The 408,869-nt window shown below is 55.7% G+C and overlaps 121 protein-coding genes across 121 annotated transcripts; 62 read left to right on the plus strand and 59 right to left on the minus strand.

Annotated features, from left to right (window-relative positions):
* Window positions 1–1,271: 1,271 nt before the first annotated feature.
* Window positions 1,272–2,159, minus strand: E0L32_005583 (uncharacterized protein; the record flags this gene model as incomplete). The annotated part of the gene is made up of 3 exons (XM_031140120.1): window positions 1,272–1,544; window positions 1,606–1,740; window positions 1,902–2,159. The coding sequence occupies 3 exons, from the start codon at window positions 2,157–2,159 to the stop codon at window positions 1,272–1,274; spliced, it is 666 nt and encodes a 221-aa protein (XP_030995594.1).
* A 5,655-nt stretch (window positions 2,160–7,814) lies between these two features.
* On the plus strand, window positions 7,815–8,648 carry E0L32_005584 (uncharacterized protein; the record flags this gene model as incomplete). The annotated part of the gene is made up of 3 exons (XM_031140121.1): window positions 7,815–7,983; window positions 8,052–8,284; window positions 8,373–8,648. 3 exons carry the CDS (start codon window positions 7,815–7,817, stop codon window positions 8,646–8,648), a joined length of 678 nt encoding a protein of 225 aa, XP_030995595.1.
* A 516-nt stretch (window positions 8,649–9,164) lies between these two features.
* On the minus strand, window positions 9,165–10,940 carry E0L32_005585 (uncharacterized protein; the record flags this gene model as incomplete). The annotated part of the gene is made up of 2 exons (XM_031140122.1): window positions 9,165–10,835; window positions 10,899–10,940. 2 exons carry the CDS (start codon window positions 10,938–10,940, stop codon window positions 9,165–9,167), a joined length of 1,713 nt encoding a protein of 570 aa, XP_030995596.1.
* A 1,104-nt stretch (window positions 10,941–12,044) lies between these two features.
* Window positions 12,045–12,797, plus strand: E0L32_005586 (uncharacterized protein; the record flags this gene model as incomplete). Its single annotated transcript, XM_031140123.1, has 2 exons — window positions 12,045–12,580; window positions 12,647–12,797. 2 exons carry the CDS (start codon window positions 12,045–12,047, stop codon window positions 12,795–12,797), a joined length of 687 nt encoding a protein of 228 aa, XP_030995597.1.
* A 242-nt stretch (window positions 12,798–13,039) lies between these two features.
* E0L32_005587 (uncharacterized protein) lies at window positions 13,040–15,013 on the minus strand (the record flags this gene model as incomplete). The annotated part of the gene is made up of 2 exons (XM_031140126.1): window positions 13,040–13,675; window positions 13,757–15,013. The coding sequence occupies 2 exons, from the start codon at window positions 15,011–15,013 to the stop codon at window positions 13,040–13,042; spliced, it is 1,893 nt and encodes a 630-aa protein (XP_030995598.1).
* A 3,419-nt stretch (window positions 15,014–18,432) lies between these two features.
* Window positions 18,433–23,134, plus strand: E0L32_005588 (uncharacterized protein; the record flags this gene model as incomplete). Its single annotated transcript, XM_031140127.1, has 3 exons — window positions 18,433–18,888; window positions 18,960–22,153; window positions 22,219–23,134. The coding sequence occupies 3 exons, from the start codon at window positions 18,433–18,435 to the stop codon at window positions 23,132–23,134; spliced, it is 4,566 nt and encodes a 1,521-aa protein (XP_030995599.1).
* A 1,274-nt stretch (window positions 23,135–24,408) lies between these two features.
* Window positions 24,409–26,366, plus strand: E0L32_005589 (uncharacterized protein; the record flags this gene model as incomplete). The annotated part of the gene is made up of 3 exons (XM_031140128.1): window positions 24,409–24,470; window positions 24,537–24,705; window positions 24,780–26,366. The coding sequence occupies 3 exons, from the start codon at window positions 24,409–24,411 to the stop codon at window positions 26,364–26,366; spliced, it is 1,818 nt and encodes a 605-aa protein (XP_030995600.1).
* A 153-nt stretch (window positions 26,367–26,519) lies between these two features.
* On the minus strand, window positions 26,520–27,017 carry E0L32_005590 (uncharacterized protein; the record flags this gene model as incomplete). The annotated part of the gene is made up of 1 exon (XM_031140129.1): window positions 26,520–27,017. The coding sequence occupies one exon, from the start codon at window positions 27,015–27,017 to the stop codon at window positions 26,520–26,522; it is 498 nt and encodes a 165-aa protein (XP_030995601.1).
* A 663-nt stretch (window positions 27,018–27,680) lies between these two features.
* E0L32_005591 (uncharacterized protein) lies at window positions 27,681–29,831 on the plus strand (the record flags this gene model as incomplete). Its single annotated transcript, XM_031140130.1, has 5 exons — window positions 27,681–27,909; window positions 28,567–28,977; window positions 29,045–29,405; window positions 29,462–29,719; window positions 29,783–29,831. The coding sequence occupies 5 exons, from the start codon at window positions 27,681–27,683 to the stop codon at window positions 29,829–29,831; spliced, it is 1,308 nt and encodes a 435-aa protein (XP_030995602.1).
* Window positions 29,832–37,126: 7,295 nt separating this feature from the next.
* Window positions 37,127–39,261, plus strand: E0L32_005592 (uncharacterized protein; the record flags this gene model as incomplete). Its single annotated transcript, XM_031140131.1, has 2 exons — window positions 37,127–37,505; window positions 37,568–39,261. 2 exons carry the CDS (start codon window positions 37,127–37,129, stop codon window positions 39,259–39,261), a joined length of 2,073 nt encoding a protein of 690 aa, XP_030995603.1.
* A 2,585-nt stretch (window positions 39,262–41,846) lies between these two features.
* Window positions 41,847–43,368, minus strand: E0L32_005593 (uncharacterized protein; the record flags this gene model as incomplete). Its single annotated transcript, XM_031140132.1, has 3 exons — window positions 41,847–42,431; window positions 42,490–42,906; window positions 42,970–43,368. 3 exons carry the CDS (start codon window positions 43,366–43,368, stop codon window positions 41,847–41,849), a joined length of 1,401 nt encoding a protein of 466 aa, XP_030995604.1.
* A 1,915-nt stretch (window positions 43,369–45,283) lies between these two features.
* E0L32_005594 (uncharacterized protein) lies at window positions 45,284–47,139 on the plus strand (the record flags this gene model as incomplete). The annotated part of the gene is made up of 3 exons (XM_031140133.1): window positions 45,284–45,898; window positions 45,974–46,602; window positions 46,689–47,139. 3 exons carry the CDS (start codon window positions 45,284–45,286, stop codon window positions 47,137–47,139), a joined length of 1,695 nt encoding a protein of 564 aa, XP_030995605.1.
* Window positions 47,140–47,836: 697 nt separating this feature from the next.
* On the minus strand, window positions 47,837–49,113 carry E0L32_005595 (uncharacterized protein; the record flags this gene model as incomplete). Its single annotated transcript, XM_031140134.1, has 3 exons — window positions 47,837–48,079; window positions 48,147–48,678; window positions 48,749–49,113. 3 exons carry the CDS (start codon window positions 49,111–49,113, stop codon window positions 47,837–47,839), a joined length of 1,140 nt encoding a protein of 379 aa, XP_030995606.1.
* A 1,499-nt stretch (window positions 49,114–50,612) lies between these two features.
* E0L32_005596 (uncharacterized protein) lies at window positions 50,613–50,951 on the plus strand (the record flags this gene model as incomplete). Its single annotated transcript, XM_031140135.1, has 2 exons — window positions 50,613–50,759; window positions 50,865–50,951. 2 exons carry the CDS (start codon window positions 50,613–50,615, stop codon window positions 50,949–50,951), a joined length of 234 nt encoding a protein of 77 aa, XP_030995607.1.
* A 347-nt stretch (window positions 50,952–51,298) lies between these two features.
* On the minus strand, window positions 51,299–54,118 carry E0L32_005597 (uncharacterized protein; the record flags this gene model as incomplete). The annotated part of the gene is made up of 1 exon (XM_031140137.1): window positions 51,299–54,118. The coding sequence occupies one exon, from the start codon at window positions 54,116–54,118 to the stop codon at window positions 51,299–51,301; it is 2,820 nt and encodes a 939-aa protein (XP_030995608.1).
* Window positions 54,119–54,754: 636 nt separating this feature from the next.
* On the plus strand, window positions 54,755–55,034 carry E0L32_005598 (uncharacterized protein; the record flags this gene model as incomplete). Its single annotated transcript, XM_031140138.1, has 2 exons — window positions 54,755–54,793; window positions 54,864–55,034. 2 exons carry the CDS (start codon window positions 54,755–54,757, stop codon window positions 55,032–55,034), a joined length of 210 nt encoding a protein of 69 aa, XP_030995609.1.
* Window positions 55,035–56,181: 1,147 nt separating this feature from the next.
* Window positions 56,182–58,281, plus strand: E0L32_005599 (uncharacterized protein; the record flags this gene model as incomplete). Its single annotated transcript, XM_031140139.1, has 3 exons — window positions 56,182–56,391; window positions 56,454–58,149; window positions 58,253–58,281. The coding sequence occupies 3 exons, from the start codon at window positions 56,182–56,184 to the stop codon at window positions 58,279–58,281; spliced, it is 1,935 nt and encodes a 644-aa protein (XP_030995610.1).
* Window positions 58,282–59,145: 864 nt separating this feature from the next.
* On the minus strand, window positions 59,146–59,898 carry E0L32_005600 (uncharacterized protein; the record flags this gene model as incomplete). Its single annotated transcript, XM_031140140.1, has 3 exons — window positions 59,146–59,516; window positions 59,695–59,773; window positions 59,878–59,898. The coding sequence occupies 3 exons, from the start codon at window positions 59,896–59,898 to the stop codon at window positions 59,146–59,148; spliced, it is 471 nt and encodes a 156-aa protein (XP_030995611.1).
* Window positions 59,899–61,003: 1,105 nt separating this feature from the next.
* On the plus strand, window positions 61,004–62,561 carry E0L32_005601 (uncharacterized protein; the record flags this gene model as incomplete). The annotated part of the gene is made up of 3 exons (XM_031140141.1): window positions 61,004–61,205; window positions 61,282–62,305; window positions 62,372–62,561. 3 exons carry the CDS (start codon window positions 61,004–61,006, stop codon window positions 62,559–62,561), a joined length of 1,416 nt encoding a protein of 471 aa, XP_030995612.1.
* A 588-nt stretch (window positions 62,562–63,149) lies between these two features.
* E0L32_005602 (uncharacterized protein) lies at window positions 63,150–65,861 on the plus strand (the record flags this gene model as incomplete). The annotated part of the gene is made up of 3 exons (XM_031140142.1): window positions 63,150–63,856; window positions 64,491–64,632; window positions 64,743–65,861. 3 exons carry the CDS (start codon window positions 63,150–63,152, stop codon window positions 65,859–65,861), a joined length of 1,968 nt encoding a protein of 655 aa, XP_030995613.1.
* Window positions 65,862–66,904: 1,043 nt separating this feature from the next.
* Window positions 66,905–67,783, plus strand: E0L32_005603 (uncharacterized protein; the record flags this gene model as incomplete). Its single annotated transcript, XM_031140143.1, has 1 exon — window positions 66,905–67,783. The coding sequence occupies one exon, from the start codon at window positions 66,905–66,907 to the stop codon at window positions 67,781–67,783; it is 879 nt and encodes a 292-aa protein (XP_030995614.1).
* A 193-nt stretch (window positions 67,784–67,976) lies between these two features.
* On the minus strand, window positions 67,977–70,080 carry E0L32_005604 (uncharacterized protein; the record flags this gene model as incomplete). The annotated part of the gene is made up of 2 exons (XM_031140144.1): window positions 67,977–69,735; window positions 69,788–70,080. 2 exons carry the CDS (start codon window positions 70,078–70,080, stop codon window positions 67,977–67,979), a joined length of 2,052 nt encoding a protein of 683 aa, XP_030995615.1.
* A 1,497-nt stretch (window positions 70,081–71,577) lies between these two features.
* E0L32_005605 (uncharacterized protein) lies at window positions 71,578–74,063 on the plus strand (the record flags this gene model as incomplete). The annotated part of the gene is made up of 3 exons (XM_031140145.1): window positions 71,578–72,291; window positions 72,363–72,830; window positions 72,888–74,063. The coding sequence occupies 3 exons, from the start codon at window positions 71,578–71,580 to the stop codon at window positions 74,061–74,063; spliced, it is 2,358 nt and encodes a 785-aa protein (XP_030995616.1).
* A 1,564-nt stretch (window positions 74,064–75,627) lies between these two features.
* Window positions 75,628–77,205, plus strand: E0L32_005606 (uncharacterized protein; the record flags this gene model as incomplete). Its single annotated transcript, XM_031140146.1, has 3 exons — window positions 75,628–75,759; window positions 75,823–76,228; window positions 76,304–77,205. The coding sequence occupies 3 exons, from the start codon at window positions 75,628–75,630 to the stop codon at window positions 77,203–77,205; spliced, it is 1,440 nt and encodes a 479-aa protein (XP_030995617.1).
* A 304-nt stretch (window positions 77,206–77,509) lies between these two features.
* Window positions 77,510–77,858, minus strand: E0L32_005607 (uncharacterized protein; the record flags this gene model as incomplete). The annotated part of the gene is made up of 2 exons (XM_031140148.1): window positions 77,510–77,708; window positions 77,776–77,858. 2 exons carry the CDS (start codon window positions 77,856–77,858, stop codon window positions 77,510–77,512), a joined length of 282 nt encoding a protein of 93 aa, XP_030995618.1.
* Window positions 77,859–81,636: 3,778 nt separating this feature from the next.
* Window positions 81,637–83,528, plus strand: E0L32_005608 (uncharacterized protein; the record flags this gene model as incomplete). The annotated part of the gene is made up of 3 exons (XM_031140149.1): window positions 81,637–82,318; window positions 82,377–83,239; window positions 83,325–83,528. 3 exons carry the CDS (start codon window positions 81,637–81,639, stop codon window positions 83,526–83,528), a joined length of 1,749 nt encoding a protein of 582 aa, XP_030995619.1.
* Window positions 83,529–84,480: 952 nt separating this feature from the next.
* Window positions 84,481–86,027, minus strand: E0L32_005609 (uncharacterized protein; the record flags this gene model as incomplete). The annotated part of the gene is made up of 6 exons (XM_031140150.1): window positions 84,481–85,077; window positions 85,131–85,220; window positions 85,281–85,356; window positions 85,437–85,535; window positions 85,652–85,793; window positions 86,012–86,027. 6 exons carry the CDS (start codon window positions 86,025–86,027, stop codon window positions 84,481–84,483), a joined length of 1,020 nt encoding a protein of 339 aa, XP_030995620.1.
* Window positions 86,028–86,545: 518 nt separating this feature from the next.
* Window positions 86,546–94,084, minus strand: E0L32_005610 (uncharacterized protein; the record flags this gene model as incomplete). The annotated part of the gene is made up of 5 exons (XM_031140151.1): window positions 86,546–92,378; window positions 92,429–92,712; window positions 92,776–92,879; window positions 92,937–93,416; window positions 93,469–94,084. 5 exons carry the CDS (start codon window positions 94,082–94,084, stop codon window positions 86,546–86,548), a joined length of 7,317 nt encoding a protein of 2,438 aa, XP_030995621.1.
* Window positions 94,085–94,513: 429 nt separating this feature from the next.
* On the plus strand, window positions 94,514–94,924 carry E0L32_005611 (uncharacterized protein; the record flags this gene model as incomplete). Its single annotated transcript, XM_031140152.1, has 2 exons — window positions 94,514–94,780; window positions 94,844–94,924. 2 exons carry the CDS (start codon window positions 94,514–94,516, stop codon window positions 94,922–94,924), a joined length of 348 nt encoding a protein of 115 aa, XP_030995622.1.
* Window positions 94,925–95,839: 915 nt separating this feature from the next.
* Window positions 95,840–96,478, minus strand: E0L32_005612 (uncharacterized protein; the record flags this gene model as incomplete). The annotated part of the gene is made up of 1 exon (XM_031140153.1): window positions 95,840–96,478. One exon carries the CDS (start codon window positions 96,476–96,478, stop codon window positions 95,840–95,842), a length of 639 nt encoding a protein of 212 aa, XP_030995623.1.
* Window positions 96,479–99,100: 2,622 nt separating this feature from the next.
* E0L32_005613 (uncharacterized protein) lies at window positions 99,101–99,781 on the plus strand (the record flags this gene model as incomplete). Its single annotated transcript, XM_031140154.1, has 1 exon — window positions 99,101–99,781. The coding sequence occupies one exon, from the start codon at window positions 99,101–99,103 to the stop codon at window positions 99,779–99,781; it is 681 nt and encodes a 226-aa protein (XP_030995624.1).
* Window positions 99,782–101,591: 1,810 nt separating this feature from the next.
* On the minus strand, window positions 101,592–105,588 carry E0L32_005614 (uncharacterized protein; the record flags this gene model as incomplete). The annotated part of the gene is made up of 2 exons (XM_031140155.1): window positions 101,592–105,169; window positions 105,246–105,588. The coding sequence occupies 2 exons, from the start codon at window positions 105,586–105,588 to the stop codon at window positions 101,592–101,594; spliced, it is 3,921 nt and encodes a 1,306-aa protein (XP_030995625.1).
* A 1,038-nt stretch (window positions 105,589–106,626) lies between these two features.
* E0L32_005615 (uncharacterized protein) lies at window positions 106,627–108,998 on the minus strand (the record flags this gene model as incomplete). The annotated part of the gene is made up of 2 exons (XM_031140156.1): window positions 106,627–107,099; window positions 107,156–108,998. 2 exons carry the CDS (start codon window positions 108,996–108,998, stop codon window positions 106,627–106,629), a joined length of 2,316 nt encoding a protein of 771 aa, XP_030995626.1.
* A 3,095-nt stretch (window positions 108,999–112,093) lies between these two features.
* E0L32_005616 (uncharacterized protein) lies at window positions 112,094–114,708 on the plus strand (the record flags this gene model as incomplete). Its single annotated transcript, XM_031140157.1, has 4 exons — window positions 112,094–112,354; window positions 112,426–112,719; window positions 112,779–114,355; window positions 114,435–114,708. 4 exons carry the CDS (start codon window positions 112,094–112,096, stop codon window positions 114,706–114,708), a joined length of 2,406 nt encoding a protein of 801 aa, XP_030995627.1.
* Window positions 114,709–115,658: 950 nt separating this feature from the next.
* On the minus strand, window positions 115,659–117,793 carry E0L32_005617 (uncharacterized protein; the record flags this gene model as incomplete). Its single annotated transcript, XM_031140159.1, has 4 exons — window positions 115,659–115,904; window positions 115,975–116,501; window positions 116,560–117,505; window positions 117,560–117,793. The coding sequence occupies 4 exons, from the start codon at window positions 117,791–117,793 to the stop codon at window positions 115,659–115,661; spliced, it is 1,953 nt and encodes a 650-aa protein (XP_030995628.1).
* A 721-nt stretch (window positions 117,794–118,514) lies between these two features.
* E0L32_005618 (uncharacterized protein) lies at window positions 118,515–121,120 on the plus strand (the record flags this gene model as incomplete). The annotated part of the gene is made up of 4 exons (XM_031140160.1): window positions 118,515–118,799; window positions 118,861–119,388; window positions 120,474–120,553; window positions 120,616–121,120. 4 exons carry the CDS (start codon window positions 118,515–118,517, stop codon window positions 121,118–121,120), a joined length of 1,398 nt encoding a protein of 465 aa, XP_030995629.1.
* A 3,243-nt stretch (window positions 121,121–124,363) lies between these two features.
* Window positions 124,364–128,503, plus strand: E0L32_005619 (uncharacterized protein; the record flags this gene model as incomplete). The annotated part of the gene is made up of 1 exon (XM_031140161.1): window positions 124,364–128,503. One exon carries the CDS (start codon window positions 124,364–124,366, stop codon window positions 128,501–128,503), a length of 4,140 nt encoding a protein of 1,379 aa, XP_030995630.1.
* A 699-nt stretch (window positions 128,504–129,202) lies between these two features.
* On the minus strand, window positions 129,203–129,907 carry E0L32_005620 (uncharacterized protein; the record flags this gene model as incomplete). Its single annotated transcript, XM_031140162.1, has 1 exon — window positions 129,203–129,907. One exon carries the CDS (start codon window positions 129,905–129,907, stop codon window positions 129,203–129,205), a length of 705 nt encoding a protein of 234 aa, XP_030995631.1.
* A 1,687-nt stretch (window positions 129,908–131,594) lies between these two features.
* E0L32_005621 (uncharacterized protein) lies at window positions 131,595–132,868 on the plus strand (the record flags this gene model as incomplete). The annotated part of the gene is made up of 5 exons (XM_031140163.1): window positions 131,595–131,727; window positions 131,775–131,888; window positions 131,946–132,006; window positions 132,088–132,666; window positions 132,736–132,868. The coding sequence occupies 5 exons, from the start codon at window positions 131,595–131,597 to the stop codon at window positions 132,866–132,868; spliced, it is 1,020 nt and encodes a 339-aa protein (XP_030995632.1).
* Window positions 132,869–133,285: 417 nt separating this feature from the next.
* E0L32_005622 (uncharacterized protein) lies at window positions 133,286–135,377 on the minus strand (the record flags this gene model as incomplete). The annotated part of the gene is made up of 5 exons (XM_031140164.1): window positions 133,286–134,504; window positions 134,572–134,778; window positions 134,836–134,959; window positions 135,019–135,152; window positions 135,223–135,377. 5 exons carry the CDS (start codon window positions 135,375–135,377, stop codon window positions 133,286–133,288), a joined length of 1,839 nt encoding a protein of 612 aa, XP_030995633.1.
* A 4,027-nt stretch (window positions 135,378–139,404) lies between these two features.
* E0L32_005623 (uncharacterized protein) lies at window positions 139,405–147,082 on the plus strand (the record flags this gene model as incomplete). Its single annotated transcript, XM_031140165.1, has 9 exons — window positions 139,405–139,596; window positions 139,767–139,854; window positions 139,906–139,971; window positions 140,029–140,231; window positions 140,287–140,527; window positions 140,580–140,929; window positions 140,997–141,086; window positions 141,155–142,581; window positions 142,705–147,082. 9 exons carry the CDS (start codon window positions 139,405–139,407, stop codon window positions 147,080–147,082), a joined length of 7,035 nt encoding a protein of 2,344 aa, XP_030995634.1.
* A 3,573-nt stretch (window positions 147,083–150,655) lies between these two features.
* Window positions 150,656–151,798, plus strand: E0L32_005624 (uncharacterized protein; the record flags this gene model as incomplete). Its single annotated transcript, XM_031140166.1, has 1 exon — window positions 150,656–151,798. The coding sequence occupies one exon, from the start codon at window positions 150,656–150,658 to the stop codon at window positions 151,796–151,798; it is 1,143 nt and encodes a 380-aa protein (XP_030995635.1).
* A 219-nt stretch (window positions 151,799–152,017) lies between these two features.
* On the minus strand, window positions 152,018–152,822 carry E0L32_005625 (uncharacterized protein; the record flags this gene model as incomplete). The annotated part of the gene is made up of 4 exons (XM_031140167.1): window positions 152,018–152,047; window positions 152,109–152,195; window positions 152,270–152,665; window positions 152,814–152,822. The coding sequence occupies 4 exons, from the start codon at window positions 152,820–152,822 to the stop codon at window positions 152,018–152,020; spliced, it is 522 nt and encodes a 173-aa protein (XP_030995636.1).
* Window positions 152,823–153,442: 620 nt separating this feature from the next.
* Window positions 153,443–154,308, minus strand: E0L32_005626 (uncharacterized protein; the record flags this gene model as incomplete). Its single annotated transcript, XM_031140168.1, has 3 exons — window positions 153,443–153,746; window positions 153,816–153,874; window positions 154,069–154,308. The coding sequence occupies 3 exons, from the start codon at window positions 154,306–154,308 to the stop codon at window positions 153,443–153,445; spliced, it is 603 nt and encodes a 200-aa protein (XP_030995637.1).
* A 789-nt stretch (window positions 154,309–155,097) lies between these two features.
* On the minus strand, window positions 155,098–155,616 carry E0L32_005627 (uncharacterized protein; the record flags this gene model as incomplete). The annotated part of the gene is made up of 2 exons (XM_031140170.1): window positions 155,098–155,412; window positions 155,488–155,616. 2 exons carry the CDS (start codon window positions 155,614–155,616, stop codon window positions 155,098–155,100), a joined length of 444 nt encoding a protein of 147 aa, XP_030995638.1.
* Window positions 155,617–156,312: 696 nt separating this feature from the next.
* On the minus strand, window positions 156,313–159,149 carry E0L32_005628 (uncharacterized protein; the record flags this gene model as incomplete). Its single annotated transcript, XM_031140171.1, has 5 exons — window positions 156,313–158,079; window positions 158,179–158,384; window positions 158,439–158,526; window positions 158,611–158,971; window positions 159,025–159,149. The coding sequence occupies 5 exons, from the start codon at window positions 159,147–159,149 to the stop codon at window positions 156,313–156,315; spliced, it is 2,547 nt and encodes an 848-aa protein (XP_030995639.1).
* Window positions 159,150–159,598: 449 nt separating this feature from the next.
* Window positions 159,599–160,183, plus strand: E0L32_005629 (uncharacterized protein; the record flags this gene model as incomplete). The annotated part of the gene is made up of 2 exons (XM_031140172.1): window positions 159,599–159,728; window positions 159,798–160,183. The coding sequence occupies 2 exons, from the start codon at window positions 159,599–159,601 to the stop codon at window positions 160,181–160,183; spliced, it is 516 nt and encodes a 171-aa protein (XP_030995640.1).
* Window positions 160,184–160,682: 499 nt separating this feature from the next.
* E0L32_005630 (uncharacterized protein) lies at window positions 160,683–162,202 on the plus strand (the record flags this gene model as incomplete). Its single annotated transcript, XM_031140173.1, has 3 exons — window positions 160,683–160,912; window positions 160,996–161,734; window positions 161,825–162,202. 3 exons carry the CDS (start codon window positions 160,683–160,685, stop codon window positions 162,200–162,202), a joined length of 1,347 nt encoding a protein of 448 aa, XP_030995641.1.
* A 1,372-nt stretch (window positions 162,203–163,574) lies between these two features.
* Window positions 163,575–166,052, plus strand: E0L32_005631 (uncharacterized protein; the record flags this gene model as incomplete). Its single annotated transcript, XM_031140174.1, has 4 exons — window positions 163,575–163,768; window positions 163,852–164,324; window positions 164,378–164,557; window positions 164,620–166,052. 4 exons carry the CDS (start codon window positions 163,575–163,577, stop codon window positions 166,050–166,052), a joined length of 2,280 nt encoding a protein of 759 aa, XP_030995642.1.
* A 1,012-nt stretch (window positions 166,053–167,064) lies between these two features.
* On the plus strand, window positions 167,065–168,195 carry E0L32_005632 (uncharacterized protein; the record flags this gene model as incomplete). Its single annotated transcript, XM_031140175.1, has 1 exon — window positions 167,065–168,195. One exon carries the CDS (start codon window positions 167,065–167,067, stop codon window positions 168,193–168,195), a length of 1,131 nt encoding a protein of 376 aa, XP_030995643.1.
* Window positions 168,196–168,843: 648 nt separating this feature from the next.
* Window positions 168,844–170,480, minus strand: E0L32_005633 (uncharacterized protein; the record flags this gene model as incomplete). The annotated part of the gene is made up of 2 exons (XM_031140176.1): window positions 168,844–170,063; window positions 170,171–170,480. The coding sequence occupies 2 exons, from the start codon at window positions 170,478–170,480 to the stop codon at window positions 168,844–168,846; spliced, it is 1,530 nt and encodes a 509-aa protein (XP_030995644.1).
* A 4,381-nt stretch (window positions 170,481–174,861) lies between these two features.
* On the minus strand, window positions 174,862–175,809 carry E0L32_005634 (uncharacterized protein; the record flags this gene model as incomplete). The annotated part of the gene is made up of 1 exon (XM_031140177.1): window positions 174,862–175,809. One exon carries the CDS (start codon window positions 175,807–175,809, stop codon window positions 174,862–174,864), a length of 948 nt encoding a protein of 315 aa, XP_030995645.1.
* A 622-nt stretch (window positions 175,810–176,431) lies between these two features.
* Window positions 176,432–178,482, minus strand: E0L32_005635 (uncharacterized protein; the record flags this gene model as incomplete). Its single annotated transcript, XM_031140178.1, has 3 exons — window positions 176,432–178,062; window positions 178,122–178,170; window positions 178,261–178,482. The coding sequence occupies 3 exons, from the start codon at window positions 178,480–178,482 to the stop codon at window positions 176,432–176,434; spliced, it is 1,902 nt and encodes a 633-aa protein (XP_030995646.1).
* Window positions 178,483–179,148: 666 nt separating this feature from the next.
* E0L32_005636 (uncharacterized protein) lies at window positions 179,149–181,533 on the plus strand (the record flags this gene model as incomplete). The annotated part of the gene is made up of 3 exons (XM_031140179.1): window positions 179,149–179,188; window positions 179,238–179,720; window positions 179,792–181,533. 3 exons carry the CDS (start codon window positions 179,149–179,151, stop codon window positions 181,531–181,533), a joined length of 2,265 nt encoding a protein of 754 aa, XP_030995647.1.
* A 12,931-nt stretch (window positions 181,534–194,464) lies between these two features.
* E0L32_005637 (uncharacterized protein) lies at window positions 194,465–195,454 on the plus strand (the record flags this gene model as incomplete). Its single annotated transcript, XM_031140181.1, has 2 exons — window positions 194,465–194,681; window positions 194,736–195,454. 2 exons carry the CDS (start codon window positions 194,465–194,467, stop codon window positions 195,452–195,454), a joined length of 936 nt encoding a protein of 311 aa, XP_030995648.1.
* A 5,901-nt stretch (window positions 195,455–201,355) lies between these two features.
* E0L32_005638 (uncharacterized protein) lies at window positions 201,356–203,027 on the minus strand (the record flags this gene model as incomplete). The annotated part of the gene is made up of 5 exons (XM_031140182.1): window positions 201,356–201,401; window positions 201,474–201,802; window positions 201,884–202,062; window positions 202,155–202,705; window positions 202,762–203,027. 5 exons carry the CDS (start codon window positions 203,025–203,027, stop codon window positions 201,356–201,358), a joined length of 1,371 nt encoding a protein of 456 aa, XP_030995649.1.
* Window positions 203,028–205,935: 2,908 nt separating this feature from the next.
* E0L32_005639 (uncharacterized protein) lies at window positions 205,936–206,523 on the plus strand (the record flags this gene model as incomplete). The annotated part of the gene is made up of 1 exon (XM_031140183.1): window positions 205,936–206,523. One exon carries the CDS (start codon window positions 205,936–205,938, stop codon window positions 206,521–206,523), a length of 588 nt encoding a protein of 195 aa, XP_030995650.1.
* A 1,119-nt stretch (window positions 206,524–207,642) lies between these two features.
* On the minus strand, window positions 207,643–209,293 carry E0L32_005640 (uncharacterized protein; the record flags this gene model as incomplete). The annotated part of the gene is made up of 2 exons (XM_031140184.1): window positions 207,643–208,331; window positions 208,435–209,293. 2 exons carry the CDS (start codon window positions 209,291–209,293, stop codon window positions 207,643–207,645), a joined length of 1,548 nt encoding a protein of 515 aa, XP_030995651.1.
* Window positions 209,294–210,192: 899 nt separating this feature from the next.
* Window positions 210,193–211,292, plus strand: E0L32_005641 (uncharacterized protein; the record flags this gene model as incomplete). Its single annotated transcript, XM_031140185.1, has 3 exons — window positions 210,193–210,432; window positions 210,518–210,727; window positions 210,861–211,292. 3 exons carry the CDS (start codon window positions 210,193–210,195, stop codon window positions 211,290–211,292), a joined length of 882 nt encoding a protein of 293 aa, XP_030995652.1.
* Window positions 211,293–211,740: 448 nt separating this feature from the next.
* Window positions 211,741–214,664, minus strand: E0L32_005642 (uncharacterized protein; the record flags this gene model as incomplete). The annotated part of the gene is made up of 3 exons (XM_031140186.1): window positions 211,741–212,667; window positions 212,736–214,198; window positions 214,568–214,664. The coding sequence occupies 3 exons, from the start codon at window positions 214,662–214,664 to the stop codon at window positions 211,741–211,743; spliced, it is 2,487 nt and encodes an 828-aa protein (XP_030995653.1).
* Window positions 214,665–216,336: 1,672 nt separating this feature from the next.
* Window positions 216,337–218,473, minus strand: E0L32_005643 (uncharacterized protein; the record flags this gene model as incomplete). The annotated part of the gene is made up of 3 exons (XM_031140187.1): window positions 216,337–216,972; window positions 217,063–218,079; window positions 218,171–218,473. The coding sequence occupies 3 exons, from the start codon at window positions 218,471–218,473 to the stop codon at window positions 216,337–216,339; spliced, it is 1,956 nt and encodes a 651-aa protein (XP_030995654.1).
* Window positions 218,474–218,844: 371 nt separating this feature from the next.
* On the minus strand, window positions 218,845–220,263 carry E0L32_005644 (uncharacterized protein; the record flags this gene model as incomplete). Its single annotated transcript, XM_031140188.1, has 1 exon — window positions 218,845–220,263. The coding sequence occupies one exon, from the start codon at window positions 220,261–220,263 to the stop codon at window positions 218,845–218,847; it is 1,419 nt and encodes a 472-aa protein (XP_030995655.1).
* A 1,392-nt stretch (window positions 220,264–221,655) lies between these two features.
* On the minus strand, window positions 221,656–224,047 carry E0L32_005645 (uncharacterized protein; the record flags this gene model as incomplete). The annotated part of the gene is made up of 4 exons (XM_031140189.1): window positions 221,656–221,876; window positions 221,957–223,671; window positions 223,913–223,972; window positions 224,022–224,047. 4 exons carry the CDS (start codon window positions 224,045–224,047, stop codon window positions 221,656–221,658), a joined length of 2,022 nt encoding a protein of 673 aa, XP_030995656.1.
* A 4,582-nt stretch (window positions 224,048–228,629) lies between these two features.
* On the minus strand, window positions 228,630–231,502 carry E0L32_005646 (uncharacterized protein; the record flags this gene model as incomplete). The annotated part of the gene is made up of 6 exons (XM_031140190.1): window positions 228,630–228,840; window positions 228,917–229,522; window positions 229,607–229,711; window positions 229,779–230,855; window positions 230,920–231,160; window positions 231,250–231,502. The coding sequence occupies 6 exons, from the start codon at window positions 231,500–231,502 to the stop codon at window positions 228,630–228,632; spliced, it is 2,493 nt and encodes an 830-aa protein (XP_030995657.1).
* Window positions 231,503–236,464: 4,962 nt separating this feature from the next.
* Window positions 236,465–237,780, plus strand: E0L32_005647 (uncharacterized protein; the record flags this gene model as incomplete). The annotated part of the gene is made up of 4 exons (XM_031140192.1): window positions 236,465–236,749; window positions 236,836–237,067; window positions 237,138–237,290; window positions 237,377–237,780. 4 exons carry the CDS (start codon window positions 236,465–236,467, stop codon window positions 237,778–237,780), a joined length of 1,074 nt encoding a protein of 357 aa, XP_030995658.1.
* A 502-nt stretch (window positions 237,781–238,282) lies between these two features.
* Window positions 238,283–239,461, minus strand: E0L32_005648 (uncharacterized protein; the record flags this gene model as incomplete). Its single annotated transcript, XM_031140193.1, has 7 exons — window positions 238,283–238,482; window positions 238,532–238,789; window positions 238,852–238,880; window positions 238,949–238,971; window positions 239,031–239,083; window positions 239,335–239,366; window positions 239,436–239,461. 7 exons carry the CDS (start codon window positions 239,459–239,461, stop codon window positions 238,283–238,285), a joined length of 621 nt encoding a protein of 206 aa, XP_030995659.1.
* A 3,181-nt stretch (window positions 239,462–242,642) lies between these two features.
* Window positions 242,643–243,848, minus strand: E0L32_005649 (uncharacterized protein; the record flags this gene model as incomplete). Its single annotated transcript, XM_031140194.1, has 6 exons — window positions 242,643–242,871; window positions 242,945–242,993; window positions 243,060–243,111; window positions 243,379–243,495; window positions 243,545–243,665; window positions 243,727–243,848. The coding sequence occupies 6 exons, from the start codon at window positions 243,846–243,848 to the stop codon at window positions 242,643–242,645; spliced, it is 690 nt and encodes a 229-aa protein (XP_030995660.1).
* A 1,358-nt stretch (window positions 243,849–245,206) lies between these two features.
* E0L32_005650 (uncharacterized protein) lies at window positions 245,207–246,232 on the plus strand (the record flags this gene model as incomplete). The annotated part of the gene is made up of 5 exons (XM_031140195.1): window positions 245,207–245,453; window positions 245,521–245,698; window positions 245,768–245,813; window positions 245,888–245,993; window positions 246,051–246,232. The coding sequence occupies 5 exons, from the start codon at window positions 245,207–245,209 to the stop codon at window positions 246,230–246,232; spliced, it is 759 nt and encodes a 252-aa protein (XP_030995661.1).
* Window positions 246,233–246,716: 484 nt separating this feature from the next.
* On the plus strand, window positions 246,717–249,926 carry E0L32_005651 (uncharacterized protein; the record flags this gene model as incomplete). Its single annotated transcript, XM_031140196.1, has 3 exons — window positions 246,717–246,795; window positions 246,849–246,937; window positions 246,990–249,926. The coding sequence occupies 3 exons, from the start codon at window positions 246,717–246,719 to the stop codon at window positions 249,924–249,926; spliced, it is 3,105 nt and encodes a 1,034-aa protein (XP_030995662.1).
* Window positions 249,927–250,455: 529 nt separating this feature from the next.
* Window positions 250,456–251,627, plus strand: E0L32_005652 (uncharacterized protein; the record flags this gene model as incomplete). Its single annotated transcript, XM_031140197.1, has 2 exons — window positions 250,456–251,279; window positions 251,399–251,627. 2 exons carry the CDS (start codon window positions 250,456–250,458, stop codon window positions 251,625–251,627), a joined length of 1,053 nt encoding a protein of 350 aa, XP_030995663.1.
* Window positions 251,628–252,321: 694 nt separating this feature from the next.
* E0L32_005653 (uncharacterized protein) lies at window positions 252,322–253,302 on the minus strand (the record flags this gene model as incomplete). The annotated part of the gene is made up of 6 exons (XM_031140198.1): window positions 252,322–252,385; window positions 252,452–252,684; window positions 252,752–252,932; window positions 253,013–253,071; window positions 253,155–253,187; window positions 253,273–253,302. The coding sequence occupies 6 exons, from the start codon at window positions 253,300–253,302 to the stop codon at window positions 252,322–252,324; spliced, it is 600 nt and encodes a 199-aa protein (XP_030995664.1).
* A 2,866-nt stretch (window positions 253,303–256,168) lies between these two features.
* E0L32_005654 (uncharacterized protein) lies at window positions 256,169–257,836 on the plus strand (the record flags this gene model as incomplete). The annotated part of the gene is made up of 3 exons (XM_031140199.1): window positions 256,169–256,965; window positions 257,035–257,595; window positions 257,686–257,836. 3 exons carry the CDS (start codon window positions 256,169–256,171, stop codon window positions 257,834–257,836), a joined length of 1,509 nt encoding a protein of 502 aa, XP_030995665.1.
* Window positions 257,837–257,892: 56 nt separating this feature from the next.
* Window positions 257,893–259,045, minus strand: E0L32_005655 (uncharacterized protein; the record flags this gene model as incomplete). The annotated part of the gene is made up of 3 exons (XM_031140200.1): window positions 257,893–257,992; window positions 258,061–258,166; window positions 258,244–259,045. The coding sequence occupies 3 exons, from the start codon at window positions 259,043–259,045 to the stop codon at window positions 257,893–257,895; spliced, it is 1,008 nt and encodes a 335-aa protein (XP_030995666.1).
* A 483-nt stretch (window positions 259,046–259,528) lies between these two features.
* On the plus strand, window positions 259,529–262,995 carry E0L32_005656 (uncharacterized protein; the record flags this gene model as incomplete). The annotated part of the gene is made up of 5 exons (XM_031140201.1): window positions 259,529–260,468; window positions 261,464–261,516; window positions 261,575–261,693; window positions 261,746–262,886; window positions 262,951–262,995. 5 exons carry the CDS (start codon window positions 259,529–259,531, stop codon window positions 262,993–262,995), a joined length of 2,298 nt encoding a protein of 765 aa, XP_030995667.1.
* A 253-nt stretch (window positions 262,996–263,248) lies between these two features.
* E0L32_005657 (uncharacterized protein) lies at window positions 263,249–263,921 on the minus strand (the record flags this gene model as incomplete). Its single annotated transcript, XM_031140203.1, has 3 exons — window positions 263,249–263,281; window positions 263,390–263,621; window positions 263,707–263,921. 3 exons carry the CDS (start codon window positions 263,919–263,921, stop codon window positions 263,249–263,251), a joined length of 480 nt encoding a protein of 159 aa, XP_030995668.1.
* Window positions 263,922–264,862: 941 nt separating this feature from the next.
* On the minus strand, window positions 264,863–265,502 carry E0L32_005658 (uncharacterized protein; the record flags this gene model as incomplete). Its single annotated transcript, XM_031140204.1, has 3 exons — window positions 264,863–265,042; window positions 265,097–265,263; window positions 265,322–265,502. 3 exons carry the CDS (start codon window positions 265,500–265,502, stop codon window positions 264,863–264,865), a joined length of 528 nt encoding a protein of 175 aa, XP_030995669.1.
* Window positions 265,503–265,778: 276 nt separating this feature from the next.
* Window positions 265,779–267,756, plus strand: E0L32_005659 (uncharacterized protein; the record flags this gene model as incomplete). The annotated part of the gene is made up of 2 exons (XM_031140205.1): window positions 265,779–266,008; window positions 266,250–267,756. The coding sequence occupies 2 exons, from the start codon at window positions 265,779–265,781 to the stop codon at window positions 267,754–267,756; spliced, it is 1,737 nt and encodes a 578-aa protein (XP_030995670.1).
* A 345-nt stretch (window positions 267,757–268,101) lies between these two features.
* On the plus strand, window positions 268,102–268,754 carry E0L32_005660 (uncharacterized protein; the record flags this gene model as incomplete). Its single annotated transcript, XM_031140206.1, has 3 exons — window positions 268,102–268,125; window positions 268,185–268,291; window positions 268,466–268,754. 3 exons carry the CDS (start codon window positions 268,102–268,104, stop codon window positions 268,752–268,754), a joined length of 420 nt encoding a protein of 139 aa, XP_030995671.1.
* A 368-nt stretch (window positions 268,755–269,122) lies between these two features.
* Window positions 269,123–272,205, minus strand: E0L32_005661 (uncharacterized protein; the record flags this gene model as incomplete). Its single annotated transcript, XM_031140207.1, has 4 exons — window positions 269,123–269,813; window positions 270,875–270,998; window positions 271,071–271,693; window positions 271,754–272,205. 4 exons carry the CDS (start codon window positions 272,203–272,205, stop codon window positions 269,123–269,125), a joined length of 1,890 nt encoding a protein of 629 aa, XP_030995672.1.
* Window positions 272,206–273,713: 1,508 nt separating this feature from the next.
* Window positions 273,714–275,901, minus strand: E0L32_005662 (uncharacterized protein; the record flags this gene model as incomplete). The annotated part of the gene is made up of 4 exons (XM_031140208.1): window positions 273,714–273,913; window positions 273,995–275,458; window positions 275,515–275,625; window positions 275,697–275,901. 4 exons carry the CDS (start codon window positions 275,899–275,901, stop codon window positions 273,714–273,716), a joined length of 1,980 nt encoding a protein of 659 aa, XP_030995673.1.
* A 933-nt stretch (window positions 275,902–276,834) lies between these two features.
* Window positions 276,835–277,167, plus strand: E0L32_005663 (uncharacterized protein; the record flags this gene model as incomplete). Its single annotated transcript, XM_031140209.1, has 1 exon — window positions 276,835–277,167. One exon carries the CDS (start codon window positions 276,835–276,837, stop codon window positions 277,165–277,167), a length of 333 nt encoding a protein of 110 aa, XP_030995674.1.
* A 1,121-nt stretch (window positions 277,168–278,288) lies between these two features.
* E0L32_005664 (uncharacterized protein) lies at window positions 278,289–281,046 on the minus strand (the record flags this gene model as incomplete). The annotated part of the gene is made up of 2 exons (XM_031140210.1): window positions 278,289–280,538; window positions 280,957–281,046. 2 exons carry the CDS (start codon window positions 281,044–281,046, stop codon window positions 278,289–278,291), a joined length of 2,340 nt encoding a protein of 779 aa, XP_030995675.1.
* Window positions 281,047–283,152: 2,106 nt separating this feature from the next.
* Window positions 283,153–284,793, plus strand: E0L32_005665 (uncharacterized protein; the record flags this gene model as incomplete). Its single annotated transcript, XM_031140211.1, has 1 exon — window positions 283,153–284,793. One exon carries the CDS (start codon window positions 283,153–283,155, stop codon window positions 284,791–284,793), a length of 1,641 nt encoding a protein of 546 aa, XP_030995676.1.
* Window positions 284,794–285,445: 652 nt separating this feature from the next.
* On the plus strand, window positions 285,446–286,496 carry E0L32_005666 (uncharacterized protein; the record flags this gene model as incomplete). Its single annotated transcript, XM_031140212.1, has 3 exons — window positions 285,446–285,459; window positions 285,592–286,014; window positions 286,145–286,496. 3 exons carry the CDS (start codon window positions 285,446–285,448, stop codon window positions 286,494–286,496), a joined length of 789 nt encoding a protein of 262 aa, XP_030995677.1.
* Window positions 286,497–289,733: 3,237 nt separating this feature from the next.
* On the plus strand, window positions 289,734–291,767 carry E0L32_005667 (uncharacterized protein; the record flags this gene model as incomplete). Its single annotated transcript, XM_031140214.1, has 5 exons — window positions 289,734–290,030; window positions 290,162–290,780; window positions 290,858–291,256; window positions 291,366–291,670; window positions 291,726–291,767. The coding sequence occupies 5 exons, from the start codon at window positions 289,734–289,736 to the stop codon at window positions 291,765–291,767; spliced, it is 1,662 nt and encodes a 553-aa protein (XP_030995678.1).
* A 940-nt stretch (window positions 291,768–292,707) lies between these two features.
* E0L32_005668 (uncharacterized protein) lies at window positions 292,708–297,164 on the plus strand (the record flags this gene model as incomplete). Its single annotated transcript, XM_031140215.1, has 2 exons — window positions 292,708–295,753; window positions 295,813–297,164. The coding sequence occupies 2 exons, from the start codon at window positions 292,708–292,710 to the stop codon at window positions 297,162–297,164; spliced, it is 4,398 nt and encodes a 1,465-aa protein (XP_030995679.1).
* A 21-nt stretch (window positions 297,165–297,185) lies between these two features.
* On the minus strand, window positions 297,186–298,323 carry E0L32_005669 (uncharacterized protein; the record flags this gene model as incomplete). The annotated part of the gene is made up of 3 exons (XM_031140216.1): window positions 297,186–297,386; window positions 297,576–297,784; window positions 297,852–298,323. The coding sequence occupies 3 exons, from the start codon at window positions 298,321–298,323 to the stop codon at window positions 297,186–297,188; spliced, it is 882 nt and encodes a 293-aa protein (XP_030995680.1).
* A 590-nt stretch (window positions 298,324–298,913) lies between these two features.
* On the plus strand, window positions 298,914–299,747 carry E0L32_005670 (uncharacterized protein; the record flags this gene model as incomplete). Its single annotated transcript, XM_031140217.1, has 1 exon — window positions 298,914–299,747. One exon carries the CDS (start codon window positions 298,914–298,916, stop codon window positions 299,745–299,747), a length of 834 nt encoding a protein of 277 aa, XP_030995681.1.
* Window positions 299,748–300,218: 471 nt separating this feature from the next.
* On the minus strand, window positions 300,219–304,485 carry E0L32_005671 (uncharacterized protein; the record flags this gene model as incomplete). Its single annotated transcript, XM_031140218.1, has 5 exons — window positions 300,219–301,439; window positions 301,531–301,896; window positions 303,004–303,746; window positions 303,809–304,226; window positions 304,291–304,485. The coding sequence occupies 5 exons, from the start codon at window positions 304,483–304,485 to the stop codon at window positions 300,219–300,221; spliced, it is 2,943 nt and encodes a 980-aa protein (XP_030995682.1).
* Window positions 304,486–309,681: 5,196 nt separating this feature from the next.
* E0L32_005672 (uncharacterized protein) lies at window positions 309,682–310,365 on the minus strand (the record flags this gene model as incomplete). Its single annotated transcript, XM_031140219.1, has 1 exon — window positions 309,682–310,365. The coding sequence occupies one exon, from the start codon at window positions 310,363–310,365 to the stop codon at window positions 309,682–309,684; it is 684 nt and encodes a 227-aa protein (XP_030995683.1).
* Window positions 310,366–311,349: 984 nt separating this feature from the next.
* E0L32_005673 (uncharacterized protein) lies at window positions 311,350–311,810 on the minus strand (the record flags this gene model as incomplete). The annotated part of the gene is made up of 2 exons (XM_031140220.1): window positions 311,350–311,739; window positions 311,790–311,810. The coding sequence occupies 2 exons, from the start codon at window positions 311,808–311,810 to the stop codon at window positions 311,350–311,352; spliced, it is 411 nt and encodes a 136-aa protein (XP_030995684.1).
* A 5,848-nt stretch (window positions 311,811–317,658) lies between these two features.
* E0L32_005674 (uncharacterized protein) lies at window positions 317,659–319,117 on the minus strand (the record flags this gene model as incomplete). The annotated part of the gene is made up of 2 exons (XM_031140221.1): window positions 317,659–318,468; window positions 318,557–319,117. 2 exons carry the CDS (start codon window positions 319,115–319,117, stop codon window positions 317,659–317,661), a joined length of 1,371 nt encoding a protein of 456 aa, XP_030995685.1.
* A 2,358-nt stretch (window positions 319,118–321,475) lies between these two features.
* On the plus strand, window positions 321,476–323,191 carry E0L32_005675 (uncharacterized protein; the record flags this gene model as incomplete). The annotated part of the gene is made up of 1 exon (XM_031140222.1): window positions 321,476–323,191. One exon carries the CDS (start codon window positions 321,476–321,478, stop codon window positions 323,189–323,191), a length of 1,716 nt encoding a protein of 571 aa, XP_030995686.1.
* A 1,263-nt stretch (window positions 323,192–324,454) lies between these two features.
* Window positions 324,455–325,504, plus strand: E0L32_005676 (uncharacterized protein; the record flags this gene model as incomplete). Its single annotated transcript, XM_031140224.1, has 1 exon — window positions 324,455–325,504. One exon carries the CDS (start codon window positions 324,455–324,457, stop codon window positions 325,502–325,504), a length of 1,050 nt encoding a protein of 349 aa, XP_030995687.1.
* Window positions 325,505–326,452: 948 nt separating this feature from the next.
* Window positions 326,453–327,508, plus strand: E0L32_005677 (uncharacterized protein; the record flags this gene model as incomplete). Its single annotated transcript, XM_031140225.1, has 1 exon — window positions 326,453–327,508. The coding sequence occupies one exon, from the start codon at window positions 326,453–326,455 to the stop codon at window positions 327,506–327,508; it is 1,056 nt and encodes a 351-aa protein (XP_030995688.1).
* A 219-nt stretch (window positions 327,509–327,727) lies between these two features.
* Window positions 327,728–328,399, minus strand: E0L32_005678 (uncharacterized protein; the record flags this gene model as incomplete). The annotated part of the gene is made up of 4 exons (XM_031140226.1): window positions 327,728–327,854; window positions 327,928–328,124; window positions 328,200–328,232; window positions 328,382–328,399. 4 exons carry the CDS (start codon window positions 328,397–328,399, stop codon window positions 327,728–327,730), a joined length of 375 nt encoding a protein of 124 aa, XP_030995689.1.
* Window positions 328,400–329,039: 640 nt separating this feature from the next.
* On the plus strand, window positions 329,040–333,560 carry E0L32_005679 (uncharacterized protein; the record flags this gene model as incomplete). Its single annotated transcript, XM_031140227.1, has 3 exons — window positions 329,040–329,698; window positions 329,789–332,301; window positions 332,428–333,560. 3 exons carry the CDS (start codon window positions 329,040–329,042, stop codon window positions 333,558–333,560), a joined length of 4,305 nt encoding a protein of 1,434 aa, XP_030995690.1.
* A 1,053-nt stretch (window positions 333,561–334,613) lies between these two features.
* Window positions 334,614–336,510, minus strand: E0L32_005680 (uncharacterized protein; the record flags this gene model as incomplete). The annotated part of the gene is made up of 2 exons (XM_031140228.1): window positions 334,614–336,077; window positions 336,337–336,510. The coding sequence occupies 2 exons, from the start codon at window positions 336,508–336,510 to the stop codon at window positions 334,614–334,616; spliced, it is 1,638 nt and encodes a 545-aa protein (XP_030995691.1).
* A 996-nt stretch (window positions 336,511–337,506) lies between these two features.
* On the minus strand, window positions 337,507–343,827 carry E0L32_005681 (uncharacterized protein; the record flags this gene model as incomplete). The annotated part of the gene is made up of 3 exons (XM_031140229.1): window positions 337,507–337,536; window positions 337,610–343,579; window positions 343,654–343,827. The coding sequence occupies 3 exons, from the start codon at window positions 343,825–343,827 to the stop codon at window positions 337,507–337,509; spliced, it is 6,174 nt and encodes a 2,057-aa protein (XP_030995692.1).
* A 1,005-nt stretch (window positions 343,828–344,832) lies between these two features.
* Window positions 344,833–346,427, minus strand: E0L32_005682 (uncharacterized protein; the record flags this gene model as incomplete). Its single annotated transcript, XM_031140230.1, has 3 exons — window positions 344,833–345,432; window positions 345,487–345,779; window positions 345,836–346,427. The coding sequence occupies 3 exons, from the start codon at window positions 346,425–346,427 to the stop codon at window positions 344,833–344,835; spliced, it is 1,485 nt and encodes a 494-aa protein (XP_030995693.1).
* A 1,890-nt stretch (window positions 346,428–348,317) lies between these two features.
* Window positions 348,318–350,469, plus strand: E0L32_005683 (uncharacterized protein; the record flags this gene model as incomplete). The annotated part of the gene is made up of 4 exons (XM_031140231.1): window positions 348,318–349,152; window positions 349,208–349,468; window positions 349,523–350,189; window positions 350,247–350,469. The coding sequence occupies 4 exons, from the start codon at window positions 348,318–348,320 to the stop codon at window positions 350,467–350,469; spliced, it is 1,986 nt and encodes a 661-aa protein (XP_030995694.1).
* A 962-nt stretch (window positions 350,470–351,431) lies between these two features.
* E0L32_005684 (uncharacterized protein) lies at window positions 351,432–353,170 on the plus strand (the record flags this gene model as incomplete). The annotated part of the gene is made up of 3 exons (XM_031140232.1): window positions 351,432–352,545; window positions 352,643–353,013; window positions 353,096–353,170. The coding sequence occupies 3 exons, from the start codon at window positions 351,432–351,434 to the stop codon at window positions 353,168–353,170; spliced, it is 1,560 nt and encodes a 519-aa protein (XP_030995695.1).
* A 744-nt stretch (window positions 353,171–353,914) lies between these two features.
* E0L32_005685 (uncharacterized protein) lies at window positions 353,915–355,084 on the minus strand (the record flags this gene model as incomplete). The annotated part of the gene is made up of 6 exons (XM_031140233.1): window positions 353,915–354,063; window positions 354,122–354,415; window positions 354,489–354,502; window positions 354,563–354,597; window positions 354,679–354,698; window positions 355,045–355,084. 6 exons carry the CDS (start codon window positions 355,082–355,084, stop codon window positions 353,915–353,917), a joined length of 552 nt encoding a protein of 183 aa, XP_030995696.1.
* Window positions 355,085–358,651: 3,567 nt separating this feature from the next.
* E0L32_005686 (uncharacterized protein) lies at window positions 358,652–360,854 on the plus strand (the record flags this gene model as incomplete). Its single annotated transcript, XM_031140236.1, has 2 exons — window positions 358,652–358,739; window positions 358,801–360,854. 2 exons carry the CDS (start codon window positions 358,652–358,654, stop codon window positions 360,852–360,854), a joined length of 2,142 nt encoding a protein of 713 aa, XP_030995697.1.
* A 539-nt stretch (window positions 360,855–361,393) lies between these two features.
* Window positions 361,394–362,376, plus strand: E0L32_005687 (uncharacterized protein; the record flags this gene model as incomplete). Its single annotated transcript, XM_031140237.1, has 2 exons — window positions 361,394–361,726; window positions 361,795–362,376. 2 exons carry the CDS (start codon window positions 361,394–361,396, stop codon window positions 362,374–362,376), a joined length of 915 nt encoding a protein of 304 aa, XP_030995698.1.
* A 593-nt stretch (window positions 362,377–362,969) lies between these two features.
* On the minus strand, window positions 362,970–363,965 carry E0L32_005688 (uncharacterized protein; the record flags this gene model as incomplete). Its single annotated transcript, XM_031140238.1, has 2 exons — window positions 362,970–363,627; window positions 363,715–363,965. The coding sequence occupies 2 exons, from the start codon at window positions 363,963–363,965 to the stop codon at window positions 362,970–362,972; spliced, it is 909 nt and encodes a 302-aa protein (XP_030995699.1).
* Window positions 363,966–365,413: 1,448 nt separating this feature from the next.
* On the plus strand, window positions 365,414–368,364 carry E0L32_005689 (uncharacterized protein; the record flags this gene model as incomplete). The annotated part of the gene is made up of 3 exons (XM_031140239.1): window positions 365,414–366,145; window positions 366,199–367,239; window positions 367,297–368,364. 3 exons carry the CDS (start codon window positions 365,414–365,416, stop codon window positions 368,362–368,364), a joined length of 2,841 nt encoding a protein of 946 aa, XP_030995700.1.
* A 1,057-nt stretch (window positions 368,365–369,421) lies between these two features.
* Window positions 369,422–372,923, plus strand: E0L32_005690 (uncharacterized protein; the record flags this gene model as incomplete). The annotated part of the gene is made up of 2 exons (XM_031140240.1): window positions 369,422–371,863; window positions 371,952–372,923. The coding sequence occupies 2 exons, from the start codon at window positions 369,422–369,424 to the stop codon at window positions 372,921–372,923; spliced, it is 3,414 nt and encodes a 1,137-aa protein (XP_030995701.1).
* Window positions 372,924–373,956: 1,033 nt separating this feature from the next.
* On the plus strand, window positions 373,957–375,492 carry E0L32_005691 (uncharacterized protein; the record flags this gene model as incomplete). The annotated part of the gene is made up of 1 exon (XM_031140241.1): window positions 373,957–375,492. One exon carries the CDS (start codon window positions 373,957–373,959, stop codon window positions 375,490–375,492), a length of 1,536 nt encoding a protein of 511 aa, XP_030995702.1.
* A 467-nt stretch (window positions 375,493–375,959) lies between these two features.
* On the minus strand, window positions 375,960–376,786 carry E0L32_005692 (uncharacterized protein; the record flags this gene model as incomplete). Its single annotated transcript, XM_031140242.1, has 2 exons — window positions 375,960–376,411; window positions 376,543–376,786. 2 exons carry the CDS (start codon window positions 376,784–376,786, stop codon window positions 375,960–375,962), a joined length of 696 nt encoding a protein of 231 aa, XP_030995703.1.
* A 5,852-nt stretch (window positions 376,787–382,638) lies between these two features.
* Window positions 382,639–384,206, minus strand: E0L32_005693 (uncharacterized protein; the record flags this gene model as incomplete). Its single annotated transcript, XM_031140243.1, has 3 exons — window positions 382,639–383,073; window positions 383,134–383,698; window positions 383,773–384,206. The coding sequence occupies 3 exons, from the start codon at window positions 384,204–384,206 to the stop codon at window positions 382,639–382,641; spliced, it is 1,434 nt and encodes a 477-aa protein (XP_030995704.1).
* A 1,354-nt stretch (window positions 384,207–385,560) lies between these two features.
* E0L32_005694 (uncharacterized protein) lies at window positions 385,561–386,706 on the plus strand (the record flags this gene model as incomplete). Its single annotated transcript, XM_031140244.1, has 1 exon — window positions 385,561–386,706. The coding sequence occupies one exon, from the start codon at window positions 385,561–385,563 to the stop codon at window positions 386,704–386,706; it is 1,146 nt and encodes a 381-aa protein (XP_030995705.1).
* Window positions 386,707–387,133: 427 nt separating this feature from the next.
* On the minus strand, window positions 387,134–390,499 carry E0L32_005695 (uncharacterized protein; the record flags this gene model as incomplete). The annotated part of the gene is made up of 3 exons (XM_031140245.1): window positions 387,134–388,535; window positions 388,585–389,386; window positions 389,464–390,499. The coding sequence occupies 3 exons, from the start codon at window positions 390,497–390,499 to the stop codon at window positions 387,134–387,136; spliced, it is 3,240 nt and encodes a 1,079-aa protein (XP_030995706.1).
* Window positions 390,500–391,583: 1,084 nt separating this feature from the next.
* On the minus strand, window positions 391,584–392,489 carry E0L32_005696 (uncharacterized protein; the record flags this gene model as incomplete). Its single annotated transcript, XM_031140247.1, has 2 exons — window positions 391,584–392,090; window positions 392,169–392,489. The coding sequence occupies 2 exons, from the start codon at window positions 392,487–392,489 to the stop codon at window positions 391,584–391,586; spliced, it is 828 nt and encodes a 275-aa protein (XP_030995707.1).
* Window positions 392,490–392,899: 410 nt separating this feature from the next.
* E0L32_005697 (uncharacterized protein) lies at window positions 392,900–393,629 on the plus strand (the record flags this gene model as incomplete). Its single annotated transcript, XM_031140248.1, has 4 exons — window positions 392,900–392,961; window positions 393,105–393,130; window positions 393,322–393,499; window positions 393,572–393,629. The coding sequence occupies 4 exons, from the start codon at window positions 392,900–392,902 to the stop codon at window positions 393,627–393,629; spliced, it is 324 nt and encodes a 107-aa protein (XP_030995708.1).
* Window positions 393,630–394,844: 1,215 nt separating this feature from the next.
* Window positions 394,845–395,692, plus strand: E0L32_005698 (uncharacterized protein; the record flags this gene model as incomplete). Its single annotated transcript, XM_031140249.1, has 2 exons — window positions 394,845–395,205; window positions 395,301–395,692. The coding sequence occupies 2 exons, from the start codon at window positions 394,845–394,847 to the stop codon at window positions 395,690–395,692; spliced, it is 753 nt and encodes a 250-aa protein (XP_030995709.1).
* Window positions 395,693–396,408: 716 nt separating this feature from the next.
* On the minus strand, window positions 396,409–397,228 carry E0L32_005699 (uncharacterized protein; the record flags this gene model as incomplete). The annotated part of the gene is made up of 2 exons (XM_031140250.1): window positions 396,409–396,929; window positions 397,216–397,228. 2 exons carry the CDS (start codon window positions 397,226–397,228, stop codon window positions 396,409–396,411), a joined length of 534 nt encoding a protein of 177 aa, XP_030995710.1.
* Window positions 397,229–399,270: 2,042 nt separating this feature from the next.
* E0L32_005700 (uncharacterized protein) lies at window positions 399,271–400,972 on the minus strand (the record flags this gene model as incomplete). Its single annotated transcript, XM_031140251.1, has 3 exons — window positions 399,271–399,440; window positions 399,510–399,738; window positions 399,809–400,972. The coding sequence occupies 3 exons, from the start codon at window positions 400,970–400,972 to the stop codon at window positions 399,271–399,273; spliced, it is 1,563 nt and encodes a 520-aa protein (XP_030995711.1).
* Window positions 400,973–402,422: 1,450 nt separating this feature from the next.
* E0L32_005701 (uncharacterized protein) lies at window positions 402,423–404,327 on the plus strand (the record flags this gene model as incomplete). Its single annotated transcript, XM_031140252.1, has 1 exon — window positions 402,423–404,327. The coding sequence occupies one exon, from the start codon at window positions 402,423–402,425 to the stop codon at window positions 404,325–404,327; it is 1,905 nt and encodes a 634-aa protein (XP_030995712.1).
* A 1,088-nt stretch (window positions 404,328–405,415) lies between these two features.
* On the minus strand, window positions 405,416–406,650 carry E0L32_005702 (uncharacterized protein; the record flags this gene model as incomplete). The annotated part of the gene is made up of 6 exons (XM_031140253.1): window positions 405,416–405,835; window positions 405,892–406,011; window positions 406,079–406,319; window positions 406,373–406,395; window positions 406,458–406,528; window positions 406,611–406,650. 6 exons carry the CDS (start codon window positions 406,648–406,650, stop codon window positions 405,416–405,418), a joined length of 915 nt encoding a protein of 304 aa, XP_030995713.1.
* Window positions 406,651–407,934: 1,284 nt separating this feature from the next.
* On the plus strand, window positions 407,935–408,869 carry E0L32_005703 (uncharacterized protein; the record flags this gene model as incomplete). The annotated part of the gene is made up of 4 exons (XM_031140254.1): window positions 407,935–408,019; window positions 408,079–408,298; window positions 408,371–408,521; window positions 408,621–408,869. Coding segments are annotated over 4 exons (705 nt in total), but the record flags the coding sequence as incomplete, so codon positions are not given.

Here is a 408,869-nt window from a genome sequence, read left to right on the forward strand (position 1 = left end):
GGGGGGGGTGGGGGGAGGGGGAGGTGGGAGGGGGGGGGGGGGGGGGGGGTGTTCAGTCGAGCCTCGTGTATCAAAGCGCCGTCGAACCTGAGCAAGCTTCTTAGCAAGCTTCTTAGCAAGCTTCTTCAAAGCCTTGCCTGCTGAGTGGGCAGATCTGATCTTACCACGCTGAACTATCTGTGCACAGCTGCACCGCCTAAGGTGCTTGCTATGATGATAGAATGACCGACAAGAGCGCCTGTTGCGGCACCTAGAGAATCAAGCCATCGTCCTTGTCACTCAACCTTTCGAGATATTAAGCCCATCCGCCCATGCTTGCTTTGCCAACCAACATGCAAGTACAAAGGTGCTATGCCTTGGACCCAGTCTTCATGCTGACAAGCCCCAAAGCATAGGTACATGAAATCGCCATCACAGCACGCGGATCGCAAGTGGAATTTGTAGGAATCAAGTTGTCCAAACCATAGACAAAGGAGCCAGGGTATTGATGAAAAGTGACAACCTGAGGATGTCGGTTGAATTCTGCCTAACCATGGTCCTGTGACGTTATACTGGATTGACTATTAGTATTACCACCAGGCAGGATGGCCGCTGCTCCGGGCCTCATCCAGCCTTTTGTGATCCATTGGGGAATCATAGTCTCATGCTGCTCGTCCGCCTCCCCTTCCCTTTGAGCATCCCTGCATATAAATAAAGAAAGAACCCCTGCATCGGTCCACCATGCAAAAAGTGCGCACGACGTGCGAGCCCTGGCAATTCTGGCCCACGCTGCCGTGATCTCACACAAAAAAAGATAACAAGCCACCGACCGTCTCATGCTTCGCTTCACAGAAGAAACAACTTTGCCGCCGGAGTCCTATTGCCAATGCCGCGACCAAGTCCGGCACATGCCATCCCAACCTGCAAATGAACGAATTCAGCGCTTTCGATACTGTGGCAGCGCGGTGGGCAACACGACGTGTCGATTGCAAGGCCTTAGGACCCATCATCGGTAGTCCAGCCCCGTGATGCTCCCACGCCTGGTACGGGGAAGCCCGGAGGGCTGAGTGAAGATGAGGGGCGTGTAAAAAGACCACTCAAAAACATAGTGGAGAAAGAGAGATAAATACGCGAGTTATCGACATCGAATATGAACGCCAAAAAGACTAAGGCCGCGCCTGTGCCTGGGCTTGGAGGGGGGGAGCCCATTCTAGAGCGCGACATCGCAGGAAATGCATTGTATGCTGGGTATCAGCGCGCGCAAGATAAAGTAGGGTTGGTCACACCGGTCGTTATGACTGGTGCGAGGTGTGCTGAGGAAGTCCCGACTGCGGCATATATTGCGCACCGCGTTGTTGCTGCACATAGTTGGAGTAGGCAAGGGCCTGTTGGGGGTCCATCGTGACATTCGGCATGTATGGAGGAGGAACATGCGGGTTCTGAGCCATCGCAGTGTTCCTCTGAGGAAGGTGGCTGTTGGCCGTCTCCTCGGGCGAGTCGACCTGGTTCTGGTCATCCATGCCGTTCTCGTTACCAGGCGTCGGCTCTGGGGCATTGAGGCAAGCCTGAAAGAGCGATGATTAGCTTCCGAGGCAGACACGAGGAGGGCCAAAAGATGCCGCATACCTGAATGAGGTTCTTGCCCTCGGCCTTGGTGACGAGCGGTTGCAACTTAGGCGTCGTGAAGGTGTATACCAAGCCGGTCTCAGAGACCACCAGTAGCAGGACCTGTGTCCCGGTGAGTACAGAGAGCTCGTACGCCTAGAGTCGCAAAATAGGTCAGCAATTGCCATCAAAGACTGTCAGTGCGACGCAGAGAATCCGTCATGTATGATGCGTCGCACAAAGTGCTGGCGCGCGCAAGGCGGAAGGCGCAAGGGGTAGAGCGACGATCGATGCAATCAGCGCGATTAGCGACGTACCTTCTTCATGATGCCAGCTTTGCGCTTAGAGAAGGTAATGTGCCTTCGCGACTTGTCGCTGATGAACTTAATCTCAATCTTACGACGCTCGCGGCCACCCTTCTCGTCATCATCATCGTCATCGTCGGCAGTGCTGGGGCGCTGGCGCTTGATTCCACGCGATTCGGCGGCGCCTGCACCTGCGCCGTTGCCGACCGACTGCGAGTCGTCGAGCTCGGTCGCGGCCGTCTGGTCGTGCTGATCCGTGATGTCGGCCATTTTGCTCGGCTTGCGCTGTGGTTTCACAAGAAACTACAAAAGGATAAAAGATTGGTGGAGATGCTCTTTTGAGCGTTGTGCCGATGACCTAGACTTGTTCTGGCTCTGTGCGGAGAGGCTCTGTTGTAAGTTGCCTTTTTGACGCAGAAACCTGGTTGGGTGCTGGCTGAATTGAGTCTGGTGCGCCGGCGGAAGGAAGCGAGGAATCAGGTTTAATTTTTATTTTGCTTTGTTTGACGGGTCTGGTCTGGGGGTGGGATTGAGGAGGGGGTCCCGGGCCAGGTTGTTCGCGTGTGGAGGTAATTGGTGGCACGCGCGCTGACCGTGCTTTCGTCCTTCTCGGTAACTTGCTGGAGTCCGTTGATTGATACGGGCCAGGATGGGGCGCTTTTCAACGGTAGTGCAGGGAGGTGTGAGGGCAGGCCAAAGTCAAAAAAAAGAAAGGAAGAATATGCCGAGGCAGTGAGTGTGGCTTGGACTTGACAGACTCGATCAGCGTCTCTTCTTTTTCCTCCGAGGAATATGTCAACAAGCTTGGCTTGATTGTATTTTGGGCGTGTCCAACCGCGATCTTTGATCTTGATCTGATTTCGAAATAAGCAAAGTGTCACTTGGGGGGGGAGTGACAGCGCTTTGCACTGATCAGGCTTGGTTGAGTGCGGAATGAATGAAAAGAGGATAGTGAGGTGGTAACACCCACGGGCAGCTGCGGGACACAGCCAGACACTTTAAAAAAGAAGGGCGAGGGCGGGGGACGACGCCAATCCGTGGGCTGCTTGACTTGAAAGAGGAAAGGAGGAAAGGGCAGGAGGGGAGGGGGAAGGGGGGGTGGGAACGTGGGTGGCTGGCGATTGGTAGTGCCGAAGGATGCAAAGTGCTGCGCTAGACAGGGGTGGAGGGGAAGCGGCGGGCGAGCTACCAGCGGCACCACCTGCAGCGCAACTGCAGCTAGAGTGCCCCCCCAACATCGCCCGGTCTACAGTGCTAAAAGAACCCTGGGACTGGGGGACCCGGCGAGCGGGTGGGCGGCGTAGTGCCAGCCCAGTCGCGCGACCATTGGACGGGCAAAAAAGACGAGACCGAGAGAGAGAGAGAGTGTGTGTGTGTGTCAGTGTGAGCGTGGAGAGAGAGCCTAGGTACGGAGCACCACTCTGCATGCATGCTTGTCTCTCACAGGCATGCGGTCCCGACGCAACTACGCGCGACATTTGCCTGCCAGGCCAGAGCACAGCAGCTCTTCGCTGGAATGTCCCTTGGCGCAGATACGGAAATAGGAATGCAAAACGAGAGACTTGTCGACTTACGGAGTACGATTTGTTCCTCGCGAGCGTCCTTTCGTATGCAGAGGTTCCCAACGCCTGTTCAACAACCGCCGCCGAGTACCGGAGTTGTCGGGGTTTATTGCTGTCGCATGTGGCTGTTTCCAAGGGCCGGCCGTTCAGTGCCTAGTGCTAGTGAAGCTTGTTGATGCACGGCTTGGTGCTGTCAGAAGAGAGGTCAGCGAATGGCGCATCTCCAATTCGTCCCAACTGGGTCCGTCAGCAAAAAACACGGTGCTGTCGCCTCTAGCGCGATGGGCGGGGTCGAATGGTCAAAGCGAGCTCGCGGTAATAAACCAGCGACCCACAGAGGGCCTTTGGAGACGCTTGAGCTGTCCCCAGAGCAAAATGACAATTAATAATTCTAAAGAAAGTGGGGAATGGGGTGAAAGTTGATCGGGAAGGCCAGCCAAAGCCAGGTCGCCGATACATGGCTTCCCCTAGCGCTCGCACTTGTGCGCCCAGGTAGCGTAGACCTCAGAGGATCTGTCTTGCATTTTCAGCTACACGACACCGGTTGAGGATTTGACAGCGGACCATTGGCCACGGTTCATGCCCCCTTCTCATGCGCGTAAGGCTTCCGGCAGCATCCTTGCATGTGTAGGACGATCCCCAGTGGCTGCAGCTCTGCGCGCTCGACACCGCGCTGCAGACTTGCTGGCAGTCGCTGGGTCGATTCCAACATGGATCACGCAGATGTCGCCCTTTGGTCGAGAGACGCAGGACCGAGGTGTGTAGTGTCTGGACCAGGGCAACGGACGGGAAGGGCGATAACCTTGCCCAGGACCCGGTCAAAATGTCACCGGTGCACAGTGCACACAACCACACCGGCGCAATGCACTCCCCAGGCCCATGGGTGAACAGGTAGGTACCTGAGGTGTTGTCGACTGGAACGCGACGGGCGGATCCTCCTCCCCCCATGCACCAAGGGAACAGGGGTCACCCCGATGCAGCCGGACAGAACAACATCTTGCTGGTCGAGTCCACTGTGCGAAGGAGGATGGCATGTTGAATCGGGCCAGACTAGTTTAACGTCGTCCCCAGTCGCTGATATGAACTGGCAAAGCGATTCGTTCCAGAGGCAGAGCTTCTTGCTCTCCAGCCGAGACTCGGACGAAGTACTCGGCTGCGCGGAGAGACCAGGTAGAGATCATTCAAAATACAAGTACAGGCCGACGAATTTCAGCTGTACACGGGTCGATGCTACCGTGCCGGCGCGCATCAACGAGCTTTGATGAACAACCAGTCTCTCGGATCGGCTCCATCAAACGCAGGGCAAAAAGGGCAAAATGTGCTCCACGCTGGTCTTGCCAATGCGGGATTCACGGCGTGTCTTTGACACAATATTGAACACGCTCGTGTGACAGGGATGGTATGCAGTGATCCATGGAGGGCTCGTCCAGGTGAACAAGGCCTCTCTTTTGCCTGAACCAGGAGCTTTGCCATACGAAGAGAAGGGGGGGGGAGAGGAATAGGGGAAAGTGCAGTGGGGGCGTCGACCAACGCGCAAGGGAGGAAAAGCGGGGGGAGGAGATAGCGTGTGACTGAAAATGTCTAGGATTTTCATGATGACAGGTGCCCGGATGCTACCCTGGACGCCGCCTAGGCCCATCTCGCAATCTTGCAGGGCGAAAGTCGGGATAGACAAGAATCAGGATTGGAGCAGGGTGCATTTGCTGCAGCAGGAAGTGACAGCATCGCATGAACAGCAGCAGCATGACAGGACTGGTGCATGGGAGTGCCGTAATGGAAGGAAAGTTGCGAACACGGGGGTGGAAAGCATGACCAAACACGGAAGACGAAAGACGACTTTGTACTGACACTTTGCGGAAATTGGCGCAGGATAGGTAGGTAGACCGGGTCCGCCAAATCAAAGAAGGGCGCGTAAGTACGGAAGAGATAGACGACCTACGTGTATTTCGTAGGCGCTTGGCGTTCAGGAAACCCGCCCCCTCGCGTGCTGAAGTTGCCTTCACTTTTGTCAAGTGGACGAACCGTTTTCCGTCACCTCGAATGTCGATGTCGATGTCGCCAGACACTTGACTAACACATGTAGCCCAGGGATCAGAATAAGGAACGTTGAAAGGCAAGACAAAAAATAGACCCAGCCTATGCTCAGAAAGGGAAGGCGCTTGGCTTTGATCCGTGGTTTCGTGGTACTGCAACGTACTTTCCCCTTTGGGACCGCGGTGAACGACTGACGCCGATTGAGGGGGGAAATGGGTTGACTGATGGAGCAGTGTTGTAGGCACTGGGAATGGCTGGTGTCGAAGCGCAAAATGGTGTAAGTGCTCTGCGCAAAGCGCAAGTAAAGAGGTAGATCAAAAACAGAGTGATGCAAGATCAGCCGAGTCTCAAGATGGCACAGCGTGTCAGAAAAAGGACAAGTGCGATGGCTGAAAGGAGGAAAGGGCGGCCAGCTTCTTCTTATGGAAGTCAGCCAGGCTCTGATTGGCTGTGCCCACTGGCACCCATCTCTTCCAATCTCGGGCCTACAATCGGGGAAAGCAAGGAGATACCTCCGTGCTTGGTTCTTGAAGTCGCTCACTGCCCCAGTCAGCGGCCTCTGGGATACTGCAAGATGTCAGCAATTTTAGTTTCAATGACTAAGATCGGCCGGCCCCTCTCCATCATCACACAAGCAGACTGCGAGATGGACTTTTGCATGGTGCTCTGTTTGTGAGGATCACCACCGCGGTTCTGAGATGGCATCGGGCCTACAACATGGAGGCACTTCTCACCGATCAGACGGACGACGCTGTACGCTGTTGAATAGAATCGCGAGGTCGGCAATCAACAGTCGGCCGCGGCCAATTGTACGACCCGGCTGCGGTTCCCATTCCCGCGCACGACACCGGCTAGTTGCAAAGACACATCCGTCTGCCCCTTTTGGCCTGTCTCGGAACGCATATGTGCTGGACCGGCTGCGTCCTCACGTGGAGTTGCAGACGCTGAGGCTGATTGCATATGCAGCACCAAGTAGGTGAAAACTCAGCCAACTACCTAGGTAGATAAATTACCTGAAGGGAGGACGAAGCCCATGCACGCGATGACCCGATGATGCCGGCCAGCCGATGAGGCAACAACACATCACTGCTCTGTGCTAGTAACCTCGTATTTGACCCGCGAGACATGATTGCAGACCTAGTAAACTCGATAGAAAGCACACATGGCAATGGACCTTGTATCCCAAATGGCCGGCCTTTGGCATTCTTTGGCAATCCACACGCAGATCGAGAGACATGCTGGGGTTACAATGCGGCTTGCCTGGCGCAATGATTACTTTAGGCCGTGAGATGACCATGATGACCCATGATGAACCATTGGGAACAAAAATGCCTGCAACCTCTGTACGAACTGGCCACCGCTCCCATACAAGATAGGGCTGAGTCAAATCCGGAAATGTAAGTCATCCCTACGGACGATCTGATCGACTGCTTTTTGAGTACAGCACAGATGATGAATGTGTCTGTCTGAATGAATAAATCCCTACTAGGCATGTAGGTACCTCATTACGCAGCCCTTGGAAAGTCTTCCGACTCGTATGCAACTGTATGCCCCCTGTAATCGTGCGACTTACGGGCGTTGTGCGGCCTCGACAGTGGCTTGGGGGACGCGAAGTGGAGCCTGAACCCCCCTACTTGGCTGGTCTCCAGGCGCCAGGAGAGGTCTCTGGGCGGCATGTGGTTTGTGCGCAGCAGAGAAAGCAACGCAACCACACCACGAACGCTTGGCTCTCGGCCATTCTCTAACACACTCTGAAACGCCTTCGCGTCAGGGATCATGGACCACCACCAATGGCCGCCAGCGATCTGGGGTCCTGCTCCCAGTTCTCTCTCCCATATCGTCTGCTCGTAGGTTTTGCGATTCACCTTGGTGGGTTGGTTTCAATTCTGTTGCGACGGCTGGTCCAGCATTCGTGTCTCTCGTCCTCTTTCTCTTCTCTACCTCCCGTCTTCTTCTACTATTCCCTTCGCCTTCAGCCTCAAACTTTTGTTTGTCGTTGTTGATCTCGACGCAGCTGTGTCTGAGTCCCTTCGCTTCTGATATTTACTTCCTTTTCGTTCCCTTCTCCTGTGACCTTGCGATCATCTTGATCTATTGCCTTCTATCCCCTTCCAGGTGTTGGGTTTGCCGGTCGACCTCGCCCTTGCTATTACTTCCTTTGTTCGGCTACTACTTCCTTTATTCGCCGAGTATCTTGCTGCTGTTGTTTTTTGGGAGGTTTGGGATAAGGACGCCGGACGTCGATTTGGACGAGAGGAAGGAGACAAATTTTAAAGAAAACAAAACCAAGAAATCGAATACGGTTGTCTGGGTCACGATCACTTGAAAGATGGCAAACAAGATCCTTCTCGCCTACATCGGTGCCGATGGGCTCTTCGTCATCATGGGGGCGATCATGCTCGGATTCTCGGTCATTGTGCAGAATGACGCTTTCACGACACCCGCAGAAGGGATGCAAGCAGCGAGGAACCTTTTCTATCAGAAGTTCCCTCTGACCGGTATGTTGTGTTCACTTGGGGAAGAGGCGGCGGGGGCGGATGCAGATGCATGGCTAACCCTCGAGCAGCTGGCATCGTGAACGCCGTCTTCATCTTTGTGACTTTCCTTTCGACCGTGCCAGCCATCATCACCCCCAGCCGCGCGTGGCTCAAGATCAGCGGCTACCTGGTCACCGTGTGCGCCGCCTTCTCGCTCATTCTCGGCCTGTACCTCTGGATCCTGACGCTCACCGTCAAGAAGGACTTCGCGCCTATCTGGATCGCACAGACGCCCGAGATTCAGTCCCTTATGCAGACAGCCGTACGTCTCCCTTTCATGTCCCAGACCCCAGCAGGCGCACGCATTTCCTTATGGAATACTAACCAGCTGCCTTTTCTTTTTATCACAGTTCAACTGCTGCGGCTACTTCAACAGCACTTCGCCGGCCTTCGTCACCGATGCTACCTGCCCCAGCCCGGCGGCGGCGGCCCTGATGCGCGGGTGCGCGACTCCGATCTCGAGTTTCGCCAACGTCTTCGTCGACGACATCTTCACCGCCGTCTTTGGCATGTGCGGTATCGACGGCGTGCTGATCCTCGCCACGGCCTGCCTGGCAAAGGACCGCAAGGAGAACGAGCGCTTCCGCCACATTGACGAGAAGAGCGATGCCCGCGGCACTTTCTAAGCCAAAGTCCACGTCTGCTGATGACGGTTTCGGGAGAGGCCACCTCCGCCGAGTGCGGATAGAGCCAGGTTGGCAGTCTGTCGGGGTTGGATATCCGGAGAGAGGCGGAAGTTTGGTGTTTTGGGTGGTTGGGATAGCCAGGGGCTATGTTTGGCCAGTGTTCGTTGCCAACCATGAGCTATATATACTTGTAGCATGCATCACTTGAGTTCTTTGTTTGTTGTGGACAACATCGTCGTATAGAAAGGTGTACCCGAACCTCGCATTTTATAATACCTATCTTACACAAAAAAAAGCATTAGTTTCCAAACATGCAAGACAGTGAGACTGAGAGGGAGGGAATGACAGTGCTTTGTTAAAAGACTCCTCTGGCAAGCATTGACTGGCACGCCGCTTCATCGGACCTAATTCTGTGATGAGAGCGGGCCTGTCTGGAGGGAAAGAAACTTGGTCGGACCCGTCGTATATTTGAACCGGCCATATCCTAGAACGAATCTATTACACAGGAACTGGCTGTCAACCTCTAGATCTGGACAAAGCCGGATCTGAGCCAGTGTTGCCGTCATTCCCCGGATCATCTCTGTATTCTGCCCAGCGATTCCGATCTTCCACCAAAGGGCTTTCCACTGTGGTATCCCGCGCCCTCTCCTTTCTGTCTTTATTCCACCACCTCAACCTCCACAGCCCCGCCACGGCGTCCTGTAGACCGCTCGAGCTCTTCCTCCTGGAAGACCTTCGAGCCTGAAAGCCCTTGAAGCCCGTGGACTTCCGCCTCCTACGCCCGTGAGGCCTGTGGGGCGACAATTGCGACTCACTAGCCATGGCCGCATCATCTCCCGCCCCAAGCCCGAAAGGGCTGCCGCCACTTGCTCCTCTCCGCGGGGTGGGCAGCAGAGTCGAGGATTCGCCCAGGACTGGAAGCGTGCTACTGCGGCGCCTCCCCAAGCCCGGCAGGGGAGATTTCGGGTTCTCCTGATCTTCTAACTCGTCCCAGATCTCCGCACGTTCCGTCCACCGCGAGGTAGTCGTTCTCAGCGAAGGCACCAGCGAGACTCGCCGTGTCGGCGTCAACGGCGTGGCTGATTCGCCGTTGATGTTGGGACGGGAGCTTCCCGACTCGAATGTCTGATAAGCGTATGGCCGTGCGAGAGCGGCGCCTTCCTCATCATCTGCGATGTCTGACCCGAGAAGAAGATCCTCCTCTTCTTCTTCGCCTTCAGTATCCTCCACCATGCCCAACCCGGGGGCAAGCGTTGACTGGCCCACAGCCGGTTGATGCTGTTCGTCGCTAAGACGCCAAGAGAGGGCCAGAACGCCGGAGAGAAGTATCACGGTGCCTAGAGATATCAGACAGGCGTGAAGAGGGCTGATGAGGTTCGTCTGGTTGAAGTATATGAGCCCGTCAAGGATCGCGATGATGTTATAAATGCAGAAAACAAGGGGGTATAGAACGGATGTTGAAACGAGTTTGAGGCCACGATGGAGATAATACAGCTGACTCAGGGCGAGGACGACGAGGGCCAGCACCAGGACCCAAGACTCCCAGCGGTTGAATTGGTTGTTGCCGTCTGCTATCGTCCGCACAATCAACTCGACCGCGGACTTGGCAACAAGCAAACTATGCGCTGACAGGATGCCGCTTATGCAACCGAAAGCGAGGCCTCGCGCGAAACGGAACCGGGAACTCTGCGAGAGACTGGAGAGCGCATTCGTAAGGTCGACCGCGACCGCGATGGCTATCACGAGGACCGCCTGGAGCGACATCCAGACAATGAAAGGCTTCCTGCCAAGGAGGGCGAGAAGCTCTTTGAGGCTATGCGCTGGCGATGGTATGGCCCCGAATATCGCAATCAAGACCGCGCCACCGCACACAAGCAATGTTCCCCATAGTGACCACCTCGTGAAGGGCTCGCCGAGGATGAGCGTCGCGCAAATCGAGTTGAACACAAGGCCCGATGCTTGCAGTGTCGAGAGCACCGGCAAGGGCAGCGTCGATATCTGTACCGTGCTTCCCAGCAGGTTTGCCATGATGAACATGCCCATGCCCAATTGCCACCTCCTTCTTCTATGCGGTGGCCGTCGTACATCGAGAGGGCCTTTCTCGTCTTCTAGGATGTGCGATTTTCGTTGCAAGGTAAGTCCAAGGCTTTGGACGCTCGTGGACATCAACCCAACAATGATGCCGACCTATATCACATGGCTTTAGCATGAGAGGGACACCCAAGTCGGGCCCAGGATACGGAGACATACAGCGATGCTCCCGCCAGGGGAGAGGCCGCCGAGAGATCCCATGACTGGAGTATTGGGCGCCCTGATGTCATCTGGCAGGAGGCGCAGACGACCTCCCAACAACCAAGTGTCGCATATGGTGGGCAAGAGGAGTTGGGGACAATGGATAGAAGCGCCGACCAGGAAAGTACTTGCATGCGCCGACCCGTGGGAAGCGTGGTTCGGGAGAGGGTTCGTTCGTTGAAGCGTTGGGCGGTGGCTCGTTCGATGGGTCAATGACGACGGCCGGGGTCCCTGCAATGCAATGGCGGTTTGCTGAGAGCTCGCCACTCTATGCCACACGAGAGTGCCGCCGGGCCCAGAACTATGGTCGAGCCGAACTCGACAACTACTTAGGGACCAGTATTAGGGAAAAGATAAGAGTATACTACAGAAGAGCAACGCCGCTGCATGCACAAATGCTGGTTTGTTGAGGTGATACGCAGATACAGGTCAGTTGAAACACTCGAGATCTGGGCTGTTCGCCGCCCTTGGTTGTTGACCGCCGTCGCTTGGGGCCCGTCAGGTGGCCCATCCACTGCAGGGACAGAGGGGCCAGAGAGGGTCCCTCCTTGCGCGCCCGCGACATTAGCGCACTCTGGTGGTGCTAGTCGCCGAGCTTCGTCACTTGGGCCTTGGAATGGGCAGTGTGCTGCACGTGATTCTTCTTATCTTATCTATTGGCCCCCTGTTACCTGGCTGGTAGCTCCAAGTCCCATCGTCACTCGTCACTCTCACGAGCCGTCCCCGAGCTAAGCTGTGGACTACAGTTGAACCAACATATTGGCAGCCTCGATCTTGCATTCTCGCGCAACACCACGATACCGAGCAGCCTGCACACGTAGCCGAACGATCCAACCTTGAAACCGAAGAGGCATTGCGAGTAGCGCACATACATCCTACGCAGCGTTACCCCTTGGCCAACACCGACGACATAATACCCTCATCCCCGCCAGGCCTCCTACATCAGCAGCCAAGATGTCTCAAGTCCACGCCTTGTCCGACAGCCAAGTATGTTCCCGATCACTTCAGAACCTGTGTCCATGATCACACGATCTCGCTTTCAGGCGGAACACTGGCAGAAGCTTGAATGCATTGCCCAGCCACAAGCCCAACGAATTGGACATCATGCTAATGACCTCGCTGCCACAACAGGTCGGACAAGAGCTCCGCAAGATGACGGCGTTCATCAAGCAGGAGGCCATGGAGAAGGCGCGCGAGATTGAGATCAAGGCCAACGAGGAGTTCGCCATCGAGAAGTCCAAGCTCGTGCGGCAGGAGACCGATGCGATCGACGCCGCCTACGAGAAGAAGTTCAAGCAAGCCACCATGTCACAGCAGATCACCCGTTCTACCGTCGCCAACAAGACGCGGCTCAAGGTCCTCGCCGCCAGGCAGGAGCTGCTCGACGACATCTTCGAGACGACCCAGAAGAAGCTCGCCGAGGGTACCAAGGATAAGAGCCGTTACCGCGGCATCCTGAAGAACCTCCTGCTGGAGGGCTTCTACGCCATGAACGAGCCCGAGCTCCAGGTGCGGGCACGCAAGGCCGACTACGACACCGTTAAGAAGGCGATCGAAGATGCGGCAAAGGAGTACAAGAAGGAGGTCGGCAAAGAGGTGAAGGCGACAATCGACGAGGCCAACCCTCTGCCTGAAGGAAGGTGAGTCTGACTGGCAACACCCCCGATGTCTCTTGGTGATGTAAATGGCTGACCCGTGCTTTCTAGCGCTGGAGGAGTGTCTATCGTGGGCGGCGCGGGCAAGATTGATATCGACAACACGTTTGACGCCCGGCTAGACCTTCTTAAAGACAGTGCCTTGCCAGGAGTCCGCAAGACCCTGTTTGGGCCGAACCCCAACCGCAAGTTCTTTGACTAATGGACCGCTTGGTATCTCTTGTTATTGTACGCATTGCATTTGCGACCCGGAGAGAAGCTTCTTTGTACGGTTTTGGACTCAGCAGGAAGTTGCGTGTAGGCTTGGACTTGTCGTTCCTAGCAAGTCATTTAAATCATCGTCATAACAATATAGACTTCTGTATGATACACTTGTTTTGCTGAAACTGAATACGGCCCAGGAAATCTGTTGCCGAACCGCAGACGAGAAACCATGGTTAGTCATTACGTCAAAGAGTCCACCGGCCTCGCCTTCCGGAGAAAGCTATTCATCATGGCTCGTTGCTTCTCCCTCTGCCTCTCTTCCTTCTTCGCCTGGAAAGGGTCCTCTGTCTTCGACGCCGAAAGGGCGCTGTAAATGTCCGTCTTTGGCTTGGGCCGTGAGCGCACAGTGTGCGTGAGCCGTTCCTGAACGCTCTTCAGTGTGGTCTTGGCCTCGAGTCGAGATATGTACCCGGCGCCGGAAGTGCTGATGCCCTGCCAGATCTCTTTGAGCCGCTGCGCCAGGTTGTCGATGTCGGTGTCGAAATCGGTGTGTGCGTCCGGGGGGTTGTACGCATTACTCAGTCCGTCGTTGACGGTGATGTCTAGAAGTCTGATCATTGCCGTCAGGTCGTAATAATCGGTTTGAGCATTTACGGTGAGCTCGTCTGCTCTCAGTCGATCTGTGATGACGCTGATTGGGAGCGTCGAGATGGCATCGTGCAGGGAGTATTTGAGGTCATCAAAGAACGACACAGCAGCGATCCTTCGCCGTAGATCGTGGACTCTGGGGTTCCCTGACGGCATGCAAGACAGAGATTGCCACCTCAGGGTCGGTTGCTCCACGCTTGTATACAAAGTCATACACACTTCTTCGCACTATCGTAACACGTATTAGCCGCGATCTCAAAACTACATGTCGGCCCCATCAGTGCACGTAGAAGAGGGAACGGGACGTACAAACTCATGCCAATGGTTCGCTGCCACATTGTCGGCAATGTTTGCAAGAGCCTCCTCGTAAGCGACCATGATATCTGGGTTCTCAATCACAACAGTGTCGATTCCCAGTCGTAGAAGGATGTTGGTAGCGCACGTCAGACAGGCTGGCGACATGTGTGGTGCTGCGACAGACAGGAACTGAAGGACAGATCGAAGCTGAGACCAGGTCCTACCCGGATATGGATCATTGAACTCCTGAATACTGTCCAGCCGACTCGAGAAATCGGTGCTTTCCCAACGGCACCCCAAGCTGTGGAACATCTGCTTCAGGCGGTCCGCATCGACAAGACGAGTGATATGGTGGTTGCAGACTGAAAGCAGTCCAACGTAGGTCGCTCGAAGAGAATCAGCTGGCTCAAGGCATGCTTGGTCCAGCACCCAGAGGAAAATCTCATCAGGCAAGTCATTCTGCTTCGTCACCATGAGCTGGGGGATGCCGTTCTCAAAGTCTTCACGCCTTGACTTTGCATCCTTCAAGAAGCGCCATCTGCCTGTCGCCGCCGCGTTCGGGAAAGGAGTTTGAGAAAAGGGCGGCGGCTCAAAGTTTTGTTTGAAGAAATACCACCTCTTGCGGGCGGCTCCGAGTTCGGTCCGGTCGATGGCTCTGCGAAGCTTATGCTTGTCCACTTCTGCATCTTCGTCGTCATCGCCATCTCCCAGGTCCATCACATGCTTGTGCAACACTGCGGCGGGATCGTTTTGTGCAGAAAGGGCAGATGGGCTCTGCTTCCTGGAGATCGTAGCCGAGACCCTCTGGGCACTTGCCTCTGTGGCGTCATCCTTCCTGGCGTGGCTCAACAGCGCCTTGAGATCAAACTTTGGCGGTAGATTGTATTTGGGCATCAGAGTCAACGGCGAGGAATGGAATTCCTTGGCCGTCCTCTTCGCCCTAGGCGTCACGCAGGAATTGCGGTCCTTGGGGGCAGGAGAGGGATATGCTATAGGCGACTCGGCTTGGCGGGGAAGCGCGCAAAGATCAGGCAGTGATGAGTCGGACGCATCGTCCTCTTCATCCGATCCGTGGATGATGGCATCACGGCTGATGGCATGGGGGCGTGGTGGCGTTGCAGGCTGCGGTGAAGACAGCAGGGCCGGATTTGGCGACGAAGGTGGCTGTGGAAGAGAAGACTGGGATTCTGAGGGCGGCGAGGGCTGTGACGTGTGTGAAGCCTGCGGGACTGGCCTGAAGAAGCTGCGGATGCTGCCGTTTTTGCTCATCTTGCCGACGGAGCGCTGCCCAGAAGGGCTACCATACCTCGCCGTGTAGATGACCTCGCCAGGCGCCGGGATGGTTGATGGCGGCCAACTGGCACACACGCTGTTCTATCGGGTGCGCTGTGCAATTGGAGGTTGCTGGATGACGAACAAGGCTGAGGATGCGTTCAGGCAGCCTTACGGCATGTGGAACACGCTTCCGTGCGGGGAAGGATGTCGACATGGCTTTGACGCGAGCGCGGTGTCGAATGCAAAAGTCGCGTTTGCCAAGGCCCAGAAAATTATTTGGCTGGTGCCTGACTAGCAAGTCTAGTTGCCCAGGCTCCGTCTCGAAAACGCCAACCCCCTTTTTCGGACTCTCAAGTTCAGACGAATTCCTTCAACCCCTGGTTTTGCATTCGCACAGACGGCGTGCCTACCTGCATATTAAGTTTATGTCCGAATCAAGTGCTGCAGATGCGCACGTACTACTTGTACCGGATCCGGGAAGTTGTTTCGTAATCTGCACGAGTTCTCAGACAGCTCAAAAGGGGGGTGGAGGAAGAGAGAAGGCGGCCAGGCCATCTCGCTTGATAACTTGGCATCTCGCCGAAAAGCATTAGGTACATAGATAGAGTTGGCCAAGATCTGTGTCTGGGGGTGAATTCAATTCTGGTGCCTGCCCATCCATGCATAACAGGCCACAGCACGGAGGGTGGCTGCCTGGTAAATACGGTTTCTTGCCCCGAGCTCTACTGTATCCGTGCCTTCACACGTACGGAGCATCAAATTGGATAAATGGAGGAAACCCAATGCGGAACCATGGGTGATGCTGGATAAAAAAAAAGCAAAGGAAATACGACATCACCACTTGTCTCCCATTTCCCAATGCTGACTAGGTCCGTGTCTTGGATCGCAATTTGGAAAGTAATCAACACAATACTCTCTCATAAGTAAAGGGCCTGCTCTGCCGCCATCAAGTCATTTAAGCGCTTCTTGTCCTGCCCCAGGACAGCCCTGCAGCGCATCGGTATTTTCTAAAGAAGATCTATCCCTCTTCAATCGATTCTGCGTAGAAGGTCAGGTCTTATGTCATATTACGATCTCCCATAACCAGCACGCTTTCCTGGAAAGCCAAGGCGCTTACGGCGATCTTAAAGGTTGGCTCCTGGTGAGACCGATGGCCTGGAACTCTGGCACAGGGGATGCGGAGAGACCATTGGACGCTTCGGTTACAGAACCCACGCCGCCCGCGCGCCGGTTTCAGCTGTCGCCGTTTTCGGTGCTTATGTACCTCCTTCAGGCAACTAACTGAACCTGGTAAGATGTTCCAGGTCGTGTGGCGTGCGACAGGGCGGAGCAGATAATTTTAGGCGTTTGTACTTCGTAAAACAGGCGGTATCAAGATCTCCAACGCTGGCTGGGGAAAATGCTTCCTTTGGTCTCTTGGTCTGGGACATGTTCTACGGCTGCCTTGGTGAAGTCGAGCCATGGAGTTGCGAGTGTGGTTCTCAACGGTGATTAAAGGCCCCCCTCCTTGTTGCCAAGGAGACCTTCGTAGGTGACTGCCAAGTACCATATACATGCTAAAGCGGGGAGGCAAGTAGGAGAGGCCAGCAAAGGAGCCGACACACCGAGCCATTGAGCATCATTCGGCGCGGAACGATGGCTCGCAGTGGTCTTGACCTTGATTGGCCTCTTGAAAGAGGCATTGGCTCCAGTTGTCAGTATCAAATGGACGTCTGCAGGGTCTACTTGAAATGGTGAGAGCCGGATCTCACAGCTGTATGGTTCATAGGTAGGCAGGAGCTCCAAGGTTATTGACGAGTTGAAGATGTCGCGAGCAATGCCACGTGTAGTTAACAGACATTAGTTACTGCTTTTGGTATCTGCAGTTCAGAGTGTGGCTGGCGCTTATTTTACCTGTGAATGCTCCATTCAGCAGAAGATGCATTCCTTGTCAATGCGCTCGGAGAATGGAGCTTCATCGGGCGCTTTCAAGACGCGTTTGGAGCCCTCGCAGGCGAGGCGGCGGCCCATTCCGGACCCGGCCTCGCCACAAAACCCGAGAAAGAGAGCATGCCGGAGATATCGCTAGGCCCTTCGGTGCAAGAGACTACCTGTGCTGTTGGTTGCCAAGTGGGCTCCACACGGGACGATCTGGGATGGAGGTACGTACGGAGGTACGAAAGTAGTGTCTTTGATGCCCAGCATCCTGGTCATTTCCGGCGACAAGGGGGGTGATGGGGGGGCTGATATGTCAGCACAACCAGCACAGCCAGACCAATGCCGGTTTTGGCCAGCTTTCAACAAATGCCTCTGCATCGTGGAGTCGTGGGCGTTGTTCCCGTCTGACTACCTAGTAGGTACTCCGAACCTCCGTACGAATTTTTTCGGCCGCGCAGCATCGATTCATACCCTCCCTGCCTTAGTACGTACTCCGCGGGTCCGCCCTTTCCTCGCGCTCCACCCTCGCGTGCAACACACATTGATAGGTACCTACTGTAACTAAGTACCTACCTCTTACACACACAGCAGCCTGAGTGAGGCTGGGATGTTCTGTCCCTGTCCCACGCTGAACCCGCAAGCAGCGGCGTGAGTCCGTCAAGGCTGGACGAGTACAAAGGAAAAAAAAACCCTCCTGGCCCTCCTTGGCTGCTGGTACTTTGTACCCCCGGCAGAATGTATACACTTGCAAGAGACAGTAAACGGGATCGCTAAGTCCCCTGTAATTGCTGGAAGGGTTGGAACCAAGCGACATTACCGAGTACAGCACACGGTTTCACCAAGGTCGAGAGTACCGACCCAGCAAGAGGTAGGGGAGATGACGACGTGAGATCGCATAGCGATTTTCTAGGGGATTCCCCAGCCCTGACCTCCCTGTAAACCCAAGCAAACCCTGCCACTGCATAGCTCCTTCAGGGAGGGCGGACCTCTCGTGCATTGGGCGCCTGTTGTATCCCCCTTGCCGCGCCAATGTACAAGGTACCTCCTGACCGTGCCCCCCTACCCTCCCGCTACTGCCCTGTGGCCTCCCCTTAGCACCCGGGCCATCCGACGTTTGGTAAGCCTTTGCCTGGAAACTTGCCCGTCCTCCCTCCCTGTTCTCGACTTGACCGTCATCAACCAAAAAATCCACCTCCAACCACCAATCCTCCCTCACGACGATCGGCCTCCCTCGCGCGGCCAGACTGCGGCATAGACCTTGCCAGTTCTCCTCGCAGACAGTGCCGCTCATGTGTCCGTGGTAGCTGCTCGATCATCGCAACTGAAGGGACGTCCATACCGCGGAGAGGAGTTCCCTGCAAGGCCGGGCCAGAGGTCGCGGACTCTGCCTGTCGAGAAATTGTGTCGAGAAATTGCTACGAGGGAGTATCGCTGAGACTCGCTCGCGCACCAAGACGCACGCAAGAAGGCCTCGCGGCCCCCCAGTGGCCCCCAACATGACGACAATAACGACCACCGAGCCCGAACACCCCCCTCGACAGGAGCACGAAGGTGGACATAAGACGAGCCGCACCAAAAGGTCACGATGGGCCACGCGGAAGTTGACTGTCAAGAGCAGCAATCTGAAGCGCTTATCGCTACTCGGCCGCGCAAATGGCAAGAACGCGTCTGCCGAGAAGAAAAGAGCCTCGGGAGGCACCGAATCGTTGCGAAACAATGACGCTGCCGAGACCGAGTCTGTCAACAGCGAGGCAGCGCCGCCGAGGACGCTCTACTTCAACCAGCCGCTCCCTGATGATTTGAAGGATGAACATGGAGATCCCATAACCCACTTCACCCGCAACAAGATTCGGACAGCCAAGTACACCCCCTTATCCTTCATTCCCAAGAATATTTGGTTCCAGTTCCACAACATTGCCAACATCTTCTTCCTGTTTCTTGTCATCCTGGTCGTAAGTATTCTTCTCCCTCCCGCGCCCTTTATCAGGGTGGTTCATTGTTGGGCACTCGGTTGACCAGTCAGATTTTTCCCATTTTCGGAGGAGTCAACCCGGGGTTGAACGCCGTTCCGTTGATATTCATCATCACGGTCACGGCCATCAAGGACGCCATTGAGGACTGGAGGAGAACAACATCCGACAAGCAGTTGAATAACTCCCCCGTGTATCGTCTCTGTGGCTGGAATAATGTCAACGTCAAGGAAGACAACGTCTCCGGCTGGAGAAAGTTCAAGAAAGCGACGACCCGGCTCATGGTCAAGACCTGGGCTTCTATGGAGAAGCTGTGGAAAAAGGATCACAAGGGACAAGACGGCTCGGACTTCAACGGCATTGATCCGCGCATATCCATCGAGACCAGGGCCCACCGCGAATCGGTCGTGTCGCCGCGCAGTGAACGCACGTCCTTCATGTCGGCGCGGGAAGAGATACAGATGACTCCTGTTCCCTCGCCCCGCCCGACAGCAGACCAGCTCCAGGTCCAGAGCCAGGAACGCCCGGTTTCCGCCTTCTCTTTCCAAGGCAACGAGGTCGACCTGAGACAGATCAAACCAGATATGATCAACCACGACATCCACCCCGAGGGCAAGGCTCGATTCCACAGGAGCGCTTGGAAGGACATCCAGGTCGGCGACTTCGTCCGTATCTACAACGACGAGGAGCTTCCTGCAGATGTCATCATTCTTTCCACCTCGGACCCAGAAGGCGCTTGCTATATCGAGACCAAGAACCTGGACGGCGAAACGAACCTCAAGTTCCGCACCAGTCTCCGCTGTGGCCGAAATCTGAAGCATGCCAGGGATTGCGAAAGGGCTCAGTTCTTGATCGAGAGCGAGCCGCCACAGCCAAATCTCTACAAGTACAATGGTGCGATCAAGTGGGAACAGAAGGTGCCGAATACCGACAGCGGCATCCCTCGCGAAATGACTGAGCCCATCACCATTGACAACGTGCTGCTGCGTGGTTGTAACCTGCGCAATACCGAGTGGGCTCTTGGCATTGTCATATTCACCGGCCACGACACAAAGATCATGATGAACGCTGGCATCACACCTAGCAAGCGCGCTAGGATCGCCAGAGAACTGAACTACAACGTTTTCTGGAACTTTGGTATCCTTATCATCATGTGCGTCCTTGCTGGCGTCGTTAATGGGGTTGCCTGGGCAAAGACCGACTCCTCTCTGCATTACTTCAATCTCGAACCAGATGGAGGTACACCGCCCGTCGCCGGTTTCGTGACCTTCTGGGCTGCCATCATCTACTTCCAGAACTTGGTTCCCATTTCTCTCTACATCACCCTTGAGATCGTGCGGACGCTGCAAGCAGTCTTTATTTACAGTGACGTCGAAATGTATGACGAGACTATTGAGCAGTCATGCATTCCGAAGGCGTGGAATATTTCGGATGATTTGGGTCAGATCGAGTACATCTTCTCGGACAAGACAGGCACTCTGACGCAAAACGTGATGGAGTTCAAGAAGGCCACCGTCAACGGTCAGCCCTATGGAGAAGCATACACCGAAGCACAGGCTGGCATGCAAAAGCGGCTTGGAATCGATGTGGAGAAGGAGGCAGAGAAGGCCAGAGTAGAAATCGCAGCCGCCAAGATCCGCACTATCCAGGGCCTGCGTCACATGCACGACAACCCCTACCTCCACGACGATGAGCTGACTTTCATCGCACCCGATTTCGTCGACGACCTCGCCGGCTTGCATGGGCCGGAGCAGCAAGAAGCCAACGAGCGTTTCATGCTGGCACTCGCTCTTTGCCACACCGTTCTGACCGAGAAGGAACCCGGCGACCCCCCGAAGATCATTTTCAAAGCGCAATCTCCCGACGAGGCCGCTCTGGTGGCCACCGCTAGAGACATGGGTTTCACCGTCCTCGGCAACACCCAAGACGGTATTCGGCTCAATGTCAAGGGTGAGGAAAGACACTACCCCATCCTGAATACGATCGAGTTCAACTCGACCCGGAAGCGTATGAGCGCAATTGTCAAGATGCCAGATGGCCAAATTGTTCTCTTCTGCAAGGGTGCCGATAGCATTATCTACTCTCGGCTCAGGCGAGGCGAGCAGGCAGAGCTGCGAAAGACGACAGCCGAGCACCTCGAGATGTTTGCCCGAGAGGGATTGCGAACCCTTTGCATCGCTCAGCGAGTTCTGGGCGAGGAGGAATACAACAATTGGCGCAAGATCCATGACGCCGCGGCGACAGCCTTGGAAGAGCGAGAGGAGAAGATGGAGGCGGCTGCAGATCAAATTGAGCAGGATCTTACTCTTCTGGGAGGTACTGCTATCGAGGATCGCCTGCAGGACGGTGTCCCCGACACCATTGCGCTGCTCGGTGAAGCGGGCATCAAGCTGTGGGTTCTCACTGGCGACAAAGTCGAGACCGCGATCAACATTGGATTCTCGTGCAACCTCCTGAACAACGATATGGAGTTGCTTCGACTAAGAGTTGACGAGGACGAGAGTGGAGCGACTACCCAGGACTACTATCTCGAACAACTTGAACAGGAACTCGATACGCATCTCCGAGTCTTTGGCCTCACGGGCAGCGACGAGGACCTCGCTCTAGCGAAGAAAAACCACGAGGCCCCTGGGCCAACACACGCCTTGGTCATTGACGGCTTTACGCTGCGCTTTGTACTAGACGACGCTCTGAAGCAGAAATTCTTGTTGCTGTGCAAGCAGTGCAAGTCCGTGCTCTGTTGTCGTGTTAGTCCAGCTCAAAAGGCCGCGGTCTGCGCCATGGTCAAGACTGGCCTTGATGTCATGACTCTATCCATTGGTGACGGTGCCAATGACGTGGCCATGATTCAAGAGGCAGACATTGGCGTGGGCATTGCTGGTCTGGAGGGCCGCCAAGCTGCCATGTCCTCTGACTATGCCATTGGACAATTCCGTTTCTTGCAGAGGCTGGTGCTCGTGCATGGTCGGTGGTCGTACAGGCGAATCGCCGAGTGCATCAGCAACTTTTTCTACAAGAACATCGTGTGGGTTTTCGCCATCTTCTGGTTCCAGGTGTATTGCAACTTCGATATTACATACGTCTTCGACTACACCTACATCCTCATGTTCAACCTGTTCTTCACCTCGGTCCCTGTCATTCTGATGGGTGTCCTCGACCAAGACGTTTCCGACACGGTCTCGCTGGCTGTCCCCCAACTTTACCGACGTGGTATTGAGCGGCTTGAATGGACTCAGCCCAAATTCTGGTATGTGCTTGCGTAACTTCATTACTCTATATTGTGCAGCTGCTGATGATGGATTCAAACCACAGGCTCTACATGCTCGACGGTGTGTACCAGTCAGCCATGTGCTTCTTCGTCCCGTACCTGAGTTTCACGGGTGGTGCTTTCGTCACTTTCAACGGTCTGGATGTGGCCGATCGGCTCCGGCTTGGCTGCTACATCATGCATCCTGCAGTCATCGCCATCAACCTGTATATTCTCATCAACTGCTACCGCTGGGACTGGCTGATGGTTCTGGTCGTCGTCTTGAGCGATCTGTTCATCTTCTTCTGGACGGGCGTCTTCACGACGAATACCTACTCGGCCTACTTCTACAAGGCGGCTCCGCAGGTCTATGGCGAGCTCAACTTCTGGCTCGTTCTGTTCGTCACCGTGGTGATGTGTATGTTCCCTCGCTATGCGATCAAGGCCGTGCAAAAGGTTTACTGGCCGTACGATGTGGACATCATTCGAGAACAGGTCCAGCTGGGCATTTTCAAGACTGGCAAACCAGCCAATCCCGAGATGACGCCCAGCGGCAAATCGAGTGGCTCCTCCCAGTCCTCGAAGAAGGGCAAGCATGCCCAGTATGCGAGCGTGGACGAGGATAGGCGTCCAATCTACCCCCCCTCGGTTGCTACGCATAACACGCGGACGCAGAACGGGAGCGACGGGACAAACTATACCCACCATAGGACATCCTCCGAGATTCCCGAAGTTCCCGTGCGCCAGTCTATTGACAGGGCACGGCCATCATACGACCGCATGAGAGCATCCATGGATCGTGTTCGGGCCAGCTACGAGGCCAGCAACGACTTTACCACGGCAGCCCGCCTTTCCAGGATAGAATCTTCGCATTCTGCACATCGCGATTCCCGACATCCACCAAGCAGTAGTAGTCGTTTCGTGCCTGGACGACTGCGCGGCCTTTCCATCATCTCAGCAAAGAGCAAGCACAACGGCTGAGATGGCCAGGCTTCGAGGCTGCTGGGCTAGTGATCGATATCGGCACATGACCCTTTTGCCCGTCTTTGTACACTACGCTGCGCTTTCCCCTACCCTGCATCGAGTCGCTTCTCTCATCATGGTTTTGTTGATATCCCTGATCTCCCATGCACTTGCGATTTGCATGAGCGATCTACAGTACCAGGCAGGCCAGAGAGGCCCTGCTTGTGCGGTTCACGTTGTTGGAAACGGTTCCTGCGGCTTCTTCCTGGTTTCTGACCTCTTGTTCGTTATTATCCCGCGGCCATTTTGTTGTTTATTTTATTATTATTTCCCTCATCAGCCGGCGTTATTAGGGTGGCATCATGTTTGTCTCGATCACTGCTGTCCGAGGTGGTCACGCTGGTTTGATCATATTTCTGAGATGTGAACGCATTGGTGGTATAGAAAGGAGGGCATTTTCATGAGTTAACCTGACTCTCCGATACTCAAGGGGATCTTTTCAGTCATCCTGGTTTCTTTCTCTCACCACGAGTCTGACGCCCCTTCATTTTCATATTAGTATATACGTGCTTGCCAGTACCCCTCACTTCCCTTACTCGGGTCGTTTTCCTTGATTACCTTACGTTTGTCTATTGTTATGCATGTTTTTGCTACTTATACTGCACGGCGTTTCCACGGGATGGATGGGGGTCGCCTCATTTGAAGAACAAAAAGAGAATATAGCATACGTAAAACTTAGTTCACAGACAGTGCCAAACGATGAGCTTCCCATGGTTGGATCTTACTCGGCGTGCCTGGCTTACAAATGACACGGAATACTTTCATCATCCGTAACCAGCAATTTGAGGCGATTACCGGTCAGAAACTCCGTCGGCTTGCTCTAGTACTTGTACAGTAGGCACTCAATTGAAGTGATGGGCAGCGCAATATCATTGATCATTCTTGCTCCACTCTGTGGACGGCTTGGCCTGGAGCCGATGCAGGTACAAACGAAAAACCACACCACCCCTAGATAGTGTTAGGTAATCGCCAGCGAACCCCTGGACAACCATTAGATGGGTCGCAATTGAAGGCCGACCAGACAAAATTTCCACGAGAGCTTCCCGACAGGTTGATTCTCGCCTCAAGGAGCTCAATCAAGCCGAGCACGGTAGTCCTTTGACTGAAACGGCTCGAATCTCCCAGCTGGTGTCGGGTAACAGCCTTGCTACAAGCTATACCCTTTTCCATTTCGTCCTTCAAGCTCGAAGCAACCCCCACCAGGAGCACGAAAGAGAGCGTCCGACGACTCAATGGCGAACCAGGCGCTCGAGGGAGGTTGGCGGCAGGTCGAGGCCTGGCTTCAAGAGAAATTGTAATTGCCACTCTTCAACTTCGCGGTCGTACTCTACCACAGCTAACGAACATGTCGTCCCTCCAGGCCAGTGCAGATCCCTCCTGTTGCGTGGCCCGCCATCTGGACAGCTCTGGCGGCCATCATTCTCTACATCGTCTACAGCGCGACCACATCTGACACGCCTATTCGATACAAGATCCCGTCACCCAAGCTGCCCGAGAAGGAGGAGATCCTAGAGAAGCCGAGCATCAAGGTGGGTTGATCTATCTCTGGTCACTGATAGTACATAGAAGTCGTCCAATACTGACCCGAGATCTATCATCGTAGGCGTCCGGCTCGACAGCGGTCCAATGCTACGCTCCGGCGACTGGCCAGTTCCTCGGCTTCGTTAACCCGTCCACTCCCGATGCCATCGACCGCGCCATCGATCAATGCCAAGCTGCGCAGGCGAAGTGGGCGCGCACGACGTTCCGCCAGCGCCGCCACGTCCTCTCGACCCTCTTGCAGTACGTCCTCGACAACCAGGAAGAGATCTGCCGCATCGCGTGCCTCGACTCGGGCAAGACCATGGTCGACGCCCAGCTCGGCGAGATCCTGGTCACCACCGAGAAGCTGCAGTGGGTCATCAAGCACGGCGAGAAGGCGCTCAAGCCGTCGAGGCGGCCGACGAACCTGCTCATGTCGTACAAGAGGAACACGGTCGTCTACGAGCCCATGGGCGTCGTCGCCGCCCTCGTGAGCTGGAACTACCCCTTCCACAACCTCGTCGGCCCCATGATCTCGTCCATCTTCGCGGGCAACGGCATCGTCGTCAAGGTCTCGGAGCAGACGGCCTGGAGCTCGCAGCACTTTACCAACATCGTGCGGGGCGCCCTCGTCGCGCACGGCCACGATCCCGCCCTGGTGCAGACGATCGTGTGCTGGCCCCAGACGGCGAACCATATCACTAGCCATCCCAAGGTCAGCCACATCACGTTCATCGGGTCTCAGGCTGTCGCTCAGAAGGTCGCCGCGTCCGCTGCCAAGGCCATGATCCCAACTTGCCAAGAGCTGGGTGGGAAAGATCCGTTCATCGTCCTGGATTCGGCGGCCGGCAGGCTGGAGAGCATCGCCGAGGTCATTCTCAGAGGGACATTCCAGGCCAGTGGCCAGAACTGCATTGGAATTGAACGTGTTATTGTGACGCCTGCTATCTACGATAGGCTCCTGGGCCTCCTGGTCGAGAGGGTCAGGGCCCTGCGCCTCGGTCAGGACGCAGACGTGGGTGCCATGATCTCGGACAACCGTTTCTCCCAGCTGGAGGGTCTGGTCGGCGACGCGCTGCTGCACGGAGCACGCGTGCTGGCTGGCGGAAAGCGCTACAACCACCCCGATCACCCCAAGGGTCACTACTTTACTCCGACCCTCGTGGCCGACGTGACCCCGGATATGGCGATTGCCCAAGAGGAATGCTTTGGCCCCATCCTCACGATCATGAAAGCGCCTTCCAACTCGGCCGAGGACGTCCTCCGCATTGCCAACGCGCCCAACTTTGGTCTCGGCTCGGCCGTCTTTGGCGCTGATTCGGACCCGGTTCTTCAGGCTGTGGTCCGCGGTGTCAGGGCTGGTATGGTCGCGGTCAACGATTTCGCAGTCTTCTACGCCGTGCAGCTGCCGTTCGGCGGTGTCGGCGGCTCGGGCTTTGGCCGTTTCGCTGCCGAAGAGGGCCTGAGGTCCGTGTGCAACATGAAGAGCATATGTGAGGACCGGTTCGGCTGGCTGGGCATCCGGACCGGCATCCCGCCTCCGATCCGCTACCCGATCAAGAGCCAGCCCAAGAGCTGGTCCTTTGCGAGGGGCGTCGTCGAGGTGGGCTACGGCATCGGCGGGGCGCAGAAGGCCAAGGGGTTGGTCAACATCCTGCGCAACAGCTGAGGTGTAGGCGTAGCTGAGAGAGAGCGGCTGTAAAGATGAAAAGAAAAAAAAAGTAATGATATGTACACTGCGGAGAGCATCGACGGTGCAGTGTTGATGACGACCGGCCCATAGAATAATTTTTCCACTTAATGGTAGCAACCCCCTTTTTTTTCATGCAACCTTCTCGTCCGGCACCGTGACTTGGCCGCTTGCCGGTGAACGCCGCTGTGATTTGCGCCTCTGCCTAGGCGAGTCGACAGGGAAACGCTTCTGGGCGCCGCAGGTGTTGCAGCTGATGACCAGCGTGTCTGCCCAGGGTTTGCGGCCGTTCTTGCTCTTGTTCTCGACGGCCGAGGTGCATGTCTGTCCCTCGATGAGGAAGGTATCGCAGGACTTGCAGATGGTGCGCTTCATCGAGGGGCTGGCGCGGATCTGCGTCTTCAGGCCCACTGCGCGGAAGTCTGTGGCGAGGCGCCGGGACACTCCTTCTAGATGCTGAGGCGCCGGGTGCCTGGTCTCGCCTGGCTTGCCTGTCGCATCGTCGTTGGCAGCAGGCTCTTTCCTGTTGCTGCTCGCCTCGGCGAGGTGTGCTGCGGCCTGATAGAGAAAGGAGAGACGGCTGTAGAGGTGTTTATTGTGCACTCCAACCGGAGTCTTTCCCTTGGCCATCGCGGAGTTTTGTTAGGGCCTGCTCTGTTTAGACGGAGACAACAGGAGCAAAGGAAAAAAGCAAAGGGTGCTCGTACTCCGTATATATATGAACAATTTATGAGAGAAGTTCCAGGTCTTTCTGCTCCACAACTGTGTAAACGGGGACTGGAGCCTACAAGTGTGAGGGCGTGGTCCGTGCAGCACATACAAGTAGAGATGGGAGCTGGGAGCTTAACTAGCTCGAGGCCAAACCCTTTCCGGACTAGCAGGGCGGTGAGGCACCCATCTCTCAGGCATCCCACCTCCACAGCCTCCCTTCACTCGGTCCATGTCTTTCTGATTTTTCCCACCTTTACTTTACGCCTGGGCCACCCCTGTCATCGCCAACTTCCCATCTCACCTCACCTTCAACCTTCCATCAACCACCATCGAGCCACGCAAGTCTCTTCACTCCCCCGATCCTGCGTGCCCTCTCCCTCTTCTGAGTCTCTGCGAGCTCTGAATTCTTTCACACCGAATCCAAGTCGGTTTCCTTGGTTCTTCTTCTCTTCCGCCAAACCCGTGCGCCGTTTGTTTACGTCGAACTCTTGGAGACCATTTGCGACAGCTTGCCTGCAGCTATCCATCCATCATCCAACCCAGCTCGATTCCATCTCTTACTCCCTTACCACAGCATCCAACATGTCTGCCGAGGAGGATCTCATCGACTACTCCGACGAGGAGCTTAACACTAACGAGGCTGCCGCCCCCGCCGCCAACGGCAAGAAGGGCGACCTTGCCGGCGCTGGCAACAACGTCGACAAGAAGGGCAGCTATGTCGGTATTCACTCGACTGGTTTCCGCGACTTCCTTCTGAAGCCCGAGCTTCTTCGCGCTATCGGCGACTGCGGATTCGAGCATCCTTCGGAGGGTTAGTCTTGACATTTTCAAAGCCACATCTCCCAAACCAAGTTACCCTCCCCACAGTCTTTGAGCGTCCGTCCGTCTGTCCGTCCATCCATCTCGCAAGGAGCAGAAAGGGAGAATCTATATGCCTTCCAGAGGCAAGGGGGGAATCGCAGTGGAATTTGATGGCCCGCACAGGCTATCCGTTGAAATTCGCGGTCAGGACACGATGGTCAGACCAGGTTTTGGCTGTTTTTGCCGGACAATGCTCGGATGCTTCCAGTACTCCGCATAGGCTTTCTGAAGGCCTTGACAGCAGAGAAATCCGCCCCTCGGGGGGTTGGAACTTGTGGCAGGCAGGCCTTGTGCTGTCGAGAACATCTCGCTGCTCGCCTCGGTGGACCTGATCGGCCTTTGATCTCGGCGGCGGCGCCCATTCTGGCATTGGCCATTCACTGAGGTCTACCGGACCTCGTCTCTGGACATTGCCAGCGGTATCCCTTTCGTCTACTTAGCGATCGCGGGTGGCTGTTCGAGTTTGCTTGTTCGGTTCTCCGGGGATGGTTTCTTTCGGTCTGCGATTTTGATAGTGCTGCGACGACGGACGGACAGCTCGAAACTCCCCTTCCGCCTTTCGTTTACGTTTTGAGGCCACTGAATCTAACTTCGATCGAATCAATAGTCCAGCAGACCTGCATCCCTCAGGCTATGCTTGGTGGAGACATCATCTGCCAGGCCAAGTCGGGTCTCGGAAAGACTGCTGTCTTCGTCCTCACGACTCTGCAGCAGGTAGAGCCCGTTGCTGGCGAATGCTCGGTCCTGGTCATGTGCCACACCCGTGAGCTGGCGTTCCAGATCCGCAACGAGTACAACCGCTTTTCCAAGTACATGCCAGACATCAAGACTGGTGTCTTCTACGGTGGTACCCCTATCCAGAAGGATGCCGAAGTCCTGAAGAACAAGGACACTCACCCCCACATCATCGTCGGTACTCCCGGACGTCTTAACGCGCTCGTCCGGGACAAGTATCTCCGCCTTGGCAGCGTCCGCATCTTCGTTCTGGACGAGTGCGACAAGATGCTTGACCAGATTGGTACGTGTCTTTCCAGCTGCTTCAACTCTACACCCTAGCAAGATATGGCTGCTGACTACGTCTCCAGATATGCGACGTGATGTCCAGGAGATTTTCCGTGCCACTCCCACTCAGAAGCAGGTGATGATGTTCTCCGCGACGCTGTCGGACGAGATCAAGCCCATCTGCCGGAAGTTCATGCAGAATCCCACCGAGCACTACGTCGACGAGGACACCAAGTTGACGCTGCACGGTCTTCAGCAGTACTACATCCCGCTTGAGGAGCGCGAGAAGAACCGCAAGCTCAACGAGCTGCTTGATGAGCTTCAGTTTAACCAGGTCATCATCTTCGTCAAGAGCACGCTGCGTGCCACCGAGCTCGACAAGCTCCTTCGGGAGTGCAACTTCCCTTCCATCGCCGTGCACTCGGGCGTGAGCCAAGAGGAGCGGTAAGTAGTCTATCCCGCGATTCCAAGATGGTACCTGCTGACCATTTCTGCCTCAGCATTCGACGCTACAAGGAGTTCAAGGAGTTCAACAAGCGTATTTGCGTTGCTACCGATGTTTTCGGCCGTGGTATCGATATCGAGCGTATCAACCTGGCCATCAACTACGATCTCCCTGCGGACGCTGATTCCTACCTCCATCGTGTCGGTCGTGCTGGCCGCTTTGGTACCAAGGGTCTTGCGATTTCGTTTGTGAGCAACGATCAGGACAAGGAGGTCCTCAAGTCCATTGAGAAGCGCTTCGAGGTTGCCCTTCCGTACGTTTTTACACTCTCTCTCCCAATCACGATTAGTTTATCTGTTACTGACTTTGGCACTAGTGAGTTTCCCAAGGAGGGCATCGATGCCAGCACTTACATGGCTTCGTAAATCTACTGGTCTGGAAGTTTATGGCTCTTTTCCATGTTTCTATTTGCAAAGATTGGCTGTTCGGCCCGCTTCATGGGCTTGGTTTTTCTCATTGGGATGATTGTGGGCTTGGCTTCTTTCCTTTTTCTTCGCCCGTGGTGAAAAAGGGGTTTCAGGGAAAATCTGCCAAGGAGAGAAGAGTTCATGCTGAGCTTGAGTCTTGCTTGTCCGCGAACACTCATGTATATCTTATGAATTAAACACCCGCATCGTTTTTCCCAGTGTGTAATTCAAGGTCCCGAAACTCCGTGCAGTGAATTGATTTTCGTGTTCAGTTACGTTTCTCAGTTTCTGACCTTTCGTGCTCACGTCTTTCTCAAAAAGGGGCAAATATGATAAAGCCAACAAACGGGACAATATATCGTACACCCCTTTGTTCCTGATACTCCAGCTCCACGACTTCTTATCTACTTTTACGTGCCCTATTGCCTTCAAGATATATCGTGTGGAATGGTGGTCTGAAAATAGTATCGATGAACAGCGTCACCTTGTTGCAATGGAGAGCTGGTAGCCAAGACGATCTTGGGATGCCCGCCACCCCGACCAAGAAATCATACTGCTCTTTGGAATCTTCAGTAACGAACTTTTGCGACGTTGCTCCATGCGTGCGTGGTTCAAGTTGGTGGATCCGAATAATCCAAGAGAAGGTTTCCCATTCTCCTTTCTCGAGGAAAACACCAGAGGCAACCCGGTGTCTCATAGATGTGGTATGACGTCTTTTATTCACTCGGAACCTGCTCAAGGGCTGAATGACCAGCTTTCCCAAGCTTATTTCTTGCCACTAGGAGATCACGGCCATCGGACTTGCGGAAGAGGATGGCTGGCTGGCTGGCCGGCCGAAACCCGTGACAAAACGGAGTCATGGACGGGTGACACAGTCCTTGGCTGGAAACCGGCATGACAGTGCTATCTGTTCTTTCGTCTGAATCACAATGACGCCTCGGATGAGGTGGTTTCCAGCTCCCCAAGTCTTAACGTGGTGGCAATTATGCCTGGCCAGCTGAGGCGGATGACCGACGGCTCCCTTGTTCTTTTTTCTGGTCACGATGTCGCGACAACGGCACTGCCTGCTTGACACACGCCCGGCAGCCTGCCATAGCCTCGCCTCCCCCAGTCCCAAATAAGCGAGCCATGCCTTTCCGTCATCAACCCCCCAGCTGCCTTTTTGTCTCGATGGACTTTTGAAGTCCGAGGGGCCCACCATCTTGGAACACCCTCCAAGGCTACGCAGCATCATCACCAGCAGGGTCCGGAGGTCATGTGTATCCGTTTGCTTGCACACGGCAATCCTCGCAAAACCCGGGTTCTTGGCGTTTGGGGCAGAGCAAACTTGCACGGACGGCGTGAATTGTCTACCTGGCGCTTACACGGGTGGGGGAGGGGGGCGGCCTCCGCGCCTCCGTATCGTTATCCTGGCAGTCACTGTTCGAGGCAAACGAGTGGTGGTGGTGACTCACTGCCCGACTCCGGAGCGAAAGAGATAACGTCCCCCCCAGATCTTAGAACCGGGGGGATGGCTTACTTTGGGGAAACCTAACTCGTACCCGTACCGGGGGGGTCTGCCTGACTGACCCTGATGTTGTCATGATCCGGGAAGCATTTGCTGAAAACTAACAAACGCTTATGAACGGCGTTTCTGGGACGACGGGCAAAACCGAAGGCATGCAGGTACGTCAGGGTGCAGAGGGCGAGCTTGTCTGGCTGTTGGGACCGTATCATTGCATCAAGGTGGCAATGGGATCGGTAGACTAGCCACAGGCTTCCTCGGTCTCATCCGCCTGGATGAAGATGCGGCGGGAAATGTTGGGGGAACGGAGTAGCTGAATTACATCTCGATCAAGGCATTGTGGCGAGAGCATCTCGATTTGTGTTTCTGCTAATGAGGCACACGACAGTACCACTGTTACCGATAGGACAATAATACCTATCACCATGAATGTCGGATCTTTGGAACCGATAAAGGCGCACCCAGGCTGTACAAGGAAGTCTCGCGATAATGACGACTGATGTTGGCTCTATCCGGCATCCTTCGAGAAGCATACCTGCATTCGTTCTGGGCACTAGGCAAAGAAAAGGCAAGTTCCACGCAATCAGGCCGCGGGATTTTACGGACCACGCTTTGCTATTTAGGTTCTCTTTGGCTCCGACCATCAGATCGGGTCAAACTCTGCTCCACTCCTTGTGAATTACCTGAATGATGACTCAGATGGAAGTGTCGTCTGTTCGCTCGAATGCTCGCCATCCTCTGTTGCTCGTGTTGGATAGCGAGCGGCGAAGAAGAAGGGAGTGCCGTCGAATGAGGACTCTTGTATCTTCATTTTGGAGGTAGCAGGCCGCTTTCGGCCAATCTACTCCGTATCTAGCTCGGAGCCTCTTTCTTCCTCATCGCCCAGCGTTCGAGACACTCTATCCAATAGTATGGGGTGAAGCGTAAGTGCACCGGGATGTTGTGTCCATGCGGAGAAACTCTCCAGCTTGGATTCAACAGCCACAGAGTGGTCACGCAGCCTCTCGTTATTGGCCTGGAGAGAGGGATTACCAGGCAAGGCGTAATCGCTGCTGCTTACGGGCATGGCATGGCATGGCCTGGCAAGTCCTGAATGTCATCAAAAAGTGCTCTGCTCACCAGGAGATTCTTGAGTCATCATTGCCCGACCGACGGCTGAATGGAAATTTCGCGAACATGGTGCCTGCTCACCTGAATAGATCTCCTCAGAGAAGAAAGCAAGCAGACCCGAGAAAAGTCCGATGGGGCCTTTTTCCCTCTTGTCTGTTGTTCGTATGCAAAGCACCTGTCGTCTTCTTTGTCGCTCTCCTTCCCACCAAACTCCGCATGGCTCATTCTGAACGCATCCATCCGGCGAGCAGTTTTGGGTTACGGCGAGGGACGGAGAGCAACCAAAGCTGGCTTTTCATGGGGAAACAGCCGTAGACCAATCAAGACAGTGAACCGTCGAATAGATGAGTTGGAGGAACAATGGGCGGGATCAACCTGTAAATGGGCTTGTCTCAGATATTGCGGCATCCCCAAACGCAGGCTGCACAGTGTGCATACTTTTCAGGCGCCTTGCCCACTGGGCCACCAGGGCCACCACACCCGCGGAAGAGACAGAGGGATTCGACCTGCCTGCCTCGCAAAAGGTAAGGTCTTTACCGCGAGGGTAGCCCGCCTGCGCTGCCTTTTGGGAGACGAGACTGTTTCCCCAAACCTCTGGTGTCAACGATCTCATCTTAACACGCGGGTTCTTCTTTTCTTTCACAACGACGCCCATTTCTCGCAGCCGTATGCATTCGCTGAGCCATCGACACCTTTTTGGGATCAAGACGCGTCGTCGTTCTCTCACACAAGGGTGGGTCTCCAGAGAAACTGCGTAACTGGCAAGGAACTACGGCGGGCGCAACGTGCAGGTACGTGCAGAGTCCGTACCCCTAAGCTGCAGCCAGCGTGCCTGGGCACCGCGAGCTCTCCCATCCACGGTGGCCGGTCTCTTGCAGGCTTCCGCAGTATCCGAGACAGGGCAGGTATTCGTATTCTGGGCAGGCTTTGTAATCTCCGACACGCAGGTGTCGACGATGTTTGGCAGGCAGAGAAGCAACCGACGGCAATGAAATGAATAACAAAAACGTGAAGGGGAGTTCCATTTTTGCAGAACAGCAGCACTGTATCTGGGGGAGCAGGGGCACAAGGCAGTTTGGGCAGGTACCACCACACCGAGTAGGTCAAGCCAGAATCCTGTTGTACATCACGCAGAGGTGACTGACTGGACACCTTGCCATATGCAAGGCATGGCTGCCTCAGGTGTAGGCGGCAGGGGAGAGAGCCATCCAGGCGGGGTGTGTGTCAAGAAGGCAGGTAGGTACCTAGTCGAGTCCAGGTCGAGGTGTCCGGATTAGGTACCAGAATGTTAGGCAGTGAGAGAGGTGTTAGGCAGTTGAGGCAGTCTACCTAGTCCTGATCGACTCCATACTCCGCTGGCGGTGTATCATGGCGAAAAATAGAGCAACATCAAACAGACAGGGGAAAGATCCACGAGAACTGCACGGGCAGCTACCAGACTCTCCAGACTGACAGCATGGTGGAGGCATGAAAGCCCAGACAGTGCAGAGCTGAGCACTGCCTGGCCAGGACTGGAGGGGGGGTTGTCTGAGAGAGGGCTTGATGGGCTATGCGGTAAACAACCTGCTTGCATGGAGCTGAGCGAATGGCTGTGCTCGCCTTCCGCGCGGCACCTGGGCCAGTCAGCCATCATCCAAGATAATACATCCTAATGGCACGGAGGGAAAGTGCCGGCCTGAAGTCAACTAACAGCCTCTACTCGTGCAACTATGATGGGACTATTCACACTTCATTATCGACCATGTATCGGGAGTGTCGTGCGAATGAGGACTCGGGGGCCTCAGGCTCTCAACATCTGTTTGTGCGCTTCAAAGTCAATCCTCAGGGCCTGGTAACCTCCTCATGTTTGTATATAACCATGTGTTTGTGTTTGTTTAGACGGAGGTGAAGCAAAGATCCAGCATCCATCCACACATGAACGGCTCACCAGGCAGAGAGGCGTGATGGATAGACCGGATGGATGAGCTGAGGGGCAATCTGAATGAGTGAGAGCTACCACACCACAGGCTCGCTGTGAGCGGTGTTAGTCAGTGTGTACGAGGTGTGAGAGAGATGGGTGACCCATGAGTGACTCGTCAGGGTGGTGGCTCCCTGTCCATTCGTTACTCCATACGGTCTTCTTGCTCGTCATCGTGGGCCCGTTTCGCACTGGGTCAGAGGGGGCCGGCGAGGGAGGCTAAACCGCTTTCTGGCGAGTCTTGGAGGCGCTAGACAGGGGGGACTGCTGCAAATTGTGGGTGGTTTGGATGGATGAACTGGCAGAGAGTGGTTGCCCGCCAACAAGTGGGCCCTCCTGCAAAGTACCACGCCATGAAACTCTACTTGTATGGGCGAGGTGCGCCCGCAGTAATTGTACGGGGGCTGGCCGATGGCCCAGGTAACTAGCCCACGCAGCCACTAACTGCTCGAGATCCGATCGTCGAGAGGGAAGAGCGAGGGGACTGGGAAGGACAAGCAGACAGCCAGCCAGCAGAAGCAAGTCCCAGTTTCGTAGTGTAGTCTCGTCCACCCATCCTGCCATCCTCGCGCCCACCCCCAGAGAAAATCCCCAATTTGGCCGGCATCATTCAAAACTACCAGCAGTCCCATCTCCCGGTGTTGCATCTCCTCCTCTCCCCTCCCCTTATTATCGAACAACAGCTGTCCGCCATGTTCGAATACGCCATCTAGAAGACCGGAGCGACTCGTTGTAGTCTGCCTGAGAGATTAACCCATTGTACTATTCTTCTCCTTTGCAGCTTTGGATCCCGGTTCATTGTCGACACTTTTTCCCTTTCTATTTTCCTCTTTATACCTGCCTCCAATCTCATCCGACTCGTGTCTGTCTGTGTGTGGCCTGGCCTGTTTGCCTGGCACCTTCACCTTCAGTCTCATCAGTCTTCTCTCGCGTGGCATTGACTTGCACCTGCGACAAAGAACAAGAGAAAGGAAAAAAACCAAACGTCGGGTGACTATTCCAGCACTCACAACAACAAACCGCACCAGCACCTCACCTCCGAACAGCCTGTCCTGATCCGCTATATCTGGTCATTTTCCTATCCTCTTCTTGTGATCACTCCCAGACTGTAAAAAGTAGGGAACGAGAAGAAAAGAGGCAAAAAGACCGGATTTCGAACAAGACTCATCATTTCTTTGCCCTTCGTGATCTGAAATAGGGTAAGTCGATACCATTCTTGTTCATTCTCACCTCTTCTTCCCTCCCGGCGGCCAAGACGTCTTCTTTTTCTAGGCATTATTCACAAGTACTGCTCACTCACCCCACCCGACCGTCTTCTCATGCGCATATTCACTCATTCATCCCTTCAATTTCCATTGCACACTGATTCACTCACCTACCCTTGGCTTTCTCCAAACTCACCGGGCCACTCCTCACTCGATATGCCTTGGCTGGCGGTGGCTAAACGAATCCCTCTTCCCCTGCCTCTTGGCGGGGTGGGAGAGGGAGGACTTGGGTGTGCGCGTGTGCCGTGTTAGTCAAACAGTCTAGCCCAGCGAGTCAACCTTTCACACTCTGTTTATGGGGGCTCCGAAGCCAAGCTCCACCTTTTCTCACGCCGCTCCCCCCTGCCTGTCTCCCATCCCATCTTACCCAGCCTGCTCTCGCCCTCGTGTCGCCCAATCCGAGGACTCATCTGGCCTGCTCGGTCGCAAGCCAAAAACTTTGCGCTAGTCCTCGCCACAACTCTGCCCTCCGGAAAGGGGGATCCATTTTCAGGCTCCCACCCGCTCCAGTCCCTCTCCCCTACCCAGTCACACCACGCCCATAGCAAACCACGATTGTTTGGCACCGTCACCAGTTGGAGCCACCTGGGTCTTCTGCCCGTCCCCCTCCACTCTCTCTCTCCCCCGTCAGTTACCGCCCGCCGGTCATCGCTGTGAATCGTCCTCGCCACTGGTGCCAAACATCCGGGCGAAAGAGTCATCCAACACACTTTGAGTCGTTTGGGCCATGTCACTTACACGCTATCTCTCAGGTCCTGCTCGCCCCTGAGGCCACAGTACTCCAACAAAGAGTCATCAGTCACACTATCTCCTCTCATTTATTTCAGACCTCACCTCCCCAGCATCCTCCGTTCTCGCCCCGTCCACCCGCGTCGCCCTTCGTCGGTTATCTACCTATCCTCAACTCCCTCACCCTACCCTCCCATCGACGACAACCCCAACCCCAACCGGCCCTCGCCCACGCCACACACACAGCCGACCACCCGGCCTCCGAAAACCACCCGTATCCAAATCTCCGCTCCTCGTTTTCTTCAGTCGTACATATGGTGGCTAGGTTCGTCTGAGCGCTAGCCTCGCCGTACCGACTCGACACTCTCCGCTCTTATGATCACGACAGTGTTGTCAACGATGCATTTTGCACTCACTACTTCTACCACTCCAGTCGCCAGCCTCGCCCTGTTCTCCGGTCTGATCGTTCGTGAAAGTCGGCTCAAGACGTCTCTGTCTAACTAGCCTTCTGCCTTTCTCGATATCTGTCCCTTCAGCAACCCGCGCCCATCTCATGCCGGTTGTTGCAGGACTCGTGTCTCGATAGGTTCACGATTTTGTCTACTGCGAAAACGATTTATCGGCAACTCTGCTTGGCGGCGACTGGAGGCATCTTTCTGGGGACCACTTCTACCCACGCTAAACCAAGATGAGGCACGACGAATATGATTCGCCTGCCTTTATCAGCAACACCCTTCACCTGCATAACGCGCCCAATGCGCCCTACTGTTCTTCACTAGCGACCTCAGCCTCAGCCTCGTCCGGCTCTGTCTGGTCTGTCGCATCCTCTCAGAATTCCCTCGACACGACTATTTCCGCGCCCACCTCCGACTGCGACTCCCAGTTGGCTTTCTCTTCTCAACTTTCCGACGCTTCTTGCGCGCCAGCACGCAATGTCGAGACTGTCCCATCCGAACTTCGAAAGAACCCTCGCCGGACCAGCCACTCGGCAACTTCGCGCTCCGGATGCCCTCCGCAACTAGTTCGACAGGTCGACCGAAAGGTCAACTTTGTTGACAACCTTGTCGGTAAGCCATGTCAGGTCACAGCAACATCCCGGCTTTCGTGTGTTTAACCTTGTGTTGTTCAGATTCATCGACGCAGATTGTTGAGGCCATCTGGCCAACCTCGTCGGTCATCTGTCGTAATGATGGCGGGAGCAGCGGCATGCTGTCTCTGCGCACCTTCATCCAAGAGACGCTTCGCAGATCTCGTACCAGCTACTCGACGCTGCAAGTTGCTCTCTATTATCTCATCCTGATCAAGCCTCACGTCCCAGACCATGATTTCACCATGGAACAGCCCGAGGATTCCCATGCCACCCGCGCCCTGCAGTGCGGCCGAAGGATGTTCCTTGCTGCTCTGATCTTGGCCTCCAAGTATCTGCAGGATCGTAACTACTCTGCCCGAGCGTGGAGCAAGATATCCGGCCTGGCGACCCAGGAAATTTTCCAGAACGAGATGGCTTTCCTTCACGCTGTAAACTGGAGCCTGCACATCACTGAGGAGGTCTACAATCGTTGGACCGACTGTGTCATGCGATTTACCCCTCCACAGCCGCCTTCGCCCGGCGGTGCTGCTCAGCTGCACTTCGAGCGACAGTGCGACGACTTCAAGAAGATCATCTTGCAGCTCACCCCCGAGTTGGACAACGTGGACGACCTGGCTCCTTGTACGCCCGCGTCTGCCAAATCGCATGACTTCTCGGTCGTCTCCCCAAGGTCTCTCCTTTCTGCCAGGTCCGAGCGACCTTGCTACTTCGGGTATGAAGCGGCCGACCAGGCCACTCCGATGCCCAAATCGTTTGGTACGCCTCTGCCTATGGAGCCTCATCCGGCTGCGGGATACACTGCCGGTCGGGTGGCTCCGGCACTAGGCCTTCTACCTACGCCGAGGCTCACGCCTCAATCCGCTGAACTCAGCACTCCTGCCGCGAGTGCTGCGACCACTATTCTCGGAAAGTCGTCGTCGATGGGCCTGGCACTGGCGCAAGCCTCGCAGTATCATGCGACCCAAGCTCTCGACCGGTGGGCTGCCCCACAGGACACATCTCCGCAGGGTTACTTCACGACCCGCCGTTCCTCGCTCGCCAACTCGATCTCCACCGCTTCTTCTCCCGAGTCAATGGTTTCGGATTCGTCCCGAACTTCACGCTCTTCTTCCATCTCATCTGCTTCTTCGCTGGTCAGCGCGCCGTCAACCAAATTGGATGTTCAGGCGCGATACCGGTATGCGAAGCTTTGTGGTGAGAGGCTGAGCCTGAAACCTACTGTTGCCTCGGTCCCAGAAGATTACGAGGAGAACCGTATCAGCTCGTCTCCCGATTCTTACACCGGCCCGGTGGCTAAGGATATGGTTGACATGTCGCTGGATACTCCCCTGGCACAGAGAGAGCGCGAGATGGACGACGCCGCCCGAGCTCTGCAAGATTTGCACAACTCTCACCGCAACCTGCCTGCTCAGCAGCAGCCTGTCGCCGTCAAGGCCGGCTCAAAGCGCAGCCGCCCGCTGTCTATGGACAACTCGCTCCAAGACAATGTCCGCGACATGTTGAAGGGTCAGCTCACTCGTGAGCGCTCGTGGCCCGATACGTTGGTGCGGCCTAGACTGGAAATCCGCACAAACTCTGACAGCCAGCAAATCCCTGTGAGGGCAAATCTGAACGAGGGTCGCAAGCGTGTCTGTTGCTCCGCCGAAGCCTTCCAGCCTTATGGCATGTCCTCACTCCACTCCGCTATGGGCGGCGTGGGCGGACCTGGTATGTGGGCTGGTATTCTCAACTAGGCTACGTACGACCGGCGATTTTCCCGAGGCTCCGTTACATGACGGAACGGGTGCCCTCCAGCGCAAGCGCATTGCATACTTTTTTCTTTGTCAGAAAGACGGGGACGAGAAGAAGAGGAGAGCAGCAGGGCTTTGATCCCACCTTGGAAGGACATCGAGTTTTATAGACACGAAACCTAGACGCCGGCCAAGGAAGGAGTAAAAGCGTGTTTCGTTTTGCATGCATAGGTTAGGGACCAGGAATGGGTTGGCAAGGTACTCGGCATTTCCAACGGCGCAGTCACGGAGATGAGCAGTAATCATTATATTGTACGATCAAGAAAGAGCTGAGGAGCTTGTATTGCTCGCCCTGTCAAAACACAGCGTCGGTGTTTGGTACCTGACTAGTGTGGGTGATGAAGGTGCGACTGCGGCGGCGACGGGACGAGGGTTGGAAGGGTAATGGGAAAGGGTGCCTCTTGCGCCACATACATCGACAAGGTCTCATTGAGACACGGCGGCCAGTGCCTCATCATGGACGCTGAGGAGCACTCCAATGGTTCCTTTGATACGGGAAGCTCCTGAAAATTGGAGAAACTACGTGTCTTTGATGCTCTCACGAATTCTCCCGGCAGGGGTCTTTGTAGGGTGGAAAGGGCTTTTTTCGACTACCTTTTAGCATGCCGCAAGTCTCTTTGATTAGCTTTTTTGTCGAAGCTAGCAGCGCAAGCTACTACTGACAGTCGAGTTCGTAATGAACAAATTACTTTTTTAGCTAGGGAGCTTGTCGGCGTTCTTCGGTGATTCCCTCCCCCTCTCTCACTTGTCAGGTGAAAGATGTGTGTTTTGCATGCATCTGACTCGAATGAAGCATTCGAACAAGTGACAGGCTGCAATGGCAATCTCGCGCGCACACACACACACACACAACGGGGTCATTTGTCCGACAGAGTGCGCCGGGTGGTGAAGCGTTTCCCCGCGCTGATCTCTCGACCTCGACCTCAACGGAGGCAGAGGCGGAGGCGTGCCAGGGTGCCCGCTAGGCAGGCAGCTGGAGATCAGCGTGTTTCGAAGACCTAAAAAAAACAAGTGTTTTCTCTTCGATGACGAGCACCAAGAGCCCAATCGTACCCAAGGCGGTATGGTACCTAGCAGGCTGTGGGCGAAAGGATCGGTGCGGCGTGACCGAGTGAGTCATCCCACTGCTCGGGATGCAAGACCTAAAACGGGAAGATTCGCTCTAGGTAGGTATCACCGAAGATGGCTTGGTTGACAGGAGGGGCTAAGATCAGAGTTGCGTGTTCCATCAGGCTTCTGGAACGAAGTGGGGTTCGATCTCTCTATTGGTCACGTGCTGGCAGGTAGGTACCTTAAGTCACTGCAAAGGAGGAGGATGACGGGCAGACATTGTGGCCATCGAGGAGGAGCTGAGGAAGGCACGGTAGGTAGGGATGTGAATGCCATTCGATCGAGAAAAATTGCCTTGTTCAAGGCGAGAGGGCGCGGGTTTACCTTCCCCGGTAGGTAGGTAGGTTGGCATACGAAATCTGGATCGCAATGGCACACACACCAAGGGTGTAACTATGTATCTTGCGTCGATTCAATTTGGGCGCGGACACCTGCTGCACGCAACAACAACCAACAAACACCTTTGTTTTATCCTTCCCTTGTCTTCCGATGCAAATTGGGGATGCACATCAGCAGTGAATGGTCTTCACACACAAAATGAATAGAGAACGAACGCCACAGTCATGGGGATTGGCGGCTGATGCACAGAGCCCATTGGACAAGCACTGGAGGGGAGGGGGGGCTTGCTGCCGACCCGTCGTTGTAGGCGGCTAATCCGTGAGTTTTTGGTGAGTTTGTTCTGTTCTTTTCGCATCGTGCAGATAACAGCATAACCCTCTTGGCATGAAGCACCGAGAATGTGACCTCCTCCTCTCTTCCCATTTCTGAAGGAAAAATTGCACGGTCGTGCACATTGTCTTTTGTCGTCGTTATTCCTGGGCGGCTAAAACCCTCCCCGACACGAACAGTGATGTATGCATCGGACGAGACAAAAGTGTCTCTCACTCAACTAGTGCTCGGCGACATCCTTGCACGTCGTGCCATTCGCATACGGAAGCGCCGGAGACCCCCGGCAAACACGACGGCTCCAGGGATCGCAAGGGGCGAGCAAGCCTTGTCCAAGTCTGTATGTCTTAGCTATGAAAGGGCCATTGATTGTCCGGTACGCTTTCCAACGCACGTGTGGCGAGGCACAAATTGGAGACAGGCAGGGAAGGAGGTGTCTTTGAGACAAGAGTTCATTTGCATGCTGGCCGTGATCCAGCGCCTGTAGTAAATCTTACTCGTGGGGAATCTCTACCCACACTACTACTTTTATCATTAACCATTGCAAGAGACCAGCCGTTGAGAGCCGGGGTCCTGACAAACCCATCTGTGGGTTAGACAGTTCTTTCTTGCATTAAAAAATATCAGGTGAAACTCCAAACTCCGCCGCCTGCAATGGTATTTGCGAGACGTGACCGTGTCTCGTTCAAGTCCCAGCCACCAAAGAAAAAGGGATAAGAGAGACCCTTCCAGCCTGTGTCTCATGAGCTACCTTAGCTTGCCGAAGGTTCATTAAACCATCCGGATGACATGGCCCCAGAGGCCCACACAGTCTTGCTGGAGGATGGGTCGGCAAGAGAGCCTTCCGAAATAGACGTACGAGCTGACGACGTGGCGGCGGTCGAAGCTGCGGGCGAGAAGATGGACGTGTACGAAGGCGCCACAGAAGCCGCGTCTGCAGACTGCGTTGTTTCGGACGCCACCTGGCTGGGCGGCGATATATCGGTTGCCGCATCGTCTATGTCTTGGTCGGCCTCATCGTCACCGACATCTTCGTCCTCGGATTCGGATTCGGTGTAGTAGTACTCCGACTCGGGTTTCGGCTCATACATCAGCTGGATGTTGGCACGGACGTCGGTAACGCGCTTGAAGTACGCCCGGATGTACTGGAAGATAGCGATGCGCTCGTGACTCTCGTCTTGGGCCAGCTCGGCAACTCTGGCGACAGCTTGCTCAAAGACGGACTTCGGCCACCGCGTCAGGAAGACGTCGAGCATGCCAAACATGTGGATTAGTATAGCGACATGATCCAGTGACGCGACGTCCATGAGAATATGGTCGAAGCCTTGCCGCGTCAACTGTAATGGACTGTTAAACCACAATCCTCATGATATAGGGATCACAGGGGCAACGTACCTCCCAGCTCTGCTGAGCTGCTATACGCGTCCCGCCGCGGACGAGCCAGAACAAAAGATGCACCTCGTCTTCTCCATAGGGCCCAGTCAGCAAGCAGTCCGGAATCCGAACTCTCGGGTGCATGTCCAGCAGACAGAGTCGGTTCTGGCCTTCGCGATACGTGTCGGCAGGCGTGAGCACCGTGAGCCGATGGATGTGGGCCTCAAAGTCGACCCTGTAACACTCATGTACCGAGTCGACATGGTTTGTGCCCACGTGTTGATGACGGCGGATGATGCGACGGGGCACCTTGTAGAAGTCGGCAAGATGCTGGAACCGCCTCTCCTGGCGAACCTTTCGCGGCTGATTCTCCAGCCATCTCTGCTGTGCCTCTAGAAGCAGGGGTACCTTTGCCCAGCGAAAGCCCAGAATCTCGCTCTGGCGCAGTGCATCTCATGTCAGTCATTATGTGCGTCAGTAGCGGAAGTGTGATATGCGTACTTGTTCTTGGGGACTCCCAGAAAACCGGTCGGCGTCACCGAAGGCGTCCGTGTACTCGCCAACCTCGAGCGAGATGCACCCGAACCACTCATCCCAAGTGGGAGCAAAAGCTCGTTGGATCATCCGCATGAAGACGGCCTTGCTGGACAGTCTGGCTCCCAGGATATGGCTGGCCCGGGTAAGGTTCACATTGCCCGACTCGACGAAGATGCGCTCGAGCAACTCGGTGGGCAGCTTGTCCAGGAGGGGCGAGCCACGCTTCTGCTTCTGGGCAGCAGCATGTTGAGATAGAGACTGCTCCATCCTGCCCACCTTGCGTTTCTTGAGCTGGCGTGGGAGGTGTTTGGGCTCGCCAGGAAGGCGACGCTTGCACCTGACCTTGAGAGGCGTCAGTTCCATGGTGTGTTGGTGTGTGTGTGTGGCTACCTCCCGCGCACTCCTCCACTGATCCCCAAGCCTGCTGAAGAAATTAAGAGGGATACCATCGGGCAAGCCGAGGCAGGTCCGTTTGGTGACAAGAGAAGTGAAAATATGCGAGGAATCTTGTAATTGCATACCAGGCTTGAGGAGGTTCCTCAATAATCGCCACGAGGCGCGCTATAAGAAAAAATAAGCACCTTTTGGTGTCGATGTCGTAGAGTGGGGTCCCTCAATTTCAGGGCGGGCGCTATCTTTGGGGGGTGCTAAGGTCCGCCCGGAAGGTCTTAGGACGAACGCTAAGGAACCGTAATAGCAGGCGGGGCAGGCAGCAGAACAGGCCGGATGGAAGCTGGACTTTAGGCGCTTGCTCGGAAGGTCAGACTCACTAAATTGTCAAGCTATCCGTATGTCGAGGCAAATATGCAACAAGCAGGAAGAGTATAAGATGTGGAAAAAGGCGCATACGAACACGACGACCAGGGTCAATGCAAGCACACGATCTGGAACAAACCGAGGTCGAGGAATGGGAACATAGCCGATGGAGAAAGGAAAAAAGAGAGAGGGGAAGGGAGCACTGGGGGGAAGAAATATCAATCTCCTGCTTGTGCCATCACATTGTGATTCGTTGCAGACGGTGCTTCTTCCGGGGGTGCAGATTAGGTCAACGGTAGGCACGTTGTCAGTTCCCAGTCCCAGTTCCCAGTCCCAGTTCCAGTTCCAGTCCCCCCTCCCGACCTCGAATGCGGGCAGACGCAGATGCATGCAGTCGAGTAGGTAGTTCGTCCCCTTTGCTTTTTCTACCTTCGTTTTCTTGCTCGTGTGCTGCAGCCAGCCACTTGGAACCTCGGCCTGATTTGTGGCTGACTATCCTGGCGAGTCTGGATGGATGGAAATATCGACAAACTCCCCTGTCCTGGCTTGTGCTGTCCTACCCCAGACGCCGTCTAGGCCATCGTCTTTCGTTGATCGCCGACAGTCTCTTCCCGTGTTGAGTTGTCGACGCATACACACATGCAAGTCCCCTTCTCCTCTTCCGACTGGTAGCTTTATAGCCAATCTTGACAGCTCTATGAATGGTGAAGGCGTCTGCTGATGCTGATTTTCGATGCCACCAAAGCGTTGCGTCGATAGCCGATGCTTTGACACGGCCCGACCTCGAGGGCCCCTGTCCGATGTCCCATGTCGCCGAGACTGTATCATGGAATGTAGGATGTACACCGGGCTCGTTCCCCGTAGCGGAGCACGATACCTAGCGCAAATAGGTAGCCCTTCCCGGGCCTGCACCCTGGGTTTGTGGAAAGCCGCGCGTATTGGCATGCACATATATACATGACTTAGTTCTATTGCACCCAGACCTTTCCGCGAGCAATAAAGCCAACCACCTTAGGGCACGAGTCCCAATTGGCCAAATGGGAGGCTGTATTCTTGTGTGCGCGGTGCGCGCCCGTTGGAAACCAACCTGGGCGCATCCAGTCTCCGCATGCCCTCGCACCTAGTGACCTAGCCGCCGCTTCGCTAATGACCTGGAAGGCTTAGAGCACTCTTGTTATTACAGAGGAGTGAGGAACTAGAAACGGGCTACCTACTTGTAGGTGCCTAACCTACCACTAGTGGCCCGCGATGTAGGCTCAAGCTGTAGACTGTAGACCCCAGTGCACGGCCACCGTGAACATACGAACGGTGGACCCACATTCGCGAGGCCCTGTCTCCAAGTCTCCCCAAAAGATTTCCTCACCAAACCTGCCGATATCGTCACCCACTGCATCCGCGCGCCGCATCCGCATCAACGGCAACACACCACCACCCAAGGCCCGACCTGCGAAGAACCCGCAGCTGGGTGTCTCGGGAAGCACACCGTCGGCCAAGGCACACGGACTAACTGCCTGTGTGCGCGATGCCGCCTCCACCCTCGTCAGCCCTGACTTCGCCCGTGCCTTCACACACCCTCCTCAGGTTCCTCCGGTCCCAATCCGAGCAACTCTTTCTCGGCATCGGCCCTGTCCCGGGAGGAAGCCCTCTGCGTCGCATCCAAGCGCGAGCTTCAAACTTTCCTCAGCAATGCATAGCCTCGAGGTCGCCAGCGCAGGCTACGACGAGGCCGCTGTGCACCTCCGTCGCTAGGCGAGATGCCGTGATGCAGGCCGGCATCTGGGACCTCGACTCCGTGCTCCCCAAATCCATGCGCAAGTATCGCTCCAAGCTTGCCACGACGACAGATCAGCCAGAGGTCAGGAGATACGGGTCTTGGAAATGCAAGGACGGCTCGGAAAACCAGGAGGTCTGGCATGAAAGGCTGTGGGGTTCGCGGGCGAGGCGCGAGATCAACCCTCTGCAGCCCGATGACCTACCCCATTCCGAGAGCCTGGACGACATGTTCATGTTCAACTCGAGGAGACAGCTCTCTGCCAAATCAGCTCTCGAGCCTCGACTGCGCTGCACCGAAGTGGACGAGAACGGCAAGGTTATCTTGGTTGATGGCGAGTTCAAGAAGAGCGAACTGATCGCAAAGGTGAGAACACAATCCCTCGGCCAGGGAGGGTGCTCGTGAGTCTTGAGATGGTCAATTAACTTTGTATCTTTTCAGTATGGCCTGCTGCCCCGAGATCTCCGGAAGATCGACTCGTCCAACCTTCCGCACATCCTTGTGCGCCCCGCTGCTATCCTGCTCAACCTACTCCACCTCAAGGTCTTGATCAAGCACGACCGGGTCTTGTTATTCGACGTGTACGGATCCAAGACCTCCTACCCGCAGTCGGCCTTCATGTACGACCTGCAAGGCAAGCTGCAGCAGAAGCAGGCCCCGGGTGCCGGCGGCCTTCCCTACGAGTTCCGCGCACTAGAGGCGGTTATGATGTCGGTCACTACAGAGCTGGAGGCCGATTTCGAGACGGTGCGGGAGCCCGTGCTGCGCGTCCTCAGCGAGCTGGAGGAGGACATCACGCGCGACAAGCTGCGGATGCTGCTCGTGCTGTCCAAGAAGGTGAGCACGTTCGAGCAGAAGGCCAAGCTGGTCCGCGACGCTATCGACGAGCTGCTCGAGGCCGACGACGACCTGGCGGCCATGTACCTGACGGAGAAGACGCACGACATCTACCGGGGCGAGGACGACCACACCGAGGTCGAGATGCTGCTCGAGTCTTACCACAAGGTCTGCGACGAAGTCGCGCAAGAGGCCGGCAGTCTGGTGTCGGGCATCAGGAACACGGAGGAGATGTGAGTGCACCCCTAGTACAACTCATCGATTTGTGACTTGTGTGAGGGTGGGGCTATTGTTTGCTAACTCTGCGGACCAAAATTAGTATCCGGGCTATCCTTGACGCCAACCGAAACTCGCTGATGCTGCTCGAGCTCAAGTTCAGCATCGGCACGCTGGGTCTCGCGATGGGCACGTTCCTCGCGGGCTTGTACGGCATGAACCTCGAGAACTTCATCGAGGAGACCAACTGGGGCTTCGGCGCCGTCACGGGCGTCTCCGCGCTCTTCTCGCTCCTCGTCTGCTGGTACGGCCTGGTCAAGCTGCGCAAGGTGCAGCGCGTCAAGTTCGGCGCGGACAACGGCGCGCGCGTCGGCGGCGGCGGCGGCCTGGGCATGATGATGAAGCGGGACGGCGGCAGCGCCGCCGGCAACTACCCGCCTTTCCTGCTGGAGCAGGGCGCGACCGAGATGCTCGAGGCGCGGAACCGGGAGAGGCTCCAGCGGCTCCGGGTCATGCGGCAGATGTCGTCGTCCAAGAAGAGGAGCTGGTTCTGAGTGAGAGAGGCCGCATCTTTTTTCTTTTGGTCGACAAATGTACGATGATGGATTGTGGTCGTGTTATACATGCATGCGTGTGGCGTTTGATGGCGTTTTCCTTCAGAGGGTCTGGGGATTTTACATTTCCCCACCACATAGATACATTAGCTAAGGCGACGCGAGGTAGGCACGAGAAGAGGATGCTCTTCGCATAGTGCGTCTCCCTCTCGGCTGTATTAATGTCTACACACTCTTCTCACACTCGCTTGCCTCTACTGTTGTCACGATGACTTCCTGGTCTGGTTCTAGAGAGGGCCCAGGGAACTCCAATGGCTTCAGGCAGTGCGGGGAAGCCGTGAAAGCTAGGTAGGCTCATGTGATAGCTAGCCATCAAGTAAACCAATGACATAGCCGGCATGCCCCTGTCTACGCCAAGATCTAGATCTCCAAAGTTTTGTTTGTCCTGATATCAAAGTGTGGCGTCATACATGCACTAGCACACCCAAAGCACGTCACGCATAATAATTTCAGAGTACCAGAGTAAATGGCTGACTGTCCGCAGTCTTGGGCGATTGCATTGCATAACACCTGTGGGTGTCTCCAGCCCACCCAACGCTATCTTACACATCGAGTTGATCCAGCTTTCTGGTGCATCTATCTACCCCAGAGGGAATCACTGCCCATCTCTCGCCGATCAAAGACCCTGACCGGGTTCCTAGTCCTCATCAGACTCCGAGTCGTCCTCCGAGGGGGGTCCGGCGTTTCTCTTGGCCTCGGCAATCATGGCGACCTCCTGCTGGACCTCATGAACGACACAGCGGAGCTCTTGAAAAGAGAGTGACATCTCGATGTCGTCGGCGCCATTGTAGGCGTGGGCGGTGAAGGGAGCAAACTCATACAGCGAGATGGGGATGGTCTTATCCGTGATGACAGGGGTGCCGTCGCAGTGTTGGATTTTCTATGAGGAAGAGAAGATGTCAAAAGTCAGTAAAAAGTGAGTGGTGATTGATGTGCAACAAGCATACCTCCTGGTTGACCTCCTGAGACCAGCTCCAACTACGCTGGTTTCCGTCAGGTCCGAGGCCGTGCTGGAGGATCTTTGAGCGCCAGACAGATACAGTCGCCTCCTTGGAATGGACGTGGTCGGGATAGTCGATGTTGATCACGAGCGCGACTTTGCCCTTGGCCTTGCGCATGAGCCTCTCGGCCTTGTCCTTGACCTTTTCCCATCTCTGGCTCACCGAGACCTCGATGATGATGCCGGGAAAAGGGGCGCGCAGGTGACTGAACTGCTCATCGGGCTCGGTGCTGAAGACTCGGATGTTGTTGTCATCGTCGTTGTCGCCATGGCTGGGTCGCATCTTGATGAACTCGAGATCTGAACTTCGCAGGTGGATGATGCCGCGCGCAAAGTCGCCGGTGGGACCATCAAGCTGCTTGATCACGGAGAGCTTCTCGCGGAACAACCTGATGGCCAGCTTGTCGACGGTGAGGGCATGCAAGTGGGAAGTCCTCGGGGCCACAGAGAGGAGGCCCGTCTCCGAGTCGTAGGTGCAGCTACAAGGTGTGAGATGAGGTCTCAGCAAATAGTAAATAAAAAGGAGGAAGAAACGGCCAAAAGACGTACCGAACCTTGCCGCGAACGGAGGCGAACCTGGGGTCGTCGTTGAAGAGTTGCTGTAGCTGGAGGAAATGCTTGGGCCGGAGCGGCAGCTGCGGGGTCTCGACCTTGGATCTGGTCGGGTCGTACCTGGTGGCTTGGAGCTCGAGGAAGAAGGTGTACGCCTTTTCCATCTCGAGGCCGGGGCCTAAAGCGGGGCCGGTGCCTGAAGCGGGGCCGATGTCATGGCCAGGAGACGGGTCGTCGGGTGAAGCGGGGCCGATGCCATGGCCGGGAGACGGGTCGTCAGGTGAAGCGGGGCCGATGTCACGGCCAGGAGACCGGTCGTCAGGACGGTCAGTGCAGGCGTCCTCTGAGGAGTAGGTAGGCATGGCAGCGGTAGTAGCCAGGACGCGGGCAACAGAGCCTGGTGGTGGTGGTGGTGATGGTGATGATGATGATAGGTGGGCAGGAGAGGAACGGAGGGGAGCCTAGGTTGTTGGTGTTGAGGGGTTGTTGGCCTAGGAAGAGAAGAAAGGATTAATTATGTGTGTGGTCGCGCGTGCGCGCACGGGCTAAGGATTAACACAATAATGGTGACTCGTCAAAGGGCGATCAAGATTTTTCATCCAAGGGGCACTTCATATCGACAAGTAGCTGCTGATATCTTGAATACCACTCCACTCACTGGGTTTGATGGACTCAAAGTAAAAAGTAGCCCTTCAGTGCATGTCTGCCAATACTCTGAGAGGAATTTTAAAATACTTCTTCTATCTATCAGTTGGCAATCCCGCAACTCGTCAACTTTTCTTGATCCCAGTTGCGCGTGTGGTGCATCAACGAATTCTCACCACCTCATCACGCTAAGATGACCCTCGCCGTCGCGCTGTCACGTGATTGACCATCTGACCATTTGACCATCCATCAAGGACACCAGCTACCTACCTAGGTAAGGTGCGCATCGAGCCCGTCGGATTTAGGTAGTGGGATAGCCCTGCCGAGTTCTAGGGCAAGGACATGACAAGGATATTGATTGTTAAGATTGAGGTAGCTCCTGATGAACTTCTGTCAACCATTCAGACGCCCACTTGCGCGCCTTGGGTGTGGGTGTGACAGCCGGAGCTAAGCTCCGGCGGATCGTCATTTGCTGCATCTTCCCCAAGCGAGTCGAAGCGACCAAGACAATACGAGACAGAAAAGCAAGCAAGTTGGGATTGGATCTCTGACCCGATCTGATTTGGACTGTGGCGTTCAATCAAAAAGAAGTTGCATAAAAAGCGGGGTGCAAAAGGTGCTAAGGGTGTGGCTTCTCCGCCCTTAGATCGCCTTAGATCGCCCGTTGGCAGGTGACGTCAGTGACGACAGGTGATGGCAGCCACAAACGCCCGTGGTTACCCAAACGAGAACCCCAACGCTGCAAGCGGGCAGCACGATGATGTACGTTTTTGGTCATGACCCGGGTCCCCACCCGCTTGTGACAGGCCTAGCCATTCCTTTTCGTTTTTTTGGCTATCTCCTGCTGGTATGACGATGGTGGTTGGCTCCAGGAGACCAGAGCAGGTATGCAGGGCGGCAGGGGGGTTGTCAGTGGCCAGCAGCGATGAGGTCAGTCAGGTTCAATCTGCCCAAATGGATGGATATATAAACATACCGCCTGGCTAGCCTGTCAACATTCACACCTTCTCGTCCGTCTCTAACCTCATATCCATCCAATTACAATCCTAAATCCAAACAAGCACCACCTCCTAGGTACGAATACCTAAAGAGAATCGATCTCGAACCATACAAACAAACCTACACCACCAGTTCGATACACACACAAATCAGTCATCATGGGTGCCGTCGTCTCTTGTGTATGTCTCCTCTCTTCCTCTCTTCCGAACCTCTCATCATGATTTCAGCAGCTGACCTTGGTGCACTCTACACACAGATTGAGTCCGTCTTCCGAGCCATCGGCTCTGCCCTCATGGCCATCGTCCATGCCATCGGCGCCATCATCATGGCCATCGTTAACGGCGTCATCGCTGTCTTTGACACGGTATGTCATCACGCTCCCGGCACACTCACTTTTTTCGATCATGGAAAGATAAAGAAGAAGGTCGAGGAACACCATTTGCTGACAAGCTCTTCGCTCTCAAAACAGATTATTGGCTGCCTGACTTGCCACCGCATGGGAGGCAGACGGCGTACCACAGGACGCCACCACCGGCACACGACGAGTACTATCTGATTGGCCCCATCTGCCAACCCGCCGTCCGCTGCGGAAGGAAAGGAATTCCACGAGAGGGACAAACTAGTACGGGCAGATGGGATAGTTCCAGATAGGTCGAGCAGGAGCAGTTTCTAGCATGTATTTGTACGGCTCTGCATTTCTCATTTACCAATTTTCCCACGCGGGCCTTTTTCGTCATGAGGGATGAATGGAGGAACGCTTGGGCTGCGATAGTTAGGAAACGTTAAAAGATACCCAATCCAGTCTAATACGACGCATTACATGGTCAAATGCTATCTTGACGAAGTTTCGAGACTCGTTCATGTTCATTCAGAATGGTTTATATTTTTTATGATACGTGACATCTAATCTTCATCCTCGATAACATCCTTCTTGAAGAAGGCGTGGATCTGCCGGCCCGCCTCCTTGCCAACGAGCGGCTCCAGCTCGGCCGGGTCCATGTTGGCCACCTCCTTGATGTTCTCCGTCTCCAGGATCAGACTCTTGATGTTCTTGGACGTCACGCCGGGTACGACGCCCAGCATCTCCTGCGGCTCCGTGTTGAACGGCTGGTCGTCGGCCCTCGCGTCCTTGTCCAGCCCGGCCCGCACCGCCGCGATCGGGTCCGGCTCCTCCTCCTGCGCCTTGAGCCGCTCAAAGATCTCGGCCGTCTCGTAGGGGGACGACGACCAGATGATGCGCAGCCGGGGGAACGCCAGCGTCAGCAGCACGATCTTGGACTGCAGGTCCGACGACGTGTTGGTCGGCGCCACGCTGCTGAGGCTGCCCGACAGGTCGGCAAAGGGCTCCAGGGTGAACGACTTGTTCTGGTCGAACTCGATGAGCAGCATCGGGCTGCGGTAGTGCTGGAACATGGCCTCGGCCTGCGCGTAGAGGCGCCCGTCGCGGAAGGACGAGATGAGGTCCGAGACCGACTTGCGCTCCACGCAGACGCTGGGCGAGAGGATGTAGTCGCCCACCGTCAGCATGCAAGGGACGATGGCCATCGACTTGCCGTGCAGCAGGCTCGGCAGGGAGGACCGGAACTCGCGCACGTCGACCACGACGCGCGGGGGCTGCGCCGTCGCCGCGAGCCGGCCCCCGCCCGCGATGCGCGTGTTGATGGTCCGCAGGAACTGCTCCTGCGGGTCCTCGGCGCCGTGCGCGTCCGTCGTCATGACGACGCTCATGCCCGCGCGCTCCTTGATCAGCTTGGTGAAGGCGTCCTTCTCCCTGCGCACCCCGGACAGGTACCGCTGCTCCTCGACGGAGCCGCCGTAGTACATAAAGTACGCCCGCACGTTCCTGTCGCTGTGCGACGACCGGTAGACCTCCACCCGTCTGATAAACGAGGCGTCCGGCTCGTACATGATGACGTAGCGCGGCTTCACCTCCTCGAGCACGTGCTCGTCCTGGTCTCCGTCGTAGGCGTGTATGGCCACCAGGTCCTGCATCTCGAACAGCTCGTAGTAGTCGTCCATGTCTTCGAGCGGGTCCGCCGTGGCTATGACGTCCGCCTTTTGCTTCGCCTCTTCCTCCGTGAGCCGGACCTCGGCCATGAGGTCCGCGACCTCGCCGGGCTTCTCGAAATACTGAGCGATCGACCCGTTCTCCGCCCGCCCTGCCATGAGGCCCACACTGCCGCCCCCGCGCACCCGCCTCCGTTTGTTAGCCGGCGCTCGGCTATTCCTGCTCTGCCCTGTCCGGGGATCCACGGCGTTGTTGAGAGCCTTTTGGTTCTCGGCAAAGAGGGTGGCGCTGGCGTGGGCGAACTCTCGTTTCCACTTGAGGTAGTTCCGTAGCTTTCGCCGCATCATGAACGCTGCCGACGCCTTGACCTCCTCCTCGTCAAAGACGGCCTCGATCTTCTTCTCCGCCTGCGGCCGCACGTGCATCGTCTGCAGGTAGTCTCTCAGCTGACGGCAGGTGTCTGTGTCTCCGCACATGATGAGGATGGTCCCGTTGGAGTCATCTCGCGGCATCGGATCAAAGTAGAGGTCGCGATCGATCTCCTCTAGAACTTCGGCGAGAACGGCCCACTTTGGCTGCTCTTCCAGCACGGGGTGGAGAGAGTCGATGGATGCGTCCGGCCCAGTCTTTTGCTTCCCCGTGTAGACCCTTCGTTTTGCTGTGTCAAATATGGTCTGGGCCGCGTCCAGGAATAGCCAGGGCGACTGGTTCTGTCGAGTAGACCCTGGCGGAGGCGAGTGCGCTGCGTGAATGGTGTCTAGGTGTTGCAGGAATGAGACGGCGTCGAAAGCAACAATCGACTGCAACATGCCCCGAAGCACTGTGAGGTCTCCCACTATCTGTTTCGTCTTCCAGCTGACCCTGTGCCAGTTGGGGTCCAGCTGTCTTCGCACGATGACGTCGAAGTTCTTGAGCAGGGCACTGTCGAGGTTCCAGTCATCCATCTCGAGGCCCGTGTTCCCCTTCTTGAGCTCGTGGATGCTGACCTCGACGCACTCGAGAATGGCATTTTGTATTTGCTTCATGGCATCGGTCATGGGAACCTCGAGCTCGATCACCTCGGCTTTCTTCTTGCCCTCGAGCGACTTGGCGACCGAGATGTGGAAGCGCGGCCAAAGGGACGCCTTGCGCAAGAACAGGTTGCGCATCATGGTGGCGAGAGGGTTGAAGCCGGTAGTGAAGGGGTCAGGGTTGTCCGAGAAAGCCTTGAGGAAGCCGACTTTGTTCTTCTGCCGGTAAATCCGGAGGATGAACGCCTCGAGGGACGTGGCAATGATTCGGTCGGCATGCAGCACGACGATGCCTGTGATGCTCTCCGGATCGAGAAGGCTGGTCAACAGGTCGACCACCAGGATGCGCGAGGTGATGCTGAAGATGCCGCCGTGCGCGTACATCTTCTCCCGAGCGGCGACGCTCGTGAAGTCTGTGTTGACGACGGTCAGGCCCCGGGCCTTGGGCGACATGCTGATGGCGGCATGCTCCGCGAGCGCCTCGCCGATCCAGCCATTCTCACGGTCCTCGGCGTTGAGCACGATGATCAGATTGTTCCCGGCGGCATCGTACGAGTGGAGGAGGTTCGTGACGAGGCGCATGAGGCCCAGGCCCCGGGCGATCACGACGAGCTCATCCTCGGCCCTGAGCTCCTGGAAGAGGCTTTGCTGGTATTCCAAGGGCAGGGAGAGCTTCACCGGCTGCGGTGCCGTGGGCGCGGACATGCGGGGCAGTCGAGCATGCTCGTGGAAGCTCGCGATGTGCGTGTGGGTGGTCTAATCTGCCGGGGAAAGCACGCGCCGGAAGTCGCGACTCTGCAGCGTTGGGCGGCCGGTCCGTCGTCGATGAGCTTCTCGGAGTACAAGCCGAGAGGACAGCGCTGACACCCGGAGCTCTGGTTTGTCGCGCGAGGTGCAGAGAGACTTGTGGTTGTCTGCCTACCTAGGTACGTCAGGGATCTTATCGGGGTGCACCATGGAACTTGGGGAGCCTAGTACGGGGCTAATGCGTGTACAAGTGGTGGTGTGCATACGCTAATTCGATAGGCCGCGTGCTGCCCTGTGGCGGGAAGATTCGTCCACCACAGGCCTCCCGGGTGTCTTGGCCCATCGACAGTCACACGGGACGCCCCAAGACGTCATAATGTTCTGCGCTGGCTGCTGCTCTCAACCAACCGGGCCAACTTTGATCATGTCATGGTTCGTATAAGAAGCCGGATAGCTGCTGGTGTTGTATTCAGTTCTTTTCTTTTCCAGCTACCTGTTTTAGAATCTCCCGGAATCTATCATCAATATCCTTCTTGATTACATTAGACATTCATAAAAAGAGAACAACACAGCATCGCACTCAGCAAACGCAACATGGATTTCAACAAGAATCAGGCCAAGACTCAGCAACAGGTTAGTAGTCTTCAAATCTGCCACTCTTTTTCCTCTGAAATCAGCTAACATGGACTTCCCCTCCTCCCAGCCCGAGGGTGACAAGGGTCTCGTGGACAGCATCAAGTCCAAGTTCCAGGCTCACTCGGCTCAGCCGGGTCCAGCCGTGCCCAAGGACTTCAACGTCGCCGAGGAGGGCACCAAGGAGGAGCGCAAGGCAAAGGCGGAAGAGCTCAACAAGGAGGCTCACATCATGAAATGAAGAGAGATGGCTCCGATCTGATGCGTTCTTTATTTGTATTACCTAGGTAGTTTTCTCGTATGAGGATATGAAATACACGGCGTCTTCTCTTCCTGCGCAGTCCGATCCGAACCATTAGTCTATTTTCGTCGTCTCCGTCTTTCGTCTCCTGCCAGCCTGCTTCTCATGCACTTGCGCTCTTTGAGACAAGGGTGCGTTTTGCTCTAGAGATAGTTACACTGAGACTAGTCTACCATCTTGCAAAATTTGTATACCTGCTTGCCATAGCGGATGGATGTGTTAAGTCATGAGATAGAACTTACCTAGGTACCAAATATCTGAGGACGGCGGGTTGGCGATTGCTGATAGCGAGGTGCAGAGTGACGCCACCTGCGTCCGCAAGTGATGGGCAGATTAGTTGACGGACTGCTAACAGAAGTGCTTGCGTATCCATTAAGCCCATCAGTTTTAGGTAGTGGGACAGCCCTTCAGAGCTACAGGCCAAGGATATGACAAGGAGATTGACAGTTAATGATGAGGTAGCTCCTGATGAACTTCCGTCAACTATTCTGACGCCCGCTTCGTCCGTTACCCGGAATCTTTTGGGTTGCCTCTGGCCTAGGTACCTAACGTGCCGTCGACTCCACTTACAGGCGAATGTACCCCTAAATTGCCCTAGGTAGGTAGGTACCTAAGGTAGTTTCCGGGACACGCGTGTTCCACGAATACACTCCTACAGATTTCCGGTGCAAAAGGGAGAAAAGACGCTCAAACCTTCTACCAAAGCCACAACCCCGTTCCGGATCCCACATTTCATGAAACAAGGTCGCTTGCAGAGGTTTTGCACCCAGCCGAGCTTGCGAGGTTGTCTGGCAACCCGTCTCTCCTCCGCCTGGGACTCTCGTCTCCTCAGCTCCCCCAGTCGACGGCCTACAAAGGATAAGCGCCTCCAGCTGCTATTACTCCGCGCCTGCGAGCCGCCCGCCTGAACAGCCAACCGACCAACCTTCCACCCACCACAACACACGACCTCCAATCTCCAACCCGGCGTCATCATCACTATCCGGATCCGTGTCCTATGCCGACACAAGCAACCACGCATTGAGCGCGGGCGATCACGAAAGCCCACTGTCCCCTGCGCTGTCACTGACGCTCCATTTCCCTCACCATGCCGTCCATCCTGAGCGACGCCGATAAGGAGATCGTCAAGCGATATGTGCCCAAGCAGAGCAACAAGATCCAGGCGGTCGCCGTCGCACGGCTCTACGTCGCCTACCCCAACAAGTCGAGATGGAACTTCACCGGCCTTCAGGGAGCTGTCGTGCTCGCGAATGACCTCGTTGGCAACACGTACTGGTTGAAGATGGTGGACATCTCCGTAAGTGCCTGAACTCGCAGCACCCTCTCTCCAGCTCCTGGCCACACACTAACAGGCTCCAGCCGGGCAATCGAGGCGTAATCTGGGACCAAGAGATCTACGACACGTGGAGTTACAACCAAGATCGAACCTTTTTCCATACCTTTGAGCTCGAGGAATGTCTAGCCGGGCTATCTTTCAGCGACGAGAAGGAGGCGAAGCAGTTCAAGAAGAAGATGGACGACCGGGAAAAGAATGCAAGCAAGGCAACGCGAGCTACACCATTCGGCGGCGCTCCTTCAGGAGGAGGCGGCGGACACAAGCACTCTTTCTTGGGGGGCATCTTCGGAGGACATAGGCACTCCTCAGCACCGACACCTCCGGACTCACCAAGGCATGCCATACCGCACTCTGGCTCCGGAAGCTTCCACCACGGCCGCACAAGCAGCATGAACGGGTACGAGCACCAGAGTCCAGTATCCGAGTTCGCCACATTGGATGCCTTCAACCCTCATTGGCGAGAACAGTTTGGAGACGATCTGAAGGCCAGTGGCCTCAACGACGAATTCATTCGGGACAACCAGGACTTCATCGTCGAATTCATCAAGGGCCAGGAACAGAACAACGCCGCGACTTCCGCCGCCCCGGCTGCTACGCCTTCTCCTCCACCACCCCCTCCTCCGGCGACGAACGGGTCTTCTCTCCGTGCACCTCCACCTCCTCCGGCAGCCAGCTCACCTTCACACCGAGAACCACCCGCACCGCCACCGGCTCGCAAGGGCGGACCACCCCCTCCCCCGGCCCCGAGAAGATCGGGCAAAGCTGATGAAGCTGTGCAAAGGGAACCAACCCCTCCAAGAGAGCCATCGCCGCCTAGGCCGAAATTCAACGCCCCACCACCCCTACCAGACGCTGGCAAGTACGCACGCGTGGAACCCGCCGCTCGGCGACCAGTTCCGGCTGCACCTGGCCCGGCCCCACCGCCCAGGCCGCCCAAGACACCAGTCGACGAAAGTGCAGACTCGGGCCACAGGTTCGGCGTCCCGCCGCCCTTCACAGGCCAACGGAGTGTTCCGCCGCCGCCTCCAAGCAGAGGCGGCGTGCCTCCGCCTCCGCCAGCCCGCAACGCTCATGTTCCTGCGGGAGTACCGCCGCCATTACCTCCCAAAGTCGGTGGCGCGCCTCCACCTCTGCCGCCTTCAACCTCTCGTCCCGTTCCACCGCCACCTGCCCCTCCAGCAAGAGGTGTGCCCCCTCCATTACCAGCCGGCCACGCTCCGGTCCCGCCTCCCCTTCCCTCGTCGAGCGCACCGCCTCCTCCTCCTTTGCCCACCTCATCGTCAGGCGGCATGCCTCCTCCTCCTCCGCCGCCACCACCCATGCCGTCCTCTAGCGCCGGCGGCGTTCCTCCGCCGCCGCCACCACCTCCTCCCGGCATGGGCGGCGTCCCGCCGCCGCCACCACCGCCGATGCCCAACCGGGACTCGGGCTATGCGTCTGGTGTCCCGGCGGCAGCAGTGCCGAGTGCCGATCCCGGTCGCTCGGCTATGCTCGACGGCATCCAGAAGGCTGGCGGTATTTCCTCGCTGAAGAAGGTCGACAGGAGCCAGATCAGGGATAGGAGCGCTGCTCAGGTCGGCGGCGGCAGCGACACGGGCCCGCACGGCAGCGGGCTCCCTCCCGCGGGGGCGGCGGCGGCGGCGGGAGCCGGCGGCGGCGGTATGGCTGATGCTCTGGCGGCGGCGCTGCAGAAGCGCAAGGAGAAAGTCAGCGCGAGTGGTAAGTTTTTTTCTTTTTTTGGACTTGTCTTTTTGTGGTTGTCCCTGTCCCTTGTTGGAGATATGCATCATTCCTCGGATACTAACCCCCTGTGCTTACGTAGATGACGAGGCTTCAGACGATGAGTGGTAGAAGAACATCGCTAGGTCGGTCTCTGTTGCGTGAACATTTGCCTCGCTGTTGCTCTCGTATTTGGCCAGCGGGTGGTGGTGGCAAGGCAATGAGAGGGGTTATCTCGCATTTGGGTATAAGGACATGCACCAAGCACACATGCTTCATTGAACGAACAACTTATCTTCCTCCAACCCGAGATGTATGGTATGTTTTGGACTAAAAGACTACAAAGTATGTCCTTACAACACTGTCACGGGGTATCTTTACCCATGCAGGGCTACACAGATCGCAAGCCTGCAGTTGTAGTTGTACTTGTGGATGAATCTTGTGGACGGCAGAGCGATGGCCCTTGCTTTTTACGTTGTTAGGTACTCTACAAAAAATTGAGGAATCCCACAGGGCATCAACAGTTCTTCGCGACAACATATCGATTGCAAGACAAAGTATGGATCGTGTAGAATCATGCATTCAGGTCTACTTTTCGCGATAGGCACGCACCCACCAGGCCTTTCCTGGCGCCATGCACTGCACTCCCGCTTCTGCATTTTGAGACAAAACAAAAAAGGGTCGCAACGAAATGGAACCGTAATGCTTGCTTTTTCTGTCAACCTAGAGGTGCGACATACCGTGACGTCCCTCCCATCACAGTAGTCACCCCCCCGAAAGAAACCATGCGTACGGACCGCCGACTGTCGCGGAACACATGCCGTGCGTGGTAAACTGGCCGGCAAGTGGTTGAGAGAGAAGACAGCTTTGTGCTTGGCCATGTCCGTGGCCTGTACATGCGAAACCGGGACGTAAACACGGGCAAGGGCAGCCGCAACACACACCATCGAAAGGACGACAAGTCCCATCGACGAGAAGACGCCAAGTCTCCATTCCTTAAATGTCGTCGATGTCGACCTCCTTGCCGCCGTTGGCGGCCTCGTCCGACTCGGAGTCGCGGTCCTCGTCGAACTCGAAGCCGCAGTCGCCGTCGCCCTCAGCGCCAAAGGTGTCGGTCTCGTTGATCTTGGCCGACTCGGGCAGCTCGCCGTACGACTTGAGGGAGCGGGCCTCCTCGGCCGAGTACTTGAGGATGACGTCGCCCTTGTCGTCCTGGAAGTCGCGCAGGGACAGGAGGATGATGTCGCCCTGGTTGATCCAGACCTTCTTGCGCAGCTTGCCGCGGATGTTGGCTAGGCGCTTGCTGCCGTCGAAGCACATGGCCTCGAGGCGGCCGTTGCCGAGCATCTTGATGACCTGGGCGTACTCTATATATGTGTGGAAAGAGCGAGAGAGAGTCAGCAAGGTGTAGACGTTGATCGAGGAACAAAGGGAGGCGCGAAGCGGTGCAAGATGGGGAGACAACGGTGATGAAGATGACGGTGTGTGGCGATGCCCCTGTCCTCTGGGGATACCAGCGACAAAGAGATGAATCCATCTACATACCTTGGCCTTCCTCCTTGAAAGTGAGCTCACGCTTGTCGTTGTCGTTCTCGTTCTTTCCTCTCCTGCGGTTCTTACCGCCCTGTGTTGTGATCCCAGTCAGCCCCTCATTCTACGCGCTGCAGCAATGGTGGCGACAGTGTGATTGGCGGGGTAGGCCAAGTGCGCCGATGGTGGAAATCTCACCTTTCCCTTGTTCTTAGGCATGTCGGCTGGTGTATTTGAAGGTCTTTTCTATGCCGCACTGGTATTTCCCGAGGGTTGTGGGATGGGAGGATCTGCTGCGTATTCGCGCTGGGTTTTGGTTGGTGTAGTTGTGAGATTGTTTGTGTGTCTGGATCGCCCCTCCTTGCGTCAGGTCAGGCAGGAATATTTTTGTTCTGTTTTAAAGATCTTGATTTGGTCTCTGCGCCACTGCCAAAATTTAGTGGGCGGGTAGCGAGTCACAGTCTACCTATACTTGTAGGTAGGTCGCCGGTGGGGCAAGTACCTCCAAACCACTCCGTACAGCGCTGGATTACAGAGCATGTGAGTGAGTTTGGGACGTACCACTGGTTGTGAATTTTTATGCATATGTTGCACAAAAGACATGCACTGACATAAAAAAAACAACGTGGGTGAGATTTCTTTGGCACTAACACTTGCAAGTCCCACACGGGCAGTCACCCCATATCATGGTAGCCACTGTCGTTCCGGCTTCGGCAGAACGGGGTTTCGGCTCAGTCAGCTCTTGCTTGATCTGATAGAACAACACCAAAAAAGCGCCCCAACAAGGACCAACAAGGGACCATAGCTCTTGCCCCAAGCCTCAAGTCCCCGTAGCCCCGTAGCCGGGGGAATTCGGGCTGGCAGATTTTCCTGCCCTTCCCGCCTAGGAGCATTTAGTGCTTCGACGGGGACACTTTTTTGGCTCTCGGCTTCAATTTCTCTGATGAAGAATACTGCTTCTGGAACTCTCCTTTGCAATTGTACATAATCCCGCGCATCCTCCGCTCAATTGGCCTCTCCGAGTGCTCCCTGCCAGAACTCGCGCCGATCCCTAGCGTCCTCTTCGCTTGCTGAGAGCAGCCAACCAGATTTTCCCTTGACCGTCGCAAAGTACCTAGGTATGCTTCGATCCGTTCGAGTCGCGGCCCCCGGGCCCGTCAGGAGCTTGCAGTGTGGGCCGAGGACCTGCACCCGGGCGCTCAGCACATGCTTCAAGAGCTCTCACCCCGCATCTTCGCATCGAACTCTCCCGACTTCTTCCCGAGCTGCCGCCATTCCCAAATTCTCCCAAACCCAGCGATACTTCCACGCCAGCTCGATAAGCATGTCTGCCTCCACGAGAACCGAGAGCGATGCCTTCGGCGAGATCCAGGTCCCTGCCGACAAGTACTGGGGTGCCCAGACGGAGCGTTCTCTCGAGAACTTCCGCATCAACCAGCCCCAGGATCGCATGCCGCCTCCCATTGTCAAGGCCTTTGGTATCCTGAAGGGCGCCGCCGCGACGGTCAACATGCGCTTTGGCCTGGGTAAGTCCGCCATGCAGCGCAGATTCCTAAAAAATTACTCAAGCGAGGCATGCTAACTCTTGCGCCCATGCTCTAGACCCCAAGATCGGCAAGGCCATCCAGCAGGCTGCTGCTGAGGTCGCTGACCTCAAGCTCCTCGACCACTTCCCCCTCGTCGTTTGGCAGACCGGCTCCGGCACTCAGTCCAACATGAACGCCAACGAGGTCATCTCCAACCGTGCCATTGAGATCCTGGGCGGCCAGATGGGCAGCAAGAAGCCCGTCCACCCCAACGACCATGTCAACCGCAGCGCTTCGTCCAACGACACCTTCCCCACCGTCATGCACATCGCCGCTGTCCTCGAGATCGAGAATGAGCTTCTGCCCGCCCTCCACAGCCTGCGAGCTGCCCTGCAGAAGAAGGTTGACGAGTTCGAGGCCAAGAAGATCATCAAGATTGGCCGCACCCACCTTCAGGATGCCACCCCTCTCACCCTGGCCCAGGAGTTCTCTGGCTACGTTGCCCAGCTCGACTTCGGCATCAAGCGCGTCGAGTCCTCTCTTCCCGACCTCCGCCTCCTTGCTCAGGGTGGTACTGCCGTCGGAACCGGCATCAACACCTTTGTGGGCTTCGCTGAGGGCATTGCTGAGGAGGTCAGCAAGATGACTGGTACCGAGTTCAAGACTGCCCCCAACAAGTTCGAGGCTCTTGCCGCCCACGACGCCATCGTCCAGGCTTCGGGCTGCCTGAACACCCTCGCTGCCTCTCTCACCAAGATCGCTCAGGATGTCCGCTACCTCGGCAGCGGTCCCCGCTGTGGCCTCGGCGAGCTGAACCTGCCCGAGAACGAGCCTGGCAGCAGTATCATGCCCGGCAAGGTCAACCCCACCCAGTGTGAGGCTCTCACCATGGTCTGCGCTCAGGTCATGGGTAACCACGTCGCCGCCACCATCGGTGGTATGAACGGCCAGTTCGAGCTCAACGTCTACAAGCCGCTCGTCATCCGCAACCTGCTGCACAGCGTCCGTCTGCTGGCTGACGGTATGCGCTCGTTTGAGAAAAACCTCGTCGTCGGCCTCCAGGCCAACGAGGAGAAGATCGCCAGCATCATGAAGGAGTCGTAAGTCTTTTCCTGACGCATGTCTCTTGCATGTTGAATTCTGTTGCTAACGCTTGCCTGCACCAGCCTCATGCTTGTCACCTGCCTGAACCCCAAGATCGGCTACGATATGGCCAGCAAGGTCGCCAAGAATGCGCACAAGAAGGGTCTGACCCTCAAGGAGAGTGCTCTGGAGCTCAATGCTCTCACCGAGGAGGAGTTCGACACGCTCGTCAAGCCCGAGCTCATGGTCGGCCCCGCCCCGTACAAGGGTTAAAAAAGGGAGAAAATCGAGAATAAGATCATGTCTGTCCCATGTGTGATGGATTTTGGATCCAAAAAGTGTAAATCATAAGATGATAGATTATAGTAGAATGTAGCGATATTCTGTTGTTGTTTGAGAGCATGTATTTACGATCAACACCTACAAGTAGTTGAATCTCAGCTCGACTCGGGTAGCCCCCTGTGAGGTTGATTGCGAGTTCCCGATTTATTGGGTTGGTCTGTGCATTAGTGCGCTTGTTGCACCTAGTATCTGACTGCATCATCCATCGTGCTTCCACATTTGATGCAGTCCTGACATGAACGCATATACATATGCTCAGGCGTAACACATTTAACTTCTTGCATTCACGACGGGTCTTCTCAAACAGAAGAGGGGGGGTGGGCTCGATTGAGAGGATGTAACGCAAGTCGTGCGGCGCATCAAGGATCTGCCATCATGTCCCGAGTTCTGCTCTGCCCTTTTGCGACGAGCACGAAGACGGCGCAGATACGATGGCTGCTCTCGCACACCTCCAGGTACAATCATACATCGGCAAACCAGCAGCCAGGCTCGTTCGGTAGCGAATATGTACCCAGCAGCATGGTCCAGAAGGTCGCGCAAGCAGCCAACATCGGCTTCCCCGGCCGCTGGCGCAGCCTGCGCTTTCCCCCTGCCCAGCCGCCGCGTTCGCATCAGCAAAACGGAGGCGGAGGAGGAGGAGCAGCAGCAGCAGGCGCGGGGGCGGGCAAGAAGGTGCCCAAGACCAGCGCGGGCGGCGTGCAGGTGGCCACGATCCCGCAGCACGTCTTCCACCCGTGGCACATGCGGTACTTTGACCGCCACGGGCACGCGCTCGCCGAGAGCATGCTCAGGCGGTACCTGGCGCGGACGGACCCGCTGTGGTGGTTCGTCACCGTGCACGGCGACAGCACGATCCCGGACAGCGCGTTCGTCAAGAGGGCGATGAGGAAGAGGGCGGAGCATGCCTTTCGCGTGGCGCTGGAGAGGAGGGGCTGGGACGCCGAGGGCAGGAGGATCGCTGGGAGGGGGGGGCACGATGGGCTCCGAGAGCTGTACGGCTCGGTCAGGATCAACGGGGTGCTCAAGATGCTGCTGCACCTCAGGTTTGAGGAGGTTGTCGCCTCTTTCGAGCAGGCCGTGAAGTCGCTCGAGGAACTCCTGGGGAAAGGAGCGCCTGGGGCGAGCGGGGAGCGGCCATCATCGCCGTCTGGGCTGGGCGAAGTAGAGACGGGACGCCCGATGGCCAGTAAGAGCCGGAAGAAGCCACGGAAATTTGACAAAGCCAAGTGAGAACTCTTGTACGATAGGAAGCTGTATAGAATGGACGACGGTGAGGCCATACAATCACCACCAATAGCTCTCGGAAAGAGCTTGATACTGTGTAACGATACTTTGCTTTTCATTCCAAACATCAACATATATTCCATTAAATAGACGTTCGGTATTGAGATAGCCTACAAGTCCGAGAAAATGAATAGTACAAACCAAATCCTGCTTCACGCATCACATGCTATTCGAGCAATCATGTCTTTGGGCGACTCCTGTACAATTCTGGGGATTGATGGGTTGGGTTTAGCGTGAGGACCCGCTAATAAGCTGAAAAGGGCGGGCTGTTCCTGGATTCTTGACAGGTAGCAGAAGCTGATAACGTTCCAGGTTAGTGGCCCAGGCAGTTACGTACCACCTATGCTCAAAGCTCGGCGCACCAGCTAAGCTCTCTCACCCCTGCCTGTTCTCAATCTTACTTGTAGTCGGTTGTTTCACCAAAGAGAAGCACCGCACCAAAAACGCCGTTTTGGGCACTTTGTCCCTTTCTTTGAACACTCCATCCAGTTCATTTGAGCGCTCAATGCGATCTAGTGACGTAGGCCTGAGAAGAAGACACCGCGTCCTGAAGAGCTTCCACTACATCAATTTCAGCAACCCCAGCTTGATTCCCGAAACCGAAACATCCACAACCGATCTGTCTCCTCGCGCTCTGCCCAGCAAGATGCTCGTGTCCCTGACCGTCGGCAAGGTCGACGCTGGCGTCACGGTGCTGTTAACGCCGGACAAGCGTCTGGTGAGTTGGCCCCTTTTGAATAGTAATGATGCGGAGCTTCTGCTTTCGTCTCAGGGCACCTCCTCCTGGACTTTGTTCAAGCTTGCTGACGCTGGTGATCACCTCGACAGATCGAATTCCCGTCCATTCTCCTCCCGCCCGACATCTCGTCTGGCTCGATTGTCGATATCACAGTCGGCCGCAATACTGCTTCAGAGGACGAGACCGAGAAGCGGTTCCGCGCCCTGCAGGACCAGATTTACGCCGCCTTTGGTGCCGCGGCGCCCTCCCCACCGGTCCTGCGATGTCGCAACGCGACACAGACGAGTGTCGTGCTCGAGTGGGATCCTGTTGAGCTCGCTACCGCCGATCTTATCTCCCTCGCTCTGTATCGCAACGGCCAGAAGGCCGGCAACATCCCCCGCCCGCTCAGCATGCACTCCACCAAAATCTCTGGTCTGGCCGTCGACACCGAATACACCTTCCACCTGGTCCTCCGTACCACGGCCGGCACTTACTCGAGCGAGCGCGTTGTCGTGCGCACCCACAAGATGACCGACCTCAGCGGCATCACCATCACCACCGGCATTCTCCCTGCGGCTACTCGCGAAAACCTGACTAGCGCAGTTGAGCGCATCGGCGCCAAGATTGTGGATGGCGTGCGCATCGATACAACGCACTTTGTTACCACGGAAGGCAGGGGTGTGGCATGGGAGAAGGCGGTCGAGAACAACATCCCTGTTGTCAGGCCTGAGTGGGTCGAGGCCTGCGAGAAGAATGGTCGCATTCTGGGAGTCACAAAGTTCTACCTCGACGCACAGTGGACCGGCCCGCCTGCCGAGGAGAGGCCATCCACCACGACGCAGTCGCCGGCCGTTACGCAACAAAAGGAGCTACCTCCCACGCCCTCACCGAATGGCCAGCCTGCCACGGAGAGCAACAAGGACGACGCTCCAGCGAAGCAGTCAGAGGGAGCCGCCGAAGCCGGTGCCGGAGGCGCCAGGGACGACGAGTCGGACGAGGACGAAGACGAAGACGCGGAGGAAGGCGAGGACCAGCCAAAGTCGGCCGTTCATGAGGAGCAAAAAGTCAATATCGACGACAGGGAGAAGCAAAAGTTTGCTCTGCGGCCAGGTCCCCACCAAGCCAAGGTCGAGGATGATGATGACGAGGAAGACAAGGCTGCCTCCCCCGGCGAGAAGGCAACTACTCCAGGCGACAATGCATCTTTCCAAGATGTCGCATTGTAATGATTGGAAAAGCGCGATATGAGGAGTTGGAAGGCGGCCATTCTGTTGGCGCAAGGGCTTTTGTCGACGACAGCATCTGTTTGATGAGTATTGAGCAAGATTCATGACCCCCGGTGTGTTGGACGTTTGTCAATAGCATGCAAACGCCGAATAGATCATTGTAATAACTTTGCAGACTCTGCATCTTTTCCCCGGACGTGCTCTGGTGGCGGAGAGGCAATACAAGGTAGAATTAATGACAATTGTAGGACTTGTCAAATTTGACTTGGGCCAAGTCGATTCGTGCCTGTATTGACTAAATCATCGCCCCCTCCTATATGAGCTCTCGGGGGATATGCTCATGTTGACAATCCATTCTGGATCCTCTGCAGCCCACCTGTGCCATTCGGCCATGCCCACCGCCTTGCCGTCCTTCTTCCACACCCTGCCATCCGTCATGACGAAGCTCACCTGGGTCGGGCCTGGCCGTGCCGGCTGCGGCAAATAAAGCAGGCGATCATGCTGTAATGGGTAGTCCGTCCATTGTCCGGACTTGGGCTCCGACCGGCCTTGGCCCTCGGCGTTGTGGGTCTTCCGGCACATGGAGGACTTACGCCCGAATCCATGCGGGAGGTGGCCTGTGTGGGGAGAGTGCCTTATTAAGACTCGATGTATAATTACTACAATGGTTCGCAACAGGATCTTGGGGTCTAGTCTTGACCTCTGGCATCGGTCACACAGTCTACGTGAGGTAGTGCACGAATGGGCCGCTGTTAGTGCCCGTGTCTAAGCATCATACAAATCCAAGCCTTCAAGTCAGTATCCACACGATCAGTACAGCTAATGATACTTCCATGACATCGGGGGCAACCCGAGATAGTCCAGTATCTAGGTGAAAACTTCAGAATGGATTATTTTTTGAGGATTGCATTGACTTCTATCTCCTGCATGTCCTGCATTTCGCGGAATTGGTCGATTCTTTGACTCGACTCCCGACGTCTCCAAGTTTAACACCGCTCATCAACCACCACACATCCGGAAAGCTGAACAGAATTCCAAAAGAAATGTCCAAGCCCTGGATCCTGGTCTGCCCATCCAGCCGGGGCATAGGCCACGCCCTGACCCGGCACCTCCTCCAGCACACCCGGGCCCCCGTCCTCGCGACCGCCCGCGCCTCCTCCGCCGAGCAGCAGTCGTCCCTGCGCGACGCCCTGCTGCGCGGCCTGCCCCCCTCGGCCCGGGACCGCCTGCACCTCGCCCGCGTCGACGTCACGGACGAGGCCACCGTCCGGTCCGCGGCCGAGCAGGCGGCCGCGCTCTTCCCGCCGGGGCCGCGGGGTCACCACCTGCGCCTCGCGCTGGCCGTGCCGGGCATCCTGCGGCCCGAGAGGGCGCCCGCGCAGGTCGACGCCGAGGCCGCGCTCATGACCTACCGCGTCAACGCGCTGGGCCCGCTGCTGCTGATGAAGCACTTTGCCGACTTCTTGCCGCGGCGCACGACGGAGCTGCTGCCGCCTCCGGAGCCAGAGCCACGGGAGGAGGAGGAGGAGGGCGAGGGAGGCAAGAAGAAGAAGGACTTGGTCGTGCTGCCGCCGAGGGCCGTGTGGGTCAACATGTCGGCGCGGGTGGGCTCCGTGAGCGACGACAGGCAGGGCGGCTGGTACAGCTACCGGTCCAGCAAGGCGGCCGTCATGAGCCTCTCGCGCAGCTTCGACCACCAGCTGCGGGCGCGCAGTGGCGACCGGGCCATGGCCCTGTCGTATCACCCGGGCACGGTCAAGACGGATCTCAGCAAAGGGTTCTGGGAGAGCAGCGCCGAGAAGTACAGGTTGCTTGAGCCAGAGGAGGCGGCCGAGTATATGCTCGATGTAGTGACGAGGAAGGTCGGATTAGAGGGGAGAGGGAAGTGTTTCGACTGGAAGGGCGAGGAGATTCAACCATAAGGCGGTGATAAAAGACAGTCGAGAATAAAGGATATCAGGAATCTCTCCTGAACGGTCGCGGGACGAGCGATTTGCCAAAAAGCAGCATCTAATGATCATCATGATGATCGCATTCGTGCAGTATTTCGGTAGAGCAACGTGTATTGTATATTTCACTCAGCTATGCTCAAGCTGCCCATTTCAGACCAGTCCTCTACTTCCTCTGGCCCAGCGCAGGCTTGAGCTGATCTGAAACGCAGCCTCGCACAATGTTCTCAAGCTTCAGGATCGGGGCGCCAGTTCTCGCCTCTCCCGCCGAGAACGTCCATTTACGGTAAACCTTGCTGCCTCCATCCTGGTCATCACCATCCGTCCAAGACGCGTAAACACGCAACTCGGGGGTCAAGTCGCCCTCTTGGCCAGGCGAAGGATCGTCCAATTCGTCTTTCTCGTCCCACCTGTCTGGGCTATGGGGCTTGCAGACATCGATCTGCAGCTCGCGCTTCCGGAACGGGACGTCGTGTATTGCTCTACCGTTCAGCGACCTCGCCCATAAAGCGCGACCAGAACCTCCTTTCGGAGAGCTATCCGCGTCCTGCGCTATGGACTCTGCTTGAAAAGCGAGATAGCGAGCCACGGCCTGCCGTGTGTAGGATGCAGCTTCGCGCAAGTCTGGGTAGCTTTCAGCTGGGGGGAAAGTGCGTAGTAGGTAATTCCGCGACGCGAGGTCGTCAGGAGACGGTAGGTCCTGGGGGGCGTTGGCTAGAGGGAGTTGGATTAGATATTGAGTGACGGTGGGCACCACGGTCGTTTTGCCTCGAATCGTGAGTCGCACTTCTGGAGAAATGGTCACGTCGAAGAGGAAGTCTCTGGGGCTCAGCAGAGCGATATACAGAGCTTCTGAGGAGGAGAGGTTCGGGCTAAGGGCTGGTGCGGGTGGCTCCGTCAGTGTGTATTTTGCTGAAACGACTCCAGCTGCACGCAGTATCAGCACCAGGTCTGATACAAATTGGGTGGCTTTCTTGACGGATTGTTCGTGATTGAAGTGAAGCAGAAGAGGTCGCAATAGAGAGTACGTCATGTTGCCACGGTTCGCATTGCTCCCTAGCGGATTGGGTCGCGAGCGCTTCTGGTTGTTCTGCTTGTGGGCATAGCTGAGAAGCAATCGCAAGGTAGCACATGTTGTTTCTGCCAATGCACTCGCCGAGTCAGTGCCATGGGCTTCCGGCATGCTTTCGGCTTCGATATAGTCTAGGGAGAGCACAACCTCCCGGTCGTCGACCGCGAGACTAATCGAGCCGTCCTCTAGTCGAACACCGTAGGATAGCAGTGTGCGCCCCTCACGGTTGAGTTCATGCCACAGCTCCTGATCGAAGATAGAGTCACGCGCCTGGCGGACGCGGGCCTCGAGCGGAGCATCATCCCTGAGCGGCTGGCGTGGGGAGGAACGGCCAACTATCTTGCCGGCCTGTTTGATCGTTGCGGCCAGCCGACGGGGCTGGCCGATTCGATTCGTGTCGAGGCTGACAGATCCGGTATCGCTCCGTCGCATGGGCGCAAAACTGTTGGCGCGGAAGTACGGCGCTGCCTCGTCAAAGCCGTACTTGACACCCAAGGTGTGTCTCTCGTGCGGTAACCTCGAAACGGCCCACCCATTTTCACTAGCCGCAAGAACTTCGCCCCAATACTTGGTCTCGAGGTCGATCTCCTTCTGTAGACGGGTGGCAGAGTGCATCAGAGACTCCACGGTGTTGTTGATTTCCACAAACTTCCATCCTGTTGCAACCAGCTTGTTGTCCTGCACCTTCTCGTCCGTCATGTTGGACGCCGCGAGCTTGTCAGCTCCGAGTGTGCCTATCCCGACTGTGCTACGGAGAATGTCTGAGAGAGTGAGGCCGGCTTGGACCGGAGTCTCTTTTGAGAGGAGTAGAGATATGAAATCGAGGGTGAGCATGGCGTTTTGGTGCGCAAAACTAAGCCGGGTGTGTTAGCTGAAGTTCGGAATCTGGAGCAGGGGGCGCTTACTCAACATTGCGCAAGACCTCTTGTCGGGCCGCCACAAGGTCTTCGACCTTGGTGGACTGCGGCGCTTTGCCCTCGCCCTCATCGTCATCCAGTGCGTCCGTCATCTCTGTGTCGTTGGCGTCGATGCCATGTTTCTCCTGGGCCTCGATCTCCTGGCGCAGTCCCTCCTCGGTGAGGTTCCGAAAGCTGCTACCTTCGGCATTGACGCGGGCAATGAACTCGCCAAGGGTTTTAGGTTTCTTATTGCCTGCAGGCAGTGGCCGAATGGCCAGCGGGTGCGAAGTTGATGACATTGTCTATCTCGAGCACGAGTATGGGCACGCAAAGTTGAGAAGTCGTTGTCAAGACTCGAGATTGAGAAGACAGGCGGTCGGCTCGACGAGGTAGGTTACGCGCGTTCCAGCTATCCGTGCCAAACTTGACGGAAGGGTCAAATCGTCATCTTCGCTGGAGCTTCGTATGGCAAGGTATAAAGGGCCGCGGAGCTGATGTTGTTTGCGCCTTTGGAGAACAATGGAGCCTTGGGAGCGTACCACTGCTTTGAGCTCAATGGGCAGCCCAGATGCTAGAGCTGGAGTCGAGGCCCCTCTATTCTTGTTCTGGTTAGTGGGTAGCCATTGAGAACCAGGCCCCACAAGGGCGTGCTCAACACTTTGGCCAGCTGGAGCCTTGGACTCGACTCAGATTACCTAGGTAGTTACTGACCCGTGCATCTCTGAAATGTCATTGTCCTCAGGCTGGCCAATCCCTATTGACTGACTGAACTGGGACAAAAACATCACATCCCTTATTGGTCCCAGTCCATCAGGCGTAGCTGAGTACCACGGCACTCCAGGCGTGGGGGAGAAGGGGGATGGATTCTAGGGAGCAGATAGGTAGCCACTGCTACTGATTGGGGTCTAATCGCCAGAGTTTGGGAATAAGCCTCAGCTCTGGAGACTTCGGCCCTTTGGCATGAGACATTTAAATGACAACGAGAAAAGCGTGCATCCATTGTTGGGGCATGCGGTGTATATCAAGGGTTTACTGCTCCATCCAAGAACACACATGACTCTCTGGGGTGATATTCACTCATCGCTCCTGAAATCTCCTCAATGCTTTCTTCCCATCCTATCCCAGACGACAGCTAGTATCTGCACTCAAGCTGTGCTGAAGCGTCCAGCTGCAGACTTCATTCTTCGGCGACTTTCCCAGATCAGCTCCAAGCTTGTTCCCCCCACCTTGTCCACCAGACAGCGCTGATAAGATAAGAGCTCTTGGGGGTTTTTGCGCTTGTTAAGGCATTGGCGACGTCACTTGCAGGTCTCTTACTCCCCGCTCCTCCCGCCCAGAGGTAAAAAAAACACCACAGCTGCAAGAGACATCGGCTTGTGACAGAGCGACAGAGAAAGCGACAAGGTTGTCTTATTCGTTGCTCCTATTCTTCCCAGCTCTGGCTTTTCCTTGCGCTGAACTGGGTTGGACCTCCCTTGAACCCCTCATTCCACGTTTGAGTGCGTGAGGACAGAAAACAGTAAGAGCCAATTGATCTCTTCTCAGCCTCTTCTTGGCTTGTTTTGCCTCGCCCAGGCCAAGCCTTCCGCGCAAGCCGGTACGACCTTCATCTTAAAGTGGCCCGACGCCTCCAAGGCTCCCCTGTCCTCCATCATATCATTTTTGTTCATCTGCTTCAATCGCAATCTTTCTAACGATCATTTCCTCAGCTTCTTCAGTCCCCTAGACACCTCTCCTTCTGTTCATTATATACTTATACACGCCAAATATCCGTAACATCCATCGCCTCCTTCGCCATGGCACCCAAGAAGAAGATCGCCATGATGACCTCGGGCGGTGACGCCCAGGGAATGAACGGCGTCATTCGAGCCTGCGTCCGCACAGCTATACACATGGGCTGCGACGCCTTCTGCGTTTATGAAGGCTACGAGGGCCTGGTCCAGGGCGGAGACCTGATTCGCAAGATGGAGTGGCACGATGTCCGCGGCTGGCTGTCTGAGGGCGGTACTCTCATTGGTACCGCTCGGTGCATGGCCTTCTATGAACGCGCAGGGCGGCTGCAGGCTGCCAAGAACATGATCCTTCACGGCATCGACGCCCTCATCATCTGCGGCGGAGACGGTTCCCTGACTGGTGCCGACAAGTTCCGCGCAGAGTGGCCGTCATTGCTCGAGGAGCTGGTCTCTACCAAGCAGTTCACCCGTGAGCAGATTGAGCCCCATAAGCACCTCAACATCGTGGGTCTTGTCGGCTCCATCGACAATGACTTGTCCGGCACCGATGCCACCATTGGTTGCTATTCGGCCCTCACACGCATTTGCGAGATGGTCGACTACATTGAAGCCACTGCTTCTTCTCACTCTCGTGCCTTTGTCATCGAGGTCATGGGACGGCACTGCGGCTGGCTGGCTCTGATGGCCGGAGTCGCCACCGGTGCCGATTTCATTTTCATCCCTGAAAAGCCACGGGAAGATAACTGGAGGGAAGAAATGTGTGGCATTGTCCAAAAGGTGAGGCTCTTTCAACCGCTTGCATCTGCCAATCCACGCTTCCCATACTAATAACGCCTTCGCCTTGGTAGCATCGGACGCTGGGCAAGAGGAAGACCATTGTCATTGTCGCCGAAGGAGCTCATGATCGGGAGGGCCAGAAGATCACACCCGAGATGGTGAGAGAGCTGCTCGCTGACAAGTCAGGACTGGCCATTGACAGTCGTATCACGACTCTCGGCCACGTCCAGCGCGGTGGTGTCGCCGTTGCCTACGACAGAATGCTAGCCACGCTGCAAGGCGTGGAGGCTGTGAAGGCAGTCTTGGAAGCCACTCCCGAGACGGAGACTTGCTTTATCGCCGTGACCGAGAACAAGATCGTGCGCAAGCCCCTCATGAAGGCGGTCGAGGATACCAAGGCTGTTGCAGCTGCCATTGAAGCTCATGACTTTGACAAAGCCATGTCGCTTCGAGATGCCGAGTTCTCCGACCAGTACAATTCCTACATGTTGACCACGACGGTGCAGCTTAATAAGAACATGCTCCTCCCGGAAAAAGACGTAATTTCCCCTCCCCTTTCCACGATGCGAGTTACTTAATACTGATGCTCAGTGCAGAGAATGCGGATCGGCTTCATCAATGTCGGCGCCCCAGCTGGTGGGATGAATGCTGCCATCCGGGCCGGAGTCGCCTACTGCCTTTCTCGCGGACACGAGCCGATGGCCATCCACAACGGATTTGCTGGATTTGCGCGCCACCATGGCGACAAACCCCTGGGAGCTGTACGGGCCTTTAACTGGCTTGAGGTTGATGGCTGGGCAAGCAAAGGCGGTTCCGAGATTGGTACCAACCGAGAACTCCCCAGCGAGTCGGGCATGGAGCACATCGCGAACCTGATTGAGCAATATCGATTTGATGGTCTCTTCATCGTGGGTGGCTTCGAGGCCTACCATGCGATCTCGCAGCTGCGCAAGGCCAGAGACGAGTACCCGTCGCTTTGCATCCCCATCGCCCTTCTGCCCGCTACCATCTCCAACAATGTTCCGGGAACCGAGTACTCAATCGGCTCTGATACTTGCTTGAACGAGCTCACCAGCTACTGCGACAAGATCAAGCAATCGGCATCGGCGACTCGTCGTAGGGTCTTCGTCATTGAAACCCAGGGCGGGCGGTCCGGCTACGTCGCAACACTTGCAGGCCTGGGCGTTGGTGCCAGTGCCGTGTACACCCCGGAAGAAGGCATCAGCCTCGATATGCTCGCAGCTGATGTTCGGCATTTGAAAGAAGTCTTTGCCCACGACAAGGGCCAGTCACGCGCGGGACGTCTCATTCTCATCAACGAGAAGGCTAGCAAAGTGTACAATGCAAAGTTGGTGGCTGATATCATTAGGGAGGAAGCCCATGACCGATTCGAGTCCCGGGACAGCATCCCAGGCCATGTGCAGCAAGGCGGTGTCCCGTCTGCCATGGACCGGTGCCGAGCCGTCCGGCTGGCTATCAAGTGCATCGAGCACCTCGAGACCTTTGGGAAGGGCGCCCATAACAGGGTGAAGAAGGACCCGACGAGTACGGCCGTCATTGGTATCAAGGGAGCGAGCGTAGTCTTCACTCCGATGAAGACGCTCGAGGAAGAGGACACTGACTGGCCCAACCGTCGCCCCATCTCGGCCTACTGGACTGGAATGAAGCAGGTGGTAGATGTTCTTGGTGGGCGACCCAAGTACGACCTGCCAGAGCAGAACATCGGCGGTCTGGTGGCCAAAGACGTCAAGCGGGGCTTGATGTCGGAGTAGGACTGGAAGGACGGTGCCGCGGATCAGGCAGGTCTGTGATTATGGGTTTCGGGCTGCATGGGTTCTGGGCACGCACGGAGTTTGTATTTTTGGTGGTCGTTCCTCTCTGATATCCTAGATCCTCGCTGCTATTCCTACTGCTAGAGCAATCCCAATACTTGGCTTCAACTCTAGTCCATCATGTGTGCTTCCGCGCCATATCTGTGGCCAGATCCAAAACTATATGGTTGCTGTATGAAAGCTGCCGCTTCTCCATATCGATGAATGGCCCCCACCATCAGCGACTCGGTGAATAAACCATTAATCATAAAGAGTGTTAACACCGCAAGATTCTGGGTTCTGGGTCGTGGAGTTTAAACAGGCCATCAGTAGCTGAGAAATTGCAAAGTCAGGCTCTCACTGGTCAAATATGACAATCCTTGACATTTCATTTCGGTCCAACCACCTCAGTCCCAGCCCGCTCCATGGTAAGCTGACATAAGGTACCAAAACAAGCGGCGGCTGTCAGGGAATCCTCTGCCTAGGGAGAAGGCCGTCACCAGGACATGCTGTGAGTGGCCGAAGAGACTGCTCTTGAAAGGCTATTATTCATCGACCACCTCCCTAACTTGGCACGTCAAACGTGGGGTCGGCAGGGCTGAGGAAGGATTGATGGGCGCTCTCCGGCATTACTCCTGTGCTCCACGCCGAAAGAAGCAGTGCCGCGCAGTTTGTGCTGCTCATGGACGTAGTCGCTCTGCCGGGAAGCTGAACAGTTCTTGAATTGCTCTCGGCAGAACTACCTAACTATCTCTTCGTACCGCGGCCGAGCTGGTCGCCGGTGGAGGCTCGTACCTGCCTTCCCTAACAGGTTTGTCCAAGAAGCGGTTTCCCCTTGTGATGACCAGAGACCACAGGCAGCATTTGGCCGACAGGCAACACTACTTCTACCAGACCAGACCTCATAATCAAGCAGAAACAGCTGGAGCCAATCTTGACCGTCCGAACCCCTCTCTGATGGAACCCTCGTCTGTATATATCCGTTTGGCTCACTGGCGCCTGCAAACGCATGCATGTCAGCACGGACGAGCCGAGCGGGCGATAACAATGTGCAGATGCCAGCCATGCAGTACAACCCTCTCCTGGGCTGGGACCAATGAAACCTCCGACAGACCACACCAGTTCCTTGAGAATGTGTCGCTGAGCTCACGATGGAGCAAAAACGAATTGGACAAGATCAGGAGGTTGCCTTCACATAGAATCCCAAGCGAGTATGGGTATTCTGCTCGACTCTATATCTTGTCCGCAGTGGCCCTAGTTGGGGCCTCCCTCTTCACACAAGGACTTCATTCTCAAGCACCATGACTAGTTGAAAGCTCCAAGACCCGGGCCGCAAAGTTCAGTTTCTATTGCTGAAGCAGAGCGCCGACTTGTGGTCTTTTCGTGCTGAGAGATGGTTCATTTATCTGCGATGCGTCTTCTCCTTCTTGTCTTCGCTGTCCGGTCCTGTTCGGCTGCCATGGCAGCCTGGTGGATGCCAGGGGGCCCTCAAGTGATACGACAAAACGAAACAACAGGAAACATCATGTACAGCAACTGCGCCACCAACGGCAGCTCACCTGTTGTATTTGCCAATGACCCGCCTCTCGAGTTTGCCCTCGTCAGAAAGCCCCGGCAAGGCACGGCTTTGTCAGGTCAGGGTTACTCATCGTTTTGGGTACGGAGAGAGGCCGACGAGGCGTGAAAGTGCAGGAGTCTTTCTAATGCTCAATGTGAACAGGCATCGATATTCTACCAGGACGTAGACGGCAACATCGTCAACTATGTTGCCGTTTGCGATCCAACCACGGGCAAGTTCACCGACAAGGGAACCACGGTCGTCTCAGCCCCTGGTACTAGTCCCGAGCCATTGAACGGGACGGGGCTCAGCTCTGTCCCTTCCGTGGGCTCCCAGAGTTTCAATCTCTACTACCACACGTCTGGTATGGAGATCCACCAATACACCTATGCCAACAATGTGAATGACAACAAATGGGCGTATGCGGGGGTGATATCGCGCGAGAGACCACTGACAACCACAATGAATGCCATGGCCACCGAATCAAGAAACAAGACAATCGTCTATCCGAAGAACAAGGACAATCTACAGGTCTCACGGTTCAACCAAATATCATCATGGCATATGGGTAAGTCTTCTCAATGTCACCCTGCCTGCTCAATCGGTCTCTTGAAAAGGTCTCTTTATTAACGATGAGGTGTAGAGTCGTTCCCTCACCCCTTGTCTGGTGATTACTCACAGACCCTCAACACCACCAACTCTACCCTCTACCCGCTTGACCTGGAGACGCCCATCAACTTCACCCTCCCGGCCTACGACGGCACCCAGAAGGGCCTCGGCATGTCGACCGACAAGCAGTTCTCGCGCAGCGTCTTCTACGTCGGCACTGACCGCCGCCTCTACCAGATCTCCAACATCAACTACTTCTGGCGCATCATGACCAACCAGACCGAGAGCATCTGGCCCCTGGCCGACGAGCCCGGGGCCGAGCTGGCCATCGCCTGGGACTTCTTCACCTCCCAGGTCCGCATCTATTATGATGTCGGGGGTGCCCTGACCGAGGTGCGCTTTGACGAGGACGGGATCTGGAAGCCCGCCAGGGCCGTGGCGACAACCGCGGAGGTCGCTGCCAAAGAGTCTGCTGGAGATCCTGAGACTTCTGGAGCCAAGAACAGCAGCAGTAGTACTGAGCCGCTCTCTCTTGGAGCCAAGGTGGGCATCGCTGTGGGTGCTACTGTCGGCGCGCTCGTCCTCGCTGGAGCCCTCGCCTGTATGCTGGCGAGATGCGTGCGGAGACGTAATAGAGAAGCGGCCGAGGGGGCCGTAAGCAAGTCATCGTCGACGGATGATGTGCCTTCGTCACCGATGACACGGACAAGTGGCGGCGATGAGAAGTCGGTTGAGGTGCTGACGCCGGAGCTTGTCGGAGGGAAATTGGCCCACGAGATGGAGGAGCAGCTGCGTGCCCAGGAGATGGAAGAACAGCGGCGTATCCACGAGATGATCACGACTAGTAACGTTCCAGAGTTGGCGGGAGGGAGCACGAGCTCACGTTCTTCTTCTTCTTCAACAAGGACAACGGATAACCATGGGCCAGTGGTGTAGGGGAGTCGTGTGGGAGCAAGGTTGCAACGTGGGGGAACTGTCCACTCTCGGCGTTTTCGGAGGCAAATGGTTCTCGAGTTGCACAGGAGGAGAGCAAATCTGTAGACAATGGGAATGATTACAGGGGATGTGTTACTTTCAAGGCAGCTTGGCCCTGACCCTGTGCACGTTGGTTGTGATACCTAAATATTTAATTCGAGCCTCTCCCCAATGGCTTTGTATGTCTCCCTTGGTATTATTTCCTTCCCTCCCACTGCTTGACCAAAGCTGTCTGATATTGGGAAGGGCCCTGCTCATTCATCCCTCACAGTTTAGCCTTTCGCATCATGTCCTCCAGCTCCTTTGCCAAGGGGTCGACAACGACCAGTCCCTCCCACTCCTCCTTGACACGGCCGGCAAACCCGGGGGGAGCCGGGCGAGCGAGAGCCTCGTTGGCTGGGGGTGGATCGTGTGAGGCGAGAAATCGAGCCAACATCGGAGCCTTGTTGGATGCTCGGACCCTGCTGATGAACAGTGTGAGGTTGGTTCACTTGCTGCTACCCCTGCTGCCTCCCGGGTACAGATACTAACCCAGTGGGCATGCAGGTGCGAGTGTCAGCGGCGTCGAGCCTGGCCACTCGCAGAACCCTCTTGTCCGTGACCTTGACCTTCATCTTTCTTCAGGGGGGGAGGAGATCAGGCAGGGTCTGAGAGAGAAATGGGTGTTCGTGAAGAAGCAGTGGAAGGTGTGCCGTGCCACAAAAGTTCAACTTGAGCCTTTTGTCTATGGGCAGGACATGCTTGTTTCCCCCGATGCCTGGATATATGGAGGACGAATCGTTGTCGATTTATACCTGAGTGTCTGGAGCCAGTGGCCATGCACGAGTCCACGACGAGGGGACTTATGTCCCGGGGGATAGTAGTGATCAGTCACATTACAAAGCACGGGGGGGGGAGGGCTAGACGACGGTGCCTCGACGCGCAACGGGAAGCCTTCATGCAGAGTTGAAACACGACGACGACATTGCAGCGAAAAGAGCAAACACACAAGACTCGACGACATAGATTGCGGATGCGTGTGGGACTCGACGCCAGCCAGGCCAGAGAAAAGTGGCATGGCCAGCAAAAAGTGAGACAGAGATGCCTTACTACCTACTCCCTCATGGCTGGCCGGTTGGGAATATGCGGCCTGCCTCCTTTTTTTCTGGGGCCCAGTGCTCCCAACACATGGGGGCAGTTTTGTCACGGAGCACGAAAAAGCGAACATCGCCGCCCTTCTCAGACAGGCCATGCCCTTTCGCTTCTGCAATGCGAGGGCGGCGGCCGGCGGGCGCGGGGGGAGGGAGCAAACAAGACACAGCATCGAGGCGAGAGCGCCCGCCAAACGGTGCCCGCGTACGGGGAACGAGGAGCGCCCCGGCCCCTTGCTGCTGTGCGATCTGAGCTTGTGTGGCTTGCCTCCATCTCACAAGCAAATGCATCAAGGCTCGTTCAAAGATGAATGGGGGGGAAAGGAGCCCCCGTTTCCCGTCTCACACACACAACGCGTGGCACGCGGCAACGCACATAATCTGATGAGTAGGATTTCTTTGGAAAGTCGACGTGTGTTGCTGGCTGGTGTACGCTGGGGAGAGGTACGAGGCGGCGGGAGGCAGAGGCATCGCGCAGTGTGTCGAGAATAGAGTGAGAGCGGCTGGGAGCCGACATCAGAGGAGTCGCTCTTTTGTGTCGCCGGCTCATGGCTACCGGCAGACCCGGGGCGGTGCCACGACGTATGCGCGCCGATGTTTGCGTCGAGTTGGCACTTGCCACGTCCAGCTGGGCGTTTCACCGAGTTCTTCAACGAAAGGCTCCATCCAGACTGATCTCTTTTGGTTGCAGTCTTGGACGTACTGAAGCCCGCTGGGAAGCAATACCAGAGGTTACTTGACCTGGAACGAAGGACCCGAGAAGTAGGCCATGACTACGAAGTTCAAGCGATGTACAGAGTTCAAGCAAGAGTACTTTTTTTTATTTGACAGGTTAGTTGACTGCGGGTAGTTGGTTGACGGCCAGCGACTGCTCCAAGACGCATGGCATTGGAGGTCTTGTCACTCGTGCAAGGCGAACAAGATACAAGATCGATCCACCTATCTCGTGCCTCGACCTCCTCCCTCCCATCGAGGACACGGGGTTTGACCCTCTCATGGACAGAGTCGATGTGGTGTGATGTGATGAAGGCGGCAACCCGCAAGCTGCAAGGAGCCGCCAATAATTCCGGCACAGCTGCGGTCAAGTAAGCTGCTCGTCGTACGCAAGCTGAGAAGCTCGGGTTCTACAAGCACGCCTGGACGAGGACTGGATCAGACGAGCTCCGGACTGGGCTCCGGATGGAGCTTGCCACCTGTGGTGTCGGTCAATTGCTCACCTCGAGTGGACAGACATGCATGCAGACAGACAGAAGACAGACAGGCAGGCAGGCACACACACACACACACTCACACACTCAAGCTTGGAAAGGGTCTCTGCTCTGTGTGTCTGACTCCACACTGTTGACTGCCAAGTCAGGTCCCTGAGTCCAATTAGGTACACACGTTCAAGATTTGTATGTGCATAGGGTACCCAGGGAAAAGGAAGGGTTCGCAAAACACTCGGCGAAGCTTGGGTAAAGACGGTAGCGAATAATGGGAGAGGCAGCGTCTCCCTCTCATCTCCACTTGGGCTGCCGTTCCAAGCTTGTGAGTTCGATATTGCCCACGGCATGCATAATTGCGTCAGTATCCTGGGGGGGGTTTGGGCTCGACTGGGAGCATCCGAGGAACTCGTTCAGGTTTCCCGCTCTCTAGCGCACCCACGTTTGGCATTTGCATGGGTTTTGCCAGTGCAGATGCCGCAGATGGGCCAAACCGCTTTCATCTGAGCAGATGGCCCTGTCCCACCCACATCTGAGTAGATGCGCATTGAACGGACAGGATTTGGCAGGGAGAAATGTTCCTGGAAGAGGACGGGACCAATTGTCGCCTGGCCAAGTTCGAGCTCTGCGAACAGACGTAGAGTTGGCCTGCCCGAGAAAGAGACAAAGCAAGTAACTACCTAACCTACCTCGTAGGCAGACAGACTGGCTGGTCTGGTGTCCCGTCCGAGTTGGCCTGCCAGGGCCGGCCATGCGCCTTCCCTCCTCGTAGAAGTGATCAATCTTACGCACACGTGCTTCCCGCCCACCCCTCGCCTGTGCTGTCTCTACCGCAACTCAGGTAAAGTACGGAGCACAGTACAAGTACATCAAGTCTCTGCACACCACCAGACCTTGGCTGCTCTCCTCAGATGCCTCGACCGGGTGCGCGAATCAGGTCACGCACGCACACCACCACCTGCCCTGACGGATCTTGGTCCAAGATGGCGTTGTGGCCTGCACGATCAGTCAGGTAAGTGTGTCTGTGTGTGTGTCTCTCTCTCTCTCTCTCTCTCTGGCCTGGGCATTCGAGAAGAGAGAGAAGGCTGTCTGTCGTTGGAACCGGAAAGCTGATCCCAAGCTGGATAGATTAGCCAACCCCCCAAAGCCGGCATCGACAGCAGGGAAGAACAGCGTCGAAAACCTGGATCCCTGAGCCGACCCCGCCAGGGTTCCCTGCCTCCCGGCGCCCAACAAAACAGGGTCGAAGTGTGGTAGAGGCACGTCCCGCTGGCCGGTGTGCGGCGGGTACAGTCATCATCAACCATCGAAGACCAGCTCCAGAGCTACCCTGAACTTAGGTGCCAAGGTAGCCGTCGCTCAGCCCGGCCTAAGCCCAGCCTCTTTTTTCTCCCTTCCCTCCCACCTTCGGCATCTAAATACGGGGAGGGTGGGCAGGGTGGATAGGCAGGGCAGACCACCAACATGGCCGCATGGGTCTGCCCGCCTGCCCTTCGAGATGAGAGTCCCTCACTCCACCACCCCCCTGGTCCGCTGAAAACAGGCCGCTGAGCCAACCTGTAGGATGACGACGTTGGTTTCATCCCAGAGCTAACGTTAACTCGAGACGGCGGCGGCTACCACATGCACCGTCTCTAAAGAGCTTGCCTAGCGCCCGCTCTCTCGTGTTGTGTTGGTGACTCGGGCAGAACCTAGCCCTTCTTCTTGTCGCTCTGTTGCCTTTGCTCGTTCCTCTCTCATCTCATCCAGCAGTGTTTGCGCTCTGCATATTGCCTTGCGTTTTTTTTTCTGTCTTTGGCTTTCAAACACTGCGTGAGTAGAGAACGTGTCCAAGCTGACGACAGCAACCCCGCCGCCTGCCTTCCGACACGAGAGACTGTACAACCAGCCAGCAAACACACCCCTGGGGCTCGTCTAGGTCTTTCCATACCCCACGTCAGTCAGCAGAGCGCACATCAACCCCGCCAACTCAAACTCAGAGTCTCCAAGTTGTCTTGCGTGGCCCAAAGGATCGGCAAGTGCAGACTTGACCAACTCGTCGATACATTACTCCACGCGACATGGCGTTCCGTGGGAGTAGAGACTCCGTCTACGAAGAGCGAGACCGTTTCTATGAGCGGCAAGAGCGCAGGAGCCCGCCGAGGCGGGCTGCGCCAGTTCGCGAATATGAGGAGACTGACATTCGTGTCCGCGAGCGGGAGCGTGACTCGGACTCACGCGTTCCCTCGTTCATGAGAGATGAACGAGCCCGTGATGCGCCTGCTGGACCGCTCGTGCTGCGCCAGCGTGAGGTGGAAACCGTGGACCGCCGCCGGCCTCGCTCACCCAGCCCCGTTCGATACCGTGAGCGTATTGTCCAACGTGCAAGGAGCCTGACTCCCCCACCACCTCCTCCCATGGAGCGAGAACGGATCGAAGTCCGGGACAGAGTCATCGAGCGGAACCAGTCGAGGGTCCGCTCGCCTTCCAGAGGTCCCTCCATGGATCGACTGCGCGCTCGATTCGTCGACCGTTCGCCGAGCCCTCCGGAGCGGCCAGTGGAGAGGGTTCGCACTCGTTTTGTGGAGCGCGAGAGGTCACCCACCCCGGTCGACAGAGAGCGGGAGATCCGCATCATCGAACGGGAGCGGGAGCGGGAGCGGCTACCGTCCCCTAGCCCTTCGCCCCCTCTAGAGCCTCCCGTGATCCGCGGCCCAACTATTGAACGTGAAGTCATTACGCACTATCGGGACATTGACCACGGTAAGCCATCTCAACACACAGCAACCCCAGGCGATCACTCCCCGCTAACACGTCAAAGGTATGATTGTGGCACGCCCACCGTCGCCGCCTCCCCCTCCTCGGCCACGTGTCCAGGAACGTGACACAGAGATCGATATCACTACTTCGAGGCATCGCACCGAGGTCGACATCCACGAGAGCTCTAGGGAACGTAGAGGGGGAGGCCAATTGATACGGGTTCCAACTCGTGGCCGCTCCATCTCTCGCGAGAGACCGGCGCCCGCTCGGCGTAGCGACCATTACCACGAGGACGACGTCATGGTGGTTTCCGACCGCAACAGGCTCGAAGTTGACATCGAGCACCGTCACGGCCACAGTTCGAGTCGGAGCCGCCACCGCCGTGCGCACAGTGCGGCGCCGCCCGTGCTCGACTATGATGACGAAGCCGAGTACATAACGAGCCGCATCAACGAACGGGGTCGGATGGGTGAGGCCTGGCACGGTCACACCAAGGACTGGACCATTGTGGATGTTCCGCCAGGTACCGAGCGCGTCCGTATGGATGGCGTCGGTGGGGGTGGTGCAGACGTAACCTGGTCGCGGTACAACGGCGTCAGACGAGCCAAATTCGTCCCCGAGCGGGACGGATCCGATGTGGGGCCGACGACGTCGTCCACGTCGCTCTCCGAGCGCGACGTTGTGCGAACGCGCGAGAGGGGCACCGACCGCCTCAGCGTGCAGATCTACGACAAGGACCGCGACCGCGACCGCGAGATCGACGTCATTGCCGACAGGCAATTGGTGCCGGTCGTCCCCAACAAGCGCAGCGACATGTGGACCGAGATCACCAAGGATCTCGTGGTCCGCGAAGCCATCGAGGAGATGGGCTACGAGTACGAGGAGACGGAGTGGTTCTTTTATGTGATGCAGTATCTTCGATATGTAAGCTGGCCTGCCTTTCATTTGGAAGCAGTAGTACGCGAGTATCGAGACCGTTCGTGCTAACAACGTTTGTTCGTCCACACAGGAGGATGTCCTGGAGCTCGTGGAGCGATCCGACCGGATCCGCCGCATTCGCAAGGACCGCATCCGGGAGATCCAGTGGGAGAGAGACTACCGCGACGGGTGGGAGCGGCGCCACCGGCACCACCATCATGGCCGGTTCAACGACGAGCGCGTCGTGGAGCGAGAGGTGATTTATGACCGGCGCGAACCCCGATACCTGCGCTAGACTACCCATCTGTCTTCTTTGCGTGTTGTGTTGCTGCTAGACATGATATGCATGCAAGTATCCCATGATTGACGGCTACAAGATCGTGTGTGGGAAATGTGGCGTTGCGAATGGGGGGTTCACTGTAATGATCGTTGATGATGCAAGTCCCCATCCCATACGGGACCCCGTTGGGAGGAGGCGGACCGGAGGGTTTCTTAACTTTTTGAGCGGAATGGGTGGCTTCACGATCTCGGACCGTTCTCTCCTCTTGTGTAATGATTTTATGACGGGTATCTTCTTTTTCTCATTCTCATAGCGGAGGCGATATCAGGATTTCTTTTTTCCCCATTAATGTCACGAAGACCCAGGGTAGACTGGATGTTACGGCAAATTGACGACTCATGACCATAGAAAGGAAACCTCGCGCTGAGGATGACTGACTGCACCCATCGTTTGAATGAACACAATGACTGCACAGTCGCTCATGACCGACCACCCGAGAGCCGTCAGATAGACATTCGTTTGCTACGACAGCTCGGCCTGGAAGACGGATGCAGCCTTAAGAGCCAGGAAAAGGGACTAGCTAGCTATCTGATAATGGGCCGAGTGAAAAAAGAGCTACAAGCATCTGCCAGCAGCCAATACATCAATCTTTGTTAACTCCATGGACCACCTTTTATTACAGTGCCCTCAATCTCTCTCGCCCTGTTGAAAGCCTCACCTCTGGTCACACGAAAGAACCGATTACCGAGGCTCATAAGGCCTGTAAAGATACAAAGGAGATAGCCGAAGAGGCGGCAGAGTTGCCAAAAAGGAAACAAAAAAGAGGTATGCGACCAGATCAAGAGACCTGGTGAATATAGCAAGTTGAATCGAGATCCGAGTTCGGAGTAGCCTAGGCAGCGCTGCCCATGAACAAGCCTACGGTCAGCGGACGGACCTAGTACGGAAGCCTAAAAGATAGCGGAACTCACCTCTTGCGGCCGCGCCTTTTCGCCGGCGCAGGAGCGGGCGCAGCCTTGGCCTTCTTCGTCGTCTTCTTCTTGGGCTCGGGTGCTTCTTCCTCCGACTCGGGCTCGGGCTCAGGCTCGGGGACGGCCTTCTTACCCCTCTTGGCCCGGGGCTTCGGAGGAGCAGCGGTCTCCTCGGCATCCTCCTCATCCTTGACAGCACCTTTGCTCTGGCGGCCACTGGTCCTCCTAGTCGGAGCAGCCTTCTTAGACTTGGGCGCCACATCGACGTCCTCTTCTTCATCAGCCTCCTTCTTGACCTTCCTGGCTGAAGCAGCTTTCTTGGCCTTGGGGGCCACTGGGGCCTCTTCGTCCTCGTCCTCTTCCTTCTTGACACCCTTGCTCGGACGACCCCGCTTCTTCGCAGGTGCCTTCTTGACAGGCGGAGCAGCTTCGCCGTCGCTGTCAGCTGCTTTGGCCTTTTTGGATGAGGCGCCCTTGGCTGCTTTAGCCTTCTTCTTGGGCGGTTCAGGCTCCTCGTCCTCATCATCTTCAGCCTTCTTGCGTCCACGCTTGGCGGACTTCTTGGCCGGGGTGGGCGCGGCGTCTTCTTCCTCCTGCTTATCATCAGACATGAGAGCGATCAATGAGCATGTGGAATGAAACATACCTCGCCATCGGCCTCTAAAGCAGCAGCAGCAGCAGCCTTGGACTTCGGCCCACGGATTCCGCGTTTTCCCAGCACATTGTACTCGGGGTCCTGAGTGATCATGTCAGTTAACTTTCAAACAGAGACGACAAGCTGGCCAAGGAGACCTACGCCATTGAAGTCCTCGTCGTCGATGTGGCCCTGTTCAACGACACGACGAATCTTCTCTTGGATTTCCGGGTGATCACTGCAGAGGGTCAGATCCGATCGTAAAGGGCACATCTCCGGGACGCCACCTAGAACGGCGAGCCTGAAGGAAAGACTTACTCCATCTCATCGTAGCCATCGATCATATCCCATTGATAGTCATCGCCCTTCCTGGCAAGGTCCTGCAGGCCTTGAATCTGAGCGCCCGACACGCAACCCCTACAGCGGTGGTCAGTCTTGCCCCATGAGACGGCGATATTGCACGGCCAAAGAAGGCCACATTGCACGACGAGGAAAAAGAACGAGGTGACAGTTGGGGGAGTAATTGGACCTACCAGTGCTTCCATCTCCAGCTTCCATGGTCAATGTTAGGTGGCATGAACCAGGTGCCGAAGCGCAGCTCGCCTTTGAGACACTTGGCGGCCTGCTTTTTACAGACGCCATCTTGGCAACCGGCACGGTTGTTGGGGGATATCTCTGTGTGTTCAGCCCAATGTTAGTAAAACACTGTCGAATGCCATGATTGTCCAATATCGACATTGGAAAATGCATGCGGGTGGCCAGCTTCGAAGCTTCGCCGCGCATCAGATCATGACGCGCCCGCTGTCCGGCACGCGAACGACACGGGCCTGAGCTGCGGAGGGCAGCCATCTGAGCTGTCTCGCGCTGGAAAATATGAACATATGTGCACTCACCAATACGGTATGACATGATGCCGATTGAGAAGAGCCGTCGGGCTGTAAGGGATCAAGGGAGAGAGTGTTGTGTGTGAAAACCAGAGCTTGAATGATTTCTGGCTGGGCTTTCGTTTTATTGAAGAATGCCCAAATGTTGTGTGATGGGCTTCGAGGTTTGCTCGGCGCGCCATTGTTGCCTAAGGTGATTGTTTAGGCAGGGGCCCTGCCGTAGTCCGCTGCATCCCCTGCCCAAGCTGCTCCCTCCCGTGGCTAGAGAAAGGCCACCAACCATTTGATGCATTGGCGCACTTACAGGCCGAGCCGCTTCACAACAAACATGCAGGTCAAAATGTCGAATACGAGTGAGTGCTGCAAAAGAGAATCCATTGAAATTATGTGCCTTGTATTTTCCAGGGCTCCTCGACTCAACCGTGGCCTGTCTTGCCAGCACGCCCCTGTCAAGCGGCACACAATAAATGGGTACCAAATCAGTTTGCACAATTGATACTGTATCTGGTCGTCTTTCAAAACACGGAGAGGCTGGAAAGCAGATTACAAGAACGGACACCATCCGATATACATGGCCGCCAGGTTTCTGGGGTTCACAGCCTGCTTGATCAGCTCCTCGACCTGGCCTTCCACACCTAGCGGGATACTCTCGTCTCCCATCAACCCCCTAACTTTACGCTTGATGCTCTCGACCACGCTCTGAGGGTTCAGCTTGACTAACTCGTGCTTCCGCTTCTTGTCCTTCTGCAGATCCAGGGTCGGATCGTAAATGAACGCTTCGAGAATGGTCATCAACGTCTCCTCCTGCTGGCGTAGAATGGTCAACGTCAGCTCCGAGCACCGCCGGAACGGGCCCTCGTAACCGTACAGCCCCATCGCTTGCACCATGTTGTGGGTTAACCGGAAGGGCACACGCTCTGGCTGCGCAAAAGTGAGGCCCTTGTCGAAGAGGCAGTTGAAGTCGACATGGAAGATCCCGCCGTTTCCTTCTTCCAGCAGGACGTTCTCGCCGTGACGATCACCAAGGCCCAGGATGGTGCCGACCATAGACATCACCGCGCAGGATCTGGTGTACTTGAGCCGTGCCGCGAACCACGCCGACGGATGGGGAAACTGTGAAATAAACCAGGAGGGGAGGACGGCAGGAAACATGCCGAGTACAGACTCTGTGAAGAGCCTGATATTGTTCTCGGATATGATGGCTTCCTTCATCAGCTGGGCAAGATGGCCGTAATTGGGCGCGATATTCCTGGTCTTGTAGAGTCCAAGAAGGATGTCACGCAGCGTCTTGATCCCCTCCACCCACTCGACGATTCCGCATTCCTCGTTCAGTGGCGTGACCGAGTATGTCTTGATGTAGAGTTGACGCCTACTCGACTCTGCGTCCTTCTTCAATGATCTGTTGATAATCCCATTAAACTCCATGAGCCGCTGATCAGTTCGAAGGTCATCCTTTGGTTTGATCATGAGAGCGTAGAGCTTCCCGTCGGACCCCCGGGCCGTCAGTTTTCTCGGCTTCGCCAGGGAGCCCAGAACGAGTACTTCGTCGAGGAAGGAATCAATGGTAATCAAGTCGCCCGAGAACGCTTTGTGTTTCTGCACATTGTCTGTGAGCGTGGGTAGAGTCGCAGTCAGGCAACACTCAACAGGCACCACTAGCGGGCATGGAGTGCACTTGTGATTGAAATTCAAATCCCGGGTGATGCTTGCAACCGTCGTCCGATTGCTCTGGAAGTCGCCATTGTTGCAAGCGAGCAGGAGCTGCTCTGCAAGCTTTTCGCCCATCCTGAGAAAGACTCTGATATCTGATTGCCCGGCTTCGGCCTTCTTGTTCGTGTTTCTCAGCGTGTGCAGGATCTGCAGGCCGCGTGTTCGGCGTTCCGAGGGTTGTTTCGTTGTCATGACGCCAAAGAGACTCCAGAGGGACTGTCTGGGATGGTGATTGACGACCTTGATGATGATGTGTTCCAGCAATTTGAACACGTCAATATTGGGGTGCGCAATGCGAGCTACCAACTGTGGAAGGGTAGTGTAAAAGATATAGGCAGGTATCCTTGTCACGGCCTTGTATATGTTCTTGTGGAGCTCCGACAGTTGTGCCTTTCTGCGTTGATGAAGTTCTCGAGACAGGGACACCTTACCGTCGGGTGCCTTGTCGACTTGTGAGCCTAGCTCCAACCAGAGCGTGAGGATGCGGGGGAGTGTCTGATACAGGTATTTCGTGCCACAAGTAAGCGACCGTAGGTAGTTCTCGATAACCAGCTTCGCAGTCTCTCCGCTGAGGTATTCGTCGCTCTGCTGGTCCGGTTTCAAGGCCTTCTCTGACTCGAGAACTTTCTTGTAATGGCGACCAAGATAGTAGTGTCCCTTCTCCCATTGACTATTGAGCTTCGCTGCTTGCTGATACTGTTGCCGCAGGGTGCTTGCGTTTGCTTGTCCGGTGTGGTCCAACCACTTGGCAAGAAGGAGATGTGTTCTGGCTAGGAGGAACTTTCGCCCAATCGGGTCAATCTCTTTACGAGTGACCTCTCCTGAGCGACGAGTGACCTCTCCTGAGCTGTCTGTAAGTATCAAGCGGAAATCTCGGCTCATTGTGCTTTGTAGAGTCTGTATCGCCTTGCGGTGGTGGCCATCTTTCCAGAGCAACCGTGCATTGTCAACACTGGCGGATTCGTCACCGAGTTTATATGCATGAAGCATAGCATTGAAGGATTGGTGCATCAGTCCCGCTTTCCGGGCCAAGCGTGCTGTTGTCAACCAGAGTGAGGAGAGGTCTTCATCCATAAACGCTGGCCTCATGAGCTCCATCGCCGCTCGGCGAATACCAAGTACGTATTGCTTGTCATTCACGTAAGCACCCAACACTTCCAGTCGCCGATCGAGCGTGGCGAGGGTTGCCTCTCGGGCAGTTGGGCTACTCGAAACTTGGCTTTGAACAAGGATCTCAAGATCAGTAAGGATGTGCGCTTTCAACATCGCATCGTGCGACGCCTGCAAAGACGATGTACCCGAGTACGAGAGCGAGCCGGCAACCTTGTCCCTGATCAAAACAAGATAGTCTGAAAAGTCGCCGACTTTCCCGCTCTTGAGGTTCAACAATGCCTGGGCAATACCCAAGTTGAAGATGTCGGCGCTGTCACCGGCGTTGTATTGCCACAGCCACTTCTGCAGGGCATCCCAGCGACCTGTAGCCCAGGCCGCCTCCACAGCGAATGGCACGATCCTGTTGACAGTCGCGGTAGTGGTTTCCATACCCTCAACATGATTAAGAAGAACGTCGTACTGGCCTGATTCCTTCAAACAAGTAAGGAGGTCAAGCTGAACATTGATATTCCGTGGCTCCGTGGCGAGTTGAACCTCATACCAGGTCTGCGCTGCCGTCCAGCGGCCAGCTTTTCGATGGCTAAGCACCTGTTGATTGAGGTCAAACAGGGTCAGATGCGCCGTTATCCCATCGAGTCCATCCGGCTCGTCAATCTGAGTGTAGATGTACTGAATCTCGCCCAGCAGGCGGTGGGCGTCTTCAGGCGTGACCTCTCTCTGTGATACTGTCGAGATGAACGGCTCCAGGTGGAAGAGGGCCCGCGCATACTGCTTGCAATCGACGGCTCTTCTGGATATTAGATCGGCAGGAATGGCGTCCAGAACCTCTTTGATCCGTGCTATTTGCAGAGTATCGCCCTTGGTCAAACCTGTCTTCGACGACTTTAGTTGCAGCCACCGCATGGCGTAATCAAGCACCCGAAACACAGCTTCACAGAACATCCTCATATGCTCGCGTTCCGCGTATGAGGCGTCGCCCCCTGGTTGGTATTTCAATATGCCAAGGAGTTCACCTAGAACCTCCTTCCTCTGAACTTCAGAGCTCTCATCACCAGTAATGACGTGAACGACCAGGTAGGGCAGCAGGAACTCGGCAACACGCAAGTCCTTGACCCTGATGACGCGATACAATGGCGGGAAGATGACATTTGCAAAGAAGTTCTGTCCCTTGTGGAGGAGATCCAGGACAAAAGATCTGAGCCAGTTGCCGTATTGGCGTCCCGGACGGAATATAGGATATTCTGCATTTGGGGCTGTGGCTGCTTGAGCTCGGTAGCGGGAAGTCATGAATGGCGTGAGCACCTCACGGACATGTTCCGGAAGTGACATGTACTTCCTGTATATGTGGTCTCCTTCACCATGCTGAAGAGCAACAGAAGCCCTGAAGTCGCATCTGTCGAGTAGTTCTTGCATAGCATAGGATAAGAATCCCTGAAGGTTTGTATCTGTTGCTGAAAGAAATGCCTTCACCAGAACTTCTTCCAGGATGAAGAGGACGAAGTCCGTTGTCTCCTCGGCATCGCCAAAGTTGTGCAACACCACAAATTCTCGTTGCTTGCGAACTGTTTCAAGCCGGTTGGAGTCCAAGCATCCGACAAGTCCGATACATTCCACGCATAGGCGTGTGATGTCGGGTTGGATCCCGTTATACTTCGCCGAGCAGTCCAGGAGAACCCGCATCAGCTGAGTGACGACCGGATCAGGCTGCTCACTCATTGCAGACATCTGCAAGTACTCCTGGTTCTCCCTTAGATAATCCGCCAGCTCATTCAGGGCCTGCAGAACAACACCTGAATTCTCGTGCTGAGCTCTCTTTATGAAAGTGGAGAAACGGTCTCTGTTATCCAACGGTTGCCGAAACGAGCTGAGCTTCTTCTCGATATCAGCCAATCCCGGAATTCGACCGAAGGATGGCAACTCGTTGATTTTTGCAGCTAACACCTTTGAGTGTCTGTCCAGCAAAGAACCCAGAAGCTTGCGGCATTGCTCGCGCGTCAACTCGTCAAATGAGTTCCAGTAGTTGCCGACAATGAAAAAAGATGTCTCGACGAGCGTCTCCACATCTTCCTCGTCCAGAAAGTTGAGCAACGTAGCCCAACACGAGAAAGCAGCTGATCTCAGTTGATCATAGGAAAGGGCGTTCAGTAGGAATGCGGAAATTTGTGGTCTGGCAGCCCGGATATGTGATCGAGACAATCTGATCATCTCCTCCAGTGCGCGAATGCAGTTCCTCTGCTCCTGAACAGGGGGGTGTTTGGCCCTGTCATCATTGATGACTTCTGACAACAAGGTGGTGATGCCAAGAGCGTATTGCTGGAGAAGTCGAGCAACATCCTTTTTCTTCCTTCTGCTTTCATTTGGCTCTGTAAGTAGGAGGTCGGCCACTATGCTCAGCGCGTTTCGCACCCGAGATCTCCGACTGTCGTCAGCCTCGGCAGCCGCTTTGAGAAGTTCTAGTACCGTCATCACAGGCTCTGATCCCACGAGCTCCCGTAGAGAGGAGTCGTTGAAATGTGTTGAGATGTGCCTGAGCAGCGTCATCACAAAATGCTCTGTTTGATGCTCCTCTTGAGCCAGCAAAAGAGCGAGAATAGAACCTAGGTTGACGGTGTCCACACATGGCATCCAAGCTTCCTTTTCACCTCGAAAATCAGCGATTTTTTGCACAACCTCCTTCTTCCTGGTGAGGACCAGCCACGGTAATGCATGGGTTTGCAGGTGTACAACGAGATCCTGTACACTCATCTGAAGCAATTCCGCCAGAAGCCGGGTGGTTTGAGGTCGAGCAACCATGTCCTTCAATGCCAAGAAGGCTAGACTCTTCCAGAATGGCTCGAACAGCTTGCGCGGGGTGAGTTTCCGGAAGGAAGCCAAACTGAGAATCTCGTTGAATGCACAGGCCGAGACGATTTGGTTCCGGTGTCCAAGGAACTCCAAAAGCTGAATCAACACGAGGTTGAGCTCCTCGTCTGGGACGGCTTTGCCAACCTGCACCCATGCCATTATGCATGATTCATTCAGATACGGCGAGTTCTTGTCGGAGATAGACTTGAGCAAACTCAGGATGTTGGCCCTGTTGCGTCGTACTAGATCGTCGTCGATTGATCTAGACGGGGCAAAGGTGAGAAATGACGGCAGGGCTCGCCCGGCGGCGATGCGCAGCTCACGAATGGAACTGCTCAGGGATTGGAGGCACCACCGACCGGGCCCGGAGGTTTCAATATCCAGAAACTCGAGGTCTTTAGAGTGGGACACAAACCGGCGCAAGGCCAGCATTGCAACGAGGCGGGGACGTCTTGATTCAAGAAAAGAGGGCAGTTGGATCAGCCTCGTGAATATAGCGGTTGCAATGGACTTTGCTGCAATATCGACACACTTCGGAGATGTGGAAGCCAGAGAGTCTTCCTGCACGCAGTGTGCGCAATAGAAGACACTTGACTTGCTCGAGTGGGACAACCTTTGTGTCAAGGTGCCATCGGCGGCACATGAGATGCGTGAAAGGAGATCAATGACTTCGCATCTGTCGCGATCAGTCATGTTTGGGAATCCGTTCCTGGACACTGTTAGCCTCGAACAACCGAATTGAAGCGGGAAATAACTTACAAGATCAGTCCCTCCAAATCAGCAGTGCTATTGGACGGGGATGTGTGAAGGACGGCGTAAGTTCGTGAAATGACACAGGATAGCACATCGGCTTCTCCAGAGACTTTCTGGCGCTTTGATGGGGGTTGCGAAGCCCTTGGGGCAGCCTCTTGAGAAGAAAGGTCAAGATGCAAGGAGCCAGCATACTGCAGAAGCTCGACATCTTTGAAATCTTTCAAGTTGATATCTGGACCCTGTGATGAGGTCTGGCCTGTCGTTGCAAGACGTAAGATACGCACGCATTTCTAATCTAATGTCAGCATCGTCGCATTCAAGGAATTCCTTCTAAACTTGTACTATGTCCATACCTGAAAATCGCTCCACGGCTCGAGCCCAGCATGCTGCCTGGCCAACTCGTCAAGGATGCCTAAAAGCGAGTTCTCGACGAACCTAGAGGTCGGTTTGTGATTGCCTGTACACTGTGCAAGGCTAAGCAAGCAAAAACAGACTGTACGGCGATGCGACTGACCAGGCTCGTCGTCCGAGCTCAGGATCCGATCTTCGAGGACTTCTCTGCAGAGTATCGCGAGGATTGTGTAACCCTTTTGAGTCAAGGCTGTGTCCAGTCGAGAAATCACCTTGTGGTTCGAGACCAACTTGAAAATACTTTGGAGGGCTGAAACAGCAAGGTCGGGAACCCATGCACGGTATGATTTTTTGACATGGTGGAATGTGAACAAGGCATCTAAGACCCATGGTATGTGCAGCTTCGCCGTTGTAGTTCCGCTGCCGTCCAAACCCTTTGTCTGCATAGAATCTGCCAAGATACAGAGAATGCTATCAGCATGGCGTAAGGCGTGTGAAAGGCTCCGTAGCCGATAGACGCAAGCATGTGGCCTGGGCTCGGAGATATCAAGGGTAGCAGCGAGGAACGAGCTTGGTGGAAGCGATAAGCTGAGTGAGCTGTCCCTCCCATTGGGAGAGAGTTCCTGAATTCGATTGAGAATAGCTGATGCTGTGTGTAAGCATAGGGCCATGGGGAGGTCAGGAACAGAACTGACCTGTAAAGCATGTTTGATAATAGCGAATGAGCTGGGGTACAGTGCCCCACAGAGCACCCGAGTGATCAGATATCTGGAAAAGGAAGACGCAAAAGCTCGTGATGGCAGAGGTCAGGTCTAGGCACTGGACTTGACCGAGCATGCGCAGAATCCGCGGAAGCATCCAAACCCAGAGCGGTTCACGGCCACGGAGTAACAGAGCACCCGGCTCTGAGCAAAAGTTGAGCACTGACGGCGTCTCTTTGATAGTGACCCTGAGAAAACTGATCGCCTTGAGGGCTTCGGCCGTCGCGGTGGCCTGGCTGGCAAATGGATTGTCCCACTTCAGGCCATCCAATGCAACTCGGGTGTAGACGTAGATCAGCATATGGTTATGCTCGATCCGCTCAGCAGATGTCTTGAGCAGCTCGGGGCTGTCCTTCACTTCCTCGATGATAGCAAACAACCGCTTTAGTTCTTGCGTTTCATCTGAACGCGCAGCGGTCCTGGTTGAGTTGGAGAAATTGCCAACCAGCTGGGCAGCCAGAGTGGACGGTGGCGGCATGCTCGTGTCGTCGTTATCTGAGAAGAGGCCATTGACGGGCAGGCCCGCTCGACCGTGGGATTCTGGAGCCATTGTTCCCGGAGCATGTCTGTTGCCAAGATCAGCGAGTGTGCACCTATGTCGTCCGGGGCCAAGGTCGTGTTGTCCCTCAGCATGGGCTTTTTTGGAGGGTAATCAAGGACGCGCAGGGAAGCGCGTAGTCACATGATTCCATTACGATCCTAGCTTCCGCCAATAGATGGTTAGGACCCAGATCCGGGACACTAGCGGGAACCAGTGAGACAGCTTGACCCTGGGAGTTTGATGTCACCCCATCCAGATAAAGATAAACGTTATCGCATATCAGACGATTTCCGAAATTCTTCATCCTTTGACACTCGAGCTCTTCAAGGTGTGAGGGTTTCTCGGTCTAAAAGCAAGGACCTCAGTTGCTGAAGGAGCCAATTGCGCCTTAGAACAACCTTCCTACGCACACGCTCTAGTATAAGCATTGTCGCAATCATGGCAGTCTTTCAGAACAAAAAGTTCCGTTCAGCGGCCGATGCCAACACCTTTGCGGCTCGGTACCGCGCGGCAATGGCAAAGCATCCTTTCCTGCTCTTTGGTCTTCCCTTCATGTCCGTCATCATCGCAGGGTCTTTTGTCCTGACGCCTGCGACGGCCATTCGATACGAGAAGCACGATAGGAAGGTCCGCCAGATGACCCGCGACGAAGAACTGGGCGTCGGCAAGTCGGGACGCCGAGTCGATATGCGGGAGGAGTACTACGTAAGCTCCACCTATGGGCGAGCTCATGCATTCAACTATTGCTGGGGCTAACTGCATGCACAGAAACTTGCGGCGAAAGACCTCGACGACTGGGAGCAGAAGCGGGTGAAGCGGCTCGCTGGCGAAAGCGATGGTGTGCTATAAACGCACGGCTCAATCAAGTTCCGCAATACGTCAAGGGTCCTGGACGTCGCGCCCGAACAGACGTCTTGAGACGAATCAACAATCCCTACTCCTTACGAAACGAAATCAGTGCAGCATAAGAGTTGCGGCGAGTCGCGACGCAAGGCATTGCTCCTGGAGCTGGGCTGGAGGCCAGTCGGTCGGTCATCGCAGGCAGAAGAAATTGAGATCTCCAAGGACTTGATGCTGTGGCGCACATCCCGAAACATGTTCCTGACGACATAGATAGGCTTGCTCTGCGGGCAGAGATGCCACGCAGTGTTGCCCTTGAAGCAGGTCAGACCGAAGCAGGCGAAACGCACGCACAGAATTGGGCGAGCAGGATTTCCATGTTATTGGATACCTTGTACTAGTACAACCTTGAATATGATACCACCAATACACAGGCGGCAGGTGCCTATGTCAATTACAAGGGGGGGGGGGCTTTTGATATGCACTTTGCGTTGCCCTCTGATGTGGTGGTGAATGGCATTTTATTGCATCACCGATCGGCTAGCCTCACGTCATCTCGCACCGCCTTCTGGGGATAGACACGCAGTTTAATTGGACCCCGAAACATTCTCAAACATGGGAGCGACAGGAGCGACAGGAGCGACAAGATTTGGGCACACAAGTTTTAGTGATCATCCCTGCAAGGAGATGATTATGACCTCGATGGCTGAGCTGTGTTTACCCGTTATCGTCCAATGGTGCGTGCCACGTCCTCTGATAATGCTGAAGAATTGATTTGGATCGCCGGTGAGACCTGTCATCGCGACCACATTTCTTTTTCCAAGGAACAGCTTGCGGTTCAGGGCACATTTGGTACCTGTCTACTTGGCAAGTTGCTTGTCACTTGTAAAGCACCTACAGTGGCCACCAGGAGCGGTAATCAGCTTAGTGCTTCTCGCTCCGCAGCTGATCCCGGAACCGGCGCTCCTCCTCTATCACTGGCAATGTCCCAACAGAGAGGCCAGCGACGGCATCGCTATGAAACCGGCGATTCTCATACATGATATTTTTTGTGAATTCCCGATCCTTCAGGGGCTTGACGTGGCCATAGAGGTACACCAGATACAACGCCATAGTACTCTGCAGCCGACTGGCATGGGGCGCATCAAGGAGCTTAGAGATCAGGCTGTTGGTCAACGGTGGCAGCGAGGGGTAGAAGTGATTCTGCGAGGCGGACCACGCAAGCTCTTGGGCGGGAAAGTACCAGTCGTCGGCCGGGAGGAGGACGGTGCTCACCATCCAATGCGGTGCTGCTGCATCGGAAGCTGGGGGGTTCAGCCGTCGGCGTTGAACTTCAGGATGGCAGAGGAGAAAATGAGTCAGGGTCTCGGGTGGCTCCAATGCGTCTGTCCAGCCATTATGAACCAAGGCCTGCCTCGCTTGGTCTATGTCGGCGACGAGGACATATAAGGAGAAGACATCAGTGGGAACTCCGTAGTGTGCCAAGGCATCTTCGAACCAGACAGTGCAGGAAATGCCAGCTCTCTGTAGAATTATGCACGGCTGATGCCTCGCGAAAGCCATAATGTTGTATTTTTGGTTTCTTATCCTGTTTGTCGAGTTCGCGCTGGGCCTGCTTGGCTGAGTCCCGAGATTGCGAAACCTACCGAGCTGAGAGAGCGGAGCGTCTTCTCCCAACACCCTGGTCGATGAGCTGAGATCACCCCGCAAATCTAATTTTAGTGGATGTCATGAGGTTCCGAGTTGGTTCCCAGGTTCCCTAGGAAGTGTGACCATGTGATGTCCTCCGGCTCTGCGGGCGAGGGCAATACCAAGCCTGTCGGTGAGGGGTATCACGGCTGTTAACCCAATTCCGTTAAGATCTTGCAGCTCTGGTTCCTGGACTAGCGACGCAAGTTCGGGCAAAGAGGACCGGGGAACGCCGTCTAACTAGTGCGCATTCACCGACTTTCACCAAGACCAACTCGGTACACTTCCAGTTAGCTTGTCCATGGTTGAGGCTGGGCGTGGTTCTGGTGATGGCTTCTAGCCAGCTACATGGTCTAGACTCGCAATGCAATGCAATGCTGGATGAATACGTGCATGCATATGCGCGTCTGCCGCCCGCCGTCAAACTCGGCGCCTCTACGGACTGCCTCGTCTGTCCTTCTGTGCTGCCCCTTGATTCGATAAGCTTTGAAATATCCTGATCACAAGAAGATGGTGTGCAGCTTGACCGAGAATGCGAGAGGCCGTCGGAATCTGTTGAGCAAGATGAAACCAAGACGGGAAACTGGCCTTTTTGGCCGGTCTATCTGCGATGCAGCTGGATATCTTCGATGGCGATGAAGCTTCAAGTAGGTGATCGACGATGGGATGGATGGTGGGCAACACCAACTTTTTGGTACCTGCATCCCTCCGGGACGCGGCAGCAAGGTCAGAGAAAGGCTGAGGATACCTAACGCAGGCGATGGGTGCGAACAGATCAATGGATAGGATGATCAGCGTGGGATCAACCACCCGAGCCACCCTCCTTCAGGCCAAGTGCGGGCAGGTCGCAGGCTTAGCCGTGCTCGACACCGCCCAATCACAAGCTCTAGGGCCCTGACTACCCGAGGGGGGACAGGACTATCACCAACTCGAATGGGTGTGATGATGTGGTGTTGTGGCTTTCTGCTCTTCCCTATCTGGCTCCTCATCCCTTGCGACGCCAACTACCAAGTTTTTTTGCTCGGGGGCACTCACTAAAACCAACCAAGCAGCCCCGATCGATCCCATTTTTGCTTCATGCCGGCGCGTGGCCCGGCACACTTTGATGCGCCCTCCCGCGATGCAAGCACTTTAGCTATTACGAACGTTGAGGTCCTTGGGGCGACGCCGAGGCTTGGGACCGGCGCTGTCCTAAAGAAAGATACGACGGTCTGGAAGAAGATACGATACTTTCCAAGCCTGGTGTCATTCCCCACCCTGCCCACCCAACCTTAAGCACTTTGGCAGCTAATAAGTTACGAGCTTGCGTTCGTGCAAGCCAAAAAACCCACATGTACAGGTGAAAAGGGCCCTCGTACAGCTGATGAATCAAGTAACTACTTGTACTTGTAATCCCACCCACACCATCCCCACTCCACAGGTCGCCAGGGATGAACATGTGCATCATCCGCAAATTCTTGCCCAAGAGTCCGGGCCACACACCGGCCTCTCGCTTGTGCTTGAATGCTTGATGTTTCGCATGGCCTCTGTCCACCTGCAGACAAGTGATCTGCCTGGGCCTACTTGAACTTGTATGTACCTGCTGAAACATCGAGCCCACCCGATGACTGAATGCGTGCGCCACTCCCGCGTGCGAAGAGCGCCCCCCTCCCCAGGTGGTTACGGAGTCGCTACGAGGAATGAGAGACTACCCGGCACTCACCATGACGTACCCAATCAACCACTAGGGTTCGCACACGAAGGGCCCCAAAATCCTCCCTTCCATCCAAGGTAGAGTGCTAGAAGCCCGTTCCGGATCGGCCTCGGCAGTGAGGCATCGAATGACCAAAGTTCCTGAGATTTATCGAGTGCGGTACCTACGTACGATGTGTGGCATCCCAAAAGGCATCATACCCTTGCACATCACTCAGCACAACACACACAGAGTTCACGCATCAGATGCGTGGGTGTGCATCTCGCATGCGGTAAGGTACGGGCCCTTCGGCACCTTGGCTTACATCTTTAGCTCGGCGAGCTTTGCCGTGCATGCGCCCATGCGCCCATGCGGATGGAGCTGCAAGGCACCACTTCGTGACACTAAAAGTGACTTTGACACTACCGCACTCTGGCGACCCTCCCAACCGGGAAATCCCCCCCAGTCCCCAAGCCTACTTGTGACATTATGACCTGAGGTCAGCCTTCCAAGGTTTCGTTCCCCCAATACGGGTTCTCCGGCGGCGAGGGCCTTGTCTGTGAGAGTGCAATCCGACCTTATAAATCATGAACTCATTCCCACCCCATCTCCATCCCCTCCCCCCCCCCCTGCTAGGTGTGTCCTTGTGATCTGAACCATATAGCCGGAAACAATCGAGTGAAGCCCGCAAGTTCCGGACTTTTAACTCATTTACTCTCCTTCCCCCAACGCTCTCTACCTTATTTCCTACCTCTTTCGCCATCTTCCAACCGACGAAACGGGCTGCTGCACCCTTCTCGTCAAACACCGCCATACGTCACACAATGTTCTGCTCAGCAAGCCAAAAGCTGCTGCACCGGCGCAGCCACAAGAAGCTGCGGGACGCCGAGACCCCGGCCTCACATCATCATCACAAGCGACAAAACAGCGCGTGGAGCGACTCGTCGAGGGCGTCGTCGTCGTCGTCCGGGTCTGATTCTTCGTCATCGTCGTCGTCGAGGAGGGACGGCAGCACGGTAGAGTGGGATCCGCTGAGGCTGCACCCGTCCATGGCGGCGCCCGAGCAGTCGCCGCCCCGCTGCGTGGAGCGGCGGTACCAGCACCAGGAGGAGGCCGAGGAGAAGCACCACCGCCTCGCCCACAACAGGCAGCCGGGCTTCTCGCTCGAGATCTACGACGGCTTCGATTTCGGATTCGGTGCCGCTGCGCAGAAGAAATTGCCCGCCGCCGTGGCGGTGGTGGTGGCGGAGGCGGAGGCGGGGCGGACCCTGCGAGCGCCAAGCTCAGAGGCGGACCTACGTCACCAGCAGAGGCACAGCAGCCCCGACCCGGCCGAGTGGGGCAGCGAGTCCCAGCCCCCGTCCCCCAGCCGCCGCCGGCCCTTGCCCGCCAGCCTGAACGAGGCCGACTATTTCCTCAAACGCGGCGGCTGGAAGCGCCGCGGCATCGTATTCTGCACCGACGAGCCCGTGGCGACGGACGACGATGTCTTCGAGATTCCTTGAAAAAGCAAAGCAGCCAGCGCAACCACACCCCTCCTGGGGAGGGAGGCCCATTCTCATCTGGGCGTGTAACAACATACACCACAACACCAACCACTTTGTATCACCACGGAATACATTTCACCACCTTCTCCAAGTCGACTGGGACAGAAATTCATACTGGGTTATTCTCACGGCCGGCGTTTAAATGGGTATATCAGCGACGGGATTAGGCGCCGGTCACTAGCGATTTTGCTTTCGATCCTTTTTTGTATCAAGGACCCAAGATTCTCGGCACTGAACGCCGTGGATCCTATTCGGACGGCCATTGAGCCCAATACTTTTGATTATGCACCGTATCTCGGCTGCGACCCCGAGATAGTATGGATATTTTTCCATCGAGATAGATAGATAATACCCCCCGCCTGCTTGGACAGCTTGGCAAAATATACTAGGTACCTAGTGCCGTCGAATCTACCAGACTTCTTTCTCTCTTACATTCCTCGATTTGTGAACCTCTCCCATCCTACGTCACCGCCTCTTTGAACTCCCCATATAAAGTGTAGCATATCCACTCCTTCACGCATGCCACAAGTCCCTTCGCTTAGACCGCCTTTCTCATCCCTTGCGTTGCACTATCTTATTTTCTGCTCGGCGTTCGAATAACCAACGGTGGCGGTGAAGGCCGCCCACATGACGCCTCCTTCTCCTCTTGCCATCCTTCTCCTCTTGCCATCCTCCTCCACACCTTAAAAAACATGCATTCCAGTCATCGTCGCCGTTGAGTCACCTAGTGCAAGCCTACCGGTAGGTAGGTAGATACCACTCTTACCAAGCGCCGCCACCGCCCGCCCACGCCCACGCCCACGCCCACGCCCACGCCATGAGCAAAACGACTGGATCTAGTACCCAGTGGCTAGCTCGAGTGGCAACGTGGGAAAATGGGGACTCCTTAGTCCTCTAGAAGAAGAGACGAACGTCCAAGCGAACGGGCAGTGTGGGTGTGCAGCCTGCAGCCGTCGGGAATCAGAACATCATCGAGATTCGGTCGATCCCATCGAGGTCCTGCTGCATCAAGAACTTGTCAGACACACGAAACATGACACGAAAGCATATGCATGTGCCCCCCCCAGAAATCCCTCCTCCCTCGTTCGTCCTGGCCCTAGACAGGAGAGCCAGCTTCCTTGTGTGTCAGCATCTGCGTTTACTCGATCTGGACACAGACACATCTAACGATAGTCCAACCGATAGACACCAGCATGTTTCGTTGGACAAAAGCTCGCTCGATCCAAGAACACTAACAGATAAACTTTCGGTCCTTTATGCGAGCTTCAGATAGCGGCGATGGCAGGCGGGATCGTTCATGTACTACGCAGCCTGCCGAGAAGACTCCGTACGCATAGACTAGCCAACGTTCTTCGAAACGGCCCGGGGAACTTAATATCTGCCCATATGGCCTTTGTCACAAGCAATTCAAGCGAGGCAATGCAAAGACGTTTCATTTCAGACTAGACTCGTTCTACTGCGAGAAAGGTAAGCTATTGAATTGTATGCATCGCAAATGTCCATCGCCTGGCTGTTCTAGAAAGATCCCCACTGTGAAGACCAGCAAACCATGATCAATGATCCGTGTAACGGCCCAAAAGGGGGGAAAAAAAATCAACGCGTTGCATTCTCTTCATGTGTAGCCCATCCGGGGGGGTAGGGGGTATCAGCCAGATCAACGCCGTAAGCTGCACTCTACATGATAGCAAGGACCATGTTGCCAAAACGAGCAGTGGAAAGAAAAAAAAATGCAAACAAGACAAAACCCAGCTCAAGGTGCTCAAGGCGTCTACTCCCTGACACCAAAGAGATAACGAAGTTCTCCCGCATTGAGCCGGCCCAGCCCCTTGATCTCGCCCTCATCCAGGGCAGCCTCCACCAGCTGCCGCTTGCGCTGTTGGAGCTCAACGATGCGGTCCTCGATCGTACCCTCAACCAAGATGCGGTGCACCTGGACCTCCCGCTGCTGTCCAATGCGGTGAGCGCGGTCAACGGCCTGCATCTCGATGAAAGGGTTCCAGAAAGGATCCATGATGATGACCTGAGATGCGGCCGTGAGGTTGAGGCCTGCATTGCCAGCCTTGAGCGACACAAGCATGACCTTCACCCTAGGATCCTCCATGAACGCTTGGGTCGCGGCGTCTCGCTCATTACGCGACATTCCGCCATCGTACCGGGTGTACTTCAGACCAAGATCGTATTTGATGGGGATCTCGAGAAGGTCGAGGAGACCAGTCCAGAGGGAGAAGACGATCGTCTTTTCGCCAGTGGCCTTCAGGTTCTCGAGGAGCTCGCAGGCCTTGGTCACCTTGGCCGAAGGCTCCCAATTGTCCCGGAGGTAGTGCATGTAGCGTCGTCGAGCCTCCCTGTTCTTGCTCGACTCTTTTCGCAACTGCTTGAGCATGTGAGGTTTGACCTCTGGCAGCTTCTCTTTCTGAGGGCGCTTGCCCTTGGACTTTCTAGAGCTCTTGCTCTTCTTTCCCCTCGCCTTCCTCTTCAACTTCTTCTCAGCGGCCTTTGCCACTTCTGTATCAAAGTCATCATCGTCCACATCGTCAGGGACTACGAAATTCCTGAGATCACCGTTGTCATCCGCATCCGACTCTTCCTCATCTGAAGAATAGTCGCTCTCTGTGTCGCTTCCCAGGCTCGGAAGCGACTTGGCAGCATCTCCAGAGCCTTCACCTTCCACCGACTCCGGCATGTGAACCTGCTTGAAGACTGTGTAGGAAACAATCTCTTTGAATTTGAGAGGACCTCGGCATTGCGGGCATCTCGCATTGGCATTCTCCTCTCGACCAGCTTGGAGGCCGTTCTGTGCTGCATTCTCGGCCAACTTGATCAGACAGTCTTGGCAGGCATCGTGACCACAGGGCACGATGAAGCGAGGGTCAAGAACGGCGTCCATACAAATGGGACACTCGAATGCCTCAACAGCCTTCAGGCGCTCAACAACAGAGGCGTCAAACTTCTTGGCGAGGGCGACCATGTCCTCCTCCACAATCCCCTCAGTGCCATTCCCGGTGCTCTCAAAGTCGAGATTCAGGTGAGGGTGGCAACAGGCTTGCCGGAGGCGAAGCAAAAGAACGAGGATATTGGAGTAATTCTTGCCAACGGTGCCGGCCCGAACATATTTGTTGAATTGCAGCTGCGCCTTGGTTTCAAGTGCCTTGTAGAAACCTTGCTCATCGTCCGAAAAGACGACGTGTTTGACCTCTTCTGTCTTCGGCGGCAGATTGAGAATCGGCTTGCCGTCGATCTGGGAATTCTTCATGCGTCGGAGCATAATCGCCTTGAGTACAGCTCGCAGCCTCTGCATGGCCGTGTCGCGCTTATCGACACTCCACTCCTTGCTGCCAGGCTTTAGAGTGTGGAATTGCGCGTTGAAGCGCGTGATTTCGTTGTACGGTCTGATTCGCAGGAATCGGATCAACGAAAAGAGTTCGTGCACTCCATTCATCATTGGTGTACCGGTCAGACACCAACGATACGTAGCCGAGATCTTGTGCGCAGCTTTGGCGGATTGTGTATCCTGGTTCTTGATGCACTGGGCCTCATCGAGGATGACGCGGTAATAATTGCTCTTACCATGCACCAAAGGGAACATCTTGGTCAGCTCAGCATTTCCTTCGTTGTTGGCGCCTTGGTGCGCTTCCCGATACCTCTCGTAACGTTTCCATTCTTGTGCCAGGGTGCCATAGGTGGTGAGCACAACGTCGTAGCCCCTCATGGTGTCGTAGGTAGATTTCTTGCCATGATACAAGAAGACGCTGAGGCGGTACTCGGGCTTGAGCTTCTTCTTGATCTCGTTCTCCCATTGCTTGATGAGGGCAACGGGGCCAATGATGAGATTGGTTTTGACACGCGGGTCCGGTGATTGACGTGATACCATAAGAGCGAGGGTTGAGATTGTCTTGCCAAGACCCATGTCGTCAGCAAGAATGCCGCCCTTGTTTGAGCCTTCTTCCATGTCCTTCATCCACTTCAAGGCCAGTTGTTGATGCGTGTACAATGCATAGCGGAGCTCTTCAGGAGTCCCTTCACGCTCTTCAACTGGGATCTCCATATCCGGCCGAATGTTGGAGAGGAGCTCCCTAATCTCCTCGTCGTTCTTTCGGGTATCTCCGGCAATGTCCTCCACATACCGCTGCACATTATCAGGCAGAGGTGCTCCGAATCCGTCCGTAAGGTTTTCGAAGTCATACAGACCGGTTCTGTTGATAACACTGGCAAGCGAGCCGCCCTGTTTCGAAGGCCCGGCAACTGGGAACGGCGAGGCTTGAAGGTGGTTGTAGCGGCCACCACCAAGCATCCCGGGTCTTGAGAAGAGAGCAGCTTGTTGATTCGACGGAGGACCTGGAAACAACGTCGTATCGGTTCCAAAACTGTCGATACCGCCAATGCCAGGAAATGCTCCTCCAGGGAGTTGCCGGTTGAGGGCAGCTCGTCGAGCCAGCTCAGATGCAGGGACGTTATCGAATGCACCGCGAGACCCATGGGGTCGTTCTGGAAGGGCAGGCCTCTGAGGCATCGCTGCGGGTCCACCTACTTGGCCCCTGTTGACGACAGACAGAGCTGTTGCAATAGGGGGAGCAGGCGGTGGTCGGATCCGAGCGCGCGGAGGCAAGTTGTTCATTCTCCTGAACTCATCATCCGAGTCCACCTCCTCTTCGTCTGTCTCGAACGAGGGAAAGCCGCCGGGCATCGGTGAATGTTGTTGAGGGCGGTGCGGCCCAAGTGGGAAGTTCGCAAGACCGCTCGGCGAGGGCCTTGTAATGGGCTCATCTTTCACTTGAGGATGACCTATGTTGCTGTCGGCACGACGCGCAGCCAAGGTCTGGATCAGCTGCAATGATGGTGCTCGACCTGGAGCAAAACGAGATGCTTGTGACCTCTCCAGAAAGCGATCATAGGCTGTTCTGATGGAGGTACCTGTGCCAGAAGCAGTAGCAGTAGCAGTAGCAGTAGCAGGTGCGATGCGGGCATCGTCGCTATCTGAGCCCTCCTGCAACAGCCTGGCAAGAGCAGCATCCTCATCAGCAGTCTGCTTCTGCTGGCCCCAGCGCTGCTCCAATTGACGCTGCTGGCTTAGGAACTCGTCTCCGTCGATTCCTGTAAGGTCAACAACATCAATGTCATCGTCGAAGTCGGTAGAGGCAGGACTGGTAGAGAAGATCGAAGGCGCTGGGCTTGGAGTAGTCTTCCTCGACTTGCTTCCAGAAGAGACGGAATAGCCTCCGTCCAGGTGGGTACTGAATGTGCGCTTGCGCATATCCTTCCTCGAGGCCGTAGAAAAATCTACAGGCTCCCGTGTCGAATCTTGGTGTGCTCTATTGGAGGGTGTGGCGTAGGAAGCCGAACGGTGTTCTGCCGGAAGGTAGAGTCAGCAGAGTGTCAGAGAAATCTCAGGCATGGGTAAACCGAGATGCAAAAAAACACATACCGATCTGTACAGGTCGGCCTCTAACGATGTCCATGTCGTGGCTCCTGCTCTCTGTGGACTGATGGGTGAAGGGTGTAGGATTGCTGGATTCCTCCCCGCCGCTGGGACCAGGACTAATCGCACGACGAGCCTCTGCAAGTCGCTTGGTGAGACGTCGGATCTTAGCGCTTGCCTCGTGAATTCGACATTGTATGTCGATGGTGTACGGTTGGGTCGAGTCCCTGAGCGACACAAGGATGGCTTGCTGGATGCCCAAGTCTTCTTGTATGTCTTCGATGTCGAAAGGCTGCGCAGAGTGGGCATCTCTGCTTGCAGAGCCTTCCATGCTACGTGGCGTCGCCATGGCCAATTTCGGGCCCGAGGTAACCCCAGCCTTGCAGATTTGCAGACAGGTTTTGGGCCGATGACCGGGATGACCGCAGCAGCTAACGTGAGGTGATGTTTGCTTCACGTTGTGTAATGGGGGGCTGTCAAATCAGGTCGCTTAAATACTGCAGGCTGTCAAAGAGTGGATGTTCAGGCACTGCGAGCTGTCAAAGAGGGGATGTTCAGGCACATTGTCGAACGAACAAGGTGGGGCAAAACGTTGCCCTGTTGTTTTGGAAAGTCCGACGAGGCGATGAGAGCCAGGTAGAGTAGATTCTGGCAGGCGATGAGAGACCAAAGTGAGGCGGGCAAAAGTGCATCCAAACCCACAGGAGAACCGCGTCTGGTCCCGGGGTAAGATCGAAATCGTGGTTTGTTGAGACTTTCGGGTCGATCGGAAGGCGGGAGGACAGCACCACCCACAGTCGGGGAAGGAGATGAGATGGACAGTCAAAGAATCTCAGTGCTGGTTTGCGCGTGCGGTGATGGCGGAGTGAATATCAAAATGATTCCATTGCCACCCGTCGCGTCGCGTTGTGTTCAGTGCTTCAATTAGTGGAGCCTAAACGTTTCTAGCTCCGCAAGATCCCCTGTCATAAATTAGAACATCAGTGGGGGTGCCTGAATCAGGCGAGTCAAGCAGAAAGATGGAAGCCCGGATCCACTGCGGAGGATGTATCAGACATCAGACCCCTGGGGACCTTGATACCTTGATGCCATTCCATGATTCGCAGTGGGGTTTGAGCGTTCAACGGTTCATATTTTGTAGGAAGACCGAGGAAGACATGAGTATTCGAGAACATCTTGTGCATTCTTGTGCATTCTTTTATTCCTCGGCTTGCCATTGCGCACCATATGATGCCCTCTGGGTGGTCTTGGAGAAAAGCAGATTCACTCTACGTGCCTATTCATGCCTGATGAATGGATTGGCACTTCACGTATATATACCAAGATCAAACAAACAGCAAGTCGCAAAACAAGGTATCTCTCATGCATTGGCACCACAAAGCAGACGTCAACCATTCCCCTTTTCCCCTTGATCAGACCCAGTGATCTTGTCCCAAATATCATCAAACTTGTCGGTCAGCCAATCCCAGAATCCCTTGGCTGCTGACTTTGCGTCATCAAGCAGGGTACCGCTGTTTTTACTGTCTCCTTCATCGGCTGCTTGCCCTGTTGGCTGTGGTGTTGCTGGCTGTGGTGTTGCGGGATCAACCTGTACCGGGTTCGGAGTGGACAAACTCGTGTGGACTGGGTCAACACCCAATGAACGACTGGCAGTTGTCGCTGCTGGAGCCTGAGACACCAAAGTCGGGCGCACAGGCGTCGGCTCGAGTGTGTATGAAGAGACCGGGTCAGGTGGCTCCTCCATGACAACTTCAGGATCGTGAAGCCCAATAGGCCGCAGAGGTAGACGTAGGGTTCCGTTGTTGGCGATGGGAGCCAACCCAATTGAATCGCATAGGATGTTGTACACCTCGATATTTTCTAAACCAATGTCAGTCAAACAAGCTATAATTTGACAATGGGGAGCCGAGACTTACGAAAGGCTTCAAGGCGGCTGCCAGGCTCGTGAGGGAACGCTGGGCCCCGGGCCACGAAGATAGCTCTCATCAAGGGATGTTCATGGTCATAGCCGTGCAGGCCGCGAGGATGGTAGACGATGTCGTTGGCCTTGGCCTCTTCAATATCAAAATCCTGCCTCTGAACCAGGTTCCAGCCCGTCTTTGGCACAAGCCAGAGAGGAGCGATTCGGTCGTTGTTGGAGAAATGGTAACGCTCGGGCATGTTGACATCGCGCAAATAGACCTCGATATTTGGGTTGCCCTTTGTTTTCTCGATGACTCCGTCGTACACCTCCTGCAATTCCGAGTCGTTGTGTAGACGTAGGCCAACAAGAGGCCACCCATCAACATGCCGGATCCGATCGAGGTCCACCAGGTCGTCAAGTTGCATCAAGCGCGATGTGTCTGTCGTTGCCATGCCATGGTCAGAGACGACAATGACGTTGACAATATGCGTCAGGTTCCGTTGCTCCAGCCCCTCGAATAACTCTTCCAGCATCTCATCAGCAGCTTTGATAGTGCTGCGGATCTCTGTGCTGTTCGGTCCATACTTATGACCGTCCGAGTCCACGTCAGGGACATAGGCTGCAATGAGCTGCGGTCGCATATCGGCCGGGTCTGCGGTGGGATCCTCTCTGCCGGGTTTATCCAAAAACTCTAGTATTCTTTTCACCTTCTTTGGCAACTTCTCTTTTCCATTGTATTTGTCCAAAAAGCTGGGTTCGACCCCGAGAATGTGAGCCTCGCTTCCAGGCCACATATGGATAGCACTCCTAATGCCGGCCTTTTCTGCCGTCACCCAGAACGGCTCTCCTCCCCACCATTTGGGGTCGAGACTGCGGTCCGGGTCAGTGTAGTAAAAGTCGGCCTCGAGCTCCGGGTCCCAGAAGGTATTCCCCACTACACCATGGCTTTCTGGGTAGAGCCCTGTTGCGAGAGTGTAGTGGTTGGGAAACGTAACGCTCGGGAAGGACGGGAGCATGTAGAGAGGCGAGACTCCCTCCTTGATGAACGCGTTGAGCCTCGGCGTCAGACCACGATTGAGGAAGTCGGCACGGAATCCGTCGAGGCTGATAAGGATGGTCGTAGGTGCAAACAGTGCGGTGCCGTTGCTAACAAACTGTCGCGCGACTTCGGCCTTCTTGGCGAGTGAAAGTTTCCAAGCCACCAACACCAACAAAGCGAACGAGGTGACGATCAGGGCATGAATGATGAGCCAGCGACAGCAATTGCGCCTTCTCCTGGACTTGGCGTCGGCGAATTGCTTCAGGCCTTTCCGGTCGAGTTCGTCACTGTCTTCCCTGTCGCTGCTTTCGCCGGTTGAGCTTCCATCTCTCATCCCTCCCTGCTCCATCTCATACATCAGTTCCCCATCTTCGCCATCTTTGGCATCGGCTAGTAGCCTTTCCTTCTTCCTCCGCCTCCTTTCCCGTCTTTGTTGCCGCTTCTCGGGCACTAGATTCTCGGTGGATGCCGCGTCGGCGCGAGCAGGGCTCCGGGACAGGCTCGCATCGCTCGAGCGTCGGGACAAGAATTTGAGGGGATTGGGAATTGGTAGGCCGGACCCTCGGCGTTCTCGCTCCTGCTTACGTCGCGCATCCGTCACCAGCCGGTCGACCTCATCCTCCTCCATGAAGACTAGACGGTCGCGAGCTCTGAGTTCGCCGCTCGTCCGCGCCCGCATCTGCAGTTCGTCATCCTCGCTATCTGTGTCTTGGTCGCTGCGTATAGATACGGCATCTGCATCGTATTCGACGGGTGAGAGGAGAGTGCTATCCCTTCGTTCGGAGGTCGGGATCGTCAAGGGCGGCCCGGACGCCATCGTTGAGATGAGTCGTGGATAACCAGTGTATCGAAATACTTGTGAGTTTGTTTCACACGGAATCTGTCATTGTTCCAAGACCACTACAGTATGGTCTGGGCCCGATTGGGTTGCTCTAGCATACTAGGTATCGAGCATCCGCACGGGGTGTTGAATCATTGAAGTCAACGAAATCGAGCTGACAGGCATTGATTTGGTGGCGACCGATAAGAGATAACACATGGGATGCAGCCCAGGCCGTCAGGGTCTCTAGGGGTGGTGTGCTGAGTCGCTGGCGCGGTTGCTCACCAAAAGTAAGCGCCGCCTCCCACGCTAGGCCGGTACCGGGCGCTTGTGGGCATCTCCAAGTCTCGCAGCCCTGGAGGTTGCCGGGAGTCTGTACTTCATTAACAATTTAGAACTTGGGGATCATTAAGTGTGCTGCACTAACTTGACATTGATTATTCCAAATGACGAACTCAGACTGTATCAAAATCAAAATGTTTGGCAATATATGCTGACGTGCACTTGGTGAAACACAAATACAAAGAATAGACCCTTTTCTTCTCAGACCAGGCTGCAAGTTTCCTTAACAGCAAACCACTGCAATGTCCTGCAATGTCAAGGCCAAGCACCGAGCTGGGGCTGCGGATGGACATCGATCCCTTTCCCCTCAACCAATGACCCTGTTTTCCAAAAATAGTAACGCTGATTCCTCGCGTAATCAGACTCATCGGTTGGCCTTCTTGGCTCGGGCGTATTGGGACAGAACCAGGATTCAAGACGGCACTGTAGGAGCGAAGCACCGGTGTCTCGACCGTGCGGCTCTGCGAGAACTCAGCAATGTGAAATCCAAGGAGGGAAGATGAAGCAAAAGTATTGATATGGGTCAAGTCTGGTGTTTAATTCATTTGATGTCTTCGCTAATCAAGGATCAACTATGGTCCGCGCTGCTATTGAAATCAGCAAGGGTATGGGCTGTTGGAGCAGAAGCAGAGAGATACTTCGTAATTTCTCCATTCCCTGTGAGGCAGGTAGTTTGCAACCCTTTCACGATGCCGATGATCCGAAGATGGGAGAGGATAGCTGACGTGTCTTCAGCTCCGTCTCCGCAATAGCCATGCTCTGCCGCACGGGCACATAGACCAAAGCGTCAATGTCAGAATCTTATCTCAGGGGAATTCTTTTAGCGAGTGGTATCGTGTTCATGACAGCCAATCGACTCCGGCCATACGCGTGTACAAAACAGTCGCAGACGATGAGGGTAGGACATCTAGAGGGAGTGTGTGGGCATGGTTGATAGGAACTTCCAGACGTGTTCTAGTGTGCCCCAGAGAGACCTGGGGTCTCCGGCACCAACCCAGTGGAGACGGCATCGAAGACAGAAAGCTTGTTTGCGCGCTAGGGCCAGATGTCTACAGATCAACACTTCATTTCGTCCAGCATCTGACCATGCCTCCCTTGCACTTGAGCTTCCAACCCGGGGTCCCGTTTCTGCGGAACTGCTCCGCTGATATGCAGTGAACGCAACCTGCCAGGACTAGTTGTCGCGTGCGTGTCACGAGCTTCTGTTCTTGGCACATCCAGACATGGATCGGGTGGAGTGAACCACCTAGGTTGGCCCCTCGATGCCCTCGTCTCGGGAATAGCCAGGGTTCGAGGGCCAACATGACGAGTTGTTCGGCTCCTCAGCATGAAAGCTTGCTGGGAGCGGGAACTCGAAAACAAAACACCATATCGATACTTGTATCCAGAGATTCTGATTGGTCTTTCGACCGGAGTGTTGGTCCAGTCGACACCTACCTCGAAACAGAAAGTCGGCGTGGGAGGGGTCCGGCGGCGGCCATACTACCTTACTTGGGTGACAAGATTCATGGATTTCCGTACACCCTAGACTGACGTCCTCGACATAGTTATCTCGACTTGGGCAAGACTTTCCATGCATCCTACCATTGCAGGTGGGGCCGGAACTGAGGCCAACAGCGGCAACATTTATGTGGTTCGCTTGAGCGGTTAATATCGATACTCCCACGGCACATGTTCGCCCGGAAACCTCGACTGGAGGAGGGCCAAGGCTTATCTGAACACATGTCCAAGGAGCCTCGAGTCGGGAGGGAATGCTCTCGATCTCAAAAAAGCTTCACGAGCATAGGCTATCCTTGTTGGTTAGCTGGGCGCAAGGTTGAACGCGTCACCGACTTAGCATGTTCAAGGATCTCATGGGGGATAACCCTTTCGAGCCTGTAATCTCTTCTCTTCACCGCCAAGGTAGCCGTCCCAAAGCAGATCCCAGTGAAAGTCGACGATAGCAAAATGGTGCCTTCTGCCCGATGAGTGTCGTTGGACATTGGGAACGTGAGTACAGCCAGTAGCCCTTCTTCTCCCTTTTATCTATCTCCAGACAGACCGAGGAGATATTGACAAGAGCCTACATCTCTTTTCCTTTTTTTAGCTCATTGGCCCTTGCTAACCTGGATAATATCAAGGTACATAATGGCACGTCTGTACCGTCTCCCAAGATTTCTGTGGAACCCAGGTGCTTTGTCCCATTCGTAGGAAGCTGCAGATATATCGACATCCTTGTTCTCTTGCCCCCAGGTCTCACGACCCGCCTCGTCGATTAGATTGATAGCCACCCAATTTAGGCAGGTCGGTGGTTTCTGGGAATCGCATCTTCCGTGAGACCTCCTTCAGTATGTGTCGATCCCCGCCCTCTGGAGATCGGGCATTTATTGGCTGCTCGTATATTGCTGATATCGCACCATGTGGCCCTCAGAATCTAACCCGAGACCGCAGGTGTCCGTAACCAACACCATGTCTCCTGTGTGTTGGGGACCCATTGATTGCCACCCCAGAAGATATCCGCTGGCCGGGCTTGCCAAGGGTTGCATCAGCAGCATCCTGGAGGAGGGGTCCATCGCCGTGATCAAGCTCATATATATTGCATATGCCATGTTCCCTCGGATCGGGCTTCTCTTGGCCTCTCCTATCCATCGTCTCTCCCCATGGTGTGTTGTGAACCTCAAGTCGGGTTCGAATAGACAACTCCTCGCTTTAATCCCCCTCTGGACATCTCACACATTAAGGGGATACAATCTAGGACTGGGACCGTCAAGATGGTCTTGAATCTGCGAAAAAGTCATGACCGTGACCACATCACCCCGGCGCGTGCCAGCCCGGCTGGCACGACGGATTCTGACGACCAGGCGGCTGAGGCTATCACCAACCTGAAGCACTTCGAGAAGATGCATCACCTTGACCCCAACCTGCCTATTGATGAGCTGAATGACATTGATGCCGCACTGGACAGTGGAAATGCCGAGAAGGGCATTGAAGTGGAGCGTCTCCTTGTTGAGGACGACTCCCCATATCCAGAAGTAGGTTCATAGAGGTCCCTGTCTGCGAGATGAGAGCCTTCCTCCTAGAACAGACGACTTACATCCTCTAGGTGCGAGCCTCGGTGCGGAACTACGACGTTGATCTACCGGTGAATACGATTCGGGCCTGGTTCATTGGCCTTCTTCTCTGCACTGTCGGATCCGGAGTCAATATGCTCTTCTCACTCCGCAACCCTAGCATCCAAGTCACGACCTATGCTGTCCAATTGGTGGCGTACCCCATAGGACTGCTCTGGGATCTCATCTTCCCAGACCGGGAGTGGAATATTCTCGGCCTGAAGTTCAATCTGCGACCCGGAAGGTTCAATTTCAAAGAGCATGTCATTATCGTGGTTATGTCCAACGTGAGTCGATGAAATTAGAAGGGAGCATGTGCAGAACGGTCCAGCTGATGTTTACACAGGCCGCGTACGGCGGTGGTGCGCTCTATGCAACCGATGTCATCATTGCCCAGCAGGTCTGGTACAAGCAGGCCTTTGGCTGGGGCTGGCAGATTCTCCTCGGCATCACAACACTCTGCACGGGCTATGGCCTTGCTGGCCTCGGCCGTCGATTCCTTGTCTGGCCCGCGGCCATGATCTGGCCTGCTGATCTGGTCAACGCCGCACTCTTCTATGCTCTCCATGACCACTCACCATCGGATCCGACTACGACAAACGGATGGCGGATGGGACGGTACAAATGGTTCCTCATAGTCTTTGCCGCCTCCTTCGTCTGGTACTGGTTCCCAGGTTGGATCTTCCAAGGCCTCTCTTGGTTCTGCTGGGTCACCTGGATCTGGCCCAACAGCGTTGTTGTCAACCAGGTCTTTGGCGGGCTGAGCGGTTATGGTCTGCTGCCAATTACTTTTGACTGGACCATCGTGTCTGGCTACTTGACGTCGCCGCTTATCCCGCCTTTCCATGCTATCGCTAACATGATTGCTGGCATCTTTGTCTTCTTCGTGGTGATATCCATGGGCATTCATTTCAGCGGCATGTGGTACGCGGCGTACCTCCCTGTTCAGAACTCGCACGCGTACGATAACACGGGACACCAGTACAACGTCACCAGGATTCTGGATGAGAACTTCCAGTTCGACGAAGCCAGGTACAATGCCTATTCTCCACTCTATCTCCCTACACAGTTCGCGCTGGCGTACGGCTTGGCGTTTGCTGCTGTCGCCGCTGTGGTTGTCCACGTCGCGCTCTATCACGGAAGGGAGGTCTACACCCAGTTCAAGCAGGCTCGGACCCAGGAGGACGACGTACACATGCGCCTCATGAAGAAGTATCGAGATGCCCCAGACTGGTGGTACGGGGTGCTCTTCGTCATCATGCTCGGCATGTCATTTGCGGTCGTCTGCGCTTGGGACACCGGCTTCCCCTGGTGGGGATACGTCGTGTGCATGGTGCTGCCGGCGATCTGGACCATCCCCATCGGCATCGTGCAAGCAATCACGAACATACAGATCGGGCTGAACGTCTTGACCGAGTTCATCGTCGGCTACATGCTGCCCGGCCGTCCCCTGGCGATGATGATGTTCAAGAACTACGGCTATCTCTGCATGTCGCAAGCGCTCTACTTTGCTCAGGATCTCAAGCTCGGCCACTACATGAAGGTTCCCCCGCGCACCATGTTCTGGTCGCAGCTGATAGCCTCCGTCTGGTCCGCTGTCGTCCAGATAGGTGTCATGAACTGGGCGTTCGGTGCCATCCCGGACCTGTGCGACGACCACCAGGAGAACTCGTACACTTGTGCAAACGCAAAGGTGTTCTACACCGCCTCCATCATCTGGGGAGCCATCGGCCCCAAGCGAATGTTCAGTGGCGATGCGCTCTACTCGAGCCTCCAATGGTTTTGGCTCGTCGGTGCTCTCGCTCCCGTTGTCACCTGGTTCTTCGCTCGGCGGTATCCCAAGTCCATCTGGCGATACGTCAACACACCCCTTTTCTTTGGCGGTTCGGGCTGGATTCCACCTGCAACGGTGTATATATACTTGTAAGTCATGCCCATCTCAGCACTCTGAGCGCTCTCAGATCACTCCCCATGCGCCCTACTAACCCGAAGCTCCTGTTAGCTGCTACGGTATTGTTGGCACCATTTTCAACTTCTTCATCAAGCGGCGTTGGAACGGCTGGTGGCTGCAATACAACTACATCACGTCTGCGGCACTTGACACTGGCCTCATCATTTCCACCATCATCATTTTCTTCACTCTCTACCTCACGTCGGCTACACCGCCGCAGTGGTTTGGAAATCTCGACGCTCTTAGTACACTGGACATGCTGTCCAAGGCTGTCCAGAAGGAGGTACCGAAGGGAGAGACCTTTGGCCCTTCTACTTGGCCCTGAGGGACTGGTCTATGTGGAGATCATCAAGCATGGTTCTTTGGACACACTCATTCATGTGGTAGCCATAGCATGATACGGTAGGGGGTGGGGGGGTTACTGAGGTATTATGCCGCTCGTGGTACTCGTGGTACCGACAAGTTCCAACTTTTGTTGCAAATTGATGAAGAATCTTTTGCCATTTGACCTCTGTGGATGGAGCCCATAGGAAGGCTTCTTTGTTGCATGCTGGGACGTTTCATGTGCTTGCCGAGTCACTGACCACCTTCAGGTGCTTAAATCTGCACAGAAGGCTGTGACGACACTGGATCTATATGCACTTGCCATGACAGTGTGTCACTGGGAAATTGTCATCCCTATCTATAAATTGCAGAGGAAGTCCACCCTGGTTCTTTAACTCAACATCCACTGTAAATTACAGGCTGCTCTCTTACCACGATAGACTGCATTGTAAGGTTTGAGCATCACTGGGCACGAAACTCTTGAACTTGAAGCTCTTCAAGGTCGGGCACAATAGCATTACTTACTGAGCCAAGTTCTGCTCTGCGAAATACAGGCCGTCGAACATCGACCCAACGACCATGGGGCGCGGAAAGAAGATTCCACTCTGGGCCAACGGCCCATTCAAGCCGCCGAAACCTGCGCCAAAGCCATCAGAGCCTCAGCCGGAACAAACAAAGCCGGCCGAGCCTCAGCCGCCCAAGGCTTGAGCAGCTCCTCAAGGGCCCAGGACACGACTCGAGCGTCCACCGAGAGCATGTCTCGTCAAGACAGGGTTAGGCACTTGTAGACTCGATGAGACGGTCGAACTTGCTGGTCCTCATCTCGACCTGCACGGCAAAGGAACGTAGGAACTTCTTATTTTTTGGAGATAATTTTTGGTACTGATTATCAGATTACTTCTACGTGGATGTCCAAGCGCAGACTGGTGGAAGCGAGGCTATTCAAACTATTTAGTTGTTGCCGAGAAGTTTCTCGACCGCCCATTTCACAGAGAAGTTTCGTAGATCAGAATAGTGCTGGCCCACGCCGACAAATAAGACGGGCACATTCGTTGCGTGAACCAGGCTGACCAGTGTTCCCACCATGTCGCCCACCGTGTCGCATTTGGAGATGATGAATCCATCCAGGGACCGGACTGAGCCGAACGCGGCGTTGAAGTTTCGAGCTTGCGCAACCGAATCCGTGCCAACGAGAGCCTGTGAGATGTCAGCAAAACTGGTAAGAAGAGTAAAAGACGAGGCAGGAAAGGAAACGGGATGCGCGTACCTCGCCGACCATGAGGATCTTGTCGGGCTGCGCAAACTTGGCAAATTTCTCCAACGACGACATCAGTCTCTGATCATTATGCCTCCGTCCAGCGGTGTCAATAAGGACAACATCAAAGCCCTCCTGCGCGGCAAAGTTCACCCCATCTTTTGCGACAGCTGCCGCATCTTTGCCGTAACCCTTCTGGTACAGTTCGACTCGACCGCCCTCTCTCTTCGTCAGCTCTTTCAGGTTGTTCACATGAACAGCCAGCTGCTCAACGGCACCAGAGCGGAACGTGTCACCGGCCGCAATCAAGACCTTGTACTTGTTCTGGAGCAGGAAGAAACAGATCTTGGACAGGTTCGTTGACTTTCCGACGCCGTTGACTCCGACGATAGAGATGACATAGGGCCTTCGCTTTCGTAAAGAAGTTGCCGGGGGTGAAGTGACCGAGTCGATCTCCCGAAGAAGGTCGAGCGAAGAGGTGGGTGTCAGCATCTTGGTCAAAGAGCTCTCCATGGCACTTCGTATCCTAGAGTTTATGCCTGGACAATTGTTAGAGGGATAATATGGGGCAATGGCAATGAACCACACATCACATACTCTCGAAACTTCCGGTCTTGACACCGACCAGCTCTTTCTCCACGCCCTCACACAGACGGACGGCAGCTTCCCGCGCGACATTCTTCCGCAACAGGTGATCCTCCATGCCCTTCATGGCTTTGTCCAAATCCTCTTTCGTCAGGGTCTTACCGCCGACTACGTTTCGGAACAAGCCGGAGATGGTGTTGAGCCCAGTCCCCAGAAGGCCAGACGAGGACTCTGTCTTGGATGCCGCGTTTTCGGCTTCGGCTGACGCCAGGATGGAGTGCACTTCGTCGCCGAGATCTCTGAGCACGAACTTTCCTTTGGTCGTTTGGCCCCAGGTTGAGGAATCGACCTCTTCCAGCGCCGTCGAGCGGGCCAAGCCTTCCGCCTCGCTCTCGCTTGTGATCGCCTGGGCCGAGTAGTCAAGCTGCACGTCATCCTCCTCATCAGCGAGGCCATCAGCATCCCACTTTCTTCCTTTCTTTCCGCCCTTGGCCCCCTTTGCCCTCCGGGCGGGAGACTCATCGCCCGACGAGGCAGGGGCGGAGTTGCTCTGCTGCTGAGCCTTGCGCGCCCTTCTGGACATTTTCGCAACTGGACCGGCCTTGGCTACAACAAGATGGCTTTTGCCGCTCGGTGTGATCGGCCGTGATGCAGGCGAAGCCGTGATGCCCGGCGAAATGTCGTCCTTCGCCACATTTCGGTGTACCAACCCCGGCGGATCTAGCTGCTCCTTCTCAAGGCTTGCTTCTTTGCGTGAGCCACGGGCTTCGGCCGTTGTGGCTCCGGCGCCTTCGAGTTCCTGGAGTTGCTGATTGAAGTACTCGTCAAAGCTCTCGCACTCGATAATGGTGGTATTTGGCCGGGTCAGCTGGTCGCCGTACAGCTTGACGAATATAGTCTTGATGTGGTCCACAAGGTCGTCAATCCATTGGAGATGCAGAAGAGATCGATAGACTGCCTGCGCACGAAGGTGTTAGCCCGCGAGTATCATAGCGACGGCGGTCACACTTACCACGAAGATGATGCCGAGCTCCTTGACAAAGGCCCATTTCAGTGTATGCTGGTCGGCCTTGTAAGGGGAGTTGGTCGCTGCCGAGGAGTGCTTGCTTGCGCCGGCAGCGGAGCTCTTCTCTTCCACAAACACATCCGAGATGAAGGTGTTGATGACGGCTGGGTTGACGTTCGCATAGGACCTGGACCAGAGGACGACTCCCGAGGTGGTCAGGATCTCAAAGGTGTCCAACATGGCGTAGGTCAGCCGAGGCGCATCAATAATCCAATCAGTGTGTCCAAGTCTTTCGAAGTGCGCTGGTGGGAGGAGATGTCTCTTTACCAAGAAATGAATGAATGAATGCTGTGCGGGACACTACTTTAGCATGTGGCCAGACCTGATAAGAAGACTAGAGCTGGATCAAGATGCGTGCTATCAATTGTTAGGCGCGCGATAAGCATCAATTATCGGTTGGAGGAAGATCCTTTTTGCGCAGCAGCAGCGCCAGTCTGGTGACGCAGCGCATCTTCAGTTCACAGTATTGACCTACAGCATTGTGATCCAAGTTAAAGTCCTCAGCACCCTTTGAAGTACCAGTGCTCGTGCTATTTGACCCATTGTGCCGCTTCTCTATTCCTAGAAATACTCATTAAGAGTGTCATTAAATCCCCCTCCACCCCCCTATCCAGGGCTCCTTTCAGCACAGAGTGTACCCAGCTGGGCTGGGCTGTTGATGCCACGCCTTGCCCAAGCGCTAATAAGCTCGAGGTCCCCGTGCGGCTAGCTCCACCTACCAAATGACAGCACAGCACATGCTTCTCTGAAAACACCTTGTTCTCCCAGCAGGCACCACAATCTTGGCTTCGAGATCATCACAACCCCCAAGTTGCATTGGCCCTCTCGTGGTCCTCAACGTACACACACTCGTTTATTCTGCAGTCTGGTCTTTTCACAGCCTCCATACCATATCGCGAACATGCAACGACCGGGCTACGGGCAGTCTCCTCCCCTCCATCATCCCGTCCCTCAGCACGTCTCGACTGTTCCACAACTCCGATCCCCTCCACCGCCGACATCCTCGCAGCCTCAGTCGCAGAACTATGGCAGTCCTTACCAGCAGCAACAGCCGCAGCAACAAGGCGCTGCGAGTGGAAGTATGTTTGGACAGTATGGCCAGTTCATGAACGATCCGGCAGCGCAAGTTGCGGCGCACTTCTCCCAGAACGCCTTCAAACAAGGCCAGGAGTACGTGGAGCAAAACGTAAGTGGTTTGAGCCCGTCCATGACACTTCTGCTTCGCCATGACTAAACCGTGGCTGTAGCTCAACCGTTATGTCAATGTCGGAGCACTCAAACACTACTTCAACGTGACGAACTCGTATGTCATCAGCAAACTCTTCCTCGTGCTGTTCCCCTGGAGGCATAAGCCCTGGTCGCGCAAGCAGGCCGTCGGTCCGAATGGCCAGGAGGGATGGTACCTACCCCCGAGGGACGACATCAACAGCCCTGATATGTACATCCCTGTCATGTCCCTGGTGACCTACATCCTGCTCTCGACCCTCATCGCAGGCCTCCGCGGGCAGTTCCAACCCGAGCTTCTCGGTTACACTGCGACCATCTCGCTGGCTGTCGTGGGAGTCGAGATCCTAGGTCTCAGGCTTGGGTGTTATTTGCTGAGCATTTCCAACACATCGCAACTATTGGATCTGGTTGCATACTCAGGATACAAGTTTGTCGGCGTGATCGTCACAGTCTCTGTTGCAGAGATCATCAACGGCGGCAAAGGCACTGGCGGCTGGATAGGCTGGGGGGTGTTCCTCTACACTTTCCTTGCCAACTCATTGTTCCTGGTAAGTGACTGCTCCCAGTTCCCTGTCAAGCAGTCGTCGGCTAATTGATGCTTGCAGATGCGGTCGCTTAAATATGTCCTGCTTCCTGAGAACGCCGGAGATAGTAGAGGTCCTATGCAGACTGATACGCGGGCGAAGAGAAACCAGCGGACACAATTTTTGTTCTTCTACTCATATGGAGTGCAGCTCTTGTTCATGTGGATTCTGAGCAGGGCTTAAGAGAGGGCAAACAACGTACCCTTGGTTAGATCGGGCACGGCCGTCTTCAAGCAATATTTCCGTGGCCAGGACAGATGATTCTGACCAAACCAAACGCGCAGGACATGGCATTGTATGACTAGGATATATGAGGAATTTGACATCATACCATGGTTGATGAATCCCCGTGGCGATGGTTGTCGAGAGCCCATTGTTGCTCTGTGGATGAAAGTTGGGAGTCATCGGGTGCGACAACTAACTTTATAATGCATGGGGTTTTAGAGAGAGGCAAAAGCATAGGGCACTTAGCGAAACAAAGAGAAACAAAATTTCAATAGCAACAATGATATCGCTCGAAACTGACGCAGGACCTGCCAGCAAGTCCATACATGCATTATATGCATTATGTGTGTATGTGAGCTGGACATTGTGAGTAGCGGCTGAGGTATTCCGGGCCTGGAAGTGGCGGGGGCCGGGATTACCTGGCCAGAATAGTCCCTAGCCCCAAAGTACAAACCACGTTTCCCTCGAAAATCCATGTTGTCCCATCATCACGCGCAGCATTGATATCCAAGCTAGATAAAATATCTCAAGGATAATTTCTCTGCAGTGCCGTTGTTGTAGCAGACCTCTTGCTTTGAGCATCGGGCTGGAGTGCCCCAAAAAAAAAACGAGATAATGGCGTTGTCACCGCTTGTTTCGGCGACACTGCAGGCGTCGGTGATCGCTGCTCTGTCAAATGTGCTTGCACAAGCCATCTCCGCATATCAAAATAATGTACGAAGAACTCTTGTTTCAGAGCGCAACCCTACTACGGCCAGGTCTCACGCAGATACGGTTGTTGGGGGCTGCCCTACAGGCAACATTGACTGACGATTCTCTCATAGTCTCCGTTCATAATCAACTGGATTCCTGTGTTCCAGTTCTTCATGTTCTCTGTCCTGAACACCCCGCCGTATATCCTATGGTAAGTGGAGACGGTCCAACAATTACATACTGGCATTGCATTGTGCTAACCCTTGGCAAAAGGCTTGAGTATCTCGAGCAGAGCTTCCCGGCTCACCATATTGCGCCTACGGAAGAGGCTCTCAAGTCGGCTGCCAAGGGGGACGAGAAGGAGCTCGACGAGGAGGCCAGGGAGGGCAAGCTCGTCGAGCCGAAGCTCAGCATCAGGAACACGATCCTCAAGACGGTGCTGGACCAGACCTTCGGAGCCGGCGTCAGCACGCTCCTCTTCTGCACCTTCACGGCGGCCATGCAGCAGTCCATGCCGGCGGCCTCGACCTCGCTCGCGGGCAGCCTGTCGCTCCTCGCGTCCGGCAAGGCGTTCGACTACAGCCTGATCGACGGGGCCGCCGTCGTGGCCAAGACCAGGGCGGAGTACTGGGGCATCATGAAGGCGGGGTGGCAGTTCTGGCCGTTTGTGAGCCTCGGCAGCTTCGCCTTTGTCAAGACGACCGAGATGCGCACCCTGGTGGGCAGCCTCGCGGGTGTGGCGTGGGGGGTGTACATGAGCATGATGGCTGCGCAGTAGGCGAGGCTTGTTACCTGCTTGCGTTGCGCGTAGTGGTGGTCCACGGCAGATGCCGATAGGGGGAGGGGGGGAGGCTTGCGGATTTCCCAGGAGCAGGTACGAAGTAGTTTAGACGGTGGACATGGCTAGCGGAAGGGATCGTGTTCTTGCTCCCCCGATGGCCCTTTCGAGTCATGACACGCTATGATTCCTTCAGGGGGGGCAGTTGCAGATTGGTCTCTTGAAGTCAAGGAAATCGCCGTGTTTGAGGGCGAGGGCGGCATCAAGGGATTGGATGTCTGAGAGGTGCCGGATAGTCGTGCCGATACAAGAGCTGATAGTCTCGTAGGAGAGGTAGCTTACGTCAATATACCGTGGGTAGAATTGATACAGAGTACATGCATGACAAGTGGCCGAGAGTGTAAGGAATTGGGGGCCAAAATCCATTGCATCCTTCGTAGGAGGGAATGGGACTCGAGGGGACGGTTGGACGGCTTGGACGGACAGACATGCTCTGCTCGCCGAACAAGTTCGGCGACCCGGCTGCTGGTATCTCTGGTATCTCTGGCCCGCATTTTGCTTTTTCTTCTTCTTTTCTTCTTTCATGTATCACAGCGTATCAGCAGGCAGCACGGAAATGCTGATTCCCATGGATCTAGTGGAAGGGCTGGTTACCTACATGCGTGCATTGGCAGCATCAGTGATTGCACCACGCAGCTACGGGAGCATCGACTTTTGACCCGACTGGCTGGCACACCAAAGTGGGAGGGATAGCCATTTTCGGATCAGCCCCTTGCCTGCAAGTGGCTTTGTCCATTTGTTGGCAATTGGCCTCAGTCAATTCAATGCAATGCCTTGCTTGTAATGGTAGGGTAATTAATGTATTGCACTAATGGCTTCGGCGTCCCACCAATCGAGTCTGCCGCAAAGTGCAAGCCCCAGGCCAGGAACAGGGCTTGGAATTCGAAATGTGACCGACCCGCACGCCGCCTTGGAAAATTCCATTGCCCGGTCCATACCAACAGACCTACCTCCTCCGTACATTAGGTACCTACATGTCGCAAAGCCGATCTGAGCGGGATGCACATTGTTGAGGAACATGGGAACAGACAGCATGCCCTTCTCTCTCTCCGTCCTGATTTCGCAGGTAAAATTTGTCGAGCCAACAGTAAGATTGGGTTTTGGTGGCTTGCATGCCTCCCCGACTGGCGCATTAACCGCTCCAGCCTCTGACTGGTCCGTTACCGGTAATGACATCATCCTGCTGCAGTTCCCGAATGCTCGGACAAACTGCTGCTGGTCTTTTCCACGCACCCCGGACCGTACCCTGCTTTACCTGCTTGTACTTCTTTGCAGACGACTGCGCGGAGGAGGCACGCACGCACACACATGCTGAGCTGGCATTCGTCCTGCTCGACCCAATAGAGATAGATGGCAAATGGGAGAGACATAAAGCGGACGATGGCTGAGAGAGCGTAAATGCCGTGCAACTTGTCTCGTCACACGCACCAACGCGGGATGGCCCCGAGAGGTGGAAAAGTCGAGGGAGTGCTCGAGGTGGTTAGTAAGGGGCAAGTTGTGGGTGTAGAATAAGAAGCCAAGGATCAAAATATTCGTGCCACGCGCAGAACGCCATCGGAATCGGTGGAGCGGCGTGAGTGGGGAGGGCACGAACCGGCATTCTACGTTGGGACCTGTGCTAAATCAAACCGGCACGCCGCCTTTAAAAAGCGCATCGTGGAGATCGAGTCTTGCATTGTAAGCAGGCTGGTAGGTCGGCGAGTCTCCCCTCCCCCCTCTCGACCACGGCACCTCACTGCTCCCAAGACCCGGCGGTTGTTCTCACAGCAGCGAAGTCGTCAAGGAAGGTTAGTAGACGAAGAGAGTAGGTACCTAGGTAGTGCTAAGATAAGAGGCCTAGAAGCCAGCTTGATCCTGTCTGTGGCTTCATGAAGTAGGTAGACTGCAAGCTGAAGCCACAGAGGGCCTCATTTTGTGTATCCATCGTCATCACAAAGCAAGCCAGGACTGCAGTCCCTCCTAATCGACCCCGGTCAGTCTTGGCCATCGCGATTGTGTCCCACCGTGGCTGGCTAATGTGGGCGCTGATGCCGATGACTGGCTGCTCCTGTTCCAAGGCCAACCCGGGCAGGTCGACACTGGGCCGGTGGAAAAGACGGAAACCGCATCTATTTAATTGGGAATTAATAGATCCGGACACTTCTCTCCATCCGCCATCCGCCGCCAGCACCAAGCACGCGCACACTGGCATTGCAGGACTTTGCAGGCCCCCAAGACCCGTCACGCAGCAGGGGGTGTTAAATTAAGCGAGTGAGCTCTGTGACGTACGGGTGCCCTGAATCGTGAATCCCCCATTTGGCCTCGCTCAAGTCGGCTCTAGTGCCGTTGGCCGACCCGCCCTCGCTGCCCAGTCCTGTCAACCGGGGGGGTGTGTGGGAGTGTGGGAAGGCGGAACAGGCCTTCTCTGCCTTCTCTGGCCCTCTCCGAGGCTCCATCTTCATCTTGTCAAGGAGGGAAACAGTGGGCTCTGTGTGGGTTTTTGGTCCAGCACAAGCAACATTGAAGCACCCACATACTGGTCATGGGAAAGGAAGGACAGCCCGATCCGCTCGGCTCGACTCCATAGAAACGTGCGTGCGTGCGTGCAGCGTGCGTTGCGTCGGTGTCTGGAGTGTGTGCGTGTGTGTGCGTGTGTGTGGCTTGACCTCCATTCCCATCGTCCATCGCCTGTCGCCTTGCATGTCTCGTGCCAGATCGGGCATACCTCCTGGCCGGCCCTCCTCACACCTCCTCGCAGCATCCGCACAACAAGAGCTGGCTAGTAGTAGCTGCTGCACCGAACCGCCGGTCTGCTCTGTTCTGCCCTGCCTCAGCAGCGGCCTTGGCCCTGAGTCGAGTCTTCTACCCGTTCCAGAAGCCTCGAGCCCGGTATACTTGCCCTTACAAAACCCCACTTGCCTACTCTCCCGCGTCCTAACCTTCCTACGATAGAGCCTGCTCCGTCTGCTCGAGTCAAGGTTTCGCGGGGACGCCGCGTGCCGCACACAGCCCAACGTCCAACGAGAAAGTGCTGCCTCTGCACGGCAGGCTTGTCCTCTCTGCACGAACGCTGCAGACATCACTGCTCCCTACTCCACACTCGACCCTTTCTGCCCACACCCGGCTCGAGAATGCCGTCACGACATGCCTCACGCGTAGCAAATCGACTGGCCACAACCCCGTCGTAGAGAGAGATTTGCGACCATGATTCCGCCGCTGGCGGGCGCCGCCGTGGAGGACCCGTTCAAGCTTGACCCCCGGCCTCTCTTTCTTGTCTCGACAGCCTCGGCAGACGACTCCCCAGAGGCGCCTTGTGTCGCTTACACGAACCCAGCCCTCGCAGACCATGCCGACCTCGTCGAGATTGTCGGGTCGCCAAAGACGAACCATGCCGGCCTGTGGGCTTGGATACAGGACGAGAGCCGCTCGTTCGCTTACATGGGGAGATACTGGACCAAGTACCGGCTCAGCGAGACGTTGCTCGTCGTGTCCACGAATGACGAACGCCCGTTTACTTTCTCTAACAGAGAGGACTCGAGATCGCGGAGGGGCTCACTAGCTCACAATGCCTCTGGGCTTTCCGCGCTGACTGGGAGCCTACCGCACCATCTCAAACACCATGAAGGGCGACGCTCGATGACGCCGAATTCCGAACCAGAAACGGTCATACAAGCACTGCAGAAGTCGGCGGCGATGGAGCCAGAGTTAGCTCCGCCAGACTTTATGCCGGACCAGGAGCCGTTCCTCGATGTTGTCGACAGCATCGACTGGGCTTCAACCCCCCTAGGCCCCGTGCGAAACTGGCCTGCACGGCTGCAGCAGGCGTTCAGCCACATACTGGCCGACTCCCGGCCCATCGCCATCTACTGGGGGGACGACTATACCACCGTATACAACGAGGCTTTCAGCAGGCTCTGTGGCAGCAAGCACCCGAGCCTTTTGGGCAAGCCAGTCGACGAGGCCTGGCCTGATGTCGCTGCTCGCCTCAAGGAAGCAATGAAGACGAGCGCGCAAAAGCAGAGGGCCAGCCTGGAGGACGAATGGCGGTTCTTTGTCGAGAGAGCTGATGCCTGCCCCGAAGAGACTTATCTCCGTTGGTCAATCATGCCCATCATTGAGGGAAACACGGCCCTCGGTTTCATGCATCCCGTCTTGGAGACGACGTCAATGAGGCTCTGGGAGAGGAGAATGAAGATGCTCATCGATCTTGGCGAAGGCCTTGTGACGTCGCGCGACATCAAGTCGTACTGGCAGAAGACGATCGAGGAGCTGGAAGACGTCGAGCCTCGGTATGACATTCCTCTAGCCATCCTGTACTCTGTTCAGGACGAGCAGGATATCCCAGCGGATGCTCCTCGTACCTACGACTGCACCAAGATTTGTCAGCTCGAGGGCACACTTGGAGTCCCGAGCCGTCACAAAATCAGCCCTCCCGTCCTCGAACTACGCCATAGCGATATCGGACTATCATCCATGTTCCGCGAAGCACTAACAGACCGACGTCCGCTACTGCTTCAAACTAGGGATGGGAGTCTGCCAGAACACCTACTCGAAGGCCTCGAATGGCGGGGTTTCGGCGATCCTTGCACGGAGGCAATCATCTGCCCCATCCGTCCCACCAAAGAAGAGAACGTCATGGGCCTGTTGTTTCTGGGCCTCAATCCCAGGAGGCCCTACGATAATGACTACCAGCAGTACATCTCATTGTTGAACCAGAAACTGACGACGTCTCTGGCCTCGACGGTCTTGCTTGAGGAGGAAGCGCGTCGAGGACGCAACGCAGCTCAGCAGGCTGAATATGATCAAGCCATGCTTAGGGAGAAGCTTGATCTCCGGACGAAGGAAGCAACAGAGTTCATTCGGCGATTCGAGGCAGTCTCCGAGTTCATTCCGGTCGGCATGTGTTTCGGAGACTTCCTGGGCGACATTACTTTTGCCAACGATGCTTGGTATAGGATCACGGGATGTCAACCTCAGGCAAGCGGCGTCATTGCTCTCCAGGACTTCCTTTCGTGCGTAGTCGAGGAGGACAGGGACGGCATCATGAAGGCATACGAGGGCCTCGCGACGCAGAATATCGTCGAGTTCGAGTTCAGGGTGAAGCTGCACGAGTCTAGAGACTCCGAAGCTGCATCGATCCAGACGTCGCCGAGTTTCGAGGAAACCCCACTGAACCTCATCGAGATAGGAGGGCGTCCGACCGAACGGCATGTCCTGGCCTCCGCAAAGGCCGAGCAAGCCCCCGACGGCAGCGTCGTCCGGGTCATGACTTCGCTGACGGACGTGACCCTCCATAGGAAAACAGCGGAGGAGGCCGTGCGCAGAGCACAAGAAGCCGAAAACCTGAAACGAATGGCAGAGTTTGCTACCGTGGGGCTGTACGATATGAACCTGGATGGCCGTCTCGTGGGGGCGAACAATGTGTTTTTCGAGATGTGCGGGCTCGACAAGGTGACGGACCTTGCGACCACGGTCCTCAAACCCTGGGAGGAGTGCGTTGTGAAGGAGGATCTGGAGGTGCTCGAGCAGAGCGTGGCGAGGATGGTCGAGGAAGGGCGCAACCAGACTGCCGAGATCCGCCTGAAGGTTCCGTTCATCGCTGAAGATGGCGGCGGGGACAAATTCGTTGCGCCGAGGTGGGTGTCGGCAACCTTTATGCCAGTCAGGACTTCTGAAGGCTTGATCCATTCCTTCACGGGATGTCTGAGCGACATTTCGCTGCAGAAGTGGCAGCTCGACCGGGAGAGGCAGCGCAAGGATGAAGCGATCGCCTCCAAACGCAGGCAAGAGAACTTTATCGACATGACCTCGCACGAGATGCGCAACCCGCTGAGCGCCATCATCCATTGCGCAGACGCCATCATCGCCTCGCTGGCCAAGGTGGAGGAACTGACTGCGCGGCACGCTGTGGCTTCTGTCGTCGAGGCCGATCACAAGACTCCGGTGCTTGTGAATGGCATATTGAAGGACAGCCACATCCAGAAGCGGCAGCTGATCTCGAACAGCATCGAGAACGCCGAGACAATTATTGCGTGCGCTCAGCACCAGAAGCGCATCGTTGACGACATCCTGACCATGTCGAAGCTGGACTCGAAGCTGCTGGCCGTGACTCCGATAACGGTGGATCCGGTGCACATCATGCAAGAGGCTCTCAAGATGTTTGAGGTCGAGGCTCGCCGGACAGACATCAACCTCAGCATGGCGGTCGATCGGTCTTATCGAGACCTGGACATTTCCTTCCTCGACTTCGACCCTTCGCGTCTCAAGCAGGTCCTCATCAACCTGTTGACGAACGCGTTGAAGTTCACAAAGTCGGGCCCGACGCGGAATGTGTCTGTGACTCTGCTGGCATCCAAGGCGCGGCCAAGCGATGCGACTTCCTCTGTCCAGTTCATCCCTCCGTCCGAGGAGCAGTACGATCCTGACCTGAACCTCGTGCTGCCCAGCAGAGGGCGGCCCGACCCTGTCTATCTGCTTTTCGAGGTCAAGGACACGGGCCAGGGTCTGACCGAGGACGAGAAGAACAGCCTGTTCCGGCGATTCGTTCAAGCCTCCGTCCGTACACATGTCGAGTATGGCGGTTCGGGTCTCGGCCTCTTCATCAGCCGCCGCCTGACCGAGATGCAGAATGGCGCAATCGGGGTCGCGTCGAAGCCAGGAGTCGGCTCCACGTTTGCGTTCTACATTGAGACCTTCCGGCCCAACGAGACAGCTCTGCGAGAAGCCGAAGCGAGCGCCGCGCTCTCGAAGCGGGCCTCGATTGCATCGATGCACAACAACCTGCCGCTCCTGCCATCGCACATCAACACGGGCGCGGGGAAGCCGGTGAACGGGGCCGTCAGCGCCCAGCCGGTGCAGCTGCCCCAAGCTCCCGAGATCAACGGCATCCTGATCGTCGAGGACAACCTGATCAACCAGCAGATCACGCGCCGGGGCCTGTCGGACCGGGGCTACAAGGTCGACATCGCTAACCACGGCGTGGAGGCGCTGGAGAAGCTCCGGCTCAGCGACCGGTGCCCGCCGGGCACGGTCCCGCTGTCCCTGATCCTGATGGACATCGAGATGCCGGTCCAGGACGGCCTGACGTGCACGCGGCTGATCCGGCAGCTGGAGAAGGAAGGGAAGATCGCGGGCGGCCGCATACCCATCATCGCGGTCAGCGCCAACGCGCGCCTGGAGCAGATGAACGAGGCCAAGGCGGCCGGGTGCGACGACGTGCTCGTCAAGCCGTACCGCATGCCCGAGCTCATCGAGAAGATGAACGTCGTGGTGACGCGCCTGCGGGCGCTGGAGGCGGAGGAGGCGGAGGAGGAGAAGCAACAACAACAACAACAGTGTGACTGAGAGAGAGAAGAGAAGAGACTTGAGGGGGGGGAAACAAAAAAGAAACAAAGCAAGAGGAAGATTATTTTCTGTTGTGATACCCTTTTTTTTACCCTGCGGCACACGGTTCTTTGTGTGGTTCGGGGAGGCGAACCGGGGGGAGAAGAGTATCTGGTGTCTGGGGTTTTCATTGTTTTGCATTGCACACTCGTGTGGTTCGAATGAAGTCGGGCAAGATTTCTGTGGCGCGCGGATAGAGAGCGAGAGGGGGGAGTGAGTGAATGGGGAAGAACCGGTAAACATGCTCGTTGTCACACAGGACGGTTCGCAGCCCCCAAGCAGAGAGAATGTTGCTTGGGAGTTGGGTTTGTATTGATTAGCATTTTTTTCTTTTTCTTTTAATGATGGCACGGCGCGTGGACGACATTGAGACTCTTTGCATTATGGATGGGCATCTTTGAGTCCCTGAGGGCACATGGGTCCTCGGGCTCTTTTTTTTCTGGCGTCTTTAGAGAGCTTTTTCATAAATATAGGTAGTCATTTACAGGAGCTGAAGAAGAGAATGCAACACGCACGGTTGTTCCCCTCCCTTGTAAAAGGAGCAAGTCAGTCTATCCATGGTGGTATATAGGAGACCAGCAGAGGCACAAGTACCAAAGCCGCTTTGTGTATTGTTTCATGACTGTCGTGATTGGAGCTGCATAATACGGAGATTGATGCTCATAATGCTGCTTCTACGCGGGAAGATGCCGCCGCCCTCTTCTCCGCCTCGCCCTGCATGCCCTCCATCCACGCGTCGAAGGCCTTCTCGAGCTTGGCCCCGACGGCCCACTTCACGACGGGAGCCAGGGGCCCGTAGTACGTCTGCCAGCAGTAATAGAAGGTCTGGCCGCCGTCCGGGCCGGCGACGAACTCCTGGACGCGCTCGCTCCGGAGGAGGAGGTCGGGGAAGATGCGGGACCTCCACGCCACGCGCCAGCCCTGCAGCTCGTCACCGGGGGCGGAGGAGGCAGAGGAGGCGGCGGCGGCGGCGAAGGGCTCGAGCACAGTCACCTCCTCCGGGGAGGAGACGCCCTTCTTGCCGTCGTCGCCGCTGCGGGGGTCCATGTGGGCGTCGAAGAGCATGAGCGTGCCGGGCCGGAGGACGCCTGGGCCGGGAACCTTTGGGGCGTCGTCGGCGGTTGTTCCCTCTGGCGACGACTTGATGTCTACCTTGCGGACGAAGCGGTTCCACGAGGGGTACTTGTCGACGTCGAGGACGACGGCGACGCAGGTGTCCAGCGGCGCGGCTATGGTGCAGCTGCAGCCGAGGCTCCACGAGCCCGACGGGCCGTACGTGGGCGTGGGGAAGACCTCGGAGAGGAGGCGGGTCTGGAGGTCGTTGGGCACGGCCACGGAGCAGTGCGTCTCGATTGGGGAGGCCATGATTTTTTTTGTTTGGGTGCTGGGCTCGTAAAAAGCGGGTTTATCTACTCATCAAATCAACGGCACTTGCCTGTGACGGGCGATAGATGCATCCCCGCCCGCCTGATGTGCTGTATCAGTATCATGAAAAAGGGGCGGGGAGGAGAGGGAGAGAGAGAGAGGTGGTTGGTTGGCTCACTTGGCTGTCGCTGCAGGGGAGTGGGGAACAGCACTGTGCCTGTCGTGGGGGGGAGGGGGCGCCACCACCCACTGGCCATGCAGGAATGCATTGGATCTACAAGTACTTGTACAGGTGTGGATAGCTGCAGATCGGCTCTGTGCTCCACTACTTTAATTGCACGCACTCCAAGACCTCGATATCTAATTATCGAGTCGCATTTGAAAATGGGACAACCCGGCTTCAGGCAATGAGTGCTGGGCCTTCTAGGATCGTTTCCCCTGCACCCAGAAAGAAAAACAAGAAAAAGAAAGAAGGAAGAAAAACTCTCCGTTCCCGGATGACCAGAAGCCAGCTACTACCAGTGCCTATTTTTGGGACGTTAAGGTTTGGCGCAGGGTCCACGCCTCACCTCGTACAGTCTTTGTCATGAATCGATCTCTTCGCTGCTCAGCCTGCCCGGCACCCACAGCAGAGACAGAGAGTCTCGAGTGCCTTTGATGACAAAGTCATTTTTTCCTTTCCAACGCACGCGACACTCGTCCCGAGAGCCTGGACCAGGACGGCTCAAAGAAGCTCGATTCCCACTTTTTACGTTCGGCGATCTCGGGGAACCTCTGCAGGGGGCTCTTGGCGCAGAAGCCACCGAAGCATAAATTAATCTCTGCCTAAACATTCGCCTAGCAATCTTTGCAACTGAAACACAATTGTCTGAGCCATCACGAGGGAATCGCCCGTTTGGGACCCTCAAAGGCCAATGACTAGGACGTCGGCGATGTTCGGCCTAGGTGCCTCTTCAGGGCAAGTCTAGCCTCGATCCCCCCCCGTACACGCCCGTTCCCCCCGTCTGGAGCAGTTTGCGGACAGTGAAACACTGTTGGCCTCGACCAACTGACAGCTCTAGCGTCTCCATCACTGCGGTACTAGACTGGCCATGCTTCACTAGTCATTCGCAAATAGGTGTTCACCGAGAGACAAGGGCACGCCGCCGCCGGGATTGGCTTGGTGCCAGTGTACACAGCCCTAGGCTCCCCCCCCCCCTCCGGAGTGCTGGAACTTGAGCTTCCCGTTCCCACAGGGCTGGTTTAGCCCCCTCTACCGCTCATCCTTGCCCGTGCCTACTGTACCGGCAAGCTGGGCAGTAGCCACTTACCCGGTAGACGACTGGAGAGACACGGACGGCGAATGACGACCACAGTGTGGCGGCGGGCTCCGGTGTGCCCCTCGTCACCGGCCGGTTAGGTCGGCGGGGAAATCAGAGACGTCACGCACACAGAGGACTGTTCTGGCGCCATTTTGCAAATAGTGCGAACCCTACTGGTGAAGTCTGGATCTCTTCTTTAAGACGCACCGGTCGTGTCTCCCAAATTTTTATTGTTACAAATTGAACCTTTATCTCCCATACGCGACCCATCGGTACCGTCTATCTAGTGTTGCCAGAATATCCAGTGTTGAGCATCGAATAGTGAGGCCCAAGGATTTTCAGGCGTATCATGGCGAGACTTGATGTTAGTGGTCATCCGGGTGAGGATGGCAGGGTTTTGGCTTGTTCGACAGGCAAGTTCACATTGCTACCCTTGTGATACTCGCGACAAGAAAGTTAATACCGAAGAAAAGGCTACTCAAAGACCCAACCCAGCGACTTGTCTCGTCTACGGCACACGTTGTGGAGACTGGCACTCAACAATAAATTGTACGGAGCACCAATAGAGCCGTGGCTATCAATCCGGAAGGACGCAGCAGTTCGCGGTCATCAAAAGAATGACGCTCGGCCCATCGTGCTAGACGTCGGATCGGGAGACTGCCGGTGGGCTACCGATTTTGGTGAGATTGGAGTCCTCGCCTCGTGGTGGTCGGTGTGCGGTATTGACACCTAAGCAGCTCGCCAGCACCCCGAGACCATCGTATACGCTGTGGATGTGAGCCAGCAGCAAGTGCCTAGGTAAGCCGCTCTACGGAGTCGTGTCTACATCGAACGAGGATGAGCAAGGGGAGGGGCAGAAAAGCTGATTTTGACTACTAGAGACCTGCCCTCTAATTGCATCTTCGTCCCCGTCGACTTCAACCAAGATTGGGCTAGTGCTATGCCTTCCTTTGGAGAACTAGATTACATTCACGCCCGAGATCTCGGCAGCAGCATACCGCGCCTGCGCTCGTTCATCAGATCCGCCTACGCCGCTCTGAGGCCCGGCGGCTTCTTCGAGATGCAAGACTTCGACGAGCCGAAGAAGCTCGGGCCGGGCCAGTCGCACTGCTTGGACCAGGTCAGGTGGGCAATCGAGGACGACCTCGAGGAGAACGGCATATCTTGGTACAACGTGCCCCGGTATCGAAGGTGCCTGGAGGACGCCGGGTTCGAGCCGGCAACGGAGACCTGCGAACTGATGCCGACGACTCCGTCCTGGCCTGGAAACGAGGCGACAGACAGGCAGCGGGGAATGGCGTCGCTCTACCAGCAAATGATCCAAGCCGGCCTGCTGGAGAACCAATACCAAGGCTGTTCCCAAAGCTCGCAGGCCTGGTCGACGGATGATCTCAACAGGATCATGGCTGGCGCCAAGAAGGAGATGCTTGACAACGAGCTGAAAATCGCGTATCAGTTGTAGGTTCCTCTGACAGTGCGATGCACCTGACGAAAGGAGTAGCCCTACTAATAAGTTCTTCACTACAGGAAGATTGTGTGGGGTCGCAAGCCTCTCGGCAAGGAGGCGTCAACGAGCAACAGGACCGGCGACGAAGCTCTTAGTGCGGAGGATGTTGACGTGTTGAGACGGATGATTAGGCTTCTCGGCTCCAAGCTTTAGGTGTCCGTGGTCAGAGCTGTATATACCTGGGGCATGTATATATATTTCATTTCGTAATATCACCAGTTTGGTAGCCTCTGGGCTCATTAAAGTCTCATTCTGTATTGACAAGCTGACAGACAAACTATCTGGGTCGTCTTCCACCAGACGAATATCTCCTACATGCGGGAAAAGAAGTACAGATTGCCGCCAAATGCATTAGTGTCCCCAAAGCTGATATAAAACACCTCGATGCACCAAAAGGTACCCTTATAAGAGAACAATGTGACATGGTTGTTGGCCAAGTCTCAGACGAGATAGGGAAGCCAGCCCAACGACTGCAGATTGCGCCGAGAAAGGAACGGACCAAACCATTTTGAAGCCCTACATACGCCTCACTGATCCTAATATTGCGCCTGGAAACAGAAAAGGGTGCCCTTAACAAATTTCTTGGACCTTCATCCGCGTATACGCGAGTGGTGGGAGAACTGGCTCGTCGGGAAGGGGCTCTTGAAGCTCGGTAGTGGATGTACCTCGCGAGATGGTATTGAGTTCGAGGTCGTTCTGGCCGGCAACGCTCGGAGCGACTGCTGCCGGCTTCTCGGGAGGAGGAGGATTCCTCCGGATCGGCGGGGGGTTGCGCTCGAGGGTGAACAGGCTCGCAATCAGCGCCACGACGGCCATGCCGACGGCGCAGCGGGTGGTCTCGGAGAAGGCAGCTGCGTAGGTCTGCCGCAGCGGGCCCTGCAGCTCCGGGGCCACGGTCACGACGGCGAGCGGCGAGCGGCGCAGCGCGTCCGCCTGCTCCGGGGTCAGCCCGCCGAGGAGCCCGCTCTGCAGGCGCGAGTTGAAGATGACGGTGCTGACCGCCAGGCCGAGCACGCCGCCGAGCACGCGCAGCTGGGCGATGGCGCCCTGCGCCGCGGCGTGGTCCTCGCCCCGCGCCTGCGCCTGCGACATCATGGTCGCGGACGAGAGGAAGAGGCCGACGCCGACGCCGAAGACGCACTGGAACCCGTACTGGCTCTGGCTCGTGCGGAGCGAGGAGTCGTCGGGGGAGGAGGAGGAGGAGGAGCCCGGGAGCAGGCTGAAGAGCCCCATGCCCAGGAGCGTCAGGGCGCACGCCACGACCGTCACCGCTGCCGTGCGGTTCTTCTTTGCGTTCAAGAGGCCTGCTACGACGGAGCCCGCGGCGATGGACCCGAGTAAAGGGAGGATGTGCAGGCCGGCGAGGGACACCGAGTCGCCGTTGGCGATCTGGAACCTCTCGGGGAGAGCGATGACCATGACCAGATAGACCCATCCGATCATAAATGTCGCCACCATGCACGCCAAGTAGACCCGGTTCTTGGCCAACCTCAGGGGGAAGATCGGCTCCATAGCCCTGGACCCGGCAGTCAGCCACCACTCCCAGCAGCAGAAAGCCGTTGCTTGGACGAGGGCTATTGTCAGTGTCAGCACCACGGGCCAGCTTCCCCAGCTCAACGTCAGAGATCCGGCCTGCTGCAGGCCGAAGACGAGAAGAACGCTTGATCCTAGAAGCAGGATGCTACCGGGGTAGTCGATCCGGCCGAGGAGGATCTTCCAGCGGGAGGTTCTGGGATGGCGAGGGTAGAGAAAGATCAGACCAATGATGGTAAGAAGTCCAAAGGGGAAGCTTGAGCACAAAAGTCGATCTGTTTAGTCGGAGTTACGACGCAGAAAGGGGGTTGTCGAACGCTTACTTCATGAAATACAGCCACCTCCAGGACGTATACTGAGGAACAATACCGCCAAGGACGGGTCCGAGTACAAAGGATATCGACATGGTCATTCCGATCAACGAGCCGATAATCTCGGGCTTGTCAGCTGGGCCAACTTCGGGCAGAGCAATCGTCGTCAGACTGTAAAGGCCCGCGCCTCCGATGCCCTGAAATGCTCGACAAATGACACTGATGATCCCAAAGGGGTCAGAGAGTCTCAACAGACATGCCGGGTTGACTACTTACAGCTGAGTCATAGTGGCCACGCATCCGCAACCCACAGAAAACATAGTGAAGATGGTCCAGGAGACCATCAGTATGGAAAAACGGCCAAAGATATCGCTGAGCTTTGCCAGAACCATTGAAAAACCTGAGAGTTGTCAGGACTGAGTACCCTTCATGCGGCAAGGTACTCCTCAAAGACCTTACCCATATAAGTCAGGAGATAGGACAGAACGACCCATTGGCTGCTCCGAAATCCGCCAAGGTCTGATGAAATGGCCAACAGAGATGTGGACACGATAGTCGTATCCAAGATCGAGAAGAGGAATCCCATCAACAAGCTACTCTCGAGTTAGTCTGGCTGAGTAGTTCGACACTGTGGTGAAAAAGACCCTGGGAAATCCTGCATACCACGCAATGAGGAAGAACCTCCTCCAAGGGCTAAGCGCCACCTCTGGGATGGGCTTAGCATCGCTCAGAGGAGAGTTCAGGGCTTGTCGCATTGAGTCATTGGACTGGGCTCGAGACAGTTGCGAGATCCGGAATCGCGGGCGCGGTGGCTTCATGATGGCACAGAGGGCGTGTTGCCGTCTTCTTGTTTTCAATTGGTCTTGATGAAGCGCGTGAGAAGTGGCCAAAACTCGTGACCGTGGTGTTTCTTTCGAAATTAGTTCTTGTGTCTCTGTTTTGCTCGTCAACTAGTTGCTAGAGTTCGGTACAAGAGGCCTTGGGGAAGAAAAAAAAAGAAGGCTGCGAGTGCCTTGGGTTTATGAACCTAGTGATGGCGAACACATCCACTCAAGAGCCTTGGCTGAATGGATCTAGGAGATTATCAAGCGAAGCAATAAACACTTCATGCAAGATGTTTGTCTCGATACGCGATCAGAATCAGTGAATGCAGCAGACCGTTGGGTGGGGAATGTCTCTGAGCAAGACAGACACTTGGGCGGGCAGCGATGTGAGTGAAGAGCGATGGGCTGGCTCACTTTCCAGGCAAGGACTCACTCAGGACGGATTCAGGCGACACACGCAGGCCTAGCCACAGTATAAAAGAGTTGGCAATGGCAAGCGTTGCTCCACCACCCGCCGTGCCGTTGCTGAGGTAGTACGTGGATGTTTTTTCTGGAGTACTACCAAGTGAATCACCACCCTTTGACAAATTGTCTTGAGCACTGATCGACCCATCTTCTAACATATTTGGCCATTGCCATTGCACGTGGGCTGTGTCTAATCCAGTCATTTCCCACGAATCCCTCTCTTCTCGTGATCCGTTCGCCAACTGGGTCGGTTTCACGTCGGTTTAGCCTTCGCTCTCAACTACAACATGGTAAGAGAGTCAAAACTGGACCTTTCTCCCTCTCGTCAAGTTTGGCAAGCTTGTACAGACATTTTGAAAGTCTAAAAGCCTAACGATGCTCCTTATGAGTATTGCTCTCAAGCTTGAAGATTAAGGCACAACGTTTTGTCAGTGAGGAGAAGAGGCTGGTTGACAGGCTGAGCCCCTGTCGCACAGCGTTACTCCGGGACTCAGATTCTCACCGGCTTATTGGCCACAGTCCAAGGTGAGGTGTAGCGTTGCACGGCTGTGATGCGTCCCACAATCAGCTGTATCATGTTGTCCTCGGATTGGCAATGACTCTTTTTACCTGCTGGGTCCTGCAACTGGCTTTCTCAGCCTCAGAGTAGGCCATGCAAGCTATGGCTTACTGGTTGGCAGATCTGGTGCAATGCATCAGTTTTCTATTAAAGAGTAGGAAAGAGGCTTTCTCAGACCACGACAGCGTGCAGGTCAAACACCAGAATGTTTCCCTACGAACCATACCTGGCCCAGCAACTTGCCATCTCCGCGGTCATGGGGACACGAAACCCCGATTTGAGGCAGGCGGTGTCTCTATGGGGTGATGAATGTGACACAGTCTTGGCCAATGAAGGTTCAAGAAGTCAATACCGACCGAACCCGGATCAGGGTAACAACTTGTCTCGTCGTCGTATTGCTCCCGACAAACTTCGAGCAGGGGCTGCTTCCACGACATGAGCGAACCACAGACGCCGCTATTTGCAATGCCTTCTCCAAGAACGGGACCTAGTCACACTGCGAGGCGGAAGTCTCCCGTCGGATGAGCAGCTTCACCCAATCGCCTTTACGTATCAATCCGTAGCTATAAAATGATTGGCTGGCTGTTGTTGGCTGTGTCTGATTTGTCAACCTGGGAGCGCATGCTGCGAGGGTGGCACTTGGGACGGACGTGGGGATGGGGACGATGTGAGAAGTACACAGGTCAGGTGAGGCAAGACGGGATGAATTCTACGTCGCACGCTTGCTCATCCCACACTGCCTGATGCCTAAGCCTCGCGGCTGCAGACAAAGGACGCCGAGTTCTTCGAGGACAAGTCTCTTGGATGCTTCGAGGAGAAATAATGGGTCTTGGAACCGCGAAACGATTGGCCAGATGAAGAAAAACAAACAGATTCATCTGCCCATGATTCAAGGAAGCACATTTCTACATATCTCGCGATGGAAGAAGAGAAAAGGTGACGTTTGATACCTTAGGTAGGATGAGAGTAGAAAGGATCACGAAGAATCCGTCCGAGTCATCGAGGCTCTCTCCAGGATAGCGATGATACTAAAATTAGGTAAGCTACCTACGGTCCACCAACGTACATGCACGCCCCGGACGCCCGATAAGGAGGGCGCAGCGGTTGAACGTCACTGCCTCGCACCTGCAAGTGGACAAATACTAAACACCACGCCAGCAGCCAAGTCCTGAGCAGGAATAGTGCTGCCCGCCTCTTCTTACTGACACTACATTATTGCCATACGCTCGGTAAATTGCTCACAATCGAACCTCGCGCACCGCGGCTCCTGCAACTGAGCCCCCTTCAATTATCCCAGGAACTCTAAAACGGTCGAGCTGGATCGTCCTTGCATCCGAGCTGAGCCGTACCCTCGAGTGGTGATCGATTCCAATGACAGACGGACTGACTGACCGATCGACACAGGTGGCCCTTTCTTCAGAGATTGCACCCAGAATTGAGGACTCTCTCGGCCGTTTGGCAGGCCTCGACCGTATCGCCCCCAAACCTGCGAAGCATCGTGCAAACGGGAGCTGCTTACCCGGAGCCGGATGGCCATTTGGCTGGGAGAATGGGAGCACACATGAGTCCATTTCTGTCAGCCCCTTCCCCCGAGCGAACCGTCCTGTCTTCGGCCCTCTGGTCTTCATGATTCCAGTTGAATCAAGGAGCGCCAATCTCACTGTCAAACTTCAATCCCACAAATACTAGCTTCGCCAGCGTTTGACCCAGTTGATATTGACGGGCTTAATGGTCAGTCTTTCGTGGCGCGCCTTGATAACTCAAGGCACCACAACTATTTTCCCTTTAGTCCATCGAACCTTGATCGCAAGCAGTTCTTGCATTCTTGAGATCCACTTACAGCTACTGTAGCCTCGTGGTTATGATTTCCTAGTCCCTCTCCTCCATTTCGTCTGTACTTCTCCTGCCGGGTCGGCACTTTCAACTGCATCTGAATATTTGCAAGGTAGGTTTTTTTCCATCATGTAAAAACCCTAATCCATTTAGTTTCAAACATCTCTGAGTCCGTCTCAGAGGCTTTGGTAGCAGCATGTAGGAGGTGGTCGGTTGACGAAAACAAGCATGCTGCGCTCAACCTCGCTTTCTGGATGCAAAAACATCATGGTCTCTTCGCCTCACTCTTTGTTTTACTTCCGTGCCCCGTCGTCGTCGTCAGTCACGGTGGTCTTGGTTCCTCTCGGCTCGCGTCTGGCTTCCCTGGGCACCCTTCAACAAGGATGCTCCGAGTTCGAGCATGTTGACAATACGTCTAGAAATCACTCCCGGTGCACAAGAGCTTCTCCCTGGCCGAGATCCTCGAGCAGGAAGGAGCTTTGCTTACACTTGCTACCTCGGTGCGGATATCCGTAGAGTCTAGTTGGCTTTCCCCCTTTCTATTCATTACGACTCGCCTGGACTCGGGAGCAGTTCGTATTTATTCATTCTGGACCCTGGCTACTGCCACCGAAAAGACTGCCATTCCCACAGCCTGGCACATGGTACAGTATAGATTCTGTGATGGAAACAATGTTCTTTCAGCATGTCTTGTTCACGATCATCCTGACTGCTGCCACAAAGGGGGACCGACTGTTCGTTGGGTGCAGAATTGAAGCTGGAAAGCTCTCCCCAACCTTTCCCATCATGCTGGAGGACCCTGGCTCATAGCCTCGACCGTTGGGCAATTAACCTTGTTCAGTTGGACCCGCATGGTCCTCGCCATCATTCACTTTTCTAGCTGACGATGTCATCATTTAGTGAATTTTCAGATTAATCAGTGAATGGACGTCTTAGGGCTCATCCCGTCCTTTGACCACCACTGCTGAATTTTGAAACTCTTCACTTCTGCCTTCCAAGGTTCTTTGCCTTCACTTTTCTCTTTTGTCTCCCCTCGTCTTCCTGCCATTGTCTTCCTGCCTTTGTTCGCCACCACAGACTTATTCCTCGGAGTCCACTCTTTCCATAATGGCAATGTAACTTGTCTTGCGGGCCAAATCCCTGTCTCGTTCGTTAGACAACAACATGGCTGAGTCGCCGAACCCAGACGAGGCCATTGCCATCATTGGCATGGCCTGTAGGTTCCCTGGCTCCTCCCATGGCCCGGAAGAGCTGTGGGACAACTTGAGAGACGAGACCAGTGCCTTCTCCGAAGTTCCTGCCGCCCGATTCAATGCTAAGGGATGGTACCATGCAGACCCAACCCGCGTTGGGAGTGTAGGTTCCCTCTCTTCTTGATAGAGACCTCGAGCTACTCACACAGCCCTGTCTAGACTCCAATCAAGGGAGCCCACTTTCTGCACGGCGACATATCCGAGTTTGATGCACGCGTAATGCCCCTTCCTGGAACCTCCTTCACCATTCATACGTGATACTAACTTCCACAGCACTTCTCTATCTCGTCGGCCGAAGCAGCCGCCATGGATCCGCAACAGCGCATGCTGCTCGAAGTTTCCGACGAAGCATTTGAGAACGGTAAGTCGACCTGAAGGAGTTGTGGCTTCTCTCTCTAACTCTTTGAAACAGCCGGCCTTTCCAAAGAGAAACTCAAAGGGAGCAACACCAGTGTCTTCGTTGGATCTTTTACTAAAGGTAAGTCAACCCTCACCACTAACGTTGACGAAGTCAATAAGTTTACGAGATCCATAGACTACGAGCAAACCTGCATGAGAGATCCGGATACAAACCCACCGCATTCTGCGACAGGAAACTCTCTTGCCGTCCTTTCAAATCGGATCTCCTATGAGTTCGATCTGACCGGTGTAAGCCTGACCCTTGACACTGGTTGTAGTGCCAGCATGGTCGCTGTCCACCTGGCTTGCAAGAGCCTAATATATAGAGAAAACTCAATGGTAAGTCCGGCGTTCAAGATAGTCGTCTTTGAGTTATCCCTATTGACGCAGACAGGCTGTTGCCGCGGGCGTGGGCCTCATCTTCTCCCCAAACACCTTGGCTTCAATGGGTGGGCTCGGTATTCTCAATCCAGAGGGAAAGTGTTTCACATTGGATGAACGTGCCAATGGGTACGGACGTGGCGAGGGAGTCGGAGTGGTCGTTTTGAAGAGGCTCGCAGATGCTGTCGCTGACAATGACACAATCCGTGCCGTCATCAAGGCAACAGGAACCAACCAGGATGGTCATACCCAAGGTAATAAGAGAGAACCTGCGCCTTTCGTTTGTACATAGCTAAAACGCACAAGGTCTCACACTTCCGAGCGAGTCACGGCAGATCGACAACATCAGGAACACGTACGAGCGCGCCGGGCTCAGCCTTGACCGCACAGCGTACTTCGAGATGCACGGTACCGGCACAGTCGTGGGAGATCGAAAGGAGGCACATGCTGTGTCGAGTGTTTTCTGCCAGGACCGCGATGAGACAAATCCTATGGTTGTGGGCTCTGTCAAGACAAGCATCGGACATCTCGAAGGTGCCGCAGGAGTTGCAGGCCTCATCAAAGCTGTTCTTGCAGTCGAAAAGGGGTATATCCCGAAGCACCTGAACTTTGAGAAGGCGAACTCTGACATTGATCTTGAACAACTCAAACTGAAAGTAAGTGTCCTGACACAATGTCACAATGCCAAAAATCAAGGCTCGTTGTTTGTTAACACTGCCCTAGGTCCCACTGGAGATGATGCCATGGCCTGTCGAGGGTCTTCGACGAGCCAGTGTTAATTCATTCGGGTTTGGAGGGACAAATGGTCACTGCGTACGCCCATGCCTCCTTTATCTCCCCTTTACTCATTTATGTTGCTAACTCGTCATCGGCTATTTAAGGTTGTCGATGACGCTGCCCATGCCCTTGCTGAGGCCGGCCTAGAAGGCAATCACGTCTCTTATCTCTTCCCAGGCGACAAGCTACTAAAAGCAACACCCTCGCCTACCAAGGAGGACCACACGCAGCCCCCCAACCGACTTTTCATCTACTCGTGCAAATATCAAGACGGCCTCACCAAGATCCACACAAATCATTCAGAATACCTCCAAGATCGGGTTGACTCCCCCCCAGAATTTCTTGCCAATTACGCCTACACTTTATCCTCGCGGCGAAGCAAGTACGAATACAGGTCCTTTTGCGTTGCCCGTTCGTCTAGCGAACTTCTGGAGCACCTCGCATCAGATTCAGCCAACATGGCAACGGTGAGGCCCAACAACACCAAGGGCATACCCCAGATCGCCCTCGCCTTTTCGGGTCAAGGTGCTCAGTGGGCCCGGATGGGAGTCGAGCTGCTCCACTACCGCAAGTTCAAAGACAGCATCGCCAACGCGACCCTGTTCCTTCAGAAAGAGTTGAACAGCCCCTTCAACCTCTGGGATGAAATTCTCAAGGAGAAGGACGTCTCAAGAATGAACGAACCCGAGATTGCACAGCCAGCGACGACAGCTCTTCAGGTCGCGCTGGTAGACCTTCTCAAAGCAACTGACATCAAGCCGAAAGCCATAGTCGGCCATTCATCGGGTGAAATCGCCGCCGCCTATGCACTTGGAGCCATCACCAGAGAGGATGCATGGACGATTGCATATCACCGCGGCCGATGCGTTGCCGATCTCCGAGACTCGGGTGTCACTGGTGCCATGCTCGCTGTGCCTCTTTCGGAGGCCGACGTGCAGCCTTACCTTGCCCAGGCTGGCCAGAGCTCGGTTGAGGTTGCTTGCATAAACAGCCCGGTCTCGGTCACGGTCTCGGGAGATGAGAACGGCGTCGACCGAATTCGACAGGCTCTCCAAGCGGACAACGTGACGGCGGTGCGCCTCAAGGTTCAGACAGCCTACCATTCGCGTCACATGCAGCAAGTGGAAGACGCGTACCGCAACGCAATTGCCTCCATCCGCCCGGGAAAGGCCGATCCGGCAAATCCCTGCGTCATGTACTCGTCAGTCTCGGGCCGCCCTGTACAAGCGGCGGAGCTGGGCGCGGAGTATTGGGTCCAGAATCTCGTCCGCCCTGTCCAGTTCAAGACGGCTGTTGCCGCTATGCTCCAGGAGCAGGAGTGTTCGGTAGACACGGTGATCGAGGTCGGCCCTCACCATGTCCTGCGGGCCGCACTGAAGCAGACAGCGCTGTCTGTTGATCCGAAGTACGAGTCACTGTGGCTAACGTCGCTCCTTGAGCGTGGTCGAGACGCCTCTTCTACATCCATGCAGATGATGGGATATCTCTGGCGATACGAATACCCCGTGAATTTGATGTGGCAAAACGAGACGTAAGTTGATGACTCTCTATCTTGTTTCATTGTTAACTTCTCCTCCTCCCTTCCTCTGTTTCTTTTGTTTGGTTCTTTCTTCTTTCTCTACCTTGCGTATTGTAAACTAACAGATCTTGGCAGCGATTTTGGCGGTCTTCCGAGAGTTCTCGTTGACTTGCCTCGCTACCCCTTCGACCACGTCCAGAGCTACTGGTCTGAGTCGAACCGGTCAAAGTCGAATCGATTCCGTGCCAATGGACGCCAAGACCTGATAGGCGCTCCTATGGAGCACGAATCACAGCAGGAGCCTCGCTGGCGCGGATTCTTCAGACTCCACGAGAATCCGTGGCTAGAGGATCACAAGGTGCAAGGCACAATCGTCTACCCTGCAGCAGGGATGGTTTCGATGGCCATCGAGGCGGCAAAGCAGATGGCAGACCCCGAGAGAGTTGTCTCGGAATATGAAGTCTCCAAACTCGAAATCACCAAGCCCATGGTCATCCCGTCGACTTCCTACGGTCTGGAAAACATGCTGTGCGCACACCTGGAGACTCCGGAATCCAAACTGAGCCTCCTGGCTGAATGGACCTATGGGTTCAGAATCTTGTCCAGTCCTGAAGTGCCAAATTGGACTACCAACGCGATCGGTCGTTTCCACATCCGCTACGCTGGAGAGGGCACAACCGAGGCTACGGCATACCCGGACGAGTACCGCCATCTTGACGCAAGCTGCGCTACCATCCAGATTCCTCGACAGTTATACGAGTGCTTGGACGTGGTGGGAATGAGCTATGGCCCTTCTTTCCGCAACCTGACCGAGGTTCGGAGTGGTGAGCAAGTTGCCTGCACAGCGGTCCGCATCCCCGACACCAAGGCTATTATGCCTCACAACTTCGAGTACGACCACGTCATTCATCCTGCCACTCTGGACTCGATGTTCCAGTCAGTATTTGCGCTTGGACAGGACCCGATGCTTCCCTGTGCTATTGACAGCGTCGTCATTGCGGCAAACGTTTCACAGGGAGCGGGCGCTACGTTCCGGGGCTACGCCACAGCTCAGAAAGTCGGACAAACCGAGGCCTCAGCAGAGATCGTGATGCTCGACGAGCCACTGCAAACCGCTATGGTTGTCGTCAAGGGACTCCACCTCAAGGCCGCACCGACCGGTTCCAGCTCCGGAGGGGCTGGTTTCTTGCCGTCGAACCGCAATTTATGCAGCGAGATCATCTGGAAGGAAGATCTATCAACTGTAACACCCTCGACAGTGAAGGAAATTCTGGATCTCATTGGTCATAAGAATCCCGCGATGACCATCCTGCAGATCGGCGGCCCGATGCAGACTATGAACGGGGTGTTTGAAATGCTGGCGAAGCCGCACGAGACACCAAGATTCTCGCGATACACGATCTGTGCGCCTGAGGCCCAGCTGCAAGAGTTCCGAGGACACCCTTCAGCAGGCTACCTCTCCGAACGTCTTGACTTTGTCGAGGACAAGACTCAAGCCCTGACACAACGACAGTACGACCTCGTCATCCTCGGTCCAGGCGAGTCATCGGACGCCCTTGACCTGATCCCATCGATGAAGGACGGAGGATGGGTCCTGCAGCGCTTTCCCGCTCACATGGGTACCAACGTGGAAGAAGAAGAAGAAGGAAAATCAGAGGTCTCCAGCAGCCTCAAAGAGCGCGCCGTACTGTGGCGTGATTGCCCCCCAGGCCAGAGCGTCGTGGCGCACAGCAAGCCGGCCGACCGGGCGTCCAAGCTCGGTTGCAAAGGAATAGTGATCATTCTACCAGAATGCCCTTCAGGGCCAGCGCTGCTCCTGTCAGGAGCACTCTCCAACCTGTTTGAACGTGCTGGAGTGCTGGTGGAGCGGTGCCACCTAGGCTTGCTCTGTGCGATGCCAAACATCGATCCTCGCAGCCTCTGCATATCTTTTGCCGAGCTGGAAGGCCCGCTCCTGTTCTCTCTCGACAAGATGAGATTCAACAATCTCAACCAACTGCTCACTTCGGCCAACAACGTGGTGTGGGTCACTCGTGGCGCTCAGCGCGGTGGCCCATCTCCCCAGGCGGCGACTTTCATCGGTCTTGCCAGGTCTCTCCGGTCTGAGGACTCCAAGAAGAACATCTTGTCTGTCGACATCGATGTAGCCGATAACATCGACACTCTCCCTACCGCGAGGGCGATGTACTTCGCCATCAGGATGAATTTCAGCGGCGGTTCTCCCAGCAAGGTAGAGACTGAAGTCATGATTCGGGGTGGCAGACTCTACACTCCGAGACTAGAGCATCTACGCACGCTCAATGGCGTCATTGAGAATGGCAAATCTGAAGTGCAGAGCTCCGATGCAGAGCTGTTGGCGCAAGGTAGCAAGTGCCTGGCGCTCGAGCCGAGCTCCATTGGAGATTCCGAAGGCCTCTGCTTCCGAGAGGACCCGGATTTGTCGAACGTCGAGCTGAAGCCCGACGAGATTCGCATCTCTGTTCAGAGCACATATCTCGATCCGACTGATGCCGCAATTATGGATGAAGAGGAAGAACGTGCGGCGATTGGTACCGACGTCACTGGCGTTGTCACTGCTGTCGGCGCCAATGTGAGCAATGTGCGAGTCGGAGACCTCGTCACTGCCCTCGTCAAAGGCACACTGAAGAACTCGGTCCGTGTTAGGAAAGAGCTCGTCCGTAGGGTGCCTCGCTTGTTGGGAGACACTGAAGCAGTCCCTGTTTGGAGCCTGAGCGCGTTCATGACGGCTATGTATGGCCTCAAAACCGTCGGCAGGCTGGCAGAGGGCCAAACGGTGCTGATTCTCGGGGCGGCATCGGCATGCGGACAAGCAGCAATCCAGATCGCCCGGGCCATCGGCGCAGAGAGCTTCATGGGATACTCGAGCGAGCAGCAGCGCATGTTCTTGCAGACAGTTGTGGGTGTCCCGGCTGCGTTGCTCATCGACGTGACCTCCAAGAAGTCTAGGGAAGAAATCAGCCGAGCCACTGGTGGCAAAGGGGTCAATGTTGTCTTCAACCCGACCAGGCAGCATGTCGAAGAGTGCCTCCACTACGTCTGTGCATCCGGACATATCGCACAGATATCGGCGACCAAGGCTGAACATGGAATGAATCGCATGATCGAATACAAGATGACTCAAATCTGGACATTCGACATCTGGTCATTCCTGCACGAGCGCCCAGCCCAGTTCGAGAAGCTCTTGCACGACGCCGACTCTCTGCTTGCTACAGCTGGTCACGGACACCTGCTGAGCAACAACACAACAGACTTCACCCAGCTCGACGCCGCGTTTAAGAAGTTTCGTGTCGACCCTCTCCTTGGCATCCACAACTTGACGATCACCGACACCACAAAGGTAGCACTTTTGGGCCCGGTCCGCGAGGCAGTCCTCGATCCGTCTGCCACCTACGTTCTTGTGGGAGGCCTTGGCGGACTGGGAGTGAGCATCGCAGGACTACTCATCCAGAGGGGTGCCAAGCACCTGGCATTCTTTTCCAGGTCCGGCGCGTCGAGTGCATCATCTCAAGCCTGTCTAGAAGACTTGAGAGCGAAAGGCGCCGATGTCCGCAGCTTCCAAGTCGATATCTGCGACATGGCCGCTTTGCGAGCAATCCTCAGGCAGGTGGCGGCGGAGATGCCTGCCATCAAAGGCGCGTTCCAGTGCGCGGCTGTACTGAGAGACTCGTCTTTTTCGTCCATGGACTTCGAGGCATGGCGCACGGCTTTCGCTCCGAAGGCCATCGGCTCGTGGAACCTTCACGAGTTGCTTCCACCGGACATGGATTTCTTCGTCTTCCTGTCCAGCTCGTCCGGAGTCATTGGAAATCGTGGCCAGGCCAACTACGCGGCAGGTAACTGCTTCCAGGATGCCTTGGCCAAGCACCGGAGCTCTCTCGGACAACCAAGCATTTCACTCGACCTGGGAATAGTATTGGAGGTCGGAATGGTCGCGAAAGACGAGGAGCTCCTTGATGTCATGCGTGCCGGCGGATTCTTTGGCACCCGCCTGAAGGACATCCTCTTCATCGTCGAGCGCGCTCTCACGCCCAAGGGAGGAGGCCCCCTCAAGCTCCCGCCTCAGGTCGTCATTGCCGTGGGCACAGGAGGTCTGACGCTCCAGAACAAGGTCGTGGACCCCTTCTGGGCGAGAGCGCCCATGTTTCGGCACCTCAACCTCGTCGATGCGCCACCGACTGAGGATCCGACGAGCCTGGGCAAGAGCAACGACCTCGCCACGCGCCTCCGAGAGGCGGACGACGCGGACGAGGCCGCCGAGCTGGTCTGCTCGGCGGTGATCAACACCCTCGCCAAGCGCAAGGGCATGGTCCCGGCCGACTTTGATCCGCAGCACTACTTTGGCGCGTACGGCATCGACTCGATGGACTCCATGTTCATGATCTCGTGGATCCTGCGGACGATGGGCGTGACGGTCCCGACCCTCGAGGGCAAGTCGATCATGGCGCTGAGCAAGGACATTGCGACGCAGGCTAGGTCTGCGGAGGAGGAATAATGGCGCACACACACACACACAGAGAGAGAGAGAGAGAGTGTGTGTGTGTATGTGTAAGATTGTGGGCATGTTTGAACCTTTTTTTCCCTCTCCTGTGGTTATAGTAAACTCAAGGAGAGAGATACTTGCATGTCGAACGAGGATGGACTATCTGGTCAAGTTTTTGGGGCCATATTTGCCTTGTTCTGAAGAGAGGGAGAGAGAGAGAGTCTCTCTGGGATTCAAGATGTTTTGAAATCAGGAGAGAGGTAATATCGCGTCAAAGAGAGTGTATATAAAGGAGTAGCCACGCTCTAGCAACCCTAATATAAAAGACTACGTCCGCCAATGTGTGCCGTTTGCCATTGAAAAATCTGGTGAGCGAGATTGGGATCAAAGCAGAGAGTTGTTTGCTGGAAGCCCCGACTGTCTGCAAGCTTTGTTGCGTACGCAGATCAGTCCAACAAGGCTGGAGGCTGACTCAACGATCTGTTTGTCGCTCTGTGCAAACCTGCTTCAAGTTAGAATAAAAACAAGTTGTCGGATCGACACGCATCGTCTTTTTCCGCGTCATGTCATGTCATGGACAGAGGTGCGCTGTGTTTAGGTAGTTGGATAACCCGGTTACCCGTGCAGAACGAGCCTGACCAGGGCATCGAGATCTATGAAGTCTGCGACCTCGGTTGCCAACGGAAGCCTGGTTGCGAGTTACATTGAGCTTCGTCCGGACTTGGGGGCACTCGTCCCAATATGCCCAGGGCGTCAAAGAAAGTAAGAGTCATATTGACCGAAAGTGGCCCATCCCAAACAACTGTCATGTCCCTATTCGATGTTGCTGACCTCACTGCTATACGATTGGTGACAACAAATCCAGGATCGGAATTCTTCGACAGTCTTTCCTCCTCTCTTCCTTTCTGCCCTCGCCTCGTATCGCCTCACCTTTTGATCCCAGCGCTGATCATCTCCGAAGAGCATCAAAGACACACAAAGCGGACGTGGGTTTCATTTGCGACGCCGGGGAGGGGGTCCTTGGCTGCGCTGATAACCAGAAGAACAAAACAGCATGTCCACGCCTCGGGGGCCCAAATCAGATGACCCTGTTCGCATGCGAAGTTCCGACCAAACAGCTGCCCGTCAGCGCATCAGCCGACCGGGCACCGATCATTGGCAGGACTCGGGTCCTCCTCTGCTGCCCTGTGACGTGCGTCTGGATAATCGGGCAGGGTACCTTTCAACTACGTAACTACACTAGTTACCAGTGGTCTTTACCGACTGGGTCTCTCTCTCTCTCTCCACAGCTCCCAGCGAGAGCCCCGTGGAAATGCGTGAGCGAGTGCCTGGCACCACATGTCCGATCCGCACGCAAAATGGCCGACTCGCGTCCCCCTGGCCTCTCTCTCTCTCTCTCCCTCTCCCTTTCCCTGCCCGAAATCTGCGTCACCGACTTTTCTCTCCTCGGTCGGACGGGAATTACAGGGTCACGCGGGAAAAAGAGGAAAAATAAAACTACACAAGATTGGGGGGACCGCTTGGCTGGGGGTCCATTGGGCTGCATCTCTCTCATACACTCATGTGTGCCCAAGCCGAAAGCAGTATGGAAATCTGCCGTGATTACCGAAAGTGGTCAGGGTCAGACTGGTCGGAGAAAAGAGTATATCCCGGTGTGGTGTGGGGGGTTTTGGGAGTGTTCTGCACGTCTTGACATAAAACGGCGAGGAAGGGATTCAAAGCGGGAAAAACGAAACAAAAAAAAAGAACAAAGGGCCCCCTTTGTTCGCTCGTGCCTGGAGCGAAGGTAAAGGTGGAAAGAGCATTGCTTCTTTCTGACAAGGTCGGCCTTACTCCGTACACTGCACCCATGCTGTGTCGCGGTCTAGGCCCTTTCTCCATTCTTTTGGGCGCAACATGGGAAATGGGGAGCTGAGGAGCATGGATTTTCGATGCTGCCGTCGCCGTGCGCCCTCCCCAAAGAGAAACAGTGTACATGGACCCATGTGGCAGGCAGGGTTGCCGACGTTCCATCACGTCCCGCCTCGCACCCGGCGGCGGTTAAGGGCGGCATGCAGAGATGCAGAGAGAAGCCATGGCGCAGCAGGAAGGACAAGGGGGCCTAACCTGGGGTGATGGGATACGATGAATGGCCTGTGATTGTTCGATGCCGGAGAACGCCGGTCATTTCATCTTCCGCCCAAGGGATCCCCCAAAAAAATGAAGAAGCTGATGATGATGAAAATAAAAAGCATGGGTTGTTTGAGATAGACATCCATTCGACCATTCGTAGCCAGGCAACCGGTATCATGGCAAGAGGAAGACCAATCGCAGCAGCCCCGGCTCGAGTCACCGCCTTTCTTACAGACAGCACACGTTGACTTAGACAAGAGAGAGACAGACCCAAGAAGAGACATAGAGAGGGGAAACGGGAATGCCCTTGCCGCACTGAGACCTAGCCAAACCCGCCAACCGGGAAAGTTGTCCATGGGTCCTTGCGCCCATCAACAAGTTACTTCGTACTTGTACCGTGTTGTGGGAATGGCCGAAAGAAGGAAAAAAAAGCTGGGACCACTTAACTAGGTACGGAGTAAGTCTCCAGAAGGCATTCCAGAACCAACCCCGGTCGATGGGCGTGTTGCAGCCATGAAAACGAATTAGACTTTGGAGAGACAGCATCCCTCATCCCAGACAGACCAAGCCACTGACCGGTGCGGAGTCGTTTCTTCTTCCTGCTTCCCCCCCTCTCACCATCCAAGGTCGACAAATGAGGCCAGGACTTTCTCTCTGGTAACTGTTTTTTTCAATCAGTCTCGCACGCACTGTGGACTACAGGCCCAACTGACCAAGGAGGGAGCATAACCACTCAAGTCAAGGATAGTACAGAGGAAGCGGACATGAACGGACTGAGGGGATAGATAGTAATGGCCCGACCGAGGAGCAGAGCGAGCGAGCGAGCGAGGGACCAAGAGCGAGAGGAGGAGCCAGAGATGTGCCCGAGCCATGAGGGAATTCTTCTGCCACCTCCCTCGAGAGCCCTTGCAAAGAGACACACCATAGGCTGATGCTGTATGATGTGCTTGTGCACACTTCCATGCCATGTATGGATCGCATGTGTCCTGGTGTCTGTGTTTAAAAGGGCCCTGTTGTGTCCCAGTCTAGGAAACCCTGTGGCTTCTGCATTTCCCATGAGAAACAACACCGCACTGCCCTTTTTGTGAAATCGTGCAACTACGACAGCAACACCAACAGACATCACTTGACGTTACGCGGGACCTCCGCCCAAACACCAGCCTCGTTACCTTTGTCAAAGCCCAACTATCCATACCTTGTCTCCTCTCTTCTCTCGCTCTCTCGCACTTGTTACCTACTTAGCTTCCCCAACTCCACTGCTAGCCCACGCGAAGACCCCCCAAGGTGGGACCAGAAGGCTTTCCCTTAGGCCTCTCTCTAACAACCTAGCTAACGAAATCATCCACCAATCCTCACAGACACGGAGCCTCCGCCGCCCCGTATAAACCTCCCCTCCCGAGTCAACCCACCACCCCCCCGGGACCATCTATCTAGTCGAATGCAATAGAGAGAAGAAGAAAAAAAGAATAAAAAATGACTACCGACACGGTGGACGCGGCCCTCTCCTCTCCCCAGCCCGCCGTGCTGCACAACGAGCCCGTCACAGCCATGGAGTCCCTCGTGCTGCAGACCGCGCCCCTCCTCGACCCGGCCTGGGTCCAGTACGAGCGGGAGATGAAACTGCCGACCCCGCGGCCCGTCATCGACCCCGTCGTCCGCCAGCCCATCTACGCCCAGGAGTGCCGGGCCCTGGCCGCCGAGATGACGGCGCCGGGGACCCGGGACCACCACCTGGCGCAGGGCATCACGACGGTCGAGATGACCGTGCCCTCTTCCAGCGGCGAGGACGGCTTCGCCATCCCCGTCCTGCGGTACGACCTTGCTGCCGCCGCCGCCGACGACGGCGAAACAAATTCGCCCCGGACCATCGTCGTGTACTACCACGGCGGCGGCCTGCACGTCGGCGAGGCCGACAGCGAGGACCTGCAGTGCCGCCGCATCCTCAAGGAGTCCGGCGTCCCGGGCCTGACGACCCTGTACTCCGTAGGCTACCGCCTGATGCCGCAGCACCCGGCCAGCACTTGCGTGGCCGACTGCGTCGACGCCTTCAGGTCCATCCGCCAGCTGTCCGTCGACCACAGCGGCACCGACACCAAGATCCTCATCGTGGGCAGCTCCAGCGGCGGGCAGCTCGCCGCCCTGGTGTCCCAGGCTGTCGCGTCCGAGTCCGAGTCCGAGGGCAGTAGCAGCAGCAGCCGGCTGCACGGCGTGCTGCTGCGATGCCCCGTCACCAGCGACGCCTTCAGCGGGCCCGAGTACGTCCCCGAGCAGCTGCGCGACATGCACACGAGCGCCTGGGACATGTCCTTCCTGACCAGCCTCCTGGGCATCATGAAGCGCAAGGTGCCCCGCGACGGGCTCGCCAAGATGCCGCTCGAGGCTTCGAGCGAGGAGCTCAGGAAGCTCCCGCGGCACTGGATACAGGTGTGCACCAACGACATGCTCTACTCGGACGGCGTGTGTTATGCTAGAGCTCTCAAGGATGCCGGCGTCGAGGTGCAGGTCGACGTTGTGAAGGGTTGGCCACATACCTTTTGGCTAAAAGCTCCTCATCTCGAGCAGGCCCGCGAGGCAGACAAGAAGATGCTGAGCGGGTTAGCATGGGTAGCTGAGTAAGTGACTTGCTTGCTGGCAATGAAGCGAGAAACATGTATAAACATATTTTGCTGTAACCCTGTTAGACAATGCAATACCATATCTCTGAACAGCTTGCCACAGTGTCATGGATCGATCAGATAGGTAGTATCGAAAACAACGAGTTTTACTGCCCCGCTTGGCTGGCTTCTCCTATCTACAATGCTAGAGTACACAAAGGAAAGAGACCGGCTAGGCTGTCTATAGGACGGACAGATCGCCAAACTTCTCCTGTAGGGGGGTCAGTAACTGGTCCGAAGATCAAAGCATGTGGGGTTGAGTTGATAATTACCTTGTAGCCGGGAACGGACCAGCGGCCCTTGGACACGAGCTTGGCGGTCTTCTCGTCGATGGAAGGCTCGGCAGCAGCGACCTCGTCCTGGTTGAAACAGTCTGATCAGCATATAACTCTTTCTCAAAAGAGCCCCCTCTCCAAGTCTCCCAAAAACATACAACAGTGAGGTCCTCGAATGGCCTGGCATCCTCAATGTTCTTCAGCGTCTTCTCCAGGTCCTTGAGCTCCAGGTCGACCTTCTCCTTGGTGGCCTCGGCGTTGCGGATGGCCTCGACCTCGAAGGCGTCGATGGCCTTGAGCTGGCGGTCGACGTCGTAGGTGGCGGGCTTGAAGGCCTTGAAGCGCTTCTCGATCTCGTCGACGACGGCCTGGTTCTTGAGCACGCCCCGGTAGTGGGCGAAATCGACCGTTGTCGGCTGCTCCGACAGCATCATCAGCTTGCGGCGGGCGTCATCGTTGCGCTTCTTGAAGGCCTGCAGGGAGGCAACGGTCTGGCCGCGCAGTCCCAGCGAGGTGGTGACTTTGGCCCAGTCGAGCTTGAGGGCTGCGTTTCGCTGCAGGCGTGGGACAAAATCGAAATTAGCTCATCTGCCTCCTGGAACAGCGCGGGTGTTCCCGCCAAAAGGGGCGCTCGGGGTAAAGCAATGCTCGAGGAGAGCAATCATCGTCCTCAGATGCATCAATTGGCAAAAGGGTACTTACTGCGGCCATGATCGCGATTGATTTGGAGGTGCAAAGGAGTGGAGAGTGAGGTTCGTCGAGAATGTTGTCGCACTTTGCCGAACTTGCTTCGGGTCGGAAGCACGGGTGTGAGTCACGTGATGCCACCTCAAATTCACCAAGCGCTTTCTCCCGAAAAACGGAGAAGCTCCGCCAAGCTCAAGCACTGATGCAAGCAATAATGCTGTACTGAGGACAAATACTTGCTCTCCTTTTCGACGAGAAGAAGCTTGCAAGCCTCCTCCTCCCATACAGGATTTGTAGGCTATTCAAAGAGACATCGCAGGTGGCCAGGGCAATTCCATAGCAAAGCCAGCCTGCACAAGCAGCCAACAGGAACAGGAAGAAGGCTGGCTTGTCGTAGGCCAATAACGAGCACATGAACGCAGATGGAACAGTAGAGTACGAGGCTTGTCTCAATCCATGAGATTTTGAAAGATTTTCCTCAGGGCCGCTCAACATGCGGCCAATTGAGCAAAGTCCCGCAGCAGTAGTACACAGCATAAACCCTGATCCCATTTTACCACCAATTCCATGCTATGATGATCATTCACCCCAGGCAAGAAGGGCTGATGAAGTTCGGGTGCCGGCTATAAAGAAGAGGGAAAAGACTAGACGCTCAGCGCCATGATTGAGTTGACAATATCATTGTCGTTCTCTTTCAGGGCTTTGATCGCCTTCTTGCGGGACACACCGGCCTGGGTCATAACCAGCTCGATATCCTTGTCCTCAATGCCCTCGGCGTCGACCTCCTCGTCATCATCGTCGTCGTCCTTCTTGTCCTCACCGCCCTCCTTGTGCTCACCCTCGCCGTGGCTGTGGCCGGCGTGGTCGTGCTCCTGGCTGGCGAGCTGCTGAGCAGCAGCGGCTTGGGCAGTGGCGTTCAGGTCCTCAATCTTGGCCTCACCGAAGACGCTGTACATCTACCTGTCAATATCCTATCCGCAAGCTACCGGGGATGCGATGGATGTTCAGACGACTCACATGTAGGTGTTGCTATTGGGGGACTTGTAGACCTCGGGCTGGTTGATGACGAAGAGGATCTGGTTGAAGCGGTGTCAGTTCTCTCTAGTCCTGCACAATATTCGAGAGCTTGGCAGGCTCTGTATATGTATCGAGGCTTGCGAATGCCACAAGAAGGACCCTTGGACCATCTCGTCTCCGAAAGGTACCCCCAATGACTCCTCAACTCCCCGTAATACAGCCTTATGCCGTCATCGAGCAAAGAAAGACTCACGTTCTTCGGTCGGCGGAGGGTCACACGGGTGATACCCTCGACACGCTGGAGGTGCAGCTTCTCGATGGCCTTGCGGGCCTTCTTCTCGTTGCGGTTGTGGATCACGGCAGTCGAGCCCGCGGGAAGGCTGGCGTCCCCAGCCTCGATCTCGGAGTCGGAGCTGCTGTCGTCGTCGTGCTCCTCGACGGTGACCTTCTTAGGCTCCTCATCGGGAAGCTCCTCAACGCGGGGGTTCGCCATTTTCGGTAGATTGGTAGGGTGGGTGCCTAGATTGAGAATGAGCCCGTCAGCTCGACTTTCACACAAAATGTTCGGTTCCCCAGGCTGAATTTCACTCTCCAGCTGATGGGTCGGTGAAGGATCGGTCGAGCAAAGAAATCCACCGAAACTCTCTGGATTCGCATCCAATCATGTGAATTGACAGCACTTACGGGGGATTTGAGCAGGATGCGACTTGTTCCGTTAGAAAGTGTTCGTCAAGTTGAGCTGTGTCGGTTGTCCAGAGTATTTGACAAGGTCAAAATCTCCAGGTAGGGTTTGCGGATGTGTCTTGCCGCTAAGCCTAATTGGGCCATTTTGAGGAGCCCCGATTTATGACCATCAACCCAATGTATGCACGAAGTACTTTGATGGGTCGGCTATGCTCACCACAGAGACTTGACGAATTAAGGTATAATTATTATGCAACACATGCACAAGGCGTAGAAGGGCAAATCACTCAGTTTCATTATGGAGCATACCAGGATGGTCACAAATTGCCTGCATTTCTGCGAGATCTATGATCGAACGCCCCGAGGGCATACAAAGGCCCGGTATGATGATGATGCAGAGAATTGATTCAGAATTTCCATTTCATTTTGACGCCCCGTCACTTTTGATGTGACATACAGGTCTCCCGAGAGTAGCAGTGAAATCCAGCAACCCTAAATGCTGTTCTTTGATGCAATTCCAATCCGAGAAAACCGTCCGCCCCAAAGACAAGCTCCCCTCGTCCCCCTCCTCCAAGACCAACCTCCTCGTTCAAGTCGTTTATGCGGAGGCCTTGACCTTGGCCAGAGCCTTGCGCTCCTCGAAGCGGCGCTGCTTCTTCAGTCTCATAACCTTAAATCGGTCGAAGTCGGTGAGAGCACTTCGTCGAGACGCCTGGAGGCGCTTCTTGGCCCAGTTGGTCTCGGCCCACTTGCTGTCGACCTCAGCCTTGGCCCACGCCTTCTGGACGGCACCGGTTCTCGCACCACGGGGAAGGTTGGGGATGACGATCGAAGAGAGCAGGCAGTTGGTGAAGGAGATCGCTTGTCTGGGGACAGCGAGCTTGGCGTCTGAGGAAGGTCCGTCGACCAGAGCCTATAGTCATTCCATGTCAATCAATCTGTCTTCTTTCCCTCGTCCGCGCTCGGGTTCCTGCTGGGTTCAACGTACGCGCTTGTGGTCGATGATCTCGACGATAGCGGCAAGGTGGCCGGCGTAGGGGCTGTCGCCCTGGATGAGAACGACACGGCCGACCTCGACCTGGCGCCACTTCGAACCGACGATGTTGGCTTCACCCATTTTGCTGGTGATCTGAAAAGGAGAGTCAGAAACTGATGGTATTGTCTCGCGGAAGCCCGAAGGTCGAAGTGCAAATCGAGGAAAGAAAAGTAAGGTGTGCCGACTTACGTTTCCCTGTTGTCGTCAGTAATTCGAGATTTGGAGTTGAGGATGATCCGAAGCTGGTACATCAAATGGGGCTGGGATTTTTTTGGTGCGCACATTGAAAATTCGCCTGGTTGCCCTAACGAAAATTCGGCTTGTGAATTTTGCCGGTGCCGGTCTACAGATTTATGGCCAATCAGATACTGGCCCACTTGGCAACAGCCATCAATCAAGGAAGGTGGGTCCCACCTTGAAGAGCGACATTGGAGACGGTGGCACCTGGTTTCAACTGGCTGGCTTCATCCCAAAGATGGCTTCATACAACGACATCCCTCAATGTACTGCCAAGCAAAGACATACACATCTCTGTCACAATCCCGGTGTACGGGCGGAATAAACTTGTCTGTAGCTGTCTAATTATCACGAGGAATCCACTGCAACGACAACCTGAAAGACCAGGTAGAAGTATCATTTAGAAGGTCAGGAAGAGCAGCAATCTCGTTCATCCACGCAGTAGCTTCGCATTGCTCGGGTATCAATCACGCTCCGGCCCCTATGTGTGCTCTACAATGCTCTATAAACAGATACAAATGGTGCCCAGTGATACGGCCCTCATGATAATTTCTCAAACCGCTCGCGCGCCTTATCCTTTGTCTTTTCGATAAACGAAGAATACTGGCCCTCAGTCTTGCGAGCCGCTTCTTCTGCCGCGTCCCCTAATTTACCACCCTCCGCACCCAAGCCAACTCCTGGCATGTACAGGTCGGTCTGAATCGCCTCGGTCCTGCCTGTGCCTTCCGACCCCAGGCCTTGGCCAGCCGACCAGCCCATCTTGCCCAGCAGGGCCGCACCCTTCGACGGTGCAGGCGCAGGAGTATTGGCTGGCTTCTTCGGCGTTGCTGCTTCACCGTCTCTGCCCGCGGACGTCTTCGCCGCCTGCGGTCCGCTGGGCCGCTTCGGTTGGTTAAATGCCACTCTTCTTTCCCGAGCCCTGTCCCGATATGAGCTCTGGTTGGCGGCTTGCTTGGCCCTGAGCCGCATAGGCCGTTGGCCCAGCTTCGCCAACTCTGCGACTGCCCGGTTCACATTTTTCTCGTTCCCGCTCTTGATCCGGTGAAGTTCGCTTTCTCTCTCGTGCAGGCGAAGTGTGGCAAGCCGCTTGAATTTGCGCTCGCAGACGAGGCAGACCAAGTTCTCTTTATCGGCGTAGGACAAATAGGATGGAGCTTGAGCCGTACGATCGCGAGGTGTCCTTCGGGTGATCGTGTCGCACTGTTTGTCAAGCTCCTTCAGCTTTTCTGTGGCCTTGATCTTCAAATCGATGTTGTCGAGATTGAGCAGATGTTGCTTCGAGAGAACTTCGTGGTCTCGCAGCTCCTGTTCCGTATTGAACTTCTTGGCGCAGAGATGACAATGAATACTGTCTCTGTCTGCATATGAGACAAATGTATCCCGCCAGTGAGCAGCTCGCGGCCCGCTATTTTCGCGGTCGAGGGAGTAATCCATAGCATCATCATCCTGCCCTGTGGTGGCGGGTTTAGGCCCTCCATGGAGTTCGGCGCGTTTCTTCGCCCACATCTGCATTTGAGGTGCCATGATGGCCGGCTTGTCCTTGGCCTTCTTGAGCTTCTTGTTTGCATCGGACGCGGCTGAGCCTGGGGCCACTGCGGTTTTGTCGGCATCGGCAGCCTTTTCCGGACTGCCCTGGTCAGGGAGAGGTTCATCAGAGACGATGAATGGGCTCGGATATGCTCGATCATCCCAGTACTTGACTGTAATAGATGGGTTGTATATGGGAGCAAATCCAATGTGCGCGTTTCGTGATGTCAAAGGCTCAAACACTGGGACAAAGACACCCGTGTGTATGAAGGCCACGATTACAGGCTTGGAAGCGATCGTGAACTTGGGAGAAGCGCGATACTTGGAAACAGCACCATGTGCATCATCGAGGGTTGCAAATTCCGCAAAGCCGTACTTCCAGGACTCTTTGGAGGCTCGATCACGAATTAAAAAGACCCGTCGGAGAGAGCCAGGCCGCGCTCCAAGGCCTGTCGTGTTGCCGACGGGAGCAGTAGACTTTAGCTTCGGTGGTGCCGAGGTCGAGTCCTTGGCGGGTGAGCTGTCCTCAACGAACAGCTTCATGACGCCCTTTGCCAATGTCTCTTCAGTGACTGAGGGCTCGAGATCTCGGATCACGATATACTGAGAAGGAAGTTGTTGAGGCTCCTCATCCGATTCGCCCGTTAAAATCTGATCCCGAGCGAGGCCCAAGAGCCCACCACCGTTGCCATACTGAAGTTCACGGTCTGCAAAATATAGGTTAGAGTAAGAGCATGAGCCGAAGGTGCCTGCAAGTGCCACTTGCCTGGCCTTGGAGCCCTGCATTTATAACATGCGTTTCTTTGAGGATAATTGGTGGCAAAGCACTGAAGAGCATGAGCACGGCATCCTTGACAAGCATACCAAGATCTGGCTCACCTCGCTGCATGTCCAGTCCAGGTCATCGGACCTGCCTCCGCGGTCGGCATCCTCCTTCGTCCGACTATAATTGATGCCCACCCTGACCGGCTCGGACTGGAGGCCTCTCGACTCAGGAAGAGGAAGTGAGATTGTGGGCGGGTGTTGCTCAAGGAAGTCCGCAGCATCTGCAGCACGGAAGAACTCCAGGAAAGCGATTCGGCGACCTGTATCTCATGTTACTCGGGGTCCAGGGGGCAGCCAAGGGTCGCGGTACCAACCTCTCTTGTTTGATCTGAGGCGGACTGCCTTGATCAAATCTGTAGAGAACTCGGGATAGTTTGCAATAATCTCGATGCCTTGAAGAATCTACAAGCCCTGTCAGCACGGCAACTAGAAGGCCAAGCAAGCCACAGGTAGTTTGGTCTTGGGTGCTAAGGAGGGGCGCATTACGTCTTTCTCTGTCACATCATCGGGCAGCCCTTCCAGGATGAGCGTTTCTGATCGCAGAGGAGACCTCGACCTGGGGCGGCGATCTTGACTGTCCCCGCGCGACCGGTAACCGTATCGTTCCTCTCCATAGTGGTCCGGATCCCGCGAACGGTACGATCTCCCAAAGCCGCCTCGACGGTTACCATGACGCTCTTGGTCTTGGTCGTCGTACCGAGGGTCGTCATCATAAAAGGAGGGATCCGGTTGCGTGCGATCGCTACTCCTCGCTCTCCGGTGGCCAGGCTCGTCAAAGTCGCGTCGGTTGGGTTGTCGCCCACGTCGCGAGAACTGGTCGTCGCGACGAGGACTTCTGCGCGGGCTCCTTGACCGGTCTTTCATCGCACAAAATTCCAAGGGTCAGCAAAAGAGAGTCACGAGTAAGAGTGCTCGGTATGCAAAGCCGGGTTCGCTGGTTTACCCTTCCGCGTCTTGTAGTGTTCCCGGTCATCTCGCCGGTAACCTGCGTCGTCGCGCGACGTCGACTGGGATTGGTCATACATGGTGGGACGGTGCCGAATCGAGCATCATCCCTTAATGGCCCTGGAGAGGGATAGGGCAATGCTCTCGAATTATCGTGTTGCGCAACGCAGTTCTGCGGAATGCGGAAGAAAATGATATGTGTAGAGCCTTGTGAGGTTTGGATTGAGAGATTGCGCAACGTGGGTCGGGTCATAGCTTTCCGTTTAAAGGTCTCCAGCTCCAGTTGTTCCACTTGCCAGAGCTGTGCGCTAAACTCAGCTGGAATACAGAAGGTGTAGGTAGCTCGCCCCTCCACCTCCAATGTCAAGCTTTGGAACCCCGTCAGTCTAACAAACAAACCCTGAATCTTCGGACCCATTCTATCGTTTACAATCCATGTTCTCTCAAAGTTTATGAGGTAATCCCCAGCTGAAGATCGAAATTGAACCCTGGCCTCGCCTCGTATCTCTCGCCTGGCGAATTGGAGCAGATGGACCAGCCAGCTGATGAAGCTGTCGAAGATGGGTGCTTTGTAGCTCTGACTACCGACAGCCTCAATGCCCAAGATGTAATCAACAAAGTTCGGAGCCCCGAGGCCGGTGCCATCGTACTATTTGCTGGTTCGTGGTTTTATTCATTGACCCCCCCAGCTTTGTCAGGCTTTTTGCCTTGCGTTAACACCCTCGCAGGGACCACGAGAGACAATTTCGGGGGCAAGCCAGTGAAAGAACTCCAATACTCGGCTTACGGAAAGCTGGCCCTACGGACAATGATGGCCATATCCAAGACGATCCGTGAGAAACATTCGCTCAAGGGAATCGCCATGGTTCACCGGCTGGGTGTTGTTCCTATTGGGGAAGAAAGCATATTGATTGCCGTCTCCGCACCTCACCGGCAGGCTGCTTGGCGAGCCGGTGAAGAAGCTCTTGAGGAGTGCAAATCGCGTGTTGAGGTCTGGAAACGAGAGGAATTTGAGGGTGAGGAAGGAGTATGGCGGGCTAATCGGGACGGTCTCAAGGGAGTGAAGGTGACGGACTCGGTCGCTGAGACCGCCGCGCCCAACGAGGAGCCTTGATGAGCCTGGATGAGCCTGGATGAATCTCTCCGGTCGACCAGGACTCAACGTCTTAGAGCCCTTGGTCGTCTCCAGCTCCGTTCTCGGTACGATCCTCAACGGAGCGTAGCGCTGCAAGGTAGGTAGGAGGTGCACCATCATTTCTTCACATAACTACTTGTACTTGTAGTCGGCAGAAGAAAAGCGGGGAGAATTTTTAGTGGCAAACCAGGCCGTTTTTCGTCCGTCAGACTCACCGTCCTTCCAGAAAGACGGAACTACCACCGTCTGCCTTCTGTAGTGTTGGACATCTCGGCCAACTCAAAATCAAAGTCGTTTCTGCGCGCCGAAAAAATGAGCATCATAATCCGATGGGGATGAGCGAGACAAACAAAGAATGCTTGAAGCCCGGCTGCTTCCAGTTTCCCCTTTCCTCCCTGTGTTTGGCACACGCACTGTTGCGGCGGCAGCGGCTCGACGCGTTCCCTTCTTTCGCACGGCTCCTTCCCGTAGGACCATCATGTCAACCTCCCTGGCCGCCCATCGTCGAGTGTCCCCCAAGAACTTTCCACAGGGCGGTTTTGACCGCATAGACGAGTCGGTTAAGGTCGAGGAGGAGACGATCCCTTTCTATGAAGAAGGACTGTTCTATCCTGCGCGCATCGGCGAGGTCATCCGCGATCAGTACCAGGTCATAGCCAAGCTTGGATATGGCGCCTCGTCCACCACATGGCTAGCCCTGGACCTCTTGTAAGACCGCCCCCTTCCTTCGGCCATCATATCACTTCTTCTCCTCCTCCTCCTTCTTTTTGTCTTCTAACACACGCTCATAGAACTCATCGTTACGTTGTGCTTAAAGTGCACGTCACTCATGTATCACGCCTTCGAGAGCTGGAGGTGCTCCAGTACCTGAAGTCTATCCAATCAGAGCACTCCGGTCGTGAGCAAATCCGATTACTTGAGGACCACTTCACAATCCAGGGTTCTTGCGGCCCTCACATTGTCTTTGTCCTGCCTCCGCTTGGCGTCAGCGTCAAGCTCCTCCAAGAGCTACAGCCCGGCGGCGTCTATGACGAGGAAACCGCAGTCTCAGCCATTCAGCGGACTGTCTTGGCACTAAACTTTCTACACCATGAGGCCAGTGTGATTCATACCGGTAGGTCTTCTACTACCCCTTCTTTGTTGGAAAGAGTGTGTGTGTGTGTGAGAGAGAGAGAGAGAGAGAAGGGGAGCAGGGCAAGCACCTGTGCTGATCTGATCATCCGTGGAGACGTTCACGCTGGGAACTTGCTTCTCGGGATCACAGACGAGTCTCAGTTAGCTCAGTTCGAAGAAAACGAACGCACGCGCCCAACACCCAGGAAGGTCATCGAGGACCGTGTGATTCACGTTTCCCAGATGCTCCTGGCTGCTGGCGGCCCACCGCACCTCTGTGACTTTGGACACGCTCGCATCTGCCCTGACAGTGAGCTTCAAACTGGGCTCATCATGCCCACACAGTACCGAGCTCCCGAGGTTCTATTAGACATGCAATGGGGTTTCGCCGTCGATTTATGGTCGATTGGGATTTTGGTACGTCCATTCCTTCTTTTAACTTCCTTTTGTTTTCCAAGGCCCTTCTTCACGGCATCTTCACCCAGGGCTGACCTTCCTTTACCCCAGGCGTGGGATCTTCTCGAACCAAAAGGTCTCTTCCAGATCTACGAACTTGACAACCTTGAACGTAATGAGGCTTTCCACCTAGCACACATGGTGAGGATACTCGGACCACCACCCCTGGACTTCTTGCGGAGAAGCCCAAAGTCTCAGAAGTACTGGGACGACGCGGGCGATTGGAAGGGAGTGGTTCCCCTGCCACCGCCGACGACGCTGGAGTCTCTCGTCACGTCGCTGCAGGGCAAGAGAAAGGACGACTTTCTGGACTTCATCCGGGGGATGCTGCAGTGGGAACCTGGGAAGCGCATGTCCACCGGGCATGCGTGGAGTCATCCGTGGATCTCCGGGTCGGAGCAGGTGTACGAGGCCATTAAGAAGCAATAGATACATGACTGAATTGCGCAGAAAGGTCCTTGCTTGCAAACGTACAATAATCTTACACCCTGGCATGTTATTTACCTATAGAAAGCCTACTTTTCCTTTTCCTACTCCCAGCACTTTCTCTGGACGATCTAACAGAGGCACAGCCCAATAACATAAATTAACCAGGTTTCAACATTTCTTCTCTTCGACTTTTGCCCGCCACGCACGGTTCTATCTACTGGTCGAGAACAACCTCAGTCTCCTAGCTCTGTGGCGTTGTAGCTTTGTGGCTTATCAAGCAGCCGGATGGTGAAGCCCAGAACCAAGGTTCGGGACACTGCGCAACAACTCGAAGAAATAGCTGCAAATAAATTCAGACATAGAAATCAAGGAGCGGCCAAGGCACCGAAGAACGAAACAATTGATAACAGCGACAGAAGAGCGTTCTCACAGAAAATATTGGGGTCACTAACAGAGTGGCGAGCCGAAACGCGATGGTTGAGGACAGCTCTAGGTGTGATCAAACTAAGAAAACACCTCGCTTTGTACGGTAAAACGCTCTATCTTGCATTACGTTTGACGAAGGAGATAACGGAAGACAAACGGCAAATAAGTGGGTCACGGAGGGCATAAGAATCAAAAAGCCAATCCACCATGAACTGAACAACTCTATGGCGGACGGCAAGGGTCAAGCCGCACATTCCGCATCACCCGCCCCCCTGTCGGATATCTAGCGCAGCCAAAGTCCCCGCTTACATGATTGGACCTCAAACGGAGAGTCGACAGGGATTGCGACGATTTGGTTCCACGAGCTGAAAGTCGTTGTCTTTTGTATTGATAATGCAAGTTGGGCTAAAGCCAATCTGGAAATGGCCGACCAGGTCTAGACTGAGAGAGCACGCGAAAAGGGTTGTTACCTCTCTTATCTGTCCCGTCGCTTTTTCTCTTCGGACGGCCTGTCGGGTTTTGACCCCGATGCCCTGCTCGTCCTGCTTGAGGGGGTTCCCTTCTCATCCTACCTCCCTGTGAGCTCCCGCACAGCTACGATGCTCTGTGGTGATTATACGCTGTAGCCTTGTCGTGTCACTTCCCTCACTGTCGTCTTCCTCCGTTACTGGACCTACACTCTCAGGGCCTACGTTTCTCTAGATAACAACAAGAGACGCCTCTAGTTTCGGAGACCTGCCTTGTAATGTCCTTGGTCTCTTCTGCGTATCTACTGTTCACTTGGCATCGTGCAATAAACAACTCCCGTTGCTCCCGGCGCACCGCTCGGTCGGTACCAAACCTCGACGCGCGCGAGCGCTCAACGCCAGAGAGCTAGTGCGAGCATGCATCCACCGCCGACTTGCATGATCACAACTGATCGGGAGACATAACGATCCTGGGCAAGATGGTGCAGACGCTGATCACACCGTCCTCGTCGTCTGGCAGCGCTCTCGTGTGGCGCACACCTTTTCCCTTCCCGGATTCTCCGACAACTGTCGGATCGCGCACAAACAGCTGGAATGCCAGAGAGGAGATCGTGCGCAGGTTCTCTGAACCGGCTTTGGAGTCTGAGAAGGAGAAGTCGGACAAGTATATCAAGTGCGAATAACCTTTTATACCCCAGACTTGGAACCACATGGATGGCTTTCTTGGCATCAGACACTAACCCCACAAACCCCCAGGACCGCCGTCGGGGCTTACAACGACACTGTCGCGAAGCTGAAACAAACACTCAAGAAGGAAGAAGTCGACAGCATCTTGTCGCCGTCGTCGACACTTGCCGAGCTGCACAAGACTGCGGTCGCAGTACAACGCGAGCAGGCGAATGTTCTGGACAAGCGGAAGCTGTCCAGGTTTGTCGAAATCATTGACCACTATGCTGGGTGTCTAGATGTGATATCCCAGGCGGGATCGTTCTACACAAACTTGATTTGGGGTGGGCTCAAGGTGGGACTGGTGGCTTCCAAGAGTCATCATGAGATGCTCTTTCGGTTCACAGACATGATCGTAGAGATCGGGTTGAACCTGGCCCGGATTGAGCTCTACCGTCATATCTTCCCAACAGGCCGGATGCTGGAGCTGGTTTCCGAGCTCTATGCTGCCATAGTCGAGTTTCTCGGAGAGATCGTCGTATATCTCTCAAAAAAGACCTTGAGTACGTAATTTTCATTCTCTGTCGAGAGGCACACTTGCTAATTCGCAACACAGGGAGGTACTTTACCGCGTTTTCCAAGCCCTTTGCCCTCCAGTTTGGCAGACTAGTCGAGAGGATAAAGCGGCTGCAGCAATGCATCGAAGACGACGCCCGTGCGGGTGCCTTGGTGATGCAACTCGTCCAGCACAAGAGCCTGGCCCAACACCGCGTCGACTCATATCTTCGCCGAAACCGTGAGTCGTGGGGCCCATTGCTCCTCTTCATCCAAGACAAACTTGCCTGACACTTTGGCCAGATTTTGAAACTGCACTCAAGGACATCCATGAGGGCCAGGTCACACCGCTGTTCCTGGAGATCAAGAAGACCTTGTTCCACGGGTTCGAAATCGAGGCCAACTACCATGAAGAATTGGCCACGACCTTCAAGCTGACCTCCTCGCCGGCCTGGGCATACTGGCTCAGCATCGAGCAGCAGTACGTGCCTTCGAGGTTCTCGCACGAGACGACCATCGTGCAGGCCGAGTGCGACGCACCCGACGCGGCTACGTGCCTGCAGTGGGTGGCGCAAGCAAGAGCAGAGAGCCCGCACGTCGTGTCGACTTTCCTCCTGTGGGCGCGCGGGATGACGGCACAGTCTGCCATAGCGTCGATCTTGTTCCAGATGCTCCAGCAGAGGCCGCAGGCCCTCTCGTCGACGGGGCTCACCATGAAGTCGTTTGCCGCCGCCAACGCCTCCCTCCCCAAGCTCTGGTCGTTGTTCTTGCATCTCGTCCGCTCGCTCGGCGGCCTGATGGTGTACATCTCCATCGGCTCCGTGGGGGCCGAGGAGTTTGACATCGTACAGAGGTTCGTGGACCTCTGCCAGAAGTGGGACGGTCCTCCGATCAACGTCATCCTCATCCACCCCTGGGATGAGAATTTCGCCAAGACGGAGGATTGCGTCGACATTGACGAGAAGTACGACGTGCATCCCTCGCTTACCACCTCGGATGCCTTGCACCACGTCGTGCTCCTCGAGCTCAACGTCCACGAGCACCTGTCCGAGACTGTCCAGCTCGTCCTCTGGGAGGCGCTGTGGCGCGAGGTCAGGTACGCAGTCATCGGCATCGCGGCCAACCAGGTCGCCGAGGAGATAAAGAGCCGTGCCGAGGAGCTGGCGGCCAGCAGAGACTGCGAAGAAGAGGACGCAGCGCTCTGGAACTCGAGCATCTCGAAATGGGTCAAGAACAAGAGGGCATTCAACAATATGCGAGAGCAGATCCAGCGGCACCTGAACCTTCTCGAGATCCACCTGCCCGATGATGTTCGGGGCCGCATCGAGCAGAAAGCGAAGCAGGTGATTGCGAGCAGGCTTACCGAAGAGGAGCAGAGGGAAGTCACAGCTGCCCTCCGCAACGGCAAATCCGAGCCCTTGGAAGACGCACAGCGTGAGGAGATGTGGGAGCACATCCAAGAGGCGATCAGGCCCGGGACGTACAAGATGTTCAGTGCTCCCATCAAGCAGCTGATTGGCCAGACTCTAGATGCGTACCTGGAAGATCCGCCCGAGACGGAGCGGGAGGCCAGGAGTTTCGTGCAGGACCTGCAGAAGAAACAATTTGGCTGGAACGGGCGGTGGAAGAGAACGTTTTTGGATCAGAGGGATCCCATCGTTGATGGCATCGTGGCTTCCATCGAGGTTGGATTTGCGGATGTTGTTGATGCTATCAAAGAGGATACACTGGTCTGAAGCAGCTGTTGACCTGGGAACAGCTCATATCTTGAGCTGCTATTAGCGAGCGGACATGAGGCGTCAAGGTCGGGATTTTAGCGCTTGTTTAATGAAGGCATGATATCATGGAGTAAACGCATAGCTCTGGGTCTTGTCGTGTTTGTACTCTTCCTACAGATCTTCTGCATTCTACTTAGTATCACCAAGTCCCAGTGTTCTCATAGGGCCAGTAGCATATGACGCCTGCTTTGATAGGAGGGAGAATAAGGCGGGTAAGCTTTCAGGTGCCTTCTTAGGAGAGAATCGATGTTGTTTGTCCTTTTAACTCGTCCACGAGGCGGTGGCATGGCGGGTTGACCGTCGTCCATCGTGCATCCCGAGAGCGAGGCGGAGTGCAGTGACGTGCATTCAGCTGAGACAACGGTGCGCCGGGAAAAGTGCGCTTTGGGCGCTACTCGCTGCTTGGATTGTTCAACCTCGAGGCGGCCCAGCGAGACCGGCACTGAGATGGCTGATGATGGAGCGCCCACACGTACGTCATGCAAGCACTAACAATCGCTATCTCATTCAGCCACCCAACCTTGGAACTTGCTTGCCCAACCCACCCCACTCCAACACGACCACCCCCCAGGTTGCGAGCTGCCGCTTGCAGGATGGCGGTTGTCCATGCACCTTTTTGGATGCGATATTTAACACTGCTCGAGCCTCTCCTCAAGACTGCCTTGCGGTCTGCCATCTCGCTAGCTTTTTGGATTGATTAACTTCAAAATTGTTTACTCAAGACGTGTTGATATTGCAGGGGCCGGTGTCGGCTCTCGCCGCCTTATTAAGCCCTCCCGCAGTCGTCTTCACAGACTGCACGTCACTTTAACTCTCATTTTCTGCGAGCTGGGCAGGGCAGTCGATGAACGAGCCTGAGGCAAAAGATCGGGAGCAGATATAAAAAAGGCTCCCAAGGACGCACGCGCCTTCAGGCTTCCGCTGCGAAACATCAGACAGAGCCAGCCCCACCAGATCTTACAAGGCCACCATGGCAGAACGGCACCCGTCGATCACGCCCGCGGACATCGTCTTCGCCGAGGCGACGCCGCGGCAGCAGAAGCTCGCGTGGGAGCTCAACGGCGCGTCGTGGGCCAAGCCCATGTCCATCGCCGAGTACGTCGACCGCGAGGCGCACCTGTCGCGCCAGGACCTGGCCGCGGGCGGCGGCTGCCGCTACTGGGTCGTCTTCCCGCGCGACCGGCCCGACGAGATCGTCGCCGGGTGCGAGAGCACGCGCAAGACGCTGCTCGTGCGCCGCGCCGGCCTGCCGGGCGAGGTCTACCAGGTGTCGGCCTACGCCATCGCCAGCGTCTACACGAACCCGGAGTACCGCCGCCTGGGCATGGCCAGCCTCATGCTGCGCCGGCTGCAGGAGGCCATGGACCTCGACAGCGAGGGCAGCGCGCTCTACAGCGACATCGGCAAGGTGTACTACGCCCAGCTCGGCTGGGACGTCTTCCCCTCGGACCAGGCGACGCTCGAGATCCTGGACAGGGAGGAGGCGGCGCGCGGCGTGGTGCAGCAGCAGCAGCAGCAGCAGCAGCAGCAGAAGACCCGCTACCTGTCCAAGGACGAGCTGCCGGCGCTCTGCGAGAGGGACGTGGCCGACCTCAAGGAGCGGCTGGCGGGCCTGCCCGACGACGGCAAGACGCACATCGCCTTCAGCCCGACCTGGAGCCAGGTCGCCTGGCACTTTGCGCGCGAGGAGTTCATGGCGCGCGCCATGTTCTCCAGGGCCATCGAGCGGCGGGGCGCCGCCACCGAGGACGGCAGGAGCTGGGCGATCTGGGACCACGACTTCCGGGAGAAGAAGCTCAAGGTCCAGCGCATCGTCACGACGAGGCCCGAGTCGGAGGAGCGGCGGGTCGAGGACGTCGCGGCGCTGCTCCAGGCGGCCGTGGCCGAGGCGGCGGCCTGGGACCTGCCAAAGGTCCTCCTGTGGAACCCGGACGAGGCGTTTACGCTCGGCGCGAAGGGCGTAGGTAACGCCATGGAAGGGTCGGTCAAGGTGATCTTCGACGAGAGGCTAGACGGATCGATCCCATGCTTTCGGTGGAAGGGGGGCAAGGACACGAGTGCGACGGTGTGGGAAGACAACTACTACTACTGCTGGTGTTAGCGGGAGGCAGAAGTAAGAAGTCTTTGATCCCAGTCTTTCGATTCTCTGCAAACTGCAATTCCTTCCAAAACACATAGTATATATCCATCGCGTGGTTTGGCTAGGTCGCATTGCTCTGTACGGCGACTATCGAGCATGGCAAAGTTGAAGTGGTACATCTAAAAGACGCCATAATGAGCGATACATCGCTGACGTGCCTTGCATGGAGTTTTCTAGTCGACATTCATCCCAGTGTCATGACATCTGGACTTGGTCTCTAAGCGGGATATCTCTTTTCAAGATTGATGACTTGTATTAACATTGAAGGCTGTCCGATTCGACCGCGCTCAATAAACATCTAAATTTCGGTACAAAACCACGGTAAGTGATTCTAGATAGGTTAGGTTAGGTACATCCAATGCGTTTATCTGACCAAGAAAAGACCACCTCTGATAGATGGGCCCGAGTCTATTTGGAAACCAGTAGGTACAGCCGCCAATGCTAAATTTGTAGACATAGCAGCACAAGACCATATGTGTGGAAGGCGCCGCGAAAATGTACAAGAAATTTCGACAATGTGTGTGTATGTGTGTGTGTGTGTATGTACCCTCACGCCGTGTATGTATGTGCGAAGGAGGGAAAGGGGTGGTCAGAGAAGGGAGATAAAGATCACAGCACCATCAGCGCCCCGCCCAGTACGGCGAACGCGCCGGCGGCCGCCATGATGACGAGGCTGTCGCTTCCCGGCGCGCGACCGGAGCGGCCCGCCACGTTGGACGGCGAGGGCGAAGGGGAGGCGGTCACGGTGACGACGTTGCCGCCCTTGTCGGTGGTGGTGCCCGCGGTCTTGGAGGCCGTGGGCGAGGCCTGCTGCTGCTGCGCGGGCACGCCCGTGAGGCTCGGGATGCTCTTGTCCTCGGCCCTGAGCTCGACGATCTTGGAGGCCGTCGAGTTGAGGTTGGCCTGCGCGAGGCCGATCTGCTGGTGGGTGAGGTCGTAGACGACGTAGGCGCTGCGCAGGAAGGTGTCGCCGAGCAGCAGGAAGTCGGCGCTGGCGATGCCGTTGGACTGGCCGGAGAAGCCGCCGAGGGACTGGATGCCGAAGAGGCAGGCGTTGTCGAAGGGCAGCTTGATGGGCACGGGCCCGTCGTAGTCGGCGAAGACGTCGAGCACCATCTCCTGCACGGGCACGCGGATGGTCTTGTTGCCAAAGGTGAAGGAGATGGTCAGCGTCTGCGGGTCCGACTTGGGCCTGCTGTTGGCGCCCAGGTAGTCGCAGGGGATGAAGGTCAGGCCGGTGGTCTTGAAGTCCGTGACGGCGCCCAGGTCCTCGAAGAGGTCTTCGGCCATGGCCTGCGGCAAGTAGGACAGCGTGGTGCCGGAGTCGAGCAGGGTCGGCATCTCGGCGGCGGGCATCTTGATGTCCGCCTTTGAGCCGTTGGGGTACGCGACGGTGATGCCCTCCAGGTCGACGGTGAAACTGCTGATCTTGCCCGAGCTGATGTCCTTGATGATGGGCACGACTTCGAGGTTGCCGATGAACTTCTCGGTATCGATGCCGCCGAAGAGGATGGAGCCCTCTGGGGAGCGGCGGTCGTTGAGATACAGGCTGTACGCCTTGGTCGGGATGATGTTCTGCTTCACCAGCTCGTCCATGATGTTGGGATAGGGAGTAGCCGCCGCGACATGGTTGCTGAAGCCGATGCCCAGGATGCCCGTGCCGCGCACGACCTTGGTGGCGTAGCCCATCTGCAGGGACTTGATGGTCGTGTTGGCAATGGAAAAGTCGTCGGTGATGTAGTCGCCCGTCGACGCGGTGCCGTCGAGGTACTTGATGCTGAAGGCGCGCCGGTCTACCAGCTCGAAAGACGAACTCTTGCTCGGTGTGACTAGACATCGCCCGTCGCACAGCGGCTGTCAGTCTTCTCTGCCGCGCGCGCATTCTGTCGCGGGTAGGGACATGGGGGGAAGCATTGTCCCACGTCAAATCACTCACAAACATCGCTGCAGGTGTCGCCATAATACTCCTGCATCCTCTGGCTCGTGCAGAGATCGGCATTGTAGGCGACGACCCAGATATCGCTACTGCCCGTGTCCAAGACCATCCGCTGGGGCTGCGGCGGGCTGCCGACAGAGACGTCGGCATAGTAGCCGCCGCCGGTGATGTTGTTGGCGAGGTTCTCGATGTACGTCGCCCGCCGCGCCAGCCGCGAGGTGTGGTGCCCCGGGGCGATCTTGTTGATGCCCAGCTGCAGCACCTCGGCCGCCGCCACGGAGGCGAGCAGCGGTATTGACGCGATCTTCATCTGTGTGCAGAAGATGCGCAAGAAGGACCGCGGGGCAGCAGCAGCAAAAGGTAAGGATCCAGGGCACGCACGACCGGGGATCCGGGACACCTTAAGCTTAAATGCCCTCGATGCGGTTGTTCAATTAATATGAACTTGGGCCCCCCTTTCCCTTTTCCGGTTGGAGCTGACCTCCCCGTTGTAGCCGGATTTATGGGGAGGGAATCTCGGTCTTGTTGAATGGGTGGATCACAGCTCAAGTCTTACGAGTGCCGAGAAGCATGGCACACTCCGCCGAGACCTTGGCAGTCGGAGAGGGAAGCGGTTCACGATGAGAGCACAGGAGAGAAATGCACCGAGAGCAAAACAGCGGCAGCCGGATGCCCAACTAGCTCGAAAGGTGTACGGGGGGGGCGCCGGCTCTGACAGGATTCTCACCATGCGCGAGAACTAAGAGCCCGTGTGGATGGATCGCCAAAGAAGTGCACGCACGACTCCAGCGCCATGCATCAAGCGCCGCGCGTACGCTTGGCTAAACCATTGAAGGCTAACGGCCTTGCGGCCTTTGTTCACGGGCACACCTGCATCCATGCAACGGATGTGTCAGGCCAGAGGGACCGTAATAGTGGCTGAGCTGCCTAGCTTTTGCCCTTCAATGATGCGCAAACGTCGTTCGCTCGCCCGTTGCTTACCGAGACATGCATGTTTTATTACCATGTGGCCGTTGGTTTCCTTTTGGTATTTTGGTACCTGCGTCCCCGATTCTGGGACGACAAAAGCGTCAGGTAATCAAAGTTGAGGAAACAGCTGTCAGCCGGGGTGCGAGTCTGCCTTTGCTTGCCACAATAGTAAGCCGTTAGGCCGCATGGGGCATGGCCCGCCTCAGCTGGGCTGGGTCAGCCCGCAGGCCGCAGGGGATCGACTGCCAAGAAACGAGCCCAGTGTTCACACGCCAGATCGCTCACCATCCATCAGCTTTGTCTTTTGGTTGGCCACCGTACTCCATATGTTCTCAACCACAAGTTTATGGACATTTCTCCATCGACAGTCCAAACGGTCTTCATATAGTTCAGACCCCTGCACTTCGCAAGCTTTTAGCTACCCCTTACTCAGAAGCTACACACTTCTCGTGGCTCTATGCTGTTCATAGGGATCAACCTTTTGTCTGAGTGACAGCCAGAAGATGATTTTTTTTAAGAGCAAAATCGCATCTGTCAGCACAAGTGTGATGAATTGCAATATATTGATGTGAAATTTGAAAAAGTTTTACCACAAAGACAGCCATCACGAAAAAGACTGTGAGCGTCCTTAAGTGCTACCGCTAGAGCTCTTAGAGCTAGTGACCGTCAGAACTACTAGACTCTGATAAAGGTAATCGATCTAGATATTTATTAGAGATGAGGAATGATATATATATTGGGTGTAGAGGAATATTAGAAGATTTAATATATGGTGCTATTACTATCAGACTGGATAGAGTGATAGGGGCATTAAGAGCTAAGCTGCTGATTAGACTATATAGATTAGACTTATTAAAGGTCTATAGAAGATAAACTTTAAACTAAAGCCTCCTTAAAGTATATATATCTTCTAGCTATAAGTAATGATTATCTATTATTAAGAGAGTGGCTAGATAATATTTTAGATAATGCTTTAGATGATAAAGATAGTAGTAATTATATTGTACTTATAGTTATAGCTTGATAAGTTAATATTAAGGCTGGTAATTAAGCTGGTGATTATAATTATATAGGCCTATAGTATTAAAGAGCCTATAATATATAGATAACTTATAAGAATATTATTAAGATAATAAAAAGGATACTATATAAGAAGGAAGCTACCTATTAATCTTAAAAATATACTAGAAGATAAGTGCTATTATATATATATAGCATCTTACCTTAGATTGAATATTAGAAATAGTAAGAAAAGAAGTGCTCCTCTCTCTAGAACTTAAAACTAGAGCCCTCTAGTACCTTTATATAAAGACACTAACAGCTAGATATTATCCTCTTAAACTAGAAGAGGAATTATAGGGGTTATTAGAAAGTAAGAGCTCTATTAAGAATGGTATAGGCTTTATACTTAAGATAAGAGCATTATTCTAGAGGAAGGAATAAAATAATAATCTAGTAACTAGAAAAGTATAAGTACTATAATAAAAGGAGCTGCTGTTAAATGTATAGAAATCTATAAAGTATTTAGTGAGGTACCTATCTTAATATAGCTATATTAATACTTAATCTTCTTAATAGTGATAGAATTTAAACATTTTAATCTAGAGCTAAAGTTTAAATTCTAAGCTAGAGTTAAAGATAGTATAAATCTTCTTAATAATAACTAATAACTTAAGATATCTAATAATCTCTAGTCTTTAGATAGTGATAATAGACTTATACCTAAGTAGATTTAAGTCTCTATAAGATAATAGATATTATTCTTATAGTTATAGACATCCTAACTTAATAGCTTAAGGTAGCTTAATAGCTTAAGGCTATAGATAATATATAGTATAATAATAGTAGTAAAGAGATATAGGATAGGGTATATATATTAGTAGCCTATCTAATATTAAAGACAGCTCTAAGAAGTAGGATCTACTATTATAGTTTGCCTATTATATATAAATAATATAAAGAAGTATTTAGCTATAAAAGCACCTTAAGACAACTTAGTATATTATTTTAATCTTAAGAAGATAGGTAGGATTTCTTTAGGCAGTAGTTTATTAAAAGTACTGATACTATAAATCTTAGTATTAGCTAAAAGTATTTACTTATTTTAGTTCTTAGATATTATAATATAGATAGAACTTATATAAGAGATAGTTTATAATACTAATATAGTATATTAATATAAATAAGAGAAACCTATAAGAGGATTAAGTAAGTACTATAGAGATAGAATAGAAGAAGAAAAGAAATACTATCTTAGTAGTATTAAAGTTTTCCCTAAAATAAGAACTAGATCATCTTTACTATAGATTAGAAAAAGTAATAATATATTTAGTAAAAGAAGAAAAAACTTTCTTAGATATTAGATAGATATAACATATAGGTTATAGCACTTCTTAGTCTTCTAGACTATCTACTATCTATACCTTATATAGACTTTAAAGTATATTAGATACTAATTAGCAAACTACTTAAATAGGTATCTAGTGATCTTAGGATTCTATAGAAGTGATCTATATAATAAATACCTAATTAGACTAAGCTAGATAGATTATATAAGAACTATAAAATCTACTAGCTTCTATATATCTAGATCTAAGCATAGAGCTTTCAAGCTTCTATAAGTATAGATATAGATCCTACTCTATTATTATATTAAATATTAGATACTTCTGTTATTTAAATATATACTCTACTTAAATTAACTATAAGAGTGGTTAAGTAAGTAAACACTATCCTATAATAGATTATAAGATATAATATATACTTTATTCTTATTCTAATAGTAAAAAGCAAGCAGAAAGAGAGTATAGTATTTAATTCTAAATATATTAATCTTCCTCTAATCAGCTCTATCTAATATAGTAGTAATATTATATTTAATATACTAACTAGTAATTCTAAAGTCTATAGTATAAAGAATAAATACTAATACCCTTTAGAGGGCATAGCTCTAAGTTTAACTCTTAGGATAGGGAATTTTTTTTTTTTTTTATTATTTTATACTTAAGCTATTAGTATATTCAATCTAATAGAAATTATCCCCTCCCTTCCTTAATAGGTGAAACCAAGCTTTTTCTATATATATACCATACCTACCTACTACCTACTACCTACCTACCTTTTAAGTAAGATACACCTATATTACAATACATTAAGTAAGAGTACTACTTTTAAAGTATTAGACAGAGCATATATAACAGACAGATTATAGGTACACACCAATAGAGCAGAGAGGATTTAGTACGCTAGCGCTAAGCTAGGCCTATAAATTAAGGCACCACATAGGAGAGCTCAGCAGAGTCCTCAGTCATAGCGCCTTCAGCACGATCGCAGCGTTCCCAGTGATCTATCGCATGCTCACCAGGGTCGATTCCTTGTCTGTTTGACAACCGAGAACACACCCTCTTGAGCCGACAGATGATATTTATGGGCAACACTTCAGGGTCCAGTTCTTCGTCTCCTCTATATGCAGTTGTTTCTTGTCTACTCTCCCTAGACCCTGTTTATGCGAGCTCAAGTAGTTGCAAACAATTCTAGCACACCTTTCTCAACAAGAAGACCCGGTATGGATCAGCCATAGGCAATTCCTCATCGCCTCCCAATACATAGCGGATGCAGCCCCGGACAGATTGAAGTCCAGTAGGCCGGCCGGTCAAGAGATCTTCTAAGCAAACACAACCCTAATTACCCTGCCCCAATCCAAGTCTTTTCTAGGCACACTCTCAGGCCTCTCCGCTCGCTTCCCTCTCCTTGATAGTTTCCTCAACCGTCTTGCCCGTAAGCAGCTTGAAGACCTCCTGGTATCGCTCCGACGTGGCGGTCCTGATCTCGTCGGGCATGGAGACGCCCTCCTTGCCCTTGAGGCCCTCCCGGGTCAGCCAGTTGCGGATGAACTGCTTGTCGAAGCTCTCCTGGTCGCGGCCGGGCTCGTACTTGTCCGCCGGCCAGAAGCGCGACGAGTCGGGCGTCAGCACCTCGTCGATCAGCACCACCTCGTCCGTCTCCTTGTCCAGGCCGAACTCGAACTTGGTGTCGGCGATGATGATGCCCCTCTCGGCCGCGTACGCGGCCGCCGCGCCGTAGACGGCCAGCGCGAGCTCCTCGATGCGGGCGGCGTAGCGCTCGCCGACGATCTCGGCCGCGCGCGCGGGGCTGATGTTCTCGTCGTGCTGGCCGGCCGGCGCCTTGGTCGACGGCGTGTAGAGGGGCGTCGGCAGGCGGTCGCACTGCCGCAGCCCGGCGGGCAGCTGCAGGCCGTGCGCCGTGCCGTGCGCGCGGTACTCGTTCCAGGCGGACCCGGCGATGTACCCGCGCACGATCGCCTCGAGCGGGAAGACCTCGAGGCGCCGGACGCGCATGCTGCGGTGGCGCACGAGCTCTGCCTCTTCCGGCGTCAGGACGCCGGCCGGGGGCGACAGGGAGACGAGGTGGGTTCGCAGGTCCGGGATCGCCTTGGTGAGCACGCCGAACCAGTGCGCCGAGAGGAGGTTGAGGATGACTCCCTTGCCGGGAACCCCGTTCTCGAGGACGACGTCGTAGGCCGAGGTGCGGTCGGTGGCGACAAAGAGCACTGTCTTGTCATCGACGTCGAAGAGGTCGCGCACCTTGCCCGAGGCGATCTTGCGGAGGCCCGAAAGCTCCAGCTTGGTGAGGGCTTGTTGCGATGCCATGGCGGGTGTATTTTGCTGCGTCTTCAATGCCTTTTCTGCGCAATTGGCCCCGAAAGACGACTCAGGATCGTCAGGTCGCCAGTCACAAGTAAGCTTCTTCGCTTGTACAAAGAAGAAACCCGGTTCTAAAAGTCTATAATCGTTGCGAGACTTTTTGCCCTCGAGTAGCCCGCTAGAAAGAGTGAATCATACGTAAAAGTCTGTGGAGAGAACCTCCCACCAGACTCCAATTATCGATAAGAAAATGTTTATCATGGCACCCGGTTCTACCCCGCGCCACCACTCCTCCTCTCAATTGGCCGCCCATTTTCAGGGACCACCGAGGGAAAAGCCATGGATACTCAGTCCAGGCTGCAAATATCTCCGTAACACCTAGAGAGAGGTACCTAGGCTTGCGGTGCACGCTCATCTATATTGCAATTTCGATATTCTATGGCGTGGTCTGTTCAATTGTCCACTCTGTCTTCCAACAGAGGGTCTCCTTCCCACTCGCAGCATGAAACATTATGAGCCTGTTGGTGAGCCATGTCGAAAAGCCATTCCTTGCAACAAAATTAATTGAGTTGATCTGTATCAGGCCAATTGATGACACTCCCCCTCGGGCCAGGGTCTTGTCTGGCCTTTAGGCGTCTAACTGCAGGCGGTCTAGCATGACATCAATCTTTCTCAGGAGTATCTGGTAGTTCAGAGCATCCGATTCGAATTCATCCTCGGCCGCCTCTCCGTCCAGTGTTCTCACAACGCCGTTGATCCCATCTACAGCTGGCGGTCCTGTGTCTTCTAGGCTCTTACCCTCTTCACTATTGGCAGCCACCTGGGCCGCGAGAGCCTCGGCCGTTCCAGCACTGATCTCGCCCTCCTCATCCAGCATGTCGTCCAGACCGGCATCTTCGAAACGCAAACGGAATCTCTCGGAGAGGTAGTACCGAATATCGTCGAGCAGCTCGATGGTGTCAGTCTCCTGCCGGCTTTGCAGCCGCGACGCACTCTCCCGGATCAATTCCGCAAAGTCCTCGTCGTCGATGTAATCTTCCAACCGGTAGGCGATGTAGCGCGCGGCAAATTCTTCCAGCCTCTGTACTCGCAAGTCCCAGGCAGCGTGGATTACATCGTACACGTTGATCGCTTCCGTCTCCGTTTCTCCTTCGGTGTGTGTGCGATCCACCAGCATATTGCTATTGCCGCTCCCAAGTGTGCTGATGGTGAGGGCGGCCTTGTTCTTCAACTTGTCTAGAAGGAGCATGTCGGCCGTATAGAGGAGCTCCAGACCGAACTCGAGGGGACAGTCGGCCTTCTCTGTGTAAAGAAAAGTCAAGACAACTTCAAGAACCTCCGGTGTGCAGTCCAGCTTGATAACGTGCAAATGTTCTGATCGTTGAGCTTCCCGGAATTCGCTCGAGAACATCGTCTCGAAATATGGGCTTCTGATGAGCATCGCTCGATGGACGGGGTAGATCACAGATAGGCTTGGTCTTGAAACGCCGTTCGTAGTAGTGACCTCGCCACCGGGGCCGACAGGGATGCTGTTTGCTCTCGATCGGTTGACCCCGGTCTCATTATCCTCCCCTTCCCCTTCCTCTTCCTCCTCCTCCTCGTACTCGTCTGCGTAGAGAAGGCAGTCTGCAAAGATGGAGTTGTCGTACGGCCATTTGACCTCACTGACCTTTGACTTCTCGACGACCATTTTGTGTTTCAGCACGTTGTTGCGGAAGAAGTCCTCCACCTGTGACTGTGCTCTTTGCACTTCGTCTTGAAAGCGCTGCCGGGCTAGACGGCGATCTCCCGACAAGAAGGCATCCCACAGCTTCTCAACCTCCAGCTGCCTGCTGATCTTGTCGATGCCTTTGAACACATCCTCCTCTGTGACATCGCTGGCGGCATCGACCAGTTCCCTCGGGAGGTCGGCCAGATAGAGATATCTTAGCACGGCTTGAAAAGATTCAACCGGCACCGAGTGCGAGAGGTGCCAGTTATCCGTCTCTGGGGCGCTGGAAAGCTTCTTCTGAAAGTAAGGCGTCCGCGATGACAGATAGAACTTATGAAGGTCAAAAGAGCCGGTATTCGTGGTCAATGTGATGTCTGCGGTTTTTGGCGTGGTCCGGGTGAGGAGGGCAGTGATATGTGAAGCCCAAGGCTGCAGTGGATCCGTCGATTTGGAGTAGTCATACTGAAGCAGTAAGTTCCGTATCTTGTCGTTGAGGGCATTGTAGATGCAACGCTCCCCCTGGAACGTATTCCTCTCGGCGAGAGCGCCTTCACCGGGGTTAGAACCACAAGCACCATGAACATTGTCAGGACGAAGGTGGACAAACCTGACTCCAAAAGAAGTTGTACAAGCTCAAAATGCCCGCACAAGCTTGCCTATCGTGACATAGTTAGAAAATCATCCATCTCGAATGCAGGTCCGCCGCTGTGCGTCCGGGGGATGAGGAGACAGGAACTGTAACTCACCACGATAAGCGGGGTATAGTCAAACTTGTCTTTGCCGTTTATGTTGACACCGAGGGAGATCAACTCCTGACAAGTCCTCAGATCTCCTCTCCGGCATGCTTCCAGGAATTTCTTGAATTCGTCTGAGAGATCGAGAGGGTTCTCTTCCCGCAGCACGCCGCTCTGGATGAGCTGGTTTTCGTCCTTTAATTTGGCCTCAAGCTCGTACTTTTTCAACACCATTCTGAACTGCTCTAACCCGATGATTTGCAAACAAACGGAATAGGTCTATAAATCTCTATCCATGCCATGAGAGAAAAGCAAGGCGAAGGAAAAGCGCATAAGCGAAGCGACAGAGTATGGTGGCGGGAATCAAATGTGGTGTAGTCTAGATGCTGCTGGCAATGACAAACGTACAGTGGAGTCTATTATTATTTAGACGAAGCGCACCTACTTCAGAGGACTGACTGCTCTTGTCGTCATTTTTGGTTCGGCGTTAAGAACCGAGTTTTATCGATAACGGGTTGTTAGCGGCCTTACATGTACACCTGCATGTCCTGTCCAGTGGTCAATGCGGTTCTCACCGGTCCTCACGTGGAGATAACCGCCTAGCGCCAGTCCCCCGTCCGATAACCCAAACGGTCCGACCCACACCACTTTTGGCCCTCGTTGCTGTGGCAGCAGACCGGGGCCCTGTAAATAGTGTCCATCGACATGGGTATTCCACCATATGTGCTAAGTAACATTGAAACGCCGCTGCTTGCTTGACGCATCGCCAAAAACACCAACCAGCAAAGCATCAATACTAACCACAGCAGGAACATCTCGAGCTCTGATTGCAGCCACTTCGGCGTCTTATGGGCTTCTATCGCTTCCTCTAACAGCAGCTCTCCTGACTCGCCATTCAAGATGTCAGAGAGCGACAAATATGAGGTCTTGGAGAAGATCGGTAAGGCCTTGTCCTTCCAGAGTGCAATGATGTTTACTACCCTGTGCAGAGCTAACAGTCTCCCTCCCAACAGGCCATGGCTCCTTCGGAGTCATTCGCAAGGTCCGAAGGCGCACCGACGGACTGGTCATGTGTCGAAAGGAGATCAGCTATCTCAAGATGTCGCAAAAGGAGAGAGAGCAGCTCCACGCCGAATTCCAGATCCTGTCCACCCTCAACCATCAAAACATCGTGGCCTACTACCACCGAGAGCACCTCAAGGCGTCACAGGATCTCCATCTCTACATGGAGTATTGTGGAAATGGCGATTTGGGCCGAGTTATCAGGGATCTGTCGACCAAGAACCAGTATGCCGAAGAATCATTCGTCTGGAGTATATTTTCCCAGCTGGTCACGGCATTGTACCGGTGCCACTACGGACTGGATCCGCCAGAGGTTGGAAAGAATGTTCTCGGGCTGGGCCCAGCCGCCAAGCCCAAGGTGCCGACTGGTTGCATGACCATCCTGCATCGCGATCTCAAGCCGGAAAACGGTAAGCCAGTACCCCTGCGCGCGAGCTTCAACGAGGGCAAATGAGTTCTTGGGGCACTGACAACACCGTAGTCTTCCTCGGGGAGGACAACTCGGTTAAGCTCGGTGACTTTGGGCTGTCTAAGATGATTCAGTCCCATGACTTTGCCTCGACTTATGTGGGCACGCCATTCTACATGTCTCCCGAGATATGTGCAGCGGAGAAGTACACCTTGAAGTCCGACATATGGTCATTAGGGTGTATCATCTACGAGCTCTGCACACGCGAGCCGCCTTTCAACGCCAAGACGCACTATCAGCTTGTGCAGAAGATCAAGGAGGGCAGGATCGCAGCCCTTCCGACCGTCTATTCGGCAGAGCTCTTCGCTGTCATCAAGGACTGCCTCCGGGTCAATCCCGATCGGCGACCTGATACTGCGACGCTCCTCAATCTACCGGTAGTGCGGTTGATGAGGAAAGAGAAGGAGGTGGTTGAACTGAGCAAGGTGCTCAAGACCAAGGAGGAGCAGCTCAACCGTCGGATCCGGGAGTATGAGCTCAAGACATCAAGCATCGATTCCGACAAGGCATTGATCAGACAAGAGATCGACGCATCGCTAAGACGCGAATGGGAGGTGAAGGCACGGCTCGAGATCGACAGGCGCGCCAATGAAGAGCTGGAAGTACTCCGCAGCAGATTTGAGCACGAGGTGCAGGCCAGGGTGGAAGCCGAGCTTCAGTCTCAAAAGAAGACTGTGACTTTCGACACGGCCGGCGAGTCTCACGACCTTTCCTCTTCGGTCGCCAAGTCAGACTACCCTCATTCATCTGTCGGCGCCGGTTCTGTCGGGGCCATCAGCACTGCCGATAGCGCGGACGGCGAGTTCCCCTCAACAACTGACATCACTGAGTTGTCCATTGACTCCCCTGATATGTCGAACGACAAGGTGAAGAAGAGCAGTCGCACGCCATTCGCGCGAGCCCAGACTATGTTCGTGGGCACTCCCATGGATGTCGAGATGGGATCCCCTTCGCCCGTTGCGATTGCCTCGCTTTCGCTGTCTCCTCGACGAACCGCCACCACCAAAGCACCAATGACCCATAGCGGAAACATCTTTTCCATCCCGGCGTCCGCCACGGATGATCCTAAGTGGAACTCGGCACGGGATACTCCAGACATCCCCTCCGACTCCGAGTCTGATGACGAAGTAATCATCCCCTCGCCGACGCGCATGATCAAGTCCAACAAGAATCCCTTCACGTCCAAGACAAGGCCGGCCCTGCTTTCCCAAAAGTCGGCGCCGATCAACAGACTCAAGACACAGGCGCCGACACTCCCGGCACCCTCCAAGACAACAAGTGCAGTGCCTACACTTGACGGCCCTCGCAAGCTGCACTTGGCCGCTGGCGGCTCTGGTGAGCGAGGCACCTCGCCCAGCCGTCGGCTGAGCAAGATCCCGTCTGTGGCGAACCTGAACAGCGGCAGTGGTTCCTCCAGCGACGGCGGCGCCACGCAGCCCCAGAGCTCGGCGCGCAAGACTTCCAACACTAAGAAGGAGAACGAGCTTGCGCCCGGTCTGGTGAGCAAGCAGAAGCCCGGCGTTCGCGGACGCACCCTCGTCGAGCTGCAGCAAGCTCGTGCCGGCGGCCGACCCCTGAGCGCCGTCTTGGGAGCTGAGGGTAACAACGTCAGCCCCAAGAGAGGCGTCCGTGAGCACGCCGGCCTGGCTAACCACGGGAGTGCCTTCTCTGAGCCCGCTGCTGTCTGGGATCCCGAGATCGACGAGATGCCCAGCCCCTTTCTTGTTCGCCGCAAGCCCGTGGGCAGGTTCTGAGCTGCACCTCTGGTTGTAATTATATATCCTCAGTCCTTTGTGCTTTTCACGCGATGCTACAGGGCCACCGCTTAGACCGTTGGACAACTACTCACCAATCATCACACATCACACACACAAGCGTACATGTCTTTTCACTCTTTTTTCTGCAATTCTGCATATTGCACTTTTTCTTTGTCATCCGGGAGGATCATGATGATGATGGGCGAGAAAGGAGCAATGGCGAAACGGAAAGGACACGCCATTCTCACGCACGTGGGAATTGCACATAATGAGAGGGGCGTGGAAGGGGGTTCGGAAAGTGAGACATGGCGGTTGGCGTTGATGGCGTTTCGCCTGGCTTTTTAGAATGGCACTCGTGCCAGCTTTTCACTGTCTTTTCTTTCAGATGTCTGAGGCGTTGGTATGTGGTCAAGGATGATTTCCCCCTCTCACTACTTACCTATTTTTGCTTTGTTGCTCTGTCGCCGTGGCATAACAGGAGACGTCGAGTGTGCTGGTCTACTTTGTACTTTTGCTTTAGAGCTCATCAGGAATATGCACATGGGCTTACTGGCCCGAATAAGATGCTGGCAATATTGAATCTTGACCAACTAGTTTTTTCTGCCTGCAGGAAGTGACTGAGAGAGACAGACCTATAACAAAGGGTTGCTATTGCAGTATTGTTTCGGACGGCGCATGCCACCTTACCCCCTTACCTCTGCAGACGTGCATGTTTATTCCCGGCTTCGAGCTCAACACGCACGCTTTCCGGAGGATGACACGAAGCAAGGAAGCAACAAAAAGTCACTCATGCCAAAACAATACTACTGATGGACCCTACAAAGAGACAACCCCCCCCCCCCCTCCAACCCAGATTCCTGGCCTATGCAAGGGAGGAAAAGCCCGTAGGCAGGGTCCCAGAGCCCGGCCTCCCGATACCCAGGTAGTTGAAGCCGTGGCCCGTCTCCCCTCCCTCCCTTGAGCAACTAAGCTTAAGCATCACTCAGCGCGCGTGGGAAAGCGAGGGCCGTCCCGGGCCTTCGGTTCGACTTGCACACACATGCGGCCGCCTTCCCAAACCTGACCCGCCGCCCGCCCTTGTCTGCTCAGGACAGGACCGACCTCTGACCGACAGTCCTTCCCTCGCCTAGTGCATGTGTGTTGTGTGTGTGTGTGTGTGGTCCTTGCTAGAGGGGTGAACAGGAGCGAGTCATGCATTCCGTTTCGGCCTGTTGTAGGTAGGTATCACACCGTCCTTCCCTGCAAAGGCGGCGCCGTCTGATGGAGGAGGAGGAGGAGGAGGAGGAGGGGCTGGGATCGCCCATCGCAACTCAACTCAACTGTTGACGCAATGCAGCTCCCGGCCCGCTTCCGTGGCATGGGGCTCCCTTCGTCCTTCCTTGCTCTCTTGTCACAAATGACGTGAGCATTGGAAAGCAGGTGCTAACAGCAAAGTTAGGTAGCTGCTGCTGGGGGGAGTTGAAGGAGGGTGGGGGGGCCATTCTCTTGTGGTGTGCTGGATTAGCTTTACTTGGTTTGGTTTTTTGCATGGAGGAAGTACGGATAAGAAGATGCAGGTTTGTTTGTTCCCCCCTCTCCTGCTGAGGCGCTTGGGTGACCCGGATGTGTGTCTTTGCCTGCAGTTACGAGTACCCAGTCTGTGGTACGATCAGTCGAGCCGAGCAATGACCGCGATCCTGGGCAAGAGGGTCTCGACGACGGCGCTGCTCGCCCCGGGTGCGTGGTTGCTTGGAGCTACTTGTACAAGTTCACTCACTTGGGAGGGTGGTATGCTCTCGTCTCGCACAAGCCTCGTTGCTGCAAGACAAAACGCCACAGGGTGGAGGAGGTGAGGGATCTTGCCCACCTGGCTGCCACATTCGTGTACATCGGTGCAAGCCTAGCGCGGGATCGAGGGTCGGAAGTTTGAGTCTGGGCTTGGTAGCGGAGATCCAAGAGAAAGAAGAAAAAAATGGCAAGCCGTGCCGGACCTGGCAGCGGGATCGGGGAGGGTAGCCTAGGGTATCTACGTACTAACGTAGCTTACATAGCTTACATAACTATGTAACTACACTGGACCAAAGAGCAAGAGGTTAAAAAGCAAGAAAAGACAGAGAGGGGTGGGAGTAGTTGAGGCAGAAGGAGGAGCGGAAACGGGTCGAGGTCCGCGCCGCAAACCGCTATTCCTCCAAGATCGACGCGGAGCCGTTGGGAATGGGAAAAAGAGGTGGTGGAAAGCCACACAAAGGCATTGTGTGTACTGTAACCAGGAAAGAATTGCTTTTTCTCAACCTCCTCCCCCCAAGCTTCGAAACGTTAGTTCCACGGCGAGACCGTCCTGTGGCCCAAGCTTCCCTGGCAGGACATGTCAGGCTAGGGTGAACAAGGCTAAGTTTGACAAGCTACCATGGCGCCGATGGCACGTACGGGCAGTCCTTAATCGAAAGGGAGCGGAGTCGGAACGATAACAAAGAACAAAAAGCAACGAGATGTAACACAAAAGCGCCGTTGAACTGTCTCTGGAGCGTCGAACGTGAGCGCCAAGCAGGGAGCTCTTGCATGGAGCCGAGCGCGAAAAAACAGCAGCAGAGCGGATATGGTCCCATCGGTCGATGGAAAGAAGCAATGTTTTTCTTTTCTTTCTTTTTCTCGCAACGACCCCGTTCCGCCAGACCCTGGAGGCGGCGACGCCTTGTTTCCCTTGTATGTCGTCCCGAGGATGATTGTGGGGAGCGAGGAAGTACTTTCGCAGGAAAGCTTCAAAGAGGTACCTTACCTAGGCAAATGTTGCTTACGGAGGACACGGCGATGGGCGAGGAAACGGCCTCACGAGCAATCCATTCAGCATGTGTACTTGACTGTTATTGATGCTGTCGCGGAGCAGTGGCTACATGGCATAGCCAGATCACTTGGGCCTTTGGACCTTACAACTCGCTTGGCAAAGTAAAAGCGAATGTTCAGGGAACAGGCCAGCGCTGTCTGGTGTGTCTTTGTCCATCGTCTAGGAGATTCGATCGGTTCAGGTTCCTCTTCCCAGTCGCACAGCAGAGACGCCTCGCTGTCGGTACGCATGTTGATTCCTGCCCACTCATGGCGATCTTACTGTAGCAAGTAACCCGGCGACCTCCTGACATGTCCAGCTGAAAAGAGCATTGCCTGCATGTCTCTCAGCCGCCGTGGTGTGTGTATCATACAACAGAAAACCCGGGACCTGCGATGCTCAACACTACCGGAGCCACGTACAGCCCGTGAGTACTCGCCATTGCAAGGTGTGCCGCCACTGCTAAGACCCGGTCGATACGGTGGACGAGTGAGAGCAGTCGACGCCGATGCAGTGCGAGGAGTTTCGAGTGTCACCGACGGTCATGGTTCCTAAACCATCACGACCAAGACAGGTCCACAAACACTCGTCGCCCGTTTCAAACAGCCGCCCTCTTCAAGCCGGAATGTGACTCTGTGATCTTCGACCCAGCTCGAACTATTGTCTGCATCTTGCTTTAGGCGTGGTGTGCGTGGCTAGACCTTGCTTGCCGGGTCTGCCAGCACGCAGCCGGTAGGCAAAACCTCCTCCTACTGCGGAACGAGACATTTAGCCAAAGAATAAGTATCTCGGACACTTCTATGGCAACTGTGTGTACCTGTCATATATCATATATCATGGAATGCCGTCAAGAACCGTCTTGCTCTGGTGCACGTCTCCGGGTAGAAGAAGTAAGGGAAGAGCTCTTGCAGGGGTTGCTCTATCAAGACCACGATCCCACACAGTATTGGTCGATTCGCCACTCTTCTACACACCAGGAGAGACCATCGGCGAGCTAAAGGCTTCGCAAAAACAACTCTAGAAGTGTGCATTCGACTAGGTCAGCGGGTTCGTTAGTCTCGCCTCGAGCATCGATGGATGAGAGTGCTCAACACAATGCTGGACAGGAGCTACAATGACTGGGATAACCCATTCCTGCGGTCCATGGATACAGCCTGGATGTGAGATCCAACGGCGTTGACTCAAGTTGTAATATTGATGTCTGAAACAAAGTGAGGAATGCAGAGCTCCCTTCACATCTCATCCCTCGTGGATCGCGCGGCCAACGACTGGCTTGCTACCAGGGTACATCTGTTACTGGGCCAGGACAACTAGATAGCTGCATCCTCCGCATTGGCAAGTGTCCATTGCTTCCAGTGGCACAGCTGCCCCTAGTGAGGATGAAAAGGCGGCATTATTCCGACTTCGATATGTGGTGCCGGACTTCCGTACGTGCGTAGGTGCGGAGCCGGCCCTCGGCCATGCAAGCAGGATCCAAGGGGAATAGATTTACAAGGCGCGAGCACTTCTGCTCCCGTTGACTCGATGGCAGTCCTGTGCCAAGGCAAAAGGCAAGAAATTCTTTGGGTTGGATTTCGTAAGAGGGATGTGCTCAGAGGCGAGGACCGGGCTAGATCCAGCCACTTGGGCCCAGTCTCTGAGGAAGAAACCATTGTAAGGGGAGGCCGAAGGACGATGTTACCATAGACCAACGCCGGCTATGCTCGCTTGCAAAGCTTCAAGACCAATCCTTTTCCTGAATAACAGAATTTTGTGAGATCTGTGGCGGAGTGGACACCAAGTTCTTGGAAGCGGTCCTATTGGCATGTCCCAAGGTCAGATACAGTCATTGCAAGCGGTCTATAACGAGGCTTCTGACAAACGTGCTCCCGGCTGAATCTTGCCAAGTCCGCCAAACGAATGAACCGATCCCGAGGAAGCTTGAAAGATGGGCAGTCCTGCTGGCCTTGTGTGTTCCGGCCTGGGCTTGGGGGATGAAGGTGGCCGGGACACTCGCCACAATAGCCAATGCAAATACGGCTATTCACCAGGGGGCTTTTGAAAGGCGTCAAGAAGTCACAGCCACAGCAAAGCCTTGGGTTCGCAGAGAATCGGGAGCCTGGTTGCAGGGTCTAGATCTTTGCAGGCCTTTTAGTGCTACGGTTGGTCGTTGGGAACCGTTGGCAGCCAGCGCTGTCGGCCCACTGTGCCGATGGTACGTAGGCTGGTCCCAGCAGCAGAGGATATGCAGCTGAGAAGACCACTCTCTTCCTAACGTTGTCGCAATGAGCTAGGCCGAGGCTGCTCGGCGAGACGCTGGGAGGGCAGGCTTTCGTGAGTATTACGGAGTAGTTGTTGTAACTAAACAGCCCGGCGAGTAAGTACAAGCATATTGTGTGGTGGTGCCTGTACAAGGTTTGAGAGCGCTTCGCACCGAGAGAGGAAAGGCCGCACACCATGCTGCATTAGGAAAATGGCCGGCTCGGTGCGCGTGGGGTTCTGGCTTTTGGAAGCCTTTCCATTTCCACGCGAGATGAGACCCAGGAGTCCAGGACTGGAGCGGAGCCTGTTTGTCGTTGGCTGGTCTCCACGGAGCGTACATGTACACGAGTACGTACTCCGTACTGTTAGGTAGGCCGGTGCGGTGGGTAGGGAGAGCGCTGTGGGCGTGGGACCTGGGGTCAAGGGGGGTGCCTGGTGATCGGCGTCAAAGCCGGAGATCACAGGGCCACACATGCATGGCACCCCGGTGACTGGGTCCGTTGGGATGACATGGGGGTTTCGCTGCCCGTGATTGGAGCAGCATGTCTTTCCTCTGGGGGGCCATTTCTGCTTGTTTGCGGTGCCCGCATCCCAGACAGGTGGTACCTAAGCTCGTTTACCGCCCTGTCGCCTGTATTTTCGAGCGTTAGCAATGGATACAACAGTGTCGTATTGCAGAAGGTGCATTACCTACATAAAGTAAGGAGTGATCAGGCTTGCCGAGTTGCATAACCGATCCTCTCCGGCCGAGCACTAGTTATCGTTCCCGCGGCATCTGGAGGGCACTGGCGGACAGAGGCCAGAAGGCCAGCTGCATCTTCTCACAGACAGCACCGACACCATTGGCATGCTGCCCTCAACTCGGAGCGGAACAAAGATCAACAGCCAGGAATCCTTTCCGCCGCTGCAGGAGGGTTCAGTATTCCTTCCCTCGAGCCCTGTGGCTGGCCTCGAGGCTCGATTTGGTAGGATGGCGCTAGGCTCGCTACGACAGTCGGTCTCCCGCACCGCTCATTCCTTCCCCCACTTGGGTCGTTTCGATCATCACGACCAGGGTAGTGAAGCAAACATCCTTGCCTTTGGAGTTCCCAAGTCCAAGGTTCATCACCCCTCTGGAGGGGTGAGCGTGGGAGGAATGTGAGGTCGTTAGAGTTATCCGAGGATAACTAGACATGTTGACAATTGGTCCTCGGCACTGAGCCTGCATTGCAGATGAGCTGGCCGAGCAACTGCACTTTGGTCAGAAGCACGCCTCGCCGGGTCTCGCAAACGCGAGGATGGAGTGTGGGTGTGTCTAATGCGGCTACTGCTGTACGCACTTTCGGCGGCGGTGAAGATCAGGCCAGTGGCGCCTGTGAGCTTGGGGGATCTGTGGTACCGACCATCTGACAGATCTCTGACATACTCGGTACGCAAGGTAGGTAGCAAGCCCAGTTGTCCAGTTGCCCGGCTGCTGCCAATACCGGGCAGAAGAAATACTTGAATAACTACCTGTCTCCTTCAGTGGGTAGGTAGGTGCATGATGTTGAGGGACTGGCTGACAAGACCTGTCCTGTCATCGGCCTCGTCCAACCCTCCATGAAGACAGACGCGTGCTCCACCTCCCGAAAACCCGTTCCCTGCGCTGATCTCCATTGATCTGATTTCTGATCTCGATGTCGTTGTGTCATGGTGTTGATAGGTACGTACGTACGTACTTGCGCGATTACTTTCAAGAGACATGGAGGTCTGGGCACTGCCGAAAGGAGTGATAGCGCAAGTGTCGTTGGGAGAGTTTGAGACGGATGCAACCTTTCAATTTGGTTCTACCTATTCTAAGAGACGGCGGCAGCCGCTTTCGTCCAATCATAGGTACCTAGATATTTCGATTTTCGGGGGTTTCAATTGGAACATCACGACCCATGTGCAAATCTCTCTTCATTTCATCTTACAAGTACTGGGAGATAACCGTGTGGAGGACAACTTAGGTATTGTACTTGGATCCCCCGGGTCGCAGGGTCGGCACAGCTCCGTCACAGCAAACGGCCTCAATGGGACCCCAGTGTGACGGTGGTGCTGATCCAGAAAAGCTCCAGAGACTCCAGAAAAGTTCCAGAGGATCCATCCCCGTTTTCCTGCGCAATTTCATAGCCGGTGGTGATCAGCAGGAGGTCTCAGTAGCGTCCGGATTGGGTTGTGCCACCGAAGGGCTCAGGAATGTTTTAATGAGCTCACCAGCGCAGGCATCGGGGCATTTGCCAAATCGGCAACGGCTTGGCGGCGATCAAGGCTTTTTTTTCCCCCACTCCCAAGCCTGCGCTGAGAAGGGAGCGAGCGGCATGCAAGGCATCGGATGCACTCATGTGTGATTCCGTCAAAGCTATGCGTGTTTGCTTGCCAATATCAGTGTTTTTTTTCGTAAAGTACCTGCAGAGAGGGAAAAGGCTGGCACGGCATCGTCACACAGCACAGCATGCCACGGCTAGAAACAAACATGGCATCCGAGGGAGCCTGACGGACCAGCATCCGATGCCGCGTGAAGCTCATGTTGCGCCTTGCTCCGCGGCAGTAGGTAGGCTTCTTCATCAGCAGTCCACTCCATGACCTCGAATCGCATCAAAGACCGGCTGACTGAGATATTATTGTTCCGATTCACGAGAGCCAAGCAGGGAAATCGATATGCTCCGGGGTAAGGTCCCTCCTGCATGCAGAGTCGCAGATTGGCGTTCAATAGTCATCCGTGGGGTTGCAGTGAACGACATGAGTCGGTAAGAGAGACCAGGAATTGCCAAAAGCAAAGGGGACTTAGACCATATCTTAGGTGATATTATCGATGTACCTCACTGAATACGGCACGATGCATGTGTAACTTGAGCCCGTTTGGCACAACGGTTTGTCCCCTCGACCACCTGCGCCTGGTGCTGCTTCTTGTAACTAGAGCTCCGAGATACAGTAGCTCCAATACTTGGGAGGAAGTGCATGCATACAAACGCATATTTATAGCGCTTATGCAGTATACTGTCCCACTGGAGGGCGCTAATGTAGCGCCACGTTGATCACTGGGCTGGGGGCCACGATGGATCATGGGTCGCCCAGCACGCTCACCCAGTGGGAGCCTTGGATCACTGTGGGCGTACGAGCAAGCTGCAGGCCTGCCCTCCTCCACCCCGTCAACTACAAGTACTGCCCGTTCACCGTTCTGGATAAGAGTGGTGGGCCTGTGGGAGTAAAAGATGAAAAGAGCAAGCCAAATACCCTAGCAGGATGATGATGCCCTATATCTGACAGTCGATATAGCCTCTTTTGCAATCAAAAGATGCTCCGAGGTACCACCGCTTTCAACACCACAGATTTGTCTGTTACGGAGATGACCATCTTGACAGTGAACATGGAAACAAAAGTAAGGAGCAGTTCGAACCCGCATCCAGCAAGGGCTGATCCGGCACTAGAGCTGGTCAACCTTGCCTGTCATATGTAGTTAGCCGTACGTACGTAGCTGGCAGATGCCAGATGTCTTTGTGTGATCTGACCAACATTTGTACCGGACCGCTGCGAGATTGGCGCCCGTTGACATCGAGCTTCTGCCCATGTCCGTTTCTGGGGCATCTGATCCATTTTCGTCATTACCCCATCTCTTTCTGCCCTGTTATTAGTGCAGATCACCAGCAAACACCCCGACATTGTTTTCTTTGATGCCGATCATCTTACCTCTCGTACCTACTTATGCATGTTTGGCTTTGCTTTTCCTGCAGGAGAACTTGTTTTTTTGTATTTTGTCACCTCACCTACCTAAGGCAAGACGCTGCGAGTGAGTGGGCAAGGAGAGGCAGGGAGAGAGACACAGAGAAAAAGGGTCCTGCTCTGGTTCTGGCATTCTTCTGGCGTCGGGACTAGCTGCCGTTGGCGCCGAGCGCTGTCCCGCCCTAACACGGCGCCATTCCAGGGCCGAAACGGCAAGCTTGTGGAACACAAAGCCACCAACAAGGCCACCAAGGCCACCAAGATGCTCCCAGTGGCTAACGGCACGTGTTGGTTACCCGTTCCGGCATGGCTGGGCCGCCCTCCTCGGTTCAACTTGACCTTTGAAGGAATGTGATGGCGCCACAGGACGCCACGACGCGCGGGTCCTGCCTTAGGTACCTACTTCGTAATTAGCCCCTTCGAGCTAAAGTGTGTGTACAAGACTGTGCTTTCACAGCCATCGTCACGGCTCTACTTGTACGTACTCCGTCGTCACGCACGCTTCCAACACACACCATGCGCACCCTCGGACCGGGAGGGTGGAGTCGCTACTCTTGTTTTCCCTGTTGGAGAGGACCCAATTGCTTGGTCAGTCGCTCGGATCGAAGAAAGAAATCAGTCAGCAGCTTCAGGCCAGATTATGACAGCAACGATCAAACACAGAGATGGAGAGGGCTGACGTCGGTTGGTCGGGCGGGGTCGCAAAACCCTGTCGATACCTGCCTCTGCTGGACGGTGCTGAAGTCAAGCCGGTAGGTTAACTCTACAAGCACCTCGAATCGGCAGGAGGCAGGAGATGGGATGACGCGCGGGCTTCGAGGCGGCTCTTGGCCGTGTGCTGACTGGCGGCGGCAGCATGGGGACATCTCAAACCCGCCAACCAAGAGGCCAGTGTCATCCGAAGACTCGACCCAGCTTTGTTCCAGATGTGCCCAAAGCCGTGCCAGGATCTGTGCCGGATAGCTCTCGGAACCTCAGCCTTCCTTCATGCCTTGTCTGGGCCTGCTGCACCGAACCGCCCAAGGAGGTGCGATTTGGGCGACCCCTGGTTCCAGCCTGCGACCGCCCAGCCGGATGCTGAGAGGACCCCTGCTCGACAGCCCCCGAGATTGTCGCACCCCTTGTCAGAGCCCAAACTGGACCAAGCTCCTTCCGTCTGCACCCCGGTCGTTTTTCCACCTCGCTTCCATGCAGTCGATCACGAACTCTGTCCAAAGGCGAGGGCCGGGGGTGGCACTCGCCGCAGGGGAGCCCCCCCCCCGGTCCCAGTGTCGCTGCGGTGCTGGAGCTTCCTTCGACGACGATCGCTTGGGATTAGCCTTTGTTTCTGGTGTCATTGTCCAGCCATCACACTGTCTGTTTCTCCAGACCTTGAAACGTCTAGCCGTTGGCCCTGGTGCACCTTGACAAAGGCTTGGCATGCACATCTCATCCCTTCGCTTGCGATCCAATCTTTGCCCCATCTCATCTGAACGCCGTGGGACTGTCGTATCGCGTGTCCAGTCGTAATATCAAGTCCCGGAGAGAACAGAAGAGACGATGTGGCCGTGATGGCCGTCTCCTGATGGCCGTCTCCTTGCTCGAGTGCTTCTCTCATCAAGACATCACACAAAGTACGGAGTACAAACGAGCCCTGCAATAATGACTACGACGACAGCCGGGTCTAGGTACCCATTGTTGTGTTTGATGATGAATTCGATTGCAATGTACCTTGCTCCCATCGTAATGCCTTGCCTGGGTGTCCCCGGCCCCAAGACCCGGATCTCAGATGTAATCGACGACTAATCAGCAAATCTTTGCCAATTTTCCCGAGTGAAACCTGCCAGGACTTGGCTCTGCCATCATGGCTGGCCTGGGCAATGGCGAAAAGGTTTCGTCTATTACCGAACATGTCCGCAGATGCAGATGTCAACTGACAAATCCCTCTGAAATCTCGGCCGCGGGGGCACTTTATGCGATCGTTTTGAACCTTGCGGTGAATCCGGAACATTTCTCGGATCAGGATGCAATGCGCCAAGGGGCGGGCAGGCCGAGGATCTCACGATGGAGGCGAAGAATCTGGCAATGAGCAGTGGTCAGAACCATGGTCTGGAGGACTGCTTCTGGAACGCTGCCAGCGATTCTTCCGGATTGCTCTGCGATGCTTTGAGAGGAGGGTTGTTTGGAGCTTTTCAAAACATCATCAGCAGTCAGCCGGTATGGGGGATCGCGCACGGCATAAGATCAGCCTGGCAATCCGGTCACAGCACAAAACTGAAGCACGGACGCCCTGCCGAAGCATAATGGTGGTAGGTACCCCTAGCGCGCCCTCTACAAGGATGTAACTAGTCAGCTACAGGTACCTGCCAGAGGTAGGGTGCCCTGTACAATAGTGAGCCACCCCAGTGACCTCTCCAGGGCTACAAGCCTTGTACAATGCCACCCACACTGGCCGCCAAGCTGTGTTTTCCACTCAAGGTTATTCCCACCAAGCTCTTCTCTCCGTGCCAATCCTCGTCTCAAGTTGTTGAACATCTGGACAGGGGATCCCCCCCCTCCTCCTCATCGTGACAGACAGGGATGGGCACAGACCCAGCTCCAGGGGCGGGAGCTCAACCTTTTCAGGCAAGGTGGTCCGTGGTCCAATGCATCAGCGCAGCACGATGCTGTTGTGACAGGGTACGTTTGTGGCTAGCCAGATTGCCGGTGTCACTCCTCCAGTTCCTCCATTCTTGCCCTTTTGCGCCCTAGCGCGGCGTGCTAAAAGATCGTTTTGTCGAGCAGCCGTCCGTCCATCCGTCGTCTCTCTCGTGCCACGGCGAGCAAGGCGGACCAGGCAAGCAAGCAAGGATGATGCATGGGGATGGAATGAGAACGGTGGTGGACTAAGACTTGGCTACCTACCTCAGTTGGTTTCCATAGGTACCTCTCTAGTGCCGTTTGCTATGTGGGTTGGCCGTCAGTTAGTTAGTCGGGTAGGTACCCCTTTCACAATCTCGGCCTCTTTCTTTCTCTCTCCCTCTCCCTCTCACGCCCTCTACGGAGTACCTACTCTAACGTCCTCACGAACTCTTCTCACACTCACTTACTCTGTACGGTAAAGCTCCCTCTCTCTCTCTCTCGTCCAGGTCACAAACTAGTAGTTCGGTAGGCGTGTTCGTTACCCAGTGAAACCCTGCTTCTGCATAAACCAGTGGGCGAATTCACCTTGTCTAGTCGGCCCCCCCCAGACGACCTCGAGCCTCTCTCGAGCCTCTCCCATTGATCCATCTGTGATCCATCTTGGACTGATCCCGGCCGGCCCCGTCTTCGTCAGTCGTCGTTCGGCTCACTCACCTCACACGCACGCCCTCCCTCCCTGCCTCTCCCACCCCCAATTCCCATCCCAATTCCCACACCCGCGTTCCCGGCCTGCCTCAGAGCCGGCGTCGAGGTACCACACACCACACACCACACACCACGCACACGCACACCCGCTCCTCGCTCACCCCCATGTTTCTGGGTGGTGGTAACAGGGTCATACCGTCCCGGCCCATCAGGCACGAGCATCGTCAAGGATACCCCCCGATGCAGGCCTACTCAGAGCCCCTCCCCTTAACAGGAGGCGCTATATGGCCCCTTGGACGATCAACAACTGCCCATCGCTTTGATCCCAGGCAAAGGCCAATGCTGTGACCCCACCCGCAGATATGTGACAGCTGTTTTGCTGAAAATGCCACTGCCTAGGGGATCAACGGTGTGGATTAACGCTTGATCTCCCAGACGCTCGACTGGGCAGATCTAGGTAAAGATCCATGCTCGTCTGCTCTCGACGGGCCCGGCCACTTCCTCTCTCCACAAGCATCTTACATCGTTGCATACTTAAGGTTATCCACCCCTCCCTCCCTCTCCCCTTCTCCTGGGTTGTTCGGATCCTCGAAATACAGGAATAATTGCAGACTCGGAAAACTCTCTCTACTTCTAATAAGCACATCGTCACCATCATCACCAGCCTACTACTACTACATCTACATATATAATCACCTCGGCCTGCCTGTCTCTTCTTTGTTGTACTTACACGCTAGACGCACCTGTTCGCAACAACCATCATCATCATCATCGCCGAGCGAGACTTGACCACTTCCCCGTCTATCTACCTATCAATCCCATATTCGTCAGGCCAGCATCCCCAGTGGACTAATAGACACAATGGCAACCCTGTTGTCGAACCCGTATACGGCCCAGCCCAGTGCATCATATGGATATATGAGCCAACCACAAGGCCCTCCCTCACCTCCCATCGATGAGACCTCCAAATGCTCTCTGCCTTCCATCTCGAACCTGCTCGGACTTGCCGACCAGGGCTCTCCTACCTCGGAAACATCACCACAGTCACAGCAGCAGCAGCAGCAACAACAACAACAACGTAAGTGTCGACACAATGGCAATCTCACAGCGAGCCCACTAACAATAGCAACAGCTCCTTCAAGGCCGGAAACCAGGCCCAACTCATCTCACTATGGCGCCATCATCCGCAGCGGTGCTCTGCCGCCAACTCCTCCCATGACGGCGGAGGCTTCCTTCGAGGGCTATCACTCTCCCTCAACAAAGTCCGTCAGCCAGCTCTCGGTCGCCTCCAACTACTACTTCGAGTCGACGCCGCCTCTGAGCCACGTCGACGCCGAGGCTCACCGCCAGCACATGACATCTGCCGCCGTCCCCCGTGTCTCCGTACAGCCAACCTATGGGCCCTCTTCGTTTGCTGCGGCACCTTCCTACATGCCGCAGCCGGCGATGCCTTCGTACTACCCCACGATGCAGCCGACGCCGCCGCCCCAGCAGCAGATCTCCGGGCTCTACTACCAGCGCCCTCTGCCCCAGACCTTCCCTCCCCTCCCGGTCTCGGTGGCCCTCGGACCCTCGGGGGGGCCGAACCCGTGGCAACACCACCACTACATCTCGCCCTCTTCTGCCGCCTCCTTCCCGCAGTCGCAGGACCGGTACATCTGCCAGACCTGCAACAAGGCCTTCTCGAGGCCCAGCTCCCTCCGGATCCACAGCCACTCCCACACCGGCGAGAAGCCCTTCAAGTGCCCCCACGCCGGCTGCGGCAAGGCCTTCAGCGTCCGGAGCAACATGAAGCGTCACGAGCGGGGCTGCCACAACTTTGACAGCAACGGCTCGGGTCTGCGCCACTAGAAAACAAAATCCATTCTTTGAGACCTCTTTTTCTTCTCATTTGTCCTTTTTACGGTGTGGGTCTTCCGGGGGGGATCGGAATTTGGGGAGTATCACGGATCAATCACCGGGGCATGGGGAGGCGGCGCGGGCGGGTACAAGGGGTGGGCGAAGAATGCAGGAGCATGTTTTTTTTATTTACGGCAAACCATATACCACGGCCAGCTTTGCATCATGAGGGGAGCGGATGGAATGGGCTTTCTGCAGCGTTGCGTTTCGAGCGGAACACTTCCTTTTTCCTTTTTCTTTTTACTGCTTTTCACTGGCCACCGGCGTTGGGAACCTGGGAGGGGGAGCTCGGTAGCTCAACCCAAGACTTTTTCTGATGTTTTTTTTTTTTTTTTCGATTCGTCCACATGTTATTTTCATCCGAAAAAAGAGTTTAACGCATGGATGGCGGGCAAGAGTGGTCACGGTCTTGGAATGGGCCTTTTCTTCTTTGTCAAGTCATGGCATGCCGGCGAGCAAGGGTATGAATGTCAAAGCAGCAAGCATTTACATGGCGTTTTCTACTTTTGGCACTGCTTCTTTTTTGTTTTTGGTTCTTTTCAGCTGAAAGGGGGAACGAACCAATTCTCCGGGAGGTTTCCAACGAACCAAGACATCACCGGTCTTGGAAAGCTAAATTACTTAGATGAGGAATCAAACAGTGTACAATTCTTCTGTCAGACATACAGTTACATCATATCTCTCTTGACTGGCACGTGGGGACACAAAAAGTAGTGTTGTACTTCACCTTGATTCGGGGGCCGGGCGAGGCGGTGTGAAACGGGCTGGAATGCTCGTTGCTGCAAAGTTGTTTGGTGATGTGATAACATTCGGGGGGGGGGGGGGGTTTACCCGCAGTAAGCGAGCAATCCAGCTTTTGCTATCCACCAAAAATGAAGTCACATCGTGAGTGACAAGCACCTCTTCCCCCCTAGCGGCCGTTTGCGTGGTCTGCTCGTGCTGCTCCGGGACACCTCTGGCTGAGCCCACCAGCGCGCGCCAGCCGCACTCTCCTGGCATGCGCCGGGCTGGTCCTTTGTCTCACCCAAGGTGACTGACCTCAACTCTCTCTCTCCACGGCCGGCCCCTTTCCTCTTCCAACCAAGGGCGAGAGAAGATGGGACGGCACGCGCGCGCGGTGGCCGGGAATTAGGTCATACCCCCCAGGGGCCCAAGGGGCTCGCATTCCTCGCAAGGCTGGGAGGGGGGACCAGAAAGAAGTTGCGGATGTTTCATTAGACCTCCATCAACGGGTAGCGTCCCCCCCCACGTTTCGTCCGTTTCCAGGAACCAACCAAGCTCAGCAAGCTCGGTAGATAGAGCAGGGCTCTTCTCGCGCTGTCGGGGAGAAACAACATCTCGTGGTGATTCCTTCCGCCTATCTACGGAGTAGTAGTTGAATGTAGGTAGGCATGTCTCGTGGATCACCAACATGCCTGCCGTTGTCCCGGACACCTGCTAGGTAGGTACCCTCACTCGGCCATGTGCCTCCTGATCCGGGGATTCTACCTAGCTACCTATCTACTCTGGGACGAGAGGGGAGGAGAGGCGTCCCGGTAACTAGGCGATGGCCCGCCAAATGAATGACAGCTGATGGTACGAGGTAGGCACCTACATGGCCCCAAATCTCCAAGCCAGGGGAATTTGTTCATTTGGAATTCATGTCCCCTTTTGTTCCCTTTTCCTCACTGCGCGCGCAGCACATACACATTTGCCGGTGCCGAAGACCTCGCAGCCGGGACCTCCTCGCTGTTGTTGCATGGGGATCGGCAGAGGCTCCAGCCCTACTGGGTCAAAAGATTACAAGTACAAAGAACGCTCATGCGAGAGCGTCTACCGCTTGTCGCTCCAGGTGTGGGTTTTCTCCTCCCAACCCCCCCTGTTGCCAGGACTCGAACTTGTGTGCTCAGAAACCGGCCGGGGGACCCAGAGGCTGATCTCTTTGTCTCGTGGATGGGGGTAATGCAGATCTTCATGACGGACTGCCCGTTATTGCGGAACTCGTATCTTTTTATTTTTGTTTGCAAAGAAATTACACCTCGACGGCCCCCCCCCCCCCAATAACCGAAAGGATCGCATCAACTTGGTTATTTGTCATGCTCATTTAGGGAGCAGTGCACACAAAAGTACGTACTCGACTGATACAGCAGATCTCTGATTTGGTATTTGGTGTGAGTGCAGTAAGTAAGGATCAGGCTGGCCAGGCAGGGCTACGACAACGGCAATGACAATGACAATGACAAGCGGGTTGGTCCCTGACGCGGCGCCACTTAGTTACCTGTTTGGGGCCTGTCGAGTCCCTACAGTGACCGTTCTGGGGGTGGTGGCTTGTTCGCGGATTGCCCCCGTTTGGACTTTTGCCAAGCAAGGGCTCGTCCTTGTTGTTGTTGATTAAGGTAGCTTGACCATGTACCTAGTTAGTTAAAACAAGGTACACAGGGACAGCGGCCAGACAGGCATTCAGCCAAGAGACAAAAGGAAGGTGCATCGCCGACCACGCCCGCCCGGCGGTCAAGAGAGAATGCTTGAGGACGGCGGGGAGGCTGGGGGCCCGCCCCGGGACCGGATTCAACACAAGGTTTCCGAGCGGAAGGGGAGTGAGAGAGAGTGTTGTCTTGGCTCGAAACTCGCACTATTCCCACATGAAACCCCCCATCATCACAGCATTGTGGGCCGGAGCTGAAAGGCTGAGAAGGGAGAGGAGGAAGACTCGAGAGAGCGGGTCGGCCGGTCTCCCGAGAGCTAGGTATTGACGCTGGCGTGCGGGACGGAGGGACGGTCGTCGGCGATCACTGGGAGATACCTCCTTGTACCTTTGCAAGTGTGTATGTGTGTGTGTGTGTGTGTGTGTGTGTGTGTGTGTGTGTGTGGCGGGCATGCTACCTACCAGCTCAGAGGGTTGGTTCCTGTGCAACCACGGCCGCCCGCAATCTTTTGATGTCTCGGCTTCAGTTCTCCATTCAGAAGTGTGTTATTTGCGTCGGTTCTGGAGACTGGAGACTGGAGACGACGTGGACGTCCCACATGGGAACCAACCCTCAGGCTATCAAACTGAACCGCATATGGCTACGAGGCTACCTAGGTACTCCGCAGTGCGTACTACCTATTGCCTAGTGCCGTCGCAAAGACCCTTTAATAAATAAAGCCTTGTTGCCAATCGCCAAAAGAAGAGTAGCGCCTCGGTGTTTCGGTCTTGCTTCTCTGCTTCTGGAATCGTCTTTGATGGGTTTGATGGGACGGAATAGTTGAAATGACTCGGTGATTGATTGCCAGATTTCCAAGAAGAAGGGATCTTCGAACCGGACGGCACCCAGGATCACCGACAGGAGCAGCGGCTTTGCTGTTGTCCTTGCGGGAAGTCGTCATCTTTTCCTCGAGTCGCCTGCTGCCTTGGCTACCTACCTTAGTTACGGAGACGAGCGTGTTTGAGGTCTCGGATCGCAGGCTCGCCGGGGGCGGTGAAGAAGCTGGAATGTTTTAGGCGCAGGGGTGGTCCCGCCGCTTGTCGCTCTCCGGATCCCCCAATTGGCCTGACAGGAGACGTTGTTCTGTACCGGAACAATAGCGTTGGAGATTCTGCTAGCAACTTTTCGCACTTTGAGCCAAACCAACCTTGAACCCATGACTAGCATGAGCATTGTCTTGCCATGCGGGCGCGCCTGGTCCCCACGACGCCCGTCATCGCGACCGGACTGGAGGCGGACCCGGGCGTCCGTCCCTTTTCTGCGGGCCGTGCTCTGTAGTCTGTCTGGTGGCTTTTGAAGAAAGAAAAAAACAGCTCCGGACACCGCCGGGAATACACAGATCAGATGGGCAAGCCTCTGTGGGGGAGGCTAGAGTTCTCATACGATGCAATGGGAAGAAGTCTATTAATTATTGAATTTTTTTCTCTCTCTTTCTTTCCTTTCTCACCCCGGGCCCGCCCTTGTAGTGGACCAAGAACTTGGGCTGGCTGGATGGGGACTGACTTGTCCTCTTCTGTCTTCTACGAAGTACATAGACTACGTACGTACGAAGTAGGAATCGTCGTAAAAAGGGACCCCCAAATCCGTGATGGCCTTCTCCAAAGCAGCCTCGATCACTGCGGGCACCCGCATCCTTTCTCCGGGGCTGTGCCACGATACGACACAACCCCAAGCGAGCTCTCATCGTCCTCGATCCCTGTTCAGCCTCCTGCCGACGTACTCCAGACGTACATTGCTCCGTACATTACCCTTTCCAAGTACACCCATCGATGGCACGCTGTCAAGTGACCACGAGTCAACGGTGTTGTCAGGAAAAACCCCCCCCTGCCCTCGGCCCTGGTCCTGTCAACTTGCCCCAATGGCCCATCGGTCTCCGGACCTTGACCTTGCAACCACAGCGCACGCACCCTTTCCCCTTTCAGTCCCCCCCCGGTCCAGACAACAGAGTTCAGGAGCATGGATGGCCCCTGAAGCTACTTGTACTCACGGCCCCTGGCCATGGATCTCCAAGCGATCAAAGATCATCATGATCGACCGCGAATCTCTCGCCAAACCCAGACTAGCCCCGTTCCCACACGTCGAGAGGCTATTTATTCTTCGGCGGGACCCAGAAGCGGAGCAAGGCTCATCCCGGACACGACACACAACTTCGAAAAGCTCCCAGCGGAGTTCCCTGCTCCAAGGGCAACTCAACTCCCTCGCGGGCGGAGCCGACCACCCAGCGCGGGTGGGCCTGTTGATCTCGGTCTATTGCCGTTTGTGAAGAAAGGTCACTCTTGGCTCGCGGCGGGCCAACATGCAGGAGTTCTTTGGCCGTGCAACTGCAGCTTCCGAGCCCCGTCGGCTCCATCAAGCAGGACGAAGCTCGGGTGGGGGAGAGCAGTAAAATCTCCGAAAAGGAAATCCAGGATCACGAGTCCTGGTCATCGCCAGGTTTGTTCTGCTCGCCCACAATGGCTTTGCAAGCCCCCCTTGGAGATATTACCTAGTTCGTGGCCCTCGAGGTCAATGTCTCTTCTCCTCCTGGTCCGTGGCTTGGTAAACGTGTGTGGGGATCTGCCAGGGTTTCAACAGGCCAAGCAATGGCCCAAAACGGAGCGACTCGCGTTGCTACGCACACACTCCTGACTCCGTAACTACTTGTACAAGTATGCCGTGCAGGGCTGCAAGGACCCCTTGCAAATTTGATCCTGGGGAGTCCGGGTGCCCACATTGTGTTTCATCTGTCAATAGACCAAGATCAAGCACCGCCCAAAACGGGACTCGGATTTCCAAACCTGCTGACTTTTTTTGCGCACGCAAAAACACACTTTCACAGGTAGCATCACATCACCTTTCGTGAGATTCGCGATCTGCTGCGCGCCAGGAAGGAAGGGCCTGGTCCAGATTCCCCCCTCGCGCGGAGCGGACTTCGCATTGAGATTGAAGTGGCCCGGGAGGGGGGAGGGCGAGCATCATTGCCCTTTCGGAGCATGCTCATGTCAGCTAGTTAGAGTAGGTAGGTAGGTATCTCACGACGAAGGCTCTTTGTTGTCGGCCGCGTTTCCGGTCTGGTGGACAGCGGCTTGCCAATGTCTCTCTGGCACCGTCGACTTGGATGGCAAGGCCTCGCTCATTTGGCCGCATGCCGATCTCCAGCCTCCGGCCGGCAGAGGGGCGTGAAAGAGGAGGGATGGCGCCTAGAGGAACTCACAGCCAAACCTTCTGGTTTCACGGACTGCTCATACAAGAGAATGACTTTTGTGACATGTTCCCATTGCTTATTTAGGGCGATCATGGGGGGCCACAAGGCGCGAGTTGATATCAGCCCGGGCCACTCCGAGTGATTCCTTCTACTGATCTAGCTACATACGTGCTGCCCTCTGCCACCTCCAGGTGCTCACGACAAGCCTGCCTCTTCCAGCTCAGATCAATAGGCCGACTCGTCGTTCCAGTACAGAGTGTCGTGAAGAACCCTTTGGTGAATGTTAGCTCCTGGATCGAAAACAATGAGGGCTATCTGCCGCAAACACGGCGCGGCCACGTACTCTGGCCCGTTGGCATAGAGATCCCAGCCGAACTTGAGGTTGATATACCGGATCAGATGGCTTGCCACCTTGATCGCACCGACATCTGTCGGATGCCACTGGGGTCCGATATCGTTGTGCTGCAAGATGCCCGTGGTGTTGAAGTAGTGCACAAAGGGCCGCGTCGGCTTGCACGCCTTCTTGGTCGAGTTGGTCGTGCCGTTCCAGGCGACAGGTCGATCGAGATAGTCTTTCGAGTTGAAGAAACGGTAGACGTCGAGTACTTCCTGGGCAAAATCTGTGTCCTGTCCATAACTGTTGCCGTACTTGAAGAATCCTTGCCACATGGACTTGTACGTGTGTCAGATATGCCTGTTTTTTTATCTGGCTGTCTGTTGACTTTTGTTTCACGTGTTGGGAACAAAACTGACCATGATGATCACCTGGGCACCTGGCCAGACGCCGTGAACGCCCTCGATCAATCTCTTGTAGGACTCTACGTATGTCTCGGAGGACACATTGTTTGCCGAGTTGGCGTCGTTGGTGCCGAGGTTGATGATGACGAGGTCTGCGTCTTGCTGCTGGGTGAAGTTCCAGGGCTCGGGATTGTCTTGGTTGCAGCAGCAACACACGTTGGTAAACGCAACGAAGATCCCAAGTCATGGCAGTTCTCTGGAAAGAGGGTCGGTCACTCTCACTCACCTCCCCATATCCGCGCGGCACGCGGCGACGTGTCAGAGGCGTAGAACCACTGATGCGACTGGCCCCGGGGATTGCCCCAGCAGTCCTGGTCCGACACGCAGATGCCCGGGTAGGCCGTCACGGAGTACTCCGTGCCCCCGAGCCCCGCGCCGGTGGCGTACGCGAAGCTCGACAGGCCCTCGAACGAGGTGTACATGCCGGCCTGCAGGCTGTCGCCGATGAACTCGACGTTCCGGCCAAAGGCGGGGATCTTGACGAGCCTCTGCCCCTCGGCGACGTGGACCTGGTCGACCTGGACTCCGTAGGCCCAGTTGGTCACCCGCAGCTCGAAGACGGACGGGTCGAATGGGTGCGTCTCGTTGACGCCCGGTGTCGACTCGGTGACCAGGAGGTGCGTTCCCCCTGTCGTGACGTTGGTGAACTGCCAGTCCATGCCATTGATGCGGTAGCCGATGAGGGTCGTGTCGATGGTCTCAGGCCCAAAAGTCACAGCGACTGTCTGGCCGGTGTAGCCAAACTTCAGACCGGGTGCCCTTTTCCCCTCCATGCGACTTAGAATGATGAACAGTCCCCAGACCATACAGGTATCATGAAAGGAGAGGCTCACGACCACCATGATATCTTCCTCGAGTCCCATCTCCCTTTGTAAGACAGCTGCGACGCATTGGCCGGGTAGCTGTGGAACGAGCGGCTGGACTTGTCGATTGCCGTGTTGGGATAGTTGGTGATCTTGACCTGGCCATTCTGGAGGATCGTCCGGCCCTGAAGGGAGGAGGCCGTGCAGGACAAGACACTCAAGGCGACAATTATGACTTGTCCCAGCATGGCGACGGCTGGGATACGGAAGAGTTTGACAACAAGACTCGGTTGCATTGTTGGAGCAAAGCAGCGAGAAACGTTGATCGATATATACGTTTGACACAGATGCAGTTTTCATACGACAGAAAGGTGTGTTCCGACAGCCCCCTCTCGCTTACACCAGCGCACATGCTCATTCCGAGGTGGACGGAAGAATTATGATGTCTTCCTGCAGCTACATCCTGTATGTAGCTGTTTGGTGGCCCCGGCCGGGTAATCAAGGCCAGCCATGGGATCGTTCCCGTCTCTTGCTGAGAAGGGTATGAAAAGATGCTTCGTGGTGATCACTTCGTTGAGTCCTGCCAAAGCATTGCGAACCCATGGCTTGGACTCAACTGAGCAGGCCCACTCGGTTTGTACATGAGCCGAGAGAAGTTGAAAGAAAGACTGCTTGATGATGAGCGGCGTTGGATATTTACCTGCTTAGAAACAATACATCGCAAGGTTAGATGCAACGCAAGGCCTGATCCGTCCTCGGAGGCAAGTCTTCCGTCCATTAACACATACGGCGTGGGAACTAAAATTCGAGCTGTCAGAGCAGGCGTAGTAACTGTGATTAGCAATGAGTGCGTTGGGCGGACTTGACTGACTGAATTACCCAGTGCCACTGAGGCGGTTCGTCCTTTTGCAGTGGACGTGGTTACAAGCATCACAATACGCGTGACAAGACAGATCAACAGTCTCGATGGCATTTGCGTCGACGATTATTTGACCCAACTCCATACCGCATTCTCTGATTTACGATCAGAGTGCACAAAGTGTTCGAACGGGAGGGTCGATGTAAGATGACATATTTCCTACGCAGCATCCCGATCGACCCTCGGCATCTTGCATGCTGCCGCAGAGTCGATGCAATGCATGTAACCTTCCACAAACCGGGGAAGTCTCCGCCCAGGACCAGCAAACCACGCGGTCGTATGACAGGCAGGGTATTTGAAACGATCGAGCGCGCGGACGAGACGGGAGCCAAATAGAATCTTAAGACTTGTGCGGACATCGCGCGGTGCGATGAGGAGGTCGATCATTCAACGTCGAGGATAGTTCCGCAGGCTCCGTCACAAATCATCATCCACGTTGCGATGCAGGACCCTTGCTCAAAGTCGTCATCTCCAACAGCAGCAAGACGCACACCCCAAAGCCGGTTTTCTTTTTCTCCGTCAATGACAGGTCGCGGTGCAAGCCTCCACTTTCGCCCGCGACGCCGTTGCCCGTAGTGTCCGGCGACCCGCATGGCCTGGTCCGCACGGGCGGACGGGCGGGAGCGTGGGTGGTGGTGATAGTGGCGATGGCGTTCCCGTGCAGCGATCATCAGCCAGAATAAAGAGATTGGTAATTTGGCAGTAATTTGGCAGTGTTTCCCGGGAACGAGCTCTTTCCTCGTTGAATCTATCTGCCGCAAGCCATGACGGCGGGCAGGTGCTCTTTTGCTCGTTTGTTGGGGTTACACGACTTCTCTGGGCTGGGCCTGGAAGGAAGGAAATGACCGCCATCACGGGACTGTTGGACGAAGGAGCGCCCGTCCGTTGCAGCGTGAAAAGGAAAGAGTAAAAGAGGCTCTTGCAGGCCGGCCTGCAGACTCTACCAACCAGTACCTAGACTACCTAATATCTCATTTCCCAGGCTTCTTCTTCTCCCTCAGGCCAGACGAGCCTGAAACATCTCAAGCCACAAAGTGGCCTGCGTGCATCATTAGCAGCTCCAGGTCTTGGCATGGATGCTGGTTTCCTACCTTCAGACATAAGGTATGTACTTGTATAATCGATCAGCCGTCGGACTGGCCGCTCATCCACCACCCACCGTACACATCCATCCATCATCTTCCAGGTTTCCCTCTCGCTGCGACACCGCACCGCAAACACCTGCCTTTTCCAATCCTGCACTCCAGACCGACCCGCGTTGGAGGGTTGCCCTGCGCTGCTTGGGACGCTCACCGGGTGTGTAGCACCCACTCCAGGCTCAGATAGCGGCCAACGCTGAGGGGGCGTGGGAGGGTTACCTGGCATTTATGTCAGAGCGAGAGAGGAGAGAGAGTGTGTGTGTTGTGTCCGTGAGGGTGTCGAACTGACGGTAACGACTAATAACTAAGGCTGTCTGGTCAATTCGCCATCCTCTGTGGCCCACCACCACCACCACTACCACGGCCATTGCACTCCAACTTCAAGCAATTTGGTTGCGCCAATGCACCACCACAATAACCAGGGGCGGCATCAGCTCTAGGCGCACCACCACTACCACCACCACCATTTTCGGCAACCCTTCTCGCCAAAAAGGCTGCATTCTTCCCCTCATATCCAAGGGAGCTCGCCCTCGCAGCCGCTCGACAAACTCGGGGTCTTGCCAATCCCTCCGCCTACTTGTGCGTCGACCCAGCATTGGCATCATCGTCATTCCTGGACAAATCGACCCGCTGTTCCCCGTCTGCCGGCCCGTCTCCCTCACACGCCAACGCCCTGCGCGGCCGCGGTTTTGGCAGCAAGCAGCAAGGAATGACATCTGCGGACTGAGCCGATTCCGATCTACACGCCACAGAAACTCTATTCTGAAAAATGCCCAACGATGCGGCATCGAGACAATGACGCCAGTTCCGATACCATGGTCGTCCGTGAAGCACGCGCAACCGAGCTGTGAATACCAACGCCGAGCCCTTTCGAGATCATCATACACATCCATTATCTCTGCCGACTTCGTCCATATATCATTGTCGTCGGGAAACCGACCGCCGTCCCCTGCTGACGGACTATTTCACCGCAAAACTCGGCGCCTACGGCTCTGACTTCCTTCTCTTCTCTGGGAGTCGCCCCGAAATCTCCTCGCTGCGCACCGCGTCGTCAGTCGCGCCGTCCCTCAAAGCTCCGGCTGAGCCTGGACGGAGCGGATCCTTAACGAGCGCCTCGGCGCAGCCGCCCGCCAACTCCATATTGCCATGTCGGCGACCTCGGTGCAGGCGGTAGACCCTTCTCAGCTGGGCCTGAGCAATGAAGAGCTCTTCCTGCTCCGCCAGGGCCAGTCGGCCGCTCTCGCCGGCGGTGGCGGATCCAGCTCCTCACGAGCGGCCAGCCGGGCGTCCTCGCAGGGCTTGCTCGTCATGGACACATCCTCGCTCGCCGCCCTTGCCCGCCACTTCGACCACCTGATGGCCAACATCCAGCAACAGCTCGAGTACCTCGGCCAGGAGTCGGCGACGGTGACCATGTACGTCTACGACCAGGCCGGGCAGCTGGTCGAGAACGCCGACGCCGAGATCGCGCGCTACACCCGACTGCTGAAGCAGATGGACGACTTGGAGGTCGAGTTCGACCGCATACGCCACATCCGGGATATAGTCAGCAGCTTCAAGCAGAGGGCGCAGGAAATGGAGCGCGAACTCGAGCGCTCGCAGCCCTCGGGGTCCAGCTCGAGACACAGGGATCGAGACAGGCAGCACCATTCTTCGTCGTCCAGGCACGGCCACTCCCACTCCCACTCTCACGGACACCGGCACGGGCATACCTCTTCTTCCTCGCGCCGCTGATGTGCTCCTGTTTCCATCTTGAAGATGGGGTTACCCCACAGACCTGAGGCATTGTTATCAGGGCGCTGACCGAAGGTCCACACACCACACACTACACGCTGGCCGATGCATCACTGGCGACAACGTCGCCAAAGAAACAAAACAAAAATAATTACACTCACGAATAGATCAATAGTCACACGACTGTTTGGGGAGACATTATGCTCTCCCACAGAAAGGCAAAGGCTGGGGCTTCAGTCTCCTCACGGATTGAAACAGGACATACTGAATCAGCTGCAAACATGAGAATCACGAGAAACAACTTGGAGCTTTGAGCACGTCTTGTACGCAAGTACACTTTACATCACGAGAAAAGAAAAAACCGAACCTTCCAAGGTCGAACGAGGAACTAAGATTGAGAGGCCTCACGGCTCATACAAGAACGGGCATTGGCCTCACGGCTTGATATCACTGGCGTTGGTTATCTATTGCTTTTTTCTCTTTTTGCTTTTATGGCCTATTCTTTTCGGGAACGACAGACCTTTTCTACCTTCTGGCGATATGAAGACAGCTGGCAGGCTTGGATATTGTACAGGCATGCATGCCCTGAGTGTTTTAGGAGGCCTACGTCCTGCCGATCTACAGCGCACGAGACTGCTGCTGGTCTCTGATTTGGAGCGAAATGATTTGATATAATACCCCTTTCTCGAGAACTGGATAGCACAGGTTCGGATACGAATACAGTCTCGAGTACGAGAATTTGGTGACTGCTACATGGAGACTGGTCTTTAATACATGAACAGACACTTGATCTGATTGCCGCTTGGTCAAAGTGTGGCAGTATTATGTAGGACTGCTCTGCTGATACTCGTCTGATACTACCAGCCTACCGACTACTCTTCAAAGAACGCGATCGATGTTTCCACGCCCAGGCGTCTCGTCATCCTTCTTCTTCAAAGACCCTTTTGAAGGTCAATCCCTCCTAAAAGATTCTATACCCATTTTCTTTTTCGATCCAACGACACCACAAACAGTAGGACATAACGTCGGAAAACAGACCCCAGGAAATTGAACCTTCCCCCCCTCTCCCACAGCAGCAAGGCATGCGAGGCGGAAAAAGAGGCTCATCCCTCGAGTCATTCATTCATAACCAAACCCTCCTCCCTTCAGGCTTGGACGGCAGTCCAAGCGCGGGTCGAGGGGGGCGGCCGCCGTGACCGAGTTCCTCTCGTGCTTCTTGCGAAAGTAGCGCACGGCGGCGCCGTTGCGCACGCGCTCCTCGCGGTCGAGGCGCTCCTTGGCCTCGCGGGCGAGCTCCTTCATCTGCGCCTTGGCCTGCCGCGCGTGCGTGTGGAACCAGCCGGCGTGCCCGTTGCACTTGCGCCGGCGGCACATGCCGTCCGTGGCCGGGTTCCTGTCCTTGTCCTTGTCCTTGCTGCTCCCGCTGCCGTCATCACCCGGCGCCGCCGCGCCGTCTGCTCCCCCACCGCCGCTACCGCCGCCGGAGGGTGGTGGCGGTGCCTCGAGCCGGCCGGCCTTGAAGACGGCCTCGCCCTCGGGGCTCTTGACAAAGGCCTCGAACTGGGCCATGGCGTTGACGGCGTCGAGGCGCGAGTCGTAGCCGCAGGCGTTCTTCTCGAGGTGGCCGGCGGCCACGGCCGCCCTGTGCCGGTCGTTGGCCATGTCGAGCAGCTCGAGCATCTTCTTGCACAGGACCGTCTCCTCGCCGAGCTTGAGGCGGTCGGCCGACGAGGCGCTGAGGATGTGCCGCTCCTCGGCTGTCAGGACTTGGTCCTGGTCGACCGTGTCCCAGAAGTCGGCGGGGACGTCTGGATGTATGGGTATGGGTGTTAGTGGAAATCTACAGTAGAGATGTCGGACAGTTTTTATTTTCTGTTTGTTGAAAGGGGAAGGGAATAAAAAAAAACTCACGAAAAGGTTCATCGCCGAGCTTCCACGAGACGTCCGAGCGGCTGGAACTAGCAAGCAAGCCCGTGAACTCCTCCTGCGTAAGGCGGTACTCGTTGTCCCGCTTGCTGAGCTTGGGCAGGCTGGCGACCTGGCGGTCCCACCACTGGTCGCGGTGCTCGCGTGAGCAAAAGAGGCTGCTGTTGTTGTTGTTGTTGTTGCCGCCGCTGCTGTCGCCGCGCACGGCGGCGGCGTTGAGGCCGTAGATGCGGGCGGGCTTGAGGCAGCCCTTGAGGGAGCACGTCTTCTTGTAGCGCGTGACGTAGTCCTTGCCGTCGGTGCAGTTGGGGCAGATGTAGCTCTGGATCAGGTTCTCGCCGACCTCCTTGCTGATCTTGACGCACTCGCCGTGGAACCAGTCCTCGCACCCGTCGCACGAGATCATCCAGCGGTGGTCGTCTGGCCCACGGCAGATACAATAGGGGCCGTGGTCCGACTCCTCGTCGCCGTCTGAGGCCTCCTCCTCGTCGTCGTCGTCATCGTCCTCGTCGTCGCTGTCTCTGGGCGACGACGAAGGGAGGGCGTGGCCGCTGTCGTTCTTGGCCTTTTTGTTGCTGGCCCCTTTGGACTTCTTCGCAACACCGCCGCCTTTGGGCTTCTTGCCCTTGACGGCCGTCGCGGTGCCCTTCTTGCGCTTGCTGGGCGCCGATTTTGCCATCTCTCCGTCGCTCCCTGCTGCCGACGGTGCTGCTGCTGCTGCTGCGACTGCTGCGACTGCTGCGACTGCTGCGGCGTCGTCTCCTTTTGTACCGCTTGAGCGGGACTCTGCTGTGTGGGATGAGAGTTTGGTGATGGCTTGTGGTGACGACGATTCGACGTCCATCAGGTCTGGGTCGCGCGGGGAAGGGCACGACCCCTCCCTTTTCAAGCTCCCACCAGGAGGTGCAGATGCTGCTGCAGATGTCGAGGTCCTGCTGTCCTCTGCTGGAGGGGCTGGTGGCGCCCCTCCTCCTCCTCCTCCTCCTGCACCCGAAGCCATCGATGCGTCGACAGTGAAAAATGCATCGGAGTACGACATTCAAACATGCAAGGGTGACGGGAGGCTGCAGCGCCGAGCTGAAGAAAGACGAGCCGGGGGACTAATCTAAGAGTGTGTGGGCCACCGGGCCTGCTCTGTTGTGAATAGATGAAGCAAAAGGGGACAGCTAGATGCACATGGATGAATAAGTTGTAAAAGGGCAATGGTTCATGTTACCCTGTCAGCACTGCACATGAGGGTTCTGTGGTGTCATCCCTTCACTCACTCGCCGCCTCCCAGGTGAGCCAGGATGGATCTCATTCCCATTTTCTCATGAGGTGAGCGGCTCTCTCCAGGGCGCGTGCTGTAGCGCGTATAGTGGACCGGGATGGGGCATTAGCGGCACTCAGCGCTGTGATGGATCTCCAAAGCACCCGGCACCTGTGATTGGGCTGGAGACCTGGGAAAAACCGGGGATCACACCCAAGCTCTGATCTTTTTTCCGTGGTGGAGCTCGTCCAAAACGTCGGATGCTTGCTTGCTTGCCTGCCTGCCTGCTTACCTCACATCGGAGAGAAAGTTGTCGTACGACTTGGAACTGCAAAGCTGCGACACAAACGAACGAACGAACGAAGCATTGCCCGCCCGCACACCCTTTGAGACGGCGCAGGCTCCCCCGACATATTTGCGAATTGCCAATTGGCCGTCTTGCCTGGTTCAAACCTTGCAATTCTAACCCACACACGCCTGTCAAAGAAAGAAAAATGAACAGCCGTTCGGTCGCCCCGGCGGCGAGGTCGCTCCTCAGCTGCTGCCGGAACCTGTCGACGCAGCCCGGCCGCCGACTCCTGTCCTCCGCCACGGCGCGGGCGTCGCAGACCGCAGCCAAGCGCCCCGCTGCTGCCCAGCAGCTGCCGCCGTCCACGAGATGCCTCCCCTCCGCCAGCAGCCAGAGGAGGACGTACAAGACGGTCGAGGAGGCCAAGAGCAGATACAAGTCAGGAGTACGTCACCTGTCCACCACTTTATTGCATATTTCCAGGAGGAATGACGACAAGACACACACACTGACAAACTCCCCTAACCTAGCCCTTCTCCTGGCGCGCCGGCATCCTCTTCGTCCTGACGGGCGCGGGCCTGCTCTGGTACTTCGAGTACGAGAAGGAGCGCATGCAGCGCAAGCGCATGGCCGACGCGGCCAAGGGCGTCGGCAGACCAAAAGTCGGCGGGCCCTTTGCGCTGGTCGACCAGAACGGCAAGACGGTGACGCACGAGGACCTGCGGGGGCGGTACTCTCTGGTAAGCAGCAAAAGCCACCCCCCACCCCCCCGCGCGATGAAATGTAAACCCAGGCAGGGAGGGTATGGGAATAGGAAATAGGAAAGAAAACACATTTGAGAGAAACTGACACATCTATCAACTTTGCGCGCAGGTCTACTTCGGCTTCACCCACTGCCCGGACATCTGCCCGGAGGAGCTCGACAAGATGGCCCGCATGTACGACGCCGTCGAGAAGGAGGCGCCGGGCGCCCTGCTCCCCGTCTTCGTCACCTGCGACCCGGCCCGCGACACGCCCGAGATCCTGAAGGAGTACCTCGCCGAGTTCCACCCCGGCTTCGTGGGGCTGACGGGCACCTACGACCAGATCAAGGCCATGTGCAAGGCCTACCGCGTCTACTTTAGCACCCCGTCCGAGGTGAAGCCGGGCCAGGACTACCTCGTCGACCACAGCATCTACTTCTACCTCATGGACCCCGAGGGCGACTTCGTCGAGGCCCTCGGCCGCCAGCACTCGCCCGACCAGGCGGCCAAGGTCATCGTCGACCACATCAAGGACTACAAGGGCACGTTGAAGGCGGCGTAGGTTCAGCAAGGGCAGACAGAACGCAACAAACCCAAAAAAAGTAATGTCGTCGGGGAGGGAGCTGCACCTTATACCCATCTGTAATAACACATGTACGGCACTAGGAAACGGAGCAGGCTGGTCTCATTTGAATGCCGTCCGTCATCTGTAACTACCTAGTTTTTCTCACCTCCCTTACTGTAACTATCGTGTACACCAGCAACTTAGAGACTAAACTCCTCCTCCAAAAAGAAAAAAGATGACCAAAGTATGCTTGGATTGTCCACTAGCTTGAGCTATCTATCTGCCGAATAGGCGAACGAAGCCGCGACTCGGTTGAAGAGTCGGCTGAACCCCGGGGGTCCCTCCCGATGGATGATGAAAAGTTGGGACCGCCATCGTCTCATCAAAATGCAGTGCTGGTGGGCGGGCCCCTGGACTTGCGTACTGCTTGGTACTTACTTACTATCTAGTAGTTGACCAGCTTCAGCCTGGCCTGCAACTCGGTCGGCAGATCCTCCTTCTTGACCAGGCCCATCAGCACGCAGTCTCCCCAGAAGAACCAGGCCCGCTCCTGCGCATAACTGATATAATCAAACTCGTCCGCCTCCTCCTCGGCCTGTTCCTCTTCCCGAACAGTGTCGTCGTCGCCGTTCTTCTCAGAGTACGTCTCCTTCTTGACAGCCTCCTCCTGTCCACCAGAGGGCTGCTGCTGCTGCTGCTGCTGCTGCTGCCGCTGCTCAGCCGCAGCTTCACCTCCGTCTCCGCACCGCCCATTCTTAGCAACCCCGTCGTCCAGCCCGTCTTCTTCTTCGTCCTCCCCATCCCCATCGAGCTTCAGCCCGGGGATCTTGGCCTGCACGATGCCCCAGGCCACCCACATGGCGCTATTAGCGATCCGCCACAGCCGCGTCTCGTGCATCAGCTCCTTGACCTGCCTCTCCGACTCCTCCTCGAGCTTCTTCTCCTGCGCGCCCCAGCCGCCGGGGGGCACGCGGGCGTCGAGCATGAACTCGACGATGGAGCTCGTCGAGCTGGCCGTCTGCAGCGCCGGCGTGCTGGCGGCGCTGCCGGGCGTCGGCGTGGCCAGCGGCGTGAGCTTGGGCGTCGCCGAGCCCGGGTAGACGTAGTCCGGTCTGTGCTCGACGTAGGCCTTGATGAAGCGGCGCTGCTCCTCGACGGACGGGTACAGGGCCGTGTGGCACGCGTAGGGGGCGACGGGGCTCAGGTAGTCGTACGTCCACTCGGTAAAGTGATTCGCAAATTCCAGGCCGGGCAGGTTGGGCCCGGCATATTCGAAGTCGATGACGATGAGCCGCTTGTGCTGCTTGGCGGGCTGCATGAGGGGCGATTTCTCGTCGTCTGGCTGGATACGGAGGATGTTTCCGTGTTGCGTCTATAGGAAAGAATCTTGGTGTTTAGCATGACTAGATCATCGCAACTTGTTGTTGCAGCTATACGTACATCGTTGTGCGCGAAAACGAGCTTCTCGCAGAGCTTCCTCTCGCCGCCGTAGAATTCGTTCAGGAAGTGCCGGTACTGGCTGACCATGGCCTTGAACTTGGGCCATTCGACACCGCACACTGGTCCTCGCGCTCTCCACGCATCGGCCGGCAGTCCGTTGGTGTCCGGCCCAGCAGCCTCCTCGTCCGAGCGAATCTGGTCGTCCAGGAAGCTGATCTTCTTCTCGACGACGTCCTGCCAGTGATCCCAGTTCTGCAAGACTGCCGGGCCAGCCGCGATCTCCTCGTCCAGGAGCTCTATGCCGTCGTGGAGTTCACGCATGCGCTTGGCAATCTGCTTAGACGTGTCGGGGATGCGCAGGTCAGTCGGGGTGAGGGTGATGGCGTTGAAGAACTGCTCGAACCGGCCATTCTTGAACGTCCCGAGCAGACGAGGGCCGATCCTCTTGCGCGCGAGCCGGCGGAGCACTGCCAGCTCGCTGTCACGGTTAATGAGCTGCTCTACCTGCGGGCCATACACCCGCAAGAGCACCTTAGCAGGAGGGCGCTTGCCCTCCGGCGTGCTGGCAACCACCTCGGGCGGCGGTGCGACGACGTAGACAGCGTTGGTCAGGGCACCGCTCAGCCTCTTGACCGAGATGGTCTCGCCGCTGTCCAAGGGAACTCTTCTCCAGCCCTTGAGGCGCAGGGTATGTGCCAGACGGAGAATGTCGTTCTTGAAGATGATCCAGGCCTCTCGCTCCTTCTCCTCCCGGCGCGTCGAAGACATTTCGGGATCCTCACTGGCCACGCCACCACCACTGTAGCTCATCGTCTTGGAGTTGTCGAGCACAGCGTCGCAGCTGGGGACAAGGGGCTCTCCATCTTGGTACTCGGTGTCAGACGCGGAAACAGTACGGTGCAGTTGTATGGACCGGTGCTTCTTGTGACGGCGTCCAAGCTTGGGCGCCGGCAGGGCGTCTAGGCCGAGTGCAGCCATGCTGTCCTCGATGATGTGCTGGAGCCGGTCGAGGGAAACCTCACTGGAATGCGAATCGTGAGATGCAACCCGGAACAGCGAAGAGTCGTCTGCACCCTTGGCGGTAGACTCCTTGCTGGCTTGCTCCTTGGCCTTCTTTCTCGAGAGCTTCTTGTCTCTCCTGGACTCCTTCTTCGCTCTCTCGTGCTGGAGCCACTCGGCAACCTGGGTGAGGAGCTTCTCGCTGATCCTGTCGATCTTGTGCTGATAGTGAGGGTGGTGGTGATGATGCGAATTGCCGTCCTCGGGCGTTGCGGCGGGAGATGCGGAGCTTGCTAGAGCAGTGAGGTTCTCAAGGCTCATCTGACTTATCAGAGACGACCGAGAAGCATTCGCCGAGGTGACAGGGAGGCGTCCACTGAGGCGTCTGGCCTTGCTGGCAGGATACTGCTTCCTGGTTTGGGGCTCCTCGGGCGTGGTCAGGTCAGGCTCGGATATTTGCACAGCTACAGAATCATTGTATCAGCAAAATGAGTTCAGCAGGTTGGTGCTGCGAGCGAATGAGGCTTGGCGGTGTGGTGAACGAGGGACCGTTCTTTGACTTGCAATGAGTGGTCTATGAAGGAAGCCTGGGAATGAAGTTGACTGCGTACAAGTAGGTGGCTGGGAGTGAACAATGAAGTAGTACTGTAGGTTCGGGGGCAAACTCGCCCGACTCTGACTTGAAACCCAACAAGAGTTGACACACAAGACAAACAGCGGAGGCGTATCACTTGAGCTACTCCCCGGTCCTTTTCAGACGAAAAGGCATCCAAAGCCTCGAGAGACAGGACGATATAACAGGACCGAGGGATGGGAAACTGCCGGACACCCACCTTTGTTGGAGCCACCCACAGGCGTAGTCCTCTCCGACTCGTCCTTCAGAGCTGACCGCAAGGGCCGCATGGACACGGGAGAGGGCGGAGCGGACATTGTGATCGTGTGTGTCCGAGGGTGTTTGCGACGCGGTTAGATCAGATGAAAATGGAAGAGTCAACCAAGTTCTGGTGTATCGTGGCGCGAGCCCCCCACGTCTAGGGTAGTCGGACCAAGAGGCACTTCACTCCGCAAGTGTCGATTTCCTTCCCCCGCCCCAGCGAAAACTGCAAAGCGTCCGCGGCCGGCGTGAGGCAGTTGTGCTGGATAACCACGGACTCGTATGCGCTAGCCAAGAGCTGTCAGAGGCCGGCGGGCAGCAAGAGAGCGTGTTGTTCCTCCGGAAAGACCAGAGTTGTGGTGGATGCGGTTGAGATAGAGGCCGGAACAACAAACAAAGCCAGTCGTGCGCGGGTACGGGAGTGTGTAATTTGCTCGTGACCTTTTTGTGACCACCACACTGCCCCGGCTGCACAGTTCAACAAGGACCGCGCGGAGCCTCTTCGCTTAAGCCCAAGCTGTGTAACCAACTGGCCAGCCTCGACACAAAAACTGCGTTGCAGATAGGTATGTACTGCCTTTTTCCTGGCTTGCGGCAACCCTCGCAGTCGGTGTGATGTTTGTCTGTTGTTTTCTCCCTGTGGAAGGTGGGATGAGACGAGGTGCAAGACACACACAAAAGCTTGGTAGACTAAGGTACTTACTTACTTTAGGTGCTTTAGCTTGGCTTATCAGCTGCCTGCCCTGCCCCGTTTCGAGTCGTCTGATAAAGTTAGGCCCCTAGCCCTCGACGCCGTCTCGAGATTTTAGCGGGCAGTCCGGCGGGTGCCAGACCATCCATTGATATCTCTTTAGGGCGGGCCCAGGAAAATGTGTCATCGTGCGGTGGGACGAAGAGACACACAGTCGAGCCCCATCTTTCGGGGGCTTCCCCCACTCACAGCAGGGGGAATCAGGGCCCAGGCCGGGCTCGAGAGATCCTAAAGCAGGGTCCGGCTGACCCCTGGTGAGCAAGCTCCATATTATTCAGTGACGTAACCCCGTTCAATCCAGTCCAAAACCTGGCGTTTCTTGCGGCGAAGGATGGCGGATGTGCATCATCGTTTTGTTTCACGGGGTGTGTCGTGTCGTCCATTCATACTGGGCCGGCGGCCTTTCTTATTCACACAAATGCGCGGGATCGAGATGGGCAGGCGCTGCTCGGGGCTTGTCATTGGGTGAAACTGGCTGCGATTCCCGGTTTTGGGATGTTGGTAGGTGAGTGAGGTGTGGAGGGGCAACATGCCGAGGCGGAGAGGAAGCGCCAAATACAATTAGTTATGTTCTATCTAATGTTTACAATTCAAATGATATACCGTTCCTTAGTTGCCTCGAATCTGGCGCTCTAGCCCTAACGTGAGGGGGTCGTATATGGATGTTACCTGCTTAACGCCTGGAGAGAACAGAAAGGTAGGTTAGTGCCATAGCACGATTGGTAGCGATCGAACTACCCAAGGTAATGAAACCATGTCTTGATGTGAGTGTTTGATCGAAGCGCGAATGCCACACAATGATAGATGGATGCCATTACAGACGTGTCAGTGAAATCTAGTGAATAGAGGTTCTGATAGCAATCTACATATTCGTCTATCTATCCGTCCTTCCTCTTAGAAACCCATACTGGTCGACGGAATGGCATCTTTGGCGGCCAGATTTACATCCTAGACAAGGTCAGAAACTGAGAGAGGCTTTAGAATCGAGCAGGGTGTTCGTACCGTTCGATCGGCGTCAGGCCGAGCAGCCGAAGTCCGCTACAGAGGATCTGACGGGCAGCCTCATACAACGCCGCCCGGGCCACCAAGGTGACGCGTCCTTCCGGAGGGTTCAAGACTTTCAGATGATCATAGCTAGAGCTAAGCTCATGGGTAAGCTTGAACAGGTAGGTCAGGATGGTGGTAGGCTCCAGAGTCCGGAGCGCCTGCTTCACCGTGTCAGGATACTGTACCATGACGCGCAGGAGATTGACGGCTTTGGGCGAGCTAGATAGGACGGAAAAGTCCGCCCGCAGCATCTCGTCACGGGATATATCCACCTTTCGAAAGATGGAACACAGTCTTGCGTGAGCGTACTGAAGGTACGGTCCTGTATCTCCTTCAAAGGATGTCATCCGCTCGAGGCTGAATTCGTAGTTGTGACATCGTTTCCCGGTCATGTCTTGAACCATGATGGAAGATATTCCGAGAAGTTCTGCCGTGTGATCGGGATCGACGACTTGGCTGTACTTGTCCTCGTTTCGACGCATGATGCCGTGCATGAAGTCACCAACGTCTGCAAGAATGTCATCCAGAAACTTGACAGTTCCTTTGCGGGTTGACATGCCCATGACCTGTGTTGTAATACGTATCAGTATCGTTGAATTGCTCCCAATCTGCGGAACGCCGCGCCCGCAATTCATCGCACAGGGAATCGAACCTACCTTGCCAAAGGTGACATGTTTCATCGACTTGGAGAGCAGCTCGTATCTGCCACCCATGAGCTGCAGGACTTTGAACAGTCGGCGCAGATGGGTTTCCTGCTCGGCCATCACAACGTAGATCATCTCGTCAAAGTGATACTGGTCATGTCGCTGCACAGCAGCGCCGACATCTCGAAGAAGATAGTTGGAAGTTCCGTTTCGGTTTCGGATGACGGCCACGTTGAGGGACTTGGCACCGTGCTTAGCGAAATCCACCACCTGAGCGCCGTCCTTGGCCTGGCTGATCTCCTGGTCTCGGAGGATATTTTCGACACTCTCCATCGTTTCCTGCTTCACCTGGGACTCGCCAGAATAATCCGTAAAGTGAATGTTCAGCCGCGCATATGTCTCTTGGTACTTGGCGATACTGAGACTCCGGAAACGTGCCCACAGCTGCAAGGCGTCCGGGTCGCCATCTTCCATACGCTTGAAGTAGGCTTTGGCCTGGCCGAGGAGGCCCTTGTTCTCCAGCTCCGAGGTATCATTACCTCGCTTGCTGGCCGCCTTGAAACCCGCCTCTTCCGGCTCGAAATCGGCACTGATCTTGACATAGACGTCGAACAAGTGCCCGATTGGATCCGCTGCAAAAGCGGCCTCATCACCGTACCGTTCCCAGCCACAAGCAAGAAGACCGTACTGGCGACCCCAGTCCCCCAGATAATTCATGCGGACTACATTGTAGCCTGATCTCTCATAAAGATTCGAGAGAAAGCCTCCGATGATGGTGCTTCGCAAGTGGCCGGCATGGAACTTCTTGGCAATGTTGGGACTAGAGAATTCAACGAGCACCGTCTTTCTTCCCGCCTCTGGATCTGACGGATCCCGAAGGCCATGGCTCGGGTCGAAGCCATAGTTGTCCCCCTGATGGAGGATGAACGGTAGGAGAGTGGAAGGGAGCTCGCTAGGGCTGAGGAAGAATCGAACGTGGATGCCGTCGGCGGTGGGGGCCAGGACCTTGGCGCTGTCGAGCAATCGAAACTACTCCGTAAGTAGGTAGGTAGACGGACTAGATTAGCGGCGGCTCGTCTGCGGGCGGCGGAATTGAGCCTTCTACCGAGTAGGTACTAACCTCGGCGGCTACCTTTGCCGCAACATCAGCACCGTTTACCCCCCGTAGGCGCAGGCGGGGAGTGGCCAAGACCAGATCGGCTTTGTCAAGAGATGCGCGGTCGAGGCTTTCGAAAACGAGCTGCCGGTCTACTGCGAGGATCTCAGAGACCTGATCGGCGATCGCCTGTCGGAAATAATCCAAGGGGTTGCGGGAGTGCAGGTCAATACTTGTTGAAGAGGGAGAATGGATCCCGTGCTGGTGCTGGGTGTCCGGCGGTGGGGCGGGCGGGCGGAGATGGCATATTTGTGACGGGTTTTCCATCAAAGAAAAATGAAGGGAAGAAGAGGATGAAGTTGAAGTTGAAAGAAGCAGCGTGTTGGTCTGTGGGCGGGCCGCCAAATGTTTAATTTAGGGGGAGGCACCTTGGGTGAGTCACCCGGCAGGGCAGCAGAATACAAGCAGTACACATCGTTTGAATCCTCTCCGATGCCCGTCACAAGCGATGACCTGGCTGGCCGATCCCACGACAGCGGGAAACGGCGATGTAGCATGGCTGTCTGTCGGCATGCAGAGCCATCGATCGGACCAACTCCCATCATCGCTCTCGCAGGATAGTAGTTACATAAAATATTAGTAGACTCTATCCAGGTAGCAAATCTACATACATGATGTACACACTCACCATCCATCCATCACAACGGCGGGCCCTCCCACCCCTCCCTCTTGAGCGCCCACCGCACCGCCGCGCGCACGTCGTCGGCGATGCTCGTCGGCCGGTACGCCATGCGGCCCCCGCCGCCGCGCTCGGGGCTCCAGACGCCCGTCCGCACCAGCACGGAGCACCACTCGGTGCCGGCCTCGCTCTCGTACTCGTTGGCCCCGCGGATGTCGCTCTCCGGGTTGTCCCCGATCATGTACACGGCCCGCAGCTCCTCCCCGGCCCCGTTTGCAGCCCCGACAGTAGTCCCGGCGGTCCGCTCCAGCACCTCGCGGCGGTACTCGGCCAGCACGCGCTCCGCGTACCGGTACGTCTCGGCGTACGGCTTGCCGATGACCGTGCGCCGCAGCGCCACCCCGCCCGTCAGCCGCTCCCACACGCCCGCCACGGCGGCCTGGAACGCGCCCTGCCCGAACCGGGGCAGGTGGTAGCCGGCCGACCAGAGCAGGTCGGCGTTGCTAAAGTACAGCGCCGGCTGGCCGTCGCTCTGCCACCCCTCGCCGGGCCCGAGGTCCGCCCGGCCGTTGCGCGCCGAGTACGTGCCCAGCAGCCCGCCGCGCGACGCCAGCGCGTCGACGATGATCTGGATGTCGAGCGCCCAGTCGCGCGGGTCGTTGAAGACGAACATGGCGTCGAGCCGCAGCGCGTCCCCGTCGGCCATGCCCGGCTCCCAGAGCGGCTTGGGCAGCGGCCGCGCCGTGGCCGCGTAGGCCGACTCCAGCAGCGGGTCGAACGGCCAGATCGCCGGCTGCGCGGCGAGGATGTCGGCGGGCGTGACGACCATCTTGAAGCCGTAGCCCTCGGCGATGCGCCGCGTCCTCTCCGGGTCCGACCCCGTGACCAGGATGGTCTTGTCGCCGAGGCCCTCGGGCCCCGCGACCAGGTCCTGGAAGGGCGTGTGCGACTGGACAAAGTTGGCCGTCGTGAGGTGCACGCCGAGCCGCTCGCCGAGGTCCCGCACCCGCTCCGCCTCGGGCTTGCCGCCGCCGTTGGTCAGCAGGATGAAGGGGATGTTGTGCTCGTGCAGGTAGCGCAGCGTCTCGGACGCGCCCGGGATGGGCTTGGCCACGTGCAGCAGCACGCCGTCGATGTCGAAGACGAAGGCGAAGCCCGGCGCCTCGGAAGACACCAGGCACTCGTCGTGGCCCATCAGCTTGTCGGTGCTGTACGGCTGCCGCGCACCGGCCGTAGACCTGGACGGTAGCCCGGCCGCCGCCGTCTGAGCCCAGGCACCGATGCCGGGCCGTGATAGTGAGCTCCGAGCGCTCTTCGTCTGTGACCCGCGCATCAGAGCCGGCCGCCGGAGCAGGCCTGTGGAGCTGCGTGGCCGCGCCGTTGGGGCTGCCGCGGTGTGCAGCCGGCCTGCGGCTCGCAATGCTCTTGTCGCCTTCATGTTTGCAGCGAGATAGCCCGGACTCTCTTTTGGAAGAGACGAGAGAAATCACCACACAAAAAAACGGACGCCTATATTACCATTTTATGCTTCTATGATGAGCAAGAGGGGGCGGGCAGTGATGATAAGCAATTACGGGTAAGTTTATTAGGGGGGGTTAGGTAGCCGTCTCGATGATGGCCAGGTGGAGTTCAATGAGTCCAAGACCGGCGGAAGAATAATGGGACCGTCTCGAGATAACGGGCCACCGTCAATCAATGATTTCAGCACATGCGTGCGTGCGTCTGGTGGTTTGGTGGGGTCTCCTCTGGGGGCTGTAAATCAACTCCACACACAGCAAGCATCGCGTCTAGGTACTTGAAGCCTTGTAGCCCGGGCGCCGGTCAATGGCGTCGCGAGAGACCTCAGTGGCTTTGCTACCTAGTATTTACGACCAGCCTGGTTTCTCAAAGGGCCTGTCGAGTGTAGCGAGATTACAGCCGTCTATTGGTCGAGTGTCACAAATGGTGTTCTACCCACTCCCGTAGTAAATACCAGTGGCAGCTCGCGGTGTTGTATCATCGGCATGCGAACTAAATCTCGACTCTGGAATGCAACATCCACACACACAACATTGGGGTAGCCACTTGAAAACGCATATAAGTAAGCTCTTGTAGAAGAAAACAATCGATTCATCATTCCCCTTTCCGTGTGAATTCTCATTGCCACAAATGACTTTTCCTTCCTTTTGCCTTGTAATACCATCGCTTTCAGCGCAGCCACAATGAGCCGGTGCTTTCTTTGTATGAAAAAAAAACAACAATCAATCAATTAGACACACTCAGGAAGAAACCCATCCCTACTTCAGCCTGTCTCTGGACGCCTTGCCTGCAATGAAAAGAAAACGAACCGGGAAGCCCGATGATCTAGATAGACCTCATCTCTAGCTACATCAAGAACAGGGAAAAAAGGTATGCTCGTGTGTACAAGAAAGAGGTCAGTCTCGAAAGAAAAGCCGTTCCCAAAAAAGTCCTGCCCTGTCCCAAGACACTCGCACCCCCTCTGCGCCGAGACCCTATGCTACCGATGCAAGGACTATTCAAGTCGGCAAAGTCCGCCCCCCAAAGACCGGAATCTCATTCCGTGAATGGACCGGGTCAAAGAAGAAGAAGAAGCAGAAGCAAAAAAAAAAAAAAAAAAAAAGGCATTTGTCTTGGGGAGAAATGTGTCTATGTGCTGATGCCTTTGGATGCAGGAGCCCCTCCCCCCGATGCATTGATCAGATATTATGGTGTTGCCCGCCAGGTAGGCGCTGATGGGACTTGTCCGTCATGTTATGTAATGCCGCCAGTGATGGGTAATGACACGCCAAGTGCTCGATATGCACAAACACGCGGCTGTGGCGTGGCCTCTTCACGGCCGGCTGACCTGGCTAGCTGAGGTCCTACTCCGCTCGTCGTCCTCTTCGATCACGTCACTGAGACGCGTGGGATGGTGATGCCGCGGGACCGTCTCCCACCCCGGTGCAGCGTATCCCTGGCCGGCGTAGTCTGGTCCTCCGGAGTAGTATTGCTGCTGTGAGCTGGATGGAGGATAGCTGACGCCGGGCTGTGCTCCGGGCGTCTCGTATTCTTCTAGTCCCCCCCCAAAAAAACAGTCAGTTATCCCCAAGTCTTCTGAAAATGTGTCTGCAAGGAGAAGAGGGGAGGCTTACCTTCGCTATAACCACCTTCAGAGCCCTGTCCGCCATACCGACCATCGTCTTCGGGGTGGCCCATCTCCGGCTGGCCATACGCGCCGCCGCCGGAAGGCGCGGCCTGCTGCTGGGCGGCGGGCTGGGACTGGCCCTGGCCCTGGCGCCGCGACGACGACTCGGCCTGCTGCTGCTGCTGGGCCTGCTGCTGCACGGCCCGCGGGTCCCTGGCGCTGCTGCCCTGCCGGCTCGGGATCCCCTGCGTCATGGGCACGACCTGCACGCCGCCGACGATGGTCGGCAGCCCCTCCTGCAGCGACGTCGTGCGGTCCCGCTCCTCCTGCTCGCGGCGGCCGAGCTCCTCCCACGCGCGCCGGGCCTCCTCCTTGGAGATGGCGAGCTCCTTGCGCATCTCGGCCAGCTGCCGCTGCGTCTTGGAGGCCGCGCGCTCCTGCTCGACCGCGTCGCGGATCGCGCCGGCCCGGCCGCGCCGCTCGTCCTCGAGCGCCGCCTCCAGCACGCCGTTGACCTCTTGGTGGCGCTCCAGCTCCGCGCGCGTCTCAAAGAACCAGCGCTGGAACTTGCGCTCCGAGCTCGCCCGCAGCTTCTGCAGCTCCACCACGGCGTGGAACAGGTTGGCCCCCGCCGCCGACAGGTCCGTGACCTGCCGCGAGAGCTGCTGCGACAGCGGGTCCCGGTCTATCTCGTCCGTGTTCTGCTGCAGGCGCCGGATCCAGAAGCTGGTCAGGCCCTCCCAGTGCGCCGACAGGGCCTCCCACCGCTCAAAGGCGTGGGGGAACGAGTTCCGCGGGCGGTTGCCGGCGGCCCCGGAGCTCTCGCCCGCCTGCACGCCAGAAGGCCCGAGAGGAACGCTACTGGGAGCAGGAGCTGCAGGCCCGCCGACTGGAGCATCTGCAGGTCGCGAGGTCCGTTGTTGTTGTTGCTGTTGTTGTGGGGCTGGTGCCTGCGCCGGCGGTGCGGCGTGCGAGTATGCTGCCGACGCCCGCTGGGCCTCGGCTGCTCGCTGCTGGCGTCGCTGGATCGCCGGGTCGACTTCTTGCGCTGGAGCTTGTGCGGCGGCGCTGGGAGCGGCGGCGGCCCGCTGCTCGCGTTCCGCGGCGGCCTGCCTGAACTGCTCTTCGGCTATCCGAGCCTCTTGCTCTGCGCGCTCTCGCTCTCGCTCTCGTTCCAGCCTCTCCCTCTCCGCCTTTTGCCTTGCTTCCCGCTCTTGCCGCTCGCGCATGATCATCCGGGGGCCCTTAATCCCCTGCGCAGGCGAGCTGGTCTGGGGCGGCGCGGTCGGCCGCGTCGAGGGTATGTCATGGCCGTTGGAGACGGCCGGCCCGCCGGGGGTGCCGAGCAGGTCAGCCATAGAGGCGGTTTCCTCTTCCAGGTCCGGGCTAAAGGGGTACGGCTGCCTCAGTGCTTCTTCCAGAGTCCAAAGAATGGCACTGTGGGTCCGCTTGGAGATCCGGACGGCTGGGTGAGGAGGCTCTCTTCTCGCCGGTTCGGCAAAGGAGACGCTACGCCGGTGGACAAAGGAGGCCGAAAGAGCAGAATCTTCTTCTGGATCTTCCTCTTCGCTGAGGTCCTGCGAGAGCCTGCGCCGGGGACGGCGTTGCGCAGGAGCAGCAGTCGTTGACGGGTCGAGACCTGCAACGCCGACCGGAGCTTCTGCTGGACGAGGTGGAGGTTCGAGGCCGACAGACGCGGCTTCGAGATGGACTGATCGCCGGCTGGCGAGAGACGGAGTCGGGGTGCGAAGCTCCTCGAACCGTGGCGTGCGACGGAGAAGCCGGTGGGATGAGGGCGTTGACCTTCCGTCTGAAGCGGCCCCACGACTCTGGTGTTCGCGCGAGGGCGTCTGCGGCGGACGCTGCGCGAAGGGCGTGGGAGGGTCGTAACGGTCGTAACGGTCGTGAAAAGATGTTGGGGGATTTGGTTCCGTCAACTTGGCTGCTGGCACTTGTTGCTCACCACGAGACGCCTCTATCGTCGGGAGCGAGCGAGCGAGCGTCACCGGGGTTCGGTGGCGCGCTGGGTGTCAAAGAAATTGGTGGCGATATTTCAAAGCCCAAGGAGGTACGGAATTCTGCTGGGCAGGTCAGACATGACGAAGCTATTGTTGTTGGTACGGCAGAAGACAAATGCAAGCCTGTGAGGGATCGCCAATAGCTCCAGGGCAGCTCTGGGTCGCAGCGGATGGAGGAAGCGAGTACTCACAATTAGCGTGGGATTGTGAGCGAAGACAAAGTACTGCCGGCGAGAAGAAGGATATGCTTGCAAGAGGAATGAATGGGCGAGCAGAAAAAAGAGAAGTACCCCGTTGGCAGGGCTTGGGAATTTTGCGAGAGCTGGGCCTCGGCGGCGGCGGCGGCGGAGGCGCGACGTGCGTGTTGCTGTGAATATTCGGAGGTTGGGAGAGCCCCCCCCCCCAAAAAAAAAGCTGGTGGCTAGGAAAGACCACGCGCCAGGCCTTGCGACAGGGCGAAAAGCACAGGCTATGCGCCACGGCTGCAGGGGCCCTGCAAAGCCCAGGAAAACACGTCAAAAATGCGCGGTGCTCCTCGCCGACGACAGATTCGACTCGGGAATGCGCATTGAGCGAAAAGGAGCATGGGTTTTGGAGTTGGGACGGGGGCAATGGGCCAAACTGGCTCTGGGTGTGGTGTTGAGGACGGGCGGGATTCGGGCGTCGACACGGACGTATCACGACAGCGCCCAAACCCCAGCAGACTCGGTCGCAAGACTCGCGTGTCCTGAATCAGAGACCTGAAGGACGCAATCGGGTAACAAGACCGTTTTGCAGTCTTGTCGCCAACATGCTCGAGCTTCAACAGACCCAATTGGGGTAGTTATTCAGTTGGGCGGCCCAGCATTGAGGCCGAACGGAGCGCGCGCGCGAGACAGACCGAGACGCGCGGTGTGTATTTCGACTCTCGAGAGAGCTCCCCAAGGTTTGTGAGCGCTCTCGCCGCCCAATCAAGGCATCACCGAGCTGCAACACATACAATTGAGCAGGCAAATGCTCATACGAGGTCAATCTCCGCGTCTGCCGTCACGAGAAAAGAGCAGACACAGACACGGCTGGGGCAAATTGAGATCATTTCGAAGAGGGAAGAGGAAACCGCCCGCGCTCTCTGTGCGAAACAAGAACCCAGAACCGAGACAATGTCGCAGTGGAGGGACTCCGAGGGAGGGAGCATCGAGTGGCCCCCAAAAGTTCGAGCTGGTGGTGCCAGGCCAGGGCTCTCTCTGCCTATCCCACTCTCTGGAGCTGACTTGGCTGCTACGTACCTGGCCTACTCCGTACTACTTTACGGACAAGGAGTCTCAGACCTCGCTTGGCTTTGTGCGGGAGCAGGTCCATCAAATTGAGGAACACCTGTACGCTTCTTCAGCGTTTTCATACCGTTTTGTTAACTCACGAAATGAACCACAGGCACCGCGCGGGGCACCAGCCTCAAGACGGTCAGCGCGATAAGATAGGCAGAAAAAGCAGGGGCCCTGGGTCAGCTTGGATCAACCCTAATGTACCTACATCATCATCATCATCAACTACCAAGAAATACACCACCATCACCTCGTCCCTGACAGCTAGGCTCGATCTCCTGTGATCCAGTATCCCCTTGGTGCCGCAACTGCACCGCCTTTCGCATGGGCCACCAAAGATTCCTCGTCTGTGCACCATGAACAATATCTTGCTATACCTCTCACGCCTTGCGCGCCGCAGCCTTCGTTTCGCAGTCCAGGGCGAGGACTCGCAAGCTCCATGCCTACTCCTCAACCAGCCCATGGATATCCTCCTTCAACTGTCCGATCATCTTCCGCCCGAGTCTGCTGTGGCTTTTACACTTACCTGCAAGCTTGCTTACCGGAACTTCTTCCCCGACCAGAAGCGCCGTCTTGACAATCCAAGTTTACAAAGCCTCCTCGCCTTGCTGGAGGAGAGTGTGAGCCGCAAGCTATTCTTATGCTACGATTGTATCAAGTTCCATCGCTATGTATTTCTCTGGCGACCAGGCCGACATGAAAAGAGCATTAATGAACCGTCGTGTAAACCAACTATTACCACTTTCAGTGATATTTATGTCGGTTTCCACCATGTTCAGCTAGTCATGAACGAGCATCTATTCGGCTACGGACACGGCATTCCACTTAAACATCTACAAGTTACAGTTCATCCATGGACAACAGGTTGGACTACTATTTGTATACCCCGTATCATAGGATGTCAGCTCTTCCTACAGATTTCACATCGGCTTCTTCTACGTCAACATCAAGCGCGAAACCGGATGGCCCTGTTTTGCAACTATAAACATCATATATGCCACCATGTTACCGCACACAAATGCCGTCGCGACCCACGATGCTTGACTGCAGATCTTCCCACTCAGGTCTCTAGCCTGAGACCCTTGAGTGATCCAGCAACTTACGATGATACCGACGACTTTACCGACATTCCTGGATCATGCTCTATATGTTTAATGGACTTTTCGGCCAGTCTACGGCGCACAGTGGATACTAAGGATCCAACATATGAAATACTTGATATTACTATCATGGCCTTCCATCAACTCGGACAATGCCGCACACCAACCGATTGGAAGTGGCAGTTGTTTTCGAAAAGGCTCTTGAACTACCCTCCAGTCCTGATCACACGCGCACATTACCTCGATTCAGACTATCCGCCCGGAGCAGTTCAAAGATGTTGGGAAATGAGCACTTGAGGCCTCGTCGCTTGCCCTAGGTATCTCCCCCCTGGTGCTTTGCGAGTGCGTGGTTACCCCTCAAGTGACATGAGGCAGTCTTCTATCGTCAAAAAACAGTTAGGATTCGAATTGACTGCATACCCACTGCTCTGTTCACCATTTGATACTCCTGAAAACGATGTCAAACGCCTGTGTTGTCTGGCCAACTTTGGGGCCTGAAACGGTACGACGACGGCCGACTCAGCGTTTCAAAGACTCCGAGAAATACAAGGGTCGTGGCCAGAGCTGCACAAAGCGGACCCCCCACCACCCCAATGTACCTAGCTGCACCATGTGGCGGGCTGCAAGAAGACATACTGACCTTACCTTACAGCCAGCATTGATGATCCAGACGGATGCATCTCCGATATGACGGGCTCGACACGAGTCTCGAGATCAGAAAGAGTACACATTGCTCGGCGGGCTGCTGTGCGATCGCACAGAGGTGTCGCATGCAACGCACGCACAAACACACAATTCCCTCGGACCACCCCCAAAAAATGGAGGAGGCTGGGAGGACTCGAGGTGACATCGGCCGCCGCCCTGCGAGGATCGCCAGAACCTGACCCCTGGAGGGTTGTGCGCTGGCAGTACAGGGCCCAGTGACGAAACGGGCGCCGGCTCCGGGGAGCGACAGCCCAATGAGACGCCAGGCCCTGGGCTTTAGCGATCCCGATAGGCTGGACCCGACCAGGGGCCCGACCAGGGGCTATTCTGCTCCTAGGACTAAATCTTGGTGGTGGTGATCTACAAGTACAAGCACTTGTACTTGTACTCGTAGTGCCGGATGGGCCCGGTCAAGAGTGGGCCCAGTCAGCCCAGCCCTGTTCGCCCAAAGGGTACCTAGCGAGCCTAGGTAGGAAAAGTGCCAATCCATTCAGTCAGCTCATGGCGCGTCGAGGCTTCGAGATCAAGGAACCAAGGAACCAGCTCGTGACAGGACTCGAATGCGAGCGCTTTCTGGTTCCGCATGCCTTGCAGCCACTCGTGATAGTCCTTCCATTGGCCGAGGAAGATGAAGTAACTCCCAAGGTAGTTAGTTCATGGCCAGCTTCGAATCGTTCTCTGCCTTCCAGGAGACACGCTAACAAACAAGTTGATCCTGATTCATTCACTACCTGAGGTGAGAGAGCAGCAAAAGAAAGAAAATAATCCCATCCCTTTCGCCGGCCATCTTGAGCATGTGTATCTATCCCAACTACACTCTTATGTTTCATCATGGAGAAGCAAAAAAAAAGTATTCGACCTTTGCACGATCGACAACGGTGTGATTCGAACACACGCTCCCGAAGGAACCAGCTTTGAACATATGGAGATGTGTACACATGTAGCCTGTAATCTGGTCAGTTTTGGGGGAAACTCGTCGTAGTGGGTGGAGAATGGAACGTACAGGCTGGCGCGTTAACCACTCCGCCACGTTGCCTTTGGTTGTGGAGATTCGAGCTACCCAAGGCGAGGTTAAGAGGAGCCACTGCACGCGATTGGATGATGATCCCAAGAGAGCCATCTCAACAGATACCTACCACCTCGGCTTGGAAAATGAACAGGCAATGGGTGTTGGGTGTGAGCTTGGTGTCAATTTCTGATGCTACTGAAGCTGCACTAACTTAGATATGTTTGGTTGTCAGGCGAGGCAGTGTTCATTCATGGTTCATCGTGCCCCCAATCAGGGTTGGCATATTTGAACACACGCCCACAATATCGCCGTCGCCATATCTTGTGAAGAAAAAACAAAAAGGCAAAACACACACTTGTAAGACCTATGCTTTTTTCCTCCTTTTTTTTTTTGGATGTTTTTGTAGGAAAGAGAAAAGAGGGGGGGAAGAAAGAGAAACAGAAGGAGAAGCCAGATCTCGTCAAGTCATTTACAGGCCGCAGGTCTCTCCGGTAGAGACGGCGCGCCTGGCCCATTACACCCTCCCTTCCGCATTCCGCATTCCGCTTCATGCCTGCTGCGTCTGGCCGGGCCACAGCCTCTCCCGGAGCCCGGTCAGGATCAAAGTCCCCTTTTCCAGGGAACTGCCCTCCTCCGCAATAGACGAGACGATCCTGATTGTCTGCGTGAAGAGGTCCCGCAGCAGGACGCCATCAATGAACGCGCCGAGGACGGGATCTTCGAAAGCAGCCGCCAGAACCAGCAGATTGTTCCATTGGCTAAAAAAACGGCGAGAAACGTCGTGTGTCAGAACGAGAAATGTGACCAGCCAGAAGGGACCAAAAAGTGACTTACGCATAGGCAGCTCCAAAGATGTTGGTCAGGGCGCACCGCTTGCTGTCCTCCCGCTGAAAGGAGCTGGTGCTCTGGATCAGCCCCTGGATGGCGAGGAACGCGTACCGGAGCACCGACGCCGGGATCTCGTCCGCCGAGGTCGCACCCTCGGGGATGCTCGGGAGGCCCGCGATCCGGCAGCCGTCGAACGCCGCGTCGACGGGGTGGCGGGTGCCGTGCGCGAGGTTGAAGTTGAAGTCGAGGATGTGGCGGACGAACGGCCGGTAGATGTGGATGAGGGCGGCGCTCCACTGCGCCCGGAGCCGCATGTCCAGGATGTCGGCCGCGGGCTGGTCCCAGCAGAGCTGAGGAGGCAGCTCGCGCAGCACCGCCCGCATGACGTCCTCGAGCGTCATGTTGGCCGGCTGGGCCTCCCCCGTGGCCGTGGGCTGGTAGAGCCAGTCGCGGATCTCCCTGAGGTGGCGCCGGAAGTGGATCTGCGTCAGGAAGTGCATCATGACGTTCCCGCCAAAGTCGCGCGCCGCGAGGTCGACGTTGGGGAGCGGCATTCGCTTCTCGAGCCCCATGATGCCGGTGGTCGGCAACGGTAATTCAAAGATGATGTCACTGCAAGACTCTCCCGTCAGCTTCCCCAAACTCACTCTTCCAGCAGACCCTTATGGACTGGGGTGGGATATCAAGGAAACAAACCTCTCAAGCTGCAGGCAGCACCAATAAGCCATCACCGTCTGGTTCTCCGCCTCGCTCTGCGGAATAGTGTTGTTGTCCAGCATCGCCTGGAAGTGATCCATCATCCTGATAGCATACTGGTCAGCTTCAAAGCAAGAGACCTTGGCAAGCCGCCAAGGGGGGACAAGCGTACGGTGTAATCATGGTAAGGAGCATCCAGCTCGCATGAGCAGTGTAGCTAAGACTCTCTCTCAGGCGCGCGAACTGCGCGTGGTAGAGGCCAGCGAGCAGGTGCGCAACGATGTGGGACAAGCTGACGACCGTGGTGTCGGCGCGAAGGATTGCCCGAGCAGCATTGTAATACTTGACACCCGGCATGAGCACCGGCGTATTGCTCGGGGTCGGGGTGGGCATCTCGAGCGGATCCGCGCTGGACGGCAGCGTAGGGATGTTGCGATGCCAGGACGCCGGACGGAGAGGGTTGTTGTCGCCGTCATTCCAGGCACAGGCTTCCCCCAGAGCCAGGCACAGATAGACGATCGCATCCATGACAGGGTAAGGGTTCCTGGTGTAAGTCTCGCGGACGCGCGGGGTTGCAGGGTCCTGAAGCATGATCTGGACCGCGGAGCGGAGCACCGCCGGCGTGACCAGCGGCTGCAGAGACAAGATGTTGACCTCAAAGCTGTCAATGAGCTCCCAGACTCTGGCCTCGGACATGTCGCACATCAACTGCGGCAACAAGATCATGCTGCTCGTCGCGGGGTATGCCAACCACGGGGGAGGTATCGCCGGCAGGTAAAGCCCTGTCTGCAGGCCCGCTTGGAGGCCCCCTAGACGGCATGCGGCGCACGAGCACTCGGATGAGCCCGGGTTGTTCACGTGTCGCCGCATTTCTACCATCAAGGGGAACACGCGTGGATCGTCGATGCCATTCTCCCTGACGATACTGCCAGCTAGGGCATCGATAGGCGGCCAAAGCAGCATCACATAAAGCGCCACGGGAAAGTCTGGCGGGGGCATGTATTCTGATGATATGTCCGGGTCGTCCTCCACTCCCAACGAGGCGAAATTGTCGTTCAGCGGGGAGAGGCCGACTTCTCGCATAGTGTCGTTGCGTATCTCGCGCAACACGACGTCTCGCACCGAGATGTTCGACTCTGTAGAGGGGTTGATGCGTGAGATCACAATCTCAAGTCTGTCGAGTCGGTCGTCGAGCTTTGCTGCTATACCGTCTATCGATGCCTCGATAAAATCCAGCATGGCCTCTAGACTATCAAAACACGTCAGTGGCAAGTTCTCGTGCGGCGCTGCCGTGGGTATACAGCCAGACGTACCCATATTCTGGCTTGCAATCAAGGCCTTTCGTGGTGCAGTTCTTGCACGGTCTCCTGATGCCGCACTTCAGCTTCGTCGCGCGGCAGTGATCACAAGCCTGGACATATCCGCCCTCAGAGTCAGTAATGTATACACTGCTAAGGGCATGAAGAGCGCAACATACCTTGGCAACCTTGGGAGCCCTGTACTTCTTGAGTATAGGCGCAGGCGGTACCAGACTTGTTGGGGGAGTTACGGGCTCTGTAGGAGTTGGTAATGTGTTGGTAATGTGTTGGAATCAAGCTGGCACGGTGGTGATCAGCCTACACAGGACAGGGGCTCACACGTACCCGTGGCCGCCTCGGGCCCTGGCCGGCTGGCCAAGTCGGATTCGTGCGTACCTGACCAGGGCAGTGCGCTATCCGATGACACTGGAGAAGCCTCTGGTTCTCTCGCTAGGAGTGCACGACGAGGGAGTTGTTGACGCTTTTGACGGAGGAATTTGCGAGCGTGGTGGGACAACCTGACCTTTCGGTGGGTGTGACGATGAGCATAAGCAGCGTGTGGCAGTTTTACTAAAGAGAGTTTCTGAGGAACTTCCATTGCCTGTCTCGAAGAAAAACCATAGCCTGGATGAGCGGGCAGTGCTGGCGACTTATATTGACGGGAGAAGTGGTGAAGGCGCTAGACATGAGGAGCTCCTGGATCGGGTGAAGCACCAGAGTTGTCGAGGACGAGTCCTGAGTGGCATACAGGCATGCATGCTCTCCGTCCCAGGTTTCTCGATCAGCCCAGCCGACTTGTTGTTGTCGTCCCCGCTCGAGACAAGGTTCTTGACGAGGTGCACCCGGCCTCAGAGGGAGCTTGAAGGCATCCAAATCGCGCAGGTCTGAGAGCATATGCAGCCCAAGCTGCAAACATTGCTTTTTGGTCCTCGAACCCATCCCGTCCTCCACACGTCTCTTCCCGACCAGTTCATCAGCTGCTCCATAGCGTCTCGGCCAGGATCGTCATAGACAGGTCATTTGCAATCATCTCGATCCGGCTAACGAACATCAGTCTCGCAAGACTTGCGTCCGAAACTGCGGGCTGCATAGGAAAGCGTAAAAGCAAACCGCCTCCATCCCTGCACGAGGCCATATCTGTCAGCTTCTTGCAGGACACATACCGAGACCATACCAATCATATCGTGGGAGTTGGATGCGCTCGCGCAGTCTGGACCGGGCTGGCGCGCACCCCCCGCCGGGGAAAGTTGCCGTCTTTCGTCTGGCCGACAAGCAAAATACTTGTCTCGTGTCGTCGGGGGCGGCAGGAGGCTTCGACAGATCCGCGGCGCTCGCTCCAAGGACGGACGGGCTGGAGACAGGGAGCACCGGCGCGGGACGAGTTATGTCTCTCGCCCATCCTGGATGGACGGGTACGAGGCTGAACTCTCGCGATTTTATGATGTGTCATTTCCCACCGGCCCAACAAACCTGGTTATCCGCCAACGAGCTGCCAACGGGAGAGCTCCCTAGGGAGGGCGGGGGAGCTACGGGAGGCAAGCAGCTTACCCTGCAGCCCGTCTCTCATGCAGGCATCTGCATGTTTGCTGGTGCGGCCGGTGACCTGGTTTCAGTGTTTCACTGGTGGTTTGCCAAGTGCCGTGCAACGTCGTTGCCTTAAACATCGTTTTGCTTACCGAGCTGCAGCCCGGGGACCAGGCAGGCGGCCCGCGTATCGTTCCGCCGTGCTCTCGGCCAGCCAACTTGACGCGGTGACATACCGGTCCAATCTGCAGCAACGTGGACGTCACTGCTCTTACTTTTTCCTCTCCCTGTCGGCGACTGCTAGTCGGATAAGGACCCTTGTCGCCTTCCGTTGATTTCCACACCATCAGTCCATCTGGTCCTCCTCATTGGACTGGCCAGGGCTGGTCGTCTGCCTGCTCGCGAAAGTTGCAGCACACTTCAGGCCTCATGCAGCTCGAATATGCAGCAAGGCAAGCTGATGATTGAAGCCTGGTCTCCGTGCAGCTTCTTCATTGTTTTCTTACAATGAGGCTTGAGTCGCTTATCTAGCTGCGTCTGCACCAAGGCCGAGGATGCACGAGAAGCCTCTCTTTTGCTGCAAGAGGAGCGGTTGATTCCGTGATCCTCGATCAATCGTCAAGGTTTCTCGTGCCTACCTAGCACTTGGAAAACCTTGGCGATGTGAAGAAGGTTGGAAGATCGTCCAGGATCGACCAAAGCACGTGTGTAACATGAGGCACACCGGCCTCTCTGTCCTTGGTCCCGCGACCCCCTCGCGAGCATCATTTCCAGAACAGCCTGCACATTCTGGGTTCATCAGCCAATTGGTTCGTCTGAACGTGCACATATGACCTTTCAGAACGGCTGAGGGTTCTTCCCTTTCACAGCCACCACCAATTACACGCATCCCTGATCCTTACACAAGATAGTCACCGCAGTTGTGCAGCATAATCCCCTCTCCCTGCATCCAGCAAGCTTAAGGTCGTGCCACATGCGGCTCTCCTCTGTCTCGTCATGCTGTTCCCTGCTCCCCCGCCCCATGTCCTTTCGACACTATTGATGCAGGAGGACGCGAGCAAACAACATCCCAGGTCGGATAGAGGCCAGCCGTCCATCCTCGGGTTCAGAAACCCCAAGAGCACAGACGACGAATGTGTTCCGCGCTGATTCGTTAACCACGAAAGCCATCTGGAGCTCTCCGGGTGCAGGACATGGAGCAGCGGTCCGCGCCCTCTGCATCTATTGCCGTCAGGTGGAAAAGAAACACGAATCCAATTCGAAGCCCGGCTCGACTTTCCGCTGCAGTGAAAGGCTCTTCCCTGCGGCTTCCACACCGAGTCTGTCGGCTCTCTTCCGTCCCTCTTCATCAAGACCTTGTGGACTGTTGGGCACAGGAGCTCCATGCACGAGAGGGATGCACGAGGACGCGGGTTCTCACCGCTTCAGCTCCCCAAGTCAACCATCCGGCTGCTGCTTCCCTGATCGCGTGTCGGGTAGCTGTCGGAGCTGGACATATGCGATGCATCGGAAGAGCCACCTCGATATGTTGAGGTTGGGGAGAAGGCTGGGCTCCGTGCAGAATAACCCCCACATCCTGCCACGTATTAGGAGGCGCCGATGCCGAGAGAAATGCAGACGATCGAAATCGACAGGGCTTCAGTCCGATATCGTCCATCCCATGAGGGGATTCTGGCGATGTGCTCCAAATAAACCCATGGTCGATGTCACAGGTGCAGATGCTTGGCAGTGACGAGCTCGGGCTGTTCGAGCGGCTGTGGTACATCAATTCATAAGATGCCAATGGCACTTCAAAAGCAAGTTTCGTGGCTAGCGGCGATGGGAAAGCAAATCAAGGCCAACAAGTTACACAGCTCAGGCTTCATGCATCACTCCAGGGATAGAATGCCGAATTTGGCCAGGTAGGCTAGACGAAGGGAAACAGGAGAGGTGTGCTCGGTCGAGAACACATTGGCGAGGCGGGAGCCGAGAAGTGCCCTCCCAGGACGCTAAGGTGCTCGAGAAGCATGGCATCCTCTGGGTTTGGTTCGAGGTGCGCTGCCTCCATCAGTGCTCGCTCGTCCTGGCAGACCTGCTCAGCATCCGCCTGGTTGGCACAAACACTGAGTTGCTAGTAAAAGAATGACTATTGTCGAAGTTGTCATCTTGGCTAAGGAGGAAGGAAGTAAAGCGTTGAATAGACTGCCTGGTGGCATTATGCCTGGTCCTGAGATTTTTGTTGCCCATCAGAGAGATGTGATGTCTGTTTTGTGCCTGCAAAGAGCTCCTTCCTTCCGCTCAGAGTTATGAATTTCCAGTTCCTCTTCAGAATAGGGAGCACAATGCCTACGACTCCTATGATGAATATTTCAAAGTGTCCATCAATTTTACCTAGTTGGCAGTACCTTGAATACCGGCATCCAGCTCCTGTCTGGCGTGAGCAAACTAGGCTTGGTCCTCTGGTGGGTCATTCAAACCTGCCAGTGATTCAACCGGTCATTCAGCAAGAATGTCCGGGATACTGCTCTCTCCTTGACAGACGACGACAAGGTAAGATCATGTCGTCTTTTCTTGAAGTTGAGACACATCTGGAATACTTTCACCAGCTTGAGCAAATGCACTATCGCACCAGACTGACTGACGACGCACTTCAGGGGGCGAACAGTCGGTCTTGGGTATGTAGACTACGTGACTCCTCCACGTCAATGACGAGAACATCGTCTTCTCAGAGACCACCATTTGCCAACAGACGTGCTATAGGGAAGTGCTAACAAATTGCTGCTTGGACGGGGGAGTGTACGGCCAAGATATTGGAAAGGGCCGGCCACAATGATTCAGACCTCCCCAACCCCAAACACGAGGTGGTAGAACAGTTGGCCTGTTTATTTTGAATACCTAGCTTGGAGTTGTGGGAAAGCACAGACTAGCTGTCTATTGTACAACCTGATCTAGTCCTTCTGTTCCAAGAGATTCTTTTTGTTCCAAGAGATTCTTTTTGTTCCAAGAGATTCTTTTTGTTCAAAGAGATTCTTTTGTTCCGCAACCCCAACGTCATAGAGCGTTCAACTTTGAACAATGAGCATGAGTCACAATCTGTCAAGTCAATCTGAGATTGATCACAATAGAGAAGTGATCAATTGTTCAGTCATGAAGGACGCTCGGACCCCTCCAAGGATAAATACCGACCAAGCGTCTTTAAATTGTGGCAACATCTGCCCTCTTTCGCACAACATTACCTCAATCTTCTGAAGCCATCACAACAACTCCGCAAGACAAGCAATCATGGCATTCCGAAGCCATCCGCGGATTGTCGCGAACAACAAGTCATCATGCCGGCTTCACGAAACGGCCTAGGCCCCTCTCTCTCTTTTTCTCTTTATATATATATACATCTTTTTTTTCTCTTTATATATACATCTTTTCTTTTTCTTTATATATATATACATCTTTTTCTCAAAGAGTCAGGATCCCCGCAGACCATCGCGGTGTATCAGCACACCAATGGCAGGTACACCGTCGGCGGGTCGAGCGTGGAAAAGCATGCCCAACGCGTCGGATGGCAAGCCCTCGATTTCCATCCCCCTGAGCGACTTTGCCCCCTGCACCCCCGCCGACCACCTCTGCGGCGGCGACGATGGCACCGTCGGCGGGTCAAGCGAGTAATGGGCATGCTTTTCCACGCTCAAGAAGCATCGCAGGGCTTTGAGAGAAGACAATATCCAAAAGGCCCTGGAGCAGCGTCCGTGGTGGTACTGGCGACGGCGTCCGTCGTGGTACCGGCCACGCGACATTGCTGCCCTGTCCTTTCCGCGGCCTTCAAAGCCGTCAACGACACGGTTGATGGCTTGCAGCCCGAGCCCGAAAAGCGCACACTTTCTGAGAAGCAGGCCTTTCGACTGAAATTGTCCTCTCCAGAACATGCTCAACAAGTCAGACTGTCTCTCTTGTCTCTACATAACCAACAAACCAAACATCACAACTCAACTTCCCAGAAAGAAGATGTCCACCACCTCTAGAACACCGGAGCCTTCCCCTCCTCTACTCTACTGGCCATGCCATGAACAGCGACAAGTCCTTTTCGCTCTCTTTACGCGACTTTGCCCCGAGGCACTTCTGCGACGGTGTCGAGGATGTCTCCCTGTCCTTTTCGTACAAGCAGCTCGCCACTATTGTCGACATAGCCGAGAAGCACGAGATGAGTGCAACGTCGGACCAAAGCACAAGCAACCAGCTCGAGCGCAGCCAGCCTCCGCCGATCGGCAGGCCCAATGCTCGGGAGGTGGCCCGTATGCGCCAGGCAAAGCTTGATGCTCGTGACAAGGACTATGAGCCTGAGGAGGATGTTTAGATTTGTATTCTCCCGAGAACTGGGCGGGATCATCAAGAAATGGGAGCGAGCTAGGCTCCACACAGCTTGTATTGTCCCAGGAGTACGAATGCGGAGTGCGGATTGATGGTCAGCTGTACAGACACCTGCTCGACGTGCCGAAGCTTGGGTCCAGGCTATGCGTCTTCTTTGAAGCCAAGCGCGACCGAGAGCCGCCTAAAGGTCGCTGGGCCACTTACACACAGGAGGCGTTGGAGCACATCGCCATTATCTGGGCGCGGCACTTCGACCAAGAGAGTGGCACCATGGCCTTGAACCCGCTGGGCGGCCTCGGTGACAATGGCCATTCACTCCTTTTTTCGCAAAGGGCGGATTGGATTTACCTCTCGCTAGCAACCTACAGCGAAGAATACCTCGCGTACCTCGCTAAACCCAAAGGTGCAGATCCTGCCTGAGGATATTGGTCACGATGGCATAGGCGATCACTCTCCTTATTCTCCGCTGGCTGTTGCCCAGCCCCAGGCTGACGCCCCCGGTCCCGGTTCGCAAGTCGTAAGTAAAACACACAAGGCCTCCCAGCCGAGCATTCCGACCCAGCCGCAACACCAGGGGGCTTCTTTGACACTAACCGGCCAAAACTAGTTCCGCAAGTGGCTGACGGACAGCACATGAGACTCTCCACACCCAGGTTGGCCTTGAGCTACGGTCCGGGACCTGACCAACCTCCACCCACCCCCTGCGGCGAGTTCAGAGAGGCTGCTGAGCCGTTCCCGGAGCGCGTCTCCGGGGAACTACTGGCGGAGCGACTCCGACTCGAGGCTGGGCCGCGAGAGGGACGGCGACACTCACGAGGCCGCGATGGGGGGGACCTCGCCAAGTTGCTCGAGGAGGCGGACTCCAAGAAGAACAACACCAACAACAACTCCGGCCATCCGGCAGACACGCCACGCGTAAGTCTGCAACCATCCCCTGACATGCTTAGCCGAAGAGATTTTGAGACTGACCTCCACGGTGGCCATTCACAGACTGTCGCCAGAGTTTGTTGAGTCGCTGATTCGCGACTTCCGGCGTGAACCTTCCTTCCTCCTCACGGTTGGTAGCGGCAGGGGTCTTAGGATGTGGAGGGGTGGTGTTCGCCGTGTCGTGGAGCTGGCTGCCACTGCCAACACTCTAACCAACAAGCCTGGCGTCTCGAGTACTTGCTTTGGGAGAACTTAGCAGTCCTAATTAGAACAAGGAGGCTCAGGTAGCATAGAGATGGTGGCCCAGAAATGCGAGAGTGATCATTCATCAAAGACGTGTCATTGCTGATGACCTCTGCTGCCGGTCAAGAATTGCTCTCTGTCTGTGTTGTGTGTATGTGAAAAGGTGTCTTTTCCTCCGCTTCTATGTGCAGCCGCATTGAGGGCCTTCCGTCGTCATCTAAATTGTCTTTTTCTTTTCCAGTATAAAGCCTGGAAAAAAAACGCCATGCTCAGTAGATTTTTTTTTTCAACGCTTGTGGGTGGCGTTGAAACCCCCCGATCCCCCTCCCTCGGGCGGTGCTCGTCAGAGAATGATGCACCGCGGGTGGCCGTCCCGTCTCCTCTTGCGGCCGCGGCGCCTGAAAGGCTGGCTCCCGCTGTGTTGGTCGTCATGCGCATGCTGATGTTCCCTCAACAGCTCGTGGGCGTCATCCCGGCGCAGGAGCTGCCTGCAGAGATCGATGAAGACCTCTTCCACGTTTGCTGAGCAACGAGTGAGATGCACTGTTAGCACATTGTTTCGGGGGAGCACAGTCCTGCATTCGTTGCTTACTCCTCGTTCGAGCGCTAGACTCGTAGTACGGCACACCCCATTGCTGGGAGAGCGAGAACACCTTTGTCCTCGGCACCGTCCGTTGCTCCTCCAAGTCGGCCTTGTTGCCGACAATGACAATCGGTACATTTTCGTCGTCCTTGATACGGATGATCTCGTCCCGGAGTGACTCGAGCTCCGCAAGGGACGACTGGGATGTAATGCTGAAGACTAGGAGGAAGCCCTGGCCAGTCTTCATGTACAGATCTCTCATGGCAACTGGAAGGAAACATCAGCGTCTTGTCAACCAAACCAGCGTGTGAACAAGGTTAGCAACTTACCGAATTGCTCAGTCCCTGCAGTGTCCAGGCTGTTGAAAGGGTTAGATAGATCACATTACATTGGTCAATCAAAATGTTCAGACGGATCTTGACGCACATCTCCAGTACCAGTAACCGGCCCTGGCAAGTTCAATATCAGCAACTGACGGAGGGAAACATGGTCCGGAAGAATCACTTACATCAACTTGCAGCTGATGTCTGTAAGAATCCTCAATGGTTGGATCGTAGCTCTCTATCCATTCATTGTGTACGAATTGTGCTACATGAGCGATTTAGCAACACGATACCGTAGCCGTGAGAAGGGAGCTCGGCACCGCTCATCCCAGCCATGCAGCTCTGGGGTTCCACAAAAGAGACATACCTGTTAGACAACTCTTTCCCACGCCACCTGAGGGTCGTTTCTGTCAGCAGGCTGGACACACAGATACCGGCCGGGCACATGATGGGCGAGGCGCCATGGCTAGTTCCTCGGGCTCTACATACCTGCTCCCAGGACGACGATGGAAAACTCCCGCCTGTGTGAGAGTACGACGGTCAGTATGTTTTTTCTGGGCTTGTCCGTCGGACAATAGGCGTGTGCTTACATGTACTTGTACGCCGTGGAGTTCATCGTGGCTCTCGGTTGGTTGGGCTTTCAGGCCGCACTCAGCAGACTTTGACCAGAGTTTCTTGCCCCGAAAAGGCGACTTCGTGGTCGCTCGTCGTCCTCGATGGCACGAGCGCAGCCGAGCGTTTCTTGGTATGCCGAATTGAGTGAGGGTTCTAGACGGACAGTGACATGTGATATCCTCGCCTGAAATGTGGAGGTGGAAATGAGTTCCGGGTGGTCCAAATCTGATGGCAACTTATAGTAGGCAATTCTTGAGACCCAATTGAGGCAACGACAGACCGCAACAACGGTGAGAATGGGGTGTATATGTGTATGTGCAAGATGGGCGCGAGTGTACGACGCGCCTTGGATCGTCAAAACGTCGAGCGACCCCCGAGAAAAGAAATGGGGCTGGGGCTGGGCACGTAATTGCAGTTGGCTTTTTTTTGGGGCCAAAATCCTCCGAACGGGATGGAGTATGGAGGGTCAGTCGAACCGGGATACCAGGTACACGCGCAAGGAACCAAAAGGGCCTCGACTCGCCGGGGACAGCGGGGAAATCCGCGTGCGTGGAGGGTTATATGACACAAGAGTTAATGAAACAAGTTGATCGAGCCCGAAGGTCTGGTTCCTCTGGCCCCCCACCACGGCACCACGGGTTTCAGCGGTGACGCAGTTGGACCGTGTGCTGGGCGCTGATGTCAGGTACGGACGAAACCTGGCACGAGTCTGGCCGAGCCGAGCTGTCAACGACCAAGGAACAAGAAGGTACCGGGTTGTAAGAGAAAACGCGCGCAGCACACCACAAGTTCAAGTGCGGAGTCGTACAGCTGGAGCGTCTTGCGTTGTCCGTGTGGCCCTGGTGATTTGCAGCTACTGCAGATCGTCCCGGGCGATCCTCGTGGCTTGTCTTGCGTTGTCGTGGCCTTTTCGTCCTCGCGTGTGTGTCAGGAATTCAGGAATGGATAACTAGATCTTGACGGGACGGACGACGGGGTGTTGATCTGCCGCGTGGTGACCGATGACAGGCAAGTCAAAGGCAGAGACGAGAGAGAAAAGAAGAACGAGACGGCGCGTGGTCAGCCCTGGGGTGGCTTGCTTCTTGAGCTGCAGGTCAAACAATGCCCAATTGAACCGGGATAGGGACGGACGAGTTGGGACACGCGATTTGATGAGGGTTGGAGACAAGTTGTGTCGAGTTTTGCAAGTCGTGTCGTGTCGGTTCCCCCGAAGCAAAGCAAAGTCCAAAAAAGTCCCAGCTAGCAAGTGAGCCAGCAGCGGCGACGGCGGCACAGGGACGCAGTCCAGTCTGTCTGTCAGTCCGTCCATCTGGGATTGATCCCATCCCATCCCATCTATGGGATCCATCATCCATCCCTCTCGACTCCAAGGCCAAGCCCGTAGCACGCAGCGGCGGCAGTCAGTCCCCATCTATCAAACCCCCCCAAATTTTCACCCCCTGACAGTGACGAAGGAGCTAAAACAAACGAGAGCCGGGTCCTGGGCCACTGGCACTGGACCTCTCCATCGTCGAGCTACCGAAAGAAAGACATGCGTTTGTAGCGCAATTGGCATCCACCAAGTCCACTTGGGAAACCCCGGCGCGCCGCCTCCCATTGGGCCTCGCCAGAGACAAGGGAGACTTTAGGCTGCACTGGCCGCTTTCCCCGGACGCTGGCGCTGGGACCCAGCAGGAGCTCAGGGGCGCCCTGGAGCTGGGTGGAGGGCCAGCAAACAGAAAGAAACAATCACCACCTGGGCAAGTCTCCACCGAGCAGGCCCCAAAAAGCATGGGTTGGGCCCCGAGTGGCCCCCTGTGGCGCGCTCCAACGCCTTGCAGGCTGGTGGGTTTGTCCAGTTAGCGCAGGGAGATCACCATCATCGTCGCCTCCAGTGCTTACCAGCCACTTCCATTGGACGAGAGCAGACAAGACTGCCTGGCTTGCCCAAGCAGTCCCTTTCATCCTCTCCTGCTGCCTCAGGTGACGACGACAGGGGATGGGTGTTTGGGGCAAGGCGAGCAGGCGAGATATCGAGAAACGACGAAGAGGGTCAAAAAGCAACGGGGTCTCTCGTTTGCATATCGAAAGATTGGCGTTTGACGTAGCATCGCAGATGGCCCTCCACCATACTTACTCTAGAGTCTAAAGTGCTTTTAAATTAGCTCGATTTAGCGAAGCACTGCTGAGCTACGGGGTGAAGGTGAAGCACTCGGCAGGGGTGGCGTCCCTCGACCTTGAGTCAAGAAGAAGAAAAGAGAGAAAGGTCATGTCGAGCCGAACGAGTTGATGGGTCCTCAAAGGCTGACATGGAGCGAGGGACGGCGCGCACCGAGTCTTATTCCGTGGCCTGAAGGACAGCGTGCCGGTCTTTCAATGTTCATGTTGCACGCTCCTGGGCGGCAACACGTAGGTATCCGTCTGTAGTGTAACTGACCGCCGATGATCTCATCTCGGGTCCCAAAGGAGGGCTGCTCCAAGGCTTCAAGAGCAGCCGCATGCAGTAACAACATCACTAGTCAGGCATTCCCAGCATGCACATCCTCCTCCTGCGACCAACTTCCCTCCTGCGACCATCTTCCCTCCAACTTGTGACGTCCCGCTGTGCTGTGCCGCCAGAGTCAAGCGCCGACTTCATTTCGGCGGATTGGGCACCCCCTCATCCTCCTGTCCAGTTACTCCGTACATTGCCCGCCTGCCCGCATCTGCCTCCCGACCATCACATGCATCTTCTGCCTGTTCGAGAAAAGTCAGTAGCCAAAAGAGCCAGCATGTTCTACTCCGTACCCGTCGACCAGAACGGTGGAGAATCCAACTGGGATGAGAGGAGCGCTATCCCTTGTACAAGTAGATGTTTCGTGGGTGCCTTCGGCGCCATTATCCACCATTTTCAAAGAAACCCCGTTTTCTCCAGGATACAAGGACTTGACAAGGCCCCTCTCAAACCCATTCATTGCATTCCCGGCCTCCAATGCGGCAATTTTTGCCGGCAGACGTTCCCCGAATCGAGTCGTTGTCTCGTCCTGTCCCGAATCGCGCCTCTCCAGTCGAGGCCGCATCGCATGTACGCTTCAAAGGTTCTCTTCACTTCACTTCTTCAATGTGACGTGTCGGCCCGGATAGTCGAAGTTCAACTCGATTTACACATACAAGTTCAGAAGAATACCCAGCCTGATCTCCCTACATCTCCTCAATTTTCGCTATCACTGTCCGCGCACGCTGCTATATGAACTCAGCTCTTCATCGCCCATGGCCGGTTTGGTCTTATTCCGGGACCTCCTCTCTGCAAACTTGAAGGGAATGCCGCGCGCCTCATATTCGGCGGCGATATCATCAAAAGTCTTGCCCCTTGATGCCGCTTCTTTTCGTATTCTGCGCGTACGGAAGCGCCAGATGAGATGCGAGGTGAATATGCCAATCTCAAGCATGCAGCTGAACATGAACAGCAGTTGTCAGTAGTACTCGGCCACACAGTCTCAGTAGTTAGGTAGACTGCCCTACTTACCACACGATGTACATGACGCCTCCAAGTACGTCGAAGGTGTCCTGTGCAACTGGTGTGTTTCAAATCAGGAAAGCCCTCGGCCACAGCTCACGGCCCGTCTTCGGGTCTAACTTACCCAGAGCCATCAATGAAACGAAAGCACCCGACCAGTCCATGCCCAAGAACACCTAGAATTGCATACATAGTCAGTCAGTTACGCAAGAAGATGCCCAGGCTTGGGGAGTCGGTCATCATCATACCCAATTAATCCCGATGACTCTGCCTCGCCGCTTCCACAGCTCGCCATAGGGCGGAAGAAGGCCCGCTGCAAGAACTACGGCCGCGATGACGCCGATTACCGTAATGGGAGTCTCATTACCCCTTTTGTAGAGCGGCTGCAGCTTGCGTCAGGGGCCATGCGGCGGGGGGTTGCAACTTCGATCTGATGCACTTACCCGCAAAGTCAAAATCAACGCCGCCTCGATGCCAGCGAAGAGGCAAGCCACCGCTATGCCCACGCCTACTGCTGCCCACGCTTTCCATTTACTGGCGCCGGATGCTTTGAAGTCAGCCTGTCTAGTCCCCAGTAAGTACGCGCGGGGGTTTGGATGTGTGACGCACTGATGGTACATCAAGGTCTGTGCCCAGCTTATGAGACAGAGTGCCGTGAATACCTGCGGCTGTATTTGGATGGGCAGATTGAAGTTTTGCGCAACGGCGTAGATACCAAACGGAGGACCGCCTACGGACCCAGTCAGTGAACATGAGACTGAGCTCTGGTACCGGCGACAGTATCGACTCACAAGCTGCCCAGAGAAACATCATCACTGCCGGCAAGCCATCCGTCTTCTTGGTTCTCCAGTTCGTCCATATTCTGCTGAGAATCAGATTGATCTCTCTGAATCGTCTCATTCGAGGAGTACATACTGAGGTATAAGCTGTACAAGTCAGCCTAGGTGTTGAGTTGTTGATTTGTCGCTTGCTCTTACCTGCACACACCACAGACTAGACACCCAGTTTCTGTCAGCTTTTGAAACTTTCTTGCTATTGTTCCTTCGAGGTCCTCACACTGCGAAAGGGATCAGTCCATCGTATTGCCTAGAATGCTTTTTGCGCTCTCACCTGTGCCAATGGTCTGGAGGGCAAGAGTGTCGTGGTCAGTCTGGACTTGGGCCAACTTCACCTCTCAACGACGACTTACACCCAGGACAGTGGCGGCCTGCGACATAGAATTATTAAACAAAGTCATCCCGTGTCGGCACCACGCCGTTGCGTATTTGTCTGATATCAAGTACTTACGACAGGTATTTCCACCTGGGGGGCCATTCCTATCTATGAAACCAGCACCTTCCCGTGCAATAGCTGAACTCCGGTGTAGCGGTCAGTATCCTACGCCCGTTCATCTGCAGTGCTTCATAAAGTGTACCGTTATTATGACGTGGAAGATCTCAAAACATAAAGTAGACGATAGACAATGAATTCATCGCAGACTACACCAACAGCACGCGGCAGATGCTTCGAAACGCAAGTAGAAATAATGATACCAGAGAAAGAGCAAGAAGAACGAGGAGAATAGCAGGAGATCAGTTACATAGACTGTTACATCATTAGTCACGGTGACAACAATTGAATTGCTAATGGCAAATGCAAGAGTTCAGTCGCAGGCTCGCCCCCCCACACACGCTTGTCCAGAACAGATCCACACAGAAAGCTTGATCTACCGATGTGGCTACAGGCGGGATACCTTGATAACTTGGGGAGAGGCTCTGACATTATTGCGGCCCAAGAAATGATATTGGAGCTTGTCAATCCATAGAGTTTGTCAAGTGCTTGAAAAGAACTGGATCATTTGGTTGTCAGATGTTACAAACGCGGGACTTGTAAGTGCCCATGTCCCCCAAAACTAACCCGGAAGCATGGCCTGTGGCCTACCAAGTATAGGCGAGAAAATAGTAGTCCTATCAGTAGCACAGTGGGGCATTACAGTGGACGTTTGCTGTTTTGTGCCGCCCCTCCGAGTCATGATTGGTCAATGCACGGCTCCAAAAAAGTTTTTGAGATCTTCGAGACTTTGGCATGAACCATGGTTCTTCAGGATGAAAGTGAACACTGAAGGAAGCGCTATCATCAAACCTCGTTTCAAATCATTTTTGGGAACAGTACCACACTAGGGAGACATACTCAAGGCTGTTGTGTCTCAAGTGAGGAGCTCTACTCATCGGCGCAAGATCATTTTGCTTCAAGGGGAAAAGTCTCTGCACTCCGATTCACAGTGGCTGCATCATGTCGGCAGCCGAAGTCCCCAGGTCGGCAAAGGCCAAGAAGAGAAAGCAGAGAGATGACGGTGGCTCACGCAAGCGACGCAAGGGAGACGCCTTCGTGGACGACAGCCTCCTCGATACCGAGGCCGGCGTGAACAGAGCGTTTGAGACGATGGACAGCCAGCTTCTATCGGACCATTTCTCACAACAGACGACAAGATTTGGGAAAGACCTGAGTCCCATCGAACTGTCTGACCTCTATATATCGAGTGAGCCTATCTATCTTTGGCGGAATCACGTCATATGCACGCGCACTAATCAGGATCGCTGTGGTAGAGAACTCGATCAAGGATACCTCGTCCTTCTCCAAAACCAGGAATCTTGAGAATCTGCCTACTTTTCTCGAGGAATTCTCAGAAAAGCCTGCAGACCTCGCAAAGGCTCCTGTGCCGAAAGGTGCACCGCACACTATCATTGTAGCGGGTGCCGGTTTGCGAGCCGCAGACATCGTAAGGTAGGCCTGCAGCCCTAGACGAGATGAACCATGGTTTTTGGGCTATCATGAAACTGACAACTGGTCTAGAGCTGTGAGGACGTACCAGAAGAAGGGTAACGTGGTCTCGAAGCTGGTTAGTAGCTCGGCGAGCGAGCGCTCTGATACGCAAGATACCAAGAGCCGAGACTAACTATTGCTTTGCTACAGTTTGCAAAGCACATCAAGCTTGAAGAGGCAGTCACATTCCTGAAATCGAACCGTACTGGTATAGCAGTAGGCACGCCAGCTAGATTGATGGACCTGTTGAACAACGGTTTGTTTTCCTTCACCTATCTTGGATGAGCCGAGTCTTGGCTAACGGTAGAGCTAGGCGCTCTCTCCGTGGAGCATCTGGAGCGCCTCGTGGTGGATGCCTCGCATATTGATATGAAGAAACGGGGTGTTATGGATATGAAGGACACAATGATGCCCCTGGCTAAATGGCTGTCCAGACAAGAGTTCAAGGATCGGTATGCCGCGGAGGAAAAGCCCCTTGAGCTCCTTTTCTTTTGACCTAGGAGGCACCCTCCTCCCTGGCACACATAAAGTCCTTCCTCGCGGAGGTCGGCGTCCTCAAAATTAGATACCCAGGAATTGCAACCTCTATCATTTCAGCGCGAGTAAGGCGTGGAAGATCCAAGTCCCAGTGATGAAGGAGTCGCTTGCCTATGGATGGTCCCTGCCGGTCCTCCTTTCGCCTGGAGCGGACACTCCTTCCCGAGTTGGCAAAGTCTTGGGAGCATGAATTCCAGACTGGCCTTTCCTCCTCCTCTTGATCAGGACTTGCCGCATATGTCTTGTCTGATTCTACTCGAAAGAGGCTGGCGCACTCCCGTCTATTGTCCACCGCCTCTTAGATCGCCTCTCGTTTGACTTGTTTACTGTTTTTGGATGAGCCAGCAACCCTCCGAGTCACTTTTGGCCACCAGATTAACCTCTTGCTTGACCTGGTGCTTGGTTGTCGAGTCCGCTGTCAGAGCCACACCGAGCATCCAGCATGAAGACCGCTCAGTTATGGCCCGTGGTCCTCACAGGACTCTTTACACAAACTGTCGCTATTGCCGATGATGCTGTGGGTATGTAACCAGAGAAAACCCGCCGCCGAAGCAATCTACTGATTGCCTCAAAGATAATCTCATTGCCTGTCTACCGCGGATTTCGCAAGAGACAGCCTGCGCAGACATCTCTTGCATATGCCAGGACCAGAGTCACACTGAGGTAAGACACCGCCAAATGCTTCCAAGACTTCGCTCTGACCTGAATGAACAAGAGCCTATTGAGATGCCTGCAGCGAGTTTCTGGAGATTTGATCTCTGCGATGCAGCAGACGGCATCGGTTTGTGCCAACGGCAGTCCGATATCCTGGCCAGAACGGACGCAATCCCGCTACCAGGGCCTGCGAGGTACTGATCCGTCGTTGATGCTGGATGATACGGGTCCCATTCATCTGGTGTTCGACATCAATATCAACCAAGATAGACGGATTCTTGGAGGAGCATCTGCCGGGAACGACGCTCCTCGCGAAGTTCTCGACTGGAAACCCGTTCATACGCAGGCTTGGAATCACGAGGACGGTCAAGGTACCCATAGCTCGAGCGTATCACCGAAGGTACGATTGACGGATGCGTTAGGCCAAACAACTTCAGCGAATGCCAGAGTAGCTGTCGACATGGATGCTGTAGACACGATTCGAGAAGCAGGTGGAGAGAGAGAAAATGCGACACACATCAAACCCATCACGGTACAGACAATTCCCGACGCAACCAATCCAAGGAGCTCCAGTGACCTTTCGGCATTGGAAGGGTACAACTCTGCAGATCCACAACTTCTGCCTCCCGAAGCCGTGAAGCATGATGGACTGGAGCTACTGGACACAGAGAGAGGAGCTACCGACGTCGCTGCACCAGACTTCAGCGAGGACGAGGCAGGTGAAGACCTAGACGTGGTTACTTTGATAAGTACCATATTCTCGGCGTCAACGACTCGGCCAAACACATTTTGGCCTACAAGCGCTGCTTCTGGAATGCACAATTCGGCTCTTGCCACTACCATCACTGGCATCGACATATCCCAGAGTGACATTGTGGGCAGCCCCCACGTATTGACAACCTTTCCAACACCTGTTCCGCCAAGTTTGTCATCTGAGTACACCTTGCCAGAGGTTGGAAGCTCGCAACGAACCAGTCCCGAGTCTTTTGGCATTGAAACAAGTACCACGACAAACAGCGGTGACGAAGATGGCCCAGGAGAACAAAATACGCCACTTTCAGAATCGCCCCTGACAGTCAACGACACCAGTACTTATTCACCGACGAGCGCCCCAGGTGCCATTCCCGATACCTTCGCGACAGTTATATCTGCTCATACTGCGGGGCCGTACAACTACAGTTCACTTATAGCTGCATCTCTTGCGACTGATGATGATGGATCTCCTGAGCCTGTGTTCTTCGAACATACAGAGGTTACCAGCACAACGTGTACGCAGACGGTCATCATAACCGTGCCTGCTCCGACCCCTATTCCGTCCTCTTCCTGTGACGGAGATACAGGGCCCTCGGGAGGCCACCAGAACAGCCTGGGTGGGACGGAAGCTCCGTTTCCTAATAGTCACAGTTGCACGACAACGACGAATCCGAACCAAACTCCGCCAACTCCAGGAGTCCCGTTATTCCCAACGGGAGCAACCGTAGCCCCTCTGGACACACCGTCGGGCTCTCGAAGTTGGCTCCCACTCACTCTAAGCTTCTTGAGTTCCCCGCCAGATTCCTTCCCAGCAAAGGTCTCTACTGGCACAGTTCCTGTGCCACAGCTAGGGAGTCAAGGGCCGGATAGTCCCGATGGGGTACCTCCAGCCGGATCTCTTACTCGACCAACACCAGCCATCCCGCCAGTGTTTCCGACAGGCAGTATACCTCCTGTACCGTTGACCAATGGCCCGAGTACTGGGCCCTCGGTCCCTTTTCAGCCCCCCTCAGTCACGCCGAGCGAGCCATTGTCAGGATTTGGCAGGACTCAAACTATGGGACCTCTACCTATGATGTCACCTCCTGGTTCTGTCTCTCCAGCTTCGTTTATCTCGCCGACACCGAACGCTATGCTGAGTAGTAGGCTCCCTGTACCCGTGCCGCCGAGGCCAAATGTATTGCCGCTGGACAATACACTGCCCTCCCCCCCGCCGACCATATCTCCGGGAACCGTGAATGAGTTCCCGCCGCCTGGAGGCGGCACTCAGACACTCCCTCCAACTTCACTTGGCCCGGGCTCGATAACAGTACCGACACTGCCTGGAGGGGGATCACTGCCGCCCCCTCCAAGCAATCCCACTCCTCCACGCGCGATATCTGCTCAAGCGCCTATTCAGCCACCACGACCAAGCGTCGGAAGCACCAACCCTACGCCATCAAGCCCAGGCAACATCATATCCTTTGCACCCCAACAAGGCTCGCAAGCAAACCCAGCACCCGGGCCAAGTCCCACCACTTTTTGGACCAGTCTTACAACTCCCGGCCTTCCCCAGATATCCCCACCAGCACTTCCTTCTACGATAGTGCCTCCCGTGGCATCGCCGCCGCCTCACACATGGCCGCAAGGCCCGCCGGGAGTCGCGACGACGACGCCCGACGCCCCCAGAGGTCCGCCAGGCACGGTTTCCCCAATAACGGTGATGCTACCATCATCTCCAGGCTTGACTTCGATCCCGATCACAATACAAGGCCAAGCGCCGCAGGCACCTCGACCACCACGGCCCTCTCCCAGTGGGGGGTTGACAGATTCCGTACCCGGCGGTTCATCTGCCGAGATCTCAATCTTCACAACGTCTACCCAGCCGCTCACAGACCCTCAAGCTCCGAGTCTCGCAAATGGAACAGCCTCGGGTCCACCTCGTCCCACCGGCTCGACGGGTCCCAGCCGACCTACGGCTATCACGTATACGCCCTCCCCCCTAGTCAGTGCGAATCCGGTGCCTGCAGTCGGCCCGCCCCCCGGCGTCGCGACCATATCGGGACCGTGGCTTCCTGGCGTCCCTGCCACAAGCAACACGAACCCCTTCACCACGATGTCATCCACCATTGGGTCGAACGGGACGGTTCCGGGAGAGACACTGCCTCCGCCGGCAACTGTGATCAACCAAGCGAGTCGAGACGAAGGCCCGTCGGCAGTAGCCGTTGGATGTGCCATAGTGATCTTTTTGGGGTTCAACTTGTAAACAAATAATACCTAGGTAGTGCATTGTTTGCTGGAGAGTAATGATGGAACCCGAGGAAGAATACAGATAAACATATTGGATTAATGTATCCTTGTACTAGGTGAATTAGGACGGCGTAGCTACGCTCTTGTTCTCCGGCTCTGGAACGTGAGAAGTTATTATCCCGGTTAGGCTTCGCATATGTTGACAACTTGTGTGTGGAACAAGTTCAGTTGATGGATGGAACCGCCGGGGAATGTTGCGGGGGCTTTCCGGGTTCCATTTTAGGGAATTTAGACCCCTACTAAATGGACGCCCCACCACCTAAGGTAATACTCTTCTTGCCGTGTTAGTCCGCCTGGCAGAAAAATAATTTGAGCTCTCTTGACAAAAAAGTTCGAGATTTACATTTCAAGTCTTAACATCACCTCTTCAGCAATCGCCCCCCATACATACTTGGTCGTATTCCAGACCTGACATTGCTTTTCGAAAAGTATCGCTCAGGAAACCAGTATCTCTTCCATAAAACAAATCCAACCCAACCAAGAAAATGAAGCGCAAAGCCGAGTCTGGCGCCGCCGCGACGGCTCCCGCGAGCAAGCGCGCCAGCGACGACGTCGAGGGCTCCTCCAAGAAGCGCCGCCGCGTGAGCAAGGCCGAGGACGACGTGGCCGCCGCGGAGGTCGCCGCGCCGAGCAAGAAGGAGAAGAAGGAAAAGAAGGAGAAGAAGAAGGACAAGAAGGACAAGAAGGCCAAGAAGGAGGAGAAGGAGCAGGTCGAGGCGGCGGACAGCCAGGAAGCAGTGGTTGCTGCCCCGAGGGAGGAGGAGGAGAGCGGCGACGAGAAGCCAAAGAGGAAGAATAGCGAGAAGAAGGACAAGAAGAAGGAGAAGAAGAGCAGCAGCAAGTCGGACAAGCCAAGCGAAGAGGTCCCTGCCGCCAGCGAGACCAAGGACAAGTCCAAGAGCAAAAAGGACAAGAAGGCCAAGAAGGCCAAGAAGGCGGAGGAGCCTGCCTCCGCGGAGGACGCCGCGACGACCGGCGATGATGCCGAGCAAGAAGAGCAAGGCCAGGGCGAGGAGGGCGAGGGCGACGAGGAGCAGGAGCAGGAGCAGAAGAAGGCGGCGCGCTTCATCGTCTTCATCGGCAACCTGCCCTACACGGCCACCAAGGCCAGCGTCGCCAAGCACTTCGAGGCGCTGAGCCCGTCGAGCATCCGGCTGCTCTCGAACCGCGAGGACCCGTCCAAGTCGCGCGGCATCGCCTTCCTCGAGTTCGACAGCTACGGGCCCATGAAGACGTGCCTGGCCAAGTTCCACCACTCCGAGTTCAGCGACGGCAAGTCGCAGCCGCGCAAGATCAACGTCGAGCTCACGTAGGTCCTTCCCCCCCCCCCAACCACTCCACTACACCCTTTCCTTCCTTTCCCTGCCTCCCCCTTTTTCAAGTCTCCAGATATCTACATAGGCGGGTTGTACTGACTGCAATGCACAGTGCTGGAGGCGGCGGCAAGACCCAGAACCGTCGCGACAAGATCAAGGCCAAGAACATCAAGCTCAACGAGGAGCGCGCCAGGCGGATGCAGGCCGAGGAGGAGGAGAAGAGGACCCGAGTCAAGTCCGGGCCCAAGCCACAGCAGCAGCAGGCCCAGGCCGACGAGGACGACCACTCTGGCGTCCATCCCAGTCGCCGTGGCCAAATGTCCAACAAGAGGAAATGGTGAACAGGGTTGGTTCTGTTCGCACTGGCACGTAATGGGAGCAATGATTGCACTCTTTTCAGTAGTCAATTTCTTGAGATACCCTGCTGTACAACATTAAAAGCAGCATCATAAAAGTTAGGCACATCGAAACTGTAAGTTGGGATAAAGCAACGAATCAAAAACACCAATAAAACTTCTTCATGCGAAAAACTAGTCATCTCATAACATTCGTGTCTCGCTTCGAAAGGCCTGTTCCCTCATCCTGCATCCAGCATCCTGCTACCACCTCGCTTCCTGAACAATCCAATCGTTCCCTTGAGGGGGGAGGGATCCGTTGATCTAGTGAGCCATGGGATATCCTTTACGTGAATGCGCTGTGTGTGTGAAGTACTCTGCAACGACCAAAAATAGCAACAAAAAAATCGGCAATCAAAAACCAACACCAAAACCTATATCGGGGGAGAGAGAGAGAAAAGCGGCTTGGCTCGCCAGTATCCGTGGATGCGAATGATAATGACCCAAAAGCCGCCTCGAGCGGAGAATGCTGTAACTTTTTGAAATGCTGCTTTGGATAGCTCCAGGCCCTACGAGATGTGTGCAGGCTGCGGTTGACTCACTTCGAGGCAGAGCAAGCCCCTGTGCTGTGCCGGCTGAGCCCCGGTCCTCGTATATCTCGAGTTTATCGGTGCTGCCGGTCACTGACACGCCTTGGGATCTATAGAACGACGCACTTTGACTTCTTGGTCTTGGTCGCAACAGGGCGGGGGTTGAGGACGGCACTGGGAGGGAATGACTAGTCAGTAAGGCTTTCTTCAGGGGCTTCATGCTTGGAACTGGAGACATACCGGATGGCCTCGTCGAAAACACTCTTCAGATTCCTCTGGGTGAGGGCAGAGCACTCGAGGTACTTGTGTGCCCTGATCTCCTTGGCGCACATCAGAGCCTGGTCGTATGAGACAGGCTCCATTCTCTTTTGTCGAAGTGACTCAAGCGTCGCTGGATCCTCACGCAGATCGAGCTTGGTACCGACCAGAATAATGGGGATGTTGGGCGCATGGTGGTCGATCTCGGGGTACCACTGCGGCTGGGGTCAGCTGGTGATGCTCTATACGTAGTTTAGGAGAAGAGAAGAGCAGTCCACTGACCTTGGCCTTGACGTTATCAAAAGAAGGAGGGCTGACGATGGAGAAGCAAATCAAAAAGACGTCGGTCTGGGGGTATGAGAGGGGCCGCAATCGATCATAATCTTCTTGTCCGGCAGTATCCCAAAGACCCAGGCTGATGGGCTTGCCATCAACCATGACACTCGCCGAGTAGTTGTCGAACCTGTATTTCAGCAGCCACGTTAGAAGCTGGACAGGTCGAGGGGTAGCCAGTAGGAAATCATGGTCGGCGGAGGGACTAACACTGTGGGAATGTATTCACCGGGGAAGGCGTTCGTCGTGTAGGAAATGAGCAGACATGTCTAAGGCAGGTGTTAGCTGAGGTGTTTCTGAGAGGATAGTGGCGTGGCGTCGAAGGCCGACGCAGCCAAAGAGAACGACTTACCTTTCCGACTGCACCATCACCAGTCACAACACACTATAGATTCGAGATATTGCTCGTTAATTTGCTGTTGCCTCGGGCGTCATGCGCCTTGTATAGGTTAGGTAGAGGGGTTGCGCACCTTCAGGGACTGAACTCCGGGAGCAGCCATTGTGTGGTATCTTGTGGTATTTTGTAAAGCTTGTCGGAGCAGTACAAATTCGAGAGCTGGATGCTCAGGGAGAATTGACCGAAGAGACCTTGTGCGGTTCTATCGGCCCGGGAAGCAATGATGGTGATCGCGACGTGAGCAGTCGGAGTACCTTTTGGCTTCCAAAGACGAGATAGGGCGGCGGCGCAGCAGCAGCTAGGTCGTCGGGTCGGTGTGGGCTGAGGTGTCAGGAAAGCAGCAATGGAAATGAGGAATTCGAATTATGGCATGAAGATCAGCATTAAGGCGTTAGACAGACAGCGGATCTGTTGACAGCCGGGAGTGGGAGAAACGGGTGGGCGGGCACTGCAAGCGAAACAGTGAGTCTGGTCTGGAGGTTGGAAAAAAGGACGAACAATTAAGGTCGATGGGGGGGGAGAGTTCGTAAGGTGTGCAGATAATGTAGGGGGTTAGTGGGAGAATTGGGTGAGGCGGTAGGGGTGGTAGGGGTAGGGGAGGCACGCATGTGCTGCAGCACGGGCGATTCTTACCCTTGTGGTGGGATGGGGGGGAGGTAGGTATCAGAAAGTGGAGGGTGGGGTAGGGACAGGAGAGGAGACAACCTTGGAAGAGAAAGAAGATGGGTCAATGTGTAAGAAGGTACTTTGGGCTTTTGGGGACAGCCGAGAGCATCTACCATCCATGGAATCTACTACCGACTTTGCTTCTACGGAGTACGCTTCTTTCTACAGGGGTGCTGTGGTGGAGGAGGGGAGGAAAGCTGAAGCACAGGCTCGCATCGATCCCCAGGACCAGCTTTTTGGGAGGCTCTTGGGACAAGTATCTGCATATGCAGGCCTTTTGCTTCATTTGAGGCCGGGTGCTCGTGCACACCCACTCTCTGCATCCGCTCCTTCCTAGCCACAGGTCGGCAGGAGTTGACATGCAAGGAGTTGACAGAACCTTGAAGTGTGGAAGTGTGGGTTGGCACATACACACACTCACTTGGGAGGATCAATCGGGATGACAGCAGTGTTGGTAAGATGCACCATCCTCAACCGCCAAATGGGTACCAAGGAAGAGGGAGCTCAGGTAGCTCGAAACATCGCAAGCACATGCCGACGGACCTAGGCGTCGAAACAAGGGGCTGCTGCAAGCTGTTTGGTACTAACTACTAAGAGAGAGGGGGGGTGTTTGGTCAAAAGAAGCTATCTGAGCTCTGGCTGCTGATCAGTACCACTTCAAGTCGTGTCAACCGGACCACAGGGTTGAAAACTCGGGCGGGTAGGAAACAAATCATATGGCCTCTTCATTATCGTGTCCTTGGTTGGACTGTCTGCCGTCATCGAGATGTGAAGCAGTAGCGCAAAGGACTGGATGAGAATGCACTGTTGGTTTGCTTGGAAAAGGGGCTGGCTGGTTCGATAGGGAAACACTTGACCTTTAGTTCCTGTCGGTCCCCCATTCACACCATCCCAAGACTTTCTTAGTCGCCGCCGCCTGTCATTACACGTACTTGTAGATCAGCTAGCCGGAGAGGACCGCGCATCTTTTATTAGCGACACTCGCTCCGGCCTTGGCCGTCCGTCCTGGTGAGGCTTCCGAGAGGGATGAATGAGGTGGCACAGGTGACATTCAACATTTCCTCTTCTCCACCTATCAAGTGTCGATGACTCGATACCAAAGGGTCAATCAAGTCTGGTGTCAAGTGCTGGGGAGAACATGCCCTCGCCTGCTCATACACAATTGGTCGCATCTGGAAACCAGTCTCAGATATCCGGATTGGGGGTGTCGAGTGTGGAGACCTGCTGCTTTTGAAACCTCATGGTCGTTCTCTTTGTGGGTTTGGTGCGAACATTTGCATTTGCGGATGATGCAAAAATGTGGGACATCGAGTCTCCAGTCTGCACTCGGAATAAACCTGCAAGTGCATCAATTGATGTACCTAGCCGAGAGTACAGGTAGCACTTGAGCCCAGCCAGCACACATTGGGCTCACCACTGGCTGACATCACTCGCCGCCTTCATCCAAGGCGAGGATGGACTATTGACTATTGTGGCAGCAGGCGCCGTCACTTGGAGGAGATGGTAGGCAATTGCAACATGCTGTTTTCTTGAGCCCATGGCCTACCTATCGGAATGGCAAGTACTTTACATTCAATATACATCAAATACAGCCCAACTCCGTAGAGCAGCTTTGATATCTGCAACAACCTCAGACCGCCAGGTTTGAAGCACAATCTGTAACAACTTGCCCCTCCTCCACACAAAGGCCAGAGTTCAATCAGGGCAGGTTAGCTTCAGGAGACGAGTGAAGTTTATTGTTGACATGGAGGCATATTTTCTCTCTCAATCTTGCTCTCTCGCCCCTGGGTCATAAAGTGTGAAGTACCACCTACACAAGGTACCTCTACCTTACCTTGTGTTGTTGCCTGCGCTGTTGACTCGAGAAAGAGCTCCAGCTGTTGCCGATCTGCCGAGTCGGGGAAGCGCCGAGCTGCTGCAATGTTCCAGAATGGAAGCTTTAGACTCGGGCCAGGCCGCCCCACCTGCCATTCCAATCGCCCCCGCCCCATCCAACCCGTCACCCGTGTGCCCGTCCACTAAACTTGCACAGAACGCGTCTGGCCGGCGCGTCATCATCACCACATCCCATCATGTGAGCTGGCTATCCACTCATCTCAACAACCCAATTTCCAGAGCCTGTGTGGTTTGCCAAGACTCAAAGCGGCATGGATTGACTGCCAGACCTCACCCACGATACCCGATACCCGATACCGCGCACCACACCAGCGTTCGCTGAGATATTTCATCAATCGACCATCGAAGCGAGTGCCCGCATTTCACCACAATCCTAGGCTCGACATCGATAGCGGGCGCCGTCAGCCATGCCCACAACTCCAAGTCGCGCCGAGACGGCACAACCCACAGCCGCCGGCGCATCAACACCTCGCTCCGCGCAGCGACGGCCGGCATTGACGCCGCTGGTTTCTCGAGCGAGAAGCGCCGAGCCGCCGTCGAGCCGGCGATCCGTACACACCCCCGCCACGGGTGGCGCCAGAGCCCCCGGATCGACCACCCGCCAGGGCCTCTCCGCGTCCGGGAGGAAGACCAATGCCGCCGCCGCCGCGACGCCGCACGCCCGAGCGGCCTTCCGCGCGCTCGACAGCCGCCGCGCCGCCATCTTCACGCCGGGTAAGAGCCGCCGGCGGAGCTTGCGCGAGCAGCGCGAGACCCCGCGCGACATCCTGCGGAACCTTAGTCGAGTCCTCGCCCCGACCACTCGGCCCGCCGCCTCGTCCTCCTCCTCTCCCGGGCCCAAGATGGCGAGCGACATCGGCACCATCTTGGAGGACGATGAGGACGACGACTTCCCCATCGACAGGCCGCGGCTGTCCCTCCCCATCGATATGGACGACGATAGCGATCTACAGCCGCACCATTCTGCCTTTATGGAAGACGAGAACTTTACGATGCAGTCTATCGAGCTACCGCGGAGGGCTCTGAGCGAACAGCCGCCACGGCTGTCGAGAAGCAGCTTGGGCAGTGTGCGCCTGAGCGATTATATGGGTGGGAACGACTTGGGCAGCGACGACGATGTTGGCATCGACTCTGCGTTCTTCCCCGCCGGCCCATTCGACGATATCCCAGAGGAGGAGGCGATTGGCGATATGACATACGAAAGGTACGTTTCTCCCTGCCCTGCCGCTCTTTGCGCAACATCCTCCCCTCCAATGCTAATGAAGATTTCCAGGATCGACGACGGGGCAGGACGGCGGGCGACCTTCCTTGCAGGTCGCGAGAGCGAATTTGGAGTTATTGATGCCCCTGTCAACGCCAATGACAGCACTGTATTTCTGGCGCCTCAACTGCAATCGTCTCCCGTTCGGCCATCTTTCCACCCTGAAGAGCAAATGGTGGTGGATGACGACAACCCCTTTGGAGAGGAGGAGGAAGGGGGCGATGGCGCCGAGGGCGGGGTCATGGATGCGACTGGCTTGGAGGACCTGCAAGTTGAGGAGGCCACCGCCAAGGATGCAGCCTGGAAAGGGAAAAAGAAGAAGCGAGGCGTCAAAGTTTCAAAATTCGGCGTCGAATACCCATCACTTCCGCCGAGCGTTGTCAAGCGTCTTGCGCAGACCTTTGCGCAGACGAGTGGAGTCGGCAAGGCCAAGATTAGCCCCGACACACTCAACACCATCATGCAAGCCTCGGACTGGTTCTTTGAGCAGCTCGGAGACGACCTGCAAGCCTATGCCAAGCATGCCGGGCGCAAGACCATCGACGAGAGCGATATGCTGACGCTCATGAGAAGGTATGTATTGTACACTTTACGGAATGGGGTATCATCCTTCCTATCTGGTTTATTGTTACAGTCGTCTGATCATCCGCTGCGCCCTTCTAGACAACGGCAGACCAGCTCTGTCACGACGCCCTTCTCCCTCGCTCAGCGCCACCTGCCGCGCGAGCTTCTGCAAGAATTGCGCATGACGCCTCCTGCACCCGTCAAACAGCGGCGCAGGCGCAACGTTAGCGGAGGCGCAGAGATCACCTGAGGCATCACACAGGACCTTGTAAGACTTGTATGCACACCATGATGAACAAGCCACATTCACCAAGACTTGTTCATGCGAACTCGCTTCGTGATATCAGTGGGAGGCTTCTTCACGACGAGCCAGAACATGACGGTCGTCGCCACTGCTAGGCTGTACCTATGGACTGTATCAGCCGACGAACAAGGACCATTTTGGGCCCGCTGGTGGAAGATGTCTAGACTTACCACGTAAAGATGTACTGTGCGTGGTTGTTGCGGAGGTTGACCTCGGGAGCTCTGCCGATAGGGATACCCTTGGCTATCATGTCATACACTTGAAGAATGTCGGGTTCTAGCACGGAAATATTGTTAGTAGCGCTCTAGATAGCGAAAAGGGCTGTGGGTAGAGAACCCCAAGAGCTCACTCACCCATAGTCGCCTCAATCCACACGGGTTGGCTCCCTGTCAAGCTCGCCATCTGCGCCACGTCGGGGAAGTAGAACTCGCCAATGTCTGGCCTGTTGTCCGGCGTGAACCTGTTCTTCTTCCACGGCTCGCGCAGCAGGCCCTCCACCTTGACGTCGCCCGCGGGCAGGGCCTCGGCCGGCCTGTCCTTCTGCAGCTTGAACTTCTTCGGGATCCAGCCCCGGTTCACGAGGATCTTGCTCTTGCGCCCGTCGTCGGCGGTCGTCTCGAGCGGCGTGACGACCATGTACCCCTGCTGCCCGTCGTGGATGCGCGGGCCGATGAGCATCTCCTCGTCGTGCCGGAAGCGGCCGGTCGTGTAGACGCGGCGGTAGTCGAAGTCCGGGATGGCGGCCGGGTCGATGCGCGGCGGCAGGGGCAAGGGGTCGCGGACGAGCCGGTCCTCGCACTTGGCGACGAGGTCGTTCTTCCACTGCAGGCGGTAGACCTGCCAGGTGCCGAGGCAGAAGGCGGTGATGGGCATGATGGCCAGCAAGATGAGGCCCGGGCCGTGCCTCCTGTTGGTGCGCACCAGCTCCGGCGGGTTGTCGACGATGGACGTGAAGGCCGGGTCGTCGGCCGCCTGCCTGCTGCGCTGCCTGGCCGTGTTGGAGAAGGGGCGGAGGCCGGATCGCGACGACGACGACGCGAGAGGGCACCGCTGGGTGGGTGGTGGTGCGGCCGAGGCCCTCGAGGAACACCGCTGGAGCTGGCGGGCCGTCCGCTGGACGGTGGACGGCCGGAAGATGCAATTGAGGCTCTTCATCGTGCGCTTGTGGCTCTTTTGGCGCGTAGAGTCGGAGCGACTGCTATGTTGCAGGGGGGCTTGAACTGATCGGATGATGCGTCCTTGGAGACTTTTGTCGAAAATGCTCCATTGGTTCCGCGAAGCTCAACTATGGAGCTAGAGTTGCGAAGCGGCCGATTGGCTGCGGAGGCTTTGACCAGAGTGGAATTGTGCGGGTATTAGTGGGCTGCGCGCACCGCCTAGCAACATCAATTCCATCCTCAGCTCTCGACTCGACGACTACAATGCACAAAAGCCTTGTGTGGTAACACAGCAGGGATGCCTTCATCTTCAATCCGGTTGGCCCGAATTGGCTGCTTCTCAGCCAACGGTTCTGGGGCGAAAATCCTCTCCAACGAAGCCTCTTTTCCGGAATTCCTGATGGACTATGTGTCTCGTTGGACTGGGCTGGACTCCAGCATGAATATCAACCCTCTCAAAACCGACTGACCTCCGCCCAGTATGAGCAACACTGGTGTCCTTGTGGATATCGAGAACGATGCCGATGCGATCTTGCAAGTATGTTCCTACGACCGGCGGGGTTTGGACCCCGTCGTCGTCTGGTCATCCCCGCACGAGATGCATCCAGTCCGCAGATCGCTCCAGAAGCCGTTCGTGAAGCCGCCCATCGCCCACCTTGGGATGCTGGGTCGTCTCCCCGCCGAGATCATGTTGATAGTCCTCGGCGCGCTCGACATCCGCTCTCTGTTTCGTTTCCGCCAAGTCAACAGGCTTGCTCGCGTTCATTCAGCTGGATCCCGGGACTACAGACTGGCCGCCAAGCACGGTTTGGAGGCGCTGCGAGGCCTGCTGCGCGCCGAGCTCGCTCATCTCTTCACCATCCAAGACCTCTACCAGTCTCTTGTCACTGACCAGTGCGCGGCCTGTGGCAGTTTTGGAGGCTTTCTGTTTCTCCCGACAGCCGAGAGGACCTGTGCGGGTTGCCTCCAGTCGTCCTCCCGCTTCCGTGTCATCCCTCCATCCACTTTTGCCGAGCTCACTCAGGTGTCTCCCGCTCGACTGAGGGATCTTGTCGGACAAGGCCTACGTACTGTGCCTAGAATCAAAAGCGCAGCGACGGGGACTTCACCACACCCACCCGAGTATCTGATTTCGGAAGAGAGGGCCAGGCAATCTCTGCTTGCCGTCGGGGCGCTGACCGAGGATGCCGTTCGGAATCTAGCGGCTCCCAGGGACGAGGAGAACCATCGCTTCCTGGCAGCCATTGCTCACCCGTACTACGATTCCAAGAAAGCCAGCGTCGAGCGCGGCGTCAGCTGCAAGGGCTGCCTGCTTCGGTGTACTGACCCTATCGGCCGCGATCGAGACCGGGCTTTTTCCAACGCGGCCTTCTTGACCCATGTCACGCAATGCGTGGAAGCGCAGGACCTTTGGACCCAGAGTGAGAGGGGGACAAGGCTTATCAGAAAGCCGCTGCTTGTCTTTTTACTCGGCTACATGTGCTGATGGGCTGTCTGCATGATCCGGGATGGTTTTTCTAGGTGGGCGGCTGGTCCTTCTCGTCGGTGCTGACCACGTCCACGCCTTGCACCGATGCTGCCTTGTTCGAGGCAGAGATGGCGAGCTTGGAGGGGCATTCGGCTTAGACGACTGGTCGGGGCGGTGGTTGGATGCCAATTGATAAATTGAACAAGATATTGAGTGAGGCATGGTTAGAGCAGAATCGCTCCATCTTGCCTCGTAGAATGTGTAGCTCTCATGGCTTGCAGCGAGAAGCAACCAATTGGCTTCTCCCAGTAAGATTCTAATCTCAGATCATCATAGCTCGAGGCACCTGAGGATTATTTGTCTGAGTACTGCAGATAGACAATGGTGAAGTTAATGAGCTCGATACCACCAGTAGCTTCTCTGTTCCACGATGCACAAGCAATGTCAAATTGCCCAGGTGGCTGTTGACTCGAACGCATGTCTGGAGGGGAGGAGGTAGCACAAAGCCAGGCACGTGAATAGCGGGATCCACGTGGCAGCAACAGGGCAATTTCGTCAGCAACAGCGCACCTCATCCATAGTTACGCCCTTGTAAAAGCTCGGGATTCTGGGCTTCACTTGACTTCTTTTGAGAACTTGCGGCTGTTTAGAACCCATTAGACCGGAGTGGCCAACGCTGCGTTACGTGGTGCTCACTTTATAACTATCGGACCTTTTTCAATCACCTCTTGCCCCCGCCACCGCATCATCCTTACTGCCTGTCAATCACCTACGTACGTCGTTATCATCATACATCCAATAGCTGTCACCATGTTCTTCTCAGGCACGCTCCAGGAGGGAATCGCAACCGCTCTCCAGCAGTCTAAGTTGGTAGCTTGTTTTGTTTCAGGCAAGCCTAGCCACCCCCCCAATGCTACGCCCTCACATGCACTACTAACACTAATGCAGATGAGGGTGACGAGAGTAAACTCTGGCAGGACGAGTATCTCAAAGACAGCTCGGTAAGCTTCCACCCTCACAAAACAGCATGGCTGAATCTGCTTCTAACGCAATCTATAGATCAGCCAAGCACTTCAGACTGATTCTGTCCTACTGAAGCTGCAAGCTGGCTCACAAGAAGCTGGCTTCCTCGCCGCGCTGTTCCCCCTGCCCAAGACCCCGACCTTGGTCATCATCAAGTGAGCTTCTTCTACCTGGTCACGCACGCTGTTGAGATGCTAATTGGCACAGAAATGGCGAGTTGAAGGAATACATTGCTTCAGGCGTTTCCAAGACAGACTTCTTGACCAGGGTTGGACGTGCTCTCCCAGGAAGCACCTCAATCCCTGCTGCCGCAAGTGCGGCAGCGGCGGCGGCCGTGCAGAGCTCCCATGAGACAGCGGCCACTGCTGCTCGAAGCCCGACCGCCTCCGCCGCGGTCGAATCCTCATCCTCATCCTCATCCTCATCCTCGGCCCCGCCGCAGGACCGTGCGGAGCTGGTAAAGGCGGCCATGGCTCGGCGTGAACGCGAGAAGCAAGAGGCGCTGCGGAAGCGGAAGGAGGCGGAAGAAGCTAGGAGAAAGGCGGCGGAGGAATCGACCGACGAGACCACCAAGCCTCAAGCCGCTGGCCGACCGCGGGACGAGGTGCAGAAGGCCGCTGAGGCGCGGAAGAAGAGACAGCAGGAAGAGCTGGAGGCCCGACGCCGTGTCCTGAAGCAGATCGAAGACGACAGGGCCGAGCGAAGGTCGAGAGAAGAGCTGCGGAAGCGGGAACGAGAGGCTGCTGCGGCCCTGGCAGAGGGAGCAGGTGGAGAGGCGGACGCGACGGGGGCCGATATCAGCTTGGCGCCACACTCTGCTCTGGCCTCGAGAGCGACGAAGAACAGCGAGGAATGTGCACTTCAGGTTCGGCTTTTCGATGGTTCCAATATCAGGACACGCTTCCCCAGCAGCAACACCCTCCGGACGGATGTGAGGAAATGGGTTGAAGACAGCCGGACAGACGACGGGGGCCCCTTCACGTTCAGATCTCTCTTTCCGAGCCGGCTCATCGACGAGACGGAAGAGGACAAGACCTTGCAAGACCTCGGGCTCACGCCTTCTTCCACCCTGGTTCTCGTCCGGGTCGATAAGTTCTCCGACGCATACGATGACAGCAACGCCGGAATCTTGTCTCGAATCATCGGTGCCATTGTCCACTTCTTCACAATGGTTCTCACGTTCTTTACCACGATCTTCAGTAGCCCGCCGCCCGCACCCGAAGCGTCGCAGCCATCACCGCAAGGCGCCAGCAGGCAGGAGCGAGGCCAACGTGATAACGGCCGCGTCCAGGGGTTCAGGAACCCCAACGACAGTCAGAGGGATCAGCAATTGTATAATGGTAACTCGGTATGTACTGATGCTACACATGCTACGATCAATCCCTTTATCTGTCCCACTAACAGATCTCTAGCTCAACTTCGAGCCGAGGAATGACGGTGACGACAATACACAATAGATGGTTCAACGACTTGGGAGTCCTTAGTCTCTTTTGAAAACCTTTGTCTTGTTTTATTCTCTTCGATTCGGAGGCTAGTTTGATGAGTGGACTGCCGTAATGTAAAATCTACAAAATGTATAATGCTCTTTGCTGGTGTAACCGTAGCCGGTCATTATGCAATTGCGAGCCATGACAAATGCTCATGCTTTCTGTGCTCTGCATATCTGTACAAACTCCACCCGCCCAACACATATTCTCTCCGATCTGCCGCTTAGTACTGGCTGGCAGCCTGCTGGCAAGCTTTCTGCAGAGATTGTTAGCTTTCTGTATACCCCCTTCTTCCCGAACATCATGGGGTCAAGATTCCCCCTCCCTCCTCCCACACACACGGGGGTTTAGACAAAAAACGCACCAGTTGTTCCAGATACCAGCCGCAGATCTGCATGTTGCCGCCGTGCTCGTCCATGCACTTGGTGAAGGACTCGGTGGCGCCCTGGCAGTTGTTGCCCCAGGAGCTGTTCTGCTGCTGGGCAGGGGGGGCCTGCGCGGCGACGGCGCCCTGCTGGGCCTCGGCGGGGGCGGAGGAGCCGCCGGAGAAGAGGCCGCCGATGGCGTGGCCGATGGAGGATCCGACGGCGACACCGCTGTATACATCACACAAGTCTTCCGTTAGCAAACTAGACGGATGGGTTCCCGGAACAAAGGGGGGGAGGAGGGAGGCTAGCTCACGCAGCGGTGCTGGCCATCTGGCCGAAGAGGCCGGGGCCCTGGGACGCGGCGGGCGCGGCGGCGGGAGCCGGGGCGTGGGGAGCGTGCTGCTGCTGCTGGGCCGGGGCGTACGTGGCGGCCGGCCGGGACTGCTGCTGGTGGGTGGGCGCGGCGGGAGCGCGGGCGGGGACGGTAGGGCGAGAGGGGGCTCTGCCGGCGGATCTTTGGCGAGGCATCTTTTGCTGTTTGTCTTTTGCGGCGCGGGAGCGTGTGTGTGTGTGTGTGGTGTCTTTGCCAGAAGAGGCGTGCTTGTGTGGTCGTGGACTTTGAAGTTGTGAACTTGAAGTTGGAGGTCTTGTTCTGTTCGTCGGATTTAAAAAAAGGGAAAGCCAAGTCGACCACCGAGTTTGCCCCCCAGCTTTCCCGAAGTGCCGGGAAGCCAATCGAATAGCGCTAAATGCACTCCACGTGATTGGTTTTCGGGGCGTCCTGCGGCTTCTGACGGCCCCCGAGGGCGCTAAAGAGACCCGCAAGGTAGCGCTGCCAGTACCTACACTGTACGCTGTCCACGGGTGGTGAATGGGGGTTTCTAGAGGCCCACGCGTATTTGGCGAGGCAGGTTTGTAATGGTACCCCCCTTCACCTTCACCATGCATGGGATACGTGAAGAGGCTTGCTGTGTCTCTCTCGAACATGTATGCTCATCTCAATTGGAATCGTGAAGTTTTGATGAATTTACATCTTCTATCTATCCTGAGTCACCTGGGATGTTCGCTACGGCCCTCCGACACCAGCCGCTTTGGCTTCAAGTATTGCGAAAGTGTCTTGGCCTTGATCTATCCATCTCTGGATAGTTGCAAGGTATGAAAGCATGAGGCCGTCCGATTCCCTGAGCTTCCTGCTCAGAGAGAGTCCTGATCCACAGTGGGCTACCTCTGAAGCCACCCTGGACCAGGATCTCAGTGACCTCTCTGCGCTTCGAGCTCTACCTCCCCATGCCGTCCTTGGGCAGGAGGAGTACGGGAAAGGCATGACACACGGTATGCTGGCCGTTGACTGTATAGCCACGGGCATTGCCCGGTGTTCTTCGACTGCCTGGCCTGTTTCACGAACCTTGGTTGCCTTCGCAGGATGGAAGGGCTTGTGAGTATGCAGATGTTCCTGTGACGAAGATAAATCACTTCGCACCCGAGCGCCCAGTCTTGGATCGTTTAGTAGCCTTTGCAGACCCCTGGGTGCCCTTATCGCTCGAGTCTGCTGAGCGCTTCTTGTTGCCCTTGGTGGCGGTGGACGAAGTCTTCTCGCGCTCCTTGGTGAGCTGCTCCCCAAGCTTTTTGCTGACTTCTGCGTTGTCCGCCTGTTTAGATGTTAACAACATGGCAATGACTGGCATACAGACGGATACACATACCAAATCTGACTTGAGGAAGCGGATCGCAGCCTCTTTATTCAGACTGTTCTCCCTTGGAGCAGGAGGGTTCTCCGCGGTCTTGATCTTTTCAAAGTACTGTCTGACACGCAGAAGTTCCGTGGTGACAGGGTGCTCCCGCGCACTCACTCCATTGATCCGTAGAGTGGCTATCATTAATAGTTAGTAGCTGTCAAGCAAGTCCAGTAAAGGATAGAGGCGGCGCACAGAAGAGGAGTGACTCGATAGCATAAGTTGTCAAAACACAGAGCTTGCTCTTGTCCAGAAGCGGAAGCTGTGACGAAAGGCCTCCGAGGTCCTCGAGAAGTGGCTTGAGAGCCTCTTCCAGCTGGTCCAGGTCGGCCTCGAGCTGTTCGAGGTGAGGATTGAGGTCCGAGATATCGGCCATGGTGCTGGTGAGGCGTTCGGCAGGTTTGGGAGGCGCAGCAAACAGTCTGAGTCTGAAGAGTTTTTACAAAATCTGTGAGAAGCAGGGCTTATGAGCACTTCGAGGTTTGCAATCCGGTGATCTTGAAATCCGAAAGGAGTGAGTGTGCTTGAAGACGTAGAGCGGGTGCATCTCAAGCAGCAACGCAATTTTTAGCGGTTGATCATCGGGCTGCAGTACCATCGACGCAGATTTTTGGTGGAGAAGGTACTTCGAGGGACCCTGGCCTAAGAGCATATGGGACTTGTACCCACCCAAACCGGCCTGGATCCAATCGGGTGGCCGCAAAAGGAGATGATGGTTATCGGGCGATCGCAAGCGCGCAATTCATTCCCTTCAGAAAAGCTAGGGACCGAGCTGCTACGAAAAATTGTCGCCATCATCAACTCCCAACTTTCCAACGGCGCACTCTCTAAAGGCCCGTCGCCACGACCACACGGCCTTTTTAGTGTCTTGGATAGCCGCTGGTGTGATTCTTGTCTCCCGTTCCTTCTTGCAACCGAGCATCCGAGATCAATCTAATCCACCATCGAGTCGATCCCTAGAACCAGATCAGCCAGACCGAGGATCTGTTCAGCTGGGCACGAGTCGGATTTGGCACACAACCAGAGTGCGATGACGCCCCGGTAGCGTCTTGAAATCAGCCAATCTGTCTCTCACGTTAGCCGGTCGACCAAAATCAAGGGTATTCTCGCGAATACCCTATAGCCAGTTGTCATGGAACCGCGGTAACACTTCGGCCGGCCGGGGGGCCACCAAGTTTATCTCGGCGCAGGCGACAGCCACTCCGAGCGCGCCTGTCGACTACCACTTCCCTTTCGGCAAGCCTTCCCTCCTGATATCTACCCTGCCAAGTTCTCAGCATCTTCCTCACGGCTATCGACCGCCAACCTCTCCCAAGTCCTCTACATCGCCGCCTTCAGCACATCAGCCTCTGCAGTCTAGTCAGGACAACCATGCCTCATCCGTCGCCCCCGAAGTTCCAACGCCTCTTCGCGACTCAAACGAGACAATACCGAAGAGCGAAGACAGCACTGTCAATGAGGCTACGCCCGATTCTAGTCTTTCGATGTCAGAGAGCCCTGTGCTACCCGTCTCAAACCGGAGAGAAGCACTACACCATCACTCTGACCAAGTGCACATCCTTGGTTCCGACCTCAAAGCGCACTATATTGCGCACGCAATCTCAGGTCTTTCCTCCATACCACCAGTGCGGTTACTGTCCAATCGTTGGGCTTTCCTCAAGGAGTGGAAGTCTGAAGGACACGAGATACACGTGTTCCGGAACGGAGAGTGCTCGACGCGAAACACGCCAATTGTCGAGCTGATGAACCAACGTGGTCGCGCAGCGCACCAACCACACATAGACAACCTGATCGTCACACTTTCGGCCGCGGGAGCTGTGAGAGCCCTCTCGAACATTACGCATCGGATCGACCAGCGGACCACTCTGTGTCTTATCCAAGACGGACTGGGTGTTGCAGAGCATCTCAACCAGAAACTATTCACAGATCCAGCTTACCGGCCAAGATATGTTCTGGGACACATGACCCATATCCTGGCGCACGGCCAGAGCCGATTCTCGGTCAACGAGAAGGCTAGCGGGCGACTATGCCTTACAGCTTTGCGAGAAGGGGTCACCGAACCCGTTGTCAAGATCTACCCACCCGTTGAACGTCATACGCAGAGTTCTCATCTTCTGAGGATGCTGACCACGACGCCAAATCTCCAAGCTGGAGGTTACTCGTATGCGCACTTCCTCCGGCGTAGGCTCCCGGATATGGTATTCACCTCGGCGGTAGACTCGGTGTCTGCGGCGCTCGACATGCCGTATGACAAGGTCTGGTCCAACCTAGAAGCACGGCACATTGTTTTCGAGCTTTTGCGAGAGATTTCCGAAGTGATCACGTCTCTGCCCGAGCTCCAGTACTCCGAGGAGCTGCTGAGATATGTCCATGACGGCGCACTTCAGAAGGACTGCCGTGCTCGTCTGAGGAAGAGAAGCAGTGGTGAGAGCCACATGCTCCATACCATTCGCTGGGGTAGAGAAAGCGATATCGACTTTCTGAACGGCTACTTCGTCCAACGCGGGGCGGAGGTCGGCCTGTCGTGCGCGACGAACAAGACCATCATCACAATGGTGAAGGCCAGACAGCGGAATGGCGTGGGCGAGATAGACGAGTATATCCCCGTCGACAAGAGGAAGCTAAGGTGATCATTAGAGAGCTTTGGCGATCCGTGTATAATTATCGAGCGTGTCGTGTCGTTGGTCAGCCAGCGTCACCAGCCTTGTAGCACCTGTATGACCCATTGATGTAACACCTAGTAGATCTACACATAGATAGCTGTATCATGTACTTGACGGCTTAGAAGAATTTTCAATTTTCAATTTCGTTCTCGTGCGTGTACTGGCGGCTGAATGTCTCTTCACTGTGCTCATCTACTTGGCGTAGGTCAGTTCTCCACCATAGTTGGATATTTATATCGCCTGGGCTTATCGCACCACCAACGGCAGCTCGCAAACCATCAACCCCGCCAAACACAACCCAACATATTCAACATGGATGACGCAGAACTCGAGCAGGTATGCCACTGCTGCAATCTCGCAAGTATCGCAGTATTTTCGGACCTGACAATCCGCAGATTCGCAAGGCCCGCCTGGAGCAGCTGAAGGCGCAGGGTGGCGGCGGCCAGGGTGGTGGTGGTGGTGGTGGAGGTGCATCTGGGCAAGGCCAGGCAGAGCAACGGCAGTGAGTGCCCTCTCACACACAAGACATACACCCTCTTTCCAAGCCAAAAAGCATGAGCTGACTCTTGTTTCTTTCTTTTTCTCAATCACAGGGCGCAAGAAGGTACGCTGCCAACATTGGTCCCGAAAAATTGAGTCTTGTGTGTGTACAGTACCGCATCGACTAACCACACAGCACGACACGCCGCACAGCCGAGGCGCGCCGGGGCATCCTCGACCAGATCCTGCACCCCGAGGCGGCGGACCGCCTGGGCCGCATCCGCATGGTCAAGGAGTCGCGGGCGACCGAGATCGAGAACCGGCTCATCATGCTGGCGCAGACGGGCCAGCTGCGGCAAAAGGTGACCGAGGACCAGCTCAAGGAGCTGCTCAACGCCGTGGCCGACAACAACCAGCAGGAGAAGATTGTGGTCAAGAAGCACAAGAGGTGGGACGACGACGACGACGACCTGCTGGACCTGTGAGGAGGGAAAGGCGGGAAGAGAGAGAGAGAGAGAGAGAGAGAGAGAGAGAGAGAGAGAGAGAGAGAGAGAGAGAGAGAATGAATTCCTGTCACGCATGGGCTGCGTCGGAAGGCTTCTTTTGATAATACCATTCTGATTCATGTCCTCCTCGCAAGCACTGTGTCGGCTGCCGTTCAGGGCGTACACGCACTCCGAGAAGGGTGTCTACGTGAAGAGGGTTGAGCCGTCCATACATTTCTATGCACGAAGGGACAGGGTCTCCGTGAAAAAGCACGGGATACAAATACAAGAATCGATATATACACTCATCGTACAACCCTCACCGTGAGAAACACTTCCATACATGTATAATCCCCCCCTCCCCCCCTCTACCGCTGCTCCATCAGAGCCTTCCTCCTCTTCCGCTCCTCCCTCTCCCTCTTCCGAATCGACCTCATGTCAGGCGGCGCCTCGACGTTGAGCCGCCTCCTGAGCTCGGCGACGTCCGTCTCGAGCTCCTCCTCCCAGTACACATTGATCACGTCCTTGGCCCTGAGGCCGTTGCGCACCGCCCAGGGGAGGTACGTGCTCGCGAACCGCGCCCGCTCGGGCCTCTTGAGGGTCGCCGCGGCGGCGACGCTGAGCCCCGTCATGGGCAGCAGCGTGTTGGCAAACTCGAACGCCTTGAGCGCGACCTCGCCCTCGCGCACGACGGGCAGGCCCGTCAGCGCGTGGTAGAAGTCGTGGCACTCGCGGTACCGCTGCATCACGTACGCGGCCTCCGCGTCGTCGATGTAGCGCACCTGCGCGCGCGTGTCGGGCGACACCCCCTCGCGGTCCAGCCAGGCGGCGTAGGTGGCGCCCACGGTCCGCGGGCCCAGCGCCCGGAGGCGGGGCAGGTCGAGCGAGGCCGAGGTCAGGCGCGGGCGGTCGCGGAGGATGCGCCGGCCCGTGGGGTCCGCGAGCATGGCGTCGCGCAGGCGGTAGATGAAGTAGGGCGTGGCCGTGGCCTCGGCAAAGGCGGCGATGAGGTCTGCATGGGAAAGAGGGTCAGCTGCTGTAGGTGGAGGGGGGGTTGCCCTTTATGGAGGCTTTGGTGTGCAAATCAAAGGAAAAAAGGGGGCTCGCCTCCTCGTCTGGGATTGATCAGTGACATGAGGCCTGAACCGATGGCCAGGCCTGCGCGCTCGAGGCCAGTGAGAGGGACATGGCCGGGATAATTGGGCGGCGGGCGGTTCAGGACCGAGAACGGCCTCAAAGAAGAGGGATCCGATGATGCTGCCGGGACGAGAACAGCGCGGCTGATGTGCCGCCGGGCGGCAGCCACTGCTGCTGAAGAGCGCGGTATGACGGCCTTCATCGCGACTCGAATTGACACCTCTCTGCACACATGTCAAGGTGCAAGAGTAAGGATCGCAAAGATGGTTCGACGATGTGATGTGATCATTCGACTTGAAATGCCGAAAACGGGTAGGTCCCTTGTTAGCTCCCCTGTATCTCGATAAGCTCGAGTGGATTCAGCGCTGGGTCCGCTCGGGACAGAGCCTCCATATCCACTCCTGCTCTTGGCCTATCAGTGAATCAAATTGAACATCGATTTAAGCCTGTAGATCATATTGATGTGTTGGATCCCGAGACATACATGCATCCAAGGATGCATACCGAGTAGCACAAGGCTACCATGACGCCAGGGTTATTCCTTGTCAAACTGAACATGTGATGATGCGGAGCTTTCATGTGAAACTTTGCCATGTGGATGCTATGGATGTACCTGATTAACACAACGCAGGATGCTGCGAAATTTGACTAGTGTCCCTTTCAACTCCCTCATACACCGTTCTGAAATTCCAATGTCAACCCCGAGTTCAAACGATTCTGCTTCAGTAAGAGCAATGTAATACAGTATTCTCAGGGTTGAAGAAGGCATCCTTCCTCATCGCGTGAGAGTAGTGGTCTTTCGAGCGGCAAGATGGAACTAAAAGCCTCCCGGATGCGAGCTCGGATGTCCCGATGCAGGACCTCCCGGCTTGGACGGAATTGTCCAGGACTGTGTCGATGTGTTCCATGTTCTAGCGTGAGTCGATGCATGACTGCCTTGATCCTTCTGGGTGCGTGAGGTGCTTGGCCGGCCTGAGCCCTACTCTGGTCGCGGTCGCTTAGCCCCATGAGGATTCTGCCACTCGTTGCTGCCCGACTGGTTCCCTCCGCCGTTGGGGAAGAAGGAGGGGTTGAAGTGAGGTTGCATGTTCGGCATGTTTGGGAAGCCTATAGGATAGCCATCGTGTCAGTAAACCGAGCATTAAATTCAAACAAGCCCGGACAGTGCCGTCGACTTACCCATGGCGTTGCCCATCATACCCATACCGCCCATGCCGCCCATATTGCCCATGCCGCCCATGTTGCCCATGTTGTTGGGCATGCCTCCCATACCGCCCATGCCGCCCATGGGGTTCATGTTGCCCATCATGCCACCCATGTTGCCGCCACGACCGCCGCGCATACCCATGCCGCCGCGCATATTGTTGCCCATCATGCCGCCTCCGCGGAAGCCGCCAAAGTTGCCGCCGCCCATGTTGTTGTTGAAGCCCATGCCGTTGTTGAAGCCTCCCATGTTGTTGTTGTTGTTGAAGTTGCGGTTGTAGCCGCCTTGGTTGCCCATGCCGCCGCGTTGGTAATTTCCTCGGCCTCCCCGGAAGCCGCCGCCGCCGCCGTAGTTGCCGCCACCCATGTTACCAGAACGATCATTGTAGCCCGGTCCGGCAGGTGTGCGGCTCTGGCCGTCCTTATTGGCCCGGGCCGGAGCATCCTTGGGGAGGGTGCGGAAGGGGTTGCTGGTGGGAGACGTGTAGATGACCGAGTGCCGCTTCTGGCCCGGCTGAGTGCCGTCATTAAAGAGCTCCTCAATCTTGTGCTTGGTTGCGGTGGCGGCTTGCTGGGATGTGAATTCGACGTAGGCTTGACTATCCAACAGGTCAGCATGTCTGGTGAGAAAAACGGCCCGGTGCTTCTGTCCAGCTTACCCTTTGCTTTTGCCGTTAACTTTGTGTTCGCTAAAGGTGATGTCTTTGAGCTCGTCTTCACAGCCGGCTTGGTTCACCCAGCCCCTGACATCGTCGTCCGTGTTCCACCAGCTCAAGTCGGAGACCAAGAGCGCGGTCGTAGCGCCAGGGTCGACAGGGCGTTCGTCCGACGACTCCTTGCGCTTGACGCCTTGTTGGCGCGGCTGTGATGATGACCTGGCTTGGTCGTACTCTGAGGAGTCCTGATGCTGGTCGTGGCTGTGGCTGTGGCTGTCGTGATGGCTCTCATCATAATCGCCAGATCCGTGTGCGCCGTGCCCTTCCTCGCCATGGTAGCCGTGGCCACCGTCGTTGTGTTGATCGCGCCCCTGGTCATCGTGTCGGTTGTGGGTTTCGGCGCCATGGCCCTGCTCATCCCCATAGATATCTATCTCGTACTCCTCCTCAGCCATTGTTCCAGCCCTGGTGTATCAAACGAAAGTCCAAGTGACCTTGTCCGAAGCTCAGTCTGGTTGCGAAGTAAAATGTGTATTGAAGCCTAGAGTCTGGATTAGAATTACACGAAGGTGTCTGCGCGGTCCGGAATCCCATATCAGCAGCTGCACAAGGCCCACCGACGGATAGACAATAGTAAAGTGAGAGACGGCGTGCAAAAAGAAATAAAAAAAATAAATAAAAAGAATAGGGATACAGAAGGCGGGACGCTAGAAGACAGGAAGCAAAAGCAAGCAATACGTACACTCCTGATCCTGAGTGACAGATGATGAGAAAGTGATGCCTTGCCTCAGTCAGGTAAGGTGATTGAAGACGAAGCTCTGTGCTTGCAGTCTTGCGACGACGACAGGTGCCGTGATGGTGGAAGGATTATTGTACAGGCCAGATGTAGCTCTTGGCTGCGCCTTTTTCAAGAAGCTTGGGAATAATGCAGATAGAATCTCGATGCAGAGAAATGATCTCTGGCGCCCAGAGCCAAATGTCTACAGGAACTCTGCCCAACGGGACAAGTGAATCTGCCTCTCTGCGCCGTGGTCCCAGCCTTAGTAGAAAGCGGCACCTTGAATGGTTAGTGAGCGCGACACGAGCACAAGGCTCAAGGATCGAAATGGGAGAGTGTGTCGGGGATATAATCGAGCTGTTCGCTATGGGGGTTGTGAAGGGTCGCTGCCAATCCGGTCGGGTGAGCTCGCTCGAGTAAGGATGCTACGAGTTCGATTGGAGATTTCGGGTCGGTCGCGCTTCCGCAGACCCAACATAAAGAGGCGTCTTACCGACGGAAGTGGCGTCTGCTCTGCTAAAGAGGATGCTGGAATCGCTCTGCAAGCTTCAAAGTGGTGGCAGGAGCTGTGTAGAGGACGACCAAATATTGGAGGACAGGGAGACAGGAGGAGGATGAGAATGGAAAACTGGAGCTCTCGAGGTGTGAGTAGGTTACGGCGCGTGCGCACGAGACGAGGCTGTGGGGTCCTCCCTGTGCACGGACTCCCTACAGCGTTTCCATACCTGCCTGTACGAGTGCTTTCTAGGCCTCTAGTGCCTACACTGTTCTGGGGCGAAACAGTGAGGTGAGAATGTTGCATGTGCTGAACATGCAAGCAGCCCTGGAGAGTGATTGAGAGGCTTGGGTCTTTCGGTCCTGCTGCGTAAAGTACTGTGAACAAGACAGTGGCCTTCTTTACTTGGGCTGAATCCATCTTCATGACTGTCAAATCAATGGCCCCAACAATCCAGTGAATTCAACAGCCAGAGTTCGATATATGGTGGACGCGCACGCCCTCAGCTCAACACCCGATCTGACACTGGCATGAGACGAGGGGACACACCTCGCGCAACGAAACTCGAATAGCTATTTCCATGGCTACTTTGATGTCTATCTTGCATCTTGCAGACATGAACCATAAAGGAAGGCCCGAAAACAAACCTAGCAGCATCAATCTACTGCACCATCATCCATGACCAAGCCCTACCAGTCACCAGTGCCAAAGAAATGCCCCAAGTCGCCTGCTCCCGGTTCCGGAGACTCTGTTTCTGCGCGCAACCCCAACGGACGGAGCTGGTCATCGACAACGCGACCCATTTTAGGGTCCGCGTCATCCTCACGAGCATCGTTGTAGGAGTGGACCGTACATGAGCCAAAGTCCTGCTGTCCGTTCCATGCAGACGCTGGTTTCGAAATGTGTCAGTTTCAGCTCCACACATGCATTGCAGACACACAAAGTCAAGGGGTAGCTCGACAGTACTCACCAACAAGAATGGGTGCAGTAGGATGCCAGCTGGCCTCTCGTACGCACGCAGACCCAAGGTGACGCCTGATTCCCATTTGTCTCGAGCCATAAATCATCTCGGATGCCGCATCTCTGATATCAATCTTGGCTGCGATAGTTGCATCCATATTCCATACGTATACCCTGCCATCATAACTGCCCGAGTAGACATACCGAGAATCCGTACTGCCGGGGGGCGAGAAGTGGCATCGAATTAGCGTCCGCCGCACCTGGTGGCCCCGGAACGTCACAAGAGAGTTGTCGTAGGGGTGCTTGAACCAGTCGTCATCGAAGTACCGGTGGAAGCGATAATCAAAGTTGCTGTGTCGCGTGAACTGCATCGGGTTCTTCTCGGCGAACTGTTCAGTGCTCATGGCCATGCGCAGGTCCCACAACTTCATCGTCTGGTCTTTGCCGTTCGAGAGAATGTACCGCCCGTCGCCCTTGCTGTCGATATATGTGAGGCCCTCGCAGTGGCCGACGAAGGCGCCAGCCTCGCGCCCATCTCCCATGCTGCGCCTGTCCCATACCTTGATGGTAGCATCATCTGAACCCGAGTAGAGGATGTGGGGCGACATCTTATCCGCAAAACATACGGCGTTGACATCGTCTTCGTGGCCAGACACGGTGTGCAAAACTCGCCTCGACTCGATATCGTAGATCACAACCGTAGCGGCATTCGTGCCAGCTACGAGTTCTCGGCCGTCACCAGAGAAACGAACCGAGAATATGCCAAACGAGTGGTGTGTATGCCAGGCGTCGTGGAGTTGGGCGGCATTGCCCGAGTCAGATAGATTCAGGGTGTACGGGTCACCAGTGTCGCTCGGGTCCGTCGGTGCGAGACAGACGGTCGGCTGGATAGAGGTGTATGCCAGCCACTTGTTATCAGGACTCAACGACGCATCGGTGAGGGTCCACTGCCCGAAGGGGTGGCTGACTGTCTTGTAGTGCCTCCAGTTGTAGGGATTCGAGGTGTCGTACATGCGTACTTTGAAATCCTTGACGCAGGAGAAGAAGAAGTTCCCATCATCGGAAAACTGTCCAGAATACACCGGGTCGTGATAGTGGATGACCATGTCGGCATCTTTGGTGGGTATGAGGCTCTGCGCCATAAGGCCCTGTCGCATCCTCCAGCTAATCTTGTCGTCAAGCCCAAGCTCGCGATCCAGTATCCTTCGGGCAAGCGCTTTCTGCTTGGGGACCTGTGATGATGCTTGCCGGTCTGTAGAGCCAAAGACCCCGGAGGTCATCAGCTCCGTTCCTTCATCACTTGGGATCTTAGGGAACCGATCGGGATCCCCCCTGACTCGTCGCCTACGCCGCCCGCCATAGCCCATCTCGTCCCATTCATGGTCCTCGTCGTCATCATCGGCGAGAGCGTTCGTTGTTCCCAACAGAGCCCGCAGCTGCGTTCGAGACAAGAAAGTATGGCCAGCCTGACCTCCTGGTCGGGCATTAGCAATCAGTGTCTGTTTACCTGAATAGGCAACTCCGACTTACCACCCGCAATCAAATTGATGACCTGAGCGAGGTTCCTCTCAGCCCAGCCGGCAGCCTCGTCATCTTCGCCATCCTCTGGTTGGAATGAGATCTCCACTTGCATGCCACCAGCTGCAAGTTGAATAACCCGGTCAGCATCAGCAGTGCTGGGACGTGCAGCAACAGATGACGAGATAACATACCGTCGATGTATGCATGGTGCTCTCCATGATCATGCTCGTCATAGTCGTCATCCTCGGCATCCTCGTCATCTTCATCCACGTACTCGGAGCCTTCGTCGTCATCGTCATCTTCGCCAAAGGCTACGGGAAATAAATCCATCTCTTCTTCAGCTGATTCAAACACGTCCTCTCCTGCGCTTTCAGGGTCCTCCTGATGAGATGCCATATTGGCGATGGGAAGTGGCTATCTCCACACTCCAAGACCGCTCTCTTATCGCCGAAGCTTGAGCTGGCAAGACCTGTGACTTGTACCAAAACAAGTCCCTCTGCCAAAGAGATGTTGTATTTCTGCAAGTGCGAAGCTGGATCGATCAAAAGTCGGAGCCTCAGACTATCGCTTCGAGTTGAAATGCGCACGCAGTGTTGCCAAGAAGACGCAGAGGTGGTTGTCAGTACGATAAAGAAAGATGAGACGTCGTGACGACATGGCAGATGGATAAGTCAGCAGAGAGGGGGCTTCGGAAGTAATGGAAATAACTTGCTCGAGAGCGGTGCGGTTCCCGTGCCAAAATCCCCCTTCTCAAAATCCTCAAAGGACGACTCGTTGGTACTCAAATGATCCCATGGAATTGTATCTCAATGTAAAAACAAAATAATTCAGTGACCTTTCATTTCAATTCCATCTCCTCTTTCTCATCTACTGTTACATACAGCTGGGCCTCAAGCCATGGTGCTGCTCAGCTGACTGCCTCCACTGTCCAAGCTGTTTGATCACAATGTACCTAGGTACCTACCTAGGTACTTGTATCGTGCCCCTAGTTTATACTGACACGACCGCGCTACCAATGCGCTACCAATGGAGCCACTTCAAGCTCATTCTTGAATCCTGGGGCACATCTTTGAAATCAATTCACCTCCAGCTCTCACCCACAACTCACCAGGGCTTCTTCTCCCATTGAGCTTTGACCCATCTCTGTCCCTCTCTCTCCTACACATGCCCTTTCCTTATTCTTCTCTCTTTCAATCATCACCGCCGTTTGTATCGTTAGGTACCGTGTGCAGACACATACGTAACTCAAGAGAAGATCAGCAACGTCCACCGCCCAGTCTCTTCTGCAAATCCGAGCCAACCCGCGAATACAACAATAATCAAAGCACCATGGCAGGTTGTTTTGATTCTTTCGCCCACGGCGGTACCCAAGACCGCGACGAAAACAACGACGGTAAGCACGAGGGTCAAGACGACCCTCGCGTCCTTGCCAGTGCCGAGCGCGACGACCGAGCCGCCTTTGTCATGGCAAAGAACAATAACCTTGTTCTCGTCGCGTGCATGCCTCTCGATATGGACGGCCTCGACAATACCGACAACGGCGATATGCATGGCCTCGCCTCTCAGGGCTTGGAGCTGGGTATGTTATTTCCCCTCTCCCCTTCTACCTTCTGCCCTGCCCCTCACCCACCCCCACCCCCCAACCAGCTCCGGTCAGAGTGACGGCTAACCTTTCTGCCCGCCTGGCTCCCTGCAGTAACTGGATGGAGCAACCTTACAGTCGCCAACTCCTCCCGTGGCGCTTCGGCCCCGGTCAATCCCTAGGATGGTTTGCCGGGCACCGACCTGCCGGGCCAATTCGTCGCCTTTGCCCAGACTGGCCGCCATAAATCATCTGTGTTCGCCGGATACAATGTCTCCCAACCCACGCTCAAGGCCATGCAGCAGCACCAAGAGGCTGTTGCTAGAGGAGGTTTCAGCGTCTTGCTCGGCGAGGTCGCAACGTCCAGTGGTGGCCAGATTGCTCTCGTCTTTCTCGCCTTGGCCGTGCTTTGCCGTCAGAGCCTGCGACACTAGCAGCCCAGAGAAGTGGTGCTTTTGCATCAACCTCGCCCCCGAACAGGTATGCGAATCATGATCGATCTAGCTTGTTCACTTCCTGACTTGGATGCACAGGGGAAAACTCTGGACCACCGCGATGGGCATCTTTGTTGGCCAACGGGTCGCGGTGGGGAATCTAGGTACCTTAGGTAGTTAGGTACTTGTACTTATAGAAAAGTTGTAGTGCGTGGCGCTAGTGGGTAGACCCGCCTGACACAGAGCCTGTGTGGGGTTTGGAATGCTGACAGCCGGACGGATCCATCAATCAATCTGCATGTACTTGTACCTGACCACTGGGACCAGCACGGCCCCCACGCTCTCTCTCTTGGATGTGAAGACCTGAAATCCATGTGAATGCATCTCTTGGAACTCAACATTTTCAATGTCTTTTCTCAGTTTGCAACTGCTTTTAGAGGCTGGTCTAACAAGAACGCTAGAAATAGACAAGAAAAACCACGAAAGAAAGCTACGGGTATCACTAAGTGTATCACTAAGAGTTACATATCGCAGAACACCTCAAACCAAGTACACACTACAAGACCCATGATAAGGGCATCCTCAGCTCCTCAAATCACAATAAAGGAAGAAGAAAAAAACAAGCTCTATCTAACTGGCTTGCCGTCGTGTAATTCAATGAACCATTCAATGGAATACGCGGATCCCCATGGCGTTTCTAGAACAATCAGATAGCCAGGACCAGGGTGAAAGAATACCATGCGCAAGCGTAAAACACTCAAGTCACTTCAAGAGTCCGTAATAGCCGCGGTGACGACCGTGGACGAGAACCATCGGTCGAGGAAATCCCTGAGCCGTAGCTGGTGGTACACCGGGGTCGGGCGGTAGATCGGCGGGTGCTTCCGGCTGCCCCATTCCGTCGCACGCATGGCCAGGTGCTCGGAGCGCTCCAGCGCCTTCTGGTCGAAGCCGAGCCAGCGCTTCCACTCGGCCACCTGGGCAAAGATGGGCCGCGCCTCGAGGAACTTCTGGCGCTTCATGAGGCTGATGCCGTAGCAGTCGCCGGCGGGGACGAGGCTCGCCAGGGGCATCATGCTCGAGATGTTGGTGGCTGTCGACTCCCACACCTCCCGCAAGATGGCCTCGGCCTTGGCTAGGTCGGCGGGCGAGTTGGACTCGTTGAGTATGTCGCCGTACAGGTGGCCGATCCTCAGAGTCGCCTGCAGCCAGCTGCGCGGGTGCCGCTGGCGGTCCTCCCAGAGCGGCTGGACGAGCCTCAGCGCGTCGTCGAGCCGGTTCTCCCTTCTCAGGACTTCGGCTAGGACCTGGGTGTACTGTATAGTATCCGGGTCATCGCTTCCAAAGAGCTGCTTGTGATGCGAGAGGACTTTCCGCAGGTTGTCTTCCGCGATCGCCCACTTCTCGAGAACCGCCTGGACGCACCCCAGGCGGTACCGGTACCAGAGATGCTCGGTCTCGCTCTGGTCCGGCGTGCGGTTCATCGTGATCCAGTGGTACAGTGTCTCGAGCCTCGGGAGGTTCTCCGTCTTGACGGAGAGATCAACGAGGGCAAGCGCTGTTTCCATTGCTTCAAGTTGGTGCGGAGGTCCAAATGCTTTTCTCTTTTCCCACACGGACAAGAGAATAGGCGCTGCCTCGTCATCCTTGGCCAGTCCTATCAAACGAACGCCGAGCTCGTGGCCGCATGTCAGAACGTTCTCGTTCTCGGTGTTCGGCGTGCGCTCCTTCCATATCCGCTCCAGATGGGGGATGATAGCGTGGTCCATGATCACGAAGCCGGTGTCTTGCTGGTTCTGGGCTGATATGCACTGGACGGCGGCAGCAGACGCTTTCTCCACGTCGAGAGGGCTCTTAGCCAAGCGCTGCTCCAGCACGCGGCGATGCCACGACGCCGCATCGGCAAACTTTCTTTGCTCCGCCATCACCTCTCCGATCCTGGAGGCGGTTTCCAACTTCCACTCTTCCTCCTCAGCTCCAGGAACGCTTTGCATCGAGTTGTACCACATCGACACCAGTTCTCGCTCCGCTTCAAAGTACTTTCCGTTCTTTCGCAGGATGTCGCAAAAGTCTCTGGAGATGGCGCGGGTCTCCTTGGCATCCGCAGGCAGCAACTCCTTTCTCCGCTCCCAGACTTGCTTGGCCATGGGCTCCGCGTCACTGAAGCGGCCGAGCTTGGTGAGCGACTGGATCTGTTTATGCTTGAAGCACAAAGCTTTGACCTCGAGCTCGCGGCACGTCTCTTCCTGTGCGGGATCGGACTCCAGCCTGCTCCGCCGAGCGAGCGTGAACTTGTGCAATGCGGCATATGCCATCTGCGCCGTCTGCCAGCGCATACCGATGTCAAGATCCTCGGCAAACTTCTCAATGTTTTCGAGGAGGCTTCGAATGTCCGTCTCCAGTGTGTCGCACCGGCTCTGCAAATCCTGCTTTGCTTTCTCAGACTCTTCGAGCCCCTTCTTGTGGGCTTCCTTCTCGGTGTCTGCTCCGTCGATCACCTTCTGCAGCTCGCCCAGGGCGTCTTTCTGAACGGCCACCCGGAGCTCAAGAGCTTTGATCTTCTCCAGGAGTTCAGGGTCTGGCTCGGCAGCTGGCGCCGGCGCGGGCTCTGGCGGTGGCGGAGGAGGCTCCGGCGGCGACGGCTCGGGCTTGAACTTGTCTGCAAAGGTGTTTGCGAACTTCTCGAGGTCCTCCGACATGGTCGACGCTTTGATAGCGCAGACGGAGCAGTCCATCGCCTGACTGTAGCCGCCATTGCCAAACACTGGCTGGCATGCGCTGCACGACTCCTTGGTGTCGTGGTAGAACCTGATCATCTGGATCTCCCACTCCGTCCTCAGAGTCGTCTGCCGCGCGGCGTCCAAGTCTGCCCATCTCTCCTCGAGCTGGTGCAAGGCGCTGTGAGCAGCTGCAGGGCCCCGACACAGGGCCGCCAGACGGGTACCTGCACCACGAAACTGGCCACCTCTGCAGTAGGGCGCCCGCTCGAACAAGACCTCGGTAAGGTCGCCGAGGCGAGACTGTAATTGGTCCATGATATGACGTTGTGATGGGCGAGCCATGTTGGGCAGCAGGCCGAGTGGAGGTGGGTGCCCAATGTAGCGGCCGTCCGAGTTGGTCCCCCCTCCACCAGTTGGGGTTGAGAGAAAAAGCAGAACGGCACTGACCTGGCCGACAAATAAAACAGGAGAGAGGTGAGGTCCTGACAACAGGTCCTCGGAGCAGGGGAGAAGGGCTGGCCCCCCAGTATTTAAAAAAAGGGCACGATGCGATGCAGGTGTGGAGGATTACGGAGCCTTGGCCTTACGGGACATTCGACGATGACGCCCAATGGACCGGGGCATGATGACGGGCAGCACAGCAAGTGTCGCAACCTGCATGCGGACTATCACCAATCACGACGGTTGTGGAGACTCAGCCTCAGAGATGCCGACTCACATCCCGGCAAGTCTTGGGGACGCGGCCTGCTTCTGCGGACCAGCTGTGCCACTGAACAATGGCCAGAAAGGCCGAGTCACCGCCACCCATTGTGAGTGGTGTGTAGTGAGTGTGCCTTGGTTGCGGCTGCGAGTCTGTGACTGGACGGACATTTTCCAAGGTGACGTCGGCATTCGAATGGGAGGAGGAAAATTCAGGAAAGGAAGCAGAGCGAGATACCTAGGTAGGAACAAAAAGCGTCAAGGATGAGACTTTATCAACAGTCTGGCGTCGGGTTTCTGGTGTGGGGGTTTATGGGTCGGAAGATCGCCAGTATCCATTATCCACCCTTTGTTTGCTAGTACCAACAATACATGTATCTCACATGCGAATATCCAACACGATATTGCAGCCCAACCGCTGGCTGTTGGCAGCGCGAGGCAGAATTTCTGGCTTGTAGGCGCAGCCAACAGCAGCTGCTGGTGTTGGCCGCCTTGCGTGCGTCACCGGGCGATCAGTCAACCTTCCTCGGTGAGAGAGAGAGTGGCTTGTCGGGGCCAAACAATCCCAACAAGTATGCCGTCCTGGTGAGACAGAGAAATGCCTGGCGGACAGAAAAAAGACCCAAGTTAGCACACGGTCTTGCTCAACATCGAGGCCGCAGAAGGGCAGGAAATAGGTAGGTACATGCCGTCACACCGACGTTACCCCAGGTCATGGCATTCCACTGGCCTATCGCCAGGAATCTGTCATACTGGAGGATGTTGTAAGTGACCCAGATGTGGCCAATGTCGGCTATCCACAGCGCCACCAAGTAGTTCCTCACGACCTTGATCTCAGTCGTTGTGTACAGCACGGCAACGCCAAGCATAAACAGCAGACCGTACGCGTTGCCGAGTTGTTGAGTGACCAGGAGACTGCTGTCCGAGGTGCCACGATAGACCTCTGACGACGCAATCTGCTCATTGACGAACCATGCTGGGTTCAACATTGCTGGGACGCAGCCGCCAATCCTGAACGAGCGCAGAACATGCGCAGGTGAGTAATCCGGACCACAACAATCTTGTTACACCCGCGACGGGCCTCCGGGTCTAGGCTGCACTCACAGCGAGATCGGCTCAAAGATAGTGAACACGAAGCGTGGAAAAGCAGGAAGTCGTGAGGCCATCTTGCTTCAACCTCACCGTCAACCAATTCAGGTCAGTTGAGCTCTGTCCATGTCCGAGCGCACTGTGCGCCAAAGAATAGTCCTGAACTTACAGGGTTACTCAGCTTGACCAGGCCACTGTCGATGTTAAAATGAAAAATGAGATGTAACGGGGAGGCCGGGGCGTCGTAATCAATAAGGGACATTCGAGTGGTTGGTCTAGAGCAATGAAGCTGTATAAGGCTTGGGATGGACGGGTGTCTACATTCAACGGTTCTGGTTGCAGGGTGGATAACAATCGTTCGAGCCGTTAGGATGCCATGACTAAGACGATGGACCGGTCCCATGAACAAGCTGCTATCGAAGCCCAAGACAGGCTTCTGGCGCTTCCAAAGCCCACGCCTCAACAGGCCCATCCGGCCGCCGGGCCCAAGCATCACCAGTGCTATCAATGATGCTCTCATACAAGAAATCGTACCAGGGATTTCGCTCCGGACTGTCTCATAATCGGCCAACTCTTTGTGCTACCACGCCCTCCACACATTCCGGCAGATGTCAAATCTGCAACTGGGGACTTGTGTAGCACGGAAACGTCCGCCTTGCAGGTACGAGTGTTAGTTAGTGCACCGGGGCTGCAGCAGTCTGTCCGTACACACTGTAGGGTTCCAAGGTTCTGTTAGCGGAGCAGTTACAGCGCCGAGCCATGCTGTTAGTTGGCGCTGCCCACGCTGTTTCCAACGTTTCCAACATGGGCCGCCCCCAAAGCAGGCCATCGCCTGGGTGGCCATGCCACCGCAAATGCGCCGGCAGATTTGCAAACCGCACTTATGAATCCCGCCACTATCCTCATGCTCGGCCGTTCCAACGCCTTTTCTGTATCAGTCAAACTCGCCCACCTTTGTTTGCTCCCTTTGCAACATCTTCTCATGCGCAACCTTTCGCTTCTGACCCGGTGACTTCCGCTGTCATCGCCATTGCCTTGCATTCGGCATTGTACATATAACCCTTTCTAATCCCTGTCGTCTCTGCTCCTCAGTCTCCAATGCCCCATCCGGCACGACTTTCCCACGATGGCTACCATCGAGCCACGCTTGATACACCTGCTGAACGACACTAACGTCACGCACTCGCCTTCTCGCGATCTCCCTCCCATCCATTCATTCTCCTTCAGAGATGGCGGACATCCTGTGTCTCTCCCTCCTCTCGATCTGGATGTCGGCGCCAGCCAGCGGAACGACAAGGCCTCCTCCCAAGTCCACACCCCTTTGAAACAGTTGCCACCCTTCTTCGAGCTCGGGAACGAGGATGTATCGCCAGGCCTAGTCCCTTCGCAAGAGGCCGGCGACCAAGGCACTCCCAAAACCAAGAGATCCGGCCACTCGCTGCGCATGCTCCTCGACCACGCCGAGAATGGCGATTCCTCAGCCCCTCTTCACAGGATACTAGTTGACACAGAGGAATCCCTGGACGAGGGGGCGCCGAAGAAGCGCCACCGCGCACTTACCGGCAAGGATGAGCTCATGCAATTGCCCCAGCCGCTCAAGAGACAAAAGTCCACGCAGGAGGTCAAGATTGCGCCGATTAACAGCGATCTTTCCAATCAGCCACGCCCCATGCCTCCTATCATCAGCGGCCTGCACCAACCCCCGCCAAGTGCCGCTGCCCACCTCCTCCCGCCTATATCATCTGCCGGCTTTGGTGGTGGCGACAACGCGACCCCCATTGGTCCCTTGCACGGGTTCGACTCCGCAACTCATGACGGTCCCGGCCCTCCAGCACCTGCAGAAAGCGACAAGAATGCTTCCGGCAAGGTCAAGCGGAGAGCTGCGAAACCGAGGAGGAAGTGGTCCGAAGAAGAAACCAACCACTTGCTATTAGGAGTCAGTAAGCACGGTGTGGGCAAGTGGACGACCATTCTTGAGGATCCGAATTACAAGTTCAACGAGCGCACTGCGGGGGATCTGAAGGATCGATTTCGAACGTGCTGCCCAAACGAGTTGAGGACCAAGAGAGGCAACAAAGAGTCACATTTGCCCATTGAACCCGATTTGGAGCCGCCACTACGTACCAAGACGAGTCTCCAGCTTGAGAACATCTTGGTTGACGCCGATGATCCCGATTCGGCCAAGGCAAATCCGGGTGCTCAGCAGGAGTCCGATGCCGCCCCAAAGCAGAAGAAGAGCCGGGCGCATCGCAAGAAGCTTGAAGATCTAGAGGAGCTGGGTATCCGAGGACCGTTCAAAACGTCGCATCGACGGGTAAGGAAGCCCTTCTCTGAACAAGACGATAAGGACATCCTGGATGGCCTTGAACACTACGGACCAGCCTGGACCAAGATCCAGCGAGACCCAAGATTTGGTCTTTCTGGCAGACAGCCGACAGACTTGCGCGACAGGGTCCGCAACAAGTACCCCGAAACTTACGCCCGGATTGAGAAGGGTTCCTTCCACCCCAAGGAGCCTGCTCGAAACACTGGCCCCTTGGAACCCTCAGTGAACACCTCTATCAAGAACCCCTTACCCTCCTCATCGGGGTCATTGGAGAGACCTTTAAACCACGCTAGTTCCAGAGAGAAATGGACGGTCCTCTCTGGTAGTCTTGACCTTTTCGATGTCTCCAATGCGCATGGTTTCGCATCATTTGGAAGCGCGGGAGAGATGGACATCTCAAGGCTGCTGCTTGACGATGCTCATGGTCCAGAAGACAGATAAGCCCCCTGGGCATTGAACAGAAATTTTGTCACTTTGCGGGTACTAGGACAGAAGCTATCGTAACCCTTGAGGTGTGCAATCTTTTTTTTTTACGGCCATCGCACCCGTCTCTTTGAACGGACGGGTGTGGCGAACATGGAAGAATACGAGGCATAGATTTGGAATTCTGTCGTTACAGCGTAGAACATGGGAATGATTCGGGCTGATGCCAACGGAGTACGGGAGTAAGAGTATGAATTCTAGACAGACTTTTGAGCGATCCATGAATCGTAAAATGTAACAATCCTATTAATACATGCTCCAACGCTACCTACCTCCCTGATGTGATCTGTTGAGCACCAGCGATTCCTCGAAGCTTACGCGGATCGAATTCAGGGTTAGGGTAGCCTGACAAGGGTCTGGATGGTCCAATGCGCCCATCCAGGGCCACTAACCATCACGTGATCACCCCTCCCCCAAGAGCCAATCATAGCCACGAAGCTATTGATTCGCTGCGAACGACCAAAAGCCCCACACTAGCGCTCTAGGGCACGAAAACCCTCATGTCCCATCAAAAATTCTAGGTTGGAACTTTTCGAGATTTCCCCCATCACGACAGTCGACACCTCCCATTCCCTTCAACACCACCATCTAATATCGACAATCCGCAAAGATGGGCCGAGGACCGTAAGTTTGCCGCCAGAGAGTCATGCTCTGCCCTTGTCTGCGCTTCAATCATTTCTGTCGCGAGAACGACGTCGCAGCCGTTCCTCGAGAATCACCAGAATCACCATGCTGACCCTCATCCCCCTCACACAGGAAGAAGCACCAGAAGCGCCTTAGTGCGCCCTCGCACTGGCTGCTCGACAAGCTGTCGGGTGTCTATGCCCCCAAGGCCTCCGCTGGTCCTCACAAGACTCGCGACTGCATGCCCCTGATCGTCTTCGTCCGCAACCGCCTCAAGTATGCGCTCAACTACCGCGAGACCCGGGCCATCCTCATGCAGCGCCTCGTCAAGGTCGATGGCAAGGTCCGCACCGACCTGACCTACCCCTCCGGCTTCATGGACGTCATCTCCATCGAGAAGACCGGCGAGAACTTCCGCCTGATCTACGACACCAAGGGCCGCTTCACCGTCCACCGCATCCAGGCCGAGGAGGCCGAGTACAAGCTGGGCAAGGTTCGCCGCGTCCAGCTCGGCAAGGGCGGAATCCCATTCTTGGTTACGCATGATGCGAGAACGTGAGTTCTTCCGACATCTGTCAGCCGTTGGACCAAGCTTTGGTTGAATTTCACCGATTCTCTTAAAGCGAGGGCTATACGGCTGGTACGTTGAAATGCTGTCCCTGTTGCTAACAATGCATGTGCGCAGCATCCGCTACCCCGACCCTTCCATCAAGGTCAACGACACCGTCAAGATTGACCTTGCTTCCGGCAAGGTCACCGACTTCATCAAGTTCGACACTGGCGCCCTCGCCATGGTCACTGGTGGTCGTAACATGGGTCGTGTTGGTGTCATCACCCACCGCGAGCGCCACGATGGAGGCTTCAACATTGTCCACCTGAAGGATGCCATTGACAACTCGTTCGCCACCCGTGAGAGCAACGTTTTCGTCATCGGCACTGAGAAGCCCTGGATCTCCCTGCCCAAGGGCAAGGGTGTCAAGCTCACCATTGCTGAGGAGCGTGACCGCAGACGCGCTCAGGCCCTGGCTGGTCACTAATGGCTGGGCGTTTGATGTCGTTTGATACTGGTTACCTAAAATCATGGGCATGGGAGTCTCGGTTTGTCACTTTTATTTAGCTAGGCTTTTGGAGCCTCTAGGACGACCCAAAAGAAGGTTGAATCCAAGGAGGGCTTTGAATGCAAAGATGATCTGACGAACCAGAGTCGAGCCGTCCTTGCCTGTTACTGTGATGTTTGTGTGTCTCGCGTGCATGTTTCCCGAAGCCAGACTGCTCCCACAAACCATGCATCTCTTCTGGTTTCCCCTCCGATGCATCGTATTGTAGGATGAGCCTCGGTTCTGAAAGACATTATTTGACATGGCAGACCCGGTCTATTGATGCCATATTGATGAAACCAGGTTATCGGGATACTGTGGCTGTAAGGTTGCACTGCTGCCACTGCCTTGTGTGCGAGGCGGGTTACATAAGGTAGGTTGGAACGGGCATGAACAAAACCTGATACAACCTTGCGATGCAAAGGCGAATGGGCACCGGGTATGTACACCACCGCTATCTGTGTGGTGTTGCAGCGTGCCGGGCAGGTTGGAGAAGACCCTGTTTCGGCGAATCCGAGCACCGATCCGGTTGTGAGTTGTTTGATGTAGTGACAACTCACCTCTCATTCGATGGGCAACTCGCACTTTTCGTGGCCTGGAAAGTCGGGCAGCTCAGCATGCGGTTCCGATGAAGTCCGCCTTGTGCATAATATTGACAATCACTACGCAATGCTGATGGACGATTGATGGGCGTCTGTCTACTCCGCATTTGCAATGGCTCATTCGAGGTTGCACAACATAAGGTCGACTTGCCGTCAGCTGCAAGACGCTCCCCGTGACGGAAATGCTGACTCCGAACAAGCCGTTACTAATAGCTTCGTGCAGTCGAGAACTCGATTGATTTGGCTATATCTTGTAATGGGAGTCTAGCGATTGGACGTGGAGCAAATTGAGGGTGGTTGTTGACTGCGCTCTTTATTCCGCCTCGCTTCATATCCTGGAGGCTTCGGTTCTAGAACCTCAACGGTATAAGTACGAAGACCTGCGGTACCGCGATGCGCCCAGGGGAAATCACTGCAAGAAGCCGGATGCATTAGCTTGCCTGTACGTACCGAACCTGGCAGCTTGCATGATGCTCGTCCAAGGGTGGCCCCCTGGAGGTTGGACGGCCTCCAGAAGGCCGGGAACCAGTCAGATCACCGGCACTGGCTGACCGGCCGGTTGTATTACGAAACAGAATTCCTTTCATTGAACGTCCGTTTCGGTGCCAGCATTAGCTTTCGTCCATGTGCATATCGGTCGCGTGACTACGGCCCTGTTTCTGTTGTGAGATGGCTTGGAAAACTGTTTTGCGGGATATTTTGATGCTTTTATACGGTGTCATTGTCGATGGGCTTTTTTCAAATCCGATCGGTACGAGAGGGCGAGTAGCGGTCTGGTCCGCTTCTGCTTTCGTAGGATCAGGATCTTTGCAGGTCCCCCCGGCCTGTGGAGCGTCGCTTCTCGAAGGGCTGTTCTAATCGGCACGGTGGGGGTTCAAAGTCTCGAAAAGAGTTGCTTGTCTGGACGACATGCAGTTGTGGCAGAGGCATTTGAAGGAAGCGATCTGTGCTCGGCGCCACTGCTCGTCCTCGGTACTTGCATCCACAGGGCCGAACCGACCTGCACATCCACTTGGACGGAGGTCTGATGTGAGCACCACGTATTCTCACTTACACATGGCATTCTGCAAGACCGTTCATCCTCGTCCACCGCCTCTCCTCCTGCAGTTGTACGCCTCGTTGCAACAGTATTCAAAAGCAAGCAAGCAAGCGAGCGAGCGAGCAAGGGATCGAGGCACGCCCAGACTCTTGTGCCTTCGGACCTCAGGTCGATCATATGAGAGACCGAAGAGCAGTTGCTGCTTTCTTGCCCCTCTTGCGAGCCAGCCGTGGGACAAGCCGACGGTAAGCCCAACAGAGCCGTTCGGTATGTAATGCGAAAGCAGGCGGGCCAACAACCCCCCCTGCCAGGGCACAAAGGCCTTGTTTCTGCCGTGGGGTGTCCATGTCACGGGTTGCGCGAGTAAGAAAAATTCTCCGCATGTCCATGTCCGTGTTTGGCCACACATACATTGACACACCACAACCTTTCCCTTGTCCTTTCTGACAAGTCTGTTAAGGTAGACGGAGGCGGGCGTGGGATGTCGGGGCGCTCTCCTGCTCGCAGGCCTTTCTCTTTTTGCCCTCGTGCTTTCTCGCGTGTCCCCTTAGCGTCTCGTGCCCCTTCTTGTGGCTCTTGGCTCTCTGCCTCGCAGTCGCAGGAGACATGTCATGTACCTGTTGCGTGGCTGATGGTGTGCAGGTAGGTCATGATCTGCCCAGGTAGGTGCTCTTCTGCATCCTTACTCAACCTGCGACCTCTTGGTACTTTATGTATGTACGATGTGCTGTGCAAGTCGGAGGATGGACCGATCCACAAGCGTGGATGACCTCGTTCGTCTTCTGCCAGGCAAAGCTAAGCTCTCTCAAGTGCCTCGCGGCAAGAACCTTGTCTGCCCCCCGAGGTACCTCTTCTCTTTAGCTTCATTGCCTTACTCCGCCTTTTCCTGGGCAGGCAGGCCTTCCCTCCCCTCGCCCTCCACCTGACTAGTATCTCGAAAGGCTTAGTTTGCCTGATTGGTGTCGCTCGATTCCGCTGATTTCATGCTCCACTCCATCATAAGGACTAGAAGTCCGCCCCAGTGTGACCCGATCCATAGGGCATCTGGGTTTCCGACTGCGCCAAATGGCAGCTCCGGTCCTCTTGAGAAAAGGAGGAGGCGAGTGCCGCCTCCGCACTTATATACCTCTTCCGCCGCACTCCTCGAGCCCTCCTGTATCATCCCTCCCTGCGCCGACCAAGCCTCGATCTGCCTCCGGCCTGAACCGCCCGACCTCCCGGATTCGCTACCGAGCTCCACACGTCTAGACCCCCTTCCCCCTCCGATCGGGGCTTACGGCTCCATTTTTCCTGGCTCGCGTGGGGACGCCGAAGACGGCATACGTGCTCGGGAGTGTGTAGCTGAGCACATTTCCCTCCCCTTGGCTTCATACCACCTCATCCTCTTCCAAGTACTCGAGAGGCGAGGTACTGTGCCTGGTCAAGGAGACATAACCCATTCAACAGTGGAGTAAGCCGGTATCCTAGTGTCTCAAGGTTCTGGAGCTCACCAGTCACCACGGGGAAAGGCAACGGCACAGAGATACTCCGCCAAAGATGTCTGTCAACTTGTTCACAAAGTCGGTTGCGGCACCCCTGCGCCGGTGTGTGAGGCCGACGAGAACTTTTACCGCCTCTGTCGCACGCCGGTCCGCGGACGGCAGTGCCTCGGGTGCGAAGACCGCGGCCTCGAGATGGAAGGGCTCACAGGTCATGGCCGTAGCCGTTGCTGCTGGTGCTATAGGATGGGGCATCGCGGCCTTTGGTCCTCGTGACTGGCCGGGCAAGCGAGTGATGCTGTTCGACGGCTCCGCGTCGCGGCCCCGGTATGCGAGCATGCATGAGATGAAGACGGTATGTGCTCCTCTAACGAAGAAGTATCATGACTCATTTCCCCGTGCCTGCCTCGCTTTGTGATATTCCCAGCTGCTCGCGAAGCCCTTATGAGAAGTTAGCTCCTGCTCAGATCTGACTGTGCAACCTAGGCCTTGAAGGAGATCCGCCGCGAGCTGGGGGAGGAGGACATCATCTCCACTGACCCAGAGGACCTCCATGCTCACGGGTACTCGGAATGGTCGACTGCAAACCCCGAGGGCCTGCCTGTGGCGGTTGCTTACCCGAGGAACACCGAGCAGGTATCCCTGGTAGCGCGCATCTGCCACAAGTACCGCATCCCTATCATTCCTTACTCTGGAGGATCGAGCCTCGAGGGGAACTTCTCGGCGCCTTTCGGAGGCATCAGTGTTGACTTCGCCTACATGGACAAGATCGTCCAGTTCAACAAGGAGGACATGGATATTGTGGTGCAGCCCAGCATCGGGTGGCAGGACCTCAACGAGCAGCTCGCCAAGATGGGAAGTGGCCTCTTCTTCCCCATCGACCCGGGCCCGAGTGCCAAGATCGGCGGCATGATCGGCACCAACTGCTCCGGGACGAATGCCGTTCGATATGGCACCATGAAAGACTGGGTCATCAACCTGACTGTCGTGCTTTCTGACGGGACCGTGATCAAGACTCGGAAGAGGCCGCGCAAGTCGTCCGCGGGCTACAACCTCAACGGGCTGTTTGTGGGCTCCGAAGGCACACTCGGTCTCGTGACTGAAGGTACGTGAGGGTAGCAGTAGTAGCTGCCTGGCAGAAGTAAGAGAGAAACAACAGACTGACCTTCACGGGAAAAACAGCAACTCTCAAGCTCACCGTCATCCCGGAGGACTTCTCGGTGGCGGTGGTCACGTTCCCGACGATCCGGGACGCGGCCTCGGCGGCCGCCGGCGTGATGCAGGCGGGCATCCCCGTGGCCGCGATGGAGATCATGGACGAGGTGCAGATGAAGGTCGTGAACCTCGGCGGGGCCACGGCGCCGCGCGTGTGGCAGGAGGCGCCGACGCTCTTCTTCAAGTTCTCGGGCACCAAGGCCGGCGTCCGGGAGAACATCGCGCACGTGCAGAAGATCACCCAGGCCAACAGGGGCAGCCACTTTGAGTTCGCCAAGGACGCGCGGGAGCAGAAGCTGCTGTGGTCCGCGCGCAAGGAGTCGCTCTGGTCGATGCTGGCGCTGAGGAGGGACGGCGACGAAGTCTGTAAGTAGTTCTTGGAACAGGGGCCCGGTCGTGATGCCTCGAGACCGCATCGGCCTCTTTTTTTTTTGGTTTTTTTTGTTTGTTTATTTGCTAATGGCTGTCATCCAAGGGAGTACCGATGTTGCTGTGCCGTTCAGCAGGCTAGCAGACATCATCGAGGTCAGCAAGAAGGAGATGGACGACCTGGGATTGTTCGCCAGCATTCTGGGCCACGTAGGCGACGGCAACTTCCACGAGAGCATCATGTACAACCGCAAAAACGAAGGGGAGCTGGACAAGGTCGAGACGTGCGTCAAGAACATGGTGAAGCGGGCGCTCACCATGGAGGGAACGTGCACCGGAGAGCATTCCATCGGCTGGGGCAAGAAGGAGTCGCTCCTCTGGGAGGTTGGTCCGGATACCTTGGCAGTCATGGTAGGTCCTTTTCGTATCATTTCTCGACGAGTTTTGGTGCTGACACCCTGTATAGAAAGCGATCAAGGCCGCTCTGGACCCGTACTGGATTATGTAGGTTTCTCCTGGCTCAAAGCCATCTTTGTATGTGCAGCGTGGCTAACCTAGCCTGCTCCAGGAATCCGGGCAAGATATTTGACCGGCAGACGCCGGTTTGATGTGATGGTTCCGGGGAGGAGGAGAAATCTGGAGTTCTTGAAAATGTAAGGACAGAGAGCCGGCCAGATTGGGTTTGTGGAACGTCAAGGTTGTTTGGCCATTGCATTGTGGGTTCCATTCTCCATTGTTTGCATGTTGCTCCTTTTGACAGACTGCATGTGTTGAAAAGGGGAAAATCTGCATCAGGGGCATTCTTAGCATCTTTCTTGCTTCTCGTCACTCAAGAAGTCCACTTGATGTGCAATACAGCTGCGTCTACTAACTGCATTCATTTTCATCCGATCGTCTGCTTTCTCAAATTTGCTTGATAGGCTGCCACCTAAATGCTGCCACAAGCCGACAAACAAATGTTGTGATCGTTACCCTCGACCGGACAGAATCCTAGCAGATTTCTCTTCGCTGGTTCTGGTCGATTTCTTTTATCGTTTTTCCCCATCCAAAAAGTGGAAGCGCGAGGCTTCTCAAGCGCTCCTGCCTGCTCTGTCCTCTTCCCACTTCGCCTGCTGCGCGTTTCTACTCTTCACCCTTTTTGCAGCCATACTCGTGTGAAATTTTATCATCACCATAAACTCACTCTAACCCTTCCCTTTCTGCCCTCACCTACCTGGAGTACTCTACCCTGCTCACAAGTCACTGGCTGGTGGCTATTGAGATTCGACTTCTCAAAAGGTCTCCGCCGACAAATCAACGCGCTTCCCAAACACTCTTCCTTGCCTCATCTCGACGTCTCGACCACGCCCAGGGTGTCAAGGCGTCGCTATCATCCATCACAGAAGAGGCTTGTTCTCAAAAATGTCCAAAGCCATCTAGCTCATACTACACAGCAGAGGACCTTGAACATGTCACAGCCTGCTGAGAGTGCAGCCAGTGCTGCTGCAGGTCCGACGCCTCCTGCACCCGCTACGACAGGTGCTCTCCAGCCTTCCAGTTATCCTGATCAACACGTGAAGGCTGGTGGTGCGGCCCCTAGAAGACCCCCGGCATTTCGAGGCGGCATCAATCAGCATCCAAGGGGACGAACCCCAGCTGCACCACAATGGCAACAATACAGCAGCCTAAAATTGAGATTGTCCAATCTCCCCCCTGATGTGACAACGTGGGACATCCACAACTCCTTTCGAAGAAAGGTCAATGTGACTTTTATCGAACTCTTTGAGAACCGCCAAGGCGAGAGAAGCGGAACGGCGATAGTACGCATTGAGCCTCCCCCAAAGATCAACTACTGGCAGTCTGGTTTCTGGCAGATACCTCGACACGAGGCCCCCGCGGTGAAGGCCCGTGTTGAGATTGACAGACACGGGTTCAGACCCTTTGACGAGAGAGTGTTGACTCCAGTGGGCAGACGAGTCGTGGCGAAATCTGTCTTGAGCCTTTCGAGCATTCAATTCGGCCTCCTCTCCGAGCTAAATGTCATGATGAGCATGCGGACGATCCAGCCATCTGCAGCATCTGGTGCTTGCCGTCTATCCATTGACTTCAGACGCATGCGCCTGTCCCTGGAATTCTCGCTCAATTGGGCTGAGCTGGAAATTGAGGCGTATGAATTTGATGGAAGCGCCACCACCACGACACATCATTACAAAGCCGAGATCGCTTTTTCTCAGCTGAAGAAGCTCATTTGCCAGGAGCAAGAAGCGAGTGGGATCGCCTTGGTCATCCATTTGGAACACCCTCCCCTCTTCTACCGCAAGATGGACCGCATCGACTTGACACATTCTAGCGACCGCTTATCGTGGATAGATTGGGACCTTTGGCATCGACAGATCAACATCATGGCAGATCCACCATCAATGAAGAATGCGGTTGTGTCGTTAGACAAGACCCAACAGTTCATTGATATCGGCAGATGGACAACGTACCGACTTCAACTGAACAGCAAGTCTGCTGCCGAATGGCCCAGCCTGGAGCGTGACCTACGAGATTACAACATCAAGACGTCGAGCCCAAGCAGCTTTGAGGTTGTGGCTGGCAAGCAGTCTGACCTGCGCCAAACGCTGGATGGCTCGCTTCATGCAGCTGAGTCAAGCAGCTCGGCAGTAGCCTTACTGGGACAGATTGCTCACACATCACTGCGTTTTGATGTCCGATACCAACTAGAGGTCTGCCTTTCGCGCGGGATAATTCTCGAACAGAATATTGGCCAGGACTTTGTTCAGAAACTTGCACACCTCGATGCGGATCAAGCCAGGATGATGCTTGAATTCTTGACCGAACGGGGTACACGGGTGTTCAATCCATCAGAGATCTTCTCTGATATTGACGTGATCACATACTTCCCCAATGTGACGGAGTATTCGATACCGGAGTACTGTGCTCTGGTGAGGAAGGCTATTCTCACCCCAACTACGATCTACTTCACCACTCCGACTGTGGAAACGAATAACAGGGTCTTGAGAGAGTACAAAGACCTCAAGGACCGGTTTCTTCGCGTTCAGTTCGCAGATGAGCTACCAGAGGGTCGGGTCAATGCCTCCGTAGATGCGAAGAAGAACGACGAGATCTTCGTCCGCATCTTCAGATGCTTGATGAATGGTATCCGCATAGGGGACCGCCACTACAAGTTGCTCGCCTGGGGCAACTCCCAGCTTCGCGACAACGGTGCGTTCTTCTTCGCCGAGACTGACCACGTCAAGTGCGAAGACATCAGGAATTGGATGGGTGACTTTTCCCATATCAAAAACATTGCAAAATACGCGGCAAGACTCGGCCAGTGTTTCTCCACGACGCGACTGATCCCTGGATTTTCGGTCCCTCAGCTTGTGACCATTGAAGACATCACAAGGAACGGCTTTTGCTTCACAGATGGCGTGGGCAAGATCTCTACCTTCTGGGCGCGCATGGCTGCGAACCATCTACGGCTCGACTATATCCCCTCCGCATTCCAGTTCCGAATGGGTGGCTGCAAGGGTATGTTGGTAACTTGGCCAGTGGCGAAGAGGGGAGAAGTGCACATCCGTCCTTCACAGGAAAAGTTCACCGGTGCTGTTTTCAACGGCCTAGAGGTTATCCGATGCTCTTCTTTCTCGACGCCGACGCTCAATAGACAGAGCATCACCATCCTGAGCTGCTTGGGCGTTCCCGGCCACGTATTCCACCGCCTACTAGGCAAGCAGCTGTCCGGTATCAATAGCGCCATGGAGTCCGAGAAGGAAGCCGTCTTTCAGCTATCTCGTTCTGTCGATGAGCACCAGACCACATTGACTATGGCGAAGATGGTCTTGAACGGATTCATGCATGTGCACGAGCCATTTGTCTGGAGTTTGCTTCGTCTCTGGAGGTCGTGGTCGGTCAAACTCATCAAAGAAAAGGCGAGAATAGCCGTCGAAGATGGTGCCTTTCTTCTAGGCTGCGTCGATGAGACGGGTACCTTGAGAGGCCACTCGACTCAGACTGAGACGGATCAAGAGGCTCGATGTGACCCAAGTCAGCTCCCGCAAATCTTCCTTCAGGTGCCCAACCCCCTTGCCAAAGGAGAGTACAGGGTGATCAACGGCCTGTGCGTGCTGGGTCGAAACCCTTCGCTGCATCCCGGTGACATCCGTGTCGTGGAGGCGGTTGATGTACCCGAACTTCGCCATCTGAGGGATGTTGTCGTCCTGCCTAGCCAGGGCGATCGCGACGTAGCGGGAATGTGCTCAGGAGGCGATCTAGACGGCGACGACTACTTTGTCTTTTGGGACGAGGAATTGATCCCGCCCCAGACAGAGTGGAACTACCCACCTATGAATTATACGGCCCCCAAGCCCCCGGTGGTTGATCAGGTCACACTGGGTGATCTCATGAGGTTCTTCGTTATCTACATGAAGAACGACTCGCTTCCGAGAATTGCTCATGCACATCTTGCCCAAGCAGATCGACTGGATGGAGGAGCAAAGAATCCGAAATGTGAGTCACCAGTTCTGATATATATTTCATCCATATTAGCTAAACCTTGTGGGAAATAGGCCTGCAGCTCGCAGCTTTGCATTCCAAGGCGGTCGACTACGTCAAGACAGGTGACCCGGCCCAGATGCCCAAGTACCTCAACCCCAGAGACTGGCCCCATTTCATGGAGAAACGCCACAAGAAGCCTTACCACTCGGGCCGGATACTCGGCCAGCTCTATGACGAGGTGCAGACTATCGACTTCCAGCCCGCGTACGATATGCCCTTTGACGAGAGGATCCTGAAGCGCTACAAATTGGAGAATGAGATGCTGAAAGAGGCGCGGCGCATCAAGTCGAGGTACGACATGGCGATGAGGCAGCTCATGGGCCAGAGGGAGATCAAGACCGAGTTCGAGGTCTGGTCCTCGTTCATCCTGTCCAAGCCGCGGTTCGGTTCAGACTACAAGCAGTCCGAGGAGGTCAGCCGGGAGGCCTCGGCCCTCAAGGCGCGCTTCAAGGACATCTGCGTCAAGGCGGCGGGGGGCACAAGGGAGGATCCCGACAAGCTTCACCACTTTGTGGCCGCCATGTATAAGATCACACAGGAGGAGGTGCGGATCGCCATACACGAGTGCAACCGAGACAACATCAGCTCCGGCGGCAGGGTGTACAGGCGCAAGATGAACGCCAAGTCCATGCCGCTGATCAGCTTCCCGTGGATCTTCCACAAGGAGCTCGGCAAGATTGCCACGGGGTCGTCGACGGAACCGGAGCTCAAGCGTATCTCTGGAAAAATCGACAATGCTGCTACGGCCGATAGTCCGGAGAGCCTGACGGAGGACACTCCAGAAAGCCTGGGAGTGGACGAGGTGAACGAGATGGACTACGTTCGCACTGCTGGCGGAGTAGTCTTCCACCGTGGAGAGATCATCAACTTCTTCAGTCATGATTCGGACAACGAGGAGGACGATGACATTGAGAGTGTCGTGTCTGGTCAAGAAGACCAAGGAGCACGGGTCGATGTGCAAAACACAGCAGAGGTCGAAGGCTCGAGTACACCTAGTTCGGAACAGGAGGCAAAGGAAAACCAGGCCTTGGTGGATCTGTCCATTGATGAGCCTCCTGCGAGTGGTAGCCGAAATGAAGCGGCATCCGCATCGTCGGCCTCGCCGAATGTCACTGGCGAAGCTCTTGCAGAAACCGGTCTGCCTGGAGCTCTTGAGATTCAGGAGACATCCTCCCCAGTGGAGGAGACGAATGGAGTGGCCAACATGGATGGCACACAAGACGTAGCCGGCTTGGTCGCTGAAGATGTCCCTGCGTCCGATGAATCCGACGGAGATGACAGCTTTGAGATCGAACCGGAGGTCATCACCATATCGAAGGAGGAGAATGTCCTAGAGAGGGCAGCAAGGCTGTTTGGCGACTGATCTTCGGCGACTTCGAGGAGGCTAAACGCGCAATGGGGCATTTTGAGAGAGGAGATTCTGGGGAGGTGTTTGATTAGAGCCAAGGAGGGCAATTCTTAGTGTCGGATCGATCATGGGATTCTCGGCGATGGGTAGCATGGGGGCGATGTATTGGGATGGAGTCGAGAAGATGATGGGATCAAGGTGCCATAGCTCATCCAGACTTTCACCATTTCCCAAAGCCTACGGATGCTTGGCAACACGGCTTCGTTGTCAAGCCACAGGTTTGCGGTAGAGTTAATCATTTCGCAATACACAGGTCACTCCTCAAGACCCATTTCTCTCCGGCCGTGACTTGTCTTCCCTCGTGCTATGGCCGGATGAATCAGCATACACCACTGCCGGATTGGAAGAGGACATTGTTGTACATACCAGCATGCAGTCATCGCCATGTTTGTGTAGGAGCAGCATACCCGTCTCGAGGGAGACGGGAATCTCTTCCTTGGCGGAGATCCTGTCATGGGGATAGAATACCGTCTCGCCCCCTGAGCAACCCTCGGCAGCCGAGGTGAGATACAGAAGGAGGGTCCATGTCGTCTTGGCCGGCTTGTCATTGACCGTGACGGCGTTGTAGTCATCATCTGCAGAGACGGGTGTTATTCGGACAATCCTGGGGTGGTTCGACAGCAGAGAGATTTGACTGCTTACAGTGGGCAGCAAAGTATTGGCCCTTTGAGTATCTGTATACGCGGATGCGAGGGTTGAGGCCTACCGGCTCACCGCCCCATAACCGACGAGCCTCCTCGTCCTGCAACACGACATCTTTCAGGCCGGTCTGGCTCCAGAGCCTGTCTGCGAATCGGGCATCGTTGATCTCAAAGCGGTCATTGACACGCACCGCATCGCCCTTCTTGGGCTTGCCCGGCGTCGTCACCAGCGGCAGGGTCTTGAGAAACGAGACGTAGTCTCTGCAGAGCGAGCGCGGCCAGAAGTTCCTGACCACTACTATCTGGTCTTCTACCAGGGGCTCAAGCTCGAGCGACAAGCCGGGTAGGGGCAGGGGTGGCTTGAATGCGGGCCAGTTTGGTGGTGAAGAGCTTGATGACGAGGCTGGTGTCGTCGTGGTCTGTGCGCCTTGAGCACTCGTGTTGTTTGCCTTTCCCTTTCCCGGTTTTGCCATGGCTTCCGAGAGGGGACCTATCTCGAGATCGAGCAAGTTACGTAGTGCTGAGTGAGAACAGTTGAAGATATCAACGTAGTTTTGCTCCAATGACCAGCGTTTTGAAATTGCCGCCGTTTCTACAAGTATTGTTGTACTGAGATTAGTTCAAACGTGGTCCACTAAAACAAACGGCCCTGGAAATTTAGTTACGGAGTAGTGGCCGTAGGCGGGATTCGACAACCCCTGACCGCCGAGCAACCCCGGACCCACATGGCTCGAGAACTTTTGAGGAGTCCACGGACCCAAGCTTCTCTCGATCTCTCTCCCTCTCTCTCCGCATTCTCGACTCCACGTTTTTCACGAGGAGTGACTCGAGACTGATGCTCAATTGGGCCAAGCACAGACGTCATCAACAACGGTCCATCATCCCCTTCACGATAGAGAGAGACAAGTTTCATCCTTAGGTGCCTTAGTCTTACGACAAGCCACCTAGCTGCCTCTCTAGGTATTCGTCTCGCGAGAACGCCTCTCGTGCGAGGCCCAGAACCGGAGCTACTCGCCCTCCCAAAGCCCTGTTACACCATAAACCAAAAGAGACGCATCCCAAGATGGCTCCATCCTCCTCAGATTCCCAACAACCACAACCCCCGCCGGCCCAGCCGCAACTCTACGAGCCACAACAACCGCCCGCGCAACAACAACAGCAACCGCCCTCCTCCTCCTCCTCCTCCTCCTCCTCCCTCTTCTCCACCCGCACCCTCAAGCAGCTGGGCGTCTTCTTCGTCGGCGCCGGCTTCCTGACCTGGTCGACCCTCCTCGCCCGCCGCGCCGTCCGCCGCCGCACGGCGGCCGCCTACCCAAAGCTCTTCGACGAGAGCTACCTGCGGCCCGACGCGGCCCCCCGCCGCGACCCGGACGGGCCCCTCATCGCCCTCGAGGCGCTCAACCTCGCCACCCTGAGCGTCCTGAGCTGGGGCATCATGATGACGGGGGGGCTGGCCTTCGCCTTTGACGTCTCGAGCGCCGAGGAGATGCGCGCCCGCGCCCGCGCGCAGCTGCTCGGCATGGGGCCCGACGGCGACGGCTCTGGCAAGGCGCCCCAGACGGAGGAGGAGGCCGAGCGCGAGGTGCAGGAGTTCCTGGCCAAGGTCTACTTCCGCCGCAAGGACGACGACGACGGCGAGGGCGCCGGCGCCGGCGAGGCGGCCAGCGAGCTCGACAAGTGGGTGGCGCGGGTGCTCAGGCTCGAGAAGGACGAGGGCAAGAAGGAGAAGATGAGGGAGGAGTTCGCCGAGGCGAGGCAGAAGTGGAAGGACCAGTGGCACGAGGCCCAGGCCGCGGCGCGCGCGAGGGACGAGGCCGCGGCGGCGCGGGCGGACTCGCTGCGGACGGTAGGCGGCGGAGACAAGAAGGAAGCGGTCATAGACAACACGAGGAGATGAAGAATAGTACAAAGGGTGAAACGGATGCCATATACGGCGAGCGGCGCTAGAGCTCGAGCTTAGTGCCGCCTGGCATGTACATACAAAAACGAGACACATAGGTTCTCGGATGATGAGATTATTGTACCGATATTGAATGATACCACTCACACACAAGACATCTTGATGCAACGCAGCGCTCGGTTTCAACGTGCTGGAAAACATTCTATTATTAAACCCGATCCATTGTATGAGGGGGCCTGGCTTCTCGCTCTTCAAGCACCAGCATATTCTTGATGCCGCTCACTGAAGTAATGCTGTGTGAGATATACAAATCCACATCCACGCCGTCGCTCAATAAAACGGGTCCCCCTTTCTGGGGTTGGGCCCTGTTCCACCGCCTCGCAGAATATCCTTCCCACACGCTGTTTATATATATGTATGTATGTAGGGATATGTATAGAGCCCTCGGCTCCCTCCTTTCATCCATACTCATACAATCGCCGACTCGGGTGCGGACGCGGCGGCCTCTTCTCCGACGAGCTCCCCGAGGCGCCCGCTGACCCTAGTCTCGAACTGGCCCTCGAAGCTGCCGCGCCGGCCCCAGTTGGGCGGCTGGCGCTTGAGGAAGGCGCCGACGGAGCCGAGGTAGCCCTCGTGGCGGAGGAAGTAGGCCTGGCTCTTGCCTTTACTCCAGAACTTGATGGCGTAGCTCAGCGTGTTCATGGTCTGCGGATGGCCGCGGATGAAGGACCCGCCAAAGTAGATGTGCGACAGGTTGTGCAGCTGCGACTGCAGGAAGGCGATCTGGCCGATGTTGTTGGAGATGGCGTACAGCAGCGAACGCGACACGTCGGCGCTGGAGAAGCCGTCTGGCCCCGACGACGGCGACGACGACGAGGCGTGGGGTGTTGCGGCAGTGGCCGACGCAGAATGGTGGTGGTCGGGGGCCGCGCCGACGCCGTCGGGGTTCGTGGCGGCGTGGTACTCGCCCTCGTGATGCTGGTGGAGGCCGCCGCTGTCTTCTGCCTCGTCCTCGGCCTCGCGCTTCATGCGGAAGACCTTGCCAAAGGATGAGGCGATGGTGGTGCTCTTCAGCCCGATCTTACCATAGTCTGTGCCGTAGATGTCGCCCACGAGCATGTCGACCTTGGTGTTGTCGCCCCGGGAGGCGAGGTCGAGCATCTCGTCGAAGCTGCGGGCGCCCGTGAGGAGGGACAGCAGGCCCCAGAGGGTACCGCCTCCCAGCGAGGTACCGCCGACGCGCTGGTACTGCCGGGGTCCAGAGACCTTGAGCATCGAGACGCCGGAGCCGATGTTGACGAGGAGGTAGGGATAGATGTTGTCGCTCGGGGTCGCAAAGTGCATGGGGTCCGTCTCGGAGTAGGTAAAGACCTCGCGCGGGATCTCGGCGATGAAGAAGTCGAGGCCGATGATCAGGCACTCCATCTCGTCCTCGCGGAGGACGTCGACGCCGAGCCGCTCCCGGATCCTGTCGTAGTACTTGTAGGCGCCGCCACCAGTCGCCATGACCGTCATGGCGCCCGGCTTGGAGCCATTGAGGGCCTGGTGTCTATCCCGTAGACCGCGGATGAATTCTATGCAGTCGTCTATCCTGTCCGTCTCGAAGTTCATGAAGTTGAGGCGACCACCGGGTTCGGTCGAGTTTGCCTCTCTGGAAAAGTAGACGAGCTTTGCGAGAGAGCCACCGATCTGTATGAGAGAGAAGAGGGGGAAAGGTCAGCCGCAGAATATTTTTACTTCCTCCCAGGGAAATGCGGCCCAGCAGCAGGCAAACACTTACATCAATGGCTACATGCGACACGACTGCCGTATGGTTTGGCAGCCGGATGTCCTTGGTCTGGTGGTTGTCTGGCGAGCCGTTGCGGCCGCCGGGCCCAGCGGTTGGAGAGCCCGGGACCTGGTCGACGATGAATGCGCCCTTGACGTTGATGCGCACGGAGCCGGGATGGGCAATGGTGCTGTCAATCTCGGCCGTGGTGGTCGCCGTCTGGGGCCGGTCGGCGTCCGGCCTCGAGGCCGTTGACTCTGCCGGAGCCACCATGACGAGCTGGCGGTGTTTGGTCCTGGTCCTGGTCCTTTGCAGAACAGCAGGATTGGGGCTGGTGAGGTTTCCGTTGGCGGTTGTTGGTGGAGGGGGGACCTCGGTCTAGGAAGGTTTAGTAGGGCCAGAGCCACCCCTCAGCGCTCCAGATGCTGCTAGCTAGCGGTTCAGCCGCCGTTGAGTCGCGTGTGTGCGTATGGGCGATCACGGGGAACCCTCGATGCGTTTCTTGGGCTCAGGGAGGCATTGACAGTGCTGGTGATGCCCTCGCTGTTGTTTCCATGGAGCGGAACGCGCGGCAACCCTTGGCAGCCTGCGATTTTATAAAATGAAAATGTGCGGTTCCTCAGCCTGACATTCTGACATGTACGGTGTAGATATCCTCACATGCGCTACATCCGTGCAAGAACTGGGGTTTTTCTTATTTTTTCTTTATCGATAACAGCCGGCGACAAGCTTACAGGTATTTTAATCCCCGCAGTGGACGATGTGTTGAGAGGAGAGGAGGAGCCTCCCCAAAAAAGCCCCCGCCAGTTGAGAGCCAACAGCGCTGTTGCCCTTGGCCCGAGGCCGGAGTTGTGGAGTCAGCGCGGAGTCTGACAGGCGCCCGCCCACCACGTTACAGGACCAAATAGGGCATCCGCCGGTGCCGAGGCAGATTGGGCGACGCAGGGTGTTAGTCAGGCCGGATCCCATGGAGGAAGCACGGATGGCATCTCGGTACGACCCTGCTGTCAAAGAACCTGCTCGGTGTTATTCTTTCCCATGGTAGAGGTGGGAAGAAGGAGGAAGGATATGAGTGAGTGGTAAGGAAGGAACCCCTTGCAGTCTGAAGATGTACTTGCCTCGACATTCCACACCGTTGCAGAGGTGATCTGGACCGCCGTGTACGTGTAGTTCAAGCATTATCATCAAAGGGCTGGCTTCAAGTAACTGCCTTTGTAGATTATAACCCAATAAAGTCAAGAGAAAGAGGCATTGAATAAGAACTCTTCCGAATCAATAACTCCGTACATTCTCGGACCCCGTATTTTCTTTTCTAAGCATACATTCTCCGAATGCTCCTCTGTCCCACCCGGGAAACCATCTACAATGCCAGTATCAAGCCGACCTTCCAGAGGAAACAAAATCCTCCCACACAACTCTTCCCACGATACCCATCCATCAGAAGAACCCACCACCGGGAACAGGGACAAAAATAGCACACATCACCCCCGCGAACAGCAGCCCGCCCAGCACCGCCTGCACAAAGATGGTGTCCTGGATCTGCCGCAGCGCCGGCTCCCGGATCCACACCTCGCGGTCGAAGATCTTGCGCACCACGTTCCTCTCCCGGTACCGGATCACCCACGGCTCCTCCTCGTAGCTGTTGCCGCTGCCGAACGAGTCGAACGACGACGCGGCCGGCCCCTTCCGCATCTTGCCCTTCTCCGCCTCGCTGCCGCCGCCGCCGCCGCCGCCGACGCCGTCCTCGTCGTCGCTCTCAAACAGCTCCCACGGCCGCACGTGCCGGTGGTGCAAGCCGTGCAGCACGACGCACATGCCCTTGCCCGCCGCGACGAGCGTCGCCATGCCCAGCGCCCAGCCCACGGCCGCGACGGCGCGGTACCCGCGCCCCGCGCGCGACAGCGTCAGGACCAGCGCCGCCGCCGTGGCGAGCGCGACCGTCGAGGCGCCCAGCGCGCGCGCGAAGCACACACGCGCCGGGTTGCCGTTGCAGACGGACCAGCGGATGAAGTTGGGGTGCGCCTGGTGCCGCAGCGTGGCCTCAATGCCGGCGGCCGTCGTGCGCAGGGCCGACGGGTGGGTCGTGTACGCCAGGGCCGCGAGGACGGCCTTTTGGTCCCGCGAGGACAGGTTCAGCTGGCGCGGGGCGTCGTCCATGATGTACGTTGCGATCACGCGGTCGATCTCTCCCCGGAACGGCTGGATGGTGACTTGGTGACTCGGGAAGACTTTGGTCAGAAACGCTTCGTAGCAAGCCGCCCATGTCCCAAGGGTCGTGATTCTCACTTACAAGGCTGCTTGATGCCGGCCTGGGTGAAGGCCTCGCTTGCCTGCTCCCTGTATGTCCCAGTCATCCGGGAGCCGGAAAGGTACGAGTCCTGGTCTCCCCCCAGCGACCTTGGAGGCGTGCCGAAGGGATCTCCGCCCTCGGAGTGCGCAGCCGACTGCTCGCCCTTTTCGAAATCCGTGCCCTTGAAGATGGCAGCCGCGGGAGGTTGTCTCCGTAGCTTTTCGACGTGGTCCTTCTGGATCTTGGCCACGGCTTCGTCCTCCATAGCCTGCGTCCACTCCTGCGCCAGCGCGATGTCGGACGTGTCAGCCTCGGCGAAGCGCCGGACGTAGTCGCGGTACCAGAGGAAGAACTGAAGGTTCTCTGCCGACCTCTCCACGTAGATCAAGTAGTTCATGAAGTCACGAACTGTACAGGGCTGTGCCGGTCTTGCTTAGCAGAGAGGTTGTTGGAGAAGACACTGCATGGTTTCCAAGACTTACTGGGCAAGTCCCGCCGTCCATGATGCGGTTGAAGGAGAGGGCATTGGGAATGCCCGCAGACGAGCCGGATGTCATAGAGTCAGCCGACCCGGTCCTTGCACCACTGTTGTTCGACGATGCAGAAGAGGTGCTGGACGATTGGCCATTGTCTCTCACGAGCGCCGGGCGCCGGTAGTTGAGTGGCAGCAAGCCCATGGCTGCGGTTTGCTGTTTTCAGTGGGAAATGTTCCGTTCAAAAAAGAGGACACTCTGCCAGAAACAAGACGGTTGAACAGCGAATTATGCTGTTGAGCAAACGGGGTGCAGCTGATTCTGCCACTGCTGTCCTGTATGGCTACAGTACTGAGCACCCACGGGCAAGGTTTGATACGTGATACGGCGTGGGCTGTTGTAACTGAATAGAAGTATGAGATGAGAAGAAGAGGGAAGAACAAGGTCCGGAGACGGGGGAGATGCCATGTGCTCGAATATGTATTCAGCCAGCCATCTCCATCGATGTATGTAGCCCATTGCCACCGAGATTACAGGAATGGACAGGGTAGTGTAAGTGCGTCCAGGCTAGCAGTTCGAGGACCTCAACGGTCGAGTCAAACATCCCGGCGGCTTCTTGGCCGGAGGGGGGGCAACGAGAAGACGGGGCATGCTAGTCAGAAGCCGGAGCCACAGCAGGAAAGCCAGATAAGGCAACCAGCAGCACCTAACCTTTGCTGTTCCATCATAGAAGCACACAGGGAAACTCGGACTAGGGAGTCATGCGTCGAGCTCCGCCCTCCGGAAAGCTAAGAGATGTATGTCTTGGCAGAAGGGGGGCCGCGCCGCTTGCCATGAACGCCCCAAGCGGAGACACACCACTTCATCCGCGACGACCAAGATTGGAAGGCGGTTAGCTGCTTGGGAGGAGGTAGGAAAACGAACAATTGAATATGCACCTACGTGCTAGCTAGAAAGGCTATCTTCCCGCCGAGTTGACTCGTGCAAGATGAGGCAAAAGGCGCCGCCGAGGGAGCCATAGCTCCAAGCACCGGGCGCCACGCTAACACAAGCGCCGTCCCCCCGCAAGGCAAAGGCCTTCCGAAGTGGGACAGGCATCCACCGTAATGGTGGCCCAGCAGCCTACCTAGTGGAAACGAGCAAGGGCCCCGAAAGTACCTTATTGATCCGTCACATTGAAAGGAATGGATGAATGATACCTAGATAGATACATCAATGATCAAGCAATGGTCGAACAAGATACGTGTTTCCGTCCTCCCGTCGTTCCTCCGGGAAAAAAATTGGACACTTCAAAGGGCAGCTGGACCCTAGTTGATACCTAGGTAGGTACCCTTCTTGCACGATTTCCCAGCGAAGCTCTTATGAGCACTTTCTCTTTTGGCAAACAGGACAGAGCTTCTCCCAAGATTCTGCTCCGTTTTCACAGCCATGTGATGTATTATGGGCACAGAGGTTTTTTGCCATTTCAGTGAGCGGTGGCTTGAATTCGAGGTCGAGAGTGGAGATCGAACAAAGGTCTTGTCTAGTTGTCTCGACGTCGGGGTCCAGGACCGGTACGATACTGACTGGATCCATGACAAGGAGGGTCTTTTCTGGTCTCGTGTTAGGGAGGCCCGGATGTGGAGGTCGGGTGCGGTATCACACACTTGTTGGCTCGAGCTTGGTGTCGAGGTCAGGCTCGAGGACTGCGGGTGGCTGGCTGATGAAGATGAATGGAAGCCACCGAGAGAGGCAAGTCATGCAATCGAAATATGATTTGTCTGGTCGACGGTGCTGTGCTTGGTGCCGCCAAGAGGAGACGAAGCCTTTAGCGGAGGTAGGAAATGGGAATGGGAAGAGAAGACGAAAGCTTGTGGAGAGCAAAGGGGTAGTTAAAATAGGTATGATGGATGTGGTTAGGCGCCGACGAGGCTGGCTCGCTCGAGTGACGTCGGGTTTGTCGTGGATGAACCCCCAAGACAAGACCAACTTGACCCCTCACCCCATCGATCCCGGAGCAGGCACCCCTGTAGTGTCGATCAAGAAGTGAGATCAGGCCCCCACCAGCCCCAAGCCAACCTCCACTGTCTGTGCGTGTTGCAATTGTGCAATTGCACATTGGATGCAGACCTCCAGCTCATCCATTTCCGAGCCTCCTGCTTGCCACCAAACGACCTATTTTAGCGCAGCACTACTGGAGGTGGCTGCAGCAGTGCAGCTGCACCCTTTCAGCTATTGAGCCCAGCTCTGACTTGGTGCGACTCGCGAATTATCAAGGGTGGGTGACGGGATCCGAACATGTGATCCGGCCGAGTTGCCCTCTCTGTCTCTTGGGAAAAGGGAGAATTGAACGCAAACGCAGTGGGCCACGGCGTCGGCCTGGACCTACAAGTCGGCCTGGACCTACAACACAGGCGAGTTTGGCGGGGAACCGTCGACGCTGCGTGATGCTGCTCGTGTTGTCCACGGGAGGTGGTTGGACAGGTTGCCAAACCTGCCGCTGTCGTGGAACGCATCCTGGGGCTGCTTACGCTACTCGAACTACACCATCCGATCTGCACAGACGGGACGTTGGACCAGTGCTAACCTTGTTTATGCAGCGACCAACATTGTGCGCTGGTCTAATCCATCCCTCGCGTCCAGCTCTTTGCTTTTTCGTTGGCCGTTGGTTCCGTTGTCTTCCAAATGCACAAGTGCATGCACATGCATGTCTTGGGCCGTGGGTCCAACTCCAACGCTGAACGCGGGTTTAAGCTTGGAACAATGACTGCTCCTTCGAGTAGTACGGGCCATACACAGGGCTATGCCGAGCAGGAAATTACACTGTTTTCGAATAGTCTTGAACGAGGAATGGTCCTCTTCGTCTGTATCTACTTCGTAAGTGGTGTAATGGCACTTTTCTCTGCTGCCCTCCTCTTGCCTACCTGCAAAGAGCCCATTGAGGAGAAAACCCCTCAGCCGCCGACATCAAGCCCATCACAAAAAGAAGCACTCGTAAGAAGCAAATCGACGGAACTGACCTTATCATTCAGCGCCAATGCAGACCAACTTGGCGCCAGCAATGGGCGCTCCAAAACCAACCTCGACGGGCCCGTTCCGAGAGGATGGCTAGGTAGATTACCCAATGATCAATGCTTCAGAGCCACACCACTTTGCATCCTAAATACAGCCACTCGCCGTCAGCTCAGATGGAGGGAAAGTCAATCTTCATCTACCAAGTCTGGGATGTTGACCAGGGCATGATGGTTCCGCTTTGTCACACCCATCCGATCCGTACTGACCTAGAGATCGAGACCTATGGCCGAGAAATGTTCGAGGCTTGGGATAACACCAATCTGCCTGTTACGCGATCCCCGCCGGACTTGACGGCAGTGCCCGTATCGACCTGCCAATATCTTCCCCTTGACACTGAGTCCCCATGGCTCGAACTTTAATGATACCATTCGTGCTCTCCAATGTCTTGGAGAGCTTGATCGTGGTGTTGATGCCATTGTTAACAATAAGCCTGTCCTGCTTTATGTTCCAACCATCTCGTACATTGTAGATATGGTCCAATAGGACAAGAACGGTGCTTTTCAAGGACTAAAGGCCCATAAGTACTGTCGATAGTGTTTTATTGGACAGACTGTAATCAAGTCGGGCAATCTAAGTGACATTCTTGACTTTAATATTGTTATATATGGTCGATATCATCATCAAATACTAGAGATGCAGAAGGCACTCAGTCTTCAATGAATAAACGTCTCTAAGCAGGAGTATGCTATATAGTGAGGACTCAGTAATAAAGAGCCTGCACTGGTCTATGTCAGCTCTGCTCTCGACATCATCATGAGTCGTCCCCCCGACCCAGCCCATTCAGAGTATTAAGGCATGATAGAGCTGATATATAGCCTGTTTATTAACACTATTCTTGACATTAATGATAGAGCGGAGTACAGTAAGGTCCTGTGAATCTGGCCTTCTCCATCTGACTGGAAGCGTCTCTAGTCGCCACTACATCATCTCAAGAGCTACTCACTAGCTATCCATACTTAATGGTCGGTCATCATTCCTAGTCTGCTTCACTCTTAGCTTCATCTGAAGTTCATCCATAAGAACTTTATGGCTATAGCAAGCCAGTATATAAGGATGTCTAAGAATGCTCTTAATATCAATAGCACTTCCCTTAATAGATCTCCAGATAATATTATCAATTTCATGGTCAACGCCTTCATAAAGTTGGCAAAGTCCAATAGCTTGCTTATAGGTCTTAAGATATCGCCAACCAATCAACTCAGCTTGATAGACCACGTCTTTGCGACTCGACATGTATTCCAGCCTCTCTGCCAATTTACTTCGCAGTCAATCATCAACAACCCTCACGCCCACAGCCAATTCAGTAGCCATGCTCCTAGAGATATAGGCAAGGGAAAGCAGCCAGCCATTGTTCCACCCACTCAAGCCCGTGCCGCTGGCAGCATGGCACCGCCTCTACGTCCTGGAGACCCTGGCCCAACACAAGATGATCCTCTCCTAACTGTCGAGGAGGAGTCACTCTAAGCACCGACACGAGCCACTTAGTACCGACACGACATAACCCGACTGAATGACCACCTTGGTTCTCACTATGGCCTGATTCATGATGAGTATGCTCTGCCTGTTAATATGAACACCCTGCTGGGTGTGAATTAGTATAGGTAAGATCAACTAGACCTTTAATCCATAAGCAAAATACTTACTATTATCTAGGTGGTTCAAGAAGAAGGTGTATGAGACTAACTACTCAAATATCGAGAAGCCCCTGCTGGTAAAGGCCAACATACAGCAGATCACTACCTGTCTTGCACTGTGCAACGCCTTCTTCTGGAAGGATGCTGAATTGACAAGCAAGCTGCAAAAGCTCTATAGGGCTTGTCCAACCCTCTTAGACGCCGTTCTCCCTAGAACCGATAGAAAAGAGCTAGGTGATATGGATGAAGAGCTTGATTTCGAGCTTGATGTTTGCGGAGGCACTGATCGTGATCATCGACGTGCCGCAGTCATTGGACAAGTGGGTGTTTGTGGAGAGCGACATGCTATTAACATCGACGCCAATGGCAATCACCAGCCACTCTCGAACCTGTACTTGGTATCGGCAGGAAATGAGGTTGCTGGATGCATGAAACAGGGAATACCACTATTGGTTATTCATTGTACGCTAGAGGAATTATCTTGAAATGCCAGACACAGTTCTGCAAGTAATATAAACCATCGCTTGGTCTCTCCATGCTCCCCCACCCGATCTCCTTGCTTTCTTGTCGGAATTGGAACCGTAGCTTTTCCGATTTCATTGGTATCTCATACCCTAGTGTTGTCAAAGTTAGTATGAGACTGACTTAATGCAGGTGTGTGTGTGTATAATACCATCAGACTCAAGACCAAAGAAATGGCGATGCCCAAGACCTACTTGGCATCGAGACTGGCCCATGCCCTCTGGTACCAGGGCATAGCCTCAAGTGCCTTGGCTCTTCTTCGCTCTTGATCGAGATGCTGGACAATGAGCTGCCAGCGTTCTCCGTCCGCGAACCTTCCAGTATCCATAGCCTGAAGACGCTCCAGAAGCGAATCACTTGCGGCTTGAAGATGCTCCTGAAGATGCTCCTGAAGACGCTCCTGAAGCGAGTCGCTTGCGGCCTGAAGACGCTCCTGAAGGCGATCTTCCTTGGCCTGAGCATGCTTCTGAATGTGATCTTCCGCAACCTGAATACGCTTCTGAACCCGATCTTCTGAGACATGAACATGATTTTGAAGAAGTGCGTCCGAGGCCTCGAGATGATCATGAAGATTCTTTGTTGCGTTCCGAAAGTGTTCCAGGAGTAGCTCTTGGGTTTCAGAGACGGGAGCTTGGACACCGTTTGTGTGTAGGGCACGGAGTCGTTCTTGTATCCTTGCATCTTGAGCTATCATCTCCTGACGCAGCCTTGTCTGAGTTGCACGCGCTTGTTCGAGGCTGGTGGTTTGATGCTGTGGCTGTATGTGGTAAGCCCGTAGCATGCGGGGCATGCGGGGAGCGAATATTGAGGACAAAGCCCTTCCAGTAAGGAGAGGCCTGTTGACGGGGAAGGTACGAGCCGTTCTGGTGGCCATCGTAATGAGAGTGTGGACGAGACTTGGTCCGCGAAGAGAATGGATGATTGGAAGAATAGCTGATTGAATGATGGTGGATGCTCGAGATCAAAAACTCGTTCCGCAGAGGGGGGATCATCTGAAACTTATATAGACAAGACATGGATTCGTTCTATGGTCGTTCCCGCGCGCGTGAAAAGTAAGTTGCGCAAGTAAGAGTGAGTTTGCCAGCATGGTTCGGAAAGACGCACACACCCTCCCGGAGAAAGGCAAGGTAGGATGGATCCATCATGCATGCACCACACATGCACGCATGCAAAGCAGGCAGGCAGGTGTGGCATTCGCTATCGTGTACCATGGATGCTGAATGATGGTTACCTTAGTAGTGGCACTCAAGGAAAGGGGCGGGGTCTTACCTTCTTGTTGGCAACTTGCGCACATTTCATACCATCATGCTCATCGATCTGTTGGCTGCAGAAAGGTCAGCGTGTCGTTGCTTCAGCGTGTTCCTGGACTTGATACATACGCTCTTGTGAGTGTGGTCAGTTCCCCGCGATTTACATCCAACCTCAATCGTCCTCGATTGACCAACGAAAACAACATCCTCCCTGATCAACAGATCCTTCCAAAATTTGCGATCCTTCATGTGTGAAGGCCGTCTTTGCGAAAACGTCAATGTAAAAAGCAAATCCATTACCATCCGTCTGCATCCTCCATATCCTGATCCTAAATGCCATTCTATGCCTGGTCAAGAACCCACTCACCTTTAATAATGTCTGTATCATCATTAATTTCATAGGTGAACTTGACCGCTTTCTCTGGCTTAGCGTTAACAATAATATAAGAGGTCTCTATCTTAATGACCTAAGTCTTAGATTGAGGCTAGGGCTTGGTGGTAGCTATATAGATGCCACACTGTCATAGTTTATGTCCTCGAGTAGAGATGAAGTCCTTGTCTGATTAAGCTTGACTATATTCTATATAGACCTGGGGAAGAGGGTCTTTTTAAAGGTTTACACAGAAATTATCGACATCAGAATCCTTCTGGAAGTCGGTGGAAGGTCGGGGCTTGGTGCAGGTGATGCATTTCTTCCAGGGGGTGCTCTCCTGGTCGACAGTGTTCTTAGGGGCGCTCTGGGTGGCGTCCTGTTGCTTATGGAATATGGCGGCGAGTTGTTGAGTCATTTCAAGTCGCTTGGAGACGACAGTCTCCGGTTTAGGCCTGATCTTGATTCCCTGTCGCTCGGTGCAAGTAAGCCTGCCTTCAGAACCAGAGCCGGCGACATGGCTATCTCCAGCGGTTATGCAGACTCCAACGGTGACCTGCTCTGTATCTGCTGGAGAGATGTCTCGGTCTGCATGTTGTAGGATAAGAACATCTACATCAAGATCGTTCTAAGATACACTAAAGGCAAAAAGAATGACAATAAAGAGCACACCCTCACATAGCTGCCTGACAAGTTCATGTCTATCTGCCCTATCTACTTCATTCTGATTATAGCCCTTTATGTCAGTACTGTTAAGCATAACTTATCTAAGGCTCTATTTAGTTATCTTAAGTCTATTAACCATCTCATCTAGACGACTCCTAACTTTCTATTGCTCCTGGCTTTCAGCAACTATAGTATCAGACTACAAGCCCGCTCCATCATCCTAGATTTATTACACCCTTAAGTATGCTAGAGACATCTTTAGGTTTCTTCAACCTCTGACTCCTCGTGATGTCCACCGCAGAGTCACAAGAGACGCTGCTCATATCGGATCGCTGCCGGGAACGAACCTGGTCACCTGGAGATTCGAGAATGCAGGACTCTAGAACACCTGGAGTGGTTGAAATTGAAGGAAGCAGGCCAGAGGAGAAAAATAGGGAGAGGGACAAGAGAGCCCACATTGAGCTCTCAGCTTGTCATGTCAATCTTGGTGAGCAGGGCCTACTTTCATAATACAAAATCAGTGTCGTCCACTTCGATTACCGGGTCGAAATTTCGTTTTGTATCGAGTGGCATACATTAGCCAACACAGTGAGGATATTTTTATTCGCGGCTGTTTTGATGGGTCATGCAGCAGCGCACAGAGGGAGTTCCGGACTGCCTGTTGAAGAGCACGTTTGTCGGAGCTTGCAGACAGGACTGCAAGGCAAGACCGGGAGAAGCATATGAGGAGGATAATGGGTGATATCCTAGGGGTTGCTAGTCCAGATGGGCTTCTGCTTGTTGAGCTCCTCCTCCTCAATCTTGGTCTCCTTGATCTTCTTAGTCTTGGGCTTCTTCTCCTCGTCGTCATCATCGATCTCCTCGATCTTAGGCTTCTTGTCGTCGCCCTCTACCTCCTTGGTCTCCTCAGCCTCCTCATCGGGGACCTCCTTCTCAACCTCCTTCTGAACGTGGAGGTAGATGGGGTACGAGATGAACTCGGAGTGCTTCTTGATGACCTCCTTGATCCTGCTATCGTTGAGGTAGTCGGTCTGCTCATCCTTCAGGTGCAGGATGATCTTGGTACCGCGGAAGCGGCAGAGGAAGGAGATTCCGGTATTGGGCTTGATGCAGACAGTTAAGGGGACAGCCGGATGGGCGTGGTAGAGAGCAGGGTGCCGGGACACGATCCTGGTGGAGCGCTGGTACTGATAACACTGCTGGTAGATCATGGTTTGCAGCGGATCTGCTGGCAACTTGCCGTCCTCAGCGGTATAGTAGTGGATAGGGCGGGTGGTTCCCTGGATGGCGACGTGTGAGCAGAGGTAAAAGTCGTAGTGAAATGGATGAATGACCTCCGCCTCAACCAAAGTACCCGGCAGTGTATTACTGTTCCGGGAAAAGGCGGATGTGGTGGTGCTTCGTGGCCATGATGGTGGTAACTTTGGGCTTGATTCTGGTCTCCCGCCACAGCCAGCATCTCTCGCCGGTGATGGAAAGAATTTGTTTAAATTATGCCTCAGAACACCATCATGGGAATAGAAGACCCGTGTATGGCGTGTGTCAAGTAGCCTCCACTTCTGCATAACAGGAACCAACATGAACTTGATGTTGAGGGACCGAATGAGTTTATCCCGTAAGTCATTCGTCTGGCACGATGCCGTGAAAGGGTCGCATCCTTGTCCATAAGATCCCTGTCGTTGCTGTGAATTAAATGGGTATGACCGCTCTCAGCGACGGGAGGGATAGGGGCTGCTAAGTAACTAGGTATCAGTGTCAATCATCATTGATCATATTAATCCAGTGCCCTAACCCCTAATGCACTAGGTGCACTGTACCGCACCTAGCAAGGATGGATAAACAAACTCACATGCGTCAATAGCGCGGAGCAATCTTGACTTGGACATGTCGACAAACCCATTAGAGGTTATGTCGAGCGTTGGGCAGTCCTTCTCCGCGTCGTTCCAAGAAGCGGACACGATCATCTTGTTATACACGCCCTCAATGAGTCCGGGTTTCACATCGCTTGAGTGCATCGGGTCGCAAAACATCTCCGAAGCCTTGATCATGTCCTCCCGGGTGGCGAAGAACTCCGGGTCATCCTGCTTCCGGCCGGGCGGGTGGCACATCACTGCAGGTTCCCGAGATAGTGCGAGACCTTGCGCGGCCTCGCCAGGCGTTGTATGGCGTCCTTGTGCTTGTCCTTGATGGACGTGGACCTTGGTGCCTCAACGGCAACCATGTCGACGTTCTGGTCTGATCGCGTAGGCAATGCTGGGTGCAGGGACACCGGTGTAGTAGAACGCTGGTATTGGTAGCACTGCTGATAAATCATTGCTTGCAGGCGATCTACTGACATCTTTACATCATCCTCGATAATATGGTAGCGGACAAGGTGGGCGGTTCCCTGGATGGCGACATACAAGCAGAGGTAAAAGTCATAATGGAAAGGATGAGTGACCTCCGTCTCAACCAAAGTGCCTGGCAGAGCATTGCCGGTCCGGTCGCCGCGGTCTGGGAAAAAGCGGATGTGGTGGCGCTTCGTGGCCACGATGGTGGTGACTTTTGGCTTGACGCCAGTCTCCCGCAGCAGCATCTCTCGAAGTCCGGGGCGGCGCCCCGAAACCCGCCCGTACCGTTTGAGACGATCCACTACCTAAGGTAGCTACTTGTAGTGAATGGACCATTGATCTGTCAGTTGTCCTGTGGAGAGGGCCCGATTTTCGCCAGAAATGGCAAACAAGCTGAAGGGAGACATCCATAAAGTTTTCTATATCCCTTTAGACGCCGCAGCAACACTCCAATGTCTTTCATCCACTGATGTTGTAGAGACAGGGATTTATTACAGGGAATACCTGCCTAAGAGGGCAACAACTGCACGTGATGTGTTGCTGCGGTGTTTAAGGGGATCTCGACCTCTTCTCATCCCCCCACCAAAATGTTGGGGACCTGCGGGTGTGCGATGAGAAACCAGTAGTTTGCCTAACTTTAGTTAACGCCTTTCTGTGTCCGCCCCACGAACCGCCGTCGGCACAGGCGAGGGCGTTGCGAAGAGGCAGTAGAAAGAGCGAGAGATAACCTGGGGAGGACTGCACTGCTGGGTCCAGTGGGTGCAGCCAGCCAGCAGTTAGGACCGACAACTAGGTGGCGGACAGACAAACGGCTGGCGTGGTTTTGGCGGTTCCTCATGGGAATTGCCTCTTGTGAATCTTGTCGGATTGTGAAGAGAAACTCAAGGGAAGACTGATGTGAGGGCTATATGAGAAGCGTGAATCACGGAAGAGGAGTCTTGAACAGAAGAGATGAGGGACTGACGGTTTAGAGTGTGATTGATGGTGGTGGCTCCCCGGGTGATTGACAGACGAGCCGGGGACGAAGAGGGCCAAAACGGAACATCTTAGCCTGGAATGGGGATGCTCGGGTTGGGCAACATTGAAGCCAACGGTCCATGTTACCTGCTCGGTGGCACCCATCTCCACCTTACGCCGTTCTGACGCGACTTTCTAGGACATGCTCAGACTTAACGTTGATGTGGGCGAGGACATCTTCATCTAGTTGTTGAAGGTGTCGCGAGCAACTTTCCCATGCGACTTAATGCCAGCTTTCATATCGTGGTGAACTCCCTCACCAGACCATCCTCTCCTTCCAATAATACGACATTCAGGTGCATCTCGACCAGCTGTACTGTCTTATCTGGTTGTTTCGTGCGCGGCCCTCAGGTCAGATAGTGGACTCGGCCGTGGCGGGTGGTGAGGCTGCGCAGCCAGGGTCCTGGAACATGAGATCCTGCCACTGGCAGAGGACTGGAGTGGGGGGCAGTCACCTCTTCTAGCCTCTTGTTCACCTTGCTCTATTCGTTCAAGTTACTGACCATTCTTGCAGACAAGATGCCGAGGAAGAACGAGAACAAGAACAAGTTCAAGCCTCTCGACTTGTCGCTCATCGTACGATGGTGGCTCCGACACTCGGTCGGACCGTGGTTCCCAACATGGAGGTTCTCAGCCTGAGGGCTCTTAGTTGGGCACCCCTCCATGTGGCCGTTCCTGAGCTGGCTCTGGCTTGTCGACGCACTTTAGGACTTCTTAGCAGTCTATATATTTGAGGACTTCTCAGCAGTCCACGCACCAGCGGACGCCGTCTCGGCAGTCCACGCACCAGCAGATGCGAAGACAGGGCAAGTTTACCCACATCAAGCACCTAGATATGAGAAAACAAAAGGCCACTGCTCAAAACTATGCAAATCCGGAGCTGGGCACACAAGAACGGCACCCTGTCAGACGACGAGTCCCATCCTCTTGGCGAATGCAATCCGACCTGCACTGTTGGTTATTATGAGGGCTGGATAGCCGGGGCCTCGTGGCAGGGGTTGCCCGATCCCTTCAATTCCGACCTTCTGTCCCATGATGGCTTTTCCCTGCCGGAAAGCAAGCTGAAACTTATTCTTCTTGGCCGGAATAATCAACGAGGTAGTCACGGATCTACTCTCCTCTGGGCGAAAAGCCAAGAATTTACCCACATGAAGGCGAGATTCCAGTCAGTTTTCCTTCTTCGCTGCCTTCAGCTAGTACAGAACGTCTAACCGTGTCAGGACAGATCATGCGAGCCAAAGCCAACCCAGTCCAGACCGGATTGTTCCAGACAATTGCGACAGTGCATTACCCCGAGACAATTTTGCGCCTTTTGTTTGCCTCTGAGATCCAGGCTCAGCGATCATCCCGAGCGCCGTGTATCAAGGTAAGAAACGAGCAACATTGAAAACGCTAGCGCGGAGCAGACCGTTAACATGACGTGACAAGACGGCGCTCGGGAATCGGTGCAGGGAGTGCGCAACTGTTCGCTCACCGGAGTACTTGGAAGAGCAAACAGATTATCCTCATGTCAGGTGGCATTGCAGTTAAAGAAGAAAAGGAATTCTCCCTGTCTTGCTGCCATCAAGCATGCCGGACGAGGCAAGATCATCTCGTGCATTCACTTGACAATGATAGCACTACCGTCCTGAAGGTGACTGGGGTGCGTGGCTATGAACTCAAAACAGAAGTGCGCACAACGAGAGAGCACGGAAATCTGACGGCAGAGCATGGAGGAGACCAGGCGATGGCAGCATTGCGCATCGAGGTTCTCGAGATCCGCGCTTCCAGCGATACGCTTACAAGCTCACGCCAGACCAAACCGCCAACATACCATTTCGCACTCCGCATTCAAGCAGGACTTCATAAGGCCGCGTATCATATTCAACTCCCTTTGGAGAAGGGCAGCCGCTCCTTAGGGGAGCAACCCCCCCGAGAGCCCTTCTCAAACTACAATATCTCAACGAGTTGCCCTCTTCTCGCTCTCTCTCGCCAGACTCTCGCGTGAGCCGGTATCAGAAGTAAAAGCTAACCACAATAAAAAAGAAAAGAAGGGGTTTCCACAAAAAAGTAAAATAGAAAGATCATTGCAATCGAGGCCGCCCCATTTGGTGCACCGTATAACGCCGTGCTGTATGAAGCCGCCCTCCCCCCCTGGAACAATACAAAGAGAAAGAAAAAGGTATTTCATGTCATGTCGTGTCGGTTGTTTTGAGTTCCCAATTTCCGTCCGGTTTTCTATGTGTCGTGTGTGAAAAAGTGTAGCCCCTTGCCTGAGTAAAGGGTGATAACAGGAGGTAGTGTATGAGGAAGGGGTTGTGCTGTACTTATGGGCAATATCCGGCTTTCTCGTGCCATTGGCTACTGAATGATCTTTCAGCTCTTCATGTAAGATATTTCTCGAGACCGTGCGGGCCTCAAATCGAAGAAAATCCCGAGAGCCTCTGGCTCTCACTCTCCCTCGATATATCTCGGGCGTAGTCCGCCCTCAGAGCAACTCATTAGGCCCATTCCAATGCGTCGTCCCTTTGAGCACAGGCCTGTCGCCGGCTCGTTCAGTCCATCTTCCAGTGGCTCGTCATCCCCGAGTCGTCGTCGCTGCCGAGGTACAGCTCGACAGAGTACAGCGCCATGGTGGCAGCGACGTTGATCCACCGCCACGTGTTGCCGCCGGCGTCGCCGCCCCTCAGCGTCCAGCCGACGTCGCCGTCGTCGCCGGCGTCGCTCGAGACGGTGAAGTGCTGCAGCAGCAGGCTCGTGTAGATGGCGATGAGGATCGAGGGCGAGAACCACGAGAGGAAGCCGAGCAGCTTGCTCGCCGTGTCCGAGTCCTCGAGGCTGGGCTCCTGCGAGAGGGCGCGGGCGCCCGACTCGCGCACGGCGGGGATGATGCGCGTGGCGCAGTAGAAGACGATGATGCGGTAGGTCAGCGAGATGATGACCGAGGGCGTGATGGTCTGGAAGGCGGCATAAATAAAACTGAAGGAGGAGCCGACGGCCGAGGGCAGGCTGCTGAGCATGTGGATGAGGGTCGAGTACGAGGCCATGATGATGGGCGGCAGAGGCGGAAACTCGGGCTGCTGCGGCGGGTCGTGCGCGGCGGCCTCGGCGCGGGCCCGGGACGAGGGCTGGTAGTCGGTGAAGATCTGGTAGATGCAGAGCACGACGTAGGCGAAGAGCAGGGAGGCCTCGACGGGGTTGCCGCGGCCCGAGCCGATGCAGAAGACGCAGAGGAAGAAGGCCGAGGTCGTGGTGGCGCCGATGAGGACAGCGTCGCGGTTGCCGAGCTCGGGGAACTGGGCTATCCGCCAGAGGAAGTAGACGGAGCTGGCGAGCACGGAGCTCGAGATGACGAGCAGGATGATCTGTAAAAAAGAAGAATGGTTTGGTTAGCTTGGGTCCGCCTGGCAAGTCTGTATATATGGGGGATAGCAAGAAAAAAGCAAAACGTACCACCCATAGGTCACTCCTACCGCGGTTGACCAGGTACTTTGTGATCTGGCCGGCGGCCTGTATGATGAGCAGGCTGCAGAACCCCTCGAGCAGCTGGAAGACGGGGCTCAGCGTGCTCAGCGTCCGGTCCCAGCCGCCCAGCGTCACCGACTCGAGCAGGCCGCCCTGGCCAAAGAACCACTCGTGCCATCCGGCCGGCCGTCCCACCTTGGGGGTGACGTGGGCGATGGTGCGGGCGACCCAGTCGGTGCTGCCCGCGTCGACGGAGAAGCGGTTGAGCGACCAGATGAGCAGGGTCGGGATGACGACCCACTGGCAGGCGCGGAAGGCGGTCGAGACGAGCCAGCGCAGGTGGCGCGCGGGTGCGGTGGCGGGCCCGGCGCGCGGCGCCGTGGTCGTCAGGAGGAGCTTGGCGGCCGAGTAGACGGCGTAGAAGAGGAAGAGGGAGAAGGAGTAGGCGAGCCCCGCGTCGCGGCCGCCGACGTCGAAGGCGATGGGGATGGAGAGGACGATGCTGAGGAGGAAGAGGGTGCTGAAGAGCACGCGGAAGATCCACCACATGGTGGGCGGTCTGGCTCTTTGGCAGTCTGTCGCCCGGGCGGGCGGACGGCGACACGCCCCGGGGTGGCGCTGCGGTGTTGGATGGGTGGGAGGGCCGCGGGTCGGACTGACGGCGCTGGATCGGTGTCTGTTTCTTATCTGGGGAGCAGAGCAGAGATGTCGGGTCGTCGAGACCTGGCGCGCGAGTACCTCTCTTCAGTAGACGGGCGTCCAAGGTGGCGGGCGGTATCGAGGTGTGCAGTCGGTGTTGAAGCCTCGGGGCAAGGCTGGGAGATGTCCGGCTGGCTTGTGAGAGGCGGGCGGGAACTAGTCTGGTACCAGTGGCTGGACGAGGCCAGGTACGAGTCGAGCGGTCGATGCCGCTGATTCGTCAGTGATTCAGTTTCCGGGCGACCAGATAAGGCGTCCTCAAATCTAGGGGCTGCTTCCGCAAGTAATGCTCTCGTTTGAAAGTGAAGTGCGCATCGAGGACAAGTTGGAGAAGGGAGAGCAAAGCAGCGGTCTGTCTGCCTTGGAGAGAGATACTTTGAACAATGGCACGGCACGGCGGGCGGGACACACACAGCGGCAGATTTGGAGAGATTGATTGCTGGACCAGGCCCTACGTGGAGTTACAGTGGCAGATTAGCTGCTCGACTAGCTCCCATTTAGCACACTTTAGCAGGTGTCTTTTCGCTGCTAAATTTTTTTTATTTTCCAGCACTGGCCACTTTGGACCCCTGTAGGTACATCTGGCCTCTTTCTTTTTCCTTACGAATAGGAAGTACCTGCGTATCGCACCGCATCTTATCAGCATGTGACTGTCGACTTCTGTATGTCAACTTTTTGGGTTTAATTATCCTCACATTCCAGAGTGGTAAACGTGCGTCCCATTCATCGAGATGTGTCAGTGTAGCAGAGTCAAAGAGAGGATGAAAGAAGAATCACCTGTGAGTCGACTAGCAGCAAGAAGTAGTAAACAATACGCGTGAACCAGATGCACACACACAGGCACACACCCCCCATTTAAACTACGTGTCGTCTCTCATTTGTCGCGTGCCCTAAACAACATCATCGGCCTCCCCAAATGATGGCCGATCCCATGCACGTGGGAAGGGGTGGGAGAAAGAGCTCATGATCCCTGCCAGTTCGCGCGCGTCCCTGCTTTTCTTTTTTTTTTTTCCCTATATGTACAAGTACTCGACCTGCAGGGAAAGAAATCTGGAGCCCATCACGGCATGTGACAGCCAATCATCCTACCCACCCAAATTCATCTCAGCTTGCTGTGATCACACTCTCCCGCAAGATGGTTCGCTGCACACACTCTACACGTCGCGCCCATCTTCTCTCATCTCGGTAGAAGGCCCCCGACGCGGTGTGTTGACGGAAGGTCTGGTTCGTCAGACCAGGTCGCTTCGGATCCAGAAGATCGACACCGTTCCTGCATAGCATAAGAGGGATTGAACGCATTCGCGCAAAATAAAAAGAGCTTCAATTCTTGTCTAGATTTGTCTTATACCATCGAGAAACAACAGTATAATAAAAAGGCACAAAAATAGACCCACGAGGCCGGCGCAAGGCGATAGCGCAACAGCATTGTCGCCGCGTCCGGGAACTCTGGTATCAATACGCCGTCCCAGCGATGGCGTAGCAGCACTGTCGCCGTCCCAATTTATCTTTCCGAATAAACAATAGGTGCTCCCGAGGAGGGCCATGACAGCGTATCTAAACACAAATGGGGTATCATATGTAAATGCAAAAAAAAAAAAAAAGAAGGACCGTCACCCTGCCCGCCTCCATTTTTTGTATGTGTGTGTCGATGAAATTCGATTCCGAAATAAATCCCATCGAGTTCGCAGTCGTCTCTGGACATGAGGGGTGGCCGATAGCGTAATAGCATTGTCGTCCTCCCCGGTCCAAGAGCTGCCTTCTCGAAAATGTAATGTTCCAATACGCCGTTCTCAGCGATGGCGCAACGGCACTGTCGCTGTTCGAGGGGTTCCAGACCTCTCTTTTTTTCGTCAAAAGGAAACCGGCTCTCCCTCCGGCCCACGAGCTTGCGACGGGGAGGGAGGACGAGAGCCGGCTGGATTGTTGCCTTCCCTCGGCAGAAGGCATATTAAAACATGTGTGTCCGTCGTAGTTTTGAGATCTTCGTTTTGTTGTGTTTTGGTCGAAGAGGAAAATATCGAATAATTGTGAAGTTGAAGAAGTGAACTGTAACGAACAAGAAAGATTATAGATCGCGACAGTGTTGAAGTCTGCCGTTTGGCCGAAACGAAAGAAGACGACGATGGTGTTGTCGTCAGAGGGGAGATCGGCAGAGATTGTTGAAGATCAAAACGGCCGACTAGTTGAGCCTCTTCGGAACCCCTTTTAATGCTGCACCTTGCGGCCGAAACGGCCGAAGCCGCGCTGCTTCAGCTCGCGCCGCGCCGCGCCGTCCTGGTAGTCGTCGGCCGGGTCCACCGCCGAGCTGCCGCCGCTCAGGATCTTGCCGCTCGGCTCGTTGCCAAACGTCCGCAGCAGCAGCAGATTGGCGAAGCTGGCGAGGATGCTCACGGCCAGGATGCCGATCATGACGTAGTTGCTCATGCGGTACTGGTGCGGGCCCTTCCTGGCGTCGGCCGGCCAGCCCGTGTACAGCGCGTACGTCGTCGTCACGCTGCCGAGGTTGCCCAGGCCCGAGACCAGCGCCGAGGCGGACGCGACGCCGACCTCGCCGTGCCGGCGCTGGAAGATCTCGTTGGTCCAGGTCATGCAGATGGGCACGGTGGGGCCGAGCCCGAAGCCCACCATCAGCAGGCCGCCGTAGCGGGCCCAGGGGTTCGACAGCGCGAACGAGACGGTCAGCAGGCCCGCGATCTGGACGCAGACGGCGGCCGAGAAGAAGTGCGGCCGGTAGCGGTGGAAGCGGTCCGAGATGGGCGTCACGATGACGATGGCGATCAGGTCCATGATCCAGATGGGCGCCGACAGCAGGCTGAGCTGGATGCCCGTGAAGGTCGGGTCGATGGACTGGATGATGATGGTGCAGTAGAGCTGCGTGCCGATGCCCACGCCCACGACGCCAAAGTACATCAGCACGAGCGGCCACAGCCGCCAGTCGATCAGCACGTAGCCCAGGTCGCGCAGGTTCCACGGCCGCGGGTGGTACACGCGCCGCATCTCCTGGTAGTGCACGGCCGCGTCCTCGCCCTCGAGCGCCTCCGGGCTGGCGGGCAGCCACCGGAGCCACCGGCTGCGCGGGCGCGTCTGCCCGGGCGCCAGGGGCCGGTCGGGCAGCCACCAGAGCAGGGCGATGCCGAGGACGACGCCGAGCAGGCCGTAGATGAGGAACATCCACTGGAAGCCCGCCAGGCCCTGCAGCCCGTCCATCTTCTGGAAGCCGGCCGACACGAGGCCCACGACGGCGGCCGAGACCTGCGAGGCCGTGAAGTAGTAGCCGATGCGCTGGCCCGTGCGGGACGGCGGGTAGAAGAGGGTCAGGTAGTACGACATGCCGGGCCACATGCCGGCGATGACGACGCCCAGCAGGAAGCGCAGGAACTTGAGGCTCCAGGCGGCCTTGACGGCGGTGAAGCACATGCCGATGACGCCGACGGCGAAGACGATGCGGGCCATCCAGACGCGCGGGCTGAGGCGGCTCATGATGAGGTTGGAGGGGAAGTCAAAGAGCACGTACGAGACGTAGAAGAGCGACAGGGCCGTCGAGGTGTCCTGGGGCGACAGGTGCAGCACCGACATGAGGTCGTGCTTGACGTTGGCGTTCATGGTCTGCGCGATGCCGATGTTGGACCGGATGGCCGAGCAGAGGAAGTACAGCACCCAGAACGCCGGGATGATGCGCAGGTCGAGCTTCCTGTAGACCTGCTCGACCCGCTCGTCGTCAAAGTCGTCCTCCGGGTTGACGCCGCCCTCCTCCTGTCGCGCCAGGCTGTCGCCTGTACCGCCGCTGTGCACCTCGGCGGCATGCTTACTGTCGCCGCCCGCCGGCAGCTCCTCGGTGGATCTAGAGGCCATACTGTGACCGAGAAGCAATGGGAGCGCGTGCTGCCAGTCTCTTCAGGCACTGCTGCTCGGATATATGTTTGATAACAGGTTGTATCCAATTGGGAGCAGTCTAGAATTCACACAGAACTGAGGCAAACGGGATGGCAGCAGGGGAAAGAAGAGAACGGAAGAAGAAAGAGAGCCCAACGAGGGGACAAGAGTTGAAGAGACTGAAAAAGTCACACTGGACGATTCCTGTCAGAGGAATTGGAGAAAATCCAGCTAGAGCTACCTAGTATATATCAAATTTCTGTTGGTGGTTTGGCGGGGAGCCGATCCCCTCCCGAGGTCACTTAGAGCTTTACGTAAAGAATTTTAGTGCACTCTTTCACCTATTGAACGGCGCCGGCTCGAATTGTTGACTCCCTTGGCCCTAGACCTTCGACGAACATCCTCAACACACACCAAGAGAAGGGCATCCGCGGACAGCCGGCTGCAGCCGTGCTAGTCGCGGGTAGATGAAGCCCCCACGACCCAATTGACGCCGAATTTGCTGTTGAAAGAGTCATTTCAAGACGGGTCCAGATTCTGGTAGAAAAACGGAGGCTATCGCGGCTGTCTTCACCGAGGTCCTGGTTGAGAGCTTCCACGATCCTTCGGTCCCCCGCATCATCACGCGGACGCCGAGTGTTGAGGCTCTTGTACCCAGGCTTTGAATGAGCCAGATCTCAATGGACGGTGGGATCGGGACATTACAAGGTGAGAGTTGACAGTACCCACGGCTCTAGGTAGCCGGGTCTTGCAATGCACGTCCGTGTTTCTCGCAGAGCTAGAGCTGCTCCAACGAAGACGAGGAGGCTATTTCAGCTACAGAGAGCACATCCGTAAGCTTTGATATTTACTTGACAGCCGCCTCTAGAGAAGTGTTCTAGATACACTCAAATAGAGTCTGTAGGGCTGCAGCCTGCGTCTCGGTGCCCCAAAATGCCGGCACTCACACAGCTGTCCGGAAATTCCCAACCCAGCTGGATACTTTATCCACGGTACACACAATCTCAAGCTCCCTCTCGGAATTGAACCCACCAGGGGAAGAAGCTAGTCACGGCGCCAGCCACTGATAACCGCAGATTGCTTCGATCGGTAGTCGTACCAGCGCGGATTTGTGATCAGAGTCCTGCCGCTTCCCGTGCAGCGATAATGACGACTTCATCTGCCAAGCTGCGTTATCCGGCCTTCGGAAGTGAGCTCTTTTAGAGCAGAGAGTTCGAGGTCTGCCAAGCTTCTTCTCCTCACAGGCAGACCTCTCTATTCTCGCATCCTTCCTCCTGTGCTCTCACCAGCCTCGGCTGCAATACCATTTCCGCAATGGCCGACGGCAAGCGGGCCACCGACTCTGCCAGAGGTGAGTTACCAACGCGGCAAAGCCCTTATCGCGATACCCTCAAAAACCCCCATGTACCTTGCCCCTCACTAACACCACCAAACCCAGTCTGGACCACCCTCATCACCAACACGGACTACCTCTCCGGCCTGCTCACCCTAGACTTCTCCCTCAAGAAGGCCCGGTCCGCCTACCCGCTCGTCGCGCTCTACACCGACACCTTCCCGGCCGAGGGGCTCGCCGCCCTCGCGGCGCGAGGCATCCCCGCCCAGCGCATCGAGTACCTGCTGCCCACGCGCTCGACCCGCGACTACAGCGCCGACCCGCGCTTCTACGACTGCTGGAGCAAGCTGACGCCCTTCAGCCTCGTGCAGTACGACCGCGTCGTCCAGCTCGACTCGGACATGCTCGTCCTGCGCAACATGGACGAGCTCATGACCCTCGAGCTCGACGACCCCGAGGTCGCCGCGCGGGGCGACCCCCGAGAGAGCAGGCGGGTCTTCGCCGCGGGCCACGCCTGCGTCTGCAACCCGCTCGGGAAGCCGCACTACCCCAGGGACTGGGTCCCCGCCAACTGCGCCTTCACGAGCCAGCACGCCGACCCGGACGCCGCGCAGACCGTCGGCGCCGACCCGGCCGCCGGCCCGCTCGGCTACATGAACGGCGGCCTGCAGGTCGTCAACCCGTCGCGCGCCATCTTCGACGAGATCGTCGAGTACATGGAGGACAACGCCGCGGCGCTCGACTTTGCCGACCAGAGCCTGCTGTCGACGCTGTACAAGGGCCGCTGGGTGCCGCTGCCCTACGTCTACAACGCGCTCAAGACGCTGCGCTGGCCGGGGGTGCACGACGCCATCTGGCGCGACGGGAGCGTCAAGAACGTGCACTACATCCTGACCCCCAACCCGTGGGACGAGCTCGACGCCGAGGGCAACAGCACGAGCGCGGACGAGGCGCACCTGTGGTGGGCCGACGTTAACAAGGAGCGCAAGGCGGCGGAGCGGGCGGCCGGGATCGAGGACGATGGGTTCTGAGTCTGAGGGGCTGCATAGCGGACATCATTATGCGCATTTGGGATTGGAGTTTGGAAGAAGGTCAGAGCGGGTGGTCCCTTTCGCGTGCGCTTTAGGCAACGGTTCTCGTGCATCTCTGGAAACTCTCTGGGATACCTTCTTTGGATACGGCTTGATGGCATGGCAGGCCCGGTGCTTTAATATGAGTCAGAGATCATATTGTGTGATCGGAATCATCGGCAGAGGCCAATCCAATGTGGTAAGATGGGTTGACGGGTTGGTAACAGACATATTGGCAGTCCATCAAACCTATCAATAGTAGCTGCCTATGTTGAAAAAGCATGTGTGATGCTCAGGAATCTTATGCATTGTCAGCATTGAAGCACCTCTTGAAGAACTTCCTCCCTTCTCCTATCCAGAATACCAATCGTCTGCATATCATCACCTCCGCCCAAGCTCCCTCAATTGGCTGGTCCGGGGACGCTTTTTCTCCAACTTTTTCTAGGCAGAACGCACCTCCCGGGGAAGCTAGAAGCCCCTCCGCCGCCAACCCTGGACGATCGCCCTCCCCATATCCCATATCCCAGCCAGTCCAGCGCCCCAAAACAGCGATGACTACCCCGATATCGCCTACCCCAACCCCACCACCCTCACTGACGGCGGGCAAAAGAGTAAGCTCAACTTTTTCTCCCGAGCCTACAGCACGGACGGAGTGCGGAGCTTACCCCGGGTACGAAATCACCTTGAAAGGGACCGGCTTGCCCGTCTTCTTCATTTTCCATCTCCCCCCAGGTTCTCCATTCGGGAACTTGTTCGGAACTTGCATAGGAGAATGCAAGCCAGCTCTTCCGTCTCATAACCTCATCTCATCTGCTCTCTCACCCTCTCTCAGGAAGCCCACATCACACATGCAGCCCGGCCACATCCCCAGGTAGCACCCAGCACCACGCGCACACTACCACCACCGCAATGGCCGCCGCCGTCCCGAAAGAACAGGCGGCTGCCGCCGCGGAGCCCGCGAGGAAGGCCGAGCCCGTAAAGAACTACAAGGGCTTCGTCGCCGGCGTCTTCTCCGGCATCGCCAAGCTCTCCGGTAAGCGACAACAATCTTCCACTCTACTTCACTTCACTTCACCATGCCCCCGTCTCCCGTCCAGGACTAACAGCACCCCCAAAGTCGGCCACCCCTTCGACACAGTCAAGGTCCGCCTCCAGACCACCGACGCGACCCGCTTCTCGGGCCCCCTGCAGTGCGTCGCCCAGACCGTCCGCAACGAGGGGCTCCGGGGCCTGTACAAGGGCGCCACCCCGCCCCTCGTCGGCTGGATGTTCATGGACAGCGTCATGCTCGGCTCCCTGACCGTCTACCGCCGCCTGCTGCGCGAGAACCTCTTCGCCCCGCCGCTGCACCGGCCCCACGCCGAGGCCGACTACCACGACCACCTGCCCTCCCACGGCCACGGCCTGGCCGGCATCATGGCCGGTTCGACCGTCAGCTTCATCGCCGCGCCCGTCGAGCACGTCAAGGCGCGCCTGCAGATCCAGTACGCCGCGAAGAAGTCCGAGAGGCTGTACAGGGGCCCCATCGACTGCCTCGCCAAGATCTACCGGCACCACGGCGTCGCGGGCGTCTACCACGGCCTGTCGGCCACGCTCATCTTCCGCTCCTTCTTCTTCTTCTGGTGGGGCAGCTACGACCTCTTCACGCGCTGGTTCAAGCGGAACACGAGCCTGAGCGCGCCGGCCATCAACTTCTGGGCCGGCGGGCTGAGCGCCCAGGTCTTCTGGATCACGAGCTACCCGAGCGACGTGGTCAAGCAGCGCATCATGACGGACCCGCTCGGCGGCGGGCTGAACGACGGTGAGCGCAGGTTCAGGAGGTGGAAGGACGCGGCCAAGGCGGTCTACCGGGAAGGCGGCGCGAAGGGGTACTGGAGAGGCTTCTTGCCCTGCTTTCTGCGCGCGTTCCCGGCCAACGCAATGGCGCTGGTCGCATTCGAGGGCGTCATGAGGACGTTACCGTAGGTTGGGTCTAGATGGCAGGGCGGAATCACACAACAAGATGATGTATATACCCAAGCATGTCACGTAGGATTGGATCAGGTAGCAAGCAAGGTGTGCGACAGAAATGGCAATGGCTCTATTTCAGGTCGAAAGTCGTCAATCGGCCAAACAAACGCCTTTGTCTACCCAGTCCATGCCCCAAACTTTTCCCCAAACCAGATTTTTTCAAAGATCCTCCCCTTACTCGTCGTCCTCCTCATCGCCGTCGTTGACGACGTTGAAGAACTTGAGCTCGTAGACACCCTTGGAGGTGGAGACGACGCGGAGCCAGTCACGGAGCTGCATCTTCTTCAGGAACTTCTTGGTCCTGTTTGGCGCATACATGTCAGCATTCGGTCCCTCGAACTTGAGATCGACAGCGAAGAAGGGAGTCGCCATACAGGTACTTGAGGTAGCGGCCAGAGAGCTCGTTGTGGGCAACGATCTCGATCTTGCCCTCGCCGACCTGGGAGATCTGGATGGTGTCGCCCAGGTTGCCAACACGGCCGTCGACCTTGATCTTGTCGTTCAGGAACTTCTCAAAGGCCGAGACATCGAAGATCTTGTCGCTGGCGGGCTGGGAAGCGTTGATGACGAACTGCGAAACAAGAGACGGTCAGCATCGGTGTCGGCATGTCGATGGGGGAAGAGGGAGAGATGGGAGAGTGCATACCTTCTTGGTCACCTTGGGGGACTTGCCCTTTCTCTGTAAAAACACAAATTGACCTTAGCCTACTGTTTCACGCCATGATCTCTCGCAAAAAAAAAGCCATGCTTTTTCTGGTTTGCAATGTCTCCATTGCAAATGGGCGAGGGACTGGGCCAACAGCAAAGCGGTGGTGTTCATGTACGTACGGTCTGAGCGGGAGCCATTGCTTCTGATTTGTTTTATCTTTTGCAAGATATGATTTTTCTTGGGGAGGAGGGTATAGGACGCAAAGAAGTCGAATCCTGCGCCGTGGGTGATTTCTGTCGCGGGGGAAGTAGTGGTGGTGGTGACAATTCGCAAAAATTCCTAGCTTCCCCACCACAGAGGAAAAAGCCATTTTTGTGAGGAGGCCAAAATTCCGCGAAATTTTAGGGCTCGGAGAAATTGTGCGCCGGCCGTCCGGGATGTCAAAGGAAAGGTGGGTCGTTTTGATGGCTCCGGCCCCACTCTTGACCTCAAGCTCCGTGTAAGTCCTCGATTGATGGCGACGAGCTGTGACTATAAAATGGTGACAAGCCTTCATGTTTCGGCCACCACTTCGGGAATCCGATATTTCTGGATTACTCATCCCATTGACAGTCAATTGGATATTTATCAAAGCTGGAATGAGACAGACCATGGGCATGACCATTTGGAGCCCATCCTCCATCGCTGTCTCCAACCTCGATGGATCTAAATGCACCAACAGGATTAACAGCATTGACTTTATGAATGCCTACCACCGTACTGCTTGGTGCTTATCCTCGACGCAGAATCTGACAATGAGACTTCTAATCTTATTGTTCGGTTAGTATGCCCTTAGTGATGAGCAGCTCTTCATCTACTATTGCAGCTGTGGAGACTTCTGACATTGGTGTTACCCACGTGGAAGCTGCTCAAACCTCCGCACTTGATCCTCTCCAGGCTGGTCTAGATCCTGCCCAGGCTGGATTTGAGGTTGATGAGGTCGACGAGGAACAAGAGCATGCTCTCATCCAGAAGAAGATGAGAGAAGAGTTCTTTCGCAACGCGACTGCTGGTCCTGGAGACCGACAGTACCATGCAGAGCCTTGTCGAACCTATGTCTCCATTGATGGTGCTGCTATTACGACCCCCGTCAAGGAGCGGGCAGCAATTCTTACTGGTCCAAAGGGCACCGAGTCTCTTGACGCTAAGGTGCACCTTGTCTACCTCCCGTTCGACCATAGTTACCTCTTGGTGACCTTTTCTGTCCTGCATCGCCAATTTGACAACCCTCAGGTCGCAGAGGTCAAGATCTACTTGGCTGAGGTTGCTGTGGCTGATGACAACACGCCCCTTTTCGAGCTGAGAAAGGCTGAGTCTCAAGCCGAGGCATCTGAAATGATGTGCAAGTTCACCCCCAATGTCAACGTCGGAGTTGATTCCTGGTCGCGGATCTATACTCTGACTCTGACCGCCAAGCTCTATCTGAACTATCAGGAGCTCGTTCACCGAAAGCTCCGGTCCGTTAAGAGCAAACTGGCCACCAAGCTTTAAGATCTGGGTAACGCTGCCCGCAAGGGAGAAGCGATGAAGATTGAGTTCACTGTCAGGCTTCCTGACGATCATGTCTTGCCCAAAATTCTCGGCGCGATGCTTCCCTACAAAGATCCATACATGGCCGCTGAGTACTTCGAACACTCACCCAACCAGAGGGTGATGTTCCTCGACCGGGTTCCCCGACTGTCGTCAGAGCCCGCGATCAAAGACACTCGAACCCTCCCTGCTGTCTCTCAGTATGTCGACAGCTGCCACCTCTTGGTGCGACAAATGATTGGAACAGTGTTCGACCATGACATCAGCACTGCATACGAGAACGATATAGGCAGTATCTCCTTGAAGGCGATTGCACTCCCTTGCCAGCACGTCATCAAAGATCGTCGCTTCTTTCTTGTTGTCAACCCAGAAGGCAACGAGTCAATCTTGCCCCGTGATGGAGAGGCGTTTAAGGTTCAGATTATGGATATTGAGATGAAGTCGCCAGAGGCTTCTTCCCAGGATGTCGAGAAACTGGCCGAGGACTACCTAGAGGATGTCATCGTGCCTGCTCGCGCTGAGCCTGACCCGAAAGCCAGTATCCTCCAGGGATCAGGTCGCTTCTTTCAGGATCTTACTGAAGGCGAGGCTACTGCACTCCTTCCTACAAAGGCGGAGATGGCAGATAATTATGCCTACCGTCAGCGCATCATTGTGTGGTGCCTAGAGAATCGCGAGCGCCTCGTTTCGCTTCAGGAGGTTCCGATTGACGAAGAATATATGTGGTGGAATTACGAGCGGATCGACATTCTAGCTCAGGGAATTCCTGCGCACTATCACATCTATCTCGTGGCCATTCCTCTCCAGCCTCGCAACGAACTTGAAGAGCACGCAGACGACATGGAGCGTGACCAGTTTACCGTCGATATCCCGTTTCTGGACCAGGGCAAGCTCGAAGAAGACCAAAAATCGCTGTGCGACCTCGACTTTGCACACGGCCTGGAGATCCGCATCAGGAAATGCCAGTCGGACAAGACTCTGCGTGCCGAGGCGAGCTCCGTCAACGCACTAAACTATCCTAGGATCGCCGAGAAGTCGGACTGCCCAGTGACAGAGCGTTCTAGCAAAGCCTACAATTACCTCTTGAATTTCCGCTGTCCCGAAGACAAGGAAGAGATCGACATCCTCGAGGAACTACCGGGCATCCGCTCTGTGCTTGGCGATACCTTCACATCTCTGCCTCAACAGGTCCAGGCCGGCTGGGAGCGCCTTGATCACCATCAGAAAGAGGCCATCAAGAAGGCTCCCAATGCACCACAGCGCGTCCACATTGTCCCAGGCGTGGCGGGATGCGGCAAGACCAGGGTGGCCGAGATGTGCATGATCTTCTCTCATTTTGCCAATCCGTCTAACTCCAAGAGTACCCAGGCGTTCAAGTCGCTGTACATCGTCAACAACAACACGGCACTAGACATGGCAGCACATCGGTTCCAAGAGGCATTTGACCAAATGTACGAGTCTGGAGGCTTCAAGGGTCCTCGGCCCTCGGTGATCCGTCTCTACGCAGTCGATACCGAGGTCAGGGACATGAAGCGTCGCTTCAGCAGTGCTATTCCCGAACTCTTCGACTCTCAAGCCGCAGAGGAGGCCCTGAAGAAGACCACACCCATAGAGGTCCACTTCCTTTCACAGCTGAGCCTGACCCGTATGACTCGCGATGCCCACCAGCTCCGCATCTCGCGCTCGCGCAAAGCCAAGACCCTCTCCCTCCACGAGGCCGCCTTCAAGTTCTATACCGATCATAAGGCTGAGTTTGGTGAGCTCAGCGAGACCATGGACGAGCTCAAAGCTACTGAAGGCAAAGACCGTGAAGTCTGGATTCGTTTCAAAGCCTTGGTCAAGGACCTGTACAAGCGCACTCTTATGGAGCACAACGGTGTCATCTGCACCACGGCTGTTGGATGCTACAATGGTCTGTTCCGCTCGACATACAAACCCAAGCTTGTAATTCTCGACGAGGCTGCCCGCATGCGCGAGCTTACGACCCTGATCCCCATCGCCTGGTTCGCTCCGGCCCTCTGGCTCGTGCTTGGAGATCCCTTCCAGCTTCTACCCTATATTACGGGCGAGATGCATCCTGAGGCTCAGAATCCCATGCTGCATCAACTCCAGTTGTCGACCATGACCCGGGCCGTCGAGTCTGGCAACATTGACTCATACCTCGTCATCAACCACCGCGCCAAGGGCGGTCTACACACGTTGCCATCTCAGCTCATCTACAATGACAACATGACCGTCTCTGTCGAAGGCACTGCCGGCATGTTCCCAGACTCTGTGAAGCATTTTTGGGCCTTCATCAAGACGCATATCAACCCAATTCAGCCTCCTAACAAGCTCCGTGTCATGCTCGAGTTCCCTGGCTCCAAAACCACCAAGCAAGGTGACTCAACCGTGAACCCTGCCTACGTTCAGCACGTTCTGGAGAAGATCGTCATTCCAGCTCTCAGGGACAAGAAGCTGACCCAGATGGTGCCTCATACCGACAAGCCTGCTCGCATCCTCATCTTGGCCCTGTACAAGGCGCAACTTTGTGTGTATCAGACTCAGCTGGAACATCTGGTCAAGACTGATAAAATTACTTAAGAGGAGGCTGTACGCCTCAAGAGCGGCACCCTTAATTCTAACCAGAGAAACAAGGCTGATATAGTGATTGTAGACTTCACACAGACTTCTTGGATTAGGTTCACTGCTGATTTGCATCGAATCTGCCTGGCACTGACTCGCAGCATCCAGTATGAGGTGGCGATTATGAACCGGGGAATGTGGCTCGGAAATTTCGACAATCCGAATCTCAACCCGCAGGCGACCATTCTATGCAGGATTTTTAACAAGCTCAAATCCGTCAACATTCGAATTAACTACTGCCCTGTCTGCCAGACCACACAGCATACAGAGTTTGATGCAGCTGGCTGCTGCACATCCCCTGGAGCCAAGACTAACCTCTGCGATTGCACTGGCGACCCTCACCCTGACCTGCTCTGCCCCACAAAGTCCCTCTGCTTGCACTGCGGCGAAGTCGGTCACGATACAAATCTTTGTGAGAAAGACCCGGCTTTCTGTGTTTACTGCCACAAAGATCATCTGCCCTCGAACTGCCACAAAGAGCCCTGCGCCCTGTGCAAGTCCAAAGCCCACTCAGCTCAAAACTGCGTCATCTGCGTCCACTGCCGCGAGAAGCATGAGGGCAAGTGCGATGAGGCACAGTTGTACAAGGCACGTCGTTCAATCTGCAGGGAGTGCGAGATGCCCGGACACATGGCCAGGAACTGCTCGAAGGATGGTGATACTAGAGACTGCTACAAGTGCGGCGAGACGGGACACATTGCCTCTGACTGCCCTGTTGAGAAGCTCCCCAAGGCCTGCCGAGTCTGTGGCGAAGAGAACCACGTCGCTAGGGATTGCCCACAGAACGATTCTCGTCGCCGCCAGCTTAACTGCTTCGAATGTGGTGCCACTGGTCACGTCAAGTCCCAGTGCCCCAACACCGACGAGAAGAAGGTCCAGTTCCTCCGCAACGAGGCCATCTCTGCCCGTACTTTCACTGGAGAGCCCGTTGTTTTCGGCCTTACTGAAGAGCAACAGCACCTGACCAACTTGATCCAGTCCAACTCTTCCACCAACGAGCATACCGGCGACTTCGGCGGCGATGCCTTACAGAGTGGATGGGTCGCTGAGTCTGTCTCTGACAACGGCGACCAGGTTCCTGCCTCTTCGGGCGAGGATGCCTCTGGAGATTCTTCTGGATTTGACTTTGAAGACTCCGAATCCTACAATGCCGCTCAGTGGTAGTCTGGTGCAGACGTCAGAGCTGCGACTGTGCAATTTTTTTCTTTTTGTTTCTGTTTCCCCCCCTGAGAATCAGAGAGAGCTGGAAGGTCCCCAATTCGCACCACTACACCCTTGCCCCCCAATGCCACAACACGTCGCTCATGAAACCTCGATTCACAGCATCGAAGAAGATTGAACTCATCCCTCGAAGATTTCGTCATTAGGCCCATCGTACAATACCATTGCAAACGTTTCATGAAACCTGGTTCCATGCTCGTGATCTCTGTGACTTGTCACCTATTACTGCTATGTACCTGCTTAATATTTCCTCGTTCGAGACAACGTTAAACTACTGCATCCTGGGCATGACCCCAAACTGCCCTGGCGAAAGACAGTGAAACTTGGTCCATAATTCCACCATCCAGGCGAACGGCTTCTCTTGAATCGCTGCTTCGGAATGTGCACAAAACAAGTCTAACCCTGCCAGACAACCTCCCCAATTCCTTTTGCGTCTCTGATTGACCAAGTTCTTGGAGTATTGGTAAGTGAACTAATTCCGCCGAAGCCCACCACACGATGAGACCAAATACTGACAGCTAGCTTCGCATACTCTCCCGTACACGTTCTTTCCCAGAACCCAGAGTCTCTTTCTCGACAAGTTTACTCGCTGCCATGGAATCATACCTTCTCTCGGAAATAGTCAGTCGCCTTGGAACAGGCTTCACAGCAAGAAGCATGTCAAGCGTGTAATCAATTCTTTGCTATTGATGCTCTGTACCATTGTCTATGACCAACGCCAGCCATGCTCTTGTATGCACAATCTGCTGTGATGTCGAGATTCATGAGTGTCCGAAGCACTGCCATCCGCCAGTTGATCAATTATTACTCCTCCAGTGTCAAATGGGTTGATCACGATATCAGAATACAAAAGAGAGCCCATCAACCCCGAAACGCCAATGCTAAACCCGCTTCCCAAGATGATAGAAATAGAAGGCAGCAAAGAATCACATCCCCACAGCCCACCCCCCTTTTCGTTCTTCCCATAGGTATAAGAAACCCCCAATCCTCTCCTCTTCACAGCAGAAACTCCTCCTTGACCCAGTGCCGCAGCACGACCCAGCCCTCGCGGAAGCTGGGCTTGTCCATGCGCACGATGATGGCGGCGTGGCTGTGCCCGACGTCGTGGATCCAGACGGGGTACTTGCGCCAGCCGAGCGAGTCGAGCCCGTCGACGGCCTCGAACTGGTAGGCCGCCAGCGCGAGCGTCGGCTCCGCCCGCGCGGCCGACAGCCGCCGCTCGCGCCGCAGGACGCGCCGGTCGTGCGAAGCGCTCTGGGACCGAGTGAGCTTCTTCGTCTTGTCCTTCTTCATCTTCTTGCCCAGCATGTCCTCCTGCGCGTCCCCTCCTGCTGCTCCGTGCTGGCTGTCCGAGTCGCTGCCGCTACTGCTACCGCTGCTGCTGTCTACCGCGCCGCCGTCGTCGTCGTCGCCGCCGTCATGGTCGAGGTACTCCTCCGCGTTGGCCGCCGTGATCTCCTCGTACGCCCCCTCGACGGCCTGCCGCAGGTCCTTGAGCAAGGGAGGGCTCTCGCGGTACGGCGCGACGTCGACGCCGCCCTGCCCGGCCTCGTGCAGCTGCCGCCGCCGCGACGACTGCACCGTCTGCCACCCGGCGTTGGCGAGGTACGCCACCACGCCGACGGGCAGCAGGACGCTCAGCGCCAGGACCAGCGGCACGCGGGTCATGTACCTGTGCGCCGCGTCGCGCAGGGAAGTAGTCGGGGGAGCCTGGCCTTTCCCGCCGCGAGGCGAGCACGGCTCGTCGCGGTCGAGCACGACGTCCTCGTAGCCGGGCACGTAGCGGGGCGTGACGGCCTCGAGGTCGGCGAAGGGGTCCGTCTTGGAGATGCCCGTGGTGTAGTACACGGCCGTGCGGTCGTTGACCACGTTGGCGTAGAGCGTGCGCCTCTTGAACCTCCGCAGGCCGGCCATGAAGATGGACGACGGGTCCGCCAGCACGGCGACCAGCGGGCGGCCCGTGCCGCGGAACGAGTCGATGCCGAAGAGCTGGTGGCCCGAGGCCGACAGCGTGCGCGCGCCCAGGACGTTGAAGAGCGTGTTGGCCCAGCCCTTCAGCGGCGAGCGCGTGCCCAGGAAGGGCGAGGCAAAGGCCGTGAAGTTCATGCACTCGAGCCCCTCGAGGGCGCCCCTCGCGTACAGCAGACCTATCGCGTAGCGCGCGACGAGCCCGCCGAGCGAGTAGCCCACGACGCTGAGCTTCTTGATCTGCCTGTCGCCGCCGTCATCATCGCGGCCGCTCTTCTTGTTGTCGGCCCCTCCGTTGCTCCGCCTCTTGCGCTCGATGCTGGCGAGCTCCTCCTCGATCTCGGCGCACACGCGCTCGCCGCCCGTCTCGACGCCGTCGTAGGTGTTGTAGCCGGCGTTGCTCTTGACCACGAGGATGTGCACCCTGTCCTCGGAGAACTCGTCGCGCAGGGCCTTGGCCACGGATTTCAGGTGCGCCGGCTTGCCCCAGAGCTGTTGCCAGAGAGAGAGAGAGAAAAGAGAAATTAGCAAAATCTATATGGATACACAGGGGGGAAAAAAAAAGTGTAAATGTTAAGCAGCGCGACTAGACGCATGCAAGGTCCTTGTGCCGCCCGTAGAAAAGGATCATCTGGCGCTGCGCTGAGAGCCGATCAGGTGCACAATTGCCCCTTTCGGCACGGCAGCACGAGTGCACACCATCAGACGCTGGGTAAGGGTAAGAGCAAAGGGTAAGGTAGGTAGTGCTTACGCCGTGGACGAGCACGCAGAGGTGATCGGCCTTTTCGCTGCCGCCGTTGTATTCCATGTCTGCTTCCTCTTCGCCTGGAGAGCTCGAGCCGACTTTGCGCAAGATGAACCACCAGAATGCCGTCGACAGGATGGCAAAAGCGGAAAACACAAATAGCAAGAGGAAGGACGCCATGGGGAAGGCGGGTGTGTGTGGGAACGCAACTGCTTAAGTACGGCTTCCCATCTGTTTCTCTGTCATGATTCTTTCTATCCTCAGCTCGGAGACAGGGCAAAGGTAAGGTCTCGTTGTCTCGTTCCCACTCCTAATAGTTACAAGCCACGAAAACAAAAAGCCAAGCCTCCCCCGACAACCCCCAGCTGGTGCACCAATCGCAGGCATATAGCTTCGTCATGACACACGAGACGACACGGCGACAATCGGGGTCCAAGGAACCCCGGCGCTCCCGACTGGCAGCAGACAGGCACCCAAGATGCACTGCGTCACGGATTTAACTGCAAGACAGGGGTGGCTGTTTAGGTGTGTGTGTCTTCCAGAAACAACAGAGGAGTCCATGTGCGGCCTCCGCCGGCGCTGGAATTGGCCCGTCTCCCCCCCCAGGCACGAGTTCCACAGTAGCGCTAATGCAGCTTCTGCCCGGACTTTAGAGCTCTTGCCGCCGAAGCTCGACGGAGCTGGCGCCGAGTCATGATGTCTTGCGTTCTGCAGTGGAATCCGAATGCGAGACGGAAATAAATACACTGCATTTGCTATCGCTCACATCCGCCTCCTACGACATCGATATTCTTTCCCTTGTTGCCAGTAAACAAAAGATGGGGTGAGCTAACAGTATCCAATTTATGTATGCTACGTAAAAGTAGGAACACGAATCTGCATGCCTGCCTGTGTGCTGCAAATGCGCTGTGAACAATCTAGAGACACGAATTGAGTTGAGCGATTGGCCCTTTCCTGATCTCCCGTACGCCGATTCTAGATGCAGATCTCGAGAGAGAGAGAGAGAACCCAAGGTAGGAAAAATGGAGGTATCAATACGCCGCGCATGTCTGGTCTTGGTCGTGATAAACGCGGCTCGGAAAATAAAAAAAGACAAAAGGAGCGAGTTCGTAATGGTCGGGTGCTCTGTCGTACAGTATCGTGAAACATGGAGCTGAGCTGCTTCTGCAATGGCTACTACATCCGCCCAGGGCCAGACTTGTATTTCTAAAAAAGAAAAAAAAAAGCAGGACATTAGCGAAAGGGCATCCACACAGCATGGGTCTGCTGATCTACTCACCTCCTCCATGCGCCTGATGTTCCGCGGATCAAGCGTGTTGGTCGCCCCGAGCAGCGTCTGCCCAATCGCCTTGGTCGCCCCGATCGCCGGCCGGAAGATGATGGTCGGCGCCCTCTTCATCACCGCCCTCGCCGCCCCCTTGGCGCTCGCGCTCTCCCGCACCTCGGCCGGCACCGCGATGATAGCGTCGCGCGCCGTGTTGAGGTCCCGCGCCAGGCTCGTGTACGCGTGCCGCAAGCCCTGCACCACCCCGGTCGGCTGGTCCGCGTACAGGCTGATCTGCTTCCGCTGCTCCTCGTCCGACATGTCGTCTTCCTCCCAGTCGCCGCCGCCGCCGCCCGGAGACGCCGCCGCTGCGGGCCGTCTGACCAGCATGCCCTCCGCCCCCTGGAGGACGTACTGCGTGCCTGTCGCCACCTTGGCCCCGAGCTTGACCAGCTCCGTCCCCGTCGTCTTGGCAAAGGCCGCCGCTCCCTTGGAGATGGACCGCACGATGCGCCCGTCGCGCTGGTATTCTCGGATGGGGATCTCGATCAGGTCCTTGAACCCGCTGCCAACGTTGACCAGCGACCGGACAGGGGCCAGACCGGCCAGCACACCAGGCAGCTGGTGCCGCTTGACGTCTGGCATCCAGATGTCGTTGAGCGTCTTGCCCAGCCTGTCGAACCCAGACGTGCCGTAGATGATTGTGTGTCGGAGCGTCATCCTGGCGCTCTCCAGGATCAAAAAGTTCATAAACTCAGTGGTATGGCCAGACCGGAGCCCTGCATAGTCCACCCTCTTGGGCTTGAAGTCGAGCTGCACAGGGATCGAATTGATCTCGGCCCGCTGGATGAACGGAACGTCGCTGGGCGAAGCATGTACGGGCGAAGAGTCGTCCTTGAACTCAAAAAACCGCGTGATGAAGTCGAGCGCGTCCTGGTCAACGTGGAGCCGCAGAGGCAAGACCGTAGCCCGCAGGACGATCTCGGTAGCCGCCAGCTCGGGAACGGGCCTCACGTTGAGTATCTCGAGATGGACCATCGGGGCTTTGAGCTGCCTCTCCCCAGCATCCTGATCGTACGTTGCAAACTTCTTCCACGTCGACGTCGGGACGTGATCAAAGATCTCGAGGTCCTGAACCCTCACATCGATCGAGTTCTGAGTCTCGCCCGACCCTGGAGGGAAGACCACCAAGTCGACATTCAGTCCCCGGAGTTCAAACGTGATCTTGTGGTGCCGGCTCCTGTGGAGCTTGAGCTTCTTCGCTCTGGGATGGTGGCCTCCTCCCACACGGCTGGGCGTCGCCGTCACGGTTGTCGTCACCGATTCCGTCTCGGTCATGCGGTCGCCATATAGGTTCTGGTTGATGGCCTGCGTGAGCTCTCTCGGGTCGTGGTTGGCCGGGATGCCAATGTAGATTGAGTTGAAGAGGAAATCGCCAATGACAGTCTCCTCTTCCTCTTCTTCCTCCTGATACATAGCGCGACGCTCAGCCCGGGACCTGCGCTCGTACGCCTTGGCCTCGACCTCGTGAACAGTCTTGGTGATGACGTCGCGCGTGTGCTGCCAGTCGTACCCGTCAAAAAGGTTCCAGATGACATGTACGTCTCTGACGCAAACCCTGAACGGGCTCTTCTTGGCCATCGGGTTCTTCGAATGATCATAAGTATTCTTGGCCGAGTTCCACCGATGAGCGGTGCCTTCAAGCTCCGATCCGGCGCCGAAATGATCCTCATGAATGCTGAGGTCGTCGTCCTCCAGGAGATCAGCCGGCTCCTGGCCAGCTATACTCTCCGTGAAATTGGAGGCAGATGCGTCGAACAGGGTCCCCTGAACCTCATCCAGATCGCCGCCGAGTATACCGTCATCAGATATGACAGAGCCAGTGTAGTCTCCAAAGGGATCTTCCTCCTCGCCCGGTGCCTCGGAAAGTGCAAAGTCGTCCTCGAGATTGTAGTTGCCCTCAGCGTTACCGAAAGCATCTATCGATATGGACGCTAGAAGATCCTTGACCGGCATCACTTCCGTCTTGAATTTGATCTCCTTGCTAGGGGGAGTCGGTGGCGTCAAGGCGTTGGCGAGAGCAATCAGAGTCTGCGCCGAGTCTGCGCAGGTCTCAAGCACTAGCAGATCATCCCGGAAGTCAACATTGACACGCTTCTGTCCATCATCACCAGTTGCAATCTTGACCGTAGCCTTGGCGGAAGAGATTTGGCAGATGTCCACAAACCCCTTGGCGCAGAGATGGCTTACAAGGTCACGAGAGGGAGGTGCGCCACCAGAGAGGCGTTTAGTATGGCTGGGCACAAAGGTAACAGCCCCGGACGAGACCGTCGAGATATCGTCGATCAAGAGCAGCGAGGCCTTGTGGAAGGTGCCAGTAGTCTGCACGTTCTCGTCTTTGGGCAGCGTCACTGCAACCTGGGCCTCGACAAGCACGATATTGAGCTTGGACGTCAAACCCAGCGGGTTCAGCCCGAGGATGCACTCTCGGATTGCCAGGTCGACTGTCGTAGGCTTCCCGGTCCCTGTGGAAGCTCTGCCCGCAGTGACGGGGCTCGATTTCGAAGTCCTCCCAGTGATGGCAGTGTGCGCCTGTTCGCCCAAGTTCGCGACAGACGCGGCAAGGCTGGCCTCGAAATCTTGCGGCGTCGCGTCGTCGGCGAGATCGAGCACGTCCATGATGGTCGACACGCGATACTCGAAGTTCAGGCCTCGCATCTTGACCTTGATCACGGGCTCGATCTCGTCGCCGATAATGCGGATCATGAGCACCGGGCTTTGGTCGTCTTGACTGGGTGGCAGATTCGAGGACCCTATGAGGTCCTCAATCTGGTTGCGAGTGACCGTCACTCCACCCACGGCGACTGCGACCAAGGAAGGCATCGTGATCTGGGCGACCTCCAGGTCTTGCAGCGAGGTTTCGACGGTACCGAAACGCCCACCCACGTCGACGGAGACATTGCATTTGCGAATGAGGCCCAGAGTCAGCAGGCCGGGTCGGTCATCCTCGGGCAGGTACTTTGCCACTGTGCCCAGGCGTGCGAGTTCCTCCCCCAGAGCGGGCAAGCACTGGAGCTGTGCAATGTTCCGCACAGTCACTCGAGCCTCGTCAGAGGTCAGCCGCAGGATCGGGCCCTTCCTCCTTTGCCTGAGAAGCGTGTCTACCATGATAACGTCGTCACTATCATCAAACTTTACCTTGGAAGGCGTAATGAGTTCCAAGAGCCTTTCCAAATCAGTGTCGCGAGGACCTGGCTGGTATTCGAGCCGCGTATTGGAGATCTCCGCGACGACGGGCGTCTCGCTTCGAGAATTTCTCAGATTGGGGCCTGCCAGGCGAACCCTGCTAATCGTGACGCCGAGCAGATTCTGTCGGCTGGCAATTTTGACGGCGCTGGTATCCAACGAGACACTGCAGTCCCTACCGATAATGCCCAGGTGCATACCACCGACTCGCACGTCAATCTTGCTCTCATGCGTAAGAGAAGATTCCTCGGCAGCAGGAGCTCCAGGGCTATGCGGTGTGTCAAATCGCACACCTCGCGGCTTGGGTGTGGTCTTCACCGGGCTCATCATTGACGTTGTCGATGCCATGGATGAGCCCATACCCAGGAAACTACTCAGGCCACCAAACCAGCTGAAGGTCTCGTCAAGCCTCTGCAAGTCGACCTGTACCATGAGCGGGAGGGTGTTGATTTCGCATCTCGTCACATCCGGGTACTGCGTGAGCTTCATCGAAACATCTGCCCCTCCAGCAGGGAAAACGTCTCTAACAGATGTGCGCATCTGGATTTCGCGATCAAAGCAGATGATGTCGGCATTTGCATACCCAAAACGAAACTTCTCAAGGTCGACAACTGTTTCGGTCGACACGGTAGATTGTGCCGTCTCGACCTTGAGGTTCTCGAGGATGGCCTGAAGGAGCACATCGTGCTGGAATCCAGCCGATTGCTGACCGAGTATCCTCTCTGCGGTATCAGCAACCCCAGCAAGCTTGTCCAGGAACAGCAGCGATATCTTCTCTGCTGTGATCCTCACATTAAGAGGAGATGACTCCTTCTTGTCGACAGTTGCGGTTGTCTGTTCTTTGGGATTCGTCTCTGAGCCAGTCAGAGAGGCCAGAAGCTCGCCTATGATGCGGGCAATGAGGAACCCGATGGACGCATCGAACCGGAGCTCCAGCGGAGACAGGTTTATTTCTAAGATGTTGTCTTTTTGGGGAGGCTGTACTTCTGGAGCATGCGACTGATCCAATTGGCTCACCGATGGTGTCGGTAAGGAGCTGTGAACGGAGAAGGCCCCAGGAAGATTTGGAGCGACGGACCGTCCCATGGAGCTTGGGGTCGGGATCGGGACTTGGATGTGCTTGTGATTTGAGGGAATGTGGACAGAGAGGGTCTTCATTGATAATACTTCTTTCACAAGTCGGGTTGGTCCTCTTGGCGTCGCGGCCCCATCTTGCGGGATCTCATCCGGAACTTGGGGAGGCGTGGTCTCAACTGGATCGTGATCCGGCTTTGGAGATGGCTCCCGCTCTGCAATCTCAACATGAGATTGAATAGGGTGAACTTCTGAGGCCTGCAAAGGGTCAGAGGGTGTGATCTCCTCCGATGGCAGCTCCACATCCTCGGGAGGCGGGCTTGGTTTCGGCTCCATCCGTTGAGCCTTGGGAGAATTGTCGGGGCTATGCGCAGGGGAATCCCAACCGCCTGGCATGGCGGAGCGCAGCCGCGTAGACTCGGTCTGGGAGAAGGCGCTCATGTACATACTTTCAGCCTCCTCGTGGCTGAAGACATGAGATTGCGCCAGATCCTCGACCGCTCCGGAACTAGATGTGTCACTTGCAGGCGATGAGTCGACCGAATCTTCCATTGGCTCCCACGGGAAGGCCGCGTCGAGATGTCCTGACTCCCGTGGGTCTGGCTCGTCCTCAGCTCCCCTGATAAGAGTGCTATAGTGCAGCGCCTGCGAGTCTATTGGCCCCATCGGCTCGATAGGGGACTGGCTAGACGCAGGTGACCCCTGGTACAAGGAGGCCCGCGGTGTCGAGAGTGAAGAAGCAGGCGAGGCGGCCCCTTCCGGCAGATCATCCTGCTCCTCTCCAGGGGCGTCGAACTCGTAAGGAATATCAAATGCATCCTCGCTGTCTTGCATTGGGTCATTGCCTGAATCGACTTCGATCGACCCGTCAAATGACCCCTCGTCCATCGTACGGCCCGCAATGGAAGCTTCCCTAGAGAACGCCGGCCCAGTGCTGACGCTCGGTGATCGGGAGGCGAGTGAGGAGGGTATAGACGGCGATTGTGCCAGTGAAGAGAAAACATTAGTCTCAGTGATGAGAAAAGCGCGGATGTTGTCCAGGGAGATATGCCGTTTTCCTTCCTTGGGAACTATCCTCGGACCATCGCTTTCGTCGAGGGCACCGACCGTTACACCCTCGACACTGACCCCATCCATCGCGAGCTGAAGCGTCACTAATTCCGGCGTCGTAGCGGCATTATCAAGCATGACCTCGACGTCGACCTGAAATGTTACCCCGCGGATGCTGACCTGCAAGCGGTCGACAATCCCCTGAAGAAAGTCGGCCATGAAAGCCGGCAGCGAGAGGGCCTGGCCAGTGCCGTATTGACTATCCTCGTCATTCTCGTCCTCACTCATCGCCAGCGAGGCACCCATGTCGTGGGTCTCGGCAACAAGGGCCTCCTCCAGTTGCTTCCTCTCGGCGGGCGGCTGTTGTTCGAGGAACGACTCGGCAAGGTCGACGGGGTTGGGGACAATCTCTGAAGCCTCTGAGCTCTTTTCCCTCCTCTTCCTCTGCTGTTCCGTCTCGTCCTTCGGTGTGAATTTGAGGCGGACATCGACCCCGTCAACTTCGACCGTAATCGGGCTGGTGTAGAAATCGATGGGTATCGTGATTCTGAGCACGGCGACCTTGGCCTTGAGCAAATGAAAGGACGGCGGGAGGTTGAGCAGTTTTCTGAGTTTCTGTAGGAACAGACGGAAATCAGTTTCACTAGGGGTGCGTAAGGAGGAGCGTGGCGTGGAGATCATCCCCGTACCTTGAGCTTGATGCCGGCATCTCTGAACTCGAGTGTATTCGTCCTTCCCAGTGCCAAATCGAGATTCTCCATGTCCAAAGTCTCCGCATCTAGGAGATCTAGTCGGGACAGGGCATATCGAAGAAGCCGCTTGGGCATGGACGACGCCCGGAACGTCTCGAACAGGGCCGCCATGTTGCCTGTGGGATGCAACCACCCCAAGCCCGGCAGGCTAGAATAGGGCAGAAGTAGTAATGTCTATTGTGGAAAGAAAGAAGAAAAAAGTCTAGATGAAATGAAAACGGCCTTCCTCTCGACAGCAGAGAGTCCGCTACCGGAACCGTTCTGTCGTCTGAACATGCACGGGGTCGCGATAGGATGCGGGGATGTTCATCGTTCACAATCGGTAGGTCGAGCCACGATAAGGAAGCTATGGTTTGGAGATGCACTGATTGTCAAGCCACGGTCGTCCGTGAGTCCAGGAGCTGCATTATCGGCGTCAGTGAGAAGAATACAGAGCTTCCCTCAGGCCGACAGATGGGATTATAGGCAAAGATAGAAAGTGTACAAATGCGCAGAGCTAGGCAGAGAGTAGAGAGAGCGAGAGAGTTCGGCCTGGAAGTGGTACTGGGGTCCGGAGGCCAGGACAAGCATGCGTCAACAGCGGCTGGTGGAGGGCGGAGGGTGGATCATGCCGCTGCAGGGTGGTTGTCCCCAGCACGCATTGGAGCTAACTAGCACGAGCTATGGCGGGCGGGCGACCCACGACGCCCCGTGACAACAAAGACGTCAGGGTCAGCCTATCATTTGACCTTATCGCTTATCATCAACAGGGGCACGCATGCCAAAAGAGCCAGAAGCCGAGACCTGACCACTCTGAGCCAAGATCAAGGCCCCACCAGTTGGCCGGGACCTGGTTGGCCCTAGCGACTCTAACAATGCCTACTTGTAGGTACGTGCTTGCACTCTGGACAGCATCACCCAACCAAACATTCTTTTTCTTCATACCTAGGTACTTTCTCGATTTGATTCACACATGATTTCTGTTAGTTAGCCCGCAGTATTGCTTGAGCCTCTCTCCCAGCATGTGCATGTGCTCAAAAACCTAGGACGGAGAAATCAGAGATTCAAGGCCACGAGCCTGCTCAATATCATTTACACCTGGCTTTGAAGTTGCCGGTCCATAGAAAACGTTATGCATCATTCGCCCTTGACAGAGCCATACGCCTCCGCGATCCTCCTCCCAACCGCCTCGCCACTCCAGTACGCTCCCGTAGCCGTGCCGAGAGCCACAAAGGGCGCAGTGTGCTCCCCGGCCAGCCACAGGCCGCGCTCCGGCAGGCCCTCCCGCATCAGGCGGATGTCCTCGTCGCCCTCGCGCAGCCCGACCTGGAAGTTGCTGTAGCTACCGTTGCCCGCCAGGTCGTCATGCAGCCAGTCCGTCGCGAAGCACGCCGTGGGTCGGCAGTGGGGTGAGTCCGGGTCGTAGTGCGGGAGTCGGGAGTAGTACGGCCGGAAGAACTCGTAGAGGAAGGCCTCCTTCTTGGGCTTGGAGTCGCCGCCGCCCAGCAATGAGACGGCTTCAGTCAGATACTTGGACTCGTCGCCGTAGATATAAAAGAGAAGGGTCGGGTGGGCAACCCCAGCGGGCAGCGAGCCGAGCTCGACGAGTTCTTGTGTCCATCGGTGCGGATTCGAATCGAGAGCAAAGGCAGGTGAGAGCCACTGGCAGAACCCCTGGATCGTGCGGCCTTGGTCGTCGGGGATGAGCCAGAACGCTTCGGGGAAACTGATGTACACCTGCACACAGATCTTAGTGACATGGCAAGATCCGCATAAGAGCGTTTGACTGACTTTCTCGAGGCATCCGTATCCGATGCTCTGAATGGCACTGCAGAGTCTCGAGGGTAAGGGAGGTTCAAACGCAGAGATGTTCTTCTGTAACCACCCAAGCGGTGTCGTCACTACCACGTCGTCAAATTCGAGTTTCTGTCCAGTTGAAGTCATCACCTGGACTTTCTCGCTTGAAGAACTCTTCGTGGCGATGTTTGCCATTGTGGTCTTGTATAGAATGGAAGCGCCATCGACTGCTGGCTTGGCGATAGCCTCAAGTATCTTGTGATAGGTACCAGCGCAAAATAGGTTTTCTGGACAATGCCTTCAGTAAATCGGCAGATCTGAAATCTTCACAAGGTGATCTTACCACCCTCGATACACTCCTCAAGCCAGAAGAACTTGAGACTCTGGCGCTGGATGGGACTTCCCACGAACGCTCCCCAGAGTTCGGCCATCTGAAGAATGATACGGCGCTGCTTTTGAAAGTCGACTCCAGTGTCGGGTATCTTCTCGAGTATTCTCCTCTCAAAGAAGTCGTACAGACTCTGGCTGGGATCCGTCTCATTGGAGTGTTTGTTCGAATACTCAAAGGCCTCCTGGATGATATCCCACATTATGGTGGAATACTTCTCGCCTTCCTTCACCGGAAAGAGGTTTCCATCTTCATCAAAGGCATAAGAACGGCTGTCCCAGCTGCTGGTTTCCGTATTGGTTTGCTTTGCAAGGTCCAGCATGCAATTGTCGTCGGTCCCGTGGATCCAGTTAGGTCCTACATCTACCAGGTGGCCGTTGGGCAGTCTCTCTTGGTGCAAGCGGCCGCCAAGCCGTTCTCGTCCTTCGATGATTGTTACCTGGAAGCCATCTTGAAGAAGTACATCGGCGCACCGAAGACCAGCAAGACCAGCGCCGACAATTCCGATGTGTCCTTTGTTCGCTTGTGGCGAGTTCATTCCCTGCATTCCTGCGGCCTCAGCAAACGTCTCGCCGTAAGAGAGGACTCCAAGGAAGCAACCTCGACAGCAACCTCGATAGATGCGAAGAGTGTGCAAGCCTGGTGTGGCAAGAATTCTGTCTCATACCTTGAGTGCTTTTGACAAGGTACTGAAGCGTGCAGAATTATGTTCTTTTCGACACTCGGCGACGTAGTGAAGACTGGACTTCAGATCCTGGTATATGCGGGATGTGCTACGCTGAGAGGAACTTCCACAGGAAACCGAGTAAGCATCCATCACGGTAGGTAGCGAGTTTAGATCTGGAACAAGTCAAGGATACAATAGCAAAGGGTCGCAACAGCAGTACACAAAACCAGCACAACAGTTCTCAGAGCCACTTGACTCAAGGCAGTGTTTTGGTTAAGAAGAGATGGAAGAGAACACTCTTGAGGACAGCCGAGACCCTCTGTACATAGGTATGAGGCCCTGATAAGAGCTGCTCACAACTGGAGACCTGCAGGCTGATAAGACGCAGCCCAGCGGGGGAGTCGGGTGAAAGCGAGGGGGCGAAATGGATAACTAACGCAAAACAACCGCAACTAGCTCGCACGCATCTTATATAGATCGACGACTCCGCTGGCGGCTAAGGCAGTTGCGGGTGTATCCTTCATCACAAGGAGTGATGAGTTTGGGCCGGCCAATCGCATTGCTACTAGCCGGCATGCGTGGCCACACGACCCCATTTAGCGGATGTCTAGAGCAGACATCAAATGAAGGGTGATGACCTGAGTGCCGAAACTGCATTTCCAGGCATGCATAAATGCAAACAAGAGACCCAAACGGTGGTCGGGCGCAACAATATTGACACTTACATCACAGAGCGGGCGAGCCTTTGGATGATGTTGGAACCAGGCTTGAGGGAACAGCTTGTGTGGATCATGGCCTGACCCAAGTCAAGCAAAAAGAAGCGCCTTGGTCGATGCCAGTTTCTGTTTCCCTATTCATTCAGGGTGGAGCTGTGCAGGTCTTGAATGAGGTAGGGTAGTTGGTTGCGTGCGGTGCAAGCCAGGTGTTGCAGTGGTTGTAAGGGTTCTTCAACTCCAGCTTTTGAGATATCAAAGATTGGAAGTCCATCCCATCACCCCGCCACTAACATGGAGTCGGTGAGCCCCATTCATGCAGTGCACAACAGGCGCGCGTCAATCTGCGCCACCTGGTTAAGAAGGGGCTTCTGTGCCAGGTATATGTATATCTGAATGGGGTGGCCACTTCAGTCACACAACTTCAGATGCAAACATATCCTTGCAGGTTACTGGCTCTGGGGTTGAAGTGTAGACTCATGACAGCGTCGACATGTCTAAATTGAGATACCTAGCTCGTGGCGAGGGATCAAATCTTAATCGAGCCTCAAAATGGATCTTGCATCGAAATGGTGTGGGGGACCACAAGATCCGTGCCCCGATCTGGCAGGGCTCAATTCGGAGTTGCTTTCAATTCTGCACAGTGTTGTAGGCTTGTAGCGGATAAATGTCGCTCCTAGAGACCTAGCAGTCGCTGAAGCGCGCCCCTCAACTCGACCAGACGCACAATGATTGGGCGGGACCGCCTCTGACACACAAAAAAAGGTGAGTCAACCGTCACTCACAGTGTACATTACTGCATATATGCATCTGCTTCGAGATTTAGCCCCTCCTCCTCCCACTTGATCTTCATTTTGCGATAACGCCCATGCCACCGCCCTCTCTGCCTCGTTCTGGTCTTCCCCTCTCCCTGCTACTCCGTTCCCGGGCTTCTTGCGCTCCAGCACTGCGCAATTGCACCCGTCTTCACACCCCACTCCCGCGCTCGAGGGCTTTCTCCAGCTCCCCGTCCCGACTAAAGGTCAAGCCGACGCAGGACCGACAAACGAAGCCCACCATGGCGCCCGAGATGACCACCCTCAAGGGCCAGCCCCTCAACCGCACGGCGGTCGACACGCTCATGCGGCGGCGCTTCTTCTATACCCCCACGGCGGATATCTACGGCGGTGTCGCCGGCTTCTACGACTTTGGCCCCCCGGGCTGCGCCCTGCAGGCCAACATCGTCGAGACGTGGCGCAAGCACTTCGTCTTGGAGGAGGACATGCTCGAGGTCGACAGCCCCATGATCACGCCCTTCCCCGTCCTCAAGACCAGTGGCCACGTCGAGCGCTTCTGCGACTTCGTTGCCAAGGACTCCGAGAACGGCGAGATTCTGCGAGCGGACCACGTCGTCGAGGAGGTCCTGGAAGCCAGGCTGAAGGGTGACAAGGAGGCTCGCGGCCAAAAGGTCGAGGCTGCTGCCGAGGATGGCGCCGCCGACAAGAAGAAGAAGAAGAAGGTCAAGGGCAAGGTCGAGGCGATCAAGCTGGACGATGCTGTCGTCCAGGAGTACACCGAGATCCTCGCCAAGATCGACAACTACGACGGCCCCGGCCTCTCAGAGCTCTTCGAGAAGTATGACATCCGAAATCCCAACACTGGCAACAAGTTCAAGATGCCCGTCTACGAGCAGAACCTCATGTTCGACGTCACCATCGGCGGCGCCAGACTGCCCGCCTACCTGCGCCCCGAGACCGCCCAGGGTCAATTCCTCAACTTCTCCAAGCTGCTCGAGTTCAACCAGCAGAAGATGCCTTTCGCTTCAGCCCAGATTGGCAAGTCGGGCCGCAACGAGATTGCACCCAGGTCTGGCCTTCTGCGTGTGAGGGAGTTCCTCATGGCCGAGATCGAGCGTAAGTAGTGATACTCTTTCCCGGGTTACAACATACACTGACGTTGAGATGTTAGACTACGTCGACCCCGAGAGCGGCAAGAAGCACACGCGGTTCCACGAAGTCGAAGATGTCAAGATCAACCTCCTCGACGGTAAAGTCCAGCTCGAGGGTAAGACCGAGACCACGGCCATCACCATTGGCGAGGGTGTCCGGACTGGCGTTATCGACAACGAGACTGTCGGCTACTTCATGGCCCGCATTCAGCTCTTCATGCTGAGGCTCGGCCTTGACCCCGCCAAGATTCGTTTCCGTGAGCACATGGAGAACGAGATGGGTGAGTAATTGCTACCTCGAATCAGTCATCTACCTCTTGCTGACCATGTTCCAGCACACTACGCCAGATACTGCGTCGACTGTGAGCTCCTGACCAGTTACGGCTGGATCGAGTGCGTCGGCTGTGCTGACAGGAGTGCCTACGACCTGTCCTGCCACACCAAGGCCACCGGTGTGCCCCTCGTTGTACGTGAGACGAGGCAGGAGCCCCTGACCATCACCGAGTATGTTGCGGAGACGACCAAGGCCAAGTTCGGTCCCCGGTTCAAGCAGGACGGCAAGGCAGTCCAGTCCGCCATCGACCAATTGACCGAGGAGGTCAAGGAGAAGCTGTCTCTGGAGCTCAAGGACAACGGCAAGATCACCATCGCCGTCCCCGGCGTCGGTGATGGCAAGGTCGAGTTGACCTCTGATCTCATCAAGATCGAGCAGCAGACCCGCACCGAGCACACCAGGGAGTTCATTCCCAACGTCATCGAGCCGTCCTTTGGTATCGGCCGTATCTTCTACAGTCTGTGCGAGCAGGTATTCTGGACGAGAGAGGGCGCCGAGGAGCGAGCTGTGCTTTCGTTCCCGCCAGCGATTGCTCCCACCAAGGTCCTCCTGGTCCCGCTTTCTTCGAACCCCGACTTCAAGCCTATGATCGCCGAGCTTACCAAGAAGCTGAGGAAACACCATCTGTCCTCGAGGGTGGACGACTCGGGTGCTTCCATCGGCAAGAGGTAAGATGAAACACGCAGCTCTCCTTCTTAGGAAACAATACTAATTAGCACACATAGGTACTCACGAAACGACGAGCTCGGCACGCCGTTCGGCATCACGGTCGACTTCCAGTCTCTCAAGGACAACACTATCACGCTTCGTGACCGTGACTCAACGGACCAGGTCCGGGCCACCCAGGACGAGATCCTGGAGGCTCTCGTGAAGCTGGTCCACGGCACGGAGACCTGGAGCCAGGTATACGAGAGGCTGCCCAAATTCGAGGGCCAGGAACTGGAGTAAAAGAAACCCGGGATGATCGTTCCAGCGACAGGTGGGGGTATCAGGCGCCGCTTTGTTCTGCGGGGGGATGCTATTAGAGATAGACATCTTTGCTTGTCGTAAAAAAAGAATTGCGTGTAGGATGGTTAGACTTAAGGGTGGTGGAAATACAACAAAAGGAGACCAGAGATGGAAAGCTATTCGCTTCCAAAATCTAGCAGATCCTCTGGCGATACGCCCCATTCCCGTGCTCTTGCCAAGATCATGTCAATCCACTCGATTTGATCGTAATATTCTGACAGGAAGCTTCGTACATATCCTTCTTCAGGTTCAGGTTCAGTGTTTCAAAACAAAGAATGCTCTCAATCGAGAAACACGATGTGATGTACACCCCAAGACAAGACTTGGCGCCGGGCCTGGATCTCGCAATGGGGCACCAGCTGATGAGTAAACAGCAAATTGCCAGTGTCTTACTGGGCCAGGCAACGCTTATCCAGCCCTGGAGCTGACATTTCTGGATCTCGAGGCCCTGTAATTGGCCCAAGCAAGCCCCCCGTCCCGTCGTACCCCAGCTTTTTTCGGTGCAGCACACCAGATGCAGATGCAGACCACTCGCTAACTCGTCCCACCCCATTCCTCCGTGAAACAGACTTGAACTTTGTCCTGGCTAGGCAGTGCCGAGGCACACTCCACACACCGAGAGCAGTCGATGAGAGATGATGTGGTCGTGGCTGGTCCGGCTGGCGACGGCCGAGGCTCACCTGCTTGATATGAAGTGCTTTTGGGAAACCTCCGTTTCTCTCCCCTCCCGGCTTACATTGTAGACTCGACGAACGTTCTGGCTTGGGAAAGGATACACCCCTTCGATTGAGGAATACCTAGGTGCTTGGTCAGATCGATCTTCCTTCTCGTCTATCCACCACGCCGCCCTGTGCAGACACAAGCCTCACTCTCTCTCTCTCTCTTTGGCCCAACCCGCAGCCATGGCTGTCGACGCACCCCCCTCCAAGACCTTCACCCGCGACGAGGTCGCCCAGCGCGGCAAGTCCGACGACGCCCTGTGGTTCATCATCGACACCTTCGTCTACGACGCGACCGACTTTGTCGACGCCCACCCGGGCGGCGAGGCCGTCTTGCGGCAGGTCGCCGGCACCGACGCCACGACGGCCTTCTACAACCTCCACCGCCACGAGGTCCTCGCCCGCTACGCAGACATGGCGATCGGCACGATCGCGGGAGAGAAGCCGAGCATCATCACCCCGCAGCCGGGCGACCTCTCGCCCGTCCCCTACGCCGAGCCCCTCTGGCTCACGCCGCCCTTCAAGAGCCCCTACTACGGCGAGAGCCACCGGCGGCTGCGCCGCTTCGTGCGCGAGTTCGTCGACACGCACGTCACGCCCGAGGCGCTCGAGGCCGAGCGCACGGGGCAGCACATCAGCCAGGGGCTCATCGAGCGCATGGGCGCCGCGGGCCTGCTGCACCTGCGCATGGGGCCCGGGCGGCACCTCGACGGCGCGGCGGAGCTGGCGGGCGGCGCCGTGAAGCCCCGGGAGGTCGACTACTTCCACGACCTCGTCAACACGCAGGAGTTTGTGCGCGCCACGGCCCGCGGCTTCCAGGACGGCAACCTGGCGGGCATGACCATCGGCCTGTCCCCCGTGCTCAACTTCTGCCGCAACGACGCCCTGCGCGCGCGCGTCACGGAGGAGGTCTTCGCCGGCAGGAAGAAGATCTGCCTCGCCATCACCGAGGCCTTTGCCGGGTCCGACGTCGCGGGCCTGCGCACGACGGCCGAGAAGACGCCCGACGGCAGGTTCTACGTCGTCAACGGCACCAAGAAGTGGATCACCAACGGCACCTTCAGCGACTACTTCTCCACGGCCGTGCGGACGGGCAAAGGGCTGAGCATGCTGCTCATCGAGCGCGGCGAGGGCGTCGAGACCAAGCCCATCAAGACGAGCTACTCGGCCGCGGCGGGCACGGCCTACGTCACGTTCGACAACGTCAAGGTCCCCGTCGAGAACCTCATCGGCGAGGAGAACAAGGGTGCCTACGTCGTGTTTAGCAACTTCAACCACGAGCGCTGGGTCATGGCCGGTATGTTCTTCTATTTTTTCACTTTTCCCTCCCCATCTCTTCCCCGCCTCAACTACCCACAGTCGACTTGCCAAGAAGCTGACACTCTAACCCCCAGCGGCCTCGGTCCGCCTCTCCCGCGTCGTCGTGGAGGAGTGCCTCAAGTGGTCGCACCAGCGCCTCGTCTTCGGCAAGCGGCTCATCGACCAGCCCGTCATCCGCCAGAAGCTCGCCAAGATGATCGCCCTCGTCGAGGCCAACCAGGCCTGGCTCGAGTCCGTCACCTACCAGATGTGCGAGATGCCCTACGCCCAGCAGGCCCGCCACCTCGCGGGGCCCATCTCCCTGCTCAAGATGAGCTGCACGCGCGCCGCCCACGAGATCGCCGACGAGGCCGTCCAGATCTGGGGCGGCCGCGGCCTCACGCAGACGGGCATGGGCCGCGTCATCGAGAACTTTAACCGCACCTACAAGTTCGACGCCATCTTGGTGAGTTCCTTCTTCTTCTTGTTTTCGTTCTTATCTCTCCTTGGAGCGAGTGGCCTCGCTAACGTGCATTTCTTTTCCCCAGGGCGGTGCCGAAGAGGTCTTGGGTGACTTGGGTGTCAGGCAGGCGATGAAGAACATGCCCAAGGCCATGCTGTAGAGTTGATTTGAGAGGATATTTTGTTCCAATTAGGACTGGAGTACGGTATAGCGTATTAGCATGATACAAGACTTCCTGAGCCACTACTTCGGGTGTCAGCCCTTCACTGCTCATCTGTGATATCCAGCTCTGGCCAAACAGTCAAGACAACACTTCAAGCGTCACAAGGTTGACAAAGACGACACACTTGAGGATAACGCGCTTGAAGAAGCCGTGGGACAACCAGTCCCAGGACGGTATATGCATCATTCAGCCTCCCTCAACAGCAAAAACGCCCAGAGGTGATCGTTTTCTTACTACCACGCCGTTAAACTAGCAAGCTGGTATGAGACCAATATGCACAGGCCCAACCGTTTGACTCCGTAAGAAATCCTTGCAATAAATAACTTTTTTTTTCTCGTCCCCGGTGCCGAATGATGATTCCTTATTTCCTTGTCTCCCCGAGGTGTCATGATGCGATCAATTGCCCCCATCGTTTCAAAGGTCGTGAGAAATGGCAGCAGAAAAACAACAAAACAATACAAATGAAAACAGAAGATGATGCGTGGTATCCAGATGCCGATGACCGAACCAGACCGGAGTGGGATCCAATGCTTGCGCGAAGAGACTACCCACAAGAAAAGGAGTATATCTTGCTGACTTCGTCCTCGTCCCCAAGACACACCACAACCACGCACAAACGGTCCCCGTCCTCTTCCACGTTCAGAGGCGGGCGCACAGGTCCGTCACGTCTCGACGAGCACCCTAGTTGTTGGGGCACTCGGACTGGATGTGACCGGGCTGCTGGCACTTGTAGCAAATCTTCTCGCCGGTCGAGGAGCCCTTGGGGCAGTCGCGCGAGAAGTGGCCGGTCTCGCCGCAGTTGTAGCACTTGCTGCCGTTGACGCAGTCACCTGGATTCTGTCAGTCTGGAGAGCGCCTTGAATATTGAAAGTGGCAAGGGGCACATACGGGACATGTGACCGATACCGCCGCACGAGTAGCAGGTCTTCTGCTGGGAGCCGTAGCCACCGCCGTAGCCACCACCGTAGCTGCCGCCGCCGCCTCCGTAGCCGCCCTTGCTGCAGTTGCGAGCGATGTGGCCGTGCTCACCGCACTTGTAGCACTCAGCACCGGACTGGCCACCACCGCCGGAGGGGCCGCCCTGGGGGCACTCGCGCGAGATGTGACCGGCCTGGCCGCATCGGTAGCAGGTCTTGGCCTCCTTCTGGCCCTCGGGGCAGTCGCGGCTCATGTGACCCTCGTCTAAGCAACAGAAAAGTCACCGGTCAGTCTCAAGGTGATTGCATGTCTCTATTGGACCAAGGACGCGACTTACTGCCGCAGTTGTAGCTGGGAGGGGGTCAGTAAACAGTTCAAACAACACAAACACATCCAGGCGATAGAACTCACCACTTAGCCGGACCGCGCTGGGGGCAATCACGGGCCTGGAGCATGATGGTTAGTCATATTATGGAAAGGCGCTGCGCGACATTGTTGGCGCCGTCTGGCCAGGTGAAGCATCATACCTGGTGGGTGGTTTGGCCGCCTGTGTGAAAGATCATTAGCAATCAAGTCGAGGTGATGAAATATGTGAGAAGAAGCAAATAACGAGTACACATCTCAGATGCAAGAGCGGGTGCCGTGAGGCAGCTGCCAGGCCATGTATGAAGACCGGTTGCGCATCGCATCATGAGAAATTCTCAGCGAGTGGTGAGATCAGACTGAGAGCAAAAGCTTGTTTTGCTAGGCCATCTGGTGGCAAGTGCAGACTGCTCGCGGAGAGAGGCCAGAGAGCTCCAGCGACGGCGCCAATCGCGCCGGCGAGCTGGAGGAATGGCAAAATCCCAAATCTGTATGGATGCGATGCAATATCAAGACAAGAAGTAACTCACAGGTGAAGCAGCCACGGGGTTGGGGGGCGCCGAAATCCATGTTTGTCGGTGTGATGTTGACTTGAAAGTTGGGGGATCTGAGAAAGTAGTTGACGGGCGTCTAGATAGGCCACTAAGATGTCAGTGTCGTCTGAATGAAAGGCGATTCGATGAACCGGATCCTTGGGAACGTCTGGCTGGAGAAAGATCTGAAGCGATGAGGTGGGAATTTGGAAAAGCGCAAAAGTATTCAAGAGTATTGGGAAGGTGGGGTTGGATTGGGAAGCGTGGATGGTGGTTGAAAATGGTGGGCAGGTGGGGTTTTGAGGTGAAGAGATAGATAGAGTCTTTGTGGCGTGTGCGCTGAGAGGCGAGGATTGGCTGGTCTTATTTTTTGATCGTATTTTTTTTTCTGCGATTTGGGCTTGTAGCTCTAGGGTGACCATACACAAGACCAACGCCAGAGAGTGACGATGGAGACGGGTGAGGGCAGAGGCAAAAAGAAAGCAGGTAGAGCGGGCCGCTTGACCTCTTCGAGAGATAGGGCAGACCAATGTGCTGCAGGGCTTGAGAGTGGGCTTGGATGGCGAGGAATCGCGGGCTCGAGATCGACCGACTGCTTGATGGACTGACAAACTGACCTTTGCGAAATTCAATGATCGTGTTGTTCAGGGAAGAAAAGGGAGGAAGGGGAGCTAAGAAGAAAATAGAGGTAGATATGGGACAGCGTCGAGGGGTTATGTAGTACTTGGGGCTAAGGCAAGATCTACAACGCCGCCGGATGGAGAAAAGCGATCTGAGGTTGATGTCGTATGTACTTGTAGGGGCCCAGGAAGAATTCAAAGACAAGGGGTGACAAGGCCGGCCAGGGTCACTCACTGACCAACCCAGTCTGGTCTTGCTGTACTGTTCCAGCCGGCATGCAGAGCTCAATGCTCCGAACAACGGGATACCTCCTCGTCTGGAGCAAGCAAGCAGAGTTTGTGGCTCTGGACCTTCGATCTACTTCAAGGTCCCGGCCGAGTCTGGTATCTACGGTCACATATCACATCACCACCCTCTCATGCAATCACCGTCCTGTAAATGTATTTGCATTGCCTTCTTCAGTGCCCTCGAGTAGAGTCAATAAATTGATACCGCCCGTAGAAGGAAAAAAAAAAGTGAGGGAAAGAGAGAGTAGTCAGATGGGCGGTGGATGGTGGTGGACGGGACAACACACACACATTCACACTATCACCACACACCAGACCCCATGCATGCAGGCACGCTCCCACGCTCACAGAAAAATTTCAGGCAAATGCGAATTGTGGATGGAATTTTTTTCCCTCTCGTTACTTTTCTTCCATTAGTCGGGAATCTGGACCCAGCTCCACCGCATTCTGGCAGCCAGTCAGAGGCCGCAATTGGGGCGTTTGCGATGGGACCGAGGGGACGTTGGTGGTCGCGCGGCAGTCGGACAGGGTTCAAGGCCGTTCACTCTTTTTGTTGGAGCTCGGCGGGGCATCCCTGTCGCCCGCCCAGAGCACCAGCATCGTGTGCGTGCGTGCCCAGCCAGCAACGGTGCCAGCTTCGCTCGTCCGTCGCGACCCCTGGCGCCTCGGTCCAGGGCTCCCATGCTGCTCCCCCGTCATTCCTTTGCCTGAATCTCGACGGAGCACACGGAGGGCCGGGGTTCAGCTTCAGAGCTGATGATCTGGTCCTGCCGCATGTTCCTTGCATCATGAAGTCCACATGGTGAGCTGTTCAGGACCCAACCACGACACATGGCAACTGGGAGTGGGAGCCAGCCCGTGTCCAGCCTGCATATCCCATCTGGGACTCCAGCTTGTCTCGTGTGTGCGAGCTAGGCAGGGCTGGGAGGCTATGCATACGTAGCAAACTCTCACCTGCATCTGCGAATACCTGCACCACCCAGCGTCTGCGCCGCCTTACTGGTCCCCGTCCAAAAGGCGGTGCGGATATGCAGACGCCCGGTCATCCATGTTTTCTCGCTTGCTCGCGGACAACAGTCTGGTCAGCACGACAACGAGGCATCAATTCAGGGGGCTAGCTCCGGTTACCTGCAGTTTATATTTGGCACCGATCCACTGCCAGGGCAGCATCACATCCAGATCACTTGTGTGTCGGAAAAGCGGTTTGTGACAGGCAAAGGTTGGCGACAGGAGGTGATCTCCATGCGCTTAGAATAGGTGTGCCTTCCTGATCAGGCTGGTCCTCGCCAGCTCTGTGATATCGGGGGCTGCAGATCACATTTCAGACGGGATCCAAGAGAACAATCGAAGAAGCTTGGCAGAATGAAGTTGTGCCAAGCATTCATGCCGTTGACACATCCCATGCTGGCGATCCAACAGACCGTACCACGACCGACACGGAGTTGCCCGTACGTTTCTCCCACGATCCGCACGCCGGAACAACGCCTGTTCGTCTGATGATTGCTCTCTCTCCCTCCCACGCGGGTCGACACAGGCTCCTGTGGTCACACCGCGGATCAATCTCGCCTTAGGCCCAACGGCCCCGAACCGCGAAGCTCGCACCGCTGGGCCTCGGTTTGATTGCCAGAGCTGCCGTTTTGCGACAAGCGGTCCATAATAAGAACGGTGTGGTCGGGGTAAAAATCAACGTCTGCCAAATCGTCTCTTCCATCTACCTACGCTGCCAATAGTCAATCAATCCTGGCTTGATTATATCGCCACATAAAGGTCGCATCGGAAGGTCGGTATCCCGTAATAGGCAGGGAGCGTGAGATGCAGGACACATGTGATGAACAGTCGTCCGAACCTTGGTGCGGCAGGGTTGGACTGGGTTGGCATCACAGTAAGAGCACACACCCCCCCCCCCCTTCGTCGCCCCAAACTCTGGTGCACGATCGCTGTGTATGAGCTCATCTACGATACGACCTTGGCCGTCCTATCGCTGTAGGGTGTGCATCACGCGCTAGACTGTACGACACGTCGGTTCTGGCAAAATGACGACAGGCCCCCGGCTCAGGTTGCAACGCTGTCCCGCCTCCTCGCACGGCCGGACTGCCCAAGGCGGGCGATCAACTGCAGAGAGAGTCTGAGACTGCGGTTTGAACCAGGAGAATGCACGCAGCACAGGCGAGTCGCAGAGCGAGAAGAGACGAATTAATACCCCGAATGCGACGCTGGGCCGTCAGGAAAGGCAAGCATTCCGAGTGGTCCACCACACACACGAGTTTCAGACGCTGCGCTGCAGCCAGACTCGGTAAGGATGCTGAATATCTGTCAAGACACGAGAGGAGTTGCATGAGAGGATTCTAACCCAGCTTGCCCACCGGAGGTATTCCTTGGGCGGGTCACAGTTGGCAACCACAGGGGGTCCGGGGGTGGCCCATGCGCTGGGGCCCATCCATGTTGGCCTAGATCGAAGCTTCCTTCAGTGGACCCAAGAAGAGCAAGATACATACTGCACTGCTGCCCCACGTGAGATGGCGCATTTTGGCGCGTTTTCGGTCTGTGAGGTCGGCGGACCCCCAATCGAGACGCGTATCGTTATGCACCACGTCGCGACCTAGCATCATCAGGCTGAGCACATTTCTGTACGCTCGACGTCACAACGGCATGTGTTATCCGGAAGTACAGACCATTCCAGATACTGTTGGACAGATATGAGTGGTTGGTCTAGCAATGGCCGGGTCGTTTTATTCGAGGCGCTGGGCGCCGCCTGGGACCAGATCGACGCCGACATAACCAAAGGTACCCTTCGCGTATTCCAGGATACACAAGAGCATAACTCTAACTACATTTGCCTTTAAAGAATTCCATAATAGACAATCTCGAGAGTCCGAGTTGGTCCTGGAGCTCGAGAAATCTCAAGCCCGAGCATCTCGCATATCGTCGCTGGAGGCGGAGAACTCTATGCTCAAAGAGACGATTGAGAAGCTCAAACAGCCAGAGCTTCCAGCCACAGTGGCAGCGGTCGAATTGAAAGACGCACAGAACACTGTGCAGGTACCTTCACCAGATCTCACAGCTCTTGAAGCCGACCTGGGCAAGCTGCGCGGCAAATACAGCCAGCTCAAGGCTCTTTATGACCAGTCCATCACCCTTCTAAAGAAGCGGAAAGAGGAGGTTCACGAGTGGATTGCCTACGCCGAATCACTCGAGGCGAAACTCAAGAGATCGCAGGCAGACAACGAGAAACTCGGTCCAAGCGATGCAGAACCTCCGCGCGCCCAAAGCTTCGAGGGTCAGGGCCGAGTCGCGAACGAAGAGGACCGCCTGCAGCTGCCCGATAACACCGCCCGGCCACTGTCGCATGTAGGCTTCATCTCAAACCTTAGCTCCTCATTTGGACCCGAGAGGACCGTAGATGTGCATATAACACCGCGGCGAGCCCTTTCGCAACCTCCTGGCTCGCAGGTATCTGATAGAACCGAGTCCCTTCCTGCCACATCCCAGACGGACACCCATAACCCAGAGGATGACCTGGAGGATCTGCCCCGGCTGCCTAGCCAGGCGAACACGGCTAAGGTCCGTGTCAAAGAAGAGCCCTCTTCAGACCCTCCTATCATTGTCTCGGAGCGAGCCGTCCGAAAGCGAAGGAATAACAGTCCCGGGTACCCTTCGGCTGTTCCGAGACGCCGAGTGAAGACAGAGGATGGAGACTCAGATCCGTCTGTCACCGAGGAAACGGCTTACTTTGACCCCCAGGAAAGCATGGATCTTGACGAGGGCCAGAACACACTCCCAACGCCAAGAAAGCGTCGCCTCTTGGAGGAACACTTTGCTAACAAGCGAGCTTCTCTCTCTTCGGCATCGTCAGGACAGCTTCCGACCCCTTCACGGGCACTGCTTGCACGGCAACTACTCACACCCTCTTCAGTTCTCCAGCCGATCTCGCCGAACCGCCGTATCATTAAGACTGCTGCTGGCAAAAGCAAGGAGAAACGGAGCAAGAATTTCCAGAATGCTGTCACGATACTCGGAGAGGATGGGTATAGCTCCGATGCCCAGGAGAAGCCGTCGGACCCCTTACCCCCCTCAACAAATGTTGGCCGGCTCAATGCCCTGCTGAACTCGACGAGCAGCCGACCTAGCGCGATAATTTCGCGACCGTCGAACCGCCTTTCACGAGATCTGAGCTCTAAGAGAGATGTCGATCTCCCTCCCAGACGAGCACTCCCTTTCCCGGACAAGAATCAACTTCAGACGCCCCAGACCGCATCTAGTGCAAAGCATCGAACGCCCCTAGCACCCCTGGCACAACCCATCTCGGTGACCAGGTCCGCCCCTCCCCTGCGCAGGAGCAACGAGAATCAAGGCCCCGCCGTCCCGCTCCGCCAAAAGCCCCTATCTAGCATGAAGCTGGACGACTTCAAGATCAACCCCAAGTTCAACGACGGCCAGAACTTTGCCTTTGCCGAGGTGGTGCGCAACAGGTCGGAGCGCGAGGGCCTGCCCGGGTGCACAGACATGAACTGCTGCGGCAAGTACTTCCGCGCCATGGCGAGCGCGGAGCGCGCCGGCAAGCCCTCCTCGCCGCCGTTCCTCAACCTGCCCGACGCGACCGTCCTGCTCGAGACGTACCTCGGCGAGGACGCGTTCCTGCTCGGCGGCATGACGCGGGAGGAGAAGGAGGAGCTGTGGCTCGCGGCGCGCACCCGCGAGCTGGCCAACAAGTACGGCAAGCACCGGCACCGGCACCACCGGCGGCCGTCGCCGCCCGGGTTCTGGAACGCGGACTTCCCGAGCACGCAGGAGGAGGCGAGGGAGCGGCAGGAGGGGCTCAAGATGGAGCAGGCGCTCGTGCAGGAGAGGTATCGGGAGGCTATGAGGCAGGATGGGCGGTGGCTGTTCCGCGATGAGTGAAGGGAGGGGTTGAGGAGGTGAATGCTGACTGGTTCGTGATACCCCTTGGGCGCGATGGGAGAAGAGAGTGAATTCAAAGTAGTAGCCTGTACAATAACTAAGGCAGCTAGCTCATTGTCCACATCAGAATATAATCCGAGCTGCTGTTGCTGAGTCTAGCGCCCCTGAAAGGGATGTTACTATCACACCTGTAGATATGGCCAAGCGTAGGAACCCGCGGCAAAGCAATGCTAACGGTTAAGTTTAAGACGCGATTCATGGTTTTTAAGGTCTGGTTACATCTTGAAAACCGTTGTGTAGAGGCGAAGAATATTCCTTGCAGGCTTGGGAGCTCGGGTAGTTCTGACACATGGGTGAAAGGAACCTCCAGCTTGAACTTTGGTGGGGAAGTCGCTAACCGACCTAAGCGACACAAACAAAATACCTTAACCTTTGACTGACATAAAAGGTAGCCTTGGTAGTGCGCTTTCGCAAGAATGAACCAGCCCTGTTTTATTTCCCTTTCATACTCACGGCCATTTTTTTGTGCCAAATCAATCATGAACCATACTGTGTCGCACAGCTTCGAAAGCCTGACAACAGGCATAGGAGTGAGCACCCAGTCGGACTTCCACACCCATCTCACATCTGCACCTGAGCAGGGCGCTTCGAATGGAGTTAGAGACATGGTATTGAGTGAGGCCCTGCGGTCAGTGCTTGCCCCAACTAGCGAGGTTCGCTACGCGCAGGGCGACAGAGACTTCACGGGCCTTCGAGGACATGGTCTAGAGAACTTGCGCGAGGTCCTTGAGTTCCTCGCAGACGCTGATATCCCAGCCTGTGTCGTCGGCATCAATGCCTTGCGTTACTACGGAGCTGGAAGGTCGACAAATGTAAGAACTATCTTCTTCACGGTATTTGATTCTCAAGCCCAAAAGTCGCTGACGGCCGAGACCACTAGGAATGGGACATCTGTGTTCCAACAGAGCATCTCAAAGAAGCAGAGAATCTTTTCGACACATCCGAGAAGTACGAGCGAGCTGAGCATACGCCACCACTCCTTAACTCATTCCGTCATCTCAGCGCCACTTTCAAGCCGAAGAATGTCGGCTTCTATTTCATTATCATGCCGTCCTCAGAATGTTTTATCGATCCTCGTCCGGAGCACTGCGAGCTTAGCAAGAATGGCATTCCTTATCCGCAAATGCGGCAGTTCGCGAGGGCACTGCTCGTTTCGCAGAATGGTGCCGATGTTGAGGACTTCATCGACGGGATGGATCTAGATGATGCCTGGGGAGAGGAGCATCTGGATTTCGATGAGCTGCAGGTGACAGGACTGCAGACTACACAATTCTGGAACGACGAATTGGCTATCAGGGACACAGGTCAATTCAGCACAACGATCAACTACAGGAAGCAATGGAGCAAGTCTGTAGCCAACAAGGACGAGCGGATCGACCCGCTGATGCGGGGCCGTTCCAAGACTCGGTGGAGAAGGATCAAGAACGACATGGACCCAAGAGAGCGGAAACGGCAGGTGTAGAGTTCCGATCAATCAATAAGCAGCTATTTTACTTAGACCAAATACTTTGGCCTGGCAGCAAGCCTCACAAAGAAGCATCATCGTAGATGACTTTGTTACCTCCAATCACGGCAGGAGATGCTACAGTGCTCTCGGGAGTGGCTTCAATGTGAGCACAGTGTTCTCGGGGCTCTCAGTTACTAGTTAGAACTTCCATTCCTTCCCCTCTATCACAATCCTGGATCCTGCATCCTTGGACTCTGGCGTACTCAACTTGATTTACAGGGAACCTGCCCTTGCTATTTGAGAAGAATCAAGAACAAGTCTCGGCATCGGGTTATGGATCCCTGATAGGTAGCCTTGTCTTTATGGAACGACTATTTGGCTATCTAAAGACAACCTCATGACAAGGTTGTGAGTAGGGGAGGAATTCCTTTTCTTCTCCATTTTCTCTACCTAACCGCCTCCTCAAATGGTTCCCTAGTTGAGAGCTACAAAGCCCAGGAATAGCTTCAGTTGCCGTGTTTGTGGTACCACTTGTTGTTTCTGGTACTGTATGTCCAGTAGCCATCCTTAGACTTGTCACCATCCTCCGGGGCCATGTTGTTCGGCGACTAGACCATGCCTGAGCCTGGCGACGAGGCTTTGGGGTTCGGAGTTCCCAAAGGCGAACCTTGGTTGGCCCCGCTGTAGCCCGAGTATGCACCAGTCTTGGAGCTGCTCGACTGGGCGCTGCCAGGGCTAGGTCCGCTGCCGGTGTTGTAGTCCCCACCATATCCGCCAGAGCCCGTGCGACCGCTGCCTCCTGGAGTTGACGGGGCCAATCCCTTGCTGGGCGTAGAAGGTGTGGCTTCCATTTGGAGGCCCCATCGCACCTTCGCTTCCATATCTGGGTTCTGTTCTCGCACCTTTTCCAACAAGGCGTCCTTCCATTCGTCGTTGAACGAAGACGCTACAGTGCGGACCTGTTCAGCGAAGGACTTACGCCCGAAGACGAACAGAAGATCGCGATAGTCTCGATCGGAGTTGCGCTCCCAGTGTGCTTTGATCTTGGATCGGACCAGGGGCCCGATACCCAACAGGTTGCAGTCGAAAGTGCCCCTAGTTGTAAGAACGCGCTCCCGGTCCACGACTTCACTGATATTTCCTGGGATCACGTGGCCTTCAGCGCCCTTGGGCTTTAGGTCGAACTGAACCAGGCTGTTGTCGACTTTCAGGAAGATGCGGGCTATACCGCCAGCCCACTGCATTCTGGTGGCGGTCCGGTAAATCCTAATCAAATAAGTCTCGCATTAGTAGAGTTCTAGGAACAATAGCTTTGGTGGTTCCCAAAGAGTTCCTTAGTTCCTAATAACTCACATGGTCACGTTCTCGAAGAGAGAAAGAAGTGCGTCGAGGCGAGGTGGGTTATCGACAGCGATATCGACATCGTGAGTCATTCTGTGCGAACCACGGAGGAAGAAGTTCATTCCTCCCATGATGCCATAGGCAATCTGGTTTCGCTCCAGAATGTCGACGATAATCGCCAGTGCTTTCTTCTGGCAATCTGGATGTGTGTCCGAAGCTATCTCGACCATCTCATCGTGATCATCATCTGTGTAGGTCGGCATGATGAACGACGGACGATGAGGTAGTAGAGGTCAATGTCAGATGGTGGAAGAGTAGAGAGAAGAGATCAAGTAGAGGTTGGCAGCTACTTTTAAGAATGAATGACAATTAATCTCATCAGTTTGCTCCTTGAACTTCTGAACATCATAGTCACTATGATTCAGTGCCTATTGAGTTTGCACAAGTGAATTCAGTGCCTATTGAGTTTTCACAAGTGACTTCACCTCACTTCTAGACCCGTAAACAATAGATTGGTCTCTAACCAGTATTGTTGCAGTGACACACTATTCACAAACTGGGAAATCAATTGGGTAGCATGACACGTCACCTCATTTGTTCTCCTTGATGCTCTGTATTGTGTCAGGGCCCTTAGGTGTGGTTTCTATAGGTGTCACTGCAAGTTGGGCAGCAGCTCAATCACAATCAAAATCATTCGCAAAGCCATTCTGTTATTGCTTTGATTGCCTGTGACGTGCCTCGGTCAGTAGTTCCTCAGGTTTCCACCAAAGACGATCATGCATCACTCAATATATCTGAGTCTCAATAACAAGTAGATATCCTATGTTTGCCGCGTAATACTGTGTTCCCAGAAGGCTGGAAACTCGAAAGAATGCTGCCTTAGGAGCTGTCTCTCGCTTGCATCTTCCTGTGGGCATTGTCTTTTTGATCTTCGACAGACTCTCTCGCCGCGAGGCTTTGCAGCTCGCGACAAGGGGATTGGTAATCCGCTCACAAAGGGTTCCACCATGGGGAACTACAAGTACAAGTACTCAATTGCAATTCGTGAAGCTTCCTTGCATCTTTCGAAGCGACCCGACCCCTTGCTATTGTCCATTACAGCTACGGCGGCCCCACGTCATGCGAGCATGGCCCAGAGGGTGGCTCGAGCGCCCTGCATTGGCTTGTTAGGCTCACCGGTCGCAGCCAATGATTGCGCCGGAATCTTAGTCATACAATCGGCCGAGCTTGCTGGGAAAACTTCCCGGGCAGCCCCAAATTTTGTTTCTTTTTTGAGAGAAGGCATCGAAGCAGATGGGCCTGCGCCAGAATCCGGCCAACCTCACCTCAACCTCACCTCCCCTTCCCCAGGTGCCCCAGCTTTTCTTCATCGTGAAGCGCCATCCTGACTCTTCGCGTCTCTCCTCTTGGCTTGTTTCGCGTCACTCCTTTCCTCTCTTGTTGTTCTGAATGGAACTCTCCCGACCCTTTTAGTTGCCTGCGCTTTCCGCTTCCCCCAACTTCCATTCTGCTGAGCTCGTCAGAAACAGCCGAGCTCAGACCTATCGACAAAGAACCTCGCGGCACAATCCAACCCAGCGCACCCCCTCCATCGCGCACACACAGCACTCCAAGGCAAACCCGGCCTCGTGTTGCTTGTTGACCTGTTCGCAGTGGTCGCCCACGGCACAGTGAGCAGCCACTGCAACAGCTCGCACCCCAAGCCGGCAAGATGAACAACCGTCATCTGCCGGCTGGGCAGCCCACCGGGGGAGGAGGCGCAGGAGGCCCTGGAGTAGACATGGGACCGGGACCTGGCCCCGGTGGCGGCGGTCCGAGGCGCGGCGGCGGAAGGGCTCACTATTCGGCGCATTACCAACAGCACCAGCACCAGCATCAGCATGCGCACCAGCATCACCAGCCCCAGCACGCCCACCAGCCGCCGCACATGTATGGCAACTACATGAGCCCCTACAACGCAGGCCCCTATGGCTACGCCCCTCCGATGCCTCCGCAGATGTACTACCAGAATGGCATGTCGAATGGATACAGCATGCCTCACCCCGGCCAATATACGAGATCCCCTCCACCGGTCCAATACGTCCCTATGATGCCCGGTGCCATGCAGCCGCAGCCCTACTCGAGGCCGCCCCAGCAGTCGCCCGTCATCGTTTCGACACCCGCCTACCAGCCTCCTCCTCCTATCCAGCACTCGCCGGCTGTTGCCTCGCATCCATTCCCTGTCCCGCCGTACCATGCTCCGACCCAGGGTGGCCACATACCCCTTCCTCCCCCGACTCCCACGTCCACACACTCCTCCCAGGTTTTTGCACCACCTGCGCCCGCCAGCCCGCCGCAGCCAGTCCAGAGCATCCCTGCCGAGGTTCCGGTTGCCAGCGAGCCTGCGCCTGCTGTGGTACTGGAGACAAAGGTTGAAGAACCGCAGGAGCCTTTCCGGCCTCCGGTATGTTATTCTTGACACTATCTCCCGTTCACAGTGTTCTGACTTTTATCAAGCTTCCTTGGCTCTCCCGGCCCGACCTTCCCTTCCCTAAGAAGTCAGTCAAATCGCGCAGGAGGAGGAGAGTCATCGCTGCGGACGCCGACGATGTGGAGCTGCCTGTCAAGGCACAAGAGCCCGCACCAGAGGCTGTGCCCGAGGGTGCTGCGGTGACTGCGGATCGTGGTACCGAGCGTGCAGAGACGCCCTCGACCCACGATCGCTCAGACCTGCCCTCGACCACTCCCACAACTCCGAGCTCGGTACAGCATGCTCAGCCTGCTGCCGTCGCAACACCTACGCAGACAAAGCCAAGCGGTACTCAACGCCCAGCCGTCCCGGCCATCCCCCTTGTGCCTGCTGTTCCGGCTATTAGCCCGAAGGACACCAAGTCAGCAACCAGGCCGGCCCCTGCTGCAGAAGACTCGGCAGCTGCAGCAGCTTCTCAGTCTGACGATAACACCGCCTCGACTATCACTGCGGGCCAGGAAGACACGGAGCCCACTGTGGCCAAACCTTCCGCTCCAGCCCCTCCCAAACTTTGGACAAACCTTTTTGCCAAGACTGCCCCTCGGACGGCATCTACCGATGCTGCTCCCGGTGGTCCGAACGGAGTTTCCAGCGGTGGTGCCGACAACAGCAGCCCTGCCTCTGCGGGGTTTGCCCAGTCCAAAGCCAACTCCATGGGCGATGCGCTTCGCGCCTACCGCGTTGACGGCGCGGATAAGATCCACTTCCTGGAGCCTCGGGGGCTGAGCAACATCGGACAGATCTGCTACCTGAACTCGGTTCTCCAGGTTCTTCTCTACTGCCAGCCTTTCTATGACTTTTTGGACCAGGCCAGCCGCAAGGCCGCTCACAGCTTCAAGAGTGACACGCCTGTCCTGGATGCGATGATTATGTTTATGCGTGAGTTCAAAGTGACCGCCTCTGCTGAGTCGACGGAGCAGCTGTGTAAGCGCCTCAAGAAGGAGGATATGGAGCACTATGGGGATTCTTTCAGCCCCGAGTTCGTATACGATGCGTTCAAGACTATCAAGCGTTTCGATGCCATGAAGGTGAGATGACCAACCAACCGATCCCTGTCTTTTGACCTAGACTGACACACCTATCAGCGTGGTCACCAGCAGGATGCTCAAGAGTTCCTGGGCTTCATCCTCGAGTCCCTACACGAGGAATGCTGCCGCGCCATGGGCGTCCCTACAACGTCGGTGGACGATGGCAGCACCACGGGTCAAGTCGTCGGTAGCTCAGAGTCTGATGCGGCCAAGTCGTGGCAGGAAGTCGGCCCTCGTCAGACCAGCGCTACTGTGCGACCTTCTTCCATCATCTACACCCAGTCCCCCATCACCAAGATCTTCTTTGGGGCGTTCAGAAATGAACTGCGCCACCCTGGCAACGTCTCAGTCACGCCTCAGCCGTACAACACGGTGCAGCTCGACATTGACCTGCCTCAGGTCCGCAACATCGTCGATGCCATTCGCAACATCATCAAGCCCGAGACCGTCAGCGGGACCTTTGAGGCGCATGGACGGGTCTCCAACACAGCCACCAAGCAGCAGCTCTTCGAGACGCTGCCGCCCATCCTCATGATCCAGCTGAAGCGCTTCCAGTACGATGAGGTCCACGGCACAACCAAGATCTGGAAGAAGGTTGGCTACCCTCTTGATCTCGAGATCCCCGTCGAGGCGCTCTCGCGCCCCAAGAGGAACCAGATCAACTCGGAGGGCACCGGACTTCCTCAGTACAAGCTCATCGCCGTTGTCTACCATCATGGCAAGAATGCTAGTGTCGGCCACTACACGGCGGATGTGCGGCGACAGGACGGTCGCGAGTGGATCCGCATGGATGACACTGTCATCCGCCGGGTGCGCAGCGAGGACGTCATTGAGGGTGGCGGCGAAGAGGAGCCGACCCGGGCTCAGGAGCTGGCGAGGAAGGAGAACGGCACCGGCACCAGCACTAGGTCCAGCTCGGCCAACCGCTTCGCAGCTATGGGCGATGAGGACTCTGGCGACAACGAGGGCGGCTGGAACACAGTCTCGTCTTCTCCTGGAAGCGCAAAGAAGACCGGCAGCAGCGGTGTCAACGGCAATGCTGCCAACAAGCCGCGCTCCAAGCAAGTCAAGGAGAGCGTCAAGGACAACAAGGTGGCCTATCTGCTGTTCTACCAGAGGGTCTAGGACGCCCAGACGTGGCGGGATTGGGATGAGATCAGGGACAACATGGCTCCTCGGTCGGTATCCTACTAAGCCACCACGCATGCATGACAAGAACAGCACGGTATATAGGTAGACGGTGGATCCTCACGATGGAACACGGCGCGTATACTCCTGTGTCTGGGGGTTGGTATTGGAGTTTCAAAGCATTCATGACAGCTCGGGGGTGTGGGGGTTGAAGTGCGAGCAGAAAGGATCAACTTCTCTGTTCGATGCACTTGAAGCAGACAGCATTGGCATGGCATGGCATGGCATGACATGACATGGCGGGTTGATGAGCACATCTCTGGTTTTTTTTTATTGCTATTTTCATCGTGGGTCTTCTTGACTGCGAGAACTCTAGCATCATTTTCACGTGAATACTTTGGGGGGAAAGGGGTGGTTTGAAGCGAAGAGATGGGATAGCGGTGAGGAGGAGGAAGAAGAGACAGGGAGTGTTCAAAGCGAGAGAGAGAGAGAGAGAGGGAGAGCCTGGGCTCGATCATGCAATACCCGAGCGAGAATGGTGGGCTTTGGCGGTGGGCGGGGACGAAGCATGTTGTAGAATAAAAATAATACCTTCATGACCAGCGACTTTCTTGACTGACTTTGATGAAGTTGCGTTAATGGTGGACAAACATCCTGTGATGTATGTACCTGATGGATGTATGTTGTTTTGGTGGTGGGGGCACGTACCTTTTGATAACTACCTTATCTGTGCTCCGGTGCTGCGCGACCAAAAGAAAAATAAGTCGCGTCGTTTCTTTGGCCCAAGCAAGGATTGAGAACAAAGCTCGGTGCTTGCTTGACCTTTAGCTTCACCTCACCTTTTTCGAAAGCAACCAAGCCGCTGGGGCTCTCTTTTTCTCCACGTCAAGCAAACAATCCCTTCGGCCCAACCTACTAGCACTTTTTACTGGCTCTCCCCTTTTCCTTTGTTCGATTCCGGTCTACGCCAATTGTTTGCCCTCCCTGCAGGATCAACCTCACCTCTTAAGCTGCCCGACCTCTCTCTCGAGCTCGAGGAGGCTCTGCCGCAGCGATGGCGTACCGATTCGTCGTTGATAGCGACAGCGACAGCAGCCCGCCATCTACCCCGGACCGCGGCAGCACGAAACGCGGCGGCTCGGACCTCTTCCACTTCGACGACAACCCTTCCACCACGCCCGCCGGGCCGCCGCCGCCCTCCTCCGCCGCTAGCTTCACCCCCGCGGGCGCGCCGTCGGCCTCGTACCTGGGCAGCTCCATGATGCGCGGCGTCACGGCGCAGAAGCCCGCCAGCTTCGGCAGCCGCCTGGCGGGCAGCGGCGCGGCCAACAAGACCCTGTTTGCGCCCAAGACCAACTCGCCCCTCGGCCGCTCGATACAGGCCTCCGCGCCGTCGGCGGCGGGCAAAGGCGGCAGGCAGCCGTCGAAGCTGAGCAAGCAGTTCGTCATGAGCAGTGACGAGGACGAGGACCAGGAGGAGGAAGATCAAGAAGATGACGAGCGTGACGCCGAGGGCGACGAAGAGGACGACTATCTGCAGCAGCTGCAGCAGGATATGCGGAGCGCAAAGGATAGCGGCCCGAGAACATTTTCTGTGCGGTACGAGGACTCTGATGAGGCTTCTGATGCCCAGGGCGAGGACGACCTGGGACCTTACCGACGAGAGGACGGCCTGGGTGCGGATGCGGACGCTATGGGCGAGGACGATGTCGAGGGCGACCTGTGGCTCGGCCTCGACGCGGCTGCAGACGAGCCCATGATTGGAGACGAGTCAGATCTCATGATGATGGCCACGCCGGCAGTCAACGACCGGATACGGAGAGAGGCTGAGGACATCTTCCGAGCCTCGGCTATGCGCTCGACCAACAGGCCTCCGCGAGAATTCAAATTTGCGCCCATAGCCAAGGCGATCTACGACCAGATGGGCTACGCTACGATCACAGAGTCACCAGAAGTTATCATCGAGACCGAGAACCTAGTCGGTCGCCTGTACAACGAGGGCGTGGGCCCGGAGGAGGATGCCAACAGGATGGACAACACGCTGGCCGGCACATCGGCAGAGCTCGCTTCAGTATGGCGCGCCTACGTCGAGAGCATGCCGCGCAGGGAGGAGGAGCACTCTGCAGGTGTCGGCCCGGGCCCGAACGCCTCGGCCTTTGAGAACGCGTCTTACCTCGCTTCTCTCGCCCTGCAGGTCCATCACACGCGCTTCGACGACGGCGGAGAGGCACGGCTGGAGCCGCTTACGGAGACCATGTTCAGATGGCTGGCTGAGAACCACAACCTATATCCCGGCCAAGTCCGCGACGTGCTCTCGCACCAGCCGGCCCCCGCAGGACATAGTATGTTCTGGCAGACTGTCTTCGTCGCCCTGCTGCAAGGGCGGGTCACCGACGCGCTGGACCTGCTCAGCCGCGGAGGCTGGGACCGGGTCAGGCGCGGCCACCAGGCGGCGTACACGGGCCAGGCGCTGGCCAACGTCGAGCGCGCCGTGCACGAGACGTGGGACATGCTCAGCGGCTGCCCCGGCCGGCACGGCAACTGGGAGATCTGGAGCAGCGACTGGATGCTGTTCCGCATCCGGGCCAAGGGCTTCCTGGAGCAGCTGCGGCGCTTCGCCGAGGGCCGCGACAGGGGCGGCGGCGACGCCGAGATGTTCCGCGGGCGCAACTCGATGGCCGGCCTGGCGCGCAAGGCCGAGAGCCAGGTCCCCTGGGAGATCTACGAGAACCTCAACATCATCTTCGACATCGTGCTGGGCGTGCGGGAGCGCATCGTCGCCATGGCGCAGGACTGGTGCGAGGCGACGGTCGCGCTGTTTGGCTGGTGGGACGAGGGCAGCCGGGCCCAGCAGCAGCCGCAGTTGCTGTCGCGCTCGCAGAGCCTCGTTCTGGCGTCGGATCTGAGCAGCTCGGAGAGCTACCTCGACCGTCTGGCGCGGTCGTTCCAGGCTGCCGTCGGGGCGGGGCTGGAGCTCAACTCGAACAACCCGCTCGAGGTGGGCATGGCGTGCGTCTTTGAGGACAACCCCAAGGGCGTGATCGGCATCCTGCGAGGCTGGTCTCTGCCCGTCGCGTCTGCGGTGGCCGAGATCGCCTCGCTGGGCGGCTGGCTGCCTCCGCACCAGCCCTCGTTGATGTTTGGCATGGACGACCTGGACATGGACGACCTCGAGGTCCTGGGCGTCGACCCCAAGAGCCCGGACGAGCTGGACGGCATCAAGGACCACACGCTCGTGCAGTACGCGCAGGAGCTGGTCAACCTGGACGAGCTGGCCACGGTCACGGACAAGTCGGGCCGGACGATGGAGGGCTGGGAGCTGGCGATCCACGTGCTCGGGCGGATGGAGTCGCCGGAGCGGTCCGAGGAGACGGTGGGCGAGCTGGTGCGGACGATCCTGGAGGGCGTCGACGTGGGCAGCGGCGCGACGGTGGAGAAGGTCTGGCGGCTGCTGAACGACCTGGGCATGATTGCTTTTGCCGAGGAGACGGCCGAGGTGAGTTTCTCAACATTCATATGTAACAAAAAAATGGTTCACCCCGCGATACACGATTTGCTGACAAGACCCCCCGCCCAAAAAACAGCACTACGGCGACACGCTGGCGCAGGACTCGCACCGGTACGGCGAGGCCATGTGGTACTACGCGCTGGCGCACCGGCCGAGCAAGGTCCGCGAGGTGATGAACCTGCTCATCTCGTACTCGCTCGTGCAGAGCGCGGCCTACCCCCCGGAGCCGGAGCTCGACGGCTACCTGGCGCGGCTGCTGTCGGACCGCAACGCGACGCTGCAGCGGTTCGCCAAGCAGGACCTCGAGGCGGCGGAGCTGCTGGGCAAGCTGCTCAGCGGGTACGCGACGCTGCGGCGCTTCTACGAGCTGCGCGACGACGACGACGGTAACGATAACGACGGCGGCGGTTCGGGAGGTCCGTCGGCCTCGCTGTCGTCGAGGAGGAGCGCCGCGGCGGTGGCGCTGACGGCGGTGATCGCGTCGAGCGGCGATAACATCCGCGGCGGGATGTACGACGCCGGCAGGGGCGCCGTGGTGTCGGAGGACTTCCTGCTGGCGCTGCTGGGGGAGGCGCTCATGTTTGTCGATGTCGAGAGGGAGCAGCAGCCGGCGCTGACGCTCGAGCACATCGACGTGCTGCTCAAGGCCGTCGAGGACCTGTCGTCGCTGGGCGGGTCGTCGCGCGTGCGGGCGGCGTGCGACGAGTTCCTGGGCCTGGTGCTGCAGTCGGCCAAGGGGTTGCGGGGCGCGGGGCCGGCGGACCTCGCGCGGTCGATGCGCAAGAGCACGAGCGGGAGCTACGTCCTGGGCGGGAGCTCGATGCTGGCGAGCCAGCTGCACCGGAGCATCGTCGGTGGGCCTGGCGGCGGCGCTGGCGGCGGTGCGGCGGCGGCGGCGCTGAGGAGGAGGGGCTGGGACTGGAGGACGGACGAGAGGGCGGGCGTGCGGGCCGGGATGGGCGGGGACGAGCTGCTGGCCAGGCTGAGGCTCGGTCTCGCGCGGGACCTGGGCCGGCTGTGGGTTGCTGAGGCGGATGGGGCGATCTGATGATCGAGTGTATGGACCCGATGGATTTGAAGAAGCCTGCGGGTGTGGTGGACGTGGGATCATGAGAAGAATCGAGGGGGAGTGTACTGAAAAAGGGGCGGGACTACATGTAATGGCATGGCGTTTCTTTTTTATTGACACCCTAGAATAAGGGGGTGTTTTTTTTTTCCAGAGCTGAATAGAGTCTCAGAAAATAGACTCTGACTGTGTTCTTCAGTTTGCTTGTCGTTGCGTCGTTTTGACGGCTCTGGACAGGGCTTGCGTCTTGTGCCTTCTTGGTGGTATGTGTGAGAAGTGATAGAGATGACTATATCACGCTCCCTTCTCGGTGGTATGTATGATAGTACTGAGATAACGGTGTCCAATGATTTGCTACGTACGGCCATTGAACACGAGGCTGGGAGACCACAGTCTACTTGTAAATCAGTCTGATCTCTCTGGTTATTACCGAGTTGGTGACAACGAAGTGCCGTTGCGGTTCAAATGGATTTCCATAGAGTAACTAACTCCTTATGGGATAATTTGCTTGGAACTCCTGTTCTCTGAGATCGGAAAGAACCTCAATTCGGTTCTATACCTCTTCAGACATTGTAAGCTCAGCCAGAGGCATATATCTCCCACTGTGATGTCAAGCCAGGCCGGGAATGCAAGGGGAGTTGGAGATGGAAATTCTATTTCGGGGCTAGCCCCCACACGGAACTTACGGAGTACAAGTAGGTACGGTACCTTTATGCAGGCAGCTCCCGCGTCTCGACCCTTGGTATCCGCTGTCCACCAATCCCATCAGACCCCTGTGCTGGGTGAATAATTGCTAGCTCGTGAGAGGCTGAAAGGAGGTGTGCTCAGTCGAAACGCAACCCTCACCACACATTCCATAGCTCCTCGACTACATACACTGCTTCAGACCGTTTTTGACGCCTTCTGCCTTCTGATATCCGCCCGGGGGACAATGGCATCGTGACTCTCGGCCTCTCTACGCGCACTCCATCCGACCCTGCCGCTACGGCAGCTCCCACGCGGCGGCACGCCCAAGATGCGCGCCTCACGCGTCTCCCGCGAGACGACGTCGAAGTACTTTTCGTCTTCTACCTCTACCTCTACCTCTACTCCCCCTTCGGCGCCGGCGGCGGCACCTGCGGCCAGACCCCTGCGCCGCTCGGCCCGCACGTCCTCCCTCTCGCGCTTCGCCTCCTACGCCGACGGCACGGGGCCCAAGGCCGAAGAGGACAAGGAGAACGGCCCTCTGCTCGTCGCGCCGGACATAGAGGACCTCGCCCCCACCCCGTCCGCGTCCTCGTCCCGCTCGCGCACCCGCACCCCGACGGCGACGGCGTCAGCGACGGCGCGCAGCCTCAAGCGCAAGCGCACCACCACCACCACCGTCGCAACGACACACATCAAATCAGAGGTGCTGCTCAAGGAGGACCCAGACTCGGCACCACCAACAGCGCTATCCAGCATCCCCTCCCCAGCCAAGAAGAAGAAGAACGCGGCGGCGGCGGCGACAAGACAGCCCCGCAAGCAGCCCGCCCGCGCCACGACCGACCCGGCCACGGGCCTCGCGACCGTGGAGCCGCCGACGGGCTGGGCCGACATCTACGCCCTCGTGCGGCACATGCGCTTCTCCCCCGGCGGGGCCGCGGCCAACGCCCCCGTCGACACGATGGGCTGCGAGCGGCTCGCGCTGCCCTCGGCGAGCCCGCGCGACCGGCGCTTCCACACGCTCGTCGCGCTCATGCTCTCCTCGCAGACCAAGGACACCGTCAACGCGGCGGCCATGGCCCGCCTGCACGCCGAGCTGCCCGCCTGCGCGCCCGGGAAGCCCCCCGGCCTCAATTTAGACAACGTGCTCGCCGTCGAGCCCGCGCTGCTCAACGAGCTGATCGGCAAGGTCGGGTTCCACAACAACAAGACAAAGTACATCAAGCAGGCGGCGCAGATCCTGCGCGACCAACACGGGGGCGACATCCCGCGCACCATCGCGGGGCTGACCTCCCTGCCGGGCGTGGGCCCCAAGATGGCGCACCTGTGCATGTCGGCGCCCGACGGCTGGGCCGACTGCCGGGGGATCGGCGTCGACGTGCACGTGCACCGCATCACGAACCTGTGGGGCTGGCACGCGACCCGCGGGCCCGAGGGCACGCGCGCCGCGCTCGAGAGCTGGCTGCCGCGCGGCCGCTGGCGCGAGATCAACTCCCTGCTCGTCGGGCTCGGCCAGGCCGTGTGCCTGCCCGTCGGCCGGCGGTGCGGGGACTGCGAGGTCGGGATGGCGGGGCTGTGCCGGGCGGCGGACCGGAGGAAGGTGCTCGAGGGGCGGCGGCGGAGGGAGGACGCGGGCGAGGGGTACGGGCTGGCGGTTTTGGGGAAGGAGGAGGGTGGCCAGGGTGAGGGTGAGGGTGTGAAGAAGGAGGAGGGGGAGGAGGGTGTGAAGAAGGAGGAAGAGGGTGTGGATGATGGGCAGGTCAAGATGGAGGAGGACGAGCACGACGAGGTTGGGAGCACAGCGGGTGTTGTCAAGGAGGAGGAAGAGGATCTCGGCGGTCAGCGGCGCAAGAGGCCGGCCAGGTGATGTACATTGTATCATAACATATTCCCGCGGACTGGAAACGTCCTGTACAATACCCATTTTACTGTTGTCACACATAATGGATACATACTGCTGACAAGGCGGATCTGACCCGGATCACTGGTCATGGCAATTCCTACAATCCGAAGATGGAGAGATTACATGGGGACACGAAATATCGGGTTCACAGTTTCACAAGGGTCACAAGGGCACATTGTATCTCGGGCACAGGTTATTGTGTGTGTATCATCAATTTTACTCGCAGCTAACTGCAACAGGCTTGCTAAGCTTCAGAAATGGAGAGCAGGAAAATCGGGCATGAAGAAACCTCCAAGCCCAGTTAAACGACAACTCTCCGCAAGCCACCGTACGCCAATAGAGATCCCCCAATGGTGAAAAAAGACGCAAAGGGGCAGGCGACGTTCATTATCGAAAAAAAAAAAAAAAAGAGCAACAAAAGCTTTGAAAAATTAGAAAACGAGATCTCTCCGAGGAGAAGATCGAAAAACAAAAAGAACCCAATCCTCAAACGCCTTGCCAAAGAAGCAATGGTAGATTACATCGGAGAGAGCCGGGAAGATCAAAACGATGTCCCAGATTCTGCCGAGTCGCGTGAATGGTACGGAAGCACGTTCTCGAGAAGGAGAATCAAAGGTGTGCTTTGGAAGATGATATGGTGGTTTGTTTTGACCGATGAGGGGTGGACCAGGCGAGTCATCGAAATCGAAGGAATCGCCGTCTAGACGGCGATGGCCTGCGGCATCTCGCTCGTACAGCTCGTCGTCATCGGCCACTGCGTCGCGCAGGTGGTCGGCGCATCGTCCTCGGATTGCCTCGTCGGGGTGGCAGTGGCAGTGGTAGGCCGGGTGTCGCGGCAGCTGCGGCATCGGCGGCGGCGTTGTCGGTGGCGGCGCTGCTGCTGCTGCTTCCGCAGGCGCCGGTGCAGGCGCCGGTCGTCCCGATTAGACGCCCTTGATGACGTGGGTGCGCTCGGCCTGCAGCTGGGCTGCGTTTTGCTCGTGGGCCTCCTTCTTGCACTGTTGTTGTCGATACAACCGGTCAGCATCATGTCAGCCTCGTGAAACAGGTCCTCGTCGCCCGAGAGCTCGCCGGCGAGGCCGACGAGCCACCAGGGGGTGTCGGGGATACTCACGTCTTCCAGGCCGGAGCACTTGTGGTCCTCGAGCAGGCGGTGCCTGCCGCAGAAGCGCTGGTTGCAGAAGGCGCAGTCGCCCACTATCCTCTGCGCGGCGTCCCTGCAGTCCTTGAAGTTGCACTTGATCTTCTTGGGAGCCATGGCGATGTCTTGTGTGTTGCGGGAGGAGAGTTTTTTTTTTCGACGAGAGTGTAGGTGTGTATTTCGGTGATGCTACGAGGGTTGTCGGGTGGCGAGCGTCAAGTCTGGGAGGCTCGTCCACGGGGTTCTAGCGTGACGTAGGCTCGCTGGCTGCCTCGGCTGCTTTTGGGGCTGACTGGGCGGAGTGGATGCGAGGCCGTTAATGGGCGTTGAGTGGAGATGCCTGTTGGGGGGGAAGACGCCCGGAGAGGCCAAGTCAGCTTGGGTGGGAAAGAAACGTATGTTGGAAGACGCAAAAGCGTAAACGTTCGTGTGGTGATCAAGAGGGAAAAGAAAATCAAAAAGAAGGAGGGAAGGATGAGGAAGGGGGGCCAGGCGGTTCTTTAAAAGGGTTGCAATGACAAGGACGGGTAGTGTTGGGACAGACAAGGAGGGCGAGACGACTCACGTGGAGAAGGGTGACTGACTGGGTTGAGTTGTGAGAGGGTGAGAGAGAGAGAGAGAGAGAGAGAGAGAGGCTGCGCTACCGGCTCGCGCTAGTGAAGCGGCGGAAGCTGGTGGAAATGGGGAGGTGGCCGGCTGATAAGGTGATGATGACCTGCGGCCTGGGAGAGGGAGAGAGAGAGGGAGAGAGAGAGGGAGAGAGAGAGAGAGAGAGAGAGAGAGAGAGAGGAGGCAAACTGACAGAACAGGAGTGAATACGTGGAGCGAATGAGGCGAGATGAGTAATGGACCAACACCGCGGGCTCTTGCGCGCCCATGCGCTTCTGGCTGCTACCACGGACCCTGTCTCGCCTGTTCTCTCTCCACCCACGATTAGGTAGACTTGGGTGGTGGTGACTGGGACAGCGGCTCCGTAAGAACGAATGACTTGGTGACTGGACAAGGCTCCGCTCTCGGGGGAGTGGATTGCCGGGTCGCAGGGGATCAAGGTTGGGGGGTGGAGAGGGCGTCAAGGGCGTGTGCGAAAGCCGGAATTGGAGTGGGAACGGGGGTGGAGCCAGCCGCAAAGGCAATCAGTAGACAAGTACAAGTAGTTGAAGAGCAAAGGCGAGGCGAGGCAAAAAGCAAGGCAAACAGAGTGCGGACAAGACCTATCCCTATCGAGCTAAAAGTAAGTAGATGCGTTGGGGGATAACAGAAAGCCGGACCGACAAACAGAACAGTCCAAATGTTTCAGAGTATTTGATGTGCTCAAACACAGGAAACAGCTAGAATGGTCAAACGGCAGTCTGGTCGCCAAAGAGCAAACACCCGAACAAAGACGTGGTGATGTATGAACACACGAGATACACATCCTCGAATACCATAGTAACTTGTAATGTTGTTTTACGAAGCAATGGCACGACAGATCATCGCCAACCCTGCATGGCCGCTGCCCCAGTCGCACCATGTAGCCGTCCCAATCCATCCATTCCTTCACTGCTGCCCAAGCCTGGCCGGTTGCAGAATCGCCAACCCGGGCGGGTTTGATTCGTGGCGGCGGTCGGAAGCCGGCGAGAGCGCCAGCTACGGATAGGTTGAGAGCGAAATGCAGGGTCTGTGGGTTGTCGGGTAGAAGTCCCCGGGGGTGTGGGTGCAAACCGCTCCAGCCGTCGGCTCCAGAAAGAGGCTGCAGCATGGATGTCTTGGGCGTCAAGCCCCCCCGGCAGCTCGCCATTTAGAGGTGCATGCATGCATGGCCGGTCCATTGACCGGTAGCCGCCGCCAGCACACCCCTGCTTCCATTCCGATGCAAACGCACTGGCCGGTTGATCCCTCGCTCTGTACTTGTAGAAGTAGTTAGTTATTGAGTTGTGCTCTTCCTCCATCCATCGACTGGGTAGTTATTCCATGTATTCAATATGGATGCTCCGCCTGTCCTCCTCCAGCGCTCTGCTTAGTGCTGGCTAGCTCGCCTGGGACCCCCCCGGACGGGTGAGTCGTGTGACTTTACCGCACCGGGCTAAGCGGATCGTCATTTCAGCCACTAACTACTTGTACAAGTTCAAGTACTTCGTACAGCAACTCCGAGCGCCTGCCCAGCCGCCAGTGCGCGGCGGGCGAGTGACTCCCATGTCCTGCTTCACCTTCTTTCTCCTCCTCCTCCCCCTGTTTGTCCTGTCTCGGACGGATGCATGCTGCTGCTCTCGACACGACTCCGTTTGTCACATCATTGATTGGATCCCGTCAGCCTCTTGCGTCTTTCAAAAGCCAACAAAGAAGGACAATCAAAACAGCACCACCCTCCCCCCCTCTGCCGTTTGCTGCACCCGTTCCATTTGCTGCTGCATGCCTTCGCTGGCTGGACCCCATCAAAGGACCGCTCTGGATCTGCCGGTCCTGCACGAACACGACGTCGTGTCCCACACCACCGCCCACCCGAAGAGTCAGACCAGCGCGCCCTCTCCTCGTGGCTCCGTCTCTGGCGGCGGCCACGGCGGCGGGCGGAGCCAGACCCCCAATCCATGAATGCCATCATCACCTTTTTTCTTACCCCAAAGCGGCTGCTCCGGGTCCTACCCCCCGTTCCCGTCGACTGATTCAAGGGCCCTTTCGCAAGCCTACCGATCCTGCGCTTTTCGCCGCGATCTACGCTGCAACTGTCCAACCATCAAAAGTGATCGTCATTTTCCCTTTTTTTTCTTTAACCCTTCTTCACACCCCAAGTAGATAAGCAAATGTGTAAGAACCAGCAGCACATGGCGAGTGCGCGCTCGACTCGGTGTCCTACCCTTGCTCCAACGTCATCATGACCGGCAGGAATGGCACCGATCGCCACGTCCGTCCGCCTCAAAGACACGGGGGGGCGCTGAATAATTTCGCTGTCTCGTGTGCAAGAGTCGCGACATCACATCGATATATTGGACATTGCAATCACACAAGCCGGCCGTCCTGCGGCCCGCTCATCACTGCAGTCCGTATACTTGAGGCCCCATTGCTTTTTTTTCCCGCCCAGGGCTGTCAAATGAAATGCGGCTGGCTGGTGACCGGGCCCGGACGGGTAGGCCTGCTCGTACAGGGTGAGACAGTCATCTGCAACAAGGCACACCCGTGTCGAGGTGCCGGGGTCATCCTCGAATCTGCCCGCAACACCAGCACTGCTGGCCGTTGTGGTCCGTGGGGGTCTTTGACACAGCACTGATACAATACCTAGCTGGCCGTGTTCCTGTACCACTGAAATGTGTGAAATGTGTTCTCTCGGTGGTGTGCCCTGGCTCACCTAAGAAGATTGATCCAGGCGTGCATGTGGGCTTACAATTCAACAGGGAGGGGTGTGTGTTCCTCCTGTACCACTTCTTTCCTCCAACCTTTCGGTCTCCGTGCCCTTGAGACTATCTACAATGTGAGACAATACGAACTGCCTCTCTCGCAATAGACGGTCTCTTCGCCTTGGCTGGACTCAAGCAACTGCCCGAATGCTTTCCTTCACTCTTAGAATTCTACAACCACCCTTGTTCGTTCGTCATATCTCTTGGCAGATCATAGTCGAGTAGCGGAGCTTAAAGGTGTCTCTGTCTGTCACAACTCACAGTCCTCAAGTACCTAGGGGGCTATTGGAATACCTGTTTTGGGGTAGATATATACCAACGCTGTAGACGGGACAAAGGCATAAAAAGGCAAGAGACAACGTGAGGTGCTCAGGGAGAAACGATAGTTGGTACTGATGCGCTTACCATCCACGTTCGAAGACTATGCAATTTACAACCCGAGTGTTGCTCACCACTAACGTTAACTGAACTGTGCAGCTTCGGGTTTATTAACCACGCGAACCCACGATACGCGCCTATAGCCGCATAGAGGATGCTCGTACAATGCTGATTGCAAATTCGTAAGCTCACCCTGGGTCCGCAGTTATGGACCATAGACACTAAACAAGGGCTGCAATGCTGGCCTGCGATCTCTTAGTGACCAGTCACAAGTTGAACCGCTGAGATCGATAACTGATTCTCTTACCTGGAATTGGACAGTGGCTAAGTCTCCATCAAATGGCCCAATGATTTTCTAGCTTCTGAACAATATGGCGGCCTCACATATATACGCTTGATGCATAAAGGACCAGCGAGGCGAGGCAGTGTTACTTTGCATTCAAGCTGGTCTTTCCAATAGTGACATGGCTATTTTACCTAAGACGTCCAAGAAGAACAGAGCTATAGGGTTGTGTCTACAACCTGAGCTTGCTCGATCAGGAGCCTCTATATGTGCGGGGTCCTGTTTGGTCATGCTGTCTCATGATGCTGTCTGATTAGATGCTTGCTGGCCTCTACTTGTTTTGGATCAGCCGCGGCAGCTAAAGGTGGGCAGCAATACTTATGAGAGTGCTCTCAATGATACTGGTAGACCTACGATATGGCGCAGGACCGTTGCTAATGACTGCTACTCAATTAGCCTAATCTAACAGTTCTGGTGTCATCGACTACGTCCAGATCACTGCTTGTCTTTTCTGAAGAGAACATGAAGGGGCTTGTTAGCAAGGAATGATCCACGTGGAACCACCCCCCCAGCCTTACTTGAAGACTATTGTTTTACACAGGGGACAGTTGACTATGCAGTCTTCAAGCCGTACAAATCTCAGCTCTTAAAACATTACCCTTCGTAAAGCGGTCCACATTGCAACCCAAATGTACCACCCGAGCTATCTAGGACAATGACCTATCTACGGTTTCAATAATTGACTCAAAGCCCTCTACATGAAAGAGGCTTGCTTCTTCCGGCCCATCTAAAGGACCTTTTAGGGTAGTGTCTCAAACGCCACCATTAACAGCAAGGGCAAGTCAATATAGAGTGCTTGAAAGGAACTAGTACATCGGATCCACGGCAGGGCATGATCCCTGTGAGAACGTATTGAAGCTTCTTTACAGGAGCATTCTGGAGGGTCCTGCTTGATTGTTTGAGCGGGGAACCAGGTAAAACGCTTTCGCTCTAAGAAAGGCTGGATAGGGTTGATAGCCAGATTTAAGTGGTCTCAGAATCAATTTAAGACAAAGGTTACATGGCGAGCGTACCGAGGTTCGAGCGAGTCGAGTCAATCCATGTCTGAGACCTCTTCTCTCTCTTTACATAAAGCCTAAGCCAACCCCAAAAATTTCAGGACTTAATCTTCTAGACTCCAAGAAGCTCTTTCAGGATCACAACACATCTCATCTAGCTCCTCTTAAAATCTATTTAGTTTCATCATGGCTTATATAGTCCCCTCTAAAGTACCTCTGACTGAGGAAGTTATTCAACATTTGTTTGTTGATGAAGGAGCACTTGAAGAGTCGATCTTGAAATCGCTCTCTACGAGCACTTCTCGCACTTCAATGCTGCAGAAGGCATCAGAAAAGGGACCGGTACAGGGTTTGCCAAGGGCTCCAGGTAGGAATCCTGTGCACACTATTTCTTCCTACAACAGCTCATTATCATAGCCAAAGATCGTGCCGTCAGCGAGGAAACCCTTTCAAAATACTCAATGGTTGGTCCAATGGGCATAGGACAACTCAGAATCACCGTTTCTAGCCGCGTCGGGCTTGCTCTCAGGGTTGAACATCATGCGGATATCTCTTTCAATTCCGAGGCTCGTGTAATTGAAGCTATCAAACACGATCTTCTCAAAAGATAGATTTCCTTGAATTGCAGCCTTTCAGCGCCAAAATGGAAAGCCGACAAGATATATCTGGATTGCTCCATCAAGATATCATTTCAACTGATGCCAAGATTCCCGGAGATTGTGTCAGTTGTTGAAAGGCTTTGCAAAGCGAGTATTATGGAGGAACCAATTTGTGATATGGAAATGCCTGAGTTTACTGAGGGAGACAGAGTTCCCATGTATTTGACGTAAAATGCCTAGAACTAATAAAGATCAACCGCACACTCTTCTTTCGACTTCGTAATCATTCGTTAGAAAATGCCTCGTCCAATGAGGAGCATTCTGAGGAGCTTGTCTCCGGCCTGTTCCTGACCCACTTAACCTTCCTACGCAGGAAACCTCTGATAAAGTTCACTTTCTGTCCGCCCTTCTTCTCCAGCGTCACATCTTCAATGCTAGGACGTCTTAGGTGCCCAGAAGGAATAGGAGGTCTTGGGTGCCCAGGAGGAATAGGAGGGCTTGGGAGTGGCCTTCCCCATGGGAGAACAGGTTTAAGTGGAACTCGGTCCATCGGCCACATGTGCATCGATACAGCCCAGTCGGGTTCAATGATCTTCTCCCATACGGAAGGGAGGATGATTTCACCATTCGGACCTATTAGGTCGTAGTGGCCTTCTTGTACGTGGGGTCCAATGACATCCACCTGGATGAAAGCTTGTTTAATGAGCTCTTCCATGCCCTATAGTGTGGATGTTAGTATTGATTTGAAGACTATAGTTAAAATTGCAGTTGAACATACCGACCACGTACGGCACAGATGGAATGGAAAACAGAATTTCCTGCCAACTGCATCCTTGAATTTGATTGGTAATTTCAGCGTATCGTCATTCTCGACCTCCTGTGCAGCCTTTCTCTCAGCCTCCAACTCGTCCCGGAGAGATAGCTCGGCATCTAGTTTGGCCAGTGCTTCAATCTTTTTCCTCCATTCTTGCGCAGCCATATCCTCCCACAGGTCCTTAGCGCTATTTAGACGACTTTCGATACGCTCCTCAACATTCCTGGGGATCTCGGTCTGTTGGATACTAGTCTGTGACTTCCAACCCTGTTGTGTAGAATTCTCAGTCGTCGCTGTATAGCTCGGTCGGTTCGGTCGATCTGTAGTCGGAAGCTTTTCGTAAGTTTGTATAGATTGACCATCTTTGATTGTGTTTGAAACAGTTTTGACGTCTGTCCTGCTTGTTACGGGCTCGGTAGAGGATATTTCAGGATGATCGATTTGCGACTCCTCCCTTGTCGACTCGTATGCGTATAAGCCGTCATTTGGCACCCGAAATTGTGCGATAGACTCGGGTAGCGGCTGGATGCTTTTTAGAGTTCCGTTAGCGATGTGACCTGTTCCCCAACAGCTATTCAGAAAGTCTGAAGGTGTTCAACTTACTGCTTCGCAGCTGTAAAGAGCATGTTGATCGCCACAAGCCGACAGTGCAGGGAATCCCGGAGGGCCCGCAGCTCCTCCTTCTTGAAGAGCGCCCAGCCTACCTTACACCAACTGCTGCTCACACTCACGCCGAAGGACGAGTCCGAGGAGATGGAGAGCTTATTCTGGTAGTGCTTGGTTCTCTCCAGGAACTTGGCTATGATATCCATTGACGAGATGACGATGAACTCAGCCGAGTTCAACGTGGCCTGCGGCAGCAAGTTGCTCCGCTTGACCTGGCTGACGTGTATGAAGGCCTGCTGGATCGCGCACAGCTCTGTCATGGCTTCCTGGTACTCTTCGCACGCTCCTCTGCTCTGCGTCATGACACGAATGAGCTGGTGGGCCAGATTTGCGCCGGCGATGAAGTCGCCGATTGCGTAGCCGAACGACATTGTCTGGTTGTTTGAGCGGAGCTGGGCTTGACCGCCACTGAGCCCCCCCACTGAGGTTGCGAATGGGGAGTAGCACCGTGATGATGCGCGGGTGGTTGGACTACTGGGTATATTTGATCCTTTGCAGAGCAAGAAGATAGAGCTCTCCCGGCTATCCCGTGCGCTGAAACATTGATTTCCCTTCTGTTCTGCAATAGGGATGCCTAACTAGACCAGGCGACTGTAGCAGTGCGCCTTGCACAGGCTCAGCCACCCTCGGACCTGCGATGTCATCGTTAAAGCTCAGCGATTGGCTCGGAGCTGCATGCATACTGGCCCTTGAAAACCCAACCGATTGGTGTGTTATGCAACCACGTATGTAAGGCGTGACTAGGAGCGCACGAGCAAAGCATGTCACCAACTTAGCACAGGATTTAACATGCTGGTGAACTAGGCGAGGCTTTGCAGCACGGATCATCTGGCCTTGGCTTCTCTCGTTAGGTTTTAACTGTTGCATTTAATGGACACTCTCAAATGACTGTCACTTGCTCAGTCCACCACCATGCCAGTTAAGTGCGGCTCAGGAGTAGAAGCTTCGACAAGACGTTATCACTCCGAAGTCTTGCCTGCGAAGCTACTGATGCGTAGAAGTTTACTATACGGTTGACCAAAAGGCCTAACTAATTGATTGTGTTGGACATCACCAGCGCGCACCGAGAAGGTTGTGTCATCGTTAGAAATCATAATATCTGCAATTTCTCCTTACAACACGATAGACTACTTCAAAAACAGTGATAGCAGGTTCACCGTCAGATTGAAATCACATTAGCCTCCCGGAGATCTATGAATGTATCATCCCCTATAGGTTTAGGGGACACAAGTCAACTTACTGCACAGGCCTTGGCAGAGTCTTCATTGTATCGCCCTAGTCAAGTCTTCTTGTGGCCGGATTTCGCTCTCATGTAAAGCTAAGAGTAGAATTTATCATGTTGACTATACTTTTTTCTTCGTTTGTGCGGATGTCCGGCAGGTGCCTACAGCAAAAGCCAAGGTAGGTCTCAATATACGAGAGAGACAGATACCTAGGTACCTAGCTGGTCTATGCTAAAGTGAGCACGTGTTAAGCCAGGCAGATACAGGCCCGAAGTGCCACCGACTGCACAGGCACTCGGTTACACCGACTGTTTGCTGCTGTCAGTTCAAATACCGAGCTCCAGCCCAGGAAAATCGCCAGGCGTCCAACTCAGAGCCGGGCACATTGCTGAAAGAACACGAGTAGATAATCTGGCCATCGCACAGGCTCACGGGCCCGCCTCTGTCCCTCGTTCTGGCTCTGCTCAACACTTGTCCAACTACAGCTTCTTGAGAAGAGAGGATGGACGGTGCTAGGTGGTTGGCGAATACGGCCACGCTCGGCCAGCTCACCTCCAAGGTGAAAAATGCCCCTGACACCGACCTCTCAGATACGTTGAAGCAGTTATCAGTCTCGTATCCCAAGTTGATTGAGAGTCTCAGGGTGGCGGCGAGCGAGTCCGAGGACAGTTCGAATCATCATACAGATGCGTCTGATCAGAGAACCCCCGACCCGCTCTACATCCAAGACGGTGGCGCCATTGAAGTCATCTGTGATCTGAAAGGCGGGATCAAAGAATTACTGGCTGGCAACGACGCTGATCATGAGCTCACGTCCCCGCCTTCGGATCAAGCGTCCCAGATCTCATTGACAGCACTTCACCAGGCCCTCCGATCTGGTACGGTGCTACAATTGCTTCACAACAACTGGGTGGTTAGCATTGGATCAGCTTACGTAGTCAAGATTGGGTCCGACATCGATCTCGACCACATCGACAACTTGAGTTACATCAACGAACACGTTCCAGAGATGCCGACCCCTCAGGTAGCTGGGGCCTTTCGCCAAAGCCGGTGGACTTTCACCTTCCTGTCCCGTGCCGAGGGCGTCACGTTGGAGGAGGCGTGGCCGGACCTCACTGCAGCCCAAAAGACGTCCGTTCAACACCAACTCGCGAACTACTTCCAGATCCTTCGCGCCAAGCATCCGACCAGCCAACCGTTACGCATCTGCAGTTTCCAGACAGGCACATGCAAGGACCTGCGGAGACTTCAGCGTGTTTCTCCCACCGCCATATACAGTGAGTCCGAGTTCAACGAGTTCCTCTGCCAAAGCCCAGGCAGAACAGCTGGGCCTTGGATATCCATGGTCCGGTCCTTCCTACGACAAGATCATCGCATTGTGATGACGCACAGCGACTTGCACCCTCGGAACATCATGGTCACTATGGAAACATATCACGACGAGAAGTCGACCATAAACGTATCATCAATTTTGGATTGGGAGCTAGCTGGATGGTACCCCGAGCACTGGGAGTTCGTCCGAGCTCTAAGCACAATCGACACTCGAGGACCTTTGAAAGACTGGGTCGAGTATCTTCCGTGGAAAGCCATCGGCAGGTACCCTGTCGAGTATTCGCTGGATTGCCTGATTGGGCGTTGGGTGGGATGATGAACTGGGTGATTGGAGGTCACGAATCTGTTACAAACCACAAGATTCGTTGATAGTCTCAACAACAGCGCCTTTTGGCAGTGATGCCAGAACATTACGCGGGTCAGAGAACTGTACACAACATCCATCCACGTTGAACAAGCACTAAGGAACATGCAAACTTTTGACACCTATTTGCACCTTGGTAAAACCTCCAAACAGCTATCAGTTGACCAATATTCGGTGTCAGCTGACTATTAGTATATATTATACTCATGACTGTAACAATAGTAATCGCATCTTCTCGTGTCCCGAGTACAGTGGCCCTTTGAATACATAATACTGCTACGTATCGTATATTGTTCGTCTCCCCGATGTCTTCATCTTTTGACAACACTATTACTGGAACCAAAAGTACGCTATCTAGCTAGTGGATAGAAGCGATGAATTACGCTTTTGTCCAGGGATTCGCTGCCCGCAGCCTCTCGACGACCTTGCGATGGCCTCTCTCAGCCGCCAACTGCAGCGCTGTCTTGCCACCCTGGGAGCTACCGGGGGCATTGATATCGGCGCCTGCTGCTAGCAGCCCCTCAACAGCCCCAAGACGGCCAAATAAAGCCGCTTTATGTAGTACTGTATAGCCGTCCTTATCAACAGTATTGATGTCAGCACCTGCTGCTAGCAGCCCCTCAATAACCTCAAGACGGCCAAAGGAAGCCGCTTCATGTAGTACTGTTCTGCCGTCCTTATCAACAGCATTGATGTCGGCGCCTGCTGCTAGCAGCCTCTCAATAACATCAAGACGGCCAAAGGAAGCCACTTGATGTAGTACTGTTCTGCCGTCCTTATAAACAGCATTGATGTCGGCGCCTGCTGCTAGTAGCCTCTCGACACCCTGAAGATGGCCACGGACAGCAGCAACACATAGTGCTGTATAGCCGTGCTCATCAGGAGCATTGATGTCGGCGCCCGCTGCTAGCAGCCTCTTGACGGTAGTCTTGTCCCCATTTCTGCCGGCGTAAATGAGCGGTGTGCTGCGATTAAAGTCTTGTGCATTAACACATTGTCCAGCTGCAACCAGTATATCAACGGCTTTGCTCAGGCCGAAATATCCCACCAAATGTAGCCCTATCATACGTTTTGGAACTTCGATTCTCGGAGCGTGTAGCATACGAGCCATCAGTGCCTGGACCGACGCATCGATTTTCTTTTGGTTCTGAAGGAAATTGATGACCACTTGATCTGAGCCAGTCTCATATGGGATATGAAGACCCCAGTGGCGGGCAGCGTAGTCGTACAGTGGATTAGACAGCAATCGCTGGTCAAACTCTTGGCTCGTGTCGCAGGCTCCGGTCTCAAAGACCCTGAATGAAAGGTAAGTGACACAGGCCATCCCGATTTCAACACCTGCGTCCGGAAACCACTGATCTTGCGTCCGTACAAGGTATTCCTGTGTTGTATAGTGGACAAGCCGGATGATTTTGCTTTCTTTGTCGACTGTCACCAACCCAGCACAAAAAGATACCAGATCTTTGATGTGTGGCAAGTCTCCTTCGTCAAGACTGTCCCTTCCAGGTTTAGTTGCAAGAGCATGTTGAAGTTCCGACAACGTGAGTCGTCTCTTTGCACAGGTAATCCATGACAAAACCTTAAGTGCAAGCTTCTTCTGGCCTTGCATCTGCTTGTTGATTCTCTCCAGTGCTTGCCCATATGCAAATTCCAGTATCTTGGTTCTTTCATATCCTCCTGATGAGCTCTGCTGCTTGCTGAAGACCGTCAGCGCACTCCGAACGTCATTGACCGTCAGCCTATCCTCAAGCAGTTTGATATAAATTTGTGCCAAGAGGAACCTATTAAGATTAGCAAACACCTTGATGTATTATACTTGAGTGATCGTACATTCCATCAACAGATTCTGCTATCCCTATCACAATCTCTCTTTGGAGTCCTTTATCCTCCTGGACCACTGACGGCAGAGACTCCATAGAGCCTTCCAGGTATCGTGTGATGTCATCAGTAGTCGCACGGATCTCCCGTCTGGTGCACTTCTCTTCAAAATGGCTTGAGATCTCCGGAAGATCTCTAGACGTAACAAGAATGGATACCAAGCCGTTTCCCCGAAGGTGAAAGAGCTCGGAGAGGAACCTAGTCCGGCAGCTATCAGCTGCTTGACATTCGTCAAGGGCATCGACTATAATGAAGGTTCGTGAATATGTATCCACGACGGATTGGAGAACGCGCGAGATTTCGTCATATGATGGCCGTGTCTTGCGTTTCTCATGCCGGTCATAAAGATCACGGACAGGGTCTTGCAATGAGGGCTGGCTCTCGGCTAATTGCTTTAATATGCTCGCCAGTAAGTTGTCAATATTCTGCTCATTTTGCCGTTGATAGTTGCAGTAAATATACGCGATGCCGATATCTGGGTTGCTGTAGAACCTTGTAAAGAGGTGATCGATGACCATTGAAGTGAGAATCGTCTTTCCCGTTCCAGGGATGCCTGGACAGAACAGGGTCTGACCGCTGGTAGACAGCCAGTCCTGAAACTCGTTTGAGTCTAGGAGCCACTGGCCGGTGCCTTTCTGTCGTCTTTTCAAATAATCGCTCTGTTGCAGTCCGTAGTCCATTGGCGTAAGCCATTCGAGAATCTTGCGGTCCTCCCCACTATCAATCTTCGCCTTAACCTGGACAACATTGGCAGCTGTAGTAGATGTTGTGTTTAAAACTGTATTCCTTCGTTAGGCGTAAACTATAATACTTGGATGAAAGAAAACTAACCCTGCTGTATTAAATCCTTAATTGAATGCTCGCCATCAACATCACTTGGCTGGACATGTTGCAACAGCTCCTTCGCATACGCGGCGGCCACCGCTGCCGCATGTTCTTGCCAAGCCATGTTCTTGTGCGAGTCTGCATAGTCGCAGATGCCCCGAATGACAAGGCATGGGAAATTATCCATCAGCCCTGCTGCTTCCATCTCGACGCAGAGGACCTTGCCATCAAGCTCCTTATTAAGTCTATCCCGAAATTCTGCGTCCTTGATCACTTGGTTACCCGATGCAATCAGGCCATAGTGGATTTGCATATCCCTAGGTTTCCGCTTCACCATCTGGCTCTTGTCACAGAATTGACAGTCTTCTTCATCGTCGTCATCGTCGTCGTAGACGCCGTCGCTATCAGTGTCATTTGAAGGAGGTTTGCTGACATGTCCATATCCTGCTTTGAACAACACATCCTTCAGGGAGTCAGACCTGAGGTATCTTCGTGCCAGTTTTGGATACTTTTCTGTCATTTCATCCAGATAATGTTGTATCTGATGCCCGTGTAGTTCGTGGTATGACTTCATGACCGTCAAAGCAGTCAATAGCGATGAGGGTGGGTTGTTCAAGGCCCCGATCCGTTCAAAGCTGCCCCCTTCCGTTGCTTTCCCCTTATCCCACTGAACGACCCCGGGATATGTAGCAACTGGGCTGCTAACCACCACGTCGCCGAGACGAACCTTGTTTGACGGGATGCCTCCACCAATGCCCACCATCAGGGCGAATTTGATAGAGGGGAAGGTAGAAACCATATTGGCAACTGCTGTAGCTGCCGAATTGGTGCCAATCTTGCCCATCGGCAAGCAAGCGATGACGATATTATGTCTGCCAATAGAGCCCAAGGTGTACGTGTTATGGTCATTGGACGGCTTCGGAAGCTTATCGTGTTCGTCATCCAGCATAGCTATCGCCGCTGTCTGCTCTTTTGACAAGGCACAGACCCACCCCACAGCGTAGTCGCCGTGGGTGTAGTCTTTTCTGCCAGTCTGAGACATATCCGTATTCGATAACTTGGCTTCGTCAAGCACTTGAGATGGAGAGGTCAACGTCGTCGTAGACTTGTCGTTGGCAAACAGTAAGAGTTTCCCCCCCTTTTTTTCTTAGGAGAAAGGATCAATGGTAGGAAATTTGCACAACAGACACCTTGCCCTTTTGACCCATGCCCCTCGCACCATAGCAGCTTGATATCCTATTGAGCCGGGCAACAGCCCAGTGCCCGATCGGGCTGTGCAAACAGCGAGGTGGTGTAGAGCGAGAGGCCAGCGAGTGACCAGCGAAGTGACACCCTCCTGATTTTTTTTCAGCTCATGCATCAGTGCTCGGTTGGCACGCCCGCAGCCAATCAGGTACCAGGGGTAGGGGTGGATGTCTTCCCCCTCTGACGATAGCGTTCTTGGAGGTACTTACATCCATCGCCGCAGCCTCGCGAACTCGGTTAGACTTCGCCATCTTACGTAAACACAGGAATCAATGCAACGACCTGGACCAGACTTTGGAGACTGGACGCACTCAGCCTCACCCCGTAAGCAGGGTGGCGCCATAGGCCAATGCTCGAAGAGATGAGAAGCAACATCGTCTATACACAGAAGCATGCCATAGGAGATATGGTTGTGCGTCGCAAAGTCTTCCAATATGGGCTTGCTGCAAGATGGGATAGAACGTCCCGATGCAGATGGCCATTGTCTGGGACGTCGGCTGGCTGTCAACAGTGCTTTTGAGCGAACTAAGTCGTGGCATAACTAGAGCAGTAGGAATTGATCTGAGCCCGTTCAAGGTCGCCGCATAGGCGCAACCTACTGCCTCACCCTTCCGCTCCGCCGTTGCGACATATGTTCTGCACCGGGCCACGACGTCCCGATACGTGAGGCCAGGCATACAATAGCAGCTTCGATGCAAATTAGGCTGTGTCTTTTTGGGCATTATTTCATTTCAAAGCGGGGAAGATATAGATCCCTTGGAATAATAGTACAAATCTCCACTCCAACCGCCGGAGGTTCTCTTTTTCTGCGGGCGTCCTTGCTCAGCTCAGACATAATAACGTACAAAGACCTCTCTATCCACGCGCGACCGCCGCCGCGTTTACGCCCGGCCGGCATTGAGCAGGATGTTGGTGCCCTGCTTGCCACCAGGCAGGTAGGCGACGTTGGGGTTGGACGCCAGCGTCTGCGCGATCTCTCTGCTGGCCTCGATCTTTCGGATCTGGACGAGGCCGTCGCCGCTCTTCTGGATGGCGCGGCTGATGGTGTCTGCGCTCTCGGCCTCGCCCTCGGCGCGGATGACGTTGGCCTGGCGCTCCTGCTCGGCCTTCTCGACGATGAAGCGCGCGCGCTCGGCGTCCTGCTGGGCGATCTGCTTCTGCTCGACGGCCTTGGTGAACTCCTTGCCAAAGGTCATGTGGGTGATAGAGACGTCCTCGAGGGCGATGTTGAACTCGCTGGCGCGCTTCATGAGGTCGGTGCGGATGCGGTTCGAGACGGCCTCGCGCTGGGTGATGAGCTCGGCGGCGTCGAACTGGGCGACGATGGCCTTGAGGACCTCGTTGCCGATGGAGGGCAGGACACGCTCGTCGTAGTCCTGGCCGAGGTTCTAAGGAAGAAGGGTATAGAGTCAGCGATGCGTCGTCCTGTAGAGAATCACACAGAAGTCTATAGATTGAGTCCATACCTGGTAGATCTTGGGCAGAGCCTGCACCTCTGGCCGGTGCAGCACCCTCAGCGTCAGGCTGACCATCTGGAGATCCTTGCTGCCCGTCGTGGTGGCGATGTTGCGCGGCTTCGTCCGGACGTCAAAGATGATGCTCTTTTGCAGCCAGGGGACGAGGAAGTGTGTGCCCTCGTTGATGACCTGCTCCTTGACTCCGCTGAGCCTGTCGAAGATGACGGCCCTCGTGCCACCCTTGACGTCGTAAATCGACGCCTGCAGCAGGCCGATGCCGATGGCGGCGGGGAATGCCGCCCTGTAGATGAAGCCCATCGCGTTCGCCATCTTGCCGGTTGTGTGTGGTAGAGAGAAAGGTTCCCTCCGGAGATCGCTGACAAGAGGTGAGGTTGTTGGTCCTTCCCGGGCTTCCGCTTTGCAGTCAGTGGATGGGAGGTTCTCCAAAAGCTAAAGCTCACCACTCTAGTTCCTCGAGGTTCCACCTACCTATGGATTTGATGGTCCGTGCTCCGCTCTTTCTTCAATCAATCGCTCAGAGTCGGAACGGTGGAACTTTTCGGCTGCCATTGGGAAGGAGCGACTTGGGAGCTCGGTTTTACGCTAATCCTGATTGGCCCGAATTTTCGGGATTGTCGATGGACTGATTTCGACGCCCTGCAAACTTGGCTCCCCGTCACCCATTTCCTCATCTCAAGTCGCAATTGATTCCCTCCACATCCTTTGCACCACTCGTCAAGATGAGGCCTACTCAGATTATGCGCGGCGGTGGCGGTGACGGCCCCATCGGAAAGTACAACAAGTGAGTCAACACCAAGCTTTGGGACGGATGGCCTCGTATGCGCCTTTTCTCCGGTGACGAGACCATTCTTCCTCTGGCACCGAAGGACGCGGATGCCATACTGTCACTCATCCCGGCACATCTTGCTGACTGTTTTTGAATAGGTTCATTGGTGGCTGGGGCAACTTCGGTGAGTAACGACCGGCTTTTCACGATCCGACAACACGAAGCGACACGAGCGATTGGGAGAAGGCGCGCACGACAGAGAAGGGAACGAAGGATACACTCGACAGACCCCGATATCGTCGTAGCGGCCGACCCTGATGTACTGCAACATCAACCTTGGATGACAGAGTGACTGACACGATGCTCCTTACACAGGTGGCCTCCCTCAGCGCGGTATCGTCAGCTATGGCATCAGCATGAACCGCTCCAACCCCTTCGCCGGTGCCGCTCACGACGCCGTCTTCAACACGTGGAGGCGATTCAGCAAGCAGGTCTTCTACTGGGCTCCCCCTCTGCTGGCCAGCTACTACATCATGCAGTGGGCTACCGAGCGGTAGGTGGACTTTCTCGAGTCGCTCTTGTGACGTCCCATGTACACGAACAAACCTCTGACTTTGGATACTAGGAACGAGTACCTCAACTCCAAGGCCGGCCGTGCCGAGTTTGCCGATTCGGAGGAGTAGACGGTTTGAGGAGGATGAAGACTTGTCAGGGGACGTTCTGACCCAAGGTAGGGCAGGCGGTCCCGGTATACCAAAACTTGTACATCACTACCTAGACGAGAGATGCAATCGGATGTTGATAGAACCTACTTGCCTTTGGTTCATCTGGCGATTGTCTTCTGAATTGATGCTCTACTTACACACCTGGCTGCATTGACTGCATACATTGCATCCTTCGGCCTGACGATAACCCAGGCCTAGGCACATGTACATCTCAGCCCATTTGGCAGGAGCTCTGGGACATCTCCGGCTATGGAATGAACAAGCAGGGCCTCCCATTGATACGCCCCGGTATCAAGTAACGAGCTGAGCTTGCCACCGGGCTTCTGCAGGTACGCAATAGAGCAGCCTGCCCGCGCTGGTTGACCAAGGGACATAGAATTCTGGAGATGGTTTCGCGGCACATGCTCTCGAGATAGTATGTTAGCATCCGCTTTAAGCTTATTTTGCTATTGCCACAGCAGACACAGTCAAGTAGGTAAGTAGTCGGAGACTTTGCTTGTCCTGCCCTTAATGGCTGGAACATTGACACTGGAAGAGGACATTACTGCCTCCTGCACAACTTCGAGCTGTCCAGGCAGTCAAGACCAAGTGCATGCCCTATATGAACAAAAGGAACAGAATGATAAGTACATATCTGAATTAATTCACAGATCTTTCCATCTTCACACACTCTCCGCCGTGCTGCCCACGTGACTCTAGTCTTTATGTTGGTCTGGTCTGGTCTTGAGGAACCCACTTTCGGGCGAATCAACCGCACACCCAATTGGCGCACGGGCCACCGCAGAGCAAGCTCCAAAGAAAAAAAATTGTAGGCGTGCAAGAAAGTCTCTTGGTAAATGGGCAGCCGAATCGAAAGCGTCGTGGGTTGAAATATTCGATCCCCAGCTCAAGTCCACCTCGACATAAATCCTTACCTTTTAAGGGACTCGAGTCGTGAGAAATTTGGAAAGAAGGGACCGAGAATACGGTTTTCTTGCTCGTTTTCAAACCATAAATCACCGCAGTGGAAGCAACAAATCTTCCACACGACAATCCTCCTCAGAAGACATCGAATTCCCTTGAGGAACTACACACCCTCACAACGAGCCATTGAAACAGAAGGGACGATTGACAGTCACCTCCTTCCCAACTTCGCCCTCTCGCCTCCATATCACTCCATACCCACCACCCACAATGGCATCCAGCAAGTCGAAGCGGGACGTGACCGACGTCGCCAAGGCCGAGAAGAAGGAGAAGCGCCGCAGCGAGTCGGACGGCGTGCACAAGTCCAAGAAGGACAAGAAGGACAAGAAGTCGAAGAAGGAGAAGCTCGTCCAGGCCCTCGACGAGCACCTGCAGGCCTCGGCCGCCGCCAACGACGACGACGAGGACGACGTCCCCATGAAGGGCGCCGCGGCTGCCGCCGACGATAGCGACGCCGAGGACGCGGCGGCGGCGGAGGGCGGCGCCGTCGTCAAGGGCGCGCTGGTCGACTTTGCGCTGCCCATGGCGTCGGACAAGCACCAGAAGAAGATCTACAAGGCCGTCAAGAAGGGTACGTTCATACATTCGTCCCACACAGACCCCCCCTCCCTCCATATCCTTCCTCAAATCACGAAACACGAAAACTAACTTTTCCCTCCCCAACAGCCGCCAAGTCCCACGCCCTCCTCCGCGGCGTAAAGGAGGTCAACAAGGCCCTCCGCAAGGCCCCCGCCAAGACCCCCTCCACGGCCGACAAGATCCCCGGCATCGTCATCGTGGCCGGCGACATCAGCCCCGCCGAGGTCATCATGCACCTGCCCGTCGCCTGCGAGGAGGTCAACGCGCCCTACATCTTCGTCGCCTCGCGCGCCGAGCTCGGCGCCGCCGCCAAGACCAAGAGGCCGACCTCGGTCGTCATGCTGCTGCCCCAGGGCCGCAGCAAGAAGGCCGCCGAGGAGGGCAGCAAGGAGGACGCCAGCGAGTACGCCGAGGCGTACGCCGAGCTCGTCAAGATGGTGCAGAAGGAGTTTGCCAAGCAGATGAAGGGTCGGATCTAAATTGGGAAAGAAGTGAGGAAGGGGAAGATGCATGCTGGAGCACGGAGGAGCTCGAGATCGCTCGAGATCTGGCCGGATATGAGTCGATATATCCGCGAGGGGAGTGGTTGAAGGGCGGAGAGATTCTTCAGAGATACCTTTTGTCGAAGGGGTTGGTCTTTGGAGTTTTTGCAACTCGCTTGATATCTTACCGGCGTTATAGGTGGCTTTCGTTTCATCAGTTTGGGTTTCTGAACCTGAACCGTGGGAAAAAGGGGACATCAAAATGAACACTACTGCATAAGCATGAACCGTTTTCGCCAGTGATCGAAGTGACAGTTCCGATATGTCAGGCTGGCCAGACCTTACGCTAACCAAACATGCTCAGCACTTCTACTTGACACACAAGTATATTCATGGTATGGCAGTTAACAGCTCCGCAATAGTATGGTGTCAAGTATTTGAATTCTCGACTATCTCATGTTCCGGCCACACAAGGGCCGTGCTAAAGTACAGGCAAAGGAAATCATCGAGTGACGACTTTGTCTCCGATCCGGATATCCTCCACGATGGGTTGCTCTCTTTCTCTTCCTGGTATCAACCAACCACCTCTCGCCCTCCACAATGACTTTCTTCATTTGCTACCGGCACCACTCCAATCCCAATCCTCGATAACGGGCATCAAATCAGGACAGGCAATAGCAGCAGTAGTGCAAAGCAGAGCATTCATTCACCCTTTAGTCAAAGGGGTTGGTGCGGGTGCCCCACCAGGTCAGGAAGGTGGCGAGGCCGACCGTCTCGAGCAGCTTGGCGACGACCGAGACGCCGACCGTCTCGGCGGGCCGCTTCTCGACGAGCAGCTCGTTGATGTAGCCCGGGGCCGAGGTGGCGGCGAAGATGAGGGCGCCGAGGTAGGCGGCGCCCTTGTACGACAGGGTGCCCGTGGCGTTGATGAGGGCTCCCACGCCGTACGACTGCAGGGCCGAGCCGACGAGCGAGGTGCCCCAGGCGACGGCGGCGCCGGTGGCCTGGCGCGAGTGGAGGAACTCCTCCTTGGTGTTGGCCTCCTTGGCGCGCTGGTAGGTGGCGCCGAAGATGGGGGCGAGGACTGTTTGGGAGTAACTTGTCAGTTGACGATGGTTCTTCTCGTGGGAGGGAATGTCAAAAGTGAAGTGGGTGTGAAACTTACCGGCAAGCTCAGTGCCGTGGCAGAAGAGGGTGCCGAGGGCGATGGCCGAGGGCTTGACGGGAGGGAGGTCTGTGAGGGTTTGAGTTGTTAGTTGCGAAGGCTCATCTGATTATCTAGGCGGTGGGAGGGTGTCTCCCGAGGGAGCTCTGCGCCTGAGAAAGAGCTTGGGTCTGCCAAGCTGGTTGGGTTGAGATGGCGAGATACCGCAATTCGACACGATTCACGTCGTTGTCTCGTATCTCTTCCATCCAGGCGCCAACTTGCGCTCATAAATGAACCAGCCAAATCTCATGCGCCGAGCATCCCGGAGGAGGATCCAACCACCAGCTCTCATAGGAAGCGGGTGAGGACTCACAGTGCAGAGACATGTTTGCAGATGTGTGCAGGTCTAGGGTCTCGAGGGTGGTGTCTTGGGGTGTTGTGTGATAATGATTCAATAAAACAAAAATGTGTGCCTTTTTTGAATTATTGGAATGAAGTTGGAGAAAGGATGGGTGGGAAGGACGTCAAAGGTCAGGTGCCAGCCGGTATTTAAATGCTGCAGTCACGTCACGGACCAAAAGGTAGCTAACAAGTATGAGGGGGAGAGCTCAGGAGGGAGAGCCACCTCAGGTACAAAGCCAGGGAAGTGTGGGCTGAGATCATAGGTACACCTGAAATTGTGTGTCTCATTCCATCATGATGTGCCCCGTCCGTTGCTGTCACTACGCCACAGATGGCCCTCTCTCAATCTCTCGCTCTCTCTCTTTCTCAACGAGAGGGGCTCTGGGTCTGGTCTCTTGCAAGTGTCGGTCGGGCCATTGGGAATTGCCCTCTCCTGCTTTACCTCGGGAGATACCTCTTTGCCTGCATCCGCATCCATTGATGCTTTGCTGTTCTGTTCTGTTCTCCAGACTTTTAGCCTTTCGTCACTACTCTTTGATGATGTCACCACCTTTGCTGGGCCTGTCCCCCCTCATATTGGGCGACCTTTCCGGTTCTGGAACCCCTGCTTGGACAGTAGCGCGGGCGGGCTAGGTACCTAAGACCGTAGCACCAGTAGCAGGGATCAGCCACAGCAGCATCGATCGCAACGAACTGGAGCTTCTGTGGGTCCAGAACTTCTCTCCCACTGCGTTCCTCTCCTCCCTCCCCTCAATCCTCTTCCGCCCTCCCTGCAAGTGGCTTTGTCCCCCAGCAACGGGTCAGGTTCATTGGGTGTTCAGCATGAGCTGTCCCTCCCGAACAAGACCAGCATCGGAGCAGCTCCTCCTCGATGATCGCATAGTGGCCCTCTCGAGGCCATCAATGCGCCTCCAGTACCCGCTTGCTTCTTTTCACTTGCAATAAAGGACCCCACAATGGCTTGCGTGGGCGTTTTTAACCATGATGAAGATGGAAGAGGAAGAAGCCTCTTCTTCTGAGCAATTCCAAGGCCGACCGAAGGGAATGACATCGGCACCATCCAAGGCCCGAATGATTCGAATATCACCTGGTAGCTGAAGGCGCAGAGACCCATCCCCACCAAGAGAGACACATCTATCCGAAAGGGAGGGACCCGCCAGGCCGAACGCAATCACTGGCCAGAACTGCGTCACAAGGCACTTGTCGCTTGTTTGTTTCGTTCTGCTTTCTTTCTTCTCCCCAGCGCTGGCCTCCTGGGGACGTCACCGTCTCGCTCCCACGTCCCGGGATCGCCAGGAACATACACTTTCGACAGTCAGGCCACTACTCCGAACTCAAAGGGACTAGTTAGGTACTTGGTAGTTAGTTGAGCAAAGAGGGCAAGTTCCGATCCATTGTCTTCTTCCCTTTGAACCTTGTAAATAAGTCTTGGTCAACATAACCGAGGAGCTGCCCAGGTACGGATAGCCTGGCATTAACGCGGCTAACACAGCACTGCTCAGTATGGGTGTGTACAGCGATTCGACCTCGGACCACCTGCTGCATGGTTACGGTGTTATTCAGTTCCTGTTTCCAAGACCAAACCAGTCTCGACAATTGGCATTTGCAAGCCTCGTCTCGAGAACTCCGTAATGTATGCAGATCTCACTCACGTCTTATCACAATTCATCATATTTCAAGTTCCCATTCTCACGACAATGCTTATTATATATCATGCAGAGATCATGTGCAAGAGAAGAAGCGTCCCATCGTTAATCTTCACACCACACGCCCGCCCAACACCCAAACTAGGTAGAGAAGGACGTGGCTCGTTGGCCCCTCCCTTTTCATTTGTCCCAGTATATGTCTGCCCCCTTTCGCATCGTGATACGATTCCCCAGCAGTAACCGAACCAACCCCCATGTGTGTATTTCTAAGTAGAAACCAAAAAAGATAACGCTATTCTTTCCCGTAACAAAACACTCCGTTGAGACCCTCCCCACCCGTAAGCTCCGCCAGCTAAACCTAGTAGTCTACATTTTATCAATCATGCTGCTTGCTGCTGCTGTTGCTGTTGCTGACCCTCCTCGCCGTTGCGCAGCGCCAGCAGCGCCCGCACGTCCGACACGTATTGGAGACCTTCGAAAAGTGGTATCAGGTGCATCAGGTCGTAGTCCGTCGGGTCATTGATCCATCCCTGTATTGGTATGGCGTTGTCTACACGAGATCATCAGCGCTCTGGCACCCCGGATATATGAGCAAGTTTGTCTGGACCAAAAGACTTACCTTGGTGAAACATGTAGCTCAGCGGGCTGTTGTCCAGGATCATCACCTTGCTCAGGTCGGGCTCCACCGAGCTCAGGTCCTTGATGAACGCCCCGGCCCGGTACGTGCAGTGCTGGCGGTAATACCGCCGCGAGAAGAACTTTCTCTCCGACTCGAGCCAGTCAATGACGGGGTCGGCATACTCTTGCACCGACGCCGTGAAGACGACCAGGTTGTACCACTTGCAGACCTGTTTCAGGAAAACACGAATGTCAGCTTTGCAGTCTTGCCGAGTCATCGAGGTTTCCATAAAAACTCACCCTTCTCAGGAAATCATCGCAAAACGGCCGTTTATGAACATAATACAAGATGGGATGCTGGGGTCCGAGGCTCTGCTGTCCTGCGGCGCCCACGTATGTCGTCGTCAGTCGTACTTCTACCATGTGTCCCGAGCTCATCCTCCCTCCTTTCGACATGCTGTGTATGAGAGTTTCGTCCAGGTCCAGGATCAGCGTCTTTTGGTGCGTCCGGTCTGTAGGTTCGATGTTGAGATATGAAGGTTGCCGCCGCGGGATCAGAGGCCTCGGTGGCGCGGGCGTTTTAGGATATTTGGTCAGGGCGGCGATGGGTGATGTGGGAGACTTGAGCTGAGCCGAGATGTCCTTGGAATCCATACTGTCGCTATTGCTACCCTTCATGCTCGTGGATTGCGCCTTTCGGTGCTTGCGTTGCCGCAGTGTCTCGTCATTGTGTAGTTTGATGCGTATGGATCTCCGCGCGGGAGCTATCTCTTCTGAAGACTGCAGTGACTTGGACCGTGTGTGCCTACTAGTAGGACTTGCTGTGCTCGTCTGCCTTTCCATATCCGAGTCTGATTCCGAAGACATGCCCGAAGAAGAAGATCCCGAGGTGAACGGTGGTCTGGAAGGTAGGGGTATGATACGCCCTCCCTGCGTCCTGTTTCGGCCACCGTCCTTTTCGTCCATGGCTTGATACTCGGCAGTCATCTTGCGCACGTCGCCATTGTAGGCGCCGAACAGCTTGCGCAGCTGTAGCAGGGGGGCAAAGTTGCCGTTTTCGTCGTACAGGCAGGCGATGAGGTACACGCCGGGGGCGGCAAGCGTTGAGAGAACCCAACGGATCGAGTTGAGGAATGTGCTTGCTATGCGCTTCGGGATGGTATGCCACACCGAGGATCGCGATCCCAGGTCCTTGGTATCGCCGTGCGAGAGCAACGGCGTGCTCTCGTCTGAACCGTCTCCGGCACTGCCGCCGCGGTGGTGGTGGTGGTGGTGGTTGGCGTGCTTTTCGTTCTCCAAGCTGGCCGGATCGGATGTTGAGGGTTCTCTGTCGGTTGGTTCGCCACTGCCGGGACTGTCTTCGGAGGTGACCGCGAGGCCGAGCGAGGTTATGGAATTTGATCTCGAAGGAGAAGGGCTTGTGGACGGTGAGACACGGCCCGAGATGATGTTGAGTGAGTTCATCGTTCCATCGACCGTTGCGATGGAGGGCCGGCCATTAAGGAGATCGAACAAGCACCCAAGGGAGAAAGGCAGATCACGAATGGCTGTCGCAATGCTGGGGTGCAGTGCTGACGCTGGAGCAGGATGAGGGGTCGTCGTCGCAGGATCCTGGGTGTGCCGAGCAGATGCGAGCTCAATGGGGGCCTCGGCGGGTTCGTCGCGTTATGGAGAATTCATATGATGTTGACAGACCTCGGCAGCATCACCAGATCACCAGAGAGAGAAAGGGAGAGAGAAGGGGAAGGGAGAGGTATGGACTCAAGTAGCACAGCGCCTTTGACGCCTTTCCGAAAAATGCGGCTGATACAAAATAGAACGAGTGACTGGACGCGGGATTGAGAAAGGGCTATCGGCAACTACCTGGATGACATGACAGCTTGTTTGGGGGGGAACCGGAGAATCGAAGCCCTGGGTTTGGTTTGGTTTGGGGGGAGGGGAGTTGAGGGAATGATTGGGACGCTAGCAGAGCTCCGCTAAGGGCGGGTGGATTGGGAATTCGGGAGGCATTCGGGAGTCTTTTCTCATGCACAGAATCACATAACCAACTGGCGTCCACTGTAAGCGCCCGATCCGGCTAAGCACTGGTCCATTTACGGCCTGTTTTAGTGGCTGAAAGGCACCACCTGACGAAGCTACAGGCGGGGGTTCCCTGTCAGCGCGACCCAGAGGAAGGAACCACTTGGCTGGGTCAGAATTGACTGAAGTCCGGAACCATTCCCATGTTCTTTCCTTCCCGAGCAGTGGCTGCCTCTTGAAAACAACATAGAAAAACACACGATCTCTTCAGAAATTCCGAGACGCCTTCAGTTTACTTCTAACAAGAAAAGATTGAAGTCTTCTCACAGTACAGGCAAGTCGTGCGCAAGCATCATCGTTACATACGATTCTGCTGCAGCATCGATCGTTCTTGAAGGCTAGTTCAACAGCAAACGACGACAACTGCTCGGTTGAGGAGTTCAGCCAATGGGGTCTTCACTTCTTTTAATGTTTTCCCTCTCTATCGAATCTAATACTTCAATGTTGTTATCTCTTCGGTCATTCCCATGCATTCGTTTTTTTTTCGACATGGGAACCTCGTCCAAGTCTGGTCGTATAAACCTGGTCGCCTTATGTGTATTTGCTTTTCGTTATCCTGACAGTTGTTGAGCTGTCAAGTCCCAACATACAAGGGTGCCTCGCTTCTGGGCGCAAGTGCGCACTCCCATGTGACCATTACCCGACTGCAGCTGACGGGTGCACCCAGAACGTCAGCCTCGCAGTGCCTGATGACATCTTCAGAGCACTCGACAAAAGGGTTGGTCTCATGCTAGCAAGCGCCGCGGTCGAGAAACTCGACTGATTTCATTGCATTTTCGCCCGTTTATATCTCCTTTTTGCACACATATAGCGTTGTATCGTTGAGTATTTAATCATGCGTTTTGTCGAAGTCTCGACACTCCGCCTGGTCGAGTTTGTCGACTCGATCGAAGGCATGCCAGACTATGCCATCCTCTCCCACACCTGGGCCGAGGAGGAAGTGACCTTCAAAGACATGGAGACGTCTGACTACTACAAGAACAAGAAGGGCTGGGACAAGATCAGGCGGTCGGCTGCGCAGGCGGCCGAGGACAAGCTGCGTTACGTATGGGTGGACACCTGCTGCATCGACAAGTCGAGCAGCGCCGAGCTCAGCGAGGCCATCAACTCCATGTACAAGTGGTATGCCAGAGCAAGGGTGTGCTATGCGTTTCTGGCCGACGTGGAAACGGTGCTGGACAATCAAGCGCAGTTTATCAAGAGCCGGTGGTTCACGCGCGGATGGACACTCCAAGAGCTGTTGGCGCCTTCCAACGTAGTCTTCTACAATATGCACTGGAAGCGCCTGGGGACCAAGAAGTCGCTCGCCAACTTCATCGGGGAAGCCACGCACATCGACACCCGAGACCTCTTGAGCCAGTCTCGAGCAATGTCCAGGGGCGTCGCCCAAAAGTTCAGATGGGCCTCCAAGCGCGAGACCACGAGGGTGGAAGACCGCGCCTACAGCCTCCTCGGGATACTGAGAGTGAACATGCCGCTGCTGTACGGGGAAGGCATCAAGGCGTTCCAGCGCCTCCAAGAGGAGATCATCAAGCAGTCTGAAGACCAGAGCCTCCTCGCATGGGGCATGGGCCTCACGCTCTCCAACTTCCTACCCGAGGGCGCACTCGCACTCTCCCCCACGCCCTTCAAGAACTGTATCGATGATATGCAAACTTTCAAGCCACGCTTCCTGCCTGGTCATTCCACCGACCTACCGCCCACCCCCTGGCAGGTAACCAGCCGCGGATTGCGCATCGACCTGCCCTTGATACACTGCGAGTGGCTCAACGGCCTGGCCTGGGCCCCTATATGCTTCTTCAGCCGACCCGCCCCAGAGGGTGGGAGTGTAGACATCGCCGTCATTATCCCCCTGCGCAGGCACCAGGACGGCACGTATTGGCGGACGGTAAGGTCGACGCCCTTGCTCCTGGACATCACCGCCGACTCGGAGGAAAAGACTGCCACCGCGATGCCGCCGTACATGAGCAAGGCGCGGTACTCGTCCGTCTTTGTGCACATGCCCCTGACGCTCAAGACGCTGCAGGGCCTCTACGGGTACCCTAGCAGCGTGACGCACCTCGACGTCACGGACCTCGAGGCCAGCGGCTTCAAGGCCTACGCGTGGTGCCCCTCGGACGGCATCACGACGCGCTCCGACGACACGGTCCAGGTCGCGGGAGACCTGGGCTTCCTGTCCTTCAGCAAGAGCGGGCCTCACCAGCAGCAGCAGCCGGACGAGAAGCAGGAGGGCGGCGGGGGCGGTTTTTTGTTGTCGCCGCCGCAGGAGGCGCTCACCGTCTTCGTGGCGCGGAACCCGGCCACGGGCCTCGCCGAGGTGACGATGCGCGTCGACGCCGTGCGGCCCGGGTGCTCCGTGCTGCTCGAGTACGCCATCGTCAACTACCGCCACGAGTCGATCGCCGCGCGCAGCGAGGCGCAGGTCGTGTTTGCCGGCGAGACGTGGAGGGTGTGCAAGGTGGGCAGGGTGGGCGCAGGTGAGGGTGACGACGACGAAGAAGAAGAAGGAGGAGGAGGTGGTCAGGGCGGCCCGGAAGGCCTGTTCCGCGTCATGCGCGTGTCGCCTTCCAGGGGGATGACGCCGCCTGCGAGCGCGGCCGACAGCAAGCGCAAGAGGGGCAGCGAGTGGACGCCGACGATTCAGCCCGGGATCAAGAGGTCGTGGCCGGATGCATCTTCCCAGAAGCTGCTGGATCCCGATGAGGAGGCCGGGTCGGTGGAGGAGATGGATGAGGACTAAGGCGTCTCAGTTCCACGCAGGGCGGGCACGGGAGGTGGTAGGGACGAAGCACACAAGTCCTCAGTTGGTAAAAGGGGGACGTCGAGCTCCTGTTGATACATCTAAGGGGACGTATAAATTGGCAAATGTGTTGAGAGATCTGCGAGGCTGGAAGCAAGTCTATCCTTCCAGCACAAAAACATCACGAGCGCTCGGGTATTGGTTGTTCTTCTTCTTCTATTTACATATACACGCTGGGAACATATCCAAGGACACATATATATAGAGTTCATGATACCCTCTGTTAATACAACATCCACGGTCATCATCACAAGATACAAGTCTACTCTTGCAAGCCCGTCTGTGATTATCCCACACGCCATCCAAGGGTCGCCGCTTGGTTCCTCATATGTATACCCCCAGTTAGCTTGGAGATGACAAGAGTAAGAAATCGGGAAAGAAAAAAAGCCTGATGCAGGTGGTATGTTGAAACGGAATTTTTCGAAACACTGTTTACACGATAAACTACAGACAGAATTACAGGCTTTCCACTCGAACAACACTGACAGACAACCCCCTCTCAACCAACCAGCAAACTCCCATCGTTCATTCGTCTTCAGGGAGAAAAAAAAAAGGTATAACGGTGGATTGTAACGGTGAATGTCGTGAAACTCCCCCGGGAGGGCCCCAGGTCTCTCTCTCTCACTTCGCGGTATACTTTGCAGCAACAAGAAAATATAGAACCTGTGTGTCCGCGGCTTGTAGTCGGGTAGGCGGTACACATGATATGCACTCGTAGAGTAAGAACAACAAAAAGAGCCACACGACCGCCCCATCCGAGCTTCCTTGCGCTCTGATTAGCTCCGAGCTTTCGTGCCTCCCATATTTTTCCTTCCGACTCTTTCGCGAGTCCATCCATTTCACTTCCAGCAACCAACAACTGAAGCCATTGCCATGCCCCGGCCTACTCCAACAACGGCCACCAGCTTGGCCCTGACTGATAGCTCCGTGGCATGTACTGCCGTCGACCTGGCCAAGATAAAAAGCATTGTCTGACATTCGCTCTCCCATCGTGTCTTTTCTTCGCTATTCCTCGGGTAGTCGGTCACTTAGAAGAAGAAGTAGGCGAGCAGGAAACTGAGCAGGCACAGCATAGCGACCATCTGAACGGGGACACCCTCGGTTCCTTGGCGAACAGCTTGTTGCAGCTGCGGCTGTGAGGTTGCCGCCTTCTCTCCCGACTCCTGGGTGCTGGTCGTCTTGCGCTGCCGTAGACCCGCCGAGGCCGTCAGAGCCGCGATCTCGTCCTTTGCGCGAGCCAGCTGCTGCTTGAGCTCCTCGTACGTCTCCTTGACAATAGGTGCGGTTCCGGCCAGGACCGACGATCCCGTTTCCGACTCGGGCTTGACCTTGCGGTCGGTCTCGGGGGAGGCGAGGGAGTCGTCGGAGAGGCGAGGTGCGTTATCTGCAGCATCGCCCTCGCGGGGAGAGGCGAAGGTGTGCGATGGCGGCTCGGGAGTAGCCTCGACCTAGAGAGGTTCGTCAGTACGGATGCGCAAGAACTGGCTATGGAAACAGCACATACCCCATTCGTCTGAGACTGCTTGGCGGGAGTGCCGAGCGTAGCACCGGGCTTTCCGTCTGCGGGCAGGAAAACGACACGAATCTTCTTCTCTTGTACGTCGGATTTGGCGACACCGTCCCACTGTCAAGACATGATTAGACCTCGAGCTTGGAAGGGCAGGAGCAGCATGAGAATATGGAAAGCGTACAATCTCCTGAATGCTGACAAACTCCTTGTCGCCGGTGATGGGTACAGACTGGACCAGGAACTTGTCGCGGCACTTAACATCGAGGGCAGGATCCTGCTTCATCGCCTGGAGGAGCACTGGGGGTCCGTTAGCAACAGCCTGCGCCACGGTTCGGAGCTCCGAGACGACGGGGCATATCATACCAGTGACTTCGACATCGCGACCGGGCTCGATGCGGCCAGAGTTGGGCCGGACGCAATACCTGTAGAGCGTGAGTCCACCCGGTGTCCACCTTGGAGAGAGCTATTGACGTACTGCTTGGGAGCTGTGGTTTTGACCTGTCCACCTGTCAGTCGGGGCACTCCTCCTTCATTCACATCACCCGAAGAGGGTCTCGTACCTTGAAAGCTACAGGCGTGGTGTTGGGGTTCTTGATCCGTAGGATCTGCGAGACTTCGACGGTGAAGGGACCTGGCGACGCAAAACTTAGCAACCCCTGCCCTGCCTTTCTCCCTCTTTACCGCCTCCTGGGACATGGGATATGGGAACATACGCCGAAAGCCAAGCTCCTGGGGATCAATCTCGACAGACATGGCTGTTGCGCAGTCTCAAATCCGTGAAAAGATAAAGTTTGCCGGCGGGCGGGCTCGGAAGGGGGGGAGCTACAGCAGAGTTGTCGATAAACACCACGTTGCGATTCTCAGTGGAGGGGGGCTGCGCTAGACGGACGATGACAGGGGCGTGTACGGGCAGAATAAAAGCTATGCCGGGTAACGGTAGAACAGTTGAAGCTGCGGGAAAGACTATCGTCGTTTGTCGGGACAAAGGAAAGATGCAGCTGGCGATCGTCGAGGCGAGAGAAATTGGCCGGGAAGGAGGGCGATTGGGGGGAAAGAGCCAGAAGAGCAGGAGACCCGGTCTGGTGTAGAGGTGTGAGGTGGTGTGGGACGTGAAGTGTTATGACATATGTCTAGTGACCCGGTTCAGCAGCAAAGTGTAGCACGCGAGGGCGAGACGTGCGTGCGTGTGCGTCAGGGAGCAGAGAGTTTCACAAGGGAAGAAAAAGTAAGTTAACCTGAATCGTTCCGGCTGCCAGGTTTAGCTGATGAAGGCCCCCCAAACCATACCCGAAGGAGAGACCCTGCGGGGGATGTAGCTAAGGTAGGCACTGCTAGGGTGCATTCTAGGGACGATGTATACAAGCTCGGGACACGCCTCTTTTCTTGATGATCAATCAATGGATCACGCCAAACCAACAAAGAGTCCCTTACTCGATGTTCACTAACATGATGAGCCATTGCGGTGTTCCAAGGTTCCCTCGGCCCAGATAAATAGCCCGGACATTGCTGGAAGCTCAGCCGGTCTATGGCGCTTTAGGCGACACATTCCAGGCAGCTCCAGCACTACGTGTTACATGCATGACGTCTATCTGCTCCAACTAGCTGTCCCTCTCTTTTTTTGGCTTGCCTTTGTACTATTGTAGCAAGCTCAAGTGCCTTGACAGAAGTTCACACACATACACTTCATGCAAGCACTTTGCGTTGAATGGTTAACCCAGAACCAAGACGGAGATCCGTAAACCTTCGCATTCACCCCCGGGACCAACAATCCTCGTAGACGTCGACGTCACGTCGACACTGTCCTTCCTGCGGATCGATACCTTAGGTGCCTTAGTGCGAGAGCATTGTCTCGTCTTCTGTCAAATTCAAGGAGACCGCTGTCACAGCATCTCACCCTACCCAGTCGGGCCAGTTCAACTAGGCCCATCCATCACTGACCACCCCACCACCACCTACCGTTCACATTCAACCTCACTCGATCCCTTCATACACTCACATCTCACTTGAAACCGCACACCGTCTGCCAACCAGCACAAAATGGGACAGTCGGATCTGGACCTGCTCATCGAGATGGGCTTCGAGCGCCCAAGGGCGGAGCTCGCGGTCAAGAAGTCCGGCGGCCGTACGTTTCTGCCCCTCGTCCATTGAGAATATGCTTCGCTAACTCACATCTCATCGCAGTGCAAGGCGCACTCCAGTGGCTCGAGGACAACCAGGACAAGCCTCTCGAGCAGCTCCAGGCCGCAGCAAGCAGCGCCGGCAAGGACCAGGACGACGAGGACGAGGCGGCCATCCAGGCGGCTGTCCTTGAGGAGGGCCAGAACGCCAAGTCTCTGGTCTGCAACGAGTGCGGCAAGAAGTTCCGCTCTCACGACGCAGCCACATTTCACGCGACCAAGACGTAGGTTTCAAATGCCACATGCGCAGTCTCACTCACCCAAGAGCTACAGTCACTAATATATTGAGTATGTAGCCAACACACCGACTTCTCCGAGTCGACAGACGAGATCGCCCCTCTGACCGAGGAGGAGAAGAAGGCCCGCCTCGAGGAGCTCCGCCAGAAGCTCAAGGAGAAGCGCGCCACGCAGTCCGTCCAGGACCGGGAAGACGCCAAGCGCAACGAGGTATGCCAGCAGCAGTAGCTCACTCCCATCATCCCATCTTCCTCCCTCTCCCCTTTTGTCCCATCTCATGCCATAACTCACATCCCCTTCTTCTCCCAGCAAATCCGCCAAAAGGCGACCAAGGAGACCCAGGACGCCAAGGAGGAGCTCGCCCGCAAGGAGCAGATCAAGGAGGCCGGCCGCAAGCGCGCCGAGAAGCTCGAGGACGCCGAGGCCAAGAGGCGCATCCGCGCCAAGATCGAGGCCGACAAGGAGGAGCGCCGCCGCAAGGCCGAGGAGGCCAAAGCCGCCCGCGAGGGCCGCGAGCCCCCGCCCCCGCGCTTCGAGGCCCAGGCCGCCGGCCCCCCC

Source organism: Thyridium curvatum, assembly GCF_004353045.1.
Source record: "Thyridium curvatum strain D216 chromosome Unknown NODE_30_length_408869_cov_84.441474, whole genome shotgun sequence".
NCBI classification, from domain to species: domain Eukaryota; kingdom Fungi; phylum Ascomycota; class Sordariomycetes; order Thyridiales; family Thyridiaceae; genus Thyridium; species Thyridium curvatum.